General features: G+C 44.5%; 10 protein-coding genes and 2 long non-coding RNA genes across 39 annotated transcripts; 5 read left to right on the top strand and 7 right to left on the bottom strand.

Moving 5' to 3' along the window:
• Positions 1 to 8,967: 8,967 nt before the first annotated feature.
• Positions 8,968 to 50,208, bottom strand: POLRMT (RNA polymerase mitochondrial). The gene is made up of 21 exons (XM_089535771.1): positions 50,116 to 50,208; positions 46,155 to 46,250; positions 43,435 to 44,165; positions 42,231 to 42,361; positions 41,557 to 41,746; positions 41,078 to 41,227; positions 39,895 to 40,056; positions 38,739 to 38,909; positions 35,915 to 36,154; positions 34,098 to 34,883; positions 33,200 to 33,322; positions 31,499 to 31,621; positions 30,497 to 30,676; positions 28,757 to 28,843; positions 27,522 to 27,635; positions 20,788 to 20,840; positions 18,707 to 18,805; positions 16,751 to 16,823; positions 15,535 to 15,626; positions 15,036 to 15,109; positions 8,968 to 10,662 (listed from the first exon to the last, which is right to left on the bottom strand). The coding sequence occupies exons 1-21, from the start codon at positions 50,156 to 50,158 to the stop codon at positions 10,613 to 10,615; spliced, it is 3,768 nt and encodes a 1,255-aa protein (XP_089391897.1). The 5' UTR covers positions 50,159 to 50,208; the 3' UTR covers positions 8,968 to 10,612.
• Positions 50,209 to 51,120: 912 nt separating this feature from the next.
• Positions 51,121 to 64,822, top strand: GPX4 (glutathione peroxidase 4). 2 transcript variants are annotated; one of them, XM_089535772.1, is made up of 7 exons: positions 51,121 to 51,267; positions 57,984 to 58,078; positions 60,694 to 60,838; positions 61,589 to 61,740; positions 62,312 to 62,336; positions 63,578 to 63,637; positions 64,556 to 64,822. In XM_089535772.1, the coding sequence occupies exons 1-7, from the start codon at positions 51,193 to 51,195 to the stop codon at positions 64,586 to 64,588; spliced, it is 585 nt and encodes a 194-aa protein (XP_089391898.1). In that variant the 5' UTR covers positions 51,121 to 51,192; the 3' UTR covers positions 64,589 to 64,822. The 2 variants fall into 2 exon arrangements, with proteins under 2 accessions (XP_089391898.1, XP_089391899.1); XM_089535773.1 differs by lacking the exon at positions 51,121 to 51,267 and adding an exon at positions 52,043 to 52,066.
• Positions 53,631 to 61,548, bottom strand: LOC149308416 (uncharacterized). Its single transcript, XR_016282151.1, has 3 exons — positions 61,330 to 61,548; positions 55,126 to 55,243; positions 53,631 to 53,717 (listed from the first exon to the last, which is right to left on the bottom strand). It is a non-coding gene; the product is annotated as an uncharacterized LOC149308416 (long non-coding RNA).
• A 3,382-nt stretch (positions 64,823 to 68,204) lies between the features above and the next one.
• On the bottom strand, positions 68,205 to 178,093 carry SBNO2 (strawberry notch homolog 2). Of its 12 annotated transcripts, none has more exons than XM_089535758.1 (38): positions 177,120 to 178,093; positions 170,813 to 170,893; positions 169,835 to 169,913; positions 168,823 to 168,912; positions 168,118 to 168,211; positions 145,030 to 145,146; positions 143,510 to 143,649; positions 135,803 to 136,027; positions 134,929 to 135,011; positions 127,044 to 127,167; positions 107,086 to 107,247; positions 106,034 to 106,120; positions 105,316 to 105,406; positions 104,368 to 104,528; positions 102,404 to 102,537; positions 100,833 to 100,923; positions 99,587 to 99,730; positions 98,698 to 98,815; positions 98,175 to 98,280; positions 96,846 to 96,999; positions 93,361 to 93,537; positions 90,998 to 91,095; positions 89,019 to 89,101; positions 87,592 to 87,801; positions 86,989 to 87,164; positions 86,211 to 86,342; positions 85,681 to 85,816; positions 85,117 to 85,229; positions 83,397 to 83,468; positions 81,716 to 81,824; positions 80,481 to 80,555; positions 79,750 to 79,893; positions 79,262 to 79,356; positions 77,630 to 77,722; positions 75,979 to 76,110; positions 75,781 to 75,857; positions 74,122 to 74,312; positions 68,205 to 72,896 (listed from the first exon to the last, which is right to left on the bottom strand). In XM_089535758.1, exons 8-38 carry the CDS (start codon positions 135,929 to 135,931, stop codon positions 72,277 to 72,279), a joined length of 4,317 nt encoding a protein of 1,438 aa, XP_089391884.1. In that variant the 5' UTR covers positions 135,932 to 136,027; positions 143,510 to 143,649; positions 145,030 to 145,146; positions 168,118 to 168,211; positions 168,823 to 168,912; positions 169,835 to 169,913; positions 170,813 to 170,893; positions 177,120 to 178,093; the 3' UTR covers positions 68,205 to 72,276. The 12 variants fall into 12 exon arrangements, with proteins under 12 accessions (XP_089391884.1, XP_089391895.1, XP_089391886.1 ...); XM_089535769.1 differs by having other exon boundaries at positions 134,929 to 135,008; XM_089535760.1 differs by having other exon boundaries at positions 145,034 to 145,146.
• Positions 178,094 to 181,266: 3,173 nt separating this feature from the next.
• On the top strand, positions 181,267 to 247,111 carry STK11 (serine/threonine kinase 11). 4 transcript variants are annotated; one of them, XM_089535751.1, is made up of 10 exons: positions 181,268 to 184,526; positions 207,786 to 207,869; positions 209,122 to 209,211; positions 210,151 to 210,283; positions 210,856 to 210,992; positions 213,656 to 213,783; positions 219,322 to 219,379; positions 225,899 to 226,101; positions 242,684 to 242,920; positions 246,171 to 247,111. In XM_089535751.1, the coding sequence occupies exons 1-9, from the start codon at positions 184,240 to 184,242 to the stop codon at positions 242,893 to 242,895; spliced, it is 1,332 nt and encodes a 443-aa protein (XP_089391877.1). In that variant the 5' UTR covers positions 181,268 to 184,239; the 3' UTR covers positions 242,896 to 242,920; positions 246,171 to 247,111. The 4 variants fall into 4 exon arrangements, with proteins under 4 accessions (XP_089391878.1, XP_089391877.1, XP_089391880.1 ...); XM_089535752.1 differs by lacking the exons at positions 242,684 to 242,920; positions 246,171 to 247,111 and adding an exon at positions 230,621 to 232,804 and having other exon boundaries at positions 181,267 to 184,526; XM_089535754.1 differs by lacking the exon at positions 246,171 to 247,111 and having other exon boundaries at positions 242,689 to 242,782.
• Positions 247,112 to 249,272: 2,161 nt separating this feature from the next.
• Positions 249,273 to 273,212, bottom strand: CBARP (CACN subunit beta associated regulatory protein). Of its 5 annotated transcripts, none has more exons than XM_089535746.1 (12): positions 272,700 to 273,212; positions 269,260 to 269,306; positions 265,523 to 265,861; positions 265,349 to 265,426; positions 262,795 to 262,940; positions 261,974 to 262,035; positions 260,554 to 260,719; positions 259,192 to 259,369; positions 257,406 to 257,543; positions 255,845 to 256,052; positions 254,541 to 254,724; positions 249,273 to 252,329 (listed from the first exon to the last, which is right to left on the bottom strand). In XM_089535746.1, exons 3-12 carry the CDS (start codon positions 265,526 to 265,528, stop codon positions 251,222 to 251,224), a joined length of 2,274 nt encoding a protein of 757 aa, XP_089391872.1. In that variant the 5' UTR covers positions 265,529 to 265,861; positions 269,260 to 269,306; positions 272,700 to 273,212; the 3' UTR covers positions 249,273 to 251,221. The 5 variants fall into 5 exon arrangements, with proteins under 5 accessions (XP_089391872.1, XP_089391875.1, XP_089391874.1 ...); XM_089535749.1 differs by having other exon boundaries at positions 265,527 to 265,861; positions 272,700 to 273,211; XM_089535748.1 differs by lacking the exon at positions 272,700 to 273,212 and adding an exon at positions 272,633 to 272,651.
• On the top strand, positions 265,493 to 277,557 carry LOC149308411 (uncharacterized). The gene is made up of 5 exons (XR_016282150.1): positions 265,493 to 265,564; positions 266,180 to 266,365; positions 269,131 to 269,231; positions 269,679 to 269,834; positions 277,081 to 277,557. It is a non-coding gene; the product is annotated as an uncharacterized LOC149308411 (long non-coding RNA).
• A 3,515-nt stretch (positions 277,558 to 281,072) lies between these two features.
• CIRBP (cold inducible RNA binding protein) lies at positions 281,073 to 287,683 on the bottom strand. Of its 4 annotated transcripts, none has more exons than XR_016282148.1 (8): positions 287,588 to 287,683; positions 285,045 to 285,153; positions 284,783 to 284,889; positions 284,349 to 284,487; positions 284,174 to 284,264; positions 284,003 to 284,070; positions 281,380 to 281,466; positions 281,073 to 281,196 (listed from the first exon to the last, which is right to left on the bottom strand). XR_016282148.1 is itself a non-coding variant. In XM_089535755.1 (7 exons), the coding sequence occupies exons 2-7, from the start codon at positions 285,145 to 285,147 to the stop codon at positions 283,567 to 283,569; spliced, it is 525 nt and encodes a 174-aa protein (XP_089391881.1). In that variant the 5' UTR covers positions 285,148 to 285,153; positions 287,588 to 287,683; the 3' UTR covers positions 282,764 to 283,566. The 4 variants fall into 4 exon arrangements, 2 of the variants coding, with proteins under 2 accessions (XP_089391881.1, XP_089391882.1); XR_016282149.1 differs by having other exon boundaries at positions 284,003 to 284,067; XM_089535755.1 differs by lacking the exons at positions 281,073 to 281,196; positions 281,380 to 281,466 and adding an exon at positions 282,764 to 283,583.
• Positions 287,684 to 288,172: 489 nt separating this feature from the next.
• On the top strand, positions 288,173 to 442,663 carry LOC149308408 (uncharacterized). 6 transcript variants are annotated; one of them, XM_089535741.1, is made up of 14 exons: positions 288,173 to 288,493; positions 290,034 to 290,142; positions 293,506 to 293,626; positions 299,973 to 300,033; positions 350,956 to 351,102; positions 394,829 to 395,070; positions 396,112 to 396,310; positions 400,520 to 400,656; positions 410,374 to 410,511; positions 411,974 to 412,172; positions 424,719 to 424,868; positions 429,035 to 429,180; positions 431,515 to 431,619; positions 442,577 to 442,663. In XM_089535741.1, exons 8-11 carry the CDS (start codon positions 400,560 to 400,562, stop codon positions 424,840 to 424,842), a joined length of 558 nt encoding a protein of 185 aa, XP_089391867.1. In that variant the 5' UTR covers positions 288,173 to 288,493; positions 290,034 to 290,142; positions 293,506 to 293,626; positions 299,973 to 300,033; positions 350,956 to 351,102; positions 394,829 to 395,070; positions 396,112 to 396,310; positions 400,520 to 400,559; the 3' UTR covers positions 424,843 to 424,868; positions 429,035 to 429,180; positions 431,515 to 431,619; positions 442,577 to 442,663. The 6 variants fall into 6 exon arrangements, 5 of the variants coding, with proteins under 5 accessions (XP_089391867.1, XP_089391866.1, XP_089391871.1 ...); XM_089535740.1 differs by lacking the exon at positions 293,506 to 293,626; XM_089535742.1 differs by lacking the exons at positions 288,173 to 288,493; positions 290,034 to 290,142; positions 293,506 to 293,626; positions 299,973 to 300,033; positions 350,956 to 351,102 and adding an exon at positions 389,820 to 389,892.
• On the bottom strand, positions 375,363 to 412,007 carry MIDN (midnolin). Its single transcript, XM_089535739.1, has 8 exons — positions 411,794 to 412,007; positions 402,509 to 402,755; positions 398,772 to 398,859; positions 397,989 to 398,051; positions 387,687 to 388,127; positions 386,174 to 386,300; positions 385,181 to 385,468; positions 375,363 to 375,661 (listed from the first exon to the last, which is right to left on the bottom strand). Exons 2-8 carry the CDS (start codon positions 402,745 to 402,747, stop codon positions 375,399 to 375,401), a joined length of 1,509 nt encoding a protein of 502 aa, XP_089391865.1. The 5' UTR covers positions 402,748 to 402,755; positions 411,794 to 412,007; the 3' UTR covers positions 375,363 to 375,398.
• An 11,177-nt stretch (positions 442,664 to 453,840) lies between the features above and the next one.
• On the bottom strand, positions 453,841 to 461,762 carry ATP5F1D (ATP synthase F1 subunit delta). Its single transcript, XM_089535737.1, has 5 exons — positions 461,212 to 461,762; positions 460,194 to 460,347; positions 458,953 to 459,041; positions 457,711 to 457,838; positions 453,841 to 453,985 (listed from the first exon to the last, which is right to left on the bottom strand). The coding sequence occupies exons 1-4, from the start codon at positions 461,356 to 461,358 to the stop codon at positions 457,716 to 457,718; spliced, it is 513 nt and encodes a 170-aa protein (XP_089391863.1). The 5' UTR covers positions 461,359 to 461,762; the 3' UTR covers positions 453,841 to 453,985; positions 457,711 to 457,715.
• Positions 461,763 to 461,978: 216 nt separating this feature from the next.
• FAM174C (family with sequence similarity 174 member C) lies at positions 461,979 to 466,419 on the top strand. Its single transcript, XM_089535738.1, has 3 exons — positions 461,979 to 462,389; positions 463,654 to 463,770; positions 465,321 to 466,419. Exons 1-3 carry the CDS (start codon positions 462,076 to 462,078, stop codon positions 465,322 to 465,324), a joined length of 435 nt encoding a protein of 144 aa, XP_089391864.1. The 5' UTR covers positions 461,979 to 462,075; the 3' UTR covers positions 465,325 to 466,419.
• Positions 466,420 to 466,919: the final 500 nt, after the last annotated feature.

Genomic DNA, 466,919 nt, shown 5'->3' with positions numbered 1-466,919 from the left:
CAAGGAGAAAATGGTGGAAAGATGTGGAAGGCAATGAGGATGGAAGGAAATGATGGATAGGAGGGAAGAGGAGAAGGGGATGATGGAAGGACAGAGGAGGAGGAAATGAGAAGGAAGGACAAATGAGATGGAGCAAAGAAGGACAAAAGGAGGAGGGAGGGAAAGATGGGTGGGAGGAAGAAGGGAAGGTTGCAGAGGGGCTGCTGAAAAGGAGTGAGGAGAGAAAGGAGGAAATGGGACGGAAGTCAAAAAAGAGGAGGCAAGGAAAGAAGGAAGGAGATTGGGAGAAAGGAAGGACAGTGGGAAGGGAAAGGAAGTGAGGAGGCAAGGAAAGATGGATGGAAGGAAGAGGAGAGATTGGAGTGATTGAAAGAGGGTTCAAGAAGGGGAGATGAAGGGCTCAGGAAGAGAAGGAATTAGGAAGGGAGGTTAAAAGGAGGGAAGGAGAGGGCAAGGAAAAGGAGACTGGAAGGACAATGGAAAGGGGAAGATGGGTGGGAGAAAATGAGAAAGGGAAGGTTGGAAATGAGTTTTTAAAAGGAAGGGAAATGGAAAAGGAGGGGAAGAGAGAGTAAGAAGGAAGGGAAGATGACAAATAAAGGAAAGGAAAGAAGGTGCTTGGGAGAGAAAGCAAATGAGGGAAGATGGGTGGGAGGAAATGGATGAGGAAGAGAGTGGGCTGGGAAGGATTATTTTAAAAGGGAAAGGAAGAAGGAGACGGATGAAAAGGCACAAGAACAGGAGGAAAGGTACAGAAGAGAAGGAGGGGAGCAAAAGGAAAGAGGAGGAAGAGAGAGAGGAAATGAAGGAAGAAGGGTGGGGGTGAGGAGGAAGACAGAAGGCCAGGGAAAGAAGATAACTGGAAGGTCAAAAGAAAGTGAGAGAATAGCAGGAGAAAACAGGAAGAGGTTGGGAGAAAGGCAGGTGGAGGATGTGAAAGAGAAAGGAAGCTTAAATACTTTTAAGAAGAGTAGAGAGTATGGTGAAAACTGGGAAGATGGAAACAGAGAAGGGAACAGGTAGAAGAAATGGGGGAAGGTCAAAGGGAGTGAGCAAGCTAGAAGGACATAGAGAACGAAATTGGACAGTAAAAAGAGAGAAAAGGAGAAAGGAAGGAAATAAGAAAAGGTTGGGAGAGAGGGAGGACAAGAGCAAGAAGATGGAAGAAAGAAAAAAGAAGTGGAAGTTGGGAGGAAAGAAAGAGGGAGAAAGGTTAAGAAGTCTTTTAAAAGGGGTGGGGAGAGGAAAAGGAGGAGAAGCTGAAAGGAAATAAGAAGAGGAAGAAATTAAAAGGCCAAAAGAAAGAGAAGAGCTCAAGGAAAGGAAATAAGGGAGGTTTGGAGAATGGAAGGAAGGGGAGAGGAGACAAAGGACAAGGGCAGAAGAAGGAAATGAGGATCCAAGGAAATTGTACAGTACAGTTCAGGAGAAGAAGAAAAACTGGGGGGAAATCAAGAAGGAAGGAAACAGAGAGAGTGGTGTAGAGGAAAGAGAAAGGAAAAGAGAAGAAAGAGAACGGGGAGAGAAGGCAGAAGGATGGAAGGAAGGTCAAGGAGAAAGAGGAAGATACAAAAGTTGGATGCAATAATGAATACAAGAGCCAATTTTTTGTGGAGTTTTTGGGCTATATGGCCATGTTCGAGTCCAAAAGACCCACAAAAAACTATGGATGCCGGCCATGAAAGCCTTCGACCACAAAATTCAAAGTGCTGGTTATGACTTAGAAGAACCTGTATGACTTATGTCCAGGCTACCTGAGGTGCCATTCATATGTTGCGGTTTTTAGCGCAACTATGCAAACAATCTCACATATTCCAGATTTGTTGTTCGCACTGTGGAACCACATCTCTGCAAGTTCTGTTGCTTACATGTGTCAACGCTCGAATGAAAATGGAGTCGATGATGCAAATGTATTCGAAGCACGTTCAAGGTGCGCAAAGTTTTTCCCCGGGGTCTATTCTCATCCGTTTTTCACCAGCCGAGAATCCGAATCTCGGGAAAAACCTGACATCGATGCCCCCCAAAAAACCTTAATTGGATGCATTGAAATTGCAGGTGAACAACAAAAATTCAACCCAGATTCTAGCTGGATTATTTTCACTGAATAACCCGACAAACCATATAAACTGGTCCTGACACCTTTATATGCTTTAAACTAGTGATCCCCAAACTTTGGTCCTCCAGATGTTTTGGACTTTAGCTCCCAGAATCCCTGACTATGGGACAAGCTGGTTGGGGCTTCTGGGAACTGAAGTCCAAAACATGGAGGATCAAAGTTTGGGAATCACTGGCCCTATACAGACAGGCCAAAATAAAGCTGCTTCAGGTCACTTTGGAGGTATGGTGTTTCAATGATACATGTGTCCTAAGAGTCTGGAAGCTGCACCAAAGCTGCACTCCAGTCCTTAGGACTTGAGCGTGGCTTTGGTGCAGCTTCTGGACTCTTAGGACGCATGTACCATTGAAACACCATACCTCCAAAGTGGCTCGAAGCAGCTTTATTTTGGCCTGTCTGTATCAGGCCACTGCTTTAAACCATAGGGCTGTAATTACTGTATTGTTTTGACTTGTACAGTATTGTTTTAACTTTTTGTAGATCTTTTCTACAGCGTAATAGAGAGACAGTGTGGAGCAGTGGTTTGAGTATTAGGACTATGACAGCCATGTAAACCCACCGGGGGACTTTGGGCAAGTCACACTCTCTCAGCCTCAGAGGACGGCCATGGCAAACCCACTGACAAGAAAACCCTATGACAGGGTTGCCCTAAGTCGGAAAGGACTTGAAGGCACACAGCGGCAGCAAGAAGAGTGTAATATGGTTAACCGCTTACGGTAACTGGGTTTTAATGTTCACTTTCTGTCTATTTTTAATTGTGTTTCTTTAAATGTGTAAGCCGCTTTTAGTCCCAGTCTTGGGAATAGATGAGACTTGAATAAAGGTGATGATAACAACAACATCATTCTCATTCTCATCATCATTATTTTAGAGTATTTATATCCCACTCTTCAGCTACAAAGGCTCTCAGAGCAGCTAATAATAACAACAACAACAACAATAATATTGGACCCAGGCAAAGAAGTGCAATGACCTATTATCCTCAATGGTGCTGTGGCTACTTTGCTTCAGCTGCTACTGCAGCAGACTGGCATGGCTGCCTCCCTGGCATTGGATTGCTGCTAACACAACTCCCAAATTGTGTGTTCAACTACCGGATCCCGCAGGGTTTTGGTCCTTTCCCAGTGGAAAATGTACCCTTTTTTTTGTCTCCCAATTTAGACCGCCGGCCTCGAGAAGAGATGACAAGTGGAAACAGTATTAGTGTCACAGCCCGTAAGACTCAGGTCCCGAGATGCAGATCAGCCTAATTTGAAACGCAAATGGGAAGCCGTTTCCAAAATTTGTGAATAATAATTCAAAAAGGTGGAGGGACTGGTCTTGAGATGATCATTTCTTCTGGGAAAACATCCGCTTGCATTATGGTCTGTTGCTTATAGCTCACTCTAAATGCAGCAAATTTAGTTATTTCTGACCTTAGGGGAGTTGTCTGCGCTTTGCTTTGGAGCTTGGAGTCCCATTTTACAGACAGCATAACTGAGAGGAAGTGAGTTACCAAAGGGAAGTAAACTTGAGGCACTTTTTACATTTCTCCCCAGTTCCTTAATGTGGGGTTAGGAATCATTAAGGCCTCCCTAGTTATTATTACACTACAACACCCAGCACTCTTTGGCTGACTAACGTTTGCTGGGACTTGCATTACAGAAACATCTCTAGAGGGCCTGGGAGTCTCAGCCCTGTCTTCATGAGAGAGGCTATGTTCTAAAATACAGATGTTGCTGGAATGTAATTTGGAAGTTGTTGGACTGTAACTTCCATCACCCATCACTATTAGGTATCCTGGGTAGGGCTGATGGGAGATGCAGTCCAACATCATCCTCATTCTTATGATGATTATTAATATTATTAATATCCTGCCTTTACCCCAAACTGGGACTCAAGGCAGCTCACATTTAAAAAACCAGTACACTTAAAAGCATACAAAAATGGTACATTAACACAGAATTAAATCTGGAGGGCCATGCATTCTCTGGTCAGTATGACGTAGTGCTTTGAGTGTAAAAGTGCGATTTGCAGGGACCCAAATTCAAAACCTCCCATTCATGGGCTAGTCACACATTGTAGGGATATTACGTAGAGACAATGGTTTGGGATGTGCAACCATTGATGTCTTCAGTTAGAAAAGAAAGGAGTAAGAAAACAGCAAAATAAGACCTGGATGACTTGGGTGAAGTCACATTCTCTCAGCCTCAGATGAAGCAAATGGAAACCCCCATGATACATTTGCCTTAGGGTTTCCATAAGTCAATTGCCTGGCCTTGATATAGGTCAGAGGCAGGAAGACCATACACTGTATAGTCTCAACCTATTTTAAACTAATACTCTTACACTATCTGTATTATGGGTTGGGTGGGCCCTCCAGATGTTGCACTGCAACTCCCAATAGCCCCATCAGCACTGGTTGTTACAGCCCACATCTGGACTGCTGCATTTTTAATTATGAATTTTATATTTAATTACTGTCCTATGTATTGCAATATAAATATTGCATAGAGATGAAGCTTAATATGTGTATTTTATGTAATGCTTGTGCTCAACTATGTTGTAATCCATCTCGAGCCGTGAAGAGAGGCGGGTAAGAAATAAAATAGGTAACAGGCAGCTAAATCAAGCAATGCAGCGCTGTTCCCTACTGGCCTGGGTGCCATGCCAAAGCTATCCTCACCCTCCCTCTCTCTTCTTCTCTGAATCTTTCTGCCAGTGGAATATTTTACGTTATAAAAATGGACCAATTAGGTTGCAAACAGGCTTCCGAGTTGCAAGGAACCTGCTTGGCTTTCCTTGGCACGTCCCACCGTCTGGCTTTCCTTGGACTGTCTATCCCTCCCATCCCTGGTGTCTGTTTCTATTGGGCCTAGCTGATAGTGACCCTGCAGGCAAAGGAAAGGGAGCGCTGTTATTTTGGATGAAGCCATGCTCTGTGTGCCTGGAAGGCCAGGAGGGCTCACACTGCGATCCAAAGGCTGTCGAGTGCATCTGCACCGTAGAAATAATGCAATCTGACACCACTTTAAGCCAGGGCATCAATAGGGGAGTGCAGAGAGGGCTGACCAATGGAAAACATCTCTTCCCGCTGAATATTTTAAATCTGCATTGAATACAATTTTTGTTTGTAGAACTCATTGCCACCAGATATGACAAAGCAGCTTTGTATATGTGTGTGAGTTAATAATAATAATAATAATAACAACAAAATTTGTTTTTATCCTGCCCCTCTGTGCAACACAACCGGGGCGTCTTACAAGATTAAAACATACATTCCCATCTCACAATCCCACTTCTAAAATACAATTAAACAACTTAACAGTTTAAAATAGAACTTAAAATAATAGACAAAACAAATTACAAGGGCCACAGCTGAAATGGGGCTGAGCAAGTTAGGCTTTTTTGGTGTCTACACGTGTGTGTTCTTGTTGTGTGCCTTCCAGTTGTTCCCGATTTACGGTGAGCCTATCGCAAGGTTTCTTCAGAGGGGGTTTGCCACTGCCATTTTGGGGCTGAGAGAGCGTGACTTGGCCAAGGTCACCAGTGGGTTTGCGTGGACGACCTGAGATCTGAACCCTGGTCTCCAAAGCCATAGTCCAATGCTCAAACCACGACATCATGTTGGCTTATCTATCTATCTAATCATATCTTATCAATTTTAAAGGACATGATCATGAAGGAAACCTCTGCAGCTATCCCCAGCCAACATAAGCAGTGCCCTTCAGAGGTGTCCTATTGCATCACCCATCATCCCCAGCCAGCAGGAACCATGGGCCTTGTGCCTTCTGAGAAATAAAACCTAGCATGGGAGCACTTCTCCTCTAACACCAAAACAAAACCCCAGTCCTCAAGGTGTGCGAGATGCCATGCTACAACATGTCATTACGGCGCTCACTTTAGAAACAGATTTAGAAGGGCTAGTCACGGAAACAACAGCCATGGACAGTATGCCGAGGGTCCTTTGCCTGCCTCCTCTGAACTCGTAGTGTCCTCTCTCTTTACGCTCAGCAATTGCTACCCGCCAGAGTACAGCTTCCTAAGGAGACGCCTGTTCCTGAAGCTACGGCTGGCAGACATAATGCTAAATCATTCTGATTTCAGCCACAAGGAAAGAAGCAAATTAGTTATTTAAAACAAACAAAACAACAACAAAAAAGAAGTTAAACAAAGGAAAAAAGCCAACATCAACCCTTCTTTCCAAAACTTGTTTTGGCCCAAAGCATCAATCCAGCTGGTAACATTTCCCGACACCCCCGAGATCTTAGAACGGGTATCTTAAATTTTCTTAGAATGAGATGCATTTGTGAAGAATAGAACAATGAGGTTCAACAGCTTAAAATGGAGCTTCCACATACAGGGGCAGTCTACCCTCATTGGGAAAATAATTTCATTGTCCATTACAATAGGACTCTATGTGGAAGCTTTTACAATGAAAGGCTATATTCCGGCAATCTCAAGCAGGTTTAGTACCTCCTCTGCAGGAGCTCCAGTTGGTTAAACAGTACAGTACACTGGTTAGAGTGATGGGCTGAAGCTTGGGAGATCCAGTCCCTTCCAGCCGTGAAACTCTTTAGGCGACCTAGTGCCAGTCACACACTCTCAACCTTTTCTATCCCACAAGGTTGCTGCGAGAACAAAGCAAAGAGGAAGGCAGCCATATATGCTGCCTTGGGATCACTGGAGGAAAGGCAGGGCTATAAAGGAAACGAATAAAAATAAAAACGGGAGAAGTTACTTTCTCCGAATGGCAAGTGGTTCCTCCAAAGATTAGAAACTAAACATCAATGCCATTGGTGAGCCGAGCTAATGTCAAATCAAGACTAGACTTTCCTTTAGAGCCCTAAACAATGGGGAGACTGTGACCCTCCCAACATCAGACTACAAGTCCCATCACCTCTGGCTGGAAGAGTATCTGGGAAAATGTATGCAAAGGGATCCTGCAGCCCATTTGAGACTAACTGAAAGATAAGAGGTTTGTAGCATGAGCTTTTGTAGACTTAAGCCTACTTCTTCAGATGGAGGGAAGGAGGTGCTCCGCCTTTGTTCCACAAAGTTTGGTGCTTGGATATCTTAACTCTGCCCTTTCTTCACTCCCTATGGGTTGGTCTGAGGACACGTACCAGAAAGGGCCTTCTCAGAAGTGGCACCTCACTTGTTGAACCTCTTGCCACTGGAGTTCTGCCTAAGGCTGACTCTTCCAGCCTTTAGTCATCGGTTAAAGAGCTTACTAGGGAAAGGCCAACAGGTCTGGAAACCAGGCCCTATGAGGAGAGAATTAGGGAGCTGGGTATGTTTAGCCTGGAGAAGAGACAATTAAGAGGTGATATGATCACTGTTTAAATAGCTGGTATCATATTAAGGATGGAGCAAGCTTGTTTTCTGCTGCTCCAGAGATTAGGTCATGGATCAATGGATGCAAACTACAGGAAAAGCAATCCCACCTAAGTATTAGGAAGAACTTCATGACAGTAAGAGCTGTTCAGCAGTGGAATCTGCTGCCTCCTTTGCCATCTGTCTGGAGCACTTTTATTGTATATTCCTGCATGGCAGGGGGTTGGACTGGATGAGTCTTGGGGGTCTCTTCCAACTCTATGATTCTAAGTAATGGGGAATAGGTAGAGGGATACCTTTTTGCACACAGAAAGTCTCAGGTTCAGGGTTGAAAAGAACCCTGCTTGAAAAACTGGAGACCCATTGCCACCAGAGTAATGGTTAAATGGATGGTCTGAATCAGTAGAAGGCGAATCAGTATATTCCTATTTAAATCTGAGAACCTTGGGGACTGGAGCCTTGCTTTGCCTTGTAAGGCCATAGTTAAGACAGCAGTTGCTTTGGATGGAATGGATCCTTGATACATAGGAAAGACCACATTTGCAAAACCCTTGAGCGCTTGCTACCATCCAAGGTTAGCAATAATGAATCAAACCAGGGATGAGCAAAGTGTTTTCTGACTTTCCAGAGAGCAATTTAGACCAAGAAGAGGCCTTTTTTTTTCTTCCTAAACTGGAAGTGAACCAGATCTTTTACATTTTGGTGGGGTGCGTGTGGAATGGCCTTCCAAGCCCTTAGCCTCCCACGGTGCCCACCTCTGTGCCAAACAGACTCAGAAAAAGAACATTTCGTGTGTTTCCAACTCTTGTTCAGGACACAGCAGGTACTTTAGTAACAACTACATTTTATCAATCGATGCTGCCATTTGATCTTCGTCTTTACGACTTGGCCGTTTTTATTCTTGTTCTGAGTGACGGCTGCCAATTGCCTCGGGGGGGGGGGTCTATTTTGAGAGGGAAAAGGTGAGATATAAATATTTCAATTCATAAATAAATAAGCTATCCTGCCCACCAATTTAGTTTTTTGGTCACGCTGCAGTACACCAGAACATTCCCCATCTGGCCTGTCTGTACAAGAGAGGACTTGGCGGAGCAATGGATCTGTGTCACTTATGAAGAGGTTTTAAGCCACTTATCAAACAGAGAAAGGAGGGGGGAAGACAGGAAAAATTACATTTAAAACCTCCTATTTATAGCATCAATCAGATAGTCACTCCAACATTTCCAGAGAGCAAATGGGCATTTCCCTTAAGAAGCCACAATCTAATTTTAGCTGCTGTGGAAGCATGAAACAGCTTTTGTCTTTGAAGGAACCTCATGCTCTTAGCAAAGGGTTGAGGGAGCGCTGCCTCCTCCAGATGTGGCTGGACTCCAAATCTGAACATCCCTGGGGATGATGGGAATCATTTTTCAACAAAAACTGGAGGAGATGCCCACCATCTCTTTGCTCAACAGACAGGTGCTGGGAACTGACAAACACTTTATCCCACTGATGTGGACTATGAATGACCGACCGATACAGAAATGTAGACCACATTTCAAACAATTAATTTTATTTACAGTTGCTTAATAGTGGCTCTTAAACACATGGCAGCCACCTCCTGCCCAAAACATAACCGTCCTGTAAAAACAGGAGTGGAGAAAATCTGCAGCCCTCTACTAGATATTGCTTGACTGCAACTCCCATCCTGTCTGACCCTTAGCAGTGTTTTCTGGGCATGGTGGAAACAGAGTACAACCATATCTAGAGATGTAGATTCTCCACCTCTGCCACAAAGGCTAGATAACAAAAAAAAAGGTGGGGAAAGAAGTTTTCTTTAAAAAGGGAAAACTGGAGGAGGGGAACTATATTCCCAAAGGACTCGATCCGCACACAGCAATGGTAGGGAAGAAGAAACTACTCCCGCGTGGTTTGCTCTGGTAGCAGAAGAGCAAAAGAATGACATGGGAGGAATCAAGGCAAGGCCATAAAGCCAGAAGAGGTAGTGTGCTTGTGTTATGCTTCATTACCCGCACAAAAAAATACTGCCCTTTGCAAATGGTTCCTGCATCACATTGCAGTCTCAAAAAACGGAACCTTTCGAAGCTGTGAAGGAAAGACTGTTCCCCACTGAGGTCCAACTTGGGAGCCAAAAGTGATCCAAACAGACCTACTCCTGTCTCATTCCTCTAGGAATCTGGCAAAAGGGAAGCAGAATTTTGAAAGCCCTACTGCAATGCAGGAAGGGAGGGCAATGAAAAATAAGGAAACCCCAGAGGCGCTTTAGCACATTATGAAAATGACCGCCATGCCCCCAAAGGCATTTAGGTTCTACAGAGAGAAATGTAATTCCTGAGGGGTGCATACAGCCTACAGACCACACTCTGTCCACTACCCTTAGTAAAGTCTAGGGACAAAGTTTATGTGTTTGACTAAGGGTTGCCCCAACTTCTCTCCCAGGTCCCAATAATCCAAGCACTGGCACTGTATGAGAGAGGCAATAGGGTACAGACCACATTGGATGGGTGGGTGGGGGTTCTAAGAAGTCCTGACCTACAACAGAACAGCTCTTTGTATGGTCAGTACAACACAATGGCTTTCACTGGCATGCATACTTTGCACCTAGCCCACCTTACACCTGCCCTGGTTCAAACAATGTCACAAAGGATGTGCTAGTAGTAGAAGGGTTGAGTAAACTGCAGCCCTCCAGAAGTTCTTGGACAGCAACTCCCAGCATCCCCCACCCTTAGCTTTGATAGCTAAAGCACAAGGAAGCAGCCGTCCAGCAAAATCTAGACCCTTGTATTTTCCCCACTCCAATATATACAATATACAATATCTGTATAGACAGATATTGCTCTGACCACCAGCCATGCTGGCTTGGGTTGATGGGAGTTGCAGCCCAACATCTGAAGACTTCACTTTGCCAATCTTTGCCCACACACACACACACACATCCCCACAGAAGACTTGGCATCCTCTTGCTATGGGTAGTGCTTCTGGTTGGTCTAGAAATTGCCACCTGGGATGCAGAAAGAAAATGGAGGAAGGAGGAAATTAAATGGGGCAGCTCTGAGTCCTGATGGAGTGAGGACTCCCCTTTGCTTTCACCCCAGAGGTAGCACAGTCTGGTTTGAGCCCAAGCAAAGACACTGGTGGATTGAGCGTCAGGAAGGAACACGCAAGGACCATCCTCCAAGGTCAGCTGAAGAAGTAGGTTGATTCCTTCACCTTCTCTAGATCAAAGTCACCTGAAAATGGAAAAAAGAGATATCAGGAGATGTTAGAATGAGAACCTCAGTTTTAAAATCTGCCCTCTTCTTGGTTAGAAACTTTAAGACACTGGCACGTAGCATTGCCACTCACATCATATCTTGTGGTGGCAAGGGAGCCATTTTGGAATGTACCAAAAACCACTGCTTATGTATTTCCTTTGGTGCTTCTGGCTGGATGCCCAAACTGAAACCTGCAGAGCTGCACATGGGTCCACCCAACTGTGAAGCAGGATTGAAGCTTCGATGGGGATTTGGGGCCGCTTGGAGGGAGCCTGGTTGCCTCCTTTCAGTGGTTTACTGTTAGAAAGGGGTGGGGAATTATGATGGGTCAAATGTCTATGCCAAAACCTTCCGTGAGCTTCATGGATTGATAAAAAATGCAATCCTGCCCTGACAAACCATGGAAAGGTACAGATATTCACTCACCTCTCTCTTTTTTATGTTATTTTCAAATGCCACACACTGCAGGGGTGGCTGCAATCTGTTTGGAAGAGTCTTGTAGAAGTGGCAAATCCCTTTTTTGGCCATAAAAAGGGGAGTCTGGAGAGATTGAGGGTCACAAATATAGCCTTGGGGCTAAATATGGTCACACTTTGCTCGCCCCGGTCTACAACCTGATCTCCGGCTTCAGGGTGGGATCGTCACATTAATAAATAACAGGAATGCTTGAGCTATGTGTTCCTGAATGGCAGGGTTTAGGTTAGGAGACACTTGCGGTTTCTCTTCTAACTTGTATGATTCCAACAGTAAGGAGTGAAACAAATTATTATTGAGTTCTCTTGCCTTTTTGCAAAAGATGTATTCTTCCATATATACTATTACAGTACAATACCCCCACCCTGCCGCCAGCAATGTAAGAAAGCAACCGCCATTCAAAACACCACATAAAAACCCACAGTCGACAAAATTAAAAATTGCAACTGGTGCCCAGAGCATTCAGAATCAAATCAAGCAAATCTTTTCCCTTTAAAAATAATAAATCTTGGGGCCCTAAAGACTTTTTTTAAGCCCTTAGAAAGCAACCAAGAATAAACTGGGCAACCAGCCATGGTTAACCTCAGGAGGCCCTTGTTTGACTGCTGGGATGCTACTGAGAGCAGCCACAGATCACGCTAGGGATGAGAGTACAGGAAGGCAGATTTTGTCTTTCAGACAGCTTGGCGACTGCTACTTCGCTCCGCTGTGACAAATCCTAGCCCAAGGTGGGAACCATGTTGCTCTCCAGGTGTGGTTTCTGCACACAGTTGCAGCTTCTTACCTAATACTTGTTGTTGTTGTTAACTGCCCTCAAGCTGATCCTGACTCACAGGGACCCAGTGGATGAGAAATCTGCAAGATAGTCTATCCTCCACTTGTCTGCTTAGTTCTCGCAAATTCATGCCTGTCACCTCTCCGATAGAGTCTATCCATCTGGCATGCGGTCTTTCTTTCTTTCTACTAGTAATCAGTATCTTCTTGTTATGTGGCCAAAATACAACAGTCTCAATCTGATCCTAACAACTGACCTAACTAGTCTCTATCCCTGAATCTCTAACATCTCCCAACAATCATTCCAACTAATTGAGCTGAGTCTAACTAATATTGAGCCCTGATCTGACTAACTCTCCTAACATCTCTCAATCCTAATCTTAACCTAATTGATCTGAATCTAACAAAATCTGTTTTTGACCGTAGAAATAGACTGGAGTCTACAAAAGTTGATGCTGCCAACTTCTTTCTTTCAGTAAGAAAATTTGGGAGGTGGAGATCAGGACGCTCTCAGGCCATCATAAGTCAGAAGCAACTTCAACAAGAGTTGTTCAAGGGGTGTGTGAGACTTGGGTCCACAACACACTGCAGAAATAATCCAGTTTGAGACTGCTTTAACAGCCTTGGCTCAGTGCTAGGGAATCCCGAGAATTGTAGTTTGTGAGACATTTAGCCTTCTCTGTCAGAGAGATCTAGTGCCACAATAAACTACAATTCTCGGGATTCCCTAGCACTGAGCCAAGGCTGTTAAAGCAGTCTCAAACTGGATTATTTCTGCAGTGTGTTGTGGACCCAAGTCTCACACACCCCTTGAACAACTCTTGTTGAAGTTGCTTCTGACTTATGATGGCCTGAGAGCCAGTGTGGTGTAGTGGTTTGAGTGTTGAACTGCAACTCTGGAGACCAGGGTTTGATTCCCTGTTTGACCATGACACCCACTGAGTGTCTTTGGGCAAGTCACATGCTCTCAGCCTCAGGGGAAGGCAATGGCAATAGCAAACTTCCTCTTAACAAATATTGCCAAGGAAGCCCTTAGGGTTGCAGTAAGTCAGAAATGATTTGAAGGCACAGAACAACCAAGGTAAATCTATCATGGGGTTTTCTTGGCAAGTTTCTTCAGAGGATGTTTGCTATTGCCTTCCCCGAGGCTGAGAGTGTTTCATGGTTTCATGGCCAAGTGGGAATTCCAACTCTGGCCTCCAGAATCTACCTCATCTTAATTTCTCTAATAAACACATCATTTTTAAACATAAATCCAGAACATCAGGGATTGTCACCCCAAACTCCCTAGCCAGCATGGGAGACAAAAGGTTTCCAAGCTCTGAGACCAAGAGTGCCACAGAATGCTGTGTGTTGCTGGGGCAGCAGGAATGGAAAACTGAGAGGTGGGTATGGAAGAGAGCAGCCAAGGAATGGGCATGGCTGGCTGAACCACCGAACAAGATTCACCCACGCTGAGGGATTTTGTCATGATTACATGCCATCCTTACAATTTACAAATGGGGAACAGAAGGTAAGGATCAGGAAGGGCAGCTTAAGCCTGTGAGGACAATCCTCTACTTGGGTCTTGCTTGGATCTGGCCAATTACTAAGCCAGATGCTATGTATCTTCTGTTGCCAATAAACAGAGAAGCAAACTAAAAAGGCAGCTAGGAGATTAAAGTGGCTCAACTGAAAATATAAGATTAAAGATGAGCGCTATGAGATGTCTGCGAAGGGAGGTGATGGGAGAGAAAGGGCAGGTAGGGGAAGGATAATGGGTCGTGTCCCCACAAACAATTCCTCTTTCCGGGAATGGAATTTTTGGACTGGATTTGTAACCCTGAAAGTGGACTGTTACGGGACCGAGGGGAATACCATTTGAACCTCACGTACTCAGACCAAGCTAGGAGGTCTGTTGGAAGAAGAGTTCAGGATTGTGAATCACATGGCATATGGACCACACACATACCCTCCAACATTTCACGGATGAAAATTGGGACACACGTGGCCACTCAATATCTGAGTGTGGCCAGACAGCAAAAGTTCTCGATGGAGAAGAACATACAAAGCCAGGAGAGGCTGTAGCAGTTTGCTTTTGCCTGAGCCTATTGGGAAGGGCAAGATTCCTCCTCTCCTCTCCTCTCCTCTCCTCTCCTCTCCTCTCCTCTCTCCTCCCTGCTGGGTTAATTGAATGCCAACTTCTTTTGCACTTTTAAATCAGTTTGCGGCAACTGAAGTAAAGTGAGGACAAAGGAGGAAGTGGAAGGCGGAGAGAGAAACCAGGACATTTTAACGGTAGGCGAAAAAGTGGGATGGAAAAGATCAATCGGAGCTGTCCTTGCCAAATTAGACAATTGGGAAAGAATGCATACATGGCCTCAATCCTGTGTTTGTAGTCTTATACCTTATACACCATCTTGAAGTATAAGGTCTTCTAGAATGACCCTCTCTTGCGTCCCATCAGTCACAGCAATACATTATGGGTGGACATGGGAGAGGGCCATCTCTCTCTAGCACCCCAGTAATTGAATATCCTTCCCTTAAAGGTCCAACTGGTCTCAGCATTGCTGTTACTGAAGACTTGCCTATTTACAAAAGCTACTGGAGTCTAACTGGTGTTACACAAACCCATACATCTGCATGGTTTCAATTTTTAACCGGTTCTTAATCCATCATTTTTCACATTGCTCAACTTGGAGAAAGAGGTGCAAAAAGCTCATTCCTCTGTGAAAAAACTTTGCATTTAAAAAGCATATACATTTTTTGCACACAAAAAATTACATGTTTAAAATGTGGGGAAAAAAGGGTTTTGTTCAAACTAAGGGGTTTTTGGTGTAAGTGCAAAACTCCCTGGGGCAAGCTACTGTTCTAGGTTTGGACATCAGAACAAGCTAAACAATCCAGTTTCATACATTGACAACAAATGAGGGGTTTGAACTGTGGCTTGTGATAAATTAACAAAACAGTGAGCATGCCAGTGGAGACAGGACTACACATCACAACAATATGGATTGCCAACAAACCACACCGCGGACTACTGTGAATACAGCTTCAATCTTCCACATAGATTCTCAAAATATCTGCCCTCCTTCCCAAATCAAGACAATTCATCCTCATACCTTTCTCAGGGACATTAGACAGCAGCTGTAAGAGCCTTCGATACTCAAGAGATTTTTTACTCTTCCACTCAACCCTGGGGGAAAAAGGTGAGGGAGAGAAAAAAGATGCCACCCATGAAAAAGTACATATTTATGCAAACATATAAAGCTGCATTGCCTCCAGAGGAATCACCGCTTTGGTTTACACTGCAAGAATGAAGTATAAAAGTTTCACAAGAGTGAAGTCATGGACAACCGCACAGCATAATCATAAATGCTACAACGCAAAGCGGGGAAAAAATCAAGTTTCTCATTTCAGAAAGACAGTTATCCAGAAGATTTTTTTTAATTGTGGATTTTAAATGATAATTTTTTTAATGTGCATTGTATGAATGTGGGGGAAATGAAAGGGAAATGTACTTTGTTTTTCAAGGCCTCCTTAGGGTGGCATGCTGGCATGTTCTCATTGGTATTTTAAGAGGAGCAAACAGAACGTGAATGGGGCAATGGTAACACTTACGGAAGATAGGTACAGTATTTCTGCAGCATGAACTTAGACAAGTCATCTAGGATGGGTTGACTGTGGAGCTCGACAAACTGGTCACGACAAACCTAGGAAGAAAGAGGGCCCTATCTTTACATGAACAAATATGTATGAAAAATGCAGATCTAGATTACCAGGTAAACGAAATGTTTCAAGCCCTGCTCATGACTTGAGGGACCTGCCCATTGGAATGGCCTCTACTACACAAGATGGACGATTTAGCTCTGCATGGGCAGTTATGCATCTTCTCACTGCCAAGAGGAGTCCCCATTGCTGTCACTTATCAGTGGGCAAGGGGGGGGGGTGTCAGATTAACATAGGCTAAATTCTAGCAGAGAATTACAGTATGTCCGTTTTAAATACCATGAGCCACATGGAACATTTCTTCTGTGTCCCCTGGCACCCCACACTGAGGGGAAAACACAAGAATCCTATCTGAAATGCCATAATTTCCACTAGAACAAACACCTTTTTTAGCTATCAACACTGGATTTTCGGGACCAGAGGTAGAATCATAGCCTAGTCAAACCCCGTTTCTGCCATGCAGCCATGCAAAATCAAAGCACACCTGGCAGACTTCCATCCAGCCTCTGTTTAAAAACCTCCAATGAAGGAGACTCCACCACCCTCCAAGACAGCGTCTTCCACTGTTGCACCAGGAAGTTCTTCCTAATATTTAGGTGGAATCTCTTTTTGTGTTGCTTGAATTCCATGTTTCTAGTCTCTGGAGCAGCAGAAAACAAGCTTACTCCAGCCTTGATAGGACATCCCTTCAAATTAGTCATGAAATCCACTGGGTGACCATCCCCAAACCCAGTCACATGCTCTCAGCCTCAGGGGAAGGCAATGGCAAACTATCGTTGATGAAATCTTGGCAAGAAAACCCCATGATAGGTTTGCCTTAGGGTCGCCATAAGTTGGAAATGAAAGCACACAACACACACACCATGTCACCCCTTAATCTTCTCTTTTCCAATCTAAACATACCCAGCTCCCTAAGCCTCTCCTCATACACAGGACAGTTTCCAGGTAATCTCCCAGGAGGCACTGGTTTGACCCATGGTGGTTCAAGGAACCCAAACTTATTCACCCACCCCCAACCTCCCACCCCAGTTTAGAAACTAAAAGTTTAAACTTTCAGGCAAGCGTTGCCTTGGAATTAGGGAAGGAGCTAGCAGGGGAGCCATCTTACCTGATTCATGACATCGACCGTGAGCGCGTGAGTCCAGTAACAATCATGCACCGAGACGAACGTCAACCCTCGCCTAGGAAACAAAGCAGCAGGCCAGTCAAGCTCTCAAGCTTCGCCTCCCTATTCTCCACACGCAGAGCGAGATTTAATTGCCAAGCTATTGACTGCAGCTAAAATCGGAGCGAGCAAAAGGTTGCAGACAGGTCATCAATATACATCCTAAAGACTACAAAGCAGCGTTATGTACAAGGATGGGACAAACTCATCCTTGCTCCCTACCACCAGTACATCCTCTTCCCTCCCCAGTTCCTCCTGTCTTTGCTCATCTTATCAGACTATAGTTTTGTAAGGGACAAGCTGCATCCAATGCTGGATGTTCATCTGTGTTTGAATGGAGTCTAGCATCATAATGGAGGGGAAATGCAACCTCCCCCTACCAGCCATGGCCTTCCAAACATTCCCAACATCTGCTCTGCAAGACGGCCCCTCCTGTCTGATTCATGTTTTCCATACGGAAGAAAGCTACACTGAAGAAGAGCTGAATATCCCACTTTTTGGCACAAGTGTCTTGTTGAATTAACACCAGAGTGGACAGTCACAAAGAGACCAGGGGCCACACCTGCTCCTTTCTGAGAGAAGCAACCAGAAGGTCATTTCTGCTTTTCTGAAAGCTAAAACTTCTAGAGGGGCAAATCTCTCTTCTTTCTTTAGGTGGAGAAAAGATTTGAGTTTAGGGAGGCGAGTATCCAAGAGGTGGCCAAGGGCCACCCAGTCAGGCTTTAGAGGGCCACATGAGGCCACAGGCTACACAACTGCCACCTCTGATTTAGGACAACTTGACATAGCAATAAAAAGGAACCTCCTGGTTTCCCCTTGTCCTTGTCCTAGTCCTAGACTAAGGCCTGGAAGAGCAGCTATGAAGGAGCTAAGTAAGATCCTAAGTGCAAACACGTATAATTAAATACTAACATCAGAATCATCTGGGCTATACAGACTCCTTTCCCCTTCCCCCCCAAAGGAGAGGCAGACCACCCCAGATGCCACAGATGCCACAGATGCCACAGCCACTGGCCCAGAGGCACCTTCCGCATTGCCTTTGGAGCTCCAGGCACCCCCATCCCTTCAAGCATGGGGCTGTTTGCCTTCCTCCTCTGGCCCCTATCCAGGGTGACCAGGGGTCCCCACCCCCAAGGAGGACAAGGCCCTGCCAAATGGAGGACCTAATTTCATATGTCATAACCTGATTTCTATGTCAGGTTATAGAAGGTGGTCAGTGAAGAAAGGTGACAGAAAGGGTCCCATTGCACTACAGAACTGTAACATGATTATTCCACTTTTAACTACCATGATTCCTCCTATGGAATCTTGGAATTTGCAGTTTAGGGAGGGGTATTTAGAATTCTGAGCCAGAGCACTTTAGTGCCTTACCAAACTATAAATCCCAGGATTCCAAAGGAGGGAACAATGGCAATTAACATGGAATAACAGTGTTATATTTATGTAGTGTGGATGGCCCTCAGTCAAGCAAGTCACAGCTGCCCTGAGTTTGCAAGACCTTAGCAAATCTGTTAACAGGATGTCTTGCAGGGCTGCCACAAGTAAAAGCTAACTTGACAACAACCAACAACTGATTCTTCCCATCCCACTTCTTTGAAGTAGCTGGAAGATATCTTGTTAAATTACCTCAGCACCACATCTCTGAAGGAGGTGACATCCTTCAGGGAAGATCAATCAAAGGAAGTAAAATAGCCCTGTTAATGTCTGTGCTGCCCCTTTCCAGCAGGACAAGAACAGCAAAGGCATGCCCCCCCCCCCCCCCATGCTGCTAGTCTGCAGCTCTGATTTTCTGGCTGGGCTTGATGGGATCTGTAGTCCAGCAACATCTGAAGGGTCTGACAATGTTGTGTTTCTAAGCTAAAAGAGTGACACCTGTACCCATGCTCCGTCTCTTCTTACCTGTGGCAGTGCAAAGCAGTCAGCATCATGTGCGTAGAGTCCAAGGAATGGATGAAGTTTGGTGGGAAAGCATTCTTCTGTTTCACCGTGTCAGGTTTCCTGCAGAGAAACCACAAGGGAGATGACACAAGGAGGAATGGAAAGTAAGGGAATTTGATTATGGATTCAAGTCTGCACAGTCCGCTACTATGAAATCCACCACGGCTTGGGGATGCACCAATCGGGGTGCTTCCCAGATTGATTCATTTTCCAGGCCGCAGGAATAGGTTTCAATGTAATTGTTAAAGTGTTGTTGTTTTAAAGTATCTGTATCTCAATTTTTACAGCTGCTTTTTGTTTCTGTACAATCTGTGTTTTGATTATCAATGCTTTATAGCAGGAACAGACAAAGTACAGAGTGTGAGATACATGCAGCCGCCCCAGACATTTTTCTGATCCCTAGACTTTGCTAAAAAAAAGAATTAAAAATTAATTGGTCTCCAAATGGTGGGAACAGAGGTATTTTTGCTCATGCCTCCAAGCCATGTTAGGCCCAAGAGGCCTAAACAGGAAGTTACTTCCTGTTGCTAAAGAGGGCATCTCCTGGGCACAAAATGGCCCAGGGAACCCCCAAACCATGGTAAAATGACTTTCAAATTCATGTCTGGGGGGGTAAAACCACTTTTTAAAATAATTGTAGGGCGAGTTCAGTCCACCGATTTCTCCTGTGGGGCCATTGAGGCCTCTTCAGTTCTCAAAGTTGCCCACTCCTGCTTTATGAAACATGAGAAGTCCCCAGTGCAGCTTCTTAACCTTTAAAGATAGCCAATAATTTTTTAAAGGAACAAACACTGTGACTCCCGGATCCATCTTAGTAATATGCAAGGCCTAAAGTTATCATCTATTGTGGCATAAGAATGATTGTCATACAGTACCAGAAGGCATTGGCACCTTCTTAGAAAATGCATTTTCTTCCTATGAGAGGGAGAAGAAGGAATGCTTCTTCTCAGATGGTACAAATGCTTTTCAGTGCTACATGATGACAATCATGGGAATTCCTCTTCTCAGATGGTGCTAATGTCTCCCGGTGCTGTTTAGTGACATGTGTATGTCTCAACACTTATCATAAAAAGAGGAATTCCCTCTTTCTTAGACATGGCCTTCCCTCCTGTGTAAGAGAAAGTGGAAAAATGATTTCTTTTTTTAATATCTTAAAAGAAGCATTCCAATTTCTCTTTCTCTCTGTTGCACAAGAGAAATGCCTCTTCTAAAATGGTGCACATCTCTTCTGGAGTTGAATAATCATGTATGTACATGTCCCAAAAGGAATCGTCTTAGAGGCATTCCCCCTTCCCCTTTTCACACACTGCTTCTAACAATGACTTCTGCTGCATATACTGATGAATGTATGTGTCTTGTCACAGCAAGCATTGTCTTAGAGAAGTCATGCCCTTTTGTAATGGCAGAGGAGCAGATACAGGTTGAGCATCCCTTATCCAGAATTCCAAAATCAGAAACATTCCAAAATTGTCCACATGGATATAGTGGCACCTTTGTTTTCTGATGGTTCAATGTACACACTTTGTTTCATGCACAAAGTTATTTAAAATAAATAAAATTATCTTCAGGCTACATGTATAAAGTATACATGAAACATACATCAGTTTCATGTTTAGACTTGGGTGCCATCTCCAAGGTATCGCATTATGTATATTCCAAAATCCAAAACACTTCTGGTCCCAAGCGTTTTGGAGAAGGGAGACTCAACCTGTACTTCTTGTAAGCTGTTGTATACTGTGACAAAGATGCCATCTTCAAAGAAGAAGATACACTCTTCACTTCAATACTGTTTCGGGTTCAGAATTCATTAATCAGCACTTTGTATACTAGTCAATCAAGTTTTATTTATTTGAGATGAGAGCTCAAATAATCAGGAAAAGAACAGTGTCAAGTTCCAAGGCAATGTTAAGACTACAATCCCATCATCTCTAACCACTGAATATGCTGACTGCTGGGAGATGGAGTCTATCAACATCTGAAAAGGTTACAGCTTTTCTATCCCTGATTTTAGGAGGAAGTGTTTCCTAAAAATGGATACTCACTGGCTGATGTCATGGCGTGATTTCAGATTGACGGTCTGCATGCTACTATTCACCTGGGTCATGGAAAAGAAAAGAGAGGGGAAAACTACATGGATTCGAAGAGCTGAGAAACAAAGCCCCTTATAACACTGAGGGACTGGACAGAACATGCACACAAAGGGTGATATACATGACTTTACAAAGCAGCCCATGCAGGAAAATAACTGCTGTTTGTAATAAGATCTCCTTTGATCCCAACATTTTCTCTTAGGGACTAGAAACTTGGTTTTATCTCTTAAGAACTAGAAACTTGGTTTTCAAATAGAAGTAGGTGGGAGAGTAGAGATTCTCATAAAGCTGGATTCTGTATCTGATCCCAAACACTTTTCTCCCAGTGTGAGCACAGTTATGGCAAAGGACCATAAATGTTCATATGTCAAATGGGCAAGAGTGTTCAGTGGTTAGAAAAGAAGCAAGCAAGCTGAGAGTACCACATTTGTTGCTGTGTGCCTTCAAGTCTTTTCATACTCTCACTCTCTCTCTCTCTATCACTTCCCTAACCCACCTTAAAGGGTTGTTGTGACAATATTACCCTGGGTCTACAGGAGGTTGGATTAGATGGCCCTCGTGGTCTCTTCCAACTCTAGGATTCTGTGATTCTATGAGATGGCAGGATATAAAAGTATTAATGCTATTTTCTTAGCTAAATACTGTAATTTTTTTTCCAAAACTCATTTCTAAAATGCAATGTTATTTGTATTGTCATGCATGTCTGTCTGCGTGAAAGCTTACATACACACACTCTATATTTGTTACACCTTTCCTCCAGCAAACTCAAGTTGGCACACATGGCTGTCCTCCTCTCACTTTACTCTCCCAACGACAACCCTGTGAGGCAGGTCAGGCCATTTATGACTGGCGCAAGGTCGCCACATGGCTGAGTGGGAAACTCAAACGTGGATCGTCGCAGGTCCCATTCCAACACTCTAACCACAACATCACACTGCCTCCTTCTGTTCTATAACTGGCACCTTGGCTACAGTACCCTTTGATTCATATCAGAGCAGCTAAAGTAGGCGGAAGGGGAAGCGATTCACTTGAAGACTTGAACATTTCGGTTGTGTTACTCATACCCAGAAATATATGGTTTATGTGATTAACTGCTTCCTTCTGGAAGCCAAACAACATATCTAGTGTTTGATGCTTTAGAGAGAGAGAGAATCTGTGCATACCAGAGCTTCAATTAAAAAAAACCTAACTGTCAATAGTCCAAGAGTTTAACAAATTGGCTTATGTTTTGACTGTGCATTTCTACATGGCAGGGGGTTGGATTGGATGACCCTTGTGGTCTCTTCCAACTCTACAATTCTATGAAAAGACTGTCATTCTCTATTTTTTTTAGAAAAAACTTTACTTTCTCATTATAAAAGTTACAGATATATTGTGAGTTGCCCTTTTAAAAACTTATGAAGTTCCTAAAGCGTTTCCTAAAAGGTATAGTGGTCCCTTGGTATCTGATTCAGTTTGTTCCCAGGACTCTTGTGGATACCAAAATCCATGGATGCTCAAGTACCATTATACACAGTGGCATAGCAAAATGGTGTCCCTTATATACAATGGCAAAATCATGGTTTGCTTTTTGGATTTATTATTATTATTATTTGAGAGGGGATTATTTTCAAGCCATAGATGGTTGAATCTGTGCATGCAGAATCCATGGATACAAAGGGCCGACTGCATACAGTTATACTGTCAGCCCTCCATATCTACAGATTCTTTATCCACGGATTTAAGCTTTCACAGCTTGAAAACATTCCAAAAAAGATGCAGATTCCAAAAAGCAAACCTTGATTTTGCCATTTTATAAAAGGGGCACCATTTAACTATACATTTTACTAATAGGATTTGAACATCCACAGATTTTTGTATCCCTGGGAGAGTCCTGGAATCAAAGCCCAGCACATACCAAGGGTCCACGGTATTTTAAATTATGTGTGTGCGTGTTATGTGCTTTCATGTTGTTTCCGACATATGGCGACCCTAAGGCGAACTGATCATGGGGTTCTCTTGGCAAGATTTGTTCAGAGGAGGTTTGCCATTGCCTTCCCCTGAGGCTGAGAGCATGTGACTTGCCCATAGTCACCCACTGGGTTTCATGGATGAGTGGGAATCAAACTCTGGTCTCCAGAGTCATAATCCAACACTCAAACCGCTACACCACGCAGGCTCTATATTTTAAATTACCCCTTTTAATAATAATAATAATAATAATAATAATAATAATAATAAATCTCAGAATGCTACAAAGCAGCTGACTGAACAGCCCAAACACACAGATAACTATAAAAGAGAACAAAAACGCCACAAAAGGAGGTGAACAGTAAATGAGAGATGCCATAGCTCTTACAATCAAAAGCGTAAGATTGGGTTTTGTAAGAATGAGCTGTAACCGATGTGCTCTGTGCAAAAGAGTCAGGAAGCAAACACATCTACATTTTCAGAGGCGGATTAAAAGAAGGAATAGGAGGCTCGGCTGCTTTCGCCTTCTCTCGCCAGGCGCTGGCAACCAACCGCGGCAATCGACTCTTGTTATTCCTGGCAAATGTCACCTTGACTCTCCCCCCTCCTCACTTCTGCTGACTCACTCCCCTCCACCTGCTGACTCATGGTTTTGCCACTGCAAAAGGTTGACTCACTACCCATTATCCTCCGCTGCTTTTCCTCCAGGGGCCTCGCCTAGGTGAAAGCATGCGCACTCCTCAGCAGGTGCTCTCGATGCCTGGGGGGGACCTCAAATCCCACTCCCTCTTGTGTTTGGAGAAGAGAAGAGAAGAAATTAATGCCAGCTGAAATATTTGGATTTTCTCCCCCATGGGTGTGTTTCAAACTGAACATGAAATATAAATACATGTACAGTGGCATCCCTTGCCTTGGATACCAAAATCCGTGGCAGCTCCAGCCATGTTATATACAGTCCCCCCCCCCCCCTTAGTTTCCACAGACTTGAGATCTGTGGTTTTGGTTATTCACGGAGGGGCAACCTGCATTAAAGTTAATGGTGCACGTGCCCGTGACATGTGAACATGGCCTCATGCAGGAGCACATGGCCATTCAAAGCTATAGCGCATGAATACAGTGGACCCTTGTTATACGCTGGGGTTTGGTTCCAAGATCCTCCGTGGATAACAAAATCTGTGGATACTCAAGTCCCATGAAATATAATGACATAGCAAAATGGTTTATACTTTGTTTGAACATTTTCAAACCGTGAATGCTTGAATCCTTGTATAAAAAATCCATGTATAAGAAGGGCTGACTGTATATGTGAATTTCCAAATTCATGGGGGGGGGGGGGGTCCGGAACGGATCCTCTGCGAATTCGGAGGGAGGACTGCATAATGGCACAGTGAAATGGTGTCCCTTACATCATCTTACATCAATAAAATCCATACAATACAACAGAATAAGCAATAAGCACAAACATAGCAGCAACTATAATAAAATACATTTCCGAGCGGGCGTTAACCAATTCAATATTTTTATTGTTTTAAATTGGTTTACCTTGTTTCTATTGATTTGACTTGTACGCCACTCTGAGATCTTTTATAGGGTGAATTTGACTAGGACAGAAATCATCATCATTGAGCATGGATGGGGAAAATGAAATCTGAAGGCCGTCTATAGCCCTGGAGCTATTTCTACAGCCACAAATGTCAACTTCCAGTTGCCATTTTGGATATTTTCTCCTGCTTCTCCCTGTTCCCATATATTTTGGAAGTACACTAGTCCCTCCACATTTGAGGCTTTCGCTTTTGCGGATTTGATTATTCACAGATTTGGTTAATATCTCCTCTCTAGAAATCTCTAGGTCCTCCAGTGCAAACTCTATGGTCAACCTGAACCAAAAGTCGCACTGAAGGAGCTAGAGATTCCTAGAGAGAACGCTCCACTAAGCATTTGTAGGTCCTCCAGGGCAATTCTACGGTCAGTGTCTGGCAGATGTTGGCCTCAGAGTCGCAGTGGAGGACCGAGAGATTCCTAGAGAAGAGGTAAAAACGCAGTTTTTGTTATTTGGCCATTTTTCCACATTCCCGGAGGTCCTGTGCCCCTAACCCTAGCGAATATGGAGGGACAAGTATAGTATGAAAAATGCAAAAGGTTGAAGTAGGGAGGAAAAAGTACATCATATAGAAGCCAATCCAGAGGAGGGTTCAAAGAAGACAAAGCAGAAGTTTCTCTGATTAAGAGAATGATTGATTGTTATCTCCATGAAACAGCGGGAGAGAAATAAAGATAGAAAATTAATTGCCTGGCCAGTTGAGATTTCAGAGGGGGAGCCTCCCCTGCAGGGATGTAACTCACTAGTCCATAAAACAGACTGACAGACAGAAACCGGTCATTAATGACCTTCAGTTCAAAAAGCTGATATTTTTGGTTTCTTCCCACACAATTAGGATCTGCAAAGGTCTGAGTTTGAAATAGTTGGGAGGGGGATTCAAAATGGGATCTGCAGCAGATGGATAAAGGTATAATAGATTAGGATCCTTCTGTTCTGGTGATGCTATCTCAGTCGACCTGGTTTTGGCTCAGTTGGAATCGGGATGTTAATAAGGCTATGACCAGGAGACTACAAAAGATGACTGCTAGCATCGAAGATTGTTAAATGAAACTGACCTGCCGGCGGTGATAAGCAAGAGGTCTGGGTTCAAATCACAGCTCAGCCACAATGCTCACTAAAGCCTATTCTACCTCAAAGGTTTCTTGGTAAGATGGACTAAAGCAAAAGTAGGAAAATATCTGGGGGCTACTTTAAGGATTTTCAGGGGGTTTTTAGCAACAAAAGCAACCAACACAACTCCAAATTAGATGGCAAAAATGAAGAAAAATGAAGGAACTTCAAAGCAACCAGGAGTGGGCGTCCTGTGCAGAAGATGGACTGTGTATGGAGTTCAGTTCTGATGCTCAAAATAAATCTCAGAGCTCAAAAGTAATTCATTCTAATGTGGCTAAAAAGAGGTACAGGCATCCGTCACTAATACGACAGTTTAGTTTACAGACCACTACTGTAAAGCAAGTATCACCTTAAAGTGGCGGTTATCAACCTGTGGACTGCGACCCCTTTGGGGGTCGAACTTCACAGGGGTTGCCTAAGACCGTTGGAAAACACATATTTTTGATAGTCTTAGGAACTGAGACACATGCTTGGGGTCACCACAACTTGAGGAACTGTATTAAAGGGCCGCGGCATTAGGAAGGTTGAGAACCACTGCCCTAAAGTGAACCACAGTCTTTTTTTCACTTCCTAGTGCATATAACAATCTAAACACATATTACACTATCATTTATTAAGTCCATATTATTGATAGGTCTAAAAAAATATGCAGATGTATAAATAATAAATAAATTTGTCAGAATAAGATAGGGAGACACAAAATGCATAAATGTTATCAGCAAGACTAAGTGTGAGTAACAAAATGACACCGTACGGTCTAATTGAAAAGCTCCTAGCAAAGGGATCCAGCTTGGCGTAGTGGTTTGAATGTTGGACTACATCATTGGACACCAAGGTTTGATTCCCAGCTTAGACATGAAATCCACTGGGTGAGCTTGGCCAAGTCACATGCTCTCAGCCTCAGGGGAAGGCAACAGCAAACCTCCTCTGAACAATTATTGCCAAGAAAACCTCACGAGAGATTTGCCTTAGGGTCGCCATAATTCAGAAACAACTTGAAGACCCACAGCAACAACAGTACTAGCAAACGCCTCAAAGCAAGATGATTTAGAGTTCTGACCCCACCAGCTGGAAAATCTGCCCATTCCCGAGATAAGGGCTTGGGGAGACAATCATGTATAGAATAAAAAATGCAACCGACAGTCAGACACTCTCCTAGGTTCTAAGGGTTGTATCCAGTGCAGGACATCTATTTGGTAACAGCAGAAACCAACTCAGCAACCTCAATATCCTCAAGGCACCAGATCCTACCTGGTCTTGGAAGCTAAGCAGGACTAGACCTGGTCAGGGCTTGGATGGGAGACTGCCACTGAATACCAGGTGCTTTAGGCAATAGTTCAGAGGAAGGAACTGGTAAAACCACCTGAGATTCTTTGGCCAAGAAAACCTTATGAAACACATGGGGTCTCTATAAGGCGAAAGACAACTTGAAGGCACATGTATTACATTAAATTAGAATCCAGCATAGGTTTGTCTAGTAGAGGGGGAACCCTCTACATTGTGGTCCACAGTGATTTTTCCGGGATATTCAACAGGATAAACTTCCGATCTCCTTCATATGATAAACTCCATAGAATCATAGATTTGGAAGAGGCTTCAAGGGCCATCCCATCCAACACCCTTCTGCCATGAAGAAAGACACCATCAAAGCACTCCGGACAGATGGCAATCCAGCCTCTTTTTAAAAACCTCCAGAGGAGGAGACGCCACCACCCTCCAAGGCATCCTTCGCCATTCACTATGCTGTGAGTTGTAATCCAATAATATACAGAAGGTTACACAAAGGATGTATAATTGCATAACCAAAGCGTACGGTACTTCTTTAAAAAATACTGGTACTGATCTGCCTTCTAAACAACACTGTTGTTTATAGCATTACAAACCCAGTTGATCAAAATAATAAACCCTCAAAAACTGTAGCTAGATAAAGATTGACAAGCATAAGACCTCCAAAAAAACCTGTCAAACTTCTACAAAAAAAGATAAAGATTAAAAAAAAACCACGCCTGTTTCAGGGCCTTACCAGGATGGATTTGGAACGATGGTAAGGCTGAACAATAGGAAGTCCCAAAGGAGTCACCCACTCCACCGTCCGTCCAGATTTGGATATAAGCCGGGCACAATCTGTCAGCCAGCCCTGAAAGAGAGAACACAATGGGTGAAGTATTGGGAGGGAGGAGATCAGGAGGGAAAGAAGAAAGATGTGAAGGCCTGAAAAATTCAGAAAGAATACATTTCCCATTTTGTTTCCCCGAAAATTCAGATCGTAGAATGTTTCCTTGCTGAATGGCTAATTATATACTTAAAACAAAGTGTTTGTATGTCTGTGCTGTTGTTGTGTGCCTTGAAGTCATTTTGGACTTATGGCAACCCTGAAGCAAACCTATCATGGGGCTTTCTGGGGCTGAGAGTGTGCGACTCCCCCAAAGTCACTCAGTGGCTTTCCATAGCTGAGCGGGAAATCAAACCCTGGCTTCCAGTGTCGTAATGCAACGCTCAGACCACTACACTGCAATAGCAATAGCAGCTTCATTTATATGCCACTTCATTCCACACTAAGCAGTCTCTAAGCAGTTTACAACTGTAAGCTAATTGCCTCCAACAAGCTGGATACTCATTTTAGCAACTTCGTAAGGATGCCAGGCTGAGTCAACCCTGAGCCCCTGGCTGGGATTGAACTCACAACCTTGTGGTTTGTGAGTGAGTGGCTGCAGAACTGGCATTTAACCATTGCGCCTCCACTGGCTCTTCATTCCTGCAAATGTATTTCTGAAAACTATGGAACATGAAAACAATTATCTAAGATTATGTATAGTATCTGACCATTGCAATTCCTGCTCTTGAGGTTTTTTTATGGGAATCAGTACAGTATTTTAGGTCTGTTTATGGAAGACTGAGGGGAGGCAAAGGCCTGTTACAGACTGCCAAAATAAAGCTGCTTTGGGTCTCTTTGGAGGTATGCTGTTTAAATGATACATGCATCCTAAGAATCCAGAAGCTGCACCAAAGCTGCCCTCCAGTGCTTAGGAATGGAGTGTGGCTTTGGCGCGACCTCCAGACTCTTAGGACCCATGCATCATTTAAACAGCATACCTCCAAAGAGACCCGAAGCAGCTTTATTTTGGCAGTCTGTAACAGGCCAAAATATTTTTGTTTTGCAAAATCTGATGTCTTCTTCTATTTGTATCGGGGGGTTTTGCCTGCTCCGTATAAACTTATTGTGCTTATTGTTTTATTAAAAAGCAAACAAGAGTTTACCTGGATTTCTCGTGTTCCTGAGAACATCTCCTTCAGGCTGTTGAAGACCTGCTGGACCAGGTAATGAGATGCTTCCCAAACATACTCCTGGAGGAACAGAAAGAAAGATAAATGCAACCAAATGAAAAAAACAGGAGGCATCCCAAGCTATTTTCTTTCCAACGTAATGGTTGGGTTTGTTTTTTTAAAGAAACTACTATTCAGCCTCTTGAGCCAGTTAACAACCATCAGGAAAACAATACAGAAAGATTACGAGAATAAAGGCACATTAAAATATCAAAACAATGCAGCAAATAAATCACATCAACCAATCTGAAGTTTTTCTTAAATGAGACGGGAACAGAAGCTGCTTTAATAGAGTTGAGGACAAGATTGTTATAGCACTGCGAATCATTCAGAAGCCTTTTACTGTAACAAAAAGGTTTCCAGTTCTTTTACTGTAGCAAAAAGGTTTGAAAAAGCTAATAAGGGGACAGTGTGGTACAGTAGTTAGAATGTTAGTCTGAGCCTAGGGAGATCTGTGTTCCAGTCCCAATTTAGTCACGAAGTACATTGGATGACCTTGTCAAGACTGTCTTTGTATCTCTGACTGTCTTAATTTCTTTTTTCCATCCTGGCCTACCTTACAGGATTAATGTGACTAGGGTTCAAAACACACTACAGAAATAATCCATCCTGAGACTGCTTTAACCGCCCTGGCTAAGTGCTAGGGAATCTTGGGAATTGTAGTTTATTGTGGCCCCAGAGCTCTCTGACAGAGAAGGCTAAATGTCTCACAAAACTACAGTCCCCAGAATTCCCTAGCCTTGAGCCAGGACAGTAAAAGCAGTCTCAGAGTGGATTATTTCTGCAGTGTGTATTGGACCAAGCATAAAATGGGAGGAGGTGAGCCATGGATACTGCCTTGAGCTCTGCGGAGGAAAAGGCAAAGTAGACATTATTAATTCTGGTGTATGCCTTAGAGTTGTTTCAAACCTATGCCAGACTTATCATGGGGTTTTCTGGGGCTATCAATGTGTGTCTCCCCCAAGGCCAACCAATGGGATTCCATGGCTTAGCAGGGAATCAAACCTTGGCTTCCAGGGTTATAATTCAAAATTCAAACCACCATATCACACTGGCTCTCAATATTAATATTACTATTAATATTGTTCTTATTAGTGTTTATTAAGGAACACTAGTATTACTAATAATGCTAATACCCAGGATGCTGCTATTGTTGTGTGTCTTCTAGTCAATACTGGCTTGTGGAGACCTTAAAGTAAACCTATCATAGGGTTTTCTTAGCAAGATTTCTTCTGAGGAGGTTTACCATTTGCCTCTCTGAAGCTGAGACAGTGTGACTTCCGTGGCCAAGCAGGGATCTGCACACTTGTCCAACATGCCAACCACTACACCATGCAGTCTCTCAAAGGGATTTTTCAGCCTGACTTCAGAGGAGGTTTGCCACTATCTTCCTCTGAGGCTGAAAGAGTATGACTTGCTCAGGTTTCCCCAGTGGGTTTCTATGACCGACTAGGGGCTTTGAACTCTTGCCCCTAACCCAGCACTCAAATCACTAAACCACATTGGCTCTCTTGAGATTTTAATCCAGGCTTTAAAAGAGTTTTCCAAGCAGGTTCAGCACCCTGGAAAGTTTCTTTAAATCTAATAAACATTTGAAACAGATTCACTGCGCCCCACTGACACTATTAAACGCTGTCTTTCTAACGTCAAGACCCCTATTATTAATAATGCAACCTGAGGGAAATCGTCAATCTCCTTGAGGCGTTTCTCGATCTGGAGGCGTCCTCCGTAGCGCGTCACCCCATACACCACCGTCATCACTGTCTGCTTCACCACTTTGCGGCCGATGAAGCCATCTAGGACCTGAGCGATTTTGACACCATCTTCAGCATCCCTTTTTCGGAACACCTCTACCTATAACAGGACGAAAGATAAATACAGGGGCGGGAAACCTCAAGTCCAGAGGTAAAATCCAGGCACCCTGAAGTAAGGCAAATCTGGACTTCAGTTTCTCCAGATAACTATTTTCCCTTCCCCATTACACAATCGTTGTATGGTTTCCCAGTTCTGTATACATTCCCCCCACTTTTCCAATCCTAAAAGGTTAAAATGGTTTCACTGAGGTTTAGTTATTGGCAGTACAAGCTTTGCAGTTAAAGCAAGCTGGCATTTTAGCTTGAGCAAATCCTTTGCTCAGATCCCTTCTCCCTTAGGTCCCAAGGAAATGTGGTCTCTGAGTATTTTCTGAAACTCAGTTTTGGGTCCTAAAGGTAAAAGGCTTATATGAGCCTACTGAAACCACATGATCTGCAAAGGACAGCTTATCTTTCCCATATCACAGACACATGAGGTGCCACCAGATTAAAATGGATTTAGCGACAGGGAACACACAACTTCCTTGTTGCAACAGCTCCACTGGCTGCTGGTCCATTTACGGCTTGGGTCTAGATTATTTGAAGGACCATATCTCCCTTTCTGAGCCCATTAGAGCACTGAGATCATCTAGGGAGGCCTTTCTCTCCCACCACCCTCACCATGATTTGCCCACCCTTCTCTTAACTCAGGATGGTGACCATTTGAACCTGGGACTTTCTGCAACAAGGAGTGTTGGGAGGTGTGAACTGGGCCATGTTGGGAAAAATCTCAAAAACACTAAAATAATTTTTTGTCTCCAGTGACCAGAGGGCCCAATGACTTTAAAAACTTCAACGCCAGCCCTTGATCTTTCAAGCCTACCTGCTGAGCTACCACAGTATAGACATCCTGAGGCACATCACATGGCGCAAGGTTTACTGAAGCAGCGCCAACTACATCACGGCCGAGTGCAGCGTAATGCTGTAGTCCATTGCAAGAACCATCCTGGGAAGAAGGTAGGGGGAAAATATCAGAAGAATTGTTAATACTAGTAATTAAAATGAAAAGCCTTACTGTTGTAAAAAGACATAGGCCCCATACAGACAGGCCAAAATGAAGCTGCATACTTTGGAGATGTGCTGTTTAAATGATGCATGCGTCCCAAGAGTCTGGAAGCCATGCCAAAGCTATGTTCCAGTCCTAAGGACTGGAGTGTGGCTTTTGTGTGGCTTCTGGAATCTTAGGACGCATGCATCATTTAAACAGCATACCTCCAAAGTGACCCGAAGCAGCTTTATTTTGGCCTGTCTGTATGGGGCCATAAATAACCTGAGAGAAAAATGTAGCCCTCCAGAAGTTCTTCCGCTACAACTTCCACTACAACTTCTTTGGAGATTTTAAAATAGAAACCGGATGGTCATCTGTCAGGGATGCTTTGTGTCTTCCTGCATGGCACAATGGGGTTGGACTGCATGGTCCTTGGGCTATCTTCCAATTCTATGATACTATGAACTTCCATCAGCTCCTATTCAAGGTGAAGAATTGCAGGAGCTGAACTTTTGAAACCTCTGGAGCACCCAAAGCTTCCCATCCTTGATTTATATACTCCAAAGTTGGAAACAGAAACAACTGCATATTCTGATTTGGCAGGTTCAGACCGGTTTACTCCTATGCATACTATGTATACCTACTATACACCTACTATATACCCAAATCTGATCTTGGAAACTAAGCAGGGCCAGGCTGCTTAGTACTTGGATGGGAGACTGCCAACAAATACCAGGTGCTGTAGGCTACATTTCAGAGGAAGGAGCAAGCCAAACCACTTCTGAGTTTTAATGGGGTGACCGTAAGTCAACAAGAGACCTAAATGTACATACACACAAACAAAATATAAACTGTGACTTTGGTGACTAGAAATATTCTTAACGTTCCTTGTATTTAAGTAACAATTTTATCTTCCTTTCCCCCTTCTCCATTTCTCTTCTGAGAGCAGCCTCACCCTTCCCACCAAGCTGCCATGTTTCATGATGCCCACATGGTCTGAGATCCCTTCAGCCATTTTCCTCAGGTACCTCACCTCCCCACCCTGTTTGTCTCTCTTCTTCCTGTTGTCTCTTTCTCTTCCTCTGAGCTCTTGAATGAAACAGCTATGATTATATCCAATCCCACCCCACAATGAGGTTTCTTCTTCCTTCTTTTAATTTTTTGTAAAAAGCAGGATGTAAAAGCCGCTACCCTTCTGTATTCCGTTTATTGTGTGCCTTCAAGTCCCAAGGTGAGCCTATCATGGGGTTTTCTTGGCCACATTTGTTCAGAGGTTTGCCACTGCCATCCTCTGAGGCTGAGAGTGTGTGACTTGCCCAAGGTCATCCAGTGGGTTTCATGGTTAAATGGGAAATCAAACTCTGATCTCTGGAGTCACAGTCCAGCACTCAAACCACTACGCACTTTATATCCCTCAGACAGACTACCCTTTTGTATGGGAGGATCAATATCACCATCATTTTGGACCTTCTGAGAGAAGGCTAAATGCCTTCTGCTGGATCAGATCAGACCAGAATCCTCTCAGAGTTCATGTACCTGATGAACAGGGAAATGAGAGATGTATGTAGCAGGGTCTGGAGATCTCACAGCTCTGGCAATCTCCATGCAGCAGGCTAAAGCTTGCCATGGTTCATCAGTATTCATCCACCACTTCTTGCCCTGGAGGGAAAGGAGAGAGTAGAATTAAAAGATTCATGGCAAAGATACAGAACAACAGAATTGGAGGAGCAAAACAAGATGCTGGGAAGAAACCACTCCAAACACCACAATGGGGAGAGAATATGTTCAGTAGCCAAGGAATGCTAATACTTTGCTAAGGAAGGTGAAAATGGAAAACTAGAGGGTGGAAGATGGAATGGAGTATGCTGGAAGATACTATGACCAGACAGACAGCCCTCTGAAAAGGACTTCATACTGCAACACTCTGTTGAAAGAGAGTTCTCATTACAATTTGATATTTTTTGTTGTCCTGTGCTGATTTTATAGCACTTGGTGTTAGGATGTGAATTTTGCCATGGTGGCCATTTGATCACAGGGTAGGCTAGAAATGTAATATGCCCAAGCGCACATACAGCAGAACATAAGGATTCTATGGCAAAAAAATGTGGGATTTGAACCCAAGTCCCAATCCAAGATCTATTTCAGGGACCCTATTTCAGGTTTCAAATCCCACTTTTTTTGCCATAGAATCCTTATGTGCTGCTGTGTGTGCGCTTGGTGATATCCAGATGTCTTTTGGTCTATAACACACATCAATACTACACAACACAGTAAACAGTGAGGAATTATGGGAGCTGCATCCCAAAAGATCTGGATGACCACAGATTTGCAGTCCAACGTATTCCTTGAATCTACCCAAGACGAGTTTGATGATGTAAAAGGTCACACACATACAAACACACACATACAAACACACACACTTCAATTTGCCCACCGTCAGTGGATGGTCTGCTGAATCCAAGATGTCCGCCATGATCTCATTGGCATAGGCTAGCCTCTCCTTCAGGGAGTTCCTCTTCTTCAGTCCAGTGAGGTTGATAAGGTGGATCTTCAGCCAATCCAGGCCATGGAGGCCAAGTGGCTTCCCCTCCGCAAAAAGAAGGATGGCCCGTGTGAGATCACTTCCCAGGTGATTGAAGTGAGGCGGACAAGGGTATGTCCGTCCACGGAAGTCCATGTTGTGAGGGAACCAGAAGACCTGGTCTTTCATGTGCTTAGCGATGGAGAGTTTGTAGAGGGCATCCATCCGCAGGCTGTACATTTCTACTGCCTTCTTGCGGCACCGGGCCACCTCTCGCTTGAAAGCTGCCTTGGTCAAGGGACCTCCAGATCCAGGGAAGTGACTGGCAGGCTGGGGAGCTTCTGATGGTGGTGGTGGGATGTCTAGTTTCTCATTGCCCTTCTCATTGAAGATGGAGATGACAACATCCAAGATGGCTTCATTGACCTTCCAGGGACAGTTGCCCAATTGATTGAGGGCATCCATGACAGGGTGGAGATTGCCAGGGGGGCATCGGTCCAGCAGAAGCTGGTGCTGGATGGCCCCCTCCATGTACCGCATCAGCTTGGTTGGGGTGAAGATGTAGGCACCAAAGTGGGGGGAGACCCATGGCACTGGCGGACACAACATGGGGATGACAAAAGAGTCAAAGGTGAGGGTGGTCTCAGCAGCCTCCAGGAGAAGACGAGTGAGGATGGGATGAGGTCTAATGAACCCAATCTGCAGAAGACAGGAGGGAAACAAAATGGGAAATATTTAACATGGAACATTCTATTTTATCCCATCTACCCAGGGGTATTTGACGTCAAATGTTCTATCCATCTATGAAGTATCAAGACCTCCTCTGTGAGGTCAATACACAGAGGATGGACATGGGAGGACCTTCTGAGTCTGCAAGACCAAGCAAGGCTATTGATGACAGGGCAACTTGGAGGACTCTCATTCACAGGGTTGCCATAAAGTCAATGTTGACCTAATGACAGTTAACAATAACAACCCAGCTACAGCTGTTGTTGCTGTCTGCTTTAAGGCTAACTTCTCATGGGGTTTTCTTAGCAAGATTTGTTCAGAGAAGGTTTGCCATTGCCTTCCCCTGAGGCTGAGTGTGACCTGTGCACTCTCCAGAATCATAATCCAGCACTCAAACCACTGTGCCACTCTGGCTCTTCCCAGCTACAGCAGTCAAGTTGAACTGAATGGGATTTGCTTGTCTGCCCTTACATATGTTCCACTGTGTTCAGCGAGTCTGCTGAAGTTTGAACTTACATTGGCTGATAGGAAAAGAATCAACTCATTTAAAATGTGGTGCTGAAGGAGAGTTCTAAGGAGACTATGGTCTGACAAAAAGGGCATAGATGTGGGCCTGAGAGCAAATCGAGCCTGAATTCTTAGTAGAAACTAAAATGACCACACTTGATGCTATCAAACTTTAGACAATTTAAAATATGACGTAACTCATTAGAAATGATTACTGTGTTTGTAGAAGGCAATAGAAAAGACCACACTACATTTGGATTGATTCAGTCAAGGAAGCCATGGCTGGCTTGAGTTTGCAAGACTTGAACAGGCCAGTGGATGACTGGGACTCTAAAAGATTTGTCATTCATAGGTTTGCCCTAAATCAGAGTCGTCTTGATGGCAGTTAACAACAAAGACTTCAGCTTTGGATAGCTCCTTCAGAATAAGACCAGGAGTGGATTCTCTCTTACGCACGAACACACTACACCTTGTCTAATTCCATATTTTCTCACCTGGCGGCCACTGCGGAAGGAATACACATGATACAGGACTGGGATGAGTTTCTGCTCCAGTCCTGGGGTCAAGAGGTTGCTCTCCATTTTCAAAACCTGAACCAGAAGTTCCACCAGGTGGAGGCCAATTTGCACCAGCAGCGAGTTAGGCCAAGCACACTCCTTGCTCACCAGGGATGGGGCACATCCAGCTTCAAATGCCAACTTCTCCCAATATTCTCGTGGCAGAAGATGATCCGGCTGGGGAGAGGATTGAAAAGGTTAAAAAACACTCCTCCTCAGCAAATCTTGGAAATAACTCCTTTTCTTAAACATTGCAATTTCAATTTCTTCCAAGTTTTCAGCAACAATTTTCAACATCATTAATTCCATCATTAGACGGCAACGATGTTAACAGGTTGAACGGCAATTAATGTGGCCCATTATTTCAATTTGTTATGGGAGGGTAATTTTAGAATGGCTGTTACTATTCTGAGCCCGCTTTAATCATCTTAATTGATGTTCGTATTTTAAAGAGGAGGTGTTCGGAAAAGGAAAAGAGGAAGACACTGCAGGTGGGTTGCATCAATCAGGAGAGCTTTGAGTTTGCTGCCTTGAGCCTGGCAAGACTTGAGCATGGCTATTAATAACAAGGGTCAGAATTGTGTATGGTCTTTATGCATAGGTAAGCACTGTTATGGTGCTACACGCTGAATTTCCCAGTCCTTACTAACCTGGCAGCAGCTGCTGTAACCAGTGGGGGGGTCCATTCCCCTGTTGCTTGGGAAGGAGCCTGCAGCCATTTTCACCCCCTCCTGTGAGCAATCTTGGTTGTGACAGACAGAAACAGGGCTCCTTTCACAATTCACCCTTGCGCTGCAGATGGCTCATGCCAGGGTGAGGTGGGAACTCAAACAGACTCACACGATCACAGCGGCTCCTTCCTGGTAAGTGGAGACTGGGGGACCTTCATGGTGCCTATGTAATTCCTAAACCAGGGGCTACCTAGGGACTGTGAACATATGAGTGCCTAACTCCGGGTTACACATCTGTAACTATGATACTGGATTCTGTATGTCTCTCTCATTCATGAGTGTGTCACACATTGAAGCCAACATGATGGCACATAACAAAAGCAAGAAACGTGTGAGGAACACTTGAGATTCCTGGGGTAGTTTAGTGGTCATCCAGGCAAGGACTAACCAGGTCCACTACTCCTTAACTTCCGTATTCAGATGAGGCTGGTGACATAGAAAGCCAGCCTTATACTGATTCAGATTAATGGGCAATCTAGCCCAATATCATCAACACTGACTGGCAACAGTAGCAACTAGGACTTCAGACAAGATTCTTTCCTAGCTCTATTAATTCTCTCTGGGGCTTTTCCTATCCAGATACTAATTGAGCCTGACCCTGTTTAACTTCAGAAGGCAGACAAAATTGGGTATTCAGAATGGCAGGCATGTTATTAACATTTAAGCCAATGAATTCATTTTATAATGTTTCCCTAAACTAATGGTTCCCAAACTTTGGTCCTGCAGGAGACTTCACCTCCCAGAAGTCCCAGACAGTTTGGTCAACAGGAATTCTGCGAGCTGAAGTCCAAAACATCAGTGGGAACCATTGCACTAAACCAATTCAAGTTTCATCCATTGCATTAAACCAATTCAAATCAGCTTCCATAACTTTAATGAATTGGCTTTAACATCTCTGTTGTTAGAGATCAAAACACTGCTACTGTAACTCGGCAACAGGGTAGGTTCAACCACAGAGGTGAATGAGGCAAATTCCTAAGGAGTCAAAAATAGAGGGGCTATTTTACAAAGTCGTGCAACTGGAAGAAGGATGGGGGAGACTGTCTGGAATTTAAAACAAAGCCCATCAGTTCTGGGCACACTGGAGACAGTGTGTATAGTGGTGAACTGTGACTAGGAAGATCTAGTTTCAAGGCCTCAAATGAGCCATGTAGATCACCAGGTAACCTTGGCCTAGACACACATTCATTCCCTCAGCATGGCCTACCCTCCAGAAACTTTGCTGTGAGGATAAAACTATAGAGAAACAGAACTCTGGGAACCACTCTGAGCTCACTGCTTCCTGATAAATGCCAAGAAAGTTTCTGCTTGAAACCCTAAAACTTCAAGGCTAATTTTAAGGTTAATCCCAAATCCACTGGGATTTGGAACCCTCCAAGATGGAGACTGGAATTCAAAATGGAACCTTGTACAAGTCAGTCGGCCTGAAGATCTAGAATTGTGTGTGACAATGCAAACAAACAATCTCCCCTCTCACTCCCCCCAATACCACAATGCGTAAAATGAAAATTCAAAATACAAATACCATGTTCTCCCTTTCTAAGAATTGATCTGGGGATAGTGGGATTATACTCTACCGATACAGTTTACTGAGCAAGCTTGAAAACAGACATAGAAACAACAGACACAAAAAGGGAAAGCAGACAAACCTGCCTTAACCGTTTAGCCCCAGCATGTTAGAATAGCAGAGATCTGTATGTTTGGTCAACAAAATGGAAATCATAAAAAGTGGAAGCATCTAGCGAAAGGAAAAATCATCCAGGGATGCATTTTGGAAGAAGTCTTCAAGTGGTCCCTATTTCAAATATCTTTCTCTTCTCATACAAGGCTTACCTGATCTAGTTGTTTCATTTCACAGGGGCATATTGTTATGTTTTGAATAAAAAGTATGCTGAAACTTGTTGCATTTCTGTGGTATAGGAACTTATCCTTCTTTCCATGCTACTTCTGCCTTTGGTACCAACATTTCTCTCAAAGGAGTCATCCCCAGAAACACATCAAGTGCTTAACTGAGATCTACCTGTAATTACCTGAGTGTCCTTAGCAAGGAGTTGGACATAACTCTCATAGATGTCCTTGATCTTCTCCACCAAATGACTCTTGGATTTTTTCTGGATGATGTACTTATTGTAAACCTTGATGCCCAGTTCCCGCGCCAAGATCAGGAGAGACTCCCCTTGAGGAGGGAGGGCAGAGAGGCTCTGAAAAAAAAAATAATGGCGGAAGGAAATGGAATCGTAAGAAAGCAGGATACCGATGGCTGAGGTTTTTACTTTTTAACATGAAGAGGGCAAAATGAAGAAACTAGCTCCCACTTTTACCCAAAGCCAAGAGGCTGATACACATAAGGAGGATCTAGACTTTCCCATGATTCAGATTAAAGCTGAAAAGCCAGGACACTAAAAGCGATTCAGACCAGCTGTCTTAGGGTTCAGTGTCATATTGGTGATGGAACAAGCATGTTTTCTATTGCTTCAGAGACTAGGGTTGCAACCGCAGTGTAGAAATAATCCAGTTTGGCCCCACTTTAACTGCCACACTTTACAGAATTATGGGAATTACAATTTGTTGGGGCACCTGAGCTCTCTGACAGAGAAAGGTAAACATCTCAACAAAACTAAAATTACCAGAATTCCATAGCTTTCAGCCATGGCAGTTAAAGTGGTGTCAAACTGCATTATTTCTGCAGTGTGGATCCAGCCTAGGACAGAGTAAACATTAGGAAGAACTTCCTGATAGTCAGAGTTGTTCAACAGTGGAAGACACTGCCTTGGAGAGGGGTGAAGTCTCCTTCTTTGGGGGTTTCCAAATAGAGGTTGGATGGCCTTCTGCCACAGGGAGTACTTCGATGGTGTATTGCTGGATGGCAGAATGGGGTTAGTTACACTGGATGGCCTTTGGGGGGGTCTCTTCTAACTCCAAGTAGAAGTACACATTTCATTTCAGAAAATACTAAGTGAATTTAAACTGTCCTGGTAAGCAGGACAAAAATCCTTGCTAGAGCCAGGAGCTCCTGGGAAACACTTCAAGATGAAGAAAACATCATGTGGATATCTGAAATAAAATTAATTTGTATGGGAACAACATCTGGGACTTTCAGAGACTTTTTTCTCACCTGCAGCGGCTCAAGGACCTTTTTTAAACTACTCTCTTACATGGAGTGGAAGGGCAACTCATGTGTCTTACCCACATCAAGATGTCAACGTATTCCTCGTCTTTCAGCACACAAAGGAAGGGGTAGAGGTTCAGCTGTCCTGTTTTCTTCAGGTCCAAGTGGAGTTTAGACTCTCGCAGGCTCTGGAGGAGAGATGCCCTCCAACGTGAACGAAGTGCGACCAGTAGCGCCCGCTGTGAAAAGACAAAGGCAAGGGGGGAAAGAGCATTCACCCATAAGTGCCAAATTAGCAACTGCATATTTTCAGGATGATTGGGCAAGGGACCAGTATCCTGGAATGCTAAACTCAGTCAGTGTAATGGCTGTAGCCTGCTAACAGCAGGCAGATGGGTTTTAGAATCCTTATGAACAACATGGCCACATGTTAGCAGCTGTCCAGTGACCAAAAAAAAAGGGTTATTTTGTGTTCAGTAGACTCTACTGGGAGCCACTATGGCATAGTGGTTTGAGGTTTGAACTACAACTCAGGGTTCAATTCCTGTTCTGCCATGAAACTCACTGGGTGACCTAGGGTGAGCCTCAGGGAAAGGAAAAGACAAACCTCCTGTGAACAAATCTTGCCAAGTAAATCCCTTCGGGTCACCATAAGTCAGAAATGAGTTGAAGTCACACAACACAACACAAACACACACACAGACTCTACTGGATAGTGGATGTTTTAACCTGGCAATTCAAGGATACAGAGATAGTGGGGAACAGAAGTAAACTTTCCTGTTAGCAACTTGCTTGTACTGTTTTCATAATTATTAGGACGGGATGTAGATCTTGCGCTGCACAATATAATTTCTTTTGTTTGCTAAAACAGAATTCCAGTCCTCCTCCTCTAAATTTTCCTACTAAACACCAAAACCAAACACCCATGTTGGCCTCTCCCTCTTAGCCTTGCTCTTGTTAGGGACTACTAGAGAAATCTAGTAGCTGTTAGCTTCTTCCTCTGTGCTTCCTTTCACCAGCCTCTTCCTCACTTCCTGAGACCAGATGCTTAGGTAGAGGGCATGTGCTGTTGTTGTTGTGTGCCTCCAAGTCGTTTCTGACTTATGGTGACTCTAAAGCAAACCTAATATGGGGTTTCCTTGACGAGATTTGGTCAGAGGAGGTTTGCATTGCCTTTCTCTGAGGCTGACAGCATGTGCCCTGCATGAGGACCTGAGGCTACATATAAATTGAGCCATGATTTCCCCCATCAAATTTTACCGCTTGGACAGTTCGCTCTGTCAGGGGCTTGTCCGCTTCCACCGAGTTGATGGTGATTGTGTCAGACGCCTCCATCACCAGCTGCTTCTGGAACTGCTTACGCAAGTATTTTGCTGTGAAATCCAATTTTGGGTAAGAGATGGGCTTCTCCTGGGGTGGAAACAAAGCCAGGAATAAGTGAGTCAGAGCAGGAACATATACCCAGATCAAAGTAGGTAGGCTGAATGGACAGAGCGAGAGGTGTATGCCACATTACCTCTTGTACTGGCACAGAGCACTAAAGAATTCAGCAATCAGGGTGCAACTGCAGAAATACCATCCTCTAGTACCATGTTATTACTTCTAGTACTATGTTTTCAATATCCCTTTAGTAGGTGCAAGAACCAGTTCATTTTTAAACATAGTCTTCTACAAACACACAGACATTTCAGTCTGTGATAGACCTAAGCCCAGCATCAAACATACACTCTAGTAGTCACCTTCTTGTAGAAGTCCCGGAGCAGGGAAACACTACAGATTTCAGGTTCTTGTTTAGGTGGCAGGAGATGGAACTCTGGAATGACCTTCCGAATGGCCTTCACGGCCATCTCCACTTCATTTTCCTCATATACGGAGTCTCGGAAGAGGTCCTCCAGGTGGAATCCATCTTCTTTGAGCTGCTGGAGACATCTACATAGGTACAAGGAGATACAGAATAGAGAGTTAATGGCTTTGTGGATTCTGATCATGGCCTCTAGGGAACTCACACATAAAGCTGTGCTGTTTTTGATAATGGAGGTGATACAGATACATGAGGAAGCTCCAAGGGGCTGCTACTGGCCCATTAACCACTGTTTGCCCAACCCTGCTCTAGTGTAACCCTTATATCATGCTGACTCACTTGGTTTCTCCCTTCCTTTGAACTTTGTTGTTGCATGCCTTCAAGTCATTTCTGACTTATGACAATCCTATCATGGGGTGTTCTTGGCAAGACTTGTTCGCAGGAGGTAAGCCACTGCCTTCCTCTGAGGCTGTAAGTGTGTGAGTGGAAACCCAGTGGTGAACCTGGATTTGAGCCCTGGTCTCCAAAGTCATAATCCAACACTAAAACCACTACATCATGTCTGCTCTCTTTGAACACCTTGACAATTATTTACACAAAACAGCTTATTACCTGGTGATGACACAAGGATCCACATTGGATCGTCCCATGCAGCCCAGTGCAGCAATGTAAGAGTCCTGGTTGGGTTTCAGTCCGGCCTCTTCCAACAAACGGAAAAGTGAGCCTACTTGAGCCAAGGCATTCTAGCAGAAGGGAGAAAAATGGCTTTGTGAAGACAACTTTGGGTGTGGAGAAATTGGTTTACCATCCAAGATTTGGGAATAAGAAGCCCAAAAAATCTTACACATATTAGTCAAGATCTTAATGGCAAAGTGTAGTGAAAAGGTTCTGTAGATGGAATTATGCTACATCTCAACTTTCAACACCTCATCTTTTAGCTGCTGAAGTGACTCCCCCTCCTCCCCATGGCAATTCAGTGGTACCTGGAGAACAGGAGGGACTGGAGTAGTGTCTGGGTATGTTCTCATAGCCAGATGCAATTTGATGGCATAGAATCATAGAGTTGAAAAAGACCTCAAGGGCCATCCAGTCCAATCCCAGTCTGCCAAGCAGAGAGACACCTTCAAAGCACTGCCAACAGATGGCCATCCAGCCTCTCTTTAAAAACCTCCAAAGAAGGAGACTCCACCACTCTCTGAGAAAGTATCATTGACTGTCGGACAGCTTTTGCCATTAGGAATTTCCTCCCAATGTTGAGGTGAAATATCAATTTATGGTTCAAAAATTAGACTTCTTCATCTTCAAATGTGATATTACTTTTTTAGGGAGTGCGAACATTAATCAAACATTTCCTAGGGATGTGGAACATAGAAAAGGTTGTAACAACTAAACGCTACCATCGCTCCAAAAAGCCCTTCTCCATTACTTCTGCTGCAGTTGTTATGGCAAGTTTTAAACCTCCACAACTCATATTTGGCTAAAAATGGAAGGGGGAGTTGTAATCGAACACAACCTACTGAGCTGGATCAAGCTGGGTTCTGGTGTTGGATGGGGGAGACCTACATTCAAAACTCCTTTCTCAGCTGTGACTGTATAACTCTTCAAAAAGCCATCATTTCTCAGCCAGGCCTACCCCACAGGGCTATTGAAAGGCTTGATGGCTGCCCAGCGGGGGACAGAAAGGCGAAATACAGTGGGCCCTTGGAATCTGCTGGGGCTTGGTTTAGAAATTTATATTTTTTTAAATTATATTTTCAAGTCATGGGTGGGTGAAGTCATGCCTAAAGAATCTGTGGATAAAGATGACCAACTGTACCTTCTTGGCAAATCCATGCATGACAATATTGTACATCCGGATATCTAGCAACTTTCTTCGGACGTGGGAGCGGTGATAGAACATAAGACATTGCTGAGCTCTCTCAGGCTGGCGGAGGAAGAGACAAGTATCCAGATAAGACAAAATGCTAAGTTGGATGTTCCCATGTTGGTTCCCGTCCTCCCCTTCCAGAGGCAGGTTCTCCTTAGCATCTTCCCAAATCGGAATGCGCTTTTCCATCTCTTGGCTAACTTCAGAAGGGACTGGAGTTTCTGCAACGGAAGATCCTTCAATTGTGATGACCTTCTTGCCACCACGGCGTCCTTTTGGGCTCTGAAGAGGTTGCGATTTCATTGTTCTTTCCTTACATCTCTGTTCTGCAGGCCTTTCCTTAATATTCTCAGCCTCTTGAGCAACTCTGCTCTGCTTGGGGATGGGTTTAGCCCCAGAGCCTGGAAAAACTCTCTCAAGTTTGGCCTCTAATCTCAGGAGGCGCTTGTGTTTGATCGACTTCTCCTTGTTCAGCTTTTCTATCCAGCGGCTGGGTTGGGAACTGGCTCTTTCATTGCTCTTCATGGTAGGTTCATTCCGAGCTGGGCTTGGCACAGCCACTTTCCGGTGGGAGGCAGTTTGAAAGAAGCTGCCTTTCCCCGACCGAGAGAGAGAGACCTGCTCCGTCACTAGTTCTGAAACACTGTCTGTCTGCAGTTGCTTCACTCTAGCCTCCAGCACTGCATGAAAAGAAAAGAAAAACATTTTAAAAAATGATTGTGAAATATTGCAAGGATATTGCTATTCATTATAAACCACTGCGTAAGCTAACCAAGTCAGAAACGACTTGAAGGCACACAACAACAAGCAACAACACCTCATTGATGCCTAGCTTCTTGGAAAGAATCTGAATCCCTGATGGTCCAAAATTTCAGTCAGTAACACCTAGTATATTGTGAAAACAAGCTAATTAATAATACATCCTCTGGGAACATTTCCAAATGCACTGACAAAACATCTGAATTACTGTATATACTCATGTATAAGTCTAGAAATTTAAGCTAAAGTATTGACCCCAAAAACCTGACTTGACTTATCCACAGATCAATTTAAGTATTGTATCTTAACTCTTAAAAGAAAGAACCATCTCCTGGTGAAAGACAAGAGTATAATCTGTCCTGGAAGCACTAACCCCCTCTACTCTCTCATTCATCCAGCCTTAAAAGTAAGCATAAAGTGTTATGTCTGCTGGAATTTTGTAAGCTTTTGACATTGTTTTGTTTTGCTTCATCCTTTAGATCCTTTGTTTTGTGCCCCTTTTACCCTCGACCTATCCATGGGTCATAACAAAACCCATAATTTCGGCCCCAAAACTACACGAGGTAGACCTATAATTGAGTATATACACTAAATCACCATTATATATAGGACTGCAAGAGCACAACTGCAAAAAGGAACCCCACTTGGAACAAGCCACAATGATACCTCACTACTGCCTAGATTCTTGAACAAAATCTGAAACGCTGATGGTCCAAGTGTCCAGTCAGTATCACTGGGTAGACTGTGAAATGGAAATATGATTTCAAACAGACTGGCAAAATATCTGATTGAAATCACCAGAGACAGGATCACAAAGAGCACAGTTACAAAAAAGGAACATGGCTTAGAATGTGACACATTATCCGACAACACCTCATGATTCTTGGAAGAAAAGCCATGATTTGACTTGATGCCAGAATGACACCAGCATTGGCGTGAATTGGGCCTACAACTGGTAATACCAAGTACTGTGAAACTGATAATAAAAATGTAATACTACCACATAGGTCCAGGCTATCTGAGAGATCGTATCTCCCCAAATGAGCCCTGAGATCCTCAAGACAGGCCCTTTTCTCAATCTCACCAACTTCACACATGTAACAGGGATGCAAAACAGAGCCTTTTTGGTGTCTATTCATAAGCTCTGGAACTCCCTTATAGCCTCCGCTTTTCTGTGCTTCCATCTGTGGGGAAAGACTTATTTTTTGAATTCCAGCAGGTTTTCAAGAACCACTGGTTTTAAATAAAAGTCTGGTACTGTCTATCGAATACCTTAACAACACACACCATTTGGGACCTCTGGCACACCAAGCCAGTTTCTGGAACTATGTTTTAGATCTTGATTCTTCACCTCCTGGAGAACAGAGCTTCACCAACATCCTGAGTCATGACCCCTTCAATGGAGCTGACCACATCTTGTTTTCTCAGACAGACCCAAAATCTGTTATTTGTTGCTTGTTTTTCTTCTTCTTTAAACCGTTTCTTCTTTAAATTGTTTCAAACACTTTATGACAGCTTGCCTATTTCAATGCCTTCATCGTTTACTTTAAAGTTACGCAAATCATCTGCCGTCATTACTTGTGTGTTCTTAACGTTCAGATGTGACCCTGCCTTTGCACTTGCTTAAGGATATAAATGTTTTAATAAAGGAATAAGAACTGTATTAACTTGCCTTCTGTTTTGGCTTTGGAAGAAAAAGGGAGATATTCATAATAATAGATCTCTCAGGGTGTCAACAATTCTTTTGGAATTGATGTCCTTCCCCAGCGCCATTCCCTTCTCCTTTTCTGTCATGTCTTTTCAGACTATAAGCCTGAGGGCAGGGAACTGTCTAATTCCAAATAAATAAATATGTAATATAATATAATATAATATAATATAATATAATATAATGAAAAGCATTGACTTACCCTCCAGTAGTTCTGCCTGTTCCAACACCCATCTTTTCCTGGCTTCCTCTTTCACCCTGGCTGAGGAATAGTTCCTTAACCCAATCCATAGACCCTCTGGAAGGCAACAGAAACAGATAACATTTTAAAGTAGTCCTTTCCAAAGAAGGGGAAGACTGTCGAGAACAAATTCAGCTAAATCCCATGTTAGGTGCAGCACAGTAGGGGACCAGAAAGGGTTTCAATCCTCTCAAAGGGAACACAGAAAATGGCTTCAAACCACATCATCTTACATGTCTCTCTTGCCCCGCATGGTCTACTGTGAATGGCAGAAGCTTTCCAGAGTCTCGGGCAGAGAAAGATTTTCCTGCTCTATTACCTATTACTTGATCCTTTCTTAAAACTGGAGATGCTAACAATTTGCTTTACTGCTGAGCTACAGTCTAAACACCTCAACAGTAGTTTCTCATCCTTGGTTTCCGAATGCAGCAGTGATTTAAATTAAAAATTAAGATATTTACATATACCAGATCAGATCAATGGTCCAAATAGCTCAGGTTAGCCTATGCTGTCTCTCTCCAGGGTTTCAGAAGGAGGTCTTTTCCCAACTTGGCCTGGAGGTGGGAGGCACTGAACCCGCAACCGTCAGCAAAAAAGATGCTCTCCCACAAACCTATAGCCCCTTCCTTCATTTTAGCACAAGTCTGAAGAAAGAGATTTAGCTGGTCATCTATAGTGAGAGAGCATCTCCTCCAAGAGACTACACTACAAAATGTTAACAAAATCCAGTTTTATGCTGAGGAAGACAAACATTAACAAAATAGCAAAACAGTAATAGCTAGAATGCCTAGAAGTAAAATAATAGTTAATGAGTTAGAGAGTAAAACTGTTTGCAGGATAGATAAACAGATGGGTCAGAGGTTTCCTCCTGAAATTCAGGGCCTCTCTATTGCTCTTAAGTGATGCCTTAGTGTCTCCATCTACTCAAAATAAGGAATGCCAGGCTGGGACAATGTGAGACAGTGACTGAAAACAGTCCTGATAAGAGATGTCAATAAAGAGAACCACTAGGGCCAGGGAATGTATATGTTTTGCATCCAATGACCTGAAAAGGGGTGTAAGTGTTTGTATCCTATGCATCCAATCAATGTACGGCTCGCAAGCTCCTTGGCTGAATTCCTATAAAAAGATATGTCACCTGTATACCTAGGCTTCAGACTTCATGCAAACAACCCCCCTTTCCCTCAATCCTCTTTCAGGGGAGGTCTGGTTGGTGCTCTCTTTGCTCTCTTTCTGCCGGAAGGTGAAGGTATTTTTATGTAGGCAGGCCTTTGAATTTGAATGGTGGGGGGGGGGGTTAATGGTGTGCTCCCTGTATGTGTATCGTTGTTGCATGCCTTCAAGTTGTTTCTGACTCATGCCAACCCGCGAGACCCAGAACTGAGTGTTGGACTAGGACTCTGGAGACCAGGGTTTGAATCTCAGCTTAGTCATGCAAACCCACAGCATGGCTGTGGCCAAGTCACAATCTCTCTGCCCCAGAAGCTGATGAGGCACCCTCCCTCCATCACAACTGCCACTGCTGTGGACTCTGAGGGAAAGAAGAGCATAAAACACTCCAGCAGAGAGAATGGGAGGATCACAGTGACTTATCAGGGGTCCAGGAGGAGGAAGAAGAAGCAGCAGCTGCTAGTCCTACTGCTATTTGGACCTCTGCCTTCCAAGTGCCTTCTAAGAAACAGAGCCCTCCCTCCAGTCCATCTGGTGCCAAGGGATAGAGACGCAATGTTTGAGCATCCTGCGAATGTAAAGGGGTGCGTATGTGAGATGGAAAAGTTTCAATAGTCAATGTCTAGTTCCCCTGAAATATAGTGAGAAAAGGACCCAAAAGGTGAACGTAGAGCCCATACAGACAGGCCAAAATAAAGCTGCTTCGGGTCACTTTGGAGGCATGCTGTTTAAATGATGCATGCGTCCTAATAGTCTGGAAGCCGCACCAAAGCCACACTCTAGTACTAAGGACTGCTTTGGGTCACTTTGGAGGCATGCTGTTTAAATGATGCATGCGTCCTAATAGTCTGGAAGCCGCACCAAAGCCACACTCTAGTACTAAGGACTGCTTTGGGCTACTTTGGAGGAATGCTATTTAAATGATGCATGCGTCCTAAGAGTCTGGAAGCCGCACCAAAGCCACACTCTAGTACTAAGGACTGCTTTGGGTCACTTTGGAGGCATGCTGTTTAAATGATGCATGCGTCCTAAGAGTCTGGAAGCCGCACCAAAGCCACACTCTAGTACTAAGGACTGCTTTGGGTCACTTTGGAGGCAGGCTGTTTAAATGATGCATGCGTCCTAAGAGTCTGGAAGCCGCACCAAAGCCACACTCTAGTACTGCTTTGGGTCACTTTGGAGGCAGGCTGTTTAAATGATGCATGCGTCCTAAGAGTCTGGAAGCAGCACCAAAGCCACACTCTAGTACTAAGGACTGCTTTGGGTCACTTTGGAGGCAGGCTGTTTAAATGATGCATGCGTCCTAAGAGTCTGGAAGCTGCACCAAAGCCACACTCTAGTACTGCTTTGGGTCACTTTGGAGGCATGCTGTTTAAATGATGCATGCGTCCTAATAGTCTGGAAGCAGCACCAAAGCCACACTCTAGTACTGCTTTGGGTCACTTTGGAGGCAGGCTGTTTAAATGATGCATGCGTCCTAAGAGTCTGGAAGCCGCACCAAAGCCACACTCTAGTACTGCTTTGGGTCACTTTGGAGGCAGGCTGTTTAAATGATGCATGCGTCCTAAGAGTCTGGAAGCCGCACCAAAGCGACGCTCTAGTACTAAGGACTGGAGCGCAGCTTTGGCACAGCTTCTGGCCTCTTCAGATGCATGTGTCATTTAAACAACATATCTCCAAAGGCCCACAGGCTTAGCGAGAGACATGCTGAAGAACTGTTTTCCACGATGGGGTAAGAAAGGCAAAGACATCTTTGACTGGTGTCGAAAGAATGGATATAGATAAAGAACATGTAGGTGGGTACAAGGTTGTGAGCGTTACAAGGATACCTCTGGTAATGACAGGATTGATAAGGGTCAGGTGGAATGTGACCTAAAAGTTACTAATGCATAATTAATTGGGTTATGCTATATGCAAGCATCCTGACCCTGATTGAATGAAACTTCTTTACGTTTAAGTGTTTGTATCCAATAGAAACTTGTGTCGCTTATAAAAAGGAGGACTTTACTTTTATTCCGAATCTCAGGCATCGATTGGGAAAGCGTTCCTAAACTGAGACCTTGCCAGCAATAAGCCGCTTCTTTCTCAGGCCGGTCTTCTTTTGCCCGTTGTCTGTTCCAGGAAGGCATCCCTTGAACTGGACAATACTGAAGTCTATTACATAGGTTTAATTCATATGTGACCAATGAAAGGCAGTTTGTAGTTTTGACCGGAGTAATATGCTATCGATCCGCAGAGAGAGGCGGGGAATATAAATAAACATTGCGCCCAACAACCACCACAAGCACCACAAGCACCACAAGCACCACAAGCACCACAAGCACCACAAGCATCACAACCACCACAACCATCACAACCACCACAACCACCACAACCACCACAACAGCATCAGCCCCCAATGTCTGGGATGGTTTCCCTCCTCCCTCTTCCAATGCTGGGGAGGGAAATTAAGTTGAAAAGTAAAAGGAAGCTGAACGTTGAAAGGTAAAAGGTTTTTAAAAGGCCAGTTCCTGGAGGGGAAAGGACCCCTTTCAGTTGGAAAAAGGGGGTTCGGCCCCTTAATAATACATAAACAAACCTTACTCTTGTACCCCGCCTTTCTGCTGCAGCAGTCAAGGCGGCTTACATGGCTAGAATATGCTGGAATAATACATGGTTTCAATAAACAGGACCAAATGCAATACATTTTGGGGGGCTGCTGGGGCTTTTGGAGACCTAACTGCCCCCCTTCCTTCCCCCTCTTGGCACCTACCTGTCCCCCACAGCAGCGCCCCCTGCAGCCTCAGGGCGGACATTTTCCCCTAAAGCCCCCTCATGTTGTCGCCCCACATTGCTCCTTTCCCAACTGCGCACGCGCAAAGACTCCCGGCTTCCCTCCTTCCCACTCCAGCTCCGCCCCCTTCCACTTCCGACCAATAGGCTGCCCGCTTTGGCCTCACCAGGGAACTACGGTTCCCAGGAAGCATCTCGAGGAAAGCGCATGCGCAAGATAGGCCACCTAGAATAAATAAGGTACCGCGAGGAAAGCGCATGCGCGAAAAGACCACGCCCCCTCCCTTATATGGTTTCAACTAATAAGCTGCCCGCTTTGGCCAACACAGTGAAACATACTCGAGAGGCGGAAAGGCGCATGCGCAAAAAGACCACGCCCCTTGCCTCATACGCCGCGCGTTTTGGCCTCACCGGCATAGAAGAAACTATGAGGTACTTCGAGGAAGGCGCATGCGCAAGAAGACCACGCCCCCTCCCTTATATGGTTTCAACCAATCCGCTGCCCGCTCTGGCCTCACCGCCCGAAGAAACTAATACTCAGGAGACACCGCCGGGAAAGCGCATGCGCAGGATGGCCACGCCTCCTTCCTTATATGGCTTCAACCAATCCGCTGCCCGCTTTTATATATTATAATAATAATAATAATAATATAACGTAATGCTATAATAATTTAATAAATTATATAATAGGTAATATATAATATGTAATAGTAACAATATAATTTATTATTATTATTATTCCTCCTCAGGAAAATCTCTCTCTGAAAAGATGCTGCAAATATCCGTCACCAGGACAACCGCAGCAGGGGATGCAGCTCTTTCTGATTGGCTCGGCCCTCTGCCACTCTTTCCTCCCGCAGCCTCTCACAGTCTGGCAAAGGGGCGGCCCCGACCTGTCCGTTGGCGAAACGCGGCCTCCCCATTGGCCAAGGCCTCGGGGGCGGGGCTTTGGTTGAGGAAGGCGTCGGCCGCAGGGCGCCGCTGATTGGCCAGTGTGAGGAGCGGCAAGGCCGTGACGGGAAGGCTTAAAGGAGGAGCCGGGAGAAGGGCGGGCGGCATGGGCTTGGGCTGCTTACTGAGGCGGACGCTGCTGTGCGGAGTGCTGGCGACGCGGGGCCTGACTCGGACGATGGTGAGCGAAGGCTTGGTGCAGCCAGACTAGGCCTCACAGGGCGCCTCTCTAGCCTCTCTCCCCTGAACTCTATGGTCAGACCACGGAGTTTCCCCTTCTGGAGGCTAGAGCGTCGCTCTTCGGAGGACCCCTGGAGAGGTCTTGTTTTCCAGGCTCTGTTCTTTTATTGCGGGCCTTCGAGGCGTTTCCCGCTTATCCATGGGGCTTTCTTGGCAAGGCTTGGGCAGAGGAGCCTTCCTTTCCCTTCCCTTCCCTTGAGGCTGAGAGAGTGTGACTTGGCCCAGTGGGCTTCATAATTAGTGGCGTTTATTTGGGTCAAGGAGGGAGGAGATAGTGGGGGCTTATTGTGTCGTGTGCATTCTCTTGATGAACGCTGCCTCGGTCTTGTTGGATAAAAATCATCGTTATCGTTATTACCGTTAGCATCATTTAATTATTAACCCTTGTGACTTATCCCTTAATAGCGGTTTCAGCATTGGACTACGGCTCTGGAGACCCAGAACGCTCTGGGCCTCAATGGAAGGCAACGGCGACTCTCCTCCGAACAAACCTTGCCAGGAAAACCCCATTGAAAGTCTGCCTCAGGGCTGCCGGGAGGCGACAGCGACAGCGGAAGACGGATAGGACCGCCTTGGGTCGGGTGGGGTTTTTTAAAAGCATCCCCGCGGCTATAAGTCGAGGGCAGGTTTCGGGGGCAAAGCTATGGGTCTCGATGTGCCCCTCGGATAAGTCGGCCTAGGTTTTTGGGGTCAGTTTCTGGACTAGACTCTCTGGACTTACACAGGAGAACATGCAGAAGGTGTGCTTTGTTGAGTCTGTTTTCCTTGCGGCTGAACAAAACAACTTGCCTACCTCAAGCTTTGCTCCTTGGGGGAGCAAGGGAAGCTGCGTTCGGCTCCCCTGAGTCCTCACGGGACGCAGGGAGAGACAGAGCCATTACAGGAACAAGGAAATAACCCCATTTTGTGGCCCCGGAGTGAAAGAGAGGGAGAATCTGTACCAAATATACTCTTGACTAGTGCTGAAAAGACCAAAGAGATGTTGGGAGTTGAATCTGGCCTTCGAATGACTAAGGCCTGTTACAGACTGCCCAAATAAAGCTGCTTGGGGTCTCTTTGGAGGTATGCGATTTAAATGACGCATGGGTCCTAAGAGTCCAGAGGTTGCGCCAAAGCCAGACTCCATTCCTAAGCACTGGAGGGCAGCTTTTGGTGCAGCTTCCGGATTCTTAGGGTGCATGCATCATTTAAACAGCATACCTCCAAAGAGACCCGAAGCAGCTTTATTTTGGCAGTCTGTAACAGGCCTAAGCCTCTTCTCCTATTTGACTACCAATGGGTAGTTTCCCAGCCTTATTATATCCTTCCCTAAATTCTACGACGCTCAAATGGCTTTCCTAAGGTTTCCATCTAAACAGTAATACAGCCACCGTGGTGTATTGGTTTTAACGCTAGACTAGGGCTAAAGGAGGCGAGGGGTTGAATGCTTGGGCCATGAAAACCCGGCCACTGGATAACCTTGGACAAGTCATTCTCTCTGACCTTCAAAGGAGAGCAATGGCGACCCCGCTCTGAACAAGCCTTGCCAAGAAAACCCCGTGAAAACCTATGGCCTTAGGGTTGCTGCAAGCTGCAAATGACTTAAAGGCACACAACAAATTGACAGTAAAGAAGCGACAGATAAAATGGGTCCACGCGTTTGGTCCCTTGCTTGCAGCTGGTCTGTCCACCCCTGGAATGCAGCCCCTAAAGAGTTGTCTAAAACTGAATTTGTCCCTTGGGCTGGTTCCCCCCATAAGGAAGGTGTCCTCTTTGCTCTGTCCCTTTGAAACCTTAACATTGTTTTTACCAAATGCATCGGAGGAAGTAGACTTAAGTCTATGAAAGCTCATGCTGCCAACTTATTTCTTTGAGGGGGGCCTGTTACAGACTGCCAAAATAAAGCTGCTTTGGGTCTCTTTGGAGGCATGCTATTTAAATGATGCCTGGGTCCTAAGAGTCCGGAGGTCGTGCCAAAGCCACACTCCATTCCTAAGCACTGGAGGGCAGCTTTGGGGCAGCTTCCGGATTCTTAGGGTGCATGCATCATTTAAACAGCATACCTCCAAAGAGACCCAAAGCAGCTTTATTTTGGCAGTCTGTAACAGGCCTTAGTCTCAAAGGTGCTACAAGATCGCTCTGCATACTGATCCTACAGACTAACATGGTTATACCTTTGAATTATTTTCCCTGCCCGATTTGTCAGTCTCTTACCTGTGATCTCTGTCCTTCTAAACTTGCTCCCCTTGGGATATTCTTTCTTTTCTCCCTTGTTTCTCTGACGCAGCTATTTCCTTCTTGTCTTACTACATTTTGAACTAATGCCTTTTCCACTCCTGTAGTAAGATACACCGGAGGCCAAATACGTAGAAATGTGTGCAACTCCTAACTGATGTGATCTTTTGCCAGCATCTGAAATCATAAGACATCGCTTAGCAGTTCTTCATCTCCCAGAGAACTTTTAAATTATCTGCAGTTGCAGTGAATGCAATTAACTGCAATTAAAAAAAAAGAAACCATCTTGCAATTAGTCAATAGTGAAGGAAACCTGCCCCTGAAGGCACCGTTCTGGGGATGCTTTTGTTGTGGAGGCAATTGTGGTTCTGTTACAGCCTGGACAACACAAAGCCAGCAAAGACAGTGAGGGCAGAAATCTAGGCAGACCTGTTCAACCTTAGTCATGGGCCCCTGAGGCTTTTATAAAGATAATCCAAGTACCTCTTTTGTTCATTAAGGATATTTTTCAGCTTCATTTCAGGTTCGAGTAGAGTCTCCAAGGTGTTATTCAATGCCATTAAAAAGACAACAGAAGAGTTTGCACATGTTTAAACGTAGAAACTTCCTTAGAGGGCCAGTGACTTTCAGCCACTCGGAGCAAAGGAATGAAAGCTTCAGTTAGCTAAACCCAGTACACACGCACACATATGTATGGTCCAAAAACTATAGGAATGAAGCCTATGAAGTCGTTCCCTTACTTGCCTTGAGAATCTGGTGGTTGTTGTGTGCCTTCAAGTTGTTTCCGATTTATGGTGACCCTATTTCAGTGTTTTCTGGGGCTGAGAGTGTGTGACCCAGTGGGTTTCCATGGCTGAGCTGGGAATCAAACCCTGGTCTCCAGGATCTGGTATTTGAAGCAAAACAAATGTAGTAGCATTTTTTTTGAGGTTTATCTAGTGATGTTGGGTGTACTCTTTGACAGATGACAAACAGTTTTTGTGCAATAGGCTAGTGTTGAAACCTCCACACTCTTTGGTAGTTGGAGATAAGGCTTCTTTCACGTTAAAAATCCACTTGGCCTTCTAACCGAGAAGCGATTGTCACGTTCTGTGTCCATGAGTTTCACAAGTGAACAATCTCCATTATGAATTTACTGCCAGTGGATTCCATTAGGGGACACTCTGTTCTCATACTTACAAGAAGGTAAAATAGCTTCTCCTCATCATTTTACACATCCGCTTGTACTTACATAGCTCTCCTTTAGATCTACACTTGTACACACACCAGTCTCCAAAGCTTGTTACTTAACTTCCTCCTAGTGGCTTTAGTTTGGCAGGTGACAAACCGAGGGAACTGTAACAGAAGTGTCTTTTGAGGAAGAGAGGAGAGTGGGTATGCTACAAAAGAAGACCTGGAGTCATGCTTTAAATCAGGGAATTTGGGGGCTTTTGTGACTTGGAAGCTGGGAGGCGTCTTAGAGGTTGAAAATATTGACCTCAAAGCGAGCAGCAAGGGAAAGCGAGTTGCAGTAAGGGACTTTGCCCAATGCCTTTAGCTGCAATGCAGTGAGATAGAGATGTTGATAATGTGGGAAGCTGCTCACCTTCACCCTTATTCTCTGGAGACTGGCTCTGCAGTGTGAATGAGTCAGGAGATTTGGTTGTCTGTTACACAGTCCTCCTGTTGTGGATCTCTGTTATCTTGGATTGGGTAAAGCCTGGCTATAAAAAGAAATGAGAGTAAGCTGAAGCCAAAACAATCTCCTTGCTGTCGCAATTGATGTCAAGCTTCTCCTTTTGTTACTGGTTGCACAAGCGAAGCCTTGTGCAACTGGAATCTGTGTGGAGGTGGACTGTTGGACTCGTGATTATGACCGAAGGGAAGGGTTTTATGCAGCAATGGTTTGATAGTTGGCGGGGGTGACTTGGTTTGGGTTTTTTTCCAGATCAGTAAGAACAAAGGTCAGGTGGGGGAAATGGAATTTCATTCTATTGTGTTTTGGAATCATTTGAGGACCAAAAGCTGTGGAACTAATTCTCCCTTCACAGAATCCCAGAAGTGCCCTAGGACAGGAACTGAATGCTGCTTTGCAAACAATGAAATTCTTTCTTTAAGCCTCCTTGAGTCCCAGTCTTTGGGGAAAGGATGAGGAACAAAGAGAGGGGTTATTTTGCCTGGTTAAACCTATATGCTGTGATTGGAAGAAAAACTGACAGTTTGCGGCACCTTAAAATACTTGACACTTTATTTGGGGTTAAGTTTTTTGTTTCGTTCCTGCAGAAATCTTTTTCTCATATCTCCTAACTGTTCTTTTTACTGGGGAGTTGAAGCTGGGGCCTCCTGGTTGGAATGAAAGCGCAGTGGATCCTCCACATTTGCTGGTCTATGGGCACAGGACCCGCATGAAAGCTTTATTTTTTTTTTACCTGAGAGAACACTTCTAGGAATCTCTAGGTCTTCCAGCACAACTCCATGGTTTACATCTGCTGGAAGTTGACCACAGAATTGCACCGGAGGACCTGCAAATGCCTAGAAAAGTGTGCTTTCTAGGAATCTCTAGGTTTTCCAAGCAGCTTCTGGCAGAAGTTGACCACGGAGTCGTGCTGGAGGACCTAGAGATTCCTAGAGAGAACATATTGATCAAATCCACAAAAGTCAAAGCTGCAAACATGGAGGGCTGACTGTATTCTGCAGGGGATCAAGTCAAGTCATACATTTCTAGGGTTGTCTTGTTAAATTCACAAAGCGATAATTCGCACTGGAGGTCTTGTAGTAACAAAGGCATAATGACAGTAGGAAAATGAAATCTGGCTGCTGCTCAAGAAGATAAGACTTCTGCATGCTCTAAGGAGATTTCTATGTCTCTATGCTGTTGTTTTGATAGCTGCAACTGGTGGTTTCCCAGAATGTGACTGGCTGCCCTCCTGAGAAGGGGAAATTGAGGCAGGGATGGATCCCAATCCATGTTTTTAATTCCCTTGCTTTCAACAGGATTATCACATTACTTGTATAATCTGGATCCAACCTCTTGTAATGTCATGGCTAACAGAGGCTGAAATTCCTCTGTGCCCCATGTTCTCTCCTTGATCAGATTTCTCCTTTACAAAGTATAAAATAAAATGCTGGTGCTGTGAAAAAGGGAGAAGCGCAGCCTTGCTGGTTGGCATGAGTCGCATGACTGGCTACACCTTCACAGCCCAGAAAAGGGATTTTTTAAAGCTGGGGTTTCTGGTTTGGAGTGGAAGAGCTAGAAACATCTTTGAAGCAATTGGGTCCTGCTCTGTTTGACAGAAGGAGGGGTATTCAGTTTGTTCTTGGAGTCTTAGAATTGTAGAGTTGGGAGAGATGCCAAGCCCCCTGCCATGCAAAACATGCAAAAATCCACAACTAAAGCATTCTTGATAGAGGTCCATCCAACCTCTGTTGAAAAACCTCCAAAGGTAGAGCCCACTACCCACGGAGGCAGTCCATTCTGCTGTTGAACACCTCTTGAGAGATTCTTCCTAATGTTTAGGTGCAATCTCTTTTCTTGCCATTTGAATTTGCTGGTTCATGTTCTAGTCGCTGGAGAAGCAGAAAATGAGCTCGCTCCCTCTCCTGTATGATATCAGGTATTTAAGGATGGCTATCTTATCACAGCCTCAGTCTTCACTTCTCCAAGCTAAACATACCCAGTTCCCTGAGCCATTCCTCATAGGTTTGGTTTCTAGGCCTTTTACCCATGTTGGTTGCTCTCTTCTGGATGCGTTCCAGTGAGTCAAATTCCAGATCAGATGTATGCTCCTGCATAGCCATACTTCTGTTCCACCTTCTCCTTTCTGTCTCTAATCTCTTGCTGTTGATTCTTGTTTGTTAATTGTGTGTGGGGAGTAACATTGCACATCCTATCAGTCACTTAGTGTTGTATGTTTGATTGGGGTCTAGGTGTGCGCACAAAACATGTACGCAGGCCTTCTGGTCTTATGTATGCATTAACAAACTAGGTCACTAATCCAACCATGACATCTGAAGGAAACTGGGACACCCCAGTCCTTCAAAACAGAAGCGTGTTGTGGATTACGGTTGGGACAAAGCCATGGTTTGTGGAGGCATTATGCTAGAATGGTGTGAGTATATAAAACATTATGGGTGCCATCAGACCTTGGAAATGTTGTAAAAATATTTTACAACAGATCTCAGAATCCTCATCCTGGGGATTCTGGAACTTGTTATCTAAAAGAAAACAATATATCTTTTTCAAATATTTAAACAGGGGTATCATATCCTTAACCTTCTCTTCTCCAGCCTGAACATACCCAGCTCCCTAAGTCTTTCCTCATAAGGCATGGTTTCTAGACCCTTCACCATGATTTTATGACTGCACCTCCCATCATTCTCAACATTGTTTGCCCAGTGAGGCAGAAGTGCTGTTAACATTTGTTTCCTACTTTCTCTCTCTCTCTCTCTCTGCCCTCCCCACAGTGTGCCCAAGAGACCGACTGGCAATCGGCCAAATCTATCTACGACTTCCATGCTCTGGATATTGATGGCAATGACGTCTCCTTGGAAAAGTACAGGTACGTACTCCCTGGGGAACAGGTATGTTCCTGCTTTGAACATTTGTTTCAGCCTTAAGGTGAAGAGTCTTTCAGCCCAAGAGCCAGATTCAATTCTAGAGACGTTCTGGGGGAGCAGAGAGGGGTTGCACTTGAATTGCTGTTACTGTATATTTATTTATATCCTATATTTACCTCCCCTCTATCAGTCTGGGACTCAAATCAGCTTGTGAATCCTAAAACAAATACAGCTTTAAAAAAATGCACATCGTGCAAAAGTTAAAAATATAATCCAATTGTCAATAAAAGTAAAAGCAGTTAAAAGTGTAACTTTTAAAAACTTATGGGTAGGGCTAAAAGCAAACCCAGTGGACCCAAAATACCAGCGTGTTTTAGTTGAAAAGTTTGACTGCCGGGGATTAAGCCGTTAGGAGAGGCATTTCCGCTCTTAGATTAGGGGAAACCCTGGCAGTTGGGAAACTACCATGGGCAAGGCTAGATGGCCATCGGCAGAGGGCAGCTGACCAAGATGATAAAAGATTTGAAAACCAAGCGTTAATAAGGAATGACATGGGTATGCTTAGCTTGGAGAAGAGAAGATTGAGAAGGAACATGAAAGTAATTTTTAAATATCTGAAGGGAGGTCTTGTAGAAGATGGCAAGCGTGTCTTAGGATGCTCCAGTGACTAGAATGAGAACCACTGGATTCAAACGACAAGAAAGCGGATTCCATGTAAACCTTAGAAAGAACTGCAGTGGAATAAACTGCTTTGGAGGTTGGCAGGCTTTCTTTCTTAGGAAGTCTTTAAATAGAGGTTAGATGGGCATCTCTCAAAACTGCATAGCAGAGGGTTTGACTAGATATCCCTTTGGACCCCTTCCAACTCTATCATTATCTAGTTCTGTGATCCCAGAAGGGTTCAGCCTTAGATCTCTAGCCCTTGTCTCCCTAGCCTGGTTTAGCTTCTATCACTCTTGTACTTAAAACATATATGTTTCAGCGTCACCCATTGCATTTTACTGAGGTTCTCCAGCATAGTACCCTCTGGATCTGTTGGACTACAGTTCCCATCTCCCCCAGTATGCCCATTCTGGTGCAGGATAATGGGAACTATAATCTGACCACATCTGGAGGGTTGAAGAAACATGTTTTAACCAGTTGGGAAGCACGTAAAACATAGTTGTTGTTTTTTAAATTCCTCTTGGCAAGCAGTTCTTAATATCTTTGGTCCTCCCAACAGTTTGGATTCTCTTCCCAGATACCCCCAACCAATATGGCCAGTGCACAGGAATTCTGAGAGTTGAAATCCCAAACATTTGGAGGACCAAGGGTTGATAACCATTGCTCTAGAGCGAGACTAATATTACATTTTGACCGCAACTCTCATAGCTTGTGGAGATTTTGGGAACTGTGATCCAAAAGAGTAATTTTCCAAGCTTTGCTTGGTACATTGCTACCCAGCAGCAAGACCAGGCAAGGAAAGTCAGCTCAGTCCCAGCCAGGTAGAAATGCCTCTCCTTTCCACTGAGACGCTGAATAATCATTAGTTTACATGCCCAAGGGAAGAATGAATGCTTAAAAGACCATTGCAATGAAAAGTATTTTGAAATATGTTATGTCTCATAAATCACACTACAGGTGATAAGCAGAAACCACCACGAGGATAGTAAGGAATAAAAAAACAGCAAAGGTAATATAGGTAGTGGCTAGAGTATTGGATTTGGCACATCCAGCTGCCCGTCTCCACTGAAACTTGCAGGGTGACTTTGGGCCACTCTGTCTGTCTCTGTGAGGGAGGAGGAGAGCCATGGAGACTGCTGTGAGGTCAGTGAAGAAAAGACGGAATGGAAATCTAGTGCATAAATTAAAAAATATGGGCTGGATCAGAATTAAGAATACTGTCCCCACCTAGGATTCCCTGAGGGCCAGCCCTGCCATGTCCAGGAGAGCTTGCTGCTGAGCAGGAACATATCAGATTGCTTCCAGCACATTTTACCAGTGCCATGAGTGGCTGTCTACTTGGGGAGGGGGCAACTGCATGGGGCCCAAGGGTCTGTTTGCTCCCTTCCAACTCACCCACCCTCAGAACTACAGGTTGTACCTACCTGAGCAAGTGCTCTCAAATGCCTCTTCTATTGTTGTTTTGTGACTTCTAGTTGTTCCCGACTTAGGGCAACCCTATCATGGGTTTTTCTTGGCAAGATTTGTTCTGAGAAGGTTTGCCTTTGCCTTCCCCTGAGGCTGAGAGAGTATTACTTGCCCAAGGGCATCCAATGGGTTTCATGGGTGAGCTGGGAATTGAACCCTGATCTCCAGAGTCATAGTCCAACACTCAAACCACAACACAACGCTGCCTCTGTTGTCATCCAAGTCCTTCCCAAAGTTGTGACTGGAAGTGATGCCTCGTTGTGTCCTCTCACCATTTAGAGAAGGAGTCTGATGAAAAGAGAGGAGTTGGCATGTTTTCTGCTTGGATTTTTGCACAAGGAAAGCGCAGAAATTGCACTGAACATAAAAGAAAAATTGGGATTGGTGGTCTTTCTGGGAATGGCAGGAGGCCTGAGCGCCCCAAAAGTGGGTCCAAGGACCTGTATTTTCTCCACACTGTCTGCCTCATCCTTCCTTTCTTCCTCAGGGGCTACGTCTGCATCATCACCAACGTTGCGTCGAAATGAGGCAAAACACCCGTAAACTACACTCAGTTTGTCGACATGTACGGTCGATTAGCTGAGCGTGGTTTACGAATCCTTGCTTTCCCCTGCAACCAGTTCGGCAAGCAGGTAAGACTTGCAGGGGTGGTGATGTTCAGTTTTGGGGTGGGGGAGATGGTTGGCATCAAGCCCTCCTGCCTCGGGGAGGGCAGGATTGGACCAAGATGCTTTCCTACCTCAAAGAAGTAGGGGGGGGCAAGATTCCCATTTCTTTGTATGTAAATGTACAAGACTGGACACAGCCTCTTTCTTCAGTTCTGGCAATATTTTTAAAACTACATTTCCATTTCAAAACACCTTCCCCCTCAAAGTAGTTGGTTACCATGATAATTTTCATGTTTATTCTTTTAAAAAGTCATTTATGATTTTAAAAAAGCATCAGAATGCTACTAACTGCAGGTATCGCGTACAAAGCACACTTCCAGAGCAAGGCTGCATGCCCTGGAACTCTAAAACTAACTTTTTCCACTGCAAAAGAAGTGGAGTTGCCCCCTTTTACTTCATTTATTACCGAGTAATGGCTTTATTACTGCAAAAGGAAGTAATTACAAGTAACTCACAGCTTGCAACTATTGCGTGAGACAATTCCCCCATCCTTTCTGGTGGCAGCAGGCTACTTCAGTGGGACAATTCAGTCCTGCAAGGAGAAAAATCTGTAAAGCTTAAGAAGAATGGTATTTGGGGGTGGGGGATGCCTCCATCACATGAGGCAGCTGCCTCGCTCTCCCTCGTGATGGGGCCAGCACTGGAGAAGGCAATTCAGCAACCAAGTCCCTTTCCATCGCTTCTTATAACCTCAGGTTTCTTTTTCTTTTCTAGGAGCCAGGCACTAATGAAGAGATCAAAGCTTTTGCTGCAGGTTATGGGGTGAAGTTTGATATGTTCAGCAAAATTGAAGTCAATGGGGAAGGGGCCCACCCTCTCTGGAAATGGATGAAGAGCCAGCCCAAGGGCAAGGGCACAATGGGAAAGTGAGTTCTTGCTGGTCACAATAATTATTTTGTTGTTGAGATTCTTAGAAATGGATAGGAGAGAAAGAGAGGGAACATACACATAGCGACTCACTTCTTACTTGCCTTTGGAGAGCTACATTTAGTTCCACAAAACCTGAGCTCTTTTGAGGGGGAGTTGATCTTCTAGTCCTTACGGTGAGAGGATGGGTTGTTTACTTAAAAGCTTCCATGTGTTTTATTTTAAAATTTAAGAACAATTTTCCTTGTCTGTGGGAAATGGGGAATAAGCTATTAAAAGTAAAAGAAAGTTTAAACTTTCTTGCATGGACAAAGGGAGGTTTATACAAGGGTATCCCACAGCAGTCCAGTGTGGGCCTGCAGGAGCAAAGCTGGTTTGTCTGTGTTCAGGTTTGGTCCTCCAGTTAATGGTTGCACTGCAGCTTCCATCAGCCCCAGCAAGTAGTGTAAGAAGATGGGAGCTCCAGTCCAACAACATAGAGGTGTGCATAATTCCAACCCATTCCTGCTGGTAGGTCTTTGATTGTAGGACTAAAAATGTGCCCTTTTTCCCCTTCTCTCCCTGCTTTAGTGCAATAAAGTGGAACTTCAGCAAGGTGAGTTTTCTTCTCTTTATCCTCAATTGGTGACTAGATTCCAACTTGACTGTGCCACTTTACTTCAAGCGCCCCATAATTTGGATAATTTCTTAAATGGCTACTGTTATCAGCTCTTACCAGAGATGAGGAACTAGGCACATTGAGCTTGGCTGTAGAGTAGGGCAGAAATGCTCTTGCCATTCAGCCATTGTAGCACTACAACTCCTATCATCCCTGAACATTGGCCATGCTGGATGGAGCAGATCTGAGTTGCTGCTCAAACATTTGGAGGGTTAAACGTTTCCCAAGGCTGTTCTTTCATCTCGGTGGAGAACCAGTGGCCCACCAGATGGGAGTGGACTGCAATTCCCAGAAGCCAATAGTCAAACATTGGCTGGCAACTGTCACCCAGAGGGCATTTTCATCGACTGCCCCTAGAGATTAGACAGCTAAATACGCTGTCTGAATTTAAAACAGTACAAAGACATATCTTGTGGCAGGCCTACCCAGTCAGTTTTAAACTATGAATTTTAAATAGATATATTTTTAATCTGGATGATTTTAATGTGTAATGTAGAATCCTATGTTTATGTATTTAATTTACATATTTAATGGTGAGTTACACATTGTATTTTAATCAATGCTGTACCCTGCCTTGAGCCTTGGGGAGGCAAATAAGAAATAAAAATTATTATTATGGGTATCACATGCCTCCGCCTGCGTTGCCGCAGATTCCTCCATCCCCCTTTCAGACAAACAAAAATCCATTTTAAGTTTTGGCACAAGAGGAATTCCCAACAGTCTCTCTAGCTCAGCCTCCCCATTTTCCCCACTGACTACCTGCCTACTTTTGGAAAGCTGAACAACAGAACAAAAATTGCAAGAGCTTTCTGCTGTTGTTCCCTAGAAATTGGTATACTGCTTCTGAACATGGCAGTTCCATCATGCCCTTCTGTCTGAACAGCCATTGATAGAAACATCTCTTCAACATCCCTATTTTAAGCTAGAGAATCCCATTGGGGCCTAAAACAAACAAATTTCTTTCATTGGAAATAACGTTTTTATTACTAGGTGGTTTTTGTTATGTACAGCAGTCCCATCTCTGCATATCCTACCTCTGTGAATTTCTAGGAAAGGACTTGGAAAAGATGCTCCCAGTTTTGAGCCCCTTGTTGAATAGCTGTGCCCCCTCTGTTTCACCCTGTTCAGGCAGAAATAGTCCTTGTCCTTCACCAGCTCCCTTCTTTCTCCTCTTCCAGTTCCTCATCAACAGAGAAGGCCAGGTGGTCAAGAGGTACAGCCCCATGGATGACCCATTTGTAAGTGGCAGGCATTTGAGATGTCCCTTTACTGACTGGGCTTCTATAAGGGATCTTGAAGAAAAGTGGGAGGGAGGTTTGGCGGTGTTACTACTGAGCTGCATTGATTTTGGGGAGACTTTCCCTTTGGGCTTGCCAGTCTTGATGCCTGTGATGCTAAGAGAGGTCTTACCAGGCAACCAGTGGTCCATTTGGTTCAGTCTGTTGACCCAAAGAGACTTTGGCAGCACCTATAAAGACATTTTTATAGGTGCAGCACCTACAGTCGGACACGACTGGACAACCTTGTCAAAGGGGAAACCTTTATATTTTTTACAAAGAAATTGGGCAAGTCACACGCTCTCAGCCTCAGGGGAAGGAAATGGCAAACCTCCTCTGAACAAACCTTGCCAAGAAAATCCCACGATAGGGTTGCCTTAAGGTCACCACAAGTCGGAAACGACTTGATGGCACAGAAAAACAATGATAAAGAAACTTAAACTAGACCCTTCTTTAGAGCAATGAGAACTAGAATCTTAACTGAAATTGAGAAGGGCCAGAATTTGTGGTAGAGCACACTGCATACAGAAAGTTTGATCCCTGTTACCTCCAAATGGGTACTGGGTAGTAGATAAAGTCCCTGCAGTATGTAACGTTAACTCGGCAAATAATCTAACCAGTTTCCTATGGCTTTTTTATATTCAGAACCATGGGGAGGCTAGTTTTGCTCTGCCCTTGGGAAAATCTCCACAGTTCAGTGGTAGGTCATGTGTTTTGCATGCAGAAGGCCCCGGGTTCCAATCCACAGCATCTTAGGTCAGGCAGTGAGCACCACTGGCATTCAGTGTGGCTAGTATTTTTAATCCATCTAAGGCAGGTTTCTGTGCAACAACTGATACTGTCACTTGCCCATCTCACACTTCCATGTCTCCCCCACAGGTGATCGAGAAGGACCTGCCCGCTTACCTATAGGCCTTGATCCTGTCGTGTTGGACCCTGCAGCTTGCTCCTCTGCTTTCCTGGGATGTTCTGCCTCCATGATAGCCTGCCTTCAAGCCAAACTCACTTGGTGAGACAGGCTTGACAAACTGGCATGAGCTCACAGGGATGAAGAGGCCCCTATGGGACAGTTGCTGGCTGGCACACTTGTAGATGCACGAGCTGAGCTTTGTAGTAATAAAGGAGTTATTTTTTTCCTCTTCACAATTGAGTGTCCTGGATTCTGTGCTGGCTGGCCTGAGTATTAAGAGAACTTTATGCATCAAATTCTCTATGGCTGCCTCCATCTTAGATACTGCCTTGGGTCTCATACTAGGAAAAAGTGGGATATAAATTAACTAAATAAAAAGATTTTAAAGACACTTGCTTATGCCAAGTGAGAAAAGTTCCCCACCTAAGGCAGTGTTGTCTGCTCCCATTATCTGCTGCAATGTCCTAACATGGCTGTACTTATGGGCTCTAGTCCTTCCCTTAAACATCAAGTAGGATCCTAGTCTTCATGGTTCTATCTGATGACTGGATGGAAAGCTGGGTTTGATCTGATCAGGCTAATTGGTCTTCCTTACCTGGAAGCTTCATTCATACCGCCTAAGCAGTGTTTAAGCGGTTTAAAGCTAATTTGCCCCCAACAATCTGGGTGCTGCTCTATAAACTTCCAAGAGGATGTGAGAGGAACAATGAGCACTTGCGTCTTCAAGCTTTTCCCAACCTGGTGGCTTCCAGATATTGGATGGAAACTCTGATCCCTGACCAGGGCCATGCAATTCAGAACATCTAGAGGGCAGCAGGTTGGGGAAGGCTCCCAGAACAGACATCCATGGAGGGCCCCAACTCTTGCCATCTCCGGAGGCTGATAGGAGCCTGAATCCCAAGAACCCCTGGAGGTTCCCAATTATTAGCATCAGGGCAACAACCTATTCTCCATTCTCTGTGCAGTGCAATCAACAACTAAAGTGTAGGGTGTGGAAATAACAGGGGAAGGTACAGCCTAATCTGGTCTCCCCTTCACCCCCAAAGATGTCCTGACTATGTTGCTTGGGACCATAGCCAGATGACTTCTCTGCCCCCTCATGTAGGGTGGTGTCCAAAAGATAAAAACATGAGCCCAAGTTCCTGGGAAGGCAGCTTGGATAAGAATAGAACAAGCAATTATACGGATGTTACTTAAGAGGACACACTTCTATCCCTTCATCTGCAGTCTCAAACCTATTATCTTTGGTGTTCATCTACTGCTTCTGTATCTGTTGTTGCTTTTCAGTGTCTTAATGTAATCCCATTTGATTGGACTTAAGGCTGACGTACGGCAGCATCCTTTTTCCCTCTGGAAAGCCAAGCAGGACAGAAGGACAAGGTCCTTCATCTACTTTTGCCAAGGTAGACTGCTGCTCCATCTGGAGTTAGCACACAATCACCATGATAAGGAGCAAATGGTAGATGTTTCCTTCTGTGATCTGCTCTACCCCTGCCCCTCACTACAACTTGTGGCTGAATTCCCCACTAAATTATGTGGAAAAGATTACCATTAGTCCCGAGTCTGTTGCCAGTCTTAGCTTGGAAGAATCAAAGTATTCCTAGAAAGGGAGAAGAGCTCTCTCCTTCTGTTTAGTTCCAGGAAAGAGATTACTGCTTAGCTTTCAGCCATGAGAACTTACTGCCACAAGAATCTCTTGTCTCCTTTTCCATCAGTTTTAAGATACTGATTAAACATATTAGTAGCCAGGTTGAGTCAGTTGGCTCTAAAAGATGATTCCAGATTGTATAAATTAACATAGTTACACTAAACTGACACACACCTCCCACACATGCCACAGGGCTGGAATTGCAAAACACTAAGCTGTGCCCTGACAAAGGCTGCTGCACAGCCATGGCTCAAAAATCTTGTGCGATCTGCCATTGTGTTGAGGTGGCAAGAAACAGTGAGTGCAGACTTCTGGTACGAAAGACCATTTGGCAGATGGAAAAATCATCCAGCCCTGCATTAAGTTGTACTTGGAACATGGCTTTTTATAAGCAATCACTATAGGGCTGAAAAAGCACGTCTCTGTCCTTCCATCTTACAATGCTTGAAAACCAGCCATGCTGGTCGAACCCTTAAGATTAATCAGAGAGGAGCATAAAACATGAAATTGCTATCAAAGTATCTCTAAGGAAATAACACCTTGTGTCTAATAAATTGACTTTCTTTCCACTTGTTCTCTTATTTTTGAAACTTGACTATGTGAACACCTTCATGGCAAGTATTAGTAGCTAGACTGTTAACGGATTTGATGCTAAGTGACCGTTTCCTGACCTGATTGTTCTTGCTGAAGTGCATCCAGGTATCTTCCAAAATCGTAACAGCCAAGAATATGGCTATGTCTCACTGAAACACAATCAGGTGGTCCTCTCAACCATCACCCTTTCTTAGGTGAAGTGGAATATTCGTAAATAAAGGTATTTCAGTCTCTTTTTACTTCCCTTTGAGAGTTGTTCACCCTAACCATCTCTAAAAGCCCAACAGGACCTCCTGGAGAGACAGATGGGGAGGCATGGATTCAAAGCTCAATAGAAGAGCCTAATCTCACAGAGTGGTTGTGAGAATGAGAGGACAGCACAGAAAAATAAATCATCATCATCGAATGGACATGTCAAGCAAGAAAAGCAGCTGTCTTGAAAACCTGACCAGCATAGTTACACCAGACCCTGTGCTGGAAGTGACTCCAAAGGCCATATAACCCCTGAGAGACGGCTGCCGAACCTGATGATGCCAATGTGAAGCCCACAAGATGAGTGGGAGATAAATGCAAAGCTTTTAAAGTTCATCCATGACAGGGAAACAATGGCTCTATGAAAGAGGTAACATGAGAGCCATTGTTACTGGTCAATGTGACAGTCTTATCCTCCCCGTCTTTATCCTAATCCTCTCTTGAATGAGTCCAGGAGGTCTGGAAAGTGATGCCCAGTTGACTTGTACAGATACCATGGACTGCTTAAAAGGCAAATGACGGGTCTTAGAACACACCAAGACTGACCTCTCCCTAAATGCCCAGAAGGCTAAACCGATGCTGTCACGCTTTGGGCATATCATGAGATGATGGGACTCATTTCAAAAGACGATAATGCTTGGTAACGTAGAACGCTGTAGGGAAAGAAGAAAACTCCACTACAGGTGAATAGACTCAGTCAAAGAAGCCATAGGTGCCCTGACTTTGCAACAGCTGAGCAGGGCAGTTGATGATTCAGGTTCTTGGAGGTGTCTCATTCATAGGGCTGCCATAGGTTGAAATTGGCATGGTGGCAAATATCCACCATCATGGAAGAACAGAGCTCAAAGACAAGTACTCCATTAGCAACATCTTGGTTCACATCCCCCCCCCACAGATATATATATATATATATATATATACACACAAGTACATACAAAAAGCTTTGACTTCCCCACAGTCTCCACTGAGCTGAAATGGCAACCATTTTAATCCTTCTGATGCAAGTAGAAAATTCCGGAATCATTAGTTCAAAAGGCACATTTTCAACAACAACAAAGAGCAAAGAATCGCTCCCCCCATTTTTTTTTACATATGTACAATTTCCAATTCATTATAAATATGCATAGAAAAAAATAATATTATTATTATAATTAAGCAGACAAAGAAGGAGGTTAGAAAGTGCCAGAGGAAGAAAGGGGTTGGTGGGGTTTTTTTTCCCAATTTTTTAAAAAATACATACAATCAATAGAAATAAAACAGTGTAATAATTTAGTTAAAAAGTAGCTGATAACATAATAGTAGTATCATTATTAATCTTCCTGACCAAATGACGGCGAGGGGAGAGATCCTGGAGTAGGGAGTGTATATAAGGGGAGAGACCCTGTCGAACCTCTACAGAGAGCAAGAGGGGAAACTGCATAGACCTATATTTTATTAAACAACTATAAAGTAGCCACATAAAATTCTGAATATATTCTGGGGGGATCCTCTGATTCTTTCCTGAGTTTTAAGCCTCCCTCACCCCCCCATCTTCCTGCTGATACAATCCACAAACCAGTCGAAACTGGACTACCTGGCTTCACCCTATGGCTAGTAAAATATTTTGATCTTGCAAATGGAAATTAGATGTATCATGAGCAAACTACAGAAATGAACTGGTCCCTGCCCCAAAGAGTGTACAAAATGAAGTTAATGCTCTGCTTTCTTCCTCCAAGGGAAACTACTGTACATACTCGACTATAAATGGACTTCATGTGCAAGTCAAGGGCAGGTTTTGGGACCAAGATTATGGATTTTGATATGACCCGTGGATAAGTCGATGGTAAAACTTAGGGGCACGCAACAAAGGATGTAAATGATGAAAGCAAAGGAAAACAATGTCAAGCAACTTACAAAATTCTGGCCGGCATAAAGGTTTGGGTTTACCCTAAAGGCTGGATGGATGAAAGAGTAGAAGGGGGTCAATGCTTCCAGGACACACTGCGCTCTTGCCTTTCACCAGGGAATGGTATTCTTTTTTACAAGAGTTAAAATATAGTATTTACACTGACCCGTGGATAAGTCGACCTGGGTTTTGGGGGCCAATGTTTTGGCTAAAATTTCTAGACTTATATATGAGTATATACAGCAAGTGCATTTTGCAGCCTGGCTCTGTGGTGGAAACAAACATATCTGCACTTATTCTGCCACTTTAGAGCAAAAGAACTGAAAATATGCTATGAATAAAAATATGCAAGAATGTACTGGATTTGTATGGCTCACTGACTCATTTTGTGTAACTAGACAACAATGCAGCATCAGACCTAATGGAGGAGAAGGGCAGCAAAATCCAAAAAAGTGTATAAACAGGGCATAAACAACCTTTCCTAACAAATCCACTTGGTTGGTAAAAAGGCTTAACCCAAAAGGTACTCAACAATGGCTCCTTTTCATCCTGGAGAGAAGTGACCAGTGGGATCCCACAGGTTCTCTCCTGGGCCCAGGGCTATCCAACATCTTTATCAATGACTTCGATAGAATAGAGGGCATGCTTATCGAAACTGGAGATGACACCAAATTGGGAGGGGTAGCTAATACTCAAAGGACAAGATCAAATTCAAAATTCCCTGAGACATCTGGGCCAGAACTAACAAAATGAATTTCAACAAGGAGAAAAGTAAGGTACTACACTTAGAAAAAAAATGAAACTCACAGATATAGGATGGGGGATAGCTGGTTTGATAACTGTACGTGCAAAAAGGGATGTACGAGACCACAAGCTGAACATGAGTTAACAGTGTGATGTGGCAGCTAAAACAGCCAATGCAATACTAGGCTCCATAAGTAGAAGTGTAGTGTCCAGATCTAGGGAAGTAATACAGTGGTCTCTTGTTATCTACTGGGGTTTGGTTCCAGGACCCTCCGTGGATAACAAAATCCATGGATGCTCAAGTCCCATTAAATACAACTGGGTAGTAAAATGGTGTCCTTTATATAAAATGGAAAATCAAGGTTTGCTATTTGGAATTTATACTTTTTTTGAATATTTTCAAGCCGTGGATGCTGGAATCCGTGGATAAGAAATCCGTGGATAAGGAGGACCAACTGTACTACTACTCTATTCTGCTTTGGTCAGACCTCACTTGGAATACTGTGTCCAATTCTGATCACCACAATTCAAGAGAGATCTTGACAAGCTGGAAAATGTCCAGAGGAGGGCAACCAAGATGGTGAAAGGTCTAGAAACCATGCCCTATGAAGAGTGAATTTAGGGAGCTGGGTATGTTTAGCATGGAGAAGATTAAGAGGTGATATGAGATCTATGTTTAAATATTTGAAAGGATGTCATATTGAGGATGGAGCAAACTTATTTTCTGCTGCTCCAGAGACTACGAAATGGAGCAATGGTTTCAAGCTACAAGAAAAGAGATTCCATCTTAACATTAGGAAGAACTTCTTGACAGTAATAGCTGTTCAACAGTGGAAACACTGCTTTGGAGAGTGGTGGAGTCTTCTTCTTTGGAGGTTTTTAAACAGAGGCTGGATGGCCATCTGCCACAGGGACAGCTTCGATTATGTCTTCCTACTTGACAGAATGGGGTTAGACTGGATGGCCCTTGAAGGCTCTTCCAATTCTAAGATTCTTTGATATGAAATAGAAACAAGATATGAAATTGAAGATATTGAAATCTGACAGGCTTAGGAACATAACAGAGAGTATTTTAACTCAAAAAAGACTCCAGGTCCATCCAGAGTAGTATTTGTAAGCTGACTGGCACTGGTTCCCAATAGTTAAACCTGGAACCTTCTGCATGCAAGCCAAATGTTTTCCTCAACCACTTGCCTCAAACCAAAGCAAAATTCTAGCCCTGATAGTTCCACACAATGAGCCAACTGCCTTGCACCCAGCATCTCTCAAGAGTTTGGGGAAATTAAGACTTTAAACAGCCTTTTTGGTGAAGAACAATTTCTGCCGAGTTACAATTCTTCCTTGAAGCTCTGGTAATTTTGCCAGAGATGTTGATTCAAACAGCCAGGACTCGCAGAAAGAATCAAATGAATGGGTTTGAGGCATAAGATCTATCTGCATGTACACCTATGTTACCAGATTCAGCATTTTGGGGAGAGGAGAAGCTTAAGGGATCAAGTATGTATGTGTAGCACGCTGCAACACACATGTACCCCTATACTGTTCCTATTCACCCAGGCAAAGACTTTCCTTATGAGTCACTGCAGAAAGGACCCTTGGCACACATGAGTGCATGCAGACAGACCATAATAAATCATATTTTTTTAAAACAAAAATTGGGCCATAGACAGGAGTCTGCAAAAAAAGAGAGTAAGAAAAACCCACTCCCAAAAGGAAACTCAAGTTGCAAAATCAGGTGAATCTGACAGTAAATCATCCCACCAGAGATGGAGAAAGATAATAAGAGGTGGCATGCACAGAAAAATTACCTAATTTGTCTAAAATCACAGAAAAGTTCTGGCTTTTCTGGCCAAGTGTTTTCCCTGATTAAATTTATCCCCTTCTACAAACTCTTTCCCGCCTCCATGAGGTCTAGAAACTTTGGGAAGCTCTCCAGTTAGAACCAGTAGCCAGGCATCGACAGATTCCCCAGTTGTGCAGCAGTCACTTAGGTTTCCACATATACAAAGAAAAAAGAAACAGAATAACCTAGTGAAAGGCCGCAATACTTTTGTCTCTGGGCTGCTGTGGGTTCAAATTGCGATTCCCTCCTGAGAAACTGGGCAGAATAGAAAGAAATATATATATATATATACTATATATATATATATAGTATAAAGATCCTAGCTTTCCAAACTCAGTAGTTTGCATAAGGGCGAGGGTGCAGCTTGAAGGTTGGGTGAAGAAGTTGGGGTGGATTGTGGGGGGGAAATGGCAACATGCCACTCACTCCTGTAAGGTGCCTCAGTGTGCTGTCCCCCCACATCTCCCCATCTCTGGACCTCTACTTTGTACATATCTATACTGAGACATATATAGATATATATAAAAATTAGTACAGAGGTGACTGTATATTATATATAAATAAACTTCTGTGTTAACTACACGTTCTCTCCGTTCCCATCCCTGTTTTAAAAAGAGAGAAGTGGTCCGACCGGTATAAAAACAAACCCGAAGACAGGATGCCTCTGGAAACGTCGCCCGAGGCCTCCAGATTAAAAAGGTGGGTGAGGTGGAGCCCCCCTGGCTCAGCTGTCATCATCACAGAAACTGGGAAAAGGACCGCTGAACTGGATGACGCTCTGGCGCTCCGGCGCAGTGGAAGCAGCATGAGCACTACTGTCCTCCAGGCCCACATTCAGGGAATTCAACATCTCCTCCAAAACTTCCTTATAGTTGATGTCCTGGCTTGGCAAAGAGAAGCCATTGGAGAGGGGAGGGACCAGGGCCTGAGGCAAGTGTTCATGTGCTGAGGGGGAGCCAAGGGGTAAGTTCCCAGCCAAAGCTGCAGCACTGTTGTAGGGAAGGGGAAAGCCGAAATGCAGCGGCGGGGGAGGTGGTGGCGGCTGGGTGGAGGCCTCGGCCCAGAGATCTGGGATGCCATCACTGGAGGGGCTGTAGGTCAGGTCCAAGATCTCATCCTGCTGCAAGGAGGATGGCTGGGAGGGCAAGAAGCCAGTGCCCCCCGTGGATTGGCTCAGGTCCAGCGGAAGCGTCTGCTGATGGACGGGGTAGGGTAGGTTTGGCCGAGAGGCTGGCACTGCCGCCGCCACCAAAAGGGCTTGGCTCTGCTTTTGCTTCACGTTCTCATCCATCTGCTTCAGTTCTTTCCGCACCTGCTCGACGCAAGATTCTGGGATCTTAATCCCTGCAGGAGGTGGTAAGAAAGGACCAGTCAGCAGCTTCACAGATGCCCCCCATTAATGCACCAACCCTCTCAGAGCCCATTGACCCCAGGCTTAGAGGTACATGAGATCTGCTTGCCCAGCTCTGTATCCTTCTCTCTCCCAACAACTTACAAGCCCTGAGAGGGACCTCTGAGACTGTCTCCTGTCTTTTTCTTCTCCATGGAGCTGAGAGCAGCTAGATCTTCATTGTCTTGACTCACTTTCCCACTGGTACAAGGCAGCAGCAGGAGTATCTCCAGTGTTTGACAACCCCCAGATTGTGAACTCCTGTGCCTCCTCCAAAATGTGACTAAGGCATTCATATAGGATACTGCCCTGTTTCTGTTTGGACTGCAGCTCTCACAATCATACACAGGCCCCATGGTTTCAATGCTGATTCAGCCTATGTCTCTCTCTCACAGTGTGCAACCTCCCTCAAACCGGCAAAGCCCAGAGAGGTTGGCCCACAACACCCATAACCTCCAGCCAGCAGGACACATGGCTATGGAAGGAGGGTGAATTTCTGGAAAATGATGCTTTTGTGCAAAACTACCATCTCTTCTCTTTTGTGAAGTGAAATACTGTACACACAGACAGCAGCACAGAAGGACAAATCAAAAAGACCAAAGCAACCTCTCCCCTTCTGATGCTTCAGATTTTCCAAAAAATCGAGGCAACAAGGCTGAAAGTGATCACTTTCAGCAACTGGCAAGTTTAGACAAGTTTAAAAAGTCCATTCTGAGAAACACGAAAACTCTCTGGAGATTGACTGAAAATCTCTTACATGCTTGGAGAAAGATTTCCTGGTTTCTCATTCTCACATAAGAAAACAGCAAAAGCAAGGACTTGTACATCAGGGGCAGCCAAAGTGTGGTACGCAGGCCAAATCCATCCACTCAGGGACTTAAACAAATGTCCCCAAATTCCCTCTGGGGTGTGTGAGGCAGTTTTGCCATGTGTTCGACCCCCCCCCCCCCCAGCCATTTTAGTCTAAGGAGAAGCCCTTTTATAAAACAGAAAGAGAATTCTGGTCACTTCTTGTCAGTAAAAAAGGCCACTCCTGGGGCTAAAATGGCCCAAGGAGGCCTAAAATCACAGCAAAAAGGATGTTGGGGTATTTGGGGGTGGTTTCTTTTTTTGCGAGGGCAGCCCCCTAGCCTCCCATGCTTATTGACCCCCATCCTCTCACCCCCTCCCTCCACTCACCAACTTGCTTCTTCTTCTCTTTAGTCTTGAGGCGGACAATCTGCAGGTAGTTAGTGTTGGTAATGTCAGCCATGATGCCGGCGATCTTGCTCCAAACCCGCAGCAGTGCCCCACACAGCATGTAGTAATGGCGCAAACGGGTGCCCTGGAAGCATTCCTTCCCTTCTTGGACCACCTTGCAGTGCCCGTTCCTTTGCCCGGGGAAAAAAGAGTGGCAGGATGAGGGGAAGGACAAGAAAAAGAGAATTACCTCCCAAAAGTGACAATGGGAATCTAAACTCTATACAAACCACTTCTGGGATCCTGTTTTTCATATATTCCTTTCCAACAGAAAGAGACGCATGGAAAGCAATTACAAACAGAACTAGGCACGTTCCTTTCAAAAAACTACTTGATACAGTTATGGTTCTCAGGCCCTCAACCCATCCCTGAGTAATTTTCAGAGACAGCTATGTTAGACTGATCCAGCATTTTTAAAAGGAGACAGATGGAGTCTGGGGACAACTTTAAGACTAACAACTTTATTTTAGCATAAGGTTTTGTGGATTTATTTTCTGAATTTTTAACTATTTTTTAATTGTAATAAACCACCCTGAGTCCTGAACTGGGACAAAGGGAGCATAAAGAAAAACAACAACCTCTTACCCCAGATGAACTACAAGATTCAAGCCTTAGGTGCGTATGATGGTTATTTTTGTTGTGATGTGCCTTCAAGTCAAGTCTGACGTCTGGTGACCCTAAGGTGAACCTATCTTGTGTGTTTCTTGACAAGATTTGTTCTGAGGGATTTTGGCTTTGCTTTCCTCTAAGACTGAGAATGGAACTTGCCCAAGGACATACAGTGGGCTTCTATGACTAAGTGGAGATTTGAACTCTTGTCTGCAGAGTCTTATTTGAATTATGACAGAATCATAGAATAGCTGAAAGAGGCTGCAGGGACCATTAGTCTAACCTCCTGCCAGGCAGGGATAGACAACTAAAGCATTCCAAGAGATGAGCAACCAACCTCTCTTTAAACACTCCAAGGAAGGAGAATCCACCACCCTCCAAGGTAGTCTGGTGAATAACTCTTACAGTCAAGAAAGTCTTTCTAATGTTTAGGTAAGAAGTTTTTTCTTGTCATTTGAATCCAGTTCATGTCCTAGTCCAGTGATGACGAACGTTTTAGAGACTGAGTGCCCAAACCGCAACCCAAAAGGCCTGTGTGCCCACAGAGAGGGCTCTGAGTGCCATCTCTGGCACTAGTGCCATAGGTTCGCCACCACTGTCCTAGTCTATGCAGCAGCAGAAAACAAGCTTGCTCCATCTTCTATACAACATCCCTCCAGATATTTAAAAATGACTATTCTGTCACCTCTCCAGTCTTCTCTTCTCCATGCTAAGCAACTCCCTAAGTTGTTCCTCATAGACTCCTGGTCACTCTTCTTTGGATACATTGCAGGTTATGTGAAGAACATGAGCTTATTATACACATGGTACCTGCCAGGAAATCATGTGTTTATTTTACTTGTGGTTTTAAAAGAAAAGGATTTCCAGTGTGTCTGCTACACACAGAGTTTGTTGCACTTCCAAAAGGGGTTCAAAACTGTCCAAATGAAGGTCTCATTTCTCTCATTAGCCCAGGGCAAGAAGGCATCTCTCTTTCAAGGTTTTACTTACCACACAGCATGGTTGCAGTACTGCAGAGAAAAGGTATAGTTGTTCTCCCAATGTTCTTTGGCATCTTCTGGCGATACCTGAAGGACAGAGTGACAGAGAAAAGACTGTTCAGAAGCATTTTCCCTCCCCATTTTTCCTCTGAGGACATGTGGGATGCGGACAAGCAGCAAATAGACATCTGTGGAAGTTCAACTTTACCTTTCGGTACTTTCTGTGAAGACTTTCCAGACTCTCCGGCTGGCTGTGTTTGCCGATGTTTGGCTTGTAGAGGGTGAAATGTTTCTCATGGCTCTGCTCTGCCAGTAGGCAGGTGTACTTGCTGCCTCGGACCTGCAGAAAGCACAAGACTTACAGTAATTTCAGGGCAGTTCTGAGAGAGACAAGAGACCAGGACAAGACCACAAGACTGAAAATGGGACTCAAATTAGCTCATTTTCCTCCTTCCTCCCCATCCCTTTTTCCTTTTGTGTTATGTCTATAAAAATATAAAACCTTAAGCAAGAGCTCAAATTAACATGTGTAGTTCAACCACTTCAAGTTTTTGCACAGCACATAGGAAACTACTTTTGGGATGACTGGCGTATTCATATATACTGATAAAAGCAAACTCAATTATTTGAGGGCTGGTCCTTCTGTAGTCCATGCATGGAAGGAGGCATCTGATGAGACAAGAAACCCTAATGTTCACAGAAACAATAAGGTAAACAAGAGAAGCCCCCCGAAACAGCCAGCTGAGAGCAGAGACACACAAAATGGGACTGTTTCTCCACACAGAAGTCTCACAGTTTGGGATCCCTATGGGCTCAACTCCACACTCAATGTTTCTTCTTTCTACACAATACATACAGTATATAGCACTAGATATGAAGGTTCATTGGGCAGGAGTCTTTAACTGGTGGAAGACTGATGATGACCACAGATCTAAACAAGACTCAAATAAAACTAGGGCCAGATGCATTTCAAAATTCTTCCTCAGTGACCAATATTCATTAAATCTTCCTAGTATTTCCCACCAGACTGAGTCAAACACATCAGTGTAGGATAAATATGCATTTTGCCTTAATCACCCATAGCTATGTTTATACTTATCCTGTACCTGGCAGAGAGCTGGAGTTTGGGAGGGGGGGGGAGAATTATAAAATGATCTGGCTATCTACTCATAGTCAGACACAAAATAATACATCATCCTCAGAGTCGTCTGGAAGACTCTAGCAGGCAATGTAATTATTTAATGTCTGACTAAGGAATGTAGCCAGATGCTTCTCCAATCTTGCCCAGACTCTCCACCAGGCACCACAGTTTGGGTGGTGAAGGCAAGAGGTATGCTTATACTTATTTAAGTTTTATTTAGATGAGCAATCAGCAATCTTCTTCCAGTTATGAGATTTATGCCCAACAAGCCTTCACATCCATTGCTATAAAGCTGTATGGATTACGTATTTGTTATATATGGAGTATGGATTCTTTGGTAGTTCTTTTAAACATTTATTTATTACATATCCATTTATTTATTGACTCAGCTTGCTTGATGTTTATTAATCTTCTTATTGTTTATTGATGTTTATTCATTATTGATGTTTATTAGTCATCTTACTGATGTTTATTAATCTTCTTCTGTTCTTCTCCTTTCTGCATATCCAGTTTGTCCACTTAGAATGAATCAGAAATAATTCTCGCATGTGTGCACAGAAACACATGTACACATTCACTCCAGCTTTCCTAGCTTTACCAATAAGGCCAGGGGGAAATTTTGACATCTTGCAAGAGACTTCCCTCACCTTGCTCTAGTCAGCCACAAACAGCCACAACACCATCCCCACTAGCAACGCCCACCCTTTAGCCACCTCACCTTATGGGAGAGGTAGAAGCCTTCATTGAGCCCTGTCAGTTGGAGCGACTTCTTGTAGGCTTCTTCCCACTTTATGCCTCTGTCGACACTGATCTGGAAAAAACAAAGGCAGAACCATGCAGAGGAGACATGAAGTACCACATGGTGGTCAAAAATATCCTCAAGGTATGGACCACCTCACCCGTGTCCTGTTTAGACCATGAGGACTGGAATCTTTTCTGTTTAGGGAAAGGGCCACAGCTCTGTGGAAAGTACCTGTTTGGAACTCAAAAGGTACTGTCCCAGAGTACCTCTAGGTAGCAGTCACCCTCCTGCCCCTTCTGGTGTCATAAAACAACAATCCCTCCATTGGGCAAGCATGGGCTAAGGTCTGTTAGTGGCATGTGCAAGTGAAATTCATCTTTATGTCTTTTTTGGGTTGATGCAGAGGCTGGCATTGTTTTCCTTCCTTCATATGGACCTCCCACAGCATACCACAGAGTTGCTGCAGAACATCTTGAGAGCCAGTCTGTGCTTGGTAAGATCAGAAGAGTCTGGCTATGTCCCTGCAGTGAAATGACTGCATCATCTACTGAGGTTCACTGGAGTCCTCTGGAAATCTCAGCAGATGATGCAATCATTTTGCATCTGACTACAAGGACATAGCCAGACAGTTCTTTGATTCCCATCCCTCTTCCATCAGGTACAGAATGGCCATGGGCAGATCCTGCAGTGGCTTCACAGTAAGTCTGGGCATCAGTTAATGGCCAGCTGTAGAGCAGTTCCACATACAGAATTATTATGCTACTTTGGAGTATAGAGAGAGGAGAGAAAATATTGCTGACACACAGTAGGGAGGTCACCTCCTAGACAAGAAACCATACCAAGGTTGCAATTGTGACTCAGATTTGCTCATTTCTTCTTCCTTCCCAGCCTCTTTTCCCTTCTGTGTCATTTCTATGAGACTCCTTTCAGAGTGTAATTTCCTCTGGCCTCACCCTGGCAGATGCAGCCCAGCCCAAGGGTTCCCCATAGCCAACCGTGGGGAATTGGATTACCAATCAGGGATAGTCTGGGTAGAAATGCTTGCTTACAGGCCAGTTCTACTATTGACATTCTGGATCCCATCAGCAAAAGGGCTGGAAGGCTTCTCTGCTGTGTACCTCCTGCTGCACCATTTACCACTAATAAATCTTATCTTATAACCATAACATGTCTTGGGAAGACATGGAACTACACATAGTTCTGGCACAGAACTTTTAATTGTTTTTAAAATTGAAATCACTTAATTGATTTCCTTCTGCGAGAACTGCCTTGGGTTCCACTCTGGGAAAAGGACAGCATATAAATCAAATCAGATCAATAAATAAGAAGACACTTGTTGTAGACAATAATGCACTAGAACAGAGCTATTCAAAGTGGTAGTTCCTGGACCACTGTAGTCCCAGAGCTACTGACTGTCAGTCAATGGGAAGTTTCAGGAAATAAAGAAACAGCTATAGCCAGCAGCCACAAATGTGGTGCTGATCCCTGGACACTTGAGGAAAAAAATTGCCCCACATCAGATATCCCAAGAAGCGCTACAATGGATAAACATAGTTGTGATTCTGATCCAGCTTTTCATGTTGCCCTTCTACACTGACCCATTCTTACCTTGTAAAAGACCACCTGTCCATCCTGTGGGTGGCCGGGTGTCAGAAAGACCTCTTTGCTCTCTTCATAGATCTCATCAACGCCAGGGGCTAGATCTGGAGAGTAGGGAAGGCAACAAATATAAGCAGGTTTGCAGAGAAAATAGAAAATATTTGCCCCACCTCACCGTCTGTACCACACTTATGTCTTACTGTGATGCCATGGGTAGGCCTGTGTGGCTTGGTTTGAACAGTGAACAATGTGTAAGCCAATTGCCTCCAACAAGCTGGGTACTCATTTTACTGACCTACTAAAGGATGGAAGGCTGAGTCGATACTGGCGCCTTCCAGGATCGAACCTATATGTTGTGGCTGCAGTGCCAGCATTTAACCACTGTGCCACCAGGGCTCCTTATGACTCTGCTTAGCTTCCAAGATCCAACGGGATCTGGAGTTTTCTAGGGTGTTATGCCCCTATATTTACTATTATTACTATTGTTGTTCTCTTACCCAGAATCCCCATGTCATATTTGCCATCCTTCTTGTCCCGGTCAATCAGATAGTCAAAAGTGTCACTGAAGTACTGGAAGAGCAGGTTCTGCTTTTGGACTTCCAAGCCTAAGATGCGGTTCAGAAACTTGGTGATGGAGCAGTCTGAGAAGAGAAAAGAAGAAGAGTGAGAGATGCTTGTGTGGCTAACTCTTGTTGTCTGCCAGTGTTCCCTTGGAAAATTTCTCTAAGTCAGTGGGGCAAGAAAACATTTCACTCACAGGACCTACATTAGTTTTGTTTGGGTTCATTTTATGAAGAGTGTAATAGTATACACCAAGGTGCTTTAGTGGATTCCTACTTGGCAGGGGTTAGATTAGATGGCTCCCAGGAGTCCCTTCTAGCTTTATGACTCTGGGGGTGACCCTGGGAGGAAAGGAAAGAAAGAGAGGCCAAAAAAGGGATGGCTAAATGAAAGAATGAAAACAAATACACCAACAGCAAGTGTCTGGATCAATCAATTGATTTATCAAATTATTTTCTTGCCTTTTCCCTAAGAATGGGAATGGTTGAAAAAGAGAGAGACTCAACAGTGAGTTTTTGAAAGAGAAAAGAGGTAAGCCAGAGATCATTTTGTTTTGACTACCATTGCATCTCTCAATAAAATGCAACGTAAAAAACCAACAACAGTTCTCTACTTGTGAGCTAGACTTTTCTGCCAGATAGAAAGAAACAAGAGGATGAAACGATACCTTTCTCCACAGTCACAAAGCCATAGCGCATCTCTTTGCAACAGATTCCGACCGAAAGGAGACACTGCTTCATCTCTGCAAAGGGATGGGGAAGAGAAGAAAGCCTCATGTTTAGAAGTACAGTGGTGCCTCGGGTTACGAAATTAATTCGTTCCGCTGTCAATTTCGTAACCCGAAAGGCTTTCGCAAGCCGAATTCCCATAGGCGCTAATGGGGAAAAGCCGCGATTCCGTGTGAAATCGCGCAGAAAAGCACCAAAAGTTTTTTCGTAACCCGAAAAAACTTTCGCAACCCGGAACAATAATTTCCTATGGGTTTTTTTCGTATCCTGAAAATTTCGTAACCTGGGTATTTCGTATCCCGAGGTACCACTGTATCAGCCAACCAAATCAGCCAAACTAATTTCATCTTACTCAGTGAAATAGGTTAAAACTCATGGAATTAATAAACCAAATAAAGACACAGGTGCAGTCATGCGCAAAATGAAAGCATTGCTTCCCAAATAAGAATTCTGCTTCCCCAATGAAATGGTATATCTGACTTTCCTTTGCTTGCTCATGGTTATTTTCACAACAACAACTCTGGTAGATTAGGCTGTCAAATAAAATGACTATTCCAAGGTTATCCAAGGTTATCCGCTATTTTTCATGGCTCAATGGAGAGTAAAAGTCAGTTATCCCAAGTCTGTGTGCAACATTCTAGCATATGGGTCAGCAAAGAGCAGTCTGTGGTTCACATACAGCCACCAGAACCCACTAGGGTAAAAGAATTAAAACATTTTTGTCCCAAAATATCCCCAGGAACTGTGGGGGCATTTTGACCATGTTTTACCCCTAGTCCATTTTAGGCCCAGAAGAGACAAAACTACCTCTGATGATTCCTTGCCCAAGAAAACCCTATGAAATTCATAGGATCGCCATAAGTCGACAGCACATGTCGGCACATACAGACACAAAGGCACATACTGACACATACACACACATTGAGAGTGCATTCCTCCAAGGTCTCCAGTGGGAGCTAATGCAGCCCCCTAGCCTCTGAACCTCTGGTCTGATCAGTACTCTACATTGTTTCTCAAGTCCATGGCTGGAGTTTGAATAAAAGATTAGCCTGGGCTATAACTCATGCCCTTAACCACAACATGATGCCTACACCTTCTTTTCCTGTGTTGGCCAGAAGGACTCCCCCCGCCCACTTGTCCAACACCACACTCCTTTCATCCTGGACCACCTTACCCTGGAAAAAGACGCTATCTCCTTTATCGTAACTCTTGGGCACGGGGACTTTGTTCTCCGTCTGGTTGAGGATGGTAAGCAGGACTCTGTCAAGGGCTCTGGACCCATACTAGAAAGAATGGAAGCAGGAAAAATATAAATAATGGAAAGCCATAGAACCATTAACATGGGAGTGGGTGGGAAACTCAGGTGCTGGAGTCCAGACGTGGCCCTCCTGAGGCCCAGGTGTGGCCCTCTGGGTTTCCCCAAATGGCTAAGCCCCCTTTCCCATTGCACAGCAGCTTTGTGTTAATTCATTTTTTGTAGGTTTCCCCCATTCCAAAAGGTTAAAATCCCTTTTCCTGAGGCCTATCTATTTGCAGAAATAACTTTGTACAATATAATCTGATGGCATTTTGACTCCACTCCTTTTGCCTTTCACTCTGGAATGTGGCCCCTGCAAATGTCTCTGAAATTAAATTTGGCCCTCAGGGGGTTAGAAATTCTTCACCTTTGCATATATCAGCAGTGGGAAAGTATGGCCTTACAAATGTTGTCAAGCCACAGCTCCAGGAAGCTCCCATCATTAGCTATACTTGCTAGGGCTGATGGAAATTGTAGTCCAATATAGCAGGACTGCCCATTGCCCAGACCTGTGCTCAACCACAGCCGTAAGTGTTTAGCCCACATTACAGAAAGATACAGCTTCCGAGCCTGGCAAACCACATTCTGGAAAAGCAAGTACTGTTCTGTCTGATACTATCTCTACAGTATTTTAATTTGCACAATCCAGGCTGGTTTTGCTGAGACAGATGTGGGGGAAGTTGTGGTTTCATTTACTTATTTACTTTATGCCCCACTTTTCTCCTGGCATGGAACCCAAAATAACTTAAAACAAGATTGAGCTAATATTTTTTACAAAATTAAAATAAAGATAAACAAGCAATTCTATTAAAAAGCACATAGTTAGAAGCAGTTTAACACACCTTTAAAACATATATAAAAAGATGGAAGATAAAAAACATAGTACATCCTTTTCAAAGGCCCTTCTGCCACAGGCTTTTAGAATCTGAATGCCACATGATTTAAGAATGCCTGAATGGAAAGTTCTTTGTCTGACAAAGAGAGCAGAGAGGGGACCAACTGGACCCCCAGTGGAAAGGTGTTTCACAGTCTGCATGCAGCCAAAAAGAAGGTCCTTTCCCCTATCCTCACCACATGAACATGGGGTGGTGGTGGGACCAAGAGAAAGGCCTCCCCTGAAAATCTTAGGCCAGCTCAAGAAAATTGCCTCCTCCAGTTATTTTTTGCATGAACAAAAATCTGGACTATGTCACAGCTGAGCATCTTGTGAGCTCCTCACTGTTGCTGAGCTGCAATTCCCATCAGCCCAACGCCAGAACAGCAAGTGGCAAAAGATGACAGGAGTTACTATTTTATCACCTGGGGAGTCAAAGCTGCCCTGCTTTTGGATTGAAGCACTGCCTCTAAAGAACGAACTGAAAAAATTAATTTAGAAAGAAGAGGGCTGCCTATAGGTCTGCTGCTTGGGGAACCTCCATGTTTCAAGGCAGTCTGTCTCAAAATGCCAGCTGCTGCTCCCTCTATGTCCTCTTTGCAACTTGTGCCATAATAAACAGGTTATTTAGAGAAGATGCCAGATTTCTGGGGCAGTGATGGCTTCCCTCTTTGAAGTTCTCACCTTATTCTCAAAGTTGTACTTGCTGAGGTCTCTGGATTCAGTGGCTCTTCTGTCCCCATGAGTTAAGGCACCCTGTTAGAAGGAAAAGAAGAAAATGAAGTTGCGGGGAGATGTTTATTATAGCTCACTTTTCTCCCATGCAGAACCCTCTGCCTTGCAGGCAGTGTAACAGTCAAGGAGGAACCTGCACTTGGGAAAATAGTTTATTGTTGTTAATTCGAGTTCCTATTATTATTTGTGTCAAATTGACTTCAACTTACGGTGACCCTAATGAGGGACCTGAAAGTCACCCTGTCATCAACAGCCCTGCTCAGGTCTTGCAGATTCAGGGCAACTGATTCTACCCACTTGTAATGTAGTTTTCCTCTTTTCCTACTACTTTCTACCTTGCCAAGTATTACTTTCTTTTTTCAATCATGTCATCTCATGATATGCCCAAAGTACGATAGCCTCAGTGTGTTTGCTTAGGCTTCTAGTGAGAACTCAGGCTTAACTGAGCCTTGGACCCATTTATTTGTCCTTTTAGCAGTCCACAGAACTTTCCTCCAGTACCACATTTCAGATGAATTTATTCTCTTTTTATCTGCTGTCTTCCCTTGTCCAGCTTTCATGATCATATACGGAAATCAGAAATATGGTGGCATGGACAATCCTGACTTTACTTCAAAACATTCATAGATCTAGCCATAGCCAGTCATTACCAATAACAAAGGCATGGCTAAATTGCATTAGGACTGTAACATAAGAGATAACTGTTCTTCTTCTGTGGTGTGTCTTAATTATCTTTTGGTTCACTTTATACTTACAGAGGGAGGCCACAGTTACAGTTATGTGTTCTATACTACAAGAGAGAAGTTTATTTATTTATTTATTTATTTATTTATTTATTTACTTTATTTACTTTATTTGCGGGTATTGGGTCTCAGAGCGGCTTACAATTATTATTATATCATTTGGATGTATTTTCTAACAAACTAAGGAGCAACTATCAGGGTATCTTGAAGAGAAAGAAAGCAAAAAGTAACTTGTAAAAATGGTCAATGATCATAGTAACTAAATACCAAAAAGGCTTTGTAACTATAACTGTAGTTCATTACTTTTTAACAGTTATTTCCAAGCTTTGGGTCAAAATGTGGTGATTTGCTTTTCCTAACTCTCACGAAAAACCCCAACTCCTCCAACTACAAAAAAAATGGATAAAAAAATCAGGCAAAATGGCAGCCAGAAGGGTGTATGTGGAAACAATCCAGTGCAGCCCAGTGGGGCTGGGTGGAGAAAGAGGGAATGTCCCCTACCTCCTACTCAGTTGCCCACCCCTGATTTACCACCAATAGAACTCATCTTGTAGTAGTGCTGGCTGTTAGTTTTTGGTACCAAAGGAAGCTTTGAGGAGGTTTGGAATTGCAGCCAGCTTCAGAGCTGTAAGCACATGTGGGGTGAGTGGCACAGTGGTTAAATGCCTGTACTGCAGCCACTCACTCAAAACCACAAGGTTGTGAGTTCAAGACCAGCCAAAGGGCTCAAGCTCGACTCAGGCTTGCATCCTTCCGAGGTCGCTAAAATGAGTACCCAGATTGTTGGGGGCAAATTAGCTTACAGTTGTAAACCGCTTAGACACTGCTTAGGCGGTATGAAGCGGTATATAAATGAAGCTTGTTTGTTTTGTTTTGTTTTTAGAGATGTTTGAAAACAGGCCTTAAGGGAAGAAGTGAAAACTTACAAGGCTCTCCAGGCGTTTGGCCACGATGGAGGCAAACCGCCGCTCCCCTGCTAATTCAGAGATGAGGAAGATGTACTCTGGAGCAGACACTTGGTTTGAACGGTGCGTCCGACCTGGAAGGGAAATTCACAAATACAGTGGTGATTTTCTACTCTTTCCGGTAAGAACGGAACCGGCTGATGCTACAATCTGGACTGGGGAACATGAAGACTTCCAGATAGTTCTGGATGGCACCTCTGGCCATACTATATCATCACTAGGCTGGCTAGGTCTCATAGGAGTTGGAATCCAGCACATCTGATGAATTACCTTTCCTGCTCCTGGCTAGGGAAGGAGAAAACATTCAAAAATATTTTTAAAATAGTAAAAAAAAAGTGTATCTTGAGTGTCAAGTGTATCTTGAGAGTGCTGACCTGATAAGAATCTTCAGTTTGGCATTTACTACATGTAAAATTCACACGTGGTTTTTTTGCACGTAAAATACTTATGTACATTTTCTGTGCAAGACCACCACATGCACATTTTGCTTAGCATAAGTAAAATAGTTAAAACTGTCTGGCTCACCAAACTGCTGAATGGCTCGGTCAGCACTCCAAGGCAATTCCAGAGTCATGTGGACACGCCGTTTCTGATTCTTTACCCGTCTGTCCGCTTGGAGAGAAATCCCTGAGCTTGAGGCCTCGGAGATTATTGCTACAAGCTGAGGGAGACAGAAAAGATCAGGGAGAGGAACAGTAATACAGAAGTGAACCCTTTCCAGACCCTGAAAAGCTACTGTTTGCAAAATATATTTAGTATAATTTTGTAAAGGGACTTATCAGAGAGAGAAAAAAATCCCTCTAAAATAGTGAGAAATAGCCTACAATCCCTTGAAAGTAGCAAAGAAATGAGTAAAGACAACTGCACTCTTTATACTAAAAAGTAAGATGTCATCAGCTGAGATATTGCTTTCAAAAAAAGTGCTATCACCCCCCATGTTACCTCAAAATAGAATATTAGTACATGTCTATACTTTCCAAACTCTGATTTCTACCAAATTCAGAACCCAGCCCAAACTACTGTGCTTGGTTCCCCGGGTGTCCTCAGGAGCTCACTTTATCTCCGTTCATGAACCGCTCTTTCTCCTTGAGATTCACGTTGTCAATGGAGAGCCCTGGTTCGGCCCGTGTCTCGAACACAACAGAGCCATCAGGCTGCCGCACAACACGCCCTTTCCGTCCTGTCATCTGCGTAGGAAAAACGAACAATGCAGTTCAACATGCAGCAGGAAAATATGAGGTTCCATTCTCTTTATAGTTCCAATATCTGGTGATCCACATGGGATAATTCTCTTTTTGTATGGTATTTGAACACAGAACCCACAAACCTGTGAGTATGGGAACAGCGAGGTTGGGACAAGTTATTTTGGGAACAAAATAACATCTCCACATAGACCTACACTCATTTCTACCCTAACTGGAGCAGCCATTCCGTCTAGATGAAAAAGATGGGGAAAACAGAAAAGAAAAAATCCCCACCCCTTCAAGAAGCTAGCTCTATCTCGCTTTGCTTATCCCCCTCAAATATCACCCATTTGCTCATTCCACCAGGCCGAGAGCCCTCATAACCCTAAAAACCTGTTCCTGGCTTTTCTTGTTTTCCTTTTCCCTCTTCTTCCTATTCCTTTTCTGGCGTGATTTTTTTAAGATCATAAAGGGATCTTGTAGCACCACTGAGACTAACAGAACACAGCTGTGTCTTTGAATACTACTTTTTAAAGATTGTAAGCCTTAAGACAGGGAGTGGCTTGCCTTCAGCACCCCATCCTCAAAATATAAGCATTCTGACAGGATTTTCTCAGGGAGTAATGCAATAAATATACAAATACTCCACCTCGGCCACATGTTCCGGGCCTCCAAAGTGATCAATCAGTTCATCTAAAGTATTTAGAGGTAGTTCTTTGCCCAGTGCCTTCACTTTCGATAGGAGATCCTGCTTCACTCTCTCAACGTGTTCCAGTGCACCAGGACCCTGCATTTCCTTCTGGGAACTTTGCATATACATGCCACCTGTACAGGGGTGGAATAAAAGTTCAAGGCATCTTGTTTTGGTGAAACATGAAGAGAAGGGCCCTAAAAACACAGCATTGTAAGTCAGACCACCTTAGGCAGGGTTCTGCAAACTTTAAACTTTGCATTGGGCCATGGCTGTTTCCCATTTGGATTACTGTAGGGAACTCTACCTGGGGCTGCCTTTGAAAACTGGAAACTATAGCAGGCCTAAAATGCTGTGGCCAGACTGTGGACCGGGACTGGTTATAAGGAACATGTTCTTATATGCTTTCGAATTAACACTGTTTTAAAATGACCTCCTAGGGTTTTCTTTCTCTGATGGGGAAATGGGTGTGTAATAATTCTAGCAGCATAGGAGACACACGGGAGGAGGTCTGTGTGATGGGAAGAAAAGGCAAAAGGCCACTGCAGTCTCATTCCTCACCTCGGTCCTCACACACAAAGCCGTTGGTGGGGCCAGGCTCAACCACTATCACGTCATCATTATCAAACAGAGACTCTGGAGAAGAGTTGAAGTCACTTTCCAGCCCAGGCTCTGAATCGGAGCTGCTGTCGGAGCTGATCTTGATGAAGGTGCTGGTGAGGTCGTAGGTGGATTTGGGGACTTTTGTGCCACAGCGAACTCGCTGCTTTCCTGGAGAAAAGAGAGGAGAGAGTTTGGAAGAGGTTGCTGGGGCCTGTTAGATGGGCCCACAAAGGGTGGGCTAAAACATCTTCTCCCACACATCACAGCCCCAATACAACCTACATGTGTATTGCTGTTATGTGCCTTCAAGTCAATGCCAACTTTTATGGTAACCCTATTAAAGGGTTTCCTGACAAGATTTCTTCAGAGGAGGTTTGCCATTGCTTTCTGAGACTGAAAGAGAGGGTGACTTGCCCAATGGATACACATGGATTTAAGCCATGGTCTTCTGTAGTCCCAGTGCAACCATCAAATCGTTACACCATGCTCACTTTCAATACAACATCTCACAACCCTCCTAGGGTTTCTGTGGCAACAGTTATTCAGAAGAGGGTTGCATTTGCATTCTCCTAAGGCTACGAGAGTGTGATTTGCCCAAGGTCACCCAGTGAGTTTCCATGGCAAAGCAGGGATCCAAAGTCTGATCTCCCAGAGTCCCAGTCAAACACTCAAACCACTACACCAAGCTGGCACAACAAGATTTCTTCAGAGGAGGATGAGAGAGTGGCACTTCTATAAGGGCACCCAGCGGGCTTCTGTGGCTGAGTGAGGATTCAAATCCTGGTCTCCAGAAATTCAACACTCCAAGCGCTACAGAACTCTGTCTCTCATACATACTTCATACATCAAACACATAATAACAGTTAAATGACGTTTTCACAAATTAGTCTGACCCAGATTTATGCAACCCCAAAATCAGCGTTCCGGGATAGGTCAGCTCAGCAACAGAAAAGATTAAAATATACAAAACTGGAATGTCTTCCACAGCCAACTCTTACATTGCTAGATAAGACTATGGACAATGAAAATATTAATAGCAATGAGTATTATCATCATGTAACCAATGAACAAAATTAATCCATTTAGGAAGAGGACAAGGGGAAGGGTTGGTGCAGGTGTGTTAGAAACACGAGATCACAAGGAGACAGTTATGGGATCACATGCCTAGGGTGAAACCCTGTCACCAAAGAAAGGAATGAAGACTTGTTAAAACAAACCAAAATAAAAGCAGGATGGAGCAGCAGGAGTGGAGGGGAGTGGAATTGAGGGGAGGTAAAATGGGGGTAAGGTAAGGAGAGGACGTCACCACAAACTGCAACCAGACTGCAGATACCAGGTTCTGAGGGGTTGGCAAAGGAAGGGAGGTTGTGGAAGAAGGGTCTTACGTTTTCTTTTAATGCCAGTTCCTCTTTCTCTTTTTCGTTTGGTTGAAGGAAAGTGCTTCTGAATTAGTGAGAGAAAGACGCCTCTGAAAAGTTAAGATGCAAATATTTTTTTTTAAAAAAGGTTGGCTGCCAGGCAGAGCAAATGGCTGCATTTTAGAACGGGGGGGGGGGGGGGGGAATGTGAGCAAAAGATACAAAAGGGAGGAAAATAGAAACTAAAGGAGAACAAAACACCTGGGGCTGGGGGTAAATGTTGCAGGCTGTCTAGGTATCCTGTGGCCTGGTCAGAACATCCCATTGGTTAAACTGTTGTGATGCCACAGAATGTTCACATATGCTAACCAAATAGGGATGAGCGCATCAATTTGTTAGTGCTGAGCAAATTGGGAAAGATGGAGGACAAGAACAGGTCCATTCAATTAATGGGATTTATTTATGTGTTGGCAACGTGGGTCATTCTAGCTGGAACTCAGCAGTAGCATCTAAGCTTTGGAGTGGATATTTAAATTCAGATAATGACAAAGAGGGAAAGGATGAGTAGCCAAATATGTTGAGCCACTTATGTCAAAAGAAAGGGGACCTTTGACCTGTGGGTTGTTTCTTTGACCTTTGGTTGTGACCAGAGGTTCCTCGCACCTGCAGCAGTGACACGTACTTTCTTATTCAGGTTGCCAGCATGGTTAAACCTCAGAGAAAAGGAGGAGGCAGTGCTCCTTTGATAAAACCACTGAGCCTGCAGTCTCAGAGATGGGGACACCTTGAGTCCTCCTGATGCTTTGGCCTACAACTCCCATCAGCCCCAGCTAGGTGAGTCAACAGTAAGGGGTTTGGGGAGGTGTTGCCCAAAACAAGAAAGTCTCAGTATGGGGAGAAAAGTGGGACACAAATCAAATCAATAAAGAAATATTTGGAAGACAATCTTGCCCTCCCCCTATATACAAATGTGGTGGGGGGACCAACAAAAATAGGAAGGTAACGGGGGGGAGGGAGAGGCCAGTAGTGGGATGGCGTGGTACAGATGCCGTGGTACAGATGTTTCTGTGGGATGTGATTCAGGCTGGTTGAATCCACCCCTCCCCAGCTTACTAGCAGCACAAAAAATCCCAGCCTACAGACAGCCGGAGGCTTGGGAATTGGGTGGTGAACGCACAAGCCTAGATGGCAACCAAAAGGAAAAACCAAAGGAAAAATCAAAGTGTGGACAGGGCAGCGGATGTGGGAGCTACCTAGAGTGGTTTTATTCAGAGAAAGGAGTTTAGGAAAGATAGAATGAGTTGATGATGAAGGCAAATTAATAATAATAATAATAATAATAATAATAATAATAATAATATATTTGCCAGGCATTGGGCCCCAAACTCATGGGTATGAGTCAATATTATGAACAGTCAATGCTAGCTGGGGGATTTGGGCAATAGTAGTCTGGGGAGGAAAAGCTCAGCAACAGCAATATTAAAGGGTACAATATCATAGTATGCCCTGCACGGTATATGCATCCCGTGAACTCCACTTTTGTGGTTTCTAAAGCTCCCCCAACTCCCACTTTTAAAAATCAGTGTGATTTGGGAGGAGGTTTTGTCCCCAAAACCACACAAATGAGTAAAAACATATGAAAATACCCACGCTCCGCTCTCACAATCATGGCAAAGCCCACACTATTCCTAAATACTGGTTTTCCTCTGCAGTCCCTCTCAAAATGGTGATACAAAGTGATAGGATGGCATTCCCCGTCACCATTTTGAGAAGGACTGCAGAAGAAAACTGATGTTTTGGGGCATTTTGGCACGAGGGGTATTTGCAGCTTGCAAGGTGATCTGTGGGGGAAATCGACCCCTGGTCCCACACTGCACATAGGAGGAGGAAAATTTGGGTGTCAGAATGTTAAGTTCCAAATGAACACAGCAGCATGGGGAGAGGAACAGCTCAGTCCAAAGCATAGCCTCTCTAACTAGAAGACAAAAGGGTGGGACAGGACTCACTCGGCCGCAGAAACGAAGCAGTTCAGGTGTCCCTCGTTCTCGTCCAAGACTTCCCGGGTGCGGGCCTCACCTGTCGACTGAAGGCCTATCACGACACACTGCGGAAGGCAAAATCAAGGGTGGACAGAACAGGAGAAAATTAAGGAGGGAATCAAAACAAGAGGACCCAGCAGCAAATAGAGAGAGAGTTCTGTTTTGCAGCATCCATCTATTCACTTACTTATTCCATTTAATTTACATTATGCCTTTATCCCAATATTAGACTGAAGGAGGCTACAATTTCTGTTCTCCCAGTCTGTGTCACGTATAGTCCATAGTACTTCTAATACCCAAGACATTAAGGGGTGTTTATCCCCTTGATTTAGACAACAAATTTATTTACATATGTGTTTATTGCCACCCAGCACTCATGGGCTTCCGACGGGATGCCAAACAGATTAATAACATGAACAATTTTCTTTAAGAACAGGTTAAAACTGCTGAGTAAGAACTGGTTGTACAAAAGAGCCAAGGCTAGTTGACTGCTCTACCAAACTTCCATCTGATGTTCCTTAGGAAAGGAAACCTCCAAAATCAGGATCTGCCACAGAAAAGACCCTCTGTTATGTACACACCACATGAGTTTGTCTGGGTGATGGGGCTTCACAATGCAGCCTCCTCTGAACATTGCAAATTCCTGGCTGGCTTGTAATGGGTATGGTGGTGTTTCGAATATCCCGGCTCAAAGACAATTAGAGCTTTATAGGTCAAAAACAGCACTTCAAATTGAGCTTGGGGGCAAATTGAAAGCTATAGCTCTATGGCAGACCATCTAGGCAGAAGGAGATCTCCAAAGTTTCTAGATGAAGCTGGGAGAGACTTAGGGAGGAGAAGTTTGTTTTCAAACACACCTGCTGGCCAGAGGAGTCAAGTGGGTGCAATGAAGTAAGCATGCCCCAGCATGTGTGTTTTGTTCGCAAGAAGTCAGAATTCTACAGAAATCCCGGCTTCCTGAGACATGTAATCTGAGATTCCTTCCTGTTTCACCAGCTTCTTTATATCTTGTGGGAGACGCTGGGCATGCTAATCAAGATGATGTCAATGGTTGTACTCCAATGAGCAACAGCACAAAGGAATAGCAGTATTATCATACACACACATATTTTTCTACCTCTGTTGCAACCCAAATGTCTGCTGATGGTCATGTTGCGTCAGAACAGGCAATGATGTGAGTGTGAGAAGCCAGCAAGGCTGCCCCTACCTTATTAAGACTCAATGGTGGGATAGAGGTCATAGTCAGAGTGTTCATAGTCAAAGATTCATAATGGACTGTGACTCTTTGAAACCCTGCTCAGCCATGAAAATCCACTGAGTGACCTTAGGCAAATCACACACTCTCAGCCTAAGAGGAAGGCAATGGTAAATCTTCTCTGGATAAAATTTTGAGGGAAGCAAAATGGTGTAGTGGTTTGAATATTGAACTAGGACTCTAGGAGACCAGAGATTGAATCCTTGCTTAACCCACAGAAACCCACTGAGTGACTTTGGGCAAGTCACACTCTTTTCTCAGCCTCAGAGAAAGGCCAATCTTCTCTGAATTAATTTGGCCAAGAAGAACCTAGGAGTGAATTGCCATAAGTCAAAACCAACTTGAAGGCAAAGACAAAAGGAAACTCCATGGGTGCTCAGCAATGGCTCCTCTTCATCTTGGAGAGAAGTGACTAGATGGGGTGCCACAGGGTTCTGCCCTGGACCCAGTGCTATTCAACATCTTTATCAATGACTTGGATGACAGAATTGGGGGCATACTTATCAAATTTGCAGATGACACCAAATTAGGAGTAGCAGCTAATACCCCACAGGAAAGGATCAAAAATCAAAATGACCTGAATAGATTAGAAAACTGGGCCAAAACTAACAAAATGAACTTCAACAGGGAGAAATGTGCAATATGGCACTTAGGCAGAAAAAAATGAAATACACAGATATAGGATGGGGGACACCAGGTTTAACAAAACTACACGTGAAAGAGATCTAGGGCCCTTGGGGTCTCTTCCATCTCTATGATTCCATGAACAACACAACAGCAGCAGCAGCACGGATACAAAAACCAAACAGCCATCCAAGCTAGAAAGAAAACAAACAGTGAAACTAAGAACCAACAGTAGTGCAATAAAACCTAAACCTCAAGCGGGGGAGATTTTCCAAAACTTTGTAAAATTATTTTTTAATTTATTATGCCTCTTAGGAATGAGGGCTGATAAAGAGTTCAGCAGGGATGAGGTTTGGCCCCTTCCCTTCTAAGTTTTCATGAGAACCTTGTGATTACAAGAAAAGAGATTCCACCTAGAGTAGGTACAAGTCTTGCAGAGTTTCCTACTTACCCTGTCCTTGCTGAGCTCCTCCTTGGCCAGTTCCACCAGGCGCCGGACTTTTGCAGCTATACAGAGGTACTTGAAGAAGCGCTGGTGGGCAGACCAGAACTGCCCCCACAGGGATTTCCGAGATTCCAAACCAATGAGATCCGCAGCCTGCTGGAAAACCACCAGTGCTTCGGCCCACTAAAAGGAAGGAAAAGAGGAGAGGAAAGTTAAAAGGCTTCGTTTCTGTCCTGCTCACCCGATGTTATTTGACACAAGTGAGTCTCCAAACCCCACAGCCTCTACTTATTTATTTTTTATCTTTTCAACATCCCACATTTCTCCCACTGGGTCCTTTCACATTATGCACTTATAGCCCTAAAGTGCCATGACATTATCCTATGGAATCCTGAGGTTTGTAGTTTACGGAGGAGTATACTTCTGGTTTCTATGAATGGTTGTGAAAGCTGCACAGTGAAGAGAACTGACAGGAAGGAAATCAATTCATCTGAAATGTGGGGCTGGAGAAGACCTACCATGGATGGCTAAAATGACAAATAAATGAGTCCGAGATCAAATTAGGTCTGAATTCTCACGAGGAGCAAAGACGATAAACTAACAATAATGAAACTGAACTAAACCAAAAAGACAATAATGCAGGAAAATGTGGTAGGGAGTAGGAAAAGAAGGAAACCACACTACAGGTGGATTGATTCAAAGAAGGCAACAACCTGAGTTTGCAAGACCTGAGCAGGGCTTCTGTTAACAAGGTGTCTTGGAGGTCTCTCATTCCTAACAGTCACAATTAGTCAATTTGATGGCAAATAACAACTTAGGAATTTCCAGGCAGAGAGCCCTAGCACCTCATCAAACTACAAATCCCAGGATTCTGCAGGAGGAAGCTATGGCAGGTAAAGTGAAATAATTTAAGGGTCCTGCATGGGATCTGAGTAGTTCAGAATTAGATAAAAGCAAAATACAGCTTTTAAAAAATGACAAAAGGTTAAAAAAAGCAATCCTGTAAAAAAAGTACCGATTTACAACAGTTTTAAAGCACTTGAAAACACTGCAATATGCATAAACACCCACTAAAAGATTTTTTTTTGCACAACAACTTGACATTTTTTTCAATTATAATATTTATATCTTGCCTTATATAAAAGAACTCAGGCTGGGACATAAGCATTAACCATTTACTAATTATATCTCACCCTGAGCTATTTTTATATAGGTCAGGATATAAATACTTTAATAAAGTAATACATTTAATTAAAAAAAATTAAAACAACGTAAAATATCAGTGTAGAATGACATAATGCAGTGGTTTGAGCATTGGACTATGACTCTGGAGACCAGGCTTCAAATCCCGGCCATGTAAACCCACGTAAACTTTAGGCAAGTCACGCTCTCTCAGCCTCAGAGGATAGCTATGCCAAAACCCTTATGAAGAAACTTGCTAAGAAAGCCCTGTGACAGAGTTCGCCTTAGGGTTGCCAAAAGTTGGAAACAACTTGAAGAAACACAACAACAAAGAATGATATAAGGCAATTTAAAACAGCTTAAAGCTACTAAAAATCAATGGACACAGTATACTCTGAAACAGAATTCAACAATCTAGTCAAGCTATTGCTTTTTAAAAAAATAAGGTGTGCCCCCATACACTTTGTTTTAACCCTCCGAGCCATTAAAAAACCCCAAACCCCAGAATTCTTCTTTAAAAGAAAAACAAACAAACCAGAAGTTCACTCATAGTTCCACTAGGTGGAGCCAAGAAGCAGGTCTAGCAGTTCCATGGTGTCTGCTTGTGACTTTAAATACAGAATCTTAATACTTTTTAACGGAGGACAACAAACCAACAAGTATTCCCATATCTCACCACTCTGCCATATCCACCCATCCTGCCATCAACCTCTCCAAGCTATGGAGCTCAGGTGTTTTGTGTGGAAGGTCCCTGGTCTGATTCCCAGAATCATCACTTTAGTGATTGAATTGGGAATAGTGGACTAGGGTTTGAGTCTCCAAATCCAGGGTTTGTTAACTGGCAGCTTCGTCCAGTGTAGGGCCAAAATGGTGGTGGGATTTCAATGCTGGATTAGAATTCTGAGAGACCAGGGTTCAAGTCCCCACTCAGCCATAGAAACCCACTCTCTCTGAGCCTCAGAGCCATCTGTCGGGGATGCTTTGGTGCTGTGTTCCTGTATGGCAGAGGGTTGGACTGGATGGGCCTTGTGGTCTCTTCCAACTCTACATTCTATGAAAGCAAAGGTCAGCCCCTTCTGAACAAATCTTGCCAAGAAAACCCTGTGACAGATGTGCCTTAGGGCTGCCAGAAGTCAGACATGACTTGAAAACACACAACAACCATCTCCAGTTGTTTTTTTAAAAATAAGCACCAGGAATCAGATGATCGCCTTTCTCTCATCTTCTCTGCCTGGGAGAAATAATGCAAGCAGAAGAGACAATACTGAGTGAGATGGAGCAATAATCTCACCTATTATAAAGCCACTTCCTATTTAAGTCTGTCCTTTATTTAGGTACTTTCCTGAAGGATCAGGTAAGGTTCTAGTCCTGATGGTTCTAAATTTTAGGACCTTACTTGGAACCTCAGGGGAAGTACCAAACTTGATAGCAAACATAAGCTGCAGAAAGTTCAATTTCTGTGAGGTATCCCCAGTTAATAAGGATCAAACAGCAGGTAGGTGGGAAAGATTGTTTCTGCCACTCAAAGAAACAAAACTGGCTAAATGAGCCAGAACAAGGCAGTTCCCTATTTAAAACCAGTCTTTTATTTGGAACCATGTGACAGAGAGACTTGATATGTAGTAGAAAGTTCATTACTCAGTGTAAAAACATCCAGGAAGTCTCAGATTCAATCCCCAGCAGAAAAAGATCAAGAAGCCATAGGAAAGATCCTATGATTCCTTCTCTTCCAGAGATTCTGGCGATTTAGATGACCAATGATTTAAGTTCTATTGAAGAATATAGGAAACAGTGAGATATTGCTGGAGATTGTGGCATGTTCCAAATAGTGTCATTTTTTGTAATTGTGCTCCTGCAATCTTATCTGCAGTGACTTTATTCAGATGTTTTGTCAGTGCATTTGGAATTGCTCACAGAGCACCTCTCACACTGAATTAAAATTAAAACTGACAACTGTCATCATTGTCATCATCATCATCATCATCATCTCCTCCTCCTATTCTTTTTGCTATAACAACAGCAGACTGGTGAAATCTGGAGGGACTGAGGACTGCAAAGTCAACCTCAGGGCTACACGCTACTGACTATTTGGCCAGATAAACAGCCTGGACTGATATAAAGCAGCTTATTATATCCACCCAGCATAATAATCCCCACCACCATGTGCCAAAAAGTAGATGCTGAATAGAGCCTGCACAGAGAATAAGTGAAGATTGTTCGAGTGAGCGAACCAGGCCACACACGAGGACCAAAACCAAGAAGAGCAGCCCCAGGCCCTTGCTTGTTCCAGCCGGGAACTAGTGGCTTACCAGCTGCGCTGCCTTGTTGTAGACGTGCTCATATTCGGGGTCGAGAGGGATCTCCTCTATACGGAACGTGACCCCCGAGAAGCTGAGCTGCCGGGCGATGTACATCCCGCTCACCTTCATGTCCATGGCGACTATTTCCATTGCACCAACACCCCTGTGGGAGATGAGAGGACCAGAGAAGCAGCAGGTGAGAACAGCAAAAGGGTGCACTCTAGAACTGGACTCGTTCTGATAAGGTTGAGCCCAAGAAGGCCCAGGAATGACAAGAACCTCCATGGATCTTGTTGACCTCTTTGCCTTTCTCTGACCTGCATTTTCCAGTTCTACTTCTAGTTCAATTCTTCTGTTTCAGCTGAACTTCCACTTCTAGGTCCTACACCAACCCACTAACTTCTAAGCCTGGCACACTTATATTTCCCTTGCCATTCCCTACAGTCCCCCTATTTTTCTGAATTAGTGAAAGTTGGCTACTGAGCATTAACACCACTAATATTAGTATGAAATAAGGCAAAGCAATGTTTCTTCACAGAGGCCACCAGAGAATATCAGGCAGGGCTAGGAAAGAATCTTGCCTGAAGACCTGGGAGATATATATATATATATATATATATATATATATCAATGATCTGATTTAGTATATGGCAATTTCTTATGTTCCTGGAGCTGAGCCAATTCCTGGTATTGCCCTACATGTGGCTTGGGAAGAATCCTGCCTTAAACCATAAAAAGCAATGACTACCAGTCAAAGTTGACAACACTAGGCTAGGTTGACTAAGGGTCTGACTCAATATAAGGCAGCTTCCAATATCATAACCTCCAATATTTCACAGAAGAAAACTAGGTGTGTATGATCATGCAACCTCAGAGGGTAGTCAAGATGGCAAGAGTTATTAATGTGAAAAAACATGCAAGCGAGGAGAGGCTGCAACGGTTTAATTTGCCTCAACCAGCTTAGGAAGGAAACATTCTGCCCCCTCCTTTTCTCTTGCCTCTGTTTAATTTACTAGGTAAAACCTAGTGTTGCACTTTGAGCTCCATTGATAGCAATTGAAGTAAACTGAAGACAAAGGGGGAAGGAGAGAGAAACTGGGACATTTTAAATGCAGATGAAAATGTGGGACACCAGAGGATTAATCAGGACTGTCCCAGGCAAATTAGGACAGTTGAAGGGTATGTAATGTATTTCTAAGGTTCCAGTCCTCATGGTTGGTTTAAAGAAGAACTTGTCTTATATTAAGCTGTGTCCTCAGATTGGCAGCACCTCTCTCTGTAGAGCGAAAGAAAAGTAAATTAAAGCAAGAGACTCGACTGTTTCTTTCTCAAACATACCGTTTTTCGATGGCATGCAAGAACTCATCAAATGACCGAAAGGGAGTGCCATCTCCCCAGATCCCTAGCCGGCTCATGTAGATCATGTTCTTTGGCTCAGAGGCACCTGTCGGAGATAAAAACAGCAGGAGATGCAGGCTGGGGCTAATAAAACCTGGTTGGTATCACGCTTTTCCAATCAGCTTAAACAATTAATAATTGACTAAAACATAATTATTTAAACAGACTAACAGCTCATTAAGCAAATTGAGAGAATTTAAAAAGGCCAAAAGAGGAAAGTGGGAAAAGAGGAGAGAAACTGGAACATTTTAAAATCATGTGAAAATGTGAGATGGCAGAAGTTTTATCTGAACTGTCCCTACCACACTAAGACAGTTTTTAATTTATGACTGTCAACCCTGAGTGTCATTAATTTCAGATGTCCCTTATCGATGTTTTGAAAACCTGGCAACACTAAACTAGACAAGTGTTTTGATCTTTTTTGGTAATTGTGTGCTACCAAGTGGCATACCAAAAACCTCACCTGTGGCACTGGCATAGACGACCCTGGCGCGAGGCAGCTTATTCTGGAGGTCTAATACTGCTTTACCCATTTTGGTGGAGCTGGCATTTTTGGCTTTGTGGCATTCATCGAACACAATCTGGGCAAGTCACAAAATGTTAAGGAGAGAAGTCTCAAAAGTGAAAAGAGAGAAATACTCACACATGGTTAGACAGATTGAGATCATAAAGCCAAGCACGAGGTGCAGAGGTTTGTAAGGCATTTTGTGGGTATGCCCCAAAAGACCAGATGCTAGAAGCCACAGGTGGCTTGCAAAATAATATGGGAAGATGTTAGAGTGGAGGAAACAAATTCAAGAAACTTTAGGAAATGTCTTTTAAAAATTAAACTTGGAAACATGACAAACAGACGTGGAAATTTATCTCAAAGGGAAGAAACCTTAGAGGTGCTCTTTTCAGAAACAGGAAATATTACTCTTTCTTTCTGAATTAAAATTCCCAGAATCCCTCAGCCAGCAATATCACTACCCTTATTGGCTGGGGAATTCTGAATTTCTAGTTCAATTTTGCCAATATCTTGTTTCTTTCCACCCACTTGGCCACATTCTGAAGATTCCTTTGTGTAGGGAAATGTCTTGGGCATCTCCAATTTAAGGTTTTCAGGCCTCCTCTGGCTAACTGAAACATATATCTGCAACCTTAAGGACCGGGAACTTGTTGATGGGTTTTTTTTAAGTGCTGCAAGCTGGAGAAAGCCATACTCTGCAGCTAAAAATTTTAACTTATTTTTGGCACCAGAGTGATGCGAAGAAAAACATCTGAGCCTCAATGAGAAGCCCCAAATATTCCATTATTTTGTGAAGCCAGACTGTTCCATGAACACACAGTCCATTTTATTTCTCTTAGGATACAACACCGTCAAAATCCTCCTTGCACCAATCCAGAATCTGTTTCAACCTGGTTCTGTGCTGGCCACCGGCTTGGCTTTCACCAATCAGGGCAGAGTAAGTGGCAAATAAAACTCCTTCTGAGGTAGCTGTGTCACCATATTTAATCTGTTTGAGGAAGAAGAAACGAGGCAGGACACAGGTAAGGGGAAAACTTTCAGGTGAAAACAATGACAGTGGTCCTTTCACACTAAACAGTAGCAATAGCAATAGCAAGTATAGTTCTATACCACTTTTCGGTGTACTTAAGCAGTTTACAATGTGTAAGCTAATTGCCCCCAACAAACTGGGTACTCATTTTAGCAACCTTAGAAGGATGTCAGGCTGGGTCAACCCTGAGTCCCTGACTGGTACTGAACTCCCAACTTTGTGGTTTGTGAGCGAGTGGCTGCAGTACAGGCATTTAACCACTGCGCTACTAAGGCTCCTACAGTTGTAGCACTGATTCCACTTTGACAGGGATGGCAACATTCTACAGATTCCTGGGTTTGCAGTTTAGGAAGGGCCATTTAGACTTCTCAGGCAAATGAAAAGTCTCAGGAATCCATAGGATGTAGCCATGGCAGTTTAAGTGGAATCATAGTGCTGTAGTTGTGAAGTGTGAAAGGGTGCAGGACAGTAGAGATTTACATCCTTGATTTCAATAAACAAAGAAAGCATTTGTTCCCCTCTTCTCGGCTTAAAAAGCATAACTAGAAATGGAGCTCCAATTACTTATGGTTTTGATAAACATGTATGCTTGTTTTCAGACCTAGTGTAGCCTGTGGAGAGTCCTGGGGGCTGAAAATTGGTCCCTAGACACCTTCCACAGCCATGATATAGATGACCAATGGCTTGTGGATTGCATTCACATCTTTCAGCCTGCTATAAAGAAAGCTGTTCATTTTAAAGCAAGGTTGGGCCATATAGAGCCCTTCTGATGCTGTTGAACTACAGCTCCCACCAGCCCTAACAAACACAGTTTAGGAATGCTGTGAGTTGCAGTCCAACATAATTTCAAGGGCCACCTTTTCCCAGGTTTAAAAGGGTTTGTCCATTGTCCTGCAAAGGACATTAAGCAGAATTTGACCCTCCTTCATGGTTCAGTCCTCACATCCAGCAGAAGCAGAACTACTACCTTTTTAGGTCACCAATCTATTTTTTCCTTGCCTGTCCCACCTTCCTGTCTGGTTATGCTTTAAATCAGAGAAGGGGGGGGGCAATCACATACCTTGTTTAAAGCGTGGACAGGAATGTTGGGTGCATCAATATCCTTAAGGTCCCTCTCAGCATCATATCTGAGATCATTTGAGGCGCTGAACCTAAAGAGTGGACAAAAACCCACAGGGATTTAAACATAGATAACTCAAGACTATCCCAGCTAGATTTCTTGGAAGTGACTGGCAGCAGCTATCCAGGGCCTCCGTTTCATGGAGATATGACTTGTGTTTACCTTAAACTAAACAAGACCTACTTATTCATTTACCCTAGACCAGCAGTGTCCACTCTAACTGACAGCAGGGTTGCTTTGTCACAGACCATGGCCCATGCCCACCTTAAACCAAATCAGACATTTTTCCATCTATTCTAGACCAACAGTGTCTACTCAGCAGCTCCCCAAGGTCTGCAGCAGAGCAGAAAGGCTCTTTCCTGTCACTTGATCCCTGACCAGGTTTTGAAAAACTGGGGGGAAAAACAGGGATAGAACCCAGAACCTTTGACAGGAAAACTACATGCTCTGCCACAGAACTACAGTAAGGCAAAAGGAAGATTCTAAGCTGCTACTGTTTACGAATGGGGACCAACCACTATTCCTTCCTTCCAGCAGGTATCATGTTAGGTGTCATGTTAGACTTGTCTCAAGATGCTCAACAGATGATTAGCAGAAAAGTCTGAATCTGAGATTTGTGGTCCAGTGACTCCTAAACCATTTACTGGATAAATAAAAACAATTTTCAAGCTGGAGGAATTCCGATTCAGAAATGTCTGAAGTCTGGTTCTAAGTAGTCCCCTGAAGAAACTCTCAAGACGAAAATGTGCCAGGCATTACAATCAATAAAATAGATGGAGGATCTCTCATATATAACAGCAGTGGCATTATCACTAATTCTCAAGGAGCTAGTAGGGTGCAGAAGGGGGCACTGGTAAACCACTTCTGAAGATCTTTTACCATAAAAACCCTATGATGAGACAATCCAGAATTGTACTGGAAGATGAGACATCCATGTAAGAAGGCACTCAATGAGCTACTGGAGAAGAGTGGTAGATAAGTATGAGTGGCATTGTGTCTAATGACTCAAGCTGAGGGCAGGGAACCGTCTAACTAAAAAGATTGCATGTACAGCGCTGTGTAAATTTACAGCGCTTCATAAATAAAGGTTAATAATAATAATAATAAGCCAAAAGCAAGTTCAGCTGCTGATATGATCAGAGGTGAATGTAAATTCTGAAGTTGTACAATGTATGGAAATGTGGGAAACAGCATGAAAAGGGGAAGACCAGATTACAGGTGGATTGATTCCACCAAGAAAAACAAACAACGAGGCACCAATTTGCCATTTTAACAAGAAGTAGTGTGAGTCAGTGTGGTCTAGTGTTGGGACTAGGATTCCAGAAGACCAGGGTTTGATTATCCACATGGCCATGGAAACTCAACAGATGACCTCAGCCAAGTCACACTCTCTCATTCTCAGAGGAAAGCAATGGCAAGCTTCCTTGGGCCAAGAAAATCCTGGGATATGGTCACCATTGGTTGGGGGTAAACCTGAAGGCACACAGAAACAACAGTAACATCAAACTCACCACAGGGCTTTCTTCCTTCCCTTCAGATAGTTTTCAAAGATGATCCCTGCAACTGTCCGGCCTTTCCCAACCCCAGCACCATCCCCGATGAGAAAGCCGGCTCTTTGACCATTTGGGAGTAAAACTTCATGTTGCTGGAAATCCAAAAACATAAAGGAAGCAGCAATTAGGTGAGTAGGGAAAGAGCAACCATTCCAAGGAGGCTTGTTCTTTTCCTAGGATTATTTACCTTCCCATCTTAGCCTTCCTTCAGTTTGCAAGAGCTGAGTGTGCAGGCCACACAGAAAGATCGAGAACATCTACTGGATGGGAGGTGTATTGTTTAGAAGACAGGCAGGCAGGCAGCAGACATTGTTACAGGAATGCAATAGTTGCAAACCCCTGCACTAAACATAGGGTTGGACTAAATAGTATCTCGAATTTCCAAGGCCTTCTCAGTGGCTGCTCCCAGCTGGTGGAACTCCCTGCCCCAGGAGGCGAGACTGGCACCCTTTCTCCCTGTACTGCAGTCCTTCCACTGCCATATAAAGAGCATTTCATTTCAGGTGGGCTTTTTGGCAATTGGGACAGAGGAAGGTGCTTTTAATAAGTGGTTGTTGTAGTTGTGAGCCATCTTGAGACACAGTTTTGGAAGAAAGGCAGGGCCTAAATCAAATAAATTGGTTCCCTTCCATTGCTCAAAGCCTACCATTCTAAGTGCCAGGGCTGTGAAGTCAGAAGCCATTTGGGTTGGAATCAGTAGAAATATACCAACTCCAACTTCAAAATGAAAACGTGTAATATTAAAACAATATATGGTAAATCTATCATTTTATACATCTACTTTACCTTTTTAAAAAGTATTAAATGACTAATTTGTTGTATATTTACTTTTGCAGGAATTTAGGAACATTTTCTTGTTTAGATATTGTCATCAAATAGATATATTTGATGTTCCATCAATCTAAGTAGCCTAATGATTCATGCAGCAGGGATGAAATGCCTTGTGCTACCATTCTACCACAGTATATTTGGTATTACACTCATCCCTCCATATTTGCAGCTTTGATATTTGCGGATCTGATTATTCACGGATTTGATTAATATGTTCTCTCTAGGAATAGCTAGGGCCTCCTGTGCAACTCTATGGTCAACTGTAACTAAAAGTTGCACTGAAAGACCTAGAGATTCCTAGAGAGAATACTCTACTAGGCCTTTGTAGCTCCTCTAGTGCAGTTCTATGGTCAGGGTCTGTTGGACGTTGACACAGAGTTGCACTGGAGGACCTAGAAATTCCTAGAGTTGTCCTCTCAGATATAAACATGGTGTTTTTGTTATTTGCGGTTTTTCCATATTCATGGGGATCTTGTGCCCCTAACCCATAGCAAATATGGAGGGACAGGTGTACTTATTAATGTACTTCTGCCATTTATGAAAGAGTTGGATAGAGGAGAAAAATCAGAGAAGCTGGAGTCAAAGGTTTGGCATACCAACTCCACAATCCTGGTTACGAATGTATTTCTTGATTTCCCCCCTAGATTTGACCTGATCAGTTTTACAGATGAAGCTACCATTAGGTATTACCAAGACTTCTTTACACAGAACTGTGTAGAGTGTGGGGGGCAATTTGCACCCTTAAACTCCCACAGCCTACCCCCATCCCAAAGAAAACCAGCCAATAACCAGGCAAAGTGTTTGACTATTTTTGCCTCCATCCATGTTTTCACCACTTGGTTCGGAGTGCACTACTTGGTTTGGAGTGATTTCTTACTTCCCAAACCTGGGGGAGAGAATGCAGGTGCTTCAGGACTTTGGGGGCCACATTATGTGGCCCATAGGCCAGTTTCCTCACCCTTTTCTATTAACTTGTGATGGGTGCTGCTTGACAGGCTCAGCTACAAACTTTACCTGGATTCACACCTCTTCCTATTTCGATTGTTCTTTCTTTTTATCAATTGATGTTTAGCAGTTGGCAACAGGCTTACCTGGCAGGCATACGTAATCGCTTCCAGCTGTAGTGCGGAGAGTAACCCATTGTCAGCGATGGACTCAGGGAGGGAGAGTATGTAGGTGACGTCTGGAGGTGGGACGCTGGAAAGGGTGCTTGTCTCAACCACTCGGTCAGGATGGTGCTTCCCGAGTTTACCTGGAAATTGGCCAAAGGAAAACCAGTCAGCAGTCTGCAACTCTTCTTGTGCTCACTGAAACTGGACAGTGGGGACAAGTCACTGAGTACAAGTCACAACAATACCATCTGCAACAATGTACTGTATAAGCACATACCTCACTTAACAAAGCCTCCCACAAAGAAGCTCCTTCCTACAAAGCCCCCTCTTCTCCTTCTCCTCTGCCTAGCTGCAAGGTTTTTTTAGTAGTACCTTTGAGACTAACTGTGTGAAGGAAAGAAGCAGACCAAGTCTACGAAAGGTTATGCTACATCTTCTTTCACACAGTTAGTCTCAAAGGTGCTACAGATTCCTCTGCAATTGTTTCTTTCCGCAAAACTCACCAGGGATTGGCAGCTAATGAGCTTGTAGACTACTATCAGTTCATAAGCCACTGTTTAAGTACCACTGCTAAGAGAGCTGTAGCATGATGTAGTGGTTTGAGTGTTGAACAAGGACACTGGGAGACCAGGGTTTGAATCCCCGCTCACCATCTTGGGAAAGTCACACTCTCTCAGCCTTAGAGGAAGGCAAAGGCAAACCCCTGCTGAATAAATTCTGCCATGAAAAGTCTTAATAGAGTCGCCATAATTCAGCAATAGCTTTAAGGCACACAACAACAACAACAACAAGCTGAAGACTACAATCAAAAGGAGGTAATAGAAAACCTGCTGTGAATAAATCTTCCCAAGAATACTCTATGATAGGATCACCATAAGTTGGAGTAGACTTGAAGGCACATGATAATATCAACAGCAAGCCACTCACATTTGGAAGGAACATAATCGGCGTATGTCTCTGTATGACCAAGCTCCTCTGTTTCATCGTCTTCTTCCTCCTCTTCTACCTGAGTTTGGGACTGAAATTAAACAGATAAAAAGAATTGGAAATGTTAAAGATGTATCATCAGGCAATTTAATGCCAAAGAGACCCAGGACTGACGAAAGCTGCAGTCCAATATACATACATACAGAGAGAGAGAGAGAGAGAGAGAGAGAGAGAGAGAGAGAGAGAATGATAGATGCCCTGACCCAGTTCTCCATTATAAATGATTAATAGTTATTAGAATTTTGATATACAGTTGGCCCTCTGTTTTCATGGGGGATCCATTCCGGACCCCCGTCCCCAGCACGAAAATGGAGGCTCACGCTTATTCAAGTCCCATAAGCCAGGTGTGTGCACCATTGCAAATAGTGGAGATCACATCTTCACGTATATTCAATTAGGAGGCGCAACTGTATATATTTTTTCTCAATAAAGGATAAAATAGAAGACCAACTGTGACACACTCAAGCACCACAATTCAACTAGGTTAGGTCTACATTTCCATGATCCTAGTGTGCACAAACTGTGGAAAGAGGTTTTCATACTTTTGGACCATGACCTCTGCAGCCCCTGGCCAGCACAGCCAATGTCAAGGAATGCCGAGAGTTGCAGTCCAATGACATCCAGAGGGTTGTAATTTCCAACCCCCTTATCCACTCACCTGAATAGTTGAAAGAAGTGAAGTGGCGGTGATATGGTTCTCGATTCCCTGTAAGCATTCTAGGCTCTCTAAGTCAGGAGGCAAGGGCTGAGCAGAAACAAAAGAAGCAGAAAGATTGAAAACAATGGCTCAGAAGACAGACAAAAAAAAGAAATACCTCCCACACACAACTAGTACATTCCCTTCTCCACCATCTTGTGCCTGCCAATGTTCCCAGACAGCTCTCTATAGGAGATAAGAGTTCATACATCTGATGACAGAGGAAGAGATGATGGGCTATGGTGTCCTTTTTCAATTACTCTGTGCAATCAAAGCTCCCCGAAATGTTATGTTCCAAGCAAACCACCACCTCCTCTTTGGGGGGAAAAAAAGACAATAAAATGAAGAGATTGCCAGCGTCATGATTAATAGAGTCCCTGGCAAAGCCTTTGGCTTTATGGCCAGGGATCGGCTTGCCAGGGCTATAAAAGGGAGAGGGAGGGGGGGAATATTCCTGAAGTAGAAGTGAAATGGGAAAACCAACAAGGCACAAACATGCTGTAATTATTTCCCCCTTTTTTTTTTAAAGAAGGGGGGGCAGCCTCTTTCATTCCTGGAAGTCTGAGTCACAATTACCAGCAGGAAGTTGGAGAGAAAATCTAGGGGAAGTTTTTGAGTGCCACAAAGCCAATTGCTCAAGTCCACAGGTAGCTATGGATTCACGATCTTTGATCCCCAGCAGGTTGGTTCCATCAAGTGGTATATTACCCACAGGGCATCACAAAAACAAGACCCCAAAAAAGTTCAAGAAAGAGCAAACTGACATTAGGATTGCAGTTTTGGTTGGCAGCTAGAAGGAAAAGAGCTTTCTTTCTTTCTTTCTTTCTTTCTTTCTTTCATCAGACTCTTGCAAATACAAATGTGCAAATTCAGGACAAATTGTTGTAGTTTGGTTGGGGTTTTTTTAATGTTTTAAAGGCACGTTCTGAGAGAGGATCTTTGCAGTTCACGGGTTCAAAATGGAGGGATGGGGGGGAGCGGAAAACAAAAGACAGACAGAAATGCATGCTGACCTCTATTTGGTTCTGCTGCGGTGTGCTGACGTCCCATATGGTTGGCACACGGCTGAGACTATCCGCTGGCAGGAATTCCTGAGCATCAGCGATATCGGAAAGGGAGTCCGCAGGGGAGGAGAAGAGGGAATTGCTAGAGAGTTCATTGAGGTATGCAGAATCCTGGATTTGAGGAGAAAGGGGATGGGATAAAGGAACAATAATTTAAAAATGAAAATAGAATTGTAGATATCTATGAGTTGTTAACAGCAAAAGATAGGTCTATATCATCATCATCAATTTGGCACCTGACAAATAAAACAACAACAAATAACAGCCTGGCCAAAAGCGTATTATCTTTTACACACACACACACACACGAAGGAGTTATGCAAACATAAAGCTATGCAATACAACTCTAAAAGAAATTATCCAAAGTCTATCCCAAACAGTAACGTAGTAGTTTGTGAAACATTTCAAGACAAGCATTCTGATGTGCTGAACTCTACCTCCCATCAGGCTGATAGGAGTTGCAGCCCAACATACCCAGAGGCCTGCCAGGCGGAGCAACCCAAGCAAACAATTTTTTTCTTCCATTCACTTCTATGAGAGAAAAGTAACTGGTTATCTTTGGAAGGTAGGTAGTCCAATGGAGGGGTGTGTGTGCTGAGCTCCCTCTTACTAAGAAGCCCTACTGGCTGACCCTGCCCACCCCATCTCTCAACTCTTGCCACAGTGCTGTCCCAAGACATTTTGCCACCAGAAGCCAAGGACAAGCTATCATCTCTTCTTCTACATTCCAGGGACGTAGCCAGGATTTTAGGAAAGGGGGGGGGGGTCCAGACTAAGTGCCACCATTATAATGGGGCTTGGGCGCTGCAGCGCAGCAGCACACACCATTCATTTTTCTAATGGAAGGGGGGGTCTGGACCCGAAGATCCCCCCACTTGGCTACTTCCCTGTACATTCTGTAACCAAAAGGCTGCTGGAATGGCGGGTGAGCCCTTCGTCATCAGTAATAAGTAAGGGCAGCAAAGTCCTCAATTATCCCAGAGTTGTTGGCAAACCGCATAGTACTGTACACAGATCTTCTTGGACATCTTACTGCCACCTCTCAGCTTCTGCTGCCTGGGACAATTTTATTTCTCAAATGCAGAAAGGCCATGATCTCAGCTCGGGGGAATGAAGGTTTGATTCCTGTACTCGCACTTACATGCCAAAGGAGCTCAGTCCTCCCTTCTAAATGGCGATCCATGCCTGCACAGAACAACTGGGTAGTCAGTTTGTGCCTCAGCTCCCCAATGGCTGGTTGATGAACTTTGGCATTTTGGGATTTTGTTCTTAAAAACACACACACAGATAGATTCTGGAAAGCAGGTCAGTGAAGCTGGAGTCATGGAGCTGGAAATGGTTTAGGGTGGAGTCAAGTGACGCTGGGCAAGTCACACATTTTCAGCCTCAGAGGATGGCAATGGCAAACCCCCATCGGAAGGAACTTGCCAAGAAAGCCCCATGATAGGTTTACTTTAGGGTTGGCATACGTTGGAAACAACTTGAAGGCACACAGCATCACCACCAAGAGTTGGTAGAAATGCTTCAACATTACAATGCTGTAACAATATATGCTAAATATTATACTGTATACTATTTTATATTTATATTTTATACTTAAGTAAATATATTTAATGTTCTACCACTCTAAGCAGCCAGATGATTCACATGGAGAACATGAAAGGTCATTGCGTGGACTTCCAGAATCTGCCCAATGCTCTTTGAGAGATCCTATGGATTGTAGTCTCCCAAAAAGTAACTTTTCCCCAACTTGGGGGGATGGGGAGATTAAGAAGATTCCAGAAGTTACAGGTCTACTGACCCCAATATATGTAATATTATAGCACCCTTTGAGACCCAATGTGGCGTAGTGGTCTGAGCATTGACAAAGGCTCTGGAGCCCAGGGTTCAATTCTTGCTTGGCCATGGAACCCACTGGATAAGTCAAACTCTCTCAGCCTCAGAGGAAGGCAACTGCAAACCCTGTCTGATGAAACGTACCAAGAAAACCCGGTGATAGGGTTACCTTAGAGTGCCATAAGTCAGAAACAACTTGAAGGCAACCTTCTCCTCCTGCCTTCCAGGGTTTTCTCCATCCCTGCAGGCAAACATCTTTATTTTAAAACTGGAGACATGGGTATATATATGAACCGAGCACAAAGTGGATGCTCTACCTGCTAAGCAAAGGTCTGTCTCCAAGGAAGCAGAAACAGCTACCATTTTCCCCCTCCTTCTATCCAGTATTATCTACACTGACTGGAAGCAACTCTCCAGCCCCTCTTCCCAATTTCATTTGCAACTTGCTAAGATTTCTCTAACTAGAAATGCTGAGAACTGAGATTTGGCCCTTTTGCATGCAAAGCAGATGCTCTGTCTCTGATCTATTATTCTGCTCAAAATAAAATAAGGTTCCAGTCCTCATGGTTCTGAATGACTGGTTTAAAATAAGAAGCCATGCTATCCTGGATCAGACCTTCTCCTTTTGTGTCGTGTCTTTTTAGATTGTAAGCCTCAGGGCAGGGAACCGTCTATTATCCCCTCTGTTGTAAGCCGCCCGGATTCCCAGTGATTGGGTGGCATATAAATTATTATTATTATTATTATTATTATTATTATTTGTCCATCAGTAAAATGCCTTGAGATTCAGTTTTGAGGGGGAAAGGCCAGATATAAATGATGGTGCAGGTGGTGATCTTTTTGGTTGTTGTTGTTGTTGTTAAAACAATTGTGGTTCCAGTAGGAAGAGGTGCTTTGGTAGCAGTTCAAAAGAGACCAACAAAGTATCTGATGCAATAATCCGAAATAGGATTGCAACAACTACAAAAAGTGACACTTTTTAAAAGAGAAAAGGGCGTGTTCTGGAATTTTTTTAATTTGATTTTTTTAATGGTTTATGTTTCAACTGTTTTAAATTTTGTTTCAACGGTTAGATGCCACCTTGAATCCCAACCTGGAAAGGGGCAGAAAAATATATACATAAAAACAGGTGTTGTTGTGTACCTTCAAGTCATTTCCAACTTAATGGCACCCTAAGACAAAGCTATTATGGATTTTTCTTGGCAAGAGTGTTCAGAGGCAGTTTGCCATTGCCATCCTCGAAGCTGAGAGTGTGAGACATACCTCAGTTAACAAAGCCTTTGGCAAAGAAACTCCTTTTTACAAAGTCCTTTTACAGCCACCCAGTCCCCCTTTCGTTATTGTTGTTGTTGTATTGTGTCTTCAAGTCATTTCTGATTTATGGCCACCCTAAGGCGATACTATCATGGAGTTTTCTTGGCAAGATTATTCAAAGGAGGTTTGCCATTGCCTCCCCTGAGGCTGAGAGAGTGTGACTTGTCCCAAGTCAGCCAGTGAGTTTCATGGCCAAGCAGGGAATTGAACCCTAGTCTCCAGAGTCATAATCCAACGCTCAAACCAGTGCAGCACACTGTTTCCTATATTTTTTAGCAACATTGGCTTTGGGAGTATGGTGAAAGAGGACTGGAGAAATGCAGATTTTCTGCAGTAAACAATGCAATAACACTTGAGCTGGGAATGAATGTATTTCTGCTCCAGCCAACCCAACTGTAGCCGTGTGTGGCTGCCTACAACAGGAAAGTTAAAGAGAAGCTAACTATTCAGCACGCGTGAACGGCAAGCCAGAGAGAAAAGGGGAGTTAGAAAAGAAGCCAACTCCCCTTCAGCATGTTAAGCAAAGCTCAGACTGGTAGGTTTGTCCAGTGAAATGGGAATCATAAGAAAACTGGAAATCGGTAAAAGGAGAAATCAGCCTTGGATGCATTTTGGAAGATGCTTTCAAGTGCTGTGTGCATACTGTTAGCTTGAATAAAATGTTTACTGAAACATGTTGAGCTGAGGGCACATTTGGTGTGACGTAGAGACCTATCCCTATTCTTTCTGTGGTTTTTCTGCTTCTGGTACCCAATTTAGTGATGCCCAGGAACACAGCTGCTTCCTTCCAGCAAGGTATAATGTACTTGGAATGTGTCACATTACAAAGTCTAGAATCTGAAACAATGGTCTAAAACTCCCATCAGTAAACCTTTAGACTGTGAAATCAATAATGATGACGTTAATGATGTCTGATGCAGCTCTCCCAGGTCATCCATTCACCTCCTATTTGAGTTCGCTTTGCCTCCAAATCATAGAATCATAGAATCGTAGAGTTGGAAGAGACCGCAAGGGCCATCCAGTCCAACCCCTGCCATGCAGGGAAATCACAATCAAAGCATCCCCGACAGATGGCCATCCAGTCTCTGTTTGAAGACCTCTAAGGAAGGAGACTCCACTACACTTTGAGGGAGTGTGTTCCACTTTCGAACCGCCCTTACTGTCAGGAAGTTCCTCCTAATGTTGAGGTGGAATCTCTTCTCCTGCAGCTTGCATCCACTGCTCCGGGTCCTAGTCTCTGGAGCAGCAGAAAACAAGCTTGCTCCCTCCTCAATATGACATCCCTTCAAATATTTAAACAGGGCTTATCATGTCACCTCTTCACCTTCTTTTCTCCAGGCTAAACATTCCCATCTCCTTAAGTCGTTCCTCATAGGGCATGGTTTCCAGACCCTTCACCATTTTAGTTGCCCTCCTTTGGACACGCTCCGGTTTCTCAATGTCCTTTTTTAATTGTGGTGTCCAGAACTGGACACAGTATTCCAGGTGGGGCCTGTCTAGAGCAGAATAGAGTAGCACTATTACTTCCCTTGATCTAGACACTATACTTCTATTGATGCAGCCTAAAATTGCATTGGCCTTGTTAGCTGCCGCATCACACTGTTGACTCATATTCAACTTATGGTCTACTTGGACTCCTAGATCCCTTTCACATGTAGTTTCATTCAGCTGGTGTTTGGATGCAATGTTTTTTGAATATGAATAATATATTTTACCCAATTAATAGGCTACTTTTCAGGAGGGAAGTCTACAGCTGTGACTCACATACACATACAAGAGCTGGTAAGTCCTAGCCTGCATCTGCACTGCATACTTAAAGCAACTGGACACCACTTTAACTACCATGGTATGGAATTCTGGAATTTGCAGTTTTACGAGATGCTTAGCCTTCTCTCTCTGAGAGCCACAAGAAACCACAAGTCCCAGGATTCTGTAGGATGGAGCCATGATAGTTAAAGTGTCATCAAACTGCATTAATCCTGCAGTGTAAATGCAGCCTCAGTTTTCTCCTCACCTCATTCCACTAACCTTTCTTAAAGATGCTACCAAACACTTTGGCAGCTTTGTGGTTGGTTTAATCAGAGGTTGCCAATCTGGAGCTGACAGCTTTAATTGGGTCTTTAGGTATTGTTAATTGACATAATTAATTAGTACTAACCAGCATGACTAACCAAGCAGGGCGTTGCATTTCTTCACATGGAACGTGGTTTATCTGTTTATTTCACTGCATTGTCAAAACCACCCAAGCACGAAACTTTGAAAACACTCAGTGGCAATAAATGCAATAAAACCAATCAGATAAGGAAAAAAATGAGATGGCACAAAATAAAACCACGTGTCAGATCGGCAACCTGGGAGGACAACATGTTCTCAGGCCTCCAGACAACAGTAAGGCAAGGCGGGCCAGAATTCCTGTTGCAATATTTGAGGCTGAGAGGAAGAGGCAGCTGAAAGGAAACCCCTGTAAGAAAGGCAGCCACTGTAAGAAGACAGAGAAATTACAAATACAGCTTGCACTCTTTCATGCTGGGCAACATGGCTTTTAGGGCTGAAGAGCAGGGTATAAATACCATAAATAAATCAAAATCAAAATAGAACATCCCACATGAATGCCCAGAAACAAAGGTAGAAGGTAGGGAGGAATTGCCCGGGTACAGAGGGATGGGGGGAAAGAAAATGTCTTCGGCTTCAAAACTGAGGGACACAGAGAACCCTGCAAGATATGCCCATTCCCGTACAAAGATCCCTTTGCCAGGTATTCTCCTCCTACTTATGGGTGCCAGGATGTTTGTGCCAAGCCCTTAACTCTCAGACTCCCTGGTTTCCAACCAAATGCTTGGGGGAAGGTTACGGATAGCCCTGTCATGCTTTCAGAGACAAACGCAGGAAGCTGGTTCCTCTGCCAAGTCTAGACAATTTGTCCACCACAACCAGTACCTGTTCACTCTGACTGGCAGGAGCTTTCCAGGGTTCCTGATGCAGAAGGGTCTTTTCCCCATTTGTTGTGCGTTATGGGACTCCAAGGTGAACTTATCATAGGGATTTTTTTCTTTGGCAAGGTTCTTCGCGGGGGATCTGCCATTGCCGTCCTCTGAGGCCAAGAGTGTCTTTTCCATGGCTGAGAAGAGATTTGAACGCTGGTCTCCAAAATCGCAGTCCAGCGCTCAAGCCACTAGCCATGCTACCTAACCACGACCAAACCACTAGCCACACCACCACCTGCAATCTAATTATTCAGACTGAAGATGCATGGGGGGTTTGAACCTCCAACCATTTCTGCATGCAGCTCTGGGACTCTGTCACAGGGCACTGGTCTTCTCCTTCAAAGTAAACCATGTTTCTAGCCCTTGTAGTTCTGGTTTAAAACAGGAAGATAGAAAGAAATTACATCATTACATTACATAGGAAAATATTTGGATGTGCTTGCAAGGATGGGGTGTGTGTTTTCACATGTTTACGGGGTTTTCTGCCCAAAAACTCATTTCATTTTTTAAACTGGGGCTTTGGGGAACTGGTCCATAGGCCACTTTTTGCTCACCTCTAATCTAACTCAATATTGTCTTCTCTGACTAACAGTTTCTCGGCCAGTGAAGGGTCTTTTCACATTAAAACCGCATGTCTCTTATACTGGAGATGTCAGAGGTTGAACCGGGGACCCTATATCCCCAAAGCAGGGATTCTGTCACCGAACAGTATCCCTGTCTATCACAGCAGCTTGGACTGTAAACAGAACAGCATGTGGGAACCAGTAGAATGAGCTTGTGAAAGTAACTTTTCCATGCTCAGGAATGAGCCCACCTCACACAAGGATGGCTTCACCAAGAGGTCGCTTTGCCCCTTTCAACTGAAGCTTACAGTTTATTCACATCTTGTCTAGCTTTCCAAAGCATAATATACCAGCAGGGATACACTACAGAACTCTTTAGCGCAAGACAAAGTGGATGCAGAAGACATTACGGAGAGATTTGGCACAATTTCTCCAGGATCTAGAATTGTTACTTTGGGGACATGCAGTTCTCAGTGAGTGTCTAAGGGATTCTGGGAGTCGTAGTCAGAAAAAGCAAATTTCTTAAGCTCTGAATTTCGCAGAGGAAACTGAAAAGCCTGACGAAACTTTCATCAGTCTTAAGGGGTAAAACATGGAGCCTCCGTTTACTCAAACAGTGTATCAATCAATATCAGATGTTAAGGGGCAGAGAAGGAATCAAGGTGAAAGGATTGCTAATTTCACACCAACCCTGTGGGCTGGCTGCTGTTACAGTGCTTAGAATACTGGGTTAAATGGTTTGAGTTAGCAGCATTCTTCTTTTTGGGTGTCTATCACAAGAGCTTAATGGATCCTGCAAGCATAAAGACGATGTACCTTAGATTACTGAACACCAGGGACTGGAAAATGGGGGGAAACAGCTTAGTCCCAGTTCTTATCGTTGGGAAGTTCTTCCTAATACTGAGGTGGAATCTCTTTTCTTGTAGCTTCAATCTCTTGAGCTGAGTTCTATTCTCTAGAGCAGCAGAAAACAAGTTTGCTCCATCTTCAATATGCCATCCTATCAAATACTTAAACGTGGCTATCATGTCACCTCTTAATTTTCTCTTCCCCAGGCTAAACATATCTAGCTACCCGAGACATTCCTCATAGGGCGTGGTGGTTTCAAGACCACTCCCTATGAAAGGTACGTTTTGAATTCTCCACTCACCTCTAAAACCCTTTGGGTAACCCTGGGCCAGTCATCCATTCTTACTAAGCCTCACCTATCTAACAGAGTTGTAATTCTGAAGATTAAAATGGTGAGGAGGGGGGGAGAGACATGTACATCACTAGATTAGACAGGCTATGGAAGTAACAATAATACCTTATCAGCTGTATGATGTAGAAAAAGAAGGGCTTTCAGCCACTTTAGTGGGGACTAAAATCGAGAGATTCTCCCTATTTGCCAGAAATAGTGAAGAAAGGGGGGTACCATGAGAAGGAAAGCACTATGTCAATTTCATTATTATCATTATTATTACATTTTATTTATAAAGTGCTGTAAATGTGCACAGCGCTGTACATAGAATGGATAAAATCAATAAGAATAATAAAACCTGCCAGTGGCGTACAATCTAAAAAATAGCAAATGCATATAACAGTAGACAGTAATACAAGCTAGAATTAAATAAAATATCAAATAACAGACATCAGGTCAAATATCAGATGTCAAACAAAGACAGTCACACACTACCTGGAAACGCTTCCCTGAACAATATAGTCTTTAACTCAGTTTTAAAACTGGTTAGAGAAGGTTCATGGCATGACATGGACCTTATAACATTTTTAAAATCCAACCTTGAGTTTCTAGGTTTCCTCTTCCCTCCTCATCCCCTTTCCCTTTTGTGTCATGTCATTTCATACTGCTGGCCTGTCTTGTCTTTTTTCCTGTCAATATAATAAGCCCTCTGCTGCTCCAAAGACTAAGACATGAACCAAGGGATTCAAATTACAATAAATGAGATTCCATCTAAATTGAGGAAGAACTTGATTGTAAGAACTGCCTGACAGTGGCATGGATTGCCTTGGAGGGGGATGGACTCACCTTCTTTTGGGAGTGTTGTGTATTCCTGCATAGCAAAGGGTTTGACTAGATAGCCCTGGCGGTCTCTCCCAACTCTATGATTTCATCAACTACCCCTGCACTGCGTATGTCTCATATGTGAATTGGCAAGTTGTGCCAAATGCAAAGACTAGGGGATGTATCCATCCGTAGTGCCATGGCTGAATCAGGGGCCATATTACTCCATGCAAACACCACTATGAGAAACTAGATCAGAACATGGACTGAATTTATTGCCTACTTCTGCCTCAATTTGCTTCCATTCCTTGTGAATATTTCTATAGTTATTACACCTTTAGAAATAAAAAAGCTAACAATGTCAGCCCCAAAACGAAATTCCAAAAATCCATGTTGCGGCCCTTTTATTAAAGCCAATCAAGACACAAAAAAGGTGCAAGCTTTTGAAATTGACACCAGTATAAAAAGGCAGAGGAAAAGTGTGGATCTGAAAAGTTGTGACATCCGGGCGCAGATTTCAGAATATTTCTACAGCGTAAGCCCTTTGGACAGAGACTATGTTACTGGAACACATCATGAACACGCATGGTGTTCTGTAAATCCTATTTTGCACTAACCGCAATGTGAGTCTCTGAAGCTAGACACTTGTGAAGCAAGAACAACTCTCGAAAAAGGGGGGAAAAGACACAATGAGTGGGAAGTTAGGTTTGTAGAAACATCCCCTGAAAGAAAATTTAAAGAGAGGGAGATAATTCCAAAATCAATGGGACATCGTTGACCAGGGACAGAAAACAGGAATGTGTAAAGGGAAGATGGAATGAAGTGTGTCAGAAAAGGATATGGCTGGCAAGAACTAAAAGCTTGCATGGTATAGTGATTGGGAGTTGGACTGGGATTTAAGGGATTGAGGTGCTAATCCCCTCTCAGATATGAAACTCACTGGATCACATTGAAGCAACCATCCTTCTTTATTATTCTAGCCCACCTCAATGGGCTGTTGTGAACATTAACATGGGGAAGGAAGGAAAGCCCTATATACCATGTTGAAGTCTTTGGATGAAAGGTAGAATCTTACACTTTATGAAGAAACACAAAACAAATCAGCTCAAATAAATAGGGACCCTTGATGTCGCAACGTTTTGCTGCAGGTCCCACTAGTTAATAATCATACTAATAATAACCCAGCATGCTGTTTCCAAGGGCAGCCAGATACCTCTGGAAGCTTTCCATGGGGAGTACAAAGTCAGCCATGATTCCCCCCTTTCATCTATTCCTCCACTTCAGTCCTCCAAGGTAGACTCTCTCTGGAACTGGAAGTCCTATTTTGCAGTCACAAGGAACAGTTATTTTTAGAAAAGATCAGCCACAAATTTATCCAATGACTTTTTAAATAGCTGCCTAAGCTAAGTTTGTTGCTGCTGCCTCGTGCCGCAAAATCATTCAAGTTCTTGCAAACTTTAGTGCTTGCAGATCTCAGTACAAGAAGCAGGCCAAAAAACACCATTTTAAGTCAAAATTAAAGAAAAAAGATTCCCTCTGGCTTTAAATTCTCTATTAATACTAAAGTGAGCAGCATCTACTGTTAACTTGCCTCATCTGATTCTGCGCTGACTTGCTGATCTACATCCCTCTGTGTATCTATATGTAAATACATCTCATGAAGTAGATTCTAACCAGCAAAATCTCTTGCTGTAATAAATCTGTCCATCTTAAACAGCTCCCACAACTTGATGGTTCGCAGCAAAGATGGAGATGCGCTTTTGAAAAGCTCGCTGTAGCTTGAGCTAGCATGGTGCAGTGGGGTTTTTTGTTGTTGTTGTTGGACTATGGCTCTGGAGAGCAGGGTTCGATTCCCCACTTGGCCATGGAACCTCACTGGGTGAGTTTGGGCAAGTCACACTCTCTCAGCCTCAGGGGAAGGCAATGACAACATCCTCTGAACAAATCTTGCAAAGAAAACCTCATGACAGATTCGCCTTAGGACTGCTGTAAGTCAAGAATGACTTGACGGCACACAACAACAAAGTTTGGTGTAGTTAGGGATAGAACTTGAACTAAATTTAGAAAGTATAATGGGAACATTTTTGTAAAATTCTGAAAATTTGCATTCTACATGGAGTAAGTTCCAGTTCTTTCGACCTCACAGACAGGTAGGTGAAACCTGAGAAACCAAAGCAATCAAAAGTTTCAACTGCAGCTGAAAAGGGTAGTCAGATCTCACAGGTTGGAGTCAACCCATCCATTTGACTGTCTTCTTCATCCAAAGCTAAACGCCAGCTTGGAAAGTTTTTGTGATCAAGGAGAAAAACTAGGAGAAGCTCTTCTCATTTATCTCCTGAATCACTCTCCCAGTCCCTTTTTGGAGGGGTTAAAAAGCAAATAAGTGAAAGAGGCTAGAAGCAAAATGAGTTAGTATTGACTGGACACATTGGTTGTTTCAGAGGATTTAAGACACTGTAGGTACAGTCAAAATGCAACGGCATGCAATGACAGCATTAAAGTGCCACTCTTACTCACAATGCTATGCAAACCTTGGGATGCACAGAAAATGTTGCTTTGTCAGTTCTGGCTGTGCCTAAAGAGATCTGTGCAATTTCAAAGATGGCATCCTTTGAAGATAGAAGTGACAATTTAGCCAATATTTCCTGGCTGTATACTCCTACATTTGCATTGTTTAGCTTGTCATTAGACCTTGGTCACTGTCAGCAGAGAGGCACAATAAAAGATGTTTGAGACGATTAGAAAAATCAGTTCGGACTTCAGCTGGCTTTGCTTAAAACTGTAACATGCAGGACAAAACTCTGCTTAATCTTTTTCTCTTTTTCCCCCTCCATTTCGTCCTTCCTTAAGCAAATCTCTTCCTGCTCTATGCTATAATAATCCTGTTGAGTTTGCTCAAAGGAGAAGCAATGACAAGCATGCCACTTGAACCCAAGTCCAAAGGTTCCTGGATCCATAGATGCTACGCCCTACCTTGCCTTTCACAACGTGTGACTAGCAACATTGGGTTTCAATAGAGGTCTACATTTTATATTGGGTGGGAGCACACATCAAGTGGGTGCTATTCATTTTGGTCTGCCCAATTCACACACCCTCAACTGCATTCCAAAATCCACTAAAAGACTTAACACTTGAAATTCAGGACTTCTGAGTCCAAGAATTATAGTGATTAACAAATCCAGGAATTAAACAGCGCTCCCAGTCCTCCCAAAGAAAAAGGCACTCCTAGTTTCTCTAAACTTTCTTCACTTCTGAGTTGTAATTTTGAACATAGGGATGTTGTTAGAAGTCAGAATTCTTTACTAATGGCTCAGAGATGGTTCAATAGATCTCTATCAACCTCCTACCCATCCTTGTTTTACAACACTGTTTTGGAGTGGAGATGTCTCTTACCAATACTCCCTCCACCATAAGCACACCTAGTAAAACAATGAAATCTGACAAGGCTGGGAATAAAAAAGGGAACGATCCATATGCGCTCATCTGGGGAAAGGCAAGGCACAAAGAGGAACCGAAAAACCAGCCCCGGCAAAGACAGGCAAAAACGCGGAAACTGGCTTTTTGGGATACGGAGCTGCTACAAACTTCTAGACGGAGCTGAGAAGTCCGAACAAATTGGAGACTGGGAACTTACACACACAATCCATCAACTATACTCCACTTCCTAGCTAAGCTTGTCGGGTCTCCCATACACCACAAAAAAAACAAAGGCTTAAGATGTGTCCCAAACAACATCCAGAGCCAGAAACGTATGAAGTCCAGGATCGCAAATGGATAAAGCGGGCAGGGGGGGTTGTTGTCTTTTTTGACACTGGAACAACATGAAAGAGATTGAAAATCTGAAAGCTAGAAGCGTTACTTTCTCAGATATTGCTTCAGTGATGAAAACCTTTTCCCAACTCTAGCCATCTAGAAAGTGACACTGAAAAACGCCCAAACCCAGTGGATGAGGGGCACAACACAAAAAGTACATTTTCAGTGTCTCTGAAGTGTCCCCTGTCAATTGCTTTCTTTGTAAATAAACTTTTGTTTTCTTGAAACTTGTCACAGCAAAGCAAATCACTTCACACCCACCCCACTTTGTTTTCTCTGTCAAAGTTTATAGCATCACATCTCCCGCAGTAAATCACCTTACTGGCACCAAGGCATCCCCAAAAAATGTCTGTTGTTGTAGTTGTTTTTATTGTATGCCTTCAAGTTATTTCTGACTTACAGCGACCCTATTATCGTGGGGTTTTCTTGGCAAGATTTGTTCAGAGAGGGTTTGCCACTTCCTTCCTCTGAGGCTGAGAGAGTGCCATATACCCAAAATCACTGAGTGGGTTTCCATGGCTTCTCTCTTAAGCAGTCTAGTGCTTAAACCACTACGCCACACTACTGTCCCTGGCTTTCCACTCCAGCAAATGAATCTGAGGAAGTAGACTTAAGTCTAGGAAAGCTCATGCTGCCAACTTCTTTCTTTTAGTTAGTCTCAAAGGTGCAACAAGATCTCTTTACATTCTGATTTTACACATTAACAAGTATAAATCATAGAATTTTACCATGCTACAAGCTGATAGACAATGTGGCTAAAGGGTTGGACTAAAAGTGCAGGAGACCAGGGTTCGAATTCCTGCTCAGTGATCTCTGGATTGTCATAAATTGGAAATATCCTGAAGGTACATAACAACAAAGTTGCCTGAACTTTGCACAGTGTGGTAGAACTGTTGCCCAGTTTTTTAAGTTTTCCTCCCACCGCAAACAGAAAGAGGTGTGTGTGTGTGTGTGTGTGCGCGCACGCACTTGTGTATCTATTTGTGTAGATGTTGATAACCACCACCAACCAACCCAAAAAGAAGTCCCCCAAAAGTTACCTTGAAGAGAGACGCGTACTTGAGCCAAAACTGCACTTGGGACATAGTAAGCTGGCATGCGGGGATGGGCAAGGCGGAGAGACCGAACCAGGCAAAGTGGGAGCGTGGACTTTCGCAGCACCCAAAGGCGACAAGTCTGGTTTCATGACAGCAGGCGTGGCAGAAGCCGGCAAGAGAGGGGCATGGAGGGTGTTTTTAAGAACTGGCACTAAATTAGAGAAATGGAAAGAGAGAGAGTGGGGAAGAAGAGGGAGGGAGGATGAAGAGGAGAAGGGTGGATGAAGAGAGGTTGGGAGGAAAGCCACCCCACGGCTGCAATAAAAGTCTGTAGCGATTGGTTTAGTCAGAAAGAGGAGGGTACGGCGCTTCCTCTAAGTCCAGCCCGGCTGACTTTCAGGAAATGAAGCCTGCCTGGTAAGTCAGTGAAATTACTGGCAATGAGAGCAGAATTACTGTATGTCGTGCAATTCAAACCACACAGCCACTGTAAACAAAAGAGGAGATAGGCACCGGTCAGGCCTTGGGTTCGACACAGGTCTGGGGATGGAAGGAAAAGCAACTTTCTCCTCTCTCCAGACCCTCTCCTGGGTCTGGCCAAAAAAAGGGGTGAAAAAGTTTCTTTTCTCCCCTCTTGTTTCTTCACCTTCTTCCTCCCTCCCCACTTCAGGTCGGGTGAACCCAAATACAGGCTAAATTTAGAAGTGGGTTCATGAGGGTTGGCGCAAATCCTCCATTGAAAAAGGAACTCACCCAAGTTTCTGTTCCAACCTAAACAGCTGCTAGAAGAAGAAGAAAACTATTATAACCATGCTAAGAACCCTTATCACTAGGAACCTAAACAGCAAGCAAACGCTAAAGAAAAAATTTAAAACCAAGCAAGTCTTTGGAAATTAGGGGACCTTTGTTTTTTCTCCCAATGTATTTTTGATCTGTTTTCACTCTATTTTAATTTCTCTTGCCTTTAAGAGCCACACTTGGGCTGAAAGACCAGGTATAAAACGTAATCATTCAATAAATCAATCCAGTAAAATCCACAGAGTGTTCCTGGTCCCGACTGGTACAAGGAAGCTGAACGCTCATTTTTAAAAGCCGTCACCAAATCAGAGCCACTTTAAAACAGGGCAAGAGGAACCTCGACGGCCCTCCAGATGTTGGACTGCAACTCCAAACAGCCCTAAAACAACTCAGCTACAAGGATGGTGGGAAATGTAGTTCACCATCGGGAGGGCTGCACATTTAAAAAGCACCATGTTATACGTTTATGATATGAGTTTGATTTTTTTTAAATGCACTTCGAGGAAGTGGGACATTTACTGGACTCATCTAGCATGAATCATTCCTGTGTATCAGTAGTAATACCTGAAAGGATTTTGCAGACTCTCTCTCTGCTTTCTGAAATACATGCCAAGTTTGGTCCAGCTTTTTACCCTCTTAAAGCAAAGGTGGGAATCAAGCGGACCTCCAGATGGTGTTCAAATGCAAATGTCCAGCTTTCCTCATCACTGGCTGCTGGGAGATGCAGTACAACATCTGGTGGACCACACAATGTATTGATTCATGTTGACTGACTGACTGAACGTATATCCTGACTTTCTCCCAAAATGGGATTAGAGGTGGCTTACAATAATTTTTAAAAGGTCCGGCTAAGATATTAATTTACAAAAATTATAGAGAAATTAAACATCAATATTATTGAAAACATGGATAAAGACAGCTAAAAATCTATTTAGTACATATTTGCAAGAGGAGATTAATACACATGCTGCACACCACTTTACACACATGCTACAGATCTATAATTAAAACTGAAAGGCCTGCCTAAATAAAACATCTTTACCTGCCTGCGGAAAGAAAGCAGGGAAGGGGACAACTGGGCCTCCTGTGGGTGGGAGTCTCACAGCCTGGAAGCAACCACCAAGCAGGCCCCCTCTCAAGTCTTCAACAACCACACCTGCGAAGGTGGTGGGGCTGAGAAAACGCTCCTCTGGAGATCTTATGGCTCTGCTTTATATAAGGGGATGTGACATTTCAGATAGTCTGGACCCAAGTTGTGTAGGATTTAAAGGCCACAATCAGCACTGAACTCTCCAAAAGAGACTGGGACAATCTCTGCAACAGCTCAAATCCAGGTCTGAGTGTTTTTAATTTTCTTGCACCAGTTTTTGGTTTAAGGTGAATTGTGTGTCGTTGTGTGTTTTTTTAACCCAGTGAGAATTCCAATGTATTGATGGGAGTAGGGGAGCTATAGGAGAAGGGGGCACAATGAAGACACTGCCTTCCCTAAATGATAATTTTTTCTCCCAAATGAAATTTTCCTTCAATCCCTCTAATCTACAGCACTTAAGATTTCAGCTACACATTTAAAAAATGACATAGGCATTAAAAGAAAAGGGGTCAGGCAGACAAAGTGACCAACTGTGAGCATAGCAGACAGAAGTGTTCTTGGTGTGAACACTTTTTACTGTCTCTTTGCAATGCTAGAAATGGACTGAAAGAAAAAATTATAGGGGTAGATTTTTATTTGGGGCTAATGTCCCATGTAGCTACACTCCAAGTAAGGGTATAATGCACACTTCTTCATTTCTTCAAAATGAATTCAAATGACTGTTTCACTAGCTGAGTAGAACCATCCTACCAAAGACCAGCTCATACCACTTCTCCTTACTTGAACCACAGTTCCCACAAAAAACAACATGGTTACCAAAAATGTGGGGAGACTGCAAGTTAACAATGTTGAATGTGGATTCTGCAAGAAAACACAGTTCTATGGCATTTTTAAATAAAACCTCATCCTATTGCAGGAGGATTACAGGTTAAGTGCTGTAGTTAGCTTTAATTAAAGAGGACTTTTAAAATCCTCTTCTTGCATTATTCTCCTTCCAAGTGGAAGAACCATCACAGCTCAGTGGCAAAGAACATATTTGGCACAAAAAAGGTCTCCGCTCCACAGGGCTGAGAAAGATCCCCATCTCAGAGCTGGAGAATAGCTGGCAATTAAGTTTAATCCTCAGCATCTCAAGTTAAAAGGAACAGGCGACAGATGATGGGAAATTCCCTTCTCCGCCTGACATCCTGGAGAGCTCATTACAGACAAGACTGAGCTAGAACCAAAGGCCTTACTCAGTGGAAGACAGCTTGCAATGTATGTCAGCATTTTGTGCAGAACTATAAGGGCTAGAAACTTATTGTTATTCGCAGGAGACCCAGTTCTCACAACAACTTTCCATGCAGAAGATCCCAGGTTCAATCCCAGACCTCTCAGAGTTTAGAGAAGTCAGTTTAGAATGACAACTAGAAAACTGGGCTGAAACTAATAGAAATTCAAAAAAGGCAACTGCAAAATTCCACATTTAGGTCATAAAAACCAAATACACAGGTATAGGATAGGTCATACTTAGCTTAGCAGCAGTACATGTGAAAAGGACCTTGGGATCATTGTTGATCACAAAGTGAACATGACCCAGCAATATGATGCTTCAGCAAAGAAGGCAAATCATATTTTTGTGTGCATGAGCCTTCAAGTTGCCTCTTGACTGATGGCAATCCCATTAAATGGTTTTCTTAGGCAAAGAATACTGAGAGGTGCCAGCTCTTTCCTCTGAAATACAGCCTACAGCACCTAGATTTATTGGCAGTTTCCCATCCAAGTATTAAGCAGGCTGGCCCTGCTTAGCTTCCAAGATCAGACAGGATCTGGTGCCTTGAGGGCATTTAGGGTGTTCACAAAGCATATTTTAGCCTATTTTAGCCTAAACATGCATTAACAGAAGCACAGCTTCCAAGTCAAAAGTAAAAGCCCCTTTATGTTATGCATTCATCTGTAGTAGTGAGTTCAGTTCTAGGTATCTCATTTTGGAGCGGGTTCATAGAAGAGCAACTAGAATGAAGATGATAAGAGGCATGGAGAAAAAAAGGTATGTTTTTCCAGACGCTGTGGTCCCCCGCTAGGGCTGGGAAAGACCCTATGTGAAACCCTAGAGACCTGCTGCCAGTTGGCAATACTGAACTATACTGATCTTCTGTGTGACTTAAGAGTAAGGAACCTTCCTACATTCCTTCCTAAATCAATACTTCATGAAGAACCAAGAAGACTGGAATCTTACTTGGGTTTTTAAATGAAAGGCCACAGCTTACTTAGTCTTTGCAATTCCCAGCATCCCCAGGTGAGACTACAAAAGATTCCCATCAGAAACCCTAGAGAGACACTGCCAGCCAACAACACTGGTTTAGCAGGATCTGTGGTCTGAGACAGACTCCTGTTTAAACCAGGCAAAACAATGAGGACTTCCTTCGGCAAGTCACACTCTCTCGGCTTCAGAAGGCAGCAATGACAAACCCTGTTTGAACAATCTTGTCAAGAAAACCACATGATGTGGTCGACATACATTGGAAATGACTTGAAGGCACAGAACAACAACAACTGTGCCATGCATTATCTCTGTCTCCTCTATAAACAACCAATAGTTGGCCAATGATGCCGATGGAGAAGGAAAGATGTAGCTAACCAACTAATAGTGGGCATTCAAGAAAATGAAGCAAGAAAGAGGATTTTAGTCAATATTCCTGGGGCCCTTACACACTACAGAGTTATAGGGCTATGTTTCCGCTTTAACTGCCGGGGCAACATCTAAACTGAATCCTGGAATTTGCAGTTTGTTGTTGCTGTTGTTGTGTGCCTTCAAGTAGTTCCCAACTTATGGCAACCCTAAGACAAATCTATCATGGGGTTTTCTTGGCAAGATTTGTTCAGAGGAGGTTTGCTCTTGCCCTCCCCTGAGGTTGAGAGAGTGCGACCTGCCTAAGGTCACTCAGTCAGTTCATGGCGAAGGGGGGAATCAAACCCTGGTCTCCAGAGTCACAGTCCAACATTTAAACCCCTACACCACACTGGCTCTCATTTGACATTCTCAACCAGAGAGGTGTAGCGCCTCACCAAACTGCAAATCCTAGGATCCTATAGGATGCAGCCATGGCAGTTCAAGTGGAACTATAGCTCTATAACCATGTAGTATGAAAGGGCTCCTGTTGAAACACTGTGAAGAAGTGTGGCAAAAGAACAGAATCTGGAGCAACCAGTTCTATGGAATTCTACGAATAAAGGAGAGTCAACAAAAAACATACACTCTGATCTGAACACCTCTACATCACTGGCAACACACCATGCTCTCCGCATCAGAAGACTGATTCATGACTGGGTGGAACCATACTATAGAAACCTTGCTGCCCCAAATTCAACCTTAGCCGAGTTGCCAAAGATTGCTGGGGGGGGGGGGGGAATCCCAGAGGCATTTTGTTTCTCCCTTCTCGGTGTCTGCCGTTCAGTGTGGGCGTCATTTGCGCTGGAAGTTTAGTTATTTCAAAATTTGTTGCAACTTGCATCCACATATGGGCTTCTATTGTAAACAAATTGGGATTCATTCTCAGCCGAAAGCAATCTCGCTGAGTTGTTGCAAATTTAGAAGCAGGCAAGAGGAGGCCTCCTTGAGGAAAGGGAGGAAAAAGGACGAAGTAACAACAGCAACAGCTTCAGCTAAAACAAAAATATCATCATCGGCATTAAGCAAAATATCCAAAATGAATGAATTAATTAATTAAAAAGAAATCCAAAGTAAGGGATTCATGCTCCTTTCTAAGGAACACAAGATGTGGCACAAACTAAACTTGATGCCATCCCGCTTCAGAGGAAGGAAGAGGAAGATACATCTTACCAAGACAATCACCCCTGAACACATCTTGCCAAGAAAACCCTGTAATAGGGTCACCTTAGGGCTGTCATGAGTCGACAACGACTTCCAAGGCACACAACAAATAGGGACCCCGCAAGACAGAGTCAACCTGGAGGCATGCTTGCTATAACCAGCCAAAGGCAGTAGTCTGACTGCAGCATTTTGGACTCACTGCTGCAATTTCCAATGGCAGTCCCATGGGGAGTGCATTACAAGAGCCCAAGCGAGATGTAACCAAGAGATGTTCTGAAAGGCCAGCTGAAATAGTTTGTTTGTTCCACCAAAAGAAAAAAGCCTTTACAATTGCCCAGCTCATTATAAAATAAGCTTATGAAGATCTGTGCAAGCAATTTCATCTTCTACCAAAAACCACAACGAACATAACTCTATTGTATCCAACCTAGCACAAGTCCAATAACCACAGCAGATCAGAAGCTCTGCACCTCATTCCATAATACAAGTGCTCCCTTGTCATAAAACTTCCCCTTCCCTTGAGTCTCCAAAACAGAAAAGCAGAGGGTTTTGTTGTTGGTTTTTCCCCAGACAGGGGTGCAAAAGGGACACATTTTGTAAAGATAATCCATTTTGGCAAAGGATTATGGCTGCATAGGCAGTGAGCCTGTTCTTACCTGAGGAAAATCACCGTTTTTCGGCAAACAATCGGCAAAGCTAGGGGTTGCATAGTTGGTATCCGGGAACGGTAGCCCACCAATGGAATTTGTGTAGAAATCGCAAGTGGTATTAAAATATTGCCTAGGTAAAAAGGAGATAGGAAGAGATATTAATTCAGGCACATTTGAATGACAGCATTTTCTTTGCCACAGACAAGGGTATAACACTAACCTTACACTGCAGCTACACTACCTTGGGCAAGTCACACTCTCTCAGCAGGCAATGGCATATCTCTTCTGAACAAATCTTGCCAAGAAAACGCTATGATAGGGATCCAAAACACACCACAGAAATAATCCAGTATGAGACTGCTTTAACTGACCTGGCTCAGTGTTAGGGAATCCTGGGAATTGTAGTTTATTGTGGCACCAGAGCTCTCTGGCAGAGGCGGCTAAATGTCTCACAAAACTGCAGTTCCCAGAATTCCTCAGCATTGAGCCAGGGCAGTTAAAGAGGTCTCAAACTGGATTATCTCTTCTGTGTGTTTTGGACCAGATTTACCTTATGACCACCATAAGTCAGAAATGATTTGAAGGCACACAACAAAAAACAAGTGGATTTCCCAAAACTGATGAATAACAGGAATAAACTACTTTTAAAAAGTAACTTTTCGAGCTTGTTACACATACACATACACTTATTTATTAGTTGCACTGATACCCTGCCTTTCCTGCTTTGAGTTCAAGGAGGCCTCTATGGTTTTCCTCTTCCTCCCCACTTTCGTCTCACTACAACCTTGTAAGGCAGGCCAGGGTACAAGAAAGAGAACATGACTGGCCCAAGGCCTCCCATTGAGTTTTATGGTTCAAAGGGGACTTGAACCTGAGTCTCTGGAGTCCAATGGTCTAATCTTTACAGTACATCCCATTGGTTTCCATATCTAGTCTTATTTTTATGACACTGGTTCTGCCCTACTCCCTGAATATCAGCAAAGCTTCCCTCTCTGCAAAAATAAGCTACCTTGACTCCTATTTTAGAATAAATTCTATCGTTGTTGTAGTGTGCCTTCAAGTTGTTTCTGACTTATGGCGACCCTATCATGGGATATTCTTGGAAAGTTTCTTCAGAGAGGATTTTCCACTGCCATACCCTGAGGCTGAGTGAGAGAATGTGACTTGCCAAGCCAGGATCTGAAGCCTGTTCCCTGGACTCCTAGTCCAACATTCAAACCACTACACCATGCTGGCTCTGAAGATTTATTCAAAGCAGGTTTGGTACTGTAAATAAAGGGGGGAAAAGAGGCCCGGACACTTGACAAGCCTTCCTTTGAGCAGAGTGAGGGGAAAGACACAGAAAATTAAATTTTCTAATTTCACTGCAGACACCCATAAGGAACAGTTATCTATTTATGTTTTGGGAATGGGGAGGAAAGTGGGTATTCATAAATTTTCCATTTTCTACTCTCTGGAAAGTTCAGGTCAAAATCAGGAGATTGCACACCCACAAACAGCACTCTTCCTCTTCACCCCTTGCAAGCCTCTGAGCCACGCCACTCTCTCCACCCCACATGGTTTGGTTTTGGTTTTACTATCAAAGCCCCACCACGTGAAAACCTCCCACATCCCTTTGGCATGTTGCTTCATCACCTTTCCAGTAAACCGGTTGCCGGGTGAGTTGACATGTGAGAGAGGCAGCCGCCTGGCACAACAACCAAAAGTCAAGCTCAGAAGCACTCAAGAAACCAACACGGCACCCAAGGGAAGATCCAAGGAAAAACAAATTCCTTTAGGTTTTCAAGTCTTTGCCCCTCTCAGCTTCAGTGATGTGGCATCGGAAAAGGATGGCCATACACATGTTGTTATACTGCAACTCCCATTACTCCTCATATTGTTGAACTGTGAAGTTCAACAATACCTGGAAGGCCACACTATGGCTTCCCACAAAGGAGGACAACCTTAGGCCTTCCAGGTGTTTTAGAATTTTGTTGCTGTTGTTGTGTGTCTCCAGGTCATTTTTGACTTATGGTGACCCTACAACCAACCTGTCATGATGTTTTTATGACAAGATTTGTTCAGAGAGGTTTGCCATTGCCTCCTCCTGAGGCTGTGTGGCTTGCCCAGGGTCACCGAGTGGGTTTCATGGCCGAGCTGGGAATCCAACCCTGATCTCCAGTGTTGAGTGTTGTAGTCCTACATTCAAACCACTACGGTCTGTGGGGAAAGCACAGACTTTCAAGGCAGGTGCAGCAGTGTGTCTGCAGTAAAAAAAGATTCAGCAGGGAAAGAACTAGATTCTTCTTCACCTATTCCTACTCTAGCCACCTATGGCTGACGATGACAGGCAAAGTAAACAGCAACTGCCTCCAGAATCCCTTACTGAGAGTTTCACAAACAGCAAAACAGAGAGAAAGGAGAAGAGCTGATCAGGCTGCCTCACCAACTACTCCTGCAACCATCTGTGTGTCTGGCCACCAAAATGGAAATCCTAAGAAAAGTGGAGACTGATGAAAGAATTTTAAAAAGCACCACTGAAAAAAGCACCACTTTCAAGAGGAACTTTTGCCTTCAAAGTGGCCTCTAGAAGGCCCAAATTGTTTCTGTTGACTTCTCACAGGGCTTACCTGACTTGGTTGCTTTATTTCACACATGCATATTGTTAGCTTTGAATAAAAAGTTTGTTGAAACATAGTGAATTCCTCTTTTGGGGTGGGGGAGGATGAGGGATTGCAAGAACTTATCCCTATTCCCTACATGGTATTTCTAGCTCTGAAACGAAATTATTCTGTTGAAAAAGGTAAAGCCTGCTGAGGTATACCTGCGTTAATGCACGTGCGTGCGCGCGTGTGTGTATATGTGTGTGTGTGTGAAATCAGCAGACTTAAGCTTCAACAAAACAAAAGCCCATTAATATGTTAACAGCTGCTGCCAAGCAAGACCGAGGCAGAAGAGAAGGCAAAGAGAAGAGGGAGGTCTGTGAATCGATAAGTCCCATCTATGATCCCCTATTCAATATGCAGAACGCAAACAAAAAGGAGGAGGAGGAGGAGGAGAACTTCTGTTAGCACCTCCCAGGAGGATCAAGAAGGAGAATTTACAGGAATCCTCCTGAAAGGAAAGAAAAAAAGCACAGCCCATTCCAAGCACGGGCATCAACTGCAGACACACGGCGGCCAGCCAGGAGGCAGCTGGGTCTGCCATTCTCAGCTCCTGCTGAACAGAGATGCCAAGAAGGAGAGAGAGAGAACCCCCACCCAGTGTGGACACAACACATGTGCCTCTTCTCCACATATATACAGACACATGTATGCATCACAAGCTGCTGGCCCACATTAAGTCAGGCTTGTGGGACCGAGCAATACTTTCCTGCAGGGCTAGCTAGCTGGGAGATTGCTAGCTACTCAGAAGAATCTCTGAGGAACCTGCAAAAGGCTGGCCAAGAGTTTCCAGCTCATGATCAATAAACCATAGAACCTGAAGCCAAGGGCTGTCTAGTTCAACCTGCTGCCAGTGAAGGAGTTCACCACAACAGTAGAGGTAGACTTCCAACCTCCGTCTAAAAACCTCCAACAAAGAAGGTTTGGATGAAGAAGCACACATCAAAGTGTGCGTTTCCAAAATGCATATATGGTGAAATGGGCTCAAAGTACTGGGTCCCCTATCAAAATGGGAAAAGATGTGGACAAAAAGTGTTAAATTTATGTTGAGTTATGATTTAAGGTATTGTAAACTAACCGTTTGTATGCAGTAGAAGTTATGATTTAAGGGGAAATTATTATATAATGCATAGGTGGTATTTAACACTGGATAGGCTATCAAACGTGTTTAAAAATAGTTCAAATAAGTACTGGAAACATAAACAGAAAATTGAGACCTAGTTCCACCAGATGTGGTAGACTTGCAATGAAGCATATAAATTTTGGGCTCAAATTCATTCATTGTTGGAAGACATTTTAAAAGTTAAAATACAGTTTAATACATTCCTGCATGGCAGGGGGTTGGTAAGATGGAAAGATGTTGCTATTCTGGATGGCCCTCGTGTTCTTTTCCAACACTGAGATTCTATGATTCTATGAACCAGAGACTTTTCTGTTGAGAATGTCGAATGAACAAATCAAGAAGAATCTTAAAATATTTCATTACTGCAGGAAGAATAGTGTATGCCGTAAGCTGGAAAGATGTCACTATTCCGATAAAGGAAAGCTGGTTGACAATGACAGCTGAACTTGCTGAAATTAACAAATTGGCAATGTTAATTAAGGAGAAATCTTTGAATAATTTTAAGAAAGATTAGGAATTGTTCATTACTTTCTTGCATACTATTGCGGCTATACCTCTGTTTTAGGTTTTGTAATGCAGCAGAAGAATAAATATAAATTATATAAAGGAAGTATAGTAGTACAGTGGGTCCTTGTTATCCTCTGGGGTTTGGTTCCAGGAGCTCCCCCCCGCCCCTTTTGTGGATAACAAAATCCGTGAATGCTCAAGTCCCATTAAAGTCAATGGCAAAGCAAAATGGTGTCCCTTATATAAAATGGAAAATCAAGATTTGCTATCTGGAATTTATATATATTTTTGGAATCTGTGGATTAAAAAATCCATGGATAAGGAGGGCTGACTGCAGTGGAATATAATCATCAGTTTGGGAGTGGGAAGTCAGTAGTGTAGGTATTGTTAGTTTTTGTTTTGCTGTTTAGCTGGGTTTCTGGTTTTGTTTGTTATGCATGTTTGTTTTACAGTTGGCCTTCTGTACCCATGGATTCAAGTACCCACAGCTTGAAAATATTAAAAAAAAGTATAAATTTCAAATAGCAAACCTTGATTTTGCCATTTTACATAAGGGGCACCATTTTACTATGCCACTATATTTCATGGGACTTGAGAATCCATCAATTTTGGTATCCACGAAGGGTCATGCAACCAAACCCCAGTGGATACCAAGGGCCCCTGTATGTATAAAAGAGAATGTGGTTGTGTTTATGTTCAAGAAAAAAAAGACTTTAAAAATACACACATACACAAGCGAAAGGATGCATTTTCTCTGGCACAGCTTGGGCTTTGTACTCCTTATTTCTTCTCCCGCTTTGCTTGCTGGCCTGTGAAATATGAGGATTAATTGGCTCCCTTTGACTGGGTCTTCCTGCTGGTTTTAGAGTCTTGCTCAGAATCCCTGGCCTGTAGTAACTCTGACGTGGAATTGGAGATGTCGCTGGTGCCAGAACGTGTCATGCTTGGAAAGATGACAGCCACTCTGCAGGGACTGTTCCATCACTGCAGCTCCCATGGAGACAGGTGGGAGGGTTTCTCAGCCCACATCCTGGGTCTAAACCCACCAGAGCTGAATTTCAACTTCCTCTGCTCTGACCACAGCCAGCTCTGCCATGAAGTGGTTTGCCTCAGGCGTATGGTGGCAAAGAGCTATCATGGGAGAGAGAGCTGTGTCCTATAAATGTCCTGCCATTTGGCAGAACTATGATTCTATTAATGCAAAGATTTTGGCCTGCATTAACAGAACCACAGTTTCCAAGTCAAGGGAGCTAATAGTCCCACCACGTTTTTGTGCTAGTGAGGCCTCCTCTGGAGTCCTGAGTTCAATTATAGACACTCCAGTTTAAGAAGGATATATAGACCAGGGTCAGAGGACAACAAAGAATGACAGGAGGTACAGAGAGCAAAACATAGGAGGCAAGGTTGAGCAAGTTGGGCAAGTTTCGTCTTATTTAGATTGTAAGCCAGAGGAAAGAGATGCTCTGAGAGCCTTTGCAGCTGAAGAGTGGGGTATAAATACTGTAAATAAATAAACTTTAATCTGGTGAAGGCAAGACTGAGGAGTGAGATGACTGAACTCTTTAAAAACCACAAGGGCTATCACATAGAGGAGGGGACAGGTTTGTTCTCAGTTGCCCCAGAAGGACCTGGCTTTATGGTTTTTCAGTTACAGGAGGTAGATTTCGATTGAACATTAGAAGGAACTTCTTGACGGTAAACGTAGCTGGGTAATGGACCCAATGATCTAGAGATGGTGGGGTCTCTCTCTCCTGTGATAGTCAAGTAGTGTCTTTAACCACACTGCTATGTCCCCCTCCTGGCCAAAATAGGAACTGTGAAGAAGAAGAAGAATGGAGAACAGATCCTAGTACAAGTCATAAAATATGGAACTGATGTATCTGGCAGTGCTACTGTTTCCACTGAAGGGCAGGTTTGTGAGCTGGAAGCTTTGTTCAGTGCAGGGCCAGTGTGGTTTAATTATTCACCTAGGATACTGGGGGACCAGGGTTCGAATCCCTGCTCAGCCATGGAAACCCACCAGGTGACCATGGGCAAGTCAACCTCTCTGTGCCTCAGCGGAAGGTAATGGCAAAAAACCTCATCTGAATATATTTGGCCAAGAAAACTCTAGGGGAACGTCTCGCAACTGACTCTAAGATACATAACAACAAGCTGTCCTGGCACCAGGTGATGCATTGGCCACAGAGACTGTGAACACAACAAAGGAGAAAGAGTTGCAATCTGCACCTGTGGCTGGCGATCGCTTTGGCCTGTGAGCCCTCTGGCTGTCTGAACAGCTGGGGAAGAAGGAGCAACCTTGCGCTGTCCCTGAAACGCAGTGTAAGGACACGCTGGCATGGTGTTATGATCTACCCACAGTCTACAGTAATGCTTCTCAGACTTTCTGGTGCTGGGGACAATTATTATTTTTCAAATGTCCCAAGGACTGGCACTATATTTCTATGCAATGAGTACAACTGTTGCATTCTTTTCAGAAAATTGCCAGGGACCGGTAACAGTCCAGGGACCACCAGTATTACTCAAAGGATTATGGCTATGGTTTCAGGGGGTGGGAGGCAGGATTGTAGATAGTGAGATCAGGGTGGAATTCAATGCAGATATGTTACTGACAATGATAATGTTGCTAACACTGGAGGTTCAGAAACTATTTTTTGTGGTGTAGTGGTTTGAGTATTGGACTATGTCTATGACTCTGGAGATCAGGGTTTGATTCCCACTCAGCCATGGAAACTGACAGCAAGTCACACACTCTCAGCCCCAGAAAATGCCATGACAGGTTCACCTTAGGGTCGTATAAGTTGGAAACAACTTGAAGTCACACAACAACAACAATGCGAACATCCTGCCAGAAGGTAAGCCTAATTTGGGGTACTGAAAACATCCTCTTTTATGTGAAATGCCCTTCATTTGGGGACTTGCATTCCAATTCATACAGGACACCCCAAATCCCATATTTCTCAAGTTCCTGAGTGGAAGGCAGCTACACTCCCAACAGACTAATACCTGAACATTTGGTACAAAGCAAAATGGCCTCAAATAATACACTAAATGCTGCATCCACTGGGTTCATTTGTTTCTGCTCCATATGTTGAAGAGTGTGACTGGTGCCTATTCTTCTTCTTTTAGGGCCACTGCTGACAATAAACAGCATGCTCACAGCATGCTAACAACAGAAAAAAAGCTTCTGATTTCACAATGGCAAGTAGTCATTCTGAGACTTTTTGAGCTAAGCGTTCCTGCAAGATCTGAGATCCTATAGGAACCCAGAGATTTTGCAAAAGCCTCTCCTCTCATGAGATCTGAGGCAGCCTTGTACAGGCCTGGCACATGTGTTCCTAGCTAGCCTTGAGCTGGCATCCGACTGTCCCATACTGCTGCTTTAAAAACCTGGTGACACTATCTCAATTCAAATGTCTGGCATTAGATTTCCTGACGAATTTTAACTCTGTTATCTCTTGCTGTAACCACCTCCTTGCAGCCCCTATGCTCCATAATGGTTAACAGTTTCTTCAAATAATTCTTCCATATCTATAATTCACTTCACAAGTCATCATTGCTGGGATTGAAAAGCAGCATGCAAACATCACAGAAATAACGAATAATAAGCAGCACTTACTGGTTATCACTCAGGTACGATGGCGCCGAATACGGAGCAGTTGAATACAGGTCTGGACTCCACCACCCAGAAGGAGAATTCTGCTAGCAGAGGAGGGCAGGTGTCAAATCCAACACTGCTTGCACATGAAAACTAAACTCAATGCAATGTTTCAGCTGGTCCAAAGAAATGCAGCCAGACTGTTAACTAGGGCAACAATTTATACACTGAAGTTGTAGAACTTCCTTCCCCAGGAGTTCTGACTGGTCCCCTCTGTGAATTCTTTCCCCTGGCAGATAAAGACCTTTTTATTTAGAGAGACTGCAATAAAAAAAAATAATCTCCCTTCTCAAAAGCCTGAAATTGTGTCTCTTTTCTACATCACATCTATTGATTGTTACCAATCCTCTTTGCTTTTCAATACTTTGCAGCAGATGGAGCTTTTAATGGATGTGTGTTTGTGTACGTACATGCTTTATTTACTATGTATTAAATTAGTTTTTAAAGCTGTTTTTAATCTGTCTTTTTAACTTTTTTAAAAATAGAGCAATTGTGTTTTAACTTTTGTATTAATAGTTTTTAGTTGTACAGTGTCAAAGAAAGGCCTTTGCCTCCCAAAAGAAAGAGAACAGAGAGCGGGCTAACTGAACCTCTAATAGAAAGGAATTCCACAACCTAGAAGTAGCCACTGAGAAGGCTCTGTCTTGTGCCTTCAGCAAACGTGCCTGTCTGAAGGTATTAAAAACTCAGGCAGGTTCAACCATATCTCCCATGGGCTATGACTAAAACTAGAGAGTTGGCTATGAGTAAAAGTATAACCAAAATTATATTCATCTCATATATGTCTATGCGACTGGCACATGCTGGCAAAGCTTATTCTACAAGGGGCACTCACCTCTATGGTGTGCAGGCTGCGCTGGGCCTGAAGGGTGGGCATCCCATAGAGTGTGTTGCCTGACTGCTGGTGTGTATATGCAGAGTGGTAGCTCTTCCCTGCATCCATGGTGAAGTGCAACAAGGGCATCAGGCTTCGGGTTGCTTCATGGAGGAGGTGGGTGAGATCCCAGAATGTAGAAGAAAAGAAGGGGTGTTATCTATGCCACCCGCTCTGCAACATGTCCTAAAAAGGGAGGAAAAGCCATGGGTTATTCAGATGATGTTGATAATTTTATTCATTTTATATCCCTACTTTCTCTAATAACGAGACTCAAGGGAGCTAAAAACACATTTTAAAAAATACTGATTAAAACTATACAAAAGGTTCAATAAGAGTATAAGTATAAAAAACAATTTAATAATTTATTAAGTTAAAATGACAAAAACAATAAAAGTTCCTTGAAAGACTACATGCAAACCATAAAAACAGCAATGCATGGAATTAAAAGCCCATCTAAGTCAGTTTCTAAAAACCTGATGGCATAGAAATTTTTGCCACTTGTTTGTGGAAGTACAATGGAAAGCAGTAGGAAAAAGAAAGGCCACATTATAGATGCATTCATTCAGTCAACGAAGCCACAGACCAAAATTTGCAAGAACAGAGCTGTTAAGAACAGGGCATGTCTTGGGGGTCTTTCATTCAGAGAGCTATGATATGTCAAAGCCAACTTAACAGTAAATAACAACAAATAAGTTAGACGACTGGACAGATGGAAAAAGCATCAGTCTATGCATAACACTGAATAGTAAAGGGATCCAAAGAAGTCTACATCCCCAAACGCACAATACAACCCAGCAAAAGAATCCTGATGTCCCATAACTGTACATTTTCAGGCATAATTGTACATTTTCAGGTAAAGGATCTTCTTGAGAAAGGAGCTTCTCATTCCTATATAGCAAAGGAAAGGGAGCATGTCTGCTTTAGGTGGAGTTTCTGGTACTTTCAGGGAAAGACACTCAAAATGTTAGGAGTCTCTAACACCAAACAACAGTCCCAGTCTAGCAAAAATGCTGGAAAACTCCCAATATCTCCCAGCAGCCTCAGTGTCCAACCCACATACCCACATCCTGCTGCATCACGACAGAAATAAGATCCCACCACAGAGATAAGACAGCTGCTTTTGTATGTATAGGCATTCACTTGATTTTGAAAGTTAGAAAGTCCTGAGGTAGGGCAACTGCCACCTGTGCCCTAAAAGTGTTGGACTATACCTCCCACCAGCATAAGCCAACAATGATTCTTCCAGCTTGGCAAAGGAAACCAAACCCTTGTGTGGACTTGTGTGGCTAGTCTCTGTGACTCTTGACCACTTATATTCAACCAGTACAAAGGACTAAGAAATATAATCCAGAAGGTGTCTTGGACATACTTAAGGCACATTATGTTTTATATAAAGGAGACACAGTTGAGTCTTTGCATTTGAAAACAGATTTAATAGAATCCTAGGATTTCAGAAGGGTCTTGGAGTTCATCTGGACAACATGGCTGCGGAATATGGGACGTACAATACAAAGGTGGGCATACAATGCAATTCTGGGCTGCATCAACAGGGGCACAGTGACCAGACTGAGAAAAGTAGTAGCACCACTCTATTCTGCTTAGGCCAGACCTCATCTGGAGTCCTGTGTTCAGTTCTCGGCATCACAATTCAGGAAGGATACTGACAAACTGGAGGGCAACCAAAATGGTGAAAGGTCTGGAAACCATGGCCTATGAGGAGCTGCTTAGGGAGCTGGGTATGTTTAGGTTAGAGAAGAGAAGACTAAAGGGTAACATGTCAGCCATCTTTAAATGTCTGAAGAGATGTCATGGAGAAGATAGAGTTGCTCCAGGTACTAGAACCGTTGCTTGAGAGACTAGAAAAAGAAAAAGAACCAGTGGGTTCAAATGACAAGAAAAAAAGATTCCATCTAAATATTAGGAAGAATCTTTTGTTGCTGTAAAAGCTGTTTGATAGTGGAACTGACTGAATGTGATGAACTCTCCTTTGTAGATCTTTAAACAGAGGTGGGAGGATCGTATTTCAGGACTGCTTTAGTTGTATATTACTGTCTGGTGGGGGTTGAAATAGATGGCCCTTGCTGTCCCTTTCCACTCTAAGATTTTATGATTCTACTTCACAGTTTGCTACACCTACTAGTTCTCTTTACTTTTGTTTAACTAGAACCCCTAGGCCCACAGGGTTCAAAATAAGAGCAGGGTGATGCAGATTCCTTAGAATGAAGGACCAAGGGAATCATAAATACTTGGATGGGAGACCACCGGTTATTCCCAGGAATTATCCAAGTAGGACTAAGAAAGAGCCTTACCTGAAACCCTGGAATTCTACAGCTTCCTGCAAGAGTTGACAACACTGGGGTAGATGAAGAAATGGTCCAATGCCAGATAAAGCAGTTTCCTACATGTTTCTAAGAGTGTCTCTGAGCTTCTGCTCAACCCAGATAACTTGTTTTACTTCCAGAAGTGAGCTTGTTGTCCTTCCACACCCAAATCCACTATTCAATCCAATCCATTGGAGAAAAATGCAGCCTGGGATCTATACAGTGGTTATCAAGCTCTGGTCATCTAAGATGTTTGTGACTTCAACTCCCAGAAGCCCTAGCCAGCATGGTCAATGTTCAGGGATTATGGGATATGAGGTTGCAAATATCTGGTCCTACAGATGTTATGGGAGTTTGAGAACCACTATACTAGTAGAGCCTGATCTACCATCTGGTCACACAGGTTTAGATTCGGTCTCATATGGTCAGTCTCTGTGACTCCTGACCACTTCTATTCAACTAGTACAAAGGACTAAGAAATATAATAATCTGAGTTCTTTTAGTCAATTACACAACCCTCCATCCCCCCCAACCAGTATTGCTAGTGGTCAATGGTGATGAGAGTTGTAGTCCAACAAACCTAGACTGGGGAAAGGGCTACTCCAGAAGCCAAGATCCCACCCTGAGGACAATTAGTTTCACAAGCCAATGAGTTGTCACCATATCCACCACTTCCTCCTCCTCTTTTTGTGGCTTGAATTAAAATATTTGGCATACCTTTGGGAAGGGACAAAGCTGATTTTGCAAGGAGACAAGCCTTGCCCTCATTTGGATCTTTTCCTTCTGGGGGAAAGTCATGAGCGGGTGGATAGAGGGGTGGAAGGCAAAATCCGCAAAGCTACCCAAAATCAGGCATGTGACAACAAACCTTCTCCACTAATCAACACAATTCCATTCAAGGCTTTAAAAATAGTCCAAGTAGAGCACTCTCAAACCCAAACTCCCCCCTTGACATGGTTCAGCCACAACTCGCATCATCCTTCACTTCTGGTAATGGCTTCTGGGGCCAACAAAAGACAAATCCAGAGTAACTAGAGGAGAAAACAGGACTGTATCAATTAAACATTAGAATCGATTTCGACTGAGCATTACAAGGAATCTCGACAGTGGGAATGGTTCAGCAATGGAACCAATGACCTAGAGAGGTGGTAGGGTCTCTTTCTCTGGACCTTCACAAAGCGGTTGAGAATGTTTTAGTTCAGTAGTTCCCACATTTTGGTCCTCCAAAAGTCCTAGCCAGCATCACCAGCAGTCACAAATTCTGGAAGCTGAAGTCTAAAAACCTGTCTCCATGACCTCACCAAACATGCCTGTGATGATGGCAGGACTAAGAAAAGGCCCTGCTCTGAAGATCAGAGATTAAATTCATATAGGACTACAGTACAGTCTCTGTCCCACAAAGTGGCTTTTGTGGGCTAAGTGTGGACTTCCAGGCATATTTGGACTGCATCTCCCATCATCCTTAACCACCAGCTTGTCTGCTTAAACTAGATGGAAACTGAAGACCAACATCTGGTCAGCTACATACTCCAAACCTTAGTTTAAGAAAGGTTTGATTTTACTAGATGTTCCTGAAAAAATTCTGCCTAGCATTTCCATTTTGCGGCCAAACCTAGCACACAAAGCTGCTGGGAAAATCAAAACTGGGGTGGGGAGGACCATGTACGTCACCTTGGATAAAGAGGACAAATATTTTTTAATTTAAGTATGCTATTTTCACTTGCGGGAAAGTGCTGAGAGTGTTCAAGGGGCTGGACGATGTGCCCTTGGGGATCCCTTCCAACTCTTTGGTTCTATGAGTCTAGTTTACACAGTCTGACAAAAGGTCAAGACCCGAATAACCCCACATCAACCCAGAATGCCCTATAACATTTTTCTCATTACATAACTTCGACACAGCCTTTGTTCACTGCACAAAATGGCTATCCTAGAGTTTACAAGAAAGAGGCAAGGACAAAAGGTGCGACTACACCTCCCAGCATCCCTCACTCATCTGCTACTAGCTGGGGCCAATGGAAATCACTGTCCAAGAACATCCAAAAGGCTACAAGTTTTGCCCACTCCTGATTTAAGGAATGGGAAAAGCTGTAAATTTTCCACTTGCTTTAAGACAAGCGACCAGCTCTTGTCCTTTACGAGCAGAGTTGTCTCTTTTTTATGATGCTGTAAAACTCCAATAAAATACTAGCTGTTTTAAAAGTGTCAATCTGGGCTTTTTAAAGACAGGCAGGATGTTCCCAGACTCGGGGAGCATGATCGTTCTGTCTCACTATGATTGAGAACCAGAAAGAGGGTCTGAACAACCCTTCTGGCTCTTGGCTCCAGTTTGCGGTACTCCACATACTGAGGCAGCATCTCATTGTAACATAAGAAACTCCAGAACTTTATCCATCTGTTCCAGAAAATCCTAGTTTATTGGGAAGGCTGTTATTGCAGAAAACTCCACTCCCCACACTAAATCAAGCAGGAATAATTTCCATTTGCATTGAAATTTAAATTGTATTTTGCAATTCTATTTTAAATTCTATTTTGCAATTCACCCAAAATAAATGACAGGGTCTGTTAGTCATCAAAATGCCAAGATTTTCATCTCCTTGGCTGCTGGGGAAACACAAGCCTTTTATTTCTATCAGCAGCCAACCATCTGCCCAAGAACCTGAGGGCAGCAGTATCGTCTTATGCTTCCCCTCCTGGGCATTTAGTACTCTGAGGCAGACTGCCCCTCTGCATGGAGGCTCCATTTTCACAAAAATCATACATTTGGGGGCTATACATTCCAATCACTGATCAGTGCAGGAATTCACTATTTAATCATTCTTGCAAGATAGCCACCCAAAAATCTCTAAAGATCTGCTACTTTCCAAGGTAGTCTATTCCATTGTGAAAGAACTCTTACCATCAGTAGGTTCTTCCTAATGTTTGGGTTTAATCTCTTTTAAAATCTGGATACATTGGTTCATATTCTAGCATCTGGAGCAGCAGAACACAAGCTTGCTCCGTCTTCTATATGACCTTCTTTCAGGTATTTGAAAATGGCTATCATATCAGCTCTTTATCTTTTCCAGCCTAAACCACACATTTCCATCTGTGTATGTGTGTATGTGCCTACAAGTTGCCTGTGCGTTCAAGTCGACTTCTGAGCACTCCATAATTTCATATGATTTTCTTAGGCCAGGAAGATTTTGAGCCAGCAGGTTCCTTCCTCTGAAATACAGCCTACAGCACCTGGGACCGTTGGCAATCTCCCATCCAAGTACTAACCAGGCTGACTCTGCTTAGCTTCTGCGATTGGATGGGATCTGGTGCCTTTCGGATATTTAGGCCACCTATCCAGCTATTTTGTTATCAAAAGTTATCTTAAATCACACTTTGCAAAATTAATCCAGAAGTCGATCTAAATCTGGCCTGTGGTCCGTATGCAGCTATGAATCCCTCCCCACTTTTCCTTAAACCACCCCCCTCAATGTTTTAAATGTTTCAGTACAATATTTGGACTTTTTTGCCCAGAACTATAGCTCAGAAACATGCAAAACACTCCAAGCCCCACAGAGAAAGCTTCTTCCAGCACCTTCAAACAGCCCCATCAGAGCCCTTCTCAAAATGATGGGAGGAAGTGATGTGACATAATTTCCAGTGGCCATTTTGGGAAGGACTCGGATGAAGACAGGGGTATTTGGGAACACTGTTAGTTGGGAGGGTGAAGGGGGGAAATTGGCCCTGCCCTCTCAATGCAGTTGCTTCCCAAATCTAAACCATCATCCTGCTTTTCTCGGGTTGCATCCAGAGGAGAACACAAGAAACTGGATCAGCCACTTTGCCCCAGCATTATATTCATCCATCATGTCAGCCCAAAGCCCCAGAGCACAGGTATGACCCAGTGCTCTGAATTTTCTTTTCGCTGTCTTTGGAGACATTTTGCACACTGCTATTTAGTAATTGATTCAGCATTTCTGTAAACGTGCAAACTCTAAAATGGCAATAAATTTCACCTTGTAGCACGAACCATTCAAAAGCAGTTGCTCTGAATGGGTTGTTTGCCTCATTGTGTTCAATCAGCCTGTCCTGCTGTTTTGTGTGTGCACACACACTTAACTATACAAAAGAACTAGTCCTAGAAAATATAAATCTTGCAGACATTGGAGAAAACAACTCCAAGTCCAACAGTGTCCAGGTCAACATGATCCATGAGAGTTGTAGACCTCTCAGAAATCCTGGGAGGCCCCTGGTGACAGGAATGGACCATTCTCGAACCCTGGTCTCCAAAGTTATAGTCCAACACTCAAACTACTATGCCATGCTGGCTCCAGGAATGGCTCAAATAAATTAATCCCACCACATATTCCTTGACTTGTGGAACTCATTGCCAGAAAAGGTGACAGTGCCCACTGGTTTAGACAGCATTTTTTAAAACAGGAAGCATTTGAGAAATTCCTAGAGGTCAAGTCTATAGTAGTGTTTTTCCAGGATGGTTCAACAGAATATCCAATTCAGGAGCAGTCTACTTTAAAGTAGAAAAAAGGAAGAAACACCGTAATGACAATACAGAAAAAAAGTGCAGTGTTCCCTTTCCGTCCCATATCTGTGGGTTTCCCAGAAGCCCATAGCTGGCCAAAAGCTTAACTAGTTAGAAACACAAGCCCCATATCAATCCCAGCATTGAAAATTCTTGTTTCTCCCTCCCCGATATTATCTTTCGAAACCCCAAGAGATCTACTTTTAATGGGAGGTGCTGCTCCCGCCTTTTCCCAAGTTTCTAACAGCTTTTGCTAGGAAAGAGAAAGCCAGCGATTCCCGTAAGAGCTGCCGTTACGGAGCTTCTCTTACTTACGGTTTTACGAAGGGTAACTTATTATGACGAGTATAAAATCAATAGGGGGAAGAATGAGAGAGAGAGAGAGAGAGAGAGAGAGAGAGAGAGAGAGAGAACGAACTTCCCCAACCTCTTTTGCATTATCTTGTGGCCACAACTCCTGGAACAGTCAGATCTCATTTGAGTGTGATCTGTTTCCTAAACAGTCTCTTCTGCTTACGAAATTTTGATCAGCTCAAGGAGAGACCTAGATGTGTAGGTAGACAAGGTAGCTAAATTCTGGATTTAAAAAAAATAAATCTGGACCTCTCCTAGTCCTCAAGATACAAACAAAACCATGCAAGACATATGGGAGCAGATCTAGGAATCTCAGGACCAAGGCAACCTAAATTCTGCACTAAGGAAAGCTGGAATGTGCTGCAATCTGTTTAAGCAAGAATTATAAAAGTTTGAAGGGACCCCAAGGGCCAACTAGTCTAACCCTCTGCAGTGCAGGGATACACAACTGAACAATCCCACAAGATGACCATTCACCTTTTGTTTAAGGATCTCCAAAAAAGAGAGCCCACCAGTCGCATCCACTGTTGAACTGTTCTTACATTCAAGAAGTTCTGCCTCATGTTTAGGTGGAATCTGCTTTCTTGTAATTTGAATTCATGTTCTACTCTCAGGAGCTGCAGAAAACAAACTTCCTTAGCAATACTTTATAAACTATGGTGACATTATTAATTTACAAGCTAAGGTTTCTTTAACATTAGACAGTATTCACTTATTTTATTGCATTTATATGCCACCTTTCTCCCAGAGTGGGACCCAAAGTGGCTTCCAGAAACAATAAATTAAAAACATTAAAGATAGCTATGCTATCACTTCTCAATCTTTTTATCTTCAGGCTAAACAACCCCACTCCCAAAGCTGTTCCAGAGCTTGCTTTCCAGCCCTTTTACCTGTACTATCTTGGTCACATTCCAGTTTGACAATATCCTTGTTAAAATTGTGGTGCACAGAAATGGACAGTTTTTCAGGAGGATAATTCATCAAGTCAAGTTAAATCTATGCAATTTATTACACTCTTACCAATATCTTCCCAAGTGACTAGCTTTGCTCACTGGTTGTTACAACACATCAGATTTTCTTAAACTCTAAAGAACTATCTTTCTTTCAGTTTCACAGAGTTCACTAGGTTTGATGGCTTAAAGACAAATTCTCTCACAATCTAAGAATACAGTACAGCTTCCAACAGTTGTATGAGTTGATACAGACTCCACATCTCTCTTAATACCATCCTCTAACACACACCCTCCACCAATACGTTTTCATATGGTTCATAGTTTAATTCAGTTTTAAAGTTGACTGTACATTCATCACTGTTATCTTTTTAATATGTAAGCCACCTTACCTCCCAGTCTCAAGGAAAAAGTGGGATATAAATAAAGTTTAGTATTATTATTACATTGTTGTATGTTTTCAAGTCATTTCTGACTTATGGTTACCCTAAAGTGAATTTTTGTTGTTGCGTGCCTTCCAAGTCATTTCTGACTTACAGCAACCTTACGGAGAACCTATCATAGTATCAAATCTGGAGAGACTCCCATCCTCAATCACACTGGCTCCAAATAGATCTGCAAACATTTCCCAAACTGTGACGGGAAATTTCACTGTAGAAGAACCTGAGAGTCGCTTGGCAGGCCGGAAAATAAAAACTCTGCTGACCCAGCGTTCTAACCACTAACCGAGGCTTCCTTGCAAAACGCCAAACACCGAAATACAACTCCTCTGGGGCAATATCCAATTACCCGACAAGGCAACTTTTAATGCGGCTAGGTTTAATTATCCTCATTGATAAACTTTGGGCTGGCTTGTGACAAATGGGGAGAGATGCTGCTTCTGAAAGCACTTGACCAAGACAGAGGAAATAAGGGGTGAAAACTCTGGGATGGCGTATAGCGTCTTGAAAGAACAAGGTACAACCACAGAAGTTTAGAATATGATGGCGTATAACTGGACATTCTACTGTCTCCCTGTTTGTTACTTTATACACAGGGAACTCTTACCTACTTGAACGGATTCAAGGATTCTAGCCTCACTTCCCTTCTGGGATAGACTTGTTTACGACTTATAAAGGGAGTTTCCAACAAGAGGGAATGAGCCTTCCAAGGTAAATCTCTATCCTGCAAAACAATGGACAACTTGTGTCAAGCAAGCCGGGACACAATCTGATTTCCCACCAACAAGAAGCCAGGCTTGGCCTCTCCCTCATCTGTCACCAGATCCAGCATGGTATTGTGGTTGGAATGTTGGGCAAGGACTCTAGGAGTCCAGGGTTCAAATCCTCACTCAACCACGGAAACCCACAGGGGACCTTGGGAAAGAGCCTCTCATAGCCTCAGAGGAAGACAGTAGCAAACCAGCTCCGAATAAATCTTCAGAGCCAGTGTGGTGCAGTCAGTTGAGAATTGGACTAGGACTCTGGGAGGCAGGGTTCAAATCACCACTCAATATTGAGCAACCCTGGGCCAGTCTCCATCTCTCCGTCTTAGAGAAAGGCCATGGGAAACCCTCTCTGAACAGTCTTTCCAAGAAAACCCAATGATAGGTTTGACTTAGGGTTGCCATGAGTTGAAAGCAACTTCAGGGCACACAATACTCACACATATAGGTACCACCTAGCAGCCATTCCACTAGGCCAAGAGTGGGCATAGTGCAGTTGGTGGGCCACGGGCAGCACCTGGGCCCTACTGTTGTAGCCTCCATATTATCCAAATTATTTAAAAGTTTGCAGCATGGTTTGGGGCCATTTTTGCACCCAAGAACCTCCTCAACACACAAAAATACCCCCCATCCCAGTGTCACAAGCATCCAATGCACTACCCTGAAATACCTTTTTTTCCTCACAATACTTCTTAAAATGGTGACAGGAAATGACACAAAATCATTTCCTGTGAAGGAAATGTGAAGGAAATTCCAGCTTGTTGGAGGGGCAGGGAAGCCATGGGGTGGGTCTGGGAGGGAAACTGGTCCCTAGCCCTCATGCAGCTACTCATCCTTGCACTAGGCTAGCAGACTTCACTGCAACAAGAAGTGATGCCAAAGGGATGTTTTGATTTGTTTTCCTCTTCCCAACCGATCACGGTTTCCTTTTGTGCTGTGCTTCTTTCAAGACTGTTAGCCCGAGGACAAGGAATGTCTTGTCACTTTTAACTGATATGTAAGACAAAAGACAAAATCTTAGTAAGGTAGAAGGCAGCAGAAAAAGAGTAAGATCAGATTCCAGATGGAAAGACTCAATCAAGGAAACCATGGCCCTGAGTTTGCAAGATCTGAGCAGGGTGGCTGAAGATAGGGGGACTTGGAGGTCTCTCACATAAGTTGAGGTTAACTTGGTGGCAGTTAACAACAACATGCAAGCCATTCTTAAATGCTTCGCAGCTGCCATAATTAAACCTGAAAACACAACCCCCACACACCTCTTTCCAAGCTCCACACAAAGCACAGGGATCCCACTAGACAGGACACACTCAGCACACCTGCCAACTCAGCTAAGTTCTGCCAGGTTCTCTGGTGTATCATCTCATACGTACTGTGCTTCATTTATTCTGCTGAAGGAGGCAGCAAGGGAGTCTGAAAAAGTTACTTGCTTGAACCACAACTTGGGAGGATCCCCTAGTGGCCACGCCGGCTGAAGCTGTTACAGTCCAAAAAAAGTAACTTTCCTAGGCTCCAGGCCACAGTTCTTAAACTGTCTGCCTTCCGGCAGTATCTTATTACCCAACCCACATTTAATGGCCCACACGAGAGCCGCTCCTGAAGAGGCAGCATTTAATTATCTGCATCGATAAGCTTTTGGCTAGCTGTTGACAGATGAGCACAGAGACTGCTCCAGAAAAAAAGAGGAACTTTCCTCCGGCAAAATTTATCTGCTGATGAATCCCTGCCTATAATTTCCTAAGAACCCCTCTAGTGCAGTTAAGGGCATTCTGAAGGAATTTAACCACAACTTAGGGAAGGGTCGAGATGTTCACAGGCTTGGTATGTAGGGGGTCCCAGATTTAACTCCCATCATCTTTAGGATGGGCTGGAGAAGACCCTGTCTGCCATCCTGGACAGTCAATTTTTAGAAAATCTACACCGTCAATGATCCATATATAAGAAATGCATGTGTGTGTAAATGCCTTCAAGTTGCCTGTCAATTTATGGCAACCCAATGAATTTCACATGGTTTTCTTAGCAAGGAACACTCAGAGGTGGCCTTGCCAATTCCTTGTCTGAAATATAGCCTACAGAAACTTGTATTCCTTGGCAATCTCTCATCTAACTATTAACCAGGGTTGACCATGCTTGGTGTCAAAGATCAGATGGGATCTGGTGCCTTCAGAGTATTTGGGCCTAATAAATGTGTAGTACCTACCATTTTGTAGCACTAAAGACACAATACCTGTGAAGACTTTACCTTCACCGACAGACAGCAAAGACCAGCTCCCATCTCAGCACCTTCTAATAGCCTGGCAGGCTGGGGATGATGGGGGTAATGTCTAACATCAAGTGGGTTCTAGACTGTGAAAGGCTAGATACAGCAAGCTGATACAGAGCTACAGATGGGCCGAGAGTCTAACTTGGTACAAGGCAACTTCCCATATTCTTGTTTCTAAGAATGCTGAGGATCAGGCTTCTGTTTTTTTAGGAAAAATAATGTAAGGCAGCCTATTATGTGTGAGCTCAGGAAAGAGGACAGAACTTCCATGTTAAGTAACAGTCCACTTGTAACTTCCAAGTCTGATGCAGAATTACAAGGATAGGATTATATTCCAGATGCCATCAGGCTGGCCACCCTTGAAAACAGGATATTGGGCTAAAGAAGCCATTGTTCGTAGCAGCTCTCTCCTCTATCCACCCAAAGTGCACCCGACTCATTTATCTCAGTTTGGCAGAAACCCTTGAAAAGGTGCGTAGAGCTTTCCAATTTGAGGAAGTGGTTTCTCTTGGGAACAGCTGCTGCCACTTTCTTCTTCCCCTATTTTAGGGCTGATGGCAAACTTTGGACTTGGTATTAAGATAAAAAAGTTGAACTGAGTCTCGCCCCTCAGCTTCCTACACACCTGGACTTACAGAAAGCACAGTAACTTCTTCCACTCTGCAGATGTGCGGCCAAGGCTGGAAGGAAGTGACCTAACACTAAGCCTTGGGTTTCAAAAGTCATGATCAGGGTAGATGGCAGAATACCTTCAAGCAATATTTTAGCAATGTTTCCAGTTTTTAAAAAGCCCTTGGTAGCATGTGATTCTTCTCAGCTGGAGACCCAGTCAATCACAGCAGACAGTGCTAGGCTAGGTGTGTACCGTAGATAAGAAGTTGTCCTATACTGAATCAATCCACTGGTCCATGAAACTCTGTATTGTCTACACCAGTTTTACACCATCCCAGAGACTGGCAGGTCTTTTCTCCCTAATGTGCCAGGGACCAGCATCATATTTGTGCCCACTGGATATAATGCTTCTTTTCTGGAAAATTTATGTGGACTAGCAGCCAATGACTCCTGGACTAGTACTGGTCCATGGACCACAACTACAAGCAACACTGGTTTACACAAGGGTTGGTAGACAATCTCTAGGGGCCAATTTTCTGAAATCTTGAACCTGTTATTTCAGAAGTTGGATCCCTGAAGCCACTTCCGAAGAGCTGTTGCCAGTGTATGTAGAGAGCGGGGAGTGTATAGGCAGTGTGGTCCTCCAGATTGCTACTCCCATCATCCCTATGGAATGATGAGAGTTTAGTTCAATTGCATCTTGTGGGCTACGCATTTCCCCAGCCTTATTTAAAATTTTAACCACAGATGCTGGAAGATGAATGCTGAATTAAACACGGAACTCCACTGAAAAACGGAATAGAGACAATGCCAAGTGAGCCTGCCCCCACCCTGGAATACGAACTGTTTGGTCATGAATTCCTCGGAAAGCAGAATGTCTTTTTTGCACAGCTCCAACTTCCTCCTCAAAACTTCTCCCTCTGCCACAGAGCGAGCGGCAGAACGGAATGCAGAACCAAATTCTTCCTGCCTGAGAACCATGGAAACAAACCCATTGCATTGCCCATATTTTAACCCAGCATTTACAAATACATAGATCTCCAAATGCAGTGACATAGGGTAATCAGAAAGGGTTGATCTAGACATCTTTTTGACCCTCAAGAGGTACAAACTGTGATGCTTTTCATATGGCATGACTAATAAAGGGACACCAGATAGTTGCAAATCTGTCTCCTTCTACCACTTTTAAGGCTAACTGGGAGATAGAAATTTGTAGCATAAACTTTTGCAGATGCAGTCTACTTCATCAGATGCCTTCAGTTAATCTCAGACATGTGCATGAAACAAAGTTTGTGTACAATGAACCATCAGACTCAACCTGTACTTTAAATTATTTTAAAAATAAGTATACCATTTGTCTTCCCAACCCAGTGCAACCTGAGCTGAACAGCTGTCCTTCACATCTTTGCTAAATGAAATCTTTTGCACTGTCAATGTGGGGAACTAGGACCTCTTTGAAAGGAAAGCACATAATTTACCACCAGGTTGCATTCTTTTCTGCCCATCCTAAGAAACAGGCACCCTCCCAGAACCTCAGAGAGCTGACACAAATGGTTTGTGCTCAGCAAACGCGTCACCATTTACAGAAAAGCCCAAGAATATCCTAAGAGGACAGACATGAACTGCTGCCGCTAGGAACAACCACCATTTATCGACACCATAAATCCAAGATGCCTACCTCACCTATTTGATGCAAAAGCCAATAATATCAGATGTTAAAAAGTCTCAGAACATGAACTCTATCCAAGGCACAGCACTCAAAACTTTTATTGCCACCCAGCTGATTCAATGCCCAAAGCCTGTTTCTGTGCATTTAGCTTCACCATGGTGTTTCACAGTTCACGTTCTCCCTGTGCCTTTCACTGGCAGGACTGCTATGTAAACTCAGTGTTTTCGGTCTCTTCTCTCCCCCTCACACAACACACAACCGAGTCACTGCAAGAGCAAGTCGATTCATGCCACACAGGAGTGTTTGCAGGCCACAAGGGTCAATGCCCGGAACACCTACGCTTTTTCTCCCTTTTCATGCAAGAAACAGAGGCAAGGATGGGGATTTAGAGAGGCCCAACATCAATTACCAAGAGCAGGGGGTGGGTAACTATGACAAGCTAGGAGTCTGCATTACTCACACGCAAGAAAACATTATTGTCATTGTAAGTGTGCCTTCAAGTCATCCTGACGTGTGGCATCCCTAAGGAGAAATTATCATGGGGGTTTCTTGACAAGATTTATTCAGAGGTTTGTTATTACCTTCCCCTGAGGCTGAGAGCATGCGATAAGGTCATCCAGTGAGTCCCATGGAACAGCAGGAATTCGAACCCTGGTCTACAGAATCGCAGCCCAACATTCAAACTACTACGCAATGCTAGCTCAATACATTAAAAGCATTTTAAATACCCCAAAACACCCTCAGTAGGGTCTAAGGGAGCATTTTCACCATGTTTTGGGGGCATCGTGGCCCATCTTAGGCCAAGAAGAGATGCTTTTAGCAACAGAAGTGACCAAATGTTACTTCCTGTTTTAGAAAATGGCCTCTCCTGGGCTGAAAATGACCCAGGGGAAAGATGGCAAAAAAGCCCCCACATCCTCCACAGAGCATTTGGGGGGGGGATTATTCCCTCCCCCCTCAAATAGCAATAGCAAGTATAGTTCTATACCACTTACCGATGTACTAAGCAGTTTACAAAGGGTAAGCTAATTGCCCCCAACAAGCTGGGCACTCATTTAAGCAACATATAGAAGGCTGCCAGGCTGAGTCAACCCAGAGTCCCTGGCTGGTATTTAACTCACAACCTTGTGGTTTGTAAGTGAGTAGCTGCAGTACAGGCATTTAACTACTGTGCCACCAGGGCTCCCCAAAGTGTTTTGACCCAAGGGACTGCATGATGCCCACACGCTAGACTTTGCCCACCTGGGTCAAGTGGCATGAGCTACTCACAGAAGTTGGAAGGAAGGACTAGTTAGACTTTCTGAAGTTATCCATTTTTGCAAAATGGTATCATAAGCCATTGCTTCCCTCTCCTCTTCTCCCTCACCACAAATTTCTCAAATCTTCTTTTGAAAAACCATCGACATCATGTGGCCTTCCAGATGTTGCTGAACTGTCATTTCAAGCAGTCTTAGCGGGCATCACCAGTAGTAACCAATGCTGGGAGTTGTAATCCAACAACACTGCAGGGCTACTTTAGATGCACATAGGGTGTCCCCTTTTAACACACTGCACTGGAAGAATCCCAGCTCCAGGCTGATGGTGGAAGGATTCTCTATCTAGGCACATTATGGGAAAACTCTATCATACACCCCCAAAACACAAAGTCATCTCTTTATCCCAGTGAAAAAGTCCTAAATGCAAAAGTCTTCCCCCCACCTACTTTTCTCATTTGGTTCAAAGTCCTCCTCCTTTACTCTCTAAACATATTATTATTAATCTTATTAGTTAACACTCCTGTAGCACCCTTTTTTCTCTCAAGGCACTCACAGAGGTACACCCACAGCTCTCTTTCTGCTCTGTCATCACAACGACAGCCTTGTGAGGTAAGTCAGGCTGAGAAAGAGAAAATGACCCACCCAAAGGTAGACAATGGTTTCATGGCTCGGTGAGGACTTGGTCCTGGATCTCCCCAGTCTAGTGCTCTTCTACTAAATCACTCTTGCTATGCAACCTGATGATCAGATCTCCCATCTCCCTCAATCAACCTGAAGATATAATGGGAGTTCCTGCATGGCAGAGGGTTGGACTGGATGGCCCTTGTGGTCTCTTCCAACTCTATTATTCTATGACCAGAGGATGGCAATGCCAAACCCCCCTGAAGAAACTTGGCAAGAAAACCCTGTGATAGGGTCACCATAAGTCAGCAATGACTTGAAAGTGCACACAACAACAACAGTCCACCACACCTCCTTGGTAGAGCAGCAACAAATTGGGGAATCCTGCTGTCCTGGACCATATTCATGCTGACACAGTGTTTTTGATGTCTACACAGAGGTCTTTGAATACTTAAACAGCCACTATATAATCACACTATGTGCTTCTCTTCAGTTCTTGATGATTCTCATAAGTGCAGCTGGATGAAGGCAGTCACTCTGCCATTTTGGTTTCTCTCCTAACAGTTGTGGAATTTTAGGTTCTAGCAAAGCAAGAGATTAAACCAAGCAGTCTCTTTGTTGTGTTGAGCAGCACAATGATTTAGCTGCTGTAAGAAAACTCTCCCCTTGTAGGCTTTTTGACTCACTTATGTTCTATTTACAACATTTGTGTGCGTATGGGCTTTCACGTCTCCTGTCGACTTATGGCGGCTTCATGAATTTTACAGGGTGTCCTTAGGCAAGGGATCATCAGACATGATTTTGACAGTTCTTTCCTCTGAAATATAGTGTACAGCACCTGAGATTCATTGGCAGTCTCCCATCCAAGTACTAACCAGGGCTGATCCTGCTTAGCTTCCAAGACCAGTCAGAATCTGTTGTCTTTAGTGTATTTAGGCCTCTATATTTACAACAGTTAGTAATTCCTAAATATAGAAGAGCTTTCACACTCAAGGAAGATGGAACACACGACCATCTGATGTGCTTGAGGGCTGTTTTCTCTTTTTTAAAATCCCATTGCAAGGTCAGGTTTGTCCTTGTGGCGATGGTTGCACTCAACCCTGTGCTGCTATTTGGCCTTTCTATAGGAATCTGAGGAGGGAACAGAGCTCCCATCTCTTCATATCTATGACAGGGCATTCATCTGATTTTTATACATCCTTTCTTTTAGCAGACCAGAATAATATGGTGAGAAGAAGTGTCTGCAAAATTCATAGTGTGTGCTGTTAGAACAAGATGGAGCGTGGTTTTCCAAGTCCTGATTTTACAGGGCTTTCACAAGGTTTTGCACTATATATTATGAAGACTTCATTTAACCATAATGGTGTTTGAACACTGAAAAATGGCAATTTTACACTTCACTAAAATACTAGGTTTCTGGCTGATGCAAATAAAGGATTTATGTTCCCCACCACATTACTATTATTTCTATTATGGTTACTACTAGATAGGAAGCAGCGTACTTTTTGATAGATAAAGATACTAGCCAACTACGTTAAGATAAAACTATTTATTCACCTGAGAGCCAGGGTGGTAGTGTGGTTTGAGCGTTGGACTGTGACCCTGAAGACCAGGATTCGAATCTTAGCTCGGCCATTAAACCCACTAAGTGACTCTGGGCAAGTCACATTCTCTTGGCCTCAGAGGATGGCAATAGTAAACCCCCTCTGAAGAAAGCTGCAAAGAAAATCCTGTGATAAGGTCTGTGATTGGGTTTTTGACTTATGGCCAAAGGGCCGCTATACGCCAGAAACAACTTGAAGACACACAACAACAAATTGATCCACCTAGGCTTGCAAATAAATAGAAATATAACAACAGCAATTTATTCTTGGCTGGACTCCCATCCAAATACTAACTAGAGCTAATCCTACTGATTTTCCAAGATCAGATAAGAATATGGTGCCTTCAGGGTATTTAAAGCCTACATTAGCTACACTGACTGGTTATTTCCCTATCCAGTTCATACCTATATTCTCCCAGAACGGGACCCAAAGTTGTTTGCAACAAATTAAAACAAAGCCAAAACAGATTTGACACTAAATTAACAATTCTACTGAAAATATTCTTTCCCTTACATCTGTTTAAAATCACATTAAAACAGAGGAACAAATCTGAATGTGATAAATCTAAAATTCAAGAAGATAGTATTTTAATAACATAGAGTTGAATATGAAGATTTGAGATATGCAAGATGTTATTTAGTTGTCATTTATCTTTCGTATGCATGTTTCTACTGTTTTCTTTTTTATACTGCTTTTTTGTATTGTTGTTTCTTTTCTGCTATTTGCAATAAATCTTATTATGGGGGGGAGGGAGTTAAAAGGATAAATCATAGAAGACCCCACTAAAAGACTTTTCTGTCACATGAATAAAGAGCTCAGGTCCTACCTAAATAAAAAGGGTTTTTTCCTGAAAATGGAAAGAGAGCAGACAGGGAGCCAATTGAGCCACACATGAGAAGGGATACCAAAATTTGGGAGCAGACACCAAGAATGCTCTTTTGACATCCTCATCAAACACAACTGTGATGGCAGCAGGATGGAGACAAAACCTACCTGAAAGATCTTTTAAGTCAGGCTCATAAGGGATGTTCATCGCATGGGGACCCTGCAGCTTTGGATCTCCAGCCTTGAACAGGGAGGGGTTAGACTAGATCAGTAATTCCCAAACTTTGGCCTTCCAGATGTTTTGGACTTCAATTCCCAGAATCCCAGACCATCAGCCAAGATGACTGAGGCTGCTAGGAAATGAAGTCCTAAACACCTGGAGAACCAGAGTTTGGGAATCACTGCACTAGATGATCACCAAGGTTTCCTTCCACCTCTATGGTTCTATAATCCAAATTTAGTTACCATCGAATTATGTGTGGCCATCTAGGGCAGAATGTGCTGCTGCTCTGGCCAAAGGTTTAAAAAGTTACTTCAGAGGATCTATTGTTCATTGGCACCAAGTCGACTTTGACCTATGAATGAGGGCTCTCCAAGTCACTATTATCAACTATCCTGCTCAGGCCTTGCAAACTCAAAGCCGTGGCTTCCTTGGTGAAATCTATCCATCTGGGATGGGGTCTTCCTCTTTTCCTGCTGCTGTCTCAACCTTCTCAAACATTACTGTCTTTTCTATAAGAGTCCTGACTTGTGATATTTGGGAGATTACAATTCCCAGTATCTCCCAGCTGTGAGACTGCTGTTTTTCTCTCACCAACCCTTATAGACAAAACCCACCACCAAAGGCAAACCTTCGCTACAGATGAGGCCCTCTCGAACGCGACGCAAAACAGCAGGCCGCGGTCGGGTCTGGAGTGAAAGCCACTTCTTCTGCCGCTGCCACCTTCTTCCAAAGCCTGCTGGGTGAGAATTGAGGGGTCCCGGAGTGGTGCGTTCCACCCAAGTCGAGAAGGAGTGCCTCATCTCTCAACAGCAGCCCATCAAGAACAGCAAGAGGCAAGGAGTGGAAAAGGAGGGGTGCGGAGTCATCTCCCATTCCACCTGAGCCTACTCTGGAAGATATGTGGTGCATCAGGAAGGGGGAGATGCAAGAGAAAGAGGGAGAGGTCTGAAGGGAGATGAAAGACCCCTGGGGGATTGGGAGGGGGCAAAGGAGAGGGAAGCATGCAGAGGGGAGGGGGCGAAGCAGAGAATTCCTATCTTGGCTATGTAACTTTGTCTTTCATAAGTTTTTCAATCCAGCTGCCTAGCTCATTTTGGCTTCAGGAGAGACAAGAGATGCGGTGCTCAACAGAGCGCTTGGAAATGTTACTCCTTCCAGACACCATGGTCAGAAATTCTGGAAGCTATTAACTCATCCTCCCCAAAGTAACTTTTCCAAGCTCTGGACATAGTGTACTGCACGTAACTAACCCAACAGTAACTAAAAGTGCATCTTTGTTGCTGTTTGCCTTCAAGTCGTTTCCAACTTATAGCGACCCTATTATGGGGTTTTCTTGGCAAGATTTGTTCAGAGGAGGTTTGCCACTGCCTTCCCCTGAGGCTGAGAGAGTGTGACTTGCCCAAGATCACCCAGTGCGTTTCCATGGCTGAGCTGGGATTCAAACCCAGAGTCATAGTCCAACGCCCAAGCCACTGTGCCACGCTGGCTCCAAGGGTGCATCTACAGTGTGCAAATAATGCAGATTAACACCACTTTAAATGCTGTAGCCCCATCCTACAGAATCCTGGGATTTTTAGTTCTAGAAGGTCTTAGCCTTCTCTGCCAAAAAGTGCTGGTGGCTCACAAACTGCAAATCCTAAGGTTCTATACGATGGAGCCACGTCAATTAAAGTGGTGTCAAACAGCATTATTTGGAGATGCAGTCTAACTTGTAAATACAGAATCATAGAGGTAGTGGGGTGCTCTGGAGTCCATCTAACCTAAATCCCTGCTCAGGCCAGGAAAGTCAAGGCTAAAGCACCCCTTTGAGATAGCCACATCACTCTTTGCCATGAAACAACCCCCAAACAGGCTATGCCACGTCACTGCCTCAGGGAACATCTGACAAAAAGATCCTGGATACCTGTACCAGATTTAGTACAGAAACAAATTTCCACATTCATGGGATTCAACATCAGGCAGGGGGAAGTTCTGATTTCGCAACCAGGAGATGGGGGGGAGCACTTCTGAATCCTGTTTCCAGAGCATGCTGCCCCAGCCACATCCACACAAATTTCTATACCACCATGCAAAGCCAAACTGCTTTTCTCAATGGCCTCTGCTGTTTGTGGTTCTGTAAAAAAGGAGAATATCCAAGCAACCTGGAGCAATGAAATGTGGAAGGCACCATAACGAAACTCTCCCTGACACACACCAACACACTCTTTGGAGTCCTCCAGAGCCTTATTGTTGTTAACTGCTGTCAAGTCAGCTTTGACTTATGGCATCCCTATGAATGAGTGGCCTCCAAGCCACTCTTGTTACTCAGGTCTTGAAATCTCAGGGCAGCCCTGGCTTCCTTGATGGAGTTTACCCATCTGCAACGTGGTCTGCTTTCCCTACTGTCTTCTTCCCTACTGTCTTCCCTATTTTGTGTATATGCGTTCAAGTCACCTACCGACTTACAGTGACCGCATGGATTTCATAGGGTTTTCTTAGGCAAGACTCAGAGGTGGTTTGGCCAGTTCCTTCCTCTGAAAATTGGCTACAGGACCTGGGATTCATTGGCAGTCTCCCATCCAAGTTCTAACCAGGGCTGATCTTCATTAGCTTCCAAGACCAGATAGGATCTGGTGCCTTTAGGGTATTAGACTCTTGTTAGGCTTTAGCAAGCATGTTAAACGCTCTAAGAAGTTATGTCTTCTCATGGCATGTCAAAAGTACGACAGCCTCACTTTAGTCAGCTTTGCTTCCAAAGAGAATTCAGTCTTGATTTGCTCTTGGACCTCTTTATTTGCCTATTTGTTCCTCCATGGTATTCACAGAACTCTCCTCCAGCGCCGCGTTTCAAATGACCTCCAGAGATTGCTGCCAATACATTTCAACGCATAATTTCACCAAAGCATATCAGAGGCACCAGCCAACCAAATCAGCCCCGCTGCCAAACAGCAACCACGCTGCAATGAGATCTTCCAGGGGTGATCTTTCAACGGGGGTTTCAGAAGCTGCTTCCCAGCTCCTGTTCAAATGTGCGTCCCATGCAACAGAGAGGAGACACCTGAGAAGCTGCTTGAAAACTTCATTCCCAGCCATGCAGAGAACATCCCCTCAATCCCACACTCCCACCTCTGGAGGCAAAATAATCTGTGCCAAGTTTGTTGAACTATCCAGGTTTCTGTGCCTAGCCCCCTGGCTATGCAAAGCAAGATCTGCCAGTTCTTTCAGTCAGCGTCATCCCCTTGCAGGGACAGCAGCGGTGATGAGTGGATTTCATTACTTTAAATTATAAAAAGCAGCCTACAATCAATTTAAGCCAAACTAGAAGACACCACAACAACCCAAGGCCTCCCTTGATTCATCCATACTATGTGGAAATTGTCTACAGGTTGCTTAGTGGTAAAGTAAGAGTGCTCTGAATATGCTCAGAAATCCTACCAACTTTAACATTATTCCAGATTCTTGGAGAAACATGATGTAATGGGGAAATGGACACAACGGAGCCCTCCCAAGGCTGTTTTTTGCTGCCCAGTCCCTTTTCTCTTATGAAAACCTCCAAGATTTGCAATAGAAGGGCTATGGGAGGAATCCCAAGGATCATCTAGTACGACAACCTGTCATGCAGGAATACACAAATAGAACACTACACAAAGAAAATCACCCAACTTCAGTTTGAAGAACCCCAAAGGAGTGTTCACCCTCCAAGGCACTCTGCTCCAAATTTTACAGTCAATACTTTTTTTCCTAATATGAAGTAAAATCTTTTTTCTAGTAATTTAACACAACTATAGCATATTATCCATAAGGCAAAAAAACAAAGAAAAGGAAAAAAAGAAACAAACGAAATAAATGAAGATAGACATAACTAAATATTTCACATCTCACACAAATGGGCTTAGGGCAGTGACTGCAACAAGCTGCAATGACAATCCATAGACTTAAGCTAAATTCCACACAATGTTTCTATCACACACTCATCCCAACTCTCATTGATGGGTTTTTACCATTAGCAAGAAGGAGTTGTCATCCATTTGTTTCTTCTGCCTCCCCCCCCCCTTTTGTCGGAGAAGAAAATCCATTACAGAGGGAAAGAAGCAAGAGCTCTGTGATACATTTGGATCAGCCACACTTAGAACTCTGTTTTGGAACCAACATAGCTTTGAAACTACTGAATGCAAGAGTTATGCATATAGGACAGAATCATGCATCATAGGTAAAGAAAAAGAGGATGACCAGCATCTTTTGGACATTTGTGGGAGACACCCACGTGCCAGATTTCACTTGGTCCTAACCAAAGCTTTAAAAGGTTCGCTTAGTATTACAACAACCAAAATCCCTGAACCAAGGCAGTCTTTCAAAAGCAAAATTCACATCTGCCATCAGAAGGGAAGTAATCCTTGGAGATCGACTAGAGAGGATCTTCTCCAGAAATCAAAAACTCACTTTTTTTCTGGAATACCATTCCCAGAATCCCCCCAGACAACCAAAGGGTGCCATGAAAAATCTCTGGGAGCAGTACTCCAAAAAGGAAAACAAAGAAAGAAAGAAAGAAAGAAAGAAAGAAAGAAAGAAAGAAAGACGGAAAGGGAGGGGGGAGGAAGGTTTTCCAATTCTGGTTCTAACTCACCAGGGTGCAACCTAAAGTTCTTAGCAAAGACATCAGGGCTGAGCCATGATAAACCAAGGCATGTCATGCTAGGAAATATCTGGGGAAAGTGAGGCAACTGAATCAGTGACAGTGGGTCACATTTTTTACCAGTGAAGTCGGATGACTAATAAGAAGAAGAGCCATGCTGGACCAGACCAGAAGCCTCCCTAGTTCAGTGGTCAGCCCACTGTGGCCAATGAAGATGCCTCAATGCGACATCCACTAGTACCTCCAGGATCTCACTCTTCAGCAACCAATACACAAACACACCCACTACAGGTCTAAATACCTCTTCTTAACCTGCAAATCCCAGGATTCCCTAGGATGAGGCCATGGCAGTTAAAGTAAGATCAAAGCGCTATGACTGTGCAGAGTGACAGAGACCTATGATGAGTGATGGAGGAGCACTTCTTCCTTTGGGTGCCAAAGTATGTCTTAACAGCCCAAGAATGGTGGGGTCAGCAGTTCAGGGCATGCCCTCCGCATAAGGACCACATCTCCGATGCCCTGAAAAGTCTCCCCGCTCCAAAAAGCTGACTCCCTACCACCACACACAAACCACAACTGCCCTACAGCAGCAGCAGCAGGTGCTGATAACGCAGCCTCCAGCTTGCAATCTTCTCTTCCGGTCCTGTCCTAGGAACCAGGCGCCACACCCTCAGCCCCAGGCATCCTCCTACTGGGCTCGCTCCAGAAAGTGACTCAGAATTGCTGCACCCTTCAGATATCCCCTAGAGATTTCCAAATAAATAATCAATGCGCTTTGATTGAGGAAGCAACAGGAAACAAGGAATCCTTCTCCAAGGAGATGCAGGTAAACAATTGGGTCAAAGTGAAGGGGAATGCCAGAAGTCTCCTATCTCATCTAGGTTTCATCAGAGATAACCATGTAACATTTCTTTAAAGAAATGGGAGTGCCACTGCATTTGATAGTCCTGATGGGAAATCTGTATTTAGGAGAAGAGGCTACTGTTAGAGCAGAATATAGAGAAACACAATGGTTCCCAGTTGGACAAGGCTGCATTTTATCACCCTGTTTGTTCAACGTGTACACAAAAAATATACAAAGAGCAGAAGGAGGAGGAGTGAAGACAGAAGGAAGAAACATTAGCAGTCTAAGATATATGGATGACACCATACTCTTGGGGCAATTACTATTGAAAGTCAGTAAATCACTACCATACCATGCTGGATCTAACTTCCAGGGCCAAAGTATCTTCAGGGGAGAATTGAGATCTATTCCACACTGTTCCAGTGATTCAAAGTGCAGAACTCAGTCCACAGAGGTAGACACCCACAAACCATGGAACTTACTGTAACCCACTTCTCCTTTACACCATAATACTGCAATAAAAATATTCCTTGCCACGTTGTTCCTCCACCTTATTACCTAGCTTCCAAAGACTTCTGGGCAAATCTGGGTGAGAAATAGCACCCATTTCACCTGGAATCAAGCCCCCCATTTCTCTCAGCAAAAACTCTCCACAGAGAGAGGTGAGGTGGACACTGCTCCTGTTCCTTGGACTCAAAGGGGACATCTACACTGTAAAAATAATGCAGTCTGACTCTAAGTCCCGTAGCTCCGTTCTATGGAATCCTGGGGTTTGTAGTTTTATGAGGTGTGTAGCCTTCCCCGGCAAAGAGTGCTGGTGCTTCACCAAACTACACATCCCAAGATTTTGTGGGATGGAGCTGTAACAGTTAAAATGTTGCCAGGCTGCGTTATTTCTACAATGTAGAAGCACCCTAAATGATGATCCTAAAATGTCCCAAACAAGTACATGGAATAACTAAGAATAAAGAAAACTCTTGTTCATGGGAGAAAAAACATTACACCTTGTTGCCACTCCATCCAACCAGCTGAAAAAGAAAACCTCTCTCCTGGTACAAAATACAAATGTCAGGACCAATCATTCTCCTGGGGTGAAAAACCTCCACAAACCAACTACATAAGCTTTCTAGCCCAAATGATGAAGACCACCTGCTTCCCAAAATGAAAGATGGGGGAACAACGCCCCTAAACCACACCATTCCTCAATTTTAGACAAGGAATAGACACCCTCCAAAAATGTTTTTAATGGGGAGAGGGAATGAGTCATAGAAAGGAAAGGGAAGGATCAGATTTACAAAATTCAGTTTCTTCACTATGTTCCTTTTTTCTTCTCACTTCGCTGTTTACATTATTCGCACCATGACAAAAAACAACAATCTCTACTTCGTATTATTCTACACATATGATAAAGTGTAGGATATGCCTCTGTACGCTGAACTACAGGAATTTATAGCTATATCTCCAGCAGCAGATTTAAGCTACCCTTTTGGTATGAAAAAGGTAGGGGAAAGAGGTCTGTCAACCTTCATTGGAAGAGTTCCAATGAGAAAGAGAAAAGAAAGAGATGCAGAGAGTGGCCGACCCCCAAGAAAGATGAAAGGGTTGGTACTTCTCAGTGACCCATACAGACCCTTCCCCTCAATGAAGACAGGAGGGAATGCTCACAAAATAAGTTCTTATTCTCAATATACAGACAAACAGACAGACATTCTTGATAGAGTCCCCTATCCTATTCTGAATAGGGGAGCTAAAGTAGGTTTTTATGCTTATTATTAAAATGTACCCAATAAAACTGAATATCGTGAGATAGAGAACATAATTCTTCACACAGGGCATAGTCAAACCAAGGAACCTACTGTAACATTTGATGGTCAGCAATATGTTGAAAAGAGGGTTGGAGAAATCCATGGAGGAAAAGGCTATCAGTGGCCACTAGTCATGAAGGCTATATGTTAACTTCCAGAATTAGAGACAATATGCCACAGTATGCGGGCTGACAAAATTCCAGTATGGTACTGGACTAGGACTTCAGCAGTTTTGCTTTTGATTTGTATGTGCTTTCCAGTCACCTGTTGACTTATGCCAAGCCCATGCATTTCATAGTGTACCTCAGTCAGAAGTGGTTTTGCCAGTTCCTTCCCCTGAAATATTGCCTACAGCACCTGGTATCCGTTGGTGGCCTCCCACCCAAGTACTAACCAGGGCGGGATCTGGTGTCTTTAGGGTATTTAGGCCTTGGATTCCATGAGATTACGGTTCAAAATATCCACTCAGTCACAGAAACCTACAGGGTGACCTTGGGCAAGTCAGATAGTCCCAACCTCAGTGGAAGGCAAAGGCAAAACGTCTCTGAAATCTTGCCCAGAAAAGCCTGCAATAGAGTTGCCTTAGGGCCACTGTAAGTCACAAGTGATCTGAGTGTACACAGGAACATAGCAGCTGCTAGGGAGCACGCCAGGAGGGTGATTTTAGACTTGTCCCATTTGTTGGCATCCCACTGAGGCAATTTTTGGCCACTGTGTGACCAGAACATTGGGCTGAGGAGGCTTTCAGTCTGACCCGGCACCAAGAGTCCTGTCCTCATGAAAACAGACTATACCGTTGGCCCTCCACTGTTGCGGCGTTGACTTTTGTGGATTTGTTTATTTGCGGTTTTGAGTAATATATTTCTCTAGGAATCTCTAGGTCCTCCAGCTCATCTTTGCCAGAAGCTGACCATAGAGTTGTGCTGGAGAACCTAGAAGTTCCTAAAGAACACTTCTCTGGGCGTTTGTAGGTCCTCCAACATGGTTCTATGACCAGCTTCTGGCAGATGTTGACCACAGAGTTGCAGTGGAGGACAAGGAGATTCCTAGAAAGGTGTTCTCTTGGGTAAAAAGGATAGTGTTGTTTTATTTGTGGTATTTCCACATTCAGGGGGTCCTTCACCCCTAACACCAGCAAATGTGGAGGGGCCACTGTAGACGGAGGAACTGAATAGTATCTCTGTGAACAATGGGAAAAGAACAGGGTACCAACAGGTTGAGTCTAAATATCCGGAGGGGGGGGGGTATAGACACCTCGTGTCCCCTCCCCGCTTTTACGCTTTTGAGGGAAAGGAGAGGGAGACTCTACTTTCTACTTCGCACCCAAAGCATGCATAATATATTTATCTATATCAGAGTCAAAACAACGGGAGGGTAAATACTGTACCATACATATACTCATGTGTATGTTTGTGTGTGCATATCTATCTATCTATCTCATATTCAAGTCATATTTCTTGGAAGGAAAGCATGTCTCTGGGTATCACTATAGATTCCACCTCAACATTAGGATGAACTTCCTGACAGTAAGAGCTGTTCGACAGTGGAAGATGCCGCCGCCTCGGAGTGATGGATGGTCTTTTTGTTGGGAGGTTTTTAAACAGGGGCTGGACTGTCAGGAGAGCTTTGATTGTGTATTCTTGACACGCGGAAATTCACAATCAAAGCATCCCCATTGACAGATGGCCATCCAGCCTCTGTTTAAAGACCTCCAAAGTAGGAGACTCCATCACACTCCAAGGCAGCGTCTTCCACTGTCAAACAGCCCTTACTGTCACAAGTTCCTCCTCTGTTCCTGGAGCTTGCATCCATTGCTCTGGGTCCTAGTCTCTGGAGCAGCAGAAAACAAGCTTGCTCCCTCCTCAATATGACATCCCTTCAAATATTTAAACAGGGCTATCATATCACCTCTTAACCTTCTCTTCTCCAGACTAAACCTCCCCAGCTCCCTCAATAGTTCCTCATAGGGCTTCCTGGTTTCCAGACCCTTCCCCATTTTAGTCGCCCTCCTTTGGACACATGGCTCCAGTTTCTCAGTATCCTTTTTGAATTGTGGTGCTCAGAACTGGACACAGTATTCCAGGTGGGGCCTGACCAAAGCAGAGTACAGTGGCACTATGACTTCTCTTGATCTAGACACTATACTTTTGTTGATACAACCTAAAATTACATTGGCCTTTTTAGCTGCCGCATCACACTGTTGACTCATGTTCAACTTGTGGTCTACTTGGACTCCCAGATCCCTTTCGCATGTCGTTTCCTTCAGCCAGGTGTCTCCCATGTTGAGAAGTCCCTCCTAATGTTGAGCTGGAGCCTCTCTTCCTGGAGCTTGCATCCATTGCTCCGCGTTCTAGTCTCTGGGGCAGCAGAAAACAAGCTTGCTCCCTACTCAACATGACATCCCTTCGAATATTCTGTTGCGGCTGTTGCTGTTGTGTCTTCAAGTCCTTTCTGGCTTATGGCGACCCTAAGGGGCACCCTGTGATGGCCTTTTTCTCAGTAGGGCTTGCTCAGAGGAGGCTTTCCAGGGCCTGGATGGGGCCCCAGGGGGAAAGGGGCCTGTGGGGATGTAAAAACCCATGCCTTCCCTGCAGGGCCTCCTCGGTGTTGGCGCCTCAAGGGGATACAAGGGCCAAAAGGAGAAAAGGACCCCTCCCTGCCATCCTCTCTTTCTTTCTGACAGTTACTTGGGGAAGGAACTGGGGGTCCCGGAAGAGGCGGGGCTTAAGAGAGGAAGAGGGGACTCTCAGGGGCCGCTTCCTCACCTTCTCTTCGCTCGCCGCCTCGGACCAAAAGGAAAGCGGCAGCGGAGGCGGCGGTTCCTCCTCAGAGCTCCCGGCTATTGCGGCTCCTGCTCCGTTTCTTCCTCACTTCCGGGTTCACGGCCGCCATCTTGGAAGCGGACGCGGACTTCCGGTCGGGGGGAGAAAAGGGGCGGGGCGTCGAACTAGGCGACACTTCCGGCTTCTCCCTCCTCTTCCCCCCTCCCTCCCAGTGACGTCACGTTCGGGCTCTTAAAGGGACCGCGTCTACAGTGATTCTCAACCTTGGTTCCTCCTCCAGGCATTTTAGACTTCAACTCCCAGAATCCCTCACTATTGGTCCAAGCTGGCTGAGGCTTCTGGGAGTTGAAGTCCAAAACGTTAGGAGAGCCAAAGCTTGAGGCTGGGACAATGGCTGGAAAATGTTATTGAGTTTTTGCAGAACCAAATGGTCCACCTAAATAAAGGTTAGGATCATAAAGAAAGAGATAAACATATCAAGAATAGTAATTAGTTTAAATAATCAATATTGTCTTTATATAAAGTCATATATATTGCTTTTTGTATAATGCTCCATTTTGTTGTCATAATAATAATAATAATAATAATAATAATAATAAATTATTAAGAAACAGAGGTGGCAAAAATATTGAAACTGATAGCTGTCATGTCTCCCATTAAGACACCTCCCTGGAAGAAGCCAAGATGACCGAAGTGAGGCTGTTGTACTTCGGACACATCATGAGAAGGAATGAATGAATGAAGACCATAATGCTGGGAAAGGTGGAGGGAAGCAGAAAGAGAGGAAGGCCACAGGCCATATGGATGGTGGACTCACCCCAGAGGACAGGGCCAAAATTCAAAATGACCTTAAGAGATTAGAAAGCTGGGCCAAAGCTAACAAAACGAATATCAGCACGGAGAAATGTAAGGTACTGCACTTAGGGCGGAAAAATGAAATGAACAGATATAGGATTATGGGGGACACCTGGCTGAACAAGACTGCATGTGAATCCAAGTAGACCACAAGCTGAACATGAGTCAACAGTGCAATGCAGCAGCTAAAAAGGCCAATGCAATTTTAGGCTGCATCAATAAAAGTATAGTGTCTAGATCAAGGGAAGTAATAGTCCCACTCTATTTTGCTCTAGTCAGGCCCCACTTGGAATATTGTGTCCAGTTCTGGGCACCACAATTCAAAAAGGACATTGAGAAACTGGAGCCATGTGTCCAAAGGAGGGCGACTAAAATGGTGAAGGGTCTGGAAACCATGAAGCCCTATGAGGAAGGACTTAGGGAGATGGGGATGTTTAGCCTGGAGAAGAGAAGGTTGAGAGGTGATATGATAGCCCTGTTTAAATATTTGAAGGGATGTCATATTGAGGAGGGAACAAGCTTGTTTTCTGCTGCTCCAGAGAATAGGACCCAGAGCAATGGATTCAAGCTTCAGGAAAAGAGATTCCACTTCAACATTAGGAGGATCTTCCTGACAGTAAGGGCTGTTCGACAGAGGAACACACTCCTTCCTCGGAGTGTAGTGGAGTTTCTTTCCTTGGAGGTCTTTAAACAGAGGCTGGATGGCCATCTGTCAATGGGGATGCTTTGAATGAGAGTTCCTGCATGACAGAATGGAATTGGACTGGATGGCCCTTGCGGTCTCTTCCAACTCTATGATTCTATGATGTAAGCAGAGCAGTGGAGTAGGGGGTCTCAAAGATATCCATAGGGTCGCCATAGGTTGAGATCAACCAAGAGCAGTAAACAACAACAACAATAGGTGCATGATGTGATAGGGATCCCAGTTTGATGCCACTTTTACATGCCGTGGCTCAATGCTATGGCATTCTGGAAACTGTCACTTGTTGTGGGCCGAGAGCGGAGCTCTGAGGGAATGTGACTTGTGGTTGAGAGAGTGTGGCTAGCCCAAGCTCACCCAGTGAGTTTCAAGGCTAAGGCTGCATCTTCATGACAGGAGTAATCCGGTTTGACACCACTTCCACTGCCTTGACGCAATGCTATAAAGTCTAAGAAAGTATAGGTTTTGTGAGACATTCTCTGGTCAGAGAGCTCTGGTGCCACAACTACAAATCCCAGGATTCCACAGCATTGAGTTGTGGCAGGTAAAGCGGTGTCGAAGTGCGTTAATTCTCCAGTGCAGATTAGATCTATGGGATAAAAGGAATAAAAAAGTTTCCTGTCCCAAACAGGGGACTTGCGGTAACTCTTTATCCTAGTGCCAAATAAAGGTTCTCAGGCCCAGAGAGGGGATCAAAAAGGGCTGGCAGCCAGTTCAATTGGATCCCGGACGTGTAGAGAAGGAGTAGTGCAAAGTTTCCCTTTTTTTGGTCTCTATATTCCTGACGTCAGGAAGAGGGCGGAAGTGAGGCTTGAAGCTCAAAGGGTAGAGCCCATGAGTTATGGAAGGTCATGGCACCAAAAACAAGGAGTCCAAAGTCAACTGGCACAGCTGCACATACTGATAAGGCATACATTGAGACTAAGGTCCAAAACACATTGCAGAAATAATCCATTCTGAAACCACTTTAACTCCCCTAGCTCAGTGCTAGGGAATCCTGTGAACTGTGATTTTGTGTGACATTTAATAATAATTTGTTTTATTTATATACCGCTATTCCAAAGATCATAGCGGTGAACAGCAAGTAAGCTAATTAGCATTTAGCCTGTTCTGTCAGAGATAGCTCTGGTGCTACAAGAAACTAGACTTCCCAGGATTTCTTAGCACTGAGCCAGGGCAGTTAAAGCGGTCTCCAACTGGATTATTATTTCTGCAGTGTGTTTTGGAACTTAAGTCCCAAAGGTGTTGCAAGGTCCCTCTGCCGACTGAATTTCCAGGCTAACATGGCTGTGTCTTTGCATGCATAAATTATTGTTCTATTTGACCACGACTGAGGTGGGAGCGAGCTTGTTTTCTGCTGTTCCGGAGATCGGGACCCAGAGCAATGGATTCAAACTCCAGGAAAAGAGATTCCACTTCAACAATAGGGGGAAAATTCCTGGCAGTAAGGGCTGTTCAGCAGTGGAAGACACTGCCTTGGAGAGTGGTGGAGTCTCCTTCTTTGGAGGTTTTTAAACAGAGGCTGGATAGCTATTTGGGGTGCTTTGATTGTGAGTCCCTGAATGGCAGAATGGATTTTATGGGGTTGGACTGGATGGCCCTTGTGGTCTCTTCCAACTCTAGGATTCAACGTCATGAAACTTAGTGGGTAACCTTGGGCTAGTCCTATTAGCCTGACCTACTTCACAGGGTAGAGCCAGCATGGCATAGTGGTTTAAGTGATGGCCTACAATTCTGGAATCCAGGGTTCAATTCCCAGCTTGGCCATAAAGTCAACTGGGTAACCTTGGGTGGATCACACGCTCTCAGCCTCAGGGGAAGGCAATCGCAAACCTCTGGACAAATCTTGGCAAGAAACCCCATGATAGGGGTTAGGGTCTTAGGGTCACCATAAGCTTGGAATGACTTGAAGGCACACAACAACAATAAACCTCACAGCGTAGTTGTAAGGACAAAGTAAAGATTAGAAGAGTCAGGTAGGACTGTGTTTGCTGGATGAAATATGGGTTATCAATTTACATAAGGACATAAAAAGAGCCAGGTTGAATCAGACCACACAATTGCCTATGGAAAGCCTCCCACAGAGCATGACTACAGCCAATAACTCTCCCACACATGTTCCCCAGCAACCAATATACAGAACCATCCAGCCCCAACTACTGGGGATAGTAAGTTTATCCAGTTTAAAGTTGGCAGCTGTGCTGGGTTCTACTGTTATGAAAGAGAAATAAAACATATACAAAGAATAAATACATCAGTTACCTTTGTTTCCTTCTGTCCAGAACACAGGGCAGGAAAGTGAGGATTTTTGTAAAAAGCAGACAACAGCTGCAAGACTTCAAGTTCAGGTGAGCATCTGCTAGTAACTTTTGCCATCTTGACATACTCAAGTGTAGCTTCGTCACACTCAGATCCGAGTTTTCATTTGTGAAACGCTGGAGGATTTCAGTAAAATCCCCCCCCCCCCCAAAGTAAAGTGAAATGTCATTGCTTTCACTGTAGACAAATGACATTTCATGGAGGTAAAATTGAATGGAAATCTTTCTACATATGCACAGTAGAACTGTGGAACTCTCTACCACAAGAGGCAATGATGGTTGCCAACATGGATGGCTTAATAAATGGATTAGAAAATGTATGAGGATAAGGATGTTGATCATCACAATGGCTGCAAGGAACCCACATATTCAGAGATCCTACACTACAGAAGGCATTCTTCTAGTCCTTTTATTGAAGAGCTATCCAGTTCCTATCCAGTTTTGAGTGTTGGATCAGGACTTGGGAAATCCAGACTCCAATCCCCACACTGACAAGAATCCCAGAAAGTGACCTTAGGCCATTCTCGTTCTCCCTGCCTGAGCTACCTGAGCACTATATTGAGCTAAATGGAAGGATATAAACTGAACCAATCATAAAAGCAGAAGAACAGACACTACCCTAGGCAACAACAGCAGGCACACAACTTACCTGTGGGGTATTCATACTGCAAAATTACATAATCAAAGTTTCATGCCCCTTTGCCATGGCTCCATCCTAGGCCATCCTGGGATTTGTAATCTGTGGAGGGAGTGAAAATTATTTGTGAGAGAGCTCTTACTCCCAACTCCTGAACTGCAATACTGGAGCTCTCTAGCAGAAAATACTAAGTTCCTACCCAAACTACAAATCATTCCATAGGATGAAGCCATAGCAAACTGGAATCAAACAATTATGATTGTACTGCATAGTGTGGAGTTATACACAGACACCTAGTTAAAGACTTCCCCTGCTAGGTGGGAGAAGTGTTTTTATTTAAGTTATAGGCCTGTTACAGACTGCCAAAATAAAGCTGCTTTGGGTCTCTTTGGAGGTATGCTATTTAAATGATGCATGGGTCCTAAGAGTCCGGAGGTCGCGCCAAAGCCACACTCCATTCCTAAGCACTGGAGTGCAGCTTTGGTGCAGCTTCCGGATTCTTCGGATGCATGCATCATTTAAACAGCATACCTCCAAAGAGACCCCAAGCAGCTTTATTTTGGCAGTCTGTAACAGGCCATAGTCATGATTTCTAAATCTGCAACTTGTTATGTTAGACCGTTGTGTTGTAGTGGTTTGGGTGTTAGACTAGGACTCTAGAGACCAGGCTTCAAATCCCCAGTCAGCCATGGAAACCCACTGGGTGACCTTGGTGAAGTCACACTGTCTCAGCCTCAGAGAAAAGCAATGAACCTCTCTGAATAACTCTTGCCAAGTGATACATTTACTTTTGGCCTTTTCAGTCCTATGTTGTTGTGTAACAGAGGGGCTTACCTTTGCCTTCCTATGAAGCTGAGAGAGTGTGACTTGCCCAAGATCACTAAGTGAGTTTCCATGGCGGAGTGGGAATTTGAACCTTGGTTTCTAGAGTCATAGTCTGATGCTCAAACCACAACAACATACTTTCTTATACTAAATACATTTAAATATAATAAAGAATACATAGAGAAGTATCTAGGCCTACCTCAAGAAAGCTATCAGTCTCCAATCGTGTCTTCTCTCCAAATAACCTGTTTGGTTTGGGAGTTTCAGTATCTGCAGCACTGCAAAGACAGACTAGGCCCATGAATAAAACAGCAGGATTGTCTCCTAACAGCTGAAACTGGAAACCGTGTACATCAGTAGTAGGTGAGTTTCAGTTTCATTCGGAGCCATGTCAGGAGGGAAAGGCCTTCCCCCAAAGGGATGGCAAAGTACTATCACTTGGAAGAATTTTGCAGCAAAAGAAAACTCACCACTGTGCAAACATCGTAACAATAGATGGAAGGTTTTGCATCACACAGATCTGTTCCTCTAAGTGACACAGCAAGGCAAATGCTGGCTGGCACAGCAATGGAAGTCACTATTCCTCTTTCACTTTTATAGTGACAGTGCTGGTCCTTTACTAAACAGTGGAGATCAAGCAAGAGTTCTCTGTGACTCCCAAAGCTTGCTTCCCTCATATTTCAGCACCAGTTGATCCTGGACCTCAGCTCCACCATTTTCTGTCTCTCTACTCAAAGCTTGGAAGTAATTGGTTGCAAAGTTATTGCTAATTATATTAAAACAATAAAATAAAGTGCACAACTATTTTTGCAGCATAACTGCAAGTGGACTATAGTAGTGCTTCTTAATCTGTCTGCTGTGGGAGAGTGCCAAAAACCTTTCCAAAATGTGTAAGGAACTGATCCACATGTACACACACAGTCTGCCATTCTACCACTTGTAAGCAGTGCTGGAGGTGAAATTGGTGAGCTAGCTAACACAGAAAGGAATGACCTATAACAGTGCTTTTTCAGCTGCCTGATGTAAGAGTCTTGCATGGGTCTCCCTCCCCATGTGTCATATTTGTGCCCATTGACTAGAACTGTTTCTGTCTTTCCTGGAAACTTGCTGTGAATTGGCAGCCAATCGCTTGCAGACTGGCACTGGTCTAAGGACCACTGTGTTGAGTAGCACTGACCTCTAGTACCAACATGTCTCTTTTCGTCGTGATGTTGATAGAAGAAGTTCTCTTTCCTCCTTTCTCTGTGGGAGGCGGAACCTAAACAACAAACACCACGTGGTATCAGTGTCACATATTCAGGGGTAGCTGTGTTGGCCATGCAGCAAAGCACAACGAAATCCAAAGTTAACAAAAAGTTTAATACTTTTATTGGCCAACCAAAACACACAAAATACAGCATGCAGGTTTTCAAAGCTCCATTGGCTTCTGCATCAGGCAGAAGATGCTTTAAAAATCATACAGGAGAAGAACAATGTTAGAGTCACAGGACCACATTTTATATTGAATGTTATTTCTGTTGTTCTGGAGGGGTCTCAATGCAGGCAAAGGTCACTTTCCTTCTTGGCCATGTGGGGACCAGGGAGAAAGGCAATAAAAAATAGCTAATAAAATTTCAGACCCATTACCAACAAAAAACAATTCTCTCAAGATTCAGACTGCTCCTGTTAGTTATTTGTGGCCAGAAAAAAAGACCCAGCTTTTCAACAGCTTCTCTACCTGGTCACCTGGAAGAAAAGCTTTACTCAGCATAGGTGAACATTGCAAGTGGCTATATTCAGAAGTCCAGCCTGAACTGCTGGCGTTCCTTACTCAAGGACTGATGCAATATGGAGCTTCTTTATTCTTTCTCTCTCCATTTGCACAAAATCTGACACCCATTATGAGGACTGCTGAACTCCTATGCAAAGCTAGGAGAATTAAATCCTTCCTCTCCATATATTTTATATGCTTGCACTTGTCCTCATGCAGCTGAGGATGCTGAATGCAGTGATGAATATTCTAAACCCTCTCTTCTGTAGGACCAAACCAGACGGCTATCAAAATGCTGTAACCGTATGATGTGGGTACAGTATTCCTCTGGTTGTCCTTCTCGTTCCCTGTATTTGTTGTTATGTACCTTCAAATCAATTCTGTCTTATGACAACCCAATCATAGGGTTTTCTTGCTAAGATTTATTCAGAGGAGGTTTGCCTTCCTCTGAGGCTGAAACAGCATAACATGCCCAGGGTCACCTAGAAGGTTTCCATAGCTGTGCAAGGATTCAGACCCTGGTCTCTTCATAGAATCAAAGTGTCAGAAGGGATCACAAGAGTCACCTAGTACATATTGGCTCTTGATGATGTTGCTACATGCCTTCAAGTTGACTTCAACTTCTGGCGACCCTATCATGGGCTTTTCTTGGCCAGATTCATTCAGAGGAGGTTTGCCATGGCCTTCCCCTAGGGCTAAAATAGTACAACTTAACTAGGGTTTCCTTGTGGATTTTTATGGCCAAGTAGCCATTTGACCTCTGATATCACTCTGAGGGATATGACCTCTGAGTCCTTGTCAACTATACCACATGGGCTCTTTCCCTGTGTAACTCCAAGACCTCAAGTTGAATATATGTGACTGAGAATAGAAGGGAAAGTTTAAGGAGAAACAAAGTGGATGAAAGGAAGGAATGAAAAGTACACAGTTACTACTGAAGCTTGGTACTGTGCCCTCCTTCTTTTTGCAGAGACAGCTGCCTGCCAGGATTATATTATATCTCATTTTTGCAGGGGCTCATCATGTCCTCTTGCAAGCGAGACAGACAGCCTGGCTCTCAAGAGGGAGAAGGAAGGGGAGGGGGGATTCAACCACCCACAACTGATGCAAACCATGCATCTTTTACCGCAGTTTGCCCGCCCTGCCTCCTTGCTGCTCTGGTGGTACTGTGTGTTGGGGGGAGCATGCCTGATTGATCGAGACCTTCCCGCTTCTGGGAACTGGCTTCTCTTGAAAGGTAGAACTTCCCAGTAGGTGGATGCGCTCTGTTTTCCAGAAGACTCCCGAACAGAGGCCAAAAATGGATCGGAGAAGTCACACCAAAGTGCTGCCTTTGCAGGGTGGAAGAAAAATTAAAAGAGTGTGTTTCCCGCACTAGAATGTGGGGAGTCCTTGATGTATTTGGGGGGAAGTCTATGATGATGGTGATGATGATGATGATTACTACTACTCCTATTCACCTTATCTCCAATACTGGGACACAAGGCAGCTTAAAATTTGAATGAATACAATATGGTTAAATACGTACACAAAAAGTCAACACTGAAATCGAATCAAACTATCAACAGTGCTAACATAACTTAAATTACACTTTTAAAGGATAAAATGCAGTACACTTTAAAATTATACAGTAAACTCCTAAAAGCACTTTCCTTTAAAACTTTCTGCCTGAAAAGCCTGTTGGACTAAAAAAAAAAACAGTCTATTGTCCTATGGAAGGACAATATGAAAGGGGCCCTTCTAGTCTTCCTGGGTTGAAAGATGCTTTTTCACATTTGGTCTTCATTACAGGTACCATACAATCCAATTGTCCCGATTTGGCATGGACAGTCGCAGTTAATCCTCTGCTGTCCCACTTTTTCAGCTGCTTTTAAAACATCCCAGTTTCTCTGTCCTCCTCCCATTTTTTCACTTTGTCCACAGCTTTCTTCCACTGCTGCAAGCAGAGTTCAAAGTACAAAAGCACTCTGAATTGTGCTCCCAAGACTCCTTGGGCCCTGAAAACCCTTTATTCTCCACCTTTAGTGATTGCCCTTGTGGTGTAGTTTTTTAGTGCTGGACTAGGGCACTGAGAGATCAGGGCTCAAATCTTCACTTAGTCATGGAACCAGTTCGATGATTTTGGGCAAGTCCCACTCTCTCAGCTTGGAGAAGAGTAATGAGAAACCTCCTTTGAACAAACCTTGTCAAGAAAACCCTAGGACAATATTGTCATAATTTGGCATTTACTTGAAGATGCAACTGCAAAGCCCATTTTAAACTGAAATCACTCAGAGGGGCTTAAATATGCTGTCCCTCACATACCTAAAGATAGTAAAAAAGGTAGTGGGATTTTCAGTACTGTGTTTAGGAGGAAACAAAAAGGTACAATTTTTGTAGTGAAATTTCTGCATTGCATTTGCTTCTACAGTGAGTCCTTATTATCCGCTGGGGTTTGGTTCAAGGAACTCCCATGGATAACAAAATCCGTGGATGCTCAAGTCCCATTAAATACAATGGCATAGCAAAATGGTGTCCCTTATATAAAATGGCAAAAGCAGGGTTTGCTATTTGGAATGTATACTTTCAAAAATATTGTCAATCCATGGATGCTTGAATCCATGGATAAAAAAATCCGTGGATAAGAAGGACCAACTGTATTTTGGTTTTGGTTTTTTACTTAGGGGTTAAAGTTCCAAATGTTGCAGGAATACTGAGCAAGTACATCAGAAGATTCTTACAATCAAGTCCTGCATTAGCATCTCATAGGATGCATGGAACTTTTGGGATAGTGTCAAATTTAATATATTATTTGCATTCCTGTTAAAATATATACTATACATGCTCAACTATAAGTCAATCTCATGTATAAGTCAAGGGCAGGTTTTGGGGCCCAAATTATGGATTCTGAGATGACCTGTGGATAAGTCGGGGGTAAAACGTAAGGGCATATAACAAAGGATCTAAAGGATGAAACAAAGGAAAATGATGCCAAATAACCTACAAAATTCCAGTTGGGAAAACTGTTTGTGCTCACACTAAAGGCTTGATGAATTAGAGAATAGAAGGGGGTCAGTGCTTCCAAGACAGATTGTACTCTTGGCTTTCACCTGGGGATGGTTCCTTTCTTTTATAAGAGTTAAAGTACAGTACTTACATTGACCTATGCATAAGTCAACTTAGTTTTTTGGGGCCAATTTTTTATATACAGTATATTGAGACTTAAAGTGCATTTGTATTTGCAATACCCTACTATAGTTGGCCCCATAGAACCCAGGAAAAAAAGGATACAATACCAACCCACTCTAAACTACCCAGATGTGATTTCTGTTTCCCAGAATGTCACTTGTGGGTCTGTGTGAAGGTGACATTATAGTCTGGAAGACCCCAAAATGGCCATCTGATTCATGGAGCAATCCCACTTTCCAGGCCAGTGCAGGTGAACAACAGCCCTGTAACAGGGGTCAGATAAACATCCCTCTGCAGGATAAGACAACTGATATCAAGTGTTACAAATTGACAAGGGATGCTTCCAAGAACCCAGCTAAGGATGTTTTTGCCTTGTATACAGTTTCTCTTTGGGATGGCAGAAACATGATCCAAGTGACCTCCTTGCATAGCAGCTGTAACCTTGGCTTGTATCACTGGCCAAAGGGCATCTCAGGTTATGGTCAGTGAAACCACCAAGCCAGGTTGAGAGCTTCAGGCATCCCTGGGTGTTGAGAAAGGCAACTTTGAACTACATAAAGCAGGGGTGGGAGAAACTGGTAGGCCTAGGGGCCAGTTAGAGTTGCCATTGAGGATCATGGTTTCCAGGCCAAAACTTGAGCCCTAGAGATAGCCCCTGATTATGTCTTTAAGTGTTATGCATTAAGTACCATCCACAATTGTTCATAGCTTGTCATTTAAACACATACATAAACATTGGACATAAACATCTTAGCTAAAAGGTCTGTTCCAGATCAACGTGAAATTAAAGTATGTTATTCCTTCTTGCTGATTTAGAGTGGTGTCATAAGCGACATTTAATCTAGCCTGTTTGCTTCTAACTGGAAGGTAGCTACAAAGCACAGCAGAGTGTGAGCCCTGGCACCACAAGGAAGAAAGGAGGCAGCTTGTGCCTTCTTCAAGTCTTTCCCAATTTATGGCAACCCTAAGGCAAACCTATCACAGGGTTTTCTAAGGACGAGCATATGTGATTTGCCCAAAGTAGCCCAGTGGGTTTCCATGGCCAAGAAGGGAATCAGACCCTCGTCTCCAGAGTAATTGTCCAGTGCTCAAACCACTATGTCACACACACTGGATCTGGGAAGCAACCCAAATTAAAAGAGAAAAGATCACCTGGAGAGTCTTTGCAAGTTTCAGCAACCAATAATTATATCTGGAAAATTGTAGCAAACTGGTAGTCTCTTAGTTAAATTGGAGGGGAGAAAATGTGTTGTGAATGTAGCCAGCTGGATTAATCCACAACAAAAAGAAAGGATTTTAGCAGTTTACCATTCTGCCAGGGACAGGTGTTTTGTAATGCCAAAGGGTCTTAGTAGCCTATTCAAGGCTAAGGCAACACAAAAAGACTTCCCATTACCACAGCAGTTTAATGTTGCTGTGGGAAATCCATGGATCCATTACCATACCTTTTGTGAAGATTGCAGCTAAGGTCAGAGGGAACAGGGGTTGAAAAGGTGGCGATGAAGCCATGATTTCAACTGATCGTCTTAGTGTTCTGATCTTTCATGATCAGGCTCCATTACACACCTGAAAAAAGAGAAAACAGCAGCAAGCATATTAGAGAATTAATGTATAGGTTAAAGGCATATTAGACAATAGATCTACAGTATTTAATCAATATTTTAGCTAAGGAATAATTGTCCCCTCTGAGAATCTGATGAAAGCTAGGGAACCACTTGCCAGAAAAATATACATAAAGATACATGCAAAATTTTACAAATGTTTTTGTTTCCATAGTAGATAGATTGCATGCCTTTCCCCCCCTAGCATAGCAAATTGATTTTGGGGTGAAATGGAATGAAAAATGGACATTTGCAAATGTTCAACGTTTACCTTAAAATTCACCATGACGGATAGAAGGGAAATCAAAGAAAATAAATAACTTTTCTGCCTAGTGTATAAATCCCTTAGAGCGCATCCATGGGATGCCAAGTTAATAACCCCTAGCATAATAATCTATTTGACAGCTTCTAAAACACATTTAAAAGCTTTCAAAATGCATAGAAAGTAACTATCAAAAGTTTTTGTAGCTTAAAAAATTATGTTTCCACTCATTAGTCTAAATCAGCATTCCCTCTAACTGTCCCACCTTAGCAGAGACAGTCTTAGGCTGCATTTACACTGCAGAATTAATGCTAAATGTTAAATGTTAAAATCAATCTGTTAGGACTGAAAGGTGTCAAAAAACACTACAATATCTACCCCCTTTTTTTCAGTGTGTGTGGCTGAGAAAACAAGCCCTGCATGACCATTTGGGGGATTGGTCCATCTAATCTATAGGCACTGAAGAAAATATTCCTTTCAAAGGAAAGACTGTCCGGCTGCCATACGGAGAGACAGAAACCGGATCCGTGTTGTGTGCATTGCAGAGGGCTCACACCTGCTAAATTTAGTGTCTTCCCTGGCTAGGGATCAGCAAAACAGGCTTGAGAAAGAGATGGGGCAGTGGAGGTCATGTCACGCCAGGAACAGAATGGAAAGACAGCACTGGAAGGTCTCAACAGAACTGTGGACGGTGATAGCATACCTTCCAACTGTCTTGCTTTGGCAGGGGCAGTTCCAATTCATCCTCTGCTGTCCCACTTTTTCAGCGGATTTTTAAATGCCTTGGTTTTGATTTTCTCCTCCTGCTTTCACCTTTTGTCCTCAGCTTATTTCAATTGCTGCAAAACTGAATGCAAAGTGAAAACGTAGTTTACACCCCATTAATTCAGCAGAGAGGAGAGGAAGAGGCAGAATCTTGCCTTTCCCAGTAGGTTTGGGCAAAAACAAACTGCTGTGGTCTTTCCTAGCTTGCATGTTCTTTCTCATTAGTACCTTTTGTCCTCTTGACCACACTCTGGGGTTGAGTGTGACCACACATGTCCTAGTTTTCATCTATGAAATGTTTGATGGTTTGGTTGTGTCAGGAACACCACAACACTAAGCCTCAACAAAAGTGTGAACAGTAGCAATTAGCTAATTAAAATAAATTAAGTTAGGGATTTTATAATGAAATAGAAAACTTTGTTTTAGAGATTGACTTAAATTACAATGCCAGCATTAACTTAATACCACATTGAAGTTGTTAATTATGATATTAATTAATTAAACAAGACACTATGCTAAGAAGACAGTATATTTTACATTTCTCAACTGTTCCTTCATCCAAAGGCTATTTATCTTGGATTTTAAAAAAAATGTCTTTTTGTTAGTCCCTCAGATTGGGGAATTACAATGTATGGGACACAGGAACCAAGCCACTTACAGTACCTAAGAGTGGTTCCAATGAGATGAATTGTCTGAAGAGTTTTTGATGTTAGCATCAATGTAGTGGTTTGAGCCCAGACTCCAGCTCACCGGGGTTTGAACAATATAAAGAAAAGGAATGTTAAAGGGAATCAAACCCTGGTCTCCCAGAGTCTTCATCCATAGAAACCCACTGGGTGAATTTGGGCTAGTCACATTGTTTGTATCCACACTGCAAAATTCAAGCAACCTCACAGCACTTTAACTGCCATGAGCTATCCTACAGAATTGAGTTTTGTAGTTTGGCGAGGCACCAGAGCGCAACAGATGGGACTGAATACCTCCCCAAACTACAAACCCCAGGATTCTATAGGATAGCGTAATGGCAGTTAAAGTGGTGTCAAACTACATTAATTCTACAGTGTGGCTGCATTTTCTCAGGCTTGCGAGTTAAGCAGCTGCAGGGATGCGCAGCTCTAAAGTTGTTGCTGGATTCTATTTCCATCTTGCCAGCCGAACCAATGACGACGGACAGTGCAGCCGAACAACATCTGAAGGATCATGCTTCCTGTCCTCACACCTAGAAGAAATAATAATAATAATAATTAGATATTATTGATAGGGTAAAATATTGATGTATGTTATTTCCCAGGTAATGTAGAAATGCTTAACTTCTCCCAACTGTGGCTGCCTCACCCATGAGTTAAATGGCGGCTTCAATCACACCAGTATCTTGGCATGAACCATGGAGCATCTTCATAGAAAGAATATACCAATAGATAGTATACCAATATGTGTGTGTGTGTGTGTGTGTGTGTGTGAGAGAGAGAGAGAGAGAGAGATAGTATACCAATATAGAGATAATATACCAATTTCCAAACTTTGATCTTTGAGGTGTTTTGGACCTCAACTCCCAGAAGCCCCAGCCAGCTTCTCCAACAATCAAGAATTCTGGAAGCTGAAGTTCATAATAATGATAATAATAATAATAATAATAATAATAATTATATCCCGCCTCTCCAATAAGATCGAGGTGGCTTACATCAATAAAATTAATACAGTACCATAAAATAAACCCCACTATCCCCTCCCTATCTGAAGGAACAAAGTTTTTGGGGAGTATGTGGGTATTTAGGTTTTATCATGTAGAAATAATGCAGTTAGATACCACTTTAACTGTCATGGCTCCATCCTACAGAATCCTGGGATTTGTAATTTTGTGAGGCGAGAAGGCTAAAGCCTTTGCAAAACTACAAATCTCAGAATTCCGTGGGATTTATTTTTATTATTTTATTTTAATTACTTTACATGCCACCTTTCTCTCAGGAGGGGACTCAAGCCGCCTTGCATCAGAAGAAATTAAAGACGTTTACCAAACACTTCAACCCAATTTAAAAACACCGCTATAGAAAACACTGTAAAACTGATTTAAAATAATAAAAAAGGATGGAGCGACGGTCCTTCAAGTGGTGTCAAACGCAGCATTTCCACACAGCTGAGGCGCACCCTGAGTCCACACACGTGCATTTACACATGTGTATCCACTCTATATTTAGAAACAGGGAAATATTTGTTCTCCATATATATATATATATATATACACACACACACACACACACTTGTTCTTCCATATTTGCTAGGGTTAGGGGCACAAGACCCCTGTGAATATGGAAAAATCACAAATAACAAAAACGCCATGTTTTGACCTGAGAGGACACCTCTCTAGGACTCTCTAGGTCCTCCAGGGCAACTCTATGGCCAACGTCCAACAGACACTGACCATAGAACTGCGCTGGAGGAGCTACAAAGGCCTAGTAGAGTACTCTCTCTAGGAATCTCTAGGTCCTCCAGGGCAACTCTGTGGCCAACGTCCGACAGACACTGACCATAGAACTGCGCTGGAGGAGCTACAAAGGCCTAGTAGAGTACTCTCTCTAGGAATCTCTAGGTCCTCCAGGGCAACTCTGTGGCCAACGTCCAACAGACACTGACCATAGAACTGCGCTGGAGGAGCTACAAAGGCCTAGTAGAGTACTCTCTCTAGGAATCTCTAGGTCCTCCAGGGCAACTCTATGGCCAACGTCCAACAGACACTGACCATAGAACTGCGCTGGAGGAGCTACAAAGACCTAGTAGAGTGTCCTCTCTAGGAATCTCTAGGTCCTCCAGGGCAACTCTGTGGTCAACGTCCGACAGACACTGACCATAGAACTGCGCTGGAGGAGCTACAAAGGCCTAGTAGAGTACTCTCTCTAGGAATCTCTAGGTCCTCCAGGGCAACTCTATGGCCAACGTCCAACAGACACTGACCATAGAACTGCGCTGGAGGAGCTACAAAGACCTAGTAGAGTGTCCTCTCTAGGAATCTCTAGGTCCTCCAGGGCAACTCTGTGGTCAACGTCCGACAGACACTGACCATAGAACTGCTCTGGAGGAGCTACAAAGGCCTAGTAGAGTACTCTCTCTAGGAATCTCTAGGTCCTCCAGGGCAACTCTATGGCCAACGTCCAACAGACACTGACCATAGAACTGCGCTGGAGGAGCTACAAAGACCTAGTAGAGTGTCCTCTCTAGGAATCTCTAGGTCCTCCAGGGCAACTCTGTGGCCAATGTCCGACAGACACTGGCCACTGAACTGCAATGGAGGAGCTACAAAGGCCTAGTAGAGTACTATCTCTAGGAATCTCTAGGTCCTCCAGGGCAACTTTTAGTTGAAAGTTGACCATAGAGTTGCACTGGGAGGACCTAAAGATTCCTAGAGAGAATACTCTACTTGCAGCTCCTCCAGAGCAGTTCTAGGACTCTCTAGGCCTTTCAGTGCACCTTTTAATTAAAAGCTGACCATAGAGTTGCCCTGGGAGGACCTAGATATTCCTAGAGAGGACATATTAATCAAATCTGTGAATAATCAAAGCCACAAATAAGGAGAGATGAGTATATATATATATATATGTAGTGGTGTATATATTTATATGTATATATGTGTGTGTGTGTGTATTTAACAATAATGTGAGGACACAGATGCTTTCTATTTCCCTTTTTCCTCACTCAGGGACGACTAGGCCCAAAAGCCTATATTTTCCTACGCGTCGCCATGGCAACCCCTAACCTCACCCGGTGACCCTCGCCTCCCTTTCGCCCCGCCTCTTTCCCCTGATTAATACGCTCTGGCTCCTCCCATATCCAATCACAGCCTTCTCCTCCCTAATTGGACGAGGGGGGCTGAGGCAGAGGGGACATTAGCCAATGAGAGGCCGCGTAGAGGGAGGCAGGCGGGGGAAATAGGTGGGGAAAAGGGGGCGTGGCCAGAGGTTAAGCCAGTCAGGAGACGCGTAGAGGGAGGCAGGTAGAAAAAAGGGGCGGGGATAAAGGTTAAGCCAATGGCAGGGGCCGCGCGGTCTTCTCCCTGCGCCTTCCCTAGTGAGCGAGTGCGCATGCGCTGGTGGGAGGAGCCAGGGAGGAAAGGGAGAGAGGGGAGGGAGGTAAACAAAATGGCGGCGGCGTGTTAGCTGCGGCGGCAGGAAGGCGAGGAAAGAGAAGGGCGAGGCGGCTTTTGGGGCTGAAGGGAAGCCGGGAAGCGCGGGCAGCGTTCCCTGAGAGAGGCCTTCCTCAGTGGCTCAAGGGGGCGAAGGGGACGCTGGAGAGATAGAGTTCCCTTTTTGCCCTTAGGAAAACTAGACCTCCCTTTGTTAATCTATGTATAGCCTTGGCCTTTGTGTTTTGGAGGAAGGGGCTTCCTCTCAGGAAAGAGGAAGGAGTCTGTGGACAGGCCTCCCTTTCCTTGGTGGGCTTTCAAGGAGCGTGTTTCAAAGGGTCTGCTCCTGAGGGTGGCAAGGCAAAGGGGGCCCTGGCTGTGTGTTGTGTGTTGCTCCCAGGCACTATAGTTATCTTATTTATTCCTGTGGCGTTGTGTTGACGAACGTGGCCCCAAACTGAGTTGTCAGGAGGTGTGTAGTGTGTGTATATTTGGGGGGGCAGGAAAGGCTTGTCCGTAGTGCACTCAGCACCCCCTTTTTCTTTTGGGACGACTCATCCATTCCTTCTGCTCCTTTTTGGGGTGACTAAATGAGTTGATTGAGAGGAGTTAGTGGAGATTGATTTTGTCCCTATATAGGCACTTCTAATCGATTAACCTCGTTCCAGATTATTAATATATATATATATATAGGCACTTGTCTGTGTAAAGTAGAAGCGGAAGCTGATTGATTGACCTTACTGGAGCAAAATAGATGAATTTGGCTTATTTTTATATAGAGGGGCATTATACGGTCCTTTAAGGTTTGTTTTTTAGGAGAGGGAAGACCTAGTGAACGAAAGAACAAAATAGTAATATCTCCACAAAATATAGATTTCGGTGGCAGACACGAAGATTGTGTGTGTTTGGTTATCTCTGGTTGGCAGCCTATCTTTGAGGAAGAAATTACTCACTTTGCCCTATATTATCCATATTCCCCATATAGTCCCTATATTACCCCTCTTGGTTTTTGTTGGATGCGAAGTCAGCACTTGGATAATACACTGCAGAGAGGTGTTTATGTCGAGACCCGGGTCTCTTTCTCACTAGTTTATAGAGCCTCCTGAGGAGGAAAATATCACTCTTTCGGCATCATTCCCCCCTTCTTTTGGCTTTCGTTTCTCCTCTTTAGTTCCTCCATCCATGCTTCCAGTTGCTCTGGCGCATAACTGTCACGTTTGGCGTGGGCCTCTTTGAGTTGCCTTGGAGCTTTGCAGCTCCTTAGTTGTTGATAGTCCTTCATCTCTTTCTATCGTCCGCCCTCCATTTTGGTTGAGAAGGGGCAGGGGCACTCTCCTTCTCCCTTAATTTTTGCTGTGGGGTATATAGGTCCATCTTGGTTTAGGTTGCTGCTTTCCTCCCATCTGCGCCCCACGTTTTTTTCATTGGACCAGCAGCTCTACTTCTTGCTGAGTGTTGATTCCAGAACAGGGAAGTGTCGATCTTGTCAAGAGCTTTTGCTTCGGGCGTTGAGTCTGGCGAAGAAGTAAGAAAGGGCAATCCGTTCGATGATTGGAAGGAACGGAGCGAAGATGGGAAGAAAGGGCCGGCTTCTCCATTTCTGTTTTTCCCACCTCTTTGGCAGGTGTCTTACTGTTGGCTTGTGATAACACACACTGTCCAGGAGGAGTGTCCGGTTTCCTTTTCTTCTCCTCCCAGGTGTGGACTAAGAATAACAGCCCCTTGGCTTCCTGCGTTTTTGAGTGTCACTTTGCCTTCCTTTGCTCGGATTGGAAGCGACGGCGACTTTCGATCACAAGCGTAAATAAAGGCTTTACTGTGAACCGGCCCGTTCTGCAAAGTTTTTTTTGGGGTTGCTGAAGGTTTAGACATAGAGAGGGTTAGCCCAAATTTAGGGTGTCCGGAGGCTTTTTTTTTCTTTTTGTGGAGTTAGTTAATCTTGAGGGGAATCCGTTGAATCGTTTAAGCTTGTCTCAGGAAGAGTTTTGCTCTGGGCTTTTCCCCCTTTAGCGGTGGGTTCTTAGTTCTGGGAGACGTGAGTAGGTTTTGCCTTGCCTGCCTGCCTGGATACCTGAAGCACTGGGGTGACACATCATGTGTCAAGTAGACCCCAGGTTGTTGAAGGATGCCCCTGGAAGTACTTACTAGACACAGAAGGCCTCAAACCTTTGCCAAGGGCAAAAGCGAACCAGTTAAAATCAGTATTGAAAATTCCTTTAAAGAGACTTGGTTCCAGCTTCCGAACGGCTGAGAGGACCCTTGGTGGAAGGCGTACCTGTCTGGTGAGAGCAGCAGAAGGCAGGGGTTCCAGTTCTTCGCGTGGCAGTTTGGAAACAGGAGCCACCGTTCCCTCCCAAGCGATGGAACCCCCAAACAGGAGCTAACTTGCTGTTCTGATTTCCGATGTGGCCAGTGTTCGAATGATGACATAGGTGTTAAGGAAAGGAGAAAGCTTGGACTTCCGAAAACAGAACAGACTGGCCTTGAAGTACTTGGAGCAGTAGAACAACATCAAAAAGTCAAAGCTAACTCAACTGAGGAGGGGGAAAGAGCTTTGTATATTTTTTTATTTTATCCAACTTCACGCACACGTTCTTTAAAAGAGGCACTGTAGTATTGGAATAAGGTGCTGGATCTCTGTAGGACCCACTTGGCCTGCCAGAAAAGTTCTCATAGGCTCTTCGTGTTTTGTTTTTCATTTTTAAATTAAACCGTTTGTACAATCTTCTGGAAAACTTATTACCTCCACTGAGCCCTCTTCCGTTAACTCTTGCCTCAGTTGAACCATTTTCTTCCCTTCCTCTACCACCCTCCTCCCCCCCCAAAAAAACCTTTCTTTGGAATAAAAGGGAGCAGCATTGGATACATCAGGAAACTGGATTTATAAATCTTTGACACACACTTAGGCTTGATTGTTTTGCTCTGGAAAATTTTTTTATCCAAGATGGATCTAGAACCCCAGCAGTTGGGCATGATTGTTGAAAGCGAATTGATGTCAGTGGGGATGGACACTTTCATCCATCGCATCGACTCTACGGAAGTGATCTATCAGCCCCGACGGAAAAGAGCCAAGCTAATCGGCAAATATCTAATGGGAGATTTGCTCGGGGAAGGGTCTTACGGCAAGGTCAAGGAGATGCTGGACTCTGAAACCCTCTGCAGGAGAGCTGTCAAGATTTTGAAGAAGAAGAAGCTGCGTCGGATCCCCAATGGGGAAGCCAATGTTAAAAAGTGAGTATGTGGAGTGGTTAGAGCCCATGTTTGCAAAGACTGGGCTGCAGCTTCTCTTTGGGGTGTAGGGTAAAGCCCTCTCCTCCCTTGGGCCCCATATAGACAGGCCAAAATAAAGCTGCTTCAGGTCACTTTGGAGGTATGCTGTTTAAATGACATATGCATCATAAGAGGCCAGAAGCTGTGTCAAAGCTGCACTCTTGTCTTTAAGACTGGAGCATGGCTTTGGCGCAGCTTCCAACCTCTTAGGGTGCATGCAGCATTTAAACAGCATACCTCCAAAGTGACCCGAAGCAGCTTTATTTTGGCCTGTCTGTATGGCTCCTTGGTGTCCTATGAATTCCTATGAACCCAACCAACGTATAGAAGCAATGAGTTAGTGGCACAGAATTACCTGTAACAATGTTTGGTTTTTGGGCATAGCAAATAACAGTAGGTTGAGTTACTTTTGAAGGCAACTTTTCCAGTGCATTTTAGAGCCATTTGGGTAGGAATTTTCCACATTTTATGCCATTCTTTTGTCAGCTGTTTGAAAAAAAGGAAGTAACAAGTAGCACAGAGTTCTTCCTTTTCCATCACTGAAAAGAGATAGAAGGAAATGAGTTACCTTCTAAAACAATAACAAATTACAGGAGCAAACAATGTTAAACAATCGATCTCATTATATCATGCCTTTTTTCTCTAAAGCGGGACTCAAGACAGTTTGCAGAATAAAAAGAGATACAACCAAAGCTGCATACACTTCAAAACATATAAACGGGTTAAGACTTCAATGATGTTGAAGTGCCCATAGAATTAAAACCATAGAAAACATTGATTTCAAAGCATAGATTGAAAACACCATGGCCTGTTACAGACTGCCAAATTAAAGCTGCTTTGGGTCTCTTTGGAGGTATGCTGTTTAAATGATGCATGCACCCTAAAAATCTGGAAGCTGCACCAAAGCTGCCCTCCAGTGCTTAGGAATGGAGTGTGGCTTTGGCGCGACCTCCGGACTCTTAGGACCCAGGCATCATTTAAATAGCATACCTCCAAAGAGACCCAATGCAGCTTTATTTTGGCAGTCTGTAACAGGCCCTATGTCATAAAACTGAAGACCCAAAAGTATCTCTTTAGGCTCTGAGTCCAACATATCTGAAGGACACTATGCTGTGGCAATTCTGGGTAGAATGTACAGCTTTAAAAAGTATGCTTGGGGGATTCTTTTGGCCTTGTTTTGAAAAGAAAAAAGAGTGAACACAGGATTTGGGGGCTCAAAGAAGGCTTGCTAAGGTGCAGATGAGGCCTGCATGCTGGAGTTTCTTGACCTCTGTCTAAGGAGGCCTGCAAAGTTTTTCTTAAGTTCGAATCCTTGTTCAGGCAGAGAATTGCTGGATCACTTTGTGAAGCAATCAGTAGCTCTTGGCCTTATCTTGCCCATCTGTAAAACAGAGGTATAATTATACATGGGAATGTAATAGAAACAGTTAAACCCAAATCCACCTCTTAGGCCATATCCATTTATGATTCATGCTTACATTTCCCTGGAGCTGGAAACCCCACATGTACCCAGTTATTCATGCGCCAAATGTTGTCACTTAGACATAGAAAAAATATTTTCCTAGCATTCTGCTCAGCTGGGTCTTTCAACAGAAGAAGACGAGAGCGATGATTTTAACCTTCTTTGTGGCATGGTTTGTGCTCTAAAAGTTACATCCTTTTATCACAGAATGATGTGACTACTGGGGTCTTTTTAGTGTCCCCCTCCTCACATTTACTTTCTGAGGGTGTTGTTGTTGTTGACATGCTTTATAAAAATCCTCTGGCCCTAGACGAGAGTAATCCTAACTTCCAGGGAATAACCGACAACAGCAGGATAAAAAGGGAAACCAGAGAGTTGACAGCCTGAATTTGACTGGCGTGATGAGTAACCTGACTGCAGGGTTTTAAAAACCACACACAAAAGCTTGGCTTTGGGTTGCAGGCATCTTGCCTTGTCGAATATTGTGGTTCTAGAGGATAGTTGAAAGAGAGGAAGACTGCCTACATTCCAGATGGATAGACTTAAGGAAGCTCTGGACTTGCAGGACCTGAGCAGAGTGGGTGATATCAGGGGGGGCTCTCACAAGGTTGCCACAAAGTTGACTTGAAGGGAGTTAACAACAACAAAGCATTGCTTGTGTGCTGTGTATTGATTCATGGTTAGTACAGCTGGTCCTAGAGAGAGATATAAGGAACTTTGTCCTCCAGACATTTTGGAGTGTGACTCCCACAGTCTCTTACCACATTGGATGCAACTCATGGGGGTTCAGCCTAACATTTCTAGTGCTTTTGCCTGTGGGCATTCTTGGGCTAGTACTATGAATTTTCAAGACACGGGCTCGGATCAAGCCTCTGTTGAGGCACTGGAGGCCTTTGGTGCAGTATCATATCCTGTGATTTGTCTGGCAACATGAAACTTTGTCCCCTGTGATTGGCTAGGCAGGATATAAATACTAGAAGCATGTCCTTCTGCTGTTGTCTGGTTGACACATTAGGGCCTTCTATCCTCTCTGTTTTCATTTCTCTCCTGCAAATTTCAAGTGCCAGAAACTGTCCTTGGGACCTTCCAGATTGAGAAATTGATCTTTGTAGCCCTGGGATCTCTGTGGGCTTGAGGTTTACCCTGGCAGGTTCTGTCCTTTATAAATTTAAGAGGTTAGAGCTGAGAGGCACCGTTAAGCAGTATTGAACAGGCTTCTAATTATTCGAATCCACTTTGGGTTTTTGAGCAGAACGCTGTACATTCATAATTAGTGTGAGACTTTAAGGTGCCTCTGTTGATATTGTCAGCTCAGGAATTTGTGTTGGATACCAGAACCAAGCTCTCAAGTCTTTTGAACAAGTATCTGCTCTTGTTTCTTCTTTGAAGTGGCTTGAAGTTTTCTAGTTGTGGTAGTTTGACAATTGGGAGGTAAAAATCCTGAGCTAATGCAATCCACCCTGCAATCTGCTAGTAGGTACCAATCTACCTTTTGGCCCCACACATCTGTCGCAGTCACCTCTCTTCAAGCTTGAGACCAGGTGGCTATTCTCCTGGCTTTAAATGAGGGACAGGGAATCTTCGATAGCCCAGATGTTCTGCACTTTGATTTCCAAATGCCCAGTCAGAAATGTTAATGGTAGGAGATTGTGGGAGTAACCTGGAAAACCAAAGACCCCCTTCCCTATTTTAAAGGGAAATGCAACGGTCAGACTGTGATAGGGGTTTTCTGTCAGGTTGAAGAAACGGTTTGTGGCGGCAGAAGGCAAGGGCAGCAATGCAGGGACCTGAGAAGAGCTGCGGAACAGGCTGGCTTTGCCAAAGTGTACACAAGTCTGTTTGAAAGCCTCCCCACAGTTGTCAGGGGCTTTGGATTTTCCTGGTTTCCTTTTCTTTCAGATTGAAAAAGCACACAGAGTTCCCGGATGCTGCTTTCTTTTCAGTCATTGCCCAAATGAAGTCAAGGGGGCCATTCAATTCTAGCTTCCAGTTCCTCCAGCTCTTAACAAGTTTGAACACTTGCGTTTTACAGAGAAGCTCCCTGTCTCAAGTGTTGGAGAGCCACTGACCCACATGGTTTCCATTTCTGAGCAAGGTACCCTTTGCCAGCAAGGAAGCATTGCCTCCATTGCATTCATGAACTGAGACAACGGGCAGATTTTTAATCACTTTAAAGGAATACAGTTAGTTGGCCCTGTGGCCTTTAATCCATGGCTAGTTCAGGGGTTTATTGCTCTCATCCTGACCTATGAAAAGGCACATCTGCAGCTGTTGTGCAGGTTTCGTAATGCATTGCGCTTGCACTCTGTCATGATGCACCACATACTTTGGCATGTATTAAAGCTGATCTTTGGGTGCCTCTTAGGGGAGTGTTGTGTCTTTGCATCAAGAGTTATGAGTAACAGCCTTGTGCTTCCTTCTGAAGTGTTTCAAAAAATATTGGCCATACTTGCTATTTGCCAGTGGGGTTGGGGGTTAAATAATGGGAGACCTTTGTGCTTGACTTCCCTGCTCCTTGCCAATGTCAATAGGGAACACGTTCCATGGAAATAACATTAGAAGAACCCTGCTGGATCAGACCAAAGACCTCTGTAGTTCAGTATTCTGTTTTTCCACAGTGACCATCCAGCTCTAGGAACAAAATGGAGGGTGCTTGTTTTAGATTATGTAAGGATAGGATCGAGAGCCAGCATGGTGTGATGGTTTGAGCACTCGACTAATACTCTGAAGACCAGTTCCATGCTCAGCCATGGAAACCCACAAGGTGACCTTGGGCAAGTTGCACTCTCTTAGCTTCAGAGTAAGGCAATGGCAAAAAATCCTCCAAACAAATACAGTGGGCCCTTGCCTTATGCGGGGATCCGTTCCGGATCCCTCTGTGTAAGGCGAATTCCGCCTATGCTCAAGCCCCATTGTAAACAATGGGGCTCGTGCACGGCAGCGTGTGGGGAGCAGCGGGCGCACGCACCCATTCAGTTGAATGGGATGCGCCACCCCTTCCGTCATACGCGGGCGCGCTGTATTGCTAAGAAAACCTTAGAGATGCCTTAAGTCCAAAACAACTTGAAGGCACACAACGACAGCAACAAAGTTAGGCTCACATCAGAGTAGATAGTCTGGAGCTCACTGTTAGCATACCTTATCTTTCTTGTTAACCCAAGTATCTGAAGAAGTCCAAAAGAGTAATAAAGGCTTTGGTGGATGAAAAGCCACTCTAGTCCTTTGTTCAGTTTGTACAGTTGCCAACCAGACCCTCAATGGGGGGCCCCAGGAACAAGACATAAATACAGTAGTTTCCTACCCACTTATGTTCCCAGCAACTAATACACAAATATAGTTTTATCTCAGTTAATGAGGTGGATGTGTTCTTGGGCATTACTTCTTTAACAGAAAATTGGGTAAAAAGTTCTCTCCAAAACCTACAGGTGAAGTAAGCCTTGTATAAGTACATAAACATATTTTGGACCTAGAGACCGCTTGAAAGCATCTTACAAAATGCACCCAAGGCTAAACTTTAACATGCTGGCAGGGCAGGTAAATGGTGAAGCAGGCTTATCTGCTTTCTTCTTTCCTTCCTGCTTTGTTAAACACTTAAGTTTAGTAAGAGATTCTGGGGTAGCTGCTGTTTTTACCTTGCGAGTTTGAGACACATGCACACAGTTACAGCAGAATTGGTTAGAGTAGAATCCCATTCTTTTCCAACTGGAACGTTCATTGCATTGTTTCTGCAGACATGCTTCTGCAACTCAGCACTGAACGTCTGTTTCTGCAGCCCTCCTTCACGATCCTGCCAATGCTACAAAAAGAAAACAAAACCCAAAACATCCAGTAGGACAACAAATATATATATATATATAGAGAGAGAGAGAGAGAGGGAGACTACCGTAGTAACTACTGATAGCTATAATAGTCCATGAATTCCTCTAGCCCACTTTTTAAAGCAGTCAGAATTGTGGTGCTACAATACTCCCATGAATTTCTCCAGCCCACCTTTTAAAGCAGTGGGCCATCATAACAATGCTGCATTAAGTTCCACAGTTTCTATTTGTTCCCTCTTGAAGTTGTTTCCAACTTAAGGTAATGCAAAGGCAAACCTCAGTCTCTTCTTCACAGAGACTGAGAGAGTGTGACTTGCCCGTGAAATCTCGGGAATAACACGAAGGATTTAGAGGGCATGTGGTTGGGAAAAGGGAATTAAAATACTGTTGCCCATTCCTTCTGGCCAGAGCATTGAAATCTATTAGTGAATCCTTTCAGGTACTGATAGTAGTCCACAAAGAATATCTGGCGCTCAAGTTTTTTTCCACAAGAGTAGCAAGAGTGTTCCTTCAAAATGCTATGTTGGGTGTCTGAAACAAGTGCTTTTTTGTGTGTCAGGATACTGGCTGTGGAAAGGAAAATGGGAAAAAAAGCACCTCCCTTTGATTCTTAATTCTTTATATATCTCCCCTGTTTCATGGAGCTTGAGGTTCAGATAAAAAACATGCATACGCAAAAATATATTTAATGGATCCTGAAGGCTTGAGGCCTGCCCGTTCCTGGAAAATGTCACCTTTTCTTCGTCCTTTTCGTTTTGTCTGCATCGTTGTAATTATTTGACTGTCGTACATTTGGGTGGCTCTCAGATGCCTGCCTTGTTTGAGTGGCTTTGAACAGCAAAGTGAAGCAGGCTAAAAATATTTTTGGATAAATAAATAAATAGGCTGGTGATTCTCAAATCCTCTGACAGAGCTTCCCTCAGTCTAAAAATACCCCCCTATCTGCTGGATGCTTCTGTAAAGCATAATTGGAGGCAATTGTGCTACTGTATGTATGATGAATGCCACACTGCCTCCTGCTGTAAATGGAGGCAGGCAGCTGGCTACTCTGGGTGAAGAAGGCGCTGGTGCTTTGCTGTAAAACAAGTGGTAGACAACCCTTCACATCTGTGCAGTTGGGATGAGGACAAAATGAGAACCTTGCCTCCCAAATAAGAATTCCGCCTCGTCGTGAAATTTGTCTTCAAGTGCCAAATTTCTAGCTTTGCAGCAAACGAGACTGTGAAAATCATTCACATCTAGAACTCTTCTGAGCCATCCTGGTGTAGTGGGGTGAGTGCTGTACTACAACTCCCGAGACTTGAGTTCGATTCCCAGCTCGGCCACAAAACCCACTGGGTGCAAGTCACATGCTCTCAGCCTCAGAAGACGGCAATGACAAACCCCCTCTGAACAAATCTTGCCAAAAAAAAAACCCTAGATAGGCTTGCCTTAGGGTCACCATAAGTCGGAAATGGCTTGAAGGCACACAACACACAAAAACTCATCTATTTGCTGTGTTCACATTTTCTTGGTCACTTCGCTCGCTTCTTTTGATCCTAAACTGTTTTTCCAAATGCTCAACTGAAGTTTTAACTTAATGCAATCCTAGAAATTTGGGGATTGAAGGAAAATTCTTATTTGTGGGGGTAATGCCTCATTTTGATCCCCCACCCTGCTATCTACATCTCCGAGAGGTACCCCTCCCTCCATTCCTCTTTAAATTCCCAAACCCCTCAGAGATATCAGGGATTGTTGCAACTTTGCAGACAGTTCTGGTTTTCACTTTTGTGTTTGCAAAAGGAAAGGAGTCTCTTCTGCTGTCAAACAAAATTCCTTTGAAGAGGTGTTGATCACTTTGGGATGTGTCTTTCGGCCATGCAAGCTTACTTTTACAGGGCACGCCTGTGGGTAACACCAACTGGGATGGTACATTTGCCTTCTCAGCTCTCTCAGCCCCACCTCAGTGGGGGACTTTGTTATCTGTAGTTGTGGCTTCAGCTGGATGTAGAGCAAAAAACATCATTCCAACTAAGGCTTAAGCTCTGTCCTTTTACCCCTTTTGCAAGCTGGTCTCCTCATCCAAGGGTGTGGGTTCTAGACCGGCATCTATGTCTGGTGGTGGATTCAGGACTGATAACAGGCAGTCATCCTCCACAGGATCCATAGTTAAACTGGAATTCACAAACACAAGATGAAGTGAAAGCTGCCAACGTGGATGGCTTTAAAGGGGCACTAAATTAATGATGTTTGGGGTTGTGACTGGCTCCTAGTTAAAATGGCAGTGTATAACCTCCAATGGTCAGAGGCACAGTCCCTTTATATCAGTCACAGAGGAAAAGAGAACACATTTGTGCCCCTGACCTACAAGTGGGCAACTGGTTGGCCCTTGGGTCAACAGAATAGGATTAAAAAAGCTTTTGATCTGATCCAAAATTGCTCTTCATATATTCCTATGCCTACTGTGTACCTGTTCTGCCTCTGCATGCAATTGGAGGTAAACGTCTGCATGGAGGTGTGTGCCTTCCATTCTGCCTTTTAATCTGCCTAAAGGTTATTTTGCACCATTAAACTTTGGCTGGTCTTTTTGCATCTTATTCCATCCTGTAGAAAGTCCATGGGGTGGGAGAGAAGACTCTAAACTTGTGATTGTTGGCATCCTATTTGCAGATTCTGGGCCTGCTCAAAGATGAAAGAAGCTTTTCCATTTCAGATCCCAGCACTGAATTTCTAGACACTCATTTAGCAAACAGCCTGGGAGTCTGTGAGCTCCCAGCTCATTTTTCACTTCTGTTCACCTCTGTGTGCAAGTACTGATTCTATAAATCAGAAAATCTCCTGCTTCAGAATGGGCCTCATACGTCTTCTCTTTCTGTGCTCCTGGAATATTTTCCAGCTATGTAGCATTTTGTTCTGAAAGGCTCTTTTCCACTGAAAGCAACTGGGTGTTCTTGTACGCCTTACTTTGGATACTGTGCCTACTTTCAGAGCAATACTAACTCATGCTTCATGGGAAGAACTCTGTTACTTCATGAAGAGAATTATTCTGCCCTAGAGCTCCTCGTTTAAAGATATATAGAAAGTAAATGTAGCCATCTTTGTGATAAAGAAAAGTAATTGAGGACTGAGTTAATGTAATGTACAGTACCTTTCCTTGGCCAGAGTGAAAGGCACCAAAAAGGTGTGTAACCTTTTGGTTGCTACAGATCTCATTGCCAGGCAAGGTACTAGAAAATATACATTTGTGGAGAAGTGAGCATCTGGTAGTGTTGTGGTATCTTGAGAAGCAAAAAGGGTGAAAGGATCTGCAGACCTCCAGCTGCTTCAGGTCCCCTCCCTATTGGGAGAAAGGCCAGATATAAATCAAATATATAATGAAGAATAATAATACACTGGTGCATTATTACAGATGCTGTAAAGACTACTACTTCCATTAGCCCTGGCCCGTGGTGAGGAATGCTGGGAATTACAATCTGTTAACTTTTGAAGGACAGTGTTTTGCCTACCCATTCTGTTGCAGATAATATAGTGATAATGGGCTTCGCTTGGGAAAGAGAAACCTTTGGTCCTTTACTTCTGAAAATATAAAGCTGTGAACTTGAAATTGTCTCCTTCCTGGGCGCCTGGAAAGTAAAGGAAAGTGGGCAGTTTTTATATTAGCAAGTCTGGAGATAATTTTAAATGCTGGACCATTTAAACTTTATCTAGGCCAAGGGTTGGACATGCTATGGGACTCAAGGGAATGCAGTGTCCCATCATGGTAACCATTTTGGAGGTCTTGAATCTGAGGTTGGATGGGAAATGATGGACCTTAGGGACCCTTCCATCTCTAAGATTCTGTGATCTCTTGGTTTTGGAGGACCAGAAGTGACACTGCATTACTGTCAGCTGGCTTTGGGGGCTTGTTTCCCAAGTTTCTTATGCTATTTTGTGGTCTCACATAAACGGCATGTTAAGCATTCCAGAGCTGGTAGGACTATTTTCAGTCCAAAAAAAAGTGTAGTCCCCCCTCCTGCAGTTTTCAGTGGGTCGCAGGGGGCTTGGCAGGGTTAGTGCCTGGATCGCCACCTCCCTGGATCTCTTTAAAAAGAGGCTGAAGACCTTTTTGTTTCATCAAGCCTTCCCTGATGTTCCGTGATATGTGTGCCCCCCCCCCCGATATGATTAACATCTTCCAAGTATATTGCTGGCTTGGTTTAATGTTGATTTTATGTATACTGTGCACTGTTTTGTAAGTTTTAATTATCTATTGCAATTTTTATCTTGTATCGTTATTGCAGTTGTTGTACACCGCTGTGATCGAATGGAATAGCGGTATATAAATAAAATGTATTATTATTATTATCATTATTATTAGTGGGGATCTCAGGAGTTGCACAATTTGCATTTCTGTCCCTGTGGATGAAGGAGATAACACCCTAAGGGATAGCCTTCCAGCATCCTTTGGGTATAAAATACCTTTCTCTGGGCACTTGGGTTCTTTCTGCCTGGAGGACAGAGAAGCAGATCTTGGTTGTTCTCTCTGAGGCCTTTTTCCAGCATGGCCAGCAGTAGGGAGTAATAGGAGTTGTGCTGCAAAATATCTATTGTAAGGGAAGGCCCCTAATCCTTCAGCCCCCCCCCCCCAACTGAACATAACTTATTTATTTTTATAACATACTCAGTTAAATTTTGCTTCTTCGTGTGAAAAGCGGCATAAACCCGGCTTCAGTGGGAGGAAGTGAATGCAGTCTCGCTGTCTTTAGGTAGTATAAACTGAACAGAAGGAAACTATAAATAGGATTTTCCTTGATTAAATGTTACGTTGCCAGTCCCTGGGCGCCCTGAGCTCTACTTACTCTTGCTCTGGAATCTCTCACCTTCTTCATGTAAATAATAGCATGCATTTTTAATTTTTACAGCTTGGACCTTTGAGCTTTCCGCTCAAGGCACACTTCGAGTCGTGTTTGAGAGAGGGGTGTTTTGGCCTCTTTGCTGTTGCATAAGGGGCTGGATGGAATCAGCAATAACCTCAGGGCTAATCCAGCAGAATGAATTGGGTGGAATTTAGCAAGATGAGGTAGTGGGTAGAGTTCTCTTGGTTATGACAAAGCTCTCTTCTTGGCTGTGCAGATCTCAGGAGAGAGACTGAAGCAGTGTGTTATCAGTTGCTCTGCAGAGACTGCTGGCTGCTGCCCTTGTGCCCAGAGAGCATTCTGAAACTTGTTAACTGTCTGCCTGTATTTATAGACCACATTCCCCTTCCACCGTCAGACCCTCAATGACTTGGGGCAAATAGCAAAAGCAACAATGCAAACCTAGCAGGTAGAAGAAAATGTCATTGCCTTAGATGGTTGGTGCAGTTTTGTCATCCTTTGCTAGTTTAACATTGAGCCCCTAAGAGCAAGATCATCTAGGCTGGTCTTTCTAGCAGGCATTCAGGGGGAAGCTAGTGGGGGAGCCACCTTGGGTCCCATTCTTGCCCTCTGGCATTGCCTAGGGTGTCATGCACCTTTCGTTCTGACACTATCATTGTGTAATTCCCTAATGTATGGTTTCTGTCCCATTCTAAAATGTTGAAATGCCTTTTCTGAGCCTTAGTTATTGGGCCCACTGGGTCACCTTGGGCAGATTGTGCTCTCTCAGCTTCAGTGGAAGGCAGTGGCAAACCTTGCAGAGGAAACCCGTCAGTTGTGTATTCTTGCATGACTCTTTTGGTCCTTTCTAAGATTCTGTGAGGGGTTTTTTAAGGTTGCTTACATTGATTTTATGTCATCTATATACTGGAATTACAATACCGTATAGAAGCATACATGAATACAGTGAGCCCTCCACATTCACCATGGTTAGAGACACAGGGTCCCTGTAATAGTGAGGAACCTGCAAATAAAAATAATATTCTTTCTTTTTACCTGAGAGAACACCTTTCTAGGAATATATAGATCCTCCAGCGCAGGTCTATGGTCTACATCCACGAGAAGTTGACCATAGAATTGTGCTGGAGAACCAACAGATGCTTAGAGAAGTGTTCCTTCTAAGAATCTCTAGTCCTCCTATACAACTTCTGGAGAATGTTGGCCATAGAGTTATGTTGGAGGACCTAGAAATTCCTAGAAAGCACATATTTCAAGTCCTCCAATGATCAGATCCTCAAAAGTCAACGCTGCAAATGTGTGCAGATGTACAAGCTAAGCAGGACTGGGAAGAGTGGTTGGTGCTTTGACTCAGGTGCCTGCTGAGGATCCAAGCAGCCATTTCATAGACACTGCCTTGAAGTTTAAGCTGGAAGAAAGAGCTTGTATAAATACACGTTTTGAAAAAGTTCTTGACTTCAGCTATGCTGAGGGGACAGTATCTCTGGTGGAACAGTTGGGGTCAGCTTGCGCAAACATCAGTTTCTGCCAGGTAGCGGGAACTTTTGTCATCGCAGGAAGAGAAAAAAGTTTATTTTTCTTCTTTCTCAGCCCCACCCCTTTCCTTTCTTGCTGATCTGGCCATACAACTGTGTCTGGACCCCCGCCAAATTCCTGCATCCTGCCGTGTCATGGTGACAGTAAACAGAAAAGCCGAATCCCTGCATGAACCTGTCAGTGATAACAGGCCTGGTAGAGTACACAATGTCTCTCTTCCTCCCCTATTACAGAAAACAAGATCGTCACTAGAAAATGGTGGCTGAGCCTTAACTAGTCCCAAAGCAGAAGTTTTAAAGGAATTAGGGGTAGAGGCACATTAGGGGCAAGGACTAATGGGGTAAAGGGGATATTTTCCTTCCCTCTTCTTCCTGCATGAAAAACAATCTTCCTTTTACTTTGTAATGTGCTTTAAGGTCACATTGTTTGTGCATTCCAACTAGCTGAAAAGTTGATATATTTTTTTTGAAGTTACATTTCACCTTTTCCTCCATAGCAAGGGTGGTAATCATGTGTCCCATGGACCAAATGTCGCCCTCACGCCTCCCTTTGTGGCCCTTCCCTTCCCATTTGCTTGCTTGCAAATGGAAACAGCTATTCCTGGAAGCCTCAAGGATCTGTGGTGGTTTTATTTTAAATCAGAAGCATCCCCAAGCCCCCCTCCCCTCCATATGATCTCAGGTAATTTCTAGATTTGTATGTAGGATCCTGGGTCTTGAAGAAAAGTCTCTAAACCTTCAAGAGTTCGAGGTTGGGTCCAAGACACACTGCAGAAAGAATCCAGTTTGAGACCACTTTAACTGCCCTGGCTCAGTGCTAGGGAAACCTGAGAGCTGTAGTTTGTTATGGCACCAGAGCCCTCTGACAGAGAAGGCTAATGTCTCTTAAAACTACAGTTCCCCGAATTCTCTAGCATTAACCCAGGACAGTTAAAGTGGTTTCAAACTGGATTATTTCTAGGTTTTTGGACCTAGTTAGAGAAACTGGACAACCAGATCTTGCTGGACCTCATCCCTCCTCAGCCACAGCTAGTGTGGCCAAAGGGCTGGGAGATACAGGCTGAGGAAGTCCTGTCTCCTCCAATTCCTATTGAAAGGGAATTGAAGTGGCAGACATGGTTTCCCCTGTTCATTTTTATATTCACACCAACCCTGTGAGGTAGGTGAGGCTGACTAAGTGACTGGCTCAAGGTCAGTGAGTTTCTTGACCAGGTAAGGATTTGTACCTGGGTCTCCCCAGCTTAGTCTGATTATTCAATTCACTGCTTCAGGAAACAGGGTATAAAACTGTGGTTCCCAAACCTCAGTCTTCCAGATGTTTTGGACATTGGCTCCCAGAATTCCGGACCAGTGGCCAAACTGGCTAGGGCTTCTGGGAGTTGAGGTCCAAAACACCTGGAGGGCCAACATTTGGGAACCACTTAAAGCATTACTACCAGGGGTGATTAAAAAATAATTTTAAAATTGTATTTAAGTGGGATTTTAAAAAATTAAATGCGATTTCAAAGTGTTCTTAAAACAGTAGATGATGATGATGATGATGATGATGATGATGATGATGATGATGATGATGATAGGATTTATTTATATGCCGCCCAATCACTGGGAATCCGGGTGGCTTACAACAGAGGGGATAATAGACGGTTCCCTGCCTTCAGGCTTAAATGAATCTAGGACAAAGATAACATTGCCCTGTTACAGACTGCCAAAATAAAGCTGCTTCGGGTCTCTTTGGAGGTATGCTGTTTAAATGATGCATGTGTCCTAAGCGTCCGGAGGTCGCGCCAAAGCCACACTCCATTCCTAAGCACTGGAGTGCAGCTTTGGTGCAGCTTCCGGATTCTTAGGGTGCATGCATCATTTAAACAGCATACCTCCAAAGAGACCCGAAGCAGCTTTATTTTGGCAGTCTGTAACAGGCCATTATGAATGCATCTAAGGAAGTAGACTGAAGTCAACGAAAGCTCATGCTGCTAATTTCTTTCAGTGCGTCTCAAAGGTGCTACTACAAGGTCTCTCTACATACCGATTCTACAGACTAACATGGCTATATCTTTGAATTCTACCATTATGAATGCTAATTATACAACTTCTAATTACAGTATATAAATATGTTCATAGCAGTTTATTTGAGAACTTATTCTGCAGATGATATACACGAAGTACACACTCTAAGTGCAAAGATAGAGTAGGCTAGTGAAAACAGAATTTGAAGTGATGGAGTAGATCTGAACAAGGAGGAAGAAGCTGAATGTAAATGCCAGGAATCTCATTTTTTGATGAAAATTAATCTGAAGACAATTCAGAATAATTGCTTACTGTGTACCTACTCTTTAATGAAACCTACATCTTTGAATATGTATTAAGGTTATATTGGCAGGTGAAGACTTTCTTACTGCAATAGGCTTTTAAAACTGAATGTTTTTAAGGAGAGGGCTTTTAGGAGGAAGCTTGTAATGTTTAAATTGTACTCTTTTAACCTGTTTCTTATAATTAAGTTCAGGTTTTAAATGTATTTCTTTAATATTGTTACTAGGTTAATTCTGTTCTACTTTGGGTATGTTTTTAACCCAATTTTACAGACGCTCCTTTTTCGTGGGGGATCCGTTCCAAACCCCCTTGAGAATATGGAATTTTGCTTCTATTCAAGCCCCATTGTCTTGATTATAGACATGTCTCATTGTTTCCCCCGCCGTTCGTCCCTCACACACAAGCGAGGGACGCGGGTTTTAAAACCGCGAGAATGGAGGGAGGACTGTAATTTGTAAACTGCCTTGAGTCCCGAAAAGACGGTATAAATGCTGACAGTGGTGGTGGTGGCGATACCAGTGTTGTGTGCCGTCAAATCATTTCTGACATATAGGCCTGTTACAGACTGCCAAAATAAAGCTGCTTCGGGTCTCTTTGGAGGTATGCTATTTAAATGATGCCTGGGTCCTAAGAGTCCGGAGGTTGCACCAAAGCCACGCTCCATTCCTAAGCACCGGAGTGCAGCTTTTGGTTCAGCCTCCGGATCCTTAGGATGCATGCATCATTTAAACAGCATACCTCCAAAGAGATCCAAAGCAGCTTTATTTTGGCCGTCTGTAACAGGCCATAGTAACCCTAAGAAAACTCTATCATGGAGTTTTCTTGGAAAGATTTGTAAAGAGGAGGTTTGACTTGCCTTCCTTAGAGGCTGAGAGAATGTGACCTGACCAAGGCAATCCAGTGGTTTTCCATGGATGAGCTGAGAAGCACAATAGTGTACTTCTACTAAAAAGAATGACTAAATAGAGTTTTCCTCACCAGTATAAGGTATGATTTAAATCGTTAAAATTCTATCATTGAGAGAGATTATTTGAATCATCCCTGAAAGCAATTTGATTTTACTAAAATCAATTTGATTTTACTTAAATCAGCCAAGGTTCATCCATGTTGCTAGGATGGAAAATGCCACACTGTGTGGCTGTTCTTTGGACTACAACAACATGTTGTGCCCACTCTTTAAATCACCCACATTCAGAAAGACCCAAATCACAAAGCCGCCTGCTGCAAAACTAGCTGTCAGCTCTTCCACACTGCAGAAACAGAGCAGTTTGAGACCACTTTTATCTGCCACCACTTACCCTACGGAATCCTGGGATTTGTCATTTGATGTACTATTCATCCTGGCCTGTTGGAGAGCTCTGGTGCCTCACTAAACTACAAATCCCAGGATTCTGTAGGATAGAGTGAGAGCATTTAAAGTGGTGTCACACTGCTTTATTTGTGCAGTGTGGATACACCCTATGTGTGCATGGGAAAATCCTCAGTCTCCCAATCTCTCATTTCATCTCCTAATAAAGTCTTTCATGCCCATTGACCACAGTCTTTCTCCTTCCCCTCAAAAGACCACTATCTTTCCCTTCCTCCAGAGAAAAAGAGCGCTTGGCATTCCACCTGAGAGGCTTTGGAAGGGTTCCTGAACTGACCGCCGTGTCCCTCTCTTCCTGCACTTTTTCAGGAGGTGAGGAAGGGATGTAACCTTGGCAGCTGTCTTTGGGATTCGTCTTGCAGTAGCTTAGTTTTAGTTGTGGGATGCAGGCCTTCCAGTGCCATTTATGGGCTGCTTGTGCAGCGTATTCTACGGTCCTTGTTGCTTTGTGCTTGAGAAGGAGAAATCACTGCAAAAACAAGAACACTGCAGAAGCAAGAACTGAGTCCCAGTAGCCACTATGAGTCCGAATTTTGGGGGTAAAGCAGGGTACAAATAAACATAATAATAATGTTATAGCCGTGTTAGTCTGTAGAGTCAGTACATAGAGAGATCTTGTAGCACCTTTGAGACTAACTGAAAGAACGAAATTGGCAGCAGGAGTTTTAGTCTACAAAAACTCATGCTGCCAATTTCTTTCAGTTAGTCTCAAAGGGTGCTGCAAGATCTCTGTACTTGTTTTAACCTTGTAAGACTGTGTGCTTTTACTGGGACAGACAAAAGGAAGTCTTCACTGTATGCAGTTAGTGACAGTTCATATTCAGCTTTCTATTATCCTGGCTGGAAACAGCCACCTTCTCATTCTCATGAGGACTATATAGCTGTTTGAAACAAAACAAACCCAGAAATTCACAGGATTATGTCAAATGCCATGATTTGACTCTGCCTGTGCAGCTCTGAATACTTCTGTGGTTTCAAGCTGATAGCTTTAGACCATTTCTTTATTAGTGGAAACCATGAGCTGGCAATTTTTTGTGAAGGAATGCGTTGGGCTCATTTTGTAAAATGGCGTTGCATTGCAGCAATTGTAGGGAGGTTAGGAAATACTCCAGGAAGGTCTTTTGTGATGACATTGAATGTTTGCAGTTTCTTTCATCGCCACAGTTTAGCGTAAATCTGTGCGCTGCTTGCAGACCTTGGGTACCCAATGTGTAGCCTAAAAGCCCCTCAAACCCACCCGAACCCTGCAATTTAAAAAAAGAAATTCAGAACTGATTTGGTTGTGATTATTTTGCCCCCAGTCCACCCTAAATCTCCCGAAACCACATAAAATACAGAGGTTTGCGCTGCTAACCCCCAGCCCCAAACTTTGCCAGAACAGGAAGAAGAAAAAGAAGAAGAATTAAATGAGCCAAAATGGCAGTTTGTTGGGCGCAGGAAGGAAAAATGACCCCTGCTGTGTTTGCCATTGCCCGCCTCTGGTGTATATGGTTTGAGCAAACTTGCTGCCTAGTTTCCATTGCAAGAATATTACTTAATTTCACCTGAAGTGACATCAGCACTTTTACCATTTTTCTTTTGATAAGTGTTGCAGGCCAATGTGGGTTCCCATGGTCAAATGGTCAGTGTGTCCACACACAGTCTGAATATTCTACCACTTGTAAGCAGTGCTGGAAGCGAAATTGGTGACCTAGTTGACTTCCTTAGGTCCCATACAGACTGGCCAAAATAAAGCTGCTTCGGGTCACTTTGGAGGTATGCTGTTTCAATGATGCATACGTCCTAAGAGTCCAGAAGCTGTGCCAAATCTGTGCTCTAGTCCTTAGGACTGGAGCATGGCTTTGGCATGGCTTCCGGCCTCTTAGGACGCATGCATCATTGAAACAGCATACCTCCAAAGTGACCCAAAGCAGCTTTATTTTGGCCAGTCTGTAAGGGGCCTATGTAACACAGAAAAAGGATTGACTGTAACAATGCTTATTAAGATGGTCTGATGTGAATTTCTTGCAGGGTTGCCCCCAACCATATGTCAGGAACTGGCACCATATTTGTGCCCATTGACTTGGTTGTTGTGTGCCTTCAAGTTACAGTATTTCCAACTTATGACAACCCTAAGGCGAACCTATCATGCGGTTTTCTTGGCAAGATTTGTTCAGAGGAGATTTACCATTGCCTTCCTCTGGGGCTGAGAGAGATTATTTGCCCGAGGTTATCCAGTGGGTTTCATAGCTAAGGTGGGAATCAAACCCTGGTCTCCAGAGTCATAGTCCAACACTCAAACCATTGTGCTACAACAGTTTCTTGCTTTCCTGGAAACTTGCTGTGAATTGGCAGCCAGTAGCTTGCAGACTGGCACTGGTCCATGGACCACCACATTGGGTACCACTGAATTTTAGTACCAACACATCTCTTTTCATGGTGATGTTGGTAGAAAAGGTCCTCCTTCATCCCTTCCTTGTGGGTGGCAGAGACTAAACAGTCACTCAACCAAATACAACCTGTCTGTTACAAGAAAAGAGATTCTACCTCAGCATTAGGAAGAATGTCCTGAGGATAATAGCCATTTGACTGTTGAAGTCGCTGCCTCAGAAAGTGGTGGAGTCTCCTTTTTTTCCCCCTTGGCTAAATGGCCATCTGTTGGAGGTGCTTTGATTGTGTATTCCTGCATGGCAGAATGAGGTTGGACTTTATTGGCCCTGATTCTATGATTCTATTCTATGATTCTCTCTGTTAGTTATTTGTGACCAAACAGTCAGCTTTTCAACACCTTCTCTGTCTGGTCACCAGGAGGAGGATCTTACTGACCATAGATGACTACACTGAGTGGCTGTATTCGGAAGCCCAGCCTGAACTCCTGATGTTCCTTGTTCTGGTATTGCAGCAATATGCTTGTTTTGCTGCTGGAGGCCTTCCCCCCTTTTCTTTCACACAAGCTGTGACATCCATTAAGAAGACTTTTGAACTCCTGTGCAAAGCCAGAAGAATGAAACCCCCCTCCTCCCCACACATTTTATGTCTTGCGCTTGTCGCATCCCCCCTGTAGCGGAAGGTGCTGAGTGCAGTGACGAATCCAGAGCCACTCTTTTGTCTCTTGGGTGCGCGTGTAGCACTGCGTGTATTCCTTGCAGTGCTGCTGCTGTATTTAAACAGGTGATTCATGGCTCCTTTGGCAGACTCTTTGCAGCTCTTCTGGCTGGCCTTCCCTTTTATGGCTCTAACCTGTACTGCTGTAACATGATACTGTTTGGACCGGACAATGTGCTGTGCCATTGAAGCTTGTTTGCTGTTCTGCAGAATCACAGTGAAAGGGTTATAGGGACACATTTTACAGTAAACCAAGTGCCCAGTTTGAACTTGGTGTCTTAAAATGATAAAATCATAGAGTTGGAAGATTTACTGTTTTATATAAGAGACACCATTTTCTGTGCCATTATATAATGGGACTTGAGCATCCATGGTTTTTGATATCCACAGGGGGTCCTGGAACCAAACCCCAAGCACCCAATGTACACAACTAAACCACTCTCCAGTGATGACCATCTAACCTCTGTTCAAAGAATGAGAGTCCACCACTCTCTGAGGTCATCTATTCCACTGTTTAGTAGCTCTTGCCATCAAGAAGTTCTTCCTAATGGATTATCTTTTGACTCCATTTGTTCATCTTCTAGTCTCTGTTGCAACATAAAACAAACTCATCCCATCTTCCATATGACATCCCTTCAGAGATCTTCTCAATCTGGTCTTCGTAATGTCATCTCATTATCTCTCTGGTCAAGTACAGTGGTCAAGAGATGGAAATAATTCCCACATTTCCCAGTGATATTTCCTATAAATAGACTGACACTGGTTACTGAGTCTGGTCACGGGATGAAATGGACCTCATTTGCAGGGTGTGATGTCTTTGCCACCAGTTGATCTGTGCCTCCTTTTTCTTTTCCTCTCTTGCCTGCCCCCCCCCCCCAGCCCTTGTGTTGTTTCTGAGCTTCTCCATCCTAAAGGGAGAGACAATTTCCCCTGAGTACTTATGGTTGCAATGCAGCTCTTTTAAAAAAGGAAGAGGAAACGCTATCATGCCATCTGCCATTCTGTATTTTACTGCATCTACTTTTGGTCCCAGTTCGTTCATTTCAAATGACTCCTTAGGTCCCAAGAGATTGATAGCATGTGCTTCTCTGTTATGTCTGCATAAATCCAAACAAAATGAGCCTGACTTGTTTATAGTTAGAAGCACCTGTCTCCGGAAAGGCAGCATCAAATACCTGGGACTGTGGACAGCCCTTAAATAAAGGAGTCTTTAATGGTCTTCTGGAGGATGACAAAGTCAGGCCATTGGATTTTCTAGCAGGAGTGTGGAGTCTGAATTGGAAGTGATTTTGCATGGAGTCGGAATAGGTAGAAATGTCCGAACTCAAGCTTCAACTTAAATGCTTACTATTTAAAGTACTATGACAATATATGGTGAATTTATCATTTTATACTTAAAAATTATTAAATGCCTTGTTGGTTGCATATTTACTTGCAAAGGAATTTAGGCAAGTCTTCTTGTTGAGAAATTTTAATCAAATAAATCCATTTTATGTTCTATTAGTCTAAGTCCCACTCAGCCATAGAACCTCTCTAGGTGACCCTGGGCAAGTCACACACTCTCAGCCTCGGAGGTGGCACTGGCAAATCCCCTCAAAAGGGACGTGCCAAGAAACCCCCATGATAGGTTTGCCTTAGGATTGCTATAAATCGGAAATGACTTGATATATGTTGTAGCGTGCCTTCAAGTCATTTCCGATTTATAGCAATCCTAAGGCAAACCTGTCATGGGGGTTTCTTGGCACGTTCCATCTCCAGCAGTAGTGGGCAAAGTGTGGTCTTCGGTTTGCGTGAGACCCTCCCAATGGAGGGGGGAAGTTTTTCTCGCATGGCAGGAGGGGGGGGTCAGACTGGATGGTGCTTGTGGTCTCTTCGAACCTACGATTCCTGTGGTGATGATTAAAATGCCTTGTGCTACCATTTTACAAGAGTAAATTTGTTCTGACTCGGGTGGATCATTGAGGATCTACTTGATACTTTCTGATGGCAATGCCGAGGCAACTGAAGCATGGACCTTTATGTGTTTAATTTTATCCTTTTCTCCTGGCATGGGATTGAAACAAAATACAATGAAAACAATATAGCAAACTTTTTAAAAAACTCAATCCTATTAAAACACTTAAAGTACCTATAAGACATGAGATCAAGGTGTTCCATTAAAAGAACCTTCTGCCACACCCAGTTAAAGACCACAGGCCTGTTTAAATTTTTAAAAATTGTATAGGCTGGCAAAAAAGAGACCAAAAAAGGGGGCAACCTAGCCTTCCTTGACAGTGGGGTCTAAGTCTGCAAGTCGCGTTGATGATTCCTGGAAGTTTCTTATTTATTTGTAGGGTCACCATAAATTGAAGTTGACAACAGCAACAACACCACCTGTAGATTGCCTGTCCCTTTTCCGCAGCATCCTCCCCGGAACTGCCAACCTGGGAGAGCAGTGAGTTTTTTGGCCGTAGCTGTGTCCTGTGAGGCAAAGCACAGGGAGTGAGGAGCGCCGTGTCCTAAAAAAAGACAACGAATTTCCCAAAGGAACAGTCTGTCCCCTCACTCTGTGTGTCTCTTTCCTTCTTTTTGGCAGCTGGGAGAGTGTCCTCACTTCCTTTGCCTCTCTCTTCCTCGCTTTCTCTACATGCCAGCGGAGTCCCCCGATCAGCTGTTCTTTCCTTAACTGACGCAGTGTCTACCAGAGCTGTTCTTCCTGTTTTTGAGCTTGTAGAACAATATGAGGAGGGGAGGAGGGTGCATATGTGTGTGTATGAGAGAGAAGGGTGAGAAGAATTGCCAGGAGCTGTCAGCTTGGGATCCAGAAGGCATGGCACACACTTACAGGCCAGTGTATTGGCACTGGAAATCAAAGTATTCCTTTACTTTGGAGTCCAGATGTGCATTTCTGTGCAAGGATCCCAATGTCGTTGGGGGTTACTACTGTTTCCTTTTTACAGACAGGACTGTGAGACTGTGAATTTAGAACTTTCCACATTTGAGGGAACCACATTGCCTTTCAGTGACAGAGAATTATTTGTTATTGTGTGTCTCTAAGCGGAATCTGACTTAGGGATGTAGGGTTTTCTTGGCAAGGTTTATTCAGTGGGGTGTTTGCAATTGCCTTCATCTTTGGCAGAGAGTGTGTAACTTACCCAGAGTCACCCAGTGAGTTTCCATGATCTAAAACCCTAGTCCCAACACTTATACCATTACACCTGCTGATACTATACATGAGTCAGTCAGGGGATCAGTTATATCTTGCCTTTCCTGTCATGGACAAGTATGTGGTTTTACTATTCCCTGTTTTATCCTCCCAGTAACCCTCTGAGGTAGGTCAGGGTAAGAGAGAGGATGGTAGGCCCAAAGTGAATCCCATAGCTCAGTGGGAACTGAATCAGGATCTCCGAAGTCCCAGTCTTAACCACTATATCGCACTGCTCTTTCTCCATGGTACATGTGTGTGTGACCAGCCCAAGGTCATCTAGTGTACTTCTTGGCTGCACAGGGATTTGAACCCAGGTCATCTCATTCTTTGTCCAACCTCTCCTTTGTCATTAGTGACTGCTTGTTTGGAGCTTCTGAGAGTTTTAGCACTAAGGCTAAGGCACTAAGGCACAAGCTTCCTGCTCCTGCAATGCAAAAGGACGTTGTAACAAATGCTTGAAAAAGATGATGTGATAGAAGTAGCTTTTTTGTTTGGATTTGGCCATAGTCAAAAGCTACAGAACCTCTCAGCTTGAGGGAGGCAAATGCAGTTTCAGAGTAATTTATGGGAATGGTATTTCAGTAGTGGGTGGATGCAAAGGCAAAAGGGATAGGGGCTGAAAATGTATTTCAGCTTCAAGCTCTTACTGCCTGACCTTTAACCTTTCAGAAGTTGAGCTGGCGGGACAGGATACAAAAGCTGAAAAACCACACCTGTGATGGTGTCATGTGGAAAAAAGTTGGAAGGGATTTCAAAGTTCATCTAATCCAAACCATTGCTAGGCGGTAATACACAGCTAGAGCAAACCCCAAGAGTTGGCCATCCAATTTCTGTTTAAAAACCTCCACTTCCTTCTGAGGCTGTCTATTCTATTAAACAGCTCTTACCTGAAGAGCATCTACCTAATTGAAGTGTGAAATTATTGGTTCATGTCCCAGTTTCTAGAGTGGCAGGAAACAAACTCCCTTCCTCTTCTACATGGCATTCCTTCAGATATTTAAAGGTGAATGCCATGTTTCTTCTCATTCTCCTCTTCTCCATGCGAAATATGCCGAGCTCCTGAAGTAATTCCTCAAAGCGCTTAGATTCCAACCTTGGTTGCTCTCCTCTGGACTCACTCCAGCTGCTCAATGTCCTTTTCGAACTGTGGTGTCCAGAACTGGACACAGAACTTGGAGTGAGGTGTGACCAAAAGTATAATAGAGTAAAACTACTACTTCTCATGATCTGGACAATAAAAATAACAGCCATCTCAGAAATCCAAGAGGGGCAGAGCAAGAGGTCCCACAACTTCTACATAGCGGTGTCACTGCAGTTAAATAACATGAGGATTAACGGACAGTACTTGACCAACTAGCAGCATGCAAAGACGAACTGGTATAGGTGTGAACAATACCAGGTAAGAAACCTGAGCAACCTTGAGAAGACGCAAACACTGTTGGAATAAGGATGGAGAGCTTCTTGAGATTATGCCGGCTGTAAAACAGCCACCAAAGAAAGAACGGTATCAACTGGGTTTATTTCTAAACTGAAGGAATGTATTTTGCTGTAGTCAGTTGTTACAGCTGACAGAGTGGTTTGTTTGATTTGATATGATCGTCTCTATTTTTCTCTTCTCTTTTCCAGGGAAATACAACTCCTACGTCGGTTACGGCATAAAAACGTCATCCAGCTTGTTGACGTGTTGTACAATGAAGAGAAGCAGAAGATATATCCTTGCTTTATGTCCTGTCACAGAATTCTTCAAAAAGAAGATCCAAGTTTTCTTCTCTTCCCTCAGTATTCAGTGATTCCTTGTGGTTATAAGGACCCTCCATCTCTGTATAAGAACGCTGCCTTTATATCAGGTCACACTGTTGGTCCCTGGTGGCTGAGTCCTTTTTACTGACAGCAGCTCTCTCCACAGCAGAGTCCTTTTCCTCCTAATGGTGAGCCGCTTCCATGAGAGAAGCTGGGAGTCAAAGCTGCAGAATGTACAGGCTGCCTTGCTTACATGTCGCCTTCCACAGCCTGTTGTTTAGAACCATGAGAACATAGGACTTTATATTTAAGGGAAGGACTTAGTTCCATGACACAGCACATAGTTTGTGTGTAGAAGGCCCAAGGTTCAGTTCTCTGCATCTCCATTTCATAGAATCATAGAGTTGGAAGGGCCATCCATTCCAAGCCCCTGCCCTGCAGGAAGACATAAAAAGAGAACTGACAGATGGTCATCTCGCTTCTGTCTCCAAAGGAGACTACCACAATCTGAGGCAGTGTGTTCCATTTAAAACAGACAACAGATTTCAAAGAGATTGCCATGTTAATTTGCTTTAGCATAAAAAGACAACAATCCAGTAACATCTTTGAGATGGAGAAGGAGATATTTCTAGCATCAAGCTTTTGAGGACATAGTCCAGAGTGGAAGTCATGGGGAAAATCCTTCTTCCCTGATGAATTGCTGTCAGCCAGTACAAGCTTAGACAGACCTGGAATGTTAAATCTCCAAAGTGGGTGATGTCCATAGAAGCGTATTCTAGAAATCCCCCTGGTTGATCTCAAAAGTGCTACTGGATTATTTATATCATCAAATAGAATATTATGGGGAAAGACCTTTTCTCCACCAAGGATCCTGTAGAGCTGAGGACAGAGCAGACAAAACTTGGCTAGATCAGTAGCGTGCCCTAGTATAATGGTGTTTTCCAGTTTAAATCAGCCATTGGTTCAGTAGCATGAAGAATGGCTTCTTAGGGTGTATCCACACTGCAGAAATAAAGTAATTTATAGTGATGGGATTTATAGTAGAGCTGTCTGAAAGACCAAGCTAAATACCTCAACAAACTGTGATGATGAAGCAATCAAGATCTTAAAAGTCAGGGAGGTTCATATAGAGATGCTGACTTTCAGATCATCTAGGCTGAGATCTCAGGCAGTATGTGATACTAAGTCGTACCCAGAGTATTTCCTTAACTCTGCCTCTCACGTATATGGTGATGGAATACTGTGTGTGTGGCATGCAGGAGATGTTGGACAGTGTCCCTGAAAAAAAGTTTCCAGTTTTTCAAGCGCACGGGTAAGTAAGCCAGGAGAAGGTGTCACTCAGTCCTCATCTGTCAGAACAGCAGTCTGAATATCCAATCCTCAAGGGGCCACAGTTTAGTCCTCTGGGCTTCCCTGCAACACCATGCTCTGTTTGTATCATAATATTGTTGAGTGGCTTTCCAGCAGTTGTGCCCCCCATTACAAAATGTTGAAATCCCTTTCCTGAGATTTAGTTACTGACAGTTACTTTCAATTCAAATATACTTGTGTTTTTGGCCCCAGCCTTTTAATATTTGTCCCCCACGCTCAAGTGAACTTAACTGAAATTGAATTCTGCTCTGAGACTGTAAAAGTTTGCCTACCTTTGTATGAAAGAGATTACCTACCTTTGTGTCTCCATCTGTGGAGCCACCTCATGTCTTTTTCTACATCTTCTTTCTATTTCCTTATCACATACACACCCCTGGACACACCTTCCTAATGCCAGTCTTTTCCAAAAACTAGACACTTCAGGCACTATAGAACAGTTGAAATTTGACTTGACGGCAAATAACAACCACCACCATCACATAGTTTCCCCAGCAGTCTCCTATCCTGGGTTTAGCCAGACGAGTGTAGTGTCATTGAGGAGGTTTCAGCTTTTCCCCATATATTATGGCAAGAGGTGGCATCAGAACTGGGCTTTGGGGGAAAGCCTCTAGATCTATCACTTGGTTTCCTTTATACTGGATGACTCCCATCCCCCTATATCAGAGGTGGACAAAGTATGCCCTGCATGTGGCTCATCAGATTGTTTTAAAATGGCCCAGGGAAGGGGCTAAAAACATGGCAAAAATGCCCCTGCAGCTGCTAGTGTGTGCTGGAGGCATTTGGGAGTCCCACCTCTGCCCTGCATCACACTCGATCTTAATATATGTTTCTTCATCCTTTAATTCTGATTCTTTTTTTCTTTCCCTCCTCCCTATTATAGGTATTTTTGCCAGCTGATAGATGGCTTGGAATATCTGCACAGCCAAGGCATCGTTCACAAAGATATTAAACCAGGGAACCTCTTGCTCACAACCAATGGGACGCTGAAGATATCGGATCTGGGCGTGGCAGAGGTATGATTTGACCTCATGAGATAGGCCTCAAAGCCCTCCTGTAAGTTCTGTGCCCACAGTAGTGGCTCGAAAACTGGCAGCCACTAATCTGGAAGCCTTTTGGCGGGTGGGGAGGATAGACCTATATATTTATTTAGTATATACTCTCCCGTTCTCCTAATATGGGGTGACTCAGACTGAAATGAAAAACAGCTTTTTTCACCCCTCAGAAAAAGCAAAGGGTTAATATGATTGCACTCTTCAAATTCCTCAAGAGGTTTCACAGAGAGGGATAGACCTATTCCTTTTGTTGGATTTTTGGGGGACCTAATGACTGAAGCCTTCAGGTAGAAAGCAGGTTTGCTTCCAAAACTGGATCTTAATAGATTTGGCCAGTCAGGAGGCTGACTATTTCTTGAGGGCATCCTGAAAATTGTGCCAAGGCCACTCAACAGCATCTCTGAGCTGCTCCATTGGGGTTTTGTACTCTGCATTATGTGTGATTTATTAGGTGCAGTGGAATCCTGGATTTCCTGTTCAATCCACACACTGAAAGGACCCAAATGCCAATCTATCTTTATTGTCTTCTGTAGGCATTGCACCCGTTCGCAGAGGACGACATGTGCCGAACAAGCCAGGGCTCACCCGCTTTTCAGCCGCCAGAAATCGCCAATGGCCTCGATACCTTTTCAGGCTTCAAAGTGGATATTTGGTCTGCAGGTGTCACACTGTAAGTACACAGGACCAGGGAATGGGTCTTGAATCTCAGGGATGGAGATGGGTCGGTGATAGTGGCAGTGTTGGGGCAGGTTTGGCACCAGGAGGCAGAATCCTAGGATGACTGCTAGGGCTGCCCTTGGCCCACTTTTCTGACGCTCCCTGTGTTACGACTGAAGAGATTTATTGTAGTAGTGGGAACTTTGGCAGACTAGAACCTATTAGTTTCATAGAAGTCGGGGGCAGATAACCAAGGTGGTAAAAATTAACATGTGGCATTGTTTTGCACAGAAAACAGTATTTTCTGTACACCAAGTAGCATTTTCTGCACATGAAATAATATTCCTGCATAGAATATTATTTTTCCTACACAAAACATTGTGTGCAAGTTTTGCGCAGTGTAAACCCTAAACTGCAGAGATTTTTTAACAGCTCAGAATTTTCCTTGTTTTCCACTTGACAAAGAGGTTTTTTACCACCTTCTGGTGTTGTTCTTACTGGCTTATACACCAGTTTACAAATCGAATCCAAGGTGTAGCGTTCCTACTGAAACCTGAATTAACTCTAGAACAGTTCTAGATTAACCCGATATCGTTTCTACTATGATTCGAATCTGATTTGATTTATAACATTTAATCCGGGTCAGAGGCCTATAAACCGGCATAAAAAAATAGAAGGGTTACCCCTAGGGTTATCCCTTGATTTGGGATAGGAATCGGAGTATTTAAATAGGAACGTTTCGGCCTTTGAATCGGGTCAACTGGATGGGAGGAGCGGAGCACGATGGGCTGGCCTGGGGTGTCACCCTCTTTGGTCTCTTTCTGCATTGCCAGCACCATTTTCTTCCATTCGCATAGACTTTACCCCGGTGGATTGCAACCTCCCCTCTGTGTGAGGAGAGCCATTGAACACCATTTGTAACGGAGAGAGGCTGGATGCACAGCGATCTGGGGGGAAATAGAGCCTTTCCTTCTCTTTCCCAAACGGAATCTGGGGAGACATAGGAAACCCTGGATGTGTGTGTGTGTGTGTGTATTCCAACCCTGGGCTTTGGATGCAGAGTCTCTACCCACTTAAACCCACTGCCTTCTCTTCCTTGATCCGATTTTCCAACCCTGGGCTTTGGATGCAGAGTCTCTACCCACTTAAACCCATTGCCTTCTCCTCCTTGATCCGATTTGACAAACACACACACACACACACACACACACACACTATAGATAGATAGACAGACAGACAGACAGACAGACACGCACATGTTTATATATGAATACTCACACACACACATGCATATATATAAACACATACACACACAAACATATAGATATATACATACATACATATTTGTGTTTGTGTGTTTGCACACATGTATATATATGCATATGAATGTATATTTGTGTGTGTGTGTGTGTGTGTGTGTGTGTGTGTGTGTGTGTGTATTTCTAAGGTAAATTATAAAGTAACAACTTTTTTTAATTTATGAAAAAAACCTCATCTGTAGTTCAAAACCCACTGTAGAAATAATACAGTTTGAGACTCCTTAACCTGCCCTGGCTCAATATTAAGGAATTATGGGAACTGTTGTGTTTGTGAGACATTTATCCTCCTCTGCCAGAGAGTGCTGGTGTCATAATAAACTACCATTCCCAGGATTCCCTAGCACTGAGTTATGGCAGTTAATATTGGGAGACACAGAAGAGGACGAATAAGGCTCCTTCTTGTCTGGGGAGACGCAACAGAAGAGCCTCGTATGCAGACGATTTTCATTGGCTGCCGCCCCTCCAAAAAAAATCACTCCCCAAATCTCCAAGCCAGAAGGATGACTGCTTTGCTAGAGGAACTTCCCCCAGCCTCTCTGGGGTCTTTCTTCCAAGGCAGCCAAGCAGAAGTGCTTTGGGAAGGCAGTTTTCTCTCTCCCTCAACCATCCTTCCCCACGAATAACAAAAGTAAGAGAGACCGGAAATTACAGGACTCGGAGCTTAGGCTCATAGGCACTTTAAGTGCCTCCTCATTGGCTCTTTTAAAAATAATGCAAAATTTAAAACAAATTAAAAACGGTCAGGTAGTGGGAATGCAGGTACAGGATACATCGGTGCATGTTACTCCGAATTATTGTGACATCATGATGACGTCGCTTTGATTGACAGCCGAAACAAGTGAATGTGAACGAAAAAGTAACAGAACCGGTTTAAATATACACCAATTCATCCATGAATGGGAACGAAACCAGGACAATTACAGCGAATCAAAATAAAACGTTAAATAAATGGGAACGATGAAGATAAAGCGATTTGAAAAGCGGGATAAAACTCGCTGTATTTTGGGTTGCTTTATAATGAACCGCTGTATTTAAAATCGTTGTAAATCGCAAGTGGGAACACCCCCTCTGAATATTTTCTACTATGCTTTCCATGAGGGGTGCCATAAGCTGGAAAGAACTTGAAGCACACAACAACAGCAACAACAATGCTTTTGATCCCTCTGTTGAGCTACCTTTGTCATGTTTGTAGCCCCCCAGGGGGCTCATTTTAGGCCGAGGAGAAGCATTTCTAACAACAGGAAGTTAACAGAAATGACTTCTATTGATTTCTCATTTTATAAAGGCTGGACCTTTTAACTACATTTCTTTTTGTTTCCTTGCTCAACGTTGTACCCTTTTCCTTCTTCTTTTGCAGGTACAATATAACGACTGGCCTTTATCCCTTTGAGGGTGATAATATTTATAAGTTATTTGAAAACATTGGGAAAGGGGACTATACGATTCCAGAGGATTGTGGCCCTCCGCTCTCAGATCTGCTTAGAGGTGAGTGCCCCATTGTTGAAGGACAAGCAGTTTGCATTGGAGAAAAGGCCCTCCTCTACCCTTCCCAAATATGTGCTTTGTTTTTCTCAACCAGTAAATATCAGTGGATAAGTTTTCTGAACATTCATAAGTAGTTTAGGAAAAGTATGGTCCATTTGTGGCCCTCCAGATGTTTGTGTAACTGCATTGCCTCTCTTTCCTTGCCATGGGTACACTTAAGTAGGGCTGATAGAAAATTTTACCTCCAAACTATGCAGAGCCCCCAACACATGTGACTATACCCTCACAAGCACCCTAGAACTCAGTACTAATCACATTTTCCTCTGCAGTCACTATCAAAATGACAACCAAATTGCCATTTTAAGAAGGGCCACAGAGGGAAATGGAGATAATTTGGGCTTCCTTGTGAGATGGAAAAGACTAATGGACTAGTGGGAGTAGTTCTCAGCCTTGACCATTTCCTACAACACTTGTGGGGTGGCTTGTGGAAGGACCTGCTCTTCCCAGTTAGTTGTCCACCCCTGTGCTACGTCATTAAATGCTGTGGGGGAGAGTCTAAGGCAGATAGATAGGGAAAAATCCAAAAGGAGAACAACTCTTGATTGGAAGAGGAAAAAAAGTTTTTAGAAAGAAATACACACCCTGCTGTTTCTTGAGACACGTAAGAAGTGTTCTCCAGACCAGGGCCTTCTACATGTGTTGGACTACAATTCCCATCCCTCCTGGTTCAGCTGAGTGGAGAATGAGATGAGATGAAGTGGTGGAAGATCCAGAAATTGTGGAGGCCCCAGGTTCTAGATGACAGCCAGAGTATATGCCCTGTTCTAGAGCCCTAGAACCAGACTTATTTCAGAAGGACTTCAATTCCTAATTGCAAGCCCTAGGTGGTGCTGTAGGCATCACTTCTCTGCATTTGAGGCCTGAAAAGGCCAAAACTGCATGTTTAAAGAGATTTTGCTAGGCACTGAAGCTTGTTTCCTTCCCCAGATCCCATCTCTGAGTGCCTGCCACCCTCTTCCCCTCCATCCCAGCACAGCCATGTACTGGCTGTTTTGATTCAGTATTAGCTATACTTTCATCTTTGATTTTGAGAAATTGACAGTTTATTGTGCCAAATAAAACTGGTTAGTATTTAAGTGTCATGCTGCACTTGGTAGGTTTTGCTTTTGGGGAAATTTCTTCTCAGTTTTTACTTGAAACTGTTCTCTGAGCAATTGGTGTCTGTTCTCTCTTGTCTGTTTTTATTTTTAGAACTCGCACCCACCTTGTCTGAAATGCTTGAGTGGGTAATGCATTGAAATTATGCCTCTGTGCTTCAGATAAAGTACAACATGAGCTTCCCATGGCTCTGAGTTGTTGATGATAACTCTTCTTTCATTCCACCATTTTAAGATACTTTTTTTATGAATATGCGAGACAGGGCCTGCTTAGCGGCAGCTTCCAGACAGTAGAACTTGCTTCCAACAGCAAAAAAGATACCTTGGAGTCGGTATCAGATAGGAGATTAAAAAAAAAATTGGAAGCAATATTAGGCTTTAGACAAAGCAAGATAGAGACCAAAAAATACTTTATTTCATGTATTTTATCCGCCTTTTCCCTAAGGCCGAATCCACAGTTCTCTATCGCCCTTTATCCTCATGACAGTGCTGTGAGGTAAGCTAGGCTGGGATATTAGCTCATATATCCTATGCAGTGGTGGCTGGCTGGAGGCTTGAACCCTAGTTCATTGTTGTGTATCTTCAAGTCATTTCCGACATATGGCAACCCTGAGAGAAGATCACAAGATTTTCTGGGACTCACCCACGGTCACAGTGGGTTTCCATGGCTGTGGGGAATTGAACCCTGGTCTCCAGAGTCATAATCCAACATTCAAACTATCCTTATGTTTGCCTGTCACTGTCCCTCAGTTTCTAAGTTGGTGACCTCCACTGGGGGATAATGAGAATTATAGTTCAAGACATTCATCAGTGCTGAGTTGGGGAAAACTGGGGAGAGGTCACAGGACTCTGTTGCAGTAAAGTCCTCTTAGAAAAGGCTGCCTACTGTATCTTGGTGTGAGTCAATGGTCTGAATTGGTCTCCTCCACTTCTTTTAGTCAGCTTACACTGGAGGGGAGTGGGTGATTCCTCTTTGGCTTGGAGCATTCAGTCCTACCCAATGTGGAGACACACTGGAATTACTCATGCTCATGCTGCCTGCCACATTATCCATGCATGACTCAATGCTCTGGGCTGCTTGCCTCTGTCCTTTTGGGAGGTATTCCCTGATCAGTGACTCGTGCAGATACATAGGGGTGGGTTGCTCTTGAAAGCACAACAATCTTTTGCCATATCCATTCATACACATACACACATTTTTATGCATTTTCAACCTTTTCCAGCTGTGAGGGTGGATAGTGTCTTCAATTTTAAACCAGAGAAATTCCTCAAAAGGTTGACAAATGCTGATGGGGAGTGGTGGGTGCAGCTCTTCCAGTTGGTACAATTGGACTACCATCTGCTCTCTGAATTCTATGAAGCTAGGAGTAATGGGAATTGTAAGCCAAGAACATTGGCGAACCTGGGGCAGGCAAGTTGGATGAGCTGAACTTTGTGTCTGTAAGAGCTATTCAGGAGTGGAATGAGCTGCCTTGGGGTGGTGAATTCTCTCTTTTTTTGGAGGTCTTTAAAATGGTGGCCATATTTCAAGAGTGCTGTAGTTGAATATTCTTGCATGGCAAGGGGTTGGAATAGATGGCCCTTGCAATCCCTTCCAGCTCTGTCGTCCTATGAGTCTGTGCGATGAGGGTCTGCAAGTATGAGCCTTCTGGAGGTGATGCTATAGCACTGAGTTTTCCCCCCAAGTTGAGTTGAAAGTTTTTGCTACCTTTCAAGCATGTGGTGGTGGAAGAAAAAGAAGGAAAACCTCTTCAATTAGTCTTCATGCATGTGTTTCTGTTAAATACCTAAATAGATATAAATACCTAAATAAAAATAAATAAATAAAATAAACATTTCTGCAAGCATTTGAAATTTTGTACATTGTGGCCTAAACATCCTAAAGGTTTCAGATCTCATCTGATCTTAGAAACTAAGCAAGAGCAGGCCTACTTAGTGTTGGATGCGAGGCCATCAAGGAGTATTAGGTGCTGTAGGCTATATTTCAGAGGAAGGAACTAGCAGAACCACCTCTGACTATTCCTTGTCTTAAAAAAAAACCCTGTGAAATTCATAGGGTCGCTGTAAGTGGACGGGTGACTTGCAAGCACATAAACACACAGAGGTAGCAGCTGGTGAGGTTCTACAAGTCAGCTTCGAACAGCAGGGGGCTGTCGTTGTGCATCAAGCCTATAACTGGGCCTCTCGGCCCTCGGCCAGCTTCCCTTCCGTTTACTCCCCCGCCATGGGGCTTTATCCTGTCCCTGTCCCGCCTCACTTGGCCTGGATCAGAGAGCGCAATTGGGTTTAGAAACTGTTTCTCGCTCTGTCCTCCTCCCAAGCTACCCTCGAGCAGCACAAACTATAATAATGAAAGGTGTGTCAGGCGGAAGCCAGAGCCGGGTGCTGGGAAGATCAAAGCTATCTCGCTGCCCGAATTGACATGTGGGAAGATACTGACGCCAGAAACAGGTCCTGGCAAATGCCTAGCCCCATGGCAAAAACCTGGTCAGTTGGCTGACCTATTTGTGGTTGGATCTTTTTAAAACACACACACACACACCTGAATTTATTAGAAAACTGTCAGAAACAGTATATAAGAATAACAAAACAGTAACCTGCTGAATTGTTTTTAAAAAACCAAAAGCCACCAGTAACAACTGTGTATGAGAGCCAGCATGGCATAGTGATTTGAGTGTTGGACTATGACTTTGGAGACCAGTATTCAATTCCCAGCTTGGCAGTGAAACCCACTGGCTGACTTTGGGCAAGTCCCATGCTCTCAGCCTAAGGGAAAGGCAATGGCAAACCTTCTCTGAACAAGTCTTGCCAAGAAAATTTCACAATAGGGTCGCCTTAGGGTGGCCATAAGTCAGAAACGACTTGGAGGCATACATCACCAAGAACAAAACAACAGTGTGCATCCTGGTATACTTAGTGATACCTCAACCCTGCCTTCACAGTTAAAACACAATAAGTTATAATATTAAAACATAGATCATCATATTAACAGCTGAATTGAAAGCATAGAACAATCAAGCTGGAGGACTGTAAGAGCCAACTAATCTAACCCCCAGCCATATAGAAATGCACAACTAACGCTGTGCTGGGAGATGGCCATCCAGCCTCCAGAAAATAGTCTTCCACCCTCCAAGGCAGTCTTTTCCACACTTGAACAGCCCCTACAGTTGACAACTTAAAAACTCTTCAAGGAAGAGAAAAAGTACAGTTACTCCCCACTACCACTCCATTTAAAAATTCCTTCTTCAGCAGCCCATCAGTTATCTGAATATGAGTTTTATAATAAATTGTTAAGTTATATCTTTAATCGTCATCTCATTATCAAAGACCACAGGAAGTATGTGTGTGAGAGTGAGGGGGACTTGAGAGATATTCAGAGATGGAGCGAAACACAGAAAGCTTTTGATCTCAGGACAGCTTGTGTAGGCTTTGTTTCAGATGTGACTGAAAAGGGCAAAGGAAGAGCAGAAACTGGGGGCTTCCTGTTTCCTTTACTCGCCCCCTCCCCAAAATTCCAGATGTTCAAAGTTGCCCTTGGAGAAATTCTCTAGTCTAAAAGCATTAGCTGAAAGCTTTCTGCCTAGGAAATAAAACATGTAAAAGTCTCCAGCCCATACCCCTCTTTTTCTCTGGAAATACAACTGGGAAACCATAAAGCCCTGTTAGGAGAGGCATAGGGAGCTGGGTATGTTTAGTCTGGAGAAGAGACGACTGAGAGGTGACATGATAGCCATGTTTAAATATTTCAAGGCATGTTATGAAACATTTTTTGAGTGGTATAGGAACCTCTCCCTATTCTTGGCATGTTATTTCTGCCTCCGGTACCAAAGTTTTTGTTAAAAGAAGTAGTGTCCAAGTACACATCTACTTTGTCACCTTAAGTATGCCTGTATGGAAATTCCAAGGTTTCTCTGCTTAAAACAATAATTGTGTATGTTCTTTCTCATACATGAGTTTTGCCCTCTTTTTGCTTGGCCACACTCTTTTAACGGCGCCTTGATGTTGTTCAGCCATCTGTGTCCTGGTTTGCATCTATGAAATGTTGGAAGATATCACAATCCATTAATTTACACTTGGAGCTGAAGGAAAAGTGGGCATCTGAGCACATTCTAAGTGCTGGAATTGGTTTTCAGTACTGACCTTGATCCGTAAGCCTTTCTAGTAAAACTCCATTCTAGTTTACCCTAAACTATCTTCATTTTTATTGTTAAAGAATCAAGACTCCAAAGTCCTTGCTGATGTACTGCAGGCACCTGTTTTCTGACCATCCGTGCCTTGAACCACCAGACAAACAAGCTGCCATCCTACTCTTAAATACGTATAGTGTAGTACTTCCTTTTCCCAACCTTATATGACACCCCCTTTTCTTCCTTCTTTACAGGAATGCTTGAATATGATCCAGCCAAGAGATTTTCAATACAACAGATAAGGCATCATAAGTGAGTATTTGAGGGGGGGAGGGGTGTAATTTTATTTTTGCTTGCTTAATTCTTGTAAATATGGAAGGAAAGGATGCTTGTATGCAAACGGTTTCTTACATGCAGGTGAGCATAGTACAGGCAACAGCAACACAAAACATTATGGTAGCTTTTGAAGCTTCCTAACTTTTTTATGAGGCAAAATGCTAATATAACTGGCTGGCTGAGAAGGCTGTGACAGAGGTCTAAATCTAAGTGCTAACTCAAACTACAATGGGCTGTTTCAGTCAGTGAGATTCATGTAAGTGTTGACTTGCCATTGAGTTTGATTTGGGAGGTCTGTTGTAGCTAGCATAGTGTTGTGTTTGGTAACCTTCCATATGCAGGTCTGAAAACCATGCCCTATGACGGACAGCTTAGGAGCAGAATATGTTTAGTCTGGAGAAGAGAAGGTTAAGAGGTGACACTATAGCCATGTTTAAATATTGGAAGGGATGTCATATTGGGGGTAGAACAAGCTTGTTTTCTGCTGCTCGAGAGACTAGGACATGGAGCAATGGATTCAAACTACAGGAAAAGAGATGTCTCCTAAACATTAGGAAGAACTTCTTGACAGAGCTGTTCAACAGTGGGATACACTGTCTTGGAGTGTAGTGAAGGCTTTGATGGTTTTTAAACAGAAGCTGGATGGCTGTCTGTCTGTTTGTTAGGAGTGCTTTGATTGTGTGTTTCTGCATGGCATGGGGTTGGACTGGTTGGCCCTTGGGATCTTTTCCAGCTCTAGGGAGTCTGTTATTCTATATGAGTGTTGTCTAGGACTCTGGGAGACCAGTGTTCAAATCCCCCCTCAGCCAAATAACCCTGGGCAAATTGTACTCTCTTTTCCTCAGAGAGGCTCTTCTGAACAAACCTGACTAAGAAAATCCTTAGTGCCACCATAAGTTAAAAACAACTTGAAGGTACATTATGACAACAACAAATTCTAGTTAGGGCCAACAACTGGATTAAAGTTGATGGTGAGCCAGTGGGTGGCTTGAGCAACAAGATATGAGGGAGAGAACATTTAAGAAAATCCTACATGATAATGTTGGTAGGTGGAAAATATAGACTCTGGAGTCTTTAGACACAGGGACTTATTTTGTTCAGCATGCTCAAAGCCCTCAAGAGGATGTCACTCACCTGTTCCTTCAGAGATGACTGGTTCTTCCACTATTTCAGGCAGATGGCACTTATGACTCAGCCAGCCCCAAAGTAAACAGAATTTAAGGGACTTGATTGGGTAATTTCCATGGAATACAGACTCTGTTTGAAGAGAGGAGAGACAAGTAGTCCGACCTAACATTAGTGAGGCTTGGTTTTAAACCTTTCCTTATGGAGCATTTAGGGAGAGGACCATAGTTCATGAGAGCCATCATGGTATGGTGGTTTGAGTGTTGGGCTAAGAATCTGTGAAACCAGGGTTGGACATGGGCCCTAGAAAATCCTAGGATAGGGTGACACTAAATCAGAGTCAACTTGAAAATGGGAGACCACATTGAATACATGTTTCCACATGGAGAATGTGGGAAGTCACTGCAGGATCCTCTCATATATCCAAGATAGCTCACATTGCCTGCTTCTCCTAGTCTCCCTCCTGAAAAGCGGTGTTTTAAAATGTAATTCAGCAACTCCACAGATCTAGTCACCCAGTTGTTACAGAGGAGTGTGGAAGTCCCGTATCCTTATGGACCTTGGCTGTTGGCCATCAGGATTTTTTGGACTTTAACTCCCAGGAACCCCACCTGGCATGGCTGATGCTCAGGGATCTGAGGAGTCATCAAATGTAAAATTCTAGGAGTTGTAAGCCCAAGTAAATGGATGGAGGTATTGATGATGATGTAGAAGAATATGAGCTGTAAAACAAGGAGCATGGATTGTCATTTTGGTGGTTTTATATGATTATTGATTATATTGACTATACTTTGGTCAGCTGCTTTAATGTTCTCCTTTTTGCAAGGAAGTGATGAAAAACATCTCCCCACAATTGGAGTCATCAAGTCTCTGGTTTAGTGTCACCTCTTCTGTGAACTCCCTTATCCAGGGCTGGAGAACCCTTCTGACCCTCCAAATGTTTTGGACTACAATTCCTACCATTCTTATCCATTGGCTCTCTTGACTAGAGATGATGGTGGTTGATGTACAGACCATCCGGAGAGCCCAAGGTTCCACCTTCCAGCCCCATTTTACCCCTCTCAGTGGCCTTTCTGAGTATGCTTTCCGACTCTCTGCTGTTTCCCTCTCCTGGTTGTATGAAAATAATTCCGTCCAACTTTGCAGGTGATTGTGGGGATTGTAGTGGTCATGATCTGCGTATAGGGATTGGCACTATTTCATTTTACAAGGTGGTTGTGAGAAGGTAGTGACCTTTGCATTTTTGGGGGTTGGAGCTGCTGGAATAAGTGCTACATAAAAACTTTTTATATAGCTATCTAGTATAGTGTAGTGGTGTAAGTGTTGTACTAGAAGTTTGGGAAACCAGGGTTCATATCTTGCTCACGTAGAAACCCGCTGGCTTATGCACTCTAGAAAAAGCGCCACTCTCTCAGCCTCAGAGGAAAGCAGTGGCAAACCACCTCTGAATAACTCTTACCAAGAATCCCCCATGATAGTTTTGCCTTATGGTTGTGATGAATTGGAAATTACTTGAAGACACACAACAATAACAGGGTGACCAGAGGTCCTCTTTTCCCAGACATGTCCTACATTTAACCTTCTGTCTGGGAGTTAAGGAGAAATTCCAAAAGATCCTCTATTTTGAGCCATAAACCCTGTTCTTGTGTCATCCAGTCAGAGATGCTACTGCATTCCTTTATGTCTTTTTATGCTAATGCAGACAAATGCAGCTGTCGTTTTGAATGCAGACGCCATTCAAATTGGAGTTTCTTTGGACTGTGATGGTAAAATGTCCATCACTATTTTGTCGACCCCCCCCCCCCAGCTCAGAAAACCTGTGAGATACTTCCACCCAGCTGCACTCACAGGCAACCTTGCTTGGCATTCAGGTGTACCCCACTCCTCTGAGGGGAGAAACCAGTTTTGTCCTCCTTTGCTTACTCGCCCTGAATTATAATCCATTTCTTCCCCCTCCACATCCCCCCTTTTCTCCTTCTCACTCCCAGGCTTAGATACATATGCAAATGTTTGACTATAATCTCCCAGAGGGATAGAATCAATATCACCCTGCAGGCTTCCACTGTTATCCAAACCTATTTTTACTCCTTCCATAAGTAGGACGAGGAGAAGAGAGAGAGACAGAATATAAAATAGAGTAAAGTACTGATTGCTGTATTATTTATCATTGCTATTATTTGTCCACCTGGTGCAGTTGAATCTTATTCTGTTCTGCAAATTCTGGGAAGAGCTACTATTTGAGATCGTGAACAGAGTTTTGTCTCTTTAGTTGCTCAGTTAAAAAGCAATTGAATCAGCTTGAGAAGAGAGGCCTTTTGAAAGGAGGCACCACCATTGTTGCTGTAGTTGCTGTTGTTGCTATTACATTTATATCACACCTTTTCCCCCAGCATGGGATTCAAGATGACTTACCTTGAGGTACCTTTGTACCTATTTGGGGCGGAAATGCAGTTAAAAACTTCCATACAATTCTATTAAAAGCGCAAAGTTAAAGCAATTTAAAGGATAATTAAAACATAAATTTAAAAAGATAAAAGCACAGTCCCACTGAAAGTACCTTCTGCCACATGAATTATAAGCCCAGACCTTGTCTAAATAAGAAGGCATTGGCCTGCTGGAGGAAAGAGAGACCCAACTGAATCACCCATGGGAGGGAATTCCACAACCTGGGAGCTGCCACTGGGAAGGCCCTGTCTCCCCATGTCCTCATTTAATGTGCCTGTGATGGTGGTGGGATAAATTCTTCCTCCTAAGATCTTAAAATTCAAACAGGGTCCAAGAGGGAGATACTGTCTTTCGGATTGTCTAGCTGAGACTTCACCCTGAATGCTTCTTTAATTCGGCCTCTCACATGTATATGGTGATGGAGTGGCATTCAGGAGGTGCTGGACAGTGTCCCCGAAAAAAGTTCTCACTCTTTCAAATACATGGGTGGTGGTGATGATGATGATGATGATGATGATGATGATGATGATGATGATGGTCTAACCTGACATGTTAGACAGGTTCCTGTTTATTCTTGGACATTACAGTCTGCCCTTGTCTTACGTGGGGGATCTGTTCCGGACACCGCCACGTAAGGCGAATTCCGCCTATGCTCGAGCCCCATTTGAAACAATGGGGCTTGTGTGTGGCAGCGCGGTGGCACGCTGGGCACCACAGGTGTGCATGTCCACTCATTTGAATGGGATGCGCCGCCCCGCGCCTTGAACGCGTACGCTCAAGACTGCGTAAAGCACACCTGTGTATAATGCGGGCGCACTGTATTTAGAACCACAAGGACTGGAGTTTTGGTCATTGGGAAGAAGGTTATAGCTCAACAACAGAACATTGGCTTTATTGGCAGAAGGTCCACATTTCAACCCTTTCAGCATCTCCAGTTAGAATGGGGGTGGCCAACTGTCATATGATAGAGGGCTGTATTGCCCTTCTAAGAGACAGGAGGACTATCCTGGTACTAATTCCCACTGCAAAACCAAACACTTTTGGCCCAAAATGCTGCCCAACACCCTCTACAGGCTATAGGGGCATATTGCCATGTTTGTAGCTCTATCCCACACAGTTTTAGGCCCAAAAGAAGCCTTTTTCAAAACAGGACCTTGGTGTATCCTTGGTGGGCCACATATAGTCCACTTTGACCAAGCAGCAGCTCGTGGTAAAGACCCTTTGTATTCCTGAGGCGATAATGCTCCCAGTCAGAGGTGACAATCCTTGGTTAGGTGTTTGCATTTTGTCTAGCATGCCTGACCTGGTATAAGGTCAGTTCATATATTCTTACTGTCAAGGTAGGGGGCAGCATAAGGAGCCATAATTAAATGAGGAGCTTGGTTTGTAAGTTCAAGGCAGAGACTTCCCCTTCTATGGGTCCTATCTAATGTAGGACTCGAAAATGTCATTGTTGATTTTGGGGAAAGCAGGGGACCATCCCTCTGGTGAGCTGCAAGCTTTTTTTCAGTTCCACAATCTCATTGGTTGCTGCAGTTTCGCATTTTCAAATGATGAACCGCTCAGGAAAAAGCAGACAGAGGGTCTTGCACTGACCTCCTCTCCAAATGCTAGTCTTTTCCCCCTAAAGTGAGGATGAGTCTGAATTTCAGAGTATCCCTGAAATAATGTAATAATGTAATTCGTAGAAGGAAAGCAATAATCCCAGCTAGATCAGGAAGGAATTGAGAGCAAAAGTTCAGTGAATTACAGCAAATGGATCAGGGATTTAGGACCGACCGGCTGATTATTCTAGAGAATCCTTAATTCCCCAGCCCAGAGAGCCAATTGGGATATAGCGATTTCGGAAAATCTGGTTTACGGCTAGGAAAGGCCGTTTCTCATTCAGATCTTGAGTGGCTGACCTGATCAGAGACAATTTGGAGGGCTGATGGGATTAAGAACTCAGTGTTTTCCCTCCTGCTGCACATGGTCTTCTAGCCAGCACCTTGCAGGGAATAGGTTTTAGTACACCTCTTGTCTTGCTGATATGGAAGAGCCAGGGGTTGGGTGAAGTATTAAGTGGTTTTGTCACCCCACGCCACTTCCGAAGGCCTAGTCTGCCTTCTATACACAACTAAAGCAAGTTCTGAAAGATGTCCATCCAACCTCTATTTAAATATTTCCAAAGAAGGAGAGTCCACCACCCTTTGAGGTAGTCCATTCCACTGTCAAATAGTTCTTAGACTCAATAAGTTCTTCCTGAAGTTTAGGTGGAATCTCTTTTCTTTTCCTTTGAAGTCTTTGGTTCTCGTTCTGTTATCTGGAAAAGCAGAAAATAAGCTTGCTCCCTTATCTCTTCAGATATTTAAAGATGGCTGCAATATCACTTCTCAGCTTTTTATTCTCCAGGCTAAACATACCCAGCTCCCCAAGCTGTTCCTCATAGAGCTTGATTTCAAGACCTGTTACCATCTTACTCCTCTGGATGTGTTCCAGCTTGTTAATATTCTTTTTGAGCTGTGGTGACCAGAACTGGACATAGTGTTCCAGGTGAGGTTTGACCAAAATAGTATAGAGTGGCACTATGACTTCCCTCAGTCTGGACACTATATTTGTGTTGATGCAGCCTCGAATTGCAGTAGCCTTTTTGGCTGCTGCATCACAGTATTGACTCATCTTTAGAATGTGCTCTGCTTAGACTCTAAGATGGTTTTCATTTGTCATTTCTCTGTCTTATCTTCTCCAAGCCGAATGTACCCAGCTCCCTAAGCCATTCCTCATAAGGCTTCATTTCCAGATTGATTACCTTTCTTTGTTTGGTCATTGTGGAAACAGAATGCTTGACTACACAGTCCTTTTACCTTTTGCCTGCAGAGAAGTGATGGTAAAGTCCTGTCCTAAGGAACTAACACCTCTGTTTTGATTTCTTTCTTTCTTTTAAAGCTGGTTTCGGAAAAAACACACACAGTCTGACCCCCTGGTTCCCATCCCCCCCAGCCCAGAGACAAAAGACAGATGGAGAAGTATGACGGTGGTGCCTTACCTGGAAGACCTGCATGGCTACAATGAAGAGGAGGAAGACGATGATTTAAAAGAGGACTACTTGGATGATGAGATCATCTACACTCAGGATTTCACTGTACCAGGTAAGGAAACTGAGTATCATCTGAAGGGACCAGGTGACCTCACAGTACAGTGGACCAAAGGTGTGGTGGTTAGCCCTGCCATCCCCAATCCAGTGCTCATCCCCAGTTGTCTTGGGATGACTGGAGATGGAATCTAGCCCATCAGGAACACAGCAGAGGTAGGAGAATTAAACTGTTGGCTCTTTCCAAGTTGTCAGCAGAATAAATAGGAGGCACATCTCTAGATGTTCAAAAGATTTTATTAATACAAATGCTAATTTGCTCTTGCTTGCTGTTAAGTTAGCTTTGACTTATGGCAACCCTATGATGAGAGACGTCATCAACTGCCTTACAGTTCTTACAGGTTCAGGGCCATGGCTTCTTTGTTTGAATCAATCCATCTCTTGTGCAGTATCCCACTTTTCCTACCACCTTCCACTTTGCCAAGCATTGTTGTCTTTTCCAGTAAGTCATGTCATCTCGGGATATGTCCAAAGCATGACAGTCTCAGTCATTTTGACTTCTAGTGAAGGTTTAGGCCTGACTCACTCTAGGAAACATTCAGTTGGCCTTTAGTGGTCTTTGATATCTGTAGAACCACTTTTCAGTAACACTTTTTAAAGGTTGATCCTGTTAGCTCCCGTTACTGTCTAGTTTTCACAACCATACATAGAAACTGGAGACCTGATAACATAGATTATTCCAATTTGGTGTTTAATGAGATACCTTTACACTTGAGGATTTTGTCTAGCATGTTCATAGCTATCCATGTTTTGAGCATCTGAGATATGCTTCTTGTTCTTCTTGTGGTTTCCCTTCTGTGCTCACCAGTTTCTGCTTCTTTTGCTTTGTGTTGATTCAGAGGTGAAGTAAAAAGAAACCTGCTTTTGTGCATCACTGTATCATTGAGTACACTTGGCTTAGTGGTGTACCAATACAGCTGAATTTTTAAAGCAGAGGAACTGCAGATGGTGCAGGGGAAACCTTGCTGTGAAACAAGTCTCTGAAATTGACCAGAAGGGGGTGCCTTGTTACCTTTGAAGACTTTGATGTATTGTTCAAGGGATGCTGCATTCACACAGACAAGCAGCTGTTGTATTGAGGCAATATGTGGATTAGTTTGGAATGGAACAGGGTTGACCTTTGAATCTTGAGCTAACCTATAGATATTCCTTCTGCTTAGCTACCTGGGGTTGAATTACTGGTTAGTTCAAAGTTAGTGATGGGGATCTTTGGCCCTTCCAGATGTTTTAGCTTACAGTACCCATAAACCCAACTTATGGCTAGTTGTGATGAATTCTGGTAGTTGCAGCCCAAAATATCTAGACAGCCAAAGGTTCTCAGTCGTTTTCAGGTTAAGGCTTAAGCTGGATCTGATTGTTGCATTTCATCCTGCCTGCCTTTACTTGGAGTGGTACACAAGCTTCTCAAACCCAACCGCCTATCCCACTACTTTATCTTTATAACACCTATGAGGTGGGTTAGCCAAGAAAGCTTCATAGTTGGGTAGAGATTTGATCCAAGAATCCCTGATTGTAGTAGCATATTGCAACCTGGATGCTCCAACCGTAGTGCCCTCCAGGTGATGGTTGATTACAGCTCCCATTATCCCTGGCTTTGTCGCTTATGCCTTAAAGGAATTGAAGGCCCAAACATCTGGGCTTCATGTTCTAAGGAAAGTTGTTCTAGCACAGCCTTTCTCAACCTTTTTATTATTCTGGAGGAACCCCTGAAATAAAAATTATTATATGAGCAGCTGAAAAAATGTGGTTTTCTGTTCAATCACAATCTTTTGAAATCACTTATGGACCCCTGCTTGAGAAAGCCTGCTCTACTGTGATTCTTCCCCAGCCACAGATGTTTAGAGGTCTCCAGTGACCAGCATTGATATGATCTGGCTGGGTGTATGTCTCTGTCTGGTGTTTATTTCTGAAATGAAGAACTGGGAGAACAATAGAATCTTTGTTACGGTCATAGACCAACACCTGAACTGGGGGAACAGGAGAAGTCCCTGGTGCATAGAAAAGGGCAAAGACTTATTTTCTGCTATCTCAGAGTTCAAGAATAAATCCAAGAGGCTGAAGTTACAAAAGGGTGGATTTGGGTTGAAAATAAGGAGATAACACCAACTATTTGATCCATGATGCACTGACATCACAAGGGTGAGGATGCTCTTCCTCCCTGGCAGCCTTTCAAGTAGGACAAAGGTGGGGAAAGCTCCCCAAGGGTCTCTGGTTTGTGGTCCCCAGAAGCCCCGGCTGCAAAAAAATTAATGTTCCTCAAGGCAGTTTTCAGCCAAAATCTGTTCCCCAGACTGGCAGTCTCTCCCATAAATAAAACAACCAAACCAAAACCTGGACAGGGCATTGTATCCCTTCTAGTAGCATGAAAAATAACACTGCGGCCCATGTACAAGGACTGGAAGTGGCCTCCACTCCTCCACACAGTTGCCCACCCCTGAAGTATCACCCATCTCTTTGGGATGCTATGTGTTTTTTGCATTGGTAGAGCAGGGGATTGGTCTAGGTGTCCTCCAAAGATCCCTCCGCCTTTGCTTTTTCTCCCAAGTTCTTCCCCTTCCCACTCTTTTAAAAAAGCTGCCGTTCACAGTGCACTGAACACATTCCTCATGCTGAATTCAGGAGACTTTTGCTCCCCCCCCCCTTAAGGTTACTTTTCCGTCCCGTTGAACATGGCTTCTCCACTCTGCCCCTCTTGCTAACAGCAAGCTGACCTTCTCTGCATTGTGTGTTTGTCAGGGGGAGGGAGGTTAGGTTGGCACACGATCCTGTGTGGGGAAGCAGGAGGGTTTAGCTCAAAAAACAAAAATAGCAGATGGCTTGGGGCTTCACTGTCGACTTAATTCGTGTTTCAGGAACAAGAGCCAAGCATGTGAAAGGAATAGGAAGGCGGGGTGGACTTCTGACATAGCCTTGGCCTCCATTCTGCCAGCAAGCGCTTCAGAACATGTGTGATCTTGAACCTTCTAAAAACAAATCTCTATGCTTGCGTGTTGTGTTGTGTGTGTTGCTGTTATTTTAAAGGTTGCCGTGACCTAGCCTAGAATCAGCTTCTGTGAGTGTTCTGCACTTTGAAGGGAATAGAAACTATATCTCGCACAATCCAAAATCTGTATCAAGAAAAAACTGGGCAAACTTCTGTATCATCCCCATCCTAAATTTGGTGTAACTTTTACCATTTTTTAATCCATTGACCTTTTCAGTACATTTCCTTTTAAAAAAAACAGTACCAAATCCATTTAGTTACCTGAAATAGCCAGTTTTGATGCTTCACTTCAACACTGTTCTTGCTGATCAGAGATAAGACTAAATAGACCCGCAAGGCACCTGTCTTTTAGCACCCACACTACACAATTGTAGTGCTATTATTCCATTATATCTTCCATGGTTTAATCCTGTAGAATCCTGGGATTTGTAGTTTGGTGAGGCACTTGGACTCTCTGGCTCAGAATTCTAAATGCCCTTTGTTAAACTACAAATACCAAGATTTCATGGGACATTGTCAGGGCAGTTAAAGTGGAACCATAAGGCCATAATTGTGTAGTGTTTGAAAGGGACCTCAGTCTTTTTTACCCTTCCCTGCTTTGCTCCTAAGATTCTGGATCACTTGTGTACTTTATGACCATAAGGACTAGAAGCTTGCTGTTGCTGAAGACAAACAGAAATCCCAAACATCATCTCCAACTGAAATCCCACACCCAAAAGCAGAGGTTCTCAGTACTACATCCTCAGCTAGAAAACCCCAAAATGGATGAAAGGAAAGTATACAAGTATAGCGTGTTTTGAGATGTGTCTCTTTACCAAGGAAAACTAGATTTTTTATTAAAAAATTGACGTTCTTTTAAAAAATACTAGACTCATGAACAGATTGTCAAGGTGTTTAAAGCTGGTGATTGTAAAAAAAATTTTAGTAGGAAAAAGCTGTGCTGTTCTAAGATGTCTTAATTTAGCAATATATATAAACAGAGAGGGAGGGGGGAAGAAAGTGTTTCCCTTATAAAAAGATAGACACATTTTAGAAGTGCGTCACAAAAAGACACACTAGGTGCAGCTGGCCTTTTTGTTGTTTCATTTATATGCCATCATCTACCTTTCATGTGAGATGATGCCCATGAGGTTGGTGTTGGAGGAGGGAGATTTCTCCCTTTCTGAAATCAAATTTCTCAAGGCCCAAAGAATGGGAAGCACATCCCTTGGTGACCCTGTTTGGTCTTTTGTGAGGTCTGAGCCCAAAAGCTCTCTTAAGCCAGTGCTACACAAAGGGGTAGTTCATATAGTGCTGCCAGTCCATAATCCACCAACTGCCAGTCCTTGCTGAATTTCTAGGATAGAAAAAAAATTGTAGCCACTGCACACAGGTATGGTACCTCTCTGGGAGGGAAAAATATTATGGGCTCCCCACAACCGATAGCTTGAATTGTTCTGTCTTTGATGACAACCATATATAAGATTCCTGCCAGCTGCGTTTTCCCCTCTTTTGTCTTCCTCCTAATTTTGCTCCTTCCTTGCATTTTCCCCAGGTGAAAACAGGGCAGGGCTTAGAGATCAGGAAAGTGCAGACGAGGAAGGATTGCTCGTGTACCTGTTCGGAGAAGGTGACGCCGCCAGCAGCAGCGACGAGGCAGGAAAGAACGAGAAGCTTAGCTTAGATGGAGAGCAGGAAGAGGAAGAAGGAGAAGGAGAAAGGAAGCAGGCTGCTCATTTCTCTCCAAGCTAGGACAGTTTTGAATCTTGGTGTACAGCTGTTTTTGTCTGGGGGAGAGAAGAAGGTTTCATGAACTTATATCATACCAAGTTTTGTCATGTTGGTTTAAAAGGGGGGGGGGGGGTAAACTCCCACAAAAAATCCACTATAGTATGTGGGATTGTATGAGACTAACTCCCCTCATTCCTGGCCATTAACTATGTTGGCTAGGGCTAATGGGAGTTGGGAGTCCAGCAAAATCTGGAGGGCTAAAGGTTTCCTCGCTACACGGTGATGTCCCAAAAGGCTTTGCTGCAGATGTTTGGGGTAAGGGGAGATGCAGATCCGGACCCTTTTGAGGGCTGCCTAGATGGTGCTTTGATTGAATGGGGCCAGTCCAACATCCCACTACCTTCCTGGTCAGGTGTGTCCCATATAAGTTGCTGCAGCACTGTAGAACCCATAGTGCTTTAAAAAAAAACTGCAGTCCTCCTGCAAATTTTTCCCTAACTCGGGCCATTTTTGCCTATAGTATACTAACTCCTCCAACTCTGCTCTTTCCTGACTCCCTAAATGTTGTTGGACTGTAGCTCCCATAATTCCTCATTGTTGGCAGTGTTGTTAAGCTCTGGTGACAGCTATGGCCCAAGAACATCTGGAGCTCCCTAAGGCACCCTCATTTTAAAAAGAGCCTGTATTATTTAGGGCTACAGTTCCCATGACCAAGCTGACTGAAGGACTATGGAAGGTGCAGTTGGGGAAGAAGATACCTTTTCCCAAGCTCTGAGGCCTCGGCACACCCAGCATTTCTTGATCCAGAGTAGAGTGCAGTCAAGCTGCTCTTAAAGGCACTGAGGGAGCTGATCTGGATTCAGGGTTTGGATGGGAAGCATTGCCTTTCACCAGTCTGAATGGTGATGAATAGTTAGCATATACAGTTTTTGTTACCTAGGAAGAGGCAGGGTGAAAAGGGGGTGGGTAAGCTGTTATTCTTTGCACACACTCACATCCTAGTTGTTAATTTAAAGACCATTGAACTGCTTTGCAGTTTGCATTCCCTGGGTGTGAGTGTGTACCTGTTGCTCCATGGTACACAACAATTGCACCCCCTGAATTGCATGGCATGTAGGTTTTCAAATTGAGTTACTCACATGCAAGCAATTAGCATCCAAATGGCATCTAATCTAGCACCAGATTTTGGAAGAAGAGGGAAACCAGTCATTTATAGGTATCTACTATCCCAAGCCCCCAAAATGTTGGAATGGGAGAGTTCTTTCTACTCCCTCTTTTTCCTGACCATATCATTTTCCTGAGAGGGAAGGACTGGGGAGATTACCAGATGTGTTCCCCAGTTCTTCTCTGCCTCCTCCAGATCAAGCCCATTCTCCCATCAAAATACCCCAAATAGGGCAGGTGCTTTGACGGTTCACAAGCCAAGCTGGCAACCTAGAAAGGAGCCCCCATTTTTGGTGTTTGTCTTTGGTCAGCATCCCTAAGAGGTCAGGGGCAAAGGGATGAGAAACTTAAAGGTTGCCCCTTCCAGCACTGCATTACAGAGTTGCTTTTCCCCATCTCTCTCTCTCATCTGCAGCAGCATTTTGCTTGTGGTGAGGAAGAGGGTGCTTCTGTGTATGCCAGGCAGAACGGCAGCCCCTTTGTGGGCGCCCTCTGGTAGATGATCACCACGGCACTAATCGCTGCTATTATCCATTGCTTATGCAAACAGCCGTGGTTCAGAGCTCATTGAGAGCTGTCAGTCGGTGGGCTTGATGTGCAATTACGGGAAGATGGCTTCTCTTACCACTCCGAGCGCTTCCTTGCCTCATATCTCCTGGGGAACGCCAGCTCTTAAAGTGCCACAGCCGCCATGCCTCCCCTCCCAATCTACACACCTCCATTTATTGTCTCTCCATTCGTGTTGCACTAAAGGTTTGAGAAAAGCTGTTTTTTTAAAAAAAGTAACCTTTCATGAACTAGTAAGTAAGGTTTAATTTAAATAGAAAAATAAAATGTCTACTTTTCCCCCTCTCTTCCTTCTTTCCTTTATTTATTTATTTATTTAGAAGGGAAATACTGTATTAATATAAACCTGGCTCTCGTTTCAGAGGCTTTGCTGTTCAGCTTATTGTAGGCCACTTATCTGTGGAAGTGCATGCAGAGATAGCAGGCTGTGGAATTCAGTATTAAATTATAATGGCTCTTCTTCCCCAGACGTTTGGATCAGGTAACAAAAAGCTTATAGCCCTCTTTGGACAACCAGCTTGGGAAAGGTTAGAAAACAATCCTACCAGTCTGAAAAAAGTTTTGTTTAGTGGTTAAAAGCATATCTCTCAGTAGGGCATGAAGGGGATGGAAGCAGCAAGATAGGCACAGGATCTGACTCACTCCAGGACTAGTGGTAGCTCAGTAGCACAGTACTGCATCAATTTTGGGCACCAGACATAAAATGAAGGCTGTTGACCAGAAACAGGGAATTCCAGACCCCTGGAGCTGAATGTGGCCCTCCTAGAGTTACAGTCTATCTCTCTGGAGGTTCCTAAGGTGGCCATACCCTCTCCCTGAGTTCACTTTTTGTATGGGGACAATCTCCTTCTTCCGTTCCAAAAGTTAAAAATATAATTAAAGTCATGATAGAATGAAAATCAGTTAAAAGTATAACCAGTAAAAAAGAATGATAAATATAAAGAACACAGCACATGAAAAGCCCTTTTCCCATGAGCAGTCAGCTCTCAAAGGCCTGCCGAAAAAGATCTCCACCTGTCTATGAAAGGATAGCAGGGAAGGCATCAGTTTAACCTCTATAGCAGTGTTTCCTCAAACTTTGGTTCTCCAGGTGTTTTGGACTTCAACTCCCAGAAGCCGTAGCCTGTTTTGCCAACAATCAGGAAGTTTGGGAGCTGAAAAAACATCTGGAGGACCAAAGTTTGGGAACTACAGCTCTATAGAAAGGGAGTTTGGGAGCAGCCACCAAGAAAGCCCTAGCTTGTGTGTCCCCCCACCAGATGTACCTGTGAAGGTGGTGGGCTTCCCCAGAATATCTTAAAACATAAGCAGCCTTATACAGGGAAATACGGGCCTTCAGAAAACTTTTAAGCTAAAACATGCTGCCATTTTTGATCTAGTCCACCCATGAAACTCTCTGAAACTGAATCTAGCCTTCAGACTAAAAGAGATCCCCCCCCCCCCCCAGGTCCTTGCTAGAAATAACATGGAAGAGGTTGCAAGGAAGGCAGGTAAGATGACGGTGTAAAGCAAAAAAAGTCCTATGAGAAGGGTAGGCAACTTAACTAAGAAGTATAAGGTTGAGGCAAATTCAGGTGCTGCTACTTCATCCTAGCCTAGACCTATTGGGTGTGAAACTTGAGCAGCAAGAAAGCTGCCCAAGAGTTGTTTGAACCATAAAGATGGAAGAGACAGGAAAAAAGAAAGAGCAGCTGAGCTTTCGAGGTCAAAGTTATTGTTGAAAGAATGACATTTGAACGAGCTGCTTCTTCCTAGACTTATTGGATTGGTTTTTTATTTATTCTGTTATGCTGACAGTGGGCTATACAGTCCTTTTACTCCACTGTGTGGCTCCTGAAGTCTCTCCATCAGCCAAGGCCCCCTAACCTCCCATATTTGGGAAGGAGAAATTAGTGTGATTTTTTTTACAGTTTCAAACCATGCACAAGCCCCCCAAATGTGTGAAAATACCCCACAAACACCCCAGAATCCTATTGTCCCCCAAATGCCTTTTCCCCATGCAATCGTTCTCAAAATGGTGACAGGAAGTGATCCAACGTTACTTCCTTTTGCGCAAGAATGCAACCTGATGGGAAATTAACCCTGCCTCCCATGCCCATCCCAAATGTGGAGCATTTATGATTACTCCATAGCTGGAAAAGACAAAACCCTTCTTTCTCCCATAGGCTGATCCTTTAAAAAGCAAAGGGGGAGGAGGAGGGAAGAGGAAAAACAAAACAAAAAAACCAAGGTGCAAGTGTTCAGTGTTTCAGAGTTTTTCAGCCTGATAGAATGGCTCTGGGTGAAATTTTGAGAGAGGCTAAGTCTCATGGAGATGGCTTCTCAGAAAACTGATTGTGGCCCTTATTTGCCTTCCCTCCTTTTACAAATCATGGGGCAACGACTGCTGGAGTAACACAATATGAAGTATCTGTGAGTGCCAACCAGTTAATGCATTTTCCTTACTGCTCAGCTAAGCATCCATTAGAGCAGGGCTACTCAAAGGTGATGGTCCCTGGACCTGCGATTGACCATTGATCCCTGGTGCATTTCCAGGAAAGAAAGAAACATCAGTAGCCAGTGAGTACAAATACCTTGCCAATCCCTGTCGCACTGAAAAATATCAATTGCCCATCACCCACATCAGATAGGCTTGAGAAGCACTGCATTAGGGAGAGGGACCCTGGTTTACTAGTAAACCACCTGCTTTATGAGCAGAAGGCATCAAACAGTCACCATAAGGCATCTTTCCATCTTTGACCTCTGTTGCCGTGTACCATAGAATAATAGTCTGGGAGGATCTTGTATAAGATGTACAAGTCATGTTTCGTGACTAAATACGCAACTCAAAAACAGTGTTGGGGTTACAGAGGTCTCTTCTGTCCCTCTAGCCTTTTGGTGGTCACACTAGTAATTCCAGAAAAACTACAGGGGTTGGCTACCATTTCTGAAAATTGGGCTGGATTTCATCAATGCCTTTCCTCGATGTAGTTGAAAGAGGGCTACAAAAATTACATTGAGATGCCAACTTGGTAGAATCAGATTGCATTACACTTGGCCCTCCACATGTGCGGCTTTGACTTTTGCAGATTTGATTATTTGCGGTTTTGATTAATATATTCTCTCTAGGAATCTCTAGGTCCTCCAGGGCAACGTTGACCACAGAGTTGTGCTGGGGAACCTAGAGAAAACACTTCTTTAGACATTCGTAGGTCCTCCAGCATGATTCTACGATCAACTTATGGCAGATATTGACCATAGAGTTGCACTGGAGGAATAGTGTTTTGGGTTTTTTAAATTTCCAGTTTTTCCACATTCAAGGGGGTCCTTCACCCCTAACCCCAGTGAATGTGGAAGGACTACTGTATTTTTATTGAGAGCAGTATTGAAGGGCTTTGCTTTTTCCCTCTTTTCCTGTTGGGATTGACACAAGGTGCCCTCAGTGTTCCTGAGATCTAGAAACTTGGTTGCCTTTGTTTTCAAACAGAGGCCCAGAATCTCTGGCTGCAAAGCCAGACAGTGGGATGGCTTTGTAGAATTTGGAAAGAGATTCTTTCTCCTTTGCAGGGGTTTCTTTGGGCCATGCAGGTGGGTGGATGGATGGATGAGGGAGGGAGGGAAGGAGCTGGAGGAGAGCTCTCTCTGTCTTTTCAAACTCGGTTCAGCACAGAGAGTTCCAAAAGAGTTTGAGGATCCCATGGGGGCAGGGTGGTGGTAGAACCAGTGAACCTTGAGTGATCAATTCCACTGCAGTGTGTGTATGCAGCAGGCACCCGCTGAGAGGGAGAAGAATGGAGGCAGAGGGAGAGAAAAACCGGTGAGTCACTTGCGGGGGCGTAAGCCGGGTTGTAGTTGGGGGAGAGAACTCATTACAGCTTCCATTGATCAGAGGAAGAAGAGACTTGAAGGAGATGGTTGCTTTCTCTCTTTTTTCTCCCCCATTTCCCTTCCTTTCCCCCTGAAACAGTTACTTAAAAATTTATGTAGCTTGGATGAACGTTAAAAACACTTTGCTCCCCCCTCCTGCTTTGAAGAGGCATTAAAAGCTTTGCTGAAAATAGAGATTGGAAGCACTAAAATCTGTCAAGGATGCTATTCTTTTGCTCTCCACCTCCTGCTTTCCTCCACTGTTGACTTAGGGGAGGAGAATGGGTGGGCTCTTTTTGTGGGCCCCCAGCTCTCCACCTGTCTAGTCCTTCTGTGAGCCCATAGGTAAGAAACTCATAAATCTTAGCAACAGTGACTCTCTTGTGCACAGTTTCAAAATGTCTAACAGCCCTTTACATGTACATTTATATACAGAGAGATAAAATTGTTCACTCAACATGTCAGAAATGATAGCTCTGCTAACTGGGGAAGATGTGGTTTTTTAGATTTCATGAGATTCCTCTACCAGGCTAAAGATTTTATTCAGCCCTTGGATCATTCAAGGTTAAATCACAGAATCATAAAGTTGGAAGAGACCTCCAAGGGTCATCCAGTCCAACCGCATTCTGCCATGCAGGAAGACAGTCAAAGCACTCCCAACAGATGGCCATCCAGCCTCTGTTTAAAAAGTGGAAACAGACATAAATTTATGGTAGGTAGGTGTTTTTCTTTTTAAAAAATTACATTTCAGAACTCTTTCATCTGTTACATTCTGCCTTCCCTCAGTGTAATACATGTGTTTTTCTCCCCTCCAATTCCATTTTTGATGTTTCAACACCGCAGCAAGGTAAGATAGGAGGATAGAGAAAGTCACTGTGAGCTACACTTGAATGGAGTTTTTAATCCAGGTAATTTTAGACTGACGTTCTGTCTTGAATCACTTTTCTGATTTTTTTTTTCTGATTAAAATGGCAGAGGTAATTATATTCCTCCCCAGGATGGGGTCCTCCAGATATTGTTGGACATCAACCCCCAGGCAGCATTGCTCCAGGTTAAGGGAAATGGGAGTTGCAGGTAACAACATCTGGAGGGCCGCAAATGACCTACTATCAACCTTTGTCAGACCTGCTTGCATGCCCTATGACCAAGATGCCTGGTGCTAGACTCAAGGCATTTTAAAAGAAAGTGTTTTGTGTGTCTGCTCTCCCATTCAGAAGTTTAATGAGAAGCTTTTCTGCTACATACCTAAATTTCAGATTGTGTTGAAAGTGATACTTTAAAAAAGGAAAGAGGGAGCCATACACATCAATATCTTAGCAATTTTTATTATCTTCTTGTTGTGTGTCTTCAAGTCATTTCTGAACTTACCATAGGGTTTTCTTGGCAGATTTCTTCAGAGTTGCCATCCTCTGAAGCTGAGAAAGTGTGACTTGCCCAAGGTCAGTCACTGGGTTTTGTGGCTCAGTGGAAATTCAACCCTGGTCTCCAGAGTCATAGTCCAACACTCAAACCACTCTTGCCCATCAGAAAATACCAAATTAAAGACAAACTCCCTAAAAACTCTAATCAGAACTTATAAAAATTGCTTTAAAAACACAACTGGTCTGGGATTGTACAAGCTATAGAGGTGAAGGCTATTTTATTGTTTGGTTTGCAATAACTCGAAGAAAACATTCAAATGGGGCTTGGGAATCTAGCAGTCCATTGGGTTTGTTGTATGTGGTCATTTGATCCCACCAGGTGACCAAAAGCCAAGTTTCAATGTCCATTTGGATATACAACTATCATTTTAAAAATGCCTTGGCTAGATTTGGTTAAATGTTGCTGGGAAAAGGGGGAATAATTCAGAATCCAAATTGGGATGGGGATAGTTGGGTTGAAATCACAGCTCTGAGAACGAACCATACCTTATGACTCTGTAATGAAAAAATAATGTGTCTTATAAAGGCCTGCAAAAAAGCATTGTGGTTTTATCAGCACAGGGTGAAGAACATCCCATTCCCTGCATCTCAAGTAAAAGAACCAATTATTTTAGGTCACGTATAATATGCAGAAGCCCTTTGGTATGGTGGTTGTTGTGTGCCTTCAAGTCATTTCTGATTCATGCTGAATCTATCGTGGGGTTTTCTTGGCAAGATTGGTTCAGAGGTGGTTTGCCATTGCCTTCTGAGGCTGAGAGAATGTGACTTGTCTAAGGTCACCCAGCGGGTTTCACTGAATCTGCAAATTGTACAAGAAGGAACCTTTAGCCCTCTAGAGTGAGAACAGGCAAAATGCCAACAGTGGGATACATATGGCCCCTGGGCTATTTTTGTGATTCCCAGGGTTAAAGATGCTCGCAATTGCCATCAAATTCCCTCTTTAGAGAATGGGGGCATTTTTACACATTTTTGCCCCTTCCTGAGCAATTTGAGTCCTAGGGGAAGCCTTCTTTTTAAAACAAACACCAGGAAGTCACTTTCCAATGTCATTTTGCAACTAAGAGGACCAGAACCTTGGAGGGAGCTTGTTTTATTTTGTTTTTTGTTTCTGTTTGCATTCAGTATCAAGCTATTTGGTGCTGTTTATTGATTGGTTTGTTTGTTGTGGTTGCTGTTCACCTTGAAGTCATTTCCGACCTAATGCAAACTTGTCGTGGTTTTTCTTGGCAAGATTCATTCAAAGGAGGTGTACCATTGCCCTTCTCTGAGGCTGCGAGTGTGACCTGCCCACCGTCTCCCAGTAGGTTACGTGGCTGAGCTGGGATTTGAACCCTGGAGTCGTAGTCCAACATTCAAGCTATTGCACCCTTTTGGTTCTCCCTTATTTATTGCACTTCAGTAGAATTGCTTTGGTGGGATTTAGAAGGTAAAGAAGAGTCTGGTGGGATGGTGAAAGGGCCTGCAAGGGAATACAGCACTCCTGAATATTGCCATTCCAATCTCTGTTTAAAGACCTTCAAAGAATGAGAGTTTACCATCCTCCAAGGCAGTCTATTCCACTCTCAAACAGCTGTTACAGTTAAGAAGTTGTTCCTGATATTTAGGTACAATCTTTTCTTGTAATCTGGTCCATGTTCTAGTCTCTGGAACAGCAGAAAACAAGCTTGCTCCATCTTCTACTTGACATCCCTTCATATGATCACTGTCATGTCACCTCATCTTCTCCAAGCTAAACATTCCCAACTCCTTAGACCATTCCTCATATAGCTTAGTTTCCAGACCTGATCATCTTGATTGCCCATTTTTGGATATTCCTTGTCATTGTTCCCAAACTGTGGTGCCCAGAATTGGGCACAATATTCCAGATGAGGTCTCTGACCAAAGCAGAATAGAGTGGAACTAGTAATTCGCTCCATCTTGACCCTGTACTCCTTTTCAAGCAGCCCAGAATTGCATTGGCTTTTTTGACTGCCGCATCACACTCTTGGCTCATGTTTAGCTTGAGGTCTACTATGACCCCAAGCTCCTTTTCGCATGTACTACTTTCAAGCCAATCCTATAATCGTGGAAGTGAGGCTTTACAGGCTAAGGACTATCAGCTTGAGGTTTTAATTCAGAGCATGGTTGCATCTCAAAAGCTCTCTTCCTTCCTCTTTTCCAATCCTCCTCATACCCACATCCCTCCTTCTCTCATCAGTGACGCAAGCAATTTGCAGCTGAAGGCTATTGTACGGAAACCCAACAAGGCTGTGCATGGCTGGGATGTTTTTTGGAAATGGCAGGAACCTGAGATTTTCCCCATGCCTTGACATTCTGGACACGTGCCCTGATCCTCTGCATGTGCTTAATAAATCCATTTGCAAACCCATTGAGTGACTGCAGGTCTTTCCGTTCTTTAACCACCACCACCCGCCCTGCAGAGAAAGAAAAACACAATTGCTGTGTCATGTTTCTAATTCCAGATCATTCTCTCATAGATATAGATCTATATAAAAGAGATTGCTTTTGGTCACTGTGTGTAATGCATGCATCTGTCCCTCCCCTGTGCGCCTCTGATGGGTGGTGATGACGCCGGACCCTGAACTGGGAATTGCCATGACGTTCAGCTTTGGCATATGCGAAAGAGGCAGGAGGCATCCTCCAGCAAAAATTAGACATAATCACCTCGCGGCTCTTCCTCTTTTTCTGCCGGCTCTGACTCATCTGGCTTGAAAGGGCCCGGCAGCGTGTGTCGTGTGTTCTGCTCTGCATGAAAATTGATTTGGCAGAATCCACTGGAGTTCGGGTGGAAGTGGTGGGGAGGGGAAATGGCTGTGACTCTGCCTGGAGAGGTTGTCGCCAGCCGAGCATAGTTTTGAGCATAGATTTTGGTGTGCATGTGCATATTTCCACCCCTCGCCCGTCCTTGCTGAGCTAAGCAAGTGCTGCTTAGCCTTTATGAGGAACGCTTATTTTTTTTCATTTTTTTAATGGAAATACTTTTACAGCTAGCCAAAGGCAAACTTCTTTTAAAATAGACACATGGGAGGGGAAAGGAAAGCCTTTACCTTTTAATTTATACATTATTCAGTAGTGATAGAATCTTACGAGTTGCAAGGAGTTACCAGGGTCATCTAATCTAACCCCAACATGCAGGAAGACAAAATGGAAACACACCTGAGAAGTCCCCATCCCCTCGTTGTGTACCTTCAAGTCTTTTTGAGCTTATGGCAACCCTAATGTGAACCCAGAGCCAGCAGTGTATGGTGGTTTGAGCATTGGACTATGACTCTGGAGACCAAGGTTCAAATGCTCACTCAACCATGGAACCTAAGGGCTTTTCCTGGCAAGATTGGTTCAGAGGGGGTTTACCTTAGCCTTCCTCTGAGGTTGAGAGGGTATGACTTGCCCAAGGTTACCCAGGGAAATTCCATGGTCAAGCAGGGATTTGAACCTTGGTCTCCTAGAGTCTTAGTCCACTCAAACCATTATACGTACCATGCTAAATCTCAACAGCAGTCTTGTAAAGATTGTAAAGTAGATGTTATGGCAACTCTCTCCTAGGGTTTACTTGGCAGTTATGCCACTCTAAGGTGACCCTATCATGGGGTTTTCTTGGCAGGATTTCTTCAGAGGAAGTTTGCTATTGCCTTTCTCTGAGATTGAGAGAGTGTGACTTGCTTATGGTCTCCCAGTGGGTTTCCATGGCTGAGCAGGGCCCAAATTCCTAATCCAACATTCAAACCACTACTGTACATTGACTATCAACCCCTATTTAAAGAGCTCCAAAGATGGAGGGTCCACCAGCTGAGTAAATCCATTCCATTATGAAACAGCTCTTACCTTGAAGAAGTTTTTCCTACTGTTTAATCAGAATTTCTTTTCTTTGTCATCCGACTCCATTGGTTCTCATTCTAGTCTCTGGAGCAGCAGAAAATAAGCTTATTCCATCTTATATATGAGATCCCTTCAGATATTGAAAGATGGCTCTCATGATCTTAACAGGAATGGGAAAAATAAAATAAAAATTCTGGTGATGAGTGAAGTCCAGTAGCAGAGACGAACATTTCTCAGAATGAACAAGAAAAATCTCATCCTTGGAAAATTTGGGGGAGAATGCATGCTGGGCATAGCAGATCCTGTCTCATCAGGAAAGCTAAGCTGGTTAGAACTCGGACGGCAGACTGCCAACTATTACCATGTGGTGTAGGCTGTGTTTCAAAGGAAGGAACTGGCAAAACCATCTTTGAGTGTCCCTAGAAAACTTTATAAAAGCATCTTGACAGGGAGTGTGGTATAAACACTGGACCAGGACTTGGAAGATCCAGGTCCTAGTGATCACTGAGCCATGAAATTTGCAAAGCTAAACTTGGGCCAAGTCACATTATTTCTTTTACACACTTGGCCTACCTCACAAGGTTGTTGTGAGGATGAAGTAGGGAGGGTCATGGAAGCCACCTTGAACTCAAAGGGAGAAAGGCATACTATAAATGTAATGTATAAATATCGGGAAGGCAAGCCGGGGGGTGGGCTCTTGGAAATCCACAAAATAGCTGCCAAATTGGGGTTGGGGTGAATGGAACAGTAAATCCAGTTTGGGGTTTAGTCTATCAATCCAGTTTGGAATTTTACTACGTTAAAAGAGCAATCACAAGCTGCTGAAGCACATCCTCGAAGTAGCTCACTCCTTTACAGTTTGGACTAGAACCCAGAGCAGATTCACCATCCCACTGGAATAGAAGCTATCACTGAAAGAGGTGGTTCTTATGTTTCAACTTTGTCAGGGATACGTGTGAATTAGCAGAGCAGTGTTGTGGGCGAAAGAGCTTTTAAACAAATGATCAGAGGCATGAATTCTTTTTTCTTACCCTAGTTTTGTTTTCTGGTGTCCCCACCCCACCCCTTTCCAGGGCAGGTGCCTGACCAGGAGACCAGGCAGAACGGGCAGAGTCGCAGCAGAGGGCTGCCCAAACCTATCTGCATGAATGGGACAGAGCCAGGGCAGCTGAGCACGAAGACCAGGACTGAGCGGCGGGCAAGCGCCTCTTCCAACCCTTCTTCCCGCAAGGCCTCCTCTGCTGGCAGCAAGATCCGCAAACTCTCCACCTGCAAGCAGCAGTGACACCCAAAGCCTGATCACCCTCCTCGTGAGTAGCCCACCCATGGGTGCTTTCTTTTCAAACAGCAGTGTTCTTTCCCAGAACTAAATGTAGTTCCGTGCCTCCCCAATAATTATTTCAGAGCTGAATACTGATGCATCTTACTGCTATATAGTAAGCTTTTTTGATGGTAAATGGTGCTGCAGATGGTCTACAACAAAGAGGGCAAAATCCCACGTGTCGTATTTAGCCCCCGGGGCAATTTCTGTGGTCCCTAGGGGTCAAATTTTGGTTTTGCCCCAGAATGACTTCAATGCCCAAAAGCCTTAGCCAGTTTGGGCAACAACTGAGGGATTCTGGGAGCTAAAACATCCGGAGGGCCATCTTCAGAGTGTGAGGAGCTTTTTTGCACGCTACAACTGTTTTAATTGAACTGGGTGGCAATGTATAGTTTTATCTCACTTGCCTAAAGGAGGCCTTTGTTGAAAAAACCATCCCTGAATCCCTTTATAATGGATAATTATCAACCAGTGTTTAATGTACCATTCTTGAGCAAGGTATTGGAGCATGTCATGGCCTCCTAGCTCCAGGAGTTCCAAGATTTAACCAATTGCTAGATCCATTTCAAACTGGTTTCTGGCCTGATCAGACAGAGACAGCTTTGGTTACCTTGTTGGATGACCTACGCAGGAAACTGGACAGGGAGTGTATGGCCCTGTTGGTTCTGCTTGCCATGGCTGTTTAGGACAGACAGAAGGGGGGAGCCCTTCTTCATATGACGTGAAAAAGGATGAAAACGGCCTCCCTCTAAGATATCCCCAGCGTCTGAATCCATTCCCCCCCCCCCCCCAATAAATCTCCGAAAAAAGAGATTTTCCAAACACACATTTATCTATGAGCCCAGATGTTTGGGATACAAGGCCAGGACAGGGTTTTAGGGTGAAGGCTGGAGGAGCAGCTTTGCATCTAAACTTAAATTTGGAATTTTCTTATTTCATATTTTTGCAAGGGTTGGGATATCAGGTGATTCCTTCACATTGGATCTATAGGAAATGGGGGGGGGGGCTGCTGTGCACCTCAGCTAGAGTTGTTCCTCTGCATTTACAGATTCCTTCTCCTTGTCATTCTCTCTCCCCGCCCCCAGTTGAAACTCCTACAAGCCTCTCCCTGGCTGCTTTCTCTCCTGATTCATAAGCTCATCCCCAAACATTATTCATCTGCTCTTGCCATCTCCTCGCCCCCGCTCTGCCTCGTCTCCAGCCTCGTCACACTGCCGCACTTAGCTCCCCCCTCATTTTCCTCACCCTTCATGAAATACTTGGCTTGAAAACCAAGGTCTGTCATCTGCATCCCTTTCCTCCTCTGTTCTTTTGTCCCTCCAGTTTGGTGATCAGGATCACCAGAAAGCTTTGTCAAGCCCTCGACAGGCATCCCCTTTCCATGTGGCTTTAGCCAGTCAGTGGGTGACCAAGCTAGGAACCAAACCTGGCTGCCTAAGAGCATAAATGGGGGACCATGTTGGTTATCTAGTCAACTTCCTCTACTACTTCTTTGCTGAAGGATGGGAATCTAAAGTTAGAGTATCCTTGGCAAAGAAGCATTTAGCCTCTCTGCTTTAAACATTTTAAATGGTTTTATGAGAGCCAGTGTGTGGTAGTGGTCTGAGTGTTGGACTGTGACTCTGGAGACCAAGGATTGATTCCTAGTTTGGCCATCGAAACCCACTGGAGGGCCCTGGGCAGGTCACACTCTCTCAGCCTCAGGATGGCAGTGACAAACACCCTCTGAAGAAATGACAGCTCCCAGAATGCTGGGATTTGTAAACCAAATATCAGTTGCACCTGAGCTCTTGTTTTGAACCTTTTTAGTTTGTTGACATCATACAGCCAGGCACAGTCATCAAGATGACATTTGAGATGTGGGGTGAAACTGTTACTTTTCATGACTCAGGATCAGTGCTCCTGTTGTTGCAGCCAGAGGTGGTTTTCACCTCTTTTTGCAGCTGTGTCACACTGCTGGCTTGTGATCGCTAAATGATGCAGGAGAGTTCTCCTTCTGTTTCTCATGTCCAGAAGAACTTATTGGGGATGAACGTCATCTTTCTCCCATCATCTCTTCCGACATCAGTTGTTCGTAGAATCCTAGAGTTGGAAGGGGCCTCTTGGTCCATTGAGTCCAACCTTCTGCCATGCAAGAATATACAGTAAAGCACTTCCAAGAGATCAAAGTTAAAAGGGCCTCATGGGATGTCAGATCCAGCCCTCCTGCTCAGTGCAGGATCTCTAGCTAAAGCATTCCAAGTAGATAGTTGTCCAACCTCTTTTTGAAGACATCCAGAGAAGGAGACCTCACCATCTCTCCAGGCAATTAAGGTTCCATTACTGAACCACTCCTACTGTCAAGTAATTCCGTCTGATTTTCAGTCACACTCCTGTAACTTAAAACTATTAGACCTTCTGGGACAGCAGAGAACAAACCTGTCCCTTCCTCTCTGGGGTAGCCCTTGAAATATTTAAAGACAGCCTTCATACTACTCAGGATACAAAAGATCATTTAACCTCCAAAGATTCAGAATGATGGGAGGTGCGGTCCAACAGCATCTAGAAGGCCACACATTTCCCCCTCTGCTGATGTTGGCCCTTCTCTTGGTCTCACCACTCTTGAAGGCACGCTTGATGAGAAGATAGGAAACAGCCTGCTCAGGGGCTGCTCCCACACCATGGCATTTCCTCTCATCGCAAATGCGCTTGGCCCCCTCTCTGTTCTCTTTCTGTTAGCAGGCAAAGACCTTTTTAATTTAGGTAGGCATTTGGCTGTTAACTTGTATGGTGTTACCTGTGTGTGTGTGTGTGTGCCTTGAAGTAGACCCTATCATGGGATATTCTTGGCAATATTTGTTCAGAGGACTGCCATTGCTTTCACCTGAGGCTGAGAGTGTGTGACTTGGCCAAGGTTGCCCATTGGGTGTTCATGGGCAAGCTGGGAATGGAAACCTGGTCTCCAGAGTGGTAGTCCAATGGTGTGACCACTGTGCCACACTGTAATCTGGCCGTAGCCAGAATGTCTTGTCTTTATTATGTTTTTAATTGTTTTTAAGTGAGTATTTTTAATCAGATTGCTTATTTTTCTTTCTTTCTTTCTTTCTTTTTAAAAAAACCCATATGTATGACAAATTGTTTTAGTTGTCTTTTGCTTTAACCTATTCTGTAAGCTGTCTTGGGTCCTGTCTTGGCAGAGAGGTGGAATATAAATTACCTCAATATATAAAGTAGATAAATATTTTTTTAATTGTCCACAGCTGGAGTCCGAAGTTGCCTGACGCTCTGGGTGACCACAACCATCATCCTCGTCTCTGTCTCTCCTGCCCCTTCTCTTCCCGTAGCAAATGTTCCATAGAACACGCTTGCAATCAAAAAGACGGAAGAAAAAGACTTTGCAAAGTGACAGACCCAATAAGAGGGAGGACATCGCACGGACACCCTCCCCAGTGTCCGTTCCTTTATGCCGCTTTCAACAAGTCCTCCTGTGGACTGAACTAGAGTTTTTGGCGGTCCTTTCTTGGACAATCCCATGCTTTTGCCAGCCACTACCAGGACTCTGTGGGTTGTCGTGGGAAAAGGCATTCCCTGTTGGGTAGTGGAGTGAGATTTAGGGGGCTGAGATGTGGGAGAATGAGTTTCTTTTCATGGAAGTCTCTCTCCCGTGCCTTCCTGGGTGTGTTAGAATTTTTTGCAAGCCATCAACACGCACTTTATGTAGTAGACTACTGTTATATAATATATATATATATATATGTGTGTGTGTATATATATATTATATTATATTATATATTTTTCTCTTTTTCTTGGGCCCCAACTTCCTCCCTCCCCTCCTTTTTTTCATTTTCCTTTATATTTGCAGTATCTCTCTATACCTTACACATTGTGATGTATTTGAAATTTATAAAAAGACTAGAGCCAGGGGTGAATGGGGAGGGATGGAAGGCCTTTGGAATTGAGAATTGGGGATTTAAAGGAGCCAGGGGTGGGGAAGATCAAACTGGTTTTAAACAGAAAGAAAACCACCACCATGAATTGATTAAAATTAAAGGAAATGAAAAACCATAAATAAAATTGAAAAAAAAAGTCTGCATGCTGTTTATAAAAGGGCTGGAGCAAAGGGAAATGAGTGATTTTTTTTTCTTTTCCTTTCCTTTCTTCATCTTTTTTTTTAAAAAAGAAAATAAAGTTAATATGGAGAGATGGGGTTTGGAGCCTGTTTGTGGAACTCGTACACAAATACCATTTGCCAAAGTGAGCTTCCTTTCCTTGGGTTGCTTGAACACGGGCCAGTTTAAACATCTGGTTTTTCTCTGCATGGCCAGCCCAACCATTAGGCATTGAGGTGGTTGCCTTGGGCGGCAGGTTCTGGGAGGCAGCAACCAAGTGAAGGCTCATCTGTCCTGTCCTACAGGTACACAGGCTGAGATTCTGCATTGATGAAATGGAGTGTATTTTTTAAACTCATGGCATGATGGAGAAGTTTCATGACACCACCGTGTTAGAGAATAGCAGGCCTTATACAATGCAGTGCTCACTGCCCATTGATGCATGATGGCACCATGTGGATCACCTCACTTCCACAACCTTGAGCTGAATGCTGAGGCTTCACACAGGGAAGAATGCTCTGGTTTGTGTAGCATGTTGGTGCCATCTTGTCTTGTACCAGGTGGAAAAATATCTGGGGTGTATCTTGTTCTGCTCCTAGGGCAGAAGCACATAGCGGGTTATTTTAAACTCTTGTGGGTATCCTTGCCAAGCTGTTTTCTCCTGTTTTGGAGTATAACTCCCATCAGCTGAGCTTCAGTGGCCAGAGATGATGGATGTTATCATCCTAAATGTTAGCTTGGCCAGGATATGGAAGGTTAGCATAAATTAAACCTGTGTAACAGTGTGTACAGGAAATTGCCTACTTCCACCTAGAGCGCTAGCTGGGGTGATGGGAGTTACAGTCTCCACCTGTATCGGGCAGGAGGGTAGAGGCAGGTAGAAGCTACCATAGGGATTCATAAGAAGCGTGTTTGTTTGGAGTGCATAATAAATTTATAGAATATATGGCCTAAAGTGGTATTGAACTCTCTGTATTGTGAGGAGACCCATAGAATGTCCCCAATTTTTTATATAGTGCTTTGCACCTACATGAAAAGACAGTAAGGCAGGCTAGTCTTAAATTAGGGCTGCATCAGATATTCAAAACTAGATGTTGATGTGTGTAAGGGGTGGGGGAGAAGGGCTGAAGTATCTCCCCACCCCACCCCCATGCCAGTTAGACAGAATTTAAGGATGCATCTATTGCTATGGTCTCAGCCAGTCAGCAAACACATAATGTTCACCGTGATGATAGGTCAAGCAGCTGAGCAAGTTTGACTGAACAATCTCACAAAACCAGGACAGAATGAGAGCCACTGGCCTGCCCTCACATTGAATGTTTCTCAACCTGAATTGCCAAAGGTGAGTGTTACTCCATTGATAAAAGCAGCAATCTCCAGCTACATTCTAGCAATGTTCCACCCTCCCCACCCTACCACTGTGTTGTGTTGAATATGGCTGCCTCATTGATGTGGACTCATTTCTTTCCACAGCAGCAGAAGTAGGTTGCTGTGCCAACCCCAATAGAGACCTGGCGTCATGTTTGTTTGCTAGGACTGTGAACCTTAGGCCTGTGGAAGGCCACTTATGGCCCACCAAGGCTTCCCATCTGGCCCTGTTGCATATCTCAGGTGCTCACACCCAGTCCCCCATTGTACCATCTTTGGAGCTCTCACAACTTTTTAATATCCGTTTCCTTACCATTTTCCAGGGCTGAAATGTCTCTCCTAAAGCTTAGTTGCTGGCAGCGTGTACAGAAAAAAAGCAACCAAAAGGATGAGAGGACTTGCAATCCAAGCCTTATGAGGAGCAACTTAGGGAACTAGGTATGTTTTGCTTCAAGAAGGGAAGGGATGTCATGTAGAAGTTGAAGCAAGTTTCTTTACTGCTACTCCGAAAACTAGAATGAGAATCTGTTTAAAGTATGACACAAAGAGTGCATCTAAATATTAGGAAGAGTTTTACTGTACAGTCGCCCCTCTTTCATGGAGGATCTGTTCCGGACCACCTTGCGAAAACTGAGTTTTGCCTATATTCAAGCCTCATTGGCTTGAATATAGGTGCTGCGGGAGCTGCGCCCATTCATTCTCCCTCCCTTTGGCCCTCGCGCACAAGTGAGGGACATAGTTTTTGCAAAACCGCAAGAACTGAGGACTGTACACACATAGATCACACAGGCTCTATATACTTCTGAGCCTACGCCACCACCCAATTCCCACCTCACCCCCATTTGCCTGTATCATGAAAAAAAAAGCCACACACTTATTGTTGGCACATAGTTTTTAATAAAGTTATTTTTTCCCCAAAAAGATTTGTAGGGTTGGTTTTGGTCAGTGGCCAACGTACAGCCATGACAGGCTTTACTCTTCCCCAGCTGAGGCCTTGCTTTAACAAAAAGGGGGTGTTAGGAGAGGGACACAACAGAATAGCACGAGAAATGAGAACAGATATCTATGCCAAAATTTCTGTCGTCCTTTTGCTGTAGATTTAAATTTTTGGAACGTTATTTCTTGTGCTCTCCACCCCTTCAACACTTGAAGGACAGCTCTAGATATTTATCACCCCACAAAACCTCAGGTGGACTCACACCCTAATATATACCCTTCATAAAAACCCCAACTGAATGCATTCTGCATTTGCATGCAAATATTTCAAGCATAAAACAACAAGAGTATGCAACCAAAGGTGTTGGCACATTCGCAGCTGTTTCCACCCCGTGCTCCAGGGATGGATGGCTACCTCTGGCTCCACACGTCTATTCATGACCCACAAACAGCCCTGCCTTCAGCCCAATTAAATTAAAACAATAACATAAAATAGCCCCACCACCAAGCTCAGCTTTCAAAGGTGCAACAGAATACATTGCTTTCTGTTTTTTTAAAAAAGAAACACAAATAAATATTTTAAAAATACATTAAAATCACGCACCTGCCTTGCTTGTATTGAGAGGGAGGCATCGCCGAATAAGGAAAGACATGCATTTGGAGTTGAACGGTCCACTTTCACTGTTTTGATCAGCTTGCCTTTCCCCGAATAAGAAACCCTTACACTCTCCTTTCTCATGCATAAAGAGCTAACTGGACAAACTGCCCTTTTACAACCCATATGAACTAGAAACTTGACCTCATGAGAACCAGAAACTTGAGATGTTGAGCAGATTTGTCCCGTCTCCTCTTCTCACCCGTAATGCATATCCCTACCTGTAGGCCAGGTCTCCCATCAGCAAACGGTTCAGAGCTGAACTACCGAACCTGAAATTAGGGGAATGTAGAAAGAAACGGGGACACAGCCATTGAGATTGGACTGAGTCTTAAAGGGACAGGAGGAAAGGGAGATGAAAGATGGAGCATCCTGTTTCAAGCATCATCTATCCAATAAAGAAACCAACCAAAGCAGATACAGTAACCCATGGTCAGTTGAAACAGAGGCATGAAACCCTCTGATGAGGCATGGGGTTTTGTGGTGGTCTTTTGTCCCATCTGGAAGGCAAGGTACCACTGCCTCCCGCCACGAGGACACTTGAGAACAGATAGTGAGCAGGGAGGAGGAAAGGTCATGGTTATTGCTTGTAAAAACCAGAGAGAGAGCGAGAGAGTGCACAAAGATGAAGGAGTCGTTAATATTTGCTACAACCAGCTCTTTAAACGTCATGAGGTAAAACGTCAGGCCTCAGTGAGATTTTGGGCGCTCATCCTTTCAGAAGAAAGTTCCTTCCAAAAACTGCCAGCTATCTGACTGTGCAAGATATGTGCCTGCGTTGCTTTGGCAAGCTTGCTTCGGCAGGTGTATGGGCAGGCAGGGGGAGAGAAGCCCTGACTTGGTTCAGGACCTCCCTCCCCTTGGGTGCTGAAACGGTGCTCCTTCCCCTCCTTCAGCCTGTACAGGTGGAAGGTAAGCCCTGAGGTGCACCGGAGGAGTCCAGGGGGACGTGGCCTAGTGAGGGCTTCCCTTCATCCTTGCTGGACTCCCATCATCTGGCTCTCCACAGGGAAGGACCTTCTGACCTGGACCCTGTATGGTGGAGATTGCTTCCGGGTAGGATATGGCTACCTAGGGCCTTCCACTTGGCACCTGTTTGAGAGCACCACTTAGGTTCCTCCAAGAGAGCCCAGAGCACCCTCGGAGCACCTGAGGTTCCCCGGTTGGCTGACAAGTCCCATTGAGACCCACCAGCACGTGGGAGAGAGACAGGGAGATGGATTGAACAGGTTCCCTGCGCCCACTACTCTGGACTGTGGTCAGGGGAAGCATCTGCCACTGCTACCATCACCCGCTCTGGACTCTCTCTCGGTTTTTTCAAGTGCATGTAGAACCTTTCCTCCAGCCCTCCCGTGATCTTGTCCATCAGTTCAGTGCCAAGGTCGCCAAGACGTGGGCATTGGCCATCCTCGAGGCATTCATCGCTATAAGGGTCGGGCACCACTTTGGCTTCCTCTGGCGGTTCCTCCTCAATAACCTGGATTTTGTCCCCACTTTCTGTTGCTGGTAGCGTGACCTCCTCATCCCCGGCACTAACAATCCGAGGCAGGGTGCTGTGATAGCGGCCTTCCAGAGGGTAGTTGACACTGTCACCCCGCCTCAAGGGGGTCCGGTGCCTCTCAAGTGCTGGGGGATAGCGGACTCCAGGGTCACTGTACTGTTTTGTTCGCTGCCACTGCTTTCGCAGGTGTGTCCGGGACCGGTGCTTGGCTCGCAGGGGAGACTCATCAAACTGAGGATCGTGACGGACAAAGGCGTTGAAGAGGGCATCTGTCTTTTCATCGATGCTATAGTCCCGGCGGGGCAGCGTCTCCCGGGTAGGGAAGAGCTGCCCATAGGGGGCCCAAACCAGTGGACTGTGAGGAGGCAACCCACCCACCGCACCACCTTCCTCCTCTTCCTCCTCTGGCTCTTTCCCTTCAAAGCTCTCAAAGATGGTAGCCTTGCGTCCTGCGCTGGTGAAGCAAAACCGTTTCTCCGATGCCGTCTGGTCCTCACCCACACGCCCGCTAGGAGCCTCAATGGAGGCATAGCCACTATCCATCTGCAACAGCTTGCGGGTGCCGGATTCCGATTCAATGCTGTCCTGTTTGGGTTTCCCCCACGGTTTGTCTTCTCCACCTTCAACTTCATCCGCCAGGGAAGAAGGGAAGCTGGGAAGTCCGCCGCTGGAAGAGAGGCTGTCCCCGCCATCGCTGCGGACAGACTCCCGGTCATTACCTTGATCCGCTGAGGCATACATCTCAAGTGAGGCCCGTAAGCTCCAAATGTCATGATAAAGGGGGGTGGGTGGCTGTTCCAAAGCGGGGGGCTCAGCTGGGGGAGAGGGGGTCGTCTCGGGAGGCTCTACCCTGTAGCCCGAGAAAAAAGAGACACAGGTACAGTTTACCGTTAAAGCTAAACATGTTTCGTTCTTGGTCTTTTTTGTTTATCGGTATGCAGAGTTAGAAGACAAATGAAGGCCCAATGAATACAAGCCCTCCTTATTAAAAACAGACTCGTGAGGAACAACTGGGAGAGTTGAGCATGTTTCTTAGAGAAAATGGAGAGGTGACATGACAGCCACCTTTAAATCTCTGAAGGGATCTCATGGAGAAGATGGAGCAAGCTTGTTTTCTGCTGCTCCAGAGACTAAGATACGAGCCAATAGATTCAAATGACAAGAAAACATTAGGAAGAACCTTTTTTTTTACTATAAGAGCAATTTGATAGTCAAATACGGACTGCCTGGTAGGATCGTGGACTCTGCTTTGGAGGTCTTTAAACCATTGTTTCCCGGGGGTGTTGCATGGTAGGAGGTTGGAGTAATGACCCTTGCAAGGATGAGCAACTGTGGAAAACTAGGGGACTTGGATTAGCTCTCCAGAGACCTTGCAATGCTGCACCCCCTGCAAAATAAATCTTTTTTTTTTACTCCAAATGCCTTGTAGGGGGCTGGAGGGGCATTCTTGCTGTGTTTTAGGGCTCCCTTAGCCTTTAAGATTAGAAGATGTCTTTTTTAACAACAGGAAATGAGTGGAAGTCATTTAACATTCACAAAAAAGCCCCTCTAGGCTTAAAGTGGCCAGGAAGGCAAACATGTTGTAAAAATGTCCCTGGCAAAAGTTGAACCATGCTTTGCCCACCCTAATTTACATCCATGAAGACTAGAAACTTGATCATTGGGGTATGGTCATAGCTCATTGATAAAACACCTGCTTTGTAAGGTTCTGTCTTTCAATTCCAGGAAGTTTACTGTAAATATGCAACCATTAGATAGCTTCACCTTTATAGGATTCACTCTTCCCATATATACATATACCAAATAAATGAAGGGGTGGGATGACAGTACATTTTCAATTTCTGGTTATACTGGGACATTTTTTTCTGAATGTCTTTTTCCAGAACCCAACTCTCAAAATGCCAGGAGGAACCTAGCCGAATTAAGATCAGGCTGGACTACCCCATGCTCAGGACAGATCAGATTACCAGATTGAGCCTCTACTAGTTGTGTAATCGATTTATAACGTTACTTTTCCAGAAGTAATTAGTTACAAGCACTACCTGCAAAGTTACCTTTTCAAGTTAATTCATTACTAACAATGCAAGACACATAATTCAGACAATGCGTAAGACTTAACAGCATCCCTTACTAGTCCCTAGCTCTCCTTAAAGTTCCAATAAAAGTAACTAGCTACCATTGCAGTTAACATTTCTAATTATTTAAAACTAACTAAAATAGCTACAGTTCAATTACTTAAAAATAAGAAGGCTACAAGCCACTGGTTGGTCTGAAGTACAAATAAAACCTTACTCTTCACAATAACTATTAAAAAAAACACAAGAAAAACCACTGCAAATAATAATAATAATGTGAATTTCAATTTCTCGCTACTACAATAATAACGTAACTTAGTTATTGCTCACCCAGAACCATTATTTACAAGTAGAGGTTGAATCTCTCTTACCCAAAATGCTTAGGACCAGAACTGTTCTGGGTCTTGGAATATTTACATATACATAATGAGATTATTTTGGAGATGGGAGCCAAGTCTAAACATGAAATTCATTTATGTTTCATACACACTTTATACAAATAACCTGATGGTAAATTTATACATAATATTTTTAATAATACTGTGCATGAAACAAAGTTTGTGTACATTGAACCACCAGAAAGCAAAGGTGTCCCTATCCTAGCCACTCTCATGTGGACCATTTTGGATTTTGGAATATTTAGGATTTCAGAATTCCAGATAAGGGAGACTCATCCTGGAGCTTATTCTTTATAAGTGGTTACTATCAAGCTTTGGGACACTTAGAGATCTATTCCTGTATTTGCTCAGTTTTTTTAACTCCAGGTCCCATCATCCTTCACGGACAACCATGCTGGCTGGGGCTGGTTGGAACTAGAGTCCAAGTTGACTGCAGCACGGAAAGCAATGCAAAGTGCAACCACTGATCCCAAGAGGTCTCAGGGGGAGGGTTGAGGTTGCTTGGGGAGTGAGAGAGAAAGCAGGAAAATACTCTGTGCCTGCGCATGTTCTACCGTCCCTTGTTCCCACTTATCTACAGAAAAATACCTGCCGAGAGATAATGTGGGGCTGGCAGGAGCTGGGAGGAGAGGTCCTGCTGTGGGACGAAACACCACGTCGCCTGTCCGGGCAATGTACTGGATGATGTCTGTCTGGTGCGCATCCCGATCTTCTTGGTCCATGCTCTCGCTGGCGGCCCTCTGCCGTTGGAACTGGTGCCGTTTTGGTGACCCTGAACATCAAGGGGGAAAGAGTCAAGTTCGGGAAGGCTGGAGCTATCAACTACACTTGGAAAGATGTGTGGAAGTGGACAAACCTTCAACTAGCTTCAGAAACACCCCTTTTGTGCACTACAACTCCCAGAATCCCCCTACAAGATTCTAAATTGACAAAAAGGGAATTCCCCCCAGCTTTGATCTTCAAGTCCACAGCAAAATATGAATTGCAGGCCCAAAGCTGCTGGTGTCAGAGGAAAATGTATTCCACACAAATGGTGCCACCATGGAGAAGTCTCCACAGTCCAAAACAATTGCTGGGCAGTGAACAGAGTCTCTGCAAATAGCTTCGAGAAAGGGAAGGCATCTGTATTACACACGGAAAGTCCTGGCATCTCCAGTTCAAAAACATCAGGCAACAGATGATGGAAACATCCCCTTCTCTGCCTGAGACCCTGGAGAGACACACTACTGGTCAGAGAAAAGAAGACTGGGTTGAGATGGACAAATAGTCTGATTTAGTATAAGGCAGCCTCCCACTTAAACTAAATGTAGAACCATGAGGACTAGAAATGTGATGTTTACTGGAAATTTGGAATGTGGAAGAAGGGAAATTCATCCTGTTCCTTCCCAGAGAAAACTGGACGATTGCATGTGGCTCCCAAGGCACTGTCCTTTTTCCTACTTCTGACATGAGGACTGGAAACTTGACATTTCGGCAAAAGACTACAGCACAGTGACGAACACAGAGGTTGCATGCTGAAGATCTGGGTCTCAATTTCTGTCATTGTCACTCGTTCAACATTTTAACAAAAGAATCTGGATCCCTTTCACGCCACACAAATAGACCACTGTGATTCCACCTTTAACTGCATCCTATGCAACTGTGGGATTTGAAGTTTGAGGAGGCACTAGAGCTCTCTCTGGGTGAGAATCCAAAAGGCCCCTCCCTAAACTGCAAACCTCAGGATTCTACAGGAGGGGACCATAGCAGTCCAAGTGGAATGAGTGTTATATCTGGGTAGTGTGGGTCGCAGGAGATGGGAATAGAGCCTTCTCTCCCCACTGCTGCCAGTCACAGCAACCAATACAAAGCTCAGATCAACCAAGAGGCCTCCTGGTGTTTTTGCCACCCACCTCGTGTATCCAGGCTGGAGGCCCGCTGGCTGGTTTCCAGTTTCCACTTCTTGATCTTGAAGTAAGGGCTTGCCCCTTCCAGACTGGCGTGGCGTCGCAAGCGGGTGAAGAAATGGAGGACGGCACCCTGGGCTGGTGGTGGCGTGGCTTCCCCGGCACTTGCACTCCCAGCTCCTGCTCCCTTCGGACTCCTGACCGCACCATCAGACTGAGAGAGAGAAAGAGGAAAGGGAGTCATGCACAGTAGGAAGGGGGAAGCTTTTGGTGACATCGGGGGCAACCATGTGTAAAAGGTCCCCGCTGCCGCTGCCACGTCCTACCGCAACACACAACTCTTAATGGCCCCTGGGGACATAAATTGTGTGCTTTTGCCAGGCTGATGGATGCACAAGAGACACACACACACATCACATAAAGGTTATGATGCTTCATCTTGAATGTGCAAACGTATCCCAGGCATAGCTCAGTTCATTAAGCTTCTGACAGCGAAGCTTCCATTTTTTACAAAGCCTTTCTATGCCTATCCAGCCCGTTCTCTTCAACCTCTGTCTAGCTGGGAGGTTTTTTTTTTAGCAACATCAGCCTTTTGGTGTCAGGTTGCAGCAGTGTATGTTTGCAAGAAACAAGGCTAGAAAACATGAGCTGGAAACCAGCTCACTTATTTGACTGCAGGGTCTCCCCTGTCCTACTCCAAAACCACTAGGCGATTGAGTCCTATTCTAGACTGGGATGGAAATTATGTGCTTCTCATCATATTATTGGACTGCAACTCCCAGCAGTTCTTGGTCAGCATAGCCAGGGGTGCAGAATGATGGGAGTTATAGTGCAACTACATCTAGAGGTCCGCATGATTTTTGCCATTCCTTAGGGCAGCCATGTGTGCCTGCTTACCACAGGGAATGTATACAGCAGCTGCCTCCAGAATCCCTTACTAAGCATGTGTGAACAGCAAAATCAAGAGAAAGTGGGAGAGCAAAAAAAGCCCGATTCATCAGCTGCCCCCAGTATGTTAAAAAAAGACATATATTTAGCCTGGGGAAGAGGTGACATGAGAGCCATGTTCAGTTATTTGAAAAGATTGAGAATGGAGCAGGCTTGTTTTCTGCTGCTCCAGAGACTAAAACTCAGAGCAACAGATTCAAACTACAGGAAAAGAGATTCCACCTCAATATTAGGAAGAATTTCCTGACAGTGAGAGCTGTGCAACTGTGGAAGATGCTGCCTCGGCAGGTGGGGGAGTCTCCTTCATTGGAGGTTTTTAAAGAGAAGTTAGGTGACCACCTCTTGGGGGTGCTTTGATTGTATCTCCCTGCATCGCAAGGGGTTGGAGTGGATGTTCTTTGGGGGTCTTTTCCAACTCTATGGTTCTATGCATGTGCCTTGGACAGCTGTGAGGAGATGTGAGGCATCTTACCAAATCTCTCAGGGACAAGAAAGGAAAAGCGCCAGAAGACATGCAAAGGCGTGAAAGGAAAAGTGGATTTTGGAGATGTTGCATGTGGTCCTTTTGTGGTGACTGATGTATGAACAGCTGTTTGATGGCCTGTTTGTTTCAACCTACCGAGCTCCCCTCGCCAGAATCTGAGGAAACAGAAGAACTGGCTTCCACCGTAGAATTAAAGGTGTCCCCGGGCAATGCAGAGCTGGGACACATCCCATGGCTGGTTAGTGCCGTCTGGGGCAAGGTGGTCCCTGTGGGCTGCAGAAAGGAGGCAACATGGAGGATGAAAAAGAAAGGAGGTAAGAAATTGAAGCTTTGGGGCCAAAACCTAAAAGCTTGGCACTGCCCTGGTGATGCCATTAAGTACTCACAAGTTTGTAGTTCAAACATAGACACAAACACAGAGAACTTGTATTCCTCTTTGGAAATTGAGACAGAAACCTTTGCTAAAGGGGCTGTTCTGATACAAGGTGAAATGAAGGGATTATTCCTTCTTGCTTGCTAGTTCTAGATGGAGACTGGGTGCAGAGCAGAATGTGAGCCCTGGCACCATAAAGATTGGGAGCAAAGTAGGAAGCCAAAAAGTAAATACATAGACCTCCCAGAGAGTGATATAAGTTGAGGAGAGCTGGGGTGGCATAGTGGTTTGAGTGTTGGATTACACCTCTGGAGACCAGGGTCCAATATATCAGTTCAGCCTTGCAAACTGCAACAAGCTGTTGCTCTTTTAGCTGAGCTGGAGATTCACACCCAGAGCTTTGCTCTTGCTTGGAGCTGAGCTCCCCCAAAACTAGAGACTTTGCCCTCATCTCTTGCACAGAGGTGACCCATAAAGACCGGAGACTTAGGACCAGGCTTTGAGATCTGGCAGCCTTATATTTCAGAACCCCAATATATGTTCTAATACTGGGTCTCACTTTTACTAACTAGATCAAGGGTTGGGGATCTTGGAACCTAGAGGCCAAATCCAGCCTTTCTGGGATCCCTATTTGGTTTGCATCCCCATGATATCACCCTTTAATAGTTTCTCAACTTTATACAGGTTTCTCTCCCATTCTACAAAGTTGAAATGCCTCTCTTAAGCCAGTGTGGCATAGTAGTTGGAGGCTTGGACTCTGTCTCTGGAGATCAGGGTTTGAATCTGTGCTTAGCCATTAAAACCCATGGGATACCCTTGGGCAAGTCACACACTTTCAACCCCAGAAAAAAAGGTGATAGGTTTGCCTTAGAGTCGCCATAAGTCAGAAACAACTTGAAGGCACAAAACAAGGGAGATATAACTAATAAATATTAATATGGGAAGTAGATTCCAGGTAAAAATGTGAAGAAGATTGAAAGGTTGTGTAAGCATATTTTGTCAATAGTCACTGCAAACAATTATGATTCCAAAATGTGCTAGCTGTTGGGTTCCGACAGCATTCTTCACCCCAAGAACAAACACAGAAGTTGGAACATTTTTAGAATGAAGCACAGGGCTCACATTATTTGCAGTCCATCATTTCTGACCCTCTATAAAGTGCAGATACATTTCATCATTATTTGGCAAGGTTTGTTCAGAAGACATTTGCCACTGCCTTCTCCAGAGGCTAAGAAAATGTAACTCGCGCAAAGTCACCCAGTGGGTTTAATGGCAGAGCTGGGATTAAAACCCTGGTCTCCAGACCCCATCTTTAATCCCCAGCATCACCCCTAAAAAAATTGGGGAAAGGCAGATGGGAGCTAAGGTGCTGCCAGTCAGATCACATAATATTGGAGAAACAATCCAAACCAGAATAAGGCACTTTGTCATTTAAGATCAGACCCATGAGGAGCAGGATCTTGCTATTTTGGAAAAAGAGGATTATAGACCATCTAGGATGATGGGAGTTGGACTCCAAGACCTGTTGTGGGGGCAGGTGGGACTCACCTGGAAGATGGCAAGGCTGGGTTTGGCAGGAGGACGCCGGGGTGTCATGGCAAGGCTGTTCTCGTTGGATTCGCACTCGTGGATGGTCACAATTTTGAGGGCGGCGGAGGGGGGAAGCGGAAGGTGGCTCAGGCGGGCATTTTTCAGGTGGTGGAAATCTCCTTCCGTCAGAGTGTACCTGACCCAAGGAAGAGAACAAGGGATGGTATGAAGCCATTGCAAATGTTGCTATGTGCCTTCAAGTTGTTTCCGGCTAGTAGCAACCCTGAGACAAACCTGCAATGGAGATTTCTTGGCTAGATTTGTTCAGAGGACGATTGCCTTTGGCTTCCCCCAAGGCTGGGAGAGTGAGACTCCCCTAAGGCCACCTAATGGGTTTCTATGGTCAATCAGGAATTCGAACCCTGGTCTCTCAGAGTTCTAGTCTAGCACTCAAACTATTATGTCAAGGTGGCTCTTCCTTGGCAAATAAAATACCCCAATAAAACCTCCCCTAGTAGGGGGTATGCTCTTCAGATTGGTGAGACCATGGTGCCCATCATCCTCAGTCTGCATGCTTGGAGGACTATGGGACCTGTAGTCCATTTAACTTCTGTCTGAGGGTCTAATCTTCACTGCAGTTTGATACCACTTTAATTGCCATGGCTCAACATTATGGAATCCTGAGATTTGTAGTTTGTTCACTTGGATCTGAATTACAAGAATCCCATATTTTCTGTCCTGAAAGTCCCCATATCCCAGAGCACTGGCCATGCCAGCCAGGGATGATGGGAGCTGTAGGCTAAAAAAATCTGGAGAGGCTTGGGTTAGGGAGGAAGCCATTCTCACACACAGGTGGGGGCCTATGGCCCTCTAGATGTTTCTGGACTCCAGCTCCCATCTGCCTGAGCCAGATCCCCCAAGTCCGGCACTCTAAGCCACTATGTCACAGCACTGCTCTCTCCTCTTTATAACTTCTTTAAAAGTAGGAATAAATAAGGAACAAACACCTCAAGGATTGGCCCTCTAGATGTTTATGAACTACAATTCCCAGCTGCCCCTAGCCAGCCAGTGCCAGTGCTTAGGGATGGTGGGACCTGCAGTCCAACCATATTGAGATGGTCTTGGATTTGCTCACTCATTTGACTGCAGGGTCTCACCAGCCCTACTCCAAAACCACTAGGCGACCCAATCCTATTCTAGACTGGGATGGAAATTATGTGGTTCTCCTCATATTATTGGACTGCAGCTCCCAACAGTCATGATCAGCACAGCCAGGGGTGCAGAATGATGGGAGTTACATTCCAACTACATCTAGAGGTCTGCATGAGTTGTACCCTGGCACCAGGTCAATAGCCACCTTCTCTCAGACCAGGGACATACCTCCTGCCTTTCTCCTGCGTCTTCTTGCTCTGCTCAAAGAGCGCCGCCTCATTGAAAGAGACCCTCCTCCCTGTGGCACTGCCAGAGGACAGAAACCGCTCACTCTCCGCATCTCGGTAACTGGAGCTGGACATGTCATCGGGATCATCCACCTTGATGGTGATCTCTAAGAAAACAAATGCAGAAGGGAAACATGACCGCTGGGGGTTAGGATGGATGGCCTCTAGGGATACCAATTGGAGCATCTCATCCAAGTAGCCAAAAACTATTCTCTCCGCCACCTCCATATTATTGGATCAAGACTTCTTTTCACTTTGAGGGGACATTAGCTCAGCAGACTCGCTTACAGGAGGTCCCAGATTTGAATCCCCAGCATCTTGAATTTAAGCAGAGTCTTCTCTGAGATCCTGGAGAGATCCTGCTAGTCAGACCAAACAAAACTGGAGCTAGAGGAGTAAATAGTTTGACCTGCAGTGTTCGTTTTGAATCAGATATTTTATTTAGCATAATGGGAACTTGACGGTTAGAAGAAAGGTTATAACTCAAGGGTAAGGCAGCTGCTTTGTATGCCAGCCTTGCGGTTCAAACCCAGTTAAAACCCAGCTTAAAAAAGATCCAACTGACGTGGGATGGAGTACCCTTAGAAAAGGGCAGGACTGGCTGGCTGCCATACTGAACAGGGGGCTGCAACAATTTGTTGCAGATTCCATTCACTTTTATGGCTCTATATAATAAGCAGAGTGATGCGGTTTGTTGTTGATTCCATTTGCCTTTCTTCCCTAGCTTTGCTGTGGTTTTGCCCCAATAAATTTAATATTTCAAACAATATTGCAAGGTGGAAAGTTTTTTGTACCACGGGCAAGTAACTTACCGAATGGAGTGCTTTAAATGAGGGCAAAGCTGCTGGCCAGCATTCAATGTGAGTTGCTCATCCTATTTTTCTCCTCCTCCCCAATTTTATTATATTTTTCTTCCCGCTTCCAAATGAAATAAATTCAAAGAAGGCAACTTTTTGGAAACATGGGTAGAAAATCAACGTAATGGTGTACTGTAAATGAGGGCAACCCTGACTGGCTGGTATTTTGAACAGAGCAATGCCAATGAACAGAGTGATCCAATTTCTCCCCCTCCCTGGTTGTGTGCTGAGGGTTTTGCCATTCTAATAGGGAGCCAACTTTTTGTTACATTGGGGCCTGGTGTGGCATCACTCACGCCAGTTCCCCGCTCGTTCTTTTCAGGCGTAGAAGCCAACTGAGCAGGATCCCTGAAGAAGATGGTGGGTAGGCAAAGCACACCCACGATGCCGGGCACACGATGCCGGGCCAAGAAGGTGAAGTTTCCACAGCAACACATCCTAGCAATTGACAACTCAAGCCTTTTACGAGACAGAGTTACTAAGCGAGAGATGGATGCCCCTCACCTTGAGCCGGCTGTGAGTCGTCCAGGTAGGTGGTGTTTGTTTTCTCTGGGTCATCATTCGCTCTGAAACCAGGACAGAAAAAGGAATGAAAAATATAAATACAAAGGATTGATTGTTAGACAAACAGAGAACCAACCAGCTACCAAAATCTCACCTCCAAAAGGCTCCAAACATCAGCCTAAGCTAGACCTACATGGGCAAATGTCAGTCCAATATTTGACAGAGGAAAACGGGTGTGCATACTGACCAACTGTCATGAATTTGGCTCAATAAATCCTCTGCTGTCTCACTTTTTCAGATGCCTTTAAAATGTACCGGTTTATCTCTCCTCTTCCCTCCTTTGCCCTCAGCTTACTTCCATTGCAGAAAACTGAGTTCAAAGTGCATGGCTTCCAGCTTGGCAGAGACAGTACCGCTTAATCCTCTCCCATCCCATTTTTTCAGATGCCTTTAAAATGTCCCGGTATCTCTCTCTCACTTCCTTTTGTCTTTCAATTGCTGCAAACTGAGTTGAAAGTTCAAAAGTAGTTTGCATTCAGTTAACTCAGCAGTGGGGAAGGGAGAGGAGGAGGCTGAATCTTGCCTTTCCCAGTTGGATCAGGCAAAAGCAAACTGCTGCAGCCTTTCCTAGCTCCTGTATTCTTCCTCGTTTATAACTTTTGCCATCTTGATTCCATTCTGATGTTGCTTGAGCCACACTGTCAGCTCGTGGCCCATTAAGACTCCCAGATCGCTTTTGCATCAAGTCAGGTGTCACCCATCATGAACTGTCTTCATATTTTTCTGTCTCTCTGTAGTACCCTCCCTGCGTACTCTGTTACCTGGAGTGACGGCGGTCCGTCTCACAGCAGCGCCGACAAATGATCAGGACACCAAAGATAAGCACGAGGGTTCCTCCAATGAAGATGGAAAGAAGCACCAAGAGTAACACATACCCATCCTGGCCATTCACCTCACTAGGTACTGTCTGTCAGGTGTCAGGGGCACAGAGAAGGAAGGGGGAGAAAGAGAGAAGGGCACTCAAGTAATTCATTTAGAAAAAAATATCCTTTACAGAAACCAAATTGTTAAAAGGTTGCAGGTGGAAACTCAACTCTGAGTAGTGGGTATACTTGCAAACCCCCAGAAAATACCACTGCACTGAATAGTAGAGCTGACAACGGATATTAATCATTTCAACATTTATATCGAACCTCTAGCTCCAGTGACAGTTTATTTTGGATTGAGTCTCCCTTATGCTTGGGACCAGAAGTGTTTTGGTTTTCGGAGTCTGGGATATTTGCATATGCATAATGGATATTGGCATATACAGAATGAATAAAATTTGCAGATACAGAATCTTGGAGAGTATTAACATTCAATTTATGTTAGGTTTTGTATACATCTTATATAGTCTGAAGGTAATTTTATACACAATATTTTTAATAATGTTGTGGCTGAAACATAGTTTGTGTACAATGAACCATCCAGAAACAGAGGTGTCACTGTCTCAGCCACCCAGGTGGAGTTTGGAATATTTCGGATAAGGGGGACTCGACTTGTACTGAACCCAGCCTGGGGGGGAAATAACTAGAAGGAGAGAGATTGCTGCCGTTTCTCATTTTCAGGCTTCACAATTGAACATGAAGCTGATTGCATGTTAAGGAGTTCTATTAAGATTGCAAAAGAAAGCCTCCACAGACAAGGGCAGTCTGCCTCGGACATTCTCAATGCCAGGGACTCTTGCTTTTTACCTGGAATGCAGAGTTCACTTCACAAGAATTCAATCATGTATACGTCTTGACCCAGTTTTAGACTGATTTTGGAAGTTTTATCCACGCCTTTTCTCCCTGGTTGTCCAATCACACATTTTTATATCTAGGAGACACACAAACACTCCCAAAAACAGTTGCCAGCCCTTGGAGGCTACCTGGCCATCCCATGTATATTCCTGCATGGCAGGGGCTTGGACTTGATGGCCCTTGTGACCTCTTCCAAATCTACAATTCTATGAAACCATGCTCAGAGCCCCACTGCAAAACCAGACAAATCCAGAGGTACTGAATCATGCTATGTTTTGGGGGGCAGATTTTTAACTCGCAGTATCCACCATGGTACCAAACCTGTAAACAAATGGAAAGTCCCAAAATACCAAAGTATTGCCCAAAATCTAACAAATAAAAAATTAATGGGCAAGCCATAGTTGCAGAGCAAAGCTGGGGAGCCTTGAACCCCCAGACATTTTGGATTTCATCTCCCAGAAACCTGAAACATCTATACTCTGAGATATCTACAGGGCAATAGAGGGATAGTATCCTTGTTCTTGTTATAGAGTTTGTTGTTGTGTGCCTTTAAGTAAATTCTGATTTATGGCGATCCTATGGCAAACCTATCATGGGGTTTTCTTGGCAAGTTTCTTTGGAGGGGTTTTGCCATTGACATCCTCTGAGGCTGAGAGAATGTAACTTACCCAAGGTCACCCAATGGATTTCCATGGCCAAGCTGGGATTCGAACCCTGGTCTCCAGTGTCCTAGTCCAACACTTAAATTACTACGCCATGCTGACTCCCTTTGTTATAGAGTACAGCCAAGCAAAGACACTCTGCAGATGTTCAGAGGCATCAAAACATTTTCTGGTGTAAGAAATATTCTCTTACATACATACATTAATCCTGCCAAATTTAGTTGCTTTACTGATTCCAGATTAATGTTATTATTGCTGTTATTATTATTATTATTATTAAATTTATTTCCTCCCTTTCCCCCCAGTTTGCGACTCCAGGTGGATTACAAGAGTTAAGCTAGACATAGTTTAAAAGCAGAGCCAGTGAGGTACAGCAGTGTGAGCACTGGACCATGGAGACCAGGATTCAAGTCCCAGCTTAGCCATGGAAACCCACCTTGGGCAAGTCACACTCTCTCAGCCTCAGGGGATGGCAATGGCAAACCCCTCCAAACAAACGTGGCATTATAGGATTGCCTTAAGTCGGAAACAACTCAAAGGCACACAATAACCCAATCTTTCCAACAGAAGAGTGGATTCGATGCCAGGGAGGGGGATGAAGCATGTGTGTAGCACCTTCTAACTTTTTTTCCTCATTCCCGCACCAAATAAAAAGTTCAGAACCTTTAAAGGTGGCTCCCTTTAAAGTTCAGACTAAAACACAGAGCAGATACACCATCCGACTTAAGAGAAAACTTGACAATTAGCTGCAATTGCCTCTTTTCAGAGAAGGGAGAAAATTGAAGACTGTGTGTCTTTGTGTGGCATGACAGGGAAAGAAGAAGGAAGGCTTGGGGGAAAGTTGGGAGGGTCAAGATGAAAAAGTAGACACCCCCCCAACCCTGCAGATGTCACCCCACCCGCCCCATGCGGCCTGGCAGCCTAAGACTTACCGTCACCCCCTCGCTGGTCGTGTTCTCCCATGCGCTCAAATCATTGCTCATGGTCCGCCACCAAATGGAACCGCTGGCCTATATCACCCGCAGTGGAAAGAATAATAAATAATCATTAAAATGTGTTTGTTTGTTTTTAAGGGAAAAGGATCGAAGAAGCGAAGGGAAACCTACATACATATATCAAAACGGGCAGAAGCGGTGATGCAAAAGGAGGTCTGTGTTGCCTGGGATTTCTTCCTTCCTTCCTCCCTTCCTTCCTTGGTGCCTGCTTTTCTGTCTCTGCTTTTTTGTTGTTTATCTCCAGTTCTCCATCCTTCCTTCCTCTGAGCTCACATGTTCAAGCAGGAGGGGGAAAATATATGTATCATGGCCGGTTTAGCTCAGAGCATCCTTGGCTCCCTCACCTGCCACTGCTCAAAGCTGGACCATGGATTTTCTGCCGCACGGCTTGCTCTTTTTACCGTCTCTTTTTGGGAAGCAAGGTGCCTCTCCTTCGTTGCCAAGATCCAACTGGGAAGGGAGAGAGAAGACAAGGTGGGTGTTCGGATCCTTGGAAAGCAATGGCAGGTCTGAATATATATATATTTCCCAGAAATAGGAAGGATGGAGGAGAGGATGAGAAGATGGATGCGAGAAATCAGGAGATGTTCTTTGGTTGGGTTCCCCCCCCCCTTCCTTCTTTCCTTCCTCCCTCTTGTGGGTTTGCTTCTGCTGTTTCCTTCTGTCACTTTCTTTCTATGTCAGACAGCTTTGCTCCTTTTCTGATAGAATGTAAAAGGCCCCAAATTCATTGCTTTCCATTCCCCTCTCTGTCTTCACTGGCCTTAGGAAGCAAAAAAAAGCAAGCCTCTTTTTCTCCATTGGCTCATCGGCTGCATGCCGCCCACCCAGGGATCACATCATGCCCGTCGGTGAAGGGTGGAATATCCTCATCATCATCATCCACAACAACACCCTCCGAGCACAAAACCCCCTAAAAGCTGCACTCGATCTAAGCCATTTTGGGGGCAGGAGGTGAGTCAGAGCTCCCCATCAGGGACAGATGAGCAAGAGGCCGTAAAAATGGGGTGGTTGGATAAGTCGAGTGATGGCAACAGCACAGGCTAAGTCAGGCCACGACCGGGAGGTTTGAGGCAACAGGAGAGAATCCTGCATCCCTCCAGACCTTGAATTGCAGCTTCCGGCAGCCCCCTAACCAACAAACCCCACGATTGTTCTCACTGTGTGCCTTCAAGTTGTTTTGGACTTATGACGACCCCATCGTGATATTTTCTTGGCCAGGTTTGTTCAGAGGTTTACCATTGAAGCTGAGAGAGTGTGACTTGCCAAAGGTGGGTGTCATGGCTGAGCTGGAATCAAACCCTGCTCTCCAAAGCCATAGGCCAACACTCAAACCACTATGCACCATGATACGGTTGCCGTAACTCGGAAACGACTTGAAGGTGTGCAGCTACGACAGCCAGCATAGCACAGTGGCAAGGGATGATGAGAGATAGTGCAGCATCTGGAAGGCCACATGATTCCCAACCCTTTATTGCATACCCTCCAGCTGCCTCTGTTTTGGCAGGGATATTCCTCATTAATCTTTTGTCTTCCCACTTTTCAGCAGCTGTTAACGTGTCCCAGTTTCCTATCATTTCCACCTTTATCCACATCAGTTGCTGCAAACTGAGTTCAAAGTCCAAACCTAGTTTGCACCCAATTCAAGCAAGGAGAGAGGAAAGGAGGGTTGGGATCTTGTCCTTCCCATGGCACCTGCACAGTGGAATCCAATCTGTTACAGCCACAAAAGTGGTTATAAGTTGTCAAAATTGTCACCTACTTGGAGCAGATGGTACCCCAGAGCAGAGGAGCTGTGGGTATACGTATCACAATATTATTGTGTGTAAAAGCAAAGCAGGGAAACAAAATTCCCTGCAAGCAGAAAACTAGCTCTGCAGGGGCAAAGACATTTACCAGTCTAGGTTTTTGAGGCAGGTTCTTTGACACAGGGGAAGCAAAAGTTAAATAAAACCCTGTGATAGGGCTGTCTTAGGTTTGAAGACACACAGGAACAACAAATATATTTATTATTTTCAATCACATGCCGCTGGCTCAGGTATCTCATCTCTTTCTTGTTGCTGTGTGCCTTCAAGTCGTTTCCAACATACGGTGACCCTAAGGGGAACCTTTGAAAGCATTTTTTGGGGCCGATTTATTCAGAGGAGGCTTGCGGTTGCCTTCCCCTGAGGCTGAGAGAGTGTGACTTGTCCAAGGTCTCCCAATGGGTTTCATGGCCAAGCTGGAAATCAAACCCTGGTCTCCAGAGTCCTAGTCCGATACCCAAACCGCTGAGGATTTAAAAGCCGAAGCTGCAAAGCTTTTATGGTTTCAATCTGCAAGGGAAGCACTCTGTACATCTCTCAGAGGCGCTGTCTCTGGAACGAACAATCCAACCTGCTTTTCCAATAATGTTTTATATTAACAAAAAGAGGGGGATTCTGCCCTCCCCAGTTAGCTAGCTCCCCACCAGCAGACGCACAGCAGGTAGGGAACTGAAGGATGAAAGGCCTTCTTCTTCCCCCCTTTCCCTCCATCTTTCTAATCATCATCCAAGAATTTCATCTCCATGGTGATAGAAAGGCATGGACCAGGAGTTGGTTTTCTGCAGGCGGAGAGGAAGGCGGCAGGATTTCAGGATTTCAGCCCCCAGGGAGCCATTGGTCTCTTGGGTGCTGAGTGCGAGGGGCGGCAACCCAGATCTAAAGCTAAGGAGGCAGAGATTTATAGCAAAACCCAGCATTGACATGCAACATGGATTGTATGCGTTGTGGTTGGCCTACTTGAAGCATCTCTGTTTTGTGGATTTGGGATGCTATTGTGCTTTGCAGCATGGCCAACACAGCTACCCCCTGGATATGCTAACTTAAGCTGCATCCACATTGGAGAAATAACCCAGTTTGGCACTGCTTTAACTGCCCTGGCTCAAGGCTATGGAATTCTGGGAGCTGGAGTTTGTTGTGGGGCCCAGAGCGGAGCAGGGAGAATTCCATAGCCTTGAGCCAGGATGATGAAAAGCAGTGCCAAACCGGGTTATTTCTCCATGTGGACACAGCCTGGGAATATCAGCCGCTCAGCCATGTGACTTTGGGCAAGTCACACAGTCTCAGCCCGAGAAAAACCCTTGATAGAACCTATTGTGAGGTTTTGAGTCTAACATTAAAACCTCAGGATACATATCCAGGGGTAGCCATGTTGGCCATATAGCAAAGCCTAGTAACCTCCAAAATCCACAATACAAGGAGGCCTTCATTGTTGGGTGCCTTCAGTTCATTTCTGACGTATGGCAAGCAAACCTAACCTGGGATTTTCTTGGCAAGATTTGTTCAGAGGAGGTTTGCCATAGCCATCCCCTGAGGCTGAGAAAGTGTGACTTGCCCAAAGTCACCCAGTGGGTTTCATGGACGAGCCACAAATCGTCATAGTCCAACACTCAAACCACTATGCCACATGACCAAAATGCACCAAATACATGTCCCAAGCTTTCGAAGCAACTTGCATTTTGTGCACTTGGGTTGGCCCAATAAAGGTATAACTGTTTTGTGGATTCAAACCTTAGGTTCGCTATAATTCAGAACAGCTTGAAGGCACCCGACAATATTAGGCTAAGGTTGGATTTTGGATGTTATTGGATACTCCCTTGGATTCTCCGGGAAGCACCACAAGAGCAGGACGTGAAGGAAAGAAGGTGCTTCTCTTTCCTTTGCTGCTTGCTTCACGGGTTCAAATTCTCCATTCAGGTAGACTGCTCCTGGAGACAGAGGTTCGACTTAGCTACCCTGGTTAAGAACAGCTGGCTGATTCCTCTAGGAACATCTCCCTGATACAATGGGCGACATGGGTAAGGAGTTTTAATATTTCTGCCTCACCTTTCCTCCGTTCGGCTGGGTTGTTTTCTGAATAGCCAGGGCAGATTCTGACGAGAACCAAAAAACGAATACAGTGAAAAGATAGTGAGATGGGAGAAAAACAAGGATGGATGGATGGATGGATGGATGGATGGATGGATGGATGGATGAAAGGTAAAGCATATTGTTTTACAGTGACATGGGAAGATTTGCAATAAAGGCTTTTGCCATTTGCACAAAAGGACTGACAGCCACATAAGAATTTCCTTCCCCATATTGGTCTGCCAATATCATTATTAGGATTAGGATTAAAAGGAGCATTAACTCAATTTTTTTTCTTGTTTGTGGAATGAATCTTTGATGCCAGCAATCTCTAGGTTTCAGGAGATTTGGGGGGCATAGATGGGGATACAAGAGAGATTGTTTTTTTTCTGCCACAGAGGGCGAGATCCGACCCACAATGTGTCTTTGTGTTGAGAGAAGAAGCCGTAGGAAGATGCCACAACAAGATCACAGCTGCTTTCCCCCAGACATCTGGATCCATCCCACAGCATCGCCATGCCATTCCTATCCAATCCAATGGGGCTTACTGTCAGGTAAGTGCTTACAAGGGTTATGGATACTTTCATTGTTGGAGCTGGGCTCTCAGTGCTATAAAGCCAGGAAACAATATTTGCATGTTTATATAATGTATATTATATTATATGATGGTGGCCTAAATACTGCTGTTAGCTCCAGCTAGAGGGCAACCATAAAATCACACTTACGTAAGTGTCAGCTTCGCAAGTCCTTGTTGATTTGATAGGTCTACTCGAGAGGAGACTAAGCATCACATTTAGGCTGTTCCATAAAGCTTGGCACTGAAAGTAAGGTCCTTCTGGGTTTTGTTTTGGGGTCTTTTTTTTTTAAAAGGAGGGGATGTAAAATCAATTTTGCTACCTCTTTCATTCCAGAAACAAGGTTCAGTCTGTAAATGTGTTTACCTTGGTAACTTTAAACTTTAAACAGATGGGCAAATGAGGAAAACACCCCTTTTGGGAAAGCCATGGCTGGAGATAGGGACATTTTCATGTCTTACCCCCAGAAGACACCAAGCTGCCTTTGAGCCAATTTGCAATTTGCCTTCCACTCTTCAACTAAACAAATGGTTGAAACAGGAAAATTGGGAAATAACCCAATATTCTATCTCTTCAAGTAGCGGAGACCACTGAACCTTACTCCCCCCCCCCCCCTTTGCAGGCTCAGTTACCAAAATGGGCTAATATAGAAGTTTATTTTTTAAAGAAAGGATCACAATAAATTATATCAAAGCGCCCGACATTATATACATCTGAAAGCCCCCAAATTCTGTGTATTAAAACACCCTTTTCTCTGTCTGTGTTAAAGCAACCAACACCTCTATTTCTATATTAAAGCACCATCTGTACATTAAATCACTCTCTCTCTCTCTCTCTCTATATATATATATATATATATGACAGTCCCCAAGCCCCCCACTTTCTATATGTTAAAACACCCCACACCTCTCTCTCTTAAAACACTATGTATCTATATATTAAACTACAATCCTTTCTATTAAAGCACCTATACCCCCTGTATCTCTCTCTCTCAATGTGGGTGTTACCTCTGTATGTCTCTCTCTCTCTCTCTTAGAGAGAGAGAGAGAGAACACCAACAGTGTTTACCTATATATTAACACACCCAGCTTTCCCTCTCGGTTGGATGGGCATCTTCCAAGAGTGCTTTAGTTGGGTATTCCTGCATGGCAGGGGGCTGGACTGGATGACCCTTGAGGTTCCTTCCAAAGGTAGGACTCAGGCATTCTGTGATTCTATATATCACACACACTCAAGCTATCTGTCTCTCTGTAAAAACACCTTGTCTGTCTGTCTCTAGCTAGCCAGCTATATTAAAACTATCTACAGTTGGCCGCCTCATCCATGGGTTCAAGCATCCACAGCTTGAAAAAATACATATATTTAAATAAGTATAAATTCCAAATAGCAAACCATGATTTTTTCCATATTATATAAGGGACACCATTTTGCTCTGCCATTATATTTAATGGGACTTGAGCATCCACGGATTTTGTTATCCACAAGGGTCCTGGAACCAAACCCCAGCGGATAACAAGGGCCCACTGTACTACCTATCTATATTAAATCTCTATCTCTCTGTTCATCCATCAATTCTCATATCTATCTGGTTATACTAAAACTATCTATATTAAAGCACCCTATCTGTCTGTCTCTATTTATCTATATATCCATCTATCCCCTATCTAGTTAGCTATATTAAAATCATCTATGTATCTGTACTGAAGCACCTTATTTAGCTATTGATATATCTATCCATCTATCCCATAGCTAGCTAGCTATATTTATCTATGTATCTATATTAAAGCACCTTATCTGTCTATTGATCTGTCTATCCATCTGTCCCATATCTAGCTTGCTATATTAAAACTATATCAAAGCACTCTATCTATCCATCTATCCCTTAGCTAGCTATATTAAAACTATCTACATTAAAGCACCCTATCTACCTGCTTATCTATTGATCGATCGATTTATTGATCTCTATCCCATATCTAGCTAGCTATATTAGAACTATCTATCTATCTACATTAAAGCACCCTATCGATCGATTGATTTATTGATCATCTATCCCCTAGCTATATTAAACCACTCTGTCTATCATGAATCTATCTCCTATCTGTGTAGCTACATTAAAGCACCTTCTCTATCTGTCTCTCTGTCTTAAAACGCCCCTATTTGTCGGTTGGTCTTAAAGCACCCTTTCCTATCTGTCTCAGAGCAGTCTGTCTGTCTTAAAGCACATATATACATATGTGTGTGTGTGTGTGTGTGTGTGTGTGTAGACCTGCCCATATAAAAAACCCAAAGTATTTTTCTATATAGAGATATATGTAGTGATATATACAAAAAGAGGGTCGTAAAAAAGGACCCACACCCCAGATCTCCACCCCAGTTTTCCTAAACCAGACCCAAAAGGTTCAAAGCAGGCGATCAATTTTGCATGAAAAGAGAGAACCCAAGGGACAGGGAAAAAAGGAGGGTTGGAGAGAAGGCTGTTTCAGAGAATAATCTACTTAAAATGCCTCTGGATACGTACCATTCATTCATTCATTCTGCACTAGGCATTGATCAAGCATCTGGGGGTGAAAGTGACTTTGCAGTCTCTATGCCAACCCTCCAACATCAAAGTGGCTGTTGTTTTTAACCAATGATATATCATTGGTGGCCTGTTTTTCTCATCATTGGGGGGGGGGGGGTGAAGTAGAGATGGGGAGCAAAGGGACAGACAGCCTGCATGCAAAGGGCCAAGATCAGGAAAGAGAAGGGGATACTCTAGTATCCAAGGGAATATTTACCATTTTGCAAAACAAGAGGGTGGTGGTGGTGGTCCTTTTGGGGGGGAAAGGAGGGAAGGAGACTCACCCAGGTGGCATGGATGTCCTCCCATCAGCAAGCCTTGGAGGTAGGTCCAGGGATGGCTCTTTTGCAGGGGCCCAAAGGCAGGGAAGTCCCCCCTTTCTCTGCCTCTGCCTCTCTGTCTTTCTCAGCACCTTAATTTTGATTGAAAAGGGGAGCAGAGGATTTATGAATGAAAAGGGACCCACCCACTTTGGAACGCTGAGGAGGGGCCCCCCACGTGACCAGGGCCTCGAACGTGTCATTCAAGAGGGGATGCGCGGCCTCTGATTGGACGAGGGCCCAGGAGCAATTTGCATAAAGGGGAGGGCGGGGAGGCTCTTATGTAAAATCAATGGAGAGGAGGAAGAGGAGGACACAATGTCATCATCAGGCAATGCAACAGAGTGGTAACACAATGCCACTGAATAACATTAACACAATGATACAATATAAGCATAATACAATGGAATATCATTGTAACGTAATGCCACTAAATAATAACATAACAGTACAATGTAATCATAATGCAAGGTAACATAATTGTAACGTAATGTAACTAAATAATAACATACAATATAAGCATAACGCAATGTAATACAATTGTAACATAATACAACAATACAATATAATTGTAACATAATGCCACTAAATAATAAAATGGCAATAATATAACAATTTGTTTGTTTGTTTGTTTGTTTGTTTGTTTATATCCCGCTCTTTACCCAGGACCGGCAGCATAATATAATGTAACATGATTGTAACATAATGTCACGACCTGATAATATAACAATATAACAGAATCATAATACAATCTAACATCATTATAATTATAACATCGTGTAATATAATATTATTTAAGATAATGATACTAATATCACAATATATAAAATAATATATATAATTATGATATATAGTATATAATAATATAATTATAACACACTGTAACTTAATAATATAAGAATAACATAATACAATATAATCATAATATAATGTAATTAAATAAGAGCAATAGCAAGTGCATTTCTATACTGCTTATCCAATACAGGGAAAGGCAGGATATAAATAATAATAATAATAATAATAATAATAATAATTACTTAAGCACTCCCTAAGGGGTTTACAATGCGTATGATGATGATGATAATAATAATAATAGACAATATAATAATATAATATACAAATAATATAATCTCCTGCCAAGAGACTGTGGGATTATTGATGCTTCATATCAGCTATATATTATTATATAGTTATATTATAATATATAGTGATATGCATAATATATTGGTAATATTAGTATGTGTGTGTGTAACATAATATACTGTAATTATATATTCTAAGATACTATTATCTTAACATTAATATGATGTTTATATGTGTATATAAATGGTGGGAAGCAATGGATTATTAATCTCTCCTGTGTCCCATTCTATGACTCTCTTCCTCCTCCATCTTCTTTTCATACTGGGAGGTTCAAGGCAACTTGTTGTTGTTGTTGTGTTCCTCCAAGCCATTTTTGACTTTATGGCAGCCCTAAGGCAAACCCATCACAGGGTTTCCTTGGCCAGTTTCTTCAGAAGGGGCTTGCCACGGCCATCCTCTGAGGCTGAGAGAGTGTAGACTGCAATTTTCAACACCTACAAAACGATACCATTTTTGGTCCAACTAACACAGTGGGTCTGCGGACATTCATGTCCCATTGAACACAGCGGCATAGTAAAATGGTGCCCCTCATATAAAAATATTTGTCACTTCTGCAGAACTCGCACCTACTTCCCCATCTCTTTCTAAGACCTTTGTTCCAATCCTGTTGACACTTTCACAGCACCGTTATGGTGCTGTTATCGCACTTTTTAACTGCCTTGGATGCATCACCTGGGATTTCTAGTTTGGGGAGGTACTAGAGCTCCCTTGCTCAATAGTCCTGTCTAAAGTGCAAATCCCAGGCACCCAGCGTGGAATGCGACACTCTAATTGTGTTCTATGAAAAGGTTGATGTCACAGTGTCATGTTTTGGATGTTGGATCTAAGATTAGGACTCTGTGAGACCAGGACTTGAATTCCTGCTCAGCCAGGGAAGCCCAGTGGCAAGTCACACTCTCTCAGCCACAGCAACTCTCTTAAGAGACAGCATGGTGCATTTGGTTTGGATCGGACTCAAACTCCATGGAAGCCCACTGGGTAATCTAGAGCAAGTCACACTCTCTCAGCCACAGAAGGCCGCAATGGCTAACCCCCTCTGAACAAGAAAACCTTATGAGAGGCTGTGTAGCATAGTGGTTTGAGTGTTAGACTAGGACTCCAGAAGGCCAAGGTTCAAATTCTTGTTCAGCCATGAACTTGGGCAAGCCACATTCTCTCAGCCTCAGAGGAAGGCAACGGCAAACCTCCTCTGAATAAATCTAAGCAAGACAACCCTATGGTAGGTTTGCCTTAGGGGTGCCATACATCAGAAAGCGTTTGAAGACCCACAGCAACAACCAAAGGGCCGTGTTGTGATACCCAAGGGGTTGCAAAATGGTATATTCTAGTTTTTTAGAAGATGCATTTAAAAAGACTGCAGAGGTGATGGGGGGGGAGGTACAGTTTGGGGAACGCTTGTGTGTGTCTAGGAAAATGTCTCCACACAATGGAAATAGCGCACACACACATATATGAGATGTGTTACCCAATGGGTTTCACGGCCAAGCGGGGCATTGATCCCTGGTCTCCAGTCATAGTTCAACACTCAAACCGCTATGCCATGCTGGGTCATATATTGGATACATGCTTATATTTACATTTGCATGAATTAGTGGTGTGCATTTAAACCCTTTTGTCTTTGGTTTCTGGCACCTCTGGTTTCTATTTCTATTGCGTTGTTCCTGACAAATACTTGTCGTTTTTGTTGTTTATAATAAATAATAGCTCAACCACAATCCTTTTTGGATATTGCAAAGGAAAGGGTGGGCCGCTTCCCCAAATGCCACTGGCCAGCCTTTTGCAATTGCAAAGGTTTGAAAGGACGGAGTGGAAAATCTGACCCATCGTGGGCCACAGGGTTGGGAAGCAAGCTCTTGAAGCCTTGACCTGCTCCTTCAGCTCTTCCCTTTCCCAATGGCAGAGGTTTCAATGAACAATTTAATCTTGAAAAGGGACCCATGCTGAGAATCATGGCAGGTGTTTGAGCATGAAGCCAGAAGAAGCTGGGTTCCTTCACTACTTCTCAGCACCTATTTGTTGTGGAGGGAGAGAAGAATGGAAAGAAGGCCTGTGTTTTGAATGGAAAAACAGACCATGCCGATGCCCCACGGGGGGTATTCATAGACCGGGTTGCCTCAGGAAAACATAGCGCATCCTATGACGCACCGATCTAGTTTCCACTCCCACTGGGGGCTACACCCTTGAGATACTTGGTTGCCAATGAACTCCTCTTCCAGCAACCTGGACACATGGAAAGATCAGACCAGGTGCCACTCCATTTGGGTTGCGTGTGACTTCAACTCGTTTCCGACTTACGGAGGCCCTAATGAAAGCCTATTTTTTGAGGGGCGAGGTTCTGGGCAAGATTTCTTCAGAAGTGGTTTGTCATTGCCTGCCTCTGAAGCTGAGAGAATGTGACTTGCCCCAAACCACTGATGGTTGAGCAGGGATTCAAATTCTGGCGTCCCAGAGTTTGGTAAAATTACGAGCTCGGTAGATACAAGGCAATGCTGTGGATGTAGCCTATTGTGATTTCAGAGTCCTAGTCCAGCACTGGCTCTGTTTGGGTAATGAGAGCAAATCCCTGCACTCAGGATGTGCCCAGAGGCACTCTCTTTCTCCAGTGTGAGGCAGAACTCTTTTGTACCCAGCTCCAGATGGGAGATCTCATTGTCGTGTGCTTTCAAGCAATGTCCAACGTATGGCAACCCTAAGGCAAATCTATCTTGGGAGCTCTCTTGGCAAGATTTGTTCAGAGGCGCTTTGCCATGGCCTTCCCCTGAGGCTGAGAGAGTGTGACTTCTTGCCCAAGGCCACCCAGTGGGTTTAATGGCTGAAGTCCAATCACCCAACACTACTCCACACTGGCTGCTAATGGGGGGGAAAAGGAAGGAGACAGTGGCTCTAACAACCTTGAAATTTGGGACGCATAGTCCACCACTGATGGCCAAAATGGCCTCCCATCTTGTTGGGAGTGACTGAGTCTCTCCAACTGTCAGGCAGTTAGTTTGGAGGTTGAAATTCAGAGCTAGACTTGTTTTTCAGCAATTCAGTTTCCTAAACATCTCCCTACTTGAGCTGCACTGGAGGCATTTGACATGATGAAACAGGCCGCAATCTATAAAGCCGTCTGCTAAATTATACTCTTAAGTCTTTAAGGTGCTTGAGAAAAACTTCCAGGTCTACGTCTACCTTGACTCCAAATATTATTATTTCTGAACAGGGAATCCATGGACCAGATCCTTTGGAGCCAAGTGCCCTCTGCCGGCAAGGAAAGGCACCTCCCCAGTTTTTATGCCTACAGTATTTGCCATGTTTCATTCATCCCATAATATGTTTATTATTAACTGCCCTGAACAAGCAACCTGGAAGATGCGAAGGATTGTGGAGGAAGCTGAAAGGTACGGAAAAATGGACTTGCCATCCAGTTACAAAATGCAGGAGAGCTGGCGTTACAAGAGAGGTTCAGTGTCACCCCAAATCCACAGAACAGTGATATTGGGCCACCCAAAATGCACATCATACACGTTGCAAAGCTCAAAAATGGAACAAGTGGCACACAGTTGTTATAGTTGGACACTTTGGAATAAATAGAGAACTAGCTGTAAATCTCAATCGACCTTTTGAGATTGGATTTGATAGTCATAGCTCCAAATACTTGTGGCCATTATGCACCGTCCCCTTTTAAACCAAAGGCGATTCTTCCATCTCATGGGATTTTAGACCCATTTTGGGCGCTGCAGGAAAGGGGTTTGGTCCCAAAAGGATGGGACTAAAATATCACCTTCTTTTCCTAATTTATATAGAGGCATCCCAACCTTATTTCATGGGCGAGATGGGGATACAAAAGTTGGGAGGATGCCAAGGGATGTGCCATGGGAGGGGATGGCATTCTGGGGAATGCTCCGAGAGCAAGACCAGAATACTAGGATGTAATTTAGTCCCAGGGTTCACAGAATCAGTTGGAAGAGGCCTCAGAGGCCATTTTAAAGAGGGAAAACCCATGAGATTCTAATTCAAACCTTTGCAGAGCCACTCTTGGTTGTGTGCCATCAAATCATTTCCAACTTATGATTTTCCCTGGAGGTTTGCCTTCTTCTCAGGCTAAGAGTGTGTGACCTACCCAAGGCCAGGCAAGGTTTTCTATGGCCAAAATGGGGATTTGAACCCTGATCTCCAGAGGCATAGTCCAACTTTCTAACCACAACACACTGGCTCTCTAGACTTGACCAATCAAGGTGCAGCCGGTTGTATTTCAGAGGCAGGACCTGGCCTCCATCTGAAAATACTCCTTGCCTAAGAAAACCCTCTGAAATTCATGCAGTTACCATTAAAAGCAACTATTTATTTTCCCATTCTTGATTGAGAAAGGGTAGTATTTCATTATTAGCCCTATTAATAACTTTCCCTCTATGTCGCTTTAGAACTCGGTCAGGTAGGTCACAAATGTAATGAGTAAATGTTACTCAGTTGAGTATCACAGTACAATGTGCTCTAGAATTACTCTACAATTAGTCGCAAGGTTTGTGGGTTCCATTACAATCTCTCCCAATCTGATGATGCTCTCCAGACATTGGAAATAACCTCTGGTAACCAAACCAGGTTAAGCATCTGGGGAGCTGTATTCCAATACACCTGGAGGAAAGTGGGACTAAATTTGAGCAAGGAGAGACTGCCTAGAACGTTACGACACATTTATGCTGATCCTATACAGATTATACAAGACCCTTTCAAAGATGAGTGATCATCTTAAATGGCCTGCACTTTACAGGGCTCTACACTGCAGCCAGCAGTAATGGCTTATATAGGGTTTGTATCCATAGGTTGTTTCCAAGCCTACCTTTTACTTCTGCGACATGCTGTCACCAAATATTGTTGCTGCTGCTGCTCCTCCTCCCCCTTTTTCATTGTCAATTATGCATTAGCACTATATAGGACACACCAATTTCTTAGAGAATCCTAGTTGGAAAGGATCCTCCGAGGGCCATCCAGTCTAACCCCCTGCCATGCAGGAACAGATTCAAAGCACTCCCAACAGCTATCCAGGCTGTTCAAAAACCTCCAAAGGTCACTCCACTATTCATCTTCCACTAGCAGTTATCAAGTTCTCCCTAATGTTTAGCTGGAACTTCTTTGCGTACAGTTTGAATCCATTGCTCCATGTCCTAAAACAAGCTTGCTCCATCCTCAATGGCATCCCTTCCAATATTTAAACAGGGCTTTCATTTCACTCAACCACCTCTTCCCCAGGCCGAACATAACCAGCTCTCTATGTCAGTGATGGTAAAACTTTTACAGACCGAGTGCCCAAACTGCAACCCAGACCCCACTTATTTATTGCAGAGTGCCACGTCCCTCTGGCTTTCTAGTAAGAAACTCTGGCAAGCTCTGAGTGCCACCTCTGGCACGTGTGCCATAGGTTCGCCATCACTGCTATATGCCATTCCTTGGAGGGCTTGGTGGTTTCCACACTTCTCTGAACAAGCTCCATCTTGTCCACATCCTTAATTTGCGGCAACCAGAACTGGACACAATATTCCAGGGGAAGTCTGTCCAAATAGTGGTACTATTAATCCTCTGAACCTAGACATTATACTCCTAGAATTGCTTTGGCTTTTTTGCCTGCTGAATCACTTGTGTTCAGCCTGTGGTCCTCCCAGAGGACCCAGATCCCTTTCATCCGATACCCGAGCCTTTCATTTTTGTTTTGCCTAAAATGCAATACACCTTGCATTTCTCCCTTTGGAAATTCATTTTGGTTTGGCCCAGCTCTCCAACCAGTTAAGATCATTTTGAATTATGACCATCCCGTGGGGCATTAGCTACTCCTAATTTGTTGCCATCTGCAAATGTGATAAGCATGCCCTCTTTTCCATCATCCAAATTACTGATAAAGATGCTGAATAGCAGTACTGGGCCCAGAACCCTGCTGATCATTTTCCCAAGATCAACAGGAGCCATTGCAGATTAACTTTTAGATCTGGACTGGATAACCAAGCCCACATTCTTGTGCAAGGATATCACACTTTGTGAGAAGCCTTACTGAAATATACACTACATCTATGTCCACAGCCTTCATCTACCAAATTCACCTATCAAAAAACGTCAAGCATGTTTTCAAAGTGCTTACAGACTGTTTAACAATTTACTATGAAACATTTCCTGGCACTGATGTCAGGAACTCCCAGACCTGTGCAGTACACTGTTTATAAGTCTATGTTCACACCTGACTCCCAACTGGGTCTCTATCATTCCTTCTTCCTACAACTGGAGCAATGGAAGGAAATCATTCAAATGCCATTTTTGTAAATATATACACAATCGTTGCAAGTAACTGTTCTGGGTCACAAATTACAGATGATCATTGTCACTTGTGTAGTAATGGAAGAAAATCATTCAGTTTCCTTTTTTGTAAAAATATATGTAATCAGTGTAGTAACTGCTGTGGATCTCAAATGACAGATGGTCATTGTGAGAAACTGCCCTGAAACTGTCACTCAAGAAAGTTTAGCAATAGTAAGTACATTTCTATACCACTTATCAGTGCACTTAAGCACCCACTAAGCAGTTTACAAAGTGTAAGCTGGGGACCCATTTTAGCAACCTCAGAAGGATGCAAGCCTGAGTCGAGCTTGAGCCCTTTGGCTGGTATTGAACTCGCAACCTTATGGTTTGTGAGTGAGTGGCTGCACAGTGCAGACATTTAACCACTGAGCCACCAAGGCTCCTTAGTTTGCGGAGACCCTGCCCTACAATCATCTTGTTATGCGGACCACAAATAATCTTGAGGTGTGGTCATTTAGATACAGTTTGGGGTCAGATGGACCCCGTAAGCAATTTCTTTAGAAAATGGAATTATATCCCCAGTAATGGCGTTAACTTTGGTAGAAAGAGGTCCATGACAGAATCCTATTTAATGCCTGGTTTCCCCCCATCACTTCTACTCTCTTAAGGGTGTATCTCTTCCACTTCATAGAAACATAGAGTTGGAAGAGACCCCAAGGGCCATCCAGTCCAACCCCATTCTGCCATGCAGGAACTCTCAATCAAGGCATCTCTGACAGATGGCCATCAAGCCTCTGTTTTAAAGACTGCCAAGGAAGGAGACTCCACCAGCCTCCAAGGAAGGAGTGTGTTCCACCACCAAACAGCCCTTAATGTCAGGAAGTTCCTACTAAACACCTCTCCTCAGGGTGCATGCACAACTCAACCATGTTTTTATAGCCCCATTTGAGTTTATTCACTTTGGTCAACCAATCCATAAAAACAATCCTCAAAAAGCTTCATCCTCCACAGCTTGTCGCCATCTCCACCGGTCCTCTTCCAAACAAGCAGCTCGCTGAAATAAGATCGGAAGATAGATGGTTACTATTTAGGATCCAGACAAAAAGGTGATGTCAGCGTCTTCAAAAGCAATTTTTAGAGACTGTGTTTTTGCTGTGGAAAACAGAATGCTGAGCAGTACCCAGTTCTCTCATGAAACAGTCACACAAATAATTTAAAGCCAGCCCAAGAATCATACCTGCTTGGAATACTGATTGTAGCTTACGGTCTACATTTGGTCCTCTGTCTCAAATCCATTTGCTCCTCAGCTGTTGTTCTCTTCAACCTGCCAAGACAAATCCATGTTACAAATAATATCCACAGGAAAGGGTCTTTCTTTCTTTTCTATCCCGCCCAGCCCTGCACAAAAAACAAGTAACATTTTCTACAGAAACTATGGAACCCGCACTGAATCTCAAAAGCCCAGCGTGGGTCAAAGTGTCCCGAGACTGGACCTGTGCCTCTTGGGAGAGGCCAAAGGCATCTGATCCCACAAAAAGCATCAGTCACTGTGGATAATGGCTGCTTAGGAACAGTGCGGGCGATGGGGGGAAAGTTAAAAGGCAAACAAGATGGCAAAGAACATTACAGTTAACGTGACTTAAGTCTTAAGGAAGAATCTTCAGAGAATCATAAATCACTTGGGAGAGAATTCGGCTCCCCGCCTTTCATCTAACACTACTGGCAAAGAGATGGCTGTGCACAAACACCCCCTTTTCCTGACCCAGGTCAAATTTATGCCACAAAAACCCAGACTCAATACAGGAAAGTTATATTTTGTTCTTAAAAAATGCTTTTTATAAAAAAAAAAGCCAAGCAAATCTGGCCCAAAAACTTTTTTTTTGGCTCACATAAGTTAAACATTCAGTTTCCAAAAAATAAAAGGATCACGAGCTTCTCAACAGGAGGAAGGATGCGGACATGAGGAAAAGAGTTACCTCGAATTACAGGACTATCCCCACATATGAACTAGCCAAGAGAGCAGCTTTCGTCTCAGAGGTTCTCTCTGTTGGAGGCACAACACTTCTTTTTCGCCAAGGCACTGCCGTTTTCCATACGCTAGCAGAGAATTCTTAGAACTTAGAAGGCAAGGACAAAGCTAGCTAAATTAGGTCAGAGTTATCCGCCTTGGAACACGGTCAGACTGAGATCTTCCTTCTAGACTAAGTGTCTGGCTGGCTTTCAATTGAGTAAGGTGTCAGCTAGTTCTCACTTACACTAGTAATGGTCCTATCACTGTCAGTAAGCTATCTGTTCTGAGTCACCAAGTCGATTCCACTGGGTTACTTACAAAGGCTGCATCAACTCCAGCCAAACTTCCAACTGGGCCCATTAAGGGCAAACAGGATTTGCACTGTCCCTTTGAGACTCTTGCTTCCCTCAAGCTGTCTTACTCTTGAGTTATGGTGCACAGATCTGTAGCAAGCTTCTACCACTTACTTTGGGTCTGTATATTAATTTCCCCTAAGACAACCCTCTTGCTCACTGGTGCTGTGCTATCTTAACTGTACAATTTTTTTCCCCATTGACATCCACAGAACTTGTGTTGTGCAGCAAGATTTAAGATTTCAAGCGCAGAAATGTATTTTTTTCAGATGGACTTTTAATAGGCTTCGTGAAGCCAAAGGAAAACTGTACAAGAAATCCTTTTCACCACTTCAAAATTACAACATCAATTGAATTAGGCATACTTTCTTCCAGTAAAAAAATGGACAATAGAAACAAACATATTTTTTTCCATGAACCTCTTTGCATGGTTAAGATTTGCAGAGTCTCTCTGGGTTAAGTTTTATGGCATACAAGTAAAAGTCTCTTAATGCAGGTTGAACATACAAGCAAGTATCGCTCTTTAGATATATCAAGGTGGGTTTGCCTTTCAAAATCCATTCCCAGGCTGTAATAACCTACACCTTGCTACACTAAAGTTCAAAGTTACAAAATGATGCACTAACAGAAAACTGAGTTCACAGCTTGCTCAGCTTCTACTGAGGAATTACGGTCCTTTCTTGCTCAAATGAAAAACAGAAACGGGGCCCAAAACCTTCCTGTCTTTCGCCTTTCTTAACAACAACAAAAAAATCCAACACACACACACACACACACACACACGCGCGCTTGCCTCACAAATGAACTAAAATCTTTTCAAGTGCTTTAAAAAATGTTAAAACACTTTTGAGAGGAAAAACCCAGAACTTTCATTGAGTCTGAACAGACCATCACATATTAGAAGCTGTCAGGCTGTGCTTTTTTGACAAGGTCAGAACTGCGAGTTTACTACAAAAGTGAGAATACAAAGGAGATGACTACACAAGAACGTTTTCAGCGAAGCTCCAAAAATCTTTATAAATACAGCCATTGGAAGGACGATCTTGAGCCAGGAAGTTTTTTACTCGTTGTGTGCAGCTGAGGACAAGAAGCAGGCACAGTTGTAAAGGCACTGAAGCACAGACAAGTCCCAGCCATTTTTCCTCCCCTACTTCTTTGCCAAGCACCGAAAAGGCTACCTTATTATTAACCTCTTGTCCCACCCCTTGTCTCAATTTTTGCTTCTGGACTTTGAGGGTGTTATTTTCGGCATCAGAAAGCTTCTCCTGTGGATCCAACTACTGCTACACATGCATTAAAGGTTTTTTCCCCCCCCGGTGGTACAAATGCTTAAGGCCTGCCAAAGCTGTAGTGCTTCGCGTAGGCAAGGAGAGGTAACAGGAACAGGCTCCAAGTGAGCCTTAATAATACTTCCAAGGTTATCACTGCAAGATCAAAAATGGCTCCACGCCATCCCAGGCAACACATCCTCCTTTCCCTCATGAACCAACACTTACCGTAACTGTCGTAGCTGTCTCTGTAGGATCCTCCTGAAGGTCTGTCACTGTAGCTGCCTTGACTCCTGCTGCGGAAGATAGAAAAGGAAATGGATCCATTTAATCAGCATGTCGACAACCACAAGAGCTCTTTACATCTCTTCAAGGTGCCCGATGAAGCTATGTACTCACCTGCTGCCATAGTAGTCTCGGGATCCACTGTATCCCCCGCTTCTAGATTCAAACCTGCTGCCGCCACCATAACCTCTATCTCCACCACCACCTGGAAAGGAGAATAACCCAGAGGCTAAGATATATCGCAACAACTGCAATCGGTATCAGGAAAGCCACCAGACCACCAGCTCACCTCTGGAGAAGCCCCGGCCTCGGCTCCTGCCTCCACGGAAAAAGCCTCTGCCTCCAGCTGAGCCTCCTCTGTAGCCACGGGATCTGTTATCAGATGATTTCCCTGCTTGATCAACTCTGATCTGGCGGCCATCAACAGACTAAATTAAAAAGAAAGATACCTCAGGGTCAGTTCATAGGCATTTGGAACATGTACTGACTGTATTTATATTAAGATACTGCCAAATACAACAGGTGAAAAAGACTTCCAGCCATCAAAATTCAATCAGTCACATATCCTAGAACCAATATTTGAACAGCCACTATACTGGCTTAGATTTAGGCTAACACTGCTTTGTCAACCAAATACTATCACGTCCCAGAGCTTGTGAGGTTCTTCTACAATAACATTAGCTTTGTTATTCACAACAGTCACCTGGTAATTTAACTACTCACCTTCCCGTTCATGGCCATCATTGCATCTTTTGCATCGTCAATATTTTCAAAAGTGACAAAGCCAAAGCCTCTGGACCTCTGAGTCTCTCTGTCTTTTACAACAACGACTGGAAGAAAGAGAAGAGGATGCTCAATGCAACTTGCTACTTAAGAGTTGGCTAAAAAGCACCAGAAAACTAAAGCTATTCTCAGGACTTAAGATATGACCTTTTAAACAACATGAGCATTAAAACAAAATAAACTAAACCTGACACGTTTTTACCTTCAGATATCTGTCCATATTTGGAGAAAACCTGCTCCAGTGACTGTTCGTTCGTGTCAAAACTCAGTCCACCAACAAAGAGCTTCCCTTCATCTGATGCCATTTTCTCCTGTAGGTCAGAAAAAGCCTCAGTGTTAATATATTCAAATAACAATGTCTTAGTGCAAACCGTATTAAGGTAACTGTCTCCAACTAGTCTAGTGAGTTCAGTCCCACCCAGTTGGACTGTATTCACAATTTAAGGTGGGCTACATCAGTGGCACCAGCATGTCCCCCTAGTTCAGTGGTTCCCAACCTTTGGTCCTCCAGGTGTTTTGGACTTCAACTCCCAGAGGCCCCAGCCAGTTCAGCCAGTAGTAAGGCGTCATGGGAGATGAAGTTCAAAACATATGGAGAACCAAGGGTTGGGAACCACTGCCCTAGTTTAAGAAAACTGGAAGCAGCAACTCGCAACGTCTGCGGAGGTTTATGCCCCCACGTGTCTCCGGAAATGAGACTCAAGGTGGTTTGGTTTGCTATGTAAAACGACAGCCGAAGGGAAGCTCTCTCTTCCCCGCTGTTTCTTTTTGGTACTAGAATAACAAACTACATTGGAAGGGAGCAAGCTGTTTCAGCCAAAATGTTATTGAAATAAAGCAATACTGGCAGCCAACAGGTCATCTTGCACACGCAGAACAAAGGCCACCTGCGTCAGGGTGCATTAGCAACTCAAGTGCCCCCCTAATGTGTGGAACCTTTAGTAATCAAAACTGGGAAGGATAACAATGCACTACTGACTTATATTCCAGGACATGCTAAAACAAAAGACAGTACTTTCCCATAGAGAAACCATACTTGTCCACAGGAAATCATGGGAGAATACCTGCCCATAGGGAATCATTGGGGAATACTTGCCCATAGAAAAAACATACTTGCCCATAGGAAATCATGGGAGAATACCTGCCCATAGGGAATCATTGGGGAATACTTGCCCATAGAGAAACCATACTTGCCCATAGGAAATCATGGGAGAATACCTGCCCATAGGGAATCATTGGGGAATACTTGCCCATAGAGAAACCATACTTGCCCATAGGAAATCATGGGAGAATACCTGCCCATAGGGAATCATTGGGGAATACTTGCCCATAGAAAAAACATACTTGCCCATAGGAAATCATGGGAGAATACCTGCCCATAGGGAATCATTGGGGAATACTTGCCCATAGAGAAACCATACTTGCCCATAGGAAATCATGGGAGAATACCTGCCCATAGGGAATCATTGGGGAATACTTGCCCATAGAGAAACCATACTTGCCCATAGGAAATCATGGGAGAATACCTGCCCATAGGGAATCATTGGGGAATACTTGCCCATAGAGAAACCATACTTGCCCATAGGAAATCATGGGAGAATACCTGCCCATAGGGAATCAATGGGGAATACTTGCCCATAGAGAAACCATACTTGCCCATAGGAAATCATGGGAGAATACCTGCCCATAGGGAATCAATGGGGAATACTTTCCCATAGAGAAACCATACTTGCCCATAGGAAATCATGGGAGAATAACTGCCCATAGGGAATCAATGGGGAATACTTGCCCATAGAGAAACCATACTTGCCCATAGGAAATCATGGGAGAATACCTGCCCATAGGGAATCACTGAGGAATACCTGCCCATAGGAAATCACTGGGGAATACTTGCCCATAGAGAAACCATACTTGCCCATAAGAAATCATGGGAGAATACCTGCCCATAGGGAATCACTGAGGAATACTTGCCCATAGAAAAACTGTAATAGTCCATAGGAAATCATGGGAGAATACCTTGTTCATAGGAAATCACTGCAAAAACTTGCCCATAGGGAAACGATACTTGACTATATGGAACCATTTGGGAATACCTGCTCATGGAGAAGCCATACTTGCCCATAGGAAATCATTGGGGAATACATGCTATGGGGGCACGTATTGTCCAATGATTCTCTAAGGGCAAGCACTGCCATTTGTTTCAGCACGCCCCCTATGTTCCATTTGTCTCCCCAAACGCTGACAATCTCAGGTCGCCATGCTAGACCCACAACGGAGCACAGCCACCAATTCCTTTTAGAAACGGCAGACTAGCTTTTAGAACGCACCTAAAAACCTCTGCGCATGCGCGCGCAACCTCGCCTCCGTCCAGCAGAGGGCGCCTGATGCGCGCGCAGCCAATCTTTCGGGGGGGCCCCCCTCGCAGCCTTCCTCCCCGGCGCATGCGCAGTGCCGCCCTGCCCGCTTTTCCCTCCTCGGCGCCATTTTGAGACTTCTTCCCCCGAAGCCGGTGGGAAGCCATTTTGTTTCAAAGATGGAAGCACCGCTTCCTTGCACTCCTTCCATCGCCTCAAAAAGCGGTTCCCGTAAAACGCACATGAAGTAAGCACTAATATTAACAAGAGGCCGCCAATCGCTGAGCTAAATATTACTATAACCGTTAAATATCATTACTGCTTAAAATACATTAAGACCCTCCTGATGTTTAGGAGCCCCCTCCCCGCCGTCCTCTTCCCAAACCCTTACCGGTGCCTTTTTTCCCCCTCCTGTTTTTAAGGCCAACTCTCCTCTTCGAACTCCCAACGCGAACTGCGTGGGAGCGGGGCTGCGCCTCCGCTTATATACTGACCTCCTCGGCTCCTCCCACCTCATTAATATGCATAAACCGGCCCTAGTCCTCCCTCCAATCCTCACGTCCCAAAGCGTGACGTAAACCCGGACGAGGCTTCTCATTGGGCGAGCCCTGATTAATATTCATAACGGGAGGAAAAAGCGAGAAGGGCATTGGAGGGGAGAAAAATAGTCCCGCCTTCTCCCCCGCCCTTTATTTTTTCCCCCGTTTGCTGCACCGCGCGCGAAGAAAGGAAAGCAGTGATTGGGCGAGCGGGAGGATAAAAAGGGCGGGGCACGGTTGGCAGGGGCAACCTTTCAGGCTCGCCAGCTGACTGATTGGCTCATTGTCCAATCCCCGCAGTCTCCGCTCGTCCCCGCCTCCCGCAAAAAAAAAAAGTTGACCGAAGCAAAAGGGGGCGTGGCTAGGCTGACCTACTTTGGCGCTAATGCGGAGAGTTTTTGCCGCAGCGAACAAAGCGGTCGGTTTTGTGAGGGAAAGGAGCCGGGCGCCATTTTGGAAAAGCCTAACACAAGAAGACCCACAATGCAAAGCGCTAAACCTGAGGGAAAGTTGTCCAAAAAATAAACAATTCCCTCACAAAACATGGTTGAAAACACACACTGTTTAAGCCCTGGCGCCCTTTTACACAAATAAGAGGATAATAAGTCCATTTTCCTCCAAAATTCCCTCAGCTTTTGTTCTATTTTGTATTTTTGTTGCTTTGTGCCTTGAACCAAAGGGCACTGGAGCCATTTCTGGGCTACTTTTTATCCCTTCCATACTAAATCATGACAAAACCAAAAGGACAGTTATCACAGGTACTTCAAAATTTGCTCCGCAACCATTTAAATTACAAATATAAATGATATAAATAAATTTAAAATGGTAGCGGAGCCAGAAGAAGAGAATCCCACACAAAATAATAACGGCGGCCTTAAACCTATTTTACGTCCCCCTTAAAACCAAAAGGTTTACCCAAAACAAAACAGTGTCTTGTAGTTCATCGCTAAGTTATTTATTTATTGAAGCGATTCAGTTATTGATCATTCTGATTATTAATTGGGAATTTTAAGCGTTGCGTTGGAGGGAGGGATAATGGGCTTTATTCGGAATTTTATTGCACTTTGTATTTTATTTTATTTTCATTGGAACCCGAGAGGCGAGATATAAATAAAATTTATTATTATTATTATTACTATTATATTTTTATTAGCCTCATTATCCGCCATGCTGTGGCAACTCATCTTTTGAAGGTGTGCCTTCACAGTCTTGTGTTTCAGTGCTGCCCCATTAACTGCAATTAGGGTTGCCATAATTGTCCACTATTACAAAATGTGGAACAAATTCGAGACCAAACTGTAGGACAACTGCAGGACAAAACTAAGCCCAAAATGTAGGACATTTAAGAAAAATGGAGGACCTTAAATGTCCTACGTTTTGGGCTGAGTTTTGCCCTGCAGTTGTCCTACAATTTGGTCTCGAATTTGTCCTACATTTTGTCCCTGGTAATAGTGGACAATTATACAATATTAAAAAAGCCATCCGCTGCCGGCTGGTTATCAAAGGATTGGGAATTTTCCTGCTTCGATTTTCCCTTTCTTGTTGAAATTCGGAGGAAAATAACTGTGTGGAAGCCCTCTCTTCCATCGCCAGTCCCTCTGCGTGCATGAATTAATTGGATTGGCATAATTAGCGATGTGGAGCAGACAAAGGGAGGGGTGCCGCTTTCAAACAAGCGAATGGTTGGCGCTTGCTTTCAATGCAACAAGAAAAACCATTCAGCTTCTCTCATCCGGTCAATTAAACCCATCTTCCCTGGCCTTCTTTCTGATGATAGGTTCAGCACAGCCAAAGAGAAGGGAAACATAACCTTTGAAAGGTTTGACGGGTTTAACACCTAAGCAAACCTCGTTGCATTGTAGATTATGTGCATTTTGGTTGGCCAATCATGGTATCACTGTTTTGTGGGTTTGGGGTGTTAACTGTACTTGTTCTCTCTCTCTCTCTCTCATGCATTTCAGATTTCTTTGTGAGACTAAAAGGAGAAAAAGAGGAAGGAAGGAAGGAAAGAAAAGCAAGCATTAATAACAAAACATCTGTTATTAACGTTTGATCTTCCTTCCTTCCTTCTTTCCTTCCTCTGCATTACTTCTGCAGAGATTAAATAATGGGTTTCCCTGGTTTGGGCCTCTGATGTGTATTTAGAAAAACTGGAAAGCTTAAACATTGTGTGGCATTTTGGTTGGGACTCATAAATGTTTTCCAGATGTGGATTTATCCTGATGTAGCAGATGATATCTAATATCTCTATCTATCTGTCTAATAATCTACCTATCTATATATTTTTTTCTTCTGCAGATGGGCTGCCATTAGGACAAAGATCTATGTTGGTCCCACTCCCAAGACAATAATGCAAAGTCTTTGACCTGACATCGCAGCCTCCTTTTTCCAAACAAAAGCAACAGAGGTGGGTTGGTTTTCAGTGGACTGGCTAAATATATTTGACATACATTTTATGCAGCAGAGAGCAAATATGTGTTGACTCAAGGGTAACCAAAAAGCTATATTATTGGTGCAGAAGAACCTGATGAGAAACAGGCATTTATGGATGGAGCTGCAAAGGCGGATAAAATGAAAGCATTGCCCATCCCAAGAAAAATTGGAGGCTGAAGGAAATTAAATTTTCCTTCAATTTCCAGGTATCAAGTATTGCAGAGAGAGGGACACTGAACATTTTTACAAGTAGAATTCATATTTGCTTTGCTTGCCTTCACTTTATAACTTCATATTATTTATTTATTTATTTATTTATTTATTTATTTATTATAACTTTACCTGTCCCTTTTCTTTACTAGAAACTTGGAACTGAAGGAAAATTTAATGGGGGGCATTATTATTAATTGGAAGGGGGTAATGCCCCCATTTTACCTCCCTCACCATACACCTTTGGAGTATTGTAACATGTACAAAGCAGAGGACACATGTTTGGTTGATGTTCTGCATATGTTTAGTACTCATCATATCAATTCAGTTATGTACATCATCTCAGGATGTGAAGATTCAGCAGGCTATTAATTCACTTAATACCTGTAACCCCAATATTTTGGTCTGAGCTCAATTGAACTTAAGTCTGGGTAGACATGTTGAGAACTGGAGATCATTTATCATCTAAGTGCAAAAAGAAGGAAGCAGATTGGCTGTAAAATTAAAAACATTCAGGACGATGGATGAAATAATAAGCAAGCCATATTTAATGACAAAGCAAAGATGGGAGAAAGTGAGAAATCTGCTCTGTGAGAAACGCATGATTACTCTTGCTAATTTCAGAGCTGGCAATCTGAAAAGGGATGTCAGATTTAATGAGAGTGGAGCTTGCCAGTCTCTTTTTCCAAACTAATAATTTGCAAGGATGATCACTTGTGTGCAAGTTAGTGCTTACATCAGCTGTATTTCTGCCTTTGGACCGAAAGGCTGAAAAGTATTCCTGCAATGAACAGTATCCACTGTAAAGCCAGGTTCCTAGAATGGCTGCTAGAAAGGAATCTGACCTTGGGTGCTAATTACAAAGTGGCCATTTTAGGAACAAGGGGGAAAACAACACAAGTACACAACACAAATGTTGAAGGAGAGGGTGACAACAAGGAAGGCTGCTTTTTTAATCATAGAAAGCACTTGGCTGCCATTTGGACAAACCATATTATCCTTCTAGATCAGTGGTTACCAACCTTTCTAATGCCACGACCCTTTAATACAGTTCCTCATGCTGTGGCGACCCCCAACCATACAATTATTTACATTGGTACATGCAAATATGTGTTTTCCGATGGACTTAGGTGACCTCTGTGAAAGGGTCATTTGACCCCCAAAGGGGTCCCGACCCACATGTTGGGAACCACTGTTCTAGATGTACTTATGGTCCTCAGTTTGGAAGATCTGAGCTGGGCACTTAACAGGATTTGGGGGAGATCTCTTGTTCATAGGGATGTCATAACTAACAGCATGCAACAATAAGTCTCCATTGACAAGTGTGACTGTACGTGGAGAATTAAAGCCTTTAAGGCTGGGATATTGTATTAAAATGCAGAAAGACACTGATATAGCTTATATTAACAAAGCATCTGACAGTGAAGCTCCTTTTTGCAACAGCTTTTTATGCATGCTTATTTCCCCCTTTTCCTCCTCATCCTCTGGTGAATTAATCTTTTTAGAAGCATCAGCATAAGGAGGATGGTGAAACATGGACATTTGGTGCCTTTTGCAGTAACATGTCTGTAGTAAACAATGCAATAAAGCTTGAGTTAGCCAATCTTATTGTAGCCATGTGTGCCTGCCTACAAATGCAAGGTAAACAGCAGCTACCTCCAGAATCCCTTACTTGAGTATGGCTGAACAGCATAACAGAGAATAGGGAAGAACAGATTTATTAATGAAACTGCCTCATCAGCTACCAACATATTGAGTTACATGTTTGGCCACCAGAATAGAAATCATTAAGAAAAGATGAGGCTGGCAAAATAAAAAGCCATCTCCGAATGCTTTTTAGAATACTTCACATGATCTCTAGAAAGTGCAAAATGTCTTATTTACTTACACAAGGCTTACCTGACATGGTTGTTCCATTTCACATGTTCACACAGTTAGTTTTGAATTAAAAGTCTAGTAAGTATGTTGAACTCATCTCCTTTTGTGTGGTGTAGGAACCTATCTCTATTCTTACCATGTTATTCCAGCTGCCGCTGGTACCAGAATTTCTGTTCTTCACATACTGGACAGTAGGGAACTGCTTTTTCTTTCCCCAGCAAGGATATATTGTTTTGAAATAGGCTTGTTTTAAGGCAAAGTCTTCTGTCATGGCTTGGTCCTGAAAGGGCTCCTTGCCAATATTTGACAATTCATAGTTTAGCTGCAACATAAACAAAACTTATCAAGTCTTTATTTTTAAGAGTTACAGCATTTTCATGGACACTGCTTGTCCTCCCAAAATTTCACAGATGAAAACTGAGACACATGTGGCCAAGTAGCATCAGAGTGTGGTCGAGACTACAAAAATCATTAAGGCAGGAAAACCCACAAGTTAGGAAAAGCTGCAGCAGTTTGCATTTGCATGAACCTACTGGGAAATGCAAGGCTCTCTCACTTCTCTTCTCACTCCTCTCCCTGGAGCTGAGTTAACTGAGTGCAAAATACTTTTACAGTTTGAACTCAGTTTGCAGCAACTGAAATAAATGGAGGATAAACTTATGGCAAATCTGTCGCTGGGTTTTTCATGAGCTGAGCGTGTGTGATTCACCCAAGGTCACCCAGTGGCTTCCTGTCGTTGAGCGGGGAATTGAACCCTGGTCTCCAGAGTCATAGTCCAATGTTCCAACCATTGTACCATGCTGCCTTTGTATACATATGCCCCATTCCATGTATAGAAGTAAAATACACTTTCTCCAATTAAAAGGTGTCCTTACTTGCCCCTGAATGCAGCAGCATAGTTAAAAGGGTGCAGGACAGTCCGTGCAGCAGAAACACAAAATTCACATACAGAGGATGCAATCTATCTGAAACTGGCAAAGACAGTCCTGATTAATCCTCTGCCTTTCCACCTTTTCGGCTGCTAAAGTGTCACAGAGCGTCTCCTCCCAATTTCTCCACATTTCTCCTTGGCTTACTTCAACTCCTGCAGAGGGAGATGAAAATGTAAATGTAGTTTACATTCAGTGAGTTAGGGAGAGAGGGGAGGAAGAGGTGGGATTTGCCCTTGTTGCCAATTTCTGGGGAATTCCCCAGAATCCAGGGAATTTAATCACTTTCCATTTAATTTCCATGTTTGCAAAATTTCCAGGGAATTCAACCTTCCTGCCCAAACAGTGGCCATTCTCTCTACCTGCAGCCAATAGAAAGTGATCAGGAAGTCCAGATGAAAGAACTACCTTCCCTGTCCCAGAGGTCCTGCCCCCTTTCAGGTAATTTGGGGGAATTCTGGGGAACCAATCCGGGGAATTCTTCGAGGTTTGTTGGCAGCACTGCTTCCCAGTCAGCTCAAGCAAAAGCAAACTGCTGCATCCTCTCTTAACTTGTGCATTATTCCTCACTGTTGCCATCTTGATGTTGCATAGACACACATTTCCTTTCTGAAATGCTGGAAGGTATGCGGCTGACCAGCGCAGGGGAACAACCTGGTTATGCAGGAACGGTGGGTGAAATTCTGCTGACCCCTATCTAGCAATTAGCACCTGAAGACAGTTGTTTTCACTCAGCCTTGTGGCAGAGACAGCCCTGCTGTTTTGCCCCCCTGAAGAGATGGCACAGAATTCTATGACCTAGTTGTTCTTGTGCCAAGGTGCCATCTGCTGCAGGTGGTCACATGTGCAGGATTAAACTCACATTAAGCAAACAAGGATATCCAAGTAAGCAGGGCAGGAGGAGGCAAGGGTCAAAGCAATTCAGCAGGTATTGCCTCTTTCTGTTCTTGGTTTTGCAGTAGGCAAGCAGGAATTAAAGAGGGCAGCACTTCTACCCTCAAGTCAACTCCGACTCATGGCGGCCCTGTGGATGAGACACCTCCAAGACTCCCTGTCCTCCACTGCTCTGCTCAGGCCCTGCAAACTCAGGCCTGTGACTCCCCTGATGGAGTTCATCCATCTTGCTTGTGGTCTTCCCCTCCTCCCCTCTACCTTTCTTAGCATTATTGTTGTTTCTAGTGATCCATGCCTTCTCATTACGTGGCCAAAGGACGACAGCCTTGTTTTCACCATATTGGCTTCCAAGGATATTTCTGGTTTGATCTGTTCATGGACCCATTTATTTGTCTTTTTGGCTATCCACGGTATTCTACGCACTCTTCTCTAGCACCACATCTCATACGCATTGATTTTCTGTCTGCTTCCTTTACTGGGCACCTTGGGTTTTTATTTGCATATGATATTGAGGGCCTTATGGGGTTGACCTGCTGGAGTATTAAACTGAAATGCAAAGTGAAGTTGAAGGTTTTCATGGCCGGCGTCCATAGCTTTTTGTGGGTTTTTTGGGCTGTGTCCATGTTCTAGAAGAGTTTGTTCCTGAAACTCTGAAAATGCCAGCCACAAATGCAGGCGAAACATCAGGAATAAACTCTTCTAGAACATGGACACATAGCTGAAAAACCTACAAAAATCTATGAAATGCAAAAATTTGCTGCTGCTGTTCAGTTCCTTCAAGAAAGGCAGGGGATGAAGGGAAGAAATGGGAGTTATGGGTTGCCATGTCCAGAGTTAGGAAGGCATGATGGGAAGTGGGGTGGAATGCAGAAAGGAGTAAATACCTCTTTTCTTCCAAAGAAATAAAGTGCTTGGCTTTGATCTACTCATTCCTCCGTGCTTTCTGTCCTTCCTATTTCGATCTCTTTGCATCTCCCCTTCCAACAATTGAGAATTTTATTCACTTTTGTTCCTGACTTTCTTCTTTCAGCATTTCAGGGTTGCTGTTAGCTCTGTCTGACAGCTATTTCCTGCAATTGGCCTTGAGCTTTATGCCAAGGGACTGCTGCAGTCATTACTTTCTTTGAGGAGCTGATCTGTTTGGTTTTGTAATTTTTTGGGTCTCCTTTGCCTTTGTTGAGAAATATCTACCTCCTCAACAGTTTTTAACCTTGTTTCATACCCTCCGAATTTCAATGGGACACATGAGGCCAAGAGTAGGATGAAAGTGTGGGGTCAAGAGGGCAAAAGTTATTAAAGAGAAAGGACACACCAGGTAGGAGAGCCTGCAGCAGTTGGCTTTGGTCTGAGCCTCCTGAGAAGGGCAAGATTCTGCCTTCACCTCTCTTCTCCTTTTCTCTCTCTCCTGACACTGAGTTAACTGCGTGCAAAGTATTTTTGCACTTTGAACTCAGTTTGCAGCAAGTGAAGTAAGGAGAGAATAAAGAGGGAAGGTGGGAGGAATAAAGAGAAACCAGTACATTTTAAAAGCAGTGGAGAAAGTGGTGTGGCAGAGGATTAATAGAGATTATCTCTTCCAAATCAGGACACTTGGAGGATATGCTGGATCATGTTGTTTGAGGAAGCTAGCAAATGCAAATAACCATGTTATTTGCTAGCTTCCTTTGGTTACATAGACTGGTTGGAGTCAGCAATTGTGCTGAACCTATGAATTTGTGTAGAAACTGGACAGCAACTTTTTATAAGCAACTGCTTACTGTTGCATTTCCATGGCTCACAACGGTTGTTGTTGTTGTTGTTGTTGTTGTTGTTGTTGTGTGCCTTCAAGTCATTTCTCACTGATGGCAACCCTAAGGCAAATCTATTACTACTTTTGCAGTTTGAAGCATCTGAAGTATTCTGAAGAGAAAGTAGGAAAATGGAAGGAGGAAAGATAGAGTGGGACATTATCCAAGGAGCTGAAAAAGTGAGATGACAGAGGATTAATTGGAACTGTCCCTGCCAAATCTGGAGAGTTAGATGGTATGAGGGATGGAAAGAAAAAATAAAGAAATGTTGGGGAAGGAAGGAGCAGAGAGGAGAGAAAAACAAACAAGTAAGCAAACAAATGCTTTGGAAAGAAGGTGTATGGAATGAAGAGAATGTAAGAGAAAAAAGGAGAAAGTGCTGAGGAAGGAAGGAAGGAAGGAAGGAAGGAAGGAAGGAAGGAAGGAGCAAGCAAAGAGAAAAGTTGGGGAAAGGAGAAGGAAAAAGAAGAAGGATTCTGATGAAAGAAGGAATTTGGAAGGAAGAGAGAAAGGAAAGGAAAGGGAGGAAAATAAAAGTAGTGACATGCTGAGGAAGGAAGGAAGGAAGGAAGGAAGGAAGGAAGGAAGGAAGGAAGGAAGGAGCAAGCAAAGAGAACAATTGGAGATAGGAAAGAAAAGGATTCTGATGAAAGAAGGACATTGGAAGGAAGAGAGAGAAAGAGGAAAGGAAAAGGGAGGAAAATAGAAGAAATGACATGCTGAGGGAGGGAGGGAGGAAGGAGGATTTTGATGAAAGAAGGAAATTGTAAGGAAGAGAGAGAGAGGAAAGGAAAGGACAAAAAAAAGAAATGACATGCTAAGGAAGGAAGGAGTAATCAGAGAAAAACAGAGAAAGGAAGGGAAAGAAGGGTTTTGTTGAAAGAAGGAAATTGGAAGGAAAACAGAAAGGGGGAAAGGAAAGAAAGGAAAATAAAAATAGTGACATGCTGAAGAAGGAAGGAAGGAAGGAAGGAAGGAAGGAAGGAAGGAAGAAGGATTTTGATGAAAGAAGGAAATTGGAAGGAAAAGAGAGAGACAGACAGAGAGAGAGGAAAGGAAAGGGAGGAAAATAAAAGAAATGACATGCTGAGGAAGGGAGGGAGGGATGAAGGAAGGAAGGAAGGGAAAAAGATGCTGGGGAGGGTGGGATAGAGGGAAAGATAAACCAGAAACCTGGGTTGAATGTATGTAGGTCATCCTGATTAGCTGCCTGCCAAGGAGGGAGTGCTTTTAGGGAGATTAGTCAGCTTTGTAGGCCTGGGTTGGATTTGGAGATGGGAACCAAGCCTCCCTCCCAGGTTGCCACAGCAACCCTTGCACCAGCATCACCATTGGCATGGCAACTGGCAGAGCAAGGATGGCTCAGTGCCTAGGGAAGGGAGGCTGTGGCCTTGGGTTGCTTCCCCCTCCATGCAGCTGCATGGTCACGAATCTATGGAGGTTTGTGCCAGGCAGGAAGCCCAGGTGCTTGCGAAAATGAACAGTAGGTACGAGGCCACTGTCGACAAGGGCGCCAAATGCCCTCCTTTTCCAGGACATGCCCTACATGTGATATGATAACCCTGCATATGTATTCGAAGGGGTGTAACATTGAGGATGGAGCAAGCTTGTTTTCTGCTGCTCCAGAGATTAGGACATGGAGCAATGGATTCAAACTAGAGGAAAAGAGATTCCACCTCAAGATTAGGAAGAACTTCCTGATGGTAAATGAGTTGTTAGATAGTGGAACTGGCTTCCTTGGAGTGTGGTGGAGTCCCCTCCTTTGGAGGTTTTTAAACAGAGGCTTTTTGATTGCGAGTTCCTGCATGGCAGAATGGGGTTGGACTGGGTGGCCCTTGGGGTCTCTTCCAACACTTATGATTTCAAACTTCTGTCCAGGAGGAATTCCAGAATGTCCATGATGGAGAAGCATGGATTTATATTTATATGAGTGTTTCTTAACTTTTATTTGGTAATGTCCCACATTGTTATTGAATGTCCTACAGTTTACCTTGACTTGTCCTCCTTTGTGGTTAGGACATGTAGTCACCTTGGCTATAAAATCTTTTGGAAACGCTAGCATCTTACACAAAACCTAATTACATTCCCTTTAAAATTGGATGACATTAATGATTGCTAGTGTATTTGAGTGTAAGACTAGGACCCTGGAGATCGGGGCTCAGTTCCCTTCTCAGCCCTGGAAACCCACAATTCACACCCTCTCAGCCCCAGAAGACCCCATAATAGACCCACCTTAGAGTTGCCATAAGTCAGGAGCAACCTGAAAGCACACACTATAACAACAAACACATTAGTAAAACATTTATTTTAACTATAAGAAATCTACACAGAAATCTCTTTGGGTATGTACCTGAAAGTTGCCTATCAGTTTATGGCGACCCCATGAATTTCCTTAGGGTTTTCTTAGAAGTGGTTTTGCCAATTCCTTCCTCTGAAATGTAGCCTCCAGCAACTGGTATCCTTTGGCAGACTCCCATCCATGTCCCAACCAAGACTGACCCTGTTTAGCTTCCGATATCAGAGCAGGATCAGGTCCTTTTTGGATATTTAGGCCTGGAGTGGCCCAAACTAGTGTAAAGCAGCCCAAGATGACCCCAAACGATAAACCAAAAATAACAAGCAACATTAAGCACTGCTTGTGTACGCTGGTTGTCGTTTTAACAGTTTAAATAATTATTTTTAACAGTGTTGTAGAAAATGTTAACCAACAATGGGTAACAAATTAATTTGAAACACCTTGTTTCCAAGTTCTGTCTTGAACATTGAGGTGCTTCTGGCTGAGTTTATTCCTCCTTCTCTGCCTCAGTTTTTGATTTTTGTGCATACAGATTTTTCACTCCCTCTTCCCTTTTCTTTTTACTCCTCTTTTTCTACTTTCCCCTCTTTTTCTCCTTTTTCCATTCCTTCTCCTCTTCCACTTCTTTTTGCAGGACTTAAACATTAAGGATACGCATACCAAGCCCACCTTACCAAAACAAATTTGTTCTCTTCTCTCTCGCTCTTTCTCTATATTTGTCCTTTTGTTCAGAATTCAGTAATGTGGCTATGGGCAACTTTTCCGGAACTGAACAGGTCAGCCTCCAAGGAGATCTATGTTTTGCTCATTGGGGATTAATTTATTTTTTCTTTCTCTCTTGGTACTCCAGGAGCATCACTGGGATGTCTGTTTGTGAGTGAATCTGGATGGGGATGAGACTTTAAGAAAACCAATGGTAAATAAGTAGGCCAGTGAAACAGGAAAGACAAATATTAAAAGACTGGTGGAAAGTGCCATCTGGTGGGAAGAATACAAATGGCATGTTTGACTGGTGGCTGAAGTGGAGAGATAAGGACACAAGTGATATGACCCACCATGTTAGAGATGAGCAAAGAACAGAGAATAATTTTCTTTGGATCGTTTTTTTTTTAATGCAAAGAATCCAAAATCTGAAATTTCCCCTCCTAAATTCAGGGGAGAGAGCTTGGAACTCAACTGTGCTACAGGGGAAAATAAAACCAATTATATATTTTCAAAATCTCAGTTAAATCTTCCAGCTTCCAGAGGACGTCTGCACTTGTTTGTATGTTTTGCTGTCTATGTTAGTTTAGATTTGCACTTTTGATATATTAATTTATAGTCTTCAAATTGTTTCCACCTTATAGTGACTCTAAAGCAGACCTATCATGGGGTTTTCTTGATTTGTTCAGAGGAGGGTTTGCCTTTTCCTTCCTATTAGGCTGAGAGAGTGTGATTTGCTCAGGATCACCCAGTGTCTATGGATTCCATGACTGAGTGGGAATTCAAACCCTGGTTTCCAGAGTCATAGTCCAACATTCAAACCACTACACCACAATGGCACTATCACTATTTAACACACACACACACACACACACCCCAAAACTGGAGACGAATGTCTGACTATTTCTGGTTTTTTAAACCACACACAAACATACTTATACACACGAGCAGAAACACATGCGACTGCCAGAGGACAATGGGGCAAAGAATTGACCCCAAACTTGACCCAGTGGCCATGTCTGCCCTAGAACTGTTGAATGTTTATTAATGTATTATTTATTTCCTTTACTCACATCCTGGTTTTTAACGTTGCTTTCTTTATTTACAGGGGATGGCTTTGGAATCATACATAGGCAACCAATTACAAAATCAGAAATCAACTATAACAGGTAAGAAATCACACAAAATTACTAATACTGGGAGAAGGAGGAAAGGGGAGGGAAGGAGAGATGGGAAGTGGAAGCGATAGAAGGAGGAAGAGAGGAAAAGGATGAGGCAGAGGAAACATAGGACCCATACAGACAGGCCAAAATAAAGCTGCTTCAGGTCACTTTGGAGGTGGACTGGAGCAGGGCTTTGGCGTTGCTTCTGGACTCTTAGGACGCATGCATCATTTAAACAGCATACCTCCAAAGTGACCCAAAGCAGCTTTATTTTGGCCTGTCTGTATGGGGCCATAAGGGATTTTTTTCATAGCTCAGATAATAGTCTTCTTATTTGTATATATTTAATGAAAGAGCAATATATTTTCATCATAGCTTTTTATGAACCCTGTTATTATGGTTGAGCATTGGACTATGACTGAAAACCCGACATTGAATTCCCACTCAGCCATGGTAACTCCCTGATATTCCAAATGAGATGGTTCATTATTCCTTGTAAGTAGACTGAGGATTGCATGGAATTTGCAGGTGGACAAGCAAAAATTGCACGCCTCTGTTGTTAATGCAACAAAAAGTCCATCAAACTCTCAGAACTTTGGAAACTTTAGCATCTCATTGACACACATGCTTTCTGTGCACACTCTGCCATCTTCGCTTCCAAACCTTTCCTCTGCTGTCCCCCTTGGTATTTAAAGCCCTGCAGGATTGAGACATGTCCTGACATATCACTCTGTTTCCAGTGGTCAAGTAATTGAGTTTTGTAAGTAACCTCCCACCCTCCAAGGAAGTTCAGGGACATCTGTTCTTGTATTACAAATGGCTATCACATCATTATGCGGTTGTATTTCTGACTTCTATGTATGGTTGTGAAAGCTGGCAGGACGAGAAAGCTGATAGGAAGAAAACCAACTCATTTGAAATGTGGTGCTGGAGAAGAGTTCTGTGGATGCCACAGACTGCCAAAAGACAAATAAATGGGTCTGGGAGCAAATCAGGCCTGAACTCTCCCTAGAAGAGAGAACTGAGACTGTCATACCTCCGGCATATCATAAGAAGACATGACTCAGTAGAAAAGACAATGATAGCTGGTAAGGCTGTAGAAAGGAAGATCACATTACAAGTAGATAGGCTCAGTCAAGAAAGCCACAGCCCTGAGTTTGCAAAACCTGAGCAGAGCTGCTGATAATGGGCTGACCTGGGGAGATCTCCCATTCATAGGAGAACTTGAAGACAAAGTTCACTTGACAGTAATTAAATTAATTAATTTGTTTTATTTATATACTGCTATTCCAAAGATCATAGCGGTGAACAGCAAGTAAGCTAATTTGCAAGTAAGCTGAACAACAACATTAATTCCACCTCTCAGTCATCTCTTTTCCAAGCTAAACATAACCAGCTCCCTAAGTTGTCCTTCACTGGGCTTGCTTTCCAGACCTCTGTAATCTATTCCACCAAAAAATCAAACATGAGATGTGGAAGTCCTCTGCTTTGTGTGGGACTGTTGCGACTACAGGTTCCCAGGCAGATAGCCACCTTTGCTTTGCTTAAATGCATCCACCAAAGAAGAGTCTCCCACCATCTGAGACAGTCTCTGCCACCCTTGCGCAGCTCACACTGTTCAGAAGTTCCCTGTAATGTTCAGCCAAAATCTGTTTCGCTGTAAATTTCCACCCACTGTTTCTAGTCCTGCCCTCGGGAACAATAGAGAACAAGTCTGCTGTTTCTCCTGCATGACAACCCCTTCAGATTGTTTGAAGACAAGTTGTCTCTCACGTCCATTCTCTCAGAAATGCGCACACAAGAGAAGGAAAGAACAAGAAGGGAAGAAGGGAAGGGAAGAACAGTGGGAAAAGGAGTGAAAAAAGGGGAAGAAAGGAAGAGAAGGACAAAAAAGGGTAGAAAGTAACAAGAGAGGTGAAGATAAAAAAGAAAAATCAGAAAAGAGTTTGGAAAGTGAATGGATTGGGGAAAGAAAGAATGGAAGAAGGAAAGAATGGAATGGAATGAAAGTCAACAAATAGAGCGGGAGGAAGGAGGGAAAAAAGGAAAGACGGACCAGAATGGAAGGGAAAAGAAGAATAGGGAAAGGGGGAAAGAGGGACAGAGTGGAAGAAAAGGAGGAAGTACAGAATGGGAAGGAAAACTAAGAGAATGAATGAGAGAGAGAGAGAGAGAGAACGAATAAAGGTACAAAAGAAAGGGCATGGTTTTGTTTAAAAAAGACAGCCATAATCCTGCAATGTTGTGCCATGATCTGCAGGAGGCAACCTTGCAATGGAACATAAATGTGCAAAAGGTTGCAACACACAGCATAGACATTAGAGAGAGAGAGAGAGCCTGCTAGCCCTCTTCTTTGTGTGAGGTCCTGGGAGAGATTTGCCAGAGCGCCAGCCCTACTTTGAGCCTCCCACGGAGCCTGTTCTTAGCAGCAGCAGCAGCAGCAGCCACCTCCTTTGCTCTGCTGGTCTTTGTGTGGCTGGCACTGAGGCCAGAGGCAGGGCTGGGTGAGGGTCCTCTTTGCAGAGATGGGGGTAGGGAGGAAGGAGAACCGAGGCTAGAACTGTTGCAGAACCCAGTGGTCGAGGGGCTATGCGTCTGATGACTTGCAAAAAAATAAAGATTGTACAGTAATGAAACTGGCTGTGTGTGCGTGCGTCTGTTTTCCAGTTATTTTCCTTCTACTGTATGTACTCATGTATAAGTCTAGAAATTTTAGTCAAAAAATTGGCCCAAAAAAACCTGGGTCGACTTATCCACCAGTCAATGTAAGTACTGTACTTTAACTCTTATCAAAAAGGGAGCCATGCCTTGGTGAAAGCTGAGAGGTTAATCTCTTCTCAGAGCACCTAAAAGAAGCATCAAGCCCCTCTACTGTCTCATCCATCTAGCCTTAGGATGAGTACAAACAGTTATGCCTGTGAACATTTTTAAAGATTTTTAGCATCGTTTTCCTTTGGTTCATCCTTTACATCCTTTCTTATGTGCCGCTGAATTTTACCCTCTACTTATCCATGGGTCATATCAAAATCCATAATTTTGGCTCCAAAACCTGCCCTCGACTTATATATGAGGCTGACTTATAGTCAAGTATATACGGTAGTTTCAAGTCTCTCTCTCTCTCTCTCTCTCTCTCTCTCTCTCTCTGTGTGTGTGTGTGTGTGTGTGTCTCTCTCTCTCTCTCTCAAATTTGGAAACATGGTACTCTGGGTTCAAATCCACCACCTCCTTGCCTTCTGGGACACTAAAGCACAACAGTGGCAGCAAACCAAAAGGCCACCATGCGCAACTGTGGCCCAGCAGAAGTTTGTGGGACACCTGTGAAGTTGTCTTAGTGTGTGTGTATGTGTGTGTCCTTACAACATGTGGTCCTAGTAGTTATAGTACAGTGGTACCCCGGGATACGAATTGATCGCGTTACGAAATTTCCGGGGTACGAAAAAGTTAAATTGAAAAAAACTGTTCCGGGTAACGAAAGGATTTTCGGGTTACGAAATTCCTTTCGGCGCGTTTCGGCGCGAAATTCAAATCGCAGCTAGCGGCGGCTAGCGGCTTTCCAGCGCCTTTTCGGGTTGCGAAATTTATCGGGTTACGAACGGCACCGCGGAACGAATTAATTTCGTAACCCGAGGTAGCACTGTACTATGATTCCACTTTAAATGTTCATGGCTGCCTCATAGGGAATCCTGGAATTGGTAATTTGGGGAGGCACTAGAGTTCTCTGGCTGAGACTTTGAAATGCCTCTCCTTAAATTGGCAGTTCCTAGGATTACATGTCATCTGTTAAAGTGGAGTGATAGTGCTATAATTCCGTAGTGTGAATGGGCTCCAGGGTTGCATTTTCCCATATGAACCTACTCATGCCTTCTCTTTGTCCTGCCACCTTCACAGATATACATGGTGAAAATACAGGAGATGGGGCCTTCTTGGTGGCTGCTCTCTTCCTAGAGAGATTGGCCTGACACCCTCCTTACTATCTTTCCGCAGGCAGGTGAAGAGCTTTTTTATTCCGGGAGGCCTTTGAGAATTTATTAGTTTGGGGAAACAGAGCTTGTATAATGTGCTGGATTTCTATTTGTTGTTTTGTCCTTTAGTAGTTTGTGTTTTAAACTGATTTTAATACTTTGGCCGTTTAATTACAAGGTTGCCATAAGTTGAAGTTGCCTTGACAGAAGTTGACAACAAAGTTTGATTACTTTTAAAGTTTTTGTTGTGGTGGTGGTTGTTGCATGCTTTCGAGTCATTTCTGATTTATGGCAACCTTCTCGGCAAGTTTCTCCAGAGGGGGTTCGCCATTGCCATCCTCTGAGGCTCAGAGAATATGACTTGCCCAAGATCACCCAGTGGGTTTACATGGCTGAGCCAGCATTGGACCCTGATCTCCAGAGTTGCAGTCCAGCTTTCAGACCTCTACACCGTGATTTTTAAAGTATGTTTCAAGTGTTGTAAGCTGCCTTGAGCCTCAAACTGGAGGGGAAAGGCTGGATGGTGGTGGTGGTGGTGGTGGTGGTGGTGATGACGACGATGTAGCTTTTCACAGATATACTGCTTTTATACATGGCAATTTAGCAATAGGCATCACCTTCTTTTGTGTTTCCCTTCTCTGATTCCTGGGGGGAGTGGAAAGGAAATAAAGTTAAGGATTGCCTTGCTGGATCCGGCCAGTGCAGAATGGGTTATCTCTTTACACAGTTCCTCTGCACCAAACTACCTTCATCTTATAACAAGGCATTCCCTCTTTTATGGTTTAGTCCAATTGCTGATCTTGACTGGAGTCGGTCATTAAATTAATGAGATTGCATTAAGTGTTGGCTTGCCAAGTTCAGATTGATTTGGTGGATTTCCTCCAGCTGGGCATTAAAAAAAACTTTTTTTACCCTTAATTTGCTCCCCTCATTATCAGTTTTATGCCTGGCTTTTAAACATCTTAATACTTTAATACTAGAATTGTGTACCTTCATTGTTCGGGATTTTGGATTATTGACTGGTTGGTGATTTTTGCAGTGTGGGGTTGTGTAAGTGGTTCAAATGGAGTATGGGATTTGGGAGATCTGGAATTCATTCCATGACTGTAAGTCTCTGTCTCACTCTTTCTCAGCCTCACAGGGTTGTTGTAATGTTAAAATTGAGAGGAGACAAGCTTTGTAGGTATAACTAATAAAAGTTATACAGGTATATCTAATAAAATATGATACCCTCCAACTTTTTACAGATGAAAACCCAGTACACTTGTGTCCAAGCAACACAGAGTGTGGTCAAGACAGCAACAGTTCTTAACTGGGAAGAACACACAAACTAAAAGAGGCTGCCGCAGTTTGCCTTTGCCTGAGCCTACTGGGAAGGGCAAGGCTCTGCCCCTCCTCTTTTCTTCCCCTCAGCTGAATTAGTTGAATCCAAACTACTTTTGTAATTTAAACTCCATTTGCAGCAGTTTACCGTAAGTAAGTTGAGGATAGAAAAGGGAAAGGGAGAAGAGGAGAGTGAAACTGGGCATTTTAAAAAAGCAGTAATTGGAACTGTCCCTGCCAAATATGTCCCTGTCATCATAAGTCATGATGGGAATTTGACCATACCAGGAGCAGGGCATGATGGGAGTTTGGCCAACTAGGGCAGGAGAGGGTGCAGGTGACACTTCATGCAGCTAGCAGTTGCCAAGGGCCCACCTTGTTAAGGGTGCTTGTTGTTACTGATTCATCCCTCACAACAAGTCTTCTGACACCACACACACACACACACACGCACAAGAGGCCAGGAAAGGGCCAGTGTTACCGCACAGAGAGGAGGCTGCACAGTGTGCAAGAGCCTCTTCCCGCCCCACCAGCTGCTGTTTTGCCAAGGGTAGTGCCCTGCCCTGTCTTCCTGGAAACCACACATACGCAAGAGGGACCAGGAACTTGACTGTGCTCGTTGAGGTGTATGGGAGGGGACAACAATGAGAGCATCGCCTCCCGAATAAGAAATCTGCCACTCTCATGAAATTTACCTCCAGCCCCCACATTTCTAGCACTGCAGTAACTTAAAACTTCAGTGGAGCATTTAGAAAGACAGCTTCATCATACTAAGAAAAAGGGCAGGCAAAGCGACCCAGAATGCAAAACAGCATATAGAAGAGTTCTGAGTATGAATGGTTTTCAGTTTCTCACTCTCTGCCAAGCTAGAAATTTGGAGACCAAATGACAAATAATGTTGGGGCAGAATTCTTACTTAGGGTGCAAAGCCATCCCCCTTACCGTACCTAAACCCTTGTAGGGGCCTTCTCTAGGAAGGGGAAACTGATCCAAACATTGCAAAGCCTTGCCCCCTTCAACATCCTAGCTGCCCAAGTGACCTCAGCATATTGGTGCTTCGCACAGACAAGTGTAATGATGTCTGGAAACTCCACCTCTCAGGTGCATGATTCTCATTCTGACCATTGCCTATGTATTTGTGTTGAATTTCCAGGAGTGGAGATGCTGAACAAGAATGCTTTCCTTTTTCATGCAATGAGCAATCCTTGCGCAGGGCTTCCAGATGGGAGTAGATACCATCTCCTGTCTGCTGCCTCTGTCACTGTAGCTGGGGGTCAGGAATGGTGTGAGTGTGAGCCAATGTGAACCTGGGCTGCATCAATAGTAGTGTAGGGTCTATATCGAGGGACGTTATAGCACCACTCTGTTCTGCTTTGGTCAGACCTCACCTGCAATATTGTGTCCAGTTCTGGGCACTGCAGTTCAAGAAGGATGTGGACAAGCTGGAGTGGGTCCAGAGGAGAGCAACTAAAACGGCAAAAGGTCTGAAAACCATCAACCCCTATGAGTAGTGGCTTAGGGAGCTGGGTATGTTTAGCATGGAGAAGAAAAGGTTAAGGGGTGACATGATAGACAAGTTTAAATATTTGGAGGTATGCCATATTGAGGATGGAGCATATTTTCTGCTGCTCCAGAGACGCGAAGCAATTGATGCAAAATACAGGAAGAGATATTCCACGTAAACATTAGGAGAAACTTCCTGATGGTAAGAGCTGTTCAACAGTAGAATATGTCTTGGAGAGTGGTGAAGTCTCCTTCTTTGTAGGTTTTTAAACAGAAGGTGGACAGCCATCTGTTGGGAGCGTTTTGCTTATGTCTTCCTGCATGGCAGAATGGGGTCGGAGTGTGATTTCTTCCAACTCTATGATTCTACGTTTACCTGCTGTCCCACACTTCCACCCCTTGTCAAAATGTCCCATTTTCTCTCTCCGCTTCCCACTTTCCCTGTTTATTTTAAGCTTACTTCAGTTGCTGCAAACTGAATTAACAGTGCAAAAGGAGTTTGCATTCAATTCAGCAGAAGAGAAAAGGAGGTGAAATCTTGCCTTTCCCAGTCAGCTCAGGCAAAAACAAACTGTGGCAGCACCTCCTAGCTTGCACATCCTTCTTCAACACTAGTTGCAAGTAATTCATCAGGGGAGATGAGACGCAGAATCTTGCCCTTCCCAGTAGACCCTGGCAAAAGCAGAATATTGCATCTTCTCTTAGCTCACGTGTTCTTCCTTATTAATATTGTTTGCCAGCTTCTCCATACTCTGATGTTGCTTGGCCACACATGTCCCAGGGTTCATCCATGAAAGGTTGGATAGTATGGTATCTGGAAGGATGTGACGCTGGTTTCCCACCCCTGCCTTACAGCCTGACAAAAAAACAGGACCTAGAAACCTAGCTTTCATATATGCAAAAGACTTACTAAAGCCACCAGGTTTCCTATTGAGAACACCTTTCCAGAAACGCAGGTACAATTTAGGTTCTTCTCTTCCCCATTCTGTTGAAAGACCACTACAAATGGAAGAGAAATTACGCATTCTCCGGAGAGGGATGGGGAGATGGGGAGAGGATGGGATTAAAAAGCTTAGGAAAAGTTGGCCAGACAATCGGAGCGGCGTTTTCCAGCTCGAGGGAGAGAAACTTGGCAGGTTGGAACAGGTTTCCAAAGAAACTGCAACGCCAGCAAGGCTGTTTCTCTTTGCTGTCTGGGATCCCACCTGGGTGAAGTCCAAAAAGGGGGAAGTGCTTTTTAAAATAAAGTAAAATTAAAAAAAAACCCTCCACCACACTTTTGTCTCTCTGCCAGGAGTTTTCCTTGGGATTCTGACATGCTCTCTTCACATGACTGGCTGGAGGTGTGTATTTTCTTCGTTTCAGGGCTTTTGGAACCAAAGAAGGAACAGTGATGAAGGGCGTAACTCTCCGAATTTAATGTTGTCCTATGCAGCAATGGTTATAGAATGCCATCCATTTCGAGTTTAAATTGACATTTTGAGGCAATGTTTTTGAACCCTGAGAAGTCCTGGGGGCCAGGAAAACAGACCCAGGGGCTGCATCTATCCTCCACACCCAATTTTTCCTGTTGCTGATTTAAACCACAGATTTTAGGTTGCATTCTGCTTTAATTCAGCAAGTAGCTATAACATGGTGTATGTCATTATGGGCATACAGTGCCATCCATTTAGACCATTGGTTTAAGTGCTGCTGTGCAAGAGTTAATATATACTGCTGTCTATTTAAAGTTTATTTTAAAAAAATTAAACCATGGGTTTTAGGGGGTACTGCTGTCTAGCTGAGATCTTGCATCCTCAATGTAATTGCGACTGCAACTCCACCACTGGAGCTACATCTGATGATGCCATCCCAGCCAAAGAGCTAACTTTGCACTCTGGCTAGTCTAGTGTAGTGGTCTTAAGTATTGGATTAGGACTCCAGGAGATCAGGGTTCGAATCCTCACTCAGTCATGGAAACCCACAGGGTGACTGTAGGCAAGTTACCCTCTCAGCCTTAGAGAAAGGCCATGGCAAATCTGCCCTTAAGAAATCTGGTCAAGCAAACTGTAGGATAGGATTGTCATATCTTTTGAGACAGTGTTGTGTAATGGTCTGAGTGTTGATCCAGAACTCTGGAGACTAGAGTTCGAATTCCTGCTTAACCATGGAAACCCACTGGGTGACCGTTGGCAAGTCACGCTCTCTCAGACTTGAAGAAGGCCAAGAAAAACTAAGCAAATCTTGCCAAGAAAACTCTATTACACCTTAGGCTCACCATCAGTCAGGAATGACTTGAAGGCACACAACAATAACCATTTCTGAGCTTGGGGTGTTGGGAAATGATGCCCGCCATGCTCTCCTGGATGTGAGTTGCACTGAGAACAGGCTGTTGGATGGTGACACATTTAAAGAAGGTGGCATCATTAAGGCAGTGGGTGCCCAGAAAGGGCTGCCAGTGGGGCAGTGGTGGCAGAGTACTTCACCCTCCCAGCCTCCTCTTTCGTTGCCTCGCTGGCCTGGATGCTGCCCACCCAGACCCAAAAAGGTCTGCCAGGGGCAGGAAGATAGATGGGCAAGCAAGGCAATAGGAGGGGATGGAAGGGACGTGCACCCATGCCTCCTTCTCTGCTGCCTTTGCTCCTTCTGCAGAGACAGCCAAGGCAATGGAGAAACCAGGAGAGGGGTATGCTTGCCCTTTCTCCTCCCTTGGTGGAGAGAGCCAGGGCAGTGGAGAAGCCAGGATAGGTGTGTGCTAGTGGCTTCTTCTCCTTCTCCTTCCTCGGTTGAGAATCACAACAGCAAAGAAGAAAGTGTGGCACTGGCAGCAACACCACACACCACCCCCCTGCAGCAGGAGGAGGACCCAATTGGGTGTCATCCCTCTTTGAGGTGTCATCTGGTGTGGACTGTAGCCCAGATCTGTTTAAAGTTGATGGTATAGAATGTACAGTGTTGTCATTTACATGTTAGAAAGTGGAAGAAGTGGCTGATTGGTACAAATCAATGTGAAATTGAAGTTTCACAGCTCTATTGCTTTTTGGCATTGCCTGCCCCCCCCCAATACAAGTCTGTATTTCATTTGCTTTCAACTGTCCTGATTTGGAACTGTAGTCCCACTTAATTCTCTGGCATACTGCTTTTTCAGCTACTTTGAAAATTCCAGTTATTTATTTTCCTCCAACTTTCCTCCTTTGACCCTAGATTACTTATGTTGCTGCAAACTGAATGCAGCGTGCAAAATGAGTTTGGACTCAATTAAATCAACCAGGAGAGGAGAAGAGAGAAAAAGAGGGCCAACGTGTTGCAGCGGTTTGAGTATTGGACTATCCTCTGGAGACCAGGGTTTGAATCCCCACTTGGCCATGGAAACCCACTGGGTAACCTTGGGAAACTCCCATTCTCTCAGCTTCAGACGATAGCAAGGCTATAGTAAACATCACTCTGAAGAAATCTTGCCAAGAAAATCTTTCTTAGGGTCCCCATAAACTGGAAATGAGTTGAAAGCCCACAACAACAACAACCTTGCCTTTCCCTATAGGCCCAGGGAAAAGCAAACTGCTGCAGCCTTTCTTAGTTCATGTATTCTTCCTCATTAATACCTTTTGCCATCTTGACCACACTCTGAGATTCCTTGGACATACATGTCACAGTTTTCATCTGTGAAATGTTGGAGGGTATAGAATTTCCTTAGGGTCTAGTCTCAAGCCTTGGCAGCCATCTCACCCTGATCGTCCTTTCTCCTCAAAAGTAGTGTGTCCCATTTTAGAGGCAAAGCTGAGAAACATCCTTTTGTCCTTTTCAAAAGACTGCCTTCCTTTAGGTATATATTGCAGAGCTTGGAAAGTATGCACTACGAGAAAAGTGACCTCTAACATGCTGCAAGAAATGGATGGAAACAGTGACAATAGTTTGAGAAAAGGAATGCAATGACTATTAGTGCCGTGGGGTGTTTTTTGCATAGTGTGGAAAAGTCACCTTGTCTAACTGCAGCTCCCAGAGTCCTCCACTGGCCCAAATTGGGGATTCAGGGGCTTGTAGTCCAAACTCAATAAATTTTCCAAGACTCAAGCAGGAAACGCCTCGCCATGAGAGCTCGGCAGTCTGTCTCGCTTAGTAATGTTTGGTAACATCTCAAAGGGGGAATGTTTAAGATCAAACCCAGAGCGGGCTCCACCCGAAAAGCCTGTACTCTCTGCCATACCCACATCCCCTCCTCCCCAGAGGCAAGAAAGGGACACGCCATTCCCACACCCCTCCCTCAGTTAGGACATGGTGAACGTTCACACAGGTTGTTTATCTCAGACGGGTTGCAACTTTGGCTGGACTGGGTGCCTAATAATTCCATTAGGACCAACACACGCACACCAACACACAAAGCTTGCACAATCCAGCTTGGATTCCCATCCTGGCTTTCTAGGCGCTGGGTGGCAGCGATTCCCAGGCCTCGACCTGGCGTCTCTTTAATCTCACCACGCATCGCGTCTGCTAGGCTGTCTTCTTGGCCACCCTAGCCAGCCAAGAAAAGTGATTGCAATCTCTTTGGCCGTTTTTTTCGGGATGATGTCATGGGGTTCCTCAGACAGGAATTGGATGGATGGATAGCTGCATCCCTGATTGGTTGGATGCCCTATATAAACTCATTGCCATCTTTTCTTCTGTCCTCTTTAGCCTACTTTCCTATGGAGTTCTCCTCGCTGGTGACTTCCATGCAGTGGCATCACCAGGGTTGGCATCACTCCAGGGAGACCAGGTGTCCTAACCACAAAGGAGGACAAGGCACCATAAAATATAGGCCATTCAAGGAAAATGTTCTTCATAGCAAAGGAAAAGCTAAAAACACTTAATAGCAATATAAATTTATACTTGTTAGTGATGCTCAAAATGGAGGACATTTTGGAATTCCTTCCTGGACAGAAAGGTTGAAATGTAGGACGTGTCCTGGAAAAGGAGGATGTCTGGTCACCCTGGTTAATAATTCCTGTATATCGCTGAATATAATGATCCCATATCATGGGGCTTTTCTTTACAAGATATGTTGGGGGGAGGCTTTCCTTTGCCTTTCTTTGCAGCTGAGAGAGTGTGACTTGTCCAGTAGCTTCCAGTGGGTTTCCATGGCTGAGTGGGCATCTCCACAGATCTTGTATCATATTTTTTGTTATTATGGGCCTTTAGGTCAGTTCCAACTTATGGCGACCCTAAGGCTATCATGGGGGTTTCTTGGGAGGATTTGTTCAGAGGTTTGCCATGGCTATAGAGTGTGATTAGCCCAAGGTGGGTTTCCAGGGCTGAGCAGAGATTTGAATCCTGTTCTCCACAGTCTTAGTTCAATGCTCAAGCCACTGCCCCATACTGGCTCTCCTATAATCTCTAGTCTAGAGAGTGCCATAAGACTGCAATGAGCCCCAGTTCCACTACGGTGCAGGTATTGAGGCAAAAGGGAATCTTGTCGCACAGTCCTTCAACCAGAAAGACCGGCCCAGTCAGAGGAGGGCTTGACCTGGGCCACCTTTCTGGCCACTTCGCCATTCCACAGAGGTGGCCAACCGCCAAGGAAGCGCATTCCTTCCTCTCCCAGAGGCTCATGGGAGTTCCCCTTTGCCAGCTCGGCTTTCTCCTCCCAACGGCTTGGGTTGTTCCAAAAGCAGGAGAAGAGACGAATAAATAAATAGGAACCAAAGAAGAAGCCAACACAGGCAGCTTCACTTCTCACTCACTCCCTCGCTCTTTGCCCAGCTGGCTCCAGCCTGGTGCAACCTACATCTTTTTTGGCCTGGCAACACAGCAATGAGTGGGGAGGCCAAAGAGGAAGCAGCGAAGGAGAAACCGAGAAACCTGGGCCAAAGCCGCAGCCCGCAGCTGCTGGAACTCCGGGAGGGAGGTTACGTCAGGCCTGCATTCCTCTCAGTGTGGCCTCCCCTTTGTCTCTGTGGCAACTGTTAACACAAACCAAACCCTTTTTCATCACCAGCCACATACACACACACATACACACCAGCCTCTGAAGGGGAAAGAATAACACAGGTTGAGTCTACCTTATCCAGAATTCCAAAATACTTCAAAAACCAAAACATTTTTCATGGGGTGATTGAGATCGTGTGACGCCTTTCAGTGTACTCAAGCTTTGTTTCGTGCGCAAAAATTATTTAAAATGTTTTTGTGGGTTTTTGGGGCTATGTGGCCATGTTCGGGAAGAGTTTTTTCCTGACGTTTTGCCAGCCTCAAGATGCCCACCACAGAGGCTGGCGAAACGGCAGGAATAAACTCTTCCCGAACATGGCCACACAGCCCCCAAAACCCACAAAAAACTATGGATGCCAGCCATAAAAGCCTTAGACTTCATATTTAAAACATTGTATATGATTACCTTCAGGCTATGTGTATAAGGTACCTGGGTCCCATCTTCAAGATATCTCATTATGTATGTATATGCATAATACGGGTATTCTGAAATCCAGAACGCTTCTGGTTTCAAGCATTTCCGACAAGGGAGACTCAACCTATGTAAGAAAAAGGATAATTTATAAGCTGTGCTGTTACATTGTTGTGTGCCTTCAAGTCATTTCTGACTTATGGTGACCCTAAGGTGGACCTATCATGGGTTTTTTGGGGGCTGAGAGAGTGTGACTCATCCAAGGTCACCCAATGGGTTTCCATGGCTGAGTGGGGATTTGAACCCTGATCTCCAGAGTTGTAGGCCTTGTCTGGACTGCAGAATTAATGCAGATTGACACTGCCATGGCTCAATGCTATGGAATTCTAAGCTTCTCCTTTTGTGAGATATTTTGCTTTCTCTGTCAAAGAGTTGTGGTGCCCCACCAAACTACAAATCTCAGGATTCTATAGCATTGATCAATGGCAGTTAAAGTGGTGTTAAACTGTACAGTCTACAATCTATGCAAGATGTCATCTGGAAGTGAAGAGTGACCATTCAGCTAAACCTGAGTTGCTTGGAGCTGGATCTCTGCCAGTGTCCTGGAGCCTGTTTCTTAAAATGCTGCAGCTTGCCTGACCCTCTTCCCAAAGCCACCCTCCACCATGATGGGAAATGTTGTTTTACAGCCCCTGGGTGTGGCGTCTAAAGGAAGCGGAGTGGTTTTTCACCCACAGAACTCAAACAACCACCCCGTGACTCCTTCCAGGGTTTTGGACCCTTCAGGAAGGGTGTCTTGAGTCATTTCCCAGAGATCTTTTGCAAACCAATCCATTTTAAAAGCAGTAGACAAAAGGGAGCTGTTATATAGCTTAGTGTTGAACTAAGGCTCTGAGAGACCGAAGACACATTCAGCCAAGGAAACCCACAATGGCTGATCTCAGGCAAGTCACACTCTCTCAACCTTAGAAGAAAGAAATGGCCAGACTCCCCTGATGAATGAGATCCTGCACTATGGTGCATTGTGTATAATCCAGTGTGGTGTGCTTAACTGAATCAGTTTGCATGCAGCGCAGTCTTCCTTTTTTCCTACCGCCTTCCACCTTTCCAAGCATTACTGTCTTTTCTAGTGAGTCCGGTCTTCTCACAAGATGTCCAAAAGCAGGGTAGCCACCTTTTAAGTCATTTTGGTTGATTTCCAACCCATTTTATTTCTCTTTTAACTCTTCTCCTGCACCACATTTCAAAATGAAATGAGCTTCCCGTTGGCTTCCTTCACTTTCACCCAGAAATCAGAAATATTTTGACATGGACGGATGACCCTGACTTTGGCATTCAATGTTACATCGCTACCCTTGTTCTTCCTTCCTAGTTGCCTTTCCATGATTTAGTTTTCTGATTTCTTGATTACAATCTCCATTTTTTTCTTGTGCCATGGTATGGAAAATTTTTACAATTTGGATGTCAATTTAGTCATCTGAGAGCTCAGGCTTGATTTTCTCTCGAATCCATTGATTTGTTGTTGAGGTCCATGGCATCTGTAGAACTCTCCTCCAGTGCCACATTTGAGTTGATTCTCTTTATGCAGCCAAAGAGCTCAAGTGCCTTCCCACACTACAAATCCCAGGATTCCATAGGCTGGAACCATGCCATTTAAAGTGAAATCAGTGCTACAACCGTGTATTGTGAAATGGTCCGTAATGTCTCAGAATTCTGTAAGACTTTATCCCCTCTGCTTTCTTCTATGCATTTTACCTGAAATCACATTTCCATTCTGGCACAAAATCTTATCTTCTTTAGAAACTACTGAAGGGGATTACTTAAGAATTTTGGGGTTGAAGGAAAAGGGACGTGAGGGTCAGGCTTTATTCACAGAAGGGAAACACAAATCCCTTTTTTAAAATTCTGAGTTTTTTATTTTATTTTCTGTACACAGGATGCTGAGTCAGGATATGTGCCCAAAACTGACCCAGCATGTACCCTGAAATGAATTTTTGGTCTTCAGCTATCCTGACTAAAAACAGAACAAGAAGCATATTTGTTAAGGGACTCCTATTTATCACAGCTTGATTCTGCTATTTCTAACTCAAGTAGACCCATTGAATCAATTGCATTCAATCACTACTGAGTCAATGGGTCTACTTTAGTTAGGATTCCTAAAGGATCCAGGCCTTAATGCCCAGCATCACACACTTTGACTACAGTTTCGCATTAAAAAATAATAGTCCCTATTAGTCATTACAGTGTTTGAAAAGTAATTTTTTGGTTGGTGTTGGGATGTGCTTAAAAGTGCTTAACAGCTTTTCTGTTGTTCTCAGTGATGGGTGAGCCAAGAGTTGGGTGGGTTTTGACATGGGAACTTGAAGCAAAAGTTTCTAAAAGTATCTTTAAAATCCCTTAAAAAGTAAAATTTGAAGGTAATTGTGAAAGCATTTCTTATTACTCTAGTTGTGCTTCTTTCTCATATTGCTTTTGAAATGTAATTTCATCACACCAGTGTTATGCCCAAAAGTACTGCTTCTCACAACTTGTAACTTCAAAACTCTACTCAAGACAAGCCATGGGGTGGTTTGTTGAAATCCAGCTAGTTGTCAAGTGCAAACCTCTCTCTGATGACAAGCCATAAACCACAAACTAAACCCACTTTTTGTTGCCTTATAAATCCTGGCTTGTTTAAACCATGGTTTGCTGTGATGTCCAAATGCCCAACCCTGGCTTGTCCCTTCTGTTTATTATTCTAACTGTCTGCCCTGGAATAGGAGCTGACAAAAGGGGAAGGATCATTTCAAGCTGGAGGCCAGAACAGAGGCTCTCCTGCTGTTTGGCCAACCAATGGCCATTTAGGCCAGAAGGCATATCTAAGCAGTTATGACACAGCCGGGGAAACATGCTTCATAAGAAAGTATTGAGTATTTCCTTGTGTGCCGTCTAGTCACCTGCCATGAATCTGATAAGGTTTTCTTTGGCAAGGAATACTCAGAGGTGGTTCCTTCCTCTGAAAGATAGCCTAGAGCTCCTGGTGTTTATTAGCAGGCAGTGGGTCAGTCTAGATGGCCCTTGAGATCCCTTCCACCTCTAAGATTCTATGATTCTATGAAAGCATTGAACAGAATCAATCAACATGTTCTTTAGAACATGTTCTTTAGAATAAGCATGTACATTTCAGGAAGTAGGCTCAAATCTATGAAAGCTCATATTACCAACTTCTCTCTTTCAGTTAGTCTCAAAGGTACTGCTAGATCTGTTGACATACTGATCTTCCAGACTAACATGGCTATGTCTTTGAATTCTACCAAGTAAGAAGCAGCAGCAATCAGAATTCTTACGGGTGCAGTGAGCCACGGATCCAGAAAAAACATAGCATTTTTGTATTGGCTAGGCATAAATAAAACTTTCCATGAATCTCACTATCTTCTTTAAAATGAACCACTTCCTAGACCTTTAGGCAGAGAAGATAAGTGGAAAAATGGGTGGGTGATTTTGAGAGGAATTTTCAGTAGCTGGAGTGAGATGGGTGAATCAGATTCTCCCTTTCCCTCGGCTCATGGATTGGCCTTTTGTGCTTTGCATACTTGATCATCTATCTCCAGTCTCATCTTTTCCTATGACTATCAAGATCAGGTTAAATGGAAATCTAGGATACAAAACCAAACCATGCAAACTCACCTTCTTTGTCTAGTGCATAGAAACCCGCAGAGGTGTTGTTACTGGATTGGGGGCAAAATGAGGGCATGCCCCCCTCAAATAAGAATTTTGGCCCTCCATGAAAAGTTTACAGGTCCAAATTTAAAAATATACAGGTCCAAAACACACTGCAGAAATAATCCAGTTTGATACCACTTTAACTGCCCTGGCTCAATGCTAGGGAATCCTGGGACCTGTAGTTTTGTGAGATATTAAAACTCCCCTGTCAGAGAGCTCTGGTGCCACAATAAAGTGTAGCTCCCAGGATTCTCTAGCACTGAGCCCGAGGCAATTAAAGTGGTCTCAAACTGGATTATTTCTGCAGTGTGTTTTGGACCCCAGTTTCTAAATATCTAGCTAGAAATAACTGATAACGTCCCCTGAGTATCTAGTTTAGGCCACCAAAGAAAAGGGGGCAAAAAAAGTTACTAAAGGAATGCAGAACAAAAACAGAACAGCAGCAGCAAATAGGAGAGTTGTAGGAGAAAATAATCTCCTTCCTTGCAATGGTCGAACTTTGAAAACAAAGACAATTTCATTTTGGGGACAGAATGCTTATTTTGGAGGGAGCAATGCCCTCATATACCCGCACATAGCTACACCTCTGGGATCCATCCTGTCACAGCTCTGAGGAAGGGGCATGTGTGCATTTTTAAAAGGAGGAATTACTTCACCATTTTTTTTTTTTAGAAAGGGACACATGAAGGTATCCTTTCCTTAATGTCCTTAATATTTGCAATTCATTGACGACTGTTGTTCCCATGTCAGTGGGCTGCCCTACAGAACTTCAGTGCTGGGTGTGTGTGCTCTGGACTTCTTCTGTCATTTTTAACACCTAGATTTGGGTTTAAAGGAATAAATGCTCCCGGCAGAAGAGAGGTTTATCACCATTTGGCAGCTGATGGGAGTTACAGTGGTTTTTTCCTACTGACCCCAGAGAGAAGATGATGTCTAGTTGAACAGGGAATGAAGCCTTGAGGGGGGAACCTGTTGGGACAGACTTACACTTCGGTCAGCCCTCACCTGGAGTGCAGTGTGCAAAAGTGGACAACAAAGTTTAAGAAGGCTATGAGTAAGCTGGAACGTGACTTAAGAAGGGAGACCAAGATAATCAAAAGTCTGGAAACAAAGCCCTCTGAGGAACAGCTTAGGGATGTTTGGCTTGGAGAAAAGAAGATTAAGATGATATGATACTGCCATCTATAAATACCTGAAGGGATGTCACGTAGATGATGGAGTGAGTTTGTTTCCTGCTGACCAAAACAAGGGCTAGTGGATGTAAATGACAAGAAAAAAGGGTCTACCTAAACATAAGGGAGAATCTATTGACTATAAGAACTGTTCAGCAGTTTAATAGTCTATATTGGAGGGTTGAGGTCTTCAAATGGGATGGGCATCTTTCAGGGGTGCGTTATCTGTGTCTTCATGCATGGCAGTGAGTTGGACTAGATTATCCTTGGGGTCCCTTCCAATCCTATGCTTCCACCTAGGGCATAAAGCTTAGCTTTGTGACTGACGTGTGACTCCTGGATCACATAGGCTTTTTACTGATTTATCTAGAACTAGTATTGTTTTATTTCACGGAAAGCTGACCTAGAAATGGAATGCTGAGTTAAACAGTGTGATGTAGATGTTAGAATGGCATGCCAGGGGGTTGAACTAGATGTCCCTTGTGGTTCCTTACAACTCTGCAGTTCTGTGTGTGGTGGAGGGGGCCTTATATGGTCCAGGCTCGAGTAATGAAATTCCCTAAAAGACCTTGAACCTGTCCCTGTCTCTGCCTGGGTCTACCTGACCTACCACACAAGGTTGTTGTAATTATAAAGATGGGGAGGTACATAAACTGCTTTGAGGTTTTGGGGTAGACAGGTATCTAAGAATTCAAAGATATAGCTGTGTTAGTGTATAAAATCAGTACGTAGCATATGCATCTGAGGAAGTTGGCTCAAGTCCAGAAAAGCTCATGCTGCCAACTTTCTTTCAGTTTGAGTCTCAAAGGTGCTACAAGATCTCTCTACACACAGGTAACTCAGAAATGCATGCAATATAAAAAAAGTCAATTTTGCTACTGGTGTGTGTGTGTAGGAAGGGATGTGGAGAAGAATGAAGAGTGGAGCATTCTGAGAACTAGACCCATTTGCCTGTTCCTCCTTGACATTTCTCTTCTCCAGTGTTTGGCACATGCTGAGTCACCCAGCCTGATAGGACCAGAGCTGTGAGCGATGTGCCTTTCTCTCTCTACCTCCATCGCTCTCTCTGTTTTGCTGCTTGGCAAGGACAAGAGAGGTGCCCTGCCATCCTCTCAAGGTCCTTTGCCTTCGCATCACAGGGGAGCGTATGCGCACCAACAGGGCTCATGTGCTCAAGGAATAAAGCACCTACAGATTAAATTAAGAATGGGACCCCTATCTCTTGGTCTGTGCAGAAGGAAAACCTACATGGTGTGGTTTGGGTGTTGGAGTACAATTCTGAGAGACTAAGGTTCAAATTCCCGCTCAGCCCACACTCTCAGCCTCAGAGGAAGACCCATTCTCGGCCTCAGAGGAAGACAGCGACAACTGTCCCCTGAATAAATCGTGATTGGCAGCATGGTGCAGTGGTTTCAGTGTTGGACTAGGACACCAGAAGACCAGAGTTTGAATCCTTGCTCAGCCATTTAACCCCTCTGGGTGATCTTGGGCAAGTCACGCTCTTTCAAACTCAGATTAAGGCAAAAGCAAACCCATTCTGAAGAAATCTTGCCAGGAAAACCCTAGAAGTGGGTTGCTGTAAGTCAGGTTAAACATGGAAGCACCTAATAACAAAGGAGCCAGTGTGGTGGAGTGGTTCAAATCCCTGCTCAACTGTGGAAACTCATTGGGCAAGATTAGGCAAGACACACCCTCTCGGCCTTAGAGGAAGGCAAAGGCAAAGGCAAACCTTTTTTGAATTGAAGATGTTGGCAAAGAAAACCCTAAGAGAGGGTCACTTGGAGTCAGCTTGAAGGCACATAGCAATAAGAGTGTATGTGTGTGTGGAAAGTGCAGGCTGACATGCAGAGCTAGGTTGTGCTTGAAGGAAATCTGGAAAACATGGCTGGGGTTCTGAGTATGCACAGAGTGCATAACTGTACACTTTATTATTTATGCATTTGTATCCTTTTTTTATTTTCTGTGGTACGATTACAACTCAGTGCCACAGAGCACCAGCTTTGCATGCCAGAGCTTGGAAAAAGTTTCCTCCTTTGCTCTCCGCCTCTGCTGCAGCTTGGAATGACTGCTGATGAAAGTTAGGAAAGAAAGTGAAAAAACAGGGTCACCGTTACATATGAAGACAAAAATATGACCACCAAAGATTTCCATAACTTTAAAGTGGATAATGTTGACATTGAAATCATTAAAAGATTTTCTATACTTTGCCTGAGTCATGAAACAAAATGGAGAAATAAGACGATGACTCAGGTCTAATCTGCACTGCAGAAATAATGCAGTTTGGCACCACTATAATGGCCATGGCTCCATCCTATGAAATTTTGGGATTTGTTGTTTGATGTGTATCTTTGGTTCCCTTTCAAACTCCTGTTGCTGTTGTTTCTCCTAATGTTCAACCAAAATCCTCCCTCCTGTAGCTGAAGCGCTTTCAATCTTTGCTGTTGCAGATAGCACGGGGGAGGGGGGCAAGCCTTATCTCACTTCAAATACTGGAAAAAGTAGTCGGAGGACTTTTGATTTCTGTGTGGGTATGAAAGCTGGACAGTAAAGACAGAATAAATTCAGCTTCTTGGAAATGTAGTGCTGGAGGAGAATAGGACACTTGGACTGCCAAAAAGACACATTCATGAAAAGAGCAAATGAAGCCTGGATTCTCAATAGAAGCAAAGATGACTAAACTGAGATTGTATTGTGGATATATCATGAGAAGCCATGACTTGGTAAACTGGGTTGCAGTAAGAAAAGTTGCAGATCAGTTGACTTCATCAAGGAAGCCCTTGTGCCCTGACTTTGCAAGACCTGAAAAGAGCAGGTTTCTCATTCATCGGTTTGCCGTAAGTCAAAGTCAACCTGGCAGCAAATAGCACCACCACCTCAGGAGATGGAGTTGTGGAAAAACTGATGGCAAATGACAGCAATGGCAGAGCAGGTGTAAGTGAGCTGCCAGGGTGAGATACTCTTATTGATACAGCCGAGTGCTAGCACAAACTCTCCCTCTGGGCAGCAACAGAGCATGAACCTGCGCACCTCTGCACAGGACAGGTTTTGCACAGGGATGCATCCACGGAGGATTGGCATTTCCATCTGCCTGCCCTGGCCTGCCCCACGCGGTTGGCCTCAGGCTTCTCTCTTCCTCTCGTCTCTCGCTCTTGGAGGCATGACTCACAGGCCCACGGAGTTTGCTGGTGACTCAGTCTTGGATGGCAACCGCCCCACAGCCCCACGGTTCTCTGTGCCAACCCATCCCTCCGCCACGTGGAGGCCAAGGACCTGATCTGAACCCAGCAGTGGAGAAGGCATGTTTCCCTCGCCCTCCTAGATTCCTCTCCATCCCACCTCACCCCACAAGGATAATTTAATTCCAAGCATGGACTAGCTCTAGCATTTCTTTACAAATGCTAGGATGCAAATGTGGAAATGCGAAGACAGTGAGTGCAAAGGAAGGAGCATCTTTGGAAGCAATACTGCAGAGGAGGGATGAAGTTTGACTGTGGGCTACTTAACGGTCCAAACGATATTTTTACGGCCCTAGATTTATAGAATCGTAGTTGGAAGAGACCACAAGGGCCATCCAGTCCAGCTCCCTGCCATGCAGGAACTCACAATTAAAGCACCCCCAACAGATGCCCATCCAGCCTCTGTTTAAAAACCTCCAAAGAAGGAGACTGTACTACCCTCCAAGGGAGCATCTTCCACTGTTGAACAGTGTCAGGATGCTCTTCCTAATGTTGAGGTGGAATCTCTTTTTCTGTAGCTTGCATCCATTGTTTAGTGTCCTATTCTCTGGAGTAGCAGAAAACAAACTTGCTCCATCTTCAGTGTGACACCCCTTCAAATACTTAAACAGGGCTATCATATTACCTCTTAACCATCTCTTCTCCAGGCTGAACATACCCAGAAAGATTTGCCCTCATAGGGCTTTATGGTTTCCAGACCCTTCACTATTTTGGTCGTCCTCCTCTGGACATACTCCAGGTTGTCCACATCCTTTTTGAATTGCAGTGCCCAGAACCAAGCAGAATAGATTGGGACTATTATTTCACTTGACCTAGAGACACTATACTTCTGTTGATGCAGCCTAGAATTACATCGGTCTTTTTAACTGCCGCATCACACTGTTGACTCATGTTCTGCTTGACTCCTAAATCCCTTTCACATGTAGTCTTGTTAAGCCAGAGACCAGCATGGTGTGTAGTGAGTCAGGCTGGCATAGGGGTTTGAGTGGACAGATAATGCTTGGATTGTTGGATCAGAATTAAGGTTGGCTAAAGTTGTTGTGAGGTTTCCAGGCCAAAACCCTAGACTCTGCTCATGTCATTAAGCATTATCCATTAAATACCAGCCACAGTTGCTCACAGATTGTCATTCAAACACTCAGAGAGACAGAGAGAGAAAGAGATAACATAGGCCTGTTACAGACTGCCAAAATAAAGCTGCTTCGGGTCTCTTTGGAGGTATGCTGTTTAAATGATGCATGCATCCTAAGAATCCGGAAGCTGCACCAAAGCTGCACTCCAGTGCTTAGGAATGGAGTGTGGCTTTGGCGCGACCTCCGGACTCTTAGGACCAATGTATCATGTAAATAGCATACCTCCAAAGAGACCCGAAGCAGCTTTATTTTGGCAGTCTGTAACAGGCCATAGTTTCCTATCTGGAAATTCTGACAGAAATATTAACCAAAGGGGTGTTTCCAGATCAAGGTGAAATGAGGTGATATTTCTTCTTATCTACTTGGGAGACAGAATAAGGAACATTTAATCTAGTCCGCTTGCTTCTAGAGAGGGGTTTAGGGGTTGGAGTATGATTCTAGGGACCAGGGTTTGATCCACTGCTTGACCATGGAAATCCTCTAGGTGGCCTTGGGCAAATCACACTCTCTCAGCCTGAAGAATCTTCCTCTGAAGAAATCTTGCCATGAAAACCCAATTTACACTCTCTCAGCCTCAGGTATAGGTCTGGGCAAACCTTTCTGAAGAAATCTTGGCAAGAAAACCCTACAAGAGGGTTGCCATTAGTTGCAATTGGCCCGAAGAACCAGAACAACAACAGTGTACAGGTACCTGAAAGACTGTCCTGCAAAAAATGGTAAAAGCTTGTTTTCTACAGCTTTGTAAGGGAGAATCTAAACCAGTAGACTCAAATGGTCAAGAAACAGATTCCAACTAAACATGAGAAATTACCTCCTGAGTGTAAAGAACTGTTTGAGCACAAAATGGATTCCTCAAACTGTGGTGGGTTCTTCTTCACTGGAGGTTTTTAAGCAAAGGATACACAGTCATTTCTCAAGGATGCTTTAGCTGTGGATTGCCTTCATGAATGGGGGTTTGACTAAGTGACCCTTGGGGATCCCTTTCACCATTATGGTTCTAAGAGATGCTGACGATCAAATCTGGGTCCTTCTGCCAACAAAGCGTGTGGTCTGCCATTGAACTCCAGGCCTTCCATAGGCAGAATTCTGTGATTCTGTACTTGAAGACTGACCTGGCCAGCTTCGTTTCCACATCTGAGAGCTGTAGGTCTGTCCAAACGGTTGTTTGGTCTCAGCTTCTCCTTATCCCCAACCGCTACCCCATAAAACAGGGTGTTTCCTCACTTGGCAGTTGTCTTGTCTTCTCCCCCCCGCCCCCCGGGTCTTGCTACAAACACATTTTGGGTGTATACTCCTAGTGCTGGTTGCTGAACCACAAAATGATCCCTGTGAAAACTACCCATGGGTGGGGTGGCAGGGAACGGCACCCACAAAGACCACACCCTGCACCCATCAGGCTGCCCCCTTCTATCTCCACCCCCAAATTGTTTCTCAAAAGCAACAAAGTAGGCAAGAGTTGTACGGAATTCAACCGAGAAGGGCTGCGCCAAAGATCATAGGATCAGAGTCATAGAGTTGGAAGAGATCACAGTCCAACCCATTCTGCCATGCAGGAAGGCACAGTCAAAACACCCCTGACCGATGGCCATCCAGCCTCTGTTTAAAACCTCCAAAGAAGGTGACTCCATCATACTCTGAGACAGCATATCGCACCAAGATGTGTGAGCCCAGTCTTGGAAATTCTGTGTATGCTCAGAGGTAAATGTTCCAACACCCAAAATTAAGAATAGGAAGAAGTCAAAATTAACTTCAGGACTTGCATCTCTGCAAGAGGACTAATGTGTGTAGGAAATGGCGTTGAGTAGCTTTGCAATGTCCATATTCAGCAAGGGGCTGTTTTGGCATTGCTACATAGGGGAGCCTGCAAAGTGACCAATGCACATTGAGACCAATGCACAACAGGCCCAGTGAGCATCTGGACAGTGGCTAGAGTGTCCTGGTGCTCCGTTACACATCTTTGCAGTTCATTTACAAGATTTCTTAGTGCCTCTGGTATATAGAATCATGGAACCATACAGCTGGAAGAGACCCCAAGGACCATCCAGTCCTCCCATTCTGTCATGCAGGAATAGAAAATCAAAACACCCCTGACAGGTGATTCCACTGCACATAGCTAAGTACTGTATATGTGAAATAGCATAACACAGACCATGATAGAGGATTCTGGCCAGTTATTAAAATTGTAATAGCAGTAGTTGTTGATGATGATGATGTTACTTCTTAAAGTCAGGCCTGCGGCCATGGAAAGAGACAACGAATGCTGTTCTAGAGGCAATGTGGTTAGAGTGCTGGGCTGGGATTTGGGAGATCCAAATTCTAGCCTTAATTGGTTTCAGAAGCTCACGTTGGGCCAGGAAATCACTCTCCCTCCTTCCCTCTCTGCCTGACCTACCTCACAGGGCTGGTAGATAAAGCAGAGGTGAGAACTCAGGAGGGCTTTAGTTGTGCTGTCCTGGATAGCAGGGGTTGGATTAGAAAGCCCCCAAGGTCCTTTCCAACTCTTGTCATTCACACTTTGAGCTCTCAGGAGGAATTGTTGGCCATCCAATGCTATTAATAAAACACAGTTACTGCTGAGAGTGAGCTTAACAGAGGGCTGTGCAGACCTCTCCAATATACAGTGTGGTCCATCCACATTTGCTGGAGTTAGGGGTGAAGGACCCCTGTGAATGTGGAAAAAATGATAATAAAAAATATTATTATTATCTGAGACAACACCTCCTTAGGAATCTCCAGGTCCTCCACTGCAACTCAGTGGTCAAAATCTGCCAGAGGTTGATCACAGAATCATGCTGGAGGACCTATAAGTGCTCAGATAAGTGTTTTTTCTAGGAACTTCTAGGTCAGTGATGGCGAACCTATGGCACACGTGCCAGAGGTGGCACTCAGAGCCCTCTCTGTGGGCACATGTGCCATTGCCTCAGCACAGAGTTTGCCAGAGTTTGTTACTAGAAAGCCAGAGGGACACGGCACTTTGCAATAAATAAGTGATCTTGGATTGCAGTTTGGGCACTCAGCCTCTAAAAGGTTCACCATCACTGTTCTAGGTTCTCCAGCACAACTCTATGGTCAACTTCCAGCCAAATTGGGCTGGAGGACCTAAAGATTCCTAGAGAGGTCATATTCATCAAATCTGAAAATAATCAAATCTACAAAAGTCAAACCCGCAAATGTAGAGGGCCAACTGTACTAACATTATTGGAAATGGCAAGGATTCGGGAGGGAGAGGTCCTGATTCTAGGAAATTGTGCTCAGTTCTCTCAACTGTCGGTTTGGGGCTGGTACTAGAAGCCTAGGAAGGAGGGGGGGGGGCAGTTTAGCAAATCAGATTGCTCCCCCATCTCCAATTCCACAAAAAGCCACGAAAGGCCAAGAAATTGGGAAAGCATTAAGCTCCTTTGGCTGAGCTTTTCGCCCAACCCAATTGAGTCTGTAATTTAACAAAAATACCACCCCCACTTGGGGTTTGGCTTGGTGGGCGGCCAGGCTGGGTGCCAAGTACCCCAAAGGGAAGGCAGAGCACGCCTACAGAATGGCTCCAGGGCTGCGGGGGCTCCGTTGCCCCAAAAGCGACTCCCTGGGCCTGTCACTGGCTTTCCACCTCCACCCTGGCCAGATCGCTTCTGCGTTGGCTGATTTGGCTGACATAAGGCTTCATCAAAACCCCTGAAGCAAAACGTCTGCACTTTCCCCACCCTTACTTCCCACCGCTCTGCTTGAGCATTGAGCATTCAAAACTGCAGAAGAATTTTGTATAAGTCAAAAGCTGACATAGTTACTGCTTTGGGCGGCTTACAACAGAGGGGATAATAGACGGTTCCCTGCCCTCAGGCTTACAATCGAAAAACACACGACACAAAAGGAGAAGGGAATGGTGGGAGGGGAGGGGATCAGGTCCAGCATTCTTCTCTCCCTCTCAGGCCTGGTCCAAGGCAGATGGACTGGAGGGAGGGCTCTTCTTCTTAATCGAGGCTGGGCCAATGGCATTGGGCCTGTCCTTTCACTCCCTCCCAGGCCAGAAGATGACAGTTGGAAGGAAGGAGGGGAAGGCTCTTCCTCTTCAGGCCCGATCAATAACTCTGAAGCTGGCATCTAATAGTGTATTAAATTCTAGGGGTTTTTTTTTTAGATATACTATTTCTCTTTTTCTTTGGAGTGCATACAGCTTGACACAGGAGATGACAGCTCCCCACCCCTCCCCACCTCTATACCTTCTTTGCATGATATTTCATGTATGTGGGGTAGACTGGGCTGGAAAGCCCACCATTCAGGGTATTCGTTGGCACAATGAGGACTTGAACCTGGCTCCCACAAGTCCCAATCCAACAAACCACTAGACTTTGTTGTTGTGTGCCTTCAAGTTGTTTATGACGTATGACAGCCCCATCATGTTTGTTTGTTTTTTTGGTGAGATGTCTTCAGACAGGGTTTGCCTTTGCCTTCCACTAAGGCTGAGAGGATGTGACTTGCCCAAAGTTCATTGGATCATTTTGGACACAGTCCAGCTTCTTAATATCCTTTAGAACTGTGGTGCTCAGAATTGGATACAGTGGCATCACTAGGGGGATCCGGGGGGGTGCGGACCACACCAGGTGACACATGAAAGGGTGTGTGTGACACCACTGCTTCCTAAACGCCTACCTTTTGGCAGAAACAGGCTGAGGCATTCACCTGCTTCCCTTTAAAATGCTTTAAGAGGTGGTGGGAGTGGGGTGAAGCTTAGTGAGGAGAAAGGAGAAGCCCCAGAATCTTGTAATATTAACATTTCAAATTTCACAATTTTATTTTTTTTTAATTTTTAATTTTTGATTTTTTTAAACTTCTTTTAAAATTTCTTTAAAAAAAAAACACACCACATTTTAACCAAATCTTCATTATGTATATGTAAATAAATTTAAGTTCTGCATAGGATATTGTAATTTGAAGATATAATTTTAATTCTGCTAAATTGTTTATCTCACAGCTATTAGCATTACATTCAGCGGTATATGGGAATGGCGATTTATGAGTAACATTAGTGCAAAAAAGCATTACTAAGGATTCTGTATGGAGTGAAATGGGATAAGGGCAATGGGGAGGGGGTGACACCAACCCTAGTGACACCACTGACGACATAGTATTCCAAGTGAGGCCTGACCGAAGCAGAAGAGAGTGGTACTATTACTTCCCTTGATCTCACTACTATTGATGCAGCCTAGAATCGCATTGGCTTTTTGAGCTGCTGAATCACACCGTCAACTCATGTTCAACTTGCGGTCTACTAGGACTCCTAGATCTCTTTCAGCATTTCATTTCAACAAAATGAAATTCAACATGGAGAAATGTAAGGTACACTTAGGGCGGAAAAATGAAATGCCCAGATATAGGATGGGGGACACCTGGCTGAACGCGAGACTTCTACATGTGAAAGGGATCTGGGAGTCCAAGTAGACCACAAATTGAACATGAGCCAACAGTGTGATGCGGCAGCTAAAAAGGCTAATGCAATTTTCGGCTGCATCAATAAAAGTATAGTGTCTAGATGGAACAAAGAAAGTAGTAGTGCCACTCTATTCTGCCTTGGTCAGGCCCCACCTGGAATATTGTGTCCAGTTCTGGGCACCACAATTCAAAAAGGACATTGAGAAACTGGAGAGTGTCCAAAGGAGGGGGACTAAAATGGTGAAGGGCCTGGAAACCATGAAGCCCTATGAGGAACGACTTAGGAAGCTGGAGATGTTTAGCCTGGAGAAGAGAAGGTTAAGAGATGATATGATAGCCCTGTTTAAATATTTGAAGGGATGTCATATTGAGGAGGGAACAAGCTTGTTTTCTACTGCTCCAGAGAACAGAACCCGGAACAATGGATGCAACCTCCAGGAACAGAGATTCCACCTCAACATTAGGAGGAACTTCCTGACAGTAAGGGCTGGTCGACAGTGGAACATACTCCTTCCTCAGAGTGTAGTGGAGTCTCCTTCCTTGGAGATCTTTAAACAGAGGCTGGATGGCTATCTGTCAGGGATGCTTTGATTGAGAGTTCCTGCATGGCAGAAGGGGTTGAACTGGATGGCCCTTGTGGTCTCTTCCAACTCTATGATTCTATGAGATGTACAGTGGACACGAATTTGCATTGGAGTACTCCCCAGTGCGCATCCAGACACCATCTAGGAAATGCCAGGGTACAACAGAAGTGCCCGATGTTCATCTGAAGTGCTCAGTGCACATCAGATGTACCTGAAGCGCATTGGAGCTCTTGGGAGTGCCCTGGTATGCATCTTCACAATTCACTAACAGGATTTCTCTATGACATAGCTAAAGAATAGTAAAGTTATGCAACAGAGACGGTCAAGCCAGGTATCCCCCATCTTTTATCTGTGCATTTCATTTTTTTTCTCCGTAAGCGTAGTACCTTACATTTCTCCCTGTTGAGTTAACTTTGAACTCATTTTGCAACCATAAAAATAAGCTTGGGACAAAGAGGGAAAGGAAGAAGGGAATCCAGGTCATTTTAAAAGCAGTGGAAAAAGTGGGACAACAGGGCAATCGGAGGGTATGTCAAAGCCATGTCACCACTTGATCGATGGACTGTTCAATGTGCTAAATGTTTGGGTTACAGAGCTGGACCTGCATGCTGAGTAAAACTGGACCCGGGCCATCTCAGCCAGGGATCTCTGGCTCCAGCCTCTTGTCCTTTCCACCCGATGAATGGGCAATCCACCCGGCTGGCAGCCCAGTCTGGGCTAACTCAGAGGGCAAGGGTCACCATGGGAGGGAGAAGGATTGTGATGGCAGCTGCTCAAGCAGAGGCCCAGCTGCATTCTTGGAGGAGGGCTCCTCTCTCACACACACATTTTTCCGTTAGTCCTTGATTCTGGCTGGTGCTAAAAATATCCTCCAAAGATAGAGGAGGGCAGAGAGGAGCAGCTAGCAGGGAAGGGGAGGGATGGGGGGGGGGATTGCAGATGAATTTCCTGGCTGGCTGCCCTTCTCCCAGCAGTTCTCCCTGCCTCCTTCTCCCTCCCTGCCTAGCTATGACGCAGGACCAGCCGTCCTTCACAGGCGGGCAGGCAACAGTGGTTTCCTTAGAGGGACCAGCAGGCTGCATCTCGGAATAGGCCACTGGGCAGAACTCACACTGCTCAGGGACTCTTTAACCACTGATGGGCAAACGTCAAGCCACCCAGGGCCCCCCAAGCCTGCTTATGTGGCCCTCAAGCTCTGCAGACTCCCAGTTGTTGCTGTGTGCTTCCAAGCTGTTTCTAGATTATAGCCTCCTTTGTTGTGGTTATATGCCTTCAAATCGTTTCCGACTCGTGACGACCCTAAAGCAAACCTATCATTGGGTTTTCTTGGCAAGATTTGTTCAGAAGAGGTTTGTCGTTGCCTTTCTTGAGGCTCAGAGGGTGTGACCTGCCCAAACTCACCCAGTGGGTTTAATGGCCGAGCTGGGAATTGAACCCTGGTCCCCAGAGCCGTAGTCCAACACTTAAAACTGCTATCCCATGCTCTATAAGGGGTTTTCTTAGCAAGATTTGTTCACAGGAGGTGTTTGCCTTTGCCTCCCTTTGAGGCTGAGAGAGTGGGACGTGCCCAGAGTCACCTTGTGAACTTCCATGGTTAAGCAAGGATTTGAACCCTGGTCTCCAAAGTTGTAGTCCAATGCTCAAACTACTATGCCACATTGGCATAGAATCCTTGGAGCCACCTTTTGCTCCTCAAGAAGGTAAACTGCCTCTTTTAGAAGATTGGGAACTGTTCTTTTAAATAGGTCACAAGCTTTCCAGATTAGTTATTTGCAGCCAGGCATGTCTCTGTAACCTAAAATATCCTCCGGTTAATCCTCTGCTATCTCACATTTTCAGCTGCTTTTAAAATGTCCCGGTTTCTCTCTCCTCCTTTGTCCTCAGCTTACTTCAGTTGCTGTAAAATACTAGTAGAATTCTGGTCACCTCTGGCATTTGTGACAGTCTATAAAGCCCTTGGCAGGTGTGAAATGTGGAAAATTGGGCTCTGGACACCCCCAGAAAGCCAGTGTGGTGCCATGGCTTGAGTGCTGAACTAGATCTCCAGGAGACCAGGGTTCGAATCCATGCTCAGTCTTGGAAACCCCCTGGACAAATCACATTCTTTCAGCTTCAAAGGAAGACAATAGCAAACCTCTTTTGAACAAGCCTTGCTGAAGACTATTACAGTCCGTCCTCGCCTTACGCGGGGATCCGTTCCGGATCCCTCCACGTAAGGCGAATTCCGCCTATGCTCGAGCCCCATTGGAAACAATGGGGCTTGTGTGCGGCGGCGGCGCAGGCGCGCGGGGCGCAACAGGTGCGCGCGCCCATTCAATTGAATGGGATGCGCCGCCCCTTCCACCCCACGCGCATGCCGTGGCTTGAGTGCATACGCTCAAGTCTGCGTATGGCGCGCCCGCGTATGGTGCGGGCGCACTGTAGTATGGAACGAGAGCACCTGACCCTGTGATTGATTGATGTTTCATGTTTTTAGCTGTGGTTTTAATTATGTGGTAATTAATGTTGTAATATTGAAATTGTTTTTAACTCTGTTGTGATCCCGCCTCGATCCATCGGGAGAGGCGAGAAGATATAAATAAAAACTATTATTATTATTATTATTATTATTGCCCTGTGATAGAGTTGCCTTAGGGTTGCCATAAGTCAGAGAAAGCTTGAAGGAACATAACTAGGACAGTTGCCTCTCCCTACTCTAAATCCAAGTTAAGGTCAACATTAATGTGCTGCTGTTTGAAAGACACTTTGCATATGCCTAGTGATGCTCTAGCTATGTGCACTACCAACATCCTTGCTGTCATCATTTGTTGATGTGGGTCGCAACACAATGGGGCCAATAAATAGGGTGAGTTTTGCTCCCTGAACTGAGATATTAAATTTTGCAGAAATGCGTATATAGGTCAGGAGGAATAAAAGTGGAGTTCCAACACCACAAACAATATTTTTCACTTGAGCAAAAAAGGGTGTGTGTGTTTTGTCTCCCCTCTTCTCCCTGCCGCTGAATGAACTGACTGCAAACTACTTTTGCATGTTCAATTCAGTTTGCAACAACTGAAGTAAGATGAAGACAAAGGTGGGAGGAAGAGAAGAAAACTGGGACATTTCAAAAGCAGCTGAAAAAGTGGGATGGCAGAGGATTAATCAGGACTGTCCCTGCCAAATTGGGAGAGTTGGAGCATATGTAACTCCTTGATGCAAGTACACCGAGAAGGCATAGGAAAATGCAGTGAATCCAGGGGGAGATATTTTCTCCTTCAAAACCTCTGATCCTGTAGATTGTCAAAAGCACCATAAGAAAAAGTGAAGTGAATGAGAGGTTGTGTCTGTTTTTGAAGAAAACAGGGTTTCTTTTAAAAGTTAAAGCCCTCAGGGAAGCCCTGCTACCTATTTAAAAGGTTACTTGCATTTTCTGGACATTATCAGGGGAGTCAGTGCTCCTTTTATTTACGAGTCTGGAGAAGCAAAAAAACTGCAAAAGCACCTTGGGAGAGTGAACACAGTTGCCACGGGGCTCTACTCTGTCCACTTAAAAAAGTTGTTCTAGGATAGCCTTCCATCACTGGTTTGGGTGCCTACATGCCGGTGTATGGTGTGTTTAATCTGTTTTAGGATTGCCCTCAATTCAATTCATGGCGATCCTGTTGTACTTTGGTTTTGTCCCTCAATTCTTCTCCAGCAGAATTCCAGTTCTTGTTTTCCTTAATCTCTGATGATGTGCTGCCACCTCCGCTCTTCCCTTGCCTCTGAGAAATCCTAGCCAGGATTCCTAGATCCAGTTGTACACTCCAGTTAGCTGGGTTGGGGAATCTATATCACCTGCAGATATTGTCTGAACCAGCATAAGTGCTGGTTAAGGGTGATGGGAGCTATAGTCCAACAGCACCTGAAGGATCAAAGTTTCTTTATCTCATCAGTGTAACAACCGCCCTCGTGTTTTGTAGACATCTGCAGCCTTGAGCCCATAGGAGGAGAGGCAGGATAGAAAGTCAACTGTTGTCACATTCTCTCAGCCATCAAGTGGACTTCAATATGGACTTCCTGATATTTGCTGGAATTCAAACTCAGCCAAATCCTTAAGGTCTAGCAAATTCCTCACTTGCTTCGAAGACAATTTCGTTGTCCAAAAGGTGGAAGAGGCAACAAGGGGGCCAGCTCTTTTCATCCTGGAGAGAAGTGACTAGTGGGGTCTCACAGGGCTCTGTCCTGGGCCCAGTGCTATTCAACATCTTTATCAATGACTTGGATGACAGAATTGGGGGCATACTTATCAAATTTGCAGATGACACCAAATTAGGAGGAATAGCTAATACTCCAGAGGACAAGATCAAAATTCAAAATGACCTGAATAGATTGGAAAGCTGGGCCAAAGCTAACAAAATGAAATTCAACACGGAGAAATGTAAGGTACTGCGCTTAGGGCAGAAAAATAAAATGCACAGATATAGGATGAGGAACACCTGGCTGAATGAGACTACATGTGAAAGGGATCTGGGAGTCCAAGTAGACCACAAGTTGAACATGAGAGAACAGTGCGATGCGGCAGCGAAAAAGGCCAATGCAATTTTAGGCTGTATCAATAAAAGTATAGTGTCTAGATCAAGAGAAGTAATAGTGCCACTGTACTCTGGTCTGGTCAGGCCCCACTTGGAATATTGTGTCCAGTTCTGGGCACCACAATTCAAAAAGGACATTGAGAAACTGGAGCCATGTGTCCAAAGGAGGGCGACTAAAATGGTGAAGGGTCTGGAAACCATGTCCTATGAGGAACGACTCAGGGAGCTAGGGATGTTTAGCCTGGAGAAAAGAAGGTTAAGAGGTGATATGATAGCCCTGTTTAAATATCTGAAGGGATGTCATATTGAGGAGGGAGCAAGCTTGTTTTCTGCTGCCCCAGATAACAGGACCCGGAACAATGGATGCAAGCTGCAGGAAAAGAGATTCCATCTCAACGTTAGGAGGAACTTCCTGACAGTAAGGGCTGTTCAACAGTGAAACACCCTCAGAGTGTAGTGGAGTCTCCTTCTTTGGAGGTCTTGATTGAGATTTCCTGCATGGCAGGGGGGTTGGACTGGATGGCCCTTGTGGTATCTTCCAACTCTATGATTCTATGATTCTATGACCAACAAGTCACCCTGTTATCCGTTGCCCTGCTCAGGCGGTCTTGCAAACCCACAGCAGCCTTGATGGAGCCTATCCACATGTAGTGTGATCTTCCTTTTTTCCTGGTCCAGTACTCAAACGTATATGCCACATTGCCTATCAGTGTCATTTCCTTGCAATTCTGACATAGGGCAACCCTCTCTTAGGATTTTCTTAGATTTCAGAGAGAAAAATCAGGAACAGAACGATACACAGATTACCATGGAAATCACTCCTCCCAACCTAGAGTCACACAGTGTGTGTGTGTATGTGTGTGTGTACACACACACACCACTCACTTCTATGCCAGCATTCTCTGAAGATGCCAGACACAGATGCTGGCGAAATGTTAGGAATAAACTCTTCTAGAACATGGCCACATAGCCCAATGCCCCCCCCAAAAACTTTCAGAGAGAGAATTTGCCTTTGCCTTCCTCTGAGGCTAAAAGAGTGTGACTTGTCAAAGCTCATCCCGTGGGTTTCCATGCCAAAACAGGGATTTGAACTCTGATCTCCAGAGTCCAGTGCTCAAACCATTGCACCATGCTGGCTCTAAACCATTATGTGCTTTTCAAGGTGACTTGGACTGTTGACAACCCTCTCCTATTGGTTTCTTAGATTTACTCCATGGGACAGCATGGCGTAGTGGCTTGAGCATTGGACTATGACTCTGGAGACCAGGGTTTGAATCCTGGCTCGGCCATGGAAACCCACTGGGTGACTTTCGCCAAGTCACACTCTCTCAGCCCCAGAGGATAGCAATGGCAAACTCCCTCTGAAGAAACTTGAAAACCCCATGATCGGGTCGCCGTAAGTTGGAAGTGAAGGCTCACAGCAACAAGATTTATTCTGTGAAGTCGAAGGCTTTCATGGCCGCATCCATGGTTTTTTCTGGGTTTTTCAGGCTACCCTGGCCATGTTCTAGAAGAGTTTATTCCTGACTTTTTGCTGGCATCTTCAGCCACAGATGCTGGCAAAACATCCTCTCTGAAGATGCCAGCCGCAGATGCTGGTGAAATGTCAGGAATAAACTCTTCTGGGATATGGCCACAGAGCCCGAAAAACCCACAAAAAGCTAAAGATGCCCAGTGGGTTCCCATGCTTGAGCATGCCTGGTCTCTTGGAGTGCTACTGTCCAACATTCATGGCACCTCATGCTCATTTCAAATACCTATATCCCTTGAGGAATGCTTGGAAACACACCACACACAGTTCCACCCCAGTTTCTCTGTGTGTGTGTGTGTGTGTGTGTGTTGTCGTGTGCTGAGGCAGTCATTCCACCAGAGACAAACCTCTGAGGGAGAATTTGTTCTTGGTCCCAGTAGGAACGGGGCCTATTCAAAGAGGCCCCAATCCTAGAAGGAGATGGGCCCCGAGAGAGAATCTCGCCCACCGGAGAAAACTCTTCCTCTGCTTTCCCAGCAGAGCAAAGACAAGGCGCAGGGTGTGTTTAAGCATCGGGGGGAAATTGGATTTTTCGCTTTCGGAGGGAGGGTGGGAGGCAGCTCTCCTTGCTGTCCATGTCCCAAGTGGTGTCTCCTTGGTGTCCATGTCCCCATCCAGCTTCACCTGTTGAACTGTCACTAAAGTCTGCTAAAATGGAGCCTGTGGGTGGAGGAATGAGGTTGGAGGAAAGAATGCCTTCCCTTGGAGGGATCAGTTTGGGACTGATGCTGCAGATGCCAATTTTTGCAAAAAAAGAAGAAGAAGAAGGAAGGGGGGAAAGAGGGGAGGAGAGTGGTTGCTACAGCAACCTGGCTCTCCTGGGTCTTCTCCAGAGTGTGAATGAATGGAAAGGGGATGAATGAATGGATTTTTTTGTGCTGAATTAGCAACTCTCTCTCTCTCTCTGTGTCCTCCCCCAGTTCCTCATTCCTAGCTCCATAGGTCAGTTGCTTAGGGGCCAGGCTGGGACACAATGGAGGGGTGGATTGGATCATGGGGCTGCCCTTTTTCCTCAATAAATAAATACACCAATAAATAAATCATCAACTCCCAGGCTTGTTGTCGGCTGCTCCTGCTCTCTGGACCTTTTCGGAGAAGCCAAGCTTCCACACATACACAACCGCTGAGAATTGCTCTAGTTATTCGGGGCTCTCTAGTTATTTCCATCCGGGTTAGCCAGGTAGCAGAGTACAATAACATCCCCAGATCCATAAAACAGGGATACATTTATGGGGACAACCGAAAGGCATGAAATACGAAAAACTGGCAAGCTTGCAACGTGTATTTTGTGCCTTTGGCCTCACAAAGGTAGCCTTGTTTGGGGGATTGTGGGTGTTATTGCATTTATTTCCTGTGGTGGTGGTTGTTTATTCCTAGCTGTTTATTATTATTAGGTAATTTGTTGACCATATTGTTATTAGGTTGTTTGTTGACCGGTTACATATCGTTACTAGGTTGTTTGTTGACCGGTTGCATGTGCCGTTGTGTTTTTTCTCCCATGGGTTGAAGGGTGAGATGCAGAGATCTCTTCCTCCCTACTTTTATCCCTGACAACCATCTTATGGAATGCCAGCCAGCATGATATTTTGTGTATTGGGCTAGGACACAAAGGGTTCGAATCCCAACTGGGCCATGGAAACCCTTGGGCAAGTCACACTCTCTCAGCCTCAGAGGGAAGCAAAGGCAGCCCCCAACTTTGAGCAAACTCTGCTGAGAAACCTTGTGATAGGTTTGCCCTAGGATCATCATAAACTCAGAAATGACTTGAAGGCACACAACAATACCACAACCCTGTGAGGAAGGTTACCTGGCTGACCTAAAGCCCTTGTAGCTTTAATAGTTGTGTAAAAGTAGGAGCATGGTGTAGTAGTTTGAGTGTTGGACTCCAGGAGATCAGAGTTCGAATCCCACTCAACCATGGAAACCCATTGGGTGACCTTGGACAAGACACACTCTCTCAGCCTCAAGGGACAGCATTGGCTGCAAACCTCCTCTGAAGAATTCTTGCCAAGAAATCTCTAAGATAGGATTGTCCTAAGTCAGAACTGAAGGGGCATACAATAACAACAACAGTAAACCATTGACAGCCAGTGTGGTGCATTGGTTTGAATATTGGACCAGAATGCTGGGAAACCAGGGTTTGAATCCCCACTCAGCCATGGGACCTTGGACAGGTCCTACTCTCTCAGCCTCAGAGGAAAGCAGTGACAAACCCACTCTTGTGTTAGGGTTCACTTTGTTGTTGTTGTTGTTGTTTCCGACTTATGGTAAACCTATGCCATTGCCTTCCTCTGAGGCTGAGAGTGTGATTTGCCCAAGTCAAAAAGCTTTCAGGACTGGCTGCAAATCTCCTCTGAAGAAATCTTGCCAGGAAAACCGCATTTATAGGGCTGCCAAGTCATAAGTCAGCAATGACCAAGGTGCACAACCGCAACAAGAAAGACGGCATTTGTGTTGGTTGTTATGCCAGCAACATCCTCTTTCTGCCCAGCCATTTGGAGCACAAGAGCACTGTCCCTTGTTTCACTTGGCAACCCTATCACACAGAGGGCAAGAGAGGGGAGTGTATATGTGAATGGCCCGAGATAAAGCAAGGTGTTTTACGGCTTACTGGGGCCTTGAGGCTAGATCTTCCACGCCTTCACCCAACCTGGTTTCAACTACTATGCCACACTGCCGGAGGAGTGTGCAACTCTTTCTCCCTGCCCTTTACAGGCGGGTGTAAAAGTGACTCTGATTCCAAGAAATTTGGGTTGGGAGGCGGAGGTTTTGTAGCTGGGTGGAGGCCTTGTTGTGTTGGTTCCTTTCCCTGAGAAACTGGGCAGGGCACCCACCCTGGCCTAGGACATCCTGTTCCCCCTAGGCCTGTGTATGTGTGTCTGTGTGTGTCTGTGTGTAGGGAGCAACACTGACGCCCCCTCCTCGCCCTCATTTCCCGGAAAAAAATTTCCACACGCAGCCCCAACGCTGGAATAACACCACATCGGCCCTTGTGTTGAGACAGTCTGGGGAGGAAGAGATTAGCCAATGCGTTCCTGCGTCAAGCACATTCTCTGCGTAACTCCTCAAGGTTTCTTTTTGTCTTTTTCGTTTTTTTGAAAGGAAGGGGGAGAGAAAAAAAACTGCCTCCGGGCCACAGTTGAAGCAAGAGATCCATGAGCCAGGGCCAGGGTTGCCAGCTGACCAGCAAAACCCCAACTCAGAGTGCTCCTGTGCCTTTTAATGGAAGCTTTCCTGCCAAAAACAAAGCAGACTATATCTGTCTAGATATAAAAGGCACAGCTGAGACGTCATTTCAGAAGAGACCCACGGAAGATGTTGCCAGGGTTGCCAACTGACCAACAAAACCCTGTCCCAGAGTGCTCTTTTGCCATTAAACAGACACATTGTATCCAAAAATACACCAGGCAATGGGCTCTTTTATTTAGTGCGTGGAGGGAAGTGCCGTGCCACCTCTGCCAATCAAGCTGTTGTTAAATCAGAGGAGTAAGTGTGTTTAAAAAACTAGAGGTGAGAGAGAGGAGATGATACCATCATCTACTGATGATCAAAAAACTAGAGCAGTGGTGCTTCAATCCTCCAAGCCTCACTGCAACTAAAAACCCTCCTAATCTAGCAGCCAGTTTCTCTTCGAAGGATCTCTGTGCCACTTTTCTACCCAAAGTTTTTCATGAGCAAAACAACCCTAAATTCAAAGTAGTTGTGGTTTCCATTCCCTGCTCCCCGTAGCCCTCCTTCCCACTCACTCTTCTCCTAGAAGGGCCCCTGCTGGACCACAAGCAGCAAAAAGAAAGATTCACACCACCCAGAAGGTGAATTCTCCATCCCAAAAGGGGAAAGCAAAGCTTTTTGCTCTGCTTCATTTGGGATGGCGTTAATGGAAAATGCAGAAGCACCTGGCCAAAAGCGTGCAGTTGGCAACCTTCAAAGATCAGATGTGGACATTGTGGTTGACAGGGGAGCCACATTCAGAGGAGAGCGTAGAACAGGTTCAGACATTATAATAAGGACACATTTGGTGTTGACCGAGGGAATGGTGAAAATGTTTTAAGAAAAGTATACATTTCAAATATCAAACCTTGATTTCCCATTTTTTATAAGGGACACCATTTTGCTTTGTCATTATATTTAATGGCACTTGAGCATCCACGGATTTTGTTATCCATGGGGGGATCTTGGAACCAAACCCCAGCAGATAACAAGGGTCCACTGTAGTAGCAAAAAGAGCAAAGAAAGGTGAGAAAAAGTTAGATGGTGCATCTACATTGTAGAAATAATGCATTTCTGAGATTTGTACTTCTACAAGGTCTTTCACCCTCTTTGCCAAATAGTGCACAAAACGACTAATCCCAGGATTCTGTAGGATGGCACCATGACCGTTAATGTTTCAACTTGCATTCTTTATCTAGTGTTGATGCACCCCTAGTTGCCAACTTGTCCAGAAATTTGGCAAGAAAACTGCCCCACACCTCCCCATTCCCACTCTCCCTTGCCAGGACCAAACCTGGTTTGTTTAATTCTTGGCATTGGGTTAAAAAACCAACAATAACACAGGAGCAGGGCCCTGGGAAGAAGCTGGCAACACTGTCTGGTTGGCAAGGAAAATGGACTGAGGGACAAGGCAGCAAAAAAGTGGTTCAGTCAAGGATTCAGGGGAAATGTCTTCATATTTTTTTCTCTGTAGACACAAGATATTTGGTTGGTTTGGTGGAGGCTGTAGACTGGGAATGGGGATCATGAAAAGGGGAGAAAGGAAGGCAAATACACACACACACCCAAGCACACAAAAAATCCTGCTTGGTCTTGCGTTGCCAGCTGCGTCAGCCAAGCAAGCGCATGACGCATTGATACCTGTGGGTCGCAGCTATATATAGCTACAGGCCTCCTACTTTCGTGTCCCCCCCCCCCCCCACTATCTCCTCCAAACCTCTTCCCCCATTCCCCAATCTGAGTGACTAAACAGAACTACATCAAAGTCAAGGATAAGCTGAAAGTGTCTCTCTGTGTGTTTGTGTGGGGGTTTGGGGTAGGAAAGGACACACGCAAATGCTCTGTGCCTAACCGTTTCCTCTCTCCCCACATCAAACCCCCAGCTCTTACCTGATTTCTAGGAACCCCTGACCACCGGCCGGGCCAAGATTGTGTTCCAGATAGACCAACAAAAAAGTCACAGAGATTGTGGGGTTTGTGTCACCCACGCACACCCACTGCTTTAACTCACAAGGGCTTGTGGAGAATTAGGAGCCTGTCGGTTAGCCAAGATGTGGAATGTGGGTCAGGAGATGGGGCCGGAGGTGGTGGGAAGGTTGTCCTATTTTGCAGGAGTGTAGCTGGGGAGTGGGGAGCAAGCTGTTGTTGTTTCTGTTATGTGCCTCCAAGTCATTTCTGACTTATGGCTACCCAGTTTGTTCAGAGAGGGTTTGCCATTGTCTTCCCCTGAGGCTGAGAGAGTGTGATTCGCCCAAGGTCACCCAGTGAGTTTCATGGCAGAAGTGGGATTTGAACCCTGGTCTCCAGAGTCCTTGTCCAACATTCAAACTACTACTCCACACTGGCAAACATGCCCTCCAAAATTTAACAGATGAAAACCAGGAAGCCTGTGAACAAGCTACAGCAGGAGTTGATCAGGTTGGCAAAATCCAGAAGGATAGGCAGCAAGGAGAGCTTGAAGCAGTTTGCTTTTGCCTGAGTCTTCTGGAAAGGGAAAGACTATTTCCCTCCTGCCTTCTCCCCAGCTGAGTTATTGGAATGCCAACTCCCCTTGCACTTTGGGATCAGTTTGCAGCAGTGAAAGTAAACAGAAGACAAAGAGGCAAAGTGGGAGGAAGGGAGAGCAAATGGGACATTTTTAAAGGAGCTAAAAAAGTGGCATGGTGGAGTATTGACTGGGACTGTCTCTTCCAAATCTGGACAATTGGAAGGTATAAGCAAAATTGCTCCCCAAATAAGAATTCTGCTCCCCATTAATTTTTCCTCCAGTCTCCAAATTTCTAGTCTTGCAGAGAACAAACACTGAAAATCATTCATGTGCGCATGCTGGACATTTCTAGCAGTTTTGTGCCACTTCAACTGCCATGGTACCCATCTTAGGGAATCCTGGGGTTTGTAGTTTGAAGGAGGACTTAGAATTCTGCGCTAGATAAGGTTAGTGCTGGAGTTGAGGGGAGGGGACTAGAATTCTCTAGCGGAAAAATCAAAGTAGCTCCACCAAACTACAAATCCTAGGATTCCGCAGGATGCAGGCCTCCTGGAAACTTTGCAAGTTGCTGCAAGAAATCAATGCATCCTTGCAAAGATGAGCTGGAGATTTGCGCACAGCCCTCTTGCCTGGAGCTGTATCCAGCTGAAATGGAGAATTTGCACCTTTGTCTCCCACCTGGAGATGATCCAGAAAAACTGGAGACTCAGGCCCAATCCTTGCGATCTCAAAATCCTAACAGCAACCTTATTCAACTTAGTGGCCTGTAGTTGTGTGGTTAAGAGTGATGGGAGCTGAGGTCCATCCCTTCTGGAGGCCACCAGGCTGGGGAAAGGACTTAGCACAGAAGTGGGCAGTCATCTGGGATTTCCCAGATACCAGAGATTCATGTTGTTGTGTGCCTTCAAGTCATTTCCGACCTATGGCAACCCTATGACAAGTTTCTTCAGAGGGAGTTTGCCTTTGTCTTCCTTTGAGGCTGAGAGTGTGTGCCTTACCCAAGCTCACTTAGTCAGTTTCCAGGGCTGAGCAGGGTTTCAGACCCTTGTTTCCAGAGTCATAGTCCAACGCTCAAACCACTACGCCATGCTGGCTCTCCAGAGATTCATACCCACCATGATTTCACACTTGAAAACTGGGCACAGGGCTGAGCCATATCCCGATGGCAACAAAAGAGTGTGGGTGAGGCAATAAGAAGGCAAAAGTTATTAATAAGGAAGAACACACAAAACGACCACTTAAAGGTCGCAGTCCTTGAACAAGGAAATTGCAAAGGAAGACCAGAAAGAGAAACAGCTGGCTTGAATTATATTCACACATTCCAATCCATTAGCAGAGGAATGAACCAAGACAGTGACTTCACGGCACACTACATGTATTAATACAAGAGTCCTCGCTATGCACATATAACAAAAAGAATCTTCTCAGAGAAGATTTTGAACCCAAGGAAACTGATTTTTGGTAATCCATCAACACTGACCACTAGATCACCTTGCACCACCTTCGGCAGCCCTTTGAAAATTTCAGGCAAGGGACACAATTAGCATCTTTCAAGATCCTATTACGTTCCATCCTACTCCCACAACTCTGTAAATATGCTTTATATCTTGAGGCCCAGATAGCACTCTGTGCTGCATCTGAAGAAGTGGGCTTATATCCCCGAACGCTTATGCAGAAATTAAAAACAGTTAGTCTTAAAGGTGCTGCCATATTCCTTCTCTCTCCTTCACCCCTGTCCTCTTTTTTTTTTTTTTGCTGCAAGAGACTAATACTTTTAGTAGTAGAATAACTATGGAATTTGAAATACAGCAAAATTCACACACACACACACTAGTGACCCTATCATGGGGTCCTCTTGGTAAGATTTGCTCAGAGGAGGTTTGCCATTGCCTTCCCCTGAAGCTGAGAGCACATGACTTGCCTAAGGTCACCCAATGGGTTTTATGGCTGAACTGGGAACTGAACCCTGGTCTCCAGAGTCATGGTTGAAAATGCTGTGCCATGCTGGCTCCATGCAACTGTGCTTTTGAGAAGCAGAGGGCCATCTCTGTGCTAATCTGCAGCAGCTGCTCATCTTGTATTGATTCACAAGGTTGTTTTTCTTTCTGAAAACATACCTCCCAGTAACAAGAAGTCCCTTGCTGCACGTGATGTACTTGCCTGTATGTTCCTGGATGATGGATGGGGGAGTCTAAGGGTGCAATGCCCCCCTCTCCTGACACTGGCTGTGTCATCGTGACCTGTGAGGAAGGTTGTGTTCTAAATGCGGATGTGGTGGCGGAAGGTGGGGAGGAGAACCCGGGAATGGCAGGTGACATGGGGTAAGCGCACCCAGGCCTCAGCCACAGCAGCTGCGCCGCCGCGTTCCTGGCTCCTGCCTTCTGTTCGCTTTCCAAAAAGGGAGCCGCTGTAATCCAAAAAGGAAGCAAAATGCACATCTTGAAAGAAAAGGAAAAATAATTGCCAGTCTCCGTTTGCCAAGTGGCAGGATTTAATCTAATTGGCACCTGAAAGGAGATGAAATGAGGCAGCAGGGCCAGGAAACTTCCAGATGGTGCTGAGCTACTTGTCCCATCAGCCTTCACTCTTGTCTGGGGAGATGGGAACTAGAGTCCAACAATACCTGGAAGATCCCAAGTTTCCCAGCTCTATCCTAGGAGAAAATCCTACAACATACGAGTAATAGCCAAAGTTCCATATCAGCTCTTAATTGTTGTTGTTGATGTTGTTGTCTTCAAGTCATTTCCAACTTATGGAGACCCTAAGGCAAACCATAAGAAAGCCTGTTTTCTTGGCAAGATTTGTTCAGAGGAGGTTTGTCATTGCCTTCCTCTGAGGCTGAGAGTGTGTGACTTGCCCAGCGTCGCCCAGTCAGTCTCATGGCTGTGCCGGCAATTGAATCCTGGTCTACAGAGTCATAGCCCAACGTTCAAACCACTATACCACACTAGCTCTCTAGCTAATTAAGAATAATTAATGGATGATTAAATCTAGGTAACTGTTCCATATTCATGACTGCTGATTAGTCACAATTGTGACACTGTTGGCACATTCATATCTCTCCCCCCCCCACAACCTACTTTACTAGGCATCACACTGGGAAGGGACATTTCCATCAGGTTTGCTGGTGGTGGGGTGGTCCTGGAGAAGTTACTTAGGGCCCAAACAGACAGGCCCAAATTAAGCTGCTTCAGGTCTCTTTGGAAGTATGTTGTTTAAATGACACGCACATCTTAAGAGGGCAGAAGTTGCACCAAAGCTGCGCTCCAGTCCTTAGTACTGGAGCATGGCCTTCTGGCCACTTAGGACACATACATAATTTAAACGGCATACTTCCAAGTGACCCAGAGCAGCTTTATTTTGGCCTGTCTGTTCAGGCCCTTTGTTAAGTAGAGGAGCTGAAACTGAATTCCAACCAATGTTTTCTCCTTTGCAAGTTCCTTTGAAGCAGAGCAGCTTACATTGATTGGGTGGTGCAGAAAAAGCACCCTTTGTATAGTCAGGATCACAGCATCTTCGTTTGTTATGGATTGAAGGCCGAATCCTACAGTTTGACCTCTGTTTGCTGCAAATGAAGTAAGAGAAGTACAAAGAAGGAAAGTGGGAGGAGGAGAGAGAGAATGGGACATTTTAAAATCAGCTGGAAAAGTGAGATGCCAGAGGACTAATTGGAACTGTCTCTGCCAAATGAGGAGAGTTGGAGGGTATGCCTCTAGTCTAACCCCTTGACAACACAGGAATCTATAGCTAAAGTACCCTTGAGAGGAAGGCATCCAACCTCTTTTTATAAACCACCAACAAAGGAGGTTCTTTTAATCTCCAAAAAGGGAGGAACGCTGCACTGCTATCCCTTCCTCGCCTGCCATTACGCTTTCAAATCAATCAAAGGCTTTAATCTAATTGCAAGTCCTGACTGGAACAGATCCATTCAATCGATGGAAGCTGGGCGCATTGGCATTTAGGCAAGTTCCACTGATTCACTGGGGGATGGGGGGGATCTCTGAGACGAGAAATTTGGATTAGGCTGGGGTGCAAGTTTTGTAGCCCTTCAGATTTACTCTCTGTTTCAAGTGCCACCGCTGTGGCCTCTGAGGGAGAGAGGGACAGCAGCATCTTCTGGACCTACTCCCCTTTCCCACTACCATCCCATTTTCTTCATTGTTGTTATGTGCCTTCAAGTATTTTCCGACTCTAAGTCAAACCTATCATGGAGTTTTTCTTGGCAAGAGTTGTTCAGAGGGGGTTTGCCATTTCCTTCTCCTGAGGCTGAGAGAGTATGACTTGCACAAGATCACCCAGTGGGTTTCCATGGCCAAGCCAGGGTTGGAACCCTGGTCTCCAGAGTTATTGTCCAGCACTCAAACCACCATGTCGTAAACCTATGAGCAGCACAATGTCAGATTAACAATGTGTAAGCTTCTCTGGGAGACTTTTTGGCTGAAGGGTGGGGTATAAATGCTTTACGTACATAAATGTCCCAAACGAAGGCAAACAAGCCCTTCTCCGCATATTTACACATTTCCTTCCACCTGACTCTGCCCGATCCAGCTGTGTGCCACAACAGTGTGGGAGTTGAGGACTGTACAGAACATAGACACAGAATTCCAGGGGTAGAGCCGGAGGAGGAATCACGTTTCTAGTCCTTATAGATGTGCATGAAATTCAGAAGCTGGAAAAGCAATTGGACAAAGTTTTCCAAGACCTTGGGCTTTTTGTGCTCTTAAACCCACCACCGCCCAGCTCCTTGCCTAGTAGAAAACAGAATCAATCCTGCAAAATGAGGAACGATGCAAATGTGTTTCTTTGCCTAGGCAAAGTCCAGCCTTTTGAGGCTCAGAATTTGGGTTGCCAGGGTGAGGAAATGGATTAAAAACAACAAGGGGAAATATGCCAAACATCCTTTCTAGCCTTCCATGACAAAGGATGTGAAAATGGGTTGAAAGTCATCCCTGAATGAGACCCTAATAATAATAATAATAATAATAATAATAATAATAATAATAAGGGCACGGCTCTGCCAGCCTATCTAAAAGTCCATATCTCCCTATATGAGCCTGCTTGAGCCTTAAAAGCTTTTGGTGGGAAGGATCCCACCATCATCCAAGGTTCATCTGGTGGGACAGAGGAGAGGGCCTTCTTTGTGGCTTCTATAATTTTTAAACTCTCTCCCAATGGAGATTTGATTTGCCCCCCTCTAAAGGGAAAAACCTTCTTGTTTAAACAAGCCTTCAGGCTTGGCTGAACAGGGTGGAGACTAGAGATGGGTGTGCTGTTTTAATATGCATTTAATATTTTAAGTGTTTTAATTGTTTTAAATGAAAATGTTTTAAAACCAGTAACGCAATCAATGGCAAACCTCCTCTGACCAAATCTTGCCAAGAAGACTCTAGGATAGGCCTGTTACAGACTGCCAAAATAAAGCTGCTTTGGGTCCCTTTGGAGGTATGCTATTTAAATGATGCATGGGTCCTAAGAATCCGGAAGCTGTACCAAAAGCTGCACTCTGGTGCTTAGGAATGGAGTGTGGCTTTGGCGCGACCTCCAGACTCTTAGGACCCAGGCATCATTTAAATAGCATACCTCCAAAGAGACCCGAAGCAGCTTTATTTTGGCAGTCTGTAACAGGCCATAGATTCACCTTAGGGTCTCCAGAACAGGACAACAACAAAATCTTTAACAAGGGCCCCATACAGGCAGGCCAAAATAAAGCTGCTTCAGGTTTGAGGTATGCTGTTTAAATGCTGCATGCATCCTAAGAGTCCGGAAGCCACGCCAAAGCCACTCTCCAGTCCTAAGACGCAGCTTCTGGCTTCTTAAGACGCCTGTGTCATGTAAACAGCATACCTCCAAAGTGACCTGAAGCAGCTTTATTTAGGCCTGTCTGTATGGGCCCTTAATTTATTATTTTAATGCTTTATTAAATTTTATACTTCATATGGTTTTATATGTTCTGCTTTATTTATGCTGTGAGCACCTTTGAATCAGCAGCGGCAGGGACGGGACAGAAATTTGTCCTTTCCTGTAGGCTCAGGCAAAATCACACTGTGGTAGCCTCTCTTCCCTTGTGTCTTCTCCCTCATTAAGCAAAAAGGCTTTTGCTGTCTTGATCCAACACTGATGTTGCTTGGCCACACACACCATGATTTTTATATGTGAATTTTTTTTATCATATTGGAAGGTATGCAAGGAACCAGAAGAGAAAAGAACATGAATGCAACCTTCTAACCAACTGGATGAGGGTCAGGAGACAGACCTTGGGTTGTAGGAAGGAAGAACAAGAGAGTTCTGGGGTTGTATTGCATAAATTGTGGGGGGAGTTTTGGGGAGAATAAGAATTCTGATTCCTCTCCCCTTCATGAAATTTTCCTTCAGTTCCCAAATCTGAAGCATTGCAGCAAATGAGACATGGAAAACTCTTCAAACCTAGATGTCTTCTTGTGACTGTGTTTGGTTCCTTAGCCTTCCCTTTGGATGCCTACACTCCATTTCCAAGTGCACAACTGCAGTTTTAGGTTTCTCCAATGCTAGAAATGTCAGGATTGAAGGAAAATTTGGAGGGGCGTGATATTATTTTGGGGGGAATGCCCTCATTTTGCCCCCCCCCCCGTCCCTGTGTAGCCACACTCCTGGTTCTCATATCTGTGCTATCCCAGCTCAGATGCAAGCTGGGCTCCCTTTGCCTCCCACCCTTTCCCAAAGCAGCTGATCTCCCTGGCTTTGCTGGCCCTTGATGGTTTGTGGTTTGGGGTGGGGTGGAAGGAAAGGCAGTGCAATCCCTGGCACACCAAGAGCAGCAGGGCTGGCCTGGCACAAAGAGAGCCCTGTTTGCAATGTGCATGGGGGAAGCGGTGACAGCCTCCTCCTACCCCGGGAATGCGTGGGTGGGTGGGGGAGAGGAAAGGAAAGGAGGGTGTCCCCCTTTGCAGAGGGCGGCCCACCCGTGGCTCCAGGCTGCACTCTGATCTCATTGCTCAAGCATCCCAGAGCTGGCTTCCCTGCTCTGAGATTGCTGCCGCATCAGGCTGATTGCAATAATAATAATAATAATGATCCCAATTTCTGCAGAAACTGAAAAGACGACCAAGACCCTATATGCCTAAACAGCCTGGTTCCCATAGCCAAAATGTCACAAATTAAAACTGGGATGTGTCTGGCCAAGCAACATAAGAGGCTGGCCAAAGTTATATAAATGAGGAAGACAGCACAGACTAGGAGAGGATGTAGCAGTTTGCTTTTGCCTGAGCCAGCTGGGAAGGGGAAGGCTGTCTTCTCCTCCTTGTTCAGCTCGTAGAGTGCAAACGTTTTGCAAGTTGAACTCCATTTGCAGCAACTGAAGTAAGTTGTGGATAAAGGGGGAAAGTGGGAGCAGGAAAGAGAAACTGGGCCATTTTAGAAGCAGCTGAAAAAGTGGGACAATAGAGGATAAATTGGGAGTGTCCTTGCCAAATTTGGGACACTTGAGGGAATGCAATAATAGCATATGTTCCTGATCTGACAGTATGTCTGCTGAACAAACAGAATCTCTGCTGATTCAGAATCATAGTTGGAAGGGACCCCAAGGGCCATCCAGTCCAACCCACTGCCATACAAGAATACAGCACTAAAACACTCCTAAGAGATGCACATCTAAGCACTGTTAAATGAGCTCCAGTGAAGGAGCTTCTCCCACCCTTTGAGGAAATCTATTCCAATGTCAAATAGCTCTTCCAGTAAAGAAGGTTCATTGTGAGGACTACAGCAGCAGCTAAAAGATTGTGTTCAAGGGCAATTTACTTAATTGCATTACGGTGGCTCCTGTTTATTTCAACCTGGCTTTTAAAGATGTTAGTGTTTTATCATATTAGGTTTTAGTTTTTTAGACTGAGAAATTGTATTTCCTGTTATAGTCCTGTCCATGTCTATTCTCAACTAAGCCTACTGAATTCAATAGGTTTTAAGGTCAATAAAGTGAGTGCACAGAGTTAGAAGGGACCCCAAGAGTCATATAGTCCAGCTCCCTGCCATGCAGGAGTGCACCACCAAAGCTCCCAAAATATTCCCATCCAACCTCTTTTGAAAGATTTCCAAAGAAGAAGGGTCCACCACCCTCCAAAGCAGTCTAACAACTCTTACAGTCAAGACATTCTTCTTAAAGTTTGGAGAATGTCCCTTTCTTGTAATGTGAATTCATTGATTCATGTTCCAAAACCCTGGAGCAGCAGAAAACAAGCTCACTCCATCTTCTATGTGACACCCCTTCAGGTATTTAAAGATGGTTCTCACATCACCTCTCCAGTTTTCTTTTCTCAAAGCTAAACACTCCTATCTCCCTAGGCCTTTCCTTGTCATGATTGGTTTCCAGACCTTTGACCATCTTGATCATGTTCCTTTGAACACCTTCCACCTTGTCAATATCCTTCCTGAACTGTTCTTTGTTTTAGCTGAGGCATTGATAGACTGAATCAGGAACCGTAGGGAGGTAGAAAACACTCCATTTGTCACTTTTATATAGTGTGTGTGTGTGTGTGTTTTACTGCAAGTACCACCTTAGAAGTGGCTTTCTCTCCAGACCAGACTCTGGTCTCCAGAGTCATAGTCCAATGCTCAAACCACACCACCATGCTCTTTGAACTCAGTTTGCAGCAATGGAAGTCTGCTGAGGACAAAGCGGGAAGGAGAAACTGGGACATTTAAAAAACTGCTATAAAGTGGGATGGTAGAGGATAAATCAGGACTGCCCCTGCAAAATTGGGACAATTGGAAGGTATATGTCAGCATTTACTCATCGAATTATGAGGCACAAGGTGGATTTGGACCTTTTCCCATGCCTCCTCTGGATAAAGGAAGCCAGGCTAAATGGCAGCAGTGCATTTTGGAAGAGCGGGCAAAGGCAGCAGCATTTATGTTTGCTCTTGTTCATTTTGCATGTGTGTATGTGTATGTTTGTGTGTGTGCTTTCAAGCTGATGACTTATGGCAACCCCATGGATTTCATAGGGTTTTCTAAGCATCCTCAGAGGTGGTTTTGCCAGATCCTTTATCTGAAATGCAGCCTGGGATTCATTGGCAGTTTCATGTCCAAGTACTAACCAGGCTTGGCCTTGCTTAGCTTCCAAGATCCCAGATGGGATCTGGTGCCTTTGTGGTATTTAGCTGTTCGGTTCAGAAATTTCCCCTTTAAAAAATCCACTCCTCCTTTCACCTCAAACAGCCTAGCGCTCCCAAGCCATGTTCCCTCCAGGCGACGCCAAGCCACCCACTAGACGTCTGGCAGAGAATTGGTTCTTCCCCATCTCTCCCCGGCACAGACGCCAGGTGCCTTGTCTGAAGAGCTGAAGAACAGGCCGGCGTTGGTGTGGGCGTCTCTTTTTTCCCCATCTTTTTTCTCTCTCCCTCTGTGCCATTGTTCAGCACATCAACACCCCTTCTCCCAGAGCTCCTGCAGAGCATAGGGACAATTCAAGGGCGCAGCTACCAGGGTGCGTGTGTGCGTGTGCAAAAAATGAAACCATCCCTCCCCACTGTAAGAATTTCACCCCCTTGAACACACTTTTCCTCCAAGCTCCAAATTTCTAACACTGCAGAGAGCAAGATGCTGAAAATGATGCTCAACGAGAACCCTTAGCATTCCCTGGTTCACTTTGCATCCTGTTCCTTGTCTTTGGAGGCTTCAACTGTGCTTCCAAATGCCTGACTGAACTTTTACCCCATACATGCTCGACTATAAGTCGATCTCATGTATAAGTCGAGGGCAGGTTTTGGGGCCACAATTATGGATTTTGATACGACCTGTGGATAAGTCGAGGGTGAAACCTAGGGGCATGTAACAAAGGATCTGAAAGATGAAACAAAGGAAAATTATGCCAAAAAGATTCAAAATTCCAGCAGGTATAACAGTTTATAAAAGCTGGATAGATGAGAAAGTAGAGGGAGGTCATTACTTCCAGGACAGATTACGCACTTGCCTTTCACCAGTTCCTTTATTTATAAACGTACAGTATTTACACTGATGCGTGGATAAGTCGACTCGGGTTTTTTGGGTCAATATTTTGACTAAAATTTCTAGACTTATACATGAGTATATATAGTAGGTTAGAACAATGCTAGAAATTTGGGGATGAAAAGAAACTTTAATTATATTATTGCAATATCCTTACTGAGATGTGCAATGTCCTCATTCTGCCTCCTCCTGTAATCATTTCTTGAAGTTTTCAAGCCGTTTCCAACTTACGGCAACCCTAAGGCCAACTTATCATGGAGTTTTCTGGGGCTGAGAGAGTGTGACTCACTCAAGGTCTCCCAGTGTGTTTCCATGGCTGAGAGGTGAATTGAATCCTGGTCTCCAGGGTCATAGGCCATACTCTTCAATATTTCACAGGTGAAAACCAGGACACATGTGGCCAAGTAGCACCAGAGTGTAGTCAAGATAGGAAACATTTTTAATGAGAAAGAACCCACAAGCTAAGAGAGGCTACAGCAATTTGCTTTTGCCAGAGTCTCTTGGGAAAGTCAAGTTTCCCCTCTCCTGTCACCGGCAGATTTGAGTGCAAACGACTTTTGTACTTTGAACAAACTTTTCAATCACTGAAAGATGAGGAGAAGAGGGGAAAGGGAGGAGGAGAGAGAAATTGGGACATAAGTAGTTGAAAAAGTGGGATGACAGATGATTAATCTGGACTATCTTTGTCAGATTGGGAGAGTTAGAGGGCATTTGTAAATACCTTCAAGTATTTCAACATGGCTGTTATATTACAATACCTCTTAACTTTCTCTTCCCCAGGCTGAACATATCCAGCCCCCCTAAGCCACTCTTCATAGGGCTTGGGGTTTCCAGAACGTTCAGTTTGGTCGTCCTCCTTTGGACATGCTCCAGCTTGTCAACGTCCTTCTTGGATTGTAGTGACCAGAAATGGAAACAATATTCCAGGTAAAGTAGTATTTTCTTCCTCCTCCTTTCAAAATTACCATTCTCTCTGTTGTTATTCCAAAGATTGTACAGCTGTTTGCATTATGCACAGCCAAAAGAAGTCCCGGATATGCACTGTACCCACAAAGTACCCACAAAGCTTTCTTTGTGGGCCTGAGACCCCATACCCTCCATCTATCCCAATTTGGCAGGGATAGTTGGATTTAATCCTCTGCCATCCCACTTTCTCATCTGCTTTTACAATATCCTAGTTTCTTTCTTCTCTTCCCCCTTTGTCCACAGCTTACTTCAGATGCTGCAAATTGAGTTCAAAATGCAAAAATAGTTTACACTCAATGAGAGAAGGAAGAGGAGAGGAGGAGAGAATCTTGCTCTTCTTCCCATTAGGCTCAGACAAAAACAAACTGCTACATCTTCTCCCTGCTTGTGTGTTCTTAGACCACTTTGCCGTCTTGACCACACTTTGGTGTTGCCTGGCCACACGTGGCCTGATTTTCATCTGTGAAATGTGTGTGTGTGGGGGGCTGTCCTTTTGTGTTTCTCTTGCTCTTTCCAAGTTTGGTAATGGGGACACCGGCAGGGAGAATTTCACACCGTGGTTTGTGACTTCATCACTTCCTTGGACCTCTCCTGGTTCTCTCCCCACAACAAAGAGAGGAAGTTCTCAAAACCACAGCTATTGCAAAAGTCTTTCTCTCTCCCCCGTCCCGCTTGGGTTGGCCATCATACCACCAGCTCTTAAGTGTTGCTTCAGAACTGTTGCCCACTTTTGAAACTGGGATGTACAGTATGTGTGTGTAATCTGACCAGTTCATGACGTGGTCCTTTATTGCAGTATCCTTGCCCATTGCTGTGTTGCAAGCCAGCCGCACTGAGTCCTCTGAAGCCTCTCATTCACTGTCCCTGGGTGAACCCCTTAGTGTCCTCTCCTAGATAAACAAAGGGCTACTACCTGAATGTTAGCGGACTGCTGACCAAGCTGGGTGGAGGATTTGGGGACTTGTAGTTTACAAAAAGAAAATTTCCCCACACACTATGTATGTGTCTTCAGGTCGAACTATGGTGACTCCATGAATTTCACAGGGTTTTCTTAGAGGAGGAATCCTCAGAGGTGGTTTGGCCAGTTCTTTCCTCTGAAACACAGCACCTGGTATGTGTTAGCGGTCTTCCATCCAAGTACTCTGGTTGCTACTTATTCTTGGGGTTAAAGGGTAGGCTGAGGGGGCGGGGCAACTGGCACCTCTTGTACTGCATGTGGCCTTCAAATCTACCCTACATCTCTGCCAACTCATTTTCTTCTGCTCTTTCTGACACCCCTTTTTCTGAGGTCTCCCTTCCTCCTCCCATTTTTTCTAATAAATCTTTTATTACTTAATTTTAACCCCCCCCCCCATTGTAACACCCTTCCCTTTCCCTCTTTCTGCCATCTCTCTTTTTTGACACATCTTTCCTCTTTCTAAACCCACCTAACACCTTTTCTCATTCTAAGAGGTCCTCCCTCATGCTTTCTCTCTCCCCCCACAAAATTTCCTCTTTCTTCCTAATACTCCCTTTTTCCAACACATTCTTTCCCCCTCCCTCCCTCCCTTCCTTCCTTCTTGTACCCTGTTTATCCATTCCACTCTTTCTACTGACCCTTTCTCCACTCTCTGTATCACCTCTCTTCTCTTTTCACCCTTTTCTCTCTTTCTAGCCTCCCCTTCCCTCCTCTTTTTTCACATCCTTCCTTGCCTCTCTCACACACCACACAATTTTAACACTTCGATAGCACATTAACTGCTGCGCTTGCATCCTAAAGTCACCTGGGGTTTGTAGTGTTGTGAGATAATTTTGAATTCTCTGCCAGAAAGCTCCATGGCTCTAATCCTAACTAGACTAAATCCATGGACTTTAGGGGCCTGGATTTCCAAAATCCCAATCCAGCACACTCTTAACTGCTATACCATTTTTGGTTGGCCATGAAACCCATGGATCCTAGACCTGTCACACACACTCTCAACCTAATTTACATTGCTAGGTTTTTGTGAGGGTAAAATTGACATGCGTCTCAGTGTGTGTGTGTGATAGAAAGAAAATTTCTGCTATATCATTAAAGCCACTTTAACTGACCTAGTTCCATCCTATGGAATCCTGAGCCTGGTAATATAGAGAGGGTGTTTACGATTCTCAGCCAGGAATCTCTAGTGCTTCCCCAAACTACACATCCCAAGATACCAGAGGATGCAGCAGTGACAGTGAAAAGGAAGTCATATTGCTATAATTGTACAGTATGAAAGAGATTCTGCTCCGTTTTCCTAGTAGAGTGCCAGTTCAGCTAGTAAAGTGCAGCTAGTAGAGTGTCAAGTGGAACAACAAACCATTCCTAACAGAGGTAAAATCTGATCTCTTAAATCTCACTACCCAATTCCACACTGATTTACCACATACTCTCCAACATTTCACAGATGAAAACTGGGACTGCTATGTCCAAGAAACATCAGGGTACGGTCAAGATGGCAAAAGTTATTAAGGAGGAAGAAGACACAAGCTAAGAGAGGCTGCATCAGTTTGCTTTTGCCTGAACCTTCTGGGAAGGGCGAGATTCCCACCTCTCCTCCCTGCAAAGTTAACTGAGTGCAACTATATTTGGACTCAATTTGCAGCAATGAAAGTAAGCTGAGGGCAAAGGTGGGAGGAGAAGAGAGCAACCAGGACATTTTAAAAGCAGCTGAAATATAGTGGGCTGGTAGAGGATTAATTGTGAGTGGGAAAGTTGGAGTATATGGACAACCAACTTCTCCTAGACATGTTCTAGGATGTATTCACATAATCTGGGATTGCACAGGCAAAAGAGGGAGGAAGGAGGTCTATGGGTAAGAATCAAAGGACATTTTTCAGTGGACTGTTGGCAAGCCCAAAGCTGTTTGCATGGGGAGAACAGGAAAGAGCAGGGAGAGGGGGAGGTGGGGAGGCTCAGAGGCCAGCAGCTACCTTTGTGACCCCTTGAGGAATGTGGGTCTGGCAGCCAAGATTTAATCAGAGACTGGACAGCTTTGTGCTCCCTTCCCTTACTGTGCAGGGACTTGCCTTCTGTTTTGTTGCATTAGTTTCTGTGTACTTGCATATAAACCCCCCAAACATTTCATAGATGAAAACCAGGAGATATCTGGACAAAGCAACAACAGAGTGTGGTCACAATGGCAAAAGTTATGAATGAGGAAGAACAGGCAAGCAAGGCGAGGCCTGAACGGTTTGTTTTTGCCTGAGCCAACTGGGAAAGGGAAAATTCTGTCCCATCCTCTCTTGTGTCTCTGCTGAGTTAATGAAGAGAGATTTATTTTTCCACTTTGAACTCAGACAAAGGGGGAAAGTGGGCGAAGGAAAGAAAACATGAACATTGTAAAACCAGCGTGTCCTGGTATTTATCTATGAAATGCTGCCTTGGATCCCATTTTAGGAGAGAAAGTCAGAACATAAATCCAATAAACAAACAAACATTGACTGGTATGAAGTTGGCACACGACACAACAAACAACATACTGCAGAATTAATATAGTGTGACACTGCGTTAACTGCCACGGCTCCGTTCTGTGGAGTTGTAAGATTTGTAATTTGTTGTGGCTGAAGAGTTCTTTGACAGAAGCTACATATCTCACAAAACTACAATTCCCAGAATTTCATAGCACTAAACCATGGCAGCTAAAGCGGTGTCAAGTTGCATTCATTCTGCAGTGTAGATGCAGCTTAGGACATGAACAGATTGTAAGAAATCTACAGTACTTACACATTAGGATGTTTGGGTTTTTTTTTACTGTAAAACCTGTTCATCAGTGGAATGGACTGTTTTGGAGGGTGGTCGACTCTTTTTCTTTGGAAATCTTTAAACACAGTTGCATGGCCATCTTTCGGGAGTGCTTCCGTTGTGTATTCCTGCATGGCCCCTGTGCTGCTTCAGAAAGTGATCTGAAATCTGTATTCTGGACTCTCTACCATTCTGATGCTGTCATCCCAAGCAAGCCTCTTTTTTCTGGACTTCAGTTTTCCCATCCATACAATGAGAAGAAGCCAGGGAACAACCTGGCTTTGATCTAATTCCAGGGCAATACATATTTGAAAAAGATCTCTGTACTTGTGAGAGGAGTGGCATGGGGAGAGAGGCAAGACCCAGTTATTATAAGATGCTGCTTTGTCATCTCTGGAGCTATCCACTTGCCTTCTGACAGGCGATGGCTAGCAACTGACTTGGACTGCTATGCTTTCAAGCAAAGAAGCTTTAAAACACGAGAGAGACAAGGTCTGCCTCAGAACAGCAATCTCTCAGTATGCTTGCATTTGAACACAATGTGCCAAGCAAATTAATCCCCTGTTTCTTTTTCTCTTACACCCGCCCCATCTCCCTGTGGCTGGGAATCCCAAGGTTTGAGTAGGTAGATCTGTCTAGGTGAAGGACGTGCGGGCAAGTGACCCTCCAGGCCTTGCAAATATGGAAGATTTATGGAGGTGGTGGTGGGATTCAGAGGAGCATGTTTTCTTTAAAAGAAAAAAAGAAGTCTGCATTACTCTTGCAAGTAGAGATGTGAGCAAAGAGTTCAGCGCAATGAGATGGAGGGAGGGAGAAGGAAGGAGGGGAGCGAGAGGGTTGTGTGAACGCTGGTGGGCGATTGCTAGGTGTGCAGGTGGGTGGGTGCAGGAACATTTCTGTTTATGCCATGTGTGTCTTCGTCTTGTGTGTGTGTATGTGGGTGTGCATGCCAGAGACAGGCATCCTCCTGCCCATGTGTTTTCTGCAGATCAGCAGCAACCCCCTCCCCTTCAACATTTCGCAAAGGAAAACCAGGATATATGAGGCCTAGCAACCTCAGAATATGGTCAAGGTGGCTAAAAGTTATGAATGAGGGAGAAAAGACAAGCTAAGGGATTCTGCAATAGTTTGCTTTTGCCTGAGCTGACTGGGAAGGGCAAGATTCTGCCCCCTCCTCTCCACTGCTAGGTTAATTGAATGCAAAGTAGAGTCAGCTCTCCTTATCCACAGATTTTGTTATCCATGGATTCAAGCATCCACGGCTTGAAAATATTTAAAAAAGTATAAATTCCAAATAGCAAAGCTTGATTTCCCATTTTATACATATAAGGGACACCATTTTGCTATGCCATTATATTTAAAAGGACTTCAGCATCCACAGATTTTGTTATCCACAGGGGATCTTGGAACCAAACCCCAGTGGATAACAAGGACCTACTTTGCAGCAATTAAGCTGAGGACAAAGGGGAGAAATGGGAGGAGGAGAGAGAAACAGGAACATTTTAGAAGCAGCTGAAAAAGTGGGACAACAGAGGATTAATCAGGACTGTCCCTGCCAAACTGGGATACTTGGAGGGTATGCAACCCCCATTCCAACCTGATTGCATACAAGTTGATTTTGGAAGCTATGTAGTGTCAGGCCCAGTTGGGCTTTGGATGGGAGACCACCAAGGAATTCCTGAAACCCAAAATGGGTTTTAATCCCAATTTGCCTGCAGTGTAATTTTGATGTTTAAATTGCATACACATGTGCGCTTGGGTAAGGGGGCCTACCCCCATATGGGTCTCCCTGGGTTTCCTCCTCTGATACCTGTCCTACCAAATGTGTAGGACAGGTATCAGAGGAGAAGGGTGAAGACCTTGCTGCGTGCGCTCCTCTTAAAATCATGTCACAAGCAATGAACCAACAGCGCTGGCACAGCTGGTCTTTCGGATGTTTGTGTTTGGCTCTGAAATAAAACAACTTCCTCTCTTTCCACATTGAGTTGGTACGCACTTGCCAGAACTGGGCAGCTGCAGCATCCACCTGCCCAGGCGGGCATGTGCCTTCTTGGCACGGGATGCAGAAATACACTGTCTTCTCCCAGATTGTGGGCTGGGCAGGGGAGATGGCTCTTGCATCTTTTTAAAGGTGAAGATGTTTTATTATGGCTATAGTTTTCATGGAACGCAGGCCCCAATTCACCCGCTCTGCTGGCTTCTCTTGGCAGTTGGTGGACAACTCTTTCTCTCTGTGTTTAGCTGCCAAGTCTTTGAGTCTCCAGTTCCCAACATTCCCCACATGCCTCGGACTCACCATTTTCTGACATTCCCCACATGCTTTGAGCTGCCATTTTCTTACATTCTCCTTGTCCTTTCAAGCCACCATTTTTGATGTTTCCCCTATACTTCAGAGCTGCTGTTTTCTGACATTACCATGTGCCTTGGAGCCACCAGTTAAAAACCCTTTTGTTGTTATTGTTAACTGCCCTTGAGTCAATCTCAATCCATGGCGACCCTGTGACATCTCCAAGACCTCCTGCTCCACTGCTCTGCTTAGTTTCTGTACATTCCTATCCGTGACCTCCTTACTAAGAGTCCATCCATCTACCATGCACCCTTCCTCTCTTTCTACTTCCCTCCGTCTTTCCTAGCATTATTATTTCTTCCAGCGAGTTGTGCCTTCTCATGATGTGTCCAAATTACGACAGCCTACATTTTGTCATTTTGGCTTCCAGGGAGATTTATGGCTTGATCTGCACTAGGATACACTTGCTTGTCTTCTTAGCTGTCCATGGCATACTCAGCACTCTTCTCCAACACCACATCTCAAATGAATTGATTTTCTTCCTATCTTGTTTCTTAACTATCCAGCTCTCACATCCATTCATGGCAATACGAAGTACAATGGCTTGTATGATTCTAACTTTTGTGCTGAGTTGTATATCTTTGCATTTTAGGATCTTTTCTAGTTCTTTCATAGCCCCCCTCCCCATTCTTGCTCTTCTTCTGATTTTCTGGCTGCAATCCCCATTTCTATCAATGTTAAATCCCAGGTATGTGAACGCTTTTATTATTTCTGTTTATTCATTGTCTAGGTTGAATTTATGTAGATTCTCCATGGTCATTATTTTTGTTTTCTTTATGTTCAACCGTAAGCCTTGCTTTTGCACTTTCTTCCTTGATCTTCCTTAGTAGTTGTTCTAGGTCTGGAAGGTTTTCTGCTAGTATTATGGTGTCATCTGCATATCTTAGACTGTTGATACTCCTTTCTCCTATTTTCACTCCTCCTTCTTCTATGTCCAATTATCTTACAATGTGTTCTGCATATAAGTTGAACAGATAGGGTGATAAGATGCAGGCTTGTCTGACCTCTTTGCTTATTGGGAACCATTTCGTTCCTCCATGCTCTGTTCTGTTAGTAGCCTCTTGTCCTGAGTACAGATTCCTCATCAGGATTATCAGATGTGTTGTTACTCCCATGTCTTTAAGGGCATTCCATAGCCTTCCATGATCTATGTAGTCAAAGGCTTTGCTATAGTCCATAAAACACATGCTGATTTTCTTTTGGAATTCTCTGGTGTGCTCCATTAGCCATCGTGTGTTTGCAATGTGGTCTCTAGTGCCTCTTCCTTTCCTGAACCCCGCTTGGACCTCTGGGATTTCTCTCTCCATGTATGGTTGGGATCTATGTTGCAGAATTTTGAGCAGAATTTTGCTCGCGTGGGAGAGTAATGCTATGGTCCTATAATTGTTGCAGTCTTTTGTGTCTCCTTTTTAATGGATGGGGATGTATATTGATCATTTCCAATCTGTTGGCAGTTGTTTTGTTTTCCACATCATATTTGTTTTCCGTAAAAACCTTGCACCTAAGATAATAAACATAAGCATCTTAATAAGGCAAACTGAAATAAACAGAAGCTACCATATTGTAGCATAATGCTGCCAAGCCAGGGGGGCATAGTGGTTTGAGCGGTGGACTCTAGAAACCAGGGTTCAAATCCCTGCTTGGCCACGAAACCCACTGGGTGACCTTGTACAAGTCACACGCTCCCAGCCTCAGCAATAGCAAACCTCATCTGAACAAATCTTTCCAAGAAAACCCCATGATAGGTTCGCCTTAGGGTTCCTTAAATCAGAAACGGCTTGAAGGCACACAACAACAACAACAACAACAACAACAACAACAACAAACCATAATACTACTCGGTAAAGCCTTGAAAACAACCTTTTAGATGCTGATATTTTCCTCACAATCTAGGGCTTGTTTTGCACAGGATCATATGTTGCCCGAAGCAGAATTTTATAATCAAAGAAGGCAGCATCAGTTTGGGATTGGAGGAGGAGGAGGGCAGTGCACTCTGCATGCTCTTAGACACTGTTTTCAAACATGAAGATATTGGTATATCCCAGTGGTCTTATAAGCAGATGGATTTGGGGAGTAGTGGAGGAAGAGGGGCTGGGAGCACAGCTATAATTTCAAGTGGTGCACCTGCTCTCAGCCAAGCATGGCTTGAACCACTGCGGAGGTGGTGGAACTGTGCATTTGTGGGCGTGAGAGCATGCGTGGGCGGACAGTCTAGTTCCTGCCTCTTCAAAAAGCACAGTTTGACCAAAGGATGCTTACTGAGGAAGGAGGGGAACAGTCATTTTTTGTCAAAACTAGGTGGGGGGAAAGATGAGGTCTGCTTTGCAGAATACAGCCTCTCTCTTTCTCTTGTCTATTTTACTGGTAACATCTGAACAAGATTTTAGGGGTTCAACCTAGAGGAAGGATCACAGAGGACTCTCCTTACTTGACCACACTTGGGGTGTGAAAGACATTCCCATTCCTGACATGTATTAATTATTGTTGTAGCTTGGTGGGGGCAATTGGCTAACACATTGTAAACCAATGTGAAGTCGAAGTCGAAGCCGGCATCCATAGTTTTTTGTGAGTTTTTCAAGCTATGTGGCCATGTTCTAGAAGAGCTTATTCCTGACATTTCACCAGCATATTGATGCCAGCCACAGATGCTGGCGAAACGTCAGGAATAATCTCTTCTAGAACATGGCCACACAGCCCAACCCCCCCCCCCCAAAAAAAAACTACATTGTAAACTGCTTAGACTAGAGAGTGCTCAGCACTATAAAGTAAGTGCTATTGCAACTGTGATTGTGATTGCTGTTGTTGTTACAGTTAGCCCTCTGACTCTGCAGATTCTGTATCCACAGATTCAATTTTCCATGGCTTGACAATATTCCCAAAAAATAATTTCCAAAAAGCAAATGTTGTTTTTGCCACTTTATTCTTTGTAGTTTGCAACGTCTGTATTCAAGCAAGGGCCTGCCGGTGTTAGTAAGTAGGGAAGTCGAAAGAGTGACCATTGCGCATTAGCACCGAGGAGTATTGGGCACCAGTGTGTATCAGAGACTTCCAATGGGCATCAGGGCATTGACTAGGCAGTCCTGAAGGCATTTGTGGAGCATGGAGAACACTCCCTGATACACATTTTCACAATTCACCAGAAGGGTTTTGTAGCATCTTTGTGCTGTATAAAGTTAAACGACATAGACCATCATATACAAATGCAGCCATGACTATTATATTAATTGATGTCCTACCTTTCCCCAGTTTGGGATCCTAGGTAGCTTACAGCACTTAGAAGAAAAGTAGTTTAAAAATTATCAGGATGGAAGAGTTAAAAGGTAACAAAATCATCACAACATTTGAAAGCGGAAAGAAAAAAAGGAGAACCAGTTCAGCCCTTCTTAAAGGGAGTTCCAGAGCCTGGGAGCAGCCATAGAGAAAATTGTCTCCCATGTTCCCACCAGATGGTATCTGTGGGACAGAGGTGGGACAGAGACAAGGGCTTTCCCAGAAGATCTCACAACATGGGCCGGCTCATAGGGGAAAGTATGGTCCTTCAAATAATCTGGGCCTAAAATATATGGGGCTTTATACATCGCCATAAACACTTTGAATTCTGTCTGGAAACAGCCAGCCAGCCAGAGAAGCTGTTGTAACAAGGGAGTTGGGTATGCCCTGTAGAATGTAAAACTATCAAATCCGGAACCTAAAATGATCTGAAGGTACCACTGTCTTGAGGGAGCCAGCTGCCAAGAAGACCTTGTGGCCTTAGAGTCACTGTAAGTCACCCTGATCTAAGTACGGACTTGGTGGGTTTCCCTGCTTCTGCTTAAGAATGAGAGTGCGCCTTTAAAACCAGAAAGGTCTGGTTTTAAGTGTCACACATTTCTCATGCGCAGGAATATGTGAACATCACATTAACCTGATCTGAACTTCCTGCACTCTGCCAAGAACTCAGCTTTTTTATTTTTAAATGAAAAAAGAAATTATTTCTGTCCACTCAGTACCTCCTTCTTAGCAGTTTTGGTCCCAGCAGAAAGTCTTTTCAGGTTAATTCACTTGAAAAGCTGTGGGATCCTTCCTGGCCCCTGGAGGAAATTGTGCAAGTTTTTTAAAGGAGGAGGAAATTCATACTCATGGGAGCAGCGAAATCGATTTCGTGGCAGTCAGCCTACCGAACTCCCTGCCACAACATTGCCTTCTCTGCTGTGGCACCCCTTAGAGGCCTGATTGACTCCTAGAATTGAGAAAATACTAGGATACAAATAAATATTAAATACATATTATTATTAGTAGTAGTAGTAATAATAATGGATCAAAATAACTCAGTAACGAAAAATGACCCTAATTGGGGCATACCTCATTATCTAATGATATGGATTCCTAGATTATTGGACAGAATGTGAATAACTGATGGTTCACAACTGCAATCAGTAACATCTGGTAGACTTGAAACTAATAATAATAATAATAATAATAATAATACTTTCCAAACCTGGTAACCACAAGGAACAGTAAGATTTTACTCTTTAAACACTGTAACTAGTGATAAGAATGGATGACTTTGAAAAAGTAATTTCCCCAACAATTGGTAGATTGCTCAGCTAGAGTCTGCCCTGAAAGGCAACATGAACCCACTATGTGTGTGTCTGTCCGCATGTGTGTATGTATACGTCTTTCAGCTTCATGAGGACTTGAAGCACAGTTTAATGCACATATGGCAAATCACACTTTCTCAATCACAGGGGAAGGCAATGGCAAAACTTCCAATGAACAAATCTTGCCAAGAAAACCCCATGATAGGTTAGCCTTAGGATCGGCGCAAACTGGAAACAACTTGAAGGCACACAATAAAAACAACAACAGAAGCAGCAGCAGCAAACCTAAGAAATTGTTGTTCTCTAGAATCTAACAAATCACACATCAAGGCATGATTATCTTTAAAACTTTTGTATGAAATGATTTTGTACTATTTTTAAAATATAGTGATTTTTATTTGTTTTACATTTTTATTATGATTGTTTAAATTGATTCTGCCTGGGAGCCACTCTGGGAGGGAGGCAGAATACAAAAGAAATAAATGCCAGAGGGTGCCATCAGTCTCAGCTGCCTGAAAGACGCTTGCCCTGCAGATTTGGCTTTGGAGATAACAGGATGATTTTTATTATTTTTTAAATGTTACCCTTAGCCAGCACAGTTCTGGAGAGAAAATTGGTTGTTGTTGTTGTTTTCCTTGCAAGAAAGGCACTGAGTCAAAGGGATGGTGTGGCAGGCAGCACTCGGCTCCAAAGGACAGATGCTAGGTCCGAAAGGTGTCAGGGGAGAAGAAAACAGGTTGTGCTGCTTTGAGAGCAGCTAGAGGACAAGCCAGGTGGGAAATGATCCTCTTCCCACTTGAAGTGCCACTCCCAGGGGCTTTCCCAGGTTCCTTGCCATGACAGGGGTGTGCTCAGACTCTGGGATAATGTGCATCCCTGCAAGGTCAGGGTGCAGGTCTCCCAGCTGCCTGGGATTCTGCAAATGTTGGGGGGACTTGCTGAGTGGGATGATGGGGGCCAGGATGCTCCTTCCTGACCACCTTCGCCTCCTCATTTTTTAAAACCATGCCTTTCAGATCCATGTTTCTAGCCCTTAAGCTTTGCAAAGACACTTTTGGAATGTGTGTAGGCGAAGTAGCATTGCCGGCGTCCCTTGCACAATAGTGGAGTGACCGATGTGCCATGGTCCGATGCACAATGAATTATAGAATCATATCATCATAGAGTTGGAAGAGACCCCCCAAGGGCCATCCACTCCAACCCTATTCTGCCATGCAGGACGACACAATCCAAGCACTCCTTCTGACAGATGGCCATCCAGCTTCTCTTTCAAAAACTCCAAAGAAGGAGAGAACATCTTCCACTGTCAAGCAGCTCTTACTGTCAGGAAATTATCCCTGGTGTTGAGCTGGAATCTCTTTTCCTGTAGTTTGCATCCATTGCTCCATGTCCTATTCTCTGGAGCTACAGAAAAGTTTGCTCCAGGCTCAATATGAAATACCTCCAAATATTTAAACATAGATATCATGTCACCTCTTAACCTTCTCTTCTCCAAGCTAAACAGCCCCAGCTCCCTAAACTGCTCCTCATAGGGCTTAGTGGTTTGCAGACCTTTGAGTTGTCCTCCTCTGAACACACTGTGCATTGTCAACATCACTCTTTTAGTGTGGTGTCCAGAATTGGACACAGTATTGCATCTGAGACCTGGTCAAAGCAGAATAGAGTGGCACTGTTACTTCCCTTGATCTAGACACAATAGGTGTATTGATGCAGCCTAGAATTGCATTGGCTTTTTTAGTTGCCGCATCACGCTGTTGACTCATGTTCATCTTGTGGTCTACTAGGACTCCTAGATCCATTTCACATGTACAATGGGCACTAATTTTCATTGGGGTACTCCCCAATGAGCATCCAGACACCATCTAGGAAATGCCAGGGCATAACAGAAGTTCCTGATGTTCATCCAAAGTGCCCAATGCACATCAGATGTGCCTGAAGCACATTGGAGCTCTTGACCCTGATATGTATCTTCACAATTCATGAACAGGGTTTCTCTATGATTTAGCTAAACAATTGTAAAGTTATGCAACAAAGACTGCACATCTTGGCACACACACATACATATTTGACTTCCTCTCCAGCAACCTTTGGCTTTGCCCCTGGTAATCCTCCAACCCACAGGCCCCCGCTCTGTAGAAGACCAGCCCCAAGCATGTCCAGAGTACTTTTCCTTTGGCCGCTGCATCACAGCAGGCTTAGGGGGGCATAGGAAGCCAGAGGCCTCCCTGCAAAAGTTGAGAGAGGATATCCTGTGGTAAGAGAAAAGCAAAGAGGGGCCGACTGGAGCTATGGTTGCTGAGTTTCTTTTCCTCTTAGTAACCAGAGGCCTTGAGCAAACAGACGGTGGGCGGGAGATGCAGTGGCACACCAAGCCTGAAAGCATGTGTGCGTGCCTGGTGGGGGAGGAAGGCGATGGGAGCTGTTATGAGTGCTTCGTTTCTGAGAAATAAGATGCAAGGGTTTCCCTTGGCCAGCGCTGAGGAGGGGAGGTTTCGCACTCCACAGGTAGCTGAGGGTTTCCAATGCCACGACTGTCATTGCTTGGAGACACAGAAGACAACATGAACTCATTAACCCAACCACCCCCTCCACCATCACAATATAGTCTGCCCACCGTACAAAATGAAAGGGGTGCATGATCTCAACCCAGCATCACCACATCCTGCCGGTGAAACATTTGCAAAAGTTATGGGTTATTGCGAAGCCAGGAGCCTACCTCATAGGTGGGGAACCAGTGCCCCATTAGAGGTTGGACAGACTGCAACTCCCATCCCTCTTGACCTACACTCTGTGAGATCTGGAGAACTGATGGGACCTGGCGTCCCAAAGCAGCTGAGAGAAACGTTTTGCACCCGCTGACCTAGGTTACCTCCAGCAGCATCCTGTTTCATTTCTCATAAGCAAGGCACAACAGTAAGACTACTTCGCTGTTTGCTGCATCCCAGATGAAAACTCTGTGTGACATAGCAACCTCAGAGTCAGGTCAAGATACAAATGTTATTAATGAGGAAGACACAAGTTAGGAGAGGCTGCGGCAGTTTGCTTTTGCTTGAGCTTCCCTCTTCTCTCTTCTCCTCCCGGCTGAGTTGACCGAGTGCAAACTGTTTTTCCACTTTCAACTCAGTTTGCAGAAACTGAAGTAAACTGAGGAGGAAAGAGAAAGTGGGAGGAGGAGAGAGAAATGGGGACATTGTAAAAGTTGGCGGACAGTTGGCGGGTGCTATTGTACCTTCTTGTTTGCTAGTATTGAGACAGGCTGCGCCTAGTTTATGGAGTCACATTTTGAGATGAAAAGAAACCACATAAGAAAAGCATCAGTGAATCAGACCAATGTCTCCTCAAGTCCAGTATCCTCTTTTCCCACAGCTTATCTTCCTCCTTTTGCGGGTTGAAGACAGCAGCACTGTTTTGCCTGCACACATTCCAAACGTGTCTTTGCAAAAATTAAGGGCTAGAAACTTAGATGAAAAGGATGGTTTTTAAAAAGGAGGAAGCCATGGTGATCAGGAAAGTAGCACTCTGGCCACTGTCATCCCACTTAGCAACCACCACCCCCAATTCTTGCAGAGTCCCAGCTGTTTACCTGTATATAATTCTGTATTGAGCCATTTATGGTTTATAAAGGGAGCTTTCATAATGTGGAGAAGGGACAACTTTGGAAAGTCCAAGGACCATCTCTCTGGGACCCCTTTGGTTTTTTCACAGAAGACCAGTGACCAGTCTCTGTACTGTTCCAGACCTGACTGTAGTTCTAGGCCTCCTCAAGACATTGTTTGGTACTGAACGTGTAACTGTTACTGTTGTTGTGTGCATACAAGTCATTTCCAACTCATGGTGATCCTAAGACCCCAAGCTATATCATGGGATTTTCTTGGCAAGTTTCTTCAGAGGGGGTTTGTCAGTGCCATCTTCTGAGGCTGAGAGAGTGTGACTTGTTCAAGGTCACTCAATGGCGAGCCGGTAACTGCTATAAGAGAAGCTATATTGGTGGTAAATGATGCAGCAGGTGGTATACAGCAGAAGAATATCCCAGCCTTTTCACTGATAGGATCTTGCCAGGGGGTGTTGGCCATACTGGGCAACACTTCAGAGGGGAGTGTCACCCAGTGCATTGGTGGAAGGGGCTACCTTTGAGTCTGCTGGCCAGGTGGGTAAGGGAGTCTCCTCCTTTAGCCACCATCTCAGCCAGATCTGGAAAAGGCTGCTGAAGAGAGGAGGGGGGATTTAAAAAATGATCTTCACCATGTGTCAAATATACTTGGTGCATCACTGGGTCCAACATCCTGCCACAACCTGTGGTAGAACTGGGCCCCTAAACAACTGGTTCTACCCAGACTATTCCTATCTGGCAATCCAGTTCCACACCTTTGACTGGAACATCTGGGCTCTGCTGCACTGCTAAGGCAAGGCAAAGAAAGATGGATTCTTAAGGGTTATGTCTTGGGTACAGGCTATTTTTATGACTGTATCTCCCTCTATGAGCCTATTTGAGGTCTAAAATCTTTGGGAAAGGCCCTTCATTCTATACAAATACTTTCCAAGTCATGTTTGATGGGGACAAGGAGAGGGCCTTTTTGGTGGTTGCTCCCAGACTTTAGAATTCTCTCCCTAGTCAGGCCAGGGTGACTCCATCCTTGCTATTTTTCTGCCTGCAAACTAAAGCATGCTATTTGACCAGGATTTTAGAAACTGACTGTGACAATTTCAGCACAGTCAGTTTCTAAAAACAGCACAGCACAATTGTTTTTATATTGTCCTTTAATTAATTTTAAACGGTTCTAACTCTATAGAGTGTTCTATTGTTTGTCAATAATGTTCATATTTATATTTTTAACTCATGTTTTTCTGCAAGTTTTAATATTGAAATAATATTTAATATTGTAGTGCTTTTAATAATTTGTAAGCTTCCTTAGGGAGCTAGATGGTGTAGTGGTTTGAGTGCTGCTAGACTATGACTCTGGAGAGCAGGGCTCAAATCCCTGCTCAGCATTAGAAACTCACTGGTGGCCGCTGCACCTTTGCCCCTTTTCCACTGCTGCTGCGCACAGCTTTCCTCAGGAGGAAAGCAGCGCTGCAGTAGTGAGGTCTGGACAGCTGTGTCCATTCCTTTCCTTTGCTGTGGCAGCACAGTTCCCTTCAGGAGAAATGTGGCACTGTGGCAGTGAAGTCTGGACAGCCATGCCCAGCTCTCTCCTTCACTGCCACAGTGCAGTTCCCCACAGGAGGAAAGCGGCGCCACAGCAGCGAGGTACGGAGGGATGCAGTGGAGGCACCCGCTGTAGCCGTTCTCACCCCACTACATGAGGAAGGCCCAACTGGGTGTCACACCTCTTCTGGTGTGTCACCCCGTGCTGACACTAGTGACGCCACTGCTGCTGCTCCTGCTTTCTTTCCTCAGACAGAATGAGAGAAGAGGCTCTATGGGGAAGGTATGTCTCTGGGGAAGGAGCGGGAGGAGTATCTGGGGTCAATCCTTTGAAAGAGTCCTTTGCCTTGGAGTGGCTCCTGTAGTTGAAATCTCTCCCTTTCCCATCCATGCCAGTCTCCAGTCCAGAGCATGTGGCCTCTGAAAATCCCCTACATATGCACTGGCTGCACCCCTCTCTAACAGGACAAAGGATTTAAAGTCGTTCCTCAACAGGGAGAAACGCTTCCTTCTACAACTGGGACTTTTGGGAGCAGCAACCGAGCAGCTAACTGAGCAGCGACCAAGAGGCCTCTTGCGCACCCTGGCCTTTCCCACAAGGCCAGCAGGGGCACAGCCAGCTGCTCGGTTGCTGCTCCCAGAGTGATTCGGCGACCAATGTTGGCTGTTTTGAATTTGCAGTAGAACAGTAGATCTAATATCCACAGACTGGGGTGAGTGTGCTAGGATTGTCATCAAAGAAGAAAGGGAGCGGTGGTCCATAAAAGTTTGTGGACCACTGGTTAGACACTATGCTCCTATTGATGCAGCCTAGAATTGCATTGACATTTTTGGGGTTGCTGCATTGCACCATTTCCTCTTTTTCCAACATGTGTCCCCTTTCCTTTCCTGTGCCTTCTCAGATATATGGGGTTACAACTCACATCATCCCTAATCAGCATGGCCACAATGCAAATCATGGGGGGGGGGGGGGGGGACAAAAAACCATTCTACAGATGTTGAGACTTTGGCTGTAGTAGGCCCCTAAGGAGCTGCCATTTTAAATTTCCATCATGCTGCTAACAGAAAAAGAAATCTGTACATAACCCAAGAGGGAAGAAAACTCCAGTCAAATTCCGTTCAGGACTACCTGAATGATACACGAGATTTGGGGATGCGTGCGCGAGGGAAAAGAAGAACAAAAGAAAACATCACTTTCTGAGATGAGAATCTCCTTCAAGGTCTTGCAAGTTATTGCATAACCTGAACTCTGTCCCCTGGGAAAAGGGGCTGGGAAGAACCCAGAGCGTATGGCAAGGCCTCTTTATTGTGCCTGACACAGAGTTGCTGCACGCAAAAGGTTAGCCAGTCAACAGACTGAACATTTCTGGACAGGAGTGTCATATTGGGAAGAGAGGAGACTGAGAACAGATTAAGGAAAGTGTAGGAGACAGACACACATATTTTGAGGAGGGTGGGAATTGTGTGGGCCATCTCTGGCTCTTCTGTATTTGCCATTTCCCTCTATGAATACTACCGTTGTTGTTATTTGCCTTCAGTATATGGTAGTCCTATGAATGAGACCTCTCCAAGATCCCTGGTCATCCAAAGCTTTGCTCAGCTCTTGCAAACGCAGAGCAACCATGGCTTCCATGATGCAGCCAATCCGCCTGGATTGCAGTGCACTCTCCCTCTTTTTCTACTGCCTTCCACTTCCACCAGCAGTATCTCCTTTTCCAGTGAGCCATGTCATCTCATGATATGCCCAGAATACAACAGCCTAATTTTATAAAACGTACCTATTCAGCTGTGGGATTGGGATAGAATGTAATAGGATCCAATATATTCCTTGTGGCTTCTAGGAAGAATTCAGTCTAGATCTGCTCACACTCATTTATTTTTAGCAGGTCATAGCATCTGCAGCAGCATGCTCCTCCAGTACATTTCAAATTAGTCCATTTTATTCCTGTCACCTTTATTTGCTACCCAGTTTTCATCCATACATAGAAATCAGATGTTGTCTGGCTTATTTTTCAGTATTTGAAGGATAAATTTGTCTTCTCTGAAGATGCCAGCCACAGATGCTAGCAAAACATCAGAAATAAACTCTCCTAGAACATGGCCACAGAGCCCGAAAAACCCACAAAAAATATGGATGCCAGCCATGAAAGCTTTCGACTTCACAATAAATTTGTCCCTTGCAGTTCCAAAGGGCAAACATCTAATGTGCTTCAGCTACAGGAGGGTAGGTTTTTGTTGAACATTAAAAGAATCAACAGCCACAGCAGTTTGAAGAGGGTTCAAAGATATATGTTTTTGCTTGGATTTTGCAAACTCAGGATATCTTAGCTGATGAAATCTATCCATCTGTAATGCTGAGCCACATGCCTTCAACAGGCAAGGCAAACAGCAGCTGCCCCCAGAATCTCTTATCACATGCATGAACAGCAAAACAGAAAAGGAGAACACAGATAAGCCCCTCGGATCTATAAGTTTGGCCACAAAAATAGAAATCATGCAAAAAATGGAGGTGGTTTGTGAAAGAGAAATTTTGGAAGCAGCTTTAAAGTGGGCTCCAGGTGATTCAAAATGTTTCTGTTGACTTCTGTAAGGCTTTCCTTGAGAACCAGCATGGTGTAATAGTTTGAGTGTTGGATTATGATTCTGGAGACCCAAGTTTTGATTCCCAGCTTGGCCACGAAACTCACTGGGTGAGTCACACTTGGGCAAGTCACCCTCTCTCAGCCTCAAAGGAACGCAATGGCAAACCTCCTCTGAACAAATCTTCCCAACAAAACCTTATGATCTGCTTCCCTTAGGGTCACCATAAGTCAGAAACGACTTGCAGGCAAACAACAAGGCTTTCCTTACCTGGTTATTTCATTTCACGCGTGCACATTGTTAAATAGTGCCCTGTCTTTCCCCCACTATCAAGTTCCATTAAATATTAAGGCTGCAACGCAAGTGTGGCTCAAGCAATCTTTATTTTGTGTTTATTATTTTTAAACCATGTTTAAAAGTTTCTTTTTTTTTTAATACAGGTAACTTAAATGAGGTGGTAAAACAGGTCTACGCATCACACCCCTTTCCCCTTCCCAACACACTTTCACAACACGCATACAGGAGGTGTGTATTTTTTTCTTTTTGTAATGCTTTTGACTCTCCTTTCCGCTCTTATGTAGACTTTAAAAAAATAATAATCACAAACCAATTTCTTAAAAAAGAAAGAAAAAAAGGACCAACCGACTTCCCCCAAAATGAGAGGTTGCTGGGGGGGGGGGCGGGGGGAGAAATTGATATCTTGGGAGAATATACAGGCATACACACACGCCATACAAAAAAAAATAGCACATTTAAATACATAATAATTTTTAAAAAATTAAAAACCTTCTACAACATCACATACAAAGGAATTTCACATGGGGGAGACAACAGGAAGTGTAAGGACACAATTTGACCAGAGGAGGCGCAAATATCCTAACTCCCCGGTTGGCAAGAGACTACTATCAAGAAGTTCCATATTTTAAAAAAAGACACAGATGGATGCAGATTTTGGTAGCAGCTAGGGAGGGTGGAGAAGGTGTTGAGTGTGAGATGCTTGAAAAATACACCAAAGTCATGTTGTGGGATGGAGGTGGATCCTTGTTAACCTTGGCTAGGCATTATTCGTTCCTAAAATCACTTTACAGGTCTACCAAAATAGCCTTCTGCTGTCCTTGAGGTTATTCTAGGGCCAGATCTTCAGGTATTTGCAAGCTCCTCACGCCTTCCTTTCTATATGCATTAATTCACCAAAAAGATCAGTTGCAGATCAGTACCTGGGATTTTGCCCAGCCAAGGGGGTTCAAATCCCTTCAGTTACAAAATTATTTCAAACCATAGCCTAGCTACCATGACAGCTTGCGAGAAGCCCCTTTCTGGTTTGCAAAACTGGAGTAGTGGGTTTCAAGAAAAGTTCCTTCCTTCCAACACACTCTATTTATTTGTATGATTTTTAAAAACTGAGTGGCTGAAGTATTATGAAAAAGGACAAGCAACCCTCACCATAGTAAGACATACTTTTGATAGGTATATGAACATGCTTTTCTTAGCCATGATAACATTTTTATAGCAGTAGCTGGGGATTAGAAAACCGGTGTAAGACTTGGTATAATTTTCCGCAGGGTCATCTAGGTCAGTGGTTTCCAAACTTTGGTCCTCGGGGGACACCTGACTGAATGAAACTACGTGTGAAAGGGATCTAGGAGTTCAAGTAGACCATAGGTTGAATATGAGTCAACAGTGTGATGCGGCAGCTAACAAGGCCAATGCAATTTTAGGCTGCATCTAGATCAAGGGAAGTAATAGTGCCACTCTATTCTGCCTTGGTCAGGCCCCATGTCGAATATTGTGTCCAGTTCTGGGCACCACAATCCAAAAAGGACATTGAGAAACTGGAGCCATGTGTCCAAAGGAGGGCAACTAAAATGGTGAAGGGTCTGGAAACCATGTCCTATGAGGAATGACTTAGGGAGCTGGGGATGTTTAGCCTGGAGAAGAGAAGGTTAAGAGGTGATATGATAGCCCTGTTTAAATATTTGGAGGGATGTCATACTGCTGCTCCAGAGACTAGGACCCGGAGCAATGGAAGCAAGCTCCAGGAAAAGAGATTCCACCTGAACATTAGGAGGAACTTTCTGACAGTAAGGGCTGTTCGACAGTGGAAAAAACTCCCTCGAAGTGTAGTGGAGTCTCCTTCCTTGGAGGTCTTTAAACAGAAGCTAGATGGCCATCTGTTAGGGATGCTTTGATTTAGATTTCCTGCATGGCAGGGGATTAGACTGGATGACCCTAATGGTCTCTTCCAACTCTACGATTCTATTTTGGACTTCAACTCCCAGAAGCTCCTGCCAACTTAGTCAACATGAAAACCACCTGGAATCCAGAATCTGAGTGTCACTGATCTAGATCATAATGGGAATCCCGCATCTTGAAAAATGTTGGGCAGTAACTCCCACAATTTTTCACCACGGCTGGAGCTGCTGAAAGCTGTAATCCTCTTTTACGGATGAGAAAAGGCATGATTTACATTGGCACCTCACTAACAAAATGGGAATATGTATATGTATTTAAGAGGTTTTTCCCCCCAAGGTAGGTGGGTGGGAGAAGGAAGTTTCATGAAGCATGTTGAGGAAAATGACTGAAGCAGCTCTAAAAGGAAAACCAGACCAGAGTAGAACAACTAAACAGGGACATCAGATGCCCACATCCAGAGCTTCCTGGGCCATAGGTTTTTTTAACCAACATCCCTATTAGTCTGAGCTATCAGATCATGGTGGGCAGAGTTAACAGGATCTATCAAAGTGTGGCAAGGAGACAACTGCCACATGGCAAGGGAGGGAAGGAAGGATAGAAGGAAAGGAGGGAGGGAAGGGATAATGGAACAGGTGTGCAAAGAATTCCAGAGTGAGGCACTTTCTGTAGAAGTTAATTCTGCTCTTTATTCCCATCCTTTTGAAAAGCACACAGGTCAACCAAGTAGTGTTTAAACTCCCCCCCTCCCCTTTTGCTGGATGGAGAGACTCTGGTCCCATCCCTCCTGCCTATCAAGTCTCCATCAGCATGGATTTATGGAAAGAAATACAGAAATCAACATGGAGCCAAGACCTCATGATGTTGGGAAAGTTACAAGGCTAATTGTGAAAAACAGGCAAGGGGAAGCGGGCAAAGCTGGGAATTGGAGGGGAAAGGATGGGTTCTCCTAGCTACTGCAGAAGTAAATTTAAGGCTTGGAGGAAAATCCCACAAAGATGACACACTTAAAGAGGAACATAATGACCACCACAGCTGTCCGACTCTGGGCTTTTCAAGTGGCCACAACCCAGACACCAAAGCTGCACACCCTTCTCCCTAGAGATTTTAGCACATAGCATTTAAACATTCAACACCACTCAACCAGGGTGGGAAATCATGGGCTGGCCAGATTCTGTTGGACTCTATTTCCTACCAGTCACAGTCAGGGGCTGATGGGAGCTGGAGTCCATCCTCACCCAGAGGTGGCACAGGATTTTTACACTGTGGCTTTACCTGGTAACTCTCAGATTGCTCTTTTATTGGAAGATTTTTGAGGCACAGGCAACAAGTAAGGAAAACAAAAACCATTTCATTCTGTATTTTTCTGCTGAAAAATGTCTGGGCCAGATCACACTAAACTGTGCAGTTTCCATTCTTGGATGCCGGCTCTCTTCCTTGAACGGACATAAACACACAAACACACACAAACACACCTGTGGTTGCTAGGTTTGCAGCCAAGCAAAAAGGACAAGAACCAGAGTTCTATGGCCTATTGAAAACAAAACAAAAATTACTGGCTCAGATTTTTGTTTAAGTCTATAAATAATAATACAAAACACACCCAGATAGATCCAAGGAAGTGTTGCTAGATACTAATTTTTGTCTATTTTTTATTTTATTTAAAAAAAACCTCAAGGAATCAGAAAGGAGGCTAACCTGAAAGAGTTGGTCTCTACAAGAGAGGGTATTGTTTTGGACACATCCATGCGCATGCATGTGGACAGGCAGCCATTGATGCCACATGGTGAAAAGAGGTGGTTGAAGGAGCGGGTGTTTCTTGAGGCTGCCAGACGTTTTGAGGTGGTAAAAAAGGAGGGTGGCATTGCCCTACAGGGAAAACGCAGGACTATCATCTGGGGCACCCCAGTTAGAAAGAGAGCTGGGTGATCCCAGGATCAAGAGGAAGGACGTGAAGATATCACCTGGAAAGGATTGTACCACGACAGAAACAGCAAATGGGGAAATGTGATATACAGTATAATACCAGGGAGGTGGTCTAGGATGGAGCAGCTGCACAACTAGGATGTTGGAGACAACAGAAGGGACCTTAGATATAACAGGGAAGAACTCAGAGACCATGTAGCTCAGCCCTATTGCTCAAGGCAGGCTGAATGGGGTCTCAGTTTCTCTAGAAATTGCCATTTGTGGGGCGGGTGGCAGAGGGAAACCATTAACAGATCAACCAGTTTAATTCTCCCAGTCTAGCATACTCCAAATATCTTTCACAGGTGGTGTTTTTTTCCAACTTAAAAAAAGTTTATTATTTTAAAACAGCAAAACTTGGTAACCTCTCTAGCAAAACTTGGTAACCGCTTTAATGCACAGGTTCCTCTTGGAATATGTCACCATAACTGCATCAGAGACGTACAAATTCAAAGTAAGAGAGGATGCTGAAAGTTGAGCTTGTAGAGCATCCCTTCCCGATGCTACATCTCCCCACCTCTTCTCCCCCTCCAGTGCCATCCTTTCTCCCTCGAGTAAATTTTGGGGGAAATCCAAAATGTTTTATGAGCCTGTGTCACTTCGCCAACTTACACTTCCTATAAAGTGCACGTGGATTCTCCAGATGAAAAAAAAATGGAAAGAATTATCAGCAGGAGGAGGAGGAGGAGAGAAGGCTGAGGGGGACCTTTTTGGCTCAAGAGACTGAGATTGTGAGAAATGCTACATATCTGGGGGGGGGGGGAAGGAAGAGAAAGAGAGACAGATAGACACACGGACACTCACACACCCTCAAATCTATCTCTTGAAACCACCCACCCCATTCACCTCGGATCTGGGTCCCCCCAAAAACTTTCAGCCTGAAGAATGCACAGTGCTTCCCGTTAACGTAGAAGTCACCAAAAATGTTTTTAAAAAATTATTTTTTTAAAAAAGAGGAGAAAGCTTCAAGCATTTCTGTCTGCCTCCAGTTTTTCTTAAAAACGTACATCCTCACCGATTTCACAGGAAAGGAAGCAGCTTTTTGACACACCAGTATAGCCCCCCATCCCCAAGCCTTGCGCTCCCCTCCCAGCCTGAAAATAAACCAAAAATCAGGACACCAGGGGAGATTTCAAGTCCTCATCGTCCCTCCTAGTTCCACGTGTCTCAAGTCCACTTCGTGTCCCCCCCCCCCCGAGGTTCGTCTTCTCTTCCGCACGTCATCTAAGGCAGCTGTGTTTGAAGAATCCTCCTTCTTAAACCGCAAAAAAACCCACGCCCTCAAACCGCCAGTGTGTTTTTTCTTTTTAAATAAGAAGCGTTTATACCATCTTCCTTTCGAGTTCTCTTCCTGGGAAAGAAACTTTGCTGGCTCGCTCGATAGCAAACCCCCTCCCAGCTGTTTTCAGTTCTTAAAATAAAACCAGAGCAGAGTTTCAGGTGGGGAAAATAATACAAAATACTGTTCCAAAAAGGGTGTCTCATCCAACTAAATACATCCGAACAAGAGGTCCACTTGGAGAAATCCACAGCAACCAAGTCTTTTAGAATCAAGCACCCAGGGAGAAAAAAACACCCTCCTTTGCTCTCATGGACCAAAAAAAAAAGTATTATTACTAAACAGTCTTTTTCATACCCTTCCCCATCCTCCCCCCAATGCTTCTTCCCCCCCCACCCCAAAATCTGAGGTTCGCTATTTTTATGTTTTTATGCTACGACAAATTCTGATTTCATGTCCGCTTTGACTTCGGGCTTCCACACCGAGTCTTCGAAGTCCAGGTCAAGGCTGCCTTCACTGGAGACACTACTATCGCTGTTGGTCCGGCTAGATTTGCGGTTCGGTAGCCAGTGATACGGGGCCCTGGCGTCCCGTCGGGCTTTCCGGCGCAGCCGCTTCTGCTGCATCAGGAGCTGGAGGCGTTCCACCTTGCAGCGTGTGGCGCGGTTTTCCGTCTGTCGCAAGCGATCACCTGAAAAGCAGGAAGAGACCCAAATTTAAAGCGGTTTCAAGATTAAAATATTGAAAATACCCTAAAGAGGCATACCTCATTTAACAAAACCTTTCATGGTAAACATTCTTTCTATGAAAGCTTCTATGTCTTCCCAACCTCCATTTTCCTCTGCCTAGCCAAAGACTTTTCAGCAATATCATCACTGCAATGATGGGGAAGGACAGCTGGAGAAATAGACTTTCAGGGTTGGATTCCAGCAGTTTGTCTACATTTTACTAAGCCATTGTATATTTTTGATATCTATGGGGGGGTGTCCTGGCACCAAACTCCAGAGGACAGCAACTGTTGTTGTTGGTATGTGCCTTTAAGCCATTTCCGAGTTATGGTGACCCTAAGGTGAAGCTATCACAAGGTTTTCTTGGCAAGTTTTTTCAGAGGGGGTTTGCCATTACCATCCTCTGAGGCTGAGAGAGTGTCACTTGGCCAAGGTCATCCAATGGGTTTCCATGGCCAAGCCGGGTTATCAAGGACCCACTGGATGTCTGCGAGGGTCATTTGATCTGGTTGTTTCATTTCAAATATCCATATGGTTATAGCTGGCCTTCCACACCTATGTATTCTTCATCTGTGGGTTCAACTATCCATGGCTTAGAAACATTCTAATATATACAAATTCCAAAAAGCAAACCTTGATTTTGCTATTTTATATGAGGGACACCATTTTACTACCTTGTTGTATATAATGCAACTTGAGCATCCACGAATTTTGGTATTCAAAAAGGGAGGATCCTGGAACCAAACCTCAGTGGATACCAAGGGCCCACTGTAGTTTTTTACATTTGCTGTAACATGTTGAGCTGCTCTTCTTGTTTGCACTGAAGAAACCTCTCGTTATTCTTTCCATGTTATTTCTAAAGCTGGGGCCAAATCTACTTTTTAAACGGGAGGGAATCTGGGATTGCCAGCACAACAATATGAACAACCTCAGAGTCAAAACGAAATATTTTCTCAAAGGAGAGGAGGTATTTTTGGCCCTCTAGGTCATTTTTGGTGCAGGAGAGACCTTTTAAAAAAAGAGAAATAAACCAGAAGTTACTTTATCTCTTCCTTTTAAAATGCTAGTTTTGGGAGAAATAAAAGGAAGGCTATTCATGTTACTCCCAAGGCCTCTGGCTGGCCATGGTGAGAGGCAGAACACTGCATAGCATGGATGGGAACGTCTGGCTGTCCAGTTTTTAAGGGCCGCAACTTTCATGAGCTGCTGGACAAGAAGGCCCAAGGGCTGGTGTTGGCCAAATTCAAAATGGCCGCTCCAGCGCTAAGAGGACAGCTTGACGAATCGCACCCAATGCAAATAGGAAACAGATACGACACTGAATACCCCACACCCTGCACCCAAGGGGTGGCAGTGCCAGGTTTTGAACAGGCTATCTCCCCTCTATGCCATCCTAGGAAAAACTAGGCCCATTTCCATAGCAACAGAGTCGGGATGCCCAAGGAGGCAAACAGCGGTGCTGGCACAAAGTGGCTGTTTTTCAGTTTTTTGGAGCTCTCTGCCTCCATCGCTGTGTCACTTTGCCCCCCTGCCCGCCGGGTTTGGGGTTTTGATCACTTCCCCTCGCCTCGCTTCACGCCTCCCACTTCTCACCCGTCAAAGAAGGGAGAAGGGGCCGCTTTTCTCTCTCCTTCGCGCTTGCTTGCTTTAGCAGCCCGTGGGCGGACGAACAATTGAACGTTTACAGAGATGGGAGAAAGAGGAAAAAGTGGCACCCACTCAATAACAAACTTGGCCATGGAGCATTTCTTTTTTCTCTCTCCAAAGTCACCGGGACCAGAGTGGGTGGAAAGAGAAGAATGAAAAAGAAAGACATCAATTGAAAAAGAGATCAGTCTTTGGCAAACGTCTGCCGGAGTGCTGAAACCTTCCCCAAGAAAGCAAAAAAGAGACCTGTGGCACTGGGAAGACTGATGGATTAATTATAGCACAAGATGTGAGAAAGAGACCTGTGGTATCTGGAAGGCTGACAGATTTTATATAGTAAGAGAGCTCAGAGCTCATACTATAGGATAAAGTCAGTCTGGTGGGTGGAAAAAGGAGGAAAAAATACATAGAAGAAAGAATTTTGAATGTGGTGATCACCTGCTGCAGAAATGAATTCCAAAAGAGAAGCAACGAAGGGACCCGTGGTATCCATGAGCTTGGCATATTTTTTGCTATTGTTGTATGTCTTCAGGTTGTTTCAGACTCATGGCAACCCTAAAGCAAACCTATAATGAGGTTTCAGAGGAGGTTTGCCTTTGCCTTCTCCTGAAGCTGAGAGAGTGTGACTTGTCCAAGGTTACCCAATAGGCACTCATGCCCAAGTGGGGATTTAAACCCTGGTTTCCACAGTCATAATCCAGTGCTCAAACTACTATATCACCCTGCCTCTAGGCACATTTATAATAGCAGGGGAATTACAAAAAACACCTATGATATACGTAGTATAGTATAGTAAATTTGATGTCATGGAGGGGGAAGAGGAAGAACAAATAGAGGTTAAGGAAAGGATCCAGATTTAGTGAGCATTGGCCAGGGAACTGAAATGCCCAAAAGTAGCAACAAAGAAACCTGTGGTATATGGAAGATGGACATATTTACTATAGCAGGACAGCTCACATTATAATACTGTATAATAAAAACTCAGACTATTGGATAAATTTAGTGGAGTGGATGGGAAAAGGAAAATTGCATAGTTTAAAAAAAAAACCTCTGGAAAAGAAGCAATAAAGAGATCTGTGACATCTGGAAGCTGGACCAATTTATTCTAGGAAGATTGTTCATACTATATCAGAGCTCATAGTTTTTACTTATTTGGCTGCACTGAAAATGCAATGCAACCAGGCAGAAGTGACAACCCTTTCTCCCTAAACAAATGACCACAATAAGGGTCAAACAGCCATCTCCAGATGCCCATCACAGCTAAGATTCAGCTTCCCTGTGTTGCATTACAACAAACTGTAGTAAATGCCAAAATAAGCCTTAAAATCTATTTCAAGTGATGTGCATCTGGGAGACAAAGACAAGGAAACAGGAGGTGGGGAAAATACAAATGTTAAGTAAGAAAGAAACCTTGTCCTCCACTTGCCATCCCAGCCCAGCAGGCAAAGAATCAACTGGGTGATCTCCTGGTGGCAGAGAGCTGATTCATTTCAGAATCCAAAGGCAGTTAACAGTAGTTTAGGATCTTCCTAGGCACTGAGGTTTCCAGGTCAAAACCTGAGGTTTACAGATGATGTCATGAAAATATTATGTATTAAGTAAGCATCAATCACATTTGCTCACAGCTTGCCACTCAAACGTACACATGCAGACTATATTTTCCTGCTTCGAATTTAAGACAAATTTTAAGGCAAAGTGGCTGTTCTCAGATCCAGATAGACAAGGAACATTTAATACAGCCTACTTGCTTCTGGCCAACAGGTGGATGCAGAGCAGAGTGGAGGGTGAGCCCTGGCACCACCATGACTGGAAGGGAAGGAGGAAGCTAACTCTGTAAATACTGTACATAGACCTCATAGTCTTTGCAAAATGCAGCAGCAGAATGGCAATCTGTCTTGCACATTCTGGTGTTGTCCTTGCAGAGCTGGAGATTTACATCCAGCCCTTCCTCTTGCCTGGATCTGAGCCCAACAAAACCAGAGATTTCGCATCCTTGCTTGCCAACCTGGAGATGACACAGGTAAACTCAGGGCCAGACCTGGCAACTTAGCGTGCCGTCAACTCACGCAAGACACGAGGAAGGAAGAAGGAAAAGAATGAATAGGAGGGAAATGAGAAAGGAGGAAAGAAAGATATGCAAACTTTGGATGTGACACATATAATCCTGCATCCTATTCCTCACCATGACTTTTACTGGAGCCTGCCAAAGAAACTTGGGAACAAAACTGCAAGTGGTCACGGGTATTTTCTACCGCCAAAGAATGCAAAGTGCCCCTTCCCCAGTGATGGATTCAAAAGGCGCAACACTATTCCCAGAGGCTTCTGGGAAAGACAATCTACCTCTCTCTTTTTGCCCAGAAAAACAGTGGTCCCAAAGGTGTGCAGGAGCTGTGGGCTATAAGAAAAAGCTATAGCTGACCCATCCCTGCCCTAGATAGGCTAGACAGAAGATGGGACCATGCAACCTCACATGCATCTTAGGGAGAAAGTGCCACAGACACACACCAACAACTCTACTTCCTCTCTTCCATAACCTTAAAATAGTGCCTTCTCTCCCCTCCCCAGGTCCCTTTTGTGTTATGTCTCTGGCAGGTGGCACTGCCTGATGTCTCTCTCTTGGGGGGTGGTGTGGTTTTTTTCATTTTGTGGCTTGTCAAGGGGGTGCCTCGCCGGTTGACAACTTCACAGGCGCCCGTGTGATGTATCTAGGCCAGTGCGCACAGAAATGTGTGGGGTGTGTGCGCGTATGTGTAGGGGGAGAAAGACACCAGCTTGACTTGCGGTATGAGGAAAACAAGGCATGGTAATAGGTAAGGACTGGGGCAATGAGAATAGAGAGAGAAAGGCAGTTGGGTTTCTCCTTTAGGATATTGCAAAAGTTCTTGGAAAAGGCCTCCCTCGCAGGGTTGAAAGTTGGGTTAAGTCTTGCAGTGCAGATTTCACCAACTGCACACATTGAGTAAGCCTTTGCAGAACCATCAAAAAAATTAGTAATGTGTTCAAAAACATCCACAGACTTTCAGGGATTCTTACGACACCCTTGCAAGGGAGACCAGGAGAAAAGCCCAAAGGAGGGGTGGCTCAGGAATTTGAGGTATTGATGTGTGTCCAGTCTGCTCCCTTTGTTCATCTGGGGAGCACAACCACATAGGACTGCAGCTGAGACAGTTGTTAGAAATGTGCAACAGGAGGATGGAGGAAATAAAGAGGGCAGTTTTCTCTGACACGAAATGGAAGTGAATGTTGGAAACTTGTGCCTTTCAGTGTGGACTGTGGGCAAGGGAAAGCTCCCTTAGATAGAAATACACAATCACCGCATGCGGAAAGCTAACATCTCAGAGAAAAAAATATTCTGCCCATTCCTGGTGAAGTGCCAACCTTTCTCACTGCCAGCCAAGGATGCAGACGGAAACACAAAATTGTAAAGGTGACAGAACTATGCCAAATTTTATGATATACAATTTCAGTGGGCAAACTGAGAGGGCTCCAGCAGAAATAACCGAATGCTCACTCCTAGAAAAAGACACCTTTGTTACATTTGGTTTCAACTTATGGTGACCCTGCGCTGGAGTTATCTTGCAAGGTTTATTCAGAGGGGATTTCCCCATTGCCTTCCTCTAGGGCTGGGAAAGTATGATATGCCTAAGGGGCACCCAACGGGGTTCCATGGCCAAGTTGGGATCCGAACCCTGGTCCTGACTGTAACACTCAAACCGCTACACCATGCTGGCTCTTGTAACCTTATTCTAGGATTTTTGGGCCAAATTTCTTGGTTTGTTATGGCTTTCCTCTAAGGCTCAGAGAGTGTGACTTGCACAAGATCACCGAAGGGATTTCCAAGGGCGAGTAGGGAATCGAACCTTGGTCTACAGAGTTCAACACTCAAACTACTAACACCACACGCTGGCACTCTGTCTGGCTCAACAATGCAGAGCAGGACTCGCACTCTGTCTCTCACACACAAAACGTCCGAGACAGTGAGAAAAGAACCACCTCTGCCAAATTCTAGCTTCTGAACAGAGAATTGGGGATGGGGGAATGAAGGAAGAGATTTTCCTTTCTTCCTCCACTTTGGCCAGAAAAGGAGGCTGGGGGTGGGCAAGAGTAGGAAGCAGAAGCCAAGCTGTTTTGCTGCGGCCGCCCCCGCCAACTCGCCTTGCTATTTTGGGACAGCAGCCGCCTACTGCCTATGGCTTCCTCCTCACTGAAGATAAAGAGAAGAAGCAAAAATACAAAGCAGGAACCATCCAGACATTGGGTTCCCAGATCTCCTGCCTTGGGCTCCGCTTCCCTTGAGCCAATTCCGGGTGTAAATTTTCCCAGTTTTGGGAAGCTCAGCTCTGGGAAAAAGGAAAGGATTGGGTGCCAATCTCCAGTTTAGTCACAAATGCAGTAGCAGCCTGCTACAGTTTGCAAGATTTCCTCGACTAGTTGGTGCAATTTACAAAGAGTCTCCTGGTGGTCTATATATTCCTTTTCCACTCATTGAGTCACTAGGACACTCTGCTCTTCAGTCACCTTCTGCCTCAAAGTAAATTTGTTGTTGTTGTGTGCTTTCAAGTTGTTTGGGGGACAACACAGCATCTACCTATGGCTCTACCAGCCAGCTGAACCTCTAGATAACACTCACTGAATCAAAGAAGCATTAGCTGATGGGAACAGAATTCAAAAGGACCTCGAAAAATAGCTTAACACATGAAAAACACATTGGGAATACTCAAAGAAATAGCCATGGTAGTCTGTAGAATCAGTACGTAGAACAATCTTATAGCACCTTTGAGACTAACTGAAAAAGAAAGGAGTTGGCATCATGAACTTTTGTAGACTAAAGTCTTACTTCCTCAGATGTATTTTGGATTATTGTTGATCATGAACTGAACATAAACCAGCAGTGTGATGCAAATGCTTTTTTAGCCTGCATTAATGAAATCATAGTTTCCAACTTAAGTGAAGTCACAGTGCCACTAAATTCTGCGCCAGTCAGGCATGATCTGGGGTCCTGCATCCAGTTCTGGGCACCTTGTTTTAAGATAGATATGAATTGGAACAGATTCAGAGAAGAGCAATGAGGATGAAAAGAGGGATAGAGAACAAAATAGAAGCGGAAATGTTGGAGGAGCTGGGCATGTTCAACCTGGGGAAGAGAAGGCTGAGGGGTGACAGGATTGTACTCTTTAAGGGCTCAAATCTGACTTAAGTCAAATTGTTAGTCCCAAGAGTATTTAGAGAATCATAAAAGTTGGTGGGAATCTCAAGAGTCATCTAGACTAATCTCCTGCCATACTTCCAATGCCTTTGAGTGCCAACTTATTGATTCGCTGGGTCTCCCATAATGGGCACTCAACAATGGGATTCAAGGCCTTTGTTGCCAATTTGCCAGGGGATATGTACAATAGAGTTCCTCATTCTGAGAAAGAATAGTTTGTGAATGGAAGGAAAAGAGCCATTTGCAAAGGCTATTTTCTCCAAAAGAGAGAGAGAGAGAGAGGGAGGGGAGCCATTCTTATGAAAAGGGAAGGGTTTTTTTTAGTCTGAATCTGTTGTTATTGTTATTGCAAGGGATGGCACTGTTTGCATATGCAAACAGCATGCAGATTTTAAAAAGGAAACAAAGGAAAAATGCTAATTTAATAGGAAATAGCATGCAGGGGGAAATGATGTCATTGGGCTTTGAATAAGTTAATGCCTACCCATTAGCAAACAGAAACCACAGCTTTTTTGTGCCCCCCCAGAGGAAACATCAGGAATAACTTTTTCCAGAACACTGCCACATAGCCTGAAGACCCCACAAAAAACTATGGATGCCAGCGGTGAAAGCCTTAAACCCAAACCAATCATCCAGCCCATGAACCTATATGCTGGGTAGTCATTGGCATAGCTACTTTTGCACCCTGATACTTTTTTGAAAATAGGGCACCTTAACACTCAGAGATACAAAAGTAGGATTTCATCAGATCCAGATGTGAATCACCACCTACTCTGGATCCCAAACTGATCATGCATCCCTTGATCCTTTCTCCCACTCTGGGATCATCTGAAAAGGATTACCTCGAATGCACCCAAGCCCATTTGGAAAGTCTCTGCTGGCTTTTCTTAGCCACCCTAGCCATGAAGGCTAGCATTGGAAAGCTGTTGTTATTGTGTGCCTTTGCCTTCCCCTGAGGCTGAGAGAGTGTGAGTTGCCCAAGGTCACCCAGTGGGTTTGCAGGACCCAGACAGGATTCGAACCCTGGCCTCCAGAGTCATAGTCCAATGCCCACTACACCATGCTGTCTCTCATGAGTAAAAATTACCACTTGCAAAAAATGGAAGGGTGAAACTTTCAGACACACTGAAAATCTCAGTGCAGTATCCAAAAATAAAAGATAAGGGGAAACCCCTGACCAATCCTTTTTCAGGTCTCACTTCACCTTTCCTTTGGCACCACAGACAAAGAGGGCAAACCTGCACTTCCTTTTAAGAAAATCCACAGGCACAATTTGAATACAGGCCCCAGGAGATCAAATGTAGCCTGCCCCAGTAAAAGCATAGAATTATAGAGTTCGCAGAGACCTCAAAGACCATCTACTCCAACCCCCTGCCATGCAGAAATACACAGCCAAGGCACTCCTGAGAGGTAGGGAACACCAAAGAAACACAGTATGGTCTGGAAAAGAAAATATGCCTAACAAACTCAGGGGAAAACATATAGGTAGCAAATATAATATACCAAAAAAATAGCTACAGTTTTACACTGGAGTAAATGAATTAGGGTTTAATCCAGGATACAAGACTTAAAGTTGTTATGACAAGAGACAATCCTTTTCATGGACTTCCATTTAGTACTTTAGCAATTTAGTCAATTACTGGTACAAGTACCGTTTGTCAGTAAAGGTGAGTTTGCAAAACACTGTTACTTTCTGTATATGATTGTACAACTGTTAGTTACTTCATTTTTTGGTTCATGTACTTTTAGTTACTATTATTATTATTTGTTTATATAGTGCCATACATGTACATCGATGGTGCTTTACAGACTAAAACATTTATAACTATTTCAATAATATAAAATACTAAATATTAAAGTACTAGCTCATTGTAAGTAGCTACTCTCTGTATGTTCTTTAGTTCCTTTTTTTGTATATTATATTTGCTACCTATATAGTCACTCCGGAGAGGTCACCATCCAACCTCCCTACTAGGGGAGCCCTGGTGGCGCAGTGGGTAAATGCCTGTACTGCAGCCATTCACTCGAAACCACAAGGTTGCGAGTTCAAGACCAGCAAAAGGGCCCAAGCTCGACTCTGAGGTCGCTAAAATGAGTACCCAGACTGTTGGGGGCAAATTAGCTTACTTGCTAATTAGCTTACTTGCTGTTCACCGCTATGATCTTTGGAATAGCAGTATATAAATAAAACAAATTATTATTATTATTAGGGGAGTCTCTGCACATGCACAGAGGCCTGACACAGAGAAAACAAGTCTGGGATTTGAAGCCCTAAATTCAGGTCTTAAGATATTTAAAAGAGAAAATTATTCCAGATTCCTTCCAAAGCCAGTGTCATTGCAACATGACATTTGTGGGGTTTTTTTTTGGGGGGGGGAGTGGCATGTGTCTACTCTGGAGTAAGCAGATTCAACATGTCACACTCTTGGGAGTGAATAGGGTTCCAGGTTCAAATGAAACCGCTGGCCTCATTCGTGTTTCTACATTCATAATAAACAGCCAAAGCAGGTCAACTATATAGAATAGTCACTCCAAGCATCTGTGAGTTGTAGTCCCAAAACATAAATCGCATGCTCAGACTCTGGAAAAACATGCCTCCTGGACCCTGCCAAAGCACCCAGAGACTTACCAACAGGCTTGCAGGTGGCTCCTTGGCCCGTACATGGAGGACCCAAATGCAAGGGCTGGTTCGCAACAGTGGCCATTTTCTCTGAGGTAGTGTTGCTGGCAAGATCCGGGGAAGAGGGTGGCGAGGACGAGAGGGAGCACTGGGTCTGGCACCGCAGCTGCGCCAGCGACTGGGGCATACCCTGGTAGTGTCGTGTGGCGCTCAAGAGGTCATTGAGGATCTGGAGGATGGTGCCAATGTCCCGGCGTGGCCGTCCACTGCTGTCTTGGCAATTCGGGTGCAATGTGCCTAGGGTTGGGTTATTTTGTAAGGGGAGGGAATTGAGGATGGAAGAGAGAGAATAGGACAGTTAGTATGGACTTCAGGCAACACCACCATCTTTGTTTAGGCCTTACAATGCTCACTAACTTCATATAAAAGGATATTTTCCTTTTCTTCAAAGGCAGTTCTTTTTTCTAAAAGAATGCCAAAAGGCCTCTATAACATATGCTCCTCTGCCGACAATGAAAGCTGATGTAATCATTATTAAAAGAACGGTTGCTAGCTGTCATTAATAGTAACGGCATACAGGGCAATTTAGTCATTTTAGTTTAGCGTTTGCTTTGCAGGAGGTATATGGGATAAGTGGATAAGCTATGGCCCTCCAAATGTTTTGGACTAAGGGCTCTATGGAGCACAGGCTGGGAACTGCTGCTTTATACCATGGGGTATGTTGGATCTGAAATCCAGCCCCCCTTTTGCCAGTTTGCAAGTATGTAGTGGTCATACATATAGCTGAACAATTTTGAATGGGGCAACGCTATGGTTTGGGCATTGGACTAGGACACTGGGAGACAAGGGTTCAAATGCTGACTTGGCCATGAAAACCCACTGGGTGACCTTAGACAAGTCACATGCTCTCAACCTCAGAAGATGGCAAAGACACTGAAGAAACTTGCCAAGAAACCCCTGTGATAGAAATGTGTTTTTGGAGGAGGATGGGTTGGAACATACCAGAGAATGTTCCCGAAAAGACACCAGGGGCATGGTTAACAAAACTTTCGATCACAGCACCAGGTTTGCGGGTCCGGGAAGGCTGAGCTGGGCTGGGAGAACTGTTACTTCGCGCTGCACAGTCCACCTGTAAGGAAAGGAGAGAACAGAAAACTAAATACACGCAGAGGAAAAAACAGAATAGGGCTGCGAGTTCAGGATCATTTCAGGCCAAAACTTGAGACCCAGGGACAGTGGCCCCTAGGGGTGCCCTTAGGTGCCAACTACAGCACACAACACAGATTTCTTATGTCTGGAAATCAAGAGAGAAATCTTAGCTAAAGGGGCTGTTTCCAGATCAATGTGAAATCAGGAGATTATGCTGTTGACTCTCTATAAACCATGCTTTCAGAAAAAGGCTACCCATAGTGTTCAAATGTTTCAGGAAAGGGGAGGTTACCTCCTCCCTCCCTGAGAAGAACTCTGTAACTTGTAATAACTAGTTGTAGAGTTTGCAGTTTTTCTTCTCCCTCCTCCTTCTGTGCTGTATCATCTCTTTAGGATTAAAAGCCTACAGGCAGGGACCGTCTCACTTCTCTCACTTCTTGCATTGATAGACTGCTCTGGGAGCCTTTGGAAGGAATGGTTGTGAAAATCAGGACAAAAATAATAGGTGGAATTAAAAAAATGGTTTAAAGAAACTGGGAGAAGCTGGAAGGCAAGGGAAGAAGGAAAGGTGTGGACCAAAGAGGCCAGCCTTAAATGCAGCTGTTAGTCCCATCTATATTTTAAGTTTAGGCTTTTCTGGGTAGCATGTCCTCCAATATTTTGGAGATTAAAACCCAGACATACATGGCTGAGCAAGCTGAGCATGTGATCAAGATGACAAAAGTGTTTAATGAGGACGAACAGACATGCTAGGAGAGACTGCAGCAGTTTGCTTTTGCCTGAATCCACTGGGAAGGGAACAGTCCTGACCCCATCTCCAAATGAGTGCAAACCACTTTTACAGTTTTAACTCAAATTGCAGCTGAAGTAAGCTGAGGACAAAGGCAGGGGAGTGGGAAAAGAAACGGGAGCATTTTAAATGCAGCTGAAAAAGTGGGATGGCAGAGGATTAATTGGGAAAGCTGTAGAGCCGGAGAATGCTCCTATCTTTGGACTATCAGGAGTTTTACATTTCATTTCCCAGAATCCTTGACCATGCTGGATGTAGTTTCTGGAAACCGAAGTTTGATACTTTACCGATTTTGGTGGCAGTGGTTCAAGACCTGGAATGCTGTGCTTGTCCAAATGATGTAATTACATGCAAGCCTTGGGTTTTCAAGCTCACCCAGTTTGCTGGAGTGATAAACACTACATAATGCTCCTATTGACTGGCACCCTGCCCATTTCAAGCAACACTAGGTTCCAAGATTTCACAGCTTGGTTCAGAGAGCAAGACTCAAACCCAGGACCTCCTAATTTCACCAGTGCCTCCCCCTCAGTAACACAAATTGCCCTTTCCACATTGACACCCATGCCCACAACTGACCTCCGAACATGACGAAACCATGCTCCCACTGCTGGGGCCATTGACTGCTTGAGTGCTGGTGCCGTGTGACCGGAACATGCCCGCCGTGACTGGCGTGGGATGGGCAGAGCTACAGTACATGGGCGTGGCTGCGGCAGGTGAAGGGGAGGCTGTGGGACTCGGCTGGCAAGCAGGCATGGTAGGGACCCGGGCAAAACCAGAGGTGGGGCCAGTGGCACTGTGAGGTGTACGGCAAGCGGAAGGCGCTGGCCCAGCGGCTGGCAGGGACGTCGTTGGGGCACTGGCCGTCCCGGGCTGCTCTCCACGGTTGGCGACCATGTGACGGTGCTGGAGTTGCCCGCCGTTCTGCTGAGCTGCCAGCTGGAGTTGGACGAACATCATATGGTCCCCGACACGAAGAGCAAGCGTCAAAGGGGACCTCCCCGACAGGAAGTCATTTACCTGGGAAGAAGAAAAAATGGAAGGGATTTTAGGTTTCAATGCCATTTTGACACTCTCTCAGCCTCAGAGGAAGGTGATGGCAAGACTTCTCTGATGAAATCTGGCCAAGAAAACCCTAGAAGAGGGTTGCCATGTTTTTGGAGCCTGTGTGGTGTAGTGCATGTTGTACTAGACTCTGGGCTTCCAGAGTTGAAATCCTCACTCAGCCATGGAAATGCACTCAATGACCATGCACGAGTCCCACTTCTGCAACGTGAGAGGACAGTAATAGCAAAACTCTGAAGGAATCTTGCCAAGAAAACTTTATTTAAGGGTCAGTAAAAACTTGTAGTCAATTTGAAGGCATGTAACAATGGTCCCCACAAACATAGATACAGTGGGGCCTTGGTATCCGCTGGGGTTTGGTTCCAGAAGCCCCTGTAGATATCAAAATCCATGGATGCTCAAGTCCCATTCAATACAATGGTGTAGTAAAAAGGTGGCCCTTATATAAAAGGGCAAAATCAAGTTCTGCTTTTTGGAACTGATGCATTTTTTGAATATTTTCATGCTGGTTGAATCCGCGGACAAGAAATCCATGGATATGGAGGGCTGACTGTAATGAGTCGGTGTGGTGGTTTGACTGTTGGATTAAGACTCTAATAGATCCGCATTGAAACCTCTGCTCTCCCATGAAAACCTTCAGAGTGACCTTGTCAAGTCCCACTCTCTCAGCCTCAGATGAAAGCAGACTAAAACAGACAGGTTTCTGGCTTGGGAAGAGCTGCATCAAGGCAAAAACTGGGGTGGGAAAGGTCAGAGTCAAACCATGCAGGTTCCTATCCTCTATGGCAACTCCCAGCTATCAACAACTCCACCCTAGGGAGGATCACTTTGGATAGACCATAACACCCAGACTTTTAAGAGATCTGCCTCAAACGGAGAGCCCCAGGGTAGCCCTGGTCACTGGGGAAGGGGTGCAGGGTGTGTGTGTGTGGGGGGGGGGGGGGAAGCGGCAGTGAAATATTTGCTTAACCAGGTGGAGTTTACTGTTCCAGGGCGGAACCTTTAAAACACATTTTTAAATAAAGCTCTGAGCAGACACACAACTGGAAATTTTTCTCTTTGCCAATCGAACCAGGAAAGGGTGGGGGAAGATGAGAAACTGGGTTATTTCTCTGTCCTTTCTGCCTGCCTCCAAAGAAGGAGACCTTGGGGGGGGTGTCAAACAAAACCACACACAAGTCGCTAGACCTTATGGTTGCAAAATTAAAACAACAAGAACCACTGACAAGCACCTGATGTGCTTGGAAAATGCCAAGCACAAAAATGCTATGTTATTTCCTGGGGGAAATAAGATGGCTCCTGAGCACGCACAGAGTGTCTCTGACTACCCTTCAAGAGGAGTCCAAAGAATGTTATTGCGGTGATTCTGTCTGTTTTTCTAAAGGTGCTGGGGACTGATTTGACATCAGTCTCTGCACTTGCAAAACTCCCAGCTTCCTCCTCGCAACACACACTCACTCCGCCTTCTTTTCACCTCTTTGCAGCAAATGTCAGCGAAAGAAGACAACCGAAAATGCTTCCTAAGCGTGCGGGAATCCTTCTTCGGCCCATCCCGCCCCAAACCCACATATGCTCGGTGGTTCCAACCTCACCTTCGAAAATCCCGGAAGCTCAGGGCCCTGCCCCTAAAATTGTGAGAAACTCGTGGGAACGAAGGCTTTAGAAACCCAGAACGCCAGGCCTGCTGTGCGTGCCAGATGGCGGCTACGGGGAGGAAGAGGTGGGTGGAGAGGCAGTGTCAGTTTCAGATACAATGGGGGCAGAGGAGGAGCGACGGGGAAGGCTTTGCAAGGAGCCTGGGCCCTTCTGCACTGCATGATTATAGCACAACGATTCCACATTAATTGCCATGGCTGCATCCTGTGGAATCCAGGGATGGGTAGTTTGCTGAGGCTTATCTCTCATCAAATACGTCTCTATAAACGGCAAATCCTAGGATGCCACAGGAGTGAACTCTATGGCAGTTAAAGTGGAATCCTGGTGCTATAATTACATACTGGGAAATGGTCCCTAGTCTTGTATTAGAAAGAGAAATAAAAGCCAAAAAATCAAATACAGTCAGCCTTCCATATCCATGGATTCTTCATCCACAGATTCAACCATCCATGGTGTGAAAATATTCCATACACACACACACACACACTCCAAAACGTAGACCTTGATTTTTGCCATTTTATATAAGGGACATTATTTTACTATGCCATTGTATATAATGGGACTTGAGCACCCACAGATTTTGGTATCTGGAACTAAAGGGCCGACTCTAAAGGAAATATTTGGTTGTTTCGGAGCTAAAGGATGGTTAGAATCCTCTCTAATCTTTTTACTCACATATTGCATTACAAGGCATGGTGTACCCATTTTGGAACCTTCCAGGGTTCACCTGAGGAATGGCTCTGAGGTTGTCTGAGCATACACAGAATGCAAATTCATTCTCCATGGTTATAGCCCTCTTTCAGCTTCAAAGCTTGGAAAAAGTGACTTACAAAAACACTACAGCTTCCAGAATCTCACAGATAGTCAAGGAGCTGTCATACTGTCATGATGTAGGGAGCTGTAGTTTTTTTTCTGTAGTACAATAGATTTGTTTCCAAGCTGCATTCCTCCTCTGTGGCTTCCAAAATAAAACCCCAGCATATCTGATTGCGTAGACTGATGGGTGAGGCGATGATATAGAGTTTAAAGCATCTATCCAAGGTGCTGAAAGTGTTTTGAGAGCTAGAGGATAAGATCCTTTTAAAGTTCAGACTCAAACCAGGAGTGGATCACAAGAAAGGGAGCTACTGACTATCGCTGGTCAAATCGATCAGCCTGAGGTGACAGCTCAACTCAAACCCAGATTTTGGAGCCTGGATACTCTAACCATTGAGCCACCTAATCCACTCTGTAGACTAGCTACCTAGTCTCCCAAGGAGCCAAAAAGAGGCAATCATCTTAAGACCTGTTTGGTTTCTCTGGTCACGAAATCCCAAGCTCTCCCTCTTCTTTCTTCCCACAAAGGGCACACTCTCTCGCTCACCATCCCTCCCCTATTCCAGTCACGACTCCCAGCCGGCCGCCCCCGCTGGCTCAAACAAAAGATCTCTGGGCAGCCGCCCAAGACAAACTCTTGGGCCTGCTATTGAAAAAAGAGAGAAGGAAGGAGGGAGGCATCAGGGGTTGGTTCAAGGACAGAGAAGGAAGGACCCACAACAACAGGGTCACCACCCCAACACACATCCACACACACATCCACACAAAGAGTTGTCGTCTCCCTCGTCCCTATATCCCATCCCCCCTTCCATCCTGGAAACCCCTTTCTTCCGATCTGAATGGAAGCCCCGGTCTCTTTGTTCTCCAAGGCTCAAGCCCAGCACAGATGGCATTAACCACATGCAACCCTTCCCCCTAAAGAGGACCTGGGAAGGAGTCTTCCTCCTGCACCCTTCCTAAATTCATCCCCCACCCTCTGCGACCCCTCCCCTCAGGTTTGCCTGCTCTTCTCCCCCTTCAGATACACACACACACCAAAACCAAGGACATCTCTGTGTTGCTTTATATGGCCCTGGGACACATATGGCTGGTTTTGTGGCCCTCGTTCCCTCCAGATTTCTCATTTTATGGTCAAAAACAGGCAAGGTGATTTGTATCTCCCAGAAACCTTCACCAGCAGCAACCTGGCTTTTTGTCAGGATGGGTATGTGTGTGCTTTGCTTGTGTATTTCTTCATGGCAGAATGGGGTTGGATCAGGTGGCCCTTAGGGAGTCTCTTCCAACCCTATGTAGGAGTCTATGAAATAACTTAAGCCTCCCTGTTCCTGCACTATTTTCACAACCAATATCCCCACTTTTCCAAACCATAAAAAGATCTGGTTTTTAAAAAATTATTATTATTATTTTAATTTCATTTTTAACAGGTCAGGCAACTCAGCCTCCAGACCTGCCAGAGTTGCCCAGCCCAGCTCTATATGGTTTTTGTTAAAGACCAGACACAGTAAGGCATAGTAGATAGAGGGTTAAAAGTTTGGGAGTGGAAGGAACTGAGTTCAAGTGCTGCGTGAGCAACACAGGAGAATCCAAAGTTCGGTGTCCCGCCTAACACAGCAGTTGCACAGGCGTCAAAACCAAAACAGCTTCTTGCTAACCGGAAGAGGTAATAAAGAGTGTGGGAAAGCAGTCACACTGAAACCAGACTACACATTGCATAAAGCGGTGTCAGCATCCTGCGCCCATTGCACAGACACAATGACTGAGGTTGGCAGAGCGGAATAGAGGTGGTTTTGAGGCTAACACATGATCATTTGTCAGTGTCCTCTTCTTGTTAGCTTTACATCTGTGACTCGGGGACTATGACACATACCGTGCAGGAAAACTGGACTTAGAATCAGAACCACAGAGCTGGAAGGAGCCCCATGGGCCATCAGGTCCAACATGGTACTCCAGATGAGTAAACAAACAAGCTTCATTTATATACCGCTTCATACCGCCTAAGCAGTGTCTGAGGGGTTTACAACTTTAAGCTAATTTATCCCCAACAGTCTGGGTACTCATTTTAGCGACCTCGGAAGGATGCAAGCCTGAGTCAAGCTTGAGCCCTTTTGCTAGTCTTGAACTCGCAACTATTACTTCCCTTGACTTGGAAACTATGGTTCCATTAATGCAGGCTAATATACTATTCACCTTCTTTGCTGCAACATCACACTGCTGGCTCATTCAAAGACCTAGCCATGTTAGTCTGGAAAATCAGTAAGCAAAGGGACATTCTTGTAGCACCTTTGAGACTAACTGGGCCAAAGAAGCTGGCAGCATGAGCTTTTTTATGTAGACTTGAGTCGACTTCCTCAGATGATGGCTCATGTTCAACTTCAGATCAACCATATTCCCAAGGTCTTCTTCACATGCTTGTCTCCCTCATCCTATACCTGTGCATTTGGCTTTTGCAGCACCATGCAGGAAATTCAGAAGGCCAAAGGCTAGAAGTACCTCTCCAAAATTGAAGCTTCTCTTCCAGTTGCTGTCCTGCAACTGGGCTGCTCTCCCCCTCCAGTGCAAGGGGAGAAAAAGACTTGAAATTCTCTTTTCTCTCCTGGAGAAATCTGTTTCCCTCCTTCTTTTTCCTCCCTGGTTCCCTTCCTCTAGATTCTTTTGACGTCAGAGGCCAACTTAAAGTCCCCCCCAACTGGCTGACTCACATTTCCCTGGTGTCCTCCTCCCTCCTTCTATGCCCGTCATTTGAACAGAGGCCACCCTGAGTGCCTGTGGGCCCATACCAGGCAGGTCCGGTACCACAAGTTCACAGTGGAGCTAAAAATAATCCTTCCCTAGCCTCTTGGCCTTTTTTTTTTTTGGGGGGGGGGGAGTTGTTTTGCAGGCGAAAAGGAGCTGTTGGGAATGAAATGGCACTTTTACTTTCACAGATCCATGGGCAAAATGCCAGCCGGTTCCTACAAAACCAAGCCTGTCAAAACCTGGGGGAGGTTGAATGGGCACCATTTGAGTCACTTCAGAAGGCTCTAGTCCTCAAGATCTGGACTCTAGAAAGACGAGGCAACCTAGGCACAAAAGCTGTTCCTTCCTCCACCTTCCAAAAATAAGTCCAACCGAGGAATGCCAGCCCCAAATCATGCACATTTTAAGGGTCAGTTCTGCCCATGCTCCATGGAGCTGTTTGCCATTTCACAGTTCATATTGCTCCAAAATGAGAGGGAAAAAAGCACATAAGTTATACCAGGTTGATGTATCCATAACAAGCCAGTGTTGGATGTTCTGACCAGCAGTGGGTCTCAAGGGTCTTAGACAGAGAAAGGTCTTTTCCAATCCTGTATAAGGTCCTGATTTTTAAAAAAGTAAGGATGCTCAAGAGGTTCCCTCTAAATGTCAACTTCCCAGTCCTTCTGGTGCTACATTGGACTTAGGTCAGTGCGGTCTGCTCTGACTGGCAATAACCGTCCAGGGTCTCTGCCCAAAAAGGGTCTTTTCTCATCACTTGACACCCCATCCTTTTAACTGGAGGTCCCGTGGTTTGAACCTGGGCTCATTTTCCATCCAAGCCATGTGCCATCTTGCAAACCATTTTGCCCCTCAAAAAAATCTCAGTTGCCTGGAGCTAAGTTATGATGTTTGCTGAATTTTCCAGCCACAGAGTAATCAAACCCATCCCCCTACCTGGGTAGCTTTCCAGAGATGTTGGACTACAACTCCCTCTATCCCACCTCTGCTAGCAGTGGACGATGGAAAGACTGCAATCTGCACAGTGCCAGGGAAACAGATCAACTAAACCGGAACATATTATAGTCCAACTCACTGCCATGCAGCAACACACAACACAAGCCCTTCCAAGAGGTGGTTACCCAACTTCTGTACTAGAAAACTCTCTGCACATGGCCCAGAGAAACAAACTGTTGATGTGAAACCCTATCAGATCTCAAGGTATATGGCTTCAGAAGAGACAGTTATTCAGTCTTCCTCCCAAAGTCAGTGTTATTGCAAACCAACATCTCCGGGGCACATGTCTACTCTGGAGTAAGCATGTCACACTTTTTTGGGGAAAGGCAGATTTTGGGGGGAAGAGCGGAGGGAGTTGCACACCTACATCTGAGGATAGAGACAGGCTGTAACACTGGGAGGCGTTCCAGCATCCATCTGAAATGTCTGCATTTTTGTCTCTTTGACTTCAGACAGATTTGTTCTCTCCTGTTTGTCCTCCTCCAAGGGGGGATTTTGGGGTGCTGACAAGTGGAGGAAGGGTTGAACGAAGGAGAATGAAAATAGGAGGCAGAGAAGAATTCCATCGATTTGTCCTTGACTCTGAACCGGGGAGAGAGAGCGAGAACGAGCGGATCCCACTTCCAAGAAACATGACTCAGAGTACACACGATCCGCCTTCCTTTCCCCGCTGCCGCGTCTGCACTGGCCCGAGGTAACCCTTCACTTCCCCTCCCACCGCTTCGAGTGGGTGGCATTGCTGGCACCAGGGTGGGGTGGGATGAGGGTCCAATTATGCCTCTCCCTTTGCACCTCTCCCTCCCTTGTGGCTTTCTGCCAGCACATTTGACTGCAACACCCATCATCACTACTGGGGATGCTGGAGTCCATCCAGAACATAAGCATAAGCTTTCTTGGACTTCCAATCCTGCTTCCTCAGATGCTTGTGACTGGAATTAGGGGAAAGAGCAGGTTTTCTGAATCTGCAACCAGCTTGGACAACAAGCTGCCTTCCCAAAGCTACCATCCTTCAAGCGGGTCAAAAAGTCAGCAACTCTAATCCCTTGTATTCTTAAATGCAGCAGGCTCTGGGTTGGTCAGACTACAATACCCATCACCCTTGCCTATCCAAATCTAGCACTCTGTAAGTGGATCAGGATTCAGCAGCCCTAATCCCCTGCATTCTTAAATGTGGCAAGCTCTGGGTAGGTCAGACTACAGTACCCATCACCCCTGCCTCTCCAAACCTACTGTCCTCCAGCTCAGACTGCCTTAATCCCCTAAACCCCCCTAATTCCTTGCACTGTTATATCCTGCCACCTCCTGGAGGGCCAGACTACAACATCCATAACTGCCTACATCCCCAAATTCTGGGCAGGCTGTACTACAATACCCACAACCCTCAACATTCCCCCTGGTTAAAGGTGGCCAAACCATATCCAGAAAAATAAGAGCTCCTATTCTCCACTAAGGATAGCGTAATGTAACAGTTTGAACATTAGACTCTGGAGACCAGGGTTTGAATCCCAGCTCAGCCATGTAAACCCTCTGGGTAAACCATCACACTCTCTCAGCCACAGAGGATAGCACTGACAACCCCTCTCTGAAGAAACTTGCCAAGAAAACCCCATGATTGGTTTTCTTTAGGGTCTTCATAAATCAGAAACAATTTGAAGACACAGAACAACCACAACAAATATGTCAGGCTCATGGATACCACAGGTCTCATTGTTTGTTCTTTCTTTTCGGAATTCAGGCACTACAGAAACAACTTGAAGGCACATAACAACAACAGCAACCAGCCTCCACCACCGCCCTTCCAGCCTTTTCTCCTGGCTGCACGAAAAAGCCCATCAAGCCTCCCGCCCAGTTGCAAACACCCACATTCTGAACATGAGAAAGAACGGGGCAACCGAGATTCAGAGCTTCACGAGATTCATGCTCCAGTGGCTCATGTGGGTGAGGAATTCATTGCCAACACTCCCTCTCTTTCACACACACACACAAGTTTTAGACATCTCTCTCTTTCTTTCTCTCCACCCCCATTGCCAAGCAGCAGAGGAAGTTGGTTTTCATTGCTGTCGCCACCAGAGAGGGAAAGGTTGGCAGGCATGACGTCAACCGGATCCCTGCAGTATGAATGAGAGGCGTGGCGTCCCCTTCCGCCCCCCCAAACAGTAAGCACCAGTTCCTTTCCACTGAAAAAGAGAGAGAGAGAGAGAGAGAGAGAGAGGGAGAGGGAGGGGTGTTTCTGCCAGCCAAGGATGGATGCAGATGGGTGGCTGGGTGGGTGGCTGGGAAAGAGGAAGAGGAAGACACTTAGACACACAGTGCCAGCCATTTCCTGATCCCCAAGTGGCAGCCTGGCGGAAAGCGTTTGGACTACAACTTCCAACAGCCCCCAAACAGAGGGGCTGGCAGAGGTGATGGATGCTGTGTTTGAAAATATTAGGGTCGCTACAAGTCAGACGCGACTTGAAGGCAAGCAACAACACAAACCAGATTGCTAGGGGTTGACTTAGCCTAGATCTGGGGTGGCATAGGAGCAGTAGCCCTATGGGCCACCAATCCATCTAGATCCTTTTGGGATTGCAGCCCCATAAACCAAAGATTAGCCTCAGCTGGATGGGATATAGGCAGACCCATATGGGTTCCTTCCAACTCAGTAGCATTATCACCATTATTGTTAGAGCATGTTTTAAGTGCCAGCATGAAAACACAACTAAACATTTGAGGGGGTGTAAAATCCCTGCTCTCCCCCAAGCCTCGATCTTCAGCTGCCTTCCTCCTACAAACAACCCCGCCAACAACAACCTTATGACAGCAGAGGAGGCCTCTGAAGGAAGGAACACAGTGACAACAGAAGCAACAACATCAAACAGAACCTCAGCATGAACAGATGGTGGGCTGACATTTGTACTCAGTTAACCCCCTACAATCCCCTTGTGCCCCCCCAAAAAAAACATCACGAGGCCTAGCCCTGCACACCTTCCTTCTTAGCAACTCTAGTGCCCCAAAAAGGAAGATAGCAAAAAGACCCCAAATTAATCCATATATTTAAAGACAAAGCAAGTGGAAAGAGGATAAATCAAACATTCACCCCCTTCAGGCTCTATTTGGGGAGGGGGGAATTTAACCCCTAAACTATAGTGGAGATCTGCCAGAAACTGGCTGCAACATGGTAACTGTGTCCCCTTCCAAAGCACTACCCTCCTCACCTTAAGTGTAGGAGCGCTCTGCTTTCAAATTATGCACTTCAATTACTTTTTTCAAGTGCAGAGACTGAATAGAGCATTGAAACTCCATTCTCTTGGATACCATTTCAAAACAATGAAATGACTCAATAAAGTAGGGTTTCCAGAGACAAACCCTGTCTTGGAATTTTATTTCGGTTTTTGCCTCTAAGGGGTCGAGAAGCCTCTCACATCCCTTGTCCCTTGCATCAGACCAGCAATATAACTACTTTCTAAAAATCCCTTGCAATTGGAGTTTGTATGGTAGAAACAATGCAGCTGATTACATTATATAGATAGATAGATAGATAGATAGATAGATAGATAGATAGAGGGAGAGAATATATATATATATATATATATATATATATATATATATATATATATATTTGTATCTTACCTGAGTTTCTGTTAAACTTTCCAATGCTTGCATCACGGACTGTTCTGGTCTGGAAGCTTGAGACTGCAGGAGATAAATTAAATTAACAAGAGGAAGACAAGGCTTTTCAACATCCTACTTTACTTGCTCACCTATGGTGCATGGGAAATTTTCTCTAGATGAATAGGAATTGTGTTTATTTGTCCATATTTGTCATATACCAGACTGGGCTATGATGGGTGAAGCTCAGGTTCAAATCCCCACTTGGCCATGGGAGGGAGTTGGGGAGTGTGATCAATTTTCAATCCAGCCTACCTCCCAGGGTTGTTCTAAGGATTAATGAAGGGACAAGAAGGGGAAGCCCATGTTGGCTTCAACTTATTGGCAAATTTATTTCCCAATGCATGATGAAGATTCCCATTAGTGACATTCTGTTCATGCATCCAGGTCATCAAGTGGTGAACATGCATGTGTGAAAAGCAAACATTTAACCTTGAAGTATGTCAGTTATAGATCCAGCAGGGAAACTTCCCAGATCAGCTTAAGGCCACGATCCTATGCATACTTTGCTTGAGAAACCAGAGCCACTGAACTTAATAGGATTTACTTTTAAGTATACCAATGGAAGATGGGGATGTTTTTGCAATAAGAAAGTGTCTGCTCCTTCGTGGGAGAGAAGTACAGCTGAAATCTTGGTCCCTAAGAGGTCATCTTTATGAACCCACTAGCAAGGGGTCATTTACTGAAAGATCTTAAAGGGGGGAATGTGTTGGAAAATGAGAGGAAAAACAATCGGACATTTACCATCAAGCCAGCTTCCACGGTGGGGACCAAGGTCAGCTTGCTTCCTTCGCTGACTCCCAGGTCTTGCAATTTCCCCGAACTAAGGCGACTATAGAAGGGGGGGAGGAAATGGCAAAGTAGGGAGGGGAGGAGGAAGAGAGAAGGGGAGAGAAAAGCATTACTTCCAGAATAAATGATCTCAAATAAATAACATTTTAAAAGATGTTAATCCGAAAATACTTCAAATGCAGAAGAAACGTTTTAAAAGGGGTGCACAGATTTAAAAAAAAATTCCTCCCAGGACCAAAGTAACCCCAAAGTATATCTGATTATTTGCCTTTGGGGAAGGGATCCCAGCCTTCCTCACCCTGCCCTGCATGAAACTGCTTCACCCTATGTCTCTCCCTTTTCCGCTTCTTATGTAAACTTAGTATCTGAAAAGCTTTCTCAGTCGCCCTCAGCTGTTATTCCGCAGTCATTTGTCAAGAAACTCTCTCAATGCAACCCTCTTACTATTCCAGACAATTGGAGGGACCCTTCTAAGGAGCAGAGAGCAAGTCAGAGCTTTTAAAATTGTATTTATATATACACACACACAGTCTATCAAAATTTGATGGCGTAGGAGAAAAGGACTCAAGAAAACAGGAGGTTAGACTTTCATATACTGTGTGTGCGTATATATATATATATATACACGCACATTTACTATATACATATACACACATATATACATGCATTATAGGGCACTGCTCCTTATTTGGGTGCATTTCCTTCCCTCTTCATTCTTGCTTCATATTTGTGGAAATCAGCTGGCAACCGGGAACTAAAACAAACCTTTTTTCTCCTCTTCTCCAAAAATTAAATTGCTCAATGCAAATATATACGGAGGGGAAATTTGGATTTTGCTTCCTTTTTTCCGAAAGGAGAAAGCGGCTGGGAGAGAGAAAGAAAAGGCTGGGGTAATAAGATGCATTGGAAAGGAGGGGGCTTTTTTTTGCATGTGTCTTTTTGCAAGGTTGAAAGGAGGAAAGGGGGGAGAGGTGGCAATTCCAGGGTTTATCATGCAAGGGCAAACCTGACCTGAATGTTAAAGAACCCCCTGGGCTCTCCCTGCTCTGACAAAAGAGGGACTGGGTTAAACAAAGAGGAAGGCCTCACTTCAACCCATTCGCCACCATTGCAAGAAGATGCCCCCCCCCACACTCCACAATTTTATGGGGGGGGGAATCTTCCATTCTCTGCAATATTTGATGTTTCTTTATATGCACAGGGAGATAGAGATGTGATATATATAGTTATATATACACACACACCTATTTTTTCCAGATATATGTACATAAATAATGGCAGGTAAGCTTTGCACAGAGATGGTGGGGGAGTGTGTCTTAGCTGATCCAAATTCAAGCCTTTAGAACAAAGGATACCTTCCTGAAAGGAGGGAGGAAAAAGACCCATCCTCTCCTTCCTGGAGGTGGAACTGGTTGGCCTACTTGGTGTCTGCAGGGATCCAAAGAGAATTTTTCCATTCTTACTCAACTAAAAGGAGTTCTTATTCTCTGATGCCCCCCTTTTAAGGAAAATTAGGAAAGAGTTTGACTTTCCGCCCCAATGCATGGGAATGGGGCAAGTAACAGTACCTTGGGTGGTTTATTTTTTTATCTTGGAGAGGGATATTTCCTGCTCTTTGTAAGGGTTTTCTTTAAGAATTGGGGATATTCAGAGACACAGGAAAAGAAATATACCCCCTCTCTCTATATATATATTTGCAGGCACATCAATTGGACCTGCACATTTGATATACCCATCTAGATGCCGAATCGCCCCAAACGATGCGCCCTCTTGCGCGAGTGTGGACACCCCCTCTTTGTGTATTATGAAGTGCACCCTGCATCACCTAAAGGGGCAGGTAAGCATACAACCATATAGGTCCCCATGTATACACCGGGGCCATTTTTGAGACAGTTTGCTGTTTTAATGTACAGGAAAGGTACTGGGCTACAAAGAGAGGCTTGTTAAGAAGGCAAGGATCATAATCCATATAGACATATACAGACCGGTATGTAAAGGTATGTATCACGGGGTCATATATATACACAAGCAAATGTGTATATATAACATCCATGGGTGTCTATATTATATATTCTGCCTCTGTATTCTACCTCATATGACATACAGGGGTATCTAGATTATATTATTATATTTCACATATCTATATCTGTAAGCCACTCCCCTACACCCAGATTTGGCCACATTTTTGGTAGACTTTTCATGTTCGCAGCCCCAAGGCCTGATCCGAGCACCTCTTTACTACAGAGGAAGCACCCCCTCACCCCACAGAACCACTTAATTTCAAGTTGACCCTCTCCTAGGACTGGTTCTGAATGGGGGGCTGCGATCCAAGAGTCCGATCCAAAAGTCACGCATTCCTCCCTCCTGGCCCAGTCACTGGTCCTACTCTGGAGGAGACCCCCCCCAAAAAAATTCACCAACCCAACTCCTGGAAGGCAGTGATCCAACCAGGGAGAAACCCTATTGAAAGGCAAGGTGGCTTACTCCTGAGTAGAGCCATGGAGGGCTTTGGCTAGAAAGGGAGGCTAGATTCTAGGCTGATGCACTTTGCATTTAAAGACCAACAAGGGTTTACCTATATTCACACACATGTGTTCACATGTATGCATAACACACACACTCAGGAGTGTAATATATTTCATGTATACCCACATATATACAAGCCTAATAATGATAATAATAATAATAATAATAATAATTTAATTTTATTTATTGTTAGCATACTATTATGGACTCTCTTAACTAGGGCCAAACAATGGGATTCAAGTATATTTGTGAAAGCGCCAGCGTGGCATAACGGAGACCAGGGTTCGAATCCTAGCTTGGCAATGGAAACCCACTGGGGGACCTTGGGCAAGGAGTCACACTCTCTCAGCCTCAGGGGAAGGCAATGCCGAAGCTCCTCTGAGCAACCCTTGCCAAGAAGAGCCCAGGACAGGGTTGTTGGCCTTAGGGCCGGCCAGAAGGCACACCACAACAAAGGCAACCCTAATCCAGGATGTTGTGAGCCAGGTTTGTTCGAAGGAGGCTTGCCTTTGTGCCTTCGCCTTCCCTGAGGCTGAAAGAGTGGCCCTTCCTATGGGATTGGAGCCCTGCTTTCCCAGAGCCCTGGTCCAGCCAGTGCTCAAGCCAGCCAAGCCTTCTTCTCTTGTTCCCTAGATGCCCTTCCAATTCCAACTGAGGGCATTTTCCTGCCAAGATCTTTTCCTTCAGGATCCTTTTGCAGCCAAGGCTTTTTTTTCCCCTGAGGCTGAGAGGGTCTTGAAGGCAGGCAGCAACACCTGGATGGAGACCTAGGGTTACTTATTGCCCGCTTTGCCTCCCAAGAGCAGTCGAAGCGGCTTCCAAAGGACTCCAGCCACTCCAGATCCAGAAGCAGCTGTAAGGTTCCCCTGAGCCAAGTCACACCCTCTCAGCCGCAGAGGAAGGCTGCCAGGAGTCAGAAACCCTGGAAGGCAGGCAAGAACAAAACACCCCGCCACACACACACACACACACAGGGCTCTCTGTGTTGTGTGTGCAGGTCTTTTTTGTTGTCGTGCACCTTTTCCATTTCCATTGTTGTGCAGCCATTTCCAACTTAATTCATACATAGACACACACAGATACATATAGAGACACATCAATCCACACATATATATATATGTACACACACACACACACACATCCCGATCTCTCTGTCTGCCTACCTTTCCTTGTGGAGGAGAGCCAGGCGCTCCTTGGGGACCTTGAGCCGCTGGGAGAGGCGCCTCTTCAGCCCTTCCACCGTCTCTTCCAGGGGCAGGGCCAGCTCATAGCGGGCGCCGGTGGTGGTCTGGATGGAGACATTCATGGGGGGCTCGCCGCTGCCGCCCTGCAGGGCCTCGCAGGCTGGAGGGCCCCGGCTGCTGCTGCTGCTGCAGCTCCTGGGGCTGGGCTGGTGGGCCATTCGCCGCCCTGCAGCCAAGGAAGGAGCAGACAGCCGCCGGTCAGGCGCCAGGGACCCGCCAAGACTCACTCCCCGGACCCCTTTCTAGCTTCTCTCCCTTAAGACAAAGGGAAGCAGGCGGCGTTTTACTAAATGGTCCCACCTTCTTAAAAGTATTTTTAATTCCTCCCCTAAATTTAGGAAGAGACTATATATATATATATATATATATATATATACAAAGTATTCCTTCCTTCCTTCCTTCCTTCCTTCCTTCCTTCCTTCCTTCCCCACCTGGGATTCGAACCCGCGGCCAGAGAGCTGCCGGCTCCTCCGCTGGCTCCGGGAGTCTGGCGTGAAAGGAAGCAGCGCCGGGGAAGGGAAGATGAAAGGGAGGGGGGCGGAGGCGGCGGAAAGGAAAAAAGCACTTAGAATGTCTCAACGTTCCAAACGGGGGCGGAGCTTCTCTCCCCTCCCCATTCATTCTTTTCCTTCTCCCCGCCCCCGTCCTTCTCGGCCCAGCCCCGCCGCAGCCAATCCGAGCTCTCCGAACGCCCAGACGCCAGCGGTGCGAGCCAATGGCAGCCGCCTCCACGCTGCTTCTTTCTCTTTCTCTCTCCGCCTCCCCCGCTATAGTAGGCGGGGCTCGGAGGGCCAGAATGGGAGCTCTTTCTTCTCCCCGCCCACACGCTTCGCAGAAGCCCGCCCCCAGGCCCCCCTCCTCCCCCGCCCACTTTTAAAGGGGCCGCGTCCTATAGATTGTCCCTACAACAAAGAGAGGGAAGGGAAAGAAAGAGCTGGTGGGGCCTCGTGTTGAGGAGTCTGCATAGTCTAGATATATATATGTACATTAGATATAATGCATGTGTGTGTGTACAGATAGAGGCACCTATAAAATACATATAGACAAGTCTACATCTGTATGCAAATCTGTATCTATGCATCATATGTATCTATATACTTAACATTATAGAGTACAGTAACATCCAAAATCCACAAAAGAGGGATACCTTTTTACCTGTGGGATTATACACAGTAGTACAATAGCATCCATTATCCACAGAGCAATCATAGCTTTCTCCTTGCCGGATTATATAGTGCAATAGCATCCATTATCCACAGAGCAAGGATAGCTTTCTCCTTGTAGGACTATACAGTATAATAACATCCAAAATCCACAAAATAGCGATTGTCTTTGTCCCTTTATAAATGCCTTTATTGGACCAACCAAAAGGCACAAAATACATGTTGCAAGCTTTTCACACTCCGCTGGCTTCTTTGAGGTATCCCCTGTTTTGTGGATTTTGGGTGTTATTGTACTTTGATATATATATATATATATATATATATATACACACAAAACATCTACCCATAGATATGTATGTGTTTTAGACTTGTATGTATGAAAAGGGGTCTTGTAGGACTTTTGAGAATAACTGAAAGAAGGTGCTACAAGATCCCTGTGGATACTGGTTTTCCAGAATAACATGGCTGTCTTTGTGTGTGTGTGTGATTTTGTGCCTTCCAAGTCATTTCCAACTTGTAGCAACCCTAAGGTGAACCTATCATAGGGTTTTCTTGGCAGGTTTCTTCAGAGAAGGGCTGCCATTGCCATCCTGAGGCTGAGAGAGTGTGACTTGCCCCAGGTCACCCAATGGGCTGAGCTTGGACTTGAACCATAGTCTCCAGAATTGTAGGCCACTGATCAAACCACTAGGCCACACAGGCCCTCTATATCTATCTCAAACAGTGTAATGCAGAAATGTTTTGCTTATTAATTGAACAAATGGGTCCTGTTTGATAAGCACTGCAAGGGGTGGCACTATTTGCATATGCAAATAGCATGCAGATGTGTTTTTAAAAGAAAACAAAGGAAAATAGTATGGGGGGGGGAAGATGTCATTGGAGTATGAATAGGTTAATGGCTTCCCATTGTTGTTGTTGTTGTTGTTGTGTGCCCTGACTTATGCAAACCTATCCTGGGGTTTTCTTGGCCAGATTTGTTCAGAAGAGGTTTGCCATTGCCTTGCCCTGAGGCTGAGAATATGTGACTTGCCCAGGACCACCCAATGGGTTTCATGGCTGAACTGGGAATCAAACCCTGTCTCCAGAGTCATAGTCCAATGCTCAAACCACTATACCACACTTCTCAGATAAATGACAAATCCGTCGATGGATAGATAGATGATGGATGATGGGTGATAACATGTCACTCTGGCTCTGGGCCTGAACAGACAGGCCAAAATAAAGCTGCTTTGGGTCACTTTGGAGGTATGCTGTTTAAAGGATGCATGCATCCTAATAGGCCAGAAGCCACACCAAAGCTTCTGGAATCTTAGGATGCATGCAGTATTTAAACAGCATACTTCCAAAGTGATCCAAAGCAGCTTTATTTTGGTCTGTCTGTTCAGGCCCATTGATACCCATATTATCTATACAATATATATCATCCACAGGGTGGAGGGCAGTTAACGTAACAATAGATACATACACATACTTTACAGTGATTAACATACAGAACTTAATTGTTGTCCTGTATACAGACACAAAGTTTTGTTTGGAGCAAATGAAGGAGGCAGAAGCCAAAATGTCTGGCTAATTTATGAATGAAGTTCTGGGTATTCATCATTCCAATAAATATCTATTCTATAGACAGATATGGATGTATGGTGTGTATATAGATTATCTATCTACCTATACAGAGAGTGAATGCACACATACACATAGATGTGTGTGTGTATTTCTATATATAGTTGGTGTGTGTGTGTGTGTACACATACACACACACACCTTTAGGGCTGAAGAGCAGGGTATAAATACCATAAATAAACAAACAAATAAATATGCATAGCTACCTTAGGTTGCAATCCTGAATTACTGACCAATGGTTCTTACTTCCATGTAGACAAAGACAAGGTTGTGCCTTGCCTGTGCAAGATGTTTCACCTGAGAAATGGGGACCCATGGCCCTCAAATTGGACTACCACTCCTATCATCCCCAGACAGCATGTTCAATAGTTAGCGGTGATGGGAGTTGTCATTTCGCGGGGCCTGAATGCTCTCTCTTTGGGTACCCAACAAGGCAGCTCTGCCCATACAGCCCGCATTGCACTGTTACTCTATAGAGTAGGCTGAATCAAACCCAACTGACAATAATAGTATATACTGTATATACTTGACTATAAGTCAACCTCATGTATAAGTCATGGGTAAGTTTTGGGTCCAATGGAATTTGATATGACCCTAAGTTGAGGGTAAAACTTAGGGGCAATATGACAAAGGATTTAAAGGATGAAGCAAGGGGAAAAAATGCCAAACAACTTACAAAATGTCAGCAGGCACAACTGTTGGTGCTCAAGGCTGGATGGATGAGAGAATAGAGGTCAATGCTTCCAGGACAGATTGTGCTCTTGCTTTTCACTAGGGCATGACTCCTTTTTAAATCAGAGTTAAAGTACAGCACATGCATTCACCCTTGGTTAAATCGACTCAGGTTTTTGAGGTTAATTTTTTGACTAAAATTTCTAGACTTATACATGAGTATATACTATAAACCATCCTGTCTTCAGTATAATTTTAAAAGCTTTAGCTGCAGCGTCGCTACCATCCTCACAACACAAGGGACTAGAAACCTGGGAAAAAATAGCCCAGGAGCTGCTGCACAGACCAGACTAGACCAGACTAGAAACCTGCAAATCTTGAAATGCTAACAACAAAAAACAGCAGTGTTTTTACAGAGGGGGGGGGGGGAGATAATTTAAAATTGAATTTAAAACAACAACAACAACAGTGTTTTAAAGAGAAATCAGAGTAGGAAAATTGCCCCCAGAGGGGAAACACTTCCTCTCTGCTTTTCATAGAGCAGCTCAAAAATTCTTGACATATTTCACATCTGCCCTGGAGCTACAAGGGGTATTTATAATTACAAGTCTTTTTCGGCAGACATCTGGCAACTCCAAACAGATTCCTTTCTCTGTCTCCTCCTTCCTTTGCACACCCTCTTTGTTCACATGTATGGAGTCTCATGGGACATCATTGCCTCTGCCATCCATGATCCATCAAGACCTGACCCCTAAATCTCTTCTGTTAAGGTACTGTAGGTGGACTCCTGAGAAACTGGGCCTCTGGCCATACACAGAGTTCAGTCTGGTGCACCACTGGGAGGAAGGATAGTCTTCCTTATCTACCTTTGGCATCAGAGGCAATATTTCTAATTGGTTCCAGCAGGCTTGATCCCCACTTGGGTCAGAAAGAAACCCACAAGAAATCCCCATTCTTCTAACAAAATAGATGTTACAAAAAGATAACGAAGGAATGAGAGGATATGACAGACCTCTGGCTTCTCCTGCCCTGAATTCATTCATTTCCTCAAAAGTAAAATTCCCACTGTGTTCCTCAGTCCCTAGGGACTGCAAGATAAGATTGTAGTCTTGCAAAAAAAGGAGAGGCCCCAGGATGGGGATTGGGTCCAGCGTCTACATCGATTCAGAACCAAGCCCTAAATTTGCAGAGCTTCAAGGCCTGTCCCATAACCTGTGGCATGTGAGAGTTGCACATCAAGCATGACTAACTCTATGCATTTTCAAGGGCAAGCGACTACTGATATGCGCTGAGGACCAGTTCGGCCAACCGAAACTGAATCAACACAACAGGTATCATGCTTTTAGTCTTTTTCTCCAACTTGCCATGAGATTTTCTTCTCAGAATAGGCAAGCTGTGGAGTTCCACATGACTCTTTGCCACTTGCTAGCAAGTGCATTTCTGTTAAACCTGGAAGCTTTGCATGGTTTCTTAAAGCAACTCTCTCTCAACAGTATCTCCTAAACCAGAGGCATCTTTTTCGTCACATGAAATCTGGAACCCAAATCAGTACTAAGGACATATTTCCCCAAAACCCAGTTAATAGATTGCAGGGTTTTTCCTACTGCTCCTTTACAGTTCCTTTGACTGCAAATACCTTGCAAGGGAATTAGGAAAGATCCAACCACTGTATTTCTTTTCCTCTACACTGGTGCAGTCAAAGATCAACTCAAGAGATCTTATCTGCTGGTGATTCATTTTGAATTTTCCACAAAGGTATTCCCTATTCCCTTCTGCTCTTTCCTGCCCAGTCGATGGACTGGATGATAGAGAAATGCAAACTGATACATTTTTAAAAAGAGAAATATTCAGATGCAAAAGCAAGCGAATCTTTCTCTTCTGCGCCTTCATGTCATTTCTGACTCTGATGTAGTGGTTTGAGCACTGGACTATTACTCTAAAGACCAAGGTTCAAATCCTGGCTCAACCATGAAACCCACTGGGTGATCTTGGGCAAGTCACACTCTCTCAGCCTCAAAGGACAGCAATATCAAACCCCCTCTGAACAAATCTCGATAAGAAAACATTGTGGTAGGTCCACTTTAGGGTCACCATAAATTGGAAATGACTTGAAAGTACACAGCAACAAAAGGGTTTTCTTGGCAAGGTTTGTTCAGAGGAGGTTTGCCATTGCCTGCCCCTGAGGCTGAGAGAGTGTGACTTGTCCAAGGCCACCCAGTAAGCTTCATGGCCAAGTAGGAAATCAAACCCTGGTCCCCAGAGTCCTCCTTAAAAATATGGGGTGCTTGGGTTGTGACAGAGATGGCACCCCTGAAAAACTTCTAACCAACTGGCGTTTGAGGACGAGTGAGACTTGGATGGCCTGATCTAGTAAAAGGGGACCTTTGGGTTTCGTTCGTATCAGCTTTCTGGGATGTCTATATAATCTATTTATTAATATCTGCCCAACAGAACAGGAATGGTCTAAAAAATGAGTCAGCAACTCAAGTGTGCCCTCTGCCGGCAAAGTGAAAAGACGGGCATCGCCAAGGAACAATAGTTGTGGGGGTTTGAGGAAAGGGGATAGGGGAGAGATGGCCCCAGTGTAGTGTGGCTGGACCCGGGTTCAACATTTGCAACCATCACAAGGCTCTCTGGATCCTCTTGGCTGCGTCACTGGTTTGTGACTCTGACCTACCTCACAGGGTTGTTGTGAAGATAAATGTTGGTGTACACCTTTTGAGGTTAAGAAGCCAGTGAAGCTTTGAAAGCTTGCAACATGCATTGTTTTGTATTTGGCTGGCCCAATAAAGTTTTGTCAAGCTTCTCTGCAAATGACAAAATAAAGTCCCTTCCCATGAGCATTTGGCTGGCACAATCTTATGTCCGAGACAGGATTTGACCCCTGATCTCGAGTCATAGTCCAATGCTCAGACCCCTACAGCACCCTGGTTGATCAGTTCTGCCTCCCTTTATAGCCCTCTCACCCTGATCACATATTTGGAGGGGGAAAGAGAGTCTAGAACCCTAGAAACTGGATTAAGTTGGGGGGAAATGGATCAGATTGACCCTTCTTTGCAGTGTCTTAACCCTTGGACCAGAAACCCAGCAGAGGCAAAGGGATGAATGAAGTCACAGCAGTGGTAACAATGGAGAAAGAAGGATAGGAGGCTGGGGGTGGGAGGCATGAGACCAAGGATGGGGTGGACCCTGCCTACGTGGGCAGAATATTGAGCAGGCCTTGGGTGGGAATCCTCCCCCACACTCCTCTGCCCTGGCACTTTGCCCCATGGTAGCAGGGTGGCAAGGGAAATGTACAAATAGCCTCCCCAGCAGGGATGATCTCTAAGAGAAGGGGGACCATCATTTTGCAAAACCAGACACAGGAGGCGTATTGCAAGGCTACGCAGATCTACTTGGAGCCACTTTTGAGTCCCTGTACCGAGAGAATAAAATAATAATAATAATAATAATAATAAAGAGTAAGAAAAATTGCTGAAAAAAATTAAATTGGTTTGAATTCCTTTGGCATATGCTATATGTGCCACCATAAATGGATTATGAGTAAGAAAGCCTCTGGGTTTCAAATTTTATTTTATTTTTCAATGTAAAATGCCCTGTGTGACTTTTCAGTCTGGCAGATTCAGAGTCTGGGGTCTCATGGATAGGGCAGAAAGCGAGATAGAGGAATAATTTGCTGTTTCTGCTCCTGGCTAGACTGACTTCATGATTTCTAACCCCCTGACACCATTTTGAAACAGGTTTCTAGTCCTCCTGCTGCAGGGAAAGCAGCAGCCCAGGGTTGCCTTTTTATCAGAACCCACAGGCCTCTCTCTGTGTATTGGGATTGCTTGGAATAGAAGGCTCCTTTCTTTCCCCAGCTCTCCAGCCCTGTTGAGGAAAGGCACTCTGCACATGCTCAGAGGAGGGGGGATTGTGAACAACAGCAAAGGCTTGGAGGACTTTTCCCTCCTCCTTCAAAATTTCGTAGCAACTCTTTCCTAGATCTTTCCACCTTGGATGGCTACTTGTCCTTTCTAAAATGGCAAAGCCCAGTTAGGAAAGGCTAAGCTGGTTTTTGGAAGGAACAGACACACACAATCCCAGCTACCCTGGAATCCATATAGGAGGACACACAACCCTTTGTTGAATGTGTAAGTCTCCTCCCTTCATTAGCTAGTCCTCTTTCCCTCTCTTTAAAGCCACCCTCCTGGAAGACAATATGTATTTTGTGTGCCTTGATGGGTCCCTCCAAAGTTTGGGTTCACCTCTTCATTGCTTGATTTGGAAAATGTATGTCCTTGCAGAAAAGGACAGAAAAAATCTTTATTTTATTTTATTTTGCAGTGGATTCCTCTGTTTCAAGGTTCCAGTCCTGCCACACTTTTGTCCTACATCTGAGAAGACCATTCACCTCACTGAGCACAAGGAGATCTACTCTAGAGGAGACAACTAAACAGTCCCAAGAGGAGGACATGCCAGTAGGTGTGTTTTACTCTCAGGTAAATCCTTTGGAAATTATGGGACTTCTTTGGGTGACTGTGAATGTCAAGGTTGGAGCGCACATATTGATTCTGGCATGTAGTGGTTTGAGTGTTGGACTGCAGCTCTGGAAACCCAAGGTTCGAATCCCGTACTTGGCCATGGAAACCATTTGGTGGCCATGGGCCAGTCACACTCTCTCAGCCTCAGAGGAAGGCCCAGACATACCCCCTCTGAACAAATCTTGCTAAGAAAAGTCCATGATTGGTTGCCATACGTTGGGAATGACTTGAAGGCACACAACAAGTCTGTTGCGACCAAACAAAGAGTCTGGCATAATTGTGAAAGTTGACCACTTTAAGATAAATTCATGCTTTTTTCAAATAAGGTCAGAAATGTCAAGGCCCCCAACCACAACAGATGTGTCCTCCACAATCCCATTTGCTTGTTTTTCAAATTTAGAGGTTGAGACAACCAAAGATAGAGAAATATACAAATACGTATACTGTACAAATATGCTCCCTAAATATAATCTATGGTATTATCTTTTTTTAAAAAGGAGGCCATGTTTATATGAAAATACTAGTCACAAAGAAGGGGAATGTATAGCCCAGTTAAACCTCTTAGCAGAGCAAGGCCACACAGGTTTCCTTAGCAGCAAGGCAAAGTCAGCCCTTGGTGCCATTTTCAGACCCAAGGAAAAGAGACTGGTTGGGATCACATTATGTCAAGCGGGAACCCAGAAGCTTCATCCATTTCCATGGGTCTGATCTAGTAGAGACTAAAACAAGATCCAATCCACTTTACTTCCCAAGTAAAGTGGGCTTCACCTTCCTGAACCACACTTTCCTGGGCACATGCCTACATGTCTGCTCCAAAGTAAAACCCACCGAGTATCATAGAGGGTACTTGTAGGTACCCATGGATTGGGACCAAGGGTTGTGCATCTATAATAGGATGGCCACTCAGCAGTGCCTCCTTTGTCTGTCTGGTTTGAAAGGCTCCCTTTCTTTTACATGAAAATCTTGGGCCTCCCTTGGCTCTGAAGCTGGGGATCCCAGCTTGGGCAGGGCTTTACTCCCGAGTAAACCAGCTCCAGCCTCCCCCAGTGCCATAGATCTATGGCAACCACCCCAGAAAGAGATTTGGATGGAACAAATACCCTGGCATAGAAACATCCCCCTCATTCTGAAACAAACCAAAGTAGGACTCACCAAATCACCAAATAAACTCTCCTAGAACATGGCCACATATCGCCTGGGGGGAAAAATCTACAAAAACTCACCAAATCTCTTTCCTTGGATGCCTCTTCTCTGGGAATGCCTTCCTCTTTTTTTCTCCAAAAGGGATGGGATTTTCCTAAAAGGATGGGATTTTTCTCTCTGGGAAAGAAAAGAGATGCTCTTTCTTTCTCTCTCTCTCTCCAAGCAGCTGAAGGTTGTTCTTTTCTTTTTTTCCCAAACAGGAGAGGAAAAGAAGACCAATGGATGGAGATGGAGATGGAGAAGCCACCAAGGGCAACACCAAGCAGAGATCCTTCTTAGTGGTGGGATGAAAGAAGAGGGGAAAGATGGAAGAAAACCCCAGGCGTTAATCCTTCTCCAGAGGCCACTGTATGCCTTGGTGCTCTGGGTGGCCACAGATTCCCACTGCCAGCCTTTAAGGTAGGGAGGTGCTTGGAAAACAAAGTTTTGGTCTCCTCTTCCTTCTGTCCCACACAGACGCACCCAGGGAGGGAGGCATTCTCCTGGGGCTGGGCTTGGGAAGGAGAAGAAGAAGGAGGAGGAGGAAAATTGGGCAAGGAAAGGAGGAGGGAAAGGCACCCACTCAGCAAAGGGAGGAGAGAAAGAAAAGGAGAGGAAGGGAAGGAAGGGAGGAGGAAAAAAAGGCAGCCAAGAGACGCACAGCCAAGCTTGCCGACTCAGCAGTGGGATTACTGTGCGCTTAGTGACGCAGAGGCATGGCAGAGGGTGCCAAGGAGCTCGCCCTCAGTGCCAGGCTGTGCCCTCCCTTCCCACCAAGCTTTCCTACAACAGATCTAAATCCCTAGCACCCAGGCCCCCCAACAATCCCCATCTGGTAGGCACATTCACCCATCCTCTCCCTTCCCACTTTTCCATCTGCTTTGACAATGTCCCAGCTCCTCTGTCTCTGTCTCTGCCTCCCGCTTTCCCCCTCAGCCGACTTTGCTGCAAACTAAAGGGCCAAAGGAGTTTGCCTTCTGTTTAGGAACCTGCCACACTGCAGCTTCAGAGCTTGCAAACCTCCACTGGACAGATCTTGCTAAGAAAACCCCAGGATAGAGTCGCCAAAAGTCAGACAATGACAAAGACACACCACAGAATGAATGCAGTTTGACACTGCTTGCTTGGTGCCATGCTGTGGAATCCTGGGATCTGCAATTTGTTGTGGCAGCAAAGCTCTCCAACAGAGAAGTCAAAATTGCTCGCAAAACTGTGTGTGTGTCTACTGTGTGCCTTCAGGTTGTTTCCAACTTATGGCGACCCTATTGTAGGGTTTTCTTGACAAGATTTGTTCAGAGGAGGTTTGCCCTTGCCTTCTCCCAAGGCTGAGGGCATGTGACTACAAATCCTACAATTGCATAGCATTGAGCCATGGCAGAGGCAGAGATGTGCAGAAATAATCCCAACACCGCTTTAACTGCCCTGGCTCAATGCTACAGAACCCTGGGAATTATAGTATTGTGAGACATTTAGGCTTCACTGTCAGAGAGCTCTGGTGCCACGACAAAACGACAATTCCCAGAATTTCATAACATTAAGACAGGGCAGTCCAAGTGGAGTCAAACTGGATTCTTTCTGCAGTGTGGATGCAGCCTGAGAAGGCTCTGTTGTTCCATTATTTCCCCAAAGACACAGAAGGAAGGAGTTAGAGGCAAAAGGAGGAAGAGAAGGGACCTCCAAAGCAAGGTGACTTGTAGTTCCTTGGGAACTACAAAGAATTTTCCTAAAATGCCTCATCCTCCTGTTGTTTCCACTGGATCTGAGACATCTCTTACTGTGTCTGGGGCCCAGGTGACCCAAACTAGCCTTCGTCACTCAAAAAGCCATGAGGACAAACTGGTGACAAGGTTTTCCTCGTACATTGGGCTCTGACTAAGATATTCCAGTGTGGTCTCTGACCTGGCTGTGACTTGGTCCGCTCTGAGTAATGGTCAGACTCCTTCCCTCCCTCCATATCCCATCTTCTGGGTCCTCCTGTACATTCTGTACATATATACCTGCCAACATTTCACAAATGAACACCCGGACGCTTCATATCAAGGCGTGGTCAGGATGACAAAGATCATTAATGAGGAAGAAAAGACAAGCTAGGAGAAGCTGCAGCCATTTGCTTTTGCCTGAGACAACTGGGAAGAGAAAGATTATATATACTGGAATATGTCAATTCTAAAAACCAAACCTTGAGTTTGCCCTTTTATATAAGAGACACCATTTTTCTAACCCAATAGTATATCATGGGCAAAGCAACACCCTGTTGCACAGTTGTCAGAGGTCCAGGAGCCTGGTTGAAATATTCTGTTTGTTGTCCTTTACCCTCAACCCAACCCCAGGCCTTTGCTCGGAATATTTTGTTGGGGTTTCGAAGCCCAACCCAAAGGCTTGGGTGAATCAAAGTCAAACAGAAGAAAAGTCAAACAGAAACTAGCAAGGAAGCCGCTTGAGTCACAGGCTGCGAATGCAGAGCTGAAAACATCCTGATATAGATGGAGTATAAAAGAGATGGGGCAATGGTAGAGGAGGAGGTTTAATGTTGTTGATGTTGTTGTTACAGTGGGCTCTTGGTATCTGTTGTGGTTTGGTTCCAGGACTCCCTGTGGATACAAAAATCTAAGGATGCTCAAGTCCCATCAAATACAATTGTTGCTGTTGTGTGCCTTCAAGTCCTTTCCAATTTCTGGTAACTCCCAAAGGCTTATCAGAAGGTTTTCTAGGCCAGATTTCTTCAGAGGAGGTTTGTCATTGCCTTTTCCCAAGGTTGAGAGAGTGCAACTCACCCAAGGTCACCCAGGGCCTGGTAAAAGCCTGAACTGTCAACCCTATTTAAAAGAGACAAACAGTTTTAAAACCAGGCCCATGCTTTATTATTTATTTAAATAATTCAAATCCCGCTTTTCTCCCCCAACATGGGACCCCGAAGACACAAGCATTTGGGGATAAATCGGGGACTTGCAGCCCAACAACATCTTGAAGGTTGCATGATTCCCAGCCCTTCGGAAGAGAATAAACAACAGGAAAACAGGGGTGGGAATCACATAGCTCTCAAAATGCTGTTGGACTGCAACTCCCAGCATTCCTAACTATTGGCTATTCTGGCTAGCGGTGACGGGACTTAAAAGTCTAAACACTTCTGGGCATCTGCATAGCACCATCTCTGATTTAATACACAATCAACTAAAAGGTTAAGACATAAAAACAGTACAGCACTCTCTTATATTACAGCACACTCCAGATATTGATTGATTGCAATAGCCATCATCTCCTTGGCACTCATAATGTTGGCTATGCCTGTTAGGTGATGTAGTCCACCTAATATGTGGATTAATATGTAAAACAGTACTTTGTGTCCAGTATGTTACTGTAACTTAACAGTAACTGTGCATTTCCTTACCATTAATTTAAACAAAAAGCATTTCCCTTCCCTTCTGGTAAAGCTTTTTGCTTATGACGCAGTAAATCAGTAAAGACCAGTTTTGGTGGACGAAGCTTGATTCTTTCTTTCTTTCACGCTCCGCTATTTTGTTTCCGGTGTGTTACTGTAACATTACAAAACAAGACCCTGTGAACAGTCTTCCTTTCCTTCTGACAATCTTTGGTCTTGATGTTGCTGTACATTTTCTCACCCGTCCTTCAGTGAGTCAAAGAGGTACCCTGTGGTTTGAATCATGTGCGTGGGGAGGGCCAGGTCTCACAAGTAGTGAACATACATTGCTCAGAGAGAAAAAAGAATGAATATTTTCTGTGGTATCAAGGCCTTGGAAAGTTGGAGCAGACAAGTTAGGCTGGTGGCCCAGCTCACAATAAGGATGTTTTATTGATCTAATGAACAATGGAGATATCAAATATGTCATCGCTTCTCAGCCTTTTGGCTAAGATCAAGTGAGATTTCAAATATGTTAACGGTTTCCTGGTGATGTAGTAATGTAAGCACTAGACTAGGACTTGAGAAGACCAGGGCTTGAATCCCTTTGGGAAAGTCACACTTTCTCAGCCTCAGGGACCCCTCTTTGAACAAATCTTGTCAAGAAGAGCCCACGAAAGGCTCACCTTAAAGTCACCATAAGTCAAAATCAACTTGAAGGCACACAACAACAAAGATTTCTATACTTTGGCTCTGTCATGCATCACAATGCTACATCAGAAGAAGGCTAGGACTTGGAAGGGGCAGCTATGAAGGAACTAGACAAGTGTCAAGGTGTATAAGTGAATGCTAAAGTTACGATGGTCCATGCCATCATCTTTCCCATTTCTGTGTGTGGCCGTGAAAAGGTGGACAGTGAAGAAAGAGGATAGGAAGAGAATCAGCTCATCTGAGATGTGGTGCTGAAAGAGAGTACTGTGAATCCCAAAAAGACAAATCATTGGGCCTGAGAGGCTCTCATACTTTGGACATACCATGAGATGATGTTATTCATTGGAAACGACAATAATGCTTGTTAAAGTGGAAGGCAGTAGGAAACGAGAGAAACTGCAGTACAGGTGGACACAGTGAAGGAAACCACAGTGATGGATTTGCAAGATCTGAGCGGAGCTAACAGGCTGACTTGGAGGGTCATTCAAAGGGTCAACATAAGTCAAAGCTGACTTGGTGACACATTAGGACAACAACAACAACAAAAATAGATACATAGACAGACAGACAGACAGACAGTCAAGCATCAACTCTACCAGAAGCCAAGATTCCTAAACTGAAGCTGATGTGACACATTTGAAAAGAAAATAATTCTGGGGAAAGCATTAAATATGTCCCCCCTTTTCCTTTTCTTTTAATGACCAGACTTTTCCTTGCTTTTAATTCTTGTGCCAAGCATCCATAGCAACCATTTCCTTGCCCTTATTCCTTGGGTTCGATATTTGAAGTTTGAGATTTTGGTTTCCCCTCCTTTTGTTTTTATTGTTGTGTGCCTTCAAGTCGTTTCCAACTTATGGTGAGCCCACTATGGGGTTTGCGTGGCAAGATTTGTTCAGAGGAGGTTTGTCATGGCCTTCCCCTGAGGCTGGGAGAGCGTGACTTGCCCAATGTCTCCCAATGGGTTTTCTTGGCTGAGACAGAAATCGAACCCTGGTCTCCAGAGACACTGTCCAACACTCTAGTTGAATTATATTCTATTGATAGTTTAATTATATTTTCAACTTTTGCATCATCTTATTCCAGTTGGTGTTCGGGAACTAACTGTTTTATATGGAGAGGCTTCCTGGTTTCATGTGCTGTGCTATTTTGTAACCTATGCTTTCCATATTTGCATGGCAGGGAGCTGGACTGGATGACCTTGTGGCCCCTTCCAACTCTAAGATTTTGTGATCACCCACAAAAGCCATCATAAAACAGAGAAAAAACCACTACTGCCGCACCTGGTGAGGTCTGATCCAAAAAGTTTGTAAAATACAGTTGGCTGTCCATATCCACAGATTCTTTTACTAAATTGTATTTAAGGAAACTTGAGCATCCACAGATTTTGGTATCCGGGGTGGGGGGGATCCTGGAACCAAACCCTAGTGAATACTAAGGGTCCACTGTATATATTTTTTAAAAGAAGAACTCAACACTTTTTTGTCTGGCTTATGGCTCGAATGCTGAGTGGGGAAAAGCCTTGCTTGTTCCACGTGCCTGGTTTGTGACGTCGGGTGGGTGGAGACATTGTGGGTATATTTGTCTCTTCCTTTGTGTGCGCTTCCTTCCCAGTAAAAAAAATGCCGCGCCAGAGAAGGCAATGTGCGTGCATGACCCACAAATAGATTGTGCGTGAGTCTGTGTGAGACAGATTGCGAGGGGTTTCGGAGGAGAAGGTTTCATGCTGTGAACCAAACTAACACGGGGTCTTCTGACGCTCCCTCTCCCTTTTCTTCAGGGCCAACACACCATGCGTCATCCATTTGCGCATTCATGTGCCTGGACAAAGTTTGCCTCAACATATCCCCTAGCCCAGAAATCTGTGCCGCTTAAAAGAGGCAGAAATACAACAAGAAAACCTCCCAAAGAGGCCCAAAGAGGTTTTTAAACAGCAGTATGGAGGAGCCAAAGAGAGCTGGCATAGTCTAGTAGTTTGAGCATTGGATTATGGCTCTGGAGACCAGGGTTCGAATCCCCACTAAATAATGAAATACTTATTGGGTGATTTGGGGGAAATCACACTCTCTCAGCTGCAGAGGAAGGCAATGGCAAACCCCATCTGAAGAAAGTTGCCAAGAAAACCCCATGAGAGGTTTGCCTTAGGGTGGCCGTAAGTTGGAAACAACTTAAAGACACACAACACTACCATACGCTTAGAACTGCCTTCCAGAAACAAGATTGCCCCTTCAGGATCGTCCCAGGACTTGAGGTTTCCAAACCAAAAGTTGAGATGTAGAGATGGTCCCTGGGATGTCATTAAGCGTTATGCATTTATTACCAACCACAATTTCCCACAGCTTGTCATTCAGATACATGTATGCGCACACAGACAGACTATTTGCCTATTGGGAAATTAAAACAGAAATCTTAACTAAAGAATCTATTCTCAGATTAAGGTGAAATGAGGGAAGTTGACTGCAGAGCAGAGAAGAGGGTGAGCCCTGGCACCAACATGACTGAGAGACGAGGAGGAAGCTAACTAAATACATTGATCCCTTGACGAGTCTTTACAAGTTGCAACAACAAATCAATTACCGGTAATCTTTGCAAAGTATAGCAAACTGCTTCTCTCTTGGAGATTTATACACAGCCCTTTCCTCTTGCCTGGAACTGAGCACCCCCAAACCTGGAGAAATTGCACCCTCAGGAAAACTGGAGACTCAAGGCCAGGCTCTGAGATTTGGCAGCAATACCCAAAACCTCTCTGCAGTGCCAGATCCCCCTTTGGCTCAAGGTCATGGAAATGAAGCCTAGTTGAGGGATGACTGTCCTAACCATGCTGGCAAAGGGATGATGGAAAAGGAATGGACTCCCTCAGTCTCACTGGTTCTTCTCCCACACACCCGGCGCCTGCTAATACCCCATCCTCCGCCTTGACCTGTGGTCCCTCCAGCTATTCCTAGCCTCCTGGGCAATCCTACACACACACACACCTTGTTAATTCCCAAGGTAGGCGCCTCTCCAAGCTTTGCACCAACTTCTCCCACACGCCGCTTGGCTGGCAAGCCGCCTCCACAGCACACCCTGACCTGCAGCGCTTCTCTGGGTATTCTAGGGCCGGGCTGAGTTTCATACACAGGCACGCAAGGAGTCAAGGTGATGGAGATGGGACTAGGAGGCGCATGGGCAAGGTGCGGCCAGGAAAGCCTTTGGCAATAGAGAGGCCCATGCCAAGGCTAGAAAAGCCTTGGTGCTCAGCATCCTCTAGCCATGAGCAGAGTGCAAGCTCCGTTTCACACTTAGATCAGCACAAACTCATGTTCCCCTTTGTCAAATCATTTCCTAATGTGTCCATGAGCTTTGCTTTTCCAGCTCCACCTTCTGCAGCTATCCATAGAATCATAGATTCTTCAGCTTGGAAGGGACCCCAAAGGCCACCTAGTCCAACTTGCAGCCAGGCAGGAATACACAACTAAAGTGCTCTTGAAACACAGCCACCCAACCTCAGTTTCAGGACCTCCAAAGATGGAGAATCCACCACCTTCTGTTTTAAAGGTCTGCTGCTTTGTGAAAGGGCCCTACGCTTTCTGTCCCTTGTCGGTCTTCAGCAATCCCTTATAGGCCTCTAACTCATCCTCATTGTCTGCATTTACACCTTCAGTTTCCCCTCACTGCTCCCACACACATCCCTAATTCTTCCTTCTTAATTTAACAGTATGAGCTCTCTAATTTCCCTTTGTTACATCCCTTCAACTCTCCTTCACTGCCTCTTGTTGTTGTTGTGTGCCTTCAAGTCGCTTCCAACGTATGGCGACCCTAACGCAACCCTATCATGGGGTTTTCTTGGCAAGATTCATTCATTACCATTGCCTTCCCCTGAGGTTGAGAGTGTGTGACTTGCCCAAGGTCACCCAGTGAATTTCCATGGCCGAGCGGGTATTCGAACCCTGGCTTCCATAGTCACAGTCCAATGCTCAAACCACTACACCATGCTGGTTCTCATGATGGCAAACAGATGATGCAAAATGGTAGATAGATAGATAGATAGATAGATAGATAGATAGATGACTCCAACAAGATCACACCCTCTAACATTTCACAAATGAAAGCTGGGAGACATGTGGCCAAGCAACATGAAGGGTAACCAAGGTAGCAAAAGTTACCAGTGAGGGAGAACACACAAACTAGTAGAGGGTATACCAGTTTGTTTTTGCCTGAGCCTACTAGGAAGGGCAAAATTCCACTTCTTCCTTTCTTCTGTCACCTGTTGTTAACTGAAAGCAAACTCCTTTTGCACTTTGAACTCAGTTTGCAGCAACTGAAGTAAGATGACAACAAAATGGGAAAGCGGGAGGAGAAGATAAAAACCAGGACATTTTAAAAGCAGCTAAAAAGTGGGATGGCAGGGTATTACTTGGGACTGTCCCTGACAAATCATGATGGTTAGAGGATATGCTATATTGCATATTGAGCTTAAAGGTGAACCCGAAGCAGAGGTTTGGGGTTGGGATGGGAGATGGATATGGGTGGATGCAGAGAGCCAGCTTGGTGTAGTGGTTTGAGCCCGGATTATGATGCTGAAGATCAGAGTTCAAATCCCTGCTTAGCCATGGAATTTAATTGGGTGACCTTGGCAAGTCACACTCTCTCACCCTCAGAGGAATGTAGTGGCAAATCTTGCCGAGAAAATCTTGTGATAGGTTCACTTTAGGATTGCCACAAGTTGGAAATGACTTGAAGGTATCCAACAACAAGTACCCTTCCTTTGTTTGAGTGCAGCCACTGAACTACCACCAGGAGGAAAATGGCTAAAAAGGCAAAGGGAGAAAGAATGGAGAGAGAGAGAGAAACCTATGCGCTACTGAGGTTTATGACCAAGAGATTTCAGACCTTCCTTCTCTTCCCTTGCAATACTGCTCATCCCTTGATCTTGTTCCAATTCTGCATTTTGCCCACCCCAAATCAATTATTTCCTGCTTTGTAAGACTTCAACCCTGGAGGTTGGGTGGTTTCTCCCTCACCCCTTCCCCACCCTTGGGTACAAAGTCCATGTTTGGCTGGCATAACCTGATGGCCCAACTAACACACACCCTACGTCTGGGTGAGTTTTGGAGTGAGACGGAAGGGGGGCATGAATGTCCAAAGAGCATCATTTAAGACCTTTCCCTATGTTCCTGTTCTAAACCGCCCCCTTCTTTAGAAGCGTGAGGACTAGAAAGGTCATTATTTGAAAGGAAAGGGCTATAACTCAATGGGTGGCGCATCCATTGTGCGTGCAGGCCCACATTTCCAGTTGGCAGGCTCCAGAAGCAAACCACGATGCCCGAAACCCTGCAGGGCAGCTGCCAGTCAGAGCAAGCCACCGGGGGCCGGCGGACAGGACAGCTCAACTGCTTCCTACACTCTCCGGAGCCGGGTTCTGCCTGTCTCCTTCCACCCAACGCACCACGCCGAAACCCAGTAGCGTGCCAGGGTTTCTAGACTCAGAGCAGATGGTTCCGTCTGGCTGGCTTTGCCTGTTTGGCCTGGATTCGTCAAGAAAAGCAGATGCTCCTGGCTTCAGCATCACCCTCTTTCCTGGCATGGCTTTCCCGTTCCCAACCAGCCTGAGAAGACATTTAAGACATTTTCCTACATTCCAGTGCTAAATCACTCTCTTATTCAGAATCATGAGGACTAGAAATTTCATTATTTTAAACTTCCACCTCACTTCAAAGTTCACCTAGCTGTGCCAGCTCCATGGAGTCAAGGACTCTGATTGGCATCCAACAGATGCCAAGTTCCAACTTTGGCATCTCCGCACCCCCCTGACCACCCATATGAAACCTTGCGATGCAAGCCAACAGGCTTTTCCCTGACTTACACCCTCTGGACATTTGGGACTATAACCCCCATTAGCCCCATAAGCCAACATAGTGGATGGTTAGGGATGCTGGGAGCTGTAGTCATAAAGCTCTCCAAAGGGCACTAAGTCAGGAAAAGTCATGGTAAAAATATTTAATTTAGAAGGACTACTGGTCTCTGACTCAGTTTATGGTGGGTTATTGACTTACTATTGATTCATACAAAGTCCAAATTGTTTTTTTGGTTGTTGTTGTTTTGGTTGGCATTCATGTTGTTCCTGACTTTTGGTGACCCTAAAACTACCTTATCACAAGGTTTTCTTAGTAAGATTCCTTCAGAGGTGGTTTGCCACTACCTTCCTTGAAGGTGAAGAGAGTGTGACTTGCCCAATGGTTCACCCAGTACATTTCCATGGCTGAGGGGGAATTTGAACATTGGTCTTCCACAGTCCTAGTCACTCAAACCACTACATCAAGATAACTCCAATATTCCAACCCCATCCTAAGATTTCCTTGGCAAAATTTATCAGACCAAGTTTGTTGCTGCCTTTTCTGAGGCTGAGAGAGTGGAATTTACTCATACCAGTTGGAGATTCTAACCTTGGCCTCCCTAGCCCTCAAACTGCTACACCATCTTGCCTCTCTTAGGGTTTTCTTGGTGAAATTTGTTCAGAAAGGCTTTGCTTTTGCCTTCTTCTGAGGCTGAGAGAGTATCTTGCCCAAGGACACCCAGTGGATTTCCATTGCTGACATTTGAATCCTGGTCTCCCAGTGCCACTTGAACTGGCTGGCTCAGCCAAATCCACATGACTTAATTCTTTGTATACACTGGATTTCTTTTTGAATCCAGAGTTTGGTTTAGGTGGGCTTGCCTTTTTCCATCTATTGTTTTCTCCTCCTCCTTCTCCTGCTGTTAGTTTTCAGATCCTTCCCTTCCTTCTGCCTATTGTTGGCTTTCCTCTTGATTCAGAACCAGGAGGACTGGAAACTTGCTTTGTCTTTAGAGGAATCAATACAGAGTGACAGTGCCAGGAGCAACCCTTGGCATCTCCAGTCATGGCTGGTCAAAAGACCTTCCTTTTCTTTGAAATCCTGGAGGGCATCTTTGAGACATGTAGCTGAATGGTGTTAGATTTGGGATTGATGAAGGGAAGGGATTCTTCAAAAAGCATGCAGTTAAACTGTGGAACCACTTGCCACAAGATGTAGAGTGATGGCTGCCAACTTGACATTGCTTCCAAAGGTGGAACAGATCAATTCATGCAGAATTCATCAGAGGCTCAGTCAGGATGGCTCTGTGCCACTTCTAGTATTTGCACTTCGGAAGAGACTGCCAGAGGATACCAGGTGCTGTGGACTATACTTCAGAGGAAAAACATTTAATAAGAGTTTTCTTAGGCAAGGCATATACAGCGATGCCTTCCTCTAAGGAAGGCACCGCTGTATATTCCTTGCCTAAAAAAACTCTATTAAATTCATAGGCTTGCCATAAGTTGACAGGCAACTTGAAGGCACAGACACACGCATTCCTGCATACCAGTTACTCTGCAGTGCAAGATGGGAGGTGCAGTTGCTTACCTTCTACCTGTCCCACTTTGGCAGGGACAGTCTTGATTCATCCTCTGCCATCCCATTTTTCAGCTGCCTTTAAAATGTCCCAGTTTCTCTTTCCTCCTCCCGCTTTCTCCCTTTGTCCTTCGCTTACTTCACTTGCTGCAAACGTAAGTTCAAAGCACAAGAGTTCTTTTTTGATCTAATGTTGTAGTGGTTTGAGCACTGGACTAGGACTCTGGGAGACCAAGGTTCGAATGCTGGCTCAACCATGGAGACCCACGGGTGACCTTGGGCAAGGCACACTCTTTCAGCCTCAGATGATGGCAATGGCAAAGCCCCTCTGAAGAAAGTTGCCAAGAAAATCTGCCCTAGGGTTGCCATAAGTCTGAAGGCACTTGAAGGCACACAACAACAACAACAACAACAAACCTTCAGTCTGTGGGGAAAATCACAGGCTACCTGTGGCCACTGGACAAATCCCCCCGCCAGTCCACCAATTAAAATGTTTTGGGGTGCAATCCCAGCACTACTTTGCAAGATGAACTTTGCAAGAGCTGAGTTGGGAGTTCGAGCCACACACATTATGGGAGGAGCATAGATCCTCAGGGGAGGATGTCCAAAACCTGAGTGGTATGAAGGAACACGCCCTGAGGTGAGGTTTGCAAGATCTGAGCGGATTGTCTCTGCAAGATCATCTCTCTTTGTTGTTGTTGTTGTTGTTTTAAAGATAAGCTTTGCAAGAAAGGAACTGCTGGAGGCACACCAGGTTTCAAAATTAGCTCCTCTGTAGGTTAAACCAGGTGAGCAAGAGCAAAGCTTTGAATTATCCCAGCCAGCAGATCTAGCCAATAATCTTCACCCTAAATGTTAAGATAAGGTGCTTTGGATTAGCTGAGTCACTGGATCATGGTGCCCTGAAAAAAGAAGTAGGGTGAGTGAATTATAGTTTATCACGGATGGGATGCAGAATGAAGCCAGCAGGCCTCTGTGCATTGATTCAATCTGGGCACTTCTCCCAGATTTCACCCCCCAAAATATCAGTTACTCATAACAGGATCATCTATGCTTCAGTCGAGTCCCTTTTGCAGGCTAGAGCACTTTGCGCCAGCAGCTGGAGTACCTTGGAATACAATTGCACAACTCCTCAAAATTAACATCTACAGCACAATCCTCAGGTGTGAACCCACAACTGCATTCGTGAGGGCTTACTTCGCCACCTCTTTTGAGGTCCTTATGGAGAGGCTGGATAGCTATCTGTCCCATAGACTGTGTCCTCCTCCATGGCAGACGGCGGTTGGATTGGATGTCCCTTGGGGTCCTTTCCAGTTCTTAAGATTCCCTGATTCTACTTAGCTGGGAATAGGAACTGCAGAAGTGGACCATGTGGCCAGGTGCAGGACGCATGTGGCCCTTAAAAATACAACTGGAGCACCATTCAGATGGAGAAACAGAATGCTTCTTGGCAAAGGATATCAAGCATGGCTGCATACTATCACCCTATTTATTCAATATCATACACAGAGCAGGCTTAAACTCTGAGGCAGAAGGAGTGAAGATCGGAGGAAGGAACATCAACAACCAAAACGATGCAGATGAAACCATGCTACTAGCAAAAAACCCAACAAAGACCTGGAACAATTCCTGAAGAAGGTCAAGAAGGAAAGTGCCAAGGTAGGCTTAACGTCGAACACTAAGAAAACAAAAATAATGACCGCAGAGGATCTACCATAATTAATCTTAGATTCGAACCCATGTCTCTTGGAGTCCTTGTCTAACACACAAAACGTGCAACCACAATATCTCCCTCCACTGTGGCTCTTGTGTTGCGACTGTCAGAACAAAATATTGAGGCATATCCTTATTTACCTGGGAGATTGTTTGAAGATGGTTTCAGGAGTGGTGAAAAACAGAAGAGCAGATGGCACAAGTGACCAAACATATACCCTCCAAATGTCCTGATTTGGCAGCAACAATCCTGATTAATCCTCTTCCATCCCACTTCTTCAGCTACTTTTAAAATGTCCCGGTTTCTCACTCCTCCTCCCACTTTCCCCCTCTGTCCTCAGCTAGTGGCTGCAAATTGAATTCAAAGTGTAAAAGTTATTTTGCACTTAATTGTATTAGCATGGGGGGAAAGAAGAGGAGGCAGAATCTTGCCTTCCCAGTCAGCTCAGTCAAAATCAAACTGCTGTAGCCTCTCTTGGCTTGTGTGTCCTTCCTCACTGATACCTTTGCCATCTTGACCACACTCTGATGTTGTTTGGCCACACACGTCCTAGTTTTCATCTATGAATACTGGGAGAATATGAGATCCAGGCTCAGGTTCCTTCTCCCTTGAGCCATTTAACTCACTGTAAAGCTGTGGCTTTGTTTTTCTCTCAGCCTGGCCTACCTTGCAAGGAAGATCAACTAAAGAGAATAGCCATATTTGCCACTTTGTTGTTGTGGTTGTTGTGTGCCTCCAAGTAATTTCTGATTTATGGCGGTGACTGTAAGGCGAACCTATCATGTGGTTTTCTTAGCAAGATTTGTTCAGAGGAGGTTTGCCATTGTCATCCTCTGAAGCTGAGAGAGTGTGACGTGCCCAAGGAATCCAAATCCTCCTCTGACAGACTGGACAGGATGCAGATGAGACAGAAAATGCACACAAATTTTAACTGCAACAGGGAACCCTAAAGAGGGAGGCAAATGGACTGGGACTTTATTGTTTAGTTTTTACTTTATTATTTACTTTACTATTTACTATTACTGTTAACAAATACAAAAAAGGTTTGTTTGTTTTAATTGGGACTACATTTGTCATATTTTACCAGCAGGGCCAGTGGGGTGTAATGGGCTGGGTGTTGGACTGGGACACTAGGAGATCAGGATTCGAATCCCAGCCGGGGCATGGAAACCCACTGGGTGACCTTGGAAGAGTCACACGCTCTCAACCTCAAAGAACCACAATGGCAATCCCCCTCTGAAGAAACTTGCCAAGCAATCCTATGATATCATTGCCGCAGGGAAACATATATGTTTAAGTATAAGTCGGAATAATATAAATTGGAACATATCATAGATCATAGAGTTGGAAGAGACCGCAAGGGCCATCCAGTCTAACCCTCTTCTGCCATGCAGGAAATCCAAATCTAAGCATCCCCGACAGATGGCCATCCAGCCTCCGTTTGAAGACCTCCAAGGAGGGAGACCCCACTACACTCCAAGGGAGTGTGTTCCACTGGCGAACAGCCCTTACTGTTAGGAAGTTCCTCCTAATGTTGAGGTGGAATCTCTTTTCCTACAACTTGCATCCATTGCTCCGGGTCCTAGTCTCTGGAGCAGCAGAAAACAAGCTTGCTCCCTCCTCAACATGACATCCTTTCAAATATTTAAACAGGGCTATCATATCACCTCTTAACCTTCTCTTCTCTAGGCTAAACATCCCCAGCTCTTTAAGGTGTTCCTCATAGGGCTTCATGTTTTCCAGACCCTTCACCATTTTAGTCGCCCTCCTTTGGACACATGGCTCCAGTTTCTCAATGTCCTTTTTGAATTGTTTTACCCAGAACTGGACACAATATTCCAGGTGGGGCCTGACCAGAGCAGAATATAGTGGCACTATGACTTCCCTTGATGCAGCCTAAAATCGCATTGGCCTTGTTAGCTGCTGCATCGCACTGTTGACTCATGTTCAACTTGTGGTCTACTTGGACTCCTAGATCTCTTTCACATGTAGTTTCATTCAGCCAGGTGCCCCCCATCCTATATCTCTGCATTTTGTTTTTCCGCCCTAAGTGCAGTACCTTACATTTCTCTGTACTGAAGTTCATTTTGTTAGCTGTGGCCCAGCTTTCTAGTCTATTCAGGTCATATAAGTTGGAAATGATTTGTAGGCTCAAAACAACAACAACACAAAACAGCTCCTAAAAGTTTCCTAATGCAAAAGCATGGAAGTTTCTCTTGAGAGATTCAATGTCCTCTGCCTAACAAAGGGGGCTCACAAAGGATCGAGACATCATGTCTCTCAGAAGAAATAGCCTTTTTGTATTGCTAATAGAATTCAAATTGTATCTCCTGGACTTTGGAATGCTTTATCTCCAGTGCTATCTGGCCAGGAGGAGACCCACTTGTAGAGAACAACACAATGACAACACTTTGAGGAAATCCAGGCCTGTGACTAACATTGTCATTTTATATATTTTTCCTCCTATAAGTTTTTTTTAACCACCTTTGTCTGATGAAGAAGCCGGCGTGGCTTCCAAAGCGTGCATCACATCGCTTGTGCATTTGGCTTGGCCCTAGGAAGGCATCCCTGTTTTGTGGATGTTCTTGTACTAAATCCACGCCCTGTGACGATCTGTGGAAAGAAAAAAATAATAATTCCGGGATGGAGGATGAATACGCATTGAATAACCACATGCTGTGGCATGGCCTTGAGTCAGGATTGGCAGTGGGTGTCCCTCCACCCCCAAAAGGTGTGACCCACCAGTGACGCGCTGTGACTGTCAGAAGCAAACACTGGGACACACTCACAGCCCAGGCATTCCCACGCCCCTCTCGTCCCACTTGGAGCCTGGCCCGAGAATGCCAAATGGCTCATGCCACCCTCTGCCCAGCCCTGGGGAGGTGGGAAATGGCCCTGGCACAGGCACCAACCCAGAAATGGCATGCCTACCAGCTGGCCTTGGATGTTGTAGGGTTTGTGGGATTTCTTCCTTAGACGGCAAGGAAGGCCAGAGGGGAAAAAGTTTGCTCTGCCAAGAAGCAAATAGGAAGAGATGTTGAGATCTCCTCTTTTGGATTTTAAATTGTAAACCCCTCAAAGCAGGGATCTGTGCTCTGGTAAGTTGTAAAAGACCAGGTTTTGTGGTATAGGGGTTTGAGCATAGACTAGGACTTGGGAGAACAGAGTTCGAAACCCGCACTCTCTCAGCCTCAGAGGATGGCAAGGGCAAAGCCCTCTCTGAAGAAACCTCTTGATCGGTTCACCTTTAGGGTAGCTATAAGTCGGAAATGACTTGAAGGCACACAACAACAGAATGCCACACCGTCTAAGCCAGAGTCTGTACTTCCAGGTTATGTGTCTCCATTCCTTGTCTATGAATTAAATAAATTGTTGTTGCTGTTGTTGCGTGCCTCTAAGTCATTTCTGCCTTATGGCGACCCTATCATGGGGTTTTCTTGGCAAGATTTCTTCAGAGTGGGTTTGCCATTGCCTTCTTCTGAGGTTGAGAGACTGTGACTTGTCCAAGGCCACCCAGTAGGCCATGTAAACCCACTGGGTGACCTTAGGTGTTACATTCTCTCAGGAAGCCATAGATGCTGCTCATGCCTCCAGCTTACCTGGAAGCAAGATCAGTAGAGCAGCAATGAGTCCAGGACAAGTCGCACTGTCTGTGCCTCAGAGGAAGGCAATGGCAACCTCCTCTGAAGGAATCTTGCCAAGACAACCTCACAATATGCTGCAGTCAACTTGAAGCGATGTAACTGAGAATCAGCATGGCATACTGGTGCTGATGCCGTATTAGGGCTCCAGGGTTCAAATCCCTGCTCAGTCATGGGAGCATACTGGGTAACCTGGGCAAGTCGCACTCTCTCAGCCTCGGAGGAAGGCAATTGTGGCAAACCCCCTCTGGACAAATCTTGCCATGGTAGTAAGCTAGAAATGATATGAAGGCACACAACAACAAAACCAGAGGAGTGTGCGAACACACTTTCTTAGCCACTTCTGTGGCTCCTGAGTCTGACTCCCCATCCTGCTTCCTTCTCTGTGTGTGGTTCTGCACCCAGCGCCTTTGGACAGACGTCACCCATCCTTTTCCCAAAATAATGGTCATCATTATCTCAATTGCCAGGGATTAGATTGGAGCAGACCTGGAAGGAGGAGGAAAAGATTCCTCAAAGCACCCGTCAGCACCAGAGCCCAAAATAGAACCAGGCAGCCCAGGATTCCTCTGACCGCTAGGCAACACTTCCTGAGTGCCAGAAGGTGGGGCAGCAGGTAAGTCATCCTTCTGATTCTCCAAACAAGAGTAAGAGCCAGGAATAAGGGGGTGGAGGGGGGAGGGAAGTGATTCAGACCAGATCTCTCGCACAGCACACAACTCAAGCATCTCAGGCTTGGAAGGAAGGAAGGAAGGCGGGAACTCCCATTGACCTCAATGAGGCTTCCTCCCAGGTAAATGGGTGACAAGATTTCAGCCTCAGGTGTCACTGAGACCTCTCCTTAGATGAGCTCAAGCTTGCACATCTGAGAGCAAAGAGAATCGCACAACAACACACTCTCAGCCTTAGGGGATGGCAATGGCAACCCCTCCCCCTCCAAAGAAACGCTGTTATGGCCTTAGGATCACCATAAGTTGAAAATGACTTGAAGGCACACAACAACAGTGACATTGATTTATCGATTGATTGATTGATCGAATCAACTGATCAACCATCTCTCTATCATCCTGCCTTTCTCCCAGGATGGGACCCAGGGCCAGGGTAGCTCATAGTATAAGTTAAACCAAAATGCAGTTAAAATAGTGGCTAAAACAAAAGTTTACAAGCAATTAAATAAAGAATTATATTTTAAAAATTCAATTTAAAACATTTGAAAAACCAGTAAAAGCACAACAGCCACGATAAAAATACAGCATGCTCCAATTAAAAGAACTTTTGCAAGGGAAAGTTAGCAGTCCCATACCCTCCAACTCTCCTAGTTTGGCAGGGACAGTCTGGATTAATCCTTTGCCATCCCACTTTTGGCTGCCACTCCCCCCCTTTATCCTCAGTCTACTTCCACTGCTGCAAATGGTGCACTCTATTAACTTGTGGGAAGGAGAGGCAAGGAGAGATTCTTGTCCTTCCCAGTTGGCTCAGGCAAAGACAAACTGCTGCAGCCTTTCCTACTTTGTGTGGCCTTCCTTGACCACACTCTGAAGTTGCTTAGCCACATCTGTCCTGGTTTTCATCTGTGCAATGCCAGGGGGTTTGATGTCGGAAACCTTAGAAAAGTGGAAAGAGAGCGGAGAAGGGGCCAAGAGAGCCTTCTGTGGGAGGGAATGCCATAGTTTGGAGCAGCCACCAAGAAGGCCCTCCTCCTATCCTTACCAGATATGCTTCTGAACATGGGGGGACTGATAGAACCCCCACCCCACCCATTGGATCTTAAAACTCAGGCAAGCTCATACACTGAGAGGTACATTCTTTCATAGAGCTAGCATGATCTAGTGGTTCAAGCATTGGATTATGACTCCGGAAACCAGGGTTCAAATCCTCACTCAGCCATGGAAACCTACTGGGTGGCCATGGGCAAGTCACACTCTCTCAGCCTCCTAGGATGGTGACAGCAAAGCCCTTCTGAACCAGTCTTAACAAGAAAAACCCTATGATAGGCACACCATCTTTCCAGCCAAATCTTGCGACTGCAGGCTCTCAAGAGTTAACTGGTTCACAGTTACATTCATAACAATGTTTTTAAAATATTAATATTAATTTTAATTTTAATAATGTCTGCGTGGCTTGCTCATCTCCATACTGTCTGAAGAAATCAAAACACATAGACACACACACACAAACACACACTGTTACAGGAAAGTTGGTTATATATTTCCCCATGCGTTGTCCAATTACTGCCTTTGATGTTTTTACAGAGAGGCGGGCCGTGCATAAATAAATGATTTTCCCATCATTAAATAGAGCATCAGCCGTGTCCTAAGAGGCTGAATTGGGGATCAGAGTGGACTGCCTGGTCTAGTCATTGGACCTCACCAATAAACTCATTAGCTCCTGCAATGCAATAAAATGACACAACCAGACAGTATGGTGTAGTGGTTAGAGCGATCACAGTTCTTCCTGAAAAATTCACTGTGTCCTGAGGTCAGTCTCTCGGACTCTCAGTCTGTCCTACTGCACAGGGTTGTTCTGAGGATAAATTGGGGAGGATGAAATGAATGCGTAATGATAACAGAGCCAGGGTGGCGTACAGTTTGGGCACTGGATTATGACTCTGGAGACCAGGGTTTGAATCCCATCTTAGCCACAAAACCCACTAGGTGACCCCAGTCAAGTCACAATCTCTCAGCCTCAGAGGATGGCAATGGCAACCCCCCTGAGGAAACTTGCCAACTTGAATTAAAAGATATAGCCGTGTTAGTCTGTGACATCAGTATACATAGAAATCTTGCATTGCTTTTGAGACGAACTGAAAGAAAGAGGCTGGCAGCATGAGTTTTCGTAGACTGCTAAACCTCAGCTGCTAAAGGCAAAGCTTTGCCAAACCTCAGCTACCTGCTCTTGGAAAGAGCCTCGCCTCCGGGTCAACAACTTTGTTTTCCCCCATCCCATGTAGTTCAAGCAGCTGGAGACGGACGGAGACAGAGTGTGATGCATCAGGAAGCAGATTTGTTTCTATCATCAACGGCACTGACGAAAATGGGGGAACGCACGTGTGGAGGTGAGTCATAAAAGGCGGGTCTCTAATGGGAGCTTTGCAAGGAAAAAACAAATGGAGTTCTGCTTGATGCCTTCCCTCCTGGGACTCTGATACACCAGAGTCCATAGTTGCGTCCGCACTGCAGAAATAATCCGGTCTGACACTGCTTTAACTGCCATGGTTCAAGGCTATGGTCCTAGAATCCCATAGCCTTGAGTCATGGCAGTTAAAGCGGTGTCAAACCGGATTATTTCTGCACTGTGGATCCAGCCTATGTGCGATGCCACACAAGAGTGCAGCAATCTGTGAGCTACAAGAATCTAAAGAAATATTAGGTGCTTCGCAGACTGGCCTCCAGGGCTCCACTCCTGGAGATTCTGATTTAAAAGCAGGGCTCTTCTTGAGCAATATCTCTGAGCATGCACAGAGTGCAGTTCGGCCTCACCAGTGCTAAAAAAACAGTGTGTGACGGCTGGCTGGTCCTCCTGATAAGGAGGAGTCTTTTGGAATCATAGACTAAAACCAGGTGAACATGCAATGCTCCTTTTCCATGATTCAGACAATAAGACCAGTCCTGACTAGCCACAGTCACTTTGCAAGACCTGAGCAGAGCAGGTGAGGATAGGGTGAGGTGGAGGTCTCTCATTTGTAGGCTGTGTCTATGCTAAAGAATTAATGCAGTTTGACACTGCTTTAGCTGCTGTGGCTCGATGCAATGGAATATTGGTTTTGTGGGTTTTGGGATATATTTAGGCTTCCTTGTCAGAGAGCTCTGGTGCCACAACAAACTATAAATCCCAGGATTCTATAGGATGGCTCCTTGGCCATTAAAGCAGTGCCAAGCCGCATTAAATCTGCAGTGCAGATGTGGCCTTTGAAGCCAAACTGATGGCAAATAACAAGACTCAGAAAGTGATGGAGTTTCATTCTTTGAGGTATTTAAACAGAGACTGGATGGTCATCTGCTGGGAGTGCTTTGATTGTGAGTTCTTGCATGGCAGAAATGGGAAGGACTAGATGGCCCTTGAGGGCTCTCTTCCAACTCTAGGATTCTTTGAGAGGATGCACAAGGTGTCATGGTCAGCAACGTACAAACGATCCCGCTCAGTAAACTGAAAGGCATTAGCAAAGGAATTTTAGATGGAATCATTTCATCAAGGCTGCCCTGCATTTGCAAGACCTGAACGTGGCAGTGGTTGAGTGAGGCTCTCAGATGGTCGCCATACATTGGAATCACCTGGATAGCAAAGAAAAACAAGGGCTGCTCCCTGCCCTGGGAACAGAGGTGAGCTTTTCTTATTTGTGCAGATTGGCTGCTCCTCCTTCCGCCCACCCGTTCGAATCCTGCGGCGTGACTTGCTGAGCGATGGGTGGGGGGGAGCAAAACCACCCTGCCTTGTCTTGTAATGCGCTGCCCACACACCACTGCCATTAGCTTTGAAGGATTATTATTAGATGCATTTGGCAGCATCGGCTCAGAGCCTGGGTGATCCAATGGATTGAGCCTCCTCCATGGGCTGGAGCAGTCTACCTGAGCAGCACCTGCTGACAGAGGTTGGGAGATGCAAGATAGATGCAGAAAGGCAGTAGGTTTCATGGCTGAGCTAGGAATCGAACCCTAGTCTCCAGAGTTTTTGTCCAACAAACTGCTACACCACACTGGCATAGTGTGCAGTTTAGTGTGTAGAATACATTACATAGTGGTGTAGTTTTGGGGACCGAAAACCGGCTTATGGGATGCCATGATGCCCTAATGGGAGAATTTTGCCCACCCTACTCTAAATTCTGCTGAGCTTTTGGGAAACCAGCCTGGTGTAGCAGTTTGCATGTTGGGCTAGGATTCTGGGAGACCAGGGTTCGAATCTTCACTTAGCCCTGGAAAAGTGTGGGTGACCTTTGGCAAGTCATGCTTGCCCTTCCTAAAAAGAAGACAATAGCAAACCTTTTATGAGACAGGGTAGTTTAGTGGTTTCAGTGCTGGCCTAGAACTCCAAGAGGTGAGGGTTCAAATCAACCCCCCTCTGAATAAATCTGAAAGCACACAACTTGAGCTTTTGGAAGGGAGTCCTAAGATGGAGATGGACTTTGGGTCAGGATTTTGGCTGCTCTTGTCCAGGGCCTTCTCTCCAAAGTGGTTGGGCAAGAACTGAAACCCCGGTGGCTGAAGCTCAGAGCCATCATCCCCTGCCCTTTGGCCACTTCGCACAGAAAGATCTGATTACCAGTTACCACATCTCCCAGCATTTGGTTTCGTCTGTGGTCACAACCCTTCCTTGTTGAATAATTCAGCTGTGCCAAGGCCTCCATGCAGGATTCCTTTCCAGTCTCTCTCTGTCGCTGCAGCTGCTGAAATGCTTCTGGATAGTTAATGGTTTCTTTCTCAGCAGGAAAGTTAAGCTATTGCAGGGTTCTAGTCCTCATGAAGAGAGCCAGCCTGGTGTAGTGGTTGGAGACTCTGGAGATCAGGGTTCAAATCCCATCTCGGCTGTGAAAACCCACTGGGTGACCTTGGGCAAGGCACACTCTCTCTGCCTCAGAGGATGGTGATGGCAAACCTCTGCAGAAGAAACAATGCCACTGTATATCATGGGACTTGGGCCTCCACTGATTTTGTTACTCACGGGGATCCTGGAACTGAACCCCAGCGGATCCCAAGAGACCACAGTATCCCTCCCTTGGAGCTTGCTGGAGGAAAGGCAGGACAAAAAGAGAATAAACAATGAAAATGAAAAACAGAAGGGTATGCTTTGAAAGCCCCCCACCTCGCTTGGAGGCATTGATGCATTTCCTCACCGTCTCTCTGTCTCTCTCAAAATGGAGGCTGTTATCATGACATCCTGGATGTCAGGGGACTCTTTCGTGCCCATTCCGCCTCCACCAGGGAGAAACCAGAGGGCACTTGGAAGATGAGGCTCACCCCAATGCACCCCACCCACCCTGGCGTCCCCATCTGCTGCCAGCAAAGGGCAGGGAGGGTGAGAACAATGGTGGTGGCAGGACATCCTGGAGGTGGGGAGGGACGGGAATATCCGGAAAGGGGCCGCCTGCCCGCCAGCAGATTCCTGGCAGGAAGAGAGGGATGGAGGGGACTGCTCTAGAGTCAACACACAGTCCAGGAATGTGTGCGAGAGAGCTTGGCGTGGGCCAACCCTCCTGCTTTCTAAGGGATGGCCTCTGTCTTCTTCCTTCTCCATCCTGATACTGAATTCAAAGACATTGGGTGTGTGTCTTGTGGCACTTCAAGTCCTTTCCAACATGCGGCAACCCTAAGGCAACCCTATCATTGGGTTTTCTTGGCAAGATTCTTCAGAGGGGGTTTGTCATTGTCATCCTTGGAGGCTGAGAGAGTGTGGCTTGCCCGAGGGCACCTAGTGGGTTTTTGTGGCTGAGTGGGGATTTGAACCCTGATCTCCAGTCATAGTCAAAGCCACTGCACTACACTGGTACTCACTGGGCATATAGATATGTGTGTGTGTGTGTGTGTGTGTGTGTCCAATGAGAGCCAGTGTGGTGTAGTGGTTTGAGCTATGACTAAATATATATTTAGTCATATATAGTCATAGCTCAAACCATGCTGGCTCTCAGTGGCAGGGGACCCATTTCCAGGTACACAGGTGGACATCCATTCCAGTTATTTTGAAAATATTTTAAAAATGTTTTTAAAAACTTTTTGGTGTGTGTGTGTGTGTTGAGAAACCTTTATGAGAAGGATCCTGGGTTGTATCCACTTTGCAGAAATAATCCAGTTTGGCTCCACTTTAACTGCCATGGCTCAGTGCCATGGGACCCTGGGGAATTGTAGTTTTGTGAGACATTTAACCTCCTCTGTCAGCCAGTTCTGGTGCTACAACAAACTAAAGTTCCTAGACGTCTGTAGCATTGAGCCAAGGCAGTTAAAGTGGTGCCAGACTGGATTATTTCTGCAGTGAGGATGCAGCTGATGAGAAATATTGTAGCAAAACAACCATGCGTGAAGCTTGCGCAAAATAAGTCCTCAGTTGCGAATGTTTTCAAAGACCTTTGCACAGAGGGAAGAAAATTGTTTAAAAATACTCATTGCTTTGAGAAGAAAATAAGAATATCCCTATACCCTTAGTAGATTTATATGTATTTTCCCCTGAAGAAGATAAGGCAAAAGGGTGGCTATTGTTTCTTGCATAATCTCCTCTGTTTTGCTTCTGGTCAAACAGGCCTGGCAAGTTTCTCTGTGTGTCCTTTCAGTAACCTGATGAACCTATTTGGACAAAGGTACAAGGAGTGGGCAGACAGGGCACACCCGAGGGAAGCACACTATCTCTCAAAGCACTTCCCAGTTCACAAAAATAAATAAATCAGTATTTAAAAGTCCCAATTGACGACTGAACTGAACTGTCTTTGTGCAAGGATGTAAACTAAAGTCCATTCCACACTGCATAAATAATCCAGCTTGACACCACTTTAACTGCCCAGGCTAGGGAATCCCTGGAATTGTAGTTTATTGTGGCAACAGAGCTCTCTGACAGAGAAGGCTAAATGTCTTACAAAACCAGAGTTCCCCGGATTCCCTAGCATTGAGCCAGGGCAGTTAAAGCGGTCTCATTCTGGATTATTTCTGCAGTGAGTTTTGGACCTAAGATTCCAGTCCCCATGAATTAAGATGCGATTTAAATAGAAATCTAGCTTTGAGCCAATGACTTTTCCCTAACTAACTTTTCCCTACATTTCGGTTTCGGACAAGAATCACTTCTAGGGATTTGATCTCATAATCTCTGGATGCTTGCAACTCACAACTTCGTACCCTTTTTGCTCTCTTAACCACATTCTGATGTTGTTTGGTCACATTTCCCCCAGATTTTTGACTTGGAGAAAGTATACAAAAAGGTCAGTAAAGGGTTGTTGTTGTTGTGTGCTTTCAAGTCATTTCCAATGCAGGGCGACTCTATCATGGGGTTTTCTTGGCAAGATTGGTTCGGAGAATGGTTGGCCATTGCCATCTGAGACTGAGAGAGTGTGACTTGCCCAAGGTCACCCAATGGGTATATGCGTGTGTGTATATGTATGCTGTTTAAAATACAAACCATTTATGAAGTTAAAAATATAAAAGTTCATTTAAAAGACTATATACACAAATAAAGCAGCCCAGCGCATAAAGAACAGCCCACCCCAGTCAGTTTCCAAAAGGATGACGGCATGAAAAAGGTTTTAACTTGGAAACCGATTTGGAACGATGCATCTGCGACAGTGTCAGAAGTTGAGAGGAAAATTTTTGCAGAATACAGAGTCGATAGAACCAGCATCTGGCCAAGAATTAAAAATACTGGAGCTTTGGAGCGGCAGAAGAAGCAGATATTGATCCCATATTTTAACACTAGGATCGTGAACTCCAAAGAGGTAGAATGAATGATGGGCATTAGGAAGTACTTATTGACTGCAATAACTGTTCAGCAGTGGAATGGATGGCAGACTTTCTATCTTTGGAGCTATTTAAACAGAAATTGGATGGGCACCTTTCGGGAGTGCTTTGGTTATGTCTTCCTGCATGGTTGGGTGTTGGACTAGGAGACCCCCCCTTGGGACCCTTTTCTGTCTGCTTCTATGACTTTTTTTTGCAGGCGGAGATGGCAAACAATGTGGATTTTCTGTCATTATCTGCAAAGCCCTGGGAAGGGAGAGAACAGAGAAAAATGGAGATTGGGGGCAGATTTAGGGGAAAGAGGTGGAGTACAGGGAGGGTGGAGGCAGCCAGGGATGGAGGCCAGGAGTTGGCTGTGGCCTAGTCAGCCCTGCTGTTGAGGCTTGTTTCACTTCCAGAAAGCTGAGGCGCTGCAGTTGCCTGGAGAAAAAACTGGGCCAAGCCACGTAACCTGGAGTGAAAACCAACCCTTTTGAAATCCTGCTTCGCTCTAGAATTTATCTAATGGAAACAGTGAAAACCCTGCACCCCAAACTGAAAAGGCAAGAGGGACAGTGAGCATGTGCAAAGTGTGTTTCTTTTATGAAGTCGAAGGCTTTCACAGCTGTTTTTTGTGGGTTTTTCAGGCTATGTGGCCATGTTATAGAAGAGTCTATTTCTGACATTTCGCCAGCATATGTGGCTGGCATGTTCTCTGAAGATGCCAGCCACAGATGCTGGTGAAACATCAGGAATTAACTCTTCTAGAACATGGCCACATGGCCTGAAGAACCCACAAAAAACACAAACTTCTGCCATCCCCAGGGTGCTGCTTTGTGCTTTTGGGGAGGGCATTTTCATTCCAAAGAGGAAAGCCTCTGGACTAGGTTGAGTTAACCTGGTGTCAATGCAGCCAGAAAGAAGAGTTGTCCTTTGAATTTCCTATTATCATGCACAGTTTAAGCCTGTAAATCCCCCATATCCTCCAATTGTCCCAGTTTAGCAGGGACAGACCCAATTACTCCTCTGCCATCCCACTTTCTCAGCTGCTTTTATAATGTCCCAGTTTCTCTCTCCTCCTCCCACTTTTCCCTTTTGTTCTCAACTTAACTTCCATTGCTTCAAACCAAGTTCTAAATAGTTTGTACTCAGTGAACTCAGCATGGGCAAACCACACTCTCCCATCTTCAGGGGAAGGCAATGGCAAACCTCTGAACAACTCTTGCCAAGAAAATCCCACAGTAGGTTTGCTTTACGGCTGCTGTATGTCGGGAACAACTTAAAGGCACACAACACACACTTTTGCCTGAGGATGACCCCCAAAAACTGGGGCCTGGAATGCTTGGGAAATTGTGCAATGGGACCTTCGACTCCTTCTGCCCACATTTCAGAGGGCTAGAAGGGGATCTAGTTGCTTGCTCATAAGGGATTATTTTGCATTGGAAAAGGGGAGCATGGAGGAGAGAATGAATGGGGTGCAGAAAGAGGAGTGGGGCTAACCGTGGGTTGCACAAAGACCCCTTTGAGGCAAAGGGAGGGCAGAGTGAAGGTCAACCCTAGAAATGCCCTTTATGCCTGGGAGTTATAAATAGAAAATGGAGTTTCCTTTGGAGACAGGGCTGGCGAGGAACAAGAAAGACCCACACTGTGCCTCCTCCGCTTCCTTCCCCCCCACACAGCACATGGGTGACATTCCTCTCCCCCCAAATCTGCCTCCCCCTCACTCTTTTCCGCCCCAGTGTCGGCTTTCACGGATCACTGGAGGGCAGAAAGCAGGGAGGCGAGAGAGGGAGGCCCAGCTGGAAAAGGAACAGCCCTGGCACCCTGCCCAGGGTGAAGAACAAAACCCGTCTGAACCCGTTGGCCTCCTGGCGCATGGGAAGGGAGGGGGGCAGAGATGCAGATACCAGGCCGGGTTGGGTTGGGAGTTGCAAAGGCTGAGAAGAAAGCTACGGGGCCCGGGTTCAAGGTGCTCCGTTTTCCAGTAAGGCTCTTGCTCTCGCCCACACTCCAGGCATCATTGGCATCTTGGTTGCAACCATAAACTAATGCAACTTAGACCACTGAGGGGGGGGGGGAATTCTCCCAAGGAACCTCGCAAGAACTAACTTGTCCAGAGATGGTTTTCCTTGTGAGTGAAGTTATGTGGGAGTGGGACTACACCGCAGTGGTAGCAGACGCACATTATTCTGAGCCTGCAGTCCAAGGCCTTTGCAGCAGATTCACGTGATGAGAAAAAAGAGAGGAACTCTGTCACTCAGATCAATACTGATCCAAGCCAAAATGGGCTAAATGGCCCAGTTTGTTTGCTTTCAGTCGTTTGTAACTTAGGGCAACCCTGAAGTGAATCTGTCATGGTCCTTGGTAAGATTTATGCAGAAGAACTTTGTCCTTGCCTTCCCCTGAGGCTGAGAGTGTGTGACTTGCCCAAAGTCCCCCAGTGGGCTTCATGGCCAATCTGGGAATCAAACCCTGGTCTCCAGAGTCATAGGCCAAAACTCACACCACTACTGGGTACAGAGAACAAACACATCTAATCCATACATGAGCGCTGGACTATGAATCTGGTCGACCAGGGTTCAAATCCCACTTAGCCATATAAGACCACTGGATGATCTTGTGCAAGCCACACTTTCTCAGTCTCTCAAGATGGCACTGGCAAACCCCCTCTGAAGGAATTTGCCAAGAAAACCCCACAATAGGGCGGCCTTAGAGTCACCATAAATCAGAAACGATTTGGGGGCACCCAACAACAGAAATCAGATAAATTTGTGAGGCACAACATGCGTCATGGACAGCCTCTTCCCATCCACTCAGGCAGCCCATCTCTTCCCTCATGCGCAGCCATGCACTCACATGCTTTACCAACCCAGACTGCATGCCTTACCCCTGCCTTAATACGCAGCCCCTTTCCTCAAACACACACACATTGCGTAGGTGTGCAGTCTCGCACATCCATGCGCTCCCTATGCGCTCTCCCCACATCCATTCTCCGCTCTCTCGCACACACATGCATTTATAAATGCGCTTGCTTGCTTTCTCTCCTCCACATACACAAAATGCCACACTTGCTGGTGTGCACACTATACACAACCAGTGGTGCACCTGGGGCCTCCCTCCCCTCCTTTGCGCACTCCAAGATGGCAGCCGGCCCGTTGCCCCGGCAACCGCCATGGGCTCGGGATGTGTTTTCTTAACCAGGCCTCTGTGGGAACCTGGATGGCAGCCAGGCCTCTGGCAGGCCGTCAAAAGGGAAGGCCTCCATCTCTCCTCCTCCTGTTGCCGCCACACACACATACACACAAGCCAGCGCATAAGTAGAGCCTGCCACGGCTTCAAAAGTGGCACACGCCTTTGCCATCCTCTCCCCACATGCCCTGGGGTTGGCATAGGCAAGTGATGGCAGCAGCCATGGTGCCTCTTTGGCTTATCCCCCTTATTCCTCCTCCTCGCTCACGAGGGATCAGGGTGTGCGTCGGTTCCCACTCCCGCGCCATCGTTGTACCAGCTGGGCACGGCCTTGCCAACTGCTACCCATGCCACGCCGAGAGGGCGCCATAGCGCCACACCCTCGCGGCACCTTTGCTACCCAGCCCTGTTGAATCTCACACTTTGGGCTGGGCCTGACCTTCAATCCCTTCCTGACCCATGCACAGCTAGGCGTAATGCTTGTTTATGTTCCTCCAAAGAACTCGGGAGGCCTCCAGGTTTCACAGGTCATCTCCCAGCAAGGGACAAGGGTGCAAATGCTCCCATTTAGATGGTTGCAAGAGAAATGTGTTGGGTGCAAATCTCCAACTCAACTAGCAGAGGAGCAGCCTGCTACTATTTGCAAGGCTTGGGTGATTTGCTGCTGCAACTTGCAAAGTCACTCAGGGGTGGTGATGGTGTCTATGTGTTTATATTATTATTATTATTATTAATTGTATTTATAGTCTGCTCTTTAGAAAAGCTCTCTATATTAGCTTCCTCCTTCCCTAGCAATTGCGGTGCCAGGGCTCACATCAATCTTCTCGATCTACAGTATGTGTTTATATGATGAACATTAGCATTCTCTTCCCCTGGCAATTGCGGTACCAGAGCTCACCTTCCACTCTGCTCTGCATCCAACTTCTGGGCCTATGTGTTTATATTATGAACATTAGCATCCTCCTTCCCTGCCAGTTGCAGTGCCACAGCTCACCCTCCTCTCTGCTCTGCAACCACCTCACCTTGGTCTGGGAATAGCCGCTTTTGCTAAGAGTTCTCTCTTTAACTTTCAAATGGGAAACTATCATTTGTGTTTGAATGGCAAGCTGTGAGCACAACTGTGGCTGGGGGTGGAATACATGGATATGCACAATATTTAATACCAGGAGCTGTCCCTAGGCCCCTCTCACACTCTTTTTCCTCTGCCCCACAGTTTACCCTTATAGCACCCCTGCGAGGTAGGTCAAGTTGAGAGATAGTATCTGGCCACAATAATTCCACAGTGTGTAATGACTGAGCAGGGATTTAAACTCCATTTACTCTGCCACCCACAGCCTTACTTTCCTATACGTACAATAATGCCACTTGTGTGCATCACAATCAAACCAGCACCACAACATTGCCTCAGAATTGGTTCCCAGCCCTTGAATGGGAATGATGGACTCTTTTGGAGTAGAGAGGGTGCCTCTGGGCACATCCAGAGAGCATCACCTTCACTGTATGGAGATGACTGCAATCTCCCATATCTCTTGACTTTGTGACACTCCTATTGTCACACCTGTGCAGAAATTCCAAGTTTTCTTGGAAGAAACAGAAAGGTTGTTGGTGTTGTTGTGCATCTTCAAAACTTTTCCCACTTAGGACAATGGGGTTTTCTTGGCCAGAGCTGTTCAGAATTGCTTTCCTCTGAGGCTGAGAGAGTGGATTTCCATGGCTGGATGGGATTTGAAATCGGGTCTCCAGGGTCCTAGTCCAACCACCCACTGACTTTCACCAGGATTATTGTCTGTTTTGTTTTTACCCTTTTAAACGCTAAAGTTACATCACTGGGGCGAAGGAAGGGGAGGATGATGGGCATCATGCTATCTTACCACACATGGAGGGGGGTGCTTTGGGAGCAAATATGATATCTGAGAAATGGAAAAGACCAGCTTTACGAGGCATGATGTGCATCCCTCTGCAAGGAACGGGAAGGATCGCATGGGAAAGAGGTGGAGTTCACAATTTTGTGAGCTGCTGACAAAGATTGGGGAAATTGAATCGCTCCGGGGCAGAACATTATCGTTTGCATTTCTTTCCCTTTTTTAACCACACACACACACACCTCAATTTCCAGACTAGGAAGTGTTGTTATTTGCTGTCAAGGTGAATTATGGCATCCCTATGAATGAGAGACTGCCAAGATTCCTGGTCATCCAGAGCTCTGCAAATGGCTTCTTTGATTAAATCCATCCACTAACATGGTCTCCCTCTTTTCCTGCTTCCACTTTGTCAAGCAATATCATCTTTTCCAATGAGACATGTCTTCTCATGATCTGTCCAACGTATAACAGCCTCAGTTTGGTCATCTTCACTTCTAGGGAAAGTTCAGGCTTGATTTCCTCTAACACCCATTGATTGTCTTTTTGGTATCCGCAGGATTCTCCTCCGGCACCATATGTCAAAGGAGTGGATTTTCTTCCTATCCGCTTTCTTCGCTCCAGAATGAAGTGGGATGTACACCACAGCCCTGCAAGGTAGGGCTGTCTGAAAGATGGTGGCTAGCCCAGGGGATTTGGGCCAAGTTGCGGGTTTGAATCTAGTCTCCTCGATGCAATTCGGACATACTGGTTTTCAGGAGTAGCATTGGACCGGGACCTGGAGGGTGATGGGCAACGCCTGGAAGACTCCCATTTGCTATGAGTTTGGAGGTGACTATTTACCCACAAGTAGTAATTACTTCCTCCTCACCATAACACAGCAAAGGTATCATTACGTTACATTTTTAAAATTATAACTCCAGGAGCGACCGCTTCACTCCTTTTGCAGCGCAGCAGTAACCTTTTTAAAGCATGGCTTTCACCCGTTTGAGAAGCCCTTGTAATTTTAGGCACTGGATTTACGCTCCTTTTCTGTGCCAAGTGGATTGTTGCTGGAACAGGGGCACATTTGCTTCTGAAATAAAACAGGGATCAGGGGAAATGCAGTTCAGTAATGTCTGGTAGGCTTCCCAGTTTGCATATGTGTGTATGCACCTTCAGTCACCTTTTCATGCCATGAAATGCATGGAGTTTTCTTAGGCTCAGAGTTTCTTTTGTTAGTTCCTTCATCCAAAATACAACCTACAGCATCCGGTATTAGTTGGCGTCTCCCATTCAAGGACTAACCAGAGTTTATACCAAGTATATGATCAATATTTCTATCCTACCTTTCCTCCTTTGATTATCTTTTCCCCTCATAATGGCCCTGCAAGGTAGGGCAAGATGACAGAGAAAGAGAAAGAAAGGGGAGAGAGAATGAGAGAGAGAGAGAGAAAGAAAGAAAGAAAGAAAGAAAGGGAGTTTATCCTCCTAATCCAAACACAGTGGTCCCTCCACATTTGCTGGGATTGGGGTGAAGGACCCTCATGAATGTGGGAATCTGGGAATCTCCAAGTCCTTCAGTGCAACCTGCGGTCAACATAGGCCAGAAGTTGATCATAGTCATGCTAGAGGACACTACAAATGCCTAGAGAAGTGTTTTCTCTAGGAACATCTTGGTTCTCCAGCACAACTCTATGGTCAACTTCTGGCAGAGTTGCACTGGAGGACCTAGAGAGATTCCTAGAAAGAACATATTAATCAAAACTGTAAATAATCAAATCCGCAAAAGTCAAAGCCACAAGCGTGGAGGGCCAACTGTATTCTAACTACTACATAAGGAAGTCATAGTGCCATTCTATTCAGCTTTAGTCAGACTTCACCTGGAAATCCAGTGTCAAACTTCCACCAGGGCAATGGTTTGAGGGTGCCAATTGGGGGTGCTTGGATTGTGCTTTCCTGCCCTGCAGAACAGGGTTAGACTGGATGACCCTTGGGATCCCTTCCAACTCTAGGACTCTATGCTTCTTACCACTTTGGCTGCACAGGTTTTGGGGGTGGATACATGGATATGCACACACATACACACCATTTTCCGCTCAACCCCCCAGCACCATCTACAGGCTAGTTTTTGCAAAAATTAAAAAGAGCAGAAAACCAGGGGCAACAAATAAGTGACACAGAAGCAGAGCAGAAAAAGACAAAGGGAGGGGAAAGCTATTGGTAGGAAAGGGAATAATACTGACCATCCTTCCTTTCCTTTTGCCCCTCCTGGGGAGGTGCAGGACTGCACCTCCTATTGTCCCCCTCCATCTGGGAACTGTTGCCCAATCCACCCAGTGGGCACGGTTTTGCCCAGAGGTCTGACGCAGTAGTTGACTGCCGCTTGGTCACAAGATCTCTCTTTCCCTAGATAATCCACTCACCCACCTTCATGGAAAGAATGACTTCTCCCTTTTTGTTTGACCAGCAAAGCAGCGGAGGTGATGTGTGTTTGTGCGCGTGGAGTACTGGCCTGGCCACTGGGAAAAGGCAACCAGGGCCATTGAACGCAGGTTATCTGCCTGATCTGCATCCAAGTGTGGCAACACGATGCCAGGGTGGCAGGCATTTTTTCCATCTCTGGGAAAAGCAGGGGGGGGGGGAAAGGGAGGGCATTTGTTTGTATGATCGGAACAATTAGTGGTTACTCATTAAAGTGACCTCGCAGCTGGGAATAATTGGAGAAGGAAGCACAGAAAGAAATGCCCTACAGAAGATTTTTCAAGGTGAAGCAGCCGGCATGCCTTCCTTGGGCACTGGTAAAGGGGGCAAAGATCTGCCCGATCCACCTGCTCCTGGAGGTTCCCAGAAGAGGCAATTTATTTTCTTTTGAGGTCAGAAAAGAGAATCTGGAGAGATAAAGAACTATGCAAGTCCCACTTTCTCTGGCAAACCTCTGAACCAACCTTGCCAATAAAACCTGATGAGAGGGTCACCATAAGTTGGAAACGACTTGAAGGCACACAATAACAATAAAGAGCTGTGGCCCACATGCAGCTCCATGTTCTAAGGCTTTTGGGCATGTCACATTCGCTCAGCCTCAAAGAAAGGCAAAGCCAACCCCCCTCTGGATGAACTTTTCCAAAAGAACCCTGAGCCAGCATGATGTACTACTGCTTGAGTGTTGGACTAAAACTCACCCTTCAGGGCTAGACCACCAAAGTGAGAAAGTTCCAGTATGATTTTTGTCATTATAGAGATGGGGAAGATCAAGGCTGCATTGTGAAAACCACAGTCCAGCTTGCTTCTCCGCTCATCCCTTCTTTATTAAACCTTACCTTGGGAGCTCAGATGGTTCCAGGAGTTATAATGCAGATGAAGACAACAAGACAGAAGGGAAAACCTTTGTGTGAAAGCGCCCCCTCCTGGAAAGGCGATGCCTTGGGCGCCTCTGTGAGGAGCATGCTTCCCATGTGCTGCCAGAGGGGCATTTTCCCAGCCAGGTGGCATTTCACGTGCGTTTTGCAAATGGGGCGGCACTTGGGGGGTGGTCATCTCTCGAGGCAGACGGAGGCGTCTTTGCCGTCACAAGAGTTAATCTGGGTCCGGATTAATCATGATCCCAGCGACGTAACTGAGCTGAGTTTCTGGGGAAGTGGGAGGTGTTGTGATTTTGAGTTCATGAAACATGACGACTATGTTCTACTCAGCTGCGACATGCAAGCACATCACCCATTTCATTTCACATGTCTACATGTACATCCAGAACTTGGGGGGAGCCAGTGTGGTGTAAGGGGGTTGGAGTTGGGACCAGGGGAGCAGGGTTCAAATCATTGGGAAAGTTGCACTCTCAGCCTCAATGGAAGGAAATGGCAAACCTCCACTGAACAAATCTTGCTGAGAAAACCCTATGATGAATTTACGGGTTGGAAGTACACAACATAAACATAAACACAACGCTTGGGAAATTGGTCCGAGTCCAAAAAGCATGCAAAAAGCCTCTGTTCCTCTCGCTCATGCATGCACAGAGTGCAGTTTAGTCAGCACTGGGCACACAAACATATTTCTGCATCATGTGCAAGGACCGTGTCTTGTACTGCATATTCCCTTATTCAAAGGACTGAGCCACAGCGACTGGGAATACAGGTGACTTTTTACTTGCCCAAGTGGAAGAAAAAGGATCTCAACTCTCCAGAAACAGTTAGGAACATGGTACCTCTGAACATCTGCAGAGTTCTGTTCACAATTTCCTGCTTCTCAAAGGACCCAAGCATGAAAGTGTCTCTGTGCATTCCTTTCTCCTGTTTCCAACCAAGGCACCTTAACATGTCCAGAATAACATTCCTTCACCAAATGGAACAAAGCCTTCACTTGATTTACAAACTGTGCCTCTGAGTATAACAAGAGTTCTTTATCTCTTGTGAGTCACGTTACATCTGGCCAGAGATCAGAATGGATTTCTTTCACCATACATATGTGTGCCTGGACCCTCCTTTTCTAACACTTAAGAGATTCCTTCCTAAACATTTGCTACAAAGGTCTGGAAGCCAAGCCTTATGAGGAATGACTTATGGAGCTGGAGAGATTCAGTTTGGAGAAGAGAAGACAGTGAGTTGACATAAAGCCATCTTTAAATATCTGAAGGGATGTAATGGAAAAAATGCAGCAAGCTTGTTTCCTGCTGCTACAGAGACTAGGAGACAAACCAATTGATTCCAGTTACAAAATAAGAGTTTTCAACTAACATTAGGAAGAATTTATTTACTGTAAGCCAGCATGGTATAGTGGCTGACTGTTGGACTAGGACTCTGGAGGCCAGGGTTTGAATCCAGGGCTCGTCCATGTAAACCCACTAGGTGACACTGGACAAGTCACTCTCTCTCAGGCTCAGAGGACGGCAAGTTTCTCCCCCTCAGAAGAAACCTGAAGAAGCCATAAGTTGGAAATGACTTGAAGGCACATGACAACAACTGTCTTGACAGTGGGACAGACTGCCTTGGAGGGTGATGGACTTTCTTTCCTTGGAGAGTCCTTTAAAAGGATGTTGAATGGGCATCTTTCAGATGTGCTTCAGTTTTGTGTTCCTGCATGGCCATGGGTTGGGTTAGATGGCCTTTGTGGTCCCTTCAGAATCTTAGGATTCTATGAAAACAGCAGATTTGGACATTCTCACTGGCCATTCTTTGCTCTGTTGCTTTGCATGGCTGCAGGCCAGGAAGACCAGGAACATTCTGGCCCACTGACCACTTTCCATTGTGGCCTGTGGTGGGCCACAATCCTGCATGAACACGAATGAGGGCAAATGAGGAACATGGCTCAGGGTATCCAACCAATGACAGGCCCATGTGTTTTTCTCTTTGGGTTGTCTATTTTTTATTTTTGTGCTTGGCCCCATCAGAGGAGGGCCGGGGAACGCACACTGGCCGATCAAACCTTATAAGGAGAAGGCGGAGAGGGCGGCTGAAGGGGTCTGGGGAGGATAAGGAACACCCGGCCTGGCCATCCGGAGGCAGCGCAAGCCGCCCACATTCCACACTTCATACCTCATTAACCGGAGAAAAGCCATCCTTCGATCAGCAAAAAGGGAGGGGAGAAACCTCCTTCCTGGAAACAAAGCAGCCCCAGAGTAGGATGAGGCGGTATTAGGCAGCTCTGCCTAGAATCAAAGGGTTGGGAGGGATTCCAAGGACCATCTAATCTGAGCAAGGTTGCTGATAACAGACTGACTTGGAGGTCATCATACACTTAAACTGACTGAACGGCAGTTAACAAGAAGACTGCCTTGGAGTGTGGTGGAGTCTCTTTCTTTGAAGACTGAATGGGCATCTACATGTATTACACATGAAAAGGACCTTGGGATAATTGTTGATCATAGGTTGAACATGAGCCAGCAGTGTGATGCTGCAGCAAAGAAGGCAAATGTTACCTTAGCATGTAGTAGTTTCCAAGTTGAGGGAAGTAATAGTCCTACTATATTCTGCACTGATCAGGCTTCAACTGGAGTTCTGTGTCCAGTTCTGGGCATCTCATTTAAAGGCAACCAAGATGATAAAAGGTATACAGAACAAAATCTATGAAGAAATGTTGAGGAAATTGGGCCGATTCAGCTTGGTGAAGTGAAGACTGACAGGACTACACATATCTTCAGAAAGAGGCTGGACAGTTACCTGCTAGGGATGCTTTAGCTGGAGAACCTGCATTAAGCAGGCGGTCGGTCTCCATGGCCCATGAGGCCCCTTTCATCTCTATGATTTGATAATCTCTTGGGGAGACTTTACTGTACATTCCAGCAGGACAGGGGGTTACACTAGAAGACCCTTGGGGACCCTTTCAACCCTACAGTAATGATATGATAGGTGGCAAGCCTGTTCTACATTATTGCAAGTGGGGCAGACGGTTCTCCATACAGTAGAATGCAGGACTTCAGCATTCTCCTACTGCAGAGAAAGGGATGATGGGTTCAAAACGTCTGGAGAATGCTGCTGTGGTTGTCGTGTGCCTTCAAGTCATTTCTGACTTATGGCAACCTAAAGCGAACCTAATACATGGTTTTCTTGCCAAGATTTGTTCAGAGGTTTGCCATTACCATCATCTGAGCCTGAGAGCATGTGACCTGCCCAAGGTCACCCAGTGAGTTTCTTAGTTGAGCCAGGATTCGAACCCTGGTCTCCTAGTCTAACGCTCAAACCGCTACGCCATGCTGGCTCCTTAACAGAAGGGAAGGCATGTGGAAAAATACAAGGATGCTGCTGCGTGTTGGAAAGAGAAGCCCAAAGGAGTTGGGAGCCTAGTTATCAAAGGATGGTCTGTTGTTATTCCTGAGATGTTTTAATTAGCTGCTTCTCAACTTCTTTTTTTCCTTTTCTTTTTTGGCTGCATGCTGGAACATCTGACCTTTCCGGAAGAGGAGAGGAAGAGACTGCAGTGGGAAAAGGAGGAGGAAGAGACAAGAGACCGGGCTTCCAATAAGCATTTCGAGGCTTTTAATAAACTCAAAGCAAGGAAGGGTGTTGTGTTTTTTTTAGGCACCGGAGAGTCTATTTTTGATTCACTGCAAAAAAGAAAAAGAGAGAGCAAAGGAGTCGGAGAGATAGAGGAGTGGCACAGAGGAGACAGCTAAGATAACATCCTGGGTGGCATGGCCAAATATAACCACATCGCACACCCGGGCTGACGTGGATCTGACCCGTTGGCGTCATGGCTGAACAAGTGGCACTGGAGGGAGGACAGATTTGGAGGAGGACCCTGGAAAGGACAGAAAGCAAGTGGCCAAATTTGGAAGAGGGGAAAAGGGCAGAAGAAGCAAGAGAAGTTTTTTCCTTTCTAATGTGCCAATGCCAACCCAAGTCCAATGGCTTCGAAACAACCATTAATTTGACATCTTTGTTAAGACCACAAAGTAGTAGAACTTGGACCACTGAGGAGGGGACAAAAGGTCTTCCAAGGAAATGTTCAGAGGAGGTTTTCTTTGTGGACGAAGTTGTGCAGGGGTGGGACGATGTCGTAACGGTAGAAGACACACATTATTCTGAGCATGCCGTTCCAGGCCTTTGCAGGAGATTCTCCAGATGACAAAGAGCAGAGAAACTCAGCCACTCGGAGGAATCAATACTGATCCAAGCCAAAATGGGCAAAAAGGTCCAATACTCTGCCCTGAAGTCTGCCTGTTTCTTATTTCAAAAAGCCCTGGATTTAGAACCATGAGGACTGTAATCTTAACTAAATACAGTTAACTGAGTAAGTTGGGTCCAGGCTATTTGAAGGACCATATCAAACCCTCTCAAAACATATCTTGCCAAGAAAACAAATCTTGCCAAGGAAACATTTCATTGTGTCAGAAATGACTTGAAGGCACACAACATCATCAAATCTCCCTTTATAAAAGTCATTATTGCTCTAAGTCAGGAGAGGCCCCTGTCTCTGCCCCATCACCTTCTCCGGCTTGTTTTGTGGAAACAAGGGAGAGGGCCTTTTCAGTAGTTTTTAACTTTTAATGATGCTTTAGTATAGTTTTTAATCTGTTACCATTTTAAAATGTCGTTAGCTACCTTGAGCCCCATTATGGGAGAAAAGCAGGATATAAATGAATAAAAGTATAACAATACTTGAGTGAGGGATTGTAGACAAGTGCTTTTCTCAGCAGGAAGAAGCCCAGCTCTTGGCATCTTGAACAGAAAAAGGAACAAGATCAGGGGGAAAAGACCCTTTTCTGCCCTAGCTGCCAATCTTAGGTAAGATGGATCAAGCAGCTTTCTACTGAATGAGTGAATTTATGACGGCACATAGCCAGCACCAAAATATAGCAAAAATAAAAAACATATAAGATCAGGTGTACTGCTTCCTACTGATTTTCAGGATCAGGAAATGGAAGGGAAGGGTCCCAGCAAAAGAGAAAAGTGCCTCCTTTGCTTAGTCTAACACCCCAGGCTGAATCCCTGGCATCTTGTGTTGTAAAAAAAGGGCAAGGAAGTCAGTGAAAGGAAAGACTTTTGAGATTCTGGTGAGCTACTACTACCAACCTGAGCAGACAAGATATGGCTGGGCAGGAGGAAAAGTCTAGCTTTGTCTAAGCTAGTTTCCTTTTCTTTGTCCAGGGAAAAACAATAGATCAGGAAGGGTCTCTTTGATAGGTGAACTTTCCACAGGCAGGGAGCTTTTGAAGCAAGGAGTTAACTTTCTAAACCCACATGTGCTGGAAGGCCTGAACAGGTAAGTTATGCTCCTCTTGTCCTGCTGGTAGCCTTCCCAATGAGTCCTGTGGCAAGCCATTATGGAACAGAACCCATAGACTTGAGAGGCCTTTGGTCTCTCTTCCACCAGCCCTTTATGTCCTTAATTCTGTTCACATGTTCAGCCTCCACCTGAAAGATGCGATGACCCTAGCAGATGCATTTGCAATGTCAAGAATCCTATAAATAGCAACTGACGTCTGGCTCCTTTGACAGCACAACTACACCTCTGCGCGTCAGCAATGGGTGTGCGGTGGATTTGTAACACCGGTGTCACTTTCCTCTGGGAAGTGCAGAGAAATAATTCTTTGGAAGTCAGCTTCCAGCAATAAACTCATCACTCCCACCCCCATATCCCCAAATCCTAGGCCTCTTGTGTGTGACCAGGGTGACTCAAAATGGGGACTGGCACTGCTCTCTGAGACATCGGTTGCTGGTCTACAGTAATATTCCAGGAAAGAAAGGGTTTTAGTCATTGAGTACAAATGTGGTGACAGCCCCTGGCATATTGTGGAGGGGAAAAACCCCTGCCAGTTTCCCACATGAGATAGCTTAAGAGGCACAATAGAGTACTACACCCTCTTCTCTAGGCAGCAAGGCAGATGGGACGTCTCCATTGTGTCTTCTTCCCGGAAAAAAACAAATCATTGTGGATTTTCCAATGAGACTGGCTTTGCTGCATTTTTGTATTGTTTAAAAATTATTTTTCAGAGCCACTTGGAAAAGCTGACCAAGAAGCGGCGTTTCAGGTTTTAAAAAATTGAAGTGAAATTAAGCATCCCAGAGTCAGATTTGAGAAGCTCCAAAGCTGAGCTGTTCTGCATTGGACAGAACTTGGAAACAAAAAATAACGCAGGCAGCTGTCATGAATTACTCTTTTCTGTTCGGTGGGTATAATGAAGATACACCTCAAAAGCTACTCAGTGAGTGCCAAAAAATCTACTTCACCGGGTGTGGGGAATAAAGGTTTCCAATTGTTTTTCAAAGTCACTTTTAGCAGCATGCCAATAGGATTTTCCAAGTTCCCCAGCCACTGAGGAGCAATCTAACAAATTACAGGCATACGTCTGTTAACAAAGCCTCTGACAAAGAAACTTTTTTACAGTCATTTTATGCCTGTTCATGTCCCAATTTCCTCCTAGTCCTCTGTCTAGCTGGAAGCTTTTTATCAATATCAACCACTCTTTCAATGGAAAAACTTCAGTTAAAGTATCCCCAGCAGGTAGCTGTCCAGCTTCTACTTGAAGACATCTAGACCTCTCTGGCTCACTGGTTTCACTGCTTGAACCACTCTTGCTGACAAGAAATTCCTTCTAATGTTCAATCCAAATCTTCCCTCTTGTAACATAAGATCATTAGATCTGCTTCATTGAAATATCTTGTCCTGCCTTCCATTTGGAATTGCTACCATAGTTCATCAATGCGATAAAGCTTGAGCTGAAAAAGAATGGGATTTTTGCTCTAGCCAATCCTACTGTAGCTGTGTATGTCGTGGAGCTGTTTGCATTTGCTTACAGCAGGCAAAATAAAAAGCATCTGCCTTCAGAATCCCCTTCTGAACACATGTGAATGGAAAATAGAATCACAGAATTGGAAGAGACCTCAAGGGCCATCCAGTCCAACTCTCTGCAGAAATACACAATCAAAGCAGCCCTGACAGAAGGCCATCCAGACTGTTTAAAAACATCCAAAGGAGCTCTACTACACTCCAAGGAGAGAAAGAAAAAGGGAGACCAGTCTGCCTCTCCAGATAAAAGAAAACATACATCTGTATGTTTAGAACTAAAACAGAAATCATTTAAAAAATGGACGTTGCTGAAAGCAAAGGTCATCCACAGATGCACTTTGGAAGAAGCCTTCAAGTGGTCTCCAATAAGTTCAAAATGTTTTTGTCTACTCATATGCACATATTGTTAGTTTGAACAACTTTGCTGAAAGATGTTGAATTCTTCTTCTTTTTTTGTGGTGTGGGGACCTACCCCTATCCTTTCAATGTTATTTCTGTTTCTGGTATCAAGTTTCTGTTAAAGAAGCCAATCCCAGAAACACATGAATTTCATGAACTGAAATATACCTGCCTTTTTGAAAAAACCACAATGAATGGGAATGAGTTACTTTTTAAAAGTAACTATTAAAAAGTAATAAGTACTGTTTCTGGGTGTGTTTTGTCATCAAAGGTTTCTATCTTTGAAGCCATCTCTGTCTATCCCTTTGCTCTGCATCTCCCGTGGCCATGAAGACAGCTCCCTTCAGACTGGCTGAACTATATAGATCTGAACATCCACAGCACTCAAGGGCTATGAAAAACTCCAGAACTCCCTTCCAAGAAAGTTAAGACTGATTTCCTTCTTCGTCTTTCTCTGGCTTTTAATAGATGGGTGCCCAAGGGAGCCTTGTTCCAATCTCAACAGCTCATACTGCTGGGAAATTTCTTCTAAGGTTCAGCCTAAATCTGCTTCTCCGCAAATTTCTATCTGCAGATCTCAGTCCTGCCCTCTGGAGCATAGGCCTGTTACAGACTGCCAAAATAAAGCTGCTTTGGGTCTCTTTGGAAGTATGCTATTTAAATGATGCATGGGTCCTAAGAGGCCGGAGGTTGCACCAAAGCCACAATCCAATCCTAAGCACTGGAGTGCAGCTTTGGTGCAGCTTCCAGATTCTTAGGATGCATGCATCATTTAAACAGCATACCTCCAAAGAGACCCGAAGCAGCTTTATTTTGGCAGTCTGTAACAGGCCATAGAGAACTTGATGCATCTTCAGCGCTGGAGAGCCAGTGTAGTGTTGTACTTTGGGCACTGGAGTATGACTCTGGAGATCAGGGTCTGAATCCTTGCTCATCCATGGAAACTCACTGCCTGGGCTTTGGGCAAGTCATGCTCTCTCAGCCTCAGAGGAAGGCAAAGACAAACCCTTTCTGAACAAATCTTTCCAAGGAAAGCCCATGACAGATTCACCTTGGGGTTGCCATAAGTCAGAAACCACTAGAAGGCACACAACAACCTGTTTCCTTACATGGCCACTGACACCCCAAAAGGATCATCAAGCTTTATGTTTTAAAAATATGTGCTTCCTGGTCTCTCTGTCGCATCACACAAAATACAAAAGCTACTGAATAAATAAAACAGCTCACTGTTTCTTTTTCATTCTTTAATTAGGAACTATTAATTGTTGGGCTTTACCCACACAAACTGTACAAACCAGACAAAGAGAGGTGAGGAGGAAGAGGAAGTCCACAGCAGAGACAGCCATTTCCTCACAGCCAAGGGTGGGATTTCCTGGAATACACAGAGGAGAAGAGGAAGATGAGAAGCTAATACAGCTGTCCAACAAGAGGTATGCGACAGTCTCCCAAACAGTTTTCAGAAAGCCCAGGTGCTACATGTCGGCACCGGTTTGGCTACCTGCTTCCTGGCTCAGAGGAGTGGTGGCTTGAAAACTGTGGGGCTTGGCCAGCAGGAGCAACAAGCCACCCAGGGAGTCGCATGTGCCTGAGTGCTGGGGGCAGTCTCAATCTGCAGCATGGAAAGTAGCTGCCACGCAGGGTAAATAATGCTGAGTTCAACAACCCATGAGTCGAACTCAGAGCTGGACAGCTTCCTAAACACATGTTTAAAATCAATTCTTCATTCAGAATCAAGAAATCTAGAAACTTAATATATTTTAGAACAAGGGTGCACAGAAGCCAGGTGTTAATCACATCTTCAGACCCCTCAAGAGCCACACTCAACTCCAAAGCAAGCCCAAAGACCCCCTTTTCGCTCTACTCCTTCTGAAAATGGCAATCAGAAGTAACACCATGACACTTCTTCTCACCATTTTGAAAGGGGCTGCAGAGGAAAACAGAGGTCTTTGGGGAGGGTTATTAAGAGGTTCAAGCAGCATTTGTGTGGGTGGGATAGGGGCATTTTCATGGTTTCACTCATTTAGCAGGCTTTCTTCCTTGTTAAAATCACACTCATTTGGGTTTTTTTAAAAAAAAGAAATGGAAGTGGGTTGTTACTGTGAGGAATTTAGGGCCACAGAAGTGCATTTTAGGTGGTGCATGTGGATCTTGAGTTATAATTTCTCATCCCTATTTTAGAGAAAGGAGCAAGATCTGGTGCTTTGTTTGTGGAAGGCCCATAATCTACTAGGATCTGAGGAACAGAGCCTGGAAAGCTCTATTCTATTCAGTTATTATTGGCCATGTTGGCTGGAGGTTCTGGGAGCTGGCAGCCCAAAAGTCAATCCTTTGGATCCTCTTGGGCACAAAGAGCTGGGGGTAGAATGATCTTTTCCAAGGCAACCTCCTCCCACAATCTTCTGCTGAATTCACTCCCACATTCTCAGCCTGGGGGCCGAAAAAAAGAACAGGCACAGTCTGATCAGAAGCAGAGAAGAGGAGCACACAGATAAAACTAGAAATCTGCTACTTCAAGAGGCATGAAGGCCTGCCAAATGGGACGGCTTTCAGCTTTTAGAAGATGATAGTGGCACCCAGTCAAGCTGGATATGCTTTTTCCTGTATCAGAGGCATTATGCCTCTCAGTTCCAGTAACTGGAGGATGCAAACAGGAAGGTGCTTTTGTGTTCATGTTGTCCTTGGTGGTTCCAGCTGAAGCAGCTGAGTGGCCACTCTTAAAAGAGAACAATGCTTTGGTCTGATCGGCCTTCAAGGCTCTTACTGCCTTAATTTGCTGCCCAAAAGTCACTGTGGGAATTAAACTACCGCAAATGCGCACGGGGTTAAGAAGCAGAGAAAATGCATGGCTTATGACTTCACTGCAGAGAGCTGGCTCTTTCCTCCCTCGATCTGCCTTGCTGTGCCATCTAGTGGCAGTTATCTGATAGAGAGGAGAGTCAGCCCAATTCTTCCTCACAGTCAACACCAGAACTGGGAAATGCTACTATTTAGGGACTTCATCTCTGAGACGTCCTCCATCCCCTCCACATGGTTCAGAAAGGTAACTTTTCCAAGCTCTGGCTGATACTCTGTGGCCTACCTTAACCAGGGTTATAGTGCTCTGGATGTAGGCACAAAGGTAAGTCAAGATAATGGTAAATGCACTGTGCACATGCTCAAGAGCAAGGCTCCCATCTGAGCCCAGAGCCCTGGCATCCAAAGACAAGTTTTAGATCTCTCTGCTGGCTTGGATTAAAACCCACCAAATATTATTTTAATGTTAGGAAATACAGAGTGACAGTTCAGAAAATTTTCTTTGCAAACGGCAGAAAGTTTATCTTTCGTTATGTCACAGAATCCTAGAGTTGGAAGAGACCACAAGGGCCATCCAGTCTAACCCCCGCCATGCAGGAACTCTCAATCAAAACATACCTGACAGATGGCCAGAAACCTAACCCTAACTCTTTTCCATCTAGTATTGACAGTTCTGACTGAATGAATCTGCAAATCATGGCTCAGGGCTGCACTTTACTGGTTTGTTTCCAGGCACAAGTGAAAGTGCTTGTCATCATGACCTATAAAGCCCTGTATAGCTCAGGTCCAGATGATCTGAAAGATGCTATCTCCCTATGCAGGAAACCCCCACCTTTCAATGCCCCATTATTTAATGACCCACTCTTTCAACGCTTGCAAATTAGGACAAGGTCCATTAATCCAATGCAGAGTCCATTTTTGGTCAGTTTTTCTTACCTATGGTGGCTTGCTTGGGACTGACCATAGGTGCTGCTTGCAAAGCAAGCTGAAAAGGGGAATAAGGCACCAAACTAACTGAGAGACTCTGCGAACAGTGTGAGCAAGCCACCATAATTTTCTCATGTCCCCTACATGGCTTCTGCTTTTCAATTAATTCAGTTTTTTAACAGTGCTGTCCTGTACAAACCTGCCAGGGTCTTATGATCCACAAGTTGTGGTGAGGCCAAGAGATAGGGCCTTTTCAGTGGCAGCTCCCACCCTCTGCTTTCAATATGTAATCACTCCCACAGAGTCTTCTTACTGGAGTGTGTGCTTGGTTTGTTTTTTAACCTCTGCACTCTGTCTAATTAAATTCCATACTGTTTTAAATGTGATTATTTTAACTGTTTTAAAAACTGTATTGATGGGTTTTAACTGATTCTTCTGTGATCTGTCTTGGGTCCTGCTCTAGGAGAAGGTCAGCATATAAAATAAAAACATACCCTCCAAAAGTTGCTCACGCCTCATTCAGGATGCAGCCCACTATGTGTGTTTCCAGTAGCAAACACAATGTACTGCAGGAAAAGGCAGCATCAACACACACACACACACTCTCTCAATATGTCATTTGCATGAATCATTCATAAATCCGAAATTACTTATACATGGGGGTCTCAATCCTGTTGTCTGGAATACATGTTGGCATCCCTTCCAAATCATGGCTTCCAGTTCAGGTGCCAGCTGGTCAGAATCCCATTTTGGGAGAAAGGTAGGATTATAAATCCCATAAATCTTACATAATAAACCTGTAAGACAAAAGTGGGTATTCTTTGGCCCTCCAGATATTTTGGGCTTCAGCTTGCAGAAGCTCTGGCCAGCATGAACAAGGGAAAGAGACTGTGGGCCTTGTAATACTAAACATCTGGAAGATCAAATGTTACTCACTACTGGTACAAATAAATAAATAAAGCAGGTCACACTTTTTAGTGCAATTGGGATACAGTGGACCCTTCCCATCCACAGGGCTTTAGTTCCTGGGTCCCTTGCAGATGATTGTGCCCCATAGTATTCAGGAGAGGTGATGTGCGTGTGGACGCATTATGTCAACATTAAATAATATGGGCTGCGGCAATCCACAGGTGGTCAAATCAGCAGATTGCCATCCTGCCAATACAGAAGGTCTACTGTTTAGGAAGAGTGACCAGACCTGGTTGTTTTGTTTCACATGTGCATGTTAACTATGGATAAAATTTTGGCTGAAAGGTGTTGCTCTTTCCAAGCCAGCCTGCATTGCCACTGGAAACCGAGCCACTAAGACAGGACTGAGAAAGAGAAAGGAGACTCTGGTTAGGCTAACAAGAAATACATCAGAAGGTGCTTGCTTACCATCCTCATTCCAGAGCTTTCACGATTGCTTCACTGGCTTCCACACGGATCTGGGCTTCTGCCTTCGCTGCTTCATCGGAGGCCGAGGCTAACTCCGACAAGGCCTTTTCCAGGTTGGACTTGGCCACCTGCAAACAGGAAGAGGGTAACTGGATTAGCAATTGAAGCTCTGCACAAAGGGAAACCTAAAGTGTCATCTCTCGAGTCCCCCATTTGGAGCAGAAAACCAGAGAGGGAAACTTGCTCCTGATAAAAGTCATACTAAGCAATTGTAGATTTTTTGGGGGAAAGTATGTGAGAGGTTTATAAAGGGGATAGCCCACCAGGACTTTCCATTGTGGTGGGATTTTGAGTTCCTGCAAGGCAAGAGGCTATGCTGATGGCAGCAGTGCATCTGGTATGGTCTTCCACATCAGACAGGCTTTTGCTGAGGACCCAGATCAAATGTGCCAAAGCAACTGGGCAGCAGCAGTAGCGGGTGTGTGTGTGTGTGTGTGTGACAGTGGTGGAAGACCTCTCAGAGCCTGTGACAGCGGCACCATTACTAACCCTTGTATTCACAGATTCTTTATCCGCAAATTCAAACATCCACGGCTTGAAAATATTTTTAAAACATATAAATTCCAAAGAGCAAACTTTGGTTTTGCCATTTTATATACTGGAAATCATTTTCCTATGCCACTATATATAATAGGACTTGTGCATCCATGGTTTTTGGTATCCATGGAGAGTCCTGGAACCAAACCCCAGTGGATACCAAGGGTACTGTGCAGAGGGAGGCATGATAACTGCCTTTTGAACGTCTTCTACAATGAAAAACATAAGAGACAATCCAGAATGAAATGAGACAGTGTCAGAAGATGAGACCTTAGGTCAGAAGGCACTCAATGAGCTACTCAAGCAGAGGACAACTACAAGCAGTGCTGTGGCTAAGGATGCAACTGGACTCAAGCGGAAAGGATGTTCAGCTGTTGACTTGCTCAGAGGTGAAAGGAAAGTCTGAAGCTGCACAAGGCATATAATGGAAAGATGGGATGTGAAAACATTACAGGGAGATAGGCTTCCTCAAGGAAGTCACGGCTGCTCTGAGTTTCCAAGATCTTAGCAAGGCTGCTGCTGAGGATAGGGAGAACTGGAGAACTTTCATTCATAGGGTTGCTATAAGTTGAAGGTGACTTGACAGCAACTAAGAACTAAACAAAAACAGGGGTGTGGAGAAGAAGGGGAGAAACAGTTACTAACCGTGACATCAAGCTGATCCAACAGTGCCACTTCCTCAGCTAGTAGCTGGACTGAGGAGTCTGCATTTACTGTGATGGAACCGCTACTGACTACAGAAAGAAGATTGCAAAGCAAGAGGGGAAAAATAAGTCAGTAACGAACCATCGAAAATCCCATCATTTATTTGTTGACTTAAATATTTATTATTGCACTTTTATGCTGACTGATAACCAAAGCTCTACAGTTGTGTGCAAATAGCATTAAAACTATTTAGAAGCACAACAACAACTATAATAGTAATAACTTTTATTTATCTTTCCCACCTCTCCCTTTATAAAAATTAAGTGTTATAAAACAAATAAAAACCAGTAGCCAGACATGGGATGGATAAACCAGATGCAAAAATAAAATGCCTGGAAGAAACTACTTGTCACATGGCACAACGAAGATGATATTATAGAGTACGGTAGATGGTTTCTTCTTTCAGTCTCAGTGCGGCGTATTGTGGTTAGAGTGCTAGATTCAGACCTGGGAAGACCTTGGGGCAATTACATTCTTGTCCAGCCTGACTCTACATTACATGGTGGCTGTGGAGGAGGAGATGGAGAAGAGGAAATCTATGCGTACCATGTTGTGCTGAGGTGTGGAAACATGGGCTACAAATGGAATACATAGAACCTTAGAGATGGAAGGGACCCCCACAGGCCATGTTCTCCATACAGGAATACGAAACTGAAACAATCCTGAAAGATGACAAGCCAACCACTATTCATTGCATACTGAAGTAAGTGTCAGTTTCCAAGCCCAGAGGTCAAATCTGGATATCCTGAGAGCTCCCCATCCTGCTCTGGACATCTCTAGACGGCCACCCCAGCTTCTCCCATGACACTATCTGTTGCTAGTTTAGCTTGGAGAATGGGAGAGGTGACGTAACAGAAGGGATGCCATGTAGAGGAAGGAGTAAGCTCATGTCCTGCTGTTTCAGAGACTAAAACATGAACCAATGGGCTCAAATTTCTAGAAAAGAGATTCCATTTAAACATTAGGAAGCGTTTCTTGACTGTCGGAGTTACTCAGCCTGCCTCGGAGGGCAGTGACCTTTCTTTCTTTGGATGCCTTTCAAAAGAAGTTGGATGGTCATCTTTCAGGAGTGCTGTAGTTGTGTGTTCCTGTATGGCAGGGGATTGGATTGGATGCCCCTTGTGGCCCTTTCCAACTCTTAAGATCCTGCGATTCCACTACCCCCAGGATCCAAGGCTCACCAAAGTACTTTGAGGAGGACCCGTCCTCGGCAAAGACGGTCACAACGCCGGGCTTCAGGACCTGCAGGGTTGGGACATGGGCAGCCAAGATGCCGAAGGAGCCACTCAGGGTGGGGACATCCACTTGCTTCACGTGGGCTGCGTTGTAGTAAACCTGAGGAAAGAAAGAGAGGAGATCGGTATCAAGGCAAAGCAACCGTAAAAACGTGGGAGCTCTGCAACACTGTAATCAACCTCAGAGATATATAGCTGCGTTAGTCTGGATCAGGATGCAAGTCTTTGAGACTGAGAGAAGGAAGTTCATAGCTGAGCTTTTGGCTCAGGCTGCGGCTGCAGTGCGGAAACTATCCAGTCTGACTCCACTTTAACTGCCTTGGCTCAATGCTATAAGATACTAGGGATTGTAGTTTGTCGTGGCACCAGAGCTCTCTGACTAAACTGTCTCTTGCGTCATTTCGAACAGCCTCATCGTGGGGTTTCCGGGGCAAAAGGCATCCAGGAGAAGTTGACCATTGCTGCCTCCTGTAAACGGACGATGGCGAGAGAGCATCCTTAGGGCAAGGTGGCCAATGTCATCCAGGTGACGTTTCCTCCGTCCATCCGCCCCAAGACTCTGGAGCGACCTTCCGGAAGAAGGGATTCAGCAGCTGAGAATGCTGCCCAAATTCAAAGCAGCATCAAAGGCCAGTCGGTCTCTTGCGGCTGGCTATCCAGATGGTTTTTAAACCGTGGTGTTTCACTGTTCAGCCGCCCCTCCGTTCTCGCGGATCCGATGAATATGTCCTCTCTAGGAAGATCTAGGTCCTCCAGCGCAACTCTATGGTCAACTTTAACTAAACGTCGCCCTGAAAGACCTAGAGATTATTCCTAGAGAGGATGCTCTGCTGGGCCTTTGTAGGCAAGCAGGCAAACCCCAACTCCCAGAATTCCATAGCCTTGAGCCAGAGCAGTTAGAGCGGTTCCAAACCGGGTTATTTCCCCAGTGTGTATGCAGCCAAAGTCCCCAACCTCTTCTCACCTGGGAGGGCGAGGCGAAGGTGAAGGCCATCTGGGCCTGGCCCGAGGCGGCAGGGGCGGCCTCTGCATAGCCCCGGAGGGATCCCCGGGAGCCCAGGGCCAAGGCGCGGGCCAAGAGGCTTCGTCCGGCGGGGAGCAGCGGCAGCATGGCGGAGCCAAGGGCGAAGGAGGACGGCGACCAGGAGAACAGAAGAGGGAAACCGTCCGAACTACAACTCCCAGCCTGCCTCGCGAGCGGAACGCATCACTCTTCCGCTTCCGCCGGAAATGCCGCCGACGCCATTTTAGGCGCTCAGAGGTGAAGGTGATGTCCCATCAGGCCCCGAAGCCCGCGTGAGGGAGGCGGCGGACTCCAATTCCCAGAAACCCCTTCGGCCGACAAAAAAAGGCTGTCTGACACATTCCGAGTCACCCACTGAAAACTTCATTTCCCGTGAGGCCTCGCGGTATCCTAGCCGCACTCACTCATTGGGCGCCGCCGCAACGCTGCATGGGAAATGTAGTGCTATTCTTTTCCAAGTCTTAACTCCGCCCGTTCGAGGCCTTTTTTAAAAAAAATTAGACGCTAATCCTGTTGGTAGGTACTTTTCGTGACAGAAATGGCCATTTCAGAGGTATCTCTTAATGAAAAACAAGCACTTCCGCTTTGCTTTCAAACAAAGGTCACACAGCTAGAGTATGAAGAGCACCGCTCTAGCCCTGTAGTCTCTATGGAATCCTCTTTCCGTTCTAGCCAGTGCCACTCTATGGTAACCGGAAGTCGGTCCGTCCTTGCACCAGGTCCCCTGCGCCACTTCCGGCGCGGCCGACTACTTTTACCTCCGCTGTGCCGCTTTGCTATTTACTTAATTTAGCCACGGGCCGAATGGCGGCGTCGGCTCCGCGCTTCGTTTGGTGGTTGGCGTTTGGGGCGGCGCTAGTGGCAGCAACGGGGCCGAAGGTGAACGAGACAGGAGAGGCGGGCCAGGGCCCCCAGGGCCACAGCCGCCATGAGGGCCCTGCGGCGCCCACCGCGCCTTCGACGGAGGAGGCGGCGACGACATCCGGGTCCTCCTCGGGGCTTTCCTCGTCGCCTTCGGGGCTGGGCCTTGGGCTCTCGGCCCTCCACCGCGCGCTCTACGTCGTCGCCGTCCTGGTCGGCTTCGGACTCCTTTACTACGTCGGGGGCCGCGCTCTGCGGTGAGGAGGGGCCTGGGGGCGGGGCCAAGGGCGAAGTGGGCGTGGTTCTGTGGAGTGGGCGGTATTCGTGTGTAGGTGGGCGGGGTCTGAGATAAGTGGGCGGGGTCTGAGATAAGTGGGCGGGGCCAGAATTGGTCACCTCCCAGAGATACAGGGAAGCTGCTTTTTAATATGTGTATCTATATGTATAGGAAAGTTACTTTTTAATATATATATATATATATATATATATGTATATTTACATATATAAAAAGCTATAGGGGAGTTCTTTTTTAATATACTGTACACTCATCCCTCCATATTTGCGGATTTGAACATTCACGCATTTGATTAATATGTCCTCTCTAGGAATCTCTAGGTCCTCCAGTGCAACTCTATGGTCAGCTTTAACTAAAGGTTGCACTGAAAGACCTAGAGATTCCTAGAGAGAATACTCTACTAGGCCTTTGTAGCTCCTCCAGTGCAGTTCTATGCTCAGTGTCTGTTGGATGTTGACCACAGAGTTGCCCTGGAGGACCTAGAGATTCCTAGAGAGGACACTCTACTAGGCCTTTGTAGCTCTTCCATTGCAACTCTATGGCCAGTGTCTGTCGGACGTTGACCACAGAGTTGCCCTGGAGGACCTAGAGATTGTTAGAGAGGACACTCTACTTGGCCATTGTAGCTCCTCCAGCGCAATTTCTATGCTCAGTGTCTGTCGGACATTGACCACAGAGTTGCCTGGAGGACCTAGAGATTCCTAGAGAGGACACTCTACTAGGCCTTTGTAGCTCCTCCATTGGAGTTCTATGGTCAGTGTCTGTCGGACGTTGGCCACAGAGTTGCCTGGAGGACCTAGAGATTCCTAGAGAGGTGTCCTCCATATTCACGGGGGTCTTGTGCCCCTAACCCTAGTGAATATGGAGAGACAAGTGTGTGTGTGTGTGTGTGTGTGTGTGTATAATTCCAGAGTGTGAATGCAGCCAGCAACAACAGATAAAAACACAGCAACAAAGCAAGCGGACATAAAGTAGCGTCACAATATCCTAAAAGAAGCTGAGAAATGCAAATCAAGGCCAGGAATGCTCTGACACTGCATGAAGTTATACATAAAAATCTTCCTCTTGCGTGATTTTAAGGCAGTAAATGCATAAACCCCTTGTCTTAGAACATTTTACTTTGTCGTTCTACAAAGGAGATTTCACATGTCTAGGCCGTGGTATATAATGTCGCAGGGTTTTGGTAGATGCTGCCACTGATGGCGGATGTAACTGCTTTTTTTCAGGACACGGAAGCCTCCGCGGAAAAAATATGGCCTCTTGTCGAACTCTGAAGACCCCATGGAGATGGCCTCTCTAGAGAGCGACGAAGATACGGTGTTCGAAACGAGGAACCTGAGGCGGTGAGTGTTCACTGCACTGGTACACGCTGTAGATACTCATGTATAAGTAGACATTTTAGTTAAAAGAAATTGAAACACACACACACACACCAAAAAAACTGAATCAGCTCATCCATGGCTCAATGTTAAGCACTGGATTTTAACTCTTTCAGGAAAAGGAACCATCCCCTGGTGAAAGGCAAGAAGATTATCTGCCCCAGAAGCAACCTCCTCTACTCTCTCATCCATCCAGGCTTTATTTTGAAGCCTGCTGGAGTCGTGTAAATCCCTTCGCATTGTTTTCCTTCACTTCATCCTTTACATCCTTTGTTACACGTCCCTAAGTTTTACCCTGAATGTATCCATGGGTTATATCAAACATCCATAACTTTGGTTCCAAAACCTACCCTGGACTTGTATGTGAGGTTGACTTACAGTCAAGTACATAGGTAAATAATAATAATAATCATAATTATTTATTTATACCCCACTCTTCAGCCAGAGTGGCTCACAAATTGTTAATTAGACATTTCTCTGCCCTCAGGCTTCCAATCTAAAGAGACAAGACATAAAAGGAGAAGGGAATGGCAGTAGGGAAGGGGAAAAAGCCAGCAGATCTTCTCTCCCTCTGATGCCTGGACCATGGCAGATGGACTGGAGGAAGGGCCCTTCTTCTTACTCTGATTAGGCCCAATGGAGCTGGCTTGCCTTTCTCTCCCTCTGGATGATGGTGGATGGAGACAGGGCACTTCTTCTTTTCATGTCTCTTGGCTAGACCTATAGTATGCATGTCATGTTGCAGATGGTGTTAGATTCCACCTTCCATCAGTCCCAGCCAGCATAAGTAATAGTCAGGGACCATATCAACTGCAGTGCTCCTGGCCTCTGAGAGAGAGAAGAGCAGCAGGGCACAGCTGCCATCTTGTCTTGGTCCAACAACCGTTGAGAGCTCCTTCCTACATTCCTGCTGCCATTGCTGTGACATCAGATGGATAGAAGAGCAGCTAGCCACAGTTCCATCACGGCTTGGTGACAGATTTTCCCTCCATCTTTCAGTTTTCACTGCTGTCGCCTCAAAGAAGAGCAGCCCAGCACAGCTCTATCACGCTTTGGCCCAAGCAGCCGATAAGGGGCCTCCCTGCCTCCATGTTCCAAATGCAGTTTTTGTGGCCCTTTAGGGAGAGAAGAGCAGCCAGCACCTGATGGACATAATCCCTCTCCAATGCCATTCTTTTCCCTTTATGTTTTGCGTCTAATTTAGATTGTAAGCCTGAGGACAGGGAACTGTTTTAATGATGACTTGTAAGCCACCCTGGGAGCCTTTTTCTGAGGACCAGGTAGAAATATTCTAGATAAATGGGAATCAGAATCAGTTTCTGGTGGGTCATTTGTCCTTACACTCCAGCTGAGAGTCTAGAGTTGGTGTCACATATTCCAGTTGTTTTACTCTACCAATGAAAAGATGGCTGCCTTTGTATAGTAGCTGGACTTTCTGGACAGTCTTCAAGGGCAGTCCTGCGCAGAGAACACTATGGTAGTCTAATCTTCTGTGTTTTTCTTCCCCCCTTTAGATGATGATGGTGCCCATGGTGTGACGTGCCAGCCTTTGAACAGAGGAGGTACAGAGCCACTGTCGCCAGCCACCTTTTTCCTGATTCCTTGTTTTCTCTCTCTCTTTTTATTTTTTAACACTGTGGGATTTGTTTTCCTGAAGAGATGCTGCTTTGTGTGAGCCCTTCCTCTTGTTGAACCAGGATGGCTGGCGTCCCAGACTGACATGGATAGCTGGCATTTTGCCTCCCAAACTGACAAGATGAATGTAGCTGGCTGGGGACCAAAGGTGAAAGAGAATTGGATGGGGTACACGAGTGAAGGAATCAAAATGTATGTCTTTGTGTGTCTTTATACATTCCTATCGGCGGTAGGACCAGAGGCTGTGATACTAAGCCACCATCCTTGAGGACCACCTGCCTTCATCCTGGATTGGTCAATAAAATTTGTTCCCACGTAGTTGAGCTTGTGGGCTTCAGGATAATGAGATAGTTGCTCCATTGGCTCATCCTCCAGGTAACGGGTTGGGAAACTGCAGCGGTCCACACGGTTTGGCTTCTACCTGAACTTGATATTGGCTTGTTCTCCAGACATTTCAGAGTAGCCTCAGTAGCTTTGGGATTCTGCCATAAGCTTCTGGAAACTGTTAAGTGTTGAGCAAGAGGGTTCTAGGAAGAGTTACTGGAGGCAGAACAACATAGGAGTCTGGTTGTTCAGCTGGCTAAAACTTGGTGCTGGCACCTCATTCTTTTGGAAGGGATTCTTCCACTCCCCGAACCCCTTTGTGCCCTCTGTGGTTTTCAGCCTGTTTCAGGTTAGCAGGAAATGTTTGAATTCTGGGCACCAACCTAACTTCCTAAAGCTCAGATGAGTAATCATTGGAAACTATGGGGCAGTTTTAGCCCTCGAGGGATCCTCATCTGTAAAGAGAAATCTCCATTTTTTTTGTTCTCAAATGCTCCTTAGAGAGTACAGGGACACATTTGCTATGGTTTTAGGCCCAGGAAAGGCCTTTATTACTACAGGTAGTAAGCAGAAAATTGCTTTCTGTTTGCTTCTTGTTTGTTAAAAAGCCCTTTACTGGGCCTAAAATAGCCCGGAGGAGGGCTTCTGGAGGGCTTTTGGGGTGCCAAAAATTGGAAAACAGTAAACTGTGAAGTCCTAGGGGCCACAAAAGCAGCCCTGGGTCCACACTTTGTCCAGCCCTGCTGTGAGGGGTAGATGTCACACAGGCTCAGTTGCTGAGCAATAGAAACGAGTTTTCACATTAAAAGCAGTGCTGGGTTTACATGCAATGGTTGCAAGAAAAGGTTTGTTTGGTTTTTAAAAAATTTCTCCCCAGGAATGCAAAGAGGAGGGTCTAGGCTGAGTAGGAGATACTGTGAGTTGTAGCAGGGTAAGCACATTGTGGTGCTTAGAACCCACTTTCCAGTCCCTTTGAAGCCTCCCAAATTTTGGAAAAGGAATTAATTTGGTATGAGGGGTTTTTTTTTTTTTTGGCAATTTTTGCTCCTAAGTCAGGCAGAAAATTCCCCCAAACATGTGAAAAACATGAAAAACTCCCCACCTTCCCCTGTTCAAGCACCTGAGAACACTGCACTACCTCCAAATGCCTCTGC

Source organism: Sceloporus occidentalis, unplaced genomic scaffold (assembly GCF_023333645.1).
Source record: "Sceloporus occidentalis isolate IW3139 unplaced genomic scaffold, rSceOcc1.0.p SCAF_8, whole genome shotgun sequence".
In the NCBI taxonomy this organism is placed as follows: domain Eukaryota; kingdom Metazoa; phylum Chordata; class Lepidosauria; order Squamata; family Phrynosomatidae; genus Sceloporus; species Sceloporus occidentalis.
This window is presented reverse-complemented; position numbering and strand designations above follow the sequence as displayed.

Coding starts and splice junctions, on each gene's coding strand:
- MIDN (XM_089535739.1), bottom strand. CDS start 402,747: ATGGCCCACCAGCCCAGCCCCAGGAGCTGCAGCAGCAGCAGCAGCCGG. Junction 398,860..402,508: donor GCTCTCCTCCACAAGGAAAG/GTAGGCAGACAG, acceptor CCCCTTCTATAG/TCGCCTTAGTTCGGGGAAAT. Junction 385,469..386,173: donor CTTTTCGGGAACATTCTCTG/GTATGTTCCAAC, acceptor ACCCAACCCTAG/GCACATTGCACCCGAATTGC.
- LOC149308408 (XM_089535740.1), top strand. CDS start 400,560: ATGCCGAATCGCCCCAAACGATGCGCCCTCTTGCGCGAGTGTGGACAC. Junction 400,657..410,373: donor TGCATCACCTAAAGGGGCAG/GTAAGCATACAA, acceptor TTTATTTTGCAG/TGGATTCCTCTGTTTCAAGG. Junction 412,173..424,718: donor TCCCACTGCCAGCCTTTAAG/GTAGGGAGGTGC, acceptor TATCATACACAG/AGCAGGCTTAAACTCTGAGG.
- CIRBP (XM_089535755.1), bottom strand. CDS start 285,147: ATGGCATCAGATGAAGGGAAGCTCTTTGTTGGTGGACTGAGTTTTGAC. Junction 284,265..284,348: donor AGGCCGGGGCTTCTCCAGAG/GTGAGCTGGTGG, acceptor TCTCCTTTCCAG/GTGGTGGTGGAGATAGAGGT. Junction 284,071..284,173: donor CGAGACTACTATGGCAGCAG/GTGAGTACATAG, acceptor TATCTTCCGCAG/CAGGAGTCAAGGCAGCTACA.
- STK11 (XM_089535751.1), top strand. CDS start 184,240: ATGGATCTAGAACCCCAGCAGTTGGGCATGATTGTTGAAAGCGAATTG. Junction 210,284..210,855: donor CGGATCTGGGCGTGGCAGAG/GTATGATTTGAC, acceptor TGTCTTCTGTAG/GCATTGCACCCGTTCGCAGA. Junction 219,380..225,898: donor CAACAGATAAGGCATCATAA/GTGAGTATTTGA, acceptor TTTCTTTTAAAG/CTGGTTTCGGAAAAAACACA.
- ATP5F1D (XM_089535737.1), bottom strand. CDS start 461,358: ATGCTGCCGCTGCTCCCCGCCGGACGAAGCCTCTTGGCCCGCGCCTTG. Junction 460,348..461,211: donor CCTTCGCCTCGCCCTCCCAG/GTGAGAAGAGGT, acceptor TTCTTTCCTCAG/GTTTACTACAACGCAGCCCA. Junction 457,839..458,952: donor TGGATCAGCTTGATGTCACG/GTTAGTAACTGT, acceptor TCCTGTTTGCAG/GTGGCCAAGTCCAACCTGGA.
- SBNO2 (XM_089535758.1), bottom strand. CDS start 135,931: ATGCCCTTGTTGCACTTCACCATGGATGCAGGGAAGAGCTACCACTCT. Junction 99,731..100,832: donor CTGTCCACGCTTTAAACAAG/GTATGTGATTGC, acceptor TTCCTCAAACAG/ATTAAATATGGTGACACAGC. Junction 97,000..98,174: donor TTGCATGCCATCGAAAAACG/GTATGTTTGAGA, acceptor CATCTCCCACAG/GGGTGTTGGTGCAATGGAAA.
- CBARP (XM_089535746.1), bottom strand. Junction 262,036..262,794: donor ACGGACCGCCGTCACTCCAG/GTAACAGAGTAC, acceptor TCCTGGTTTCAG/AGCGAATGATGACCCAGAGA. Junction 259,370..260,553: donor ACGCAGGAGAAAGGCAGGAG/GTATGTCCCTGG, acceptor TCCTTGGGTCAG/GTACACTCTGACGGAAGGAG.
- POLRMT (XM_089535771.1), bottom strand. CDS start 50,158: ATGTCCGCCCTGAGGCTGCAGGGGGCGCTGCTGTGGGGGACAG. Junction 16,824..18,706: donor ACTGCTTTGCACTGCCACAG/GTAAGAAGAGAC, acceptor TTTGTTTCCTAG/GCGAGGGTTGACGTTCGTCT. Junction 10,663..15,035: donor GTCTAATGTCCCTGAGAAAG/GTATGAGGATGA, acceptor TTCCATTTTCAG/GTGACTTTGATCTAGAGAAG.
- FAM174C (XM_089535738.1), top strand. CDS start 462,076: ATGGCGGCGTCGGCTCCGCGCTTCGTTTGGTGGTTGGCGTTTGGGGCG. Junction 462,390..463,653: donor GTCGGGGGCCGCGCTCTGCG/GTGAGGAGGGGC, acceptor GCTTTTTTTCAG/GACACGGAAGCCTCCGCGGA.